This window comes from Schistocerca gregaria, chromosome 2, assembly GCF_023897955.1.
Source record: "Schistocerca gregaria isolate iqSchGreg1 chromosome 2, iqSchGreg1.2, whole genome shotgun sequence".
NCBI lineage: Eukaryota > Metazoa > Arthropoda > Insecta > Orthoptera > Acrididae > Schistocerca > Schistocerca gregaria.
The window spans coordinates 1050614387-1051191102 of record NC_064921.1 but is presented as its reverse complement, the minus strand read 5'-3'; the positions used below and the strand labels follow the sequence as shown (position 1 = coordinate 1051191102).

Genomic DNA, 576716 nt, shown 5'->3' with positions numbered 1-576716 from the left:
GGTTGTCTCTGCCGAAAATTTTAATTCAGTTATATATGCTGGTGAAGAAAGGGATACAAAAATTTATCTATACAAAAACGGGAACCATTTTGATGTTGTAAAAAGTATGAAAGCTTTCTTGGGTAGTGTATATTACTGTGATACTTGTAACTCACCTTACAACAACAAGGATAAGCACAAGTGTAAGAAGGATGTAAAGGTGTGTATTTTATGTAAGAAACCGGCGCACTCCCCCGAAGGTAAAGATAAAGTTTACTTTAATGAATGTAATAGGTATTGTTACTCTCAGGAATGCTTTATCATCACTCTGAGGTTTGTAAGGCTGTTTACAAGTGCCGAGTGTGTAATATGATTCTTCAGAGATCTAAGGAACACAAATGTGGATACTCCTTTTGCTACAATTGTATGGAACCTTGTAAGACTGGTGAACATCAATGCTACATACAACATAAACATCAGAAAGGCGGAAGGTGTGAAAGTCGGTGTATTTGTAAGGCTACCGATAAGGAGAGTTTTTTTGAACACTTTGTAGCTAAAAACAAGGATAAACTTCTCAAAAATGTTAAGCTCACTACCCTTCAAAGACAATTTGGTAATGGAGATATCTCAGAACAAGAGTATAAAGTACTCTACAACAATACACTGACTGAAATTATAACGTTATTAAATGGTTGCCGTTACACAGAAAAGTATATCTGGTTCGACTATGAAGCTGAGCAAGATACTGGAGTGCACATCCCCAACCCGGTAGTAGCCCACTATATTGACGGTACCAAAGTTTCCTTCAAAACAAATGAAGAGTTCTGCAAGTGGTTGATTTCTAAGAACCACCAAGGGTACATGGCTGTTGCACACAATGCGAAAGGCTATGACTCACAATTCATTTTAACATACTGTATAGAGAATACGTTGAAACCATACACTATATACAATGGAACAAAGTTGATGATGCTACAGGTAAATGGACTAATAAGCATTATTGATAGCCACAATTTCGTAGCTTCTCCTTTGAGTGACTTCCCTAAAACATTCGGGCTGAAAGAACTTAAGAAAGGCTACTTCCCACATTTCGTCAACACAAGAGACAATCAGATTTATGTAGGACCTATTCCTGAGACCAAATACTATGGCGTAGACACGATGAAGACAAAAGCTAGGAAAGAGTTCATCGATTGGTACACCAGCAAAATTAAGGAAAATTACGTGTTTGACTTTCAGAAAGAATTTATGGAGTATTGTAACTCTGATGTAGATATTCTGCGTAGGGGTTGCCTAGAGCTTAGAAAGCAGTTCTTGGAAATTGCTAACATAGATCCGTTTCAGTACATAACTATTGCGAGTGTTTGTATGGGTATTTATAGGTCCAAGTACACTCCTGGAAATTGAAATAAGAACACCGTGAATTCATTGTCCCAGGAAGGGGAAACTTTATTAACATATTCCTGGGATCAGATACATCACATGATCACACTGACAGAACCACAGGCACATAGACACAGACAACAGAGCATGCACAATGTCGGCACTAGTACAGTGTATGTCCACCTTTCGCAGCAATGCAGGCTGCTATTCTCCCATGGAGAAGATCGTAGAGATACTGGATGTAGTCCTGTGGAACGGCTTGCCATGCCATTTCCACCTGGCGCCTCAGTTGGACCAGCGTTCGTGCTGGACGTGCAGACCGCGTGAGACAACGCTTCATCCAGTCCCAAACATGCTCAATGGGGGACCGATCCGGAGATCTTGCTGGCCAGGGTAGTTGATTTACACCTTCTAGAGCACGTTGGGTGGCACGGGATACATGCGGACGTGCATTGTCCTGTTGGAACAGCAAGTTCCCTTGCCGGTCTAGGAATGGTAGAACGATGGGTTCGATGACGGTTTGGATGTACCGTGCACTATTCAGTGTCCCCTCGACGATCACCAGAAGTGTACGGCCAGTGTAGAAGATCGATCACCACACCATGATGCTGGGTGTTGGCCCTGTGTGCCTCGGTCGTATGCAGTCCTGATTGTGGCGCTCACCTGCACGGCGCCAAACACGCATACGACCATCATTGGCACCAAGGCAGAAGCGACTCTCATCGCTGAAGACGACACGTCTCCATTCGTCCCTCCATTCACGCCTGTCGCGACACCACTGGAGGCGGGCTGCACGATGTTGGGGCGTGAGCGGAAGACGGCCTAACGGAGTGCGGGACCGTAGCCCAGCTTCATGGAGACGGTTGCGAATGGTCCTCGCCGATAACCCAGGAGCAACAGTGTCCCTAATTTGCTGGGAAGTGGCGGTGCGGTCCCCTACGGCACTGCGTAGGATCCTACGGTCTTGGCGTGCATCCGTGTGTCGCTGCGGTCCGGTCCCAGGTCGACGGGCACGTGCACCTTCCGCCGACCACTGGCGACAACATCGATGTACTGTGGAGACCTCACGCCCCAGGTGTTGAGCAATTCGGCGGTACGTCCACCCGGCCTCCCGCATGCCCACTATACGCCCTCGCTCAAAGTCCGTCAACTGCACATACGGTTCACGTCCACGCTGTCGCGGCATGCTACCAGTGTTAAAGACTGCGATGGAGCTCCGTATGCCACGGCAAACTGGCTGACACTGACGGCGGCGGTGCACAAATGCTGCGCAGCTAGCGCCATTCGACGGCCAACACCGCGGTTCCTGGTGTGTCCGCTGTGCCGTGAGTGTGATCATTACTTGTACATCCCTCTCGCAGTGTCTGGAGCAAGTATGGTGGGTCTGACACACCGGTGTCAATGTGTTCTTTTTTCCATTTCCAGGAGTGTACATCCAGGAAAATACTATGGCTGTGATAAAAAGTGACAAGGAAGATATGTATAGTAAAGAGTTGATAGCATGGCTCAGCACTTTCGGGGGTGTACAACATGCTTTGAATGGTGGTGAAGTCATGATTCGTGGGGCAAAGGTTGAAGGGTTCAATAAGGACACTAATACCGTATATCAGTTCCATGGTTGCTTTTGGCATGGATGTCCTGATTGTTATCAAGAAGAGACTATTAACAATGTTAACCATGAGACCATGGGAGACTTGTAAGAGAAAACAAAGCGAAGAAGTGACCAAATTAGGGAAGCAGGATACAACCTTGTCGAAATGTGGGAATGCAAGTGGGCTGAGAGTAAAGGATATAACAATACTACTCCAATCGTTGAGCCCTTGAACCCTAGAGATGCTTTCTATGGAGGAAGAACAAATGCAAGCAAGCTTAAAGTGTGTGGTAAAAAGTTGAGATACATAGATGTATGCAGCCTCTACCCTACAGTTCAGTATTTTGATTACTATCCTGTCGGTCACCCTATAAAATTATACAAACCAAAGAGGTACAACAAAAATTGGTACGGTTTGATTAAGTGCAAAGTATTATCACCGCACAAGCTGTATCATCCTGTTTTGCCTACTAAAAAGGATAAGTTGATATTTGGGTTGTGTGGAAAGTGTATTGAGGAAAAATGTGGTGCTTGTCAGCACACAGACGATGAAAGGGTGATAATAGGAACGTGGACTACAGATGAAGTGAAGAAAGCTATAGAGAAGAGGTATAAAGTGGTACAAGTATACAAGGTTTGACATTTTGAAGAAAAGAGTAATGATCTGTTTAAAGGCTACGTCAAAGACTTTATGAAAATAAAGCTAGAAACGAGTGGGTGGAAAGATGACTTTAAAACTATTGAAGAGTACACCACAGCGGTTAAGGAACATCTTGATATCGATCTGAATCCCGAAGAAGTGGTTCCAAACCCTGGTAAATGCGCTGTTTCTAAGATTTGCTTAAACTCATTGTGGGGTAAATTCGGTCAAAGACAGAACTTGACCCAAAGTGAATACATAGTGGATGTAGAGAGGTGGTACAAAATAATGTTAGATGATAGGGTTGATGTAAGCAATATGATTTTTATTAATGATAATATTGTACAAGTCACCTATAAGTACAAAGATAATTTCGTTGAAGACTCCTACTCAATCAGTGTGTTTATAGCAGCATTTACAACTTCTAATGCGCACCTACGGCTTTATGATATGCTAGACAGGCTAGGGTCAAATGTGGTCTACTACGATACTAATAGTATTGTTTATATTGATGATGGTACCAACACTGTTGAAACTGGTTGTATGTTGGGGGAGTGGGCTGATGAACTGGGTAAGGATGATCATATCACAGACTGGATTTCTACAGGACCTAAGAGCTACGGGTACGTGACATACAAAGGAAAGGAAACTATGAAGGTGAAAGGCTTCACGTTAAATTATGGAAACTCTAAAGCACTCAACATAAATACCATGAAAAATATTGTGGATAAGGAGATAGATAAGGTTAAATTAAACTACAAAATGATTACGAGAGATACAAAAACCAAAAGCTTGATTAATAAGAATGTTAGTAAAAATTTCAATTTCGAGTATGATAAGAGAATGATTAAGCCTGAGGCTGGCAGTATTATTGAAACATATCCTTGGGGATACTAGAGTTAGAAAATAAGGTAGACTTACCGCATAAGTAAAAGTAGACTTACAGCATAAGTTAAGGTTGAATAGAACCACACCGCGATAGACAAGCAAAATAATTTTTAAGGTTAAATAGAACCATAGCACAAGAGATAAGTGAAATAATTTTTAAGGTAGGCACAAACCATAGATGATAAGATAATTAAAATAATTTTTTAAGGTAGACAAGGACCATATCCAACAGATAAGTAAAATAATTTTTTAAGGTAGACAAGGACCATATCCAGCAGATAAGTAAAATAATTTTTTAAGGTTCAATGAGACCTTAAAAGTTAATTAAAGTTATGGTTAAAATGAACCTTAGAAGAGGGGTTGTTCCGAAGTGACCCACATACTACTATTAAGGAGGAAATATACTGAGAGGCAGTAGTTAGTACACCCAGTTCTTTGAAGAGGTTTCTACAGGATGTCGGTGAATTTACTCCACAAATAATACGTATTACACGTTTTTGGACTCTGAAAACTTTTGTTTGACTTGAAGAGTTACCCCGAAATATTATACCATATGGCATTATGGAATGAAGGTAGCAAAGTATGCAAGCATTTTCACTTTTATGTCGCCTATATATGCTAACACTCGAATTGCAAATACAGATTCGTTAAGGCGTTTCTGCAGTTCTGTGGTGTGCTCCTCCCAACTAAATTTATTATCAAGTTGTAATCCCAGGAATTTAACACTGTCAACCTCATCTATCTGCTCTTCTTCATACGTTATGCATATGCCGGGTGCAAACCTCTTACAGTTTCTGAATTGCATATACTGAGACTTTTCGAAGTTTGATGTCAGTGAACTGATTTTAAACCATTTGTTAATATCCATGAAAATATCATTAGCAGATCTTTCTAGAACTACACTCGACATACTATTTATTGCAATACTTGTGTCATCTGCAACAAAACCAACTCTGCTTCTGGCAGTGTAACTGATGAGAGATCATTAATGTACACAAGAAAAAGCAATGGCCCTAAGATGGATCCTTGTGGGACACCACATGTAATTTCTTCCCATTCTGATGATGACTGATGACTTGCAGCACTGCCCGTGACACCACAGAATTCTAATTTATTTAAAAGGATGTTGTGGTTTACACAATCGAATGCCTTTGACAAATCATAGAAAATACCTGCTACTTGTAAATTGTTATTTAATGAATTAAGTACATTTTCACTGTAGGTGTAAATAGCCTTCTCGATATCAGAACCCTTCAGAAATCCAAAATGTATTCTTGATAATATGTTATTTGTGGTCAGATGGTTGAGAAGCTGTGTGTGCATTACTTTTTCTAAAACTTTTGAGAATACTGGCAAAAGTGAAATCGGTCTATAGTTTCATGGTATCTCTTTATCCCCTTTCTTTAGTAGAGGCTTAACATCTGCATATTCAGCCAGTCAGGAAATGTCCCAGTTATAATTGACTGGTTACACAAGTAACTTAGAATTGTACTAAACTCACAAGAACATGTCCTAATTAATGTTGTTGATATTCCATCATAACCACTAGAATGCTTTGTTTTTAAAGATTTTTCTATGGAAGTTATTTCTTTTGGTGAATTGAGTGACATATTCATGTACCTGAAGCTATTTGTAAAGGCTAGTTTCAGATATTCAAGGGCATTACTTACTGATCCTGACAATCCCATTCTATCAGTAACTGATATAAAGTACTTGTTAAATAGATTTACCACACTATGCCCATTGGTTACTAATGTGTCATCTACCCTTAATGCTATTTGCTCCTGTTCCTTTCTGGTTCTACCAGTCTCCTCTTTCACTATATCCCATATTCTTTTTATTTTGCTACCTGACATTGCTATCTTCTTCTTGTAGTGCATTTGTTTAGATATCTGAATTACTTTTTTTAATGTTTTACAGTGTTCCTTGTATTTAGCTAAATCATCAGCGTTGGAGCTATTCTTGGTCGACAGATACATTTTCCTTTTTGTCTTATAGGAAATATTTATTCCTTGTGTAATCCATGGTTTTATTATAGACTTCTGATTAATTTGAGTAACTTTTAAAGGAAAACAGTTTTCAGACATGGTACTGACATTGTTCATGAATGTGTTATATTTTTCATTCATGTCATGTGCACTATAAACATCTTTCCAGTTCATATCTTTGAGCAGTTTTCTAAAACACTCAATTTTTGGTTAACTGACTACTCTCCTGTACTCAGATTTAGCAATCTTGATAATCTGCTTAGAATTTACATCTAAAACAAGGAGCTGCATCTTATGATCTGATAGTCCAGTATTACAGGTTTTATGATATGATTTTGTTCCTTTGATTTGTCTATAAAAATGTTATTAACATCTGTCCTTGAGTATTTAGTGAATCTAGTTGGAAAGTTTACAGTGTGAGTTAGATTGAAACACAACATTACTAACTGCAGTGAATGTGTACTTTAAGATTGCATTAGAAAATCTGTATTAAAGTTACCAGAAATCAAAATTTCTTTGTTTCTTTATGTGAAATAACCCAAAAGAGCTTGTAAATGATTTGTGAATAGATCCTAATTTCCTGCAGGTGCTTGGTAAATAGTTACTATTATATAGGATCTGTTATGGAACTCTACTTCTGTTGCATATGCTTCTGGATGCTGCTTTAAACATAATTTATTAATGTCAATGTTCTTGAATTTATGGCATTTTTTAATAAATGTGGCAACTCCTCCTCCATCCATATCTACTCTGCAAAAGTAGGAAGCTAGCTTAAATCCTGAAATGTCTAACATATCTATACCAGTGGTCAATTGATGTTCAGAGAGGCAGATTATGTCAATTTGGTTAGATGAATTCATTTCATCAATACAAATGAGTAGTTCATCATCTTTATTTCTGAGTCCCGGAATGTTCTGCTGTAATAAAGATAAATGATACTGCGTACTAATGCGATTATGACTGCTTTGGCGTAGATGAACTGGCAGTTTCTGATTACTATCTGTGAAACATTGTTTAAATGGAGGCTTTATGCTAAAATCTGATTCCTGTTCATCTATTTTCTCAAACTGTGTCTGTCTGCTAATCTCTCTTAAAACTCGTTGTCTATCCCCCTTCCCTATCCTAAAAAAGGCATCCCTCTGACACCTGTGACCACTGGTATTTTACCACTTGTGACAGTGTCCCCCCTTAAGTTTCCTGCAATCAACCCAGACAGTTTTCCCTTCCCTTTCTTACAGAAGTGAAGGCCATGCCTAGTGTGGTCCCACCTATTGATAGCATCCACAGGAATCAAACCAATATTGGACCCTATATCCGCCCTAAGCAGCCACACCCTCCCGACAGAAGAGTTAAAATGAGGCCGATCATGGCGTCTCAACACACACACAAATCCCACACTCGTATGCTTCGTTGCTGATGCTATCTTCGCCAGGTGAAGACACAGAGAAGTTAACCTTTTTAAATTGCAATCTAAGCCTGGAAACCCGACGTTCTGTATCTACGCCCTACGAGAGGTTGCACAGTGCGCGGTAGACATTGCCTCGTACCAATACTAGACATTTTTCCATTCACGTTTTGAACCAGGGGAATAATACCGTCAACCCGTCGGCTTTGACCAATGACCTCATGATTTACTCATTGATGTTAGTGTCTTTATTTTCGAGCCATAGAAAATAAATCGGTTATCTTCTGTGGCGAGGCGTCATCATTGTGAATTTAAATAAATGAATGTGTTTTTAAAAGACAGGGCTAGACATTATGTGTACGATTTTTGTCGTTTGTATTAATTTAAATCAATTGTTCGTTCCAATTCATTATTAGTGAGTTTGAGATATTTTAGAAGGACTGTTTTTCATTCTGGGCAACTTTTACTTTTTGATTTTCGTTTGTAGTTATGGATTTATCTATTCCTATGAATACGGAACACTTGAAGCAGAGTTGGCCAACTGCAGTACGGAATATAAATTTTTCAGCTTTCGCTCTTTTTCGCCTTCGCCAACAATAGTATTACTATGCTATTTTTCAATCCATTCTAGTACTATCGAAGACGAAACGGCGGACTTTCGAAATATTTGTATCCCCAATTTCAGTTGACCTATATACATAGATCAACTGGAGAATAGGATACTAGTGCTAGCAAAGACAAAAAAAGCAACATACGTAACACTGGCATCTTGCACCTCAGTTGAACTAACCTGTTCTTCAGTTGACCTCAAAAGGTAACGGAAGTAGGGGATACAAATTTTATGTATGTCGCTAGTTTTCGTCTTCGCTAGCTCTAGTATCCTATTCTTCCTGCATAGGTCAGCCGAAGTACGGGATACAAAGTTTACTGTTGTACGTTTTTCGCCGTCACTAGTACTAATATGATAATTTTCAGTCGACACTATCAGTAACGAAGTCTTTTCGCCTTCGCGTAGTTCAACTGAGGTACAGGATACCAGTCTTTTTTTGTGGTTTTAGGGCGCACAACTACAATGGTCATTAGCGCCCTGACTAATTTAGGAATGTACCGCGAGGCACAAGGTTAAAACAGCAACTAAAATACGTATTAACAGGCATAGGATTAAAAAACTACAGAATAATCAAACGTCCTTAGACAGGTGTGTCAAGTTGATAAAACGAAGAACGCGAGCAGCAGCTCCTGGGTCATCCGCTAAAATGGCATCCAGAGTACATGGCAGGCCAAGATCAAGACGCAGCGTAGTAAAATCCGGACAGGACGTTAAAATGTGGTGGACCATCAGCAATTGCCCACATGGACAGAACGGCGCCGGCGCTGCCGTCAGCAGATGGCGATGGCTGAACTGGCAGTGTCCAATTTGTAACCGGGCCAAAACGACCTCCTCCCGCCGAGAAGGACGTGAGGAGGACGTCCAAGCAGCGAGAAGAGGTTTCAAGGCCCGAAGCTTGTTGTCCCTAGGTGCAGCTCAATCAGCATGCCACAGCGATGAAATGCGCCGACAAATGACCGTCTACAATCTGATGAGGGGACACAACAAGAAGCCGTCCGAGGCTGGAGGACCGCAGCCTTGGTCGCGGCATCAGCAGCTTCGTTCCCAGGGATACCGACATGGCCTGGAACCCACATAAAGCTAACTGGATACTCGTCGTCCACCAGCTGCTGAAGAGAGCGTTGGATCCGGTGCACGAAAGGGTGAACCGGATACGGATCACTGAGGCTCTGGATGGCGCTCAGAGAATCGGAGCAGATGACATAAGCAGAATGTCGGTGGCGGCAGACGTAAAGAACAGCCTGGTAGAGGGCAAAGAGCTCAGCTGTGAAGACCGAACAATGGCCATGTAGCCGGTATTTGAAACTTTGTGCCCCGACAATAAAAGAACATCCGACCCCGTCATTGGTCTTAGAGCCATCCGTATAAATGAAGGTCATATTAATGAACTTCGAATGAAGTTCGACAAAACGGGAGTGGTATACCGAACCGGGGGTAACCTCCTTTGGGAGCGAGCGGAGGTCAAGGTGAACGCGAACCTGAGCCTGGAGCCAAGGTGGCGTGTGGCTCTCGCCCACTCTAAAGGTTGCAGGGAGTGAAAAATTAAGGTGTTGAAGGAGGTGACGAAAGCGAACTCCAGGGGGTAGCAGGGCAGAGACATACAACCCGTATTGACGGTCGAGAGAGTCGTCAAAAAAGGAACGATACGACGGGTGGTCGGGCATTGACAGTAGCCGACAGGCGTAACGACAAAGCAGTATATCGCGCCCGTAGGTGAGTGGCAATTCACCGGCTTCAGCATGAAGACTTTCGACGGGACTAGTACAAAACGCTCCGATCGCAAGCCGTAAACCCCGATGTTGTATGGAGTTGAGGCGGCGTAAGATGGACGGCCGTGCAGAGGAGTATACAAAGCACCCATAATCCAGCTTGGAGCGGACGATCGAGCGATATAGACGAAGTAGGACGGTTCGATCCGCTCCCCACGACGTGCCACTGAGAACACGGAGGACATTTAGAAAACGGGTACAACGGGCAGCCAAATATGACACATGTGGAGACCAACTAAGTTTCCTGTCAAATGTAAGACCTAAAAATTTTGTTGTCTCCACGAATGGGAGAGCAACGGGGCCGAGTCGTAAGGACGGTGGGAGAAACTCTTTGTAGCGCCAGAAGTTAATACAGACTGTTTTCTCGGAAGAAAAACGAAAGCCATTGGCGAGACTCCAGGAGTAAAGACGGTCAAGAGAACGCTGAAGACAGCGCTCGAGGAAACATGTACGCTGCGCGCTGCAATAGATGGCAAAATCGTCCACGAAAAGGGAGCCTGATACATCATCTGGGAGGAAATCCATTATTGGATTGATCGCTATGGCGAAGAGAGCGACGCTCAAAACGGAGCCCTGTGGCACCCCATTCTCCTGGCGAAAGTTGTCTGACAGGACAGAACCCACACATACCCTGAACTGTCGATCCATTAAAAAGGAACGAATAAAAAGAGGGAGGCGACCGCGAAAGCCCCATGTATGCATGGTGCGGAGAATGCCCGCCCTCCAACAGGTGTCGTAAGCCTTCTCCAAATCAAAGAACACAGCCGCGGTCGGGAGCTTCCGCAAGAAGTTATTCATAATGTAGGTCGACAAGGTAACCAGATGGTCAACAGCAGAGCGGCGCCTACGAAATCCACATTGTACATTGGTAAGTAGGCGTCGAGATTCGAGCAGCCAAAACAACCGAGAGTTAACCATTCACTCCATCACCTTACAGACACAGCTGGTAAGCGAGATGGGTCGATAACTGGAAGGCAAGTGCTTGTCCTTCCCCGGCTTAAGAATCGGTACAACAATAGACTCGCGCCAGCATGCGGGAACATGTCCCTCAATCCAGATGCGATTGTAAGTACGAAGAAGGAAACCTTTACCCGCAGGAGAAAGGTTCTTCAGCATCTAAATATGAATAGAATCAGGCCCTGGAGCGGAGGACCGTCACCGGACAAGTGCATTTTCGAGTTGCCGCGTGGTGAATGGATCATTGTAGTTTTCACAATTCGAGGAGTGGAAATTAGGTGGCCGAGCCTCCTCTGCCTGTTTTCGGGGGAGGAAGGCAGGGGGGTAATGAGTGGAGCTCGAAACCTCTGCGAAAAAGCGGCCGAAGGCATTGGAGACATCCTCAGGGGCCACAAGGACGTCATTCGCGACTGTCAAGCCAGAAACTGGTGAGTGGACCTTAGTGCCAGATAGCTGGCGCAGGCTACCCCAGACAACAGAAGAAGGAGTAAAACCGTTGAAAGTGCTTGTGAAAGCAGCCCATCTGGCTTTCTTGCTTTCTTTAAAAATACGACGACACTGCGCAGGTAATCGTTTATAACTGATACAATTCGCCACTGTAGGGTGGCGTTTAAAGGTGCGTATAGCACGTCGACGAGCAAGTAAGGCGTCTCTACATGCTGCGGTCCACCAGGGGACCGGTACGCGGCGTGGACAAGAAGTAGTGTGAGGTATGGAATATTCAGCAGCAGTGAGAATGACTTCCGTGAGGTGTGCGGCCTGACTATCGCAGCTTGTGAAGGTTTGATCCTGAAAGGTCGCCCTGGAAGTGAAGAGCCCCCAGTCTGCTTTGGAGATGTTCCAACTAGTTGAGCACGGAGAGGGGGTATGATGCAGGAGATGGATAACACACGGGAAGTCGTCGCTCGAATATGTATCAGAAAGCGCATACCTCTCAAACCGGCGTGCAAGTTGGGTAGTACATACAGAGAGGTCTAAATGGGAATAGGTGTGAGAGGTGTCTGAAAGGAAAGTAGAGGCGCCAGTATTGAGGCAGATAAGATTGAGCTGGTTGAAAACGTCTGCTAACAGGGAGCCCCTCGGACAGGATGCTGGAGAGCCCCAAAGAGGATGGTGAGCATTGAAGTCTCCAGTTAACAAAAATGGTGCAGGGAGCTGAGCAATAATTTGCAGCATGTCTGCCCTGGTAACGGCAGACGACAATGGAGTGTAAACGGTACAGATGGAAAATGTAAAAGTGGGGAGAGTAATGCGGACGGCAACTGCCTGCAGACCGGTGTGCAGTGTGATGGGATCATAGTAGATATCATCCCGGACCAGAAACATAACCCCTCCATGAGCCGGAATACCTGCCACAGGGGGTAAGTCAAAACGCTCAGAGGTGTAGTGTGCCAAGGCAATGTGATCGCATGGGCGTAGCTTCGTTTCCTGGAGGGCTACGACGAGCGGACGGTGCGAGCGGAGCAGCAACTTCAAGTCCTCTCCGTTGGAGCGAATGCTGCGAATATTCCAGTGAATAAGTGCCATCGTGAGAAGAAGAAGATGCAAGAAGGGGTCATCGAGAAGGCCGCTTCGAGCGAGCACTGCCCCCGCTAGCAGGAGGCGGACAGTCATCGTCCATTTGTTCTATAGGTTCATCGGCCATCTTGTGAGGGGGAGCTTCCTCCACTGGTGAACGGCCAGATGTTCGGCTACCAGCGGTGTGGCCAGGCGAAACGGATGACGGCCTGGGGCGGCGACCGCTGGGGGGGCGCAGGAGGAGAAATGCGCCGTGGCGGGGAATGAGAACTGTGCTTCCTATGAGCCTTCTTGGAAGGTCCTTTTGTGGAAGGATTGGTCGATGGCTGAGGGTTCGAGGTACGTAGAAGGTCTGCACGAGACGGTTCTTTCTTGAAGGCCCGTGCTTCTGACTTCTGGGTCTTCGTCCTGGCAGAAGCTGATAAAAGTGCTTGTGTCGGAGGGGCGACGGGAGGAAGAGGAGACGTCGACCGAGCGATCTTAGCACTGGCCGAACGGACGACCATAGTGCTGAAGGTCAGATCGCATGTCTGCGTCGCCACCTCCCTGGTAGTCCGAGGAGAGGCGAGGACAGTACTGTACTTCCCCACTGGGAGCAACGTGGGCTTCCTACTAGCGAATAGCTTGCGAGCAGCCGAGGTGGAGACTTTCTATTTGACCCGAATTTCTTGGATACAGCGTTCTTCCTTGTAGACGGGACAGTCGCGTGAGGACGCTTCATGGTCACCGCGACAGTTCACACAGCGAGGAGACGGAGGTGGACAGTCACCCTCATGGGCATCCCTGCCACAAGTCACACATGTAGCCGCATTGGAACAAGACTGGCGAGTGTGATTGAAACGCTGACACTGGTAGCAGCGCGTAGGTGTCGGGACACAGGGGCGAACAGAAATAATCTCGTAGCCCGCAATGATGCGCGACGGCAGCTGAACACTATCAAAGGTCAAGAAAAGTGTCCGGGTCGGTACAAGGTCATTGTTGACCTTTTTCATGACCCTATGGACAGCCGTCACGCCCTGCTCAGCGAGGAAAGACTGAATCTCCTCGGCAGTCAATCCGTCGAGTGATCTAGTATAGACCACACCCCGAGACGAATTCAAAGTGCGGTGAGCCTCCACCCGGACAGCGAACGTGTACAGGAGTGTGGCCCGAAGCAGTTTTTGTGCCTGAAAGGCGCTCTCAGTTTCTAGTAACAAGGTACCATTACGCAACCTGGTACAAGACTTGACAGATCCGGCTATGGCATCTACGCCCTTCTGGATAACGAAAGGGTTGACAGAGGAAAAATCCTTTCAGTCCTCAGATCGAGAAACTACGAGGAACTATGGGGCAGGCGGTAGTACTTTTGTCACTGGTGGCTGGTCAAGTTTCCGTTTGGGGGCATAAGTCGAGAGAGAAGAAGAAGAGAAATCCATTGCGGAGGAATCCCCCATGATTGCCAGCGTCTCCGATGGCGCGCTCCTTCCTTGTGGGGACCCTCTCAGAGTGCACTCCCGCCTTAGGTGATTGTTCACACCTCAGGTCACACCTCCCGAGAAACGGACGGAGGGACCAACCGGCACGGTCGGAAGGTCTCAGCTCGGGCAATCACCCCTCCCTGGGCCTGGCCTTTACCAGGGGGTACGTGCGTGCCTTACTTGTCTACCCAGGGCGGGGAATTACAGGTTACCCCGTCACCGACTACGCGTGCAAAGGCGTGGGTCGGCCTTCAGGCACGCACAGGGAGGAAGGAAGAAGAGGAAAAAGAAAGGAGAGAGGGAAAGAAAGGACATACTGTCTCAAACGCCGAAGCGGAGATCAGAGAAGGAGAAGAAGGCAAGGAGAAGAGTAAGTAAGACAGTGAGATGGAGAAGAACAAAGAAAGGAACCAACCAAAAGAAGGAAGAAACCAGAAGAAGTGAAAAACCAAAATGAACGCAAATATAGGTCGTGAAACCGTCCGTCTCCGGACGCAGGCGCTAACTACTCCCTTGAGGGGGAGGGACTGCTTTTAGTCGCCTCTTACGACAGGCAGGAATACCTCGGGCCTATTCTAACCCCCGGACCCGCAGGGGGGACAGGATACCAGTGTTACGTACGTCGATTTTTTCGTCTTCACTAGCATTAGTATCCTATTCTTCAGTTGACCTATATAGATCATCTGAAGTATGGGACACAAATTATACGTATTTTGGTCTTTTCGCCTTCGTTAGTACTAGTATCGACTGGAGAACAGGATGCTAGTGGTAGCAGAGGCGAAAAAAGCAATACCTGTAAAATTTCTATCGCATACATAGTTCAACTGAAGAATATGATACTTGGATAATAGTGCTAGCGAAAGCGAAAAAAAAAATCGACGTACGTGAAATTTGTATCCCGTACTGCAGTTAACCTATATACATCAGCTGGAGTTTGGGACACAAAACATGTAAGTGACATTAAGATGAAACCCGGTCACATCCTTGAAGAAGCCAGTAGGCTGCTGTAGGATCCAGGTCTGGAGCCACTTCGTCGTCCGTTGCGAATCGATGTCCGGGAATAGCTTGTTTTAGAGGTCCAAATACATGAAAGTCACGCGGTGGAAGGTTGGAACTGTACGGCGGATGTTCCAGCAGTTTCCCACCGACACTGCTGCAGTGTCGTCTTCACCGCATTGGCCGTGCGTGGGCGGGCATTATCGTGCAGGAGGATAACGCCGTTGGACAACGTGCCTCGGCGTTTCGACTTGATGGCTCGTCTGAGGTGGTGTAAAGTGGCTTGATAACCCTCGGGACTGCTGGTGGTTCCCCGATCCAGGAACTCGATAAGCAGTGGGATATCGTGACAGAGGACATCGTGACCTTACCAGAACTGGAGTGCACGGCCTTTGATTTCTTTGGAGGTGGTGAAGTCGCGTGTTTCCACTGCTTGCTCTGACGCTTGCTTTCCGGTTCACAGCGGTGACACCATGTATCGTCACCTGTGACAGTACGCTACAGAAAGCCGTATTCCTCCTCATGATAACGTTGCAGATGATTCAAAGACAGCACCATTCGAGTATTGCACAGTTCGGCGGTCAGTTGGTGGGGAACCCACTGCGCTCAGATTTTTAGAATTTTCAAGTGTTGATGCATTGTGGTGTGGGCAGTGCCCACGCTAATACTCAGTAGCCAGCGCATCTCGTCCACGGTGATTCTGCGGTTGCTCAAGACTAAAGCATTCACTTCAGCAACCATCTCCGGAGCGATGACACGATGAGCCTGTCCAGGACGAGCATCGTCTTCCAGAAACTCGCGCCCCTCAAGGTATCGTTTGCGCCATTCCACAACACTTTGAATGACTCAGACTGCACTCACCGCACGCAGGCTTCATCCGTCGATACATTTCACAGCCTCCAACTCCCTCCGCCGCCAAAAATCGAATCACTACTCGTTATTCCTGCTTACTCTCCTGCACGTTCGGTAGTGGACGATAACTCGTGTGACTACCTTCTCTTCGGCGTGAAACCACACTGGCTCTATGCAACATCAAACGGTGCTCACTAGTCAGTCTCTCTACGAAAAGATGTCGCCACCAAATCCGCAGTTACGTGATGCTCCCTTACGTGTAAGGCAGAGGTAGACGCACTGACCTTTTTTATTTGAATTAACCTCATATATGCCAAATGAGGTATTCAATGCTAACGTTACTTCTGTCCCTCTTTTTTCTTTCTTTCCTCCATTAGTACTCCATTCTTCAGCAGAGATATATAGGTGAACCGAAAAATAGGCTACTAGGAGTCAAAGAAGCCTTGTACGTGATATACGTCTACCATTTGTTTTCTCTGCCCTGCATTCCTTTGTTTCTCAGCATCCGTCTCTGTTGTTAAATGTGTGCAATACATCATCTCTGCTAACTTCTGACGTCATTGGCCAAAGCCGACAGATTATATCCCACTCTTCAATAATCCCCCCCTCCTCCCCCCATTGAGCCCCTTATTCTCACAAGCCGAATACTGGTTCTTTAAATTTACTCAACAGGATTTTGCGAGAACTACGTCCCCTACCTTCCAAAGAACGCTACATAAACGTGAATGTAGCCTTTACCGACGTATACTGTTGACGAAATCTTCTCGGGCTTTCATTGTATTGAAATTCTGCAACGTTTCTGCAGAAAATGTGACGAGAGTGAAGCTCACGAAAACGTCTGCAATTTCAACGCAGCCACCTGAATGGAAGGCCGAGAAGATTTCGCCAGTCGCATTTAAGTTCCCTGAGCATCTCATATACGCTTGGGAATGGGCTGTACCTATATGTTACGATTTTAGGAGTGCGACTATGAATTTTGTTCGATGTTGGTCGCCATGTTTGCTTTATGTGGCCTTCTAACACTGGAACAATACAACTGGTCATACAAGCTTCTTCTATAGAATGCCTGCAGATGGACTTCACGTTCTGAGAAGTCTCCGAATTAATCTTCCATTCGCCTCTATTAACACTGATTTTTCGTATTTCTCCCTTTTCATGTTGCTTCTTAGTATATCCTCTAAATATATATAGTCATCAGTCGTATGACTGGTTTGATCTGGCCCGCCACGAATTGCGAACCTGTGCAAACGTCTTCATTTTCACCCTGTATCTTCAATCATTTGTTGGAAGAATTCCAATCTCTGTCTTGCTCTACATGTCCCTGGAGTAGCATGAAAGTCACTTTCTGCTGCCTTAACATATGTCCTGCATCCTCTTCCTTCTTCTTGTCAGTGTTTTCCACACATCCCTTTCTTCGCTAATTCTACGGTGACCCACCTCATTCCTTACTTTATCAGTCCACCTACATTTCAAGAATCTTATGTAGCACCACATCTCAAATAGTTCATTTCTCTTGTCTTCTAGTTTTCCCACTGTCCATGGCTCACAACCATACAATGACGTGCTTCAAACGCACGTTCTCAGAAACTGCTTCCTCAAATTAATGTCTACGTTTGATGCCGGTGGATTTCGTTTGGCCTGGAACGTCCTTTCTCCTTGTGCTCGCCTGCTTTCTCTCCCCTCCTTGCTTCGTCCGTCACGCATTATTTTGCTTCCAAGACAGCAGAATTCCATCACTTTGTTTGCTTCGCTACCACAATTTTTTATGTTAAGTTTCTCGCTATTCTCATTATTTTTGTCTTCTTCCAGTTTACCCACAGTCCGTACTCATTATACAAGGTGAAGAAACAGGACTGGTTGTTGTGGCATTACTTTCTTCGTCGATGACAAAGAGAAGAGCAGGGGAATAACCTTGGGAGTCTTCCTGATACACCTACAAAATTTCACACCGCTGTGGTAGTTAGTCTTGTGAGCTAACATCCCATAGATGTTCGGTCTCACATGCGGTTCCTCTTCGTTGAAATGTCTTGGCTCAAACTCGTCTAGTGGTTGAACCGCACGTGTCGCATTTTACGCCCTAAATTAGACACTTTTGACCTTTTGGTTAAATTGTCTAGCTGATGGCAAGTTTGCCAAATACAAAGTTAATGCAACATATAATAACAGTAATAGTAATATCGGGAACTAAATTAACGACCCATAAATGATGTAGGTCACACAGTTGCGATTTGGTTAGAATAATGTTTACTCAGAAAGCAAACTAATGGCGAAAGTGGTCGTATTTAGAATTACTATTACACTATACCGCATACCCACTTGTCAGTTCGATCATTCACAATCTCATCGCAAAATGCAAGTCTCATATTCCACCTCGACATTTACACGACATGTTAAGAGTTCACACCAGGCGAACGCCTGCTCACCGCTCGAGACTAAGTCCCGCGATACCACACAACGCGAAATTTTCTAGGTCGTTCGACTTCCCAGCTACATCTACATCTACATGACTACTCTGCAATTCACATTTAACTGCTTGGCAGAGGGTTCATCGAACCACAATCATACTATCTCTCTACCATTCCACTCCCGAACAGCGCGCGGGAAAAACGAACGACTAAACCTTTCTGTTCGAGCTCTGATTTCTCTTATTTTATTTTGATGATCATTCCTACCTATGTAGGTTGGGCTCAACAAAATATTTTCGCATTCGGAAGAGAAAGTTGGTGACTGAAATTTCGTAAAAAGGTCTCGCCGCGACGAAAAACGTCTATGCTGTAATGACTTCCATCCCAACTCGTGTATCATATCTGCCACACTCTCTCCCCTATAACGTGATAATACAAAACGAGCTGCCCTTTTTTGCACCCTTTCGATGTCCTCCGTCAATCCCACCTGGTAAGGATCCCACACCGAGCAGCAATATTCTAACAGAGGACGAACGAGTGTAGTGTAAGCTGTCTCTTTAGTGGACTTGTTGCATCTTCTAAGTGTCCTGCCAATGAAACGCAACCTTTGGCTCGCATTCCCGACAATATTATCTATGTGGTCCTTCCAACTGAAGTTGTTCGTAATTTTAACACCCAGGTACTTGGTTGAATTGACAGCCTAGAGAATTGTACTATTTATCGAGTAATCGAATTCCAACGGATTTCTTTTGGAACTCATGTGGATCACCTCACACTTTTCGTTATTTAGCGTCAACTGCCACCTGCCACACCACACAGCAATCTTTTCTAAATCGCTTTGCAACTGATACTGGTCTTCGGATGACCTTACTAGACGGTAAATTACAGCATCATCTGCGAACAATCCAAGAGAACTGCTCAGATTGTCACCCAGGTCATTTATATAGATCAGGAACAGCAGAGGTCCCAGGACGCTTCCCTGGGGAACACCTGATATCACTTCAGTTTTACTCTGCCTAAAGACAGACTGTCCGCTTTCGCGTCTCCGCCAGAGCTGTCCCTATAACCGTCTCCGACCGCGTTTCCCGCGCGCCTAACATCTTCGCTCAACTGACTAGCGCAGTTCCCTTTCCTGAAGCCATCCAACTCGTTGACTACAGCTTATTCTACGTTATTTTGCATTCTAACATATTTAAATAGTAAAAGCTTGACCACTTTCACGTTTTAAATAAAGTAACAATAATATGCATTACATAATAAACGTTAAATTCTTTTACAAAAAACCGGTACAATTTCCTTCTTAACTTTGAATGTCACGGCCAGTAGCCTTGCACCAATGTTATTCTGATAAATAAACAAAGAACAAAAGTAAGTATCATGCACTAAACTTCACAACAAATATTGTATTACCTAATCATTCAATAAGGTGTCATGCTGTCATCGTTCAATGTCTTTTGCGTGGAGGAAATGATGATCTAATGCTTAACTATAAATACTCATAATTAAAATTTACTACATGTTTTAAACGAAGAAAGTTACACAGTTGATATGCATAACGCTTTTCATTCCAATTATGCACTTCCATATGAAATGTCGATTGTTAAGATCGACCAAAGCGTTCAGTTTTTAGTATTCAGGTCTTTGTTACAAAACTTGTTACTTTCATTTTAACAGTAAATCCTAAACTATTAAAGATATGATCAATGTTCAAGTTTTATTGGGATCACAATGAAAATTTATGAAGGATGGCAAGTTAAAATTACTGTGGCTTTCTTCCCTGCATTGCTACAGAATTAAATAGTTTCTATAAATGTTTCCCTTTATAGCCGATCTTAGGTCCGCCATATTTAACAGTACAACGTCTCCTCGGCCACAAAAGCCTTCTACTGGATTGCCCTATGACGTAGGTTCTCGTCTGCCCCACTCCCACATTACAGCGCTTAGGTCTCAACAGACAATAGACGCCTGTGAGTTTCCCCATCTCGTGGTGGACCTGCGCCATTTGTGGCATCTGGTGCTGGATGACAGAGTTCGTTTCACAATTCCTGAAGGCTGACTCTTTCGGCGATATGCTTAAATGATAGCGAAATGCTCGTTAACTCACAGTCTGCCTGTGAGTTTTGTTAGAAACGGGTCGTGTGTCTGAGCCCCGTCGGCATTATGCTATGTTCTAAAGTGGAACAACGTGTTATGTTAACATCAGTTCCTTACAAAGCTTGAAAAATCCGCCGCAGAAATTTACGATGTGTTGAAACAAGTTTATACTGATCAGTGTCTATCTCGTATGCAAGTTTTAGAGTGGGTTAAGACGTTCGAGGTCGGGCTGTCCTTTTACTTCGAAAACCGAAGAGAATATGGAGTAGGTCAGTAGAATTGTTCGAGAAGACCGACACCTGAACACTTAAGCCATTTCAGAACTGGCTGCATTTGTAAGGTAACAAGTAGGTTTTGCTGATCAAGGCACGACAAAGGTTTGTGCTTAAGTGCCGCCAAGAATCCTGACAAACAGGCAAGAGCAACACCTAGCGGACTGTTGTGCTGACAGTCTCGAGAAAATTGAAAATGATCCTGCTTACTTCAGCAAAGTACTGTATTTGTCACGAAACATGGATATTCCAATAGGATCCGAGACTAAGAGACAATACAGGTGCTAGAAGAGCCCTCAATGCCCTAACAAGAAATCACATATGAGCAAATCAAACTTTAAACAATGATGATGATTTTTTTTTTTTTTTACATATCCGAGATGTTAACAACATCGATTGAGTGCCTGACGGTCGGACTGCCAAACAAGTTTATTGTGTAACTGTTCTGAAGGCCTTTCGTCAACGTGTTTGGCGGAGGAGACCAGACCTGTGGATTCTTCGACAGGACAACGCGCCGGCCAGTAACGCGATGTCTGTGAGGAGGTTTTTGGCGAAAAACAACATCCCAGTGATGAAACATCCACCGCATTCGCCTGGCCTACCACCGTACGACTTCTTCCTCTTCCCAAAACTGACGTCCGCGTTCAAAGCTCTCACGTCCAAGTCCGTGGACGCAGTGAAGAAAAAAGCGACGAACCTCAACAGTGTGACAGAAAAAGACTCGCAGCACTGCTTCCCACAGTGGGAAACTGGCGGAGCGGTGCAGTGATCGCAGAGGGGTCTAACGTGAAGGGACAACATTTCAGTTGTGTAAGTTTTTTCAGTAATAGTTAGAGCCTGCGTACAGTTTCTTTACTGCTACATCTAGTATTTAATTTCTTGCAAACAGATCCTGTAATGTCTCTTTACCTTCATTGAGGATAGCAGTGTCATCAGTGAATCTTCTCGTTGATATCCTTTCACCCTTAATTTTAATCCCACTCTTAAACCGATATTGTCCGCCCCCGGTAGCTGAGTGGTCAACGCGACAGAATGTCAACCCTAAGGGCCCGGGTTTGATTCCCGGCTGAGTCGGAGATTTTCTCCGCTCAGGGACTGGCCGTTGTGTCGTCCTAATCATCATCATCATTTCATCCCCATCGACGCGCAAGTCGCCGAAGTGGCGTCAAATCCAAAGACTTGCTATCGGCGAACAGTCTACATCTACATTTATACTCTGGAAGCCACCCAACGGTGTGTGGCGGAGGGCACTTTACGTGCCACTGTCATTACCTCCCTTTCCTGTTCCAGTCTCGTATGGTTCGCGGGAAGAACGACTGTCTGAAAGCCTCCGTGCGCGCTCGAATCTCTCTAATTTCACATTCGTGATCTCCACGGGAGGTATAAGTAGGGGGAAGCAATATATTCGATATCTCATCCAGAAACGCACCCTCTCGAAACCTGACGAGCAAGCTACACCGCAATCCAAAGTGCCTCTCTTGCAGAGTCTGCCACTTGAGTTTGTTAAACATCTCCGTAACGCTATCACGGTTACCAAATAACCCTGTGACGAAATGCGCCGCTCTTCTTTGGATCTTCTCTATCTCCTCCGTCAACACGATCTGGTACGGATCCCACACTGATGAGCAATAGTCGAGTATAGGTCGAACGAGTGTTTTGTAAGCCACCTCCTTTGTTGATGGAGTACATTTTCTAAGGACTCTCCCAATGAATCTCAACCAGGTATCCGCCTTACCAACAATTAATTTTATATGATCATTCCACTTCAAATCGTTCCGTACGCATACTCCCAGATATTTTACAGAAGTAACTGTTAGCAGTGTTTGTTCCGCTATCATACAATAAAGGATCCTTCTTTCTATGTATTCGCAATACATTACATTTGTCTACGTTAAGGGTCAGTTGCCACTCCCTGTACCAAGTGCCTATCCGCTGCAGATCTTCCTGCATTTCGCTACAATTTTCTAAAACTGCAACTTCTCTGTATACTACAGGTTCATCTGCGAAAAGCCGCATGGAACTGCCGACATTATCTACTAGGTTATTTATATATATTGTGAAAAGAAATGGTCCCATAACACTCCCCGGTGGCACGCCAGAGGTTACTTTAACGTCTGTAGACGTCTCTCCATTGATAACAACATGCAGTGTTCTGTTTGCTAAAAACTCTTCAATCCAGCCACACAGCTAGTCTGATATTCCGTAGGCTCTTACTTTGTTTATCAGGCGACAATGCGGAACTGTATCGAAAGCCTTCCGGAAGTCAAGAAAAATAGCATCTACCTGGGAGCCTGTATCTAATATTTTCTGCGTCTCATGAACAAATAAAGCAAGTTGGGTCTCACACGATCGCTGTTTCCGGAATCCATGTTGATTCCTACAGAGTAGATTCTGGGTTTCCAAAAACGACATGATACTCGAGCAAAAAACATGTTCTAAAATTCTACAACAGATCGACGTCAGAGATATAGGTCTATAGTTTTGCGCATCTGCTCGACGACCCTTCTTGAAGACTGGGACTATCTTTGCTCTTTTCCAATCATTTGGAACCTTCCGTTCCTCAGTCTGTGTAGAATCGAAATGGTAGCCCGTCAGGTCCAGTGGACTTTCCTCTGTTGAGTGATTCCAGTTGCTTTTCTATTCCTTGGACACTTATTTCGATGTCAGCCATTTTTTCGTTTGTGCAAGGATTTAGAGAAGGAACTGCAGTGCTGTCTTCCTATGTGAAACAGCTTTGGAAAAAGGTGTTTAGTATTTCAGCTTTACGCGTGTCATCCTCTGTTTCAATGCCATCATCATCCTGGAGTGTCTGGATATGCTGTTTTGAGCCACTTACTGATTTAACGCAAACCAGAACTTCCTAGGATTTTCTGTCAAGTCGGTACAGAGAATTTTACTTTCGAATTCACTGAACGCTTCACGCATAGCGCTCCTTACGCTAACTTTGGCATCGTTTAGCTTCTGTTTGTCTGAGAGGTTTTGACTGCGTTTAAACTTGGAGTGAAGCTCTCTTTGCTTTCGCAGTAGTTTCCTGACTTTGTTGTTGTACCACGGTGGGTTTTTCCCGTCCCTCACAGTTTTACTCGACACGTACCTGTCTAAAACGCATTTTACGATTGCCTTGAACTTTTTCCATAAACACTCAACATTCTCAGTGTCGGAACAGAAATTTTCGTTTTGATCTGTTAGGTAGTCTGAAATCTGCCTTCCATTACTCTTGCTAAACAGATAAACCTTCCTCCCTTTTTTATATTCCTATTAACTTCCATATTCAGGTATGCTGCAATGGTCTTATGATCACTGATTCCCTGTTCTGCACATACAGAGTCGAAAAGTTCTGGTCTGTTTGTTATCAGTAGGTCCAAGATGTTATCTCCACGAGTCGGTTCTCTGTTTAATTGCTCGAGGTAATTTTCGGATAGTGCACTCAGTATAAGGTCACCCGATGCTCTGTCCCTACCACCCGTCCGGAACATCTGAGTGTCCCAGTCTATATCTGGTAGATTGAAATCTCCACCTAAGACTATAACATGCTGAGAAAATTTGTGTGAAATGTATTCCAAATTTTCTCTCAGTTGTTCTGCCACTAATGCTGCTGAGTCGGGAGGTCGGTAAAAGGAGCCAATTATTAACCTAGCTCGGTTGTTGCGTGTAACCTCCACCCATAATAATTCACAGGAACTATCCACTTCTACTTCACTACAGGATAAACTACTACTAACAGCGAAATACTCCACCACCGGTTGCATGCAATCTATCCTTTCTAAACAACGTCTGTACCTTTGTAAGAATTTCGGCAGAATTTATCTCTGGCTTCAGCCAGCTTTCTGTACCGAATTCTGAAACGATTTCCCGACGGGAGGCCATAGTCACGCGACATTTTTTACTTTTTTTTTAAATTTTCGACATTGCTTCTTCGATGTATTGATTCAACAGTATGGGCGACAGACTGCATCCTTGCCTTATACCCATTTCAATGTGAGCACTTCCTTCTTCCTCTTCCAGTCTTATTATTCCCTCTTGTTCCTCGTACACATTGTGTATTACCTGTATTTCCTTACATGTTACTCAGAATGTCGTACGTGTAAAATTGAAGAGTGTATTACTGAATTCTCTCTCTTTGTGACGTACACTATCTTGCACTTATTCATATATGAAGAGAGCTGCCATTCATCAGTCAAAGAGAAAATGTTTTCCAAGTCTTCCTGCCATTATTTGCGACCCTGTAATGACGGTGCTCTTCTGTACACACCAGTATCGTCCATGAATAATGTGATGCTGCCACTGGTTGTACAAGGGGCGATCAATAAGTAATGCAACAAATTTTTCTGTCGTCCAATTTCGGTTGAGAAAGCTCGAAATTTGTATTGGGACTTCAATCCCTATAGCCTCATGAAGTTCTGATAGGTGCAGCTTTATACATAGGCTTCAAAACGGCATCCGTGAGCTGTCACTGAGTTTCTTTCCCCGAAAAACCGGAGCACTGCAGCTATTCACAGGCGCTCGCAGAATGCGTGTACAGAGACGTGGCAGGGAACAAAAGCCCGGCGAGTCTTCGAGCGAGGCGTCTGCCATTACAGAAAGGTCACACAGACGTGTCCAATACTCTGCGGCCGGTCGGCCACACACATAGCTGTGACTGCTGCGTTGTTGGGATGTGTGGACACATTCGAGGTGATGGACGGATCACAAACAAACACCTCGCTGCACAACTGGACGTCCCTGCTGGTGCTGCTGCCACACTCGCTCGCCATTTGGGGTGCTCAAATGTGTGTGCCCGCTGGATTCCACACGGCCTAACAGAAGACCATCAAGACAAATGAAGTGCCATCTGAGCGGAATTGCTTGCGCTTTACGAGGCTGATATGACAATGTTTTACCGAACATCGTCACAGGCGATGAAACGTGGATTCATCACTTCGAACTTGAAACAAAACGGCAATCAGTGGAATGGCGCCACACCAATTCCCCCCCAAAGAAAATGTTCCAGGCTGCCCCTCAGCCGGTAACGTCATGGCGACTGTCTTTCAACACTCTGGAGAAGTTGTTCCGTTTGCTGTCCTCACTCGTTGTGCCACAGCCAACCCTGAGGTGTGCTGTGCTACCGTTCGGAAACTGAAGAAACGACTCCAACGTATCCATCGCCGACAAAAATGCAAACAAACGTCTCCTTCTCCATGACAGCGCAAGGCCTCGCACAAATCTGCAAACCTGAGAGGAACTCACAAAACTTCGTTGGACTGTCCCTACTCGTCCACCCTACAGCACGTATCTCGCACCTTTGACTTCCATCTGTTTGGCCTAATCAAGTATGAACTCCGAGGGAAGCAGTAAGCTGATACTGGGGAGGTTACTGATGTAGCAAGACATCGGCTGTGACGTTGACCACTGGAGTGGTACATGCGTATAGGCCCTCCCAGCATAGGGAGGCGAGTGCTTCAAGCTATCCATCTGACTCCTGTAAATTGTTAAATAATTAATTTCATAGGGTAGAGTGAATGGATTATTTCACTCTGTTTTTATCAAGAGTTACGTAAGCTCTCCCCTTGTCCCCAGCTATCGCCTGTAGGAACAACGTATTCTTAGGAGAGCCGAAAACCTGCGTCTGCGTGTTTGGAGACGTTCTTTCACCCAGACAAACAGAGAGTGTGGCCTCTCGAGACAGACAGAGACAGCAAATGAGTGTGGAATTTCGCGATCAACAGAATTCTGCTACTTGATGCATTGTTTAGAGGCAAGCAGATCAAAGGAGGTCGATATCTGGTCCGTGGTCGGTGGAATTTAGTAATGTGATCTCTAATTAGGACACTGGGTGGTGCCGCCCTGACGATAGCCACACATGCGGGAGACCCCAAACGGTAGCTACTGTAGCGCACTTCATTCCATTTCTCAGTGATTGTTACATCATGGGAAGCAGGGGTGGAGGTGGTGGTGGTGGTGGTAGTGGTGGCGGGGGGGTGGGGGGTGGGGGGGGGGGGGAGACGTTTGCAGACGTGAGTTCTATCCAAGTAGTGGGGCCTTCTAAGGAATTACATACTGTTTAAAAACCTAATAATGACATCAAATTCAACACTGATCAGTATATTGTTTCCTATAGTGGCATTGCAAACGCACACACCCGTCCAACCTCTTTGCATTTTGTTTAAGGACAAAGCATGCAACTGAGCTGAATTCTGTTATTTTCAGCTGCCTCTAACATAATGGACTTCATACCAAATGACCTAATTGCGCCAGTATCCATCGACAGTTGGCAAGGGGGGGAAAATCCAGTAGGGTTTGTAAAGCAGGTGGTTATAGGTTCGAATACCACCAAGTATTCGAATCCTAGTATCTACCAACAGGAAGCAAGGAAATGTGACAGAAATGGCCACTTAGAGAGGGGGGAGGAGAGGGAGAGAGAGAGAGAGAGAGAGAGAGAGAGAGCGAGCATGTGTTTTGACATTTTGACAGGAATTTCACAGGTATCTATATCAAAGGGTTGCGTGGGCCGGAGCTGGTGAAGTGTGGCCTGCACATGTGGAAGGAATAGCGAAGTGGCCAGCCTGGTGTGCAGTGCCCTGTGATCAATGCGTAAGATTTTTAACAGTATAATTACATGTGATGAGATATGTTCATGGTATTCATGCACAATTGGGGTAAGAAAAGGCGCCACACATGTTTAAATATCCCATACTTCATTGTCGCCCTCAAAATATTTAAGTAAACAGTATTCCATACAGTGCAGTCAATTTCCCAACAAATTCTTTAAATGAATAAACCATATTCCAAACACTGCCTTGTATCTTATAAATTGTTTAAATAAAAATGTTCCACATATTGCCTTGCGTTCCAGAAATTGTTTAAACAATATTCCATACACTTCAATAGATTCTCCTCCAAATAGCCAATCAACTGACTCTTTTTAACACCTATTTCCAGGTGCGGAAAGGGGGGGGGGGGGAAGGTGGAGGGTTGGGGACCGTCCCAGAAGGGGAGGGGTTTAATATAATTTGTCGATTTAATTAATCACTCAATTAATTTGATATCAAGTGTGTGCTTATATTGGCGAGGGGAGTTTCTAAAGGAGAAGGAGGGGAAGGGGGTGGGGGGTTTCTTGAAAGGACGGAATATACCCAGGAAATCATAATCCACTTAGAAGAACAATAGGTTAAGGACCTGTCATTCAAAACAGAACAAAAGATTTGCCCCTGAACGTATGTATGGCTGCCCTTGAATGTGGGCAACCTGCACTAACAAAATGCACTTCTGCAGCTGTTACCCTGCTATTTGCAATGTGATTATGGCCTCACAGTGGGAATTAAGACTTGGAATGTGGAATGGTAATTGGAAATACACTCCTGGAAATGGAAAAAAGAACACATTGACATCGGTGTGTCAGACCCACCATACTTGCTCCGGACACTGCGAGAGGGCTGTACAAGCAATGATCACAAGCACGGCACAGCCGACACACCAGGAACCGCGGTGTTGGCCGTCGAATGGCGCTAGCTGCGCAGCATTTGTGCACCGCCGCCGTCAGTGTCAGCCAGTTTGCCGTGGCATACGGAGCTCCATCGCGATCTTTAACACTGGTAGCATGCCGCGACAGCGTGGATGTGAACCGTATGTGCAGTCGACGGACTTTGAGCGAGGGCGTATAGTGGGCATGTGGGAGGCCGGGTGGACGTACCGCCGAATTGCTCAACACGTGGGGCGTGAGGTCTCCACAGTACATCGATGCTGTCGCCAGTGGTCGGCGGAAGGTGCACGTGCCCGTCGACCTGGGACCGGACCGCAGCGACGCACGGATGCACGCCAAGACCGTAGGATCCTACGCAGTGCCGTAGGGGACCGCACCGCCACTTCCCAGCAAATTAGGGACACTGTTGCTCCTGGGGTATCGGCGAGGACCATTCGCAACCGTCTCCATGAAGCTGGGCTACGGTCCCGCACACCGTTAGGCCGTCTTCCGCTCCCGGCCCAACATCGTGCAGCCCGCCTCCAGTGGTGTCGCGAAAGGCGTGAATGGAGGGACGAATGGAGACGTGTCGTCTTCAGCGATGAGAGTCGCTTCTGCCTTGGTGCCAATGATGGTCGTATGCGTGTTTGGCGCCGTGCAGGTGAGCGCCACAATCAAGACTGCATACGACCGAGGCACACAGGGCCAACACCCGGCATCATGGTGTGGGCAGCGATCTCCTACACTGGCCGTACACCTCTGGTGATCGTCGAGGGGACACTGAATAGTGCACGGTACATCCAAACCGTCATCGAACCCATCGTTCTACCATTCCTAGACCGGCAATGGAACTTGCTGTTCCAACAGGACAATGCACGTCCGCATGTATCCCGTGCCACCCAACGTGCTCTAGAAGGTGTAAGTCAACTACCCTGGCCAGCAAGATCTCCGGATCTGTCCCCCATTGAGCATGTTTGGGACTGGATGAAGCGTCGTCTCACGCGGTCTGCACGTCCAGCACGAACGCTCGTCCAAATGAGGCGCCAGGTGAAAATGGAATGGCAAGCCGTTCCACAGGACTAGATCCAGCATCTCTACGATCGTCTCCATGGCAGAGTAGCAGCCTGTATTGCTGCGAAAGGTGGATATACACTGTACTAGTGCCGACATTGTGCATGCTCTGTTGCCTGTGTCTATGTGCCTGTCAGTGTGATCATGTGATGTATCTGACCCCAGGAATGTGTCAATAAAGTTTCCCCTTCCTGGGACAATGAATTCACGTGTTCTTATTTCAATTTCCAGGAGTGTAGATGCGTGTGACATTCAATTTTGGAATCCAGTATTCCAGACACACTGTCAGGAGTGTGCCGAGAATACGAAATTTCTAGCATTATCTCTACCACGGGCAACACGCTAGCTGACAGTCTATGTTTGTTAATAACAGAGAGGGGCGGCGTTTGCATAGATTTGTCAGTGCTAACAGAAGACCAACGCTGCCTGAAATAACTGCAGAGATCAATGAACGTACCCGTTAGGACAAAGTGGCGAAATTTGGCATCAGTACGCTATGCTCAGCTGACATGCCGCAAATGTCAACTCACAGTATGTGTTAGATGAGTGTGTGCCAAGCAAGATCGTAAGAGATGCGAAAGAGCCACCGTGGTACAACAACCGAGTTAGAAAACTGCTACAGAAGCAAAGGGAACTTCACAGCAAACATAAACATAGCCAAACCCTTGCAGACAAACAAAAATTTTGCGTAGCGAAATGTAGTGTGAGGAGGGCTATGCGAGAGGCGTTCAATGAATTCGAAAGTAAAGTTCTATGCACTGACTTGGCAGAAAATCCTAAGAAATTTTGGTCGTACGTCAAAGCGGTAGGTGGAGCAAAACAAAATGTCCAGACACAATGTGACCAAAATGGTACTGAATCAGAGGATGACAGACTAACGGCCGAAATACTAAATGTATTTTTCCAAAGCAGTTTCACAGAGGAACACTGCACTGTAGTACCTTCTCTAGATTGTCGCACAGATGACAAAATGGTAGATATCGAAATAGACGACAGAGGGATAGAGAAACAATTAAAATCGCTCAAAAGAGGAAAGGCCGCTGGACCTGATGGGATACCAATTCGACTTTACACAGAATACGCGAAGGAACTTGCCCCCCTTCTTGCAGCGGTGTACCGTAGGTCTCTAGAAGAGCGTAGCGTTCCAAGGGATTGGAAAAGGGCACAGGTCATCCCCGTTTTTAAGAAGGGACGTCGAACAGATGTGCAGAACTATAGACCTACATCTCTAAAGTCGATCAGTTGTAGAATTTTGGAACACGTATTATGTTCGAGTATAATGACTTTTCTGGAGACTAGAAATCTACTCTGTAGGAATCAGCATGGGTTTCGAAAAAGACGGTCGTGTCAAACCCAGCTCGCGCTATTCGTCCACGAGACTCAACAGGGCCATAGAAACGGGTTCACAGGTAGATGCCGTGTTTCTTGACTTCCGCAAGGCGTTCGATACAGTTCCCCACAGTCGTTTAATGAACAAAGTAAGAGCATATTGACTATCGGACCAATTGTGTGATTGGATTGAAGAGTTCCTAGATAACAGAACGCAGCATGTCATTCTCAATGGAGAGAAGTCTTCCAAAGTAAGATCCCTTATCATTTAGCTACAAAATAGCAAGTCAGCAAGTGGAAGCAGTTAATTCCATAAGTTATCTGGGAGTACGCATTAGGAGTGATTTGAAATGGAATGATCATATAAAGTTGATCGGCGGTAAATCGGATGCCAGACTGAGATTCATTGGTAGAATCCTAAGGAAATGCAATCCGAAAACAAAGGAAGTAGGTTACAGTACGCTTGTTCGCCCACTGCTTGAATACTGCTCAGCAGTGTGGGATCCGTACCAGATAGGATTGATAGAAGAGATAGAGAAGATCCAACGGAGAGCAGCGCGCTTCGTTACAGGATCATTTAGTAATTGCGAAAGTGTTGCGGAGATGATAGATAAAGTGGAAGACTCTGCAGGAGAGACGCTCAGTAGCTCGGTACGGGCTATTGTTAAAGTTTCGAGTACATACCTTCACCGAAGAGTCAAGCAGTATATTGCTGCCTCCTACGTATATCTCGCGAAGAGACCACGAGGATAAAATCAGAGATATTAGAGCCCACACAGAAGCATACCGACAATCCTTCTTTCCACGTACAATACGAGACTGGAATAGAAGGGAGAGCCGATAGAGGTACTCAGGGTACCCTCCGCCACACACCGTCAGGTGGCTTGCGGAGTATGGATGTAGATGTAGATGTAGATATGCCGAAATACGGGTTTAGGAATGAAAGTCGTTCTCTGCGCTGTTGGTTGTATGCTGAAACTGTGTTTAACTCAATTTCTCGCATCCAAGATGGAAAGTGTCTGACTTACAAGCTTCGGATGTAGAATCCTAGTAACTACCCTCCTTTTGCATAAAAACAATTTACACAAACACTCAGAAGGACTGTTCCATTATTTAAATGTTCCTTAGTACAAAAGCACTTATATTGAGTTTACGTGAAATTTAACGAATTGAAAACTGTTTCTACTATTATATCAAACATATTAATTTATGCCCTACAACAAATTCTTACCTTGTGACAAAGAACTGGACTCTTCTCAGACTGCAATGCAAATTATAATCTGCACAGCAGTTCGCCTTCTTATTCTTCTTCCTTTTAAGCTGATGTTTTAGCAAATTAGTTTTCGACTCTCTTTTATAAATTATTAACTATTGTACACGAAAAAGTGCTAGGCGCTACAATGCAAACATGTTTCTTTGAACAGAGGGCAGAAGTTTTGTGAAATATTTATAATTGACAAAAGGAAGTGCTCTGAAGCTCAATTTCTCTAATGACACAGAAGCAAATTCCAAGTAAAGCGCTATCCCTGTCTCTCACTCTCTCTCTCTCTCTCTCTCTCTCTCTCTCTCTCTCTCTCTCTCTTCTCATTGTCCAACTCGATAACGTCTGCTTTTATAAAATACTGTCTAAGAAACAAAAAAACAAAAAAGGCGGGTTGAAGGAATTATTCCAATGTTGCGGTAGTAGGTGGATATGACGTACATGTACAGACAAACAAATGATTACGATTTCAGAATAATTTGACGATTTATTCAAGAGAAAGAGCGTCACAAATTGAGCTAGCCAATAATCCGTTGGACAACCCCTGGCGCTCATGCAAGCAGTTACTCGGCTTGGCATTGATTGAGAGTTTCTGGATGTCCTCCTGAAGCGAACTTTGCCAAATTCTGTTCAACTGACACGTTAGATCGTCAAAATTCCGCGCTGGTTGGAGGGCTCTGCCCATAAAGCTCCAAATGTTCGCAGTTGCGGAGAGACCCGGGACCTTGTTCGCCAAGATAGCATTTGGCAAGCACGAAGGCATGCAGCGGAAAATCTCGTCTAGTGCAGGCGGGCGTTACCTCGGTGAAACGTAGGCCCAGAAACGCTTGTCGCGAAGAGCACCAAAACGGGGCGTAGAATATCGTCGACTTATAGCTGTGTCCAAAGGGTCCCGTGGCTGACAATCAATGGGCTCTTGATGTGAAAATAAATGGCACCCCTGGCGACAGTGAAACCTTCCCGTCATCTCTATATCTCTTTTGTTACGCAACCTTCCCTTCTACAATAACCTTCCCTTAGGATTTATATCTCTTGCTTGATAATAACAAATGAAATCTTCCCTTTGAAATTAATTCCCTATCTCAATAAGTGCAATCTTCGCATACAAATTTCAATGCTGCTTATTAAAAGTGATTTGCTGATTATTTCGACGAAACATAGAATGTGTCGTCGTCGTGGCCCTCAGTCGTTACCTGCAATAACCCAAAACTGTTCCTCACCTTTTTTACTGTTACTGGATCGCCATCTGACTCCTACATCGATCTGCGACATGAATATACTTACTCTGTTTTACTATACTCTATTAGCTGCTGGTGGGCTGTCATAATAAGTGGCTGTATTTATTACCAAAGTTGACGCTATTCTTTAATTAATTTGACTAAAGTTACGTAATTTATAGTTAAACTTTTTCTTGACAACAATACAATTTTGCAAAGTTTTACGTTGATGGTTTTAGGGATGGCCTTACAACCAGCTCTCGGTATTTTGACGATCTAAAGCACCACTTGGATAGAATGTGACACGATATCCCTTAGGAGGGCATCCAATAACTGTCAGTCAACGCCAAGTCGAATAACTCTTTGCGTAACGGCCGGAGGTGGACCAACACATTCCTGACTTGCTGTTGAATAAATCACCCGATTGCACCGAAACTGTGATCGCTTGTTTGTCTGTGTATGTAAATCACACCTACGGATTTCCAACCCATTCAGGTAATTCCTCCGTGGTGCGCCGTCTTTCTTCTTCTTCTTTTTGTCTTAAAGTGTACTTCTATTACAAAATTTGTTTTCTTCTTCTTGCGTTTCACCCTCTTTGGGGTACGCTGGATCAATCACTTCTTTGTGCGTTGTTCTTTTCTTAGGGCCCAGTATTTCTTCATTCTTTCGGATCTTCTTTTCCTCTCTTCTTCCGAGATGAAGGGTTTGGACTTTTGTGTAGAACTGTCTTGGAACCTTATGTTTTCATCTTTAGTAATCAGTTTAGCTGTTCGAACAATAAGTAAATTTTCTGAAATCTTTTATTCTACTAGGTCTTTCTCAGTTTCTTTAAATTAATTGGCTTTCGTTTTGCAGTTACGGAAAAAGTCAAAGATTTGTTTAGTTAATCTGCTGGAATTCATTCTGAGAAGATGACCATAAAAATGTATTCTAATTTTTCGCATAGTATCTGAAAGGTTTCAATTTTCTTGTAGAGAGTTACATTTTTGATGTCTATAGTGCTATTGTCTTGAAATTTTGGCCCTATGATTTTTCTTAAAATTTTTCTTTCCTTTAGCTCAAGTTTCTCCATTTGGCCTTTGAAATTAATGTTTAGTGTTTATGCTGCATACAGTGCTTCTGGCTTAATCACTGTCTTCTAATGTGTAATTTTGGACCCCCTTGAAAGGGATTTTTTGTTGTGTGTATTTTTTGTTAGTTGGAAGGGAAATTCAAGTTTATTTTTCCTGGATTCCATTGCTTTGTTTTCCCCAGCATTCCAACTAATCCATTCTCCGAGACACTTTAATTCTTTTCTATTTCAATCTTCTGTTCTTGAACTTTGAGGTATTTACATGAGTGCTTGATGGTTGACAATATCTTAGTTTTTTCAAAGGAGATGTGAAGACCTATTTTAGCTGCTTGTTTCTTTAGTTCAAGGATTTACTCCCGTGCTTCTTCCACAGTTTCAGCAAAAACAGGGCCATATCATCTGCCAAAGCAATGTAGTTTACTTTAAGGTTCTTCTTTTTTCAACCCAGTTTTACACCACTCTTAATATTTGTGTTCCATTCTCTGACTACTTTCTCGAGCGCACAATTGAACAGCAACGGTGAGAGGCCATCCCCCTGTCACACTCCCGTTTTTATTTCAAAGGGTTCCGATAATTCGCCAATAAATTTAACTTTCGAAAAAGTATTTATAAGGTTTGCTTTTATAGTTTTGTTGTGTTGACTTCATAATACAATATTATTTAACTAATCTAAATGGGGGAGGCCTCATTAGAATACTGAATAGATCATTAATAATTATCGCCGATTACCAGCAGTGTAGATATTACTGGACACTATGGAATCCCTGCACAGCAGTAATTACTGAACCCGCGTTTGTGGCCAACGAATTCAAAATAAGTTACCTTTTTCTGAAGTGCTTTCTCTTCCTACAATTGTCTTAAAATCATCCTTGATCGTCAGGTTACACACCATGGAAAATTTGAAATAGAAATCTCTGTGCAGCACCTCCTCTACCCAAACCGCTCATTCTGCCATGAGCCGACATCCTCTCTCCACGACTCCACAACTATTACTGTACAAGTCCGCAACTCGACTCGACTATTACTTGCTTGGCTTGCGCGCGTTTTTCTCAAAAATGCCACTTCTGTAAATCAGAGACGGTGTATCACTCATGTTTTCATCATGCAGAATTACAGACGAATATTCCTAACTTCGGTTTGCTGCAGAATCCTTGAATATACAGGGTGTACATAAAGTCTGGGAACACTTTCAGTTATTTATTGCACAAGAACTAAACATTGTACAGATGTCGTGTACATTGCATTTTGAAGATAAACTCTGATTTTTTTTCGCAAACATTGTATATCCGAACCACGAGTGAGCGGGCAGACGTCAATATGGTAATCCAATCCTTGCCGTACCCGTCCCAGCATGGCATCGTAGACTGTGGCAGTCGCTTCCCGTATTCTGTCCCGGAGCTCTGCTACATCACGTGGTAGAGGCGGTACATACACCAGATCTTTAATGTATCCCCACAGAAGAAAGTCACACGGAATGAGATCCGGTGATTGGGGAGGCCATTCCATGAAACAGCTGTCCCCTTCTGTAGCACGGCTGATACATCGATGCGGCAGCTCTGTTTTCAGGTAGCCACGAACTTCACAATGAAAATGGGAGGGAGCCCCATGCCACTGAAAGATGAACAGAGAGGTCAGCTGTATTTGAGGCATCAGCCATTGCTGCAACATATGCAAGTAGGAATGTCCAGTGACAGTGATCTCGGCCAAAAAAAAAGGCCTTTGGGGAATCACACTCAAATTCAATGCATTCGTGTGGATGATTTGTACCCCAGATTCGACAATTATGACTGTTCACTTTACCATTAGTGTGAAAAGTGGTTTCGTCGCTAAAAATTAGCCGATCAACAATGCCATCCCCATTCTCATTCAATTGTTGCAACTGAACCCTCTATTTCACTGTGTATATTTAAATATACATATTTTCAGAACACTGTACTGGCCCATGTAATGTAACTGTGCCTCTGATGTGCAGTGTATACGCAGATATACATCTGTGTTTTTCGTGTATCACGTCAGATGGCAGCATCTGCTTCCGGCAGTTGAGTAAAAGTTCGCAGAACTGTTGGTATGTCTAGATCGCTGTAGGTCTCCGGGCGTGCGATTGTTGGAATTTATTTATTCATGAGTCACGTGTCTTTTGATCTTTTCTTTCGCCGTGTTTCTATTGGAAGAATATACAAAAGCTCTAAACGCATTGTTTCTTTCGAAATAATTGTTTCTTTGCTTTTTATTCAAACTTTTGTGCGTGTTTATTTGAATGAACAGTGGGCAGTAAAGGTAAAAGTGAACAATACATGAAGGAAACGTGGATACCCGTTTATTTTACGGAAAACGACAAAGGAGGATCTGTATTCCTCCAGAAAGCAGTGACGAGGGCTCTTTTGACACTGAGCTGGATAAAACCTACGTTCCTGAACGGCTTACAGGTGAGTTAGAAATTCACTAGCAATTTTCATTAAAAAAATCACGTAAACAGTTACATCAATATGAGAAGTTGATTGGATTTTCGCTACAGTGGCAACATTTACTGCTCTAATATACAACTCTTTACAGTTCTTTTCATGTGTGTTATTTTTTGTGACAATATATCAATTGTTGATGTCCCAAATGTGTTCCATGCTTTTTATCTAAAAAATTGTGACTGTGACTTAGAGCAGCATTGTTGCGTAGTCAGCTTTATAAGTTTCCCAGCACTACCCCTTCTTAAGTTTCTGATGAAAAGTAAATCACACTCTACTTCTCAGGCTCACAGTCAGGTGACAGTAGGAGCAGCGAATAAAACTGTGATGAGCCAGATGAAGTGGGAGTGCCTTCTGTTTCAAACACAGAGCAGATAGTTGAACCTGAAGTTGGTGATAATCTTCCTCACGCACAATCTCCATCTCGTTGTAATGTGCCGAAATTGAACCCTCTGTGGAAGAGGAACACTAAAATCTATTTCCTTCTCCTGTTTGGGCTGGAGAAATTCCACCATCTACATAAGTATTTTCACAACTAACGTACTTGAAAAAGATTTTTGGCTCGAGTATCGTTGATTACATATGACATCAAACAAATCTGTATTCGAAACAGTGTGATGTGGCCAACACCTTCAGTGTTACTTCTACTGAAATTGAACAATTTATTGGTATTGCATTTACATGTCACTGATTCCTATACCTGGGAACAGAAGATACTGGAACAAGAAATGTGGTGTGAAACAAGTGTCTGATGTAATGACGCTAAACAAATGGGAAAAAATAAAGAGATATTTACATTTTGCTGACAATACTCAGCAACATTCTGCACCTGACAGATTGTTCAAGGGTAGAATGGTAAGCGAGGTGCTGGGAAAAAATTTATAAAAAATACCAACTGAAGAACACCTTGCAGTGGATGAACAAATTGTGCCATTCTAAGGTCACAGTAGCTTGAAACAGTATAATCCCAAGAAACCAAAGAAGTGGGGCTACAAAATATATTGTGTACCAGGGGCCAGTGGTATTATTTATGATTTTGAAGTCTATTCTGGACCTGTCAGTCAACCCAGTCATTTTCCTAATGTAAACGCCACTGGAAATGTAGTGCTTAGATTGGCTGGAAGAATGCCAAAGTACAAAAATCATAAATTGTTCTATGATAACTGGTTCTGCAGTCCAGAGCTTCAAGGTGAGCTGGTAAAATGTGGTATTCACAGTCTGGGAACAGTACAGTTGAATAGTGTGAGAAACAATAAGATGCCATCCGATGCTGAAATGAAAAAGCAGGGAAGAGGCACATCTGTTGAATCCACTGCTTGAGTGTCTGGATATGACCTGATTCTTGTGAAATGGCAAGACAACAGGTGTGTCTGCCTTCTGGGCACCTTTTCAGGTACATACCCAGAACTCCAGGTTGCAATATATGACAAAAAATACAATGCCCAAAGATTGTGAAGGAGTACAACAAGTTTATGGGAGGTGTTGACACTATTGACTCCTTATTAGCTTTGTACAGAACGAAAATCAGGTCAAAGAAATATTACATGAGACTGTTCTTCCATTTACTGGCAATGAGTTGTGTTGTTGCTTGGCTACTTTACAAGAGAGCCTGTCATGAAAATAGTATTGAAGAGAAAACCCAGATGGCTTTGTTTGATTTCAAGCTTGATATTGCTGAATCCTTATGCTGGTCAGGAAAACCATCCAAGAGACAATCGCTGGATAGCTCACCAGGCAGTGGCACCAAAAAGAGAAGGCAGCCAAATACAGCAAATGCTGACACCAGGAAGGACAGAATCGATCACTGGCCTAACTACTGTGAAAAGTCTGCCAGATGTATATATAATAAATGTCGGAAAATAACAAAACTAATGTGTACCAAATATGACACCTATTTGTGTTTTGAGCCAGATAGAAATTGTTTCTACAATTTTCACAATGTATAAATTCTGGAAATATTTAATTGTATAGTAGTGATATTTTGCTAACTGATGTATACCCAACGTTTATAATGTTTTTTATTTTCATTTTTTAAATAAATAAAATTTCCTTTAAAGTCTTAATTTGTTGATGTACCATAAATTTTGAACTCTGTTCTCCACAAATTTAGTACCTTATACGAACTAATATGTACGTACTCATTACATCTGTATTTGTGCAGTGTATATTTGAACATACAGAGTGATATTTTCCAAAATATATATACTAGAAAGTTTATTATCATCTATTTTTCATTCATGGGCACTATGAAGTATAATTCCAAAGTTGTTACTGGAAAATTGTTAGTTTTACTGTTCTTGTGCAATAGAGGGTTCACAAAACTCAAAGGGCTTGTCTTTGTCGCCGTCATACAGATTCTGCACCAGCTCAAATTTTAATGGTTTCATAGACAGCTTCTGTCGCAGGACTTTCCAGACTGTCATGGGAGCCATTTAGAGTTCACGGGATGCACGACGCACCGATTTTTGTGGACTCCTTATGAATGTCTCTCCTACGCACTCCACATTCACCTCACTCAGACTGGGAAGTCCGCTTCTCTTTGCCAGGCACAAGCAACTCGTCGTATCGAATTTGTGGTGCCAGCGGTAAATGGCCTTCCTTGTTGGTGGCTTCTTACCGTACTTGGTTCTAAACACCCGTTGAACAGCTGTGGCACACTTGTGTTTGTCGACCTCCAACACACAGAAAGCTCGCTCCACACCTGAACTCGTCATCTTTGCGACTAGCGCTGACTATCGGTAAATTTCCAAACTACGCTGTGGCGGTATACGTGGAAAAAGAAAACTTTCAGGGTTTCTCTTCAAAATGACATATGTATGATATCTGTATAATGTTTGATTGTTGTGCGATAAATAATTGAAAGTTTTCCCAGACTTCATGTACACTCTGCATTCTCAGTTCAAATATAAGACATTTTCTTGAGTCTGAGAAGCTCATGTTCACTAATCATCATGGTTTTAGAAAGCATCGCTCGTGCGGAACTCAGCTCCCCCTTTTCTCATATGATATACTGAGAACTATGGACGAAGCGCAAAATGCAAATTCGATATTGCTAGACTTCCGGAAAGCATTCGACGGGGTGCCCCATTGCGGGCTGTTAACGAAGGTACGAGCGTATGGACTAGGTTCACAGATATGTGAGAGACTCAAAGGCTTTTTAAGTAACAGAGCCCAGTATATATATAATATGTGTATGTGTGTGTCGGGGGAGTAATTGCTTGTGCATTTTACGCACACACACAATATACAGGGCGTTACAAAAAGGCACGGCCAAACTTTCAGGAAACGTTTCTCACACACAAAGAAAGAAAATATGTTGTGTGGACATGTGTCCAGGCAGATAGGGGTGAAGTAACATTAGGTATTTACACAATGTTTAATAGCGGTGGAAAAAGTTTTGAACGTGGTGTGGCAATAGCGATGGGAAATCAAGTACATCAAAGTGTGGCTAAAGTGGTATGTCATAGTGGCCGTTTAATGTTTGTGAAAGTAAATGCACAACCAGTGGACATTCTGAAAGCATAAGTGTACATGCCAACATCAGACCATGACGACAAGGAAGTGGAGAAAATTTACGATGAAATAGAAGATATCGTACATTCTGAAGGTACAGGAAGAGTAAACACCATAATCATGGGTGACTTTAGAAGTGTGTTTGGACAAGGTATAGAAGCGAACATCGTGAGTCAACATGGGTTAGGAAGAAGAAACGACAGAGGAGGGATGTTAGTAGAATTCTGTCAAAGAAACAACTTGGTGGTGATGAACACTTGGTTCATAAAAGGAGGAGTCAATTGTACACGTGCAAGAGCCCAGGAGGCATTAACAGTTACAGATTCGTCAAACACAGGTTTAGGTATAGTGTGAAAGACGGTAAGACTCTGCCAGCTGCTGATGTCGATTCTGGTCACAACCTTCTGGTTGCAGACATCAGTACAAGATTGAAGAGGATATGACAGCATGGGACGAGAAAGCAGAGATAACAATGAGGCAGTAAGAGAATCCTTCGAACAACAATTTAGGAAAATGAGAGGTAGAAATACAAGTGAAAATGTGGATGAGCAATGGCGAAATGTTAAACCGGTTTTATGGAATAAGTTAAAGAGCGAAATTGGGAAGGAAGCAAAGTGAGCGAGGAAACCACGGATCAGCAGTCAGATGCTGAAGAAGATGGAGCAAAAGAGGAAGTGTAAAAATGTTAATAAAGAAGAATATAGAAGACTTAACAATGGACTCAGAAGAGAAACCTACAAAGCGAAAGAAAAATATATAGAAAGAATTTATGACGAAATAGAGGACCTACATATAAGAGGAAGGTATGACCTTATGTACCAGAAAATAAAGGCGCTGGGAGGTGGAGAAAGCAAAGGAGTAAGGACTTTCTGGATAGAAGACTTTAGAGAACAAATGGTTACTGAACAAACAGAGGTGTTGAAAGTATGAGAACAAAATATAAAGGAACTATACCACAAGGAGAATCGCCCACAAGGCACTGAAATAGTGACAGAGGAAAAGATTAAGGAAGACGAGAAAGGACGTAGCATACTGACAATTGAAGCAGAGAAGGCGATTAAGGATATGAAGAGCACGAAAGCCACATGATACGACAGCATATCGGGGGATTTCTTTCAAGAAATCGGAAAAGAGGGTTTGAAGACATTGACACATCTCATAATCAAAATCTACGAACGTGGGGAATGATCTAATTGGATTTTTTGGATATCACAATGGTTGCTCTTGAGAAGAAACATCAAGCCAAGAAATGTAGTGATTTCAGAACTATAAGTTTAATCTCACACGTAGCGAAGATTATTACAAGAATACTCAACAGACGACTGGAACACAAAATTAAAGAAGTAATAGGAGAGGACCAGTTTGGATTTAGGAAGGGAAAGGGAACCAGAGACGCCATCGGCATGGTGAGGATATAGTCGAAGAGAGTTTTGGCTGTTAACGAAGAAGTTTTTGTTTGGCAGAAGGCCTTTGACAGGATCAACTGGATAAAATTGATGAACGCACTTAAGGAAATAGGAAGAAAGTGGGAAAACCAGAGACTAATTCTCAACTTGTACCTGGGACAAAGAGGAAAGGTGCGACTGAACTATGGAGAAACAAGCAGCGCGGAAATTGGAAGACGCGTCAGACAACGGTGTTGTCTATGGCCGAGTCTCTTCAACCTGTATGGGGAACGGCTGGCGAGAGAAGATTTGAGAGGATGCAAAAACATCATGACAGGAGGACGCCTCATCAATGCCATCAAGTATGCAGATGACCTGGCAGTGCTTGCTAAAAATCAAAGACAACTGCGACACATGATGAACCAGTTGATGGGATCTGCAGCGAATTGACGCATGGTGCACGGAATGGCAATTGAATCTCAATGTAGCGAAGTGTAATGTGATGCGAATACATAGAAAGATAGGTCCCTTATCATTTAGCTACAAAATAGCAGGTCAGCAACTGGAAGCAGTTAATTCCATAAATTATCTGGGAGTACGCATTAGGAGTGATTTAAAATGGAATGATCATATAAAGTTGATCGTCGGTAAAGCAGATGCCAGACTGAGATTCATTGGAAGAATCCTAAGGAAATGCAATCCGACAACAAAGGAAGTAGGCTACAGTACACTTGTTCGCCCAATGCTTGAATACTGCTCAGCAGTGTGGGATCCGCACCAGGTAGGGTTGATAGAAGAGATAGAGAAGATCCAACGGAGAGCAGCGCGCTTCGTTACAGGATCATTTACTAATTGCGAAAGCGTTACGGAGATGATAGATAAACTCCAGTGGAAGACTCTGCAGGAGAGACGCTCAGTAGCTCGGTACGGGCTTTTGTTAAAGTTTCGAGTACATACCTTCACCGAAGAGTCAAGCAGTATATTGCTCCCTCCTACGTATATCTCGCGAAGAGACCATGAGGATAAAATCAGAGAGATTAGAGCCCACACAGAAGCATACCGACAATCCTTCTTTCCACGTACAATACGAGACTGGAATAGAAGGGAGAACCGATAGAGGTACTCTGGGTACCCTCCGCCACACACCGTCAGGTGGCTTGCGGAGTACGGATGTAGATGTAGATGTAGATGTAGAAACTAGAAGGAAATATGGCATGGAAATCACATCGAAAAATCAAAAGGGATGCGAATATGAACCAGGGAGAATAACCATCGACAATCGACAACTGGAGGATGTGAAACAGTTCAAGTACTTGGGAAATTTGGTGACAAACGATGCCCAATGCACCACTGAAATTCGAGCAAGAATCGCTATGGCCAACACTGCATTCAGTAAAAAGAGGACTCTGCTGACAAGCAAGTTAAGCTTGGAATTAAGGAATAAACTGGTGACGTGCTACATCTGGAGCAACGCACTGTAGGGAGCAGAAACGTGGACCATGACAAAAAAGAAAAAAAAAAAAGGTTGGAAGTTTTGAAATGTGGTGCTGGAGGAGAATGGAGAAGATCAAGTGGACCGATCGGGTGACGAATAACGGTGTACTGACAAGAGTAGGAGAGAATAGACATTCTGAATACAATTCTTCCGAGGAAAGCCAGCTGGATCGGACACAGACACGGAGGGCTCATACACGACGCCAAAATGGCTCTGAGCACTATGGGACTTAACATCAGTGGTCATCAGTCCCCCAGAACTAACAACTACTTAAACCTAACTAACCTAGGGACATCACACACATCCATGCCCGACGCAGGAATCGAACCTGCGACTGTAGCGGTCGCGCGGTTCCAGACTGTAGCGCCTAGAACCGCACGGCCACTCGGGCCGGCCCACGACGTCATTGAAGGGAAAAATTAAAGGAACGGTACGACGAGGAAGAAGAACAACTCAACTTTTGGATGATATGAAAGGTGTAAAGAGATACAGCAGACTGAAGGAAGAAGCTGAAGACAGAAAAGGAAACATTGGCATCAGAAATTCTCCGTATGAAGACACAGACGTATTCTGTATGCAAAAGAATGTCGTTTTTTCGTGATCAAAGGCAAGAGTTTTCTGTTGTTATGGATATGAGCAAAAGTTGTTTACGAATACCAGAAACATCTTTTATATCATTTCGACGTGGTACTGAAGCGATCTTTGATATATTTTTGGTTGTGGTTTTTTATTTTATATTTTTGTTGAGAAAATTGCGTTTTCTGCCGCCATATGATAAATCTTTGTCGTTTTCTTTATTTTTGCTACAATATCGCTCTTTTTGGCGTTACAAATCAACAATTTTCCAATAAAATCCGATTTAAACATTTACTATTTCATTTTTGTTATAAATACTGTTTATTCTTAAGTAAGGATAAATGTGAAGAACGAATAAGTTGCCTGGACTTTCATGTATCCTCATTCCGGTTTTTAGGGGAATCTAGTAAGACGCTGATTGCATGCGTAAGGAAAGCACGTGGCGGTAAAAATAAGAGGAGTTGTCATGGAGCCACGAACTTGAAGCCTACCCAAGTGAAGATCCGCCGTGTTAGCTGCCCCAAAACATTCGCTTCTGGTGGTTTGATTCCGTGTAGTCGTGAAGCGTTTTGATGAAAAAATGCCGGCTTGCGCCGCTTACGGGTGTACTAGTCGTTCTGGTTGTAGTCTAAAGTTTGAACAAATCACATTTCATTCGTAAGTGGACTTATTTAAGCGCTATGTCCTTATATATACTTGAAATTCTGATGCACTCTAAAGTTTTACGGTATGGTTTTATTTCTGTTATTTGACTTTAGATTTCCCATCAATCCAACGGGAAGAGCTCTCTGGAGGTGAGCAATACACTTGGTGTTTATTCTTTGGTTATTGCCAAGTAACGGAAAAGCCCTGGCAAGAAATAGCCTGGAAATGTTACTAATGTTTTAAAATGCAATAATTTAATATAAAAGTAATTTAACTACATGTTGTTAATTAAGTCTTCAGTAAAATGTGTGGAACACCTGTTACACTGGTTAAATTATAAGTACTTAAAGGGTTACATATTTGTTAAAGCAAAGTTCCCCATATAAGTCCAGGCTATTTAGATCATTACATTAATCACTGTGTTGTCGTGTTACCCTGTAAATTGCTGTTATTTGCCACACTGAATGTCACTTAGTAGGTACAATTTAAAAACAAAGCAGACGCGTAAACTACAGTGGACCTGACAATCTGAAATTCAGTTCTTTTCCTTCGTAATTTAACGAATCTTTCACGTTGTTGACACGACAGATGGCTTGTTTATATTATCCCTGCATGCATCTATGGGACACCAAAGGCAATAAGGTAAATTTCTTGCGAACTTGAACATTTAAAATTTGCCTTTGACTTGAAAATGCAACGAATACAAATCGGTGCCCCTAAACTATCAATCATTGCTTTTGGAGTTCTGGCTTTATCAATTATCGACACAAACACAATGAAAGTGAATAGAAATGGATTACGGAAGCACGCTTTTAATAGCAAATACTTCTCTTCTCGGTTATTCTAAGTGTATAAACAAAAAGGAATTACAATACTGAGGCCAGAAGCGTCATATTTTCGTGTCGTATTACTGTATCGAATACGCATTTAAGACCAGCAAAGGGTTTGAAGTTGCGATCCTTACGCTGTGTTGCTCACTAAAACAGTGTAACATTTACTATATAAAACAAATATCGTGTGCACATGACAGAAATAACGAACAAGAAGCAATTGTAAACACGCGTCTGCTAATGTTTTGGGGAATGCAAGATGGTGGCAGGCCCCGCCCACTGGCTTCAAAGCAAAGTACAGCGTAAGTCTGTAGCGCCATCTCCCCTTAATCCTACCTCCATTGGAAAGCGGTCGTTAAGCGGTAACGCTCGATAGGTATGCAACACATCCAACGTACAGGTATCGCGGTTAGGACCTAAACTGACCAAAGCTACTCAGAAACCTACCATTGTGTGCGCTTACTTATGATAGTGTACGCTGGCTTTGCAAAAAATAACGCCGCTGCATTTCAGCACTGGCGTGAGACATTCTGGAGGGGAAAGGGGGAAGGAAGAGGCACTGATAAACTGAACCAGTTACTGTAGGTAATTGGATTTACCACATGTAAACATCACGGCTGGTCTGCAGGGGAACGCCGTTCGTGTGAGCACGTGGCTGGAGCGCGCGGCTGCGCTGGGTCTGCTGGTGAAGGCGGGGGGCAGGTACAAGCTGGCGACGCCCCACCCCGGAGCGAGGTCGCAGCGGCGGCAGCGGCCGGCGTCAGCGCGGCGCGGTGCACCGAGGTGAGCTGCCGGCGCGTGTCCCGCATTCGTAACACGTTGAGTGTATTTATGATGGAGGGTAGCCGTGAAAAGTGTAAACAGCACTCCCGTAGGTGATAGGGGCGTTGTTAACCGCTGTCGAGCTTTCTTGGTTAGTAAGGAGTGTATAGGGTGAGTCACGTAAGATGTTAACACCACTTTTATTTCGTGAACGGTTACAAATATCGACATGCGGTTTTCGGCAATTGTTAGAGCGTCGAGGGACAAGTGTACTTTTTATAGCTACATTCAATAGCACTCGAGAAGACAATTACAGTGATACAGCGTTTGTTGTGTCGACGTTGAAACTTGTCACAACACAATTCGGGAAATGTCCTAGAATGTGAGAGTGCGGTGGCTGGAAGGGGCATGACACTACCAAGCTGTCTTCTTGGACCAGGCTGTGTAGTTGTACACCTGAAGGCAGGCGTCCGCTACGAGAATAAAGCTTTATTCCCCGTTGAACCAACTTACGACCTAGTTGCAGGTTCACCTACGGATGTTTTACACACACCAAAAACAGTTTTGCATCACCCCAGTTCCCAGAACTCCTGAAGACAGACGTCCACTGTCAAAAAGCCAAGGCTTCAGTTCATACTGTCAATTCACGCACTCGCGTGTTATTGGCACCATGCTGCTATGTTCTAAAATCTTTCTTCTGGAAATCGTTTTGTCAGCGTGCCGCAGAACCTGTGACGTGCTTAGCTGCATTCGCCTTCACCGCCTGAAGTGCACGTATGAGTAAACACGAGGGTTGGAACTTAAATACTGCCAACTATTTATGCACAACCGATACAAAAGAGTTACATGTTTTCACCTCTATTGTCCTTCGAAGTAGTCATCAGCGTTGTGTAAAACCCGTTGCCGGCTATGTGGAAGGCGTAGTATACCGTTAGCGCAGCCTGTTCTGTTAATGGTGCGAATGGAGCAGCCTACTGCCTGTCGAATCTCTGGAACAGTTCTGAAGCGAATGCCACGAAGTGGTTTCTTCATCTTCGGAATCAAAGTCACCAGGACTTAAGTCCGGGGAGTACGGTGGATGGTACAGTACTTCCCAGTCCCACCGACCCAACAGAGCAGCCACAGCCTGCGCTGTATGGTGGGTGGGTTGCGCAGAAAGTGTCGCCGCTTCTTTGGCAAAGCTGGTCGGGGGTGATGCTCCAAAAGCGAACAGTAATACTGTGCACTGACGGTTTACAGTGGAGGAACGTAATGCGTTAGGATAACACCATCACAATCGTACACGAGAATCGCCATAACTTTAGACCGCTCCATTCGCGCCATCAACAGAACAGGTTCTGCTAACGGTATACTACGCCTTCCACATCGCTGGCAACGGGTTGTCCACAACGTTGGTGACTAATTTGAAGGACAGTAACAGGTACAAATTGATAACTCTTTTGTATTGGTTGTGAATAAATTGTTGCTACTGTTTCAGTTCCAGCCCTCGTACTTTGGCTCCCATCGGCAGCATTCGTGTAACAGATATGCGCTTTCACGCACGTATGTCGACCGCGTTTTAATTTTTATCCATCGTAACAATATGGCGAAGTTCTGGAGCTCCGTTTGTCTACTGCAGCTTTCTCCGCGTCCCTGTTTTTAGCTATCTTATCTTCTAAGCGAAGAAGGGAAAGCAGAAAGCTGAAAGGAGTGTATAGGGGGTCTATACAAGGGAGATGTATTTGAGGGCAATATTATGGAAATGGAAGAGGGCGTAGATGAAGATGAGTTGGGAGATATGCTACAGCGTTAAGAATTTGACAGAGCACTGAAAGACGTAAGTCAAAACAAGGCCCAAGGAGTAGCCAAGATTCCATTAGTACTACTGCTAGCCTTGGGAGAACCAACCATGACAAATCTCTTCCCTGATCCAGATGTATGAGACAGACGAAATACCCTCAGACTTCGAGAAGAGTATGATAATTGCAATCCCAAAGAACGCAAGTGTTGACAGCTGTGATAAGCCACAGTTGGAAAACAGTAACAAGAATGCTTTACAGGAGAATGGAAAAACTGTTAGGAACCGACCTCGAGGAAGGTCAGTTTGGTTTCCGTACAGATGTTGGAACGCGCGAGGCAGTACTGATCCTACGAGGTATCTTAGGAGATAGATTAAGGAAAGGCAAACCTACGTTTCTAGCATTTGTAGGCTTAGAGAAAGCTTTCGACAATGTTAACTGCAATACTCATTTTCAAAATCTGAAGGTGGGATGTGTCAAATACAGGGCGCTAAAGGCTGTTTACAATTTGCACAGAAACCGGATGGCAGTTATAAGAGTCGAGGGGCATGAAAGGGGAGCAGTGGTTGGGAAGGGAGTGAGAGACGGTTGCAGCCTTTTCCCGATGTTATTCAATCTGTATATTGAGCAAGCAGTAAAGGAAGCAAAAGAAACATTTGGGGTACGAATTGAGGTCCAGGGAGAAGAAATAAAAACATGTCAGAGACATTAGGTGAACATCAACAAAAGACTGGCGATGGCAAAGATAGGGTTTCTGAAGAAGAGAAATTTGTTACGTCGAGTATAAATTTAAGTGTCAGGAAATCCTTTCTGAAAATATTTCTACGGAGGGAAGCCGTGTGTCGAAGTGAAGCACGGACGATAAATAGTTTACAGAAGAAGAGAACAGAAGCATTCGAAATGTGGTGCTACAGAAGAATGCTGAAGATTAGATGGGTAGATCACATAACTAATGAGGAGGTATTGAATAGGATTGGGGAGTAGATGAATTTGTTGTACAACTTGACTATAGGTAGGGATCGGTTAGTTGCACATGTTCTGAGTCATCAAAGGATCGCCAGAGTAGGTGGAGAGCGTGGAGGGTAAAAATCGTAGAGGGAGACCAAGAGATGAATAGACTAAGCAGATTGAGAAGGATTTAGGTTGCAGTAGTTACTTGAAGATGAAGAAGCTTGTAGAGGACAAAGTAGTATGGAGAGCTGCATCAAACCAGTCTGTGAACTCAAGACTACAACAACAGCAACAACATCTTCTGTAGTCGTTTTTAACTCCTCTCTTTGTCTTCGTGTTTTACAGTTTTGACAAGGGCGCGTATGACACTAGGTGTTCTTGCGCCCTAAGACAAAAACAAGACAAAAAACACAAAAAATATAGATTTAGATAGGTATTTTAGCATTCTGTTTACTAAACTGTGTCCCACGATGTGTTCCTTCCCCTTTTGCCTGTTAGTTTCTTCGAGTTGTCCAAATGTAGTATGATGTCGTGGCAGTCGCAGCAGAAACGGCCGGTCTTCGCACCGCCGCCACCCGCCCGGCAGCCGGAGCAGCAGTCGGCTGCGCGGTCGCAGCGGGCGCGCGGCCCGCGGCGTCGGCGTCGGCGTCGGCGTCGGCCGCGGCAGCGACGCCCAGCGACGGCGGCGGCGCAGCGAGGGCCGCTCACAGCCCGTCACCGTCCGCCGGCCGGCTCCCCGCCACAGCGGGGGGCGTCGCGACGTCTGACACGGCCGCCGCCACGCACACACTGGCCCGTCTCTCCAAACTACGTTTCGTACACTGAGTCAAATTAATAAAAGCCTTCTCATGTACGGCTCTTCCATGCAACTACTCTCATTTTGCTCAAGTTTACTACACATGCGGAAGATTTAGGAGAATGTGTTCCTCTTCAAAAAAACTCTACCAAAAAAGTGGGGAACCAACTGCGTCAATCCTCATTCCGCGTTCGTCACCAAAATTTTGGCATGCGAACGTATTCGAGTTCGTTTAACACACAACATTCTAAATTCTTCCACCTAGTCTTCATTTTTCTTCATTCCTTACTCGGTCTTCCCCTTTCTCTTTTTCCATTCTTCTCCATATCCACACCCCGCAATGCCTCCAATCTTCTTTCATCTTCCTTCCTCAATTTCCAAGTCTCCGCACCGTACAGTGCAACGCTTCAGATGTAACATTTGGCAAGTCTTTTCCTCAGATTTTTTTTTTTTTTTTTTGTGCTCCTCAAAGTAATTTCTGTTTCCTCTTGAATCCTTCTTTTGTCATTGCAGTTCTTTTCCTAATTTCTGTTGAGCAATACATTTCATCCATTATCACACTTCCCAAGTAACTGAAGCTATTCACTTGCTCTACTTCCTCTCCCCCTATTTTCATACGACATTTTCTCCCCTTTCCTCCAGTTACCGTGCTTTTCGTTTTCTTCTTGTTAATATTACATTTCATATTCTTCTAGTTTTGTGTTTAGATCATCTAACAGCTGTTCCATCTCTCTTGCACGCTCTGCCACCACAACCATGCCGTCTACAAATCTTATGAACTCCACTCTCTGACCCTCTATACAGACTCCTCTCCTTCCATCAAAGCTTTCATTAATTTTCGGATAGCTACTGAACAGTGTTGGTGATAAACAACAACCTTGTATTGGAGAAGAAAGAAACATGGTGGTAGTAATCAGAAAGAGAAAACGGAACTGGATTGGACATTGTCTGAGGAGGGACTGTTTATTGAAGGAAGGAATAGAAGGAATGGTGGCGGGAAAAAGGGGAAGAGGGAAAAGAAGATGTCACATGCGGGACAATATCGAAGGAGACAAATATTCAGAAATGGAAAGAATGGCTATGGACAGACAAAAGTGGAGGATGCTTAACCGGCAACAAGACCTAATACCATAGCACTAGTCTTTCTTTGTGGTTAAGACTTCGTAGTCAGCATCTCCCCCTCGTTGCCACTGTCTGGGTACGCTCATGGAAAGAAAACTCGCAAAACCAAAAAATAATTAATGTACAGTAATGAAACTTCGGAAATGCATTAGTCTCTGCAACATATTTAAGTGATTAACATTGCAAGATCACAGATTAATGTAAGAGCGAGATAAACCACTGCAAATATGAAATACTGGTACGTTAATAACCGGTGTAACCGCCAGAACATTGGCTGCAAGCATGCAAACGTGCATGCACTGTGTTGTACAGGTGCCGGATGTCGGTTCGTGGGATGGAGTTCCACGCCTGTTGCACTCTCTCGGTCAATACAGCGACGGTTAACACCGTTTATGGATTACGCTGGACTGTCGTCCAATGATGTCCCGTGTGTGCTCTACTGGAGACAGGTCTCGTGATCGAGCAAGCCAAGACAGTAGAGCACGCTGGGTTACAACAACGGTATGTGGGCGAGCGTCATCCTCTTGGAAAATACCCCCTGGAATGGTGCTCATGAATGGCAGCACAACGGATCGAATCACCAGATTGACGTACAGATTTACAGTCAGGGTAGGTGGGATAGCCACTAGAGTGCTCCTGCTGTCACACGAGATCGCATCCCAAACCGTAAGTCCACATATGGCTCCAGTGTGTCTAGCGTGCAGACTAGTTGGTTGCAGCCCGTCAGCTGGCCTTCTTGTAACCAATATTCGGTCATCACTTGCACCGAGCAGAACCAGTGTCCATCAGAAAACCAACAGGCCCCAACTCTGTCCCCAATGAGAAATCGCTTGATACCACTGAAGTCACAAATGGCGGCGGTTTGGGGTCAGTTGAATGCACGCCACAGGGCGTCTGGCTCTGAGCCGTCCTTGAAGTAACCGATTTGTAACAGTTCGTTGTGTCACTGTGGTGGTCAGCTGTTGCTCAAATTGCTGTACGATGCGCCAGAGCCACATGCAGAACACGGTGGTCTTCCCTGTGTGCAGCGCCACGTGCTCGTCTAGAGCCCGGTCTTCTTGGAACGTACATTCTCGTTATCACCGCCGCCAGCAATCATGTACGGTGGTAATATCGTAGAAGCAACTCTCAGCTTTTCGCAGCTCCGTTACACGATCTCGTTCAAACTGCGTGAGGTGTTGATAATGGCGTCTTTGTCACCTTAAAGGCTTCCTTGACTAAAACCAATTCACCGTGTCTAATCTCAAAGGTAACTGACGCTCAAGGCGGTTACAGCAAACCTGATGTGCCTCCTCATAGGGGCACTGCTAGAGCCCCTCTTACGTGACTGACTCGAAACTGGAACAGACATCATGTTTCAGATGTAGACACACACACGCCTACCAACTTTCGTTTCTGTTGCACGACCACTTCTTAGAGTTGCGATTTTCTTTCCATCAGTGCTTGTCTCTTTCCCACTGTCTCCTTTTTCCCCCACTGACAGCTCCTCCTGTCTGTCTCTCCCGCTATCACTGTCTTCATTCCTCTCTCTCGCTCTTCCTTAGCACTGCCTCCTTCGCTCCCAGTTTCACCGTCTCTCTGTCCGACTCCCATCGCCTTATCCCCTTCTTTTTCCCTCCCATTGGTACCTGTCTCTTTCTCGCTTATAGTGTGCTGTCTTCCTCTTCAGCCGCCTTTGTCTTCTCTCCACACATGACGTTCGGGATGGCTTGCTCGGAGTTTTTACCTAAAATTATAAGACCATGCGTGTATGGGGGGGGGGGGGGGGGGGGGGAAAATTGCCAAATTTTTCTATGTTAATGTCCACCAGTCTGAGATGGATTCGTGCAGACCTGTCAAGCCTATGTATGGTCCAGTTCCTCTGTTTCCTCTCTCCTTTGTTCCCACTGCATTTGTCTTCATCTATCTATATTTCTGTTTCAGCGCCACTTTCTCTCTCCCACCATCAGTCTTTTCTCTCTTCTTTTCCCACTCGTACCGTCTCCTCTCTCTTCCACTGTCACTGTCCCTCTGCTACGCCTTTTGAGCATAAAAAAGCGCGATGTATTCGCATGCCAAATTACTGGCGAAGAAAGCGAAATGGGAACTGAGACAGCTGATTTCCCGCTTTTATGTCAATCTTTCAAAGAGGAGCATATTCGCCTTTTTTGAGCTCCGACAGGAGCATTTTTCAAGTGGTTCCCTTCCTTTCCCTGCTACAGCAGGGTGTGCTGACTATATAAAACGAATTCTGTAGTTCAGTAAAGTTTTCACTACATATTTATGTACTTCGACACATATAAACAATAAATAAGTAAGCATAATACATATAACGCTAAGACAAAATCGCCTCCCATCCAACGCAAGTCCACTTTACACTACTACACTCCTGGAAATTGAAATAAGAACACCGTGAATTCATTGTCCCAGGAAGGGGAAACTTTATTGACACATTCCTGGGGTCAGATACATCACATGATCACATTGACAGAACCACAGGCTCATAGACACAGGCAACAGAGCATGCACAATGTCGGCACTAGTACAGTGTATATCCACCTTTCGCAGCAATGCAGGCTGCTATTCCCCCATGGAGACGATCGTAGAGATGCTGGATGTAGTCCTGTGGAACGGCTTGCCATGCCATTTCCACCTGGCGCCTCAGTTGGACCAGCGTTCGTGCTGGACGTGCAGACCGCGTGAGACGACGTTTCATCCAGTTCCAAACCTGCTCAATGGGGGACAGATCCGGAGATCTTGCTGGCCAGGGTAGTTGACTTACACCTTCTAGAGCACGTTGGGTGGCACGGAATACATGCGGACGTGCATTGTCCTGTTGGAACAGCAAGTTCCATTGCCGGTCTAGGAATGGTAGAACGATGGGTTCTATGACGGTTTGGATGTACCGTGCACTATTCAGTGTCCCCTCGACGATCACCAGAGGTGTACGGCCAGTGTAGGAGATCGCTGCCCACGCCATGATGCCGGGTGTTGGCCCTGTGTGCCTCGGTCGTATGCAGTCTTGATTGTGGCGCTCACCTGCACGGCGCCAAACACGCATACGACCATCATTGGCACCAAGGCAGAAGCGACTCTCATCGCTGAAGACGACACGTCTCCATTCGTCCCTCCATTCACGCCTTTCGCGACACCACTGGAGGCGGGCTGCACGATGTTGGGGCGTGAGCGGAAGACGGCCTAACGGTGTGCGGGACCGTAGCCCAGCTTCATGGAGACGGTTGCGAATGGTCCTCGCCGATACCCCAGGAGCAACAGTGTCCCTAATTTGCTGGGAAGTGGCGGTGCGGTCCCCTACGGCACTGCGTAGGATCCTACGGTCTTGGCGTGCATCCGTGCGTCGCTGCGGTCCGGTCCCAGGTCGACGGGCACGTGCACCTTCCGCCGACCACTGGCGACAACATCGATGTACTGTGGAGACCTCACGCCCCAGGTGTTGAGCAATTCGGCGGTACGTCCACCCGGCCTCCCGCATGCCCACTATACGCCCTCGCTCAGAGTCCGTCCACTGCACATACAGTTCACGTCCACGCTGTCGCGGCATGCTACCAGTGTTAAAGACTGCGATGGAGCTCCGTATGCCACGGCAAACTGGCTGACACTGACGGCGGCGGTGCACAAATGCTGCGCAGCTAGCGCCATTCGACGGCCAACACCGCGGTTCCTGGTGTGTCCGCTGTGCCGTGCGTGTGATCATTGCTTGTACAGCCCTCTCGCTGTGTCCGGAGCAAGTATGGTGGGTCTGACACACCGGTGTCAATGTGTTCTTTTTTCCATTTCCAGGAGTGTATATGCAAAAATGCACAAAGTTTTTAAGCTAAATCTACAGTATACCCAAAAGTTGGGCGTTTGATTTTCTGGCGTTAGGAACTTGCTTATCAATAACAGTGATGTTGTAACTGTTGGTTGGTAATATTTACTGACAAAATGCAACCTAACGCTAGATTGCGTACTTACGGCTATCCTGTGTGGCCGTTTCTTAGTACGACTTTAAAAGAGAGAGAGATTATTAATTAATCACCGATGCGTCGGTTCTCGATTGTGTTCAGGAGACGTACGGATTGATTACGCGAATAATTGAGCTTTTGACCCGGATTGCCTTCACGCAATCAGAATCTTCGATGAAAATATCTAAGGGGCCTATCTGAATATAAAAATGGAAATGAAAGCAAATTAGTGGAATTTCGTAAGAGAAAGTTAACAGATCGGAAGTTGAACACATTAGTGGTCTCCCGAATACAATCGAGACACCGCGATAAAGAGCAAACCTGTAACAAAGCTCATATACAATTTGAACATCATTTTTGGTTAGTGAAAGAAAAGAGTAAGAAGAAAATTACTGCATCGTAACATATTAATATATTTTGAACAAATTGGCTTTAAACTTCTACACATTGACAAATACACAATAAATGCATGACTTACATCTGATATTTCTTTTGTAAATGGCGCAGTCCAATATTCGCTGCTTTGTCAGTACGTTCCTTCTTAAAATTAAATGTCCTTGTGTGTGCGTAAGTACATTTATCCTCACCCGACTTACCGAAATGTTTGTACGTCGTTTCACATAGTTTTTACACAAAATAAAAATACAACTTGTAGCAGTGCTATGTAGTACGTCTTAACATGGCGGCGACCAAAAGTACAAGGGATAATGAAGTCTCTAGAATATTTCTTAACAAAAGATAGATTGTTCTTTCTTTTGTTTCGCGGCTTCTTGCTATCAAGTGCTGCGGCAATGATTTTAAATATCTGCGCCCAGCGGGTCATAGTGTTTATTTAGAGTATTTAAACGCTGCACTCGCGTTTTGATATAGGCGAACATTAAAAAAAAATATATTTCATCTCATTACTCTCACGCTGTGATGCTTACAATCTTTACTAACTACAGGTCGTTGGCTGTCCTTTTCTTTAATGACAAAAATGTCACATGCAAATTAGCTGAAATCCAATAATATTGCAATTTTCAAGTACAACTAATTTCGTACGACAAAATAATTTCTTTTACTTACTTACGCCGGCAGGTGGCACCACCAAATAATTTCCAGATCAAGAGAGCCTGTACTGGCGTGAAGTGCCCGTTATACAGAGACAGCGCGTCACGAAGTTTTATTGGTGAAAAATGGCCACCAAAAACATTAGCTTGGTGAGTTCAGGACCCTTGTGATAACACCAAAACTCTTGCCATGTGTTCACTGCGTCAATTAAAACTACATTTACGCCTCAGACCAGACATTACGCTCGTATTTTACGTCCATAAGGACGGAAAATTTGAATCTCTCCATCTCGGTAACGGATAACAATTTCGAGAAATATTTCAAGGTTCCCCGAAAACATCATCTTAAGAACTTAAGCTAAAATTTCGATGATTTGCACAAACAGAAATTATAGAAGTGGCCATCATCAGAACTGGCACATTTGGTATCCAAAATCATGGTTATTCGAGGTTTTCTTAGGAACTATGCATGAACGGATGTTGCTTTTACAATCCGCCTTTGGCCCACCCCAAGCCTAATGCAAAAGAACCAACTGGTCTCCTCAATTTGCCTGGGGGTGCGATAGTGTGTAGTTTTAAAATTGACGCTGTACTGTTCGATAGGTACCACATACCAGTTCTTCCGATAGGTATACAAATGGTCACTTCGCCAATGCTTATCCGAAACACTTGACCCCTCTCTGTGATCAACAGAAACCAAGATATGACCGCCTGAAAAACTGCGTCTTTGCGCGCGACTTTTTGGACCATGTTGGTACCGTGCACTGTCGTCCACAGACAGATTATAGGAGGCAATATGAGGAAAAAAGATATCACTGAGTCCTGATCTGTCCGTTGCACTGTGTAGTCAGGAAGCACTCCTATCAGGAGTAGAACTAGCGTCCGCTAGATATTCATCAGGTTAGCCACGGGCGCCTGCCTGTACACTGTGAACCAAAACTCCACAGAGAAAGTTCCCGAGTTCATTCGGGGATATTGTTTGAATATTTTGGTCTCCGGAGGCTCATTACAGAGTAATAGGGCGTTGTTGTGATCTTGACTCCTGAGACTGGTTTGATGCAGCTCTCCATGCTACTCTATCCTGTGCAAGCTTCTTCATCTCCCAGTACCTACTGCAACCTACATCCTTCTGAATCTGCTTAGTGTAATTACCTCTTGGTCTCCCTCTACGATTTTTACCCTCGACGCTGCCATCCAATACTAAATTTGAGATCCCTTGATGCCTCAGAACATGTCCTACCAACTGGTCCCGTCTTTTTGTCAAGTTGTGCCACAAACTCCTCTTCTCCCCAATTCCATTCAGTACCTCCTAATTACTTATGTGATCTACCCATCTAATCTACAGTGTTTTTCTGTAGCACCACATTTCGAAAGTTTCTTTTCTCTTCTTGTCCAAACTATTTATCGTCCATGTTTCACTTCCATACATGGCTACACTCCATACAAATACTTTCAAAAATCACTTCCTGACACTTAAATCTATACTCGATGTTAACAAATTTCTCTTCTTCAGAAATGCTTTCCTTGTCATTGCCAATCTACATTTTATGTCTTCTCTACTTCGACCATCATCAGTTATTTTGCTCCCCAAATAGCAAAACTCCCTTACTACTTTAAGTGTCTCATTTCCTAATCTAATTCCCGCAGCGTCACCCGACCTAATTCGACTACATTCCATTATCCTCGTTTTTCTTTTGTTGATGTTCATCTTATATCCTCCTTTCGAGACACTTTCCATTCTGTTCAACTGCTCTTCCAATTCCTTTGCTGTCTCTGACATAATTAAAATGTCATCGGCGAGCCTAAAAGTTTTCATTTCTTCTCCATGGATTTTAATACCTACTCCGGACTTTTCTTTTGTTTCCTTCACTGCTTGCTCAATATACAGATTGAATAACATCGGAGATAGGCTACAACCCGGTCTCACTCTCTTCCCAACCACTGCTTCCCTTTCATGTCCCTTGACTCTTATAACTGCCATATGGTTTCTGTACAAATTGTAAATAGCTATTCGCTTCCTGTATTTTACACCTGCCACCTGCAGAATTTGAAAGAGATTATTCCAGTCAGTAGTAATCACCATAACTGTTAATAAATTCATTTCACTGCGAGACAAGACGTTCATTGCCATCAGGGAAATGTTACAAACAATTTTGTGTTCAGGGACACTGCAGCTTTGAATGTGAATCTAGCGGAAACAAAACCGTATATTGCAGTATGTAAGGTCTTTTCTTTGGGACTACAACCGCTTTGGTAGCTTAAAGCCCCGTCTTTAGTTGGATATGGAAACTACGTCCTAGGAGACCCAAATGCGGGGGTGGGTAGAAGACCCAGCATTCACTCTCTGCATGACACTAATCCGCCAAGTGAGCGTATTGTCAGGTTCAAAATAGGCTCAATGGTACCGAAAATCGAGCCAACAGGAACATGTTGCTATTGCTCAGATGGTGTGCTGAGTTCACGTTCCTGAAGTTTGGTTCGGATTCGATTTCCGGCGGATGTTGATGGCGCCATCTGGTCTATTTACAACTTGACAGTATGCTAACTTGGCGGATTAACGTTATACCCACAGTGAACACTGTGTCTTCTATTCACTCCCACATTTCGGTCTCATACGACGTACTTTCTATACCCAGGTAAAGATATGGTTTTAAGCTACGAAACCGGTTGTGCTCCGAAATAAAGACTCTTATATAGAGTTTGAGGTTTTCATTCCACAAGATCTCCTGAAAAAATATTTGCGGTTGCCTACGGAACTATGATCGAACACAGGCGTGCACCTCTCAATGCGAAGGAAATCGAATGCCACGAATGTCTATCCACAGGGCTCCAAAAATACCGAACAGGGGGCACCATCCAACACTGCCGGAGAAACAGCCATTATTGTGAGTGAACTGGACAAGTTTGTTTTTAAACACACACGGCGCAAGCATTTGTAGTGTTGTACAGATATTTTCAGTGCAAGACAGATACGAGGATAAATGCGGGAAAGAAATCAAACGAAATGTACTTAGTCTGTAGCGAGCCACTGTAGATCACTGGTCCCTCATCTTAAAATACCCCAAAATAGTTCGAACAATCATTGAAAGTTTGTCAATGCAGAACAAGCGCCAAACATAGCTGAAGCAAGGGAGCCACCACTCGCCATCTGGGGAAAGTTAGTTCCTTACGGTGCGATATACTTACAGAGTCATTCACCAATCGCCAGTATCTCGTTTCGTTGCCCGAACAGCGTCTGTACGCGTCTTCCTAAATCACAGTCCGGCAATAAAACCTTTGGCGATTGAGGAATCTAACAAATTTTCGTGCGGGAGGCATAAATGTTCTAATCCAGGGGCGAAACAAATATCCTCTATGGTTATTAGCAAGGCCGAGGCTTCATTTAGATTGGGCAGACTACAGAAATCACATGCTCGTAATCATGCCTTTCGATAAGAATTTTACAATTTTGTAAAAAAATGATTATTGTAATTTTGGGGCTGTTCTCACGGACAACTCTACATAATCAGAGTCTGGAAAAATCTACAAGTGAAAGCTGTACTTCAACTTTGTGTCAGTTTGGGACAATCACATTCCAGCATCAGTTAAGATGCTGAATATCTATACTTACTGGCGCGAAATAAAATGATTAATATTTGTCAGAATTTCATTGCAAACTTTCCTGATGTTGGATCTGTTGCAGAGGGTCTTAGATATAATCTCCCATCTAATGTCAGTGAATGTGTCCGTAGGTGAAGTTGGTACTCGAGTGAAAGATTCTTTTGGAACGGACCACGTTTTGACTTGGTAGCCATGGTTGCTGGAAACTTTAAATGGCTTACATCTTTACCACAATTTCGTTTGTGTCTGAAAGCGTTAAGCCAACGAAAGGCGATGGCAATAGCAGGACAACAATCTGCACATGTCAGAAATCTTCAGTTCTTGCTGTACAATACCACAAAATGATATGAAAATGACCTCTTCTGAACTGTACAGTATAACAAATTTTTTTTATTTATACTGAAAACATATTAATTAAGATGTGAATCTGATGATTAGAATTTCAATGTTATAAATAAACGCAAGTAAAAAACAAAATGTTGGTCACCCAATCTTGGGTGAAGATGTCCATGTATAAATGTTAATCCTTAAGAAGATAGATAAGGCTATACGATGAAGATAAACATATGACAGTGCAGCTTTCGAATGTTTTATGTCACACTAAGACACCAAAATGAAGTTGACCAGAATGAATATAAAATACATATAAAATGCATTTATTTGAAATCCTACTCTTAGATGAGCAAAATAAAAGTATGTACCATAACTGGCTTCAAACACATTACAAAACAATGAAATAATACTTGTACCACATTATCACAACGAAACACCCTACGAGAGCACCATAAATCTGCTAATACGTGCTGAAAAGTAATGCTTCCGAATTTTTTATATGAAGGCTCTTAAAGACTCTTAATTAAGAAATAATCGTTATTAACTTACTACAGGGGATAGGCAAAATAATGTGAACATCTCTACTTACTTGAGAATGGTTTATTAATAAGGAGCTGGACCCCCATTTGCCCGATTCTTCTTGGAATACTGAGTACTGGCATATAATGATTGTATAGTCTCCAGTGGAATGTTATGCCACTCTTCGATCAGAACCTCTTCTAACTCCTGTATTGCCGAGGGAGGCAGAAATCTGTGCCGGAGTCTGCGCTCCAATGCCGGCCACAAGGGTTCGATAGTGTTCAATCCCGGTGACTGATTTGGCCAGGGAAGACGCTGCAGTTCACTTGCATGCTCCTTGTGCCACGATTGTACTGTCCAGGCGGTGTGAATGTGAGCGTTATCATCCTGAAATATGGCAGCGTTGTTGGGGAACATCATTTGAATCATGTGGTGCACCTGATCACATAAAATGCTCACATATCGTTGGCTGTGACACGGCCTTTGAAGGTAATGATGGGACCTGCAGAATACCATGATATGACTGTCCACATCACATTTCTACCTCCATGCTTAACCGTTGGAACCAAGAATCAGGATTGTAGGCTTCTCCAGAAGTAAACACGACCTAATGTTGGAAATAACGAAAACGTTGACTCGTCGGATAATACGACGTGTTTCCACTGATCAGTCATCCAGGATTTATGCTCCTGACACCATGTTTTACGCTTCTTTGCATTGATTGTCGTCACTAATGGTTTCGGAATAGCAGACCGACCTTGAATATTCGCTTTACGGAGTTCTCGGCGTACAGTGTCGATAGATACGGGGTCTCGAAGATGGCTATTGAGCTCTGCAGTCACCTTAGCCGTCATAGTTTAGTGTTGTTTTGACTCAATTCGTGTTAGCGTACGACAATCTCTGTCATTTAGTGTTGATCTGCGCCCACTACTACGTTTACACGATGATGTCTTCCCATGTTTCGTGTAGGCTGTTATTTCTGTTCAAGCAGTTGCTATTGAAACATTCAGTAAGTTGGCTGTCTTGGTTACTGATGTTCCAGGTAATCGCTCCCCCACAATCTGCCCTCTCTGGAACTCTGTTAGGTGTTTCTTTGCACGTCGACCTCAGCATCTGAATGCAAATACGAAGTGTGCACTACTCGTAAACATCCTGACACTGGTGTCTAGTCCGTACTGAAGACGCACAGTCCAGCGCTACAACATCCGCCTTACTTGCTTTCTTGACTGTCAAATACAACCATGCCATTACTACCACTGTTCAAATTATTTTGCCTATCTCCTGTACATCTTTATTGGCTCTGAGCACTATGGGACTCAACTTCTGAGGTCATTAGTCCCCTAGAACTTAGAACTAGTTAAACCTAACTAACCTAAGGACATCACACACATCCATGCCCGAGGCAGGATTCGAACCTGCGACCGTAGCGGTCGCGTGGTTCCAGACTGCAGCGCCTAGAACCGCTCGGCCACAGCGGCCGGCGTTTATATTTATTCTCAAAATAGTCACCCTGACGACGAACACATTTCTCCAAACAAGAGACGAGATTTCTGATACCGTCACTGTAGAACGCTTGACTTTGTAGACGGAGCTACAACCTCACCGCTGCTTGCACCACTTGATCGTTGTCAGAGAAGTCGACGAAAGTGTTGCTTAAGGTTTTGAAAAAGATGAAAATAGGATGGGGCCAAGTCAGCACCGTAAGGAGGATGCTCGATGAGAGTGAACCCAAGGCGTCGGATTGTCGCAGCGCTCGTGTGCGGTCTGCAGCAGAGGGAGCTACATCTGTGGACAAACTCTCCGAATTCGAAACTCGGTTACAGAACACTGATTCTCTCTCGCCGACATAGTTACTTTACATACAGCCGTGCTACACGCTGCAGTTCGGAACCGTCTAGAGATCTGCGAATATGTAGACGTAAGAATAAAGGTTGATTGGTTTGCAGATTAAAGGGACTTAACTGCAAGATTATCAATCGCTTAAGAATAAAACTGTAGAACGTTAATAATGTTTGTTGCATTTAAAAATCTGTGGTTTTCACATAAAAAACCTGGGACATTACTTTTCAGTACATCTCCACGCTTCAAAAAAAAAAAAAAAAAAAAAAAAGGGTTCAAATGGCTCTGAGCACTACGGGACTTAACATCTGAGGTCATCAGTCCCCCTAGAACTTAGAACTACTTAAATCTGACTAACCTAAGGACATCACACACATCCATGCCTGAGCCAGGATTCGAACTTGCGACCGTAGTGGTCGCGCGGATCCAGACTGAAGCGCCTAAAACCGCTCGGTCACTGCGGTAGGACCCCGCGGTTCCATTTTTACATTTCAGCGAGCATTGTATTCTTCCAACACAAAATTAAAGTGAAAGTAAGATTTTAAGGCGTAGCAACCTCACTTATAATCTTGACCATCTTATTAACCTTAATGAGAGAAGTATCTTCTACATTTGTGAAGTGAAATGCGCCTTGAATCTTATCGCTGTGGCACACAAATTTGACATCATCATATTCATCATCATCATCATTATTTAAGACCGATTATGCCTTTCAGCGTTCAGTCTGTAGCATAGCCCCCTTATAAAATTCCTCCATGATCCCCTATTCAGTGCTAACATTGGTGCCTCTTCTGATGTTAAGCCTATTACTTCAAAATCATTCTTAACCGAATCCAGGTACCTTCTCCTTGGTCTACCCCGACTCCTGCTACCCTCTACTGCTGAACCCACGAGTCTCTTGGGTAACCTTGCTTCTCCCATGCGTGTAACATGACCCCACCATCTAAGCCTGTTCGCCCTGACTGCTACATCTATAGAGTTCATTCCCACTTTTTCTATGATTTCCTCATTGTGCACACCCACCTGCCATTGTTCCCATCTACTAGTACCTGCAATCATCCTAGCTACTTTCATATCCATAACCTCAACCTTGTTGATAAGGTAATTTATTTTAATTGCAACGAATTATATAAGTGTGGTGATAATTTGTAAAATTATATAATGCATTTAGATTTAAGTATTTAAATATTATAAAATATTGTAAACGAATTGTGGCCAGGTTTAGCGATTATTTTGACTACTGTGGTGCCATGTGACCCAACGCAGGGCTGTGGATATGAGCGGGAAAATGGGGGTCTTTTGGTGGTTGGCCGTTGTGGTGGCGAGTTGGGAGCGGCAAAGTGCCGCGAGTGCAAGCATGGACGCCAGCGTATGCGAAGGAACAAAGTAAAAGTGTGTGGGTGTGAGACAAACAGTGAAGAATTGCACCGATTAATATTTGTGAACTTAAAAATGCATGGCCACAACGTTAAAGTGTTTATTATGAATAAATAAGTTTCAATCTGAACATGTATAGTTCAATTCACTTCTGTTCAAAAGCCAGCCAATATCTGACTCAATAACAGGGGCGCAAATGCAACCCCCTTTGCAGATGAGCCACGTGAAAAAGAGGCAGTGAACGAGCCCGAGTTCTGTTGCAATTGGGGGCTCCTCCGGTATAGGACTTTCCTCCATATTCCAATCGGATGTCCGGCTGGTGTTAGGCTTTTGAACAGTCAGGGTGGGGGCTGTGAGCTAAATCGTTGCACTAGCAGTACCGGAGTGTTTGCGCTGGACAAGACACGCGCTGCCCCGTGGTTACGCCGGTATAAGGCCACCACGATTGTGGAGCAGTCAGTTACCCAGTATGATGAGTCGACCACGTGCTGCCGCGAGAAAAAACCGTCGTCCGTGCCGCGACCATGTGTTGGTACGGGCAGAGCAGTAAAAGCTGCATCCACGTGGTGCCGACGATCAACGCCGTCGTCCGTGCCGCAGGCCGACACGACTACGTGCTGCCAGGGGCTGCGCAACGTCTTCTCGCTCCTGATTGAGTTTGCTGTGTGTCCACGCCGCCGATTACGATTTATTGCATAGCTGTGCTGCGGAGTTCGGTGCAGACGTCGCGTCACACGAGGGTATAAAAGATAAGGACAGCCAGCAGCTACATTGCAAAATTGTGTCCTTTCATTAGCCATGGCCGATGAGACGCGTGAATCTCAAAGTGAAGGCGAATCAGTGGATGTTAGGAGTACCTGCAGTAGCCCTAGCATGCCAAAAGAAATAGCCTGGATACCAGGAAGTGACCTCAGTACATTTTTTGTAAAACTTACTAGTAAATTAGGAGAAATAGACTCGAAAGTAGGGAATATAAAAACTGCAATAGTTGGAGAAATGGATTCGAAAATAGGGGATATGGAATTAAGGCTTAGTGATAAAATAAAGACAGTGAGTGAAAAATTTGATCACCTACATCTCAAATTCACTCAAATTACAGGTAAAGTCGAAAACACAGTTAAAATTGTCGAGGGAATTATTGAGAGAGTTGATGAAGTTGAAAGAGGCCTAGTAGCCGAGGTGGACATTCTACAAAGTAATCTTGTGGGGCAGATTCAGGTACAGGAACAGAAATGCACATTATTTCAAAGACAAACAGAGGCAGACATTGAATCCATTAAGTTAGGAGTGCTGGATTGCCATAAGGGAATTACTGACAATAAGAAGGAATTAGAAGGGTAAATAAATATCTTGAGGGAAACAGTTAATACAGTGGCAGCAGGGAATGGAAATTTATTGTTGGGATATCCTCTGGGGCTTGAATTTCGGTCTAAACCTTTTAATGGGGAGAATAAATTCCATGCAGTTCACTTTCTAGCTGCGTGTAAGGATAACTTTGTGACAGGGATGAGTGAGCAGGCAAGAATTAAATATGTTAAGAGGCAGTTGGAAGAGGAAGCTCAAACATGGGCGAACCAAAATGATGATAAATTTTGTGATTTTAAAACTTTCGAAAGCCTGTTGTTGAACAAATACTGGGGCCAAGCAAAACAATTAAGATTGCAAAACGATTTTTTGAATGGATCCAGTGACAAGAGTGGAAAGGAAAGTATGAGAGAGTTCTGTGTTAGAGAACTGAATAAATTAAATCATCCGGATAGGCCACTGGGCGTATTAACAGAAATATCTACACTAAAGAGAAGATTACCAGAGCATTTGCAATGGGATTTGATTCACAGTGCAACAGATTCAGTGGAAGAATTTCTTAATTTTGTGGATAATATGGACAGGGCATTGTGTTACAGACCTAAATACATGGAACATAGGGAGAGTGGAAGGTATCATGACAGGGGAAACAGTATTAATTATGAATACAGTAATAACCATAACAGGTGGAGAGAAGATAGAAGTGATGAGAATAATCAGGATAGAGATTGGAGAAGCAAGCCACAAAGATATAACAGAAATTTTGGGGGGAGAAGAGACAATTTTGATCAGATGAGGAGTGATAGAGAAGGTATGAGAGCAGGAATGCCAGATGCAAATGGACAGGGTAGGCAATCAAGAAACTAATTGATGCCTCACTTAAGGTCCGCAGGGGGGCTGGTAATTATGTGAACAGGGCCAGACAAGGATATGATGGGATGAGTAATAAAATCAGCAAGGAAAATAGGGAAATTGGGATATGTCATATGGATGCAGTCTTAGGAAATGAAAATCTATAGGGGGGGGGGGGGGTTTAACAATTATAGAAATACAGATAAAAGGTATAAGAGGAAAAAAAGGGAACAAGGCTAATAACAGCAACGAACAGTGTGAGTTTTTCATTGATGATATGTTTAAAAGGGAAGAGAAATTACAAGCAGAGGAGGAAAATATTGGTTTGTGTGCAGCAAAATTCATTGAAAAATCAGAGACAGAGGTAGTTTCATCAAAAGGGGGAACAGAAGTGGATATGGAATTAAGGGGAAATGTTCACAGTAATAATGAGTGTGATGAATGGGTAGAGATGTCCATTGGAAATAGTATGGAGAATTGTGGAAAAGATGAGGAGAGGGTTATTGAGTGTGATGTAAAGGCTAATATGAGTGGTGTATTTGACAATGTGGAAAATGCTGCTAAATTACGTACTGATAAGGTTACTGTGCTTCTGGGTGCAGGTGTTAACTGTGGTAGTGATAATGACTTCAGTGTGGATATGGAAATGTGTAATGATATGGAGAATGTTGCTGTAGGTTGCCCAGAAGATAAAATTGGAATCTATGTTTTCTCAACTGATGATGCAAGCCTGAAAGATGTTAATTGTGGGTGGTTAGGAAAGGATGAGGCTGATTATGATTTGAGTGGTTGGGTGTCCTATGCAAAATTACATACAGTTTTGATGCCTGAAGGATGGGACAAAATAAAATTTAAAATTGCCAGAAAATTGGAAGAATTAAGTGAAGAAGAGAATGTTGAGTTGGCTATTAAGGATCTGTTTGAAGGAGATACTGATGTATGTTTTGGAGAAAGACCTAAAGATATTTGCATTATGCAAGAGGAAAGCAGGAGTAAAGTAGAAAGAGATTTATTACAGGAATCAGGGCTGAACAGAGTAGAAATAGCATTATTGGAATCTGGCTCAAGTTTATCTGCAATCTCTGAATCTTTCTGACAGCAAATTAAAGGTTTAGGGTTAATAGAATTACCAGTTACAGGAGTCAAAATTAAGACAGCAACTGGGACATGTAGCAAGCCCATCAGCAGGGAAGTATTACTGGAATTTAATAGTAATGAGTATTGTTTTGATATTAGTTGCTTTGTGGTGAAGGGTTTGGCATTGAATGTAATTTTGGGTATGGACTTCTTGTACAAGTATGACTGTAGCATTTTTGTAAAGGACAGAGTGGTAGAATTTGATGCTGGTGGAAATAGACGAAGAATAAAATTTAAAGGAGAATTAAGAGGAGGTGAGACAATTACTCATTTACAAAGGATAGAAGAGGTAGGTGATGAGATGTGCACTGAACAGCAGATACATGACAAAGTAAATGAAATGGGACATTTAAATAAGGAACAAAAGGTGCAGCTTACAGGTTTATTGTGTAAGCATAAGCATGTGTTCTCTGACAGACCTGGAAAAGTCGCAGATTTCAGTTATGTTTTGAGGGTATTGCCACATGAAGCGATAAGGGCCAAACCTTATCCTATAGCAATAGCTAATAGAGAGGCTGTAAGGGCAAGGATACAGATGATGTTGAAGTGGGGCATACTGGAAATGGGGAGGAGTGAGTATTGTAATCCAATAGTAGTGGTGAAAAAGAGGGATGGTTCTATAAGAATAGTATTGGATGCAAGAAAGCTAAATAAAATAATAGTCAAAGAAAATGATCAGCCAGAGAACATGGATGAGGTGTTGCAAAAATTTTATAATGTTAAAATTCTGTCAAGTGTTGATTTGACTTCAGGGTTCTGGCAGGTACAATTGGCTGAAGAGAGCAGAAAGTACACTGCTTTCTTATTTGAGGGCAGGACTTAATTGTTTACAGTTGTGCCATTTGGTTTATCAATATCTGTAGCAGTTTTTGTAAGGGCTTTAAGTCATGTGTTGGGTGATGAACTAATGAGAAAATTGACAGTGTACGTAGATGACATTTTGATTACGAGTAGCAATTGGCAAGAGCGCTGTCAGCTGTTGGAGGATGTATTCAAAACTATATCTAAAGGGGGGATGACCCTTAAGTTAAGTAAGTGTGAATGTTTTCAAGCAACATTACTATTTCTCGGTCATCAGTTAACTCCTGATGGCATTCTGCCCAGTAAAGAGAAAATCAAGGCTATTGTTGACTGCAATATATATATATTGTGAGGCTACAGTGAAGATCCCTGGCTCTTTAAATAAGTGTCTGCAGGATGATCTTGGATGAGCTCCAGCAGTTATTCTGATCACATGCTTTACTCAATGATGAGTTGCCCCAGAATATGATGCAATACGAAAGCAGAGAATGAAAATAGGCGTGGTAAGATAATTTACTGAGATGTATATCGCCAAAATTTGAAATGACCCTAATAGCATAAGTAGCTGAACTCAAACGTTTCAGCAGATCTTCAGTGTGTTTTTTCCAGTTCAACCCCTCATCAATGTACACCTAGAAATTTCGAATATTCTACCTTAGCTACTAATTTCTGATCGAAGTCTATATTTATTAATGGTGTCATTCCATTTACTGTGTGGAACTGTATATACTGTGTTTTGTCAAAGTTCAATGAGAGTCCATTTGCAGAGACCCACTTAATGATTTTCTGAAAAACATCATTTACAATTTCATCAGTTAATTCTTGTGTGCTGGGTGTGATAGCTATACTTGTATCATCGGCAAAAAATACCAGTTTTGCACCTTCGTGAATATAGAATGGCAAGTCATTAATATATATTAAGAACAGCAGAGGACCCAAGAGCGAACCTTGCGGCACATCATTATTGATTGTTCCCCAGTCTGAGAAATCACCAGTTTTTTGCATATTATGTGAACTGTTTATTTCAACTTTCTGCACTCTTCCAATTCGGTATGATTGAAACCATTTAAGCGTTGTCCCATTCATACCACAGTACTTGAGCTTATCTAGAAGTATTCCATGATTTACACAATGCTAGGAGCCTCAGGATGTTTAGATGGTGTGGTTGCTTCACTCCCGGTATTTATCTGCAGGAGCTTATTTATGTCTATTGGAGAGATTCCTGTGGCTTCAAAGTCACTTATAATGTTCTGTTGCATATTTGAAGATTCATGACACAAATGTTTTAACAATTCTGAAAATAATCTCCTTTCTTAACCAAATGACTTGGTGTGGTCTTTCTTCCAGCTGTTACTGTTACTTCCTCCACATGTTCTTCAATAGTCCAGAAAGCTAACATGAGGTTGGAATGAACGAGTTGCATTGGCTGGAAGACGCAAAAAATATCCTTCTCTTTACATCGCTGAAGGAGTTTCTCAGTAGAAGTGTGGCGGTAAATTGTCACCTACGAGAACTTTGTTCTCACACAGACGATAGCAATGTGGAAAGAACCAATCTTTAATTGTAATAGTAAGAAACAATCGATGCTATGTGAGTACATCTCAGCGTATTAGCCAATAATATTCTAGCCGAGTTTGCAGTCGGATCGCACAATCATCTTCATATAATATTTCAGCGTCCGAAATCTTCAGGTGAGAACGCCATTAGCTAAACCCTGCCGAGTCTGTTCCTACCGTCAGAGCCTGTTGCCAAGGCCCAGGAACAGAATTTCACAAGAGACAATGCTCCAAAATGCTGAGGAAAGTCATCAGAGAGGCTAAAACAATGCAATACACCAACAGAATAAATATCTCGCAAAACAATTAAATCTATATGATCAGTTTTGAAAGAGGTACCAGAGCAGAATGTGGATGTTCAATACATTACACCTCTCTTGTATGACAATTGGTGAGCCACCAAAGATGCACAAAATATTTCATTACCACTTCTGGTCAATAATTGGCAAGTTAAATCACAATTTTATTCGTGCGGGAAAATACAGAAGTGCGCCAGGATGAAAGGTGCATGCTTTGCGGGACAACAGTATTAGTGAGTCGAACAAAAAACATCAAATGAACGTGTGCTCTTTTCATAACCGTATCCGACATACAGCTGTTTGGAAATCATGGGAGTCAGTCTCATGAGGCGAAGAGGATTGCCCCATAAATTTATTTTTATTTTTTCGTAGACACATGAAAAAGCATTTACTCAAGCACTAGTTGCAAAAACTGCATTGTTCTTCTGTTATATGATTAATTGTCTGTTATTAAGTCAGATCACAACAACACAACTATTGTCACTAATTCATCATGATAAATAAAATTTTGAAGATAACTGAGTTTTTCAAAAGGAAATACGCGAACATTAGGTAATGTAATTAACTAACCTGGCAGTTCAATCAGTGAGGATCTGTGACAATAGTTTACAAAATTCCCTCTTGGCCATGGTACAAGGATAAATGTTTACAGTTATGCTACTCATACCAGGATTGTTTCAAGACTTTTATACAATATTAAAATAGTTACTAGTTCTGATATACTTTGATCTTTACACAGCTAACAAAAAATGGTTCAAATGGCTCTGAGCACTATGGGACTTAACTACTGAGGTCATCAGTCCCCTAGAACTACTTAAAACAAACTAACCTAAGGACATCACACACATCCATGCCTGGGCTGGACTCGAACCTGCGACCGTAGCGGTCGCGCGGTTCCAGAATGTAGCGCCTAGAGCCGCTTGGTCACCCCGGCCGGCTGATCAGCTAACATTAACGCTCATTAGAGTTAACGCATCTTCATTTCTTCCAGCATCTGTGTTCTAGAATAAATTGCTACTCAAATTAACAGTGGATAAGGCACGTATCTGCATTCGCCTGCAGTCTCAAAGGAGCCCCACGTAACGTTGAGTGAGATGGTTTTCATTCCTGCTTTTCTGGTTATGTTATATTAGACAATATGGCAGAACAGAAGATGGACTGACAGGCAAGTCAGATACTTGGTTTCAAAGACGTAGTCCACAAGCAACAGGTTGAGGGCGAGTGGAGTGTCCAAAATCAGGTGAGCTTGAAAGATGAAAATGTAGGGCTTCAAAAACGTATCGTACGAGAGGAATTAGTAAAGAAAATATACTTATTATTCTGGAAGGGAGAGGAGTTAGTACAGGTTTATAACTGAGGACGTGGTGTGGGTAGAGGTATCGAGAGGAACAAACTATGCGACAAGAGTTAATAGAACCCGAGACACTGCATTTGCATCCTTGTGATATCAGATACTTTCACGAATCTTCTTAAAGTCCTTCAGCTCAACTTTGTAAGTTAATCACTAAAGCTGAGTCCACTGTCTTCCAATAGTTGCGTCCGCAGTGTTTTGAAATGGTGTGATTACTTAGATTGTGCCGTTACCAATTTGTAACATTTGAAATGCGTTGATACTGCGCATGTGCGGCTCTCGGAAGTGGGGCAACAGCGGAGATACCCAGCGGCAGCAACGTGGAATGCCCACGGCTCCTCTGAGACGTCACACGATGGCCGCCATTCCCGTCTCACGGCTACGTCGTGGCGACAGGGCGACCAGTCCACTACGCAGTTCACACTCAGGTGTTCGAGTCGTAATTCACGGCGCCCTGACACTAGCGGTGTCACGCACCTCACGTCTCGTTTGATGTGCAACTACCTGCCAACATGTGATCACTGGATTTGCTTCGCAGTTAGTAGTGTTTGTTTGTACTCAAATGAAGCAATTTCATGCACGCAATAAGGAACGTGTGTTATTAGTTTAACATAAATTGGTTCTTCATGCATCGATATTATCATCTGAATAAATGTTTATTTACAACCTAGTGTACCTTTCACAGCTTACTCTACGGAAAAGTCTCTGAACTTCTGCGTGTCGATGACATTCTAGTGTTGAGGTAAACATTCACTGTTAAACGTGTGTGTCTGTGGTGTGTGATATTTCAGCAGTAATAAAATAACCACTGCTGTAAGAGTGCTGAAGGCAGGCTACTCTACTCAGAAGACGAGTGAAGTACTGTAACGTACTGTAACAATTCAGGAATGAATTTAGCAATACACGAGTTAAATGATGTGTACTGAGAAAATACACGAGTTTCAATCATGTGTATTGAGAAACATGACTGAGAGATTTAAGGAAACTTTCTGCTACTGCATGGATTAAGTAATAGAACCCAGTACGTTGTCCTCGATGGTGAGTCTTCATCCGAGGTGAGGGTATCATCTGGAGTGCCCCAGGGAAGTGTGATAGGTCCGCTGTTGTTTTCTATCTACATAAATGATCTTTTGGATAGGGTGGATAGCAATGTGCAGCTGTTTGCTGATGATACGGTGGTGTACGGGAAGATGTCGTCGTTGAGTGACTGTAGGAGGATACAAGATGACTTGGACAGGATTTGTGATTGGTGTAAAGAATGGCAGTTAACTCTAAATATAGATGAATGTAAATTAATGCAGATGAATAGAAAAAAGAATCCTGTATTTTTCGAATACTCCATTAGTAGTGTAGTGCTTGACACAGTCATGTCGATTAAATATCTGGGCGTAACATTGCAGAGCGATATGAAGTGGGACAAGCATGTAATGGCAGTTGAGGGGAAGGCGAATAGTCGTGTTCGGTTCATTCGTAGAATTTTGGGAAGATGTGGTTCATCTGTAAAGGAGACCGCTTATAAAACACTAATACGACCTATTCTTGAGTAGTGTTCGAGCGTTTGGGATTCCTATCAGGTCGGATTGAGGGAGAACATAGAAGCAATTCAGACGCGGGCTGTTAGATTTGTTACTGGTAGGTTTAATCATCACGCGAGTGTTGCGGAAATGCTTCAGGAACTCGGGTGGGAGTCTCTAGAGGAAAGAAGGCGTTCTTTTCGTGAGTCGCTACTGAGGAAATTTAGAGAACCAGCATTTGAGGCTGACTGCAGTACAATTTTACTGCCGCCAACTTATATTTCGCGGAAAGATCACAGAGATAAGATAATTGAGATTAGGGCTTGTACAGAGGCATATAGGCAGTCATTTTTCCCTCGTTCTCTTGGGGAGTGGAACAGGGAGAGAAGATGCCAGTAGTGGTACGAGGTACCCTCCGCCACGCACCGTATGGTGGATAGCGGAGTATGTATGTAGATGTAGATGTAGATGAATGAATACATGTACTCAAAAAACGAAATTAATACCTTTACAGTTGAACTTGTCAGCAGATAAGATCTTAAATTATGGTGTGTTAGGTTTTGCCTAAGCATAAATGAAATAACACATCAAGATGGGTAAAAAGGTAAACATACTTAAAATCTAAGTAGACACATAGATAAACACTGAAGTACCAGAGAAACGGGTCTAGGCATGCGATTCAAATACAGAGAAATGTAAACAGGCGTAACACTGCGTTGCGGCCGGCAGCGCCTATATAAGACAACAAGTGTGTGGCGCAGTTGTTGGATCGGTTACTGCTGCTACAATAGCAGGTTATCAAGATTTAAGTGAGTTTCAACGTGGTTTTGTAGTCGGCGCACAAGCGATGAGACACAGCATCTCCGAGGCAGCGATGAAGTGGAGATTTTTCCGTACGAGTCTTTCACGAGTGTACTGTGAATATCAGGAATCTTTTAAAACATCAAATCTCCGACATCGCTGCGGCCGGAAAAAGATCCTGCAAGAACGGGACCAAAGACGACTGAAGGAAATCGTTCAACGTGACAGAAGTGCAACCCATCTGCAAACTGCTGCAGGTTTCAATGCTGGACCATCAACAAAGTGTCAGCATGCGAATCATTTATTGGAACATATTCTTTATGTACATGAGACCCAAGTACGAGCTTCATTTCTTCCTTGTTAGTCTGATTTTATGCTCTTTAGTGTACAGCAAAATCGTGTCTCCTATTACACGAAAGAGTATTTCAACAGACAATGCAAAAGTCTATTCCTGATGGATGTGATATAAACAAAAATAAGGACCTCCAAACTATGAAGTGAAGTCCTCGAAAAAATCCTGCCAGAATTAATTTCTGGCGTTCATTACACAGTGAACATATCCTAGAGCTAAGACCATTTACACGTAGTTCATCTCTCTCTCTCTCTCTCTCTCTCTCACTCACTCACTTCTCGCATCGTAGAGTGGCGTATGTCTTGCTAAATGTTTGAAAATCGCAGTATATATCGAACACTGAAGTAACGGGAGCTCGTGAAGGCGCATTATAGAGACAGCTATCTTCAAATCCGGTACTGAATTTATTGTACCAATGAGCATCAAACTAAATTAAAGTTGTTGTAATGCAACGCAATAAGTAGAGTAAAAAGGGCAACTGCCGTTAGACTCCTGTGACTGTAAGTAGTCGGATACGAAACGACAGTCGACACGGTGTGTGCCCTCTTGTGCCTAGGTGCACCGATCACAACTAGGGCAGCGACGCTCAGCTTCCCATCGAAAAGCTGTTAGTGAAGCGGATCGCATATTATTGCAGTTATAGGTATCTTCACAAGGTTTTTCGTTAAAACTCTTGGGGAGGTATCAAGAACTGCGTTCGGAACAGTCATCAGAACTCTAGAGCGCTTTCGTATATTTTCCGTAGTGAAAATGGGTTCCTCATAATTGCAGTTATCTGATAAACTAAACACAAAAAAATGTCATTAAGGTTTTCTGCAGAAGATTTGGGGAGCACTTCAAAATTGTGATCACAATTTATAATCGCAATTCGGCAAACAATTTTTTTTAATATAAAAATTTTTCCGGTAACTTATGTTTCCTTAGAGAAATTCTGCAGAACTATTCAAATGTAGTACAGAGAGCTCTAGAACTAAAGCATATCTACCAAAAATTCAGAAGAAAATTCGTATTTTTCGAGGATCAGATGCCAACTTCGTAACTAGTTAGCTATTTAGAATTGTGATCATAATGTTTTTCACAAAATTCTGCATCACTATTACAAAATTTTACAGAGAAATCTAGAACTATAGTGTACATATCAAGCACTATGAAAAAAATTCACATTTTTCGAAAGTCGGAAGCCAACTTCATACGAGTGAGGAGATGGATCCCTAATGATTGTAATTATTTCAAACTATAACCTGTACAAAAAATGTCAGTGTTCTCTGTAGAAACCTTCGCGAGCTATTGAGAATTGTGACTATTAATTTTTTCGCAAATTTGGCACAGGGAGCGTGCAAGGGATAAGTCCCTGCGGGCGCACTATCGTTTGTGCCCTCGGTGGCTCAGATAGACCCAAGGCACGGTAGCTCAGCGTGTTCGATCAGAGAGGTGGTTAGCTGTTCTCTGTAATAAAAAAACTGAGTTAAGTGATCAACGACGAACTTAAATGGGTGTCTCGAGACGTCCGCCCCAAGCAAATGCAACGAAAGAAAACGAACAAAATGAGACTTAAAAAATGGATAGAGAGTCTGCCATGTAAGCAGGAGGTACCGGGTTTGAGTCCCGGTCGGGGCACACATTTTCAACATGTTCCCAGTGATGTATATCAACGCCTGTTTGCAGCTAGGGTATCGATTTAATTATCATTTCATTCTAGAGAAGCTGCACGGTCATCAATGGTATCTGTTCTTTCGGGAACAGATACCACCTTCATATAAAACTAATTTTTTGTACAAGATTATAATTTTCCCAATTATTATTGTTTTCTTCGCGAATTTCTGCATTACTGCTCAAATTTTGTACAGAGAACGCTAGAACTATGCCATACCTATCAAGAGCTCTAAAGAAGTCTATACTTCTCGAAAGTCGGGCTCTTACTTCACGTGACTGAATGTTCCGGTAATGTACAAACGGCTCTGAGCACTATGGGACTTAACATCTGTGGTCATCAGTCCCCTAGAACTTAGAACTACTTAAACCTAACTAACCTAAGGACATCACACACATCCATGCCCGAGGCAGGACTCGAACCTGCGACCGTAGCGGTCGCGCAGTTCCAAACTGAAGCGTCTAGAACCGGTCGGTCACACTGAGGCTCCGGTAATGTATAGGATGGTTGTATATACTATTGTTAAAAACATGATTTTAATAGCATAAAATTAATAAATTAATGGTTATCTTTAAATGAAGTGGGTTAAAAACAAATATTAAATGCGTATTCCATTTCAAAGTGCACTAAGCTATACTCAGCAATAAATTGTGTTCTGGCGGTATAACAGGATAGCTGCAGGGCTGCGTAGGGTAAAAGCATAAGGGATGATGGACAGTAGGACTGTGATCATGCACTTGCCTCCTTTTTAGGAGTCGAAACTGAAGAGCGAGCAGGCGATTCCTCATCTGTCTCTCTCTCTCTACCCTACTACGTCGCGAGAGGCTAGTACAGGGTGTTTCACCAAGTTATTACGACCTTCCACAGCGTGATTTCCCCAACGACAAGCGCTTCTTGATTTTGAGTTTACAGACAGACTATGCCTCCTCAGATCTTCCTGTCCAGTTCGCTTATGTGAACAGACGAAATAACTTTGCTGAGGATTTGTTCATATAGTGGAGTTACTTTAAATTTATTAGATGGGTACTCATATGCAGCTGTTGAGTGAGCCTTTATGTAAAATACATTCCTATAAACAAGGGCTGAGAAGCGTTTAATTTATAAGTTTGATGTCGTCAGTGAACTATGTGTATTACTGGTAGACTGCACAAATCTTTCCCATTCATGAATTGCTGCCACATACAGAGTAGGCGGCACGGAGTGTAGTGACCTTATCACTCATCCAAGTGTATCTTCTAAAGTGGGTGCGAATATGTCATGTGAAATGTGAATGGTCATTTTCAGGTCTAGTTCTGCTGTAACACACTGCCTGACTTACGTTGAAACACCTGAAGTTCCCTAACACCTAGGTGTCCTAGTTCGTCACAGAGGGAGACAGTTGAAGCCTCTGGGTCACCTCAGATGTTGGGAGAGCTAAGGGTGGGGTGATGCATGCAAATGTGTCCGAAGGAACTGCGGCTTACAAATAAAAATGTATTCCCTGTATGGGAACAACATTGACGGGAAGTACGAACACGGGTGTGACGTACGGACGACGGCGTACGGAAGTTTGGGTCGGGCTGTGAGTCGTGTTCAGAATGCCGAAGGTGTCAAGGTGACCGCTCCTATAAAGCGAGAAATCCGGGTTGGAGCCGCGGTCAAGCACAAATTTTTATTGTTGTCGTCCCATTACACGGGTGGCAGTGCTCACATTCACATCTACCAGTACAGTTCATGTCTTTCGTAGCAGCTGTAGTTGTCGCAGTGCCTTTCACTTCGGAGATGCTGTCGCGTATTTACAAATGCAACGTCTAAAAGCCAACAGAACAGCAGCTATAATGAATAACTTTTCTCGAAAGTACTCAGAATACAAAACAGTTAAGAGTGCGCCAGAAATTGCGTTCAAAAGCATGTGAAATTCGAAACGTGTACCAGAAAATGTTGGGAGGACACAACTAATTACTTAATTTGGTATCAAAGGTGGTACAATAGTTTAAAAAAATGGGGGTGACATAGAAAACCACTTAACAGAACAACAGGTTAAGTGCCGACAAAGATCTGAACAATGTGTTAAGACACCGAGAGTGCTGTGCCGAACATTACGTTATGCAATGTACTTGCCCGATGTAATTACTTCTTACAAGACCTACATGTTCACAAACAGCAGAGAATCATGAGCAAGACAACTCCAACCTCCACAAACTGATTTTTTTATAAATACATCCTTGAATTTCCTGTTATGACATCGTTCCTTTCCAGCAAAGAGCCAGTAATTTCCATATATTCCATACATTGCCTTGAACCCCATAAATTGTTTAAAGAATCAATATTCCACACATTGTCTAAATTGTTAAACAATATTCCATATACTGCAATCGATTTCAAGACAAATTCCTTAACTAAATGAATAAACTATATTCCATACACTCCCATAAATAATTAAACAATATTGTATACATTGTCTAAATTGTTTAAACAACATTCCATACACTGCAGTCGAATGTCCTCCAAAAGATTGATCAACTCAGTCTATTTCCCACCATTTTCTGGGAGAGGGGGTAGCGGTTAATTAATTGATGAATTTAATTAAACAGTTAATGAAATTGATAAGACTGAGAGGGGGATATTCGAATAACTCAGTCCTGAAAGTGTACCTGTAGCAGTGAGGGGATGGGGGTGGGTTGGAGATTTCCTGAGGGGGGTGGGGGAACATGAGGTTAAGGAGCTGTGACTCAAATGGAATGATCCTTTTAGCAGACAATAGGTTAAGGACCTGTCAGTCAAAGGCTAACAGTAGGTTAATGACCTGTCAATCAAAGGAGAAGAATCAGTTTGCCTTTGAGTGCATTTCTGCCCCTGATGTAGGCAACCCACCCTAACAAAATGCACTGATGTCATCCTTGGCCCACTACTGTGCAGTAGGACCCCCTTAATCTTACCAACACGCCTCGTCGAACTACTACACAGGGTGATTTTCCTAAATGTGACAAACTGCCTGGAACGAACCCTGAAGACGATGTTGTTGTTGTAGTCTTCATTCCAGAGACTGGTTTGATGCAGCTCTCCATGCTACTCTATCCTGTGCAAGCTGCTTCATCTCCAAGTTAACTATTGTAACCTACACCCTTCTGAAACTGCTTAGTGTATTCATCTCTTGGTCTGCCTCTACGATTTTTACCCTCCACACTGCTCTCCAATACTAAATTGGTGATCCCTTGATGCCTCCGAACATGTCCTACCAACCGATCCCTTCTCCTAGTCAAGTTCTGCCACAACTATCTCTTCTCCTCTATTCTTTTCAGTAACTCCTCATTAGTTATGTGATCTACCCATCTAATCTTCAGCATTCTTCTGTAATACCAAATTCCGTAAGCTTCTATTCTGAAGAGAGTAAGGAGCATAAAAGTCATATTATGGAGCTACGTCTGGAAACGTGTTCCAAAATCCAAGGGAAGTGCAACCACTTGAAGTTTGAGATTAAAGATCTTTGACAGTGTGGGTTTCAACGATTGAAAGCAGCAACGTCATACGTGCATTACTCTTCGTAGCACCAAAGGCACGTCTTCCAGCAGGGGAGAGGGTCGCCCGTAGAAAGTGCTTGTATGTGGAGCGCAAGGGGCGGCTGTATAATCCCCGCCGCGTCTTGAGCCATTGGTGATGCTGATGATTTGCCGCCGCACAACTGAAACATTATATTCTTACTTTCCTGGTGTTTTCTAAAGTGTTCTTTCCATCAATAAAACCTAAACTGTCCAAAAATCTTTCATCTCCACCTTCAAGTGGGCGTACCTCTCTCAGAACGTATTTCCGTTTAGAAGTCCACGTTACGTTTTATGCTCGACCTCCTCTCAGGAACCGCTTCCTGCACTTTGTCCGCCTGTAGCAAGATCAGCCTATATAACGCCTGGGTTGACTGCTCCTGTTTCTTGTGCTACCCTTAAATACTATCACCAATTACGACGCCAACTTCTTCTGGACAGCAACATGGCATTGCGGATAGTAACATATCTATTTCAGTTCACCCTACGTCCAGTTTTTCCTGAGATCAATAATACCTCTCAGTGACGTCATGAAACGCTTTTTCTATCTAAAGAACTTCATGATAGATAGCGTTATCACTTTATCTGCGAAATAAATCATGGAAAGACAGTTACGAGTATATTTGGTAAAGGAATAACTGATAAAGTTTTCGTAGCGTTACGCTGCTTGTCATGCTCAAAGAGTAGAAGTAGAATGACGGAAGACAGCGTCTCAGCAGGTGACCTAGTAATGCTTCCACGAGAAGTCGCAAAAGACGCTTGTCGTGAAGCATAAAACGTCTTGTTCAAACTTATGTTGAAAAAAGTGATTCTAATCATCGGAGTTAACAAATTGTGACATCCGTAAAATGAGGAAAAAATTTAAAAATAAATACGGTTCGGCATGCGCAATTTCTCTGCTTTTTAACAGCTTACTAATAACACATATAGCTCAACAGTTTTATGTAAATAGTGAAGAAACAATTATACTTTCGCTATTCAACAATGTATTATTATTTATTACAACAAATTGGTTTTACAGTAGTTAATACTTGTTTCTAACTGTAGTTATTTGTTGCACACAAAAAATTTATGAACTTAACTCTTCTTCGTTGCCAAAAAATGCAAATGTGCTTTAAATAAGCGGATGTAACAATAAATACGTTAACACCAAGTCGCTTCGTTTCTTTCACCTCCTCTCATGTACTTAGCGTGTAAATGAAGCAATTTCTATGAAGATATTGCCTTCCCTGAATGTTGTAAACTTCATTACAGTCCTTCTGGGAGTATTGTCGCAACATTAGGTAAGTTACTTGGAATATTAAAAATCCGCGGTTTCAACCGAGTTGCGAAGTCATTCATCAGGACGACAATGTACGCATAAGTGTTTCTGCTTCACGCTGACGACACTGGCCTTTAAAGCTACGTTTTTCTGTTCACGTAAATGATAACCGCTATCTGTTTTTTGACAAGACAACCAACAGCTCATAATTTAATATGACTGTCTACACGCTGATGAACGCCCACCGAAGCCTTATTTACCACCATAACTTCACAATCTCCGTTGTCATGGATTATTATATATTTGTTGTTGTTGTGGTCTTCAGTCCTGAGACTGGTTTGATGCAGCTTTCCATGCTACCCTGTCCTGTGCAAGTTTCTTCATCTCCCAGTACCTACTGCAACCTACATCCTTCTGAATCTGCTTAGTGTATTCATCTCTTGGTCTCCCTCTACGATTTTTACCCTCCACACTGCCCTCCAATGCTAAATTGGTAATCCCTTGATGCCTCAGAACATGTCCTACCAACCAGTCCCTTCTTCTCGTCAAGTTGTGCCACAAACTCCTCTTCTCCCCAATTCTATTCAATACCTCCTCATTAGTTATGTGATCTACCCATCTAATCTTCAGCATTCTTCTGTAGCACCACATTTCGAAAGCTTCTATTCTCTTCCTGTCCAAACGATTTATTGTCCATGTTTCACTTCCATACAATGTTACAAGTAACATTAAAAAAGAAAACAAAGAAATATATTTCTGATTTCTTTTTAGGGGGAACTACATCCTAAATGAAAATGAATTGTTTTCGGTAAAACAGTATGGAGGAAGGTCTTGTAACTCTGTCGTACTATCGCAGCAGGAACTTACAAGTATTGCACTATCCTTTACGCCCGAAGCCGACGAACTTAAATACGTGTCGAGGAGCATTAAACATAGTTTTAGTACTCTGCCGAATCAGTTTCCTAAGAGTTTCAAAATCGTAATTCCCTCCATAGTTTTATTGACAAAATACTGGCTGTCATGATTAGTAACAGAGTTCGAAAAATGTCTTCCGCCTGCATATTCTAAACATAGCCCTTGTTGGGAGAAGAGAGAGAGACATTAACCTAACTTCATCTAACTAAATCTGACAGCGTGGCACGTTCAGACATCTTGATTATTCTTTTAGATTCTACAATATGCAAATAGATCTCCCTCTTGTCGAACTGCAGACTACGTTTCTAAATAGCTGAGAAAATACAAGTGACAGTCTAGATAATCGTAAACAGGGCTACACGCCTTCGAAGTGTGTAGTGCCAGGTGAAATAAATAAAACAAAAAACGTTTTGCATCACCCCTGTTCCCAAAACTCCTGAAGACAGAGGTTCACTGTGGATATTGTATCACAGACACAGTTCCTTTGACTGTTCAGAGATGTCACTAAACCTGCCCAAAGATGTAAACAACCATGCATGACCAGAGCCTATTAGACGGAGGGGGTCCGACAGCCGATCAGTTCCAGTCATTCCACCAGGAAGGAGGTACACGGTTCGTGTTGCCTGTAGTTCAACCACGCCTAGACGGTCAATACAGCGGATGGAAGTGTCCAGGCGTCTCGGAGTGAACCAAAGCGATGTCGTTCGGACATGGAGGAGATACAGAGAGACAAGAACTGTCGATAACATACGCGGTACAGATGGGCCCAACAACATGGCGAATGGACCGCTCAGGATTGGCATCACGTTCTCTTCACCGATGAGTGTCGCATGTGCCTTCAACCAGACACTCGTCGGAGACGTGTTTGCAGGCATCCCGGCCAAGCTGAACGCCTTAGACACACTGTCCAGCCTTAGACACACTGACCAGCGAGTGCAGCAAGGCGAAGGTTCCCTGATGTCTTGGGGTGGCATTATGTGGGGCCGACGTACGCCACTGGTGACCATGGAAGGCGCCGTAACGGCTGTACGATACGTGAATGCCATCCTCCGATCGATAGTGCAACCATATCGGCAGCGTATTGGCGAGGCATTCGTCTTCATGGACGATAATTCACGCCCCCGTAGTGCACATCTTGTGATGACTTCCTTCAGGATAACAACATCGCTCCGCTAGTGTGGCCAGCATGTTCTGCAGACATGAACCCTATCGAACCTGCCTGGGATAGATTGAAAAGAGCTGTTTATGGACGACGTAACCACCCAGTCATCACGAGGCAGAGAAAATCGCTGACCCCGCCGGGAATCGAACCTGGGAACCCGCACGTGTGTACAGCAATGTGGACCACCACCTCTGAAAGTCTCGCTGTATGGTGGTACAACATGCAATGTGTGGTTTCCATGAGGAATAAAAAGGGCGGAAATGATGTTAATGTTGATCTCTATTCCAATTTTCTGTACAGGTTTCGGAACTCTCGGAACCGTGGTGATGCAAAACTTTTTTTGATGTGTGTAGAAAAATACTTTCATGCATAATATCATGATTATTTGTGATGTGTACCTTAAGGTAATATTCTGTACAATTATGGAGTTAATTGGATACCAGATCGGCCTTTGGAAAATGATAAATAAAATTCTCCTTGTGTAGTAGATCTACCAAAGTCGACATGCTTCATCGAGTTGCGGCGGTGCTCATGAAATTTCGGAATGTGCTTTAAACCAAATACAGGCACTTTTAATGCTGAGGAATTGTGACTTCTTTATTTTGTGATAAAATTTCAAGTACCTCAACGAAAGCAGCAGAAAGATTAGTTCCACTTTAATTGAGAGTTGATCTGAACAAACCTAGATCCTGATTATAGCTGGTTCCCTAAGACGTGAGAAAGCAGTTGTCAATTACTGAACATAACGCAGTGGGACTTATTTATTGTTTGGAACTTTGAGCAACGTGTATTGTTTTGACGCAATACTACGTACAGTTAAAAAAACCCACCATTTCCTGTGACATACATCTGTGTCAGTTGATTGGTTTGGATACTATGCGAGAACACTAAAGTACCGCAGAGCTAAAATATGCCTTGCCAGAGTAGAAAGGTGCCAATGTCATGTAATGCCGCTGGAGGAATACTTTGTAGTCAAAGTCCATGATAAGCTCTACGACATCATGGTAAAAAAAAAAAAAAAAAAAAAAAAAAACTACTGCTGTAGCTGTCGTGATCTTCAGTCCGAAGACTATTAGGGACTTCTACCGCTCCATTGAACGTATGGAGCGAGGGCGATATGATCATTTAAACGCCTCTGTGCGTTCTGTAGCTAATCGAACCCTGTTCTCGCAGTCCCTACGGGAATGATACGCAGGCGGTTTTATTGCTAATTCATCATTAAAAGCTAGTTTTTGAAACTTTGTAAGTAAACTTTCTCGGAGTAGTGCGCGTTTATCTTCAGGCGGCTTCCAGTTCAGTTTCATCAGCGTCTCCGTGGCAGTCTCCCATGGGTCAAACAAATTTGTGGACACTCGTGTTGGCCTTCTCATTTTATGATCAAAATTCCCTGTTAGTCCAATCTGGTACGGGTCACACACTTGAGCAATATTGTACATCTGCATGATTACTCTGCTGGCAGAGAGTTCATCGAACCACGTTCGATGATTACTCTGCTGGCAGAGGGTTCATCGAACCACGTTCGAGTTATATCTCTACCGTTCCATTTTCGAACAGCGCGCGGAAAAAAACTAACGCATCAGTCTTTCCTTACGAACTTTGATTTCTCTTTTGTTTTTATGCTGATCATTCCTCGCTGCGCAGGTGGGCGCCAACAAAATATTTTCACAATCTGAGGAGGAAGTTGGTGATTGAAATGTCATGAGAAGATCCCGCCGCAACGAAAAACGTCTTTGTTTTAGTGATTGCCACCCCATCACTCTCTCTCCCCTGTTAAGCGATGATACAAAACGAGCTGCCCTTTTTCGAACTTTTCCAGTGTCCTCCGTCAATCCTGTCTAATGAGTATCCCATACAGCGCAGCAACACTCCAGAAGAGGACGGACAAGCATAGAGTAGGCAGTCTCGTTAGTAGAGTTGTTGCATTTTCGAAGTGTTCTGCCAATAAATCACAGTCTTCGGTCCGCTTTCCCTACAACATTGTCTGTTTGATCGTTCCAAATTAAGTTACTTGTAATTGTAATCCCTAAGTATTTAGCTGAGTTCACAGTCTTTAGATTTTTGTGATTTAACATGTAATCGAAATTTAGAGGATTCGTTTTAGTACTTATTTGGATAACTTCACTCTTTTCATTACTTAGAATCAATTTCCACCTTTCGCGCCATACAGTACCTCGTCTAAATCATTTTGTAATTGGATTTTATCATGTGATAACTTTACAACACGGTAAATGACAGCATTACCGTGTAAGTCCTGAAAGTTTCTTCCATAACACCCATCATTCAATTTTCTCATTTTATCAGTAACTAAAAACCTGCACTATATGTGATTCCAGCAATTCGCACATATGTCTACAAAATCATTGATTGTCTTGTCAATTCCTACGTGTGCTTGATAATTATGTTTTAAATTCATTTTGTCCAGTTTGTAGACAATAATAATGTGTGCACTACCCCTTTTCAACAGCTTTGGAATCCTAGAGTATGTCTGCCTCAGATAAAAGATATCGACACCAATATGACAGACAAAACAGAAAAAATATTTCCATTTTGATTCTGTTTCTGCACAGCTACACCATCAAGTGTAAGCACAGTGTTAGGCTTCACTTTTTCAGGTTGTGGTATATCATTGCCTTTGCTGAATATCATGCATGTTACACTGTAAATGTGCAACAGGATCTCCTGTAGAAGTAGGTATATGGATTGAAATAATATTTTTAAGAATACATGTACAAGCTTGAAGCAAATACCATGAGTATGTGTTAGCAATTTTTGTTTTTGAGTACTTGCATTGTTTATTTCATAAATTTCGGGCGTATTATATTATTTGAGAGTTGTAGCATCGCATTTGGGTACCTGCATAGTGTAAAATCGCGTAGGCTTCTTCTGCCGCCAAGCAGTGGGTCAGCACAGCGCAAGTAGCAGCAATACCGCATTTACTACGCAATCTTGTATTTTAATAACCGTTTAAATTTTGTGTTTAATTGTTTGTGCTCCCTGTAGATTAGTTCAGACGTTCTTTGCACAACAGTATTTAGCGTGGCTAGCGACTGCGACTCCTGTGTTCGGATGCGGGCTGAGTCGGCATCCCTTGGCTCCCAGCTTCAGGCAGTGTTGGCTTCAGTCACACAGCTTGAGGCTGTTGCCAATGAGCATCACTCTGGGGGTCCGGATGGGCTTACTGGTAGTTGGGAGCTCCGACGTCAGGCGCGTAATGGGGCCCCTTAGAGATATGGCAGCAAGAGAGGGGAAGAAAACCAATGTGCACTCCGTGTGCATACCGGGGGGAGTCATTCCAGATGTGGATGCCATGAAGGGTACAGGGTGCACCCATCTGCAGGTGGTCGCTCATGTCGGCACCAATGATGTGTGTCGCTATGGATGCGGGAAATTCTCTCTGGCTTCCGGCGGCTATCTGATTTGGTGAAGACTCCCAGTCTCGCTAGCGGGATGAAAGCAGAGCTCACCATCTGCAGCATCGTCGACAGGACTGACTGCGGACCTTTGGTAAAGAGCCGAGTGGAGGGTCTGAATCAGAGGCTGAGACGGTTCTGCGACCGTGTGGGCTGCAGATTCCTCGACTTGCGCCATAGGGTGGTAGGGTTTCGGGTTCCGCTGGATAGGTAAGGAGTCCACTACACACAGCAGGTGGCTACACGGGTAGCAGGGGTTGTGTGGCGTGGACTGGGCGGTTTTTCAGGTTAGACGGCCTCGGGCAAGTACAGAACGGGCAACAGCCTCAAAGGGTGCGGGCCAACGTCAGGACATGCGGAGACCAAGCAGCAATTGGTATTGTAATTGTAAACTGTCGAAGCTGCGTTGGTAAAGTACCGGAACGTCAAGCGCTGATAGAAAGTACCGAAGCTGAAATCGTTATAGGTACGGAAAGCTGGCTGAAGCCAGAGATAAATTCTGCCGAAAGTTTTACAAAGGTACAGACGGTGTTTAGAAAGGATAGATTGCATGCAACCAGTGGTGGCGTGTTTGTCGCTGTTAGTAGTAGTTTATCCAGTAGTGAAGTAGAAGTGGATAGTTCCTGTGAATTGTTATGGGTGGAGGTTACACTCAAAAACCGAGCTAGGTTAATAATTGGCTCCTTTTACCGACCTTCCGACTTAGCAGCATTAGTGGCAGAACAACTGAGAGAAAATCTGGAATACATTTCACATAAATTTTCTCAGCATGTTATAGTCTTAGATTGAGATTTCAATTTACCAGATATAGACTGGGACACTCAGATGTTTAGGACAGGTGGTAGGGACAGAGCATCGAGTGACATTATACTGAGTGCACTATCCGAAAATTACCTCGAGCAATTAAACAGAGACGCGACTCTTAGAGATAACATCTTGGACCTACTGATAACGAACAGACCCGAACTTTTCGACTCTGTATGTGCAGAACAGGGAATCAGTGATCATAAGGCCGTTGCAGCATCCCTGAGTAGGGAAGTAAATAGGAACATAAAAAAAGGAGGATGGTTTATCTTTTGAGCAAGAGTAATGCAAGGCAGATTTCAGACTACCTAACAGATCAAGACGAAAATTTCTGTTCCGACACTGCCAATGTTGAGTGTTTGTGGAAAAAGTTCAAGTAAATCTTAAAATGCATTTTAGACAGTTACGTGCCGAGTAAAACTGTGAGGGACGGGAAAAACCCACCGTGGTTCAACAACAAAGTTAGGAAACTGCTGCGAAAGCAAAGAGAGGTTCACTGCAAGTTTAAATGCAGTCAAAACCTCTCAGACAAACAGAAGCTAAACGATGTCAAAGTTAACGTAAGGAGGGGTATGCGTGAAGCGTTCAGTGTATTCGAAAATAAAATTCTATGTACCGACTTGAAAGAAAATCTTAGGAAGTTCTGGTCTTACGTTAAATCAGTAAGTGAATCGATTCATCATATCCAGATACTCTGAGATGATAATGGCATTGAAACAGAGGATGACATGCGTAAAGCTGAAATACTAAACACCTTTTTCCAAAGCTGTTTCACATAGGAAGACCGCACTGCAGTTTCTTCTCTAAATCGTCGCACCAACAAAAAAATGGCTGACATCGAAATAAGTGTCCAAGGAATAGAAAAGCAACTGAAATCACTCAACAGAGGAAAGTCCACTGGACCTGACTGCATACCAATTCTATTCTACGCAGAGTACGCGAAAGAACTTGCCCCCCCTCTTACAGCCGTGTACCGCAAGTCTCTAGAGGAACGAAAGGTTCCAAATGATTGGAAAAGCGCACAGGTTGTCCCAGTCTTCAAGAATGGTCGTCGAACAGATGCGCAAAACTATAGACCTATATCTCTGACATCGATCTGTTGTAGAATTTTAGAACATGTTTTTTGATCGCGTATAATGTCATTTCTGGAAACCCAGAACGTACTCTGTAGATTCAGCGATCGTGTGAGACCCAACTCGCTTTATTTGTTCGTGAGACCCAGAAAATATTAGATACAGGCTCCCAGGTAGATGCCACTTTCCTTGACTTCCGGAAGGCGTTCGATACAGTTCCACACTGTCGCCTGATAAACAAAGTAAGAGCCTACGGAATATCAGAGCAGCTGTGTGGCTGGATTGAAGAGTTTTTAGCAAACAGAACACATCATGTTCTTCTCAATGGAGAGACGGCTACAGACGTTAAAGTAACCTCCGGCGTGCCACAGGGGTGTGCTTTGGAACCTTCGCTTTTCACAATATACACTCCTCGAAATGGAAAAAAGAACACATTGACACCGGTGTGTCAGACCCACAATACTTGCTCCGGACACTGTGAGAGGGCTGTACAAGCAATGATCACACGCACGGCACAGCGGACACACCAGGAACCGCGGTGTTGGCCGTCGAATGGCGCTAGCTGCGCAGCATTTGTGCACCGCCGCCGTCAGTGTCAGCCAGTTTGCCGTGGCATACGGAGCTCCATCGCAGTCTTTAACACTGGTAGCATGCCGCGACAGCGTGGACGTGAACCATATGTGCAGTTGACGGACTCTGAGCGAGGGCGTATAGTGGGCATGCGGGAGGCCGGGTGGACGTACCGCCGAATTGCTCAACACGTGGGGCGTGAGGTCTCCACAGTACATCGATGTTGTCGCCAGTGGTCGGCGGAAGGTGCACGTGCCCGTCGACCTGGGACCGGACCGCAGCGACGCACGGATGCACGCCAAGACCGTAGGATCCTACGCAGTGCCGTAGGGGACCGCACCGCCACTTCCCAGCAAATTAGGGACACTGTTGCTCCTGGGGTATCGGCGAGGACCATTCGCAACCGTCTCCATGATGCTGGGCTACGGTCCTGCACTCCGTTAGGCCGTCTTCCGCTCACGCCCCAACATCGTGCAGCCCACCTCCAGTGGTGTCGCGACAGGCGTGAATGGAGGGACGAATGGAGACGTGTCGTCTTCAGCGATGAGAGTCGCTTCTGCCTTGGTGCCAATGATGGTCGTATGCGTGTTTGGCGCCGTGCAGGTGAGTGCCACAATCAGGACTGCATACGACCGAGGCACACAGGGCCAACAGCCGGCATCATGGTGTGGGGAGCGATCTCCTACACTGGCCGTACACCTCTGGTGATCGTCGAGGGGACACTGAATATTGCACGGTACATCCAAACCGTCATCGAACCCATCGTTCTACCATTCCTAGACCGGCAAGGGAACTTGCTGTTCCAACAGGACAATGCACCTCCGCATGTATCCCGTGCCACCCAACGTGCTCTAGAAGGTGTAAGTCAACTACCCTGGCCAGCAAGATCTCCGGATCTGTCCCTCCCATTGAGCATGTTTGGGACTGGATGAAGCGTCGTCTCACGCGGTCTGCACGTCCAGCACGAACGCTGGTCCAACTGAGGCGCCAGGTGGAAATGGCATGGCAAGCCGTTCCACAGGACTACATCCAGCATCTCTACGATCGTCTCCATGGGGGAATAGCAGCCTGCATTGTTGCGAAAGGTGGATATACACTGTACTAGTGCCGACATTGTGCATGCTCTGTTGCCTGTGTCTATGTGCCTGTGGTTCAGTCAGTGTGATCATGTGATGTATCTGACCCCAGGAATGTGTCAATAAAGTTTCCCCTTCCTGGGACAATGAATTCACGGTGTTCTTATTTCAATTTCCAGGAGTGTATATAAATGACCTAGCAGATAGTGTCGGAAGTTCTAAACATTCATGGTGGTGTCTGATTGTACTATATCGTGTCTCCCTACCACTTTCGCGCAACGACGCTCTGAGCGTGTTTTTTAGGGAATTAACTAGTTTGAACCTGGGACCTGTTGCTGGTAAGGAGACGCCAGACCACACATGACATGTAGAATTCAGAAGAGTTCAGTGAGACTAGCGATGATATAACCAAATACTAAATGATCTCAGCGTCAGCTCCACTGCACTCCCTGTAAAATAATCTTAATACTAACTAAATTTAGTGGAAAGGGTTCAAGACATTCCTATTTTTAGTTAGCTGGTAAAATAACGTCGAAAAAGCAGTTAAGTTTACCATTGGAAATTTTATTCTACTCACAAAAATTCGTTTATAAATTGCACTATTGATAAAAGGAAATGTTTTAATACAGGATGGTAAAAACCAACTGCGTTCAACAATAATGTGAACGAATATTCCCTGAATGGGTTTCCAAGTTCTACAATCGATCGAAGAATGACCTATGCCATATCACATCTATAATCTCGGTTTTATTTAAGTTTCACAAAAGAGAAAACTATCAAAATGGTCTACAACTTCAAAATGGTCTACAGTGACCCTCAATTATCTTTAATTACTTATTTAACTTGTCGTAAATTACAGTGACTGATGTGGCTTCTCAATAAGTATATAAAAGAAAAATCATCGCGTTTCAGATCTGTTCTTCAAGTGGCAAATGTGAACACCATGAGTTTTAATTAACGATCACCATTAGTATTACGCAAAAAGGGGCTGTAACAGATGAGACTTCTGCAGTTCTGAGTGAAGCCTTATGCGCTCAAAAATGCGGCATCGCGTGCGTTCATTACCTTGTCGGTGTTTAAGCAGCGTCAGGGCGGCAGCGGCCGGCGCAGCAGCCATCCAGCTCGCCGTCTCGGATCCAACTCTCTAACTTCTCCTTACTACAATTTACCGAAGTTAGTTAAAAAAAAACTATCTGGCTATGTTTTCATCTGACCAATCATGGTCTCAATGTTAACCTTAAGCTCCGCCTACAAAAATTCTGTCAATCCAATGAGAAACGTTATACTTTTCGTGGTGGGGCAATGTTTTTAAAGTTTGCAACGTAACAGAGACGCTAAAAAGTCTCACGCTAAAACCTGCAGCTGGTGTGGTCCTTTTAGCGTTATCGTGAGATCTATACTGTTCTTCTGGAGGGCTCTATCTTTTAACATGGGCTGGTGGATTGTCCTAATGTAACAGACACGCGAAAAAGTCTCACGCTAAAACTTGCGGGTGGTAGTGGCCCTTTTTGTGTTATCGTAAGATCTATACTGCTTTTCTGGAGGGCTCTAGCTTTTAACATGGGCTGGGGGTGGTCCTTGACATACCTGAGACACGAAAAAGTCTCACGCTAAAACGTGCGGGTGGTAGTTGTACAGGTAGGCTGGGCCGTCCGTTCCTTATCGTAGGGCCTTCTAGCTCAACACGGTTCTGCTCTCGGCTTCTGTCCTCGTTTCTCACCTCGGAACTGCGTCTGCCTCACGGTGGGAAGGTACGACATGCATTTAGGCATTCTTGTGTTAGTCTGTGGTATTCCATTTGCTCACTCGTTACTCGTATTACTTTTGTTAATTTAATGTCACGATTTATTTGGAGCTATGTGACATACTAGTAGATTTGCTTATTATGTCAGGGTTTTCATGGAAGGTGTTGGATTTGCCTGATACCTTACAAAGTTCCATGTGGATTTTTGCAGGTGATACTGTAGTATACAGAGAAGTTGCAGCATTAGAAAATCACAGCGAAATGCAGGAAGATCTGCAGCGGATAGGCACGTGGTGCAGGGGGCGGCAACTGACCCTTAACGTAGACAAATGTAATGTATTGCGAATACATAGAAAAAAGGATCCTTTATTGTATGATTATATGATAGCGGAACAAACACTGCTAACAGTTACTTCTGTAAAATATCTGGGAGTATGCGTACGGAACGATTTGAAGTGGAATGATCATATAAAATTAATTGTTGGTAAGGCGGGTATCAGGTTGAGATTCATTGGGAGAGTCCACAGAAAATGTAGTCCATCAACAAAGGAGGTGGTTTACAAAACACTCGTTCGACCTATACTTGAGTATCGCTCATCAGTGTGGGATCCGTATCAGGTCGGGTGACAGAGTAGATAGAGAAGATCCAAAGAAGAGCGGTGCGTTTCGTCACAGGGTTATTTGGTAAGCGTGATGGCGTGACGTAGATGTTTAGCAAACTCAAGTGGCAGACTCTGCAAGAGAGGCGCTCTGCATCGCGGTGTAGCTTGCTGTCCAGGTTTCCCGAGGAGATCACGAATTTTATTTTAAACTCTCATACAAAGCTGTGTAAATGTACATGCTTACGTACTGCCATAGTTCAGTGGCCACATCAGACATGGCTGATCCATACATATTCTCATGTATCAATACACAGCATGTCTCATAGAGTTGAATGATGACTTCTTCCGACAGATTAGGAGTTTCGCACACTAACTCCCTCAAATTAGTCCACATTTTCTCGTAGAATCCTTACACGTATGCTTGCCCGCTCAGCTGCTTGTCTAGAACATATTGGGTCACATAACTGCCGTACATTAAACTTTTAAATGTCTGCTCTTGCAGATGAGTGCTTTCCTTTACATTAAAAATTTTAGTAGTCCCTGGGAAGTCCCCTGAGGTGATCATATGTTCACTTAGTATCACTGGGGAAGCCTGAATAATACCACTCAGCTTGACAGCAACCTGCACTGAAGTTTCACGTAGACGAACCGACTCATCTAGGGATAATATGACTTTGGCACCACTATATTGAGGATTTCCGAAAGTCACCACTGGGCAGAACTCATGAGCCAAGATCATACCTGCACTGGCAAGTGGTCTGCGACTGATTTTTAAGTTACAGGTAGAGTTACATAGCATAATTTTGACGTCCAGAGGGTACTTCACCTCACTTGCAAGAAGAAGTCCCACATTTATGGTCACATTCTTCTTCTACACAGAAGAGCCGAAGAAACTGGCACTCCTGCCTAATATCGTGTAGGATCCCGTGACCACGCGGTAGTGCCGCAATACGACGTGGCAGGGACTCGACTGATGCCTGAAGTAGTGCTGGAGGGATCTGACGCCGTGAATCCTGGAGGATAAATCCGTGAGAGTACGAGGTGGTGGAGATTTCTTCTGAAGTGCAGAAATGGTCAGTAATGTTCATGTCTCAGAAGAGTGTTCCTCGAGCCAGTATGTGGCAATTCTGGGCAAGTGGAGTGTCGCATTGTCCTGCTGGAATTGCCCAAGTCTGTCGGAATGCGCAATGGACATGAATAGCTGCAGGTGATCAGCCAAATTGCTCACGTACGTGTCACCTGCCAGAGTCGTATCTAGACGTATCAGGGGACCCATATCAGTCCAACTGCACACGACTCGCACCATCACAGAACCTTCTCCCCTGCTGACATGCAGGGTTTATGGATTCAAGAGGTTGTCTTCATAACCGTACGCGTCCTCTCGCTCGATATAATTTAAAAGCAGACTCGTCCGACCAGGTAACATGTTTCCATTCGTCAACAGTCCAATGATAGTGCTGAAGGGCCCAGGCGAGGCGTAAAGCTTTGTGTCGTGCAGTCATCAAGGGTACACGAGTGGGCCTTCGGCGCCGAAAGCCCACGTCGATGATGTTGCGTTGAATGGTTCACACGCTGACACTTGTTGGCGACCCAGCACTGAAATCTGCAGCTATTTGCAGAAGGGTTGCACTTCTGCCACGTTGAACGGTTCTCTTCAGTCGTCTTTTTCCGGCCGCAGCGATGTCGGAGATTTGATGTTTTACCGTATATATGATATTCGCGGTACACTCTTGAAGTGGTCGTACGGGAGTATCCCCACCTCATCGCTACCGCAGAGGTGCCGTGTCCACCGCTTGTGCGCCGACTACAACACCACCTCCAAACTCACTTAAACCTTAACTTTTTCCACATCCCAGACACTCCTCTCCTTGGGATCCATTGAAAACGATAAATGTAATGTAAGTCGTGCCACTGTAGCAGCAGTAACCGTTGTACGTAACAACTGCGCCAGACATTTGCTGTCTTATAGAGGTGCTGCCGACCGCAGCGCCGAATTGTGCCTATTTACATACCTCTTTATTTGAATACGCATGCCTTTACCAGTTTCTTTGGCGCTTCAGTGTACTAACGCCACCACCTGCAATGAGGACGGGAGCCGCTACCGGGCTGTATGTTTTGACATATTCACGCTTTGAGGGTTTTTATTCAACTGAAGGGAAATTCGAATTTCCACCTTGACTGTTATTTACATTGTTATCAGCTGATTTTGGGCATTAGCCATTTTCAAGTGAATAGTCCCACTATTCATGAAGACACAAGCGAGAACAAACAACTCTTTAAAATAACTATTGGTGCAGTTGGCAGTGTCATACATAGAAAAAAAAACTCATCATGCTACCTGAGTAAGATCACACTCCTCGGATTAATGCGACACTTGCCATTTGACAATAAATAGCTGGTCAAATATATACTGACAGGCAGTCAGCAGTGACCAGCTGATCACGCCTATCAATATATATCGGGGATATGGTCCGTCAGTTTTATCCTCTGTTGATGAGTTGAAAATTATGGTACGTATTCCACCTTGTATATACAAACAGGTTCGAGCTTACGTCCTGTTCCACGGGAACTCATAAGACAATCAAACTTTAAAACGATCATTATCAAGCTTTGAATTTTAAAAACTCTTGCGTTCAATGAGATTGTAAATTGTCATACAATAGTAATTACAGACTAACTGGGCACTATATGCAACCTTCACTTCCTTCTACAACGTCAAACACATGGTTAAAATCGGCAGCAACCTTATTCTATGTTAGTTTTTTTTTTTTTTTTTTCATTAAGCACATCGTCCCAATTTTGTGTTTGTTCATTCAGCACATCATCGCGCTTCCTTTTAGTATGCGTGTAAATTTGTCTCATCCAGTCCATTCATAATGGTTCCTTTCCTGCTTTAATGTAGATCTTATACTGAGCAGGGGTCCTCTCGAACAGTGACGCCAGTCTCTTTCAGATGTGCTACAACTGCAGAATTATTGATCTCGGTCAACCTGGTTTGTTGAATCTCACCTAGACAAAATTTTTGCTACCTGTCACAATTAATTCTGTAGGTGCCAGACTTTGACAAAGGGTCGCCTTTGTTTTTCTGTGGCGTATCAATCCGTCCAGTGTATACTCAGTACGAAAACTAAAACTTACTTATGAGACCTGTGTTTCTCCTGGCGTATATAAATTTCAAATAACTTCCGGGAATTCAGCCAGGTAACACTTTCAGCGAGCGCCGATATTTCGGCGGGAGACCACGCCGCCATTTCCAAGGCGAACTGCAACGGACAGGCGACGTATATGCAAATTTAAAACCTCGGTTCTCGAACTGATGCTGGAAAGATAACACACACACTGAACACTGGTGCCACCAAAGATGAAGTTACGTTTCGTCAAAATGGTTACAGTGATAGATTGAACGTGCGTTGCGCTATCGACCAACTGTACATCGGGTGATTGATGATAATTCTGAGTCGACACCTAAGTCTACTGCCTTTTTGCCTTACTACCAACAAGATCGGTCGTATTTTACGGAAATACGATGTGAAATGTGTTTTCCGGACTCCATCTAAAATTAGAGCGCTTTTGAGTTCTGTTAAGAATGATCTCGGTCTGCGTAAGGCGGGTCTATACCGCATTCCTTGTAGCCGCGGCGTGGCATATATTGGTCAAACTACCAGGACCGTGGAGGACCGATGTACTGAGCATAAACGGCACACACGATCACAGCAGCCAAACGGATCTGCTGTTGCCGAACGTTGCTGGGATACTGGTCACCCCATGTTATATAATAACAGCGAGTTTTTGGCATGCACGTCCAGCTACTGGGACAGTTTTATTAAGGAGACAGTTGAGATTAAATAAGCAAGCAAGCTCGTTAACAGGGATGGAGGTTTCTGTTAAAACTCTGTTTGGAATCCGGCTCTCTCCCGTGTCAAAAAACAGGGGGACAGAATCAATGCCGCGTCACCTGCGAATTCATAGTCCCACTATCGATAGCTCTGACTCTGGTCATCTCTGGTGGCACCAGTGTTCAGTGTGTGTGTGTTATCTTTCCTGCTTCGGTCCGAGAACCGAGGTTTTAAATTTGCATGTACGTCGCCTGTCCGTTGCAATTTGCCTTCAAAATGGCAGGGTATTCACCCGCCGAAATATCGGCGGTCCCTGAAAGTGTTACCTGGCTGAATTCTCTGAAGTTACTGTAATATTTACTTTCTTTTTAAAGAAAGACACGAAATTTAACCGACTGGAAGAAGATGTTGTGATATACAAATTATATAGCTTTTCAGAGCATTCAAACAAGGTTGACGCCGGTGGCGACACCTACAACGTGCTGACCTGAGCAAAGTTTCCAACCAATTTCTCATAGACAAACAGCAGTTGACCGGCGTTGCCTGGTGAAACGTTGTTGTGATGCCTCGTGTAAGGAGGAGAAATGCGTACCATCACGTTTCCGACTTTGATAAAGGTCGGATTGTAGCCTATCGCGATTGCTATTCATCGTATCGCGACATTGCTGCTCGCGTTGGCCGAGATCCAATTACTGTTAGCGAGGGCCCCCCGCCGGAGGTTCGAGTCCTCCCTCTGTGTGTCGTTCTTAGCATAAGTCAGTTGAAGTAGTGAGTAAGTCTAGGGACCGATGACGTAAGCAGTTTGGTCCCTTCGGAATTCACACACATTTGAACATCTTTGCTTGTTGTGCAAACACTGTCTCCACGTACTCGTACGCCATTACTCTACCACGCAAGCATTCGGGTTACACTCGCCTGGAATGAGACATTCCCTGGGGGGCTCCACTGGGGTCCGAACCGCACAGTAACCCTGGGTTTGGCGTGGGGCAGTGGTGGGGTGAGTGGACTGCTGTGGCCTGCTGTGGGGTTGTATACCACTGCGGGCTACGGCGGGGACGAAGCCTCTCCGTCGTTTCTAGGCCCGCAATTCAATACACACATACATACAACATCGGCGATACTGAAGCCATGACTTTAGTATAGCAATATGGCGGCGAGCGCAAAGGACGCGTAAAAATCTGTTTATTTACTGATAAAACGGCTGTAAGAAATGGGGATAAACTGATATAAGTATGTTACTTTTAGTGTTTTGACAAAATGGTTAATACATACGTCGTGTTTGGTTGTTATTTCTCGTGCAGGAGACGGAAGATACAAAGAAAGGATCATGTCACAATGCAAGACTAGCTATAAACATCTTACGTATTTTTGCTTTTGTGCTGTATGTAATCCTAAATAACTACATTACAGTTTGTCTTATCTGGAATACTGGAAATAATTAAATAGTTTATGTACACTTTGGAGGGTTACATAAATATGGTATAAACTGATGTAGGTTAATGATACGCATTTAACTAGTTTTGATCAACTTTGGCTTTTCTACGAATATTACGCTCCTCATGGAAGTGCTCCAATTAGTAGAACGTGCTATTTGTCGTTGATGATAAGTGTCTATCTGTATTTTAGAGTTCTTATGAAAACTACCGTCTGCTTTAAACGCATGTGTATGCAACTTCACATTCTTTTCGTAACACGATTCTACAATGTATGATTTCAACGTGTATACACATATTTGCTGAACTGCAGAACTTTATTAGACCACCTCGTAAAGGCCACAACGTCATTTGGTTTCAGAAAATCTTGATAGTACAGAACAGAAACTTGGTGACGCCGCCATCTTACCTCACGAAACGCCAGGCTCCAGTAAAAGATCCATCTCTGCCAGCCTGGTAATGCGTGTCTGCGACCGCAACAGAGTCGTCCGAAGAGTCCGGCCCAACGGCGCCCGCTGCGATTGCTGTGGCTGTGGCGGCAGGCAAAATGACGACGACAGGTGAGGCAGCGTACACGGACTATGAGAGGCCGTGCAATTCGGAATTTTCCGGCGAAGAGGAAACGGAATGTGAGCGTCCTGCAGCTGTGAAGACTTACGAGCCAAAAAGAAGACATGACAGTACGGCGCCGGGCGACAGATAGCCATCGAATGTCGTTGACGAAGAAGGCTTCACTAACACGCCGAAGAAGAGGCAGGCGAAATGGAAACATGTCACGGATGTAATTAAACTGAACACCTACAGCCGTCCTTGCGTCCATTTTGTTACATAAGTGAATGGCCGAAGTCCCTCAAACCTCCAATCAGAAAGACGGACATACAAAAACAAGTCACGTCGGTGGCAGATGTGGAGACCAACAACAGATTTGAAGCAATTCACGAAGACGCTCGATCAAATCAAGGCGCAGCTGATCATCAGCCACAGCCTAAGCAGCAGAAGATGTCTCCTATCGTGCTACAGTACCCAAGGACATACAAACAGCTGTACGACTGATTAAAGAATAATTGCAAACATCCCTTCACCGCCAGACAAGTGGGTAAGAATAAACTGAAACTGACAGAAGATTACGTGAGAGTCATCGACACAGGAGCGGCGATAGGGTTTCCCGTGGTGAGATCGCAGACAGCTATCTACATCATCCGTAATAGGATGACCAACGAAGAACTAAAAGCAGAACTTAAAGTTGCTGGTTTCGTCGCTCCTGCTGTGGACTACTTGTACTACACAGGCACACAGAGGAAGACGCCGTGAGGAGTTGTTGTACTTTAAGGCACTGCAGAATATGGACAAATGTTTCAAATGACGAGGCTCTGGGTGCTAATAGTCAAAATTGAGAAGCTGAGACCTTCGTGTGGAATGATCACTGCCAAGGAGTTAGCCATGTGGCACGCCAGCGCAGTATGGCGCGCGTGTGCTTCAAGTGCGGCTGCAGACACTGCACACACGCGAGGGAATCTCTGCCTCTGTGGGGAGGGCCTTCCTGCATCTTACAGAAGGTGTCACAGGCGCAAGGAAGCGACGGCTACCAGCCACAGCCCCGAAGGAAACGGCGCAACAGAATAAACATAAAGGCAGACCATCCTTCGTGGAACGACGAACGGCAAAGATTCATAGTAGTCTGGTGGCAACAGACTTTGTGCAGGGAGTCTTAAGCCCGGACCATATGACAGCAGAGTTTCCTGGTGTGCCAATATGTCAGCAACATGAGCCAAGTGACCTCTGGAGTGAAGACGGCCGACAGCATCCTCAGCAGACAGCCCACCTAGAACTTACAAAGCAACTCACGAACCTGACAGCAGCAATTCATGACTTCAGCAGAATGCCAGACGGTTTACCTGGCACCATAACTGCAGTAGTAGATGCAGCCACCAGAAAAGTAACCATTGCAGGAAGCCGTACATCAACAGCTCAATCTGGCCAGGACCAGAGGAATGTACAAATGCCAATGGACTATTTCCTATCCTGTTGCAATTTTAACAGCTTTTGAGAGACGAAAACGTCGATATATGCATAGTGACTGAAACTCACCTGAAGCCCAGCCTTGAGGGCAAAGGTAGCTACCTATCGATACTACAGGACTGATTAGCTGACTGCTGATAATAGCACAGCCTACTACATAAAGGCAAATATTCGCCAACATGCTGCACCTGAACGAAAACTAAAGACGATTGAGACAACGGCAGTAGCTGTTGAGACCACTTCAGGAAATGTCACATTCATAGAAACTTATAGGCCGCTATCTCAATATAGGTTAGGCACGACAGATGTTACAACGGAGAGGGAAACTATTTGTCGCCAGTGATCTCAACTCGAAGCACACAGCATGGAACTCGATAACCACCAAATGCAATGGAAAGTGTCCTCTGCAAGTGGTTGAGCAACTTTATGCAGCGTTTGTGGACCGATGGAACCAACGTCTTATCCACACAGAGAACGTCCTGATGTCCTTTATATAGCCATTACAAAAGACATCAACAACTTTATGACAGCTGATGTCCTACAAGCCTTGCCTTCTGATCATCTGCGTTTCATATTCTGAATGGACTGGAGCTCGTGAGCGCAGGTATCTAAAAGAATTTTCGGCGGAATAACTGGGACAGTTTTCGCAACCATGTATCACTCTCCACGGCGCGGCCTCTGACTGAAGATGGACACCATGTTGGCGACCTTGTTTCCACTTTCAACACCACAGTTGTTGAAGTCCTAACTGCTTCTACTCAGTCACCACGAAGCTTAGAGCGCTCAGTCCCCACTTTACCTACGGAAATTCAAGAAATTATTACTGAGCGCCGTCGCCTCTCCAAATATTGCCGCCGTACAAGAGACCCGAGCGTAAAGCGAGGAATTAATTTGCTTAGGAGGCAAATTAAAGCGGCGCTCTCCAGTCTTAAGCACCAGCGATGGACTAAAAAACCCTCCTCGCTACAATCTGACACCTCCGTGTGGGACGTACTCAGAATTTTCACCAACGCCCCCGGAATACTGCCCCTGGAGACAGCATCTGGGTCACATTAGCGGCCTGAATAAAAGCGGACGCCCTTGCTGATGTTTCTGAGGATAACTTCAGACCAGTTGAGGACCACCAAGACCGACAACACACGATTGATGTTACCGAGGGTGTCGCCACTTTCCCGTCGATGAGCAGTGACGATGAAGAGGACATACCACCCGTCAATACATAAAACGCCACTTGTTTTATAAAGAGTTTTACCAAATAGCAAACCTCCAGGACTAGAAGAGACTCCAGGAAGAGCATTAAAGGAACTTCCACCTGGCAGATGTCTTCCCTAACACCACCAGTGACGAAAAGTATCCAGGCAGCTGGAAGCGTGCTGTGGTGATTGCTGTGCCCATACCTGGGAAGTGTGGCATGGACACAAAGAGTTATAGGCCAATAAGCCTCCTGCCTCGGTTAAGGTCTTCGACAGGCTTCTCCTCAGAGGATTAAGGAGACACATCGATGTCAGAGGACTGCTGCCCATTGAACATTTGGGGGTTTCGTGAAGGACACTGAACCACCCAACAACTCATATGAGTCGTGGAGAAATCGCCACTGCCTACAAAAACGAGGAATACTGTCGAGCAGTACTCTTAGATGTATCGAAAGCCTTCGACACTGTGTCACCAGGGGTTGCTTAGGAAGTTAACTGAAATCGGTTTCCCTGGAATTTACGTTAAAGTGATCGCCTCATATTTAGAAGTTAGTGCTTTTGTGGTGGTGCCGGAGAACTGTCCACCGTAAGAAGAATTAGTGCAGTAGTTCCGCAGGGATCGATCTTTGAGGCGACACTGCATAGTCTCTACACATATGACCTCCCCAGGACTCCACGAGTGGGAAGCGCCACTTATGCAGGTGGCACTGCGATTAATATGACGAGCAGATGGCCCCAGCACATGCGTCTGCGCAGGGAGCGTGCCATGAACTTGAGGGACGGTCAACTAGATGGAGAATTTCCTTCAGCACTTTGAAGAGCCATGCTGTCATCGATACCACAAGGAGAACACCAGGCCTTCTTCGGCTGCTACCCTTCAACGTGCCTTCAGAATGGGCTACGCAGCAAAGTACCTCGGTGTCGTACTTGACAGCAAGATCACCTGACGACGGCTCACCGCTGACATCCGCCAGTAAGTCATGCAGAGACTGGATGCACTCTGCCCGTTTCTTAATGTACGCTCGGACTTACCACCGAGGATAGGGTAGCAATGTACAGGAGATCAGGTACTGGTGGAAGTAAAGCTGTGAGAAGGGGTCGTGAGAGGTGCTTGGGTACCTCAGTTGGTAGAGCACTTGCCCGCGAAAGATAAAGGTCCTGAGTTCGAGTCTCGCTCCGGCACACAGTTTTAATCGACCAGATAGTTTCCATTTACAGGACTTTTATCCGCCCAGTAATGGATTATGGCTGTACAGTATTGCGTACGGCAACAAAGACACGTCTTTAAAAGCTGCAGACCCAGCAGAGCAAGGCCTTGAGAAGGATGTATCACTTGCCATACAACTTCCAAGCTAAACACGCGCATGAAGCGGCACAACAAGAGGAAAGCTTGGACTGCTTCAAGAAGACTGCTGCCACACTGTACAAGGAAGCGTCGAATTTAGAGAATCCACTAATCAGGGACCTTGGGAATTTACAAACAGCCCAAGGTCGCTACAAAAGACCAATAGACATACTACAGACGTAGTAGGCAAAAAGCAGTAAAATCCACAACTCATTTTCCACCCCAATGACGATGCAATAATAAAGAGGAGATTACACAACCTCTCCTAATCCTAAATATAATAGTAAACGCCTTCCGATGAAGACTACATCAAAAGATAAAACGAAAAGAATGCGGAGTCAGTCAGTCAGACTCCAGTCCAAAACACCCGCCTTAAGGCTGAATGGTTGTTAGCTGAAATATCATGGCAAGTTGTTGACGTCATCCGGCTCCAATCTCGAAACTTCATGGTATACATTCAATACTTAAAAGAGCATGTCCCTGTTAACTTTGTCAAGTGCTTTCGCTAAATCAACAAATGATGTAAATGTAGCGTTGCCTTTTTTCAATACACACTGAAGAGCCAACGAAACTGGAACACCCGGCTAATATCGTGTAGGGTCCCCGCGAGCACGCAAAAGTGCCGCAGCGTGACGTGGCGTGAACTCTACTAATATCTGAAGTAGTGCTGCAGGGGAATTGACACCACGAATTATGCAGGGCTGTCCATAAATCCGTAAGAGTACAACGGGGTGGAGATCTCTTCTGAACAGCAAACTGCAAGGCATCCCAGATCTGCTCATTAATGTTCATGTCTGGGGAACTTCCTGTCCAGAGAAAGTGTTTCAACTCTGAAGACTGTTCCTGGAGACACTCTGTAGCAATCCTGGACGTGTGAGTGTAACGCCGGAAATGCATATCCTCATACTTCCATCTATTGTACTATAAAGTTTTTCCTTATTTTGTTACCTGAAGATATGACATTTCTGTGTCTTTACATATTGTAGTTGTTTTACTATTTGTATATTTATGTTGATGTATAATTGGTTTGTTTTGTAAATATTGTTTGTATTTTTACGCTGGGTCTTGCCTAGGGAAAACTATGCTATCGAACAATTACATCGATAGGTCGCGTGGAGAACCAAAGTGTTTAGGATCTTTGGTAGTGTTGGCTCTGCCGCGTGGAGCGGGGCAGAGCAGAGTCTGGCTGGAGTAGGGCGGTGGAGCAGGTGTGTTGTGTGACGCTCCCGCGAGTTGCCGCGCTTTCGGGGTTTGGCAGCATGTAATTGCGCTCCACTTGCTATAATAGTTTCGGACATGGTGCCGCGGACGGGAAGCATTTAGCTGGCGCACATCAAAAGCCCGTTTCGTCTGGTGACTGTGTCGAGAAGAAGGTGCGCCAACATCCAGCTTCTGCAACAGCGACGGCCGACAATGAGTGACTGTCGCCACCTCCTCGATCGACGACTTCAAACCTTCAATCAACCAACAAGGAATACTGGAAGCACGTCAAGTTTTAGAACTGCATGGCAGACCTCAGCTTTTCAAACTGTTCAATTTACCTCACAAAATTACACCAACGTAGCATGAACCTTTGTTGCTCATTGTCCCAATTGAATTACCAAGCAGGGTCCCTTCCTTTTCCTGAATGAACCCGAGTGTCGTTGAAATTCAGACGGCAGCATTAAAGTAATATCATTCCATTTCACTGCTTTAATTGCAAAGTTCAGTTAAAGTATGCTTAGCTGGCTACAATATTTAAATTACACAAGCACAAATTAAGAGTACGAGTTTTTTACCATATTTTAGCTTATCTGTGACTGCAGCTCAGCTTGGTACGTACTAAATTTTACTATTGTTAATTGTTCAGAATCATTAATTCAAGTTCAAAGTTAAATCTCTTATTTCTAAATTGCGTAGATTCAAGTAGCTTTTGAAATGATTGTTGAGGTAGCCCAAGCCTAACCTTATTTTATTGATTTCTTAGAGCTTCAGAAACAAAGTTCACTATTAATTTCAGTCACTAAATTAACTTTCAATTTTCCAATTTTATTAATCCTTTTGCTAAATTAAGTCAGAGTGTATCGAAATTTATTACTTCTGACAAACATTCAGTTTTCACACAACATGTGCCAACCTTGAGTTGCCACGCTTTTAGTGCTAATTATATGTGCAACAGCCTTTCTTTTTCAGTTATTATATTAGTTGTCCATAGGGCTTGCGACCGTAATTTTCCCCAAATCTCAAATATCTAATTAACGCCAGTTAATTGTTAACGTAACGACCGCACATTTACTTTCTTTATTAACTTTACCCATTTTCAAAATTAATTTCCACCAATTTCATTTGCATTTTTCCTTTCATTGAGATGTAACCCTTTCCTCCCTCTTTACCGACAGATTAACTTCGGTGACGATTGCTTTTCCCAAATTTCCATTAGGTGCAAGCGGTTTAATTTTTCACTGTCATTAAGGACGATAAGTGAGGGGGAGGTTACATGGGGTGTCGCTATGTCCTGCTGGAATTGCCCAAGTCCGTCGGAATCCACACTGGACATGAATGGATGCAGGTGACCAGACAGGATGCTTACGTACGTGTCACTTGTTAGAGTCGCATCTAGACGTATCAGGGGTCAAATATCACCCCAACTGCACACGTCCCACACTATTAAATAGCCTTCACCAGCTTGAACAGTCCCCTGCTGACATGCAGGGCCCATAGATTCATGACGTTGTCTCCATCCCCTCGACACAATTTGAAAGCAGACTCATCCAACCAGACAACATGTTTCCCGTCATCAACAGTCCAATGTCAGTGCTGACCGGCACAAGCAAGGCGTAAAGCTTTGTGTCGTGCAGTCATCAAGGGTACACGATTGGGCCTTTGGCTCCGAAAGCCCATATCGATAATGTATCATTGAATGGTTCGCACGCTGACACTTGTTGATGGCCCAGCATTGAAATCTGCAGCAATTTGCGGGAAAGTTGCAGTAACGATTCTATTCATTCGTCTTTTATCCCGTTCTTGCAGGATATGTTTCCAGCAGCAGCGATGTTGGAGATTTGATGTTTTACCAGATTACTGATAGTAGCACTACACTCGTGAAATGGTCGTACGGGAAAATCCCCATTTCATCAGTATCTCGGAGATGCTGTATGCCATCCCTCGTGCGCCGACTACACCACCTCCAAACTCACTTAAACCTTGATAACCTGCCATTGTAGCAGCAATAACAGATCTTACAACTGCACCAGACACTTGTTGTCTTACATAGGCGTTTACATATATTTGTATTTGAATTCGCTTGCCTATACCAGTATCTTTGGCGCTTAGGGTCAGTAATGCTGCGTGTTCACTCGTTCACCAGGAACCCAAACTGATCTTTCCTAAAGTCATCTTATAATAGTTCTTCTGTAAACAATTTGCGTTATTATTTTCGAAGTATGGCTTAACAAAGCAATGTTTCGGTAATATTGCAGACACTTGACTTCCCTGGAAATGGGATTATTATATTCCTCTTATAGTCTGAGAGTATTTCACCTATCTCATGTATACTTAGGCGTAATAGTTTTGTCATAGTTGTTTCCGTAGAGATCTTAATGAGTCTGACGGAATTTCGTCTATTGCAGATTTCGCGTTTCGACTTAGGTCTTTCTGTGCTTTAGGAAGTTCCTCTCGCAGTATCGCATCCTCTCTCTCACCTTCATCCACTTCCTCTTACCTTTCTATAATATTGTCTTCAAGTTCATTTAGCTTGCGTAGTCCTTTTATACGTTCCTCTCATTTTTTCTCTTCTCTCCGAACGTTTCTTCAATTGCCCTGTATGCAGCATCTACCATTTTCATAGACATGTAAGCTTCTACAGCTTTGAACTTCACATCCAATCGTTCCTGATTTGCAGTTCTGCACTTTTTGTGACATTCATTTTTAGATGCCTGAATTCATACTTACCTACTTCATTTTCTTTATTGTTGCGTTTACTCCTTTAGTTAAGTTAGTAGACATAAATTTTACCACAAAATTAATAACTTAGTAGAAAAACTCTGCGTTATATGTTACTTAATGAAAAAGAACGAACGTTGGATTCCGGCACTGCGGGAGAAAATCTTAATGACATCATGCCCTTAACTAACGTATCTGCGATTAAACTGTACAATAACAGGTGCAAGCATTACGATGCAAATTCTCTTTTCCTTACTTCACTTAACTGATATGAAAAGCGATAAACAGATCTTTCGGTTTCTTTCGGCTCTTGGGATGTTCTATTTTCTTTTAATTTTATTTCTTTGACGTTTTACCGGCTCTGTTACAAGCAACATGGATGCTCTTAACTGTTATCTAAACCACCAGCAGTTGTGTGAAACGATACGACTGAATAATGTAAATATGCCTATGTGTCGGAGGCCGCTCAGGAAAAATGCGTAGAGCGACTTTCTATCCAAAATGTGTCCCGCAATCTCTACTTGCCTCAAAATAAGCGATATAAACATTTTTTACCCGTGCCCGATTACCATTTTTGGCGCTATCAGCAATTCCGAAGATAAGCAATCTCCTAGAAGGTGTCAATGATGTCATCCACCACGCCTTCTGCTGTTAATTCCATATCGGTAATCAAACGATAATTCACTCGTTTGGGAAGTCCGGACACTAATAAACGATACATCTTTACTTCTCTCTTAGAGGGAAATTCACTTACGACAAAACGATAAATTTACAAGTTCGCCTAATTAAAATTAATTATCGTTGACTAATTTGTGATTGAGTCTGCTGTTTCTGTGGCATCAGTTCCGCTTTTAAAGGCCCAGTCCACCGCCGTTGTGGTGACAAGATGGACCCTTCAGCACAGGGTGCATTCCGTCAGTCAATGGATTTCCAACATGTCAGCATTGAATTTTTTTCTCTGTCAGTTGCTGTCCATCTGCATAAACTGCTGTTTGCAATATTTTATAAGACGTGCTGTTCAAATTGCTTTCAGCTCATTGGCCGCGGGTCAATTCCTGCCGACGATGGCCGCGTGCCGACCTGTCTGGACGTGCTTTTAGGCGGTTTCCCACAGCCGACTAGATGAATGCCAGGCCGGTATCCGAGCCCCTTGAAGTATCTAAAGCATGATTTACTATTTTTGTCGAATATTAATGAATTTTATCCTGTAATTAATCTTTGAACACAAAAATTGCTATAACTCTTTATACCACATCGCACATCTAATTTCGTGTTTTATTTGCATATCACAATGTCCGCTATTTTAGTCTTCTGTCTTGAATCAGTCCGGTGTTGGCATCTGAACGAGCCGATAGCAGCGATTTATGTAACGTTATGTTGACGGATTTATTGGATTATTAAAATTAAGTTAAAATAACGTGTACGCATTTCTCCATTTGTCCAGGACGGCGCACGACAAAATCGGCCCAGAGTACTAGACTGCTGATCATCGCCCGCCAATTGTCATCTGTTGTTCCGAAGCGACTGCGACTGCGTTTTGTTTTGTCAGTATTTCTTTATTGTCTGTCCGCCTGCTTAGCTGGGTGGTAGCGCGCTTGCCTCCCAGGCAGCGGGCCCGGGTACGATTCCGTGCCAGCTTGGAGATTTTTCTCCGCTTGTGGACTGGGTGTTGTGTTGTCCTCATCTTCGTTTCATCCTCGTCACCGGCGGCCAAGCAGCGCCATGTGGCGTCGACTGAGATGAGACTTGCACTCGGCGGCCGAACTTCCCCGCATGCCACCTCCCGGCCAACAATGCCACGCGATCATTTCATTATTATCCAATTATTACATGTTTATCTCATGGAGAGCTGCATCAAACCAGTCTCAGGACTGAAGACAACAACAACATGTTTATCTATTTGTTGTTGTGTCTGGCAGTTAACAATTCGTGAAAAATTGGCATCATCATGTATCTAGTATCCTTGCTCATTGATATGCCTATTTCTTGTTGAGTACTGATTGATAGCCGGTCGCTGTGGCCGAGCGGTTCCAGGTGCTTCAGTCCGGAATCGGGCTGCTGCTGCTGCTACGGTCGCAGCTTCGAATCCTGCCTCGGGCATGGGTGTGTGTGATGTCCTTAGGTTAGTTAGGTTTGAGTAGTTCTAAGTTCTAGGGGACTGATGACCACAGATGTTAAGTCCCATAGTGCTCAGAGCCATTTGAACCATTTGTTTATAATGGAAGCAAGGCTAAAGGAACCTGAAGACACTTTCATAGGATCTGTCGCCCTAAGAAAGCGTTCGACAATGTAAAATGGGGCAAGATATTTGAAATTCTGAGAAATATAGGAGTAAGCTGTAGGGAAAGATGAGTAATGTACAAGAACCAAGAGGGAACATTAAGAAAAAAAAAAAAAAAACGAAAACGAAGTGCTCAGCTTAAAAAGGATGTAAAACACGGATGTAGTCCTTCGTCCCTACTGCTCAACCTACGGAACGAAGAAGAAATGACGGAAATAAAAGAGCAGGATTAAAATTCAAGGTGAAAGGATATCAATAATACGATTCGCCGATGACATTGCTGTCCTCAGTGAAAGCTAAGAAGAATCTGCCGAATGGAAGATATGCTGAATGGAATGGCACTCTAATGAATACAAAACATGGATTGAGAGTAAATCGAAGAAAGACGAGAGTAATGAGTTGCAGAAGAGATGAGAACAGTGAGAAGCTTAACATCTGGACTGGTGATCATGAGGTAGATGAAGTTAAGGAATTCTGCTACGTAGGCAGCAAAGTAACCCATGACGGACGGAGCACGGAGGACATCAAAAGCGGACTAAGACTGGCAGAAAGGGCGTTCCTGGCCAAGAGAAGTCTACTGCTATCAAACATATGCCTTAACTGAGGAAGAAATGTTTGAGGATGTACGGCTGGAGCATAGCATTATATGGTAGTAAACATGGGCTGTGGGACAACCGGCACAGAAGAGAATCGAAGCATCTGAGATGTGGTGCTACAGACGAACGTTGAAAATCAGGTGGACTGATAAGGCAAGGAATGAGGAGGTTCTCCGCAGAATCGGTGAAGAAAGGAATATACGGAAGACACTGACAAGAAGAACGGACTGGATGGTAGGACACCTGATTAGACATGAGGGAATAGCTTCCATAGTGCTAGAGGGAGCTGCAGAGGGCGAAAACTGCAGAGGAAGACAGAGAGTGGAATATATCCAGCAAATACAAATATCATACAGATTGTAAGTGCTGCTCAGACATGAAGAGGTTGGCACAAGAGCGGAATTCGTGGAGGGCCGCTTCAGACCAGTCAGCCTCGGAATCTCAAAGAGGTACTCTACTTCTGATATCTCATCATAATAACCAGCAAATTGTGAAACAGCTAATTTCAGCTCCTCATTGTTTCCCAAAAGCAAAGTATTTGACTGCACAACCCCGAACAATGAGGCGACATCTTGAATAGTTCAGTGCTGAAATGGTCAAAACATTCCAACAGATCCGTTTGATGCTCTGGCATCAACGTGAGTCGTGAATCGGTAGCAAATTCCCTAGTCATTAGTTTTTTTACGATGAATTCGTCTTTCTATTGGAATGTCACAGTACTCCGATTTTTTGCAGCAATCCCTGTTCCGCAACCAAGCCTGGAAGAAAACTAGCATTCCAGCCGTTCCCAAGTCCGGAATAAGTGTGAGGGTTAATCGTTGTTCTAACTACTCAACATAGTAAAAAACTGACGGGTTCCTACACACTCACACCGAGCCTCGGATTGGAATGGATTTAACGGAAAACGACTCAAGCTTATGAAAGAAGGACTACGAATAGGTGCATGGAACGTAAAAGCACTGTACGCTGCAGGACAGACAAAGATACTTGTGAAGAGCTAATAGAGTAGAAGATGAATATTACAGCTCTGCAGCAAACAAGATGGCCTGAACAAGGTGAGCACAGAGAGAAAAACTACACGATCATATCCACTGGGACAGGATTTGCGGTTCCGAATAAAATAATGGCCAATGTGATGACACTGGAAAATGTCAATGAAAGAATATGCTCCATCACAATCAAAGGCAAATTTAGAAACATCTCATTAATACTTGTTCACGCCCCAACAGAGGACAAGGAGGTAGACATAAAAGACGAATTCTATAACACCTTAGACCAGATGTACTCCAGATTACCAAAGTATGACATCAAAATTGTGCTGGGACACTTAAATGCCAAAATAGGACAAGAACAGCAATGGGAACCATATATAGGCATGTACGGCCTTCACACGGAATCAAATGATAATGGTATAAGGCTTGTCAACTTCGCCACAACTAGAAACATGAAAATAGCAAGTACATCATTCCCTCATAAAAGACATACATAAAGCAACATGGACCTCTCTGGATGGATTAACTAGGAACCAAATTGATCATGTTTTGATATGGAAAAAACATAAAAAGGCAATAACAGATGTCAGGACAATGAGAGGGGCTGAGATAGGATCAGACCATTCTCTTGTGCTAATAAAGATGAAACGAGAATTACCAAAACCACCAAGAAAGAACAACAGTGGTAAAAGAACCCAAAGAGTAGATGCGAGTAGGCTAAAAGAGGAGGAGGCGAATAAACGGTTTAGGATTAAGCTTTAAAATAGATTCGCTGAATTAGAAAACGGCAACAATAGAAAAGAAGATGAAGATATCAACACAAAATGGAACAAAATGACAGTTCGGAGAGAGACAGCGCATGAACTACAAGGAGATAATAATAATACCAATATAAATCGCAAATCATGGTTCAGTGAAACATGTAGAAAAGCAGTACAGGATAGGAAGAAAGCCAGACAGGCAATGATGAACAATAACAACCATGAAAACCAAACACAATACAGGAAAGCCATGAGAGAAATGAGGAGTATAATAAGGCGAGAGAAAAGAGCGTCCATACACAAACAGATAGAGGAGGTTGGGGAGAACTATAGCCAGAACAATAGTGAACAGTTTTACAGCACAATGAAAAGAGTACAGAGCTAAGCCTGTGATGATGAAGGACGGAAATGGAAAACTGATCACCACGACTGAAGGAAATTTACCGAACTGGAGGAAATACTTCAAAACAACCCGGCAGGTACTTACAACAATGAAAACATGACAGAAAACTATCAGAACGTACAACCATTAGTCGAAGAACCAACTCTGATGGAGTTGAAGGGGGCAATAAAAAAGCTAAAAAATGGGAAAGCCCCTGCCATAGACATGATATCAGCGAATCTCATCAAAGAAGGGGGAGAGAAGATACATGAATGGTTAGCCGAACTGATAAAAGAGGTATGGAGAAAAGAAGTAATGCCGGAGGAATGGAAAACTGCCGCTATATGTCCCACATACAAGAAAGGATACAAAATACTGCCACAGAACTACAGAGGGATATCTCTCCTATGCACATGCTATAAAGTAATATCAAGAATTACACTGAACAGGCTCAAACCATGCATTGAGGAAATATTAGACACGGCACAAGCAGGATTCAGAAAAGGTAAATCGACAATCGACCAAATATTCACATTAAGACAAATATTATATAAGAACAGGGAGCACAACCATGATACTTTTTGCCTGTTTTTAGATTTCAACAAAACATATGACAGCATAGAAAGAGAGGAAATGCTACCTAAAATGTGTGTGATGGAATTAAAGTGTGCAGGGGGAGTTCTCAGAAGCATTTGAAGTAAAAACAGGAGTGAGACAGGGAGATGATACATCACCGACCCTGTTCAATGTGGCCCTCAACAACACCCTGAGGAGAGTAGCATGTGAAAGTGCAGGAGTCACCATAGGAAGAAAGATAAATGTCCTCGCTTTTGAAGATGATACTGTGCTCACAGGAAAGAACATGGAAGAACTGGAGAAAATGGGGACTGTGCTAATGGAAGAAGCAAAGAAAGTGGGTCTAAGTGTAAATGAAAGTAAAACAAAGTTCGTGGTAGTATCAATAAGCTCATTTGGGATCAAACCATTTAAAAATCGGAAATCTAACAATACAGAACAACATCAACCAGTAAAACCACATAGAACAAGAGATGGTAACAAGAATTCAAGCTGGGGGGAATATGTCTAGGAGCTATGCACAACATCATAAGATCGAAGTTACTATCTACGCATGGTAAAATAAGGATATATCAGACCATCATCAAGCCAGCAGTGTGCTATGCAAGTGAGACATGGACCCTGACAAAGAAAACAGAGAAAAAACTCATCACTTTTGAAAATAAAATACTGCGAAAAATATATGGACGAGCGAAAGAAAATGAACAGTGAAGAATAAGGAAAAACAGAGAACTCAGACAATTATACACACTGCCTGACGTCGTATCGAGTGTGAAAATTAAGAGACTAAGATGGTACGGACATGTGAAGAGGAGAGGACAGAACACGGTAATAAAGGCTGTAACGGATGGAGAAGCTGAAAGAAAGAGACCACTGGGACGGCTGAGAATGAGATGGAAGGCTAATACCATGGGAGGCATGCAGATACTGAAGATACAGATGACAGGAAAGTGTGGAATGTTGGACTATGTCGTTTTTGTTCAGAATAAAGACAAAGTGCCTGTATTTTTATAACTATTTGATCAAGGTTCAAGCCTTTACTCTGCGATGCAACCTGAGCACAATTTACTTCTCTTAGTACATTAATCCCAAAAGTAAAGACATAAACTATGTGAAATTGCATTCAGTAGGCATAAGATTTTGTTCAGCGACAATCCAATCAAAATTTTCAGCCATTGTTTTTGCTACAGCATATGAGCACTCCAGTTGTCATGAGTCCTTTAGCAGATGCTTTGCTATGTTTAATAGTGGAAGCAGAAAAAACGTAAAAATTATGTCTACTGTTCGGAAAAATGTTACACAAGATATGTTTTGTTCAGATAAGTGTGTCCTTTTAAAGAGAAAAAATCTAAGGAATATTTCTTTTATTTCCACTTTTCTATTATCAGTTTTCACAAAACGAATCACTTCTGACACTTGATCAAGGCGTGAAATGTCACCTGCGTCATCTCTACACTGTATATAAAAGGCAGTGTCCCGACTGACTGACTAACTCACTCTGTCATCGCCCAACCAAAACCATTAAGGATAGAAACTTAAAAGTTTGCAGAGGGTGTTGACCTTGTACGGCAGGCAGAGGGTGTCAACCTTGTACGGCAGGCGTCGTTTAAGAAGGTATTTTTCTAAATATCACACCTAAGGGAGTGAAACTGGGAAGGAAAGTTTTTTTTTAATATGTCGCTATTAAGGCAATTTTGAAGCTAGACCTACGAAAACTGGTTCAGAAATAAAGAAACGCATGTTTCTGGAATTTTGGAAATTTAAACCCTATGGAGATGAAACAGTGCCTGAAAGTTTTTTTAACGTAAATCATTATCAAAGAGCTACTAAAGTACTTGTAAAGCTACACCTACGAAAATTGATACTTCACTTCGTGGCATATTTAATTATGGAAGGTTTTGTAGAGTTAAATCGGTGAGCATTTGTATTTGGCTTTGTGTTTTGGAAATTCAACCCCTGAGGTGCTGAAATAGGCAATGAAAATTTTTAAGGAATATTTCCTTATATTAAGAAATTTTTAAAGCTAAATCTATGAAAACTGGTATTTCTCTTTTCGGTTACATCTACAGAAGATTCATGATTAACAAAATCCCGGGACTCCAGTTACCAGAACCGTTTCTTGGTCATAAATACATTCGGAAAAGACCATGTTTCTATTATCTTAATTGGCGTGAAAAGTAAAGACGGTTGTGCAGTTTGTGGACAACATGAAAATTCCAGGCGCTATGCTAGTCAAACATAATACCGAAACATTTAGCCGATCTAATTTCGTTGACAAGTTCAGATTTTACGTGATTCACTAAAACATTTATAAATTTATTCTGTACTTCTTGTGACAAATGTGATAAGTTATGTGATTTACCATGTTCCAAGTTCAAGATGTATTCTTTCAAAACTCCATCATAATTCGAGAGGAGATTCACTAGTTCTAAGAAATTGCCTTGATTTGTATAGCCTTGTCCTTCAACATGTTCACGAAATGCTAGGTTTTGTTTTGTCAGAAACAAAGTTACATCCTATAATTTAGATAAAAGATGCTTCCGCTTCAGTTTTTCAGTATCCATTAATTTCAAGGCTGCCTCATCTGTAGTTTCATGCAATTTTAAGCTCATTTCCAAAGTTTTCCACTTTTCAAGATTTTCGAGATGTTCATTTGTACATGGTGGACCCCTTTAGGATTCAGTTTCCAACATTTCTGGAATCCGCATCTTGCACCACATAAACGACAGCAGAGGGGTACTACAGGGGAGTAAACCGCCCAAGTCCGCAGAATTCTTTCACCATTAGGCACCAACTTACAAAAAACATTCTTGTGAAAGGTACTGCCCATCACCTTTTGTTTTTCATCCGTGCCTAAATCAAGTACCAAATGTCCTTTCTGTTTTGGAAATGTTCCTCTCTGCGAACATTATCGGGAACAGGTAGAGACATCTTTCAGTCCTGACAACACTCATTCATATTATTATAGTCTTTGATAGTAGCAACATTATCATCAGTATCACCAACGTCGTTTTCAGTCTTTCTTTCTGATTCATTTTCTTCATGATTATCACCATTTCTGTATTGTCGATGTTGTCTTCTGCAGATATGCTGATATTATCTAAATCATTCCTTGCATCAACATGAGAATCCGTTTCTGTTGATGAACTTTGGCTGACAACTTTTTAACGTATTTGAAGGCGGTTCCAGAACTGCTCAGATGTGCGTCGGATTTAACCTTTTCTTTTAGATGTATGAATTCCTCGAGGCATATTTATTTTTTTATGCCTTTTGGTTCACGTACCCTTATTCTGTTGACATGGAAACCAAATCTTGCGGTGGCCTTCAAATCTCAGTGGCCATGAAGATATGCAGGGCACATTCAGCTCTTCTAAGGTAGCATTGTTTGACCACATTTTTGAACGTCTGTCTGGTAATGTTACGAGGTGCATTCAAGTTCTAAGGCCTCCGATTTTTTTTTCTAATTAACTACTCACCCGAAATCGATGAAACTGGCGTTACTTCTCGACGTAATCGCCCTGCAGACGTACACATTTTTCACAACGCTGACGCCATGATTCCATGGCAGCGGCGAAAGCATCTTTAGGAGTCTGTTTTGACCACTGGAAAATCGCTGAGGCAATAGCAGCACGGCTGGTGAATGTGCGGCCACGGAGAGTGTCCTTCATTGTTGGAAAAAGCCAAAAGTTACTAGGAGCCAGGTCAGGTAAGTAGGGAGCATGAGGAATCACTTCAAAGTTGTTATCACGAAGAAAGTGTTGCGTAACGTTAGCTCGATGTGTGGGTACGCTGTCTTGGTGAAACAGCACACGCGCAGCCCTTCCCGGACGTTTTTGTTGCAGTGCAGGAAGGAATTTGTTCTTCAAAACATTTTCGTAGGATGCACCTGATACCGTAGTGCCCTTTGGATTGCAATGGGTAAGGGTTACTCCCTCGCTGTCCCAGAACATGGACGCCATAATTTTTTCAGCACAGGCGGTTACCAGAAATTTTTTTGGCGCCTGTGAATCCGTGTGCTTCCATTGAGCTGACTGACGCTTTGTTTCTGGATTGAAAAAAAGGCATCCACGTTTCATCCATTGTCGCAACCGCCGAAAAAAAGGTCCCATTCATGCTGTCGTTGCGCGTCAACATTGTTTGGCAACACGCCACACGGGCAGCCATGTGGTCGTCCGTCAGCATTCGTGGCACCCACCTGGATGACACTTTTCGCATTTTCAGGTCGTCATGAAGGATTGTGTGCACAGACCTCACAGAAATGCCAAATCTGGAGGCGATCTGTTCAACAGTCATTCGGCGATCCCCCAAAACAATTCTCTCCACTTTCTCGATCATGTCGTCAGACCGGCTTGTGCGAGCCCGAGGTTGTTTCGGTTTGTTGTCACACGATGTTGTGCCTTCATTAAACTGTCGCACCCACGAAAGCACTTTCGACACATCCATAACTCCATCACATGTCTCCTTCAACTGTCGATGAATTTCAATTGGTTTCACACCACGCAAATTCAGAAAACGAATGATTGCACGCTGTTCAAGTAAGGACAACGGCCCCATTTTAAGTATTTAAAACAGCTCTCATTCTCGCCACTGGCGGTAAAATTCCATCTGCCGTACGGTGCTGCAATCTCTGGGACGTATTGACAATGATCGCGGCCTCATTTTAAAACAATGCGCATGTTTCTATCTCTTTCCAGTCCGGCGAAAAAAAAATCGGAGGCCTTAGAACTTGAATGCACCTCATATTTCATTGTCCATCAATACCTTCGCTGCACAGTGCCGATGGTACTGTTACCGACTACTGTGCCGCTAAAGCGGAGTTATTGAACGCAGTTTTCCAAAATTCCTTCACCAGGGAAGACGAATGGAATATTCCAGAATTTGAAACACGAACATTTGCTAGCATGAGTTTCTTAGAAGTAGATACCTTAGGGGTTGCGAAGCAACTCAAATGGCTTGATACGGGCAAGTCTTCAGGTCCAGATTGTATACCGATTAGGTTCCTTTCAGATTACACTGATACAATAGCTCCCTACTTAGCAATCATATACAACCGCTCGCTCACCGATAGATCTGTACCTACAGACTGGAAAATTGAGCAGGTCGCACCAGTGTTTAAGAAGGGTAGTAGGAGTAATCCATGGAACTACAGACCTATATCGTTAACGTCGGTTTGCAGTAGGGTTTTGGAGCATATACTGTATTCAAACATTATGAATCACCTCGAAGGGAACGATCTATTGATACGTAATCAGCATGGCTTCAGAAAACATCGCTCTTGTGCAACGCAGCTAGCTCTTTATTCGCACGAAGTAATGGCCGCTACCGACAGGGGATCTCAAGTTGATTCCGTATTTCTAGATTTCCGGAAAGCTTTTGACACCGTTCCTCACAAGCGACTTCTAATCAAGCTGCGGGCCTATGGGGTATCGTCTTAGTTGTGCGACTGGATTCGATTTCCTGTCAGGAAGGTCGCAGTTCGTAGTAATAGACGACAAATCATCGAGTAAAACTGAAGTGATATCAGGTGTTCCCCAGGGAAGCGTCCTGGGACCTCTGCTGTTCCTGATTTATATAAATGACCTGGGTGACAATCTGAGCAGTTCTCTTAGGTTGTTCGCAGATGATGCTGTAATTTACTGTCTAGTAAGGTCGTCAGAAGACCAGTATCAGTTGCAAAGCGATTTAGAAAAGATTGCTGTATGGTGTGGCAGGTGGCAGTTGACGCTAAATAACGAAAAATGTAAGGTGATCCACATGAGTTCCAAAAGAAATCCGTTGGAATTAGATTACTCGACAAATAGTACAATTCTCAAGGCTGTCAATTCAACTAAGTACCTGGGTGCTAAAATTACGAACAACTTCAGTTGGAAAGACCACACAGATAATATTGTGGAGAAGGCGAGTCAAAGGTTGCGTTTCATTGGCAGGACACTTAGAAGATGCAACATGTCCACTAAATAGACAGCTTAGACTACACTCGTTCGTCCTCTGTTAGAATATTGCTGCGCGGTGTAGGATCCTTTATCAGGTGGGACTGACGGAGGACATCGAAAGGGTGCAAAATAAGGGTAGCTCGTTTTGTATTAGCACGTAATAGGGGAGACAGTGTAGCAGATATGATACGCGAGTTGGGATGGAAGTCATTAAAGCAAAGACGTTTTTCGTCGCGGCGAGGTCTATTTACGAAATTTCAGTCACCAACTTTCTCTTCCGAATGCGAAAATATTTTGTTGAGCCGAAGCTACATAGGTAGGAATGATCATCAAAATAAAATAAGAGAAATCAGAGCTCGAACAGAAAGGTTTAGGTGTTCGTTTTTCCCGCGCGCTGTTCGGGAGTGGAATCGTAGAGAGATAGTATGATTGTGGTTCGATGAACCCTCTGCCAAGCACTTAAATGTGAATTGCAGAGTAATCATGTAGATGTAGATAACTTTTGCAGCTTGTAGAGGTGGATAACGGAAGCGCAGTCTGCTCGCATGTCCTCGTGTGCAGGGAGACGAGGATTACCAGCCTCTTTGTATGTCGGCAGCGCTGTAGACTCTGTTAATAGTGCTAACAGAGCTCTGCGCCTACGGTCGGAGATTCTATGGTTCGGCGGACTAGCAGTGAGCGAGTGGATAGAGAAGTGTATGGACATGTTTTTTCTTAGTGGAGACTGTGTAGGAAGGTCATGCATTGTAAAGTGAGACGCAATGAAATATCTGATGATGTATGTTTGATTGGTAATGTTTGAGCAGTGAAATTATTGACAACCATATAATTTTTGGAACTGGATGTCACATGAAGAAGGTAAAATTTTCTAAACACACTGTTTGCTCTTCAACAAAATCTTCCTTTTGTTAACCATATGCCTCGTAGTAGTTAGGATCTATAGTAGTTAGAATATTTTTATTTAGCTAGATGTAGTTTCAGCTTACTGTAATTGCTGTAGTTCGTGTTATGAAGATTTTCTGTGAGGTAAGTGACTTATGAAATAAAAATGGGGTTTCCACTATCAGTATTCGTCACTGAAATGTGTTTAGGCAATTAACATCGTTGGAGGTAGTTTCATATGAGGGTTGTAATTTAAATAGTGGCAACCATTTATTCACAAGCGATACAAAAGAGTTACATGTTTTCACCTGTTACTGTCCTTTGAAGTGTTCACCAATGTTGTGTAGAACCCGTTGTCAGCGATGTGGAAGGCGTAGTGTACCGTTAGCAAAGCCTGTTCTGTTGATGGTGAGGATGGAGCGGTCTAAAGTTATGGTGATCCTCGAGTATTACTGTTCGGTTTTGGAGCATCACCTGCGACCAGCTCTGCGAAAGAAGCGGCAACACTTTCTGCGCAATCCACCCATCATTTGGCACGGCAATGCGCGGGCGCATACAGAGCAAGCTGTGGCTGCTCTGTTCGGTCGATGGGACTGGGAAGTACTGTACCATCCACCATACTCCCCGGGCTTAAGTCCTGTGACTTTGATGTGATCCCGAAGATGAAGGAACCATTCGTGGCATTCGCTTCAGAACTGTTCCAGAGATTCGACAGGCAGCAGACTGGTCCATTCTCACCATCAACAGAACATTCTCTGCTAACGGTATACAGTGCTTTCCACATCGCTAACAACGGGTTCCACACAACACTGGTGACTACTCTGAAGCAGACTAACAGGTAGAAGAAGTAGTAGCAGTAGTAGTAGTGGTAGTACCTTTCTTCATCTGCAGATCTCTTTTTACAAGGATATAGGACATGTCAAAGGAGTTAGAACTTTAGATCAATTTAAAATAAGCTAATTGGTACACACATATATTTACAGACTTCTAGTTAGAGACAATCATTAGATTTGCTCCCGGTATACGATACTTTTTTACAAATAACTTATTAAATAATGTAATGCTACATTGTTCATTCCTATCTCACTATCAGTGACTGCACACCCTATACACACATTGTTTTATATCACCTCACTCACTACACACAAACACACACACACACACACACACACACACACACACACACACACACACACACACACACACACACACACAGCAGTTAGTCCACGAACCCACGCGAATTGTAAATGGTTGCGAAAACACACTTGACCTCTTAGCCACAAACAATCCAGAGCTGATAGCATCATGACTGATACAGGGATTAGTGATCACAAGGTCGTTGTAGCTAGGTTCAATACCGTTTCTTCCAAATCCATCAGAAACAAACGCAAAATAATTTTATTTAAAAAAGCGGATAAATTGTCACTAGAAGCCTTCCTAAAAGACAATCTCCATTCCTTCCGAACTGACTATGCAAATGTAGAGGAGATGTGGCTCAAATTCAAAGATATAGTAGCAACAGCAATTGAGAGATTCATACCTCATAAATGGGTAAGAGATGGAACGGATCCCCCGTGGTACACAAAACAGGTCCGAACGCTGTTGCAGAGGCAATGGAAAAAGCATGCGAAGTTCACAAGAACGCAAAATCCCGAAGACTGGCTAAAATTTACAGACGCGCGAAATTTGGCACGGACTTCGATGCGAGATGCCTTTAATAGGTTCCACAACGAAACACTGTCTCGAAATTTGGTAGAAGATCCGAAGAAATTCTGGTCGTATGTAAAGTACACAAGCGGCAAGACGCAGCCAATACCTTCGCTGCGCAGTGCCGATGGTACTGTTACCGACGACTGTGCCGCTAAAGCGGAGACAATGGACGCAGTTTTCCGAAATTCCTTCACCAGGGAAGACGAATGGAATATTCCAGAATTTGAAACTCGAACAGCTGCTAGCACGAGTTTCATAGATACCTTAGGGGTTGCGAAGCAACTCAAATGGCTTGATACGGGCAAGTCTTCAGGTCCAGATTGTATACCGATTAGGTTCCTTTCAGATTACACTAATACAATAGCTCCCTACTTAACACTCATATACAACCGCTCGCTCACCTATAGATCTCTACCTACAGACTGGAAAATTCAGCAGATCGCACCAGTGTTCAAGAAGGATAGTAGGAGTAATCCGTCGAACTACAGACCTATATCATTGACGTCGTTTTGCAGTAGGGTTTTGGAGCATATACTGTATTCAAACATTATGAATCACCTCGAAGGGAACGATCTATTGATACGTAATCAGCATGGCTTCAGAAAACATCGCTCTTGTGCAACGCAGCTAGCTCTTTATTCGCACGAAGTAATGCACCGCTATCGACAAGGGATCTCAAGTTGATTCCGTATTTCTAGATTTCCGGAAAGCTTTTGACACCGTTCCTCACAAGCGACTTCTAATCAAGCTGCGGGCCTATGGGGTATCGTCTTAGTTGTGCGACTGGATTCGTGATTTCCTGTCAGGAAGGTCGCAGTTCGTAGTAATAGACGGCATATCATCGAGTAAAACTGAAGTGATATCAGGTGTTCCCCAGGGAAGCGTGCTGGGACCTCTGCTGTTCCTGATCTATATAAATGACCTGGGTGACAATCTGAGCAGTTCTCTTAGGTTGTTCGCAGATGATGCTGTAATTTGCCGTCTAGTAAGGTCATCAGAGGACCAGTATCAGTTGCAAAGCGATTTAGAAAAGATTGCTGTATGGTGTGGCAGGTGGCAGTTGACGCTAAATAACGAAAAATGTGAGGTGATCCACATGAGTTCCAAAAGAAATCCGTTGGAATTCGATTACTCGATAAATAGTACAATTCTCAAGGCTATCAATTCAACTAAGTACCTGGGTGTTAAAATTACGAACAACTTCAGTTGGAAAGACCACACAGATAATATTGTGGGGAAGGCGAGTCAAAGGTTGCGTTTCATTGGCAGGACACTTAGAAGATGCAAGTCCACTAAAGAGACAGCTTACACTACACTCGTTCGTCCTCTGTTAGAATATTGCTGCGCGGTGTGGGATCCTTACCAGGTGGGACTGACGGAGGACATCGAAAGGGTGCAAAAAAAGGGCAGCTCGTTTTGTATTATCACGTAATAGGGGAGAGAGTGTAGCAGATATGATACGCGAGTTGGGATGGAAGTCATTAAAGCAAAGACGTTTTTCGTCGCGGCGAGATCTTTTTACGAAATTTCAGTCACCAACTTTCTCTTCCGAATGCGAAAATATTTTGTTGAGCCGAAGCTACATAGGTAGGAATGATCATCAAAATAAAATAAGAGAAATCAGAGCTCGAACAGAAAGGTTTAGGTGTTCGTTTTTCCCCCGCGCTGTTCGGGAGTGGAATCGTAGAGAGATAGTATGATTGTGGTTCGATGAACCGTCTGCCAAGCACTTAAATGTGAATTGCAGAGTAGTCATGTAGATGTAGATGTACAAGTTTAGTGAATTCTACTATGGCTGACTCCGTATTTTTGCCACTTCAGAAACAAAACTGTGATTCGCTTAAAAGGTTGTATTTATTCAGGTAATTCATTAATCTGTCTTTCATAACTGATTCTATTATTTCTGAGAATGGTGACAGGAGGGAAATGGGCCGATAGTTTTCTTTGTCTTCTGTATTACCTTTCTTACGCAAAGGTACAACTCATGCCTGTTTTAACTGCTCTGGAAATGTCCCTGATGTGAAGGATTCATTTATTATATTTGTTAAGGGGCCTTGTATTATCCCTATGCATTGTTTCAGTACACACATTGGTACTTGATCTAAGCCTACTGACTTTTTATTTTTTAGTTGTTGAATTGTTTTACTGACTTCATTCTCTGTGGTTGGAAGTAACATCATTGTATTTAGTTCAACATTATTTACAGGTGTTATATTTGTTTGGCGAAATTTTTGCTGTAACTTCTCTGCAAATAAGTAACTCTTTTGTATCGGTTGTGAATATATAGTTGCCACTATTTAAGTTCCAACCCTCGTATTTCTTTAATTTCATATTTTTTGGATTTTTATTATATTTAGGCTTTCTTACAATTCAGAGCCATTCTTTTGTGTTAACTATTGGAAGTCATGTTTTCACTGTATAGCAGTCAGATTGCTTTAGGATTGTATATTGTGAGTAATAAATAATAGGTAAAGTTTGAGTTGTTTTTGTAGGTGTTTAAATGATAAAAATTACTAAAGAGTTAGTTTCACCATTTCTGCAAGCTTCCGCTATAAAGTCATGTCACTACACCATGGACCTCTCGTAACGAAACAAATGTTATATTATCGAAGGACATCCATATGCTGTCATCGAAACCAAAAACTCCTTGGAGAGTGTGGGGGTACTTGGGGTATAGGATGGTAGGGAGTAGAAGCATGAGGAGGAGAAAGAGGAAGTAGGGGGCGAAGGCGCGGAGTCGGTGGGTAAGATGGGAATGGAAGGAAAAAAGTGGGATTCAAAGCTGAGTCAGTTATTAGCTGATGCCATGCGGAATTCGGGCACAGAACGTCTGAAGCGAGATTCAGGCTGAAGCTCGCCAGTTCACCCTCAACTCAAGTATCGAGTTGTGTGACATCTCCAAAGTTAACTCTCTGGATTGTGTGAATGATGTTCTCACTTTCTCTGCAGGATGTCCCTTCGACAGGCGTCGCATCTGCAGTGCGATAGCGACGTGATAGATAAGGAGCCCTGTTATTAGCGGTTTGTCGCCGGCGAGGGGGACAGCGGCTCCCACGGCGCGCGTACAGCCAAGTGGAGCAGGCATCGCGGGCCGACAACACGCAGCAGCTCGGCGGCCACGAGAGGACACGGGACTGTGCCATGGACACCTCATCCAAGGGCAGGGCCAACCCCAACCCGCGTGCCACAGCCAACCCCGTCTCTATACTCTTCTTTTGGTATGTACCTGCCGTTTCACGACCTACACTTGTTTACTTCGGGCGACGACTCGCAGTTGTTCATTATAATGAATGGAAGTAAAATGAACCGAAAGGCAGGTGTAATTGGTGATTTCTTTATTGTCACAACCGGTTTCCCTGCATTAAAACAGCATTGTCAGGTGAAAACAGTGTCATATGAGTGCACCTGGACGCCCCCATCGTTCGTAGTCAAAAACCAAACCCCTGACGAGGGGAAGTCGTCAAAATAAATAAAACAGAATAGCCGAGCGACATTATTTTGATGACTTCCCCTCTTCATGGGTTTGATTTTTGACTACGAACATGGGGGGGTGTCTCGGCGTGCTAATATGATACTGTTTTCACTTGAGGGTGCTGTTTTAACGCAACGAAACAGGTTGTGACAATAAAGAAATCAGAAACTACAGCTGTCTTGCGGTTCATTTTACTAACATTCATTATGAAGTTTAACGGCTGTGGCTGCTCGCATTACAAAGTTCTATGTTGATTATATAAAATATAGTGCTCCTGGGTTATGAAGAAAAATCAAAAAATAGAAGCTCTGAGATACGTAACTAATGCTGTGCTACCAGTTTATTGAATGCAGGTATTCAGTTGTACAGTGTGCCTGTTGGGGGTCACGTTACATCGAGTTCACAGCAAAGTGCGAAAGCAGGGGAACGGTAGAATATAAAAGTCAGCCCGCAGTGAATCTAATCCCGTCGACGCGTCTGCGTTAGGAAATTAACGGATGGCGTTCGTGGGGGTCTAGTGATTATAAGCTGTATATTGCCCCTACAGGAATTCGGATACCGAAAATTTCTTCGAGTAGCAGAATTAGGACCGGTTACACCTTGAATGAAAAGACACCGCAATTAAGCTTCTACACTCATCTAGACGTTTTCAATGAAGTCATTCAACTTCAGGCTGTAAAAATATTGTTTACCACCATTGCAGTTTTGACACTTGGTCATCATCAAGCACTGTCGTATATTGTAACCCGCTCAATAACATAAATTTGCGACGTGCTAGAACATAGTTCTCAGTAGTGTAACAGCAAATGCACGTGGTGGTGTAACTTTTTCACCATTCCGTACACCATGTGACCACACGTTAGAAATCTGGTGAAATAACAGTAAATATGATAAACACAAGTCAAAATCTCGTGCGGCAAGCGTAGTTGGGGCTGGGTTGTTTGGGGGAAGAGACCAAACAGCGAGGTCATCGGTCTCATCGGATTGCAGAAGGACGGGGAAGGAAGTCGGCCGTGCTCTTTCAAAGGAACCATCCTGGTATTTGCCTGGAGCGACTTAGAGACATCACGGAAAACCTAAATCAGGATGGCCGGGCGCGGGATTGAACCGTCGTCTTCCCGAATGCGAGTGTGCTAACTACTGCGCCACCTCTCTCGGTGTGGCAAGCGTAGTGGACGGTTCACAGTCAATATATCTGCTGTTATTTCATCGGCTTTCTAACGTGTGCAATGGTGTATGCATTTGCTTTTACACTGCAGAAAACTATGTTCCAGCATCTCACAGCTTTATGTTACTGAGTGGGTTACAACATCCTACAATGCTTGATAATGTGTGTCGAAATTGGAATCGCGATAAATAATATTTCAACAGCCTAAAGCGAAACGACTTCATTCAGAAATCTGACGAACACTGTGGACTCATTCCTGATCAAAATTCGTACAGACTTATAATCGTGGGCGTCCGCAAAAATTTTCCCATTAGGGGCAAGATAAAGAAAAAGAAAACTTAAACATCTGAGGTCATCAGTCTCCTAGTCTTAGAACTACTTAAACCTAACTAACCTAAGGATATCACACACATCCATGCCCGAGGCAGGATTCAAACCTGCGACCGTCGTGCGGTTCCGGACTAAAGCGCCTAGAACCGCTCGGCCACAACGGCCGGCCCAAGATTCAAAACGCTGATTTTGATATAACTGTGTCGGTGAGTTTGTAAACATTGTCCACAAGTAATAAATTTGACAAGAAGCATACAGATCAAAAGATTGATAGTTTTCTACTTAGGACTTTTAAGGTATCCTTTTGGCGCCTAAACAGTGATGATATTTCAGTAGTGCACGCAAATTTCATATTTCCAAGTTACTAATAGCAATTTAGACGGCATTTTTTTTGAGTCAAAGATCTGAAATTACATCTTCACATTATTAAGTCCAGGGTATCAACACCCATAACGTCGCGTTAAAAGCCGCGCGGGGTAGCCAGCCGGTCTAACGCGCCTTGTCAAGGTTCGCTCGGCTCCCCCCGTCAGAGGTTCGAGTGCTCCCTTGGCCATGAGTGTGTGTGTTGTCCATAGCGTCAGATTAAGCGGTGCGTAAGCCTACGGACCGATGACGTCAGCAGTTTAGTCCCACAGGAACTTGCTACAAATTTCCAAATTTCACGTTTGTAATCCTCGACGTGGAGAAAGAGTGTATAAGCTTTAGAAAAATCTTATTCAACTTTGATGTCATCTGCAACAGTTCGTTTGCTTAACAATCTTCACGTCTACTCACATTACTCGGTTTATTGCATTACCTTCTTGATTTATATTTTTTAGTGTCGACTGACATAACTGCAATTGAACAAAATGTGTTATGATAGCGACATTTTTTGGGTTCTTAGGTAAAGTGTAGCCCAGGGCCAATGACGACAAAATGAATGTGAGGATCCTCCCAAAAGCATTCTCAAATTGGCTCGTATTATCAAATCAGCTCTTTCGCAAAGGCTACCAGCACTACTTTTAAAAACAATTTTGAACGATGCGACGAAGCCTTACGTGTAGGAAAACAAATTTATTTTGTTAACTGACCCGTGGCGAGGACAGAGAACTCCGTTATTATACGATGAGGTTTTGCTAGATGAAGAGAGACTGCCATCGTGCAGTATTGAAGTGATTGGCCCCAAATGCTCTCCGCTAGTACAACCCTGCAATGTCTGTTTTTATCGTTAGGTGAAGAATTTGACCAGAAAGTTTCAAAACTGCTCCCGTATCTCGCGGGAAGTCACATCCGGAGTGGACTGCATGAAAACACACCCCAGTGTTCGTCAACCGCTATTCTCGCCAATATTCGGCTTTGAGTGGTTTTCTGTCCAACTGTGCGACGAGAGAATGAATACCTTTCACGAATGTAGATCTAGTCTGCATTTCTCTAGACGCTTTCAAACAACCGTGTACTTGTAGGAATCCTGCATTTATAACGTGTGCAAGATGCCGAAAAAATTATTTCTGTCCCTATTTTTACGATGAACACCACACCAGCACGTGTGAATCAGCAACTGTAAAATAATAAAGGCACCTAATTTTGGAATGAAATTACACAATTTCAGAGAGTTTACTGGCCTCATATATATATATATATATATATATATATATATATATATATATATATATATATATATATATATATACCGGGTGATCAAAAAGTCAGTATAAATTTAAAAACTTAATAAAGCACGGAATAATGTAGACAGAGAGGTAAAAATTGACACACATGCTTGCTAGACACGTGAAAGATCTCTTGCGCGCGTCGTTTGGTGATGATCATGTGCTCAGCCGCCACTTTCGTCATGCTTGGCCTCCCAGGTCCCCAGACCTCAGTCCGTGCGAATATTGGCTTTGGGGTTACCTGAAGTGTATCGTGATCGACCGACATCTCTAGGGATGCTGAGAGACAATATCCGACGCCAATGCCTCACCATAACTCCGGACATGCTTTACAGTGCTGTTCATAACATTATTCCTCCACTACAGCTATTGTTGAGGAATGATGGTGGAAATATTGAGCATTTTCTGTAAAGAACTTCATCTTTGCTACGTCTTACTTTGTTATGCTAATTATTGCTATTCTGATCAGATGAAGCGCCATCTGTCGGACATGTTTTGAACTCTTGTATTTTTTTGGTTCTAATAAAACCCCATGTCATTCCAAGCATGTGTGTCAATTAGCAAAAAAAATGGCTCTGAGCACTATGGGACTCAACTGCTGTGGTCATTAGTCCCCTAGAACTTAGAACTACTTAAACCTAACTAACCTAAGGACATCACACACATCCATGCCCGAGGCAGGATTCGAACCTGCGACCGCAGCAGTCGCACGGTTCCGGACTGCGCGCCTAGAACAGCGAGACCACCGCGGCCGGCTGTCAATTAGCACCTCTCTATCTAGATTATTCCGTGATTTATTCAGTTTTCAAATTTATACTGACTTTTTGATCACCCGGTATATATATAACCATATCTGTACGAGACCAACAATGTCTCTGAAATTGTGCCATTTTCTGTTTAAGTACCTGCACCTGGGTATCAGGCTGGATCTCTCCATTTACGTTCGATGCTGACGTGCTATTCCTGAACACGGAGAGCCTCGGCAATTCTGTTCGTGTGTAAGGAGGAACTTAAAGTGGCTTGGAGCAGCAGTGAAGCAGTGAGAATTTGGATTGAGAAGGATGGCGCGCAAGGATAATCCGTGCAGTTGTGTGAGCCCCCGTGCGAGAGAGACTTAGTGGCTACCCGCCGCTTCAGTCGAGAGAGAGAGAGAGAGAGAGAGAGAGAGAGAGAGAGAGAGAGAGAGAGAGAGAGAGAGCATCTAATTTTACATACGAAGTTCTCGTGTACGCCTGGAAATCTACTTGCAACCCCAAATTTGCCTTCGCCTTTCTTTCTCATGCTTTTCATGAAAATATTAATAAATACAGTACACTGAGCATTATTTCCGTGTTTGCAATATGATGTAAAAACCGTAAATAAAAAGCGGATTGCTGTTCTGTACCTTTTCCGCAGAGCCAGATGCAGGAAACCCCGGTAACGTAAGTGGCTAAAGACGCACATGACCCCCGAACCAAAAATTCTATTTCTTTCTGAACGCTTGGCCAGCTGGGGCTCCCATTTCTGTCACATCCATTTCTGGCCAAGCCTGCATATACTATAAATGTGGACGAAATCGGTTATGAGGAGTAGGCACGGTCGCCTGCAAACCATAGTCGACAATCGACTCAATTCTAGATGACCACCGACAAAAACGGCAAGGTTCTCTGTGGAAGGTGAGTTCAGCTTTACCAATACATGGACTGAAGAACTGACTGGATAACAAAATAATAATATGTCATTCATCACCCAAAGGCCACCGGAATTTGCCCTGGCATGCAAAACTTATTAGTGTACAACATCCCCACTTCCTGATTGCGGAAAATCACAGACCACCCGACACAACATAGAAGAACGCTCCACAATGTCATGCGATGGTAGACCAGAATACTTCCTGTTGACAATTCCCAAGTTGATAGATCACTCAAATACCCTAGATATTTGCTTCCAAGTTTCAGTACTACATAGGGGGTGTCTCTCCTGAAAGTCATCGGGAGCATTTTCTCTGGTGTCTCGCAAAATATTTGCAATTTTGTTTTGCAGTGCACAGCCGCAGTCAGCCCAGACAAATACTGCCCATCACACGTTTCATGCGACACCAATTGTCAACTGAATGCGTGTGAGCAGGGGCAGTAAAACAGGAAGAGTAAGCAGTCCTCCAGCAGCGGAAGACTAGCGCTGCTGTATGGGGGTAGCAATCAGCGAAGGACAGGGCCCCAGTGTGACTGCTCGAGTACTGGTCACTCCTCGTTTTACTGTCCCTGTTAATGCGTATCGATGAAACGCATATTGCTCTATGTTAATCTGACATCGCTTAAACGAATGGGCATTTAAAAATAATATTGTCTGTAATGGGAAAACAAACTGGCGCTTTAAGTTGAAACTGAGAGCCGCATGAAACATGTGACTAGCAGTATTTCTTAGCGCTGACACATTGCAAAAACAAAACGGCAAATATCTATCGAGACAACAGGAAGAATACGCCTGGCGACTCTTAGGCTGCCTCCACAGTGGCGCCGAATACAGCCGTCAGATGCCGTCGCCAGAGGTCGCCCGACCACATTGACCAGCAGCTTGCTCACGGTGCGTCCGATACACTTCATCAGTTTTTGGTGATATTAAGGAAGTTAGGTTAGATTAGAACCTATTCTGTGTATGAGGTAGGTTAGATTTTAATCTCTAAACGCGGGACGGATTCCACTACACCTCTGTCCTTGGACACGACTGCTGCATTGCGGCTTTTGCTATCAAAAAGACGCTGATGCATGTGAATGAGCTAAAGTACGAGTCTACCTGTCTCGGAAAGTACGTCCCGACTACTGTACGCTCTATCATCAGTTATCGGAAAAACCAGAGAGGTTATACGAATATATGAGATACAGGAGGAAACGTTCTGCTACATACTCGAGACGATTCGTTGTGACCTTGAAATTGAAGATTACAAAAACTCTGTTTTGCTCTATTTATTTGAAGTTGTGCAGCCATGCGTCAATTAACCTTCAACGGGCCGGCCGCTGTTACCGAGCGGTTCTAGTAGCTTCAGTCTGGAATCGCGCGACCGCTACGGTCGCAGGTGCGAATTCTGCCTGAGGCATGCATGTGTGTGATGTCCTTAGGTTAGTTAGGGTTAAGTAGTTCTAAGTTCCAGGGGACTGATGATCTCATATGTTAAGTCCCATAGTGCTCAGAGCCATTCCTAACCTTCAACGACTGTTATTTAGCGAACGTGTGATAGGCAAGCATAACACCTAACGCAATGTAAAGCGGAAAAACATACACCAGTACTGCATTTGCAAACCAGTTCATAAAACACAATCACAACGCTGCTGGCATAAAAACTTCAGCAGGTATAATAACGTAGACAGCTGAAATCCACCTACCATGACGCTAAAAAGATCCTCCACAGTAAGTGTCAGCACAAGAAAGGCCACAATTCACACTTGAACAAACCGTTGTTTGAGGCCATAGTTTATTCCTAAAATATCCGATAAAGATTTTGCCTACTTGCGGTTTGCAATAAACCTTCGATTTCAGTCCGTAGATTCGGAAATTCAGCCAGCATCTGACATTTTACATCCCAAGGATGCCACAAACTCACCCTTGGACTAAACTTATCAGCGTCTCATACTCCACATTTCGCGCTTGAGAACGTCGGTTCATTTGACCTAAGAAAAAAAACAGATTTGAATTTGAGCGGTTGTCGTCCGAAGTCTGTACGTTTGGGTGATGAGATCGGCAACACTGTGAGCGAGCACGGAGCGGCGTACTGATTTGAACAATCGGCCGTTTTCGGGTGATGTCGATTGTCGGCGGAAGCCACCAATATCGGAGCAACTTCGGCCGCTGCCTTAAGAGAAACCCCCGGTGAATTATACTCTACGTTATATATCGAAAAGCCATACGATAAACAGTTGAGTTTCACATAGGCTGTAAGTAAAAATCTTCTTCGGCGGGGTCAGGAGACAGAAAAGGCATCTGGCCACCCTCTACCACAAACATTGGCAAATCCCGATTAACAAGCTGACCCTGTAAATGAGAAGGGATAAGGTCAGGAAAACGAAAATGAAGAAAAAGAAGTCCCTGATAATGGTGAGTAGCCAGTGAGGTGTCGATGAGATGATTCTCTTTCGAATGCATGGAAAGAAAATATTAGAATGAATATTCCATCCAAGAAAGGAGTCTGCACTGGTTTGAAACAGATTAAAATCGTGTGCTGGACCGGATCTCGAACCAGTATACTTGTCTTCTACGGGTAAAGCTCTTGCTTATTTCTTTTGTGATTGTCCTGATCGCTTTTGAGGGATTATACAGCTAACCATTCTCTACTTTGATGAATAGTCACCAAAACCAGTATCTTGTTACCAAAGTAACACATCAAATCGTCATCTAGCACTCATGGTAACCATTTGAGTTTAAGCGTTCTACGTAATGCGAATCACGGCAGATATCGTCCCACCACGTCCAACACATGCTCAGTGGGGAACGGGATGGTCGTGCTGGCCAAAATGTCAGTTTAGAAACGAGGATTAGGTGTCATGTCATTATAGCAAGTATGCTTACGAAAGTTAATAAATCATTTAAGAAGGCTAGAGAGTGTTTCTGCTAGTTGGATGAGATAAAGCAGTTATCAGCATCTCACTTAGACAGTGAATTGGCATCACCTAGTGGCATTAAGATGGATGTAGAGGAATTATGGGCAAAGTTTAAGCATATTGTAGATCGTGGTCTATAGAGTTATGTGCCTAGTACGTGGATAAAAGGATGGAAAAGACCCACGGTAGTTTAATAACGAAATTCGGAAGACACTGAAAAAGCAAAGGCTGCAGCACTCTCGGTTCAAAAGGGAACGCACAAATGGCACCAAGCGAACGTTAGTAGAGATTCGTACGCTTGTGAAAAGATCTGGGCGCGAAATATACAACCACCACCGTCACACCTGAGCTAAGAATCTGACAGACAACCCGAGAAAAATTCGGTCTTACGTAAAATAGCTAAGTAGGTCTAAAGCTTCCATTCAGTCCCTTATTGACCAGTCTGGTGTGGCAACTGAAGATAGCAAAACGAAAGCGGAAGTTTTAAATTTCAAGTTCAAAAATCATTCACACAGGAGAGATTACAAACATGCCGTCATTCGACCATGGCACATACTCCCGCACGGACGACATAGCAGTAAGCATCCCTGGCGTAGAGAGGCAGCTGAAAGATGTGAAAGCACCGGATCCGGATGGAATCCAAGTTCGATTTTACAAAGAGGACTCTACGGCGCTGGCCCTTTACCCGGCTTGCATTTATCGTGAATCTCTCGTCGAGCACAAAGTCCCAAGAGACAGGAAAAAAGCGCAGGTGACTGCGCTATATAAGAAGAATAACAGAACGGACCCCCAAAATTACGGAGCAACATCCTTAACTTCTGCTTGCAGCAGAATCCTTGAACATATTCTCAGTTCGAATATCATAAAGTTTCTTGAGAGTGAGAAGCTTAAGTCCGCGAGTCAGCTTGGTTTTAGAAAGAATCGTTCGTGCGAAACTCAGTTTGCCGTTTTCTCTCGTGATATACTGCGAACTATGAATGAAGGGCAACAAGGAGATTCCATATTTCTAGATTTCCGGAAAACATTTGACACGGTGCCCTATTGCTGGCTATTAACGAAGGTACGAGCGTATGCAATAAGTTCACACACATGTGAGTGGCTTCAAGACTTCTTAAATAATAGAACCCAGTACGTTGCCCTCGACGGCGAGTAATCGTCAGAGACAAGGCAGTCGTCAGGAGAGCCCTAGGGAAGTGTGGCAGGACCGCTGTTGTTTTCTATCTACACTACTGGCAATTAAAACACGACCAAGAAGAAATGCAGATGATAAACGGGTATTGATTGGACAAATATATTATACTAGAACTGACATGTAATTACATCTTCATGCAGTTTGGGTGCATAGATGTGGGGAATCAGTAACCAGGACAACCACCTCTGGCCATAATAACGGCCTTGATACGCCTGGGCATTGAGTCAAACAGCTTGGATAGTGTGTACAGACAGGTACAGCTGCCAATGCAGCTTCAACACGATACCACAGTTCATCAAGAGTAGTGACTGGCGTATTGAGACGGGCCAGTTGCTCGGCCACCGTTGACCAGACGTTTTCAATTGGTGAGAGATCTGAAGAATGCGCTGGCCAGGGCAGCCGTCGAACATTTTCTGTATCCAGAAAGGCCCGTACAGGACCTGCAACATGCGATCCTGCATTATCCTGCTGGAATGTAGGGTTTCGCAGGGATCGAATGAAGGGTAGAGCCACGGGTCGTAACACATCTGAAATGTAACGTCCACCGTTCAAAGTGCCGTCAATGCGAACAAGAGGTGACCGAGACGTGTAACAAATGGCACCCCGTACCATCACGCCGGGTGATACGCCAGTATGGTGATGACGAATACACACTTCCAATGTGCGGTGACCGCGATGTCGCCAACCAAAGATGCGACCATCGTGATTCTGTAAACAGAACCTGGATTCATCCGTAAAAATGGCGTTTTACCATTCGTGCACCCAGGTTCGTCGTTGAATACACCATCGCAGGCGCTCCTGTCTGTGATGCAGCGTCAAAGGTAACCGCAGCCATGGTCTCCGAGCTGATAGTCGATGCTGCTGCAAACAGCGTCGAACTGTTCGTTGCAGATGGTTGTTGTCTTGCAAATGTCCCCATCTGTTGACTCAGGGATCGAGACGTGGCTGCACGATCCGTTACAACCTTGCGGATAAGATGCCTGTCATCTCGACTGCTAGTGATACGAGGCCGTTAGGATCCAGCACGGTGTTCCGTATTACCCTCCCGAACCCACCGATTCCATATTCTGCTAACAGTCATTGTATCTCGGCCAACGCGAGCAGCAATGTCGCGATACGATAAACCGCATTCGCGATACGCTACAATCCGACTCCTTACACGAGGCATCACAACAACGTTTTACCAGGCAACGCCGGTCAACTGCTGTTTGTGTATGAGAAATCCATCGGAAACTTTCCTCATGTCAGCACGTTGTAGGTGTCGCCACCGGCGCCAACCTTGTGTGAATGCTCTGAAGAGCTAATTATTTGCATTTCACAGAATCTTCTTCCAGTCGGTTAAATTTCGCGTCTGTAGCACGTCATCTTCGTGGTGTACCAATTTTAATGGGCAGCAGTGTACATAAACGATTTTGGCGACAGGGTGGGCAGCAATCTGCGGTTGTTTGGTGATGATGCCGTAGTGTTCGGTAAGGTGTCGAAGTTGAGTGACTGTAAGAACATACGAGATGACTTAGACAAAAATCCCAGTTCGTTTGATAAATGGAAGCTAGCCCTAAATGTGGGAAAATGTAAGTTAATGTGGATGAGCAGCAAGGTGAAGCCTGTAATGCTCGGGTACAGTATTAGTGGTGTCCTGCTTGACACGGTCAAGTCCTGTAAATGTCCGGGCATAGCGGTGCAAAGTGATCAAGCATGTGAGGACTGTGGCAGGAAAGGTCAGAGGTCGGCTTCGGTTCATTGGGAGACTTTTAGGAAAGAGTGGTTCACCTGCAAAGGAGACGGTATACAGGACGCTGGTGCGACCTGTTATTGAGTACTAGCTGAGTGTTTGCGATCTGTACCAGGTCGGATTGAAGGAAGACATGGAAGTAATTCAGAGGCGGGCAGCTAGGATTGTTACCAATAGGTTCGGTCATCACGTAACTATTACGGAGATGCTTCGGGAACTCAAATGGGAATCCCTGGAGAGAAGACGACGTTCTTCTCGAAAAACGATATTGACAAAATATAGAGAACTGACATTTGAAGCTGACTGCCGAACGATTCTACTGCCGGCAACATACATTGCGCGTAAAGACCACGAGGATAGGATACGAGTAATTAAGACTGATACGGAGGTATATAGACGGTCTTTTTTCCTTCGCTCTGTTTGCGAGTGAAGCGGAAGAGGAACTGACTAATATCGGTACAGGGTACCCTCCGCCATGCACTGTACAGTCCCTTGCGGAGTATCGATGCAGATGTTAAAGGGCTGGGTGAAGTACTGGATGTACGGCTGCACTGTTGAGCGTTCCCCCAACAAATACCACGGATGTACACTCTTTGTTGACTGTGGCTCCCTACACCACAATGTCCTGACATGGTGTCGCACGTCACTGCCTGATACACACCAGTGGTTGCTGCTCTTCTGGTCGACAGTGCAGCTGCAATTGACCGTGACTGATGCCACGCTAGAATTTGATATTGTCACCAGTTGTCCCTCCAACTGCATCCTTCGCTGTATCATTGGAGGTTGGCTGTATGATAATCACATGTGACAGGAAGCCTGGCGACCAACAACCTCGCTCGCAGACAAGGTTGCAGTAAATAGCAGGTCGCACCTGGATGCATCACTGGTCGCACGTTTTTTGCACGGTGATCATGCGATCAGCGATAGCTGCTTACCCAATACATTGGTCCACACATAAGTCTATTTGCCGCTGTCTTGCAGGAGGGTGGCGGTGCACGCATCTTCTTTGCATCACTACGACCATTACTGACTAATCGAATCTCACGTCCAACACGTTGGGAAATTCTTCTGGAGCACCGAACAGCGTCCTTCAGGATCGCAGAACAACATCACTGAAATTTATCTGATTACCAGTATCGAGATATCTACATCTATCACGTTACTGTGTGTGGCGGACAGCTAACATTTCCCTTCCTCCCTGCTCTGTCCAAGAACGGTGCTTGCGAAGAGCGACAGTTGTTAAACTCTTCCCTCAGTTCCAAATAATACGATTTTCCCACAGCGACGTTTTGTCAGATTTATACGGAAGTAACAGGTATCCTAAATCTTTTTGGAAAGAACGCTCTTCAAAACTTAACAGGAATGCTGTTCGGGGTCGTATCAGTGGAGTCTGATGAGCGCCTCTGTAGCCCTTCAAACGTCCCCTTAGAACTATTTATACACGACTGGTCTATATGAAACGTCCCCTTTGAACAATTATACAAGACTGTGCTTAAACTGAAACACAATATTTTTGGCGCAACGCAATCTGACTTTCAATAATCCCTACAAAAGAATGGCCCTGACTAACATTAACCTATACCTTTCACAAATCACTTACCTCACAAAAAATCTTCGTTACTGGAACTACTGCAATACAGCGAGCACCACTACTGCCAGCTAAATAAAAGATTCAAACTACGGAAGGCACTAACTACTGAGGCACAGTTAGCAAATGAAAGATTTTAATAGAGAACAAACAATGTATTTACCTTAATAGTCATAATATATATATATCAGTTCGTGACATCAATTCTTACAAATTTTAAAACTCCGCCATCTCTCTCCCAACGTCCACCACTGCTGGCGGCTCACCTCCAACTGCGCAACGCTACGCGCTGTTAGCATCCAGCTGCCGCTGCCCAACACTACAATGGCAGACAACAATGCAGACTAAACACAGACTGCACACGGCACAGCCAGTGATTTTTTCATACCGAGCGCTATGTGGCGTTACCAATAAGAAAACCTAAACAGCCTACTTACATAGCCCCCATGCTCCCCACAAAAAATTTTTACAAATTGTTTTGGGCAGTGGCCAATAATGATTTGATAAAATTTTTCATAATTACTATAACAAAGATATCAAATACACACACTTATTGATACAATGTTGGTCAGAAGCTAAAATTTTCTCACAGTCCATAAAGACAGTCCTGACTGTTCATCACAGTAAAATTGCAGTGTTTTTCTCAGAGTCTGAGCAATAAAAGAAAATTGCACTTGGAAGTAGTGGATTTCTAAGCAGTCTTGAAGAAGTAGTGTTGTTCTTCCAACGGAAAGACAGTGCTGACTCTTGATATGCAGACAGGTAATGGGCCACAACAGAGCAAACCCACAGCAGAGTCAGTCGAAGTTTTGAAGAATATTGGTACGTAGGTCGTCACAGAGTAGACCCATTTTAGTCCTGGTAGAGATTACTATTGGTGGGCCACCAGAGGTGCAGACCCACTGCAGTCATTGTAGAAATAATGGTATTGGTGGGTCATCAAAGGTGTAGACCCACTGTAGTCTTTGTAGAGATGGCCAGCAGCCATCTGTTTGACTGTGCAGGCGCAAAATCACCATTGAAGAGTCTTGCGGATAATATAGCAAGTCCATAACCACCACTTGTGCACTCACAAAAATTGTTTTTGAAATGTCCTTACAACCAGCAATGCTGTTATCCAGTCCCTTACTGAGTTATTAACACACGTGTAAACACTATCAGTCCCTAATTCTCACATATTGTCCATATACTATGACCAACAGAAATGTGTGCAGTAAAATCTAATTTACAAGTTACTTAATTTGATGAACTGGTGTCAATTACAATTTTATAACATAAGAATACAATAACAAAGGTACAAAATATATCTTTAAAGAACATAACAATACAGATAACATTTGCAGTAGTACAGGCTTTACAAAAGAATCGAAATAGCAAATACATCAGTGTTACAAAAATTATGACATAAATACATACATAAAAGATCAGAATAACTTTTGAAACTTCAACTTCACACATGAGCATTAAAACAAAACAGAATAAATAATGTCTGAACATATTTACAAAGAAAATAACATGTTATGAATGCAAATTATATTTGAGGATAACAGTATTCCTCATCATAGTGAATGTAGCTTAGTATTAGAAGAGAAAAAATTCTATGAAACAGTACACAGAGACAGGAAGAAAACAAATACACAAGGGTACACAAACAAATAGTGGGATAACACAAGGAAAGGACAGGGTTTGTTTTACTGCAGTATTTTGCAAACAAAACTTTCTTTACTTCTCGGAGATCTCCCTTCGTTCTTCATTATTTCCAAGAAGTCTTATCTATACCTGATTTCTGTACTTTTTTCGTATAATTCTCAATGCATTTCTTCCAATCCATCGCAAATCATTCTCTTATATAGGCTACCCCCTCTTAAGCCAACTTAAATCTACTGAGCTCAGATGCTTAACTAAGGGATGAGGCAATGCAGCAGCACAAAACAATTTACACAAAAAGCAATGATAAAAAAATGGAAATTGGCAAAAAAAGGCAGCAATATTACAACTAATATAAGGCAATGCGCAGCAAACAAGAAAAATAAATCAGTAGTAAAACTAGCTTAACAGAGTAATACAAAGTGATATTTAGTAGCACTATTCCAGCAAAACAGCAGCAGCAAATGCAGTAACTTATATCTAAACATGGTAAAGCTCAAGCAGAAAAATATTACACTAAAGACAACAATGCAGATAAGGGAAATGTATATTCACATCTTAATGTCTATATAATTAAAGAGGTGCACCACGAAAACTTATTGTAAAAAAAATATTACCATGTACTTGAAAAGACAATTCTGTATGCAATTTCTGTGAAGGGAAATGTCTTTTTGTGCTACTTCGTTTTTTTTTAAGTACATCATAAAGTTATTATTTACTGGATCTGTAGGCATAAAATATTTATATTAGTACATCCATAAAATTTATTTTAACCAATGCTTCAGTACAGTTAGAAACTAGATATTAAACAAAATGAGTAAATAAATATATAAAGCAATCCATATGGCATTTCTCTCAACTACCAAGACAATAGCTGTGTAATGTTTCTCGTCGTTTCATTAGGCATTTTAGTAAATATCATAAATTAAGAGCTCCACAGTGTAATCATATGTTTTCAAGTTTGGGCGTGTAGTATTTGCGATGCTTTCTACAAAGGAATCTCAATAGCGAGGATAATGACCTCTTTTTTTTTCTCCACCTGTGCCTCTGACAGGCACACACTAATGGCTTTCTTTTGTCAGGTGGTTGTCGCACAGCTGGGTGCCCACGACGCATTACATGCAGGTGGTCACTTAACTGTCTTATCGAAATATTTACGACACCAGTTTCCGCTACAGTGGCAGTCTCATATAAAAAAATTCACAGGTCAAGAATTTGCGTTACAAATATGTAGAAACAATTTCCTTTAAATAGAATAGTGTCCAAATAATTTTCGCCAGCATAGTGATACATTCACGCATATACACTCATTTCATAACTCTTAAAGTACGATTCTCGGTTTCCAACATCCTTTTTCACAAGTCAGAGTCCCTAACCACTACTCATTATTTCTTACCTTATTACACATATATATATTCGTCGACACTTCTTCAATATTTCATCATAACAGATACGTAGCATAACCAAATAACTCATATAGCATCAGCTTAAACATACCTCAGCAGCATAATTCACATCGTCATCGTAATAATAACATCATAACACCACAGTCAAATTCTCAAAATCTCCGTAGCTTCCTCCAATAATTTCAAAACCTAAAAAAAAATTCTCTGCTCATGTCAAAAGTGTCATCTGCCTCAAACGTACTTTAAAAATCGTGATCCCATACCAAATACGTCATTCAAAGTTCTCATAGTATCACAATGGTTCCGAAAAAATATGAACTGTTCACAAAGTACAGACAAAATACAACTTCGTAAGTGTGAAGTTATCCAACGGTGTAATTACGTAAACATCTGTCACTGATGAAGTAAAATAAATGTTTGTCTCTCTCAGTTAAATGATCAGATAGCTGTGTAATTTATGTGTTAGAGAAATATGGTACCGATGTGTAAAGTTGTATAAGCAAATACCATATTAGCTAGGGCTCCTTGTGCTTGCCATACACATGGTACACAAAGTAAGCGTGTACCCCCCTGAGGATTAATGTAATTATATCCTCAGGTGCTTCAGATTACAGCAATGGAATGAAATGTATCATGGAAAACCTTTGTATCATTGTACTTCAAATATCTTTAAGAATAAATGTTTAAGTACAAAATTAATCACTCAAATACGTGTAAGGGTAGCGCTAAACTGTGCGTCTTGTTGTAAGATAATCTCTGTGGAAGTGTCGTAGTTACCGTCCTCCGAAAACTAAGTTCTGCAGAAGTCAATGTACTTACCTCATGATAAACAAAAGTGAAATGCTTTGCGTATAGATATTGTAGTTACTACGCTTATTGCCGTGATGAAGTAAGTAGTGTACTGTAACGTATGTTGTGCTAGAGAAAAGGCTGTCTCATTGTAGCTATACCACAAACGTTACTATTAAAACATGTTTTACTTTCCAGAAAAATTCAGAAAAACTGCGCAGATATAAAATAGATAAACCGCAAAAGCAACATTGTAAATTGTCACTCATTAGTAGCGTCGTGATAAAATCGTGTAGCTGTCACATATACCACTGTGTCAACTGGTATCTCACAGAAAGTACTTTAAATCCAGAGTGTATTTTCAAGTAAACCAAAATGTTGCATTAAAATCTCATTAGCAGTACTGGTAAATGTTCTAAGTATGTGAGCCTTGTGGTCTTTACGTAATCGTGCCACTAACAAGCAAGAATGTACACACACACAACAACACTGTGACGTCTGTTCACAATAACAATGCATTTATAACTTCTGTTTAAAAATGTTCCCTAGGTTCTAGACTGGATAGTTAACTTCAAAACATTGTTGCATGTTAAGTTTCTCAGTGTGACAAAACATACTACAAATGTGAAGTGAAATGTTTTATGGCAAAGACAAACTTAAAAAGCAGATTATCTCTTAATAAACGGTTTTACATGTAAAATGTGATGTAAACCTTTACTCTTCCTAGTACGCAGACTGTCAACTGAAAAGCAATTATCATGTGATTACGTCGGTAAGGAACACTGGAATTTTGCTCAAGGTTAGCTTATGTTATTTTTCTCTGAGCCAGCCGGCGCACGCGGCTGCCTGCGGTGCGAGTCATTGTCTGTTTCTTTGTTGGCGCGCGTCGTTATTGGGATTAGGAGACCTAACTTCTACAAATTCACCTTGCCGAGAGGGCCCTACTCTGTTTGATTCCCGCCAGTTCTGCTGCAATTCAGGTCTGTCGTTACGATCATATCGTCTGTCGTCATGTCGGTAGATTCCATAGTTTCTTTCTTGTCGGTCATGTGGTGGAGAATTTCTCTCTGAATCGTAACTGCGCGCTGGACCGTTGCGTCTAAAGTTATTCTGTCTCCCTTGATAGTAATTATTTTGGTTCCCATATTGTCTGTTTCTCTGATTGTCTCTGTGATAGTCATTACCGCGGAGAGGTGACCTTTCCCTGTAATTATTACTACTCTGCCAACGGTTGTCATATGGGTGGTGTCTGTTTTGGTCACGATTTGCGTTGTAGGAATAGACCTGTCGTGCCCAGTTATTGTTTCTGTCGTCACGGAATTGTGACGGATGTGACCTGTAGTGATTGTTTTCCTGTTTTCGTATCCGGCTACGGTCTGTGTCAATTTCTAATTCTTGTAAGAATCCCTGAAAAGCTTCAATGTCATCTTTGCAACGTCCCGCCAAAATCATATGTCGTAAATGTTCAGGCAATTTCATTAAGCAAATGTGGATGAGTTCTGTGGGGCTGTACGGGTTTGACAGATACTGATTCTTGTACAACATGTCTTCAAAATATTTCACAAGACTGGAAAATTCAGATTGTTCGAAATTTTTCATCATTATGATGCCATGTTTTACTCGGTCTTGTGTGGCTTGAGACCAATATGCTGAGAGGAAGGCGTGGTAAAATTCTCCTTCACTGTGGCAATCGTGAATGACCGATCGCATTCTTACAGCTGGTTCATTCTTTAAGTAGCCACACATAAATTCTAATCTGTGGCTCTAGTGACCAGTTGGGAGGAAAACAATGAGAGAATTGATGGAGCCACGCTTGTGGATGAATGTCGTTGCCAGAATTCTTAAAAGTTTTGAATTTACATGTAGTAATGAACAGCTTATAGTCAAAATCATCGTGTCGGCGGGTAGCATATCGTTCATTGTTACGTCGTGTCGGCAGTTCCATCTCAAAATTCGGTCCACCTTGCCAATTTCTTTCATAATTTTCGAAGTGCCCTGTGTTATTATTTTGTGGCTGTTCCGTATTTCTATGTCCCTCTTCCCGTATTAGAGCGCGAGTGTCCTCTGAAATACGTAATTGTTGTATTACCTGTGACAGCTGATCTTGTACTTCCCGGATTTCTCTTTGGTGTTGCGTACTAATTTGATTCAGACTTTGTTTGAATTTCCTAATTTGTTCGTACTCTTCTGTGTCATTAAAGACTACCGGTTTTGTGTCATTCAGATTATCATCTACCTTCGTAGATAAATTAGTGAACTGATCCGAAAGTTCGGCTACTTTCTCCGATAGTGAACACATTTCCTCAATGTGTTTTTCTGAACCAAGTTTCAGAGTGTCCATTTGTGTTGAAATCGAATCTACTGTGTCCTTTAAGTTTTCCTGAGTTCTTGCAAGTTGCGTAACTGAATCGGTGGATGCAACTGAGTCCATTTTAGCTTGCAAGGTGTCGTGATTTTCACGAACAATAGTTTGCAATTCTTTTATGGCTGCTTCGTGATTCTGTAATGCATGTTCATGCCGCGAAAAAATGGGTTGGAAATGCTCACAAATTTGTGTTTTTACGTCATTACAGATTTTTTGACATTTCGATTCAATGTTATGTAACTCAGTAGTTAAATCTTCACGTGTTTGTTCAAGTGTGGTGTCTAACTTCCGAAGATTTTGTTCCATTGTGTCTAACTTTTGAAGACTCTGTCCAATTTGTTTCTGATTTTGTTCAAGCATTGTGTCTAACTTTTGAAGATTTTGTTCCATAGTGTCTAACTTTTGAAGATTTTGTTCCATTGTGTCTAACTGTTACTGTGTTTGTCTCTGGTTTTGTTTCATTTGTTGCATTAATTGCAATAATAATGTATTAGTGTCTGGAATCTGATCCTCTATGCTTTTCGGCAGTGCATTTGCACCGGCAACATTCACAGTTTGACAAGCAGAAAATGTGTCTCGACTTATTTGAGAAAACGGTGAGGACGCAAAACCTGAATGTACAGTATTTGCAAGATTGTGTCCTGTCATATCGGATTCCTGACGCGAGCTGTTGCCGACCGATCGATCGATAATGCTTCCCTGTTCACTAACTGTTTCACTTCCTACACCATTATTTGCAGCCCGCTCCATTTCCCTATGCACTATTACCAAATTACTACTTTGAACATTTGTGAATTCATTACATGGTGGCGCTAACACATTGCTTTCGTCTTCACTGTCATTTCTCAGTTTACTTTGTAGCCTAGTATTACGTTTTTCACACGCCATTATTGTCACAATTTTTCACACGACAACACAGAAAAACACAATTTGAAGAACAAAAATAAGAGAACACATTAACATAGCACTGAAAATAATATCTAGTTAATTGCAAGCGCAGCTGCGAAATACTTCGTGCAAAACTACATGCATGCCACAACTATTTTACTGTACAACAATGAAAGACTGCAACTACAAAGGAAATTCTCTCTATGATTACGCGCTAGCAATAAACAAAAGCTACACTAATTACACAAACTACAAGGAAAAAATCAGAAGATTCCAGTGAGGTATCCTCGGCTAAGGGTCGACATATGAAACGTCCCCTTAGAACTATTTATACACGACTGGTCTATGTGAAACGTCCCCTTTGAACAATTATACAAGACTGTGCTTAAACTGAAACACAATATTTTTGGCGCAACGCAATCTGACTTTCAATAATCCCTACAAAAGAATGGCCCTGACTAACATTAACCTATACCTTTCACAAATCACTTACCTCACAAAAAATCTTCGTTACTGGAACTACTGCAATACAGCGAGCACCACTACTGCCAGCTAAATAAAAGATTCAAACTACGGAAGGCACTAACTACTGAGGCACAGTTATCAAATGAAAGATTTTAATAGAGAACAAACAATGTATTTACCTCACTAGTCATAATATATATAGCAGTTCATGACACCAATTCTTACAAATTTCAAAACTCCGCCATCTCTCTCCCCACGTCCACCACTGCTGGCGGCTCACCTCCAACTGCGCAACGCTACGCGCTGTTAGCATCCAGCTGCCGCTGCCCAACACTACAATGGCAGACAACAATGCAGACTAAACACAGACTGCACACGGCACAGCCAGTGATTTTTTCATACCGAGCGCTATGTGGCGTTACCAATAAGAAAACGTAAACAGCCTACTTACACCCTCTCGCGGAAACAAACGAACTTGTGCCGGTATACGGTGCTCATCTTTAGGCATTCTCTATGTCCTGAATTTTACTACCTCGCACCAAGGATACATCTACATCCACATCTACATGGATACTCTGCAAATGACATTTAAGTGCCTGGTAGAGGGTTAATCGAACCACCTTCACAATTCTCTATTATTCCAATCTCGTATAGCTCGCGGAAAGAATGAACACTTATATCTTTCCGTACGAGCTCTGATTTCCCTTATTTTATCGTGGTGTCAACAAAAAATTTTCGCATTCGGAGGAGAAAGTTGGTGATTGGAATTTCGTGAGAAGATTCCGTCGCAATGAAAAACGCCTTTCTTTTAACGATTTCCAGCCCAAATCCTGTGTCGTTTCTGTGACACTCTCTCCCATATTTCGCGATAATACAAAACGTGCTGCATTTCTTTGAACTTTGTCGATGTACTCCGTCAGTCCTACCTGCTAGGCATCCCACACCGAGCAACAGTATTCTAAAAGTGGACGGACCAGCGTAGTGTAGGCATCTTTAGTAGGTCTGTTACATTTTCTAAGTGTCCTGCCAATGAAACGCAGTCTTTGCCTTCTCCAAAACATTTTCTACGTGTTCTTTCCAATTTAAGTTGTTCGTAATTGTAATACCTAGGTATTTAGTTGAATGTACGGCTTTTAGATTAGACTGATTTATCCTGTAACCGAAGTTGAACGAGTTCGTTTTAGTATTCACGTGGGTGACCTCACACTTTTCGTTATTTAGCGTCAACTGCCACTTTTCGCACCATTGAGATATTTTTTCTAAACCGTTTTGCAGTTTGTTTTGATCTTCTGATGACTTTATTAGACGATAAACGACAGCGTCATCTGCAAACTACCGAAGACGGCTGCTCAGATTGCCTCCCAAATCGTTTATACAGATAAGGAACAGCAAAGGGCCCATAACACTATCTAGGGGAACGCCAGAAATCATTTCATTTCTGTTTTACTCGATGACTTTCCGTCAATTACTACGAACTGTGACTTCTGTAACAGGAAATAGCAAATCCAGTCAAATAACTGAGACGATATTCCGTAAGCACGCAATTTCACTACGAGCCGCTTGTATGGTACAGTGTCAAAAGCCTTCCGGAAAACCAGGAATACGGAATCCATCTGAAATCCCTTGTTAATAGCACTTAGCACTTCATGTGAATAAAGAGCTAGTTGTGTTTCACAGGAACGATGTTTTCTAAACCCATGTTGAGTGTGTGTCAATAGAACGTTTCCTTCGAGGTAATTCGACCGACTACAAATACTCTACAATCGGTCGAATGGTGTTTCATAAGCCATTTCTTTTTCAGACGAATTTCGTTTCCTTAAGGTTCCCCCAATGAATCCCAACGTGGTAAATCGTCAACACAAACCAGCCTTTGAGAAAGACAAATACAGTTCTTACAGGCTCAGCTTTTCAAACACGGCGTGACTATTCCTGTCACAGAAAGGCAATCTAAATTACTGCCTTTAGTGCTGTCTTTTGGTACCTCGTTTAACCAAAGTGTTTCTACTCCACGTCTTCAGAGTTATTTGCTTTCATTTTCCATCTAGTGTACTTCGACTGTTTTTAGAGCAACTGCAGAGGAAGAACTTTCTCCAGCACCTTTTATGTCGACCTGCTTTGCGGCATTTTACAGAGGATGCCGGTTATCTGTCTGTGTAAACTTGAGAAATATTTGATTACATATCCGCACTCACGATTAGATACGCTTGTGACACACTCGCCTCTTAGATATAAAGCGGGTATTCCCACTACAACTTCTCCGCTAAGGAGTTAAAGAGTTTTTACCGGATGTGATGGACATTATGTAAAGTGTGGAGCACATGAAACCGCAGAAATAAAATTTCGGCATACGATTTCAGAGAAAGAATTCTTTTTGGAACATGGATAATTTTGAAATGAGCGCACATTTGACATAATTTACATGTCCACTCTTTACTCTCTAATTTCTCGAGAATTTGGATTCGAGCAAATAGATGTCACCAATGCGACATAATTTGCTGTTCCGACCAGTGCAGTTTAATTTCCCGAGAGCAGAAAGCCATTGTTATTGCTGGTACTGACATTACTAGTGGTGTAGTGCTAGTCATTAGCGGCCTCTGATGTTACTCCACGCAGTCTTTGAGATATAGTCTCCTTGTGTTTTCTCTAAATTAACTGAGGCGAATACTGTGGTGGTTCCCTTGAGACTGACACGATCTATTTCTTTCCCTGTCCTTTTCCTGTCTGAGCTGGTGCTGTGTCTAATTACACCCTCGTTCCTTTTTTCTAACAGTAACTAAAACAGTAATAGACTACCGAAAAAGAGAAACGACGTACCACAAAGGAATCATCCGAATGGAACGGAAATCGGCAGCTGTGATGTACACGCATACAGACAAACAAATCATCACAATTTCAGAATAATTTGACGATTTATTCAAGAGAAAGAGCTTCACAAATTGAGCTATTCAATAACGCCTTGGTCTACTTATGGTCCTAATGCAGGCAGTTATTCGGATTGGCAGTGATTCATAGAGTTGTTGGATATCGTCCTGAAGGATATCATTCCAAATTCTGTCAAACTGGCGCGTTAGGTCGTCAAAATCCCGAGGTGGCTGGGGGAGCCTGACCACAACGCTGCAAACGTCCTCGGTTCAGGAGAGACCCGGTGACCTCGGTAGTCAAGGCAGGGTTTAGCGACCACCAAGACAACAGTAGAAATTCTCTCGCATGTGCGGGCGGGCATTATCTTGCAGAAATGTAAGCACAGAATGGCTCGCTATGAAGGGCAACTAAACGGAGTGTAGAGTGTACTCGACGTTCCTCTACGTTGTCAAGGTGCAACGGATGACAACCGAAGGCTCCCTGCTACGAAATGAAGAGGCAGCACAGACCGGCGGTCATGGCTGTCGCACCTTATGGCGGGCGATATCCGGGCTGGTACCCCACCGCTGGCCGGGGTGTCCCGAGACACGCCATCAAGTGGTCCAAATGGCTGTGAGCACTATGGGACTTAACATCTTAGGTCATCAGTCCCCTAGAACTTAGAACTACTTAAACCTAACTAACCTAAGGACAGCACACAACACCTAGCCATCACGAGGCAGAGAAAATCCCTGACCCTGCCGGGAAGCGAACCCGGGAAGACACGCCATCGCTGGTAACCGGAGCTCAGCTCGAAGCGCGACTCATCACTGAAGACAGTTCCACTCGAGCCAGTGAGATCTCAGGCCGAGTACACCTGACGCCACTGTAAACGGGCTTCATGTTGTGCAGACGTCAATGGCGGCCGGTGTGAGGGTCGCCGTCAAACAGCCCCCTTCCTGGGTGCCACCTATTAATGGCCCTTGTGGTCACTGAAGCAGCAGTTGCGCGTCAGATCGATTGGTGATGGTGAATCTGGGGCTCTGAGTGACTCTCTGACGATTCCTCTCGCTATGTCGTCTCTCTACGTCGACCGCTTCATTCTTGACTCTGTCTTCGGCCGTGGTTCACCCATTCCTGCCAACATCGTCGAACAGTCGCATCGCTCCTATTCAAATGTTGATCGATTCTGTGAAGTAACGGGCGAATTGTGGCGCCCTCGAAATACTCTAAGTTGGTGCGGCCGCACTGGACTCTCGTCAAAGCCGGCGCCCGACTGCAAACACGTGGAGGCGAACGTTAGCCGGACCAGAGGGGGGTAGGCAGCCCCAGCCGCGTGGCTGGGAATTCCGCCGTGGCGAGGACGGTGCTTTGTGTCGGTTAAGGAGATGTCCATGCCTGGAGTGCCAAAGATGGCGGACTTGGTGAAACCTTAGTGGCACACATTTCACAGTTCGTATAGAAACTAATAGTACACAGATGAATCATGATACTTCAAAAAGAAACATGTAAGTTACCATTAATTGCACTACCATTGTGATGGTGTAATCAGATTTTCAATATCTTTGTTAGTTTAAAGTTTAGCATATGACGGTAAATTATAAAAGTAACACCCAGCAACGAATTTCCAAAATATAAACGATTCTTCCGATTTCGTCGATCTACGGGTCTTTAGAAAGCTATTAGTGTAAACCCAAATTGGTATAAATTACAAAATAGTACATGAGTTATTGGAGGTCAAAGTGGCCGATTACTATCGATAGCATCAGGCCATAAATACTCCACATTTATATATAAAAAAAGAAGTTAGCAGCATATAAATATATTGATTCATCCATATCTTTGTTAACATCCGATATGTGCTACTCATGAAGAAACTTGCCAATTATTTACTGTGTATTAGAAAGCACACAGACATTAGGCTCCTGGCTTACCTTTTGCCCCTTTCTTTTGATATATGTTTATTTAATTGTTTATGTATTTAATAATGTGTGTTTGAGCGTGTTTGTGGTCCAGCCGTAGGAATATTTATTTAATTTCAAGTTATTGAAATGTAAATGTGTTTAAATATGTGTGTGGGTGCGTTGGCTTGAAGACATGGCGCGAGCTCTCTAGCCAACCACAGCGCTCGTGAATGGGGAGACTGGATGGTAGCGTCGCTTCCGGAGGGGACGACGGGCAGTTCGAAGAATAGGGGAAGAGCTGGACGGCGGCGCGGACACGCAGTCGCGCGGAAGGCTTGGGCAGTAGAGCAGTTTGCGCGTAGTCGCGGGGTGTAGAAACACTTCGGAGTGCCGACCTGTGCTCTTGTATGATTTTCGTGGCTTCTGCAGTGAACACGTAGTGTGCGTTTAGAAGTGAATATCTCGCGAGCTGTGTTGTTGTCCGTAACTAATTACGTGCAGTAGGAATCTATTCTTTCCCTGTTATTCAATTTTGCAGAAATATACCGCATTGTTAGAAGTACTTCCACTATCGTACTCATCAATTAAAGCCGTTAAGATAGTACCTCCAGATTTTATTTAATTGCAATCTTTCACTTTATAAAATTCGGAATTGCCGAGTGATAGAAACCTTCGACCATTCGATTCATGTGTGTATTCTGATTGTATACTGTAGACTCAGCAGTATTTGGCCTACAATGCGGCAACTATGTATCCCAGCCCCTAGACAAACGAAACGAGCCAAAAATTTTAATATTGGAACTCTGAGTCGGAGGGTTCGTAGTTATTTCCGAAAGCCCGCAATTCGTAGATTATTCCAGTGCGACTCACCTCGAACTGTTTTCGTAAGCGATGGTCATTGCGATGAGAGTCGTAGGACTGCAAACATCACCACTGCTATAGTTCTTGGCGCAACTGTTTGGAAGTTGATTCAATATCGCTCTGTATTGTTATCAGAAACTAGTTTCACCATACAGTGTTAGCTGCGATTAAACTGTTATTTATTTTTAAAAAATGCCCGTATATGTATTTATTCCAATCTTCTATTAGCCAGTCTCCTGCTTCCCGCTCTCTCTGTCCATTTCCAGCCCCCCTCCCCCCCCTCCCTGTCCATGTGCTCCACCCCTTCTCTGTATCCACCTCCTCCCCCTCTCTACGTTCACCTCGCCCTCTCCTTCTCTATCCATCTCCTCCTTCCCCTCTATGTCTGTCCAACGACTCCTCCCCTATTCTCTCACCACTTTATCACCCCCAACCCAACAGGAGGCTGGTGGTTCTTACGGCCATGGTATTTATTTATGTGCACCAAATTTGGTTAAAATTGTTCCAGGGTTCTAGGATGAGCTTTTTTACCCTCGTCACTGCCCACATACGCACATAACACATATATTTCACATGTGTTTAACATATTTCTCACGTATTTGTACACATATTTCACCTTAATCTCTAGCGAATTTCGCCTTGCAGTTTCATTTTTACACAGCTCAATGTTTATGAAATCGTATTTTCTGAACCGTGTGTCGTAGAGTGATATAATTGTCCAGATACATCCTATGGTATACGTGGCTACTGTCTGCGAAATGTATTGTGAATAGATGTAGTAGTAAATTAAAATGTCATGTATGGTGCGACAGTTTCTCATGCATGTCAGTATTTGACATCGTCTCACACAATGGTATCATTTTGTTGATACATTCAATGGTACATGTGAATACTGTCTTCAAAATGTGTCGCAATGGCAGTTAGTAGTAAAGAAATAATATATTTAAACGTCATGCTTCCAGAGGCAGTTCTACTGCATGAATGGCGAAAATGTAGCAAACAATAAACGTTTTTCCCTTCAACAATTTGTTGTCGTTGCCAACGAGGAAATGTTTTAAACAGGTTTGATGTTATGTGTGAAGATTCTTACAAGTCAGTAAGTCGCCTCATTCTCAAGCACTGGATGAATGAAGTATGTGTATTCACACATCGTGGAATGCGCTACTTTTTCAACCTCATCCCTTAGATTCATAGATATAAATAAGATATCATAAGTGTTAATTCAAGGTATAATATATCTCCATTTCAAATTTCATCCACATCCGTCCGGCCATTTTAGCGTGAAGGGGTAACAAACATATGCACCAAGTCACACATTCAGTCACGACTACTTTAAAGAGTCGATAGGTTTCAGCATTTGATGCAATTACGAAGTTCCACACGTTTCGCGAAGTAATGTTTCATATTGCATAGAAATTAGTTTTATTATGGATTGATGGGAGGAGAACTTTTCTCCTCGTTTTAGTGAAAATACTGCTGACTGGTATCTTCGTGTAATTACAAACTATTTTTTTAATCCAATACGTTTCTTCTCAGGTGGCTGAAAGACTTGTTCGTCAAAGGATCGAAGAAGGACCTTGAGGTCGAGGACCTATATGATACCCTGAAAGCAGATGAGTCAGCGAAATTAGGAGATACTTTCGAACGGTAAGTGTTGCTCCTATCTGTCGGCTATTTAATATCGTGGACTGGTAGCGTCTGTCAACACAGTTGGCGATACTCCTAAACACTAGCGACTAGTTAACGTCCCTTTTCCTTAATATATGTACATTTGTCGTCATTTTGTCTACGCAGTGTATGCGGTTCAACTAAATCAAAGCACCAACCGCACACTTCACTTCCTGCAACGTGAATTAATGACGGATCGAATAATGGTAGCACCACCCTGGAAAGTAAACGTCAGTCACTTTTGCGTTTGTAAATCAGAGTCGTTAACATAAAAACAAAACGATAACATCGCTCTTACATCAGATAATACATCACACTATGAATTTTTCGTATAATAAAGAAACGCTTTCTCGCAACTTTACTTTTTGAGTAGTTCAACCTAACCACTCGCCTTCAGACTTTCTCACGAGTCTTATCCTGACAATATATTGCGTAACATCTCAGGTTACACAACTTGTATGAATTCTTATGATTCAGTTATGTGAACTCGTGACAAATAATTGTGACTATAGTTGCAATTAAAAATACAAATAGCAATACAATTAGAAATAATACCTTAATGCTATGGCAAGCAAATATGTTTTCAAATAGCTTTGAGAAATATGTACTAAACAATGGACAATCCAGGCGGAATGTAAACAATATTACTACTACTCACCCTGGAGCGGAGATGCTGAGTCGCAGATAGGCACAACAAAATGACTGTCACAAATAAAGCTTTCTGCCACTAAGACGTTCGCCAAAAATAGACGACACACACACACACACACACACACACACACACACACACACACACACACACACACATATTCCTGCAGTCTCAGGAAATTGCAGCCATAATGCGAGCAGCAGCGCTATAATCCGCTCATCATAAAAATAAACCAGATGTAAACAAACACAAACGCGATGATTGGTCAGAAGCCGTAGCAGACGTACACTGGTGTTGTTACGCTCTTGGAAGTAGGTCCTACTCACGTATCAGATATCTTGTTATTACGTTAGTTTAAATGAAACTTTAAGATATTCAAAAGTATTAACAGCCACCAACATTTTTCTTTAACACGCTTTAGATACGTAGTTTTTATTTAAATAATCGCGTACAGTCACAGCCTCTGCAGGTTTGTGCTCTGATTGCCGCGCTGTTTATGCGCAGCATGAAAATGCTGAAGCTGCTTTCTGTTCCGTAGTGAAACGCGCGCGTGGAACACGGCTAAAAAGGGCCCAGAAATAGGATGTTCTTAATGTTTTGCATGAAATCACAGAGAGAATCGGTTCTGAAGTTTTCCCACCGCTGTTATGTTTTGCAGTTGAGACCCCAGCGAACAACGAATGTGTAGCGCAGTCGGTAGTATTCTCTTTTTCTCGTTCAATTTGAAATACTTAAATCTCGTAATTTTAGAAACTTATCATCATTTTTTATGAACAATGGACGTCGTCTTGTTTTTAATTACGCATTGGACGCGAAATTCCTGTTTCTATTTCAAATACAAATTTTAACTATCGACGTTTTATGTTAAGACTGTTCACAAAAGTTGCTTAAATTAAGGAAACATAATTTAATTTTGTAAGGCAAAAATGAAAAACCAAATCCTCTTTATTCGGACTCTGTCCATCGTTTTATAGCACAGAGGTAAAAAAGTATCGTAGTAACATGAAAATCAATCATTTCCACTGCATCGAGCCTATCATAAAAATGCTGCATTCTTACATTTGGTACTGTACCATTACAATATGAACGCAACAGAACTGATGGTCTGGAGCCAAGTTGCGAGATTTGGTCCGAGAAGTAACGAAGCTATTGAGTCCCCGACGCACTGGAACTAACGCACACAACCTTTTCACGTCACTGCCCAATGCTGGCGGGAAATAGAACGGTTCGTCACAAAAGAAGAGAAAATGCGGCGCCTGGTTGGCTTCGTAGATTCTGATGTTGATAGGCTCGTTATCAACGTAGTAGGTGACACTTTCAAAACTGAAATGTATTTCTTGGATTTGGACAGTGAAGGAGCTCAGTTATTACCAGACGACTGACTGTAAGTAATACCTTAAGTGTCTTCAATATTTAACTATACGGTGAAATCCTTCAATACTGTCTCACGTTACACACAACTTATGCAGAAAAATTGTCCTGTGGTTAAGTCAGGAATTTTCATTATTCATGTTTGTAATTAGGCAACGGCCTCGCCGCAATGGATACACCGGTTCTCGTCAAATCACCGAAGTTAAGCGCTATCGAGTGTGGGCGGCACTTGGATGGGTGACCATCCAGCCGCCATGCGCTGTTGCCATATTTCGGGGTGCACTCAGCCTCGTGATGCCAATTGAGGAGCTACTCGACCGAACTGTAGCGGCTCCGGTCAAAGAAAACCATCGTAACGACTGGGAGAGCAGTGTGCTGACCACACGCCCCTCCTACCCGCATCCTCAACTGAGGATGACACGGCGGTCGGATGGTCCCGATCTGCCATTTGTGGCCTGAAGACGGAGTGCTTTTCGTTGTGCCCATCTGCAACTCAGCATGTCCGAAATATGTATTAAATAGACACAGAAATATTAAGAAAGAAGTGCTAGAAAGATACATTTTGAGAAATAGATAATTAAAGATGGGACGGTTTTAAGATATAAAGCAGAAGTGGTCGGAGGAGAGAACGGAGACGCTCAGTGATTACTGAGGCTATTCAGAGTAAACTGACCGGCACACAAGTTTATGGAATAAATTGTTGTCGCGATAGCCGGTGGACGTTTAACGACGTTTTGAAGCTGGAAATACGTGTGACTCATTACAGTCAGGTTCCCAAAACAGATTCCAGAGATAGACTCCCAAAACATATGAAGATTTTGGAGAAGTGACTGTTATGAAGTGGTGCAGTGAAGAGTGTATGATGATGATAATTAGTAATTCTCCTGTAACGTACCGAAATAAGTGCTAAACGCGGAGGTAGCCTAGAATGGCCGCAGGAACTGGGCAGACAGCAAATGAAACAGAGATTATTGTGGTCTCTACGTCTATCCGTTTGCAACCCAGATAGTCGGTGTCGGATGAAGTGTTGTAGCTGAAAAGCCGAGCGTCATATCGCACTTAGCTTTCAACAACGGCCTTAACTGGTCTAAGCCGAAATGAGAAATTCCTTGCAGAATAACCCAACCGTAACTGAGAAGTGGAAGCACGAGCGATTGTGTGAGGTTTCTTTATCCTGCAGAGGAGATTTAATATTGAGAGTAAAAAAGATTCTAGGAACTGAGGCGTGACGAGTCTCGAAAGGAAGACTAAAATTATTTGATTTTTAGACGGGCTACTTTTCAAATCTATATTTTGCGGCCATGGTGGCTAGGCACATAAGTCAACGTTAACATTTTGTTGCTGGTCCTTCGACAGAGGATATTTATTTTGTTATTTGCATTGACATGAGATGTTAACGTACAATTCGTAGCTTAAGATGGCACATCTGTGACAAGGAAGTTCATCTGCAATAATCTTACGCACGCACGCATCTGCCGTGTCTGGTGCAGGTCACGTGGCCACATAGACTTCATGCCAAGACAGGTAACCAACAGTAAAGTTTCTAGTGAGTGAACGATAGCAGCGCGTGTTAACGAACCAAAGTATGACGTACCGGTATATATAAAGTACGAGGGTCATCATCATCATCATCATCATTTAAGACTGATTATGCCTTTCAGCGTTCAGTCTGGAGCATAGCCCCCCTTGTATAATTCCTCCATGATCCCCTATTCAGTGCTAACATTGGTGCCTCTTCTGATGTTAAACCTATTACTTCAAAATCATTCTTAACCGAATCCAGATACCTTCTCCTTGGTCTGCTCCGACTCCTCCTATCCTCTACTACTGAACCCATGAGTCTCTTGGGCAACCTTGCTTCTCCCATGCGTGTAACATGACCCCACCATCTAAGCCTGTTCGCCCTGACTGCTACATCTATAGAGTTCATTCCCAGTTTTTCTTTGATTTCCTCATTGTGGACACCCTCCTGCCATTGTTCCCATCTACTAGTACCTGCAATCATCCTAGCTACTTTCATATCCGTAACCTCAACCTTGTTGATAAGGTAACCTGAATCCACCCAGCTTTCGCTCCCATACAACAAAGTTGGCCGAAAGATTAAACGGTGCACAGATAACTTAGTCTTGGTACTGACTTCCTTCTTGCAGAAGAGAGTAGATCGTAGCTGAGCGCTCACTGCATTAGCTTTGCTACACCTCGCTTCCAGTTCTTTCACTATGTTGCCATCCTGTGAGAATATGCATCCTAAGTACTTGAAACCGTCCACCTGTTCTAACTTTGTTCCTCCTATTTGGCACTCAATCCGTTTATATTCCTTTCCCACTGATGGAGATGCTAATCTTCATACCATAGTCCTTACATTTCTGATCTAGCTCTGAAATATTACTTTGCAAACTTTCAATCGAATCTCCCATCACAACTAAGTCATCTGCATATGCAAGACTGCTTATTTTGTGTTCAAATATCTTGATCTCACCCAGCCAGCCCATTGTCTTCAACATATGATCCATAAATAATATGAACAACAGTGGAGACAGGTTGCAGCCTTGCCTTACCTCTGAAACTACTCTGAACCATGAACTCAATTTACCGTCAACTCTAACTGCTGCCTGACTATCCATGTAAAGACCTTTGATTGCTTGCAAAATTTTGCCTCCTATTCCATAATCTCGCAGAACAGACAATAACTTCCTACTTGGAACGCGGTCATATGCCTTTTCTGGATCTATAAAGCATAGATACAATTCCCTGTTCCACTCACTTATTTGCCATAAGCTAAAGATCTGGTCCTGACAACCTCTAAGAGGCCTAAACCCACACTGATTTCATCCAATTGGTCCTCAACTAATACTCGCACTTTCCTTTCAACAGTACCAGAGAAGATTTTACCCACAACACTGATTAAAGAGATACCTCTGTAGTTGTTACAATCTTTTCTGTTTCCATGTTTAAAGATTGGTGTGATTACTGCTTTTGTCCAGTCCTGTCCCGACTCCCAGGCCATTTCAATTATCCTGTGTAGCCATTTAAGACCTGACATTCCACTGTATTTGATGAGTTCTAACTTAATTTCATCCACCCCAGGTGCTTCATTGCACTGCAATCTATTGACCATTTTCTCCACTTCCTCAAATGCGATCCTATTTCCATCATCATTCCTATCCCATTCTACCTCGAAATCTGAAACATTACTGATCGCATTTTCACCTACGTTGAGCAACTCTTCAAAATATTCCCTCCATCTGCCCAAGGCATCCACAGGATTCACCAGCAGTTTTCCTGACCTGTCCAAAATACTTGTCATTTCCTTCTTACCTCCTTTTCGAAGACTGCTAATTACACTCCAGAATGGTTTTCCAGCAGCTTGACCCATAGTCTCCAACCTGTTTCCAAAGTCTTCCCAAGATTTCTTCTTGGATGCTGCAATTACTGTTTGGCTTTGTTTCTTTCTTCAACATAACTTTTTCTGTCGACCTGAGTTCTAGTATGTAGCCATTTTTGATACGCCTTCTTTTTCCTTACAGGCTGGCTTGACTGTGTCATTCCACCAAGCTGTTTGCTTCATCCTACTTTTACACACTACTGTTCCAAGACATTCTTTAGCCACTTCTAGTACTGTGTCCCTGTACCTTGTCCATTCCTTTTCCAATGACTGTAATTGACTACATTCAACTAACTGGTACCTCTCTGAGATCGCTGTTATGTACTTGTGCCTGATTTCCTTATCCTGAATTTCTCCACTCTTATCCTCCTACATATGGACCTGATCTGCTGCACTTTCGGCCTCACAATCCCACTTTCACTGCAGATTAAATAATGAGCAGTGTCATAAAAGAATCCCCTGAATACACGTGCGTCCCTCGCAGCCTTCCTGAATTCCTGATCTGTTATTATATAGTCAATGACAGTTCTGGTTCCCCTGTCTTCCCAAGAATACCGGTGAATGTTCTTATGTTTAAAAAAGGAGTTTGTGATTACTAAGCCCATACTGGCACAGAAATCCAGGAGTTGTTTCCCGTTCCTGTTGGCCTCCATATCCTCTCCAAATTTACCCATAACCTTTTCATACCCTTCTGTTCGATTTCCAATCCCGGCGTTAAGATCACCCATGAGTAGAACACTGTCCGTGTCCTTTACTCTAACAACTACTTCACTGAGTGCCTCATAAAAACTATCCATCTTATCTTGATCTGTCCCTTCACAATGCGAATGTTGTTGTTGTGGTCTTCAGTCCTGAGACTGGTTTGATGCAGCTCTCCATGCTACTCTATCCTGTGCAAGCTTCTTCATCTCCCAGTACTTGCTGCAACCTACATCCTTCTGAATCTGCTTAGTGTATTCATCTCTTGGTCTCCGTCTACGACTTTTACCCTCCACGCTGCCCTCCAATGCTAAATTTGTGATCCCTTGATGCCTCAAAACATGTCCTACCAACCGGTCCCTTCTTTTTGTCAAGTTGTGCCACAAACTCCTCTTCTCCCCAATTCTATTCAATACCTCGTCATTAGTTATGTGATCTACCCATCTAATCTGCAGCATTCTTCTGTGGCACCACATTTCGAAAGCTTCTATTCTCTTCTTGTCCAAACTAGTTATTGTCCATGTTTCACTTCCATACATGGCTACACTCCATACAAATACTTTCAGAAATGACTTACTGACACTTAAATCTATACTCGATGTTAACAAATTTCTCTTCTTCAGAAACGCTTTCCTTGCCATTGCCAGTCTACATTTTATATCCTCTCTACTTCGACCATCATCAGTTATTTTTCTCCCTAAATATCAAAACTCCTTTACTACTTTAAGTGTCTCATTTCCTAATCTAATTCCTTCAGCATCACCCGATTTAATTTGACTACATTCCATAATCCTCGTTTTGCTTTTGTTGATGTTCATCTTATATCCTCCTTTTAAGACACTGTCCATTCCGTTCAGCTGCTCTTCCAAGTCCTTTGCTGTCTCTGACAGAATTACAATGTCATCGGTGAACCTCAAAGTTTTTATTTCTTCTCCGTGAATTTTAATACCTACTCCAAATTTTTCTTTTGTTTCCTTTACTGCTTGCTCAATATACAGATTGAATAACATCGGGGAGAGGCTACAACCACGTCTCACTCCCTTCCCAACCACTGCTTCCCTTTCATGTCCCTCGACTCTTATAACTGCCATCTGGTTTCTGTACAAATTGTAAATAGCCTTACGCTCCCTGTATTTTACCCCTGCCACCTTCAGAATTTGAAAGAGAGTATTCCAGTCAACACTGTCAAAAGCTTTCTCTAAGTCTACAAGTGCTAGAAACGTAGGTTTGCCTTTCCTTAATCTAGCTTCTAAGATAAGTCGTAGGGTCAGTATTGCCTCACGTGTCCCAACATTTCTACGGAATCCAAACTCATCTTCCCCGCGGTCAGCTTCTACCAGTTTTTCCATTCGTCTGTAAAGAATTCGTGTTAGTATTTTGCATCCGTGACTTATTATACTGATTGTTCGGTAATTTTCACATCTGTCAGCACCTGCTTTTTTTGGGATTGGAATTATTATATTCTTCTCGAAGTCTGAGGGTATTTCGCCTGTCTCATACATCTTGCTCACCAGATGGTAGAGTTTTGTCAGGACTGGCTCTCCCAACGCCGTCAGTAGTTCTAATGGAATGCTGTCTACTCCCGGGTTCTTGTTTCGACTCAGGTCCTTCATTACTCTGTCAAACTCTTCACGCAGTATCCTGTCTCCCATTTCATCTACATCCTATTCCATTTCCATAATAATGTCCTCAAGTACATTGTCCTAGTATAGACACTCTATATACTCCTTCCACCTTTCTGCTTTCCCTTCTTTGGTTATAACAGGGTTTCCATCTGAGCTCTTGATATTCATACAGGTGGTTCTCATTTCTCCAAAAGTTCTTTAATTTTCCTGTAGGCAGTATCTATCTTACCCCTAATGAGATAAGCCTCTACATCCTTCATTTGTCGTCTAGCCATCCCTGCTTAGCCATTTTGCACCTCCTCTCGATCTCATTTTTGAGGCGTTTGTATTCCTTTTTGCCTGCTTCATTTACTGCATTTTTATATTTTCTCCTTTCATCAATTAAATTCAATATTTCTTATGTTACCCAAGGATTTCTACTAGCCCTCGTCTTTTTACCTACTTGATCCTCTGCTGCCTTCACTACTTCACCTCCCAAAGCTACCCATTCATTACTGTATTTCTTTCCCCAATTCCTGTCAATTGTTCCCTTATGATATCCCTGAAACTCTGTACAACCTCTGGTTTAGTCAGTTTATCCACGTCCCATCTCCTTATATTCCCACCTTTTTGCAGTTTCTTCAGTTTTAATCTACAGTTTATAACCAATAGATTGTGGTCAGAGTCCACATCTGCCCCTGGAAATGTCTTACAATTTAAAACCTGGTTCCTAAATCACTGTCTTACCACTATATAATCTATCTGAAACCTTCTAGTACCTCCAGGCTTCTTCCTTGTAGACAACCTTCTTTTATGATTATTGAACCAAGTGTTAGCTATGATTAAGTTGTGCTCTGTGCAAAATTCTATCAGGCGGCTTCCTCTTTCATTTCTTAGTCCCAGTCCATATTCACCTACTACGTTTCCTTCTCTTTCTTTTCCTACTACCGAATTCCAGTCACTCATGACTAATAAAATTTCGTCTCCCTTCATTATCTGAATAATTTCTTTTATTTTATCATACATTTCATCAATTTCTTCGTCATCTGCAGAGCTAGTTGGAATATAAACTTGTACTACTGTAGTAGGCGTGGACTTCGTGTCTTATCTTGGCCACAATAATGCGTTCACTATGCTGTTTGTAGTAGCTTACGTTATGTGTAAGTTTTTGTAAAGCTCGACGCTTTAGTTTCCGAGTTTTATTCATTAAAAAACATGACCGAGTTTCTGAACGATATCTGTAAGAGACTATATACAGATGAAGACAAGAACTACGAGGAAAATTATAGTAAGCTGTACGATAACGTAAAGCTGAAATGAAATGATCGTATGGCTTTGTTGGCCGGGAGGCCCCATGCGGGGAACTGCGGCCGCCGTATTGCAAGTCCTTTTTAGTTGACGCCACTTCGGTGACTTGCGAGTCAACGATGATGAAGAACAAACAACAGCCAGTCACCACGAGGCAGAGAAAATCCCTGACCCCGCCGGGAATCGCAGCCGGGACCCCGTGCGCCGGAAGCTGGAACGCTACCGCAAGACCACGAGCTGTGTACAATGTGAAGCTGATTCTACGTAACACACATTGTAAAGAGGAAGACATGAGTCGGTTTATTGTTGCGTCGGATATGAGTAAAATGCCAATCTTTCGACGAATTCTTTGATCCACTTCGCCAGAAACAAGTGACAGTCGTGGCTTCTATTGTGGTGCTCACGTGCAGCCACGGAAATCAGTTTTACCTGACGAAGGCGATGGAGAATTCTCCGAAACGTTAGACGTTCTACCTAGACGTAACGTAGCAAATGTGTCGATAATGTTTTATGGGATGATGTATCCGCGAGAAGCATCGCTCCCATATGAGAAGCATCGATCCCATGTGAACTTCTGGTAATGGTACCAATGTGCCGAATAATGTTTAGACAATACAAAGATTACTTGTTTGCATAATAAGTGGGGTAAAATTCCCATAGTCTTGTATACATTATGTGCTCTCACTTTTAAACTTCGTACGTATTTTGCACATATTGGCAGAGTAATCTTCTTGCACCTGCGCCTCCATAAATGGAAGTCCACCCACGGTATACAATGTTTGAAGCCTATGTTGTGCCTTTAAAAATTTAAGATAAATACTGAAACTGATGTAAACCTGATTTAGAAAAATAAACAATAGAATGTGAAGAAAAGGATGTACACGAAACTGTTTCACAAAACAACGCTAATCGCAGGAGAGCTTCTGTGAAGTTTGGAGGGTAGGAGACGACGTACTGGCGGAAGTAAAGCTGTGAGGACGGGTCGTGAGTCGTGCTTGGGTAGCTCAGTTGGTAGAGCACTTGCCCGCGAAAGGCCAAGGTCCCGAGTTCGAGTCTCGGTCCGGCACACAGTTTTAATCTGCCAGAAAGTTTCATATCAGCGCACACTCCGCTGCAGAGTGAAAACTCTCTTTCTGGAAACACTAATCCAATTGGTTTGCAAATTAGACATAACATTCACACAGGAAGTAATACCATAGACGCCTTGCACCGTTTCAGTTTATTCATACTGTCGAAGCTAGTAAATACCGCCTTCAATTGACCTGCACACAATGTAAGTGATATATGGTACGTATAGGTAGAACAGCTGGGAAAAGTAAGAGTTGCTGGAAAAATGTTTATGAGACTGGCCTTGAAGTGAGTCTTCTTAGTGAACAGGAGAAGTGCCCGTCAGGAAAAAGGTAGGAATCGTGACGCGCCGATCAGCCGCCGTCACATGTCTGCACATGCGCGTCTCCCGCATGCTGGTGCTACATTTGAGAGAGAGGAGTAGGCGTGTTTAGTGCCCCGTGAAAAACGGCACGAAATGGGCTGTATAAGGAACAGTCAAATGAAAACTGGACAGAAGGCGAAAAACTCAGTAAACTGTTCATTATTTCAAACTTAATTGCTGTAACTGTTCATACAATTGTTCCACATTGAGACAAGATGGTCAATTCTCTCATGGGAAAATGTTTGCAGTTGCATGTGGAACCATGATCGTATCGAGCCGTGCACTTCTTCGTCCGAAGCAAATCTACGGCACCAGTGTCTTTCCTCAGGACTCCAAAAATTTGGAAATGCCTCGGGAGAGATTGGGAGTGTGTAGACTATGTGTAAGTGCTTCCCATCGAAACTTCTGCAGCGTAGTCGAAACAACTTGCCAACAAAATTCTCGCCCACATGTTGCCAAAACTATTTCGAGTACGCTGGAGAGGGTTAGCTGCGGATCCCTTACACATATTCCATATAGTCCTTACATCTCCCCGTGCTATTTACACATTTTTGAAGCACTAAAGAAAGACATTCGTGGCCGTCGGTTTGCTTCGCACGAAGAGGTGCTCGTCAACGTACAATCATGGTTCCGTAAGTAACCGCAAAAATTTTTTCATGAAGGCAATGACCGTCTTATCTCACAGTGGGATAAATGTATTGGAGTTATGGCTATTACTATTGAGATAATGAACACTTTACTTCTTTTTTTGCCACTTGTCTTGCTTTCATTTGACTACCCCTTATACGAGGGCTGTTTAGTAAAGAGTGATCATAATTTTTTATGGTCATAATTTCTCGCGCTAAAATTTAATCTTATGATATTCTGTTAGCTTAATGTGCAACAAACAAGCCGTAGTACTTTCATTGTTGGGACTCCTGGTCCCCACCTGTGAGAGGCAGGCAAGGAGGTAACACTCGAGCAACAATATGTGGCCTTGAAATTTTGCTTTCGGCTCAACAAATGTTCAGCTGAGGCCTATACAACGTTACAGGGGGCCTACGGAAAGTCTGTTCTTCCCTACAACACAGCTGGAAGGTGGTTTAAAATGTTTAAGGAGGGAAGACAATCAATTTCAAAGGAAGGTGGACCCGGTGCTCCAATTACTGCTCTTACGAAAGAAAACATCAACACTGCTGCTGTCGTTGTGAGAGAGGATCGATGAATTACCTAAAGATCACTTTCTAAAATACTGAACATTTCGTTGCGTGCCACCCACACGTTGGTGACAGAAAAATTGCACATGACACGTGTTTGTGGGCGATAGGTTCCAAGAATGATGATTCTCGAACAAAAGGACATTCGCGTGCTGGTCTGCATGCAGTTAAAGTTGATGTTAGAGGAAGATACGAAGTTCCTTTCAAATGTAATCACTGCTTATGCAGCTTGGCTACATCATTTTGATCCTGAGAGCAAACAGCAAAGCTCAGTGTAGAAATCTCCTTCATCACCAACCACCAAAAAACAAAAGTGGTTGCTTCTGATGGGAAAGTTATGGTCATCTCATTCGTTGATATTCATGAAATGGTTTATCAGCATGTTGTACCTGCACACACATCAGTAACTGGACAATACTGCAGGGATGTCCTGAAAACACTGCAAGTCCATATCAGGGGCAAAAGACCACATATCCGTGAAGCAGGCTGGATGCTCCAGCACGATAATGCGTGGCCGCATATTGCGAACGTTGTTGCTGAATATCCTGCAAAAATCAACGTGAAATGCATCCATCACCGTCCCTATAGTCCGGATGTAGCCCAAGTGGCTTTTTCTGCCCCCTGACATGAAGAAACGCCTTCATGGAAGGCGTTATTAACCATCAGAAGCAGGGGTGAAGGCTGCAGAGGCGATTTTGAAGGACCTCTCAAAAAATGGTTTCCAGCGTGTATTTGAAGACTGGCAGAAACACTGGGACTAGTCATCGCATTCATGGGAGACTACTTTGAGAAGGACCATCAAAATTATGAGGATGAGTAAAAGTACGTTGAAAAAAATTATGATCATTCTTTATTGAACATCCCTCGTTACAGAGGGCGTTCTCATTGCCGTGTGTTAGGCGGAGCACACTTCTTAGAAAAATGGAGTGGAACTGTTTCTGCAACACATTTTAGACTGGGAGTGTTTTGACAAAACCTCCAGCGAAGTCTGCAGTGCAAAACACAGTGGCAAAATTGGCGTGTCCACTTCCAGCGTCTTCCGTAACGTTCCTTAACGAAGTCAGCCGGCCTCAGCCTTATTATAAATATGTTTTGGCCCAGTTTTGTTTTGTCACCCCATAGTAACAGTAGGTCTATCGACCGTGGACTGCATTTAATAATGATACTAGAAAAATCATGCCTATCAGTTTCAAGCAAACCACTCATAAGAAACACAAGAAATATTTAAGTAGCAAAGGATGACTGTTACACAGATAAGTCCTAATGAACTGCATCAATAACACACAGTCTTGCGGACGTAGGAAAAGGAAAATTCATATCAACCGAAAATTACTTTTTAGGTGAATTAGCAGTAATGCATAGCAACGAAAATAGAATTTTCCAGTCAAACTGTACATTTTTCTAGTCTAAAATCTCATTACTGCTGTTGGTCTTCCACTAGGATGTTGATTTCCACAAAGTCAGACAATTTTAATGCAAAAATTCTAAGAAACGTTTTGAAGACTCGCAGTTTCGGCAAGTTCGATACTTTACAGAATTACGCTTCGTTTCTGGCTTTTCTAGAAGCAAACACTTTAATAACCCCGCTACAATCTAATGAGCTGGCTTAACCCGAAAAGCCGCTGTTCCCCCACTTTAGTTCTGAAACATTTCTTAGCTCTTGCAAGAACACTCATTGAGTACTCTGTTTGGCTAACAGTAACAGGCAAAGCATAGAAACTCCATAAGGCTGCCGTTATATATCGCAATATTAAACTTGCACTTATGAAGAGCATTGAGAAGGCCAGAGGGGGAAGTGGCTTGGACCCAAAATTAGTTACGTGAATCCTTTTTAGGTGCAAAATGTCTTCTCTCAGACCCCGCAAACTAACGTCTACGCTGTAGAAAGATGCCTCATTTTCTACCCGAGCTCGCGGTGTACTGTCTAGGCTTATGTGGTTCTATAAGAAACCAAATGTGTCCATCATGTTGTCTATGTCAGCATACCATATATTCAAGTTTCCTACGTGTATGTAGAATAACTTTGAAAACATTTAGCTTAAAACTGCCTTCTGGGCTACGGTTTAAATATTCTTCTAGGGTTTCATGTACAAGGCAATTTTTTTGGCCTCTGAGTTTCTCTATAAAGCGAATCTTTACATTCACGTCACGTGATATTTCAAAATTTTCTGCTACCTTGAAAGTTTCTGCGTAAATACTATCTCAACTATTTCTCAATTTACTTAATTCTTGCTCTGAACTCCTAATATGGACACTTACAACGTCTAATGTAGCTTCCCTTGTTGGGAGCTCATCACGTACGTTTATTGCAGCTAATACTTTGTACCACATCAAAGGCGTGAAGATACACTGAAATGACTTCAAATACTTGTGAATGGCCTTTAGTTCAGTATGTGCTGTCTCTGCAGGGAAATTTAAATTAAAATCAAGTTCAACCGAACTCTGTAATCCTGGTAAGTGCTTAGCAAATGGAACCATGGACTCTATACTGTCAGACCATCTCGTCTCCGGTGAAGGGCCGATCCAATATCTTCACTTAAAACTTTCCATCTTTGGGGACTAGAACATTATGTTTTCGAAAGAGTTTCTAGAGAAGTGACTAGATCCGAGCAGCAATCCGCAGCATGGACGCCACAAAGATTTAAAGAACTGGCACGGCAAGGAGAAAAATTTTCCAGTGGATTTTCTTTTGGTATATGTGCTTGAGCTGCCTGATGGATGCCCCTCACACACGTCCCGGTGTCATAACCCCGCCCATGACAGTCTGAAGGCTGTAGACAGTAATGTTTCCGTTCATTGCAAGTGATTTTAGCGATTGATTAGCCAGTCTTCTGTTCACGGTCAACAAATTCGAGAAAACGTTCTCTAATTCGATTGACTTCGTCGAGGGCAACGTAGCGCAGTGTTTGAACATTGTGCTGTGTCTGGGCCTCACCAGCAGTCGTAGCTACCAAACAGAAGAGTATTTATAACGCCCTACGTTCTACTTCGGTTAAAATAGTTTGGTGAACAACGTTTCCAACATTTTGAATAAATTCGATCTGAACATTGTTTGATAGATAATGAACGATACGTTTTACACCTTGTTTCGATGCTTCAGTTTTTTCTAAATGCTCGTTCATAACACTAAAAACTCTGACACTCGAAAACTTGCCATTTCCACCATCTCCGTCTAAAGTCACTATTATCTCTCAAAGCTGAACCTCTTCCTGAGAGAAAAAGAGTCGCTTCGATTACACGATGCTACATTTCTGTACAATATCGCTCTTCTCTTGCGCTGTTTCGATCTAAAAGCTCTGCTATGGCTGAATTACTATTCAGCGCATTTCTTAGGCTACGACATTCCAAGTATTTGGTGATTAGCACTGCTTTCATGTTCACTCGCTTTTTGGTTTAACTTTTTCCATCCTCTTGATAACCCCCTGCCCATAGACTAGAGCCAAATCAGAATAGAGACATCCGTGCGTCGTGCAAATAATTAGCAAATGTAGCAGTGCAATGCTTCCTTTTCTTTGCTCCAAGCAAGCCAGGCCCTTATTGAAATTTCCCCATTTTTTTAAGATGTGCTCAGATACATTTAAAAGGAGAGTTTGATTGCTTTTTCGGTCCCACGGCAGTCGTTTCGGTGTTTCCTCAGGTCTGCGTCTAACATCTTCATCTACGTGGAGACTGCTGAAGCATTATTTCACTCCACGGACCGGCACGAAACCTAAAAGCTTTTCATTCCCTGTCGATCTAGCGCTTAAAACACGTTCAGTTTCAGGAAAGATTTTATCACTGTGACTGTCTCTTGCTCTAGAAATATCACTTTCACTTTTTCCTGTGCACTCCTGCTGGACACAAACGTCGCTTTAGAGCGACCGTCGTCTCTCTGGTCCAGCCTCTGCACCGTCGATGCTACAGATGCTCCTAAATCACGTCTTCCTTGTCTTCCTTGCACACTAGAGAAATGACACTAGTTTCTGCGTGGGAGAAGCGCTCTCGAGTACCTACAGCGCAACAGCTTCAATCAGTTGTAAGTAGGACTGTCTCACTAACGACGTACCATGTCTCCTAGCATCCTGATACTGGTCACCATCAGTTGAGGAAGCCTCCACGTCATTTCCACATCGTTCTGATCCCCGGACACTGCTGGTTTAGCGTGTGGCACAACGTGTAACCATCGTCTCCCCCTTTTTCGGAGTATTGTTTTTTTTTTTCAGCCTTGCGCTTCCGGTTGTACAAACCTGATGAGGCACTGTAGCACCTTTTTTTTTCCATTCGGGCCATCCGTTTCCATTATAACAAAACTCTTTAAACTGTGTCATGCAAGGATACAGAAACGTAACTTCCTACACAACAACAATAGCAGGCTATTCACCTCGATCTACTTTTGAGCGCTCCTCGTGAGTAAAGATGAGCTACAATATAAAATAAAATACAACAAAACAAACTTTTACATGTTCACACTCGTACGGATTAGGGGATATAGGTGCTGTAACCTTGGCTTATCAAAACTTGCTTTCGATCGATAGACCTCTACAGTAGCTCACAGCAGAGACTGTCTGAGAGTAGCTCAGCCGTCCGTCTGAAATAAACAAAAGCGAAAGCGCAAACGGTTTTAACATTTTTGTCTACAGTGTCGTCCTAAGAATTGAAAAGGCGAAAAACGTTTTCAAATGAAAAGAAGAAAGTACCAAACATGGAAGTTGTAGACGTCAATTCATCTTGAATTTAATGCTTTCATCTGCAGGCTAAATTAAAAGCTACCCAATATAAAAATTGTTTTAAGGTATTTAATCCTTTTACCAGTGACTATGCATCACTTACGTATATCATTATCACATGAAACTAGCCAAAAAAAGGTTCAAATTTGGCAAAACGAGCACCGCAACTAGGTCAGTATGTGAAACCAGAACTTGACGAGAAACGTTAAGTTTAATCGGACGCGTACATATTATGTAACATAAATGTTCGATATGCCTAGAAATAAAGTTATTTGATAATTAAAACATTCTCCTTAATTTGATTAAAAATTTATTATACTTCTATTAATATCTGGTATCAGTTGATGGAAATTAAAATACGTTCAATAATATCACAGCACTTATATTGTACGTGTTAACTGTATTCTTTGCTCTACGATATCTGACGTATTGCTCGTGCCTTAGATGCAAAACCGTAGTATCTTTCCATTGATTCTTCTACTAGTTATACATAGACTGAAGGAAAAAACTGCAATACCGAGAAGGAATTGTGCGACGTAAAATGAAGTTGGTAGACGTGTTTCTACGTCTCAAAGATGATGTCTGTTCAGATTACGCACCAGTTGCATAAAAGTGGCGCTATTAGTGCCACTTCGAGGTGTAAATCAGGTTTGGTTTAAATACACGCTGTGACGGTCGTGGTGGGTCGATGTTAGTCAGGAATGCCGTTAAGGCTACAAAGACGCCACGATCAACACCCCAACACGGGAAACTGGGTGGTCCTTCCGAGGTACTGCAGGAAGGCTTGGCGCAGAGCAGCCGCTGTACATCTCTACAGCCGCCACGGGAACGTACAGTCGCAGGAAGACAGGGCTCCGTAGCACTACGTCTACGTCTACACTTGTACTCCGCAAGCCACCCAACGGTGTGTGGCGGAGGGCACTTTAGTCATTACCTCCCTTTTCGGCTCCAGTCGCGTATGGTTCGCGGGCAGAACGACTCTCTGAAAGCCTCCGTGCGCGCTCGAATCTCTCTAATTTTGCATTCGAGATCTCCTCGGGAGGTATAAGTAGGGGGAAGCAATATATTCGATAACTCATCCAGAAACTCACCCTCTCGAAACCTGGCGAGCAAGCTACACCGCGATGCAGAGCGCCTCTCTTGCAGAGTCTGCCACTTGAGTTTGCTAAACATCTCCGTAACGCTATCACGCTTACCAAATAACCCTGTGACGAAACGCGCCGCTCTTCTTTGGATCTTCTCTATCTCCTCCGTCAACGCGATCTCGTACGGATCCCACACTGATGAGCAATACTCAAGTATAGGTCGAACGAGTGTTTTGTAAGCCACCTCCTTTGTTGATGGTCTACATTTTCTAAGGACTCTCCCAATGAATCTCAACCTGGCACCCGCCTTACCAACAATTAATTTTATATGATCATTCCACTTCAAATCGTTCCGCATGCATACTCCCAGATATTTTACAGAAGTAACTGCACCCAGTGTTTGTTCCGCTATCATATAATCATACAATAAAGGGCCTTGTTTCTAAGTATTCGCAATACATTACATTTGTCTACGTTAAGGGCCATTTGCCACTCCCTGCACCAAGTGCCTATCCGCTGCAGATCTTCCTGCATTTCGCTGCAATCTTCTTGCTGCAACTTCTCTGTATACTACAGCATCATCCGCGAAAAGCCGCATGGAACTTCCGACACTATCTACTAGTCATTTATATATATATTGTGAAAAGCAATGGTCCCATAACACTCCCCTGTGGCACGCCAGAGGTTACTTTAACGTCTGTAGACGTCTCTCCATTGATAACAACATGCTGTGTTCTGTTTGCTAAAAATTCTTCAATCCAGCCACACAGCTGGTCTGATATTCCGTAGGCTCTTACTTTGTTTATCAGGCGACAGTGCGAAACTGTATCGAACGCCTTCCGGAAGTCAAGAAAAATAGCATCTACCTGGGAGCCTGAATCTAATATTTTCTGGGTCTCATGAACAAATAAAGCGAGTTGGGTCTCACACGATCGCTGTTTCCGGAATCCGTGTTGATTCCTACAGAGTAGATTCTGGGTTTCCAGAAATGACATGATACGCGAGCAAAAAACATGTTCTAAAATTCTACAACAGATCGATGTCAGAGATATAGGCCTATAGTTTTGCGCATCTGCTCGACGACCCTTCTTGAAAACTGGAACTACCTGCGCTCTTTTCCAATCGTTTGTAACCTTCAGTTCCTCTAGAGACTTGCGGTACACGGCTGATAGAAGGGGGGCAAGTTCTTTCGCGTACTCTGTGTAGAATCGAATTGGTATCCCGTCAGGTCCAGTGGACTTTCCTCTGTTGAGTGTTTTTAGTTGTTTTCTATTCCTTGGACACTTATTTCGATGTCAGCCATTTTTTTCGCTCGAGCGAGGATTTAGAGAAGGAACTGCACTAACGAGAGGGAAGATCACCAGGTGGAGCTTATGGCTCCGTCTCGTCGTAGCGCATCTGCAGCAGTAATCTGAGCGGTAACTGGCACCAAGGTGACACGGCACCACAGTGACTCAACGAACTGCTACAAATCGGTTACTTCAAAGGCTGCTCCGAGTCAGACGCCTGTAGCGTGCGTTCCGCTAAGCCCAAACAACCGTTGTTTGAGATCCCAGTGGTGTCAAGAGAGAGCGCATTGAAGGACAGGGTAGAGGCCTGTTGTGTTTCATGGTACAGCAGATTCTCCCCCGGTGCCACTGATGGCCGAGTGTTTGTTAGGAGGCCTGCTGAGGGACCACAGCTACGGTCTGGGATCCGATTTCGTATGACAGCAGGAACACTGGTTATCCCACGCACCCCATGCACCCGTCAATCCGGTGATTCGACACATTATGCTGCCATTCATGAACAGCATTCCAGCGGGTATTTTCCAGCAGGGAAGCGCCCCCCCCCCCCCCCCCCCCCCCACATGTCGCTGTGTAACACAACATATGCTGCAGTGTCGACATCTTGCCTTAGCCTGCATTGTCGCCAGGTCTGTTCACAGTCGAGCAGACATCGGACATCATCGGACGACAACTCCAGCGTCATCCACGAACAGCATTAACCACCTCTATAATGACCGACCAAGTGCAACAGGCACGGTAACAGCATCCCACAAACTGACATCCGACCCGTGTACAACACAGTGTATGCACGTTTGCATGCTAGCATTCAACATTCTGACGGTTACATTGGTTATTAATGCAACAGCATTTCACATTTACAATCTCGTGCGTACATTAACCTGTGATTTTGCAATGCCAATTACTTAATTATATTCTCTAGACGAATGTATTTCCATAATTTCATAAGTTTACATTAAGTACTTTTTGTTGTGACTTTTTTTTACTAAAACAATCTCCCAGGTTCAGTAGGAGCTTCCGGCTTTCAGGCTTCTTGTTCAGACCTCGAGTTTGATTTCTACACTACTGGCCATTAAAATTGCTACACCAAGAACAAATGTAGATGATAAACAGGTATTCATTGGACAAATATATTATACTAGAACTGACATGTGATCACATTTTCACGCAACTTGGGTGCATAGATCCTGAGAAATCAGAACCGAGAACAACCACCTCTGGCCGTAATAACGGCCTTGATACGCCAGGGCATCGAGTCAAACAGAGCTTGGATGGCGTGTACAGGTACAGCTGTACAGCTACCCGTGCAGTTTCAACACGATACCACAGTTCATCAAGAGTAGTGACTGACGTATTGTGACGAACCAGTTGTTCGGCCACCATCGACCAGACGTTGTGAGTAGGTGATAGATCTGGAGAATGTGCTGGCCAGGGCAGCAGTCGAACGTTTTCTGTATGCAGAAAGGCCCGTACAGGACCTGCAACATGTTGTCGTGCATTATCCTACTGAAATGTAGGGTTTCGCAGGGATCGAATGAAGTGTAGAGCCACGGATCATAACATGTCTGAAATGTAACGTCCACTGTTCAAAGTGCCGTCAATGCGAACAATAGGTGACCGAGACGAGTAACCAATGGCACCTCATACCACCACGCGGGGTGATACGCCAGTATGGCGATGGCGAATACACGCTTCCAATGTGCGTTCACCGCGATGTCGCCAAACACGTATGCGACCATCACGATGCTATATATAGAACCTGTATTCACCCAGAAAAATGACGATTTACCATTCGTGCATCCAGGTTCGTCGTAGAGTACACCATCGCAGGCGCTCCTGTCTGTGATGCAGCGTCAAGGGTAACCGCAGCCATGGTCTCCGAGCTGATAGTCCATGCTCCTGCAAACGTCGTCGATCTGTTCGTGCAGATGGTTGTTGTCTTGCATACGTCCCCATATGGTGATTCAGGGATCGAGACGTGGTTGCACGATCCGTTACAGACATGCGAATAAGATGCCTGTCGTCTCGACTGCTAGTGATACGAGGCCGTTGGGATCCAGCACGGCGTTCCGTATTACCCTCCTGAAGCCACCGATTTCATATTCTGCTAACAGTCATTGGATCTCGAAGAAAGCGAGCAGCAATGTCGCGATACTATAAACCGCAATCGCGATAGGCTACAATCCGACCTTTATCAAAGTCGGAAACTTGGTGGTACGCATTTGTCCTCCTTACACGAGGCATCACAACAACGTTTCACCAGGCAACGCCGGTCAGCTGCTGTTTGTGTATGAGAAATCGGTTGGAAACTTTCCTCATGTCAGCACGTTGTAGGTGTCGCCACCGGCGCCAGCCTTGTGTGAATGCTCTGAAAAGCTAATCATTTGCATATCACTGCATCTTCTTCCTGTCGTTTAAATTTCGCGTCTGTAGCACGACATCTTCGTGGTGTAGCAATTTTAATGGCCAGTAGTGTACTATTCCGTAAATTGTTCTTGTTAATTACGAAAATAAAAATGCTATCTATTCCTTGTAACAAAGACAGATCGTCTATGTTCAAAGCTATTCCCCAGAATAGATAATGACTACTTATTTCGCAGTTGATTTGCGTGTCACCAGATCTGATCACCGACTTCTCGCTGAGAACATTACTTCTGCATCCTTCTGCTGCTGATGCCTGGCGTAGCTACACGGTGGCTCCTCAAAGCGGCCACTATTGCTCTCCCTCTGAATCCTCTTTCAGAATCACTCGCTTGTATACCGTTCTAAGTCGACCTTCTATAATAGCCGTTCGGAATATTTCCATCTGCTGGCTCCTTCGACACGAAAACACTTTAATGTTCGATTTCTCTTATAGGTTTCCATTCGATGTTATCACTCTACGTATACAGGAAAGTTTCTGTTAGCGCCAGACCTACTGCCCCTTGGCGCAGTCTCCTTTCATCTGATCTGACAAATATTGCTTATTGAAAAGTTTTTCTTGGGTCTGGACATCCCATGGGTTGAGAACATCGTAAGATGTGGTCAAACCATTGTAGTCGCCTGTGTCCCAATATTCGTCCAATTTGTGGCTTTCCAAACCTCTAGTACAGGACTTCTTTCTTTCTTCTTTCCAGTTTACTTTCCACGCTATTGTAGACGGCTCCATAGACCTGCCGTATTCCCTTTCTTCCAAACGCACGTGTTGAATCTTCTGTCGTTGCTGATCACGCCCAAGTTTCACAACCGTGTAGAAGTACTGGCCTCACCAGTGTCGTGTGCAGATGGACTTAGTTCTTCTGAAATATCAGACGAGATTTAAGAAGGTTGTTCAGACTAAAGAACACGCGATTAGCACTTGTCAGGCGTTGATGCACTTCTTTCGTCACTTCGCTTTTGTTGGTTAATATTGAGCCCAGGTACTTGAACTCTTCAACTCGTTCGGAGGTATGCCTGTCTACAGCAATGGAAGGAGGGAGAACTAGACGACCTGATACTCCAAGATATTGAGTTTTGTCCTCGTTCACCTGCAGCTCAATTTCATCTGCATTTTGGACGAACCGGGGAGTATTAGCACACATTTGCTCTAGAGTGTCGCCACAGATCACAACATCGTCAGCAAATGCCAGAATTGTGTCTGCTCCCACCATCTCCATTTCTCTGGTTCGGTCTTTTTCCAAGGCCAAGTTGAATAATATTGGCGCCAGTGAATCTCATTGTCTCAGTCCATTTTGGATAGTGGAAGCTGGTGATAGTTCGTTGCCAAACCGTACTTCAGAAGTTGACTAGGAGTAGCAAGCTGCAACTAGACGGATGTATTTCGATGGTATGCCAAGTTCCTCTAACGTTTCCCATAATGTGACTCGGTCAGTGCTGTCAAAAGCTTGACGACAATCGATGATGAGGTATAGTTCCCGACGGAACTCATAGTAAATATGTGGTTAATGGTGGACCGTCCGGGAACGAACCCACATTGATATGTGCCTACAATTTCTTCAGCCAGTGGGCCGGCCGGGGTGGCCGAGCGGTTCTAGGCGCTACAGTCTGGAACCGTGCGACCGCTACGGTCGCAGGTTCGAATCCTGTCTCGGGCATGGCTGTGTATGATGTCCTTAGTTTAGTTAGGTTTAAGTAGCTCTAAGTTCTAGGGGACTGATGACCTCAGAAGTTAAGTCCCATAGTGCTGAGAGCCATTTGAGCCAACCTTCAGCCAGTGGTTTCATTCGGTTTAGCAGCAGAGCTGTACAGACTTTGTATCCAATTTCAAGAAGTGAAATTCCTCGGTAGTCAGATACTTGGGTAGCATCACCCTTCTTGAAGATGGGACATATAATAGCTCCCTTCCATTCTTCAGGAATTATTTCTGCTAACCAGATGGTGGATATTATTCGTTTCAATACATCCATCAGTGGTTGTCCTCCCAAGCGAAGCATCTCACCTGTGATACCACTACCTCTTGGGGCCTTGTTGATCTTGATTAGTTTTAGGGCAACACTGATTTCTTCCTCTGATGGTTCAGGGACTTCTACCCTACCAGAACGGGTTCCCATGAGTTGTCACCGTCAGTGGAACGTCCCAATTCAATATGTTCTCAAAATGTTTTTTTTTAATAGGTTTGCCTACGCTTCTGGCGGTGCCACCTCACCCGTCTCATTCTTTAGAACCAATGTAATCGTCAGTAGACACCTCTGGCAAGTCATGAGGCCTGGAAAAACGAGCGTGATGACTTTGCTTCTTCTACTGCTTTCAACAGTCTTTTATGATGTTCCCGTTCCTTCTTTCTCATGAGTTTGTTCGTGTTACGCCTCGCTTCACAGTAAGCTACCCTTGCTTCTTCTGAGAGTTTTACTTACCACTGTATCCTCTTCGCTGCCCTTCACAGTAGATTCTCGACATTCTCCATCGAACCACAGTTTACTTCTGCTCTTTGGATGGCAAGCAAGTTTTCCTCTTGCATTCTGTAACACTGCATTTCTCATCACCAACCATGTGTCTTCCACGTTAGTAGGGTTCTCCGATATTGTGAGGTTTTCTGCAATTTCATCTTGACAGCGTTATCTCACTTCTACATCTTCCAACTTGTCCTTGTCAAAGCGGGCGATCTTTTCATGTTTTCTTCGCCACTTGGAAGACAGTTTCAGACGTGGTTTGACTACCACGAAGAAATGATCGGAATTCATATCTGCCCCGCAGAAGGATCGCACATGTTCGACATTGCCATGGTGTCCTCGGTCAACAAGAACATGGTCAATCTGATTCATCGTACTTCCCTCTGCGGTATCCAGGTAACTTTATGTGCTACTTTGCGAGGAAAGTATGTGCTTCTAATGGTCACTCTCCTTGTCTGGCGAGGTTTATTAGTTTCATACCGTTCTCGTTGCTTGTTTCGTGGATACTGTCAGGACCAATCGTTGGACAATACTGTACTTACTTGGGCATTGAAGTCTCCCATTATCAAGTGAACTGAATATCTTGGTAGTCTCTAGTTCAAGGTAGAAATCATTCTTTATTTCCTTGTGAGCCTCCTCTGATGGAGCATGACAGATCACTAGGCAGATCTTATATGGTTTAGCATTTAAAATCATCCAACAGATGCGGTCATTTACTGGAGCCCATTTGTTGACAGCCGATATCACTTTGATGTGGACAGAAAATCCAACCTCCTACGTCCAGGCCCGACTTTGCTCATTGCTGTTCAAGAGCGTGTGGGTATCTCAAATTTCCACAAAACCCTCAGGAAGTCACGTTTCTTGGATTGCTGTCACTAGGCATTGATAGTTACACAGTTCTTCTCCAAGTTGTTTCATTCCCTCCATCATGATTGACCTTACATTCCATGTTCCAATTCTAAATCCAGAGAATCCACTTACATACTCAGTTTTGTCAACATTTTGGTCTGTGCGGCTTTTCCTTCTATTTTTTTCTTTGACCAGGTAATTTTTTTAACGGAGGATGGGGGGTCAGCCCATCCTCTAACCCTCCTCGTTTCTCATCCGGGCTTGGGACCAGCAATGGCGGAGTTATACTGCACTCCTTACAGAAACATTTTTGTAGAGTTTAAGACAGTTGAGAAAAAAAATTGTTTAAATGGCTCTGAGCACTATGGGACTTAACTTCTGAGGTCATCAGTCCCCTAGAACATAGAACTACTTAAACCTAACTTACCTAAGGACATCACACACATCCATGCCCGAGGCAGGATTCGAACCTGCGACCGTAGCGGTCGCGTGGTTCCAGACTGTAGCGCCTAGAACCGCTCGGCCACCCCGGCGGGCAGTTGAGAAAATATCTGAAGTTGAATTTTTCATTTTTAGGCCTCTCTTCCACAGTCGTCTGCTTCAAGTCTGCTGTGCAGCCAGCTACCTTAATTTAAGTATTAACTGTATTTTTCTTACTTGTCACTTCTTCTTCCGTGTGTTTTTGCTTTTAGGAAGCTTTCATTGTCGAGTGCTATTAATAGTGTTCCATAGTTTTCGTGTTTGATTTGAATACAGTCAGAGAGAGTCCCTTTAGTCAGCCATAGTGCCAGTAGTGCTAGTGTTTTTTTTTAATACAGTCCAGAGACAGGTAGTGCTATTTTCATTGTTTTCTACAAGAAGTGGTTAGTAATCACAGTTTAGTCAATAATCAGCCGCCTTTAGTGAATTAGCAGTCTAGTTAAAAGTTGATTAAGTCTCTTCAGTAAATTGATTCCTTAGGATGGATAGGATGTGTGACTGCTGTGTACGGACGCAGGGAAATGGATAGGTTAAAGTTAGATATAGTGGGAATTAGTGAAGTTCGGTGGCAGGAGGAACAAGACTTCTGGTCAGGTGATTACAGGGTTATAAACACAAAATCAAATAGGGGTAATGCAGGAGTAGGTTTAATAATGAGTAGGAAAATAGGAATGCGGGTAAGCTACTACAAACAGCATAGTGAACGCATTATTGTGGCCAAGATAGATACGAAGCCCACACCTACTACAGTAGTACAAGTTTATATGCCAACTAGCTCTGCAGATGACGAAGAAATTGAAGAAATGTACGATGAAATAAAAGAAATTATTCAGATAGTGAAGGGAGACGAAAATTTAATAGTAATGGGTGACTGGAATTCGAGTGTAGGAAAAGGGAGAGAAGGAAACATAGTAGGTGAATATGGATTGGGGCTAAGAAATGAAAGAGGAAGCCGCCTAGTAGAATTTTGTACAGAGCACAACTTAGTCATAGGTAACACTTGGTTTAAGAATCATGAAAGAAGGTTGTATACGTGGAAGAACCCTGGAGATACTAAAAGGTATCAGATAGATTATATAATGGTAAGACAGAGATTTAGGAACCAGGTTTTAAGTTGTAAGACATTTCCAGGGGCAGATGTGGACTCTGACCACAATCTATTGGTTATGACCTGTAGATTAAAACTGAAGAAACTGCAAAAATGTGGGAAATTAAGGAGATGGGACCTGGATAAACTGAAAGAACCAGAGGTTGTACAGAGTTTCAGGGAGAGCATAAGGGAACAATTGACAGGAATATGGGAAAGAAATACAGTAGAAGAAGAATGGGTAGCTCTGAGGGATGAAGTAGTGAAGGCAGCAGAGGATAAAGTAGGTAAAAAGACGAGGGCTGCTAGAAATCCTTGGGTAACAGAAGAAATATTGAATTTAATTGATGAAAGGAGAAAATATAAAAATGCAGTAAATGAAGCAGGCAAAAAGGAATACAAACGTCTCAAAAATGAGATCGAGAGGAAGTGCAAAATGGCTAAACAGGGATGGCTAGAGGATAAATGTAAGGATGTAGAGGAAACAAAAGAAAAATTTGGAGTAGGTATTAAAATTCATGGAGACGAAGTAAAAACTTTGAGGTTCGCCGATGACATTGTAATTCTGTCAGAGACGGCAAAGGACTTGGAAGAGCAGTTGAACGGAATGGACAGTGTCTTGAAAGGAGGATATAAGATGAACATCAACAAAAGCAAAACGAGGATAATGGAATGTAGTCAAATTAAATCGGGTGATGCTGAGGGAATTAGATTAGGAAATGAGACACTTAAAGTAGTAAAGGAGTTTTGCTATTTAGGAAGTAAAATAACTGATGATGGTCGAAGTAGAGAGGATATAAAATGTAGACTGGCAATGGCAAGGAAAGCGTTTCTGAAGAAGAGAAATTTGTTAACATCGAATATAGATTTAAGTGTCAGGAAGTCATTTCTGAAAATATTTGTTTGGAGTGTAGCCATGTATGGAAGTGAAACATGGACGATAACTAGTTTGGACAAGAAGAGAATAGAAGCTTTCGAAATGTGGTGCTACAGAAGAATACTGAAGATAAGGTGGATAGATCACGTAACTAATGAGGAGGTATTGAATAGGGTTGGGGAGAAGAGAAGTTTGTGGCACAACTTGACTAGAAGAAGGGATCGGTTGGTAGGACATGTTTTGAGGCATCAAGGGATCGCAAATTTAGCATTGGAGGGCAGTGTGGAGGGTAAAAATCGTAGAGGGAGACCGAGAGATGAGTACACTAAGCAGATTCAGAAGGATGTAGGTTGTAGTAGGTACTGGGAGATGAAGAAGCTTGCACAGGATAGAGTAGCATGGAGAGCTGCATCAAACCAGTCTCAGGACTGAAGACCACAACAACAACAACAGGATGGATAGGATGTGTGACTGCTGTGTACGGACGCAGGAGGAGCTGGCCACTCTTCGCGAACAGCTGAGCGTGTTGATGGCCGCGGTCAGCCGTCTTCAGGCTGCTGCCTCGGAGTGTAGCGGCAGTGGGGAGTATGGTGCGTCGCAAGGTACACCCCAGGTGTTACATGCTTCACCGCCTGTCCCTGCTGTCGAGACATCTTCGAAGGTACCGGACGCGGTTGGGCCACCCTCTCCCCAAGGGGAGTGGCGGGTTCAGCGGCGTTCGAGGCGCACGAGGCGGAGGGTCAATGTGGAGGCTGGCCGTGTGGCATCGCCCGCTCTGCCTGTGACTGGACATGTGGCTGCTCCTTCAGCAAGGTCCGAGCAGGCACACGGGGGGAGGGGTTTATTAGTTATTGGGAGCTCCAACGTTAGGCGGGTGATGGAGCCCCTTAGGGAAATATCGGAAAGGCCGGGGAAGAAGGCCAGTGTTCACACTGTCTGCTTGCCGGGGGGTCTCATCCGAGATGTGGAGGAGGCCCTTCCGGCGGCGATAGAAGGCACTGGGTGCACCCGACTGCAAATTGTTGCTCATGTCGGCACCAATGACTCCTGCCGTCTGGGTTCAGAGGTCATCCTCAGTTCGTACAGGCGGTTGGCGGAATTGGTGAAGGCGGAAAGCCTCGCTCGCGGGGTGGAATCAGAGCTAACTATTTGTAGTATCGTTCCCAGAACCGATCGCGGTCCTCTGGTTTGGAGCCGAGTGGAAGGCTTAAACCAGAGGCTCTGACGATTCTGCGGAGAGCTGGGGTGCAAATTTCTCGACCTCCGCTATCGGGTGGAGAAATGTAGGGTCCCCCTGAATAGGTCAGGCGTGCACTACACGCCGGAAGCGGCTACGAGGGTAGCGGAGTACGTTTGGAGTGCACATGGGGTTTTTTTTAGGTTAGAGAATTCCCTCCCTAGGCCCGACAAGACGCCTCCTGAGACGTGGCAAGGCAGGAGTAGGCAAAATGCAACAGGGAATAACAATATTAATGTGCTAATAGTAAACTGCAGGAGCGTCTATAGAAAGGTCCTAGAACTGCTCTCATTAATAAACGGTCGCAACGCCCATATAGTACTAGGGACAGAAAGTTGGCTGAAACCACATGTAAACAGTAATGAAATCCTAAACTCAGATTAGAATGTATACCGCAGAGACAGGCTGGACAGTGAAGGGGGAGGCGTGTTTATAGCGATAAGAAGTGCAATAGTATCGAAGGAAATTGACGGAGATTCGAATTGTGAAATGATTTGGGTGAAGGTCACGGTTAAAGCAGGCTCAGACATGGTAATTGGATGTCTCTATAGGCCCCCGGGCTCAGCAGCTGTTGTGACTCAGCTCCTGAAGAATAATTTGGAAAATATTTCGAGTAGATTTCCCCACCATGTTATAGTTCTGGGTGGAGATTTTAATTTGCCGGATATAGACTGGGAGACTCAAACGTTCATAACAGGTGGCAGGGACAAAGAATCCAGTGAAATATTTTAAGTGCTTTATCTGAAAATTACCTTGAGCAGTTAAACAGAGAACCGACTCGTGGCGATAACATATTAGACTTTCTGGTGAGAAACAGACCCGAACTATTTGAATCAGTTAATGCAGAACAGGGAATCAGCGATCATAAAGCGGTTACTGCAACGATGATTTCAACCGTAAATAGAAATATTAAAAAAGGTAGGAAGATTTTTCTGTTTAGCAAAAGTGACAAAAAGCAGATTACAGAGTACCTGATGGCTCAACACAAAAGTTTTGTCTCAAGTACAGATAGTGTTGAGGATCCTTGGACAAAGTTCAAAACCATCGTACAATATGCGTTAGGTGAGTATGTGCCAAGCATGATCATAAGAGATGGAAAAGAGCCAGTGTGGTACAACAACCGAGTTAGAAAACTGCTGTGGAAGCAAAGGGAACTTCACAGCAAACATAAACATAGCCAAAGCCTGGCAGACAAACAAAAATTACGCGAAGGAAAATGTAGTGTGAGGAGGGCTATGTGAGAGGCGTTCAATGATTTCGAAAGTAAAGTTCTATGTACTGACTTCGCAGAAAATCCTAAGAAATTTTGGTCTCATGTCAAAACAGTAGGTGGATCAAAACAAAATGTCCAGACACTCTGTGACCAAAATGGTATTGAAACAGAGGATGACAGACTAAAGGCCGAAATACTAAATGTCTTTCCAAAGAAATCTACTCTGTAGGATTCAGCACGGGTTTCGAAAAAGACGGTCGTGTGAAACCCACCTCGCGCTATTCGTCCACGAGAATCAGAGGGCCACAGACACGGGTTCACAGGTAGACGCCGTGTTTCTTGACTTCCGCAAGGCGTTTGACACAGTTCCCCACAGTCGTTTGTCGTTTAATGAACAAAGTAAAAGCATACGGACTATCAGATCAATTGTGTGATTGGATTGAGGAGTTCCTAGATAACAGAACGCAGCATGTCATTCTCAATGGAGAGAAGTTTTCCGAAGTAAGAGTGATTTCAGGTGTGCCGCAGGGGAGTGTCATAGGACCGTTGCTATTCACAATATACATAAATGACCTTGTGGATGACATCGGAAGTTCACTGAGGCTTTTTGCAGATGATGCTGTGGTGTATCGAGAGGTTGCAACAATGGAAAATTGTACTGAAATGCAGGAGGATCTGCAGCGAATTGACGCATGGTGCACGGAATGGCAACTGAATCTCAATGTAGACAAGTGTAATGTGATGCGAATACATAGAAAGATAGGTCCCTTATCATTTAGCTACAAAATAGCAGGTCAGCAACTGGAAGCAGTTAATTCCATAAATTATCTGGGAGTACGCATTAGGAGTGATTTAAAATGGAATGATCATATAAAGTTGGTCGTCGGTAAAGCAGATGCCAGACTGAGATTCATTGGAAGAATCCTAAGGAAATGCAATCCGACAACAAAGGAAGTAGGTTACAGTACGCTTGTTCGCCCACTGCTTGAATACTGCTCAGCGGTGTGGGATCCGCGCCAGATGGGGTTGATAGAGGAGATAGAGAAGATCCAACGGAGAACAGCGCGCTTCGTTACAGGATCATTTAGTAATCGCGAAAGCGTTACGGAGATGATAGATAAACTCCAGTGGAAGACTCTGCAGGAGAGACGCTCAGTAGCTCGGTACGGGCTTTTGTTAAAGTTTCGAGAACATACCTTCACCGAAGAGTCAAGCAGTATATTGCTCCCTCCTACGTATATCTCGCGAAGAGACCATGAGGATAAAATCAGCCCACACAGAAGCATACCGACAATCCTTCTTTCCACGTACAATACGAGACTGGAATAGAAGGGAGAACCGATAGAGGTACTCAGGGTACCCTCCGCCACACACCGTCAGGTGGCTTGCGGAGTATGGATGTAGATGTAGATACTATGTTTGCTGTTTTCTGCAGGTATAATAAATGTCTTATTTAGATCAAACGCGTTTCGCTTTATCTGAAAGGAATTCTGCAGATGCTTTAAAATAAAGCCTCTGATCTAAATAAGACTTTTATTATAGTCGAAAAAGATGATATATATGCTATATCTGAACTGTTCACAGCTTTAATGTCTAAATAAATGTCCGCTCTGTTTCAAACGAAGCTGTAGATTAATTAAAATGTTGGATCCGTTGAGGATGTTTCTACTCAAAATAAGAGTAACTAAATCTACTGTGCGGTACACTCTGACGAATTATGCAACCTATCTGTAAATATAAATGTCGGGAAATTATTCAGTCCAAACTTATACAAAGATTACCAGACATCTAGGTATAACGTATTACCAAACAGGCTTACGGATTTTTTAGTAGAACTTAAGTATGTTGAAGTAGTACAATGGGCATGTGGTTCCTATAGCTACGATGGTTCTTCTTGATCTCAGGGGGGAATGAAGGTGACGCTGGCGACAGTGTTGCCTTATCTTGTGGCCAATGAAGAGGACAATTTCATCAGACAGATAGATACTAGATTGGGCAAAGGAATTTGTCAAATCACCTCGACTAAGCTCGCTGCAAGATCAAGATAAAATTCACCGTCAATATGACGGAAGCAATTAGCTCCCTATTTATCAGCAGTAGGACTTCGTTTGGGCTTCCAGTCCAGTTCAAACTAGCATCACAGAATGGTTCTTGAAATAGTAATTCGTGTTAGTGGATATCGACGATGTCATACTTGGCAGCAAGTAGGACCTACGATGCGCCAACAAGGTGCTAAGAACATAAGAGGGTCACTCCAAAATAAATGCACACTACTTTTTTTTTAATCCATCTTTTATTCTACCTGTTTGAAAGTTTTACAGTGTGTAGATACACCCTTTAGGAACAATGTTTTCATTTCTCCACATAATTTCCATCCCTCTCAACTGCCTTACGCCATCTTGGAATCAGCGCCTCTATACCCGCACGGTAAAATTCTGGACCAACCTGTTGGAGCCACTGTTTGGCAGCGTGCACAAGGGAGTCATCATCTTCAAACCTTGTTCCACGAAGAGAGTCTTTCAGTTTCCCAAAGGGATGATAGCCACATGGAGCTAGGTCAGGACTGTAAAGCGGGTGTTTCAGTGCTATCCATCCGAGTTTTGTGGTCACATCCTTGGTTTTTTGACTGACATGTGGCAGTGCATTGTCGTGCAACAGCAAAACATCCTGCTTTTGCCGATGTGGTCGAACATGACTCAGTCCAGCTAGAAGTTTCTTTAGAGTCGTCACATATGCATCTGAATTTATGGTGGTTCCACTTGGCATGATGTCCACAAGCAAGAGGCCTTCGGAATCGAAAAACACCGTAGCCATAACTGTTCCAGCAGAAGGTGAGGTTTTGATTTTTTTTTATTGGGTGAATTTGCATGGTGCTACTCCATTGATTGCCTCTTCGTCTCTGGTAAAAAATGATGGAGCCATGTTTCATAACCCGTCACAATTCTTCCAAAAAATTCATCTCCACCATTCTCGTACTGTTCCAAAAGTTCGCTGCATACCGTTTTTCTTGTTACTTTGTGAGCCACTGTCAACACCCTGTGAACTGACCTGGGACAAACCTTTTTTTAACGCCAACACTTTCAGTATTCTGCAAACCCTTCCTTCCCCTATCCCAACGAAGTGTAAAAATTCGTTCACTGTGATGCGTCTGTCAGCAGTTACCAATCCGTTAACTCTTTGCACATTGCCTGGAGTGTGTGCAGTACGAGGCCTGCCGATGCAAGGACAATCCTCAATATTGCCGCGCCCGCTTTCATCACGTAACCTGCTTGTCCACCGACTAACTGTAATGCGATCGACAGCAGCATCTCCATACACCTTTTTCAACCTCTTGTGGATGTTTCCCAATGACTCGTTTTTACAGCACAGGAATTCTATGACAGCACGTTGCTTCTGACGAACGTCAAGTGTAGGAGGCATCATGAAGACATGCTGTGACGGCGCCACTCACGGGAACAGGCTGAACTAAGTTTGAAAACAAGCGGGAAGGATGTATCTACACACTGTAAAACTTGCACACATGCAGAATGAAAACTGTATTTTTACAAAAATAGTGTGGATTTCTTTTGGAGTGACGCTCGTATGAAGCCAACGACAGAGCACCAGTGAAGCCGTACAACGACCAGAGAAGAGAAACGGACTGCTCGCCGCCTACATTAAACTGTTCTCGGGAAACATTCGCGTAGCCAATGACCGTTATTAGTCGCCAGCGGTGGTGCTTTACTGTGTTCCTCATTTCTAGTCGAATTTTCAGAGATATACTAATGGTACAGAGTTCATCTTGCGCACGATCGTGTAAAAAGTCTAAGAAACCAGCTAAATGCAATTCACGCGTTTATTTACTTGTATTAACCTATACAGGTATAAGACCACTTCTGGTTTTTCGTTTGTGTCCAAATAAATCACGCATGTCAGATATATTTCATTCGAAAACCAAGGTTTAAAACTTATCGTAAAATTTGAACGTAATTGTAGTGATAGGTGTATCAAATTTTGTGTGAGGTGTGACATTGTTCATTTTCGAGGGCTGAGTGCCGCGAAGAACGTATTTTGTGCTTCAGCATAAGCTGTAGTCAACATCTGCGGTCTGTACGATTTCAGCAGTAGTATCCTCGTTCAAAAAAATCTTTCTGCGTGAACTTCAGTGTGCATCTACCTGAATAAACTTGTATTTTTGAGGAGTTTGGGAAGTTACGATTGTTGTATCTAATAAATTTCGTAGTAAATCGGCGTCTGTGGTTCATACCTACTGCAGCATATAGTGGCTACAACGAACATATAATTTTATTCAGTTTATGTTCCCCTTCAACAAGAGTGCTTGTTATCTGCATTTATTGTACCTAATGCTAGTTTCTAGTCTGTTAGCGACCATAGCCTTAAAAAAGTTTCAGAAAATTAGTAACTTTTACCCCACGTTTTTCTGTTTCGCTGTGCGCAATAATTGCTTCTTTTCTTTAAGGGAATTAGTTAATTTTAAGCTTAGCGGATCCAGAATGTCAAAGACAGTCAGCAAGCTTATTTTAAAATTGTTTGTTTACTGATGAAATCTTCTCGGTCTCCCATCCGGGTAGCCGCGTCAAAAATCCGCGACGTTTCGATGAGTGTCATTGTCATCATCTTCTTCACCAGAAGTAGAATATGATGAGAATGACACTCATCGAAATGTCGCGGATTTTCGACGCGGCTACCCGGATGGGAGACCGAGAAGATTTCATCAGCAGTATACACCGGGGAAGCCTACATTCACATATTTGTTTACTGTTCTATCAAACATTGTACCAGATATAATGCAGTCCCACTACGTATTCCGTTCCCAAACACAGGATGAGTTAGATGCGATTCATAATCAGTTAGGACTGTCGAGCTATTGGAATCTGCTGCGAATGGGTGTGTTTGGATGGATCCCAAGAGTGGTTTACCAGAGATACCAAAGGCACCTCAACCATTGTCCTCTCCTGTTTACTCTACACGAAGTTACCAACTATGGGGTCTGTCACTTCACGCTGAGGGGCGTGCGTCGATAGGGCTCGGCGGGAGGCAGGGACCAACGGAGACTCAGGGTGTTACATCCGCCCCATAACCACCAAGTTCGAGGTCGTGTCTTCTATTGAAACAAACCAAGAGCGATGCATTTCACCTGTTGGGAAACCTGCTATGTCCCGTGTCTAGTACAGGCAGACGCAAAAGTTCAGAGGGTCTATTACCCGACGGCAGTTCAAATGTACGGTGAATAGCTGTGCCTCGTAGGGAAACGGCAGCGAGGGATGGGAAGTGACACCAGGTGCACTCAGTGTGTATTCCTGGGGGCGTCATCCAACATGTGAAGAGGCTGCTCCAGCAAGCGGTTAGGGCGCACGTTGCAACGAACGATGCCTGTCGTATGGGATGCAACCTCATACTTGGACTGGCAGAGAAGTTTGAGAAGATCGGCCTGGCTCAAAGAGTTTCATTGAGGCCCAGAGTTTGCAGCATTGTCCATAGACCTGATCGCGGATTCCTGGTTATGAGTCTAGTGGAAGGCTTGAACCAGAGACTTCAAAGATTCTGCACTATCCGAGACTTGAGGCATAAGGTTAAGAACCATACGGTCCACCTAAATCGGTCAGATGTCCACTACAGGTCAGAGGCATCTACTCAGGTAGCTGACTGTGTGTGGAGTGCGTACAAGAGCTTTTTTTTTCTAGTTTAGGCTACTGTCTGTCACATAAAGATAAGGGTAGATACTGAAGAGCCGAAACGTATCTTGTCCAGTGCCCACGGATCTCAATGTATCTCGAGAAAGCGACATGCTTCCGAAATTAATCATTGTGTCGTGCTTTTCTTCGGACGCTAAGACCTCTCTTAAATCCTCGACTTGTGTGTGTGTGTTCAATAATGAGTAAATGACTAAGGATGTGTTTTCATGTCTGTGCGGGTAAGAAAACGGAGGAATAGGGAGCGGGAGCGAGACAGACACATACAGAGAGAGAGAGAGAGAGAGAGAGAGAGACAGGGAAGGACGAAGAGAAAGGAAAATCATGGAGTAGGGAGGGCTGTGTAGGTGCGAAGACAAAAAATAAGAACAGTAGACCTAAAAGAGAAGTATCTCATTAATTCTGTCATAATTCCATTTATGTTAGGGGGGAGAGAAAAAGAATACGAGGCACTGACGTTTTGAGAACTAATAATGGGTAAGGAATCAGGGGATTTAAAACTGAACATTACATAGGTTTTGGGAGGAATGATACAGTGCGAAAATAGAAGAAGTGTGAAAGAGAAGATGGAGTAAAAGGGCAAGGCAGGAGAGAATGTAGGAGAGAGTGGGAAAGGCGAGGAGAAATTAAAGTTCCGTTCTTTCTTTTAAGAGAGACACTTCGAGATTTTTTTCAGTGGTCGGATACTTTCTCTGACGTAGAACATTATATGTTTCGCTACTTTCTGAAGGTGAAAAATGTTTCAATTACAATGAAGCTGATATTCAGTTAGGCCTGCTGTTTCGTTATTCTGACACTCTACTGTACAGTTTGGGTAAACATCCTAATAAATTTCGCCTTTGTTTTCTTTCTAGAGTATTCATCCGTTGAAACGATAAAAACAATAGATTTACATATCATAAGTCCACTCTCCAAACTAGGAAACAAACGCGAGAGGCTCTTCTCCTTGACAACACGAGCCCATACTCTAGTGACAAGTAATACACTGAAGAGCCAAAGAAACTGGTACACCTGTCTAATATCGTGTAGGGCCTCCGCGAACACGAAGAGGTGAATCAAAACGACGTGGCATGGACTCGACTAATGTCTGAAGTAGTGCTGGAGGGAAATGACACCATGAATCAAGCAGGGCTGTCCATAAATCCGGAGGGATACGAGGGGGTGAAGATCTCTTCTAAACATCTCGTTGCAAGGCGCCCACATATGATCAACATTGTTCATGTCTGGTGAGTTTGGTGGCCATCGGAAGTGTTTCAACTCGGAGGAATGTTCCTGAAGCCACTCTGTAGCAATTCTGGAGGTGTGGGGTGTCGCATTGTGCTGTTGGAATTGCCCAAGTCCGTGAGAATGCTCAGTGAATATCAGTGGACGCAGGCAATCAGACAGGATGCTTACGTATGTGTCATGTCACTTGTCAGAGTCGTATCTAGACGTATCAGCGGTCCCATATCACTCCAACTGCACACACCACACACCATTACGGAGCTTCCACCAGTTTGAGCAGTACCCCCTTACATGCATTGTCCGTGGATTCATGCAGTTGTCTCCATACCCGTACACGTACATCCCACCCGAGACAATCTGAAACGAGACTCTTCCGACCAGGCAACATATCAACAGTCCAATGGCGGTATTGACGGGCCAAGACGAGGCTAAAGGTTTGAGTCGTGCAGTCATCAAGGGCACACGAGTAGATTTACGGCTCCGAAAGCCCATCTCGATGACGTTTCGTCGAATGGTTCGCGCGCTGACACTTGTTGATGGCCTAGCACTGAAATCTGCAGCAATTTGCGGAAGGGTTGCACTTCTGTCACGTTGAACGATTCTCTTCAGTCATCGTTGATCCCTTTCTTGCAGGATCTTTTTCCGCCGCAGCGATGTCGCAGATTTGATGTTTTACCGGATTACTGATATTCACGGTACACTCGTGAAATGGTCGTACGGGAAAATCCCCGCTTCGTCGCTATCTCGGAGATGCTGTGTCTCAGCGCTCGTGCACCGACTACAACACCACGTTCAGACTCACTTAAATCTTGATAACCTGCCATCGTAGCACCAGTAACCGATCTAACAGGTGCGCCAGACAATTTTCTTACTTTGGCTCGCCGGTCGCAGCCCCGTATTCTGCCTGTTTACAAAGCTCTGTATTCAAATACGCATGCCTATACCAGTTTCTTTGGCGCATGAGTCTATTGCGGCATTTATCTGCATTCCGGAACGTGCAAAATTAAATTTCAGTGCCAAAAAGACGAAGACAGACGATTTTTGCAAGAAACATGTAGTGATAATAAGACTTCCATTTGACTTATTTCAAATTACATATTTAAGCCTGAATAACAGATAGTGCGCTCTAATATACGCATTCTTAAAGGTTGTGCCGCCTCCGTGCCTCATACTTGTTGATATCTAAATGCTGTCGACGCTTCTTGAAGGTTGAGTCACGCCCATGATCTGTCTCGAAACCACCAGGCGTTCTGGAACACCCACTTACAGCCAGTCTGCAGCAGTGCTTACAGACAGGGCGCAGGGAGTTAAAGAGAGAGTGTCGGATACATCGTATTGCCTTTACCATTAATTATTCACTTCCTCTCTCTGACGTCACGTCACGGACAGGTCTTTCTACTGATACTGCCAAATGCTCCGAGTTTTGTGTCGTTGTCTCTACAGTTTTTTGCTGTTGATTGTACACTTATCATTAGTCACGCAGTGACATACATCTGTCAAGTAAGACCGTGGTCGGATTAATCAGAAGAAAAATGTATTTGACAACGAACTAAAACATATAGATACATCATATACGAACAAGAGAAAGAAATGCAATTACAATTAATGATACGTCCAGTCACCTGCTGCGTCGGTAACTGCTTCGCATCTCCGAGGCATTCTTGAAACCAGGTTTTCCGCATACTCAGATGGAAGAAACCATCAAGTGGGTCGAATTTGCGTTGACAGAGTTTCAAATTAAAGATCTTTTTTCTTTGCGAGTTATTCTTTATGTAAGACCACACAGTTTCAATCGGATTAGCGTCAGGCGACTGTGAGGGACAAACTGGAACCTGCACACGTTTCTCCTTTTTCCAGTAGATGGAAAGCCTACCGCAGTACTTCGGACCACCTACAGTAACAAATCTTCATTTTTGTCAATGAACCAACGTTTGGCAGTCGGTATCAGACATGTTTGATAAACGCGATGGAGTAACTACACTCATGTTTCTTCTTGTGTATCTCACTCAGGAATTTAAAATAAACTAATGCTTTATGGACATTGCATGAAGGACAAAGGTTCCCTCTGTTGGGCTGTAATAGAACTTACGGCGCAATATTTTACCATCTGCGTGTAATGCCGACCACGCTCTTACTTAGACAGGCTGTAATAGCTGAAGATCTATTAAACGTTTTCAGTCGGTACAGAAGAGATAAATGGCACAAGGCCATGGATGAACTGAATTTTACTCACTTTAATGATAAAATCTTATTTATTATAAGGAAAAAAGTTCAAACCTCTAGTAGAAAATAGTGAGAAAGAGTGAAAGATAGTTCTGGATTATGGAGTGTAGATTTGGCTCCAGTGTGAGTCACTCTCCCTTCACTGTTTTGAGATCGCTATGAAACAAAGGAAGGATGGAAAAAACCGCTCTTTTGTACCGTGCCGACTTTCGGTATTGCATTTCTCAACATATTGTTGTCAACTTGACTACGGGGCATAGCCTATTTGTTCGGTAATCAAATTCTGTGTACAGTACATCGCTACGTCATACTAAGGAATATGGTTCAGGGTCTACATCCTGCATACGTGCTTCGTTGTGCACGTGTTGTATTCCCACTCTGGGCGAGTTGATTTATGGGACTACCTGACGCGATAGAAATCAAATTACGTCTACTTGTATTAACTGATTTCAGACCGCTGCTAAAATGAACAAGCAGATAACATAGTTTGGCGCAGTGCACGGCAAACCGCGGCTTGCGATCTACACCCGGCTGTTTGGCCCCTTTGAGTGTAGTTCTTCGGCAATATAGCAAGCGCGGGTGCGCATTTACAGTGCAACTGAAACTTCATTGCCCTTGCGCGAGAACTTGGCATTGTCAATCGAACAGTCAAAATGTCTTCGAATTACAGCCAATCGGCAAGCTGAAGATCTTAAACACCTTCGGCTTTATCGGTAGCAGTTGACGAGTCTTGTGGCATAAATCATACTGCTAAAGTTTCACTTTTTGTGCGATTTATTTCACCTATAGTCCATAAAGAAGAAATTTTAGTTTCATTGTCACACAAACAGGTGGGAAGGATACAACAAATTCTGTACCTGAGTGCATTGAAAAATTTCATATTCCGTCACATCCCCACGATTTGTTCTGAGCGAACACAGAGTGCGCCAATGGCCGCGGCGGACGGTAATGCAGAGGACAGCTGACACTGGAATTCCGCGGTTCCACCAGCGAGGGTGCTGCCGCCGGAAAGTGTGTCAGCTTACATTTTGACGCATGCGCGGAACCCTCGCAGTGTGTCATATATTGCGGAACGGACCCCCCCCCCCCTTCTTCTCTACTCCCTCGTCTCCATCATATCATGCTTTATTATGTTGTATACACAAATTAACACGGTATGTAGTTACATTTGGTTTTACAGTCGCAGTTAGTCATTCACAACGGCTACCCGGAAAACCACCTCGATCTCTACAGACGGGGCGATCAGTACGACCCGTGTAAGAATAGCGTCTGTTGCTGTTTTGAAAGAAAAAAGTAATCACAGAATACTTACTTGCCACTGCATCAGTCACCAAGAAGCGCTTCATGCAGAAATACTTCCAGAGGAAATTAGCAAAGCCACAAGTTGATGTTTAAGATCATCAACTCCTTTATAGCGTAAGATCTTAATCATCGCCAATTTTAAAAAATTGTAGTTGAAATGGAGAGTGAGTGCTTATATCTTCCGTTGCATAGCAGAGTACGTCGGCCAATACAAAACGTTTCGCTTCTTATTAGCAGAAATTAAAGCATTTCTCCTCGAGAAGTATGTTCAGTACTATCTACAATTAACGAACGATAAGTGTTGCACAGAGCACAACTTAATCATAGGTAACACTTGGTTCAAGAATCATAAAAGAAAGCTGTATACATGGAAGAACCCTGGAAATACTAAAAGGTATCAGACAGATTATATAATGGTAAGACAGAGATTTAGGAACCAGGTTTTAAATTGTAAGACATTTCCAGGGGCAGATGTGGACTCTGACCACAATCTGTTGGTTATGACCTGTAGATTAAAACTGAAGAAACTGCAAAAAGGTGGGAATTTAAGGAGATGGGACCTGGATAAACTAAAAGAACCAGAGGTTGTACGGAGTTTCAAGGAGAGCATAAGGGAGCAATTGGCAGGAATGGAGGAAAGAAATACAATAGAAGAAGAATGAGTAGCTTTGAGGGATGAAGTAGTGAAGGCAGCAGAGGATCAAGTAGGTAAAAAGACGAGGGCTAGTAGAAATCCTTGGGTAACAGAAGAAATATTGAATTTAATTGATGAAAGGAGAAAATATAAAAATGCAGCAAATGAAGCAGGCAAAAAGGAATACAAACGTCTCAAAAATGAGATCGACAGGAAGTGCAAAATGGCTAAGCAGGGATGGCTAGAGGACAAATGTAAGGATGTAGAGGCTTATCTCACTAGGGGTCAGATAGATACAGCCTCCAGGAAAATTAAAGAGACCTTTGGAGAAAAGAGGACCACTTGTATGAATATTAAGAGCTCAGATGGAAACCCAGTTCTAACCAAAGAAGGGAAAGCAGAAAGGTGGAAGGAGTATATAGAGGGTCTATACAAGGGCGATGTACTTGAGGACAATATTACGGAAATGGAAGAGAATGTAGATGAAGATGAAATGGGAGATACGATACTGCGTGAAGAGTTTGACAGAGCACTGAAAGACCTGAGTCGAAACAAGGCCCCGGGAGTAGACAACATTCCATTAGAACTACTGACGGCCTTGGGAGAGCCAGTCCTGACAAAACTCTACCATCTGGTGAGCAAGATGTATGAGACAGGTGAAATACCCTCAGACTTCAAGAAGAATATAATAATTCCAATCCCAAAGAAAGCAGGTGTTGACAGATGTGAAAATTACCGAACTATCAGTTTAATAAGTCACAGCTGCAAAATACTAACGCGAGTTCTTTACAGACGAATGGAAAAACTGGTAGGAGCTGACCGTGGGGAAGATCAGTTTGGATTCCGTAGAAATGTTGGAACACGTGAGGCAATACTGACCCTACGACTTATCTTAGAAGCTAGATTAAGATAGGGCAAACTTACGTTTCTAGCATTTGTAGACTTAGAGAAAGCTTTTGACAATGTTGACTGGAATACTCTCTTTAAAATTCTGCAGGTGGCAGGGGTAAAATAGAGGGAGCGAAAGGCTATTTACAATTTGTACAGAAACCAGATGGCAGTTATAAGAGTCGAGGGACTTGAAAGGGAAGCTGTGGTGGGGAAGGTAGTGAGACAGGGCTGTAGTCTATCCCCGATGTTATTCAATCTGTATACTGAGCAAGCAGTGAAGGAAACAAAAGAAAAATTCGGAGTAGGTATTAAAGTCCATGGAGAAGAAATAAAAACTTTGAGGTTCGCCGATGACATCGTAATTCTGTCAGAGACAGCAAAGGACTTGGAAGAGCAGTTGAACGGAATGGATAGTGTCTTGAAAGGAGGATATAAGATGACCATCAACAAAAGCAAAACGAGGAATGGAATGTAGTCGAATTAAGTCGGGTGATGCTGAGGGAATTAGATTAGGAAGTGAGACGCTTAAAGTAGTAAAGGAGTTTTGCTATTTGGGGAGCAAAATAACTGATGATGGTCGAAGTAGAGAGGATATAAAATGTAGACTGGCAATGGCAAGAAAAGAGTTTCTGAAGAAGAGAAGTTTGTTAACATCGAGTATAGATTTAAGTGTCAGGAAGTCATTTCTGAAAGTATTTGTATGGAGTGTAGCCATGTATGGAAGTGAATCATGGACGATTAATAGTTTGGACAAGAAGAGAATAGAAGCTTTCGAAATGTGGTGCTACAGAAGAATGCTGAAGATTAGATGGGTAGATCACATAACTAATGAGGAAGTATTGAATCGGATTGGGGAGAAGAGAAGTTTGTGGCACAACTTGACCAGAAGAAGGAATCGGTTGGTAGAATATGTTCTGAGGCATCAAGGGATCACCAATTTAGTATTGGAGGGCAGCGTGGAGAGTAAAAATCGTAGAGGGAGACCAAGAGATGACTACACTAAGCAGATTCAGAAGGATGTAGGTTGCAGTAGGTACTGGGAGATGAAGAAGCTTGCACAGGATAGAGTAGCATGGAGAGCTGCATCAAACCAGTTTCAGGACTGAAGACCACAACAACAACAAGTGTATCCAAACATTTAGATCATGGCAGACGAGAAGTCTCATCTAGATCATCTTAAATGTAATCTACGGGGGAAAGGCAACAACTTTTTTTCGTTTTAGATGTAGTTATTTCTTTCGAAAACAAAACATTATTGCTCAGGACTTTGAAAGAGAAACTTTCATTCACTTTCCTTTCCTGTTGAAAGATCGCCAAGAAAATAATTGTGATATTGACATTTGTTATTTCAAAACAACGTTCTTAAATACAGGAAAAGCTTTTCTCACTAGGATCAGGAATGCAGAAACAGCAAGTGTCATTAGCTTTTGTGAAGAAAAAAACTCCTAGCTCTAGTGTAACAGGATTGAATTTTTCTCCCTTTAATATTGACATTGACAACTTTGAAAAGCCATTGTTGTATTTACAAAACAAATAATTGTGGTGTTCGAAGTTTCAACTTCTTTGTGCTGGAGAAAAACAGATATTACCTTAGTTCACAACACAAGTGATCTGCTTTGAAAGACATGGAGAAGGAAGATATTTGGATTTTTAACGTCTGAAATGGTATTCTTGACTCATATGATCAGTTGAAAAATATAGCGTGTGCCGGTCTTTTCTTATTTAGATCTACATATTCATGTGTATAATCATTTTCAAGCATGAAACTAATAAAGAATAGACTGAGAACTGGTCTTATCGATGAGAACCTGGAATTGTGACAAAAATTAAAAACAGCAACACACAAACTTTACTTAGACGAACTTCCAAAGGAGATGAAAATACGTTTCTCACATTAATGTCTGTCAGTCATTGCCATGATTTAAATGGTCATAAAATTTAATTTTATCAAAAGAAATACCGATGTCAAGTATGATATCCGGTTTTCATCAGCGCAATTTTACTAAGACTTAAAAATTTAAGTAAATGTATTACGTTAAATTTAGACTGCGTTGTGAAGTAAAAGAAGATGTAGTGTCGAATACTGAGAAAGGTTAAGGTGAGATGGTTTGGACATATAAAGAGAATGAACCAAAGAGAAATGTGGAACAACTACACAATACAAGTAGCGTTGGGAGAGTTGGAAATGTCGACCTCAGACTTTAGCAGAGGCGACATTAGTTGTATTGAAATCAAGTTAATAACAATATAACGACATATACAGCTTAAGCTGAGAAAATGTAGCTCTGAAGGAAATTTCTATCGCTTTACTACTGATATTTGGCTCTCTTCACTAATGAGTTTAATCAAATGAAACTAGATGGTTCCGGAGACCATTTCAGTTCTTAAGTATCTATGATGTCCACTACTGGCCATTAAAATTGCTATGGTGAAACGTTGTTGTGATGCCTCGTGTAAGGAGGAGAAATGCGTACCATCAAGTTTACGACTTTGATAAAGGTCGGATTGTAGCCTATCGCGATTGCGGTTTATCGTACCGCGACATTGCTGCTCGCGTTGGTCGAGATCACAATGACTGTTAGGAGAATATGGAATCGGTGGCTTCAGGAGGGAAATGCGGAACGCCGTGCTGGATCCCAACGGCCTCGTATCGCTAGCAGTCGAGATGACAGGTAACTTATCCGCATGGCTGTATCGGATCGTGCAGCCACGTCTCGATCCCTGAATAAACATATGGGGACGTATGCAAGACAACAACCATCTGCACGAACAGTTCGACGACGTTTGCAGCAGCATGGACTATCAGCTAGGAGATCATGGTTGCTGTTACGCTTGACGCTGCATCACAGACAGGAGCGCCTGCGATGGTGTACTCAACAACGAACCTGGGTGCACGTGTGGCAAAGCGTCATTTTTTCGGATGAATCCAGGTTCTGTTTACGGCATCATGATGGTCGCATCCGTGTTTGGCGACATCGCGGTGAACGCACATTGGAAGCGTGTATTCATCATCGCCATACTGGTGTATCACCCGGCGTGATGGTATGGGGTGCCATTGGTTTCTCGTCTCGGTCACCTCTTGTTCGCATTGACGGCACTTTCGACTGTGGACGTTACGTTTAAGATGTGTTACGACCCGTGGCCCTTCCCTTCATTGGATCCCTGCGAAACCCTACATTTCAGCAGGATAATGCACGACCGCATGTTGCAGGTCCTGTACGGGCCTTTCTGGATACAGAAAATGTTCGACTGCTGCCCTGGCCAACACATTCTCCAGATCTCTCACCAACCGAAAACGTCTGGTCAATGGTGTCCGAGCAACCGGCTCGTCACAATACGCCAGTCACTACTCTTGATGAACTGTCGTGTCGTGTTGAAGCTGCATGGGCAGATGTACCTGTACACGCCATCCAAGCTCTGTTTGACTCGATGCCCAGGCGTATCAAGGCCGTTTATTACGGCCAGAGGTGGTTGTTCTCGGTTCTGATTTCTCAGGATCTATGCATCCGAATTGCATGAAAATGTAATCACATGTCAGTTCTAGTATTATAAAATTGTCCAATGAATACACGTTTATCATCTGCATTTCTTCTTGGTGTAGCAATTTTAATGCCCAGTAGTGTATATATGCGGACTGAAGCGAAGAATCAAAATTTTTACTCGGACTCAAATGCCAGGCCTTGGTACAAATTTTCTTTCATCGCTTCAGTCTGCACATATACTGCTGAGTTTGCTGACGACTAGTGTAATGCTATCTACATTTATGAGAAGGGGAAGCTGTATGCTGAGTTAATGACTGCTAAAATGTTACAGTTAATTGATTTTGGAATAATCTTGCTGATAATTATGTACACCCGTTAAATACAGTGTTGCCTCTTAACTGCAGTGGTCAGAAAGGAGTCGATACGAATAACCACGGTTTGATTTGAATCGACATAAGCAGTCACTTCGCCAACAATCATCTTAGTGTACACAGTAATATTGCACTATTGTTGTACATAAATGGTAAAGTTTCGCTTTCTAGTCCTGGACGGGCCCACCTGACCCCTCCTGACCGCCGTGCCACCTGGCAAGGACGTCACGGGGTGCAGAATGGAAGGGCACGTGGTGAGCACGCAGCTCTCCCGATCATTGTCGTGTTTGACGGCTTTGTAACCGCTAGAGTAGCTCCTCTGTTGGCGTCCAGAGGCTGAGTGGAGCCAGCACCAGACTCCCAACGAGGAGAAGTCCCTGGCAGTGCTGGGAATCGAGCCCAAAGGCCCCGCACGGCAGTCAGCCGCGCTGGCCATCCACGTGCGTAGGCAGACAGCTCGTATGGCGTGCTGTGCGATAAAACAGACCTTCTTACGTCGAAATCGTTGTTTCACGTCCACTTAACAAGCCTTCAAAAGAGATTAACAAAGATAATTTTTGAGTGAATTGTGTAGTCAGTCAGACTTTGCGGCGGCGCGGTTCCTTCCGTCCCTTCACGACGGACCTGCACCAACCTCTGAACATTGTCTCAGCAGATCATCAGTAGGAAAGCCGAGCGAAACCTATTGCACTTCGATGTGAACCAGGCTGCAGTTAAAGTCACTAATCTGCGTTTCGGAAGAAAGTTTTCACATGTAATGAAAGGTTGGAAATTTTGTCCTTAATTAATATATTCTGAAACTTATGTGAACAAGTATCACTGCCAAGCCCGTGCTAGTCTTAACACAGTCACTCATAATCCTTTTCACTCACGTTAGCAACTTTATGGTGTTGCATTTCCCGAAAACGTAATAGCTACAAAACTACCGACTGTTTTTGATTGAGAATGCTGGCCAAATATTAAATCTGTTGGTACCTAATGCAGTCACAGTTTTTAACCACCGACCTGATCAATACGCCTCGCGGAATTTATGTCTTTTCTCGTCACAAAATTCACTTAAAATTCCGAAATTTCTACACACCCATCGGAATAATTATGCCGTCACTTTATAACACTTTTGATGTATGAAACACTACTAGATCCTGCCTACTTATCATTTCCATCGAAACTACTACTGCACACGTCCGCTCTCTTTCATGAGTAGGTTCCCACTCTTCTCTAGAATACCCTTAAGTCTTCTCTACCAGCAGAGAAAGGCGCGCGAAGAATATTGCTTTACCATTGGTCAGCTTACTCAACAGCCAATAGCAAACCAACGTTCTCCGGCGTCAGTCCGCGCTTTTCATCAATAACCAATCGCAAAACAGTAAACCTAACGACTGCACTTTTCACCGATGTAATTATCTAATATGCTGAAGTTTTGTTTATGCATAAAGTTATTTACTTTTGTTATACCTGAATTAACTTTCCCCTTACCATAAACTTACTTTACAAATCTATTCTACTACAATCCCCTTTGTCTACATCCGTACTTCGAAATGTCCCCATACTAAATCCTACTACATAGCTCGTTAAACAATTATCTTCATATTAACCTTAAACCACACTCACGTATCATTCATACTGCTAAAACACATTTTTAACACTTTACATACACAAAAAGACATAATAACACTTTATCAAAATACTATAACAGTTTACGAAAAACAGTCTGTTACTTTAGTGCACTCTAATGGCCGCAATCGAAACTAAATCACAGTCTGGAGGAATGCAAAAAGTTGTAATAAGTGGTTCATGTAATGTTAATACAACAGCTGATTCCTCAAACTGGGGGGGGGGCTATCAAGCACGGGGTCCCACAGGGTTCGGTCTTAGGTCCTTTACTGTTCTTGATATGCATTAATGACTTACCATTCCATATTGATGAAGATGCAAAGTTAGTTCTTTTTGCTGATGATACAAGTATAGTAATAACATCCAAAAACCAAGAACTAAGTGATGTAATTGTAAATGATGTTTTTCACAAAATTATTAAGTGGTTCTCAGCAAACGGACTCTCTTTAAATTTTGATAAAACACAGTATATACAGTTCCGTACAGAAAATGGCACAACTCCAGTAATAAATATAGACTTTGAACAGAAGTCTGTAGCTAATGTAGAATTTTCAAAATTTTTAGGTGTGTCCATTGATGAGAGGTTAAACTGGAAGAAACACATTGATGGTCTGCTGAAACGTCTGAGTTCGGCTACGTATGCTATTACGGTTATTGCAAATTTTGGTGATAAGAATCTCAGTAAATTAGCTTACTATGCCTTCCTTTCATTCACTGCTTTCGTATGGCATCATATTCTGGGGTAATTCATCGTTGAGTAGAAAAGTATTCATTGCTCAAAAACGTGTAATCAGAATAATTGCTGGAGCCCACCCACAGTCATCCTGCAGACATCTATTTAAGGATCTAGGGTTCCTCACATTAACCTCACAGTATATATATTCACTTATGAAATTTGTTGTTAATAATCCAGCCCAGTTCAAAAGTAATAGCAGTGTGCATAGCTATAACACCAGGAGAAAGGATGATCTTCACTATGCAGGGTTAAATCTGACTTTGGCACGGAAGGGGGTAAATTATGCTGCCACAAAAGTCTTTGGTCACCTACCAAACAGCATCAAAAGCCTGACAGATAGTCAACCAACATTTAATAATAATATAAAGAAATTCTAGATGACAACTCCTTCTACTCATTGGCTGAATTTTTAGATATAAATTAAGGGAGGGAAAAAACTAACTTAAGCATTAGTGTCATGCAATATTTTGTGTAATGTAATATCTTGTACAGACATCTTTCTTTAATCTGACACGTTCCACATCATTACGAAGTGTCATATTCATGATCTATGGAACAAGTATTAATCTAATCTAATCTAGTCTCCTATCCAATACTGTCCTCTATCGGCTGATACATGAACTACGTGCGCGTCCAGTCTCGCGTCACCATCTGTCACTCTCCAGCTCTGAGACACATCTCCTACCTAACCGCCTCCAAGGCAGGATCGGTCTACGGCGCTACGCCTCAACGTATCCAGGACTCATCGTCGCCGGCGTGTTTAAATGGCTACGTAAAGGCTCAATAACAACTTATTATGTTCTTGAAAAAAGCACAAAAATCCACAAATTGTAATAAACAATTTAACGACAGTTTTTAACGATGGGTTGTTCTGAAATCCTAGAGAATGTAAAGCTTTTGTACAAAATCGGCACTGACGCATACCGTTGATGACGTAATCTGAGGTGAAGAAAAGTGCTAGGATAGCGGTATGCAGAGACACTGGTAGCGGTCGTATGAAGCACACGAGATGTGAAAGGACGGTGCACTGGGAGAGCTGTCAGGTGATTCGTGTGGCTGGGTGTCAGGCGTGATTGTGGAATCGTAACTGAAGCTTGACACATGGGACATTCCATTTCGGAAATCGTTAGGGAATTCAGTATTCCGCGATCCACAGCGTCAAGAGCTCACAGGCAAGCAACACTGTTTGACATAACCGCACAAATCGATGTGGGACATAGACGGGCGTATGCGTTAGGACAAGGCGGCGAAATGTGGCGCTGATGGGTTGCGGCAGCGAGAGCCTCTGCTAACAGCACATCACCTGCAGCGCCTCTCATGTAATTTTTAGTTGTTCTGTCACACAATTGCAAGTGCTAGTTTTGTAACAAAAGAATTAAGTAATATGTCGTCTTTCCTTGCAGGAACTGGAGAGAGGAAATTGCAAAATGCGAAGGCAAAGAAAAGACAAGTCCAAGCCTGAGAAGGGTGATCATCAAGACGTTCAGAAACCAGTTCATTCTACAAGGCGTCCTGCAAGGAATCCAGCAGCTCGTCGTAAGGTGAGTTACACAAGTTTATTCATTAGTATTTTATACAGCTTACATTTACATCATCCTGGATGTAGCCGTGTACTGTGTAGTGACGAAGCTCTATAATGTCCCACACTGATCTCTGACCTCTCTTCTCTCCAGCTCCCCCCCCCCCCCCTTTCCCCTACGCCTTACACTCGCACACATTCATTCACATACACAGGATCGGCTGATACGGTGAACTCCGAGCAGTATTCAGTGACCACTACTGGTTATGACGGTCGGAACGTTGAGCGCCTAACACTGCAGTAATCTTGCTTAACCGCCTCAATCGCATGTGTGATGGAAAAAAAAGTTTACTGTGATGTGTGAGTGAATGGCATTAGTGGGCTACGACCAAACCAGTCATTAGTGGCCAGCCACTGGGGGCACCCGCTGCACATCAGTTTTACTAGGCTTGTCCAGATGGCAGGGCTCCGCCTCGATCGACTGTCGTTTAATTAGCTGTCCGTAACGCCACAAACACAAACAGCCCGTTACAGTAAGAAGACTCGATGGTTAGCAAGCAGTGCTCCCAGTCACAACTCTAGACGCGGAATCTTGTCTTCTGTGGACACGTGACATACGCTAGCCAAGTAGGAAATAGGAAAGGTTTTTCCCCCCATTGCCTATATATTTACACAACAGTTTACCGTCATTTATGCCACTGTGCTGTCCGGCCGGAGTGGCAGTGCGGTTCTAGGCCCTGCAGTCTGGAACCGAGCGACCGCTACGGTCGCAGGTTCGAATCCTGTCTCGGGCATGGATGTGTGTGATGTCCTTAGGTTAGTTCGGTTTAAGTAGTTCTAAGTTCTAGGCGACTTATGACCTCAGAAGTTAAGTCGCATAGTGCTCAGGGCCATTTGAGCCATTGCGCTCCTTCTCTCCTTCTCCAACAGTCACAATGTTCATCAAGATACCGCAATATATTACGAGTCTACTACACACTGTTTTTCAAATGTGTGTGAATTCCTAAGTGACCAAACTGCTTAGGTCATCGGTCCCTAAACTTAGACACTACTTAAACTAACTTATGCTAAGAAGAAAACACACAGCCATGCCCGAGGGAGGACTCGAACCTCCGACCCCCAGCAGTCCGTGGCACGACGCCTCGAACCGTGCGACCTCTCCGCTGGCCGGACACACGCTGCTGCCATGAGCCCACTGTTCGCCAGCTTTCTTACTATTCGCTCCGTTAGAAAGTTAGTGCAACGGTCTAAATAATTACTCGGTCTCAAAAAATCGCATTTCAGCCTTTACCGCTGCAGTGATTAAAGTAACCGTTCGAGATGTGGCCGACTGTTACCACTCTGAAGCCTTTACTCGTGTTTCAGCCACAAAATAATTTTTTAACGCAGCACCCGTGGTCATCCATCTCACATTGAAACCAAGCGTTTTTCCGCTCCACAGGAACACACAGATTCCGTACTCGCAGCTCCATTAAGTCGACGTTTGCCCAGTGTCGCACCCCAGCGAACTCTCCACAGAATGGACTCTTGCTTTGGTGAAAATACTACCAATACTAGTATACATTTATACTCAAGAACTAAAACACGAAACTGCCAATTGTTTGGGAGAGCGTTGAGGAAACGTTAACGACTACATGTATTTTTAGCAGAAAAAGATAAAGAGTGACGTTTGTGTAGTTGGCACCATTACGTGTTCAAAAATCGCAAGGAACAGCAACAGATGAGGTAAAACGTATTAAGAGACATCGTAACGGCACTCACCTATTGAAACATCAGCATGACAGCAAACAGCACGCTGTATCCAAGAAACGGCTACAACGAGGTCATTGGCCCCATCGGATTAGGGAAGGATGGCGAAGGAAATCGGCCGTGCGCTTTCAAAGGAACGATGCCGCCATTTGCCTTAAGCGAGTTAGGGAAATCACGAAAAACCTAAAGGTGGATGGCCGGACGCCGTTTGCACCGTCCTCCTCAGATTTAGAAAAAATATCTGAATGATGCGAAAAGTGGCAGATGACCGTAAATAACGAAAAGTGTGAGGTCATCCAGGTGAGTACTAAAAGGAACTCGTTAAACTTCGGTTACACGATAAACTAGTCTAATCTAAAAGCCGTAAATTGAACTGAATACGTAGGTATTACAATTACGAACATCTTAAATTGGAAAGAACACATAGAAAATGTTGTGGGGAAGGCTAACCAAAGGCTGCGTTTTATTGGCAGGACGCTTAGAAAATGTAACAGACCTACTAAGGAGACTGCCTACACTACACTTGTCAGTCCTCTTTTAGAATACAGCTGCGCGGTGTAGGATCCTTACCAGGTAGGACTGACGGAGTACATCGAAAAAGTTCAAACAAAGGCAGCACATTTTGTATTATCGCGAAATATGGTACAGAGTGTCACAGAAATGATACAGAATTTGGGCTGGAAATCATTAAAGAAAGGTGTTTTTCGTTGCGACGGAATCTTCTCACGAAATTCCAATCACCAACTTTCTCCTCTGAATGCGAAAATACTTTGTCGACACCGACCTACATAGGGAGGAACGAGCACCGCGATAAAATAAGGGAAATCAGAGCTCGTACGGAAAGATATAGTTGTTCATTCTTTCCGCGCGCTCTACGAGATTGGAATAATAGAGAATTGTGAAAGTGGTTCGATGAACCCTCTGCCAGGCACTTAAATGTGATTTGCATAGTATCCATGTAGATGTAGATGTACCGAATGCGACTCCAGTGTGCTAACCGCTGCACCACGTCGCTCGTTAAGGACAGTATTCAGCTGCACCAGGGCATAATATGTGCATAATGAGGGGGTCGAAATGTTAGTGATTCATTTGTCTCGGTCTTCGACGGCCAGGTGGTGCTCTGGAGGCTTGTGTGTGCTTCCTCTGTGTTGCAGCAGCAGTGCTGAGTTTATAGGTGAACAGTGTCTGCAACCCTCGTTCTAGGGTACAACCAAGCCCTGCCGACAAGTATGTACTCCTGTTCAACAGCTTCAGCCATTTGGACGCGGTTGCGTTGTGGGCCTGCAGGAAGCTGAGTTGGATGGACGTGTTGCTGCACTTACTGGGCACACTGTATCGGTGGTGGATCGCTGCTCTGAACAGTGGACGCCGCGGACTACGGAATCATGGGGAGGTCAACGCAATGTGCGAGCAGCGGTGGCACACCGAACGTCATCCAGCGACGAAATCCGGGCACTAGTTGTACCTGCTGCGTCATCAGGGAGCTCTGGGAGCCGCCTGCTTGCAGCAGGATTAAGGTCGCGTGTTCCTCTGGCCAGACTACCACAGAGACCAGGAGTCCGCCAAGTATGGTTGCTCTGCTGTTGTGAACGAGTTGAGAAGAGGGTGGGACGGTGTGAGCGATGAGAGTCGTCCCTGTCTGTGTGTGAGTGGCGGAGATCTGGTGAGCTGCCGACTGCAGTATGTGTCCGACCGCGACACTCAGGTCCCACCCACGGCTGCATTGAGCGTATGTCGAGGTAGGGGGCATCAATCACAGCCCGTCAATTCGTTTGATATTTCTGCAGGGTACAGTAACCAGTGTTCCCTACGCTACACGGGTTAATATCTCCGTGCTAGTCCCATTTAAACGACAGGAATGTGATGTGCTTTTTCAGTAGAGCAATGCATATGCACATACGGATGCTGCAACGCGACTTGCTCTTCGCGGTGTATAGGTCTGCCCTGATCAGCGATATCACCCATCGAACAGGTATGGAACATCACGAAGCGGGAGCTTCTCATTCTCCAGAGGCTGCAAAAGCCATTGGCGAACTGCAACAAAAGGGCGCAAGGTGCTTGGGATGGTTTATCGCAGAATGTGAGACCCAACTCGCTTTATTTGTTCATGATACCAAGAAAATCACCCCCATGAACCATGGACCTTGCCGTTGGTGGGGAGGCTTGCGTGCCTCAGCGATACAGATAGCGGTACCGTAGGTACAACCACAACGGAGGGGTATCTGTTGAGAGGCCAGACAAACGTGTGGTTCCTGAAGACGGGCAGCAGCCTATTCAGTAGTTGCAAGGGCAACAGTCTGAATGATTGACTGATCTGGCATTGTAACAATAACCAAAATGGCCTTGCTGTGTTGGTACTGCGAACGGCTGAAAGCAAGGGGAAACTATGGCCGTAATTTTTCCCGAGGGCATGCCGCTTTACTGTATGATTAAATGATGATGGCGTCCTCTTGGGTAAAATATTCCAGAGGTAAAATAGTCCCCCATTCGGATCTCCGGGCGGGGACTACTCAGGAGGATGTCGTTATCAGGAGAAAGAAAACTGGCTTTCTACGGATCGGAGCGTGGAATGTCAGATCACTTAATCGGGCAGGTAGGTTAGAAAATTTAAAAAGGGAAATGGATATGTTAAAGTTAGATATAGTGGGAATTAGTGAAGTTCAGTGGCAGGAGGAACAAGCCTTCTGGTCAGGTGACTACAGGGTTATAAACACAAAATCAAATAGGGGTAATGCAGTAGTAGGTTTAATAATGAATAGGAAAATAGGAATGCGGGTAAGCTACTACAAACAGCATAGTGAACGCATTATTGTGGCCAAGATAGATACGAAGCCCACACCTACTACAGTAGTACTAGTTTATATTCCAACTACCTCTGCAGATGACGAAGAAATTGAAGAAATGTATGATGAAATAAAAGAAATTATTCAGATAGTGAAGGGAGACGAAAATTTAATAGTCTTGGGTGACTGGAATTCGGTAGCAGGAAAAGAAAAAGAAGGAAACGTAGTAGGTGAATATGGATTGGGGCTAAGAAATGAAAGAGGAAGCTGCCTGGTAGAATTTTGCACAGAGCACAACTTAATCATAGCTAACACTTGGTTTAAGAACCATGAAAGAAGGTTGTATACATGGAAGAATCCTGCAGATATTAAAAGGTATCAGATAGATTATATAATGGTAAGACAGAGATTTAGGAACCAGGTTTTAAATTGTAAGACATTTCCAGGGGCAGATGTGGACTCAGACCACAATCTATTGGTTATGACCTGTAGATTAAAACTGAACAAACTGCAAAAAGGTGGGAATTTAAGAAGATGGGACCTGGATAAACTGAAAGAACCAGTGGTTGTAAAGAGTTTCAGGGATATCATAAGGGAACTATTGACAGGAATGGGGGGAAAAATACAGTAATGAATGGGTAGCTTTGAGAGATGAAGTAGTGAAGGTAGCAGAGGATCAAGTAGGTAAAAAGACGAGGGCTGGTAGAAATCCTTGGGTAACAGAAGAAATATTGAATTTAATTGATGAAAGGAGAAAATATAAAAATGCAGTAAATGAAGCAGGCAAAAAGGAATACAAACGTCTCAAAAATGACATCGACAGGAAGTGCAAAATGGCTAAGCAGGGATGGCTAGAGGACAAATGTAAGGATGTAGAGGCTTATCTTACTAGGGGTAAGATAGATACTGCCTACAGGAAAATTAAAGAACTTTTGGAGAAATGAGAACCACCTGTATGAATATCAAGAGCTCAGATGGAAACCCTGTTATAACCAAAGAAGGGAAAGCAGAAAGGTGGAAGGAGTATATAGAGGGTCTATACAAGGGCGATGTACTTGAGGACAATAATATGGAAATGGAAGAGGATGTAGATGAAGATAAAATGGGAGATACGATACTGCGTGAAGAGTTTGACAGAGCACTTAAAGACCTGAGTCGAAACAAGGCCCCAGGAGTAGACAACATTCCATTAGAACTACTGACGGCCTTGGGAGAGCCAGTCCTGACAAAACTCTACCATCTGGTGAGCAAGATGTATGAGATAGGCGAAATACCCTCAGACTTCAAGAAGAATATAATAATTCCAATCCCAAAGAAAGCAGGTGTTGACAGATGTGAAAATTACCGAACAATCGGTTTAATAAGCCACAGCTGCAAAATACTAACAAGAATTCTTTACAGACGAATGGAAAAACTAGTAGAAGCCGACCTCGGGGAAGATCAGTTTGGATTCCGTAGAAATACTGGAACACGTGAGACAATACTGATCTTACGACTTATCTTAGAAGACAGATTAAGGAAAGGCAGACCTACGTTTCAGGCTTTTGTAGACTTAGAGAAAGCTTTTGACAATGTTGACTGGAATACTCTCTTTCAAATTCTAAATGTGGCAGCGGTAAAATACAGGGAGCGAAAGGCTATTTACAATTTGTACAGAAACCAGATGGCAGTTAGAAGAGTCGAGGGACATGAAAGAGAAGCAGTGGTTGGGAAAGGAGTAAGACAGGGTTGTAGCCTCTGCCCGATGTTATTAAATCTGTATATTGAGCAAGCAGTAAAGGAAACAAAAGAAAAATTCGGAGCAGGTATTAAAATCCTTGGAGAAGAAATAAAAACTTTGAGGTTCGCCGATGACACTGTAATTCTGTCAGAGACAGCAAAGGACTTGGAAGAGCAGTTGAGTGGAATGGACAATGTCTTGAGAGAAGTATATAAGATGAACATCAGCGAAATCAAAACGAGGATAATGCAATGCAGTCGAATTAAGTCGGGTGATGCTGAGGGAATTAGATTAGGAAATGAGTTTTGCTATTTGGGGAGCAAAATAACTGATGATGGTCGAAGTAGAGAGGATATGAAATGTAGACTGGCAATGGCAAGGAAAGCGTTTCTGAAGAAGAGAAATTTGTTAACATCGAGTATAGATTTAAGCGTCAGGAATTCGTTTCTGGAAATATTTGTATGGAGTGTAACCATGTATGGAAGTGAAACATGGACGATAAATAGTTTGGACAAGAAGAGAATAGAAGCTTTCGAAATGTGGTGCTACAGAAGAATGCTGAAGATTAGATGGGTAGATCACATAACTAATGAGGAAGTATTGATTAGGATTGGGGAGAAGAGAAGTTTGTGGCACAACTTGACCAGAAGAAGGGATCATTTGGTAGGACATGTTCTGAGGCATCAAGGGATCACCAATTTAGTATTGGAGGGCAGTGTGGAGGGTAAAAATCGTAGAGGGAGGCCAAGAGATGAATACACTAAGCAGATTCAGAAGGATGTAGGTTGCAGTAGGTACTGGGAGATGAAGAAGCTTGCACAGGATAGAGTAGCATGGTGAGCTGCATCAAACCAGGCTCAGGACTGAAGATCACAACAACAACAACAACAACAACAACAACAACCCAGAAAATATTAGATATGGGCTCCCAGGTAGATGCTATTTTCTTTGACTTCCGGAAGGCGTTCTATTCAGTTCCGCACTGTCGCCTGATAAACAAAGTAAGAGCCTACGGAATATTAGTTTTTAGCAAACAGAACACAGCATATTGTTATCAATACGTTAAAGTAACTTCTGGCGTGCCACAGGGGAGTGTTATGGGACCATTGCTTTTCACAATATATATATAAATGACCTAGTAGATAGTGTCGGAAGTTCCATGCGGCTTTTCGCGGATGATGCTGTAGTATAGAGAGAAGTTGCAGCATTAGAAGATTGCAGCGAAATGCAGGAAGATCTGCAGGGAGTGGCAACTGGCCCTTAACATAGACAAATGTAATGTATTGCGAGTACATAGAAACAAGGCCCTTTATTGTATGATTATATGATACCGGAACAAACACTGGTAGCACTTACTTCTGTATCATATCTGGGAGTCTCGTTCGAGCTATACTTGAGTATTGCTCATCAGTGTGGGAGGAGATAGAGAAGATCCAAAGAAGAGTGGCGGGTTTCGTCACAGGGTTATTTGGTAACCGTGATAGCGGCACGGAGATGTTTAGCAAGCTCAAGTGGCAGAGTCTGCAAGAGAGGCGCTCTGCATCGCGGTGTAGCTCGCTGTCCAGGTTTCAAGAGGGTGCGTTTCTGGAAGAGGTACCGAATATATTGCTTCTCCCTACTTATAACTCCCGAGGAGATCACGAATGTAAAATTAGAGAGATTCGAGCGCGCACGGAGGCTTTCCGGCAGTCGTTCTTCCCGCGAACCATACGCGACTGCAACAGGAAAGGGAGGTAATGACAGTGGCACGTAAAATGCCCTCCGCCACACACCGTTGGGTGGCTTGCGGAGTATAAATGTAGTAGATGTAGATCTAGATGCCACGCCTCACCTTTATGGTTGTCTGCATGCGAGAATACACGCCTGCATTGCCCCCCCCCCCCCCAAAAAAAAAAAAATGGTTCAAATGTCTCTGAGCACTATGGGACTTAACATCTTAGGTCATCAGTCCCCTAGAACTTAGAACTACTTAAACCTAACTAACCTAAGGACATGACACACATCCATGCCCGAGGCAGGATTCGAACCTACGACCGTAGCAGTCCCGCGGTTCCCCGCGGCCGGCTCTGCATTGCCTCCAGCGGGAGGTGTGTCTACAATGTGTACTGATGCGACTCGGTGTGTCGTGTGTGCTTCACATACTCATACAATGCCGAACCACACCTCAGTCATTTGTCAACAAAATGACCTTGTTCTTGAGGCTACTTTTGTTCCGGTAGTGTACAATGAGAATAGTGTATTGCGGGTTGGAAAAAACAACTACCTTTACAATAAAGTTTGAAGGAGCTGTTAAAGCCGTCTTATTCTCGGTTTGCAAATTTTCTGGTTTGCAGGCGAGTTGTCACTTTCTCCTTACGTGATATTTCGACGACTTCCCTAACTGTCTTCGTTAGGCGTCGAGCGCAGGTTTTGTAGCTCCCTGTTTGAACTTCAACCGAACAGTGTTGGTGAAATATCGTTTAAAGAGGAACTGAAAACTCAGCTGTAAACCTGTAAACTTTTAAACCACTAATTTCTCTGGAAAAAGCCTGAAGGACCTGCCTGTTACTTCTGTACTCAAAGTGGGGCGTCGCGGAAGCAAGCTGGGCCCTTAAGTCCACGTGCACTTGAGCTTGGCATGAATTCGACCAACCTTTAGAGGTTTCTGGATGTGTGCAGAAGCAGATATCAACGCACAGGTAGCGCAGTTCCCGTACGTCACAGGCTAGTGGTTTGTGGGCGTAACTCACGATGTCATTGCGTCAACGGTGGAACACCTAGGAGTCAGCGATGACGTCCACGTAAACCGCAGCTGTCATAGTGCCTTCGATTAACGCCAGACAGCCTCTGGAAGACTAGCTGACTGCGCCCACATATTAATACTGCCCTGCGTCCGTGGTGCAATGCATGTTTAGAGTGTGTGGATGAAGGCGAATCCCGACACGATCACTGACCTGCGGTAACGAGAATAATTCAAGCGAGCAGGCGTTTCCATTGATCCACGGTACAATCTCGATGATCCAGTGTCCACTTCAGTCGCAACTGATGATGCCGTTGGGTCAACACATGGGACGTGTATTCTTGGGCCCCACGTTCAACAAGGTGCGCTGAACGACGCACTTGTACCTTCAGCAGCGTTACACCCTGTTGTCAGACGTGCCACAGATCGAGCCTCTTCTGCTGGGGTTTACGGAGGTGTTCAGGGTGAGGAGGGATGAGATTTTGATGAGGTGGAAGAGGATACACATGGGGGAAGACAAACTGTTGCAGAAAGAAAGGTGGTGTGCTTGACGTTCAAGATTTTGGAAGGACCGATAGAACATGCGTGAAACAAATATCAGTGCAACAGTTGCATCGGAGAAGGGTCGGCTCAAGCTTTTATAAGTATGGAGGATAGTAGAGGTGCACAACCCCCCCAGATTCGGCCAGTTGGTAGTTTGTCTATTGTGGCCTTTCTGTTGCATGATTAACAAGTTTCCATGTTTGTTGCCAGTTGAGGGTTAGTCCAACATATTTTAGTGTATTAATTAACTGTATCGGTTGTCGATGGTGAGGCAGAATCCATTGAGGCGGAAGCTGTGGGTGATTCTGACTATAATTATTTTCTAGGTTTTGGAGGGGTTGATCTCGAGGGGCCATTGGTTGCACCCAGAGGTAGGTCGACTGAGGTGGATTTGAGGGATTGTTAGGGTTTCCGGAGTGTAGGGTAGAGGGCTAGGAAAGAAGTGTCACCAACAGACTAAAACAGATATGGTGGTTTTAGGTGGTTGGGTGTAGCGATAGTGTTGAGGAGATGTCGGAGAGATTGCCAATGCGAACCTGGCCCGCGCCTTAGCTTTCGAGATACGTTTAAGAACTTCGTGGGGGAAAATGAGTGTTCTGGAGAATTGTATTTGGCTTGCGGGCAGTCAAATTGGCAGTCTGTTTACGTCGGTCAGTTGAAGTGCATTCGATCTTGTCGACACATGGAAAATAGTTTTCACACGTTTTTATAAGCGGATAATCTGCCTTACCAATGAACTTGATTGCCGCATGAAGATGGGCCCATTCCGCTTTGAGATTGATAACACGCGAAATTGAAAGCAATAAATACGGTTGAGTGGATAAGGAAAAGTACGGGACAATAAAAAAATATTTATCTGCCATATATTCGTGACGTTATTATCATTAGATGTTCCCACCATCTCCATCACCATGAATGGAATAAGAAGGTTAAAAAGTCATAACTCAGACACAATTGACTCTGCACTGTAGCAATCCGATAACAATAAGTTAAGTTTCAGTCTTCGACCAATGAACTGGAAAAACAGAAAGCTCACAAGTCGCCTCTAACCTTCGTGTCTTTGCAGCGTTCTCGACAAATTCAAGAAAGCAACATTTCTCTGAATAATAGTTCAACGAAATGCAGATCAGAAAATATGTGATCACCAAACATTCCAATTTTCAACGTAACGGTATGGCTTGTTCACACTTTAATAATCCTCGTAAAGTTCGTTTCTTAGAGCAGTACCTCTTCAGGCGGGCAGTTAGCTCCCGAATCATAGAACAAAATTGTCGCCAAAAAATAACAGTAGTTTGGGCTAATACACTTTGAAAGTCACAACTACTTACCAGTTATTGCTGCAGCAAGAAAGCTCCGTTGTTATGACTACAGACGAGCAAGCGGGGCCGACCGACCACCGTGTCGTACATGAGACAGGATGCTGTAGGGAGGAGCGTGTTGTCAGCACACCACTCTGTTGGCCGTTGCCGAGTTAGCACACCGGGAGCCGCTGCTACTCCATCAAGTATCTGCTCAGTGTGTATCGTGGGGAAAAGTCCCTGATAGTACTGGCAATCGAACACGTGTCATCCGTATGGCAGCCATCTGTACTGGCCACCCAGCTACGGAAGCAGACACTGCAGCAAAGGCGTAACCGAAGATCAAGGAGGCCTGTGTTAGAATACGAAGTTCAGTGTAGCCACTGAACCCCCCGTCTGCCTTCACCGACGTTCCACCACGAATTCTCTAATTTTGCGAGTTAAGAGAGATTATCAAAATGTGTTACGGGTCCTTGGTCGGTCAGCGCTGTAGTTGCAGCAGGCTTGGCTTGGAATTCTCGCTGGTTCAGCTCCTTAGCAGCTAACAACTGCCGTCACTTTACTGGAACACGGTGGATACACATCGTCCTTTGGTTTGTTGCAAACTCCCCCCACCAACTTAGTCTGCTGCCACACTGCAATCCTACTGCCCAACTTTTTTGGGTGGAAATTAGCCGTTAGCAGTTTCGAATTTAAATTAATTATCACTAATTTAAAAATTTAAGTCCTCAACGCATTTTCCCGTCTGCATATAAAGGTTAATATCGGGTACTACTGTAGGCATTTTGATACTGTTTTCACTAATAGAGTAATTCACGAGGAAGTTTTGTGTTTATAATTTAGTAGCGCTACGCCAGTCAAGACGTCCGGCTGTATTGTATGCGATTATGTCTGCATAACTGTGCAGTATTTTTAAAGCCCTAAAAATACAGATGCTTATATAAGCTTGTGTGTACATTTGAATATTTCAAGACTAAATTCGTCGTAATTCTACTTTATTAAACCAGATTTAACATATTACAAATTGGCACAGAGTTTTATTTACATGTTTTGTTTTACTCTAGCCTGCTATGCGTTATTACGAATATGGCCCTTAATTGTCGACAGAGATTGTTTGCTTCCTGTTATCAAAGATCATCTAAAAACCTTTTGTTGATGTATATACTCGCATCACGCTAAACAACGTAGGTCGCTAAGCGAAAAAATCGGACGGGCAGAATACTCCCAGAGTGTGACAGCTAACCGTTTATATTTAGTGGCAATCTAGCTCACTTTGTGATGTTTTTGTGGTCCATTTTTATATGAATGTCATTAATTTTGAGTTGGCCACAGTGTGCCTCTACTGCGCCGGCCGCCAAACGCTGTAATACTGAAATTGCGGCGCGGGACCTGGGGCAGCACATGCCCCAATCTCGTTATGAACCGGTAACCTACCCGTACATTGCGAGCCCACAAGACTAACTATAGTAAGGACGCGATAAGTTGGCCGCAGGTCACTCAGTACCGACCGTTAAAAGCCGGCTCCACTCAGAACACTCAGTGTCGACTGTTCTTTGTTTGAGACTGCTTCCCTGCACTGTGACCCCAGTGGGTTGCCTAAGCCTGACATAACCTCAATTGCTGACCCAGGTCAAAGACTACGAAAACCCTAGTCATTTGGGTCGAGCTGGCTTACTTTTCCCCAACACTTACGATAAAGCGGCCAACTTTACGAAAATTCAATGCGCGACCTTTTTCAGATGTGGGTGGGGACTGAGGATAAGTGGCTGAGTGTCTCTGTTCGGCTGAAATTAGAATGAAACGTAAGTTACTAATGTGTTCATTTCTTTTTAAATTCATATTTCTGACGTGAGTGACATTTTTCGATTGATTCTGGGTTTTGATTTAGAATTTCACAAAAATTTTCACAAGTTCCCGTGAGCATTGCACGTAGCGCTTCAACTTTAAGTGTCGATTTTTCCGATATCCAGGTAGCATTCATCAACGAAAATACTCTTTCGGTAGGTGCATTCGTCCCTGATAAACAACGTAGATACTGGACAATGGTCAGACAATTTTTCTGTGGTATTTGTTACTCATAAGGTTTTTCGAACACCTCTAACCACCGTTGCCCCGTACTGCTTTTCATTTTTTGCCGTCTCTTCAGAGCCGGCCGCGGTGGCCGTGCGGTTCTAGACGCTTCAGTCTGGAACCGCGTGACTGCTACGGTCGCAGGTTCGAATACTGCCTCGGGCATAGATGTGTGTGATGTCCTTAGGTTAGTTAGGTTTAAGTAGTTCTAAGTTCTAGGCGACTGATGACCTCAGAAGTTAAGTCACATAGTGCTCAGAGCCATTTGAGGCGTCTCTTCAGAGCACTGTGCCCCACGTAATTTGAGACGTATCTTACTTCATCGAATAAGTTACCTTCTCCTACTGTCGTTGTCGTGGCAGATACCTGCACTTCTGCTGGTAAGTCTACACTATGTCAGTCCATTCCAGCCATTGTTTTAGTTCAATCCAATTACATGTTTCGAATTCACCGTACTGATGAATATAGAGGGTCTATCAAAAAGAATCATCCGATTTGGCACGTCTATATTTCTGAATTTTTGATGAACTGGAAACTCAAAGAGTTTTTTCATAACTTTTCACAGGTGTTCAATAGATGGCCGCTCCCCCCTTGTCCGCCCCGATAGCTGAGTGGTCAGCGTGACGGACTGCCGTCCTACGGGCATGGGTTCGATTCCCGGCTGGGTGGGAGATTTTCTCTGCTCAGGGACTGGGTGTTGTGTTGTCTTCATCATCATTTCATCCCCATCCGGCGCGCAGTTCGCCCAATGTGGCGTCGAACGTAACAAGACCTGCACCAAGGCGGCCGAACCTGCCCTGCAAGGGGACTCTCGGCCAATGACGCCAGACGCTCATATCTATTTATGCCCCCCTTCAGATACACGGTACGTCAATGCGGTATTCAAGTTGTACCCACACTTCATCGAGCATGTCTTGAGTTACAGCTCCCACAACTGCTGTTATGCGATGTCTCAGTTCACTCATTGTTGTTGGTAGCGGAGGAGCACAAGCAGTGTTTTATAAAACCCACGCTCAACAACGCAAGTAAGACACGTGTCGCGCTGGACTGTGCGTGTTCAGTACGGACTAGCAAACAGTGCACGTTGTTTACGAGCAGTGCACACTTCGTAATTGCATTCACAGGCCAAGGTCGACGTGCAAAGAAAGACCTAACAGAGTTCCAAAGGAGACAGATTGTGGCGGTCCGATTACCTGGAGCATTAGTAATCAAGACAGCGAACTTATTGAATGTTTCGAGAGCAACTGTATCAACATGCATGATAGCCTACACAAAGCATGGAGAGGCAACATAGTGTAAACGTAATAGTGGGCGCAAAGCAAAACTAAATGACAGAGATCGTCGTACGCTAACACGAATTGTGTCAAAACAACACAAAACTACGGCGGCTAAAATGTCTGCAGAGCTCAATAGCCATCTTCGATACCCTATCTATCGACACAGTCCGCCGAGAAATCCATAAAGCGAATATTTATGGACGAGCTGCTAAGCGAAACCATTAGCGACGACAACAAACGCAAAGAAGCGTCAGGGGCATAAATCCTGGACGACTGTCAATGGAAACACGTCATATGGTCCGACGAGTCAACGTTTTCGTTATTTCCAACATCGGGTCAGCTTTATGTCTGGGGAGTGCCAAAAGAAGCCTACAATTCTGATTGCTTTATTCCAAACGTTAAACATGGAGGTGGAAGTGCTATGGTGCGGGCAGACATATCGTGGTATTCTGTTGGTCCCATCATTACTCTCAAAGGCCGTGTTACAGCCAACGATTATGTGAACATTTTATGTGATCGAGTGCATCCCATGACTCAAATGTTGTTCCCCATCAATGCTGCCATATTTCACGACGATAATGCATCCATTCACACAGCCAGGGCAGCATGCAAGTGAACTGCAGCGTCCTCCCTGGCCAGCACAGTCCCCACACTTGAACATTATCGAAACCTTGTGGGCGGTAGTGGAGTGCAGACTCCGGAGCAGATTTACGCCTCCCTCGTCACTGCCGTGGTCAGAAGACGTTCTGATCGAAGAGTGGAATAACGTTCCCCTGGAGACTTTACAATCATTGTATCCGTATATCCAAGGAAGAATCGCAGCTGTATTACGAACGAATGGGGTCCAACACTTTATTAATAAACCATTCCCATTAATAAACCGTTCACATTATTTTGCCTGTTTCCTGCAAGTCAGGTCCGGTGACCTTGGAGACCAGTAACGTAAGGCTGAACATTTGGCCCAGTGCGACCGATCCATCGGTCAGAAACCCTGTGCTTTAAAAATTCCCGCTCTTCCGGATGCCCCATCCTGTTGGTAAATGAAGTCGTTCGAATCCACTCTCCAACTGAGAGAAAAGAAATGTCTCAGGCATAACGAAATATGTCCTTCCCGTAACAATGTTCTTGGCAAAGAAAAATGTACTATACACCTTTTCCCATGAAACTGCACAAAACATATTAAATTTAGGAGAGTGGCTCTCATGTACAAACCTACATGTGGTTTTTCGGAACCCCATATTCTCACATTATGACTGTTCACCTTTCCATTTAAATGGAATGTTGCCTCGACACTAACACTAAGCATGGAAATGAAATGATCGTATGGCATTGCTGACCGGGAGGCCCCATGCGGGGGAGTTCAGACGCCGTATTGGAAGTCCTTTTTAGTTGACGCCACTGCGGCGACTTGCGGGTCAGTGGTGGTGAAGGACACACAACACTTAGTCCCCTGCCGGGGATCGAACCCGGACCCCCTGCGTGGTATGCGGAAACGCTACTGCTACGCTACGGAGGAGGACACTAAGCATGGAAGAAAACTGTCATTCTCCATCTTGCCAATAACGAAATTACACAACTCCACACGTTGTTGTTTGTCGCCTTCACGAAGAGCTTGCAGTAGCTGAATTTAGTATGGTTTCATGTGTAAACGTCGACGCGACACACGCCAAACGGACGTCGAGGGCAGCTCGAACGGATTTCTGCGGACCTCTTGTGAAACTATATCGGATGCCTTCGACGTCTGTGTCAGACACTCGGGGACGGCCCGGTGATTTCCCTTTCCACAAACAATTCTCGAAATTGTTCATGCTATCATCTAATGCTCTGTGCTGTAGGAGAACCCACACGATACCTAGCATGAAAGTCACGCTGAACAGTTATTACTGACCCAAACTGCACAAAATGTAGAACACAACAAAATGCTTTCTATTGCCGCGCAGTCTTGGGCGTCTTGTCACGGTGTGTTGTTCATAGCGTAAGTTAGTTTACGTTAGATTAAGTAGTGTGTAGGCTTACGGACCGATGATCTCAGTAGTTTGGTCCCATAATACCTTACCACAAATTTCCAAATTTTTTCCCTACAACATTTTTACTAGAACTGAAGAGGGCGTACACTGCTGCTACCTAGCGGGAACTATGTAAAACTCGAGCGTCTGCCCTTTCCGACAGTACGTTGTCCGCACACATATCTCAAATAAAGATTTTTTAAAATCGGATGATTGCTTTTGATACACTCTGTATTTCTGTAGGTACCGGATGCAGCTGTTCGAAGTTATGTATATGCCCCCAAAATAATTTTTGACAATTTGCCCGTTCTGAGCAAGGTTTTTTAACTCATTCCGTATGTTCAGAGCACTACAATCGTTTTCTAGGCGGTTTGTGTTCTTATTTTTCAGATCCACATACAAGTGAAAAACTTCAGTGAAGCTAATTTTGCCTGCTTCCTTCATTTTCACGGAATCATTAAATAATGCAACTTGAAAATGTACGAATTTTAGCCCCAGCTCCGAGCGTTCATTATAGAAGAATTGATGTAGTACAGCCTGGCATTTTTCTTGAGATAAAAAGTAAGCTTCCAGTGGCACATATATCTGCAAGATTCTCTCAAGCCATCTTGTATTACTATATCCCAAAATTCTGTTGTACTTGTAGCGGTTCCTGCCTTTATTCCATCGTTTGTTCTTCTCAGTGTCGACGTACTGCGTTGCTACACTGGATGAAAAATCGGTTGTGGATTCCGACACTGACTACTGCAAATAATGTAGCCGAGTGGTGTACAGTTGCGTGCCACAATACTTTAATTTCACTTTTCACAACCCCCTAATATTACACAGTTATATGGCCAGCACACTATTGTTATACCTTTCGATAAGCCTCATTAATAGTTTCTAGGCGAACCTCCTCATACTGCTACAATAGTTTTCAGTTGAACATCTGCGAGCAGTTGAAACATAACCACAAAGTTCACAGTTCTTGAAGAATAACCAGGTACGTATGGAGGAGACACTGTCACTGTTTTTACACGTGGCCTAATTGCTTAACACTTACTACACTGTTAATTTGAAGCATTGTTGTCGATCTAACCAGCACAGGTTCCTCGTCTGAAACTCAACCGTGGGCTGACTGTCTCGTGACCAAAAATCTAGCCCTTATATATCACCACAATAACAGGAGCTGAAACTACACGTTGTTCATAGTTTAATTTACTGAAATTACAAATAAAACTTACTCCATTAAATTAGCTGAAAACGTCGAAAGATTGGCTCTTTTTAACAGTTTCTTCCACTGCAAGATTTAGGCCGAATTATTTGTTTAAATGTTGAAATTAACATATATATTTATGTAAACAATACTTTTGACAAAACTGTTAATTACTTCGGAATTAATGAAGTGCTGTTTTTGCTAACATGTTATCGAATGGAGCCAAATAAATACTTTAAGAATACTATTAGTTGTTCCTTCAAGTCTTTATAACTAGCACAGAATTTATATTTGTTTATAAGTCGACGACAGAATTTAAGTTACGAAACAATTACTGATTTCGCCCTATAACAATATGTTTACTTTTGTGCATTAACATACAGCTATAATCGGCGGTGGAAATTTATTTGCAGAGAAAAGCACATAATGATATATATTGTATTTTAGGCCAATAGACGAAACTAGTTATTGTAGTGGTTTTGAATACCTTTACTGGGCAGGAATTTTACGTCGACTGTGTGCGGTTGTTTCTTGATGAATCGTCTGATCGGTCAGAAGTTGCTTTGCAGAGGAGGGCAAATGACTATAGAAAATATAATTGTTTTTGGATAGCTCAACATGAATTTCCTAACGGACCGAAGTTTATCATGCACTTACCAACGTGCGGAGAAAATATTTCACGTATGCAACTTCCGTCCCGATTTCGACTAAACAGTTCGTGACTGTGAACCATCAAACTTTGCAGAAACATAAAAGAAAATCAGATACGTATGGTCATGAAGTAGTGAGACATACGTTCTATAATAAATAAATAATCCGTACACGAGCTCTAATTAACTTTGAATTTATGGCAATGAATAGATAACGAACTTACAATGCCCTGAAGGCACTTCTCATAATGAAAATAAATCCTTTGACATTTCCAGATACACGTCGCACAATATAGCTTCTCGCATGAATCTACTGCTATGCAGTATGGCACTTCCACATTACACTAAAATATTTTTAAACAATAATAATACTGTGGCAAGACATGCGTGTCCGACACAAATTACAAGAGACAGAAGAGTGAGTAACTGTTCATCGAGAATATGTCGAACATCAAAGAAAAAATGTGTAAATGTGTTCTTGTTTTGTTCGCCTTTCGCACAGCGGCTTTCAAAGTCAATAGCTCAGTGCATCTCTGACGGCGCTTCCACAATAAACACGTCACGTAACAGGACGTTCGTTTTTTACATTCTCGCAACGTTATTTGCTAACTGTAGCTGTTGGCGAGCGATTGCTCGGTTAGTGAATGATATAAAATGGCAGGGCAATCATATAATGTTACAAAACGATACTAACTAGACATAGTCAAAATCAACTAGAAACTCATTTACCTACATGAACCTAATGGTAATTACTTCAAATTGAAAAAAGCTAATTTAAGGGGGCAAATGGCAAAACAAGAGGGGAATAAAAATTTTTCCAGCTTGCTCCGTCACACACTGCATCTCTACCTCTTCGCAAAAATCTTTGAGAGCTTCTACAAGCACTGTGTAAATATAAAAGTACAAATACATCTTAGTAACAATATATTCGACGTCCACCGGTATCAAACTTGCTGATGTTTGTATAGCATTGTGTGCTGTGCATCACACACCAACTACTACTGTTTTTTCCTAAGCCCTCTTGAACTCTGAAGAAAACGTTACATTATCCTTCACGTAGTACTCCACCAAAATTTGTACTGGTATAAGTATGAGCACAAACTCCAATCACTTTCTCTTTAAAATTGTGGTCTTCATGAATGTCTATTAAAGAATCATGTGTAATAACTACAGTTTCGCCAAGTAAATTCAGGGTATCTAAGATTTTGACATTAATTCCAGTTCCAGGATGACAGTACCGCACTAGTATTGAAAATATTTTGACGTCTTTAAGAGGTGAAACATATACTGATAAATGGGACATCATTAAGTTCCGTCTTCATGCTGTCTAAAGAATACAGCACAATCACACTCTTTACAGTTGCCTCGGTTTTTTTATTCGTAGGACCCACGATAGATTATACTTAGAAGAGGGGCTAATTCAGCCGCAAATTCAGTATAGGATCTGACAGGGATTAGATTAGATTACATTAGTACTTGTTCCATAGATCATGAACACGACACTTCGTAATGATGTGGAACGGAGCCTGGAGCTTTGTTCAGTTATAACGATTTCAGCTGTTTCTCAACAGCACTAACACTTATTTCATTCACCTTTTCAGTGGTGCGGGGATTAAGTTGGGGCAGTTCTAGGTTTTCCTTTGTAAAGGAACATTTGAAACGCAGTTAAGCATTTCAGGTTTTGCTTTGCTACCCTTAATTTCAGTTCCTGTCTCATACGCTAGGGATTGGACACGGACTTGGGTGCGACTGACAGACTTTACGTACAACCAGAATTTCTTTGGATTTTGTGAAACGTCATTTGTCAATATTCTGCTACGGCAGTCACTGAAGACACCACCCATTGGTCTCGTGACAGCCAAATGCGTTTCATTCAGCATCTCTCTGTCTCATTTTACTAAGGTTTTTAGCTCCCCTTGATGTTTTTCCTCGTTTGCGATTTAAAAATCTCTCTGTCTGTAGCCCTACGCTTTATTTTACACATATTATGCAGTAATATCTGTTTCTTTAGAGGTTTATTTGCAGTAACTGTATACCATGCAGGTTTTCTCCCATTATGAACTGTTCTACTGGGTACATACCTATCCAGTGTGTGGTCATTCTTTTCAACTTGAGCCAGAGTTCCTCTATGTGCTCCTGACCCGTGCTGAAAGTTTCAAGTTCCTCATTGAGACACGACACTACTGATTTTTTATCTAGTTTACTGGACATATATATCTTTCTGCTTGTTTTCGCTGTCCTTTTTACTGGTAATCATTGTTGCCAAGAACGCGTCATAGTCATCCAGAATGGTTCCCACATCACAATCAGACACTTATGGTTTATTGGTAAACAGGGCCCATGTAGTTTTTTTCTTACAGTACTTTCAACAGACATTGATATCTCGGTGTATTTTTGAAGAAATCCTTTGAAGGCTGGATGGTTCACCTTACTGAATGGAATTCCCGCAAGGGCTGCACGCAAATCAGTGTTGCATTCCTTCAAATTTTGGGTTTTTAGAGAACCTTGCTCAAATACATTTCGTAATAGACCTTGGCTTAATCTCTTTGTTTGAAAAGTCCTGTTCGTTTGATGCTTGCATCTAGAAATGTGTTGCTTGATGCGATCTCGTTGCTCGAGCCAATCAGGGTAATTTTTTGCCAGTCAAGGTATCTTTGTACCACTTACTGCTTTTGTTTCAAATGAGTGGTGTTCCATTTATTTGCATTAATTTCAGCTGTCTTTCCCCTTTCTTGCAAGCTCTTAGGTTTGTAATTGATCGTTAATTGCTCTGATTTTGAATAAAGCTTCTGACAACTGTGATTTGAGTTGTAAAATCCCAGATCGATGCAAATACCTTGATATTTCAAAGTAAACCTGCAATACTGAAGTAACACTGTTTCTTTTTATTCCTTATTAGCACTTGATTTGCTTCAGACATTATGTAATTTACTCAGCATTAGTTATAAGAATTTTTTTTTTTTTTAAGACTCGTCTAAAGTCAACTAGAATGCAGTGGTGGCATCGGCGACCGCTGACGGTCTCGCACCAGTGAGGGCTCGCAGAAAAGTTGTCCAAGCTGTTAGAATTTTACCTACGGTACTTAGTTGCCCGTCTCTATTTCTGTACGAATGTGGTAGTATTTACACTATGTGATCAAAAGTATCCGGACACTTACTGAAACTCACTTAACAGTTCGTGGCTCCCTCCATCGGTAATGCTGGAATTCAATATGGTGTTGGCCCACCATAAGCCTTGATGACAGCTTCCACTCTCGCTGGCATACGTTCAGTCAGGTGCTGGAAGGTTTCTTGGGGAATGTTAGCCCATTCTTCACGGAATGCTGCAATCAGGAGAGGTATCGATGTCGGTCGGTGAGGCCTGGCACGAAGTCGGCGTTCCAAAACATCCCAAAGCTGTTCTATAGGATACAGGTCAGGACTCTGCGCAGGCCACTCCATTACAGGGATGTTATTGTCGTGTAACGACTCTGCCACAGGCCGTGCATTATGAACAGGTGCTCGATCGTGCAGTCCTTATCCCCGAATTGCTCTTCAACAGTGGGAAGCAAGAAGGTTCTTATAACATCAATGTGAGTCTGTATTGTGATAGTGCCACGCAAAACAACAAAGAGTGGAAGCGTTCTCCACTAAAACACGACCACACCATAACACCACTGGCTCCGAATTTTACTTGTGGCACTACACAAGCTGGCAGATAATGTTCACCGGGCATTCGCTATACCCACACCCTGCGATCGGATCGCCACATTGTGTACCGTGATTCGTCACTCCACACAACGTTTTTCCACTGTTCAATCGTCGAATGGCTACGCTCCTTACTCCAAGGGAGGCGTCGATTGGCATTTACTGGCGTGATGTGTGGCTTATGAGCAGTTGCTCGACCATGATTCCAAGTTTTCTCACCTCCCGCCTAACTGTCTTAGTACTTGCAGTGGATCCTGAAGCTGTTTGGAATTTGTGTGCGCCTGTTACACGTTACGACCCTCTTCAACTGTCGGCGGTCCCTTGTCAGTCAACAGACGAGGTCGGCCTGTACGCTTAAGTGCTGTACGTGTTCCTTCACGTTTCCACTTCACTATCACATCGGAAATAGCGGGCCTACGGATGTTTAAGATGTGGAAATCCCTCGTACAGACGTATGACACAAGTGACGCCCAATCACCTGACTACGTTCGAAGTCCGTGAGTTCCCTGGAGCGCTCCATTCTGACTACTGAGGTCGTTGATATGGAATACCTGGCAGTAGGTGGTAGCACAATGCATCTAATGTGAAAAACGTATGTTTTTGCAGGTGTCTGGATACTTTTGTTCACATAGTGTATCTAGGATTGTCTGGCAACAAAGGTGTACTGTACGCCTATGGGGCAAGTTTGGGACTGCACGCGGGTTCTGGTAGGCCTCTTACGTCACGCGATTCGTGCGGAATATGCGTGTCGCGAATTAGCGCGTGCGCACTAGACGGCAGTAATGTGTGAAAACCGAAGGAGACTGTTTTGTTGTAAAGTCGTTGATACAGACTAAAACGATTTTGTAAAATAAATTATGAAATTATGTACTTAGAGAGGAAGCTGATTGTCATGTTAAAGAAAGATGCATGTTAAACGGAAAATGCACTTACTTTTCTTTACGCCATATTCATCATCCGCTTGGGATGCACAGTTCTTCCGAACTGGCACTCCGATCCAACAACAAGCCAATACAGCAATACTCTGTGGGAGAGAAAACACAGGCAGGAGCTTTGTCTTGATCACTAACGCTAGCTCTCTGAAACCATTCCTACTAAGTGACCCTTCACTCTTTTTCCAACTTATTGAACTGGTACAAGTGAAAAAGTCATTTATCTCTGAAAATGTGGTTGTACCAATTTGAGCCATACATACTAAAGGAACCCCATCGTATGGTAAATCAGTACACAAATACATTTCTTGGCGTATTTATTTCGCTGCTATCATACATGACTCAATTAAAAAAAAATTCTACCATATATGATAATCGCATAGCCTATTCGTTCTATAATATGACATTGAGTGCTTTAAGTAACCTACTGTACTTAGCGCAAAGTTTTTTAGATCATCATGTGTGAAGCACCCTCAAGAGGCAGAGAGAGACATAGAGAGAAAATGGGAATCCGCTGCATCAAAAAGAAAAAGAAAGGCTGACATGATTGTATCCAACCAAGCTATGGGTTGGAGTGCTATGAAATTTCTTAAGAAAACTTCAAGCGTAACTGCTCCAGACGTCCCAGATGAAGCTCTTATCCAAGTGTCTTTAGTTCCTGAAACAGAACCAGCTTTAGGGTCGGATGAATCTTTTACCCTTTCTGATACAGCATCAAAGTTGGGTGAAACTATTGAGATCCGAGATTGTGAGCCGAATGAGGACTTCAGAAGTGTTAATCAAGAGCTAACCGTTCATATAAGAGAGTCATTTATAGAATTAAATCCGGGAAGGTGGGTACTTCCAGTAACAGATTTGCAGCGTCACGATTTAATTCAAAATTGTCCCCAACAAAACCTAGAGAAACCTGATGAGAGTTACCCCAAATATGCAAATAAGACATTTTTCTAAATTATATTTTACTAGATAATTGAGCAACGGCGAAAAGCAACATCGCAGATGTTAGCTTACTCCATGTCTCAAGACAAAGTTTATAGCTTTCCATGTCGACTTTTATCACATTTCTCGACACAGATGGTAAAAGAAGGATGTTGTGTCTGGGAAGATCTGAGTAAGATACTGCAAAGACATGAACAAAGTCAAGGACACATGGAGTGCATGATTAGATGGATGGAATTCTGAATAGGAATCAAATACGGAGAAACAAGAGACAAGGAAAACGAGAGACTGCTGAGGGAATCGCAAAAGTATTGGTATAACTTGTTTGAAAGATTGATCAATATCATAAAACACTTGCTGTTGTTGTGGTCTTCAGTCCAGAGACTGGTTTGCTGCAGCTCTCCATGCAACCTACATCCTTCTGAATCTGCTTAGTGTATTCAACTCTTGGTCTCCCTCTACGATTTTCACCCTCCACACTGCCCTCCAATATTAAACTGATGATCCCTTGATGCCTCAGAACATGTCCTACCAAATGATCCCTTCTTCTAGTCAAGTTGTGCCACAAATTTCTATTCTCCCCAGTTCCATTAAATACCTCCTCATTAGTTATGTGATCTACCCATCTAATCTTCAGCATTCTTCTGTAGCACCACATTTCGAAAGCTTCTATTCTCTTCTTGTCCAAACTATTTATCGTTCATGTCTCACTTCCATACGTGGCTACACTCCATACAAATATTTCCAGAAACGAATTCCTGACGCTTAAATCTATACTCGATGTTAACAAATTTCTCTTCTTCAGAAACGCTTTCCTTGCCATTGCCAGTCTACATTTTATATCCTCTGTACTTCGACCATCATCAGTTATTTTGCTCCCCAAATAGTATAACTCATTTACTACTTCAAGTGTCTCATTTCCTAATCTAATTCCCTCAGCATCACCCGAATTAATTGGACCACATTCCATTATCTTCCAAGTCCTTTGCTGCCTCTGACAGTCGGCCGCAGTGGCCGAGCGGTCTAGGCGTTTCAGTCCGGAACCGCGCGACTGCTACGGTCGCAGGTTCGAATCCTGCCTCGGGTATGTATGTGTGTGACGTCCTTAGGTTAGTTAGATTTAATTAGTTCTAAGTTACAGGCGACTGATGACCTCAGATGTTAAGTCCCATAGTGCTCAGCGCCATTTGAACCTTTTTTTATTTTCTTTAAAAATTCTGTGATAGAATCACAATGTCATCGGCGAACCTCAAAGTTTTTATTTATTCTCCATGGACATGGATTTTAACTCCTATTCCGAACTTTTCTTTTGTTTCCTTCACTGCTTGCTCAATATACAGATTGAATAACATCGGGGAGAGGCTACAACCCTGTCTCACTCCTTTCCCAACCAGTGCTTCCCTTTTATGTCCCTCGACTCTTGTAACTGCCATCTGGTTTCTGTACAAATTGTAAATAGCCTTTCGCTCCCTGTATTTTACCCCTGCCACTTTCAGAATTTGAAACAGAGTATTCCAGTCAACATTGTCAAAAGCTTTATCTAAGTCTACAAATGCTAGAAACGTAGGTCTGCCTTTCCTTAATCTGTCTTCTAAGATAAGTCGTAAGGTCAGTATTGTCTCACGTGTTCCAGTATTTCTACGGAATCCAAACTGATCTTCTCCGAGGTCGGCTTCTACTAGTTTTTCCATTCATCTGTAAAGAATTCGCGTTAGTATTTTGCAGCTGTGACTTATTAAACTGATAGTTCGGTAATTTTCACAACTGTCAACAACTGCTTTCTTTGGGATTGGAATTATTATATTCTTCTTGAAGTCTGAGGGTATTTCGCCTGTCTCATACATCTTGCTCACCAGATGGTAGAGTTTTGTCAGGAATGGCTCTCCCAAGGCTGTCAGTAGTTCTAATGGAATGTTGTCTACTCCTGGGGCCTTGTTTTGACTTAGGTCTTTCAGTGCTCTGTCGAACTCTTCACACAGTATCATATCTCCCATTTCATCTTCATCTACATCCTCTTCCATTTCCATAATATTGTCCTCAAGTATATCGCCCTTGTATAGACCCTCTATATACTCCATCCACCTTTCTGCTTTCCCTTCTTTGCTTAGAACTGGGTTTCCATTTGAGCTCTTGACGTTTATACAAGTGGTTCTCTTTTTCCTGTAGGCAATACCTATCTTACCCCTAGTGAGATGTGCCTTACATTTGTCCTCTAGCCATCCCTGCTTAGCCATTTAGCAGTTCCTGTCGATCTCATTTTTGAGACGTTTGAATTCCTTTTTGTCTGCATTATTTACTGCATTTTTATATTTTCTCCTTTCATCAATTAAATCCAATATTTCTTCTGTTACCCAAGGATTTCTACTAGCCCTCGTCTTTTTACCTACTTGATCCTCTGCTGCCTTCACTATTTCATCCGTCAAAGCTATCCATTCTTCTTCTACTGCACTTCTTTCCCGCATTCCTGTCAATTGTTCCCTTATGCTTTCCCTGAAAATCTCTACAGCCTCTGGTTCTGTCAGTTTATCCAGGTCCCATCTCCTTAAATTCCCACTTTTTTGCAGGTTCTTCAGTTTTAATCTACAGTTCATAACCAACAGATTGTGGTCAGAGTCCACATTTGCCCCTGGAAATGTCTTACAATTCAAAATCTGGTTCCTAAATCATAAAAAACTTAGCTTCCGTCAATATGGCGTTTAGGGGGGGATCTAGAACCTCTTAACCCGAACGATAGCGGAAATAGCGAAAATTTTGTACAGCTGTTTAAACTGTTATCCAAATATGTTCTAACATTAAAAGAGCCCTTGCAACATATTAACCAAAAGCAACTTTGTCAGCATTATCTGAGCCGCGATATACGAAATGAATTAATTACATTAATGCCCAACTCTGTTACCAACGAAGTAATAAACAGAGTCAAACAAGCAAAATATTATGCCTTCATGCTCGATTGAACGAGGGATTCGAGCAGTGTGGAACAAATATCAATAGTATTAAGATTTTGTAATTCCTCAACTGGAGAGAGATGAGGAACATTTCGTTGGGTTTATTGTCGTCGCAGAAACAAATGGAGAGTATTTAAGAAAATTCATTTTAAATTGACTATAAAATAATGGCCTATACATCCAAAACTGTCGAGGACAGTGATATGATAACGGTGCCAATATGACTGGCAGTAATAAAGGTATTACAACAAAAATACTCAATATTAATCCACGAGCGTTCTTCTGGTCGCACGCATGCCATTGTTGGAATTTGCTTTTTCTAGATGTCGCTAACACTACTATAACAGCTAAAAGGTTTTTGGCTTCATCAATAAAGTTTATGTGCTTTTTACAAAATCAAGCAAACGTTGGGATCTTATAAAAACTAAATTGAAATTGACATTGGATCCTCTGTCTGAAATACGATGGGAAAGTGGAATCGGATCTGTAAATGCAATATTTTTGGAATCTGATGATGTCATCGAAAGTGTGAGTGATCTGAAAAGCCGGCTGCGGTGGTCTCGCGGTTCTAGGCGCGCAGTCCGGAACCGTGCGACTACGGTCGCAGGTTCGAATCCTGCCTCGGGCATGGATGTGTATGATGTCCTTAGGTTAGTTAGGTTTAAGTAGTTCTAAGTTCTAGGGGACTAATGACCACAGCAGTTGAGTCCCATAGTACTCAGAGCAATTTGAACCATTTTTATTTTATCTGAAAAATAGAACTGATGATTCCGAAACTCTTAGAGAGTGTGAAGCAGCCTCGAAAGAAATGTTAACTTTTGAGTTCATTGTTGCAATACAAGTGTGATATGAGATTTTGCTGCGTATCAACCATATAAATAAACTATGGCAATCGGTTCAACTGAACTTGAAAGTCGCTTTGATACTTTATGTTCATTTCGTGACTGGATTCAAGATTTCCATAACACAGGATTTGAAACATGTGTTGCAGAAACTCGATTGTTTGTACGAAATTGAGTCTCAGTTTTAAGAAAAAGGAATAGCATAGAAAAAAAGAATGTTCGGTTATGAACAAATTGATACACCTATACAATGTGCTGATGCGCAGTACAGAATTAGCTTTTTTAACACAATGATAGACGCTATAATAGTCGATACTGAATGTCTATGCAAAGCTCTCAATGAATATTTTGAACGATTTGGTTTTATTTACCATATGAATTATTTGACATCGATGTCCAAGGACGAGTTTTGCAAACATTGTAATGATTTGTGCAAAATACTTCAAGAAGGAGAAAATAGCGACCTACAGCCTACATACAGCTTTTCGTACTTTATGAGGAACTCCAGGTTTTAAAATCCAACTTACAGTACTCAATCAAAGACGCAAAACAACCTATTCAGTACATAGTAGAAAATAATTTGGAAGAAGCACATCCAAATCCTTATATAACATCAGAATAACGCTCACAGAACGGTCAGTACAGATTCTGGCGAGAGAAGTTTCTCAAAGTTAAAATTGATTAAGACATACTTAAGAAGCACGACGTGCAAATAAAGACTATCTGCGTTGTCAGGACTATCAATTGAAGTGGAAACAGTGGCTAGTATTAACTTACGACGTAATCTTAAAAAAATCCACTGAGGCGAAAAGCCGGAAGTTTCGTTTATTTTAATGTGTTTCTCTAATGTAATGTTTGTCATTGCAATAATCCTTGTATATTACAATAATAAAATTTGCGTAAGATCATTATTAGAGTATAATTCAGCCCAACATTTTGTCTCTGACTGGAAGCTGATAGAGGGGCCCCGCAAAGCTGATTGGTCGTCGACGTTGTTTTCGTCCAGCGCCGACACTGCCCGAAAGACACTTGTAGCTTTGTACCGGTATCGAACTCAAATTTTTACTCTAATTGGGAATAATTAGTATACATTTTCGCTTTCCCAAGCACTCAGTACCTATAGATGTAAAATGTAACAATGTCTATTGTGATGTGTAATTTGCATCCAGTATTTTCAAATTATGGAAAAAAGTGGCACAAAGTTACCCCAACTGACTGTATTTTTCATCTAACAAAATTCCCGAATCGCAAATAGTACATCACATAACAATTCCATCAGTTTTAGTTCCTGAGGCACAACAATAAATCGGGGAATTGGACAGCTTTGGTGTGGTAAAATCTAGTAACACAATCGTTCAATAACAAACCACATTCACGAACAGAGCGCTGCTGAGTCTGGGGAAATTAAAAGTGTAGAATGAAATACACTCATTGTCATTTGCATTGTTGTAGGCTGTTTATAGCAGCAAAGCGAAATGCGATTTGTCGTACACACAACTACGTTACATTGTTGCAGGGGTGCTTTCAGTCACGCGTTTACTGAAAGAGGTAGGCTTACTGTTCACTTGTTCACTGCAAGCCGAGGAGACGATAATTGATAGTTAAATATTTTAGATTGATTCGGAACTATACACAAACGGAATTAAAGTCGCAAATTATTTATTCTAATAATAATAAAATGCGCTCAAGAAGATTATTGAAAAGCTACAGTAAAAGAAAAAAAAATAGCGAAATGCGAATAGGACTCCGTACACACTTACTTATTTACCCTAGATAGGCCACTTCGGGAATCGAGAATCTCGACGATTTTTGCCTTTGTACGCTGTTGATTTTGATAGTGGCAAGATATCGGTTCCGGAAATTCCAATAGTTTCTAGAATCTTTTAATGTTAAGTTTAAATTGCTATTACAATTCCTCAGGAAAAAGAGGTCGTAAAAGACTGACAGACAGCAAATGACAAAAAAATAATTATTTCGTGTGATATAATTACAAATTAACTATTTTCGGTTTTTTCCCATACTTGGAGCGTGAAACGGTGTTTCTGGCCAAATTTCATGGCTCTGGTTCAATGGGAAGTTCCCTTCACATTTTATTCAGTTTGCATCAAAATATGTGACACAAACTGCTGCATCTTTTGTTTGCATTGATTTAGAATCTTGTATCTTTCACGTCGGCAAGGGACCATAGACCTTAGTATGTGACATAAATTTCATCTTGATTTCTCTACCCGTTTCTGAGTTCTTAACATTCGGACAAGTAAAGTGATCCTATATTTGTTTCGTTTTCACCGACGGAACCCTGAAAAGGAAGAAGGAGGTTACGGAATTGGTTGGAGGCAAACAGAGAGAAAGGTCCCAAAAAAGGGTACAAGAGATATGAAAAAATGTCTTTTCGCAACTAGAGGCGAAGTTTTGCACTGTGTTATCTTCCCGAAAAGCTTTTATTTATTAACCTGATGATCACTCTACGGTAGAGTATCAAAGCCCTAGGCTAGTGCGGCTGTTTGCGTTATTTCTTCTAACCTCCAGCACCAGCGAGCATGTCAACAGTGGGAATACTTAGCTACGCCACCTGCGACATACACACACGCGAGGCATATGGCATGGAGGCCGGAGCCATTCCACGCCGCCTGCAAGCAGTCGGTTGTCGTGGTAACCGTGACGTCACTACTCGAAGCAGAAGAGGGGGTGCGCGCCGTGCTAGCCATAGCCACGTTGCCACGCGTTTCTTGGCGCGGGAGGCCAGTCGCAGGGGTGCCGCCTCTCTGAAAGGCCGACTTGCGTTAGTTGTACCGTGTAAAGTAGTGGACTCGTGTGCAATGAATCTGGATGACGCCCAGTCTTGTATAAGTACTGATGTAACGCTTTCGAGTGAGGACATCATCACTTCCTTGCAGGAGCTTTCGTTTTCAAGGAGATGTGAAACTGAACGACACCAAATTTTGAAGAAAGGACGTCCAACACCGGCACTACACCTTCTTCAGATAGACAAGTTGAAAACACGTGCATTCCAGAGTTCGTGGTATGAGCAGCACAGGTGGTTGTGTGCTAGCCCTACAAAGGGAAAGCTGTTCTGCTGGCCATGTTTGCTCTTAGGCACCAGAAAAAGTGTGTGGTCTGCTGAGGGTTTCGACGATCTGAAAAACCTGTCCAGAGGTTTAGTGCGACACGCTTCTTCTAAGGATCATCTGAGTAGTTTTATTTCGTATAAAGTACTGTCCAGGCAAGTCAAAAGTATTGCACAGCAACTTGACGAACATCACAGTCTGATGAAAAGCAGACACAACAATGAAGTGAAAGCTAACAGAGCTATCATGAAAATTCTGATTGACGTAACGTGTCTTTTGTGTAAGCAGGAGCTAGCTTTCATAGGTCATAATGAGACAGGAGAGACCCTGAATCCCGGAAATTTCAGAGCCATTTTTAAACTTGTATTAAGCAGAAACGAAGATTTGAAAGCATACTGGAAGAAAATGGACTATTTCCGGGGATTTTCAAAAACTATACAGAACGAACTGATTGCATGTATAAACGAGGAGATTTGTAAATATATTCATTCAAGTTTGGATAGAACCTCATTTTATGCCTGCATTGTGAACGAAGCAACAGGTGTTTCAGACACCTCACAATGCTCTATCATTGTGAGGCTAGTGGACCCCAGTGGCGATATACAAGAACATTTTCTTGGTTTTCATGATGTTAGCGAAACTAGAACTGCAGCTGCTTTATGCACTGTACTGAGCGACGTGTTTCGGAATTTTGATATGAAGAACAAACTGGTGGCCCAATCCTATGATGGTGCTTCCGTTCTGACAGAAGAATTAAATGCCCTGCTAGCTAAGGTCCGTGAAGTTGCCCCCCAAGCTCTTTTTACTCACTGCTTTGCACATCATTTAAATTTAGTTTTGCAACAGAGCTGTTCTTATATGAAACCGGTAAGGATTTTTTTCTCCACGCTTCAGGGTATTCCTGCTTTCTTCCACCGGTCTTCCAAACGCACAGCAATTCTCGACAGTATTGTTGGTAAACGCATTCCGCTGAACATTGAAACGAGATGGAACTGTAACGCTAGAATAATATCTGCCATTCACGAAAACCGTTTGGGGCTGATTGAAGTTTTAAATAAAATACTTGAGAGTGCAGACTCTAGTGCAACGACTACAAGAGAAGCCAGTGTTTTCAAACATAGCCTTCTAGACTTTGACTTTGTTTTTCTTCTCTCTGTTTTTCAAATCATATTTGTAAAGACTGAACTGCTTTTCAACATTCTTCAGGAAAAAAACAATGACGCACAGTTTTGCAACAAATCTGTCTCAGAATGCATAGCTTACATGATGAACTTAAGAAAGGAAGATAAATTGATTGAATTTTTAGATTCAACAAAATGCTCGGCTAATTCACAAGCTGAATCTTTCATAAACAGAGCTGACCTGATGGATGGATGCATTGGCAATCCGTTGATGTTAAAATACAGACAAGTGTACTTCGAGGTATTGGATAATATTGTAACGCAACTGGAAACGAGATTTTCACAATGTGATAAACTGCTTTTTCTGAAATTGGGCGATACTACTCAGTTCGCCAATTATGGTCAGCATTTCCCTGGAGACGGTATGGATTCATTATTACAAACGTATGGCGCATCCTTCAATCCCTCACAGTTGCGTGTAGAACTGGAAACGGTATATTCTTCTCAGCATAAAGAAACATTTCACACTCTCCTTTTGATGGACGTTATCAAAAGGATGATTGAGAATGAAATGGACCAAATTCTTCCAGAAGCTTTCAAACTATTTTGTCTGATTGCTACCATTCCTGCTACAAGTGTTTCAGTTGACAGGATTTTTTCTCATATTGAACGCGTAAAAGTGTATTTGAAGAACAGTATATCCCAGCATTGCCTGTCATCTCTTGCTTGTACCTCAATTGAAAAACCAGTACTGCGGGTACTCGAAAGCCGAGATACGTGGTACGACGATGTCATCGAGAGATTCGCAAAGAAGGATCGTCGAGTTAACTTGCTGTACAAGTAACAACACTCGAACTTCCACTCTACCAGTTGGTTTGTAAATATAAGTGAGTATCATTATTATTTTACTATTGTTGTTGTTGTTGTGGTCTTCAATCTGAAGACTGGTTTGATGCAGCACTCGATGCTACTCTAAACTGTGCAAGCCTCTTCATCTCTGAGTAACTACTGCAACCTATATGCTCCAATGTGATCTACCAACTGATCCCTTCTTCTAGTCAGGTTATGCCACAAATTTCTTTGTTCTACAGTTCTATTTATTATGGTATCTCCTCATTAGTTACATGCTCTCCCCATCTAATCTTCAGCATTCTTCTGTACTACCAAACTTCAAAAAGTGTCTATTCTCTTTTCGCCCAAACAGTTTATCATCCCATGTTTCACTTCCATACATGGCTACATTGCATACAAATACTTTCAGAGATAGCTTCCAGACATTTAAATCTATACTGGATGTTAATAAATATATCTTCTTTAGAAACCCTTTTCTTCCCATAGCCAGTTTACATTTTGTATCCTCTCTCCTTTGGCCATCCTCAGTTATTTTTTTACCCAAATAGCAAAACTCATGTACTACTTTAAGTGTGTCGTGTCCTAATCTAATTCCCTCAGCATCACCTGATTTAATTCAACTACATTCCATTATCCTCATTTGATTTTGTATCCTCTTTTCAAGACACTGTCCATTCTGTTCAACTGCTCTTCCAAGTTATTTTGCTGTCCCTGATAGAATTACAATGTCATCAGCAAACCTCAGTTTCTATTTCTTCTGCCAGACTTTAATTTGTACTCCAAATTTTTCTTTTGTTTCCTTTATTTCTTGCTCAATGTACAGATTGAATAACATAGGAGATAGGCTGCAAACGTGTCTCATGTCACCTCGTTTCTGTACAAGTTGTATATAGCCTTTTGCTCCCTCTATTTTGCCCCTGTTACACTCATAATTGCAAAGAGAATATTCCAGTCAACATTTTCAATAGCTTTCTCTAGGCTTTCCTTCCTTAACGTAACTTGTAAGAGGGGCCGAAGGGTCAGTATTGCCTTGTGTGTTCCTATATTTCTCAAGAGTCCAAACTGGTCTTCCCTGAGGTTGGCTTCTACCAGTTTTTCCAGTCCTCTGTAAAGAATTTGTGTTAGTGTTTTGCAGCTATGACTTATTAATCTGGTAATTTGATAGTATTCACATCTTTCAGCACCTCATGTCTTTGGAATTGGAATTATTATATTATTCTTGAAGTCTGAGGGTATTTCGCCCGCTCATACATCTTGCTCATCAGATGGAAGAGTTTTATCTTGGATGGCTTTTCCAAGAGCGTTAGTAGTTCTAACGGAATGCTGTCTACTCCAGGTCCTTGTTTTAACTTAGGCTAGTCTTTGTGCTCTGTCAGATTCTTCGTGCAGTATCATATCTCCCCTCTGGTCTTCTTTAAGTTTACCCTCAAGTATATCGCCCTTGTAGAGACACTGTGTATGCTTCTTTCAGCTTTGCTGTCTTTGCTTAAGACTGATTTTCCGTCTGAGCTCTTGTTTTCATACATTCCAAGCTCTATCTGTAGAATGCTAGATTTGTTTCTGCTGATGATGACATCCTCTCGAATAGTCCCACCTGGAGATCCGAATGGAGGACTATTTTACCTCCCAAATATTTTACTGAAGAGGATGCCATCATCATTTAACCATACAGGAGAGCTGCATGCATTATCATGATTATTATTAACAGTAGTAGTAGTATTAGTAGTTTTCATCATTATAGTAGCAGTAGTAAGAAGTGAGATGCGAGTAGACAAGTCATGAGTGAATAGGCTTACCCACTGGTTTGTTACTGCTGGGTTGCGTATCTGTTGGGACAATCCTACTGAGTGAAATCATGATCCTTGAATATTTTTGAATTTGAAAAGATGTAAGAGACAGAAGTGAAAAACAAATTACTTTATCTGATGGACAGAAAGCACATTATAGCCTTACTGCTATTTGCCTGACAGCTTCCTTCCCTTCTATTGCAAAAAAAGATCAGTATCGCTAAAGTACAAATATATGGGGTATCAAATGAAATTTGTGACTGTGTTGAGGACTTTTTGGTGGAGAGGATGCAGCATGTTGTGTTGGATCGAGAGCCGTCATTAGGTGTACCCCAGGGAAGTGTGATGGGACAGTCATCATTCATGTTATTCATTAATGACCTTGCCTCCAATATTAATAGTAACCTCAGACTCTTTGCAGATGATCCCGTTATCTGTAATGAAGTACTGCCCGAAAAAAGCTGCATAAATATTCAGTCAGATCTTTATAAGATTTCAAAGTGGTGCAATGACTGGCAACTTGCTTTAAATGTTTGAAAATGTAAAATTGTGCATTCTGCAAAACAAAACAAAAAATTTACTATCTTATGACTATAATATGAATGAGCCACTATTGGAATCAGCCAACTTATACAGCTACCTGGGCATAACACTTTGTAGGGATATGGAATGGTATGATCTCATCAAGCAGGAGGTAGACTTTGGTTTCTTGGTAGAATACTGGGGAAGTACAATCAGTCTACAAAGTTCATTGCTTGCAAATCATTTGTGCGACTATTTCTAGAATATTACTCGAGTGTGTAGGACCCATACCAAATAGAACTAGCAGGGGATATTGAACATATACTGAGAAGAACAGCACGAATAGTCACAGGTTTGTCTGATCCATGGGGAAGTGTCACAGAGATATCGAAGAAACTGAACTGGCAGGCACTTGAAGACAGATGTAAACTTTCCTGAGAAAGTCTACTAACAAAGTTTCAAGAACTGGCTTTAAATGATGACTCTAGCAGTATACTACAGCTCCCTATGTATCACTTACATATGTATCATGAGGACAAGATTAGAATAATTACAGCATGTACAGAGGCATTCAGTCACTATCATTCTTCTCATACGCCATAGGTGAATGAAAAAAGAAGGAACCCTAATAACTGGTACAGTATCCTCTGCTGTGATGGGAGTTTGAGAAGTATAGATGGAGATACTGAAAGTTGTCATCTCTTTTTGGATTGAGGCAATTAGTGCAAACACAAAAAAATAAAAATAAAAAAAAATGTAGAAGCATAATACCCCAACAACCAAGTAGAAATTGTATGCAGTCAATGAAAAAATCTATACCGTATCATGAAATACACCAACTTTGCCATCAAAAGGGAAATCAGTAATAGAGAAAGAAGGGTTCAAAGTCTTCAGACCATCCACAGCTTGTTTTGCCTGGTTAATCAGATGATAATCTTTCTGTCGAAGCTATGGGAATAAAATGATTCGTGAGAGAATAAGAATCTACTCTGCCACCCAACCCTTAATTAACACACATTCTTCAAGTAATTAGTAAGAAATGCGGATTGACCAGTCCCATTGATAAAATAGTACTCGTAAGTCAGTGGATTTGAGATTCGCATCGATGAACTGGCACTCTTAGTACAGGTGAGGTCCAAGTATAAGAGCACACATAGGATCTGCAGTGGGGACGGCAGCTCATATTAATTTCACACTGAAAGGCAAAGTAGTTTTGAAATTTCATAACAAATGGCTCTCGGTAGACTTGCTACTGGTCAGTTTCCATCACACGTTCTGGCTTTCTTCCAACTGATCCTGGGGTTGGGGGGAGGGGGGGGGGGGCAGGATGTGAGTTTGGTTCACGGGCATATTTTTTCCAGTGGATGAGGAAGGTGGAGGTTGGGGGAGGTGCACCTGCTGCTTGTGCAGGGTACACCACCACCCTTATGTCTTTGTCTCCATAAGAATTATTTAAAACAATTTGGGTGACAGTCTCCACAGAAATGTATACCTCCTTTACTTGCCATCACATGAGGCTTTACACAATGAGGCTTTCTGTGATCCCATCACACATATTTCCCAGCCTGTTCTGTATTGATATCTTAATGTGCCCTACATGCTAGGAAGTGTGTTGCCTCTGGCATCGAGCAGGTTGGAGTAGACAATTTAGAATTAGTGTGGGGTCTCTTCCACCCTGACAGATGCAGCTTAGTGCGAAGTGGTCAACAAATTACTCAGCATGACCACTTCCTGATGTCGATATAGGTAGAATATTTGGTAGTGGCTGAGAGAAAACTACTGGAAAGAATGATAAGAAAGACAAACAGGTTGCTGTACAGTCAGCAGGCTGAGTTTCAGTATAATGACAGGAAAACATATATTACACTACAAGTGTAGTCCACCACATCAATAATGTTTCTGTACAACAGCCTTCAGGCCATCTACAAAGACTGATCGCCCCCTCATGGAATGAGGAGTGCCATTCTGCAATCAGTTGCAGGCATTCACCCCTGTGCAGGTTGAAATGCTACCCAACTGCCGAGAACCTCAAAGCCATTTGGGTTGCAAGGGTCTATTACTGCTGAATTATTGACGAGCAAAAGCGATAAAATTCTTGTCAGCTGTGAGAGCTTGGTGGGCTGTTTGTTCTTTATAGAGCATTTTGTTTTCAGCGAAATGTCCCAAGCAGGATGAACGTCAACAAAAGCAAAACAAGGATAATGGAATGTAGTAGAGTTAAGTCGGGTGATGCTGAGGGAATTAGATTAGGAAATGAGACACTTAAAGTAGTAAAGGAGTTTTGCTATTTGGGGAGCAAAAAACTGATGATGGTCGAAGTAGAGAGGATATAAAATGTAGACTAGCAATGGCAAGGAAAGCATTTCTGAAGAAGAGAAATTTGTTAACATCGAGTATAGATTTAAGTGTCAGTAAGTCATTTCTGAAAGTATTTGTATGGAGTGTAGCCATGTATGGAAGTGAAACATGGGCGATAAATACTTTGGACAAGAAGAGAATAGAAGCTTTCGAAATATGGTGCTCCAGAAGAATGCTGAAGATTAGATGGGTATATCACATAACTAATGATGAAGTATTGAATCGGATTGGGGAGAAGAGAAGTTTGTGGCACAACTTGACCAGAAGAAGGGATTGGTTGGTAGGACATGTTCTGAGGCATCAAGGGATCACCAATTTAGTATTGGAGGGCAGCATGGAGGGTAAAAATCGTAGAGGGGGGCCAAGTGATGAATACACTAAGCAGATGCAGAAGGATGTAGGTTGCAGTAAGTACTGGGCCATGAAGAAGCTTGCACAAGATAGAGTAACATGGAGAGCTGCGTCAGACCAGTCTCAGGACTGAAGACCACAACAACAACACCCCAGCCGGCCAGGAATGGGGCCAGGACTGATTCCTACCATATGTGAAGTCCTTTTATACACCAGGGAAACCAAAAGTACCTTAGCAAGAAGTCATTGCTGTTGTTCCTTAATATTAAGTAAAGTTACAATGCCCCAGTAGTGAAAGCTGGTAGAAACAATCAATCATCACAGAGTGTGTGTCTCTTCTTGCTGAGTCAAAGACTTTTTTTTAAGTGTCAGATAAAACAGGATTCCACATTTCACTTAAAGGATAGGCTTTGTCTCTGTTTATAGTATTATCTGCTAGTCTAATTTCAGTTGATTCTTTTAAAACATAGTCCTAATACTGAGACACAGGAACCAGTACCTGTGCCTCAACATACATCATTCTATGCTCCACAACTAGATTGTGACCCTCCACTGCAGATTTCTCAGGTTGCGGTAACAGCATGTGACAATGCTGCTCAACACATCTCTCATGATTGGTGCTAATTTTCTGGCCAGTATATGTTTTCCCACAATGGTAAGGGATTCTGTAAACACCAGGCTTGCTTTGCCCCAGATCAGCTTTCACTGTGTCAAGGAGAGCTCTAATCATGGCTGGTGGGCACAACACACTCCTAATATTAGGTATATCGCATTACCAGCATGTAGTAGAAAACAACGGATCTACAATCATTGTCTACTGGTTCTGAGGAAGGTTCAAACTCCAAAGCATAATGGATCTATGTGTCAGTGTAGCTTTTATGCTTAAAACATGTTCTAGTTCTCGTATCAATGTTTTTGCATCAGAGATGGTGTGAGCCCTCCTTGCCAACATCCTCAGGACCCCTGTGCATTGGTATGGTGGATGACAACGTATCATATATAGATACAGGTCCATATGTGCTGGTTTTTTATGAACACCTTGTCCCAGAGTCCCATCATCCTTCCTGTAGATCAATACATTCACAGAATGAAGCTTTCATTCACTATTGTGAAGTTGGTGCTGGGCTGAAGGCATTTAAGGTACATATTAAGGAAGTGAAGCAACTGTTAAAAACTGCATAAATAATTAATATTTGATAAACTACTATAAACAGCTTGTGCTTGCATAAGCTAACTTTAACACAGTAACACTGAAAGCTGCAGACTACATTGGTATTCATAATAAAGTAGCTGTCACTGAAGTGTAACAAACATTGCCACGCAGCTAACAGCAACTTTCAGTTTTAATTCTAGATAGCTGTATGATTTGGGGAAATTGTGAGTCAAGGGTAAGCTTGCAATTATTTTTGAATTTGTAGGAATTCTGTCTCATGCTTTAAATTCATACAGAGCTTTCTGATGGAACTTGTACCAGAATATGGAATCGTAATTTGAACCGCAGACCCAAGGCATGGCTTATGTGAACTTTATTTCAGCAAACATTTTATATCTTTGCAAATGAGATTTTCAGCTTCTGTAAACAACTAGCTAGTAAACTGGTCACCTTATGGCAACAATTCTGTAATATAGGCCTAGTGGTATATTTCTGATGCTGACATACACATACACAAATGTGCAAACCAATGAACATAAAATATTTTCTTAAATTACGTTTTATTTATTGCAGGATTTTAGTTCCAGTATTTATGGCATTGCTACTAACGTACTTCAATCCCGAGACAGAAGTGTCAAAGGACCAAGCATATTTGTATGCTGCTGTTCTACTACTGAGCAGCTTACTGAATATTTTCATAATGCATCATACCTCTCTTATATCACAACGAATAGGCATGAGAATCAGAGTAGCATGTTGTTCGCTCCTTTACAGGAAGGTAAGCACATTGGTTATGTATTTTAGGATGTGAGATTTATGATGAAATGTAATTAACAATAACAAGGAAAATAATTTACAGAGTGATATAAACCTAAAATGTGTGATGGACTAAAAGTTTCTTGGCAGGTGCAGAGCAACATTACTATGGCTGGTGTAATTAAGATACACACTCCAAACTACACCTGAACTTAAAATTGTGATCTGTGTTACTGAAAAATAAATAAATGTTAATAATAGTAGATAAAATAATTAATGGAAAATCTCATATAAAGATGTGAAACAAATACTAACAAAGAGATAGAGGGGCTGGCCAGTACTTGCCTCAGCTCAGTACAGCCGATAGAAACACACACAAAAAAAAACAACGAAAATTTAAGTTCCTAGCTTTTGGAGTAAATGTTCCTTCATCAGGGAGGAGAGAGGGGAAAGAAAGGGAAGAAGGGAAAGTGGATTTAGTTACTCACAAACCAGGTTATGAAATAACAGGGAAAGGAAAACAGGGAGGGTAGCAGGGATGGAGGCATGGTTGTCAGAGGGAAACCAAAGATATTCTACTGTAGGTACTGTGCCAGCTTCAAACCAAAGAGGATGCATACAGAAGTAAAGAGGTATATAGTATAAAGATGTAGGATGAAAAGATGCATGAATGGCTAAAGAGGAAAGGGAAAGGAGAAGACTGAAGAGTAAATGGGAGTGAGGTTGTTTAATGTAGGTTCAGTCCAGGCGGATGGTGGGATGAAAGGATGCGCTGGAGTGCAAGTTCCCATCTCCACAGTTCAGAGGGACTGGTGTTTGGTGGGAGAAGCCAAATGGCACATATGGTGTAGCAGGTTCCTAGGTCCCTATAATTATGCTGGAGGGCATGCTCCGCTACTGGGTATTGGACATCTCCTAGGTGGACAGTTCGTCTGTGTCCGTTCATGCGCCCAGCCAGTTTAGTTGTTGTCATACCAATGTAAAAGGCTGTGCAGTGCAGGCATATCAGCAGATAAATGACATGTGTAGTTTCACATGTGGCCCTGCCTTGAATTGTGTATATTTTACCAGTAGCGGGGCTGGAGTAGGTGGTTGTGGGGGGATGCATGGGGCAGGTTTTGCAGCGGAGTCGGTTACAGGGGTAGGAACTGCTGGGTAGAGAAGGTAGTCTGGGAATATTGTAGGGTTTAACAAGGATGTTACGGAGGTTAGGGGGGTGACGAAAGGCAACTCTGGGTGGTGTGGGGAGAATTTTGTCAAGGGATGATCTCATTTCAGGGGTTGACTTTAGAAAGTCATATCCCTGGCGGAGTAATTTATTGATGTATTCGAGGCCAAGATAATATTGGGTGAGAAGGGGGATGCTTCTGTGTGGTCTGAGGGTAGGAACATTGTTGTTGGACGGGGAGGAATGTATTGCTCGGGAGATCTGTTAGTGGACGAGGTATGCAGGATAGTTGCGGGAGAGGAAAGCACTGGTCAGGTTATTGGTGTAATTGTTGAGGGATTCGTCACTGGAGCAGATATGTTTGCCACGAATACCTAGGCTGTAGGGAAGGGAGCGTTTGATGTGGAATGGATGGCAGCTATCAAAGTGAAGGTACTGTTGTTTGTTTGTGGGTTTGATATGGACAGAGGTGTGGATGTGAGCTTCAACAAGATGAAGGTCAACATCCAGGAAGGTGGCTTGGGTTTTGGAGAAGGACTAGGTGAAATTCAGATTCGAAAAGGAGTTGAGGTTATGGAGGAAATTAAGGAGTGTTTCTTCACCATGAGTCCAGACCACAAAGATGTCATCTATAAACCTATACCAGGCCAGGGGAAGCAGCTGTTGGGTCTTCAGGAAAGCCTCCTCCATGCAGCCCATGAAAAGGTTGACATAGGACGGAGCCATCCTGGTTCCCATGGCAGTTCCCCTGATTTGTTTGTAGGTCTGGCCTTCAATAGTGAAGTAATTATGGGTGAGGATGAAGTTGGTAAGTGTGATAAGGAACGAGGTTTTTGGAAGATCTTCGTGTGGGCGTTGGGAGAGGTAGTGCTCAAGGGCAGAGAGACCATGGGTGTGTGGGATGTTTGTGTAAAGGGATGTAGCATCTATGGTGACAAGAAAGGTTTCAGGTGGGAGAGGAGTGGGAATGGATTTGAGGCGTTCTAGGAAGTGGTTTGGGTCCTTGATGTAGGATGTTAGTCTGCGGGTGTAGGTTGGAGGTGTTGGTCTACCAGAGCTGAGATACGTTCTGTTGGGGCTTTGAAGCCTGCTACAATGAGACGGCCAGGATGGTTCTCTTTGTGGGTTTTGGGTAATAGGTAGAAGGTAGGGGTACGTGGCTCAGGTGGAGTGAGTAAGTCTATGGAAGCCATTGTGAGGCCTTGTGAGGGACCTTGGATTTTTAGGATTTTCTGCAGCTCAGTCTGGATGGAGGGAATGGGATCCTGGGTGACAGCTTTGTAGGTTGAGGTGTCGGAGAGTTGACGCAGTCCTTCTGCCACATACTCAACACGGTCAAGTACCACAGTTGTGGAGCCTTTATGCGCCGGGAGGATTACAATAGAGCGGTTTGTTTTCAGCTCCTTAATGGCACGGGATTCAGCTGGGGTGATGTTGGGGGTTGTCGGTATGTTCTTCAAGAAGGACTGGGAGGCAACACTGGATGTGAGGAATTCCTGAAATGTCTGCAAGGGATGGTTTTGGGGGAGGGAAGGAGGTTCCCTTTGAGAAGACGGTTGGGACTGTTCTAGACAAGGTTCAACACTGGGTCGAGTATTTGGGGGCTGTGTTTGGGTAGTGAAGTGATATTTCCAGTTGAGGTTCCGGGTGAATGAGAGGAGATCTTTAACCAGGGCAGTGTGGTTGAATTTAGGTGTGGGGCTAAAGGTTAAGCCTTTTGATAGAACAGATGTCTCTGGAGGAGAGAGGGATCTGGATGAGAGGTTTAGAACTGAATTGGGGTTGGTGGTATGTGGCATTTGACTGTGGTTATAGTTGAGATTTGGTCTGTGTGGGGTATGTGCTGGGATGGGGAGACTGATAAAGGTGGCTAGGCTAGGTTTTTTGGCTATGAGGGGGGTTTGTTGATGGTTCTGTTGTGGTTGGTGTTTGTGAGGGATAGGGAGAGGGACCCCACTTCTTAGGTGTTGCACTAGCACTGTGGATAGTTTTTTCAGGTGGTGTGTGGCATGGGACTCAAGTTTGTAGCTGGCTTCTAGGATGATGTTCCTGAGTGTGTTCTCCAAGCAAGGGTTTGAGAGGTGGAGGACTTTGAAGAGAGATAGGAGCTGTTGGGAGTGGTGGTTACATGAAGTAGTGTAGAGATTCAGGACAAGCTGGGTAAGGGCTAAGGATTGAAGGTTCTGGAAGTCCAGGAGAGATTGGTGGAAGGGAGAATTGCACCCAGAGATGGGAACTTTTAAGGTAAGTTCTTTAGGGGTAATTCCAAAGGTTAAGCAGGAACGGAGGAAAAGTATGTGGGATTGCAGTTTGGCTACGGTAAATGCATGTTTCCCGCAGATTCCCATCCTACATCAAGGACACAAACCACTTCCTAGAACGCCTCAAATCCATTCCCACTCCTCTCCCACCTGAAACCTTTCTTGTCACCATAGATGCTACATCCCTTTACACAAACATCCCACACACCCATGGTCTCTCTGCCCTTGAGCACTACCTCTCCCAACGCCCACACGAAGATCTTCCAAAAACCTCGTTCCTTATCACACTTACCAACTTCATCCTCACCCATAATTACTTCACTATTGAAGGCCAGACCTACAAACAAATCAGGGGAACTGCCATGTGAACCAGGATGGCTCCGTCCTATGTCAACCTTTTCATGGGCTGCATGGAGGAGGCTTTCCTGAAGACCCAACAGCTGCTTCCCCTGGCCTGGTATAGGTTTATAGATGACATCTTTGTGGTCTGGACTTATGGTGAAGAAACACTCCTTAATTTCCTCCATAACCTCAACTCCTTTTCGAATCTGAATTTCACCTAGTCCTTCTCCAAAACCCAAGCCACCTTCCTGGATGTTGACCTTCATCTTGTTGAAGCTCACATCCACACCTCTGTCCATATCAAACCCACAAACAAACAACAGTACCTTCACTTTGATAGCTGCCATCCATTCCACATCAAACGCTCCCTTCCCTACAGCCTAGGTATTCGTGGCAAACATATCTGCTCCAGTGACGAATCCCTCAACAATTACACCAATAACCTGACCAGTGCTTTCCTCTCCCGCAACTATCCTGCATACCTCGTCCACTAACAGATCTCCCGAGCAATACATTCCTCCCCGTCCAACAACAATGTTCCTACCCTCAGACCACACAGAAGCATCCCCCTTCTCACCCAATATTATCTTGGCCTCGAATACATCAATAAATTACTCCGCCAGGGATATGACTTTCTAAAGTCAACCCCTGAAATGAGATCATCCCTTGACAAAATTCTCCCCACACCACCCAGAGTTGCCTTTCGTCACCCCCCTAACCTCCGTAACATCCTTGTTAAACCCTACAATGTTCCCAGACTACCTTCTCTACCCAGCAGTTCCTACCCCTGTAACCGACTCCGCTGCAAAACCTGCCCCATGCATCCCCCCACAACCACCTACTCCAGCCCCGCTACTGGTAAAATATACACAATTCAAGGCAGGGCCACATGTGAAACTACACATGTCATTTATCTGCTGACATGCCTGCACTGCACAGCCTTTTACATTGGTATGACAACAACTAAACTGGCTGGGCGCATGAACGGACACAGACGAACTGTCCACCTAGGAGATGTCCCATACCCAGTAGCGGAGCATGCCCTCCAGCATAATTATATGGACCTAGGAACCTGCTACACCATATGTGCCATTTGGCTTCTCCCACCCAACACCAGTCCCTCTGAACTGCGGAGATGGGAACTTGCACTCCAGCACATCCTTTCATCCCGCCATCCGCCTGGACTGAACCTACGTAAACCACCTCACTCCCATTTACTCTTCAGTCTTCGCCTCTTTCCCTTTCCTCTTTAGCCATTCATGCATCTTTTCATCCTACATATTTATACTATATACCTCTTTACTTCTGTATGCATCCTCTTTGGTTTGAAGCTGGCACAGTACCTACAGTAGAATATCTTTGGCTTCCCTCTGACAACCATGCCTCCATCCCTGCTACCCTCCCTGTTTTCCTTTCCCTGTTATTTCATAACCTGGTTTGTGAGTAACTAAATCCACTTTCCCTTCTTCCCTTTCTTTCCCCTCTCTCCTCCCTGATGAAGGAACATTTATTCCAAAAGCTAGGAACTTAAATTTTCGGTTTTTTTTTTTTTTTTTTTTTTTTTTTTTTTTTTTGTGTGTTTCTATCGGCTGTACTGAGCTGAGGCAAGTACTGGCCAGCTGCTCTATCTCTTTGTTAATAATAGTAGATACCATCATAAAAGAGCTAGTCAGTTTAAGAGGGAAACAAAGAGATGAATACTAAGCAGATTCAGAAGGATGTAGGTTGCAGTAGTTACTTGGAGATGAAGAAGCTTGCACAGGATAGAGTAGCATGGAGAGGTGCATCAAACCAGTCTCTGGACTGAGGACCACAACAACAACAACTAACATATTTAACAGTGCATGAAGACTCAAAAACAAAATATGTGTGGAGGTCATAGTCACACATCGTGTAGACTCCTGTTTAAAAGGTTAGGAATTCGTACAACAGCCTCACAGTACATTTACTCAGCAATGAAATTTGTTCTCAACAACATGGACCATTTTAAAAACAACAGTGACATTTATAATTATAATACCAGAAGAAACAAATACTTATACTATCCTCTACTAACCTATATTCGGCACAGAAATGGGTAAAATATGTTGCTGTAAAACTTTTTTTATAAATTGCCAGATGAAATAAAATGTCTGACACACAGAAGTAATAGTTTCAAAAATAAATTGAAGTCATATCTTCTTGACAACCCCTTCTGTACCATAGATGAATTCTTGAAAAGGAATAAATAAATCTATAGGTATAATATATGCATTTTGTGCCATTTAAGGGAATGGGCTAGGCAATAAAAATTTTAAGTTTAAAAATGGAACACATAAGTAACTAACTATATGGGAAACAAAGATTCCAAGACTTACCAAGCGGGAAAGTGCCGGCAGACAGGCACATGAACAAAACACACAAACACACACACAGAATTACTAGCTTTCGCAACCGATGGTTGCTTCTTCAGGAAGGAGAGGGAAAGACGAAAGGATGTGGGTTTTAAGGGAGAGGGTAAGGAGTCATTCCAATCACGGGAGCGGAAAGACTTCCCTTAGGGGAAAAAAAGGACAGGTGTACACTCGCGCGCGCACACACACACACACACACACACACACACACACACACACACACACACACACACACACATATCCATCCGCACATACACAGACACAAGCAGACATATTTAAAGGCAAAGAGTAAGGGCAGAGATGTCAGTCGAGGCGGAAGTATAGAGGCAAAGAAGTTTTTGAAAGACAGGTGAGGTATGAGCGGCGGCAACTTGAAATTAGCGGAGGTTGAGGCCTGGTGGATATCGAGAAGAGAGGATATACTGAAGGGCGAGTTCCCATCTCCGGAGTTCGGATAGGTTGGTGTTGGTGGGAAGTATCCAGATAACTCGGACGGTGTAACACTGTGCCAAGATGTGCTGGCCGTGCATCAAGGCATATTTAGCCACAGGGTGATCCTCATTACCAACAAACACTGTCTGCCTGTGTCCATTCATGCGAATGGACAGTTTGTTGCTGGTCATTCCCACATAGAAAGCGTCACAGTGCAGGCAGGTCAGTTGGTAAATCACGTGGGTGCTTTCACACGTGGCTCTCCCTTTGATCGTGTACACCTTCCGGGTTACAGGACTGGAGTAGGTGCTGGTGGGAGGGTGCATGAGACAGGTTTTACACCGGGGGGGGGGGGGGGGGGGGTTGCAAGGGTAGGAGCCAGAGGGTAGGGAAGGTGGTTTGGGGATTTCATAGGGATGAACCAAGAGGTTACGAAGGTTAGGTGGACGGCGGAAAGACACTCTTGGTGGAGTGGGGAGGATTTCATGAAGGATGAATCTCATTTCGGGGCAGGATTTTAGGAAGTCGTATCCCTGCTGGAGAGCCACATTCAAGGTCTGATCCAGTCCCGGGAAGTATTCTGTAACAAGTGGGGCACTTTTGGGGTTCTTCTGTGAGAGGTTCTGGGTTTGAGGGGATGAGGAAGTGGCTCTGGTTATCTGCTTCTGTACCAGGTTGGGAGGGTAGTTGCGGGATGCAAAAGCTGTTTTCAGGTTGTTGGTGTAATGGTCGAGGGATTCAGGACTGGAGCAGATTCGTTTGCCACGAAGGCCTAGGCTGTAGGGAAGGGACCGTTTGATATGGAATGGGTGGCAGCTGTCATAATGAAGGTACTGTTGCTTGTTGGTGGGTTTGATGTGGACGGATGTGTGCAGCTGGCCATTGGACAGATGGAGGTCAACGTCTAGGAAAGTGGCATGGGATTTGGAGTAGGACCAGGTGAATCTGATGGAACCAAAGGAGTTGAGGTTGGAGAGGAAATTCTGGAGTTGTTCTTCACTGTGAGTCCAGATCATGAAGATGTCATCAATAAATCTGTACCAAACTTTGGGTTGGCAGGCTTGGGTAACCAAGAAGGCTTCCTCTAAGCGACCCATAAATAGGTTGGCATACGAGGGGGCCATCCTGGTACCCATGGCTGTTCCCTTTAATTGTTGGTATGTCTGGCCTTCAAAAGTGAAGAAGTTGTGGGTCAGGATGAAGCTGGCTAAGGTGACGAGGAAAGAGGTTTTAGGTAGGGTGGCAGGTGATCGGAGTGAAAGGAAGTGCTCCATTGCAGCGAGGCCCTGGACGTGCGGGATATTCGTGTATAGGGAAGTGGCATCAATGGTTACAAGGATGGTTTCCGGGGGTAACAGACTGGGTATGGATTTCAGGCGTTCGAGAAAGTGGTTGGTGTCTTTGATGAAGGATGGGAGACTGCATGTAATGGGTTGAAGGTGTTGATCTACGTAGGCAGAGATACGTTCTGTGGGGGCTTGGTAACCAGCTACAATGGGGCAGCCAGGATGTTTGGGTTTGTGAATTTTAGGAAGTAGGTAGAAGGTAGGAGAGCGAGGTGTCAGTGGGGTGAGGAGTTTGATGGAGTCAGGTGAAAGGTTTTGTAGGGGGCCTAAGGTTCTGAGGATTCTTTGAAGCTCCGCCTGGACATCAGGAATGGGATTACCTTGGCAAACTTTGTATGTAGAGTTGTCTGAAAGCTGACGCAGTCCCTCAGCCACATACTCCCGACGATCAAGTACCACGGTCGTGGAACCCTTGTCAGCCGGAAGAATGATGATGGATCGGTCAGCTTTCAGATCACGGATAGCGTGGGCTTTGGCTGTGGTGATGTTGGGAGTAGGATTAAGGTTTTTCAAGAAAGATTGAGAGGCAAGGCTGGAAGTGAGAAATTGCTGGAAGGTTTGGAGAGGGTGATTTTGAGGAAGAGGAGGTGGGTCCCGCTGTGATGGAGGATGGAACTGTTGCAGGCAGGGTTCAATTTGGATAGTGTCTTGGGGAGTTGGATCATTAGGAGTGGGATCAGGATTGTTTTTCTTCGTGGCAAAGTGATATTTCCAGCAGAGACTACGAGTGTAGGACAGTAAATCTTTGACAAGGGCAGTTTGGTTGAATCTGGGAGTGGGGCTGAAGGTGAGGCCTTTGGATAGGACAGAGGTTTCGGATTGGGAGAGGGGTTTGGAGGAAAGGTTAACTACTGAATTGGGGTGTTGTGGTTCCAGATTGTGTTGACTAGAAATTTGAAGTGTTGGGGGGAGTGGAGCTGGAAGTGGGAGATTGAGTAGATGGGAGAGACTGGGTCTGTGTACAATGAGAGGAGGTTGAGGTTTGTTGGAAAGGTTGTGGAGGGTGAGTGAGTTGCCTTTCTGGAGGTGGGAAACCAGGAGATTGGATAGTTTTTTGAGGTGGAGGGTGGCATGTTGTTCTAATTTGCGGTTGGCCTGTAGGAGGATGCTATGTACAGCCGGTGTGGATGTGGGAGAGGAAAGATTGAGGACTTTGATTTGGGATAGGAGTTGACGGGTGTGTTCATTGGCCGAGTCGATGTATAGGTGAAGGATTTGGCGGGTGAGGGCTATGGATTGTGCTGTTTGGAACTGGTATAAGGACTGATGGAAAGAAGGATTGCAGCCAGAGATGGGAACTTTAAGTGTGAGGCCTTTGGGAGTAATGCCAAATGTCAGGCAAGCCTGAGTAAATAAAATATGGGAGCGTAATCTGGCTAGGGTGAAGGCATGTTTGCGGAGAGAATGTAAATAAAATTTAATGGGGTCGTTGTAGGGATGTTGTGGGGTTGACATGGTATTAGTAGGTGGAAAGGGTAATATGAGGTTAAAGTGAAAGTAAATAGAGATTTATATAGGGAGATATAAAGGTGTGAAAAAAGTCGAAAAAGTGTTGGTTTGAGATGAGCTATGTTGATCATGTGCTGAACTTAGGTTGGTGAACAACAATGGGTGCAAAGGTTGGGTAGTTATGTTGTCTCCAGATCACATTAAAGGGTGGGGAAATTCAAGAAAATTTCGAAAAAAAAATTTTTCGAAAAAAGTTTCGAAAAAATAATTTCCGAAAAAATAAAATTCGAAAAAAATTTTCGAATAAAATCTCGAAGAATATGTGTGTAAATGTATTCAAAGCACTGGTTATGTACTGGCAGGTTATGAGAATGAGGCTAACAATTGTTTGATGAAGAAATAATAACGTGTAAACCTGTGGGAAGCTGCTAAAAAATGATCGGTTATGTGGGAAAAACGGGAATGGAAATAAAACGAAAGTTGTTGGAAAAAACTGAGATGGTTGTGTAATTGGTGAAAGGAACTGAAGCTGTGAAATAGTATTCACGAGTTTACACGAAATGTTTGTAAACTTGGAACAATGGATTTTATAGCAGCGGTTATGTTGAAAGTGTTGAAAATTTTTGGTTATGGTTTGGAAGTAAATTACGTATTATTGAGTATAATTAGGCAGGATAAAATGTATGGTAGATTACGGAAAAATGGAAGATGAATACAAAGTGAAACTTCTTGTACAAACGAAAAGAGAAAGTAAGACGATAGAGAAGATTTCGAAATGCAACAGAGACAATAACAAACATAATTGTTGGGTTCAAATTAATGATGATCTAAATAAAATAGAAAGAAACTTCCACACGGGAAAAATATATTAAAAACAAAGATTCCAAGACTTACCAAGCAGGAAAGTGCCGGCAGACAGGCACATGAACAAAACACACAAACACACACACAGAATTACTAGCTTTCGCAACCGATGGTTGCTTCTTCAGGAAGGAGAGGGAAAGACGAAAGGATGTGGGTTTTAAGGGAGAGGGTAAGGCCACGTGTGAAAGCACCCACGTGATTTACCAACTGACCTGCCTGCACTGTGACGCTTCCTATGTGGGAATGACCAGCAACAAACTGTCCATTCGCATGAATGGACACAGGCAGACAGTGTTTGTTGGTAATGAGGATCACCCTGTGGCTAAACATGCCTTGATGCACGGCCAGCACATCTTGGCACAGTGTTACACCGTCCGAGTTATCTGGATACTTCCCACCAACACCAACCTATCCGAACTCCGGAGATGGGAACTCGCCCTTCGGTATATCCTCTCTTCTCGATATCCGCCAGGCCTCAACCTCCGCTAATTTCAAGTTGCCGCCGCTCATACCTCACCTGTCTTTCAACAACTTCTTTGCCTCTGTACTTCCGCCTCGACTGACATCTCTGCCCTTACTCTTTGCCTTTAAATATGTCTGCTTGTGTCTGTGTATGTGCGGATGGATATGTGTGTGTGTGTGTGTGTGTGTGTGTGTGTGTGTGTGTGTGTGTGTGTGTGTGTGTGTGTGTGTGTGTGCGCGCGCGAGTGTACACCTGTCCTTTTTTTCCCCTAAGGGAAGTCTTTCCGCTCCTGGGATTGGAATGACTCCTTACCCTCTCCCTTAAAACCCACATCCTTTCGTCTTTCCCTCTCCTTCCTGAAGAAGCAACCATCGGTTGCGAAAGCTAGTAATTCTGTGTGTGTGTTTGTGTGTTTTGTTCATGTGCCTGTCTGCCGGCGCTTTCCCGCTTGGTAAGTCTTGGAATCTTTGTTTTTAATATATTTTTCCCATGTGGAAGTTTCTTTCTATTTTATAACTATATGGGAATATAAACTACATGCACATAGACTGGACATGGAGCATTTGTGGAGTGGTACAGGATTTATGTTGGTTAAAGCAACCAGGAGATCAGCCAAGACATTTTGATACATTTTAGGAATATTTTTGAGTCTTGAAGCGAAGTCATGTGCTGCAAGTGTGGAAAGGTCAGATGTGTTCCTCTTCCCTGTTTCTCTTTTGCCCTTCACGTAGACAGGGAAAAAAAAAGATCTTTATGAATGAAACTCACGTCCTGCCCTACCCCACATATCTATCAATTCAGTGTCAGTTTGAGAAAAGAATTGACCTTCACTGTATGCCACTACTCCTTGAAACTGGGCTCTAAAAGCTTCCAGTATTGTTGAACCCTCAATGTGCAATGTTTCTACTCATGCCATAAGCCCATGTCAAAGACCACTACAATGTGAGTATAGAAGGTATTCATATATTTCTGAATATCACCTGCAAATTAATGTACACACACCTCACATCAACTTTACTCCTCAGGTAAGTACCATATGTTGAAGAAACATATTATAATGTGGTAGCCTTAGTATATTTGGTGACTGCTAAACACAGTTCATCATTAGTTTTAAAGTTTTATTTTGTAAGAAGTTGTGCTTTACTTCTTCCATTGCTTTCCCTAGCATGAAGCTAGTTGGAGCAGCTCCTCCTCCTCAGATCAGGGGTACACAAATGTCACTTTTAATGCCAGAGAACTCCGTCAGTGAAAAAAAAATGCTATCAACATTTTAGCATTTCTCAGATCCCATGGCCAGTCCTTTTCCTGACCGAAATCCTATGGCACTTGTATAGGATTTGCGTAGCAAATATATTGTACTTAAACCATCATCTCCGAGCAGTATTTCAGAACTAAAATTGAGGAGGAGAAAAATATCCTTCAGAAACATTTCACCAACACCAAATGCTTGTGGACAGTAAATAATCAGTTATGTTTTATGTGCTCTGTAGATTATTTGATCATTCATGTTGTATCTTAACTTTGGACAGTTTACTGTTACCTGATGCAGTTAACCATTCTGTATCGTGTCAGATAAATAGTATTTTCACATGACAAATGAAACTGATTTTAGTGAATACATGCTATGGAAATGCAAAGCTGCACTGGCCATTTGATCATATACCATATTACATGACAGTAATTATGATTTCTTTCTTTTGGGTTTTTACGTTGGTGCAGAAATTCTCTTTCCATGTTTCATTAACTCAAGATATCCACAAAAAGTGAAAAATATAAATTTTGCTGTAAAAAAAATCCATTTTAGGAAACTTAATTATTCCCGAAGTGCAATATAAATAAAACAGGGTATGAGGATTGGCAACTTTGATTGACAGAAAATCACAAAGTGAAATAAGCTCTTTATTGAAAACCAAACTAGCATACTAACACTGACAAAGATACCAAAGATACATGTGATGTAAGATCCACTCAGACCTTAGCCACACTCATGCATTAAAATAAACCCAATGGTGACAAGTGAAATTTGTGCTAGACCAGAACTTGAACCTAGATTTCCTGCCTTATGCTAGTGGTCACCTTAACCATTTCGGTTATCGAACACGCTTTTCATCCAACCCAAATCTCAACTTGTCGCATGCTACACATTTAGCATCCACTGTCCCATTATCCTCATTGCTTGCAGCTTCACCTGATGCGAGCAAAAATTCGGGTGTAGTTGCATAATCCTCACTGAAGGTATCATTATCTGAATTGCCAGGTGACTAAACATTATTATGTGTGTGGTGTCTGTTCTTACGGACATGTGTGAAAAAACATACATCATTTTTGATTCAGCAGCTGTATATACATATGATGTATGAAAACTTGGATCTCGCCTATGATTGGTGATTTAAATAAATTTAATGGTGGTAAATGAAAATTCATGTTGGACCAAGACTCAGACCTGTATTTCGCACTTTATGTAAGCAGTCACCCTACCTGTTTCAGCTATCTGAACATGCTTTCTGTCCAAACAAAATTCTCAACTTGTCACTTATGTACATGTAGCACCCACTGTCCATTAATCTCATTGCTCACAGCTTCACTTGATTCCTACAAGATTTTGAATGTATCCGAAAGAATAGACACCACACATATAATAATAAGTATGCACCTGACAGCAGATAATGATACCTTTAGTGGAGATGTATACAGTGTGTGAACTCCTGAAGGAATCAGGTGAAACTGCAAGCAGTGAGGGTAATGGACACTGCACTCTGCATGTGTTAGAAGTTGGGAATTTGGGTTGGATGGAAAGCATGCTCAGACAGCCACAGCAGTCAGGGTGACTACTAGCATAAAGGGAGAAATCTGTGTAAGTATCCCAGTCTGCACAAATTTTCACTTGTCACCAATGGATTTCTTTCAATGCCAGATTGCACTTGAGGTCTGAGTTTTTCTTATGTCATGCTTTTATATGGCAGCTGAATCAAAAATAGTGTTCATTCTTTTGGACATGTCTGACAGCATGTTTTGTGAACAAATCTGCCAGCTATTTATAAGCACACATGTAGCAAACTTCAATGTTATGGTTTTCAGCATTTTTACATATGTTGACTTAATGTTTATGTGTTTGGTACTAATGTTTGTGTGTGGCACATTTGTGATGTTACGTATTTTGTAATAAAGTTAATAGCACTTCAATTTTCAACACAGAGTGTGGTTGATTTTTCTGACTGAAAACCAAGTTCACTGAGAAAACTATGCCAGTAAATTACTACAGCAGTGGCATCTGAATGTGGTATGTATATAGCCTCCAGTTGTGGTCTTATTACCATTTCTGCTGACATGAACACCATGACACAGGTCCAGGTGCTAACAAGCTTACGTAGCCCATTTCTGGCTGGTTAGTGGTCAGATCACTGGTCCCCCTACTTTAACAGCACGCCAGTGTTCAAGACCTGTGTTATGCAAAAACCTACTCACCATGCTGATAGGGAACATGATGTCAGTCGATGAGACAGTTGTTGCAAACATTAAGCTATCTACTGCCTGTAGTAGGACTTTTTGTCCATCTCCTTTACCTCACGTTGGTTTACAGAAGATTGACTACTGTGCGCACATAGTTCCAGGATCAACAAAGGTGGAATCTCATTTCGAATAATCCATACTGAACTTCTAAAGTAGACAACTGATGTACTCTTGCTGATTTATGTAGATTTCATTCACAGAATGATTGTGCCAAAAGTCTCTCGTGCCAGGTCATTATGGAATTTAATGAAGCAGGACACACCTGTAGCAGATATAGACATTTGAAGAACATTTGATAACACTGATTATCCGTCTTAATTCCTGCTGCAGCTAGACTTGAACTGCAAATTTCCATTCTCTTGTCATCAAAAAAAGCTACACTTTTCTTTTTGTGATAACTTCCACAAAAAATGCTTTTTGTTTAGCCTAGGAATGTATAATGTATTTTCCGAAGTGTTAGAGTGTCATTTTCCTCCAACCTTTGCTTTAACAATTAAGCTGTCTGCAGTTTGAATGTAGGAGACTTTAGTTTGATTTGACTTAAAAGTGTTAAACCAATCATTGTGTGATGTCATGTGGTTTGATGCAGAACTGTCAGCTAACCAAATGTTTTCACAACCCAGAGCAGAAACATTTGCTTCTTCTCCACTCGAAAGTCCGGTGCTCAGAATTATTTCTTTGTGTTGAGTTTTGCTAAAAGTTTTTTCCACACAGATTTAAAATTTCTGCTATTTTGACTATAATGTCATTCAATATGTTTTTCACCAACCATGTTAGATGATTTTTTGTTCTTTGAATTGGATTTACTTGTTTTGCTCACAGTAATTGCTGTGAAAATCATTGACTTTTCATCACATTCTAACAGTTTTTGTTCCTTTCTCAATAACCTTGGAATCAAATTATCAAGCATAGTTGATCTACAGCACAAATTGCATGCAGTCAAAAAAAGTTCTCAATTTTTCTGGTAGAATCCTCAAAATTTTAATCTTTTGTCTACTTCTGTAACAGGTATCATCAGTATCAGGTAATGCCTGTACTGATGACTCAACTTTACTGGGAGATAATATGATTAAAAAACTTCTCCTTCAAGGCCATTTTATTAACTGCAAATTTCTGTTCGTCTTTAGGCTGACCGGCATGACAGCTGCATCTGTGCAAATCATAAACATTGCAATTGGTCAAATTCCATTGCAGTAGATTGAATTCAAGTCATCCCAACCTGTTTGAATATCACCAGCCTCATTTTGCTTTAACTGCATGACCTTAATGATATCAACGACTTTTCAGCCTGAAAAATAATTTGCAACTGATATTTTCACAAATGAAAACTCTTACTACCATGTTTCTGGATTCCTCAATTTGCCCAGACTTAGGGTATTGTTAATGGAATGTAACAGTATTATGAAAAGGATACTTGCTACTCACCATTTAGTGAGCGGAGATGGTAAGTCGCAGATAGGCACAGCAAAAAAGACTGTCACAAAAGAGCTTTCAGCCAACAAGGCCATTGTCGAAAACAGGCAAAACACACACACATGCACACGCACACACACACACACACACACACACACACACACACACACACACACACACACACACACACACACACACACATGCTCGCAAATGCACTGCAGACTGTGGTCATGTATGTATGAGTTGTGTTTGCATGCGTGAGTTTGTGTGTGTGTGTGTGTGTGTGTGTGTGTGTGTGTGTGTGTTGCCTACTTTCGACAATGGCCTTGTTGGCTGAAACCTCATTCTGTAACAGTCTTCTTATTGTGCCTATCTGCAACTCAGCATCTCCCTGTATGGTGAGTTGCAAATTTCTTTTCATATATTGAGACTTATGGTATTATTTAGTTCAGAATAGTAACAAAAGTTTTTCACAAAAGAATTTTAACATCAAAACTTGAGTGTCACATTTTCCTTGAATAAAATCATACCTGAACACAATACACAAAATATATGTGTACAAGATTTTCTCTCCCCATAACCTGATGTCAGTCATTTTGGTTAGCTGAAAATCACAGAGTGAAGTAAGCTCAAAGTTGAATGACACAAATGCTCTTTATAAGAAACCAAACATGACATAGTAATGATGATGACAAGAAAACTGAAGGTATAGGTATATTTTTAATGTCTCAGAGTGAACACACTTATGTGCTTGGCGTGCTCACATTATTAATGAATAATAAGGGTGTGGTTGTGAATGATGATAACATTGAATATAACAAGCTGATTGTTGACAGAAAAACATCTGTGTTCGAGTATGCGGAAGTTACTACCACTAAGTGACAACCATTTTGTATGCTGATAAATTGAAATTGTATGAGATGGTTTTTTTTTCAGTTTGTTTAAAGATTGCAGTAATTGTTCCTTTAGATGAGTAAGATGATAGGTCTTGTGATAATAACTACTTTCCAATTTCTTTTACCCAAGTATTTCTTTTACAAGAACATAGTAGAGCATCTGTTGTACTAACAAATACATAAATTGTTTTCTCAAAATGCTACTCTGAATGATTATCAAGTGCAGTTTTATGGAAAATTCATCAACATTAGAAGCTACTGAAAATTTTTGAGCTTTACTTAGTACCTAGTACAAAGAAGCATACAAGTGTGGGATTTGTGTCTGTGTTGAGACGCCATGATCGGCCTCATTTGAACTCTTCTGTAGGGAGGATGAACTTGGAGTTGGAGTGGCTGCTTAGGACGGATATAGGGTCCCATATTGGTTTGATTCCTGTGGATGCTATTGATAGGAGGGACTACACTAGGCATGGCCTTCACCTCAATAGGAAAGGGGAGGGAAAACTGTCTGGCTTGATTGCAGAAAACTTAAGGGGGGACACTGTCACAAGTGGTAAAATACCAGTGGTCACAGGTGTCAGAGGGATGCCTTTTTTAGGATAGGGAAGGGGTATAGAAAATGAGTTTTAAGAGAGATTGGCAGACAGACTCAGTTTGAGAAAATAGATGAACAGGAATCAGATTTTAGCATACAGCCTCCATTTAAACAATGTTTAACAGAAAGTAATCAGAAACTGCCAGTTCATATTCACCAAAGCAGTTATAATTGCATTAGTATGCAGTATCAGTTATCTTTATTACACCAGAACATTCCGGGACTTAGAAATAAAGTTGATGAACTACTCATTTGTATTGATGAAATGAATTCATCTAACGAAATTGACATAATCTGCCTCTCTGAACATCAAGTGACTACTGGTATAGATATGTTAGACATTTCAGGATTTAAGCTAGCTTCCTACTTCTGCAGAGTAGATATGGAGGGAGGAGGAGTTGCCACATTTATTAAAAACTGCCATAAATTCAAGAACATTGACGTTAATAAATTCTGTTTAGAGCAGCATCTAGAAGCATGTGCAACAGAAGTAGAGATCCATAACAGATCCTATATAATAGTAATTATTTACCGAGCACCTGCAGGAAATTATAATCTATTCATAAATCATCTAGAAGCTCTTTTGGGTTATTTAACAGTAAGAAACAAAGAAATTTTGATTGGTGGTGACTTTAATACAGATTTTCTAATTCAATTTTCCAGTAAACATTTACTGCAATTAGTAATGTTGTCTTTCAATCTAACTCACACTGTAAACTTTCCAACTAGGATCACTAAATCCTCAAGGACAGCCATTGATAACATTTTTATAGACAAATCAAAGGAACAAAATCATATCATAAAACCTGTAGTAAATGGACTATCAGATCATGACATGCAGCTCCTTGTTTTAGATGTAAAATCTAACCAGATTATCAAGACTGCTAAATCTGAGTACAGGAGAGTATTCAATCAACCAAAAATTGAGTGTTTTAGAAAACTGCTCAAAGATATGAACTGGAAAGTTGTTTATAGTGCTCATGACATGAATGAAAAATATAACACATTCATGAACAATGTCAGTACCATTTTTGAAAACTGTTTTCCTCTAAAAGGTACTCAAATTAAACAGAAGCCTATAATAAAACCATGGATCACCCAAGGAATAAAGATTTCCTGTAAGACAAAAAGGAATATGTATCTGTCGACCAAGAATAGCTTCAATGCTGATGATTTAGCTAAATACAAGGAATACTGTAAAATATTAAAAAAAGTAATTCAGGCCTCTAAACAAATACACTATGAGAAGAAGATAGCAATGTCAGGGAAAAAATAAAAACAATATGGGATATAGTGAAAGAGGAGACTGGTAGAACTAGAAAGGAACAAGAGCAAATAGCACTAAGGGTAAATGACACATTAGTAACCGATGGGCATAGTGTGGAAAATCTATTTAACAAGTACTTTATATCCGTTACTGATAGAATGGGATTGTCAGGATCAGTAAATAATGCCCTTGAATATCTGAAACTAGCCTTTACAAATAGCTTCAGGTACATGAATATGTCACTCACATCACCAAAAGAAATAACTTCCATAATAAAATCTTTGAAAACAGAGCATTCTAGTGGTTACGATGAAATATCAACAAAGTTAATTAAGGCATGTTCTTGTGAGTTTAGTACAATTCTAAGTTACTTGTGTAACCAGTCAATTATAACTGGGACATTTCCTGACTGGCTGAAATATGCAGATGTTAAGCCTCTATTCAAGAAAGGGGATAAAGAGATGCCATCAAACTACAGACCGATTTCACTTTTGCCAGCATTCTCAAAAATTTTAGAAAAAGTAATGTACAGGCAGCTTCTCAACCATCTGACCACAAATAACATATTATCAAGAACACAGTTTGGATTTCTGAAGGGTTCTGATATCGAAAAGGCTATTTACACCTACAGTGAAAATGTACTTAATTCATTAAATAACAAGTTACAAGTAGCAGGTATTTTCTGTGATTTGTCAAAGGCATTCGATTGTGTAAACCACAACATCCTTGTAAATAAATTAGAATTCTGTGGTGTCACGGGCAGTGCTGCAAAATTGTTCAAGTCATACCTCGCTAACAGGAAACAAAGGGTGTCAGTGCAAGGGACTAGTGAATTAAGTCATCAGTCATCATCAGAATGGGAAGAAATTACATGTGGTGTCCCACAAGGATCCATCTTAGGGCCATTGCTTTTTCTTGTGTACATTAATGATCTCTCATCAGTTACACTGCCAGAAGCAGAGTTGGTTTTGTTTGCAGATGACACAAGTATTGCAATAAATAGTATGTCGAGTGTAGTTCTAGAAAGATCTGCTAATGATATTTTCATGGATATTAATAAATGGTTTAAAGCCAACTCACTGACATTAAACTTCGAAAAGACTCACTATATGCAATTCAGAACCTGTAAGAGATTTCCACCCAGCATATGCATAAAGTACGAAGAAGAGCAGATAGAAGAGGTTGACAGTCTTAAATTCCGGGGTTACAACTTGATAATAAATTCAGTTGGGAGGAGCACACCACAGAACTGCAGAAACGCCTTAACAAATCTGTATTTGCAATTCGAGTGTTAGCAGACATAGGTGACATAAAAATGAAAAAGCTTGCATACTTTGCCTACTTTCATTCCATAATGTCATATGGTATAATATTTTGGAGTAACTCTTCAAGTCAAACAAAAGTTTTCAGAGTCCAAAAGCGTGTAATACGTATTATTTGTGGAGTAAACTCACGGACATCTTGTAGAAACCTCTTCAAAGAACTGGGTATACTAACTACTGCCTCTCAGTATATTTACTCCTTAATGAAATTTATCCTAAATAATATATCTCTTTTTTCCAACAAACAACTCAGTTCATACATACAATACCAGGAACAAAAATGATCTGCACAAGGACTTAAAAGCACTTACTTTAGTTCAAAAAGGGGTCCACTACTCAGGAACACTTAGTTCAAAAAGGGGTCCACTACTCAGGAATACTCATCTTCAATAATTTGCCAGCAAACATAAAAAATTTAGTTACAAATACAGATCAGTTTAAAAGGAGCCTGAAAGACTTACTAGTGGCCAACTCCTTCTACTCCATTGACGAATTTTTTAATAGAAACAAATGACGCGTTGTATATATTTATACTATTAGTATTGTTATTTCAGCTTAAAAAAAATAAAAAAGAAAAAAGAACGGGACATGTTCCACATCCACGCGGATCTCCTCAACGAAAAACTAATCTAATCTAATCTAAGACTCAAAACCATTTATTTATTTATTTATTTGTTATTTATTTGTCCCGTAGATCAAATCAGTACAATGGCTTGTACAACTGATATTGGATAAGTCAATACAAATATACAGTTTATAGGAGTCTAAAACAGTAAACAAGAACACAGAAGAATGATTATTTTACATTACCTACAAATTGTGTTACTTAAAGTTACAGCTTTACAGAGAATTGTTACATGATGTGACAAAATTGACTTAACAACATTCAGCTTTGATACATTATCATGCACTAAGACAATTTTGATTCCAAATATTCTTGTATGGTATAAAATCAGTATTTTATTAAAAGAGATTTGACTGTCTGTTTGAATTTATTTATTTCTTGGATTTCTTATATAAAAGTTGGAAGATGCTTATATAATTTTATTCCCATGCACTTGACACCATCACTGTACAGTTTTGTTGAGTGGGTAAGTATTCTTAGAGAGGTTTTTGATCTTGTGTCATAATCGTGGTAATCCATATTTTTGCAAATTTTGTTAATACTTTTTTGGTGAAGAATAATAATTCTAGTATGTATTGGCATGGGAGCGGCAAAATAGTTAGTTTCTTAAATAATGGTTTACTAGTGTCTCTTCGTTTTTTGAACATAATTGTACTGACTATCTTCTTTTGCAGTTTGAATATCTTAATTGATTCAAAATTTTGGCCCCCGAAGATGATTCCTTAGTTAAGTACAGAGTGAAAGAGTGCATGGTACATTGTGGTTAGGGTACTTGTGTTAGTGACGTTCCTTATTGATCTAATCATGAAGCATACTTTACTAAGTTTTGTGCTGGTAATGTCAATGTGCCTTTTCCATGTGAGGGTATCAGTAATAGTGACCCCCAAAAATTTTATTTCATTTTCAAGTTTAACATTTTTTTTTTTCCAGTGATATAGTTGGTAGTAATGGATTTCTGTTTTGGGCAGTGTGGAAGGTTATTCCAGTTGTCTTTTTTGCATTAAGAAGCAGCCTGTTACTTTGAAGCCATCGACTTATTTGACCTGTGGTCCTATCTATATTAGATTGGAGAATTTGTTCGGGCACAGATATGAGTACAGAGGTGTCATCAGCAAACAAAAGGGTTTTTGTGTCTGGTAGGCTGTGAGGAAGGTCATTTATGTAAAGTGAGAACAGCAAGGGGCCCAGGACGGAGCCTTGGGGAACGCCTTGCTTTATGGTATGAATGGAGGAATGTACAGTGCTAGCTGTACCTGAGAGCTTAGTTTCATTTAATTCCACTTACTGCTGTCGATCTTCCAGATAGCTTTTAAACCAGTCATAGGCATTTCCTCTTATTCCATAGGATTGCATCTTTTGCAAAAGTATACTATGATTAACCATGTCGAAGGCCTTTGTTAGATCTAGGAAGATACCTATGGCTGGGAGTTTTTTGTCCCCAACCTCCAGTGCATGATCTAGAAATTCTTGTATTGCATCAGTTGTAGCTTTCTTACTTTGGAAGCCGAACTGAGCAGGTGGCAGGATATTTTCTTTGTCTAGAAAGGACATGATTCTGGTGGCCATTATATACTCAAATACTTTATTAAAAGTTGAAAGCAGTGCAATGGGTCGATAATTACTGGGATCCTCTTTGCTTCCTTTTTTGTGGACAGGTATAATTTTTGCAATTTTGAGCATACCAGGAAATGCACCATTCAGGAATGAGAAGTTTATTATGTGGGCTAGGGGTTTACTGATAAAGTTACTGCAATTATGAAGGAGGAAGCATGGAATCTGATCTTGTCCAGCAGATGATTTTTTTTAGATTTTGCTATGAAATGTGTTTTCTATTTCAATTTCAGATGTAGGCCTTAAAAATAGAGTCTCAGAGCATAAGTTTGGTTCTAGTTGTAAGGGACAGCTATTTTTAATATGGTTAGCCAGGTTTTTTACTGTTTCTGTAAAGTAGTTATTGAATTCCTCTGCTGTTTCTTTCCCACTGGAGACTAATTTTCCATTTATTTTAAAGTTAATATCACTTTGTAGTTGTTTTCCTCTATTAGTATTCATATTAATAAGTTGCCACATGCTTTTGCTCTTATTTGATGACAATTTGAGGTAGTTATCATTCTGTAGTTTTTTGGCTGCATTTACTACCTTCCTTAATATCTTTTTATGTAAAGTATGACTTAAATGCTTCACTACTGCCTAGTTTGGATTTGCTAATATGAAAAAGTTCTCTTTTTCTTTGTGATGATCTAATGATTCCTGGGGTAATCCAGCTGGAGAATTTTCTATCTTTGTTGATACATTTTGTTTGTAAGGGAAAGTGGCAATTAAAATAATAACAGAAAATATCCAAGATGCCTCATATTTGCTGTCTACTGTTTGAGCCTCAAATACATTTTGCCAATTTTCATTTTGTATATCAAAGAGGAAAGTATGCATGTGGGTGTTGTTGAAGTTTCTCATCTGTACAGTGATTTTATTGTGTTTATGACTGTTATTTGGCAACCAGACCTGCATAATTAATGCATTGTGGTCTGAAAAATCCTAGTTTGACGGATGATACAGTACAATTTATATTGCTTGCTACTTGATCCAGACAAGTGGTACTGTGATTTGTTATCCTGGTTGGAGTGTTAACCATTAGGTCTAGGTTGTAGCTGTACATAAAATTTTTAATGCTTAGATGGCTAGAGTTTTCTGAGAGAAAAATCTATATTATAATCACCACATATTAGAACACTATATGATTTTCTTTTACTTAGATTTTCTATTACTGGTGCTAGATTTTTGGAGAAAGTCCCTATGTTACCAGAGGGTGACCTATAAGGTGCTATTATATAAACATTTAGATCTGTAAGCTCTACAACTGACAGTTCTATATCTTTTTCAGTACTATACGAATTGCAAATATCAAGAAGTGTAGCAGTAATGTTGTCTTTTACAAATATGCAACTACCTCCGCCTTCGTAAGATGTTCTTGAGAAGTGACCTATGAGTTTAAAATTTGGTGTCACAACACTTTCTATTTCAAAAGACCTCATGAAATGTTCATTAATACATAATATCTGTGTATCTGACAGTTCACTTGCACTTGATAACAAACTTTCTAATTCATTAAGTTGGTTTTTAGCCCTTGTACATTATGGATGTATACTTTTAGATCAAGAAATTTTTTGTTTAATTTTTTTATACATTGGTGAGGAGGTTCAGACCTTACCTTATTTACTACAATTTGCTGATTGAGTCCTTTGCAAGTTTTATGGTGTATCTTTAACTTGTTGAATGATGCTATCTTTAACTTGTTTGGTGATGCTAAGTTTTTTTCTTTTCTCAGAGGGGGAGAGAAAAAATTCTCCTTCTTGGGTATATTCCGCCTTGATCTTAAATTAACTCTTACAGGTGTAGCTGCTGCAGCCCTTTGTGGATCTTCTGATGTCTCCTCTTTCCTGCTTTCTTCGTTCTTGTCGAATTTGCTTTTCTCATTTTTGCCTGTAAGTCTTTCAGGAAGCTGATAGACAGATCTATTTCATAATAGTCTTTCTTTAATTATTTCACTGATGTGATCACATATAACACTTTTTCCATCGTTATTAAGGTGCATTCCGTGTTTGGTGTGTAGGTTTCGATGTAGGTTACTTTCGTCCAGTACATCGCACTGTGCGTATTCTGCACACAATTTCTTAATTTTGATGTTAGTTTTTCTAATTTCTTTATTAACACACGATCTGTAAATTAGGTCATGTCTATGAGGCACAGTGGTTACTATTGTGTTCCTAGATTTATTCACTTCTAGAAAGTTCTGTAGCGTTTTAATGCAGGAATCGGCTTCATTTTTAGCTATGTCATTTGAACCCCCTATACATACTATAAAGTCATTACCCTGTATTGCGTTCATCTGAAGATCAGTGTCTACGACATCGTGTGTTCATTTTTAGCTATGTCATTTGAACCCCCTATACATACTATAAAGTCATTATCCTGTATTGCGTTCATATGAAAATCAGTGTCTACGACATCGTGTGTTCCTGCTCCAGGTTTCACTATGTTAGTCACTGCCGTTTCTCGATTTTTCTCTTGTCGCACGCTTGATAGCTATCTGCCATGGCTGTCGGCAAGCAAGAGAATACCACACTTTTTCCTTAATGATACGTGTTTGCCCTTACCACTGTTTCCAAGTTTACTGTTGGTGGCCGAATTACAGGTTTTTACGTCACAATCAGTTGTACACTTGTTATGACACAAGACATCATATTTGTTTTTATCTAAGAAAGTAACACTTTTAACAGTTTGCTGAGTTCATATTTTTCATATTATTTCAAATTAAATTGCATAACTGGTTGTGAGAAAATATATTTTATGATACACAATGCTTTGATGTGTATAGTGTCTGCATGATATTACTAAATTCACATATACACTCCTGGAAATGGAAAAAAGAACACATTGACACCGGTGTGTCAGACCCACCATACTTGCTCCGGACACTGCGAGAGGGCTGTACAAACAATGATCACACGCACGGCACAGCGGACACACCGGGAACCGCGGTGTTGGCCGTCGAATGGCGCCGTCAGTGTCAGCCAGTTTGCCGTGGCATACGGAGCTCCATCGCAGTCTTTAACACTGGTAGCATGCCGCGACAGAGTGGACGTGAACCGTATGTGCAGTTGACGGACTTTGAGCGAGGGCGTATAGTGGGCATGCGGGAGGCCGGGTGGACGTACCGCCGAATTGCTCAACACGTGGGGCGTGAGGTCTCCACAGTACATCGATGTTGTCGCCAGTGGTCGGCGGAAGGTGCACGTGCCCGTCGACCTGGGACCGGACCGCAGCGACGCACGGATGCACGCCAAGACCGTAGGATCCTACGCAGTGCGGTAGGGGACCGCACCGCCACTTCCCAGCAAATTAGGGACACTGTTGCTTCTGGGGTATCGGCGAGGACCATTCGCAACCATCTCCATGAAGCTGGGCTACGGTCCCGCACACCGTTAGGCCGTCTTCCGCTCACGCCCCAACATCGTGCAGCCCGCCTCCAGTGGTGTCGCGACAGGCGTGAATGGAGGGACGAATGGAGACGTGTCGTCTTCAGCGATGAGAGTCGCTTCTGCCTTGGTGCCAATGATGGTCGTATGCGTGTTTGGCGCCGTGCAGGTGAGCGCCACAATCAGGACTGCAAACGACCGAGGCACACAGGGCCAACACCCGGCATCATGGTGTGGGGAGCGATCTCCTACACTGGCCGTACACTTCTGGTGATCGTCGAGGGGACACTGAATAGTGCACGGTACATCCAAACCGTCATCGAACCCATCGTTCTACCATTCCTAGACCGGCAAGGGAACTTGCTGTTCCAACAGGACAATGCACGTCCGCATGTATCCCGTGCCACCCAACGTGCTCTAGAAGGTGTAAGTCAACTACCCTGGCCAGCAAGATCTCCGGATCTGTCCCCCATTGAGCATGTTTGGGACTGGATGAAGCGTCGTCTCACGCGGTCTGCACGTCCAGCACGAATGCTGGTCCAATTGAGGTGCCAGGTGGAAATGGCATGGCAAGCCGTTCCACGGGACTACATCCAGCATCTCTACAATCGTCTTCATGGGAGAATAGCAGCCTGCATTGCTGCGAAAGGTGGATATACACTGTACTAGTGGCTACTTTGTGCATGCTCTGTTGCCTGTGTCTATGTGTCTGTGGTTCTGTCAGTGTGATCATGTGATGTATCTGACCCCAGGATTGTCTCAATAAAGTTTCCCCTTCCTGGGACAATGAATTCACGGTGTTCTTATTTCAATTTCCAGGAGTGTGTATCTGTATGTCTATGGCAATGCCAAATTAATTGTAATTGATCAATAATGAAAAAAGATTTTCAATTCCTTACTTTTTGACTTTTATTGTTTATTAATTTGTGTATTTTATTGTTATTTTTACTATCACGTTTAATGTTATCTGACTTACATTTCTTCCTTTACTACAGTGTTTCATTTACTTTGTCCATCTACAAAAATGTTAATAACATGTATAGTACTCAGGGTAGATGGAAATATTGCAACTAAATCACATAGCCCAGAATTAAAGAAGATATATATCACTTTATTTGTGCACATTGTTCAGTATCTGAAAGTACATCCTCTATAAACATTATCAGAGCAAACTGAAGTTTTCTCTCTGCATAATATGTTATATCTTGTCTGTTTCCCTAGTTATTTTAATTTTTAAATCCTCAAAAGAGTGAATCCAAAACTAAAATGTTTGGTAACATAGAGCAAAAAATGAAGACGAAACAGGAATTGTGACCTTAATTGCATTTTGTTGCTACTGCTTGTTTTAATTGTATTCTTTATTTATTTATTTACTGTATCCCTGTTTTGTTAATTTTCATAAGTCTCAAATCTCTCATTTTCCAACATGACTAGTTATTCTGTGGAACAGTGCACCAGTTGTTAGTAGTAGTAATTTATTTATAGAAGGATCATTTTCAATGATATAGAATCTGTCAGCTGAATACAAGGAAAACGTAAGTCATATATACAGACATGAATATACATTTGTGTTTAATGAGGAGATTGTTGGCAGTGGCTTGTAAAAGGAACCACCCTAACTTTTGTGTGAAGTGATTTAGGAAAACCACAGAATTCCAAAACCAAGAGAACATGAGCTCCCATCTTCCCAAGTCTGAGGCCAGAGCCTTAACAAATGCACTGCCTGATTTGGATACACTTAATATTCAGTTCTTATATGGTAGTACACACTAAGAACAACTTAGCTTAATAACAAGACAAAATAATTATTCACTGTTCATTTAGTCTCTCCATACTTTTCACTGCACACACTTGTAGATAACTTCAGGACTTTGATCATGCTGCTATGCCATGTTGCATTTCTATATCTTCTCTTCTGTCTGTTACTTAAACATTGTTCGGCCTTCTACATTGGCATGACTACCACCAAATTATCAATTAGGATGAATGGGCATTGGCAGAGGGTGTATATTGGCAACCCGCAATATGCTGTTGCAGAGCATGCTCTACAACATGACAATCACGACATCAGTGCCCGTTTCACCACACGCGCCATCTGGATTCTTCCCCCAGACACCAGTTTCTCAGAACTCCGCAGGTGGGAACTAGTACTACAACATGACCTTGGTTCTCGCCACCCACCTGGCCTTAATTTGCATTAATTTCTTCTGTCTCAGCGTTTCTTCACTGTAACTACTCTTTACTTCACTCTGTTTAAGTTTTTTACACCTTTCATTGTCTTACCCATCTATTTTTCACCACCACCCTCCAACCTCTGTTATGCACAACGCATGTAGCTTTCCACTATTATTAACTCATACATGATATTTAAGCAGTAATCTTTGTCTGCATATTACCCTTCTTCCACCTCTAAGCTCTCAGGTTTCCAAATCTCGTCCAATGCCATCCCCAACAATCGGTCTTTCCTTCTCATCGTGTGCAGTAAGTCTCCCTGATCCACAGTTCTGGGTGACTTTCCCAAAATCTACCCCTTTTCTTAGACCTCTCCATTCCTTTTCCTTCGCTCCTCTTCCTTCCCCTTCAACCCTTCTGCCTGAAAGCTTGCCAATTACAACCGTCTTTCATGTGTGTTCTGCCACTGCTTGGTGAGCAGATTGTTTATCTATCCAATTAAAGTATCGTTTCACTTCTTTTTGTGTGTCTGTGTGAATTAATATATGTATTGTTTTGTATTCAGTAATACCAAAGAACAAAGGCAAAACAAGTTTCAGAAAATGAGCAGAGGAAAATAGTTGTTTTGCTGTTTTGCCAGTATAAGCATTGCTTTTTATGTTATGTTTCCAGGTGATACGGCTGAGTAAGACTGCAGCTGGACAGACTGGTGCAGGTCAGATGGTAAATCTTCTTTCAAATGATGTCAGTCGCTTTGATATGGTACCCATGTTTATCCATTTTGTGTGGCTAACACCACTGCAGACAATTATTGCTGCTTGGTTCATATGGGAGGCTGTAGGATGGGCATCCATTATTGGAATAGTCGGAATTTTTCTTCAGACTGTCCCTGTACAGAGTGAGTATTATTGTTGTCATCTGCACTGTTTTTTTTTATCTGTGATATAACAATGGGAACTCAAATCTCAAGAAAATTTGTTTAAAAGAAGGGGATATACTTCAGACTATATTAAAAATACATAACTTCAATTTTCCTGTCAAAATAAAGATAGGAATAATGAAGACAGACATACAAACACATAATAACCTTTTTAGGAAATGGAATCTCATTTCTTATGTTAAATTAGTCATATTATTCCTCCCATGGTCCCAGAGTGCAGAGATCCTCAAGGATGAGGAACATGTCAGAAAAATAAAGACAGGCAATAAACATTTCAAAAGAGTTAATGTTCTTATGTTCCTCCCACATGTTCTCACTGAAACATATCTTAACTGTATGGAGTAAGTCAAAAATATTTAGCAGATTTTTCATTTATAAATTTATACAAAATTTAACACAAATACATAAATATATATTTACATGAAATCATTCCTAAGCTGTTGTAGCCAAGTGCTATAAAAAGACAGTTTACAGTAATTTCTTACACATATTGCACTATTGCACTGAAGAGATGTAGGAGTCAGTTTCAACATAGAAGAGATGTGTTCAAAAAAAGATTGAAGTACCATGTAAATTGGCAGAGTAAATTTGCTGCTCATACTGAGTGCACCTAGTGGTATGTGTAGGCAGCAAATTGCCATTACCTTTGTTTTACTATGACCATTAGTTGCCATGTTGCAGCTGCTGAAGTAGGTCATTGCACAAGTCTGCCTGACAGGAACAATGAATTACAGTCTGTAGTGACTTCTTTGTTGAATTTCTGAAGGATTCTGATAGGAAAAATGACCTGGAAACCTTACTTGGATCCTACAATTTGATCTCAATAATCACCTTTCCTGCACTGCTGGGTACAGACAGTAGGACCCTAATTGATAATGTTTCCTTTGGTGAACTTAAAGCAATAAAATAACTGTATCCACAGTAACAAATGCTCTCTCTTGTCATGACAGTCAGGATAGATAAGGTAACTAATCAGAATGGACATTAAACAACCATATAAAAAAAAAACAGAGAACTTGAGCGATTAAAGCATCTTGTGAAAGGAAAATGGAATGCATCTGTTGACAAGAACAAGTATAGATTCTGCAATAGTTGAACACTACAAAAACTACTCAAAATTGCTAGTAAAAGTTATTAAAAAATCAAGGAACATGTGGGCCTACATGATGTCAGAAATAAGAAAATTCAACCACAGATTAAGGCTGTATGAAATGTAGTGAAACAGGAGGCAGGACAGCCAGACACAAAACAAGATAACATCACTGTTGGACTGAATGGAAGGGGTATAAATGATGAGTCACAGGTTACAAATATATATAGTGCAAAGTATAGGAACAAACTCATCTGATTTTGATGGCATTTCCAATAAAGTACTAAAGATTTGTTCGAATATAATAAGCCCTGCCTTATCTGACATATGTAGTGCATCACTAACTCAAGACATTTTTCTGGAGAGACTGAAGTGTGCCATTTTCAACACTTTATTTAAGAAACGTGACGCGTGAGATGTCAGTAACTACTGATCTGTGTCACTGCTGACATCATTTTCCAAAATTTTTGGGGAAGATGAGGTATACAACCCCAGGTCAGGGGAGACTTACATCTACATCTACATCTACAGCCATACTCCGCAAGCCACCTGACAGTGTATGGTGGAGGGTACCCTGAGTACCTCTATTGGTTCTCCCTTCTAATCCAGTCTTGTATTGTTCGTGGAAAGAAGTATTGTCGGTGTGCTTCTGTGTGGGCTCTAATCTCTCTGATTTTATCCTCATGGTCTCTTTGCGAGATATACGTAGGAGGGAGCAATATTCTGCTTGACTCTTCAGTGAAGGTATGTTCTCAAAACTTTAACAAAAGCCCGTACCGAGCTGCTGAGCGTCTCTCCCGCAGAGTCTTCCACTGGAGTTTATCTATCATCTCCGTAACGCTTTCGCGATTACTAAATGATCCTGTAACAAAGTGCGCTGCTCTCCGTTGGATCTTCTCTATCACGTCTATCAACCCTATCTGGTACGGAGACCCACACTGTTGACCAGTATTCAAGCAGTGGGCGAACAAGCGTACTGTAACCTACTTCCTTTGTTTTCGGATTGCATTTCCTTACCCTCATCCCATCTGGTAAGTCTGCCCTGACACATGGATCTGGGTGACTTTTGTGAACTGTACCCCTTTTTCTAAATCTCTCCTGTCCTTTTCTTTCACCCCTCTTCCCTATCCTTCAACCCTTCTGCTGGAAGAAAGAGCCATTGGCTCAGAAAGCTTGCAAATCTAAAACCTTTTTTATGTGTATGTTCTCGTTTGCCACATGGTGAGTAGATTTTTTATCTATCCAATTACTTTCTATTGAGAATGCCATTTACATGTTCACTCACTATATTTTACAAGCATTAAATAATAAAATTGTGCCAGCTGGTATTTTTAGTGATCAGTCTAAGGCATTTAACTGTGTGACAATGGACAGTGTCATATCTGACCAAATATGTGGTGCTCATCCACAATCATCTTGCAGATATTTATTTAAGGAGTTGGCAGTTGTGACTGTTACTTCACAGTATATTTATCCCCTCCGTTGTAAATAAGCCATGCAGTTCAAAAGGAACAGTGATGAACATAATTACAATACTGGAAGGAAAAATTTCATTCATTACTCCACATTAAAATTGTATCTAGCACAAGAAGGGGTGCACTATTCTGCAACTAAAATTTTTGATAGCTTAGCCTGTGATATAAAATGTCTGACAGACACCAAAGTAAAATTTGAAAACAATCTGAAAAAGTTTCTCTTTGCCAACTTCCTTCTATTGTGTAGAACAGTATCTGTTCGAATGTGTAAAGAGTGGTGAGTAAAAATTACTAACTCAGCTCTGTATATTTTTTCTGTACAAGTGATTCATAGAACATAAACTAACTGAGGAGGACAGTATGAGTCACATGTAGTGCTGTGAGTGGCTTAAGTGCTTTGAACATGGCAGAATGTTATTCTACATTTGTTTATGACCCTCCATCCAAGATAACATCCTGAATCCTCCCTACCACTATTTTTTTAATTTAGTCACAAATTTCATTTGATCCCTATATGGCTATACTTTTGTTTATGTGCATTGACTAGGTACAAATTTCATTTGATTCCCATATGGTCATACTTTCATTAATACACACTGATATGCTGCTGAGTCAGATGCTTTTTGGATATCAAGGAATACTACATCTACAATATTACCATTGATCCATGGCTTTCAGGCAGTTGTATTGAGAAAAGTGAGAGTTGGATTTTGCATAACCAGTGTTTCAATTATCCAGGTTGGTTGGGATGAAGGAGGCCATTCTGTTGAAAGTGCATCAGTACATTTGAGCTCATAATAACTTCTATAATTCTACAACACATGGGTTTCAATAATATTGGATGGTAGTTTTGGGGATGATTCCTGCTCCCCTTCTTTGAAATGGGTGTAACCTGTGCTTCCTTTCAACTGCAGGGCTCATCTTGTTCTTTGAGCATCCTATGGTACATTATAGTTACAAATACTGGGTAACTCAACTGCAGATTCTGTATGGACTCTGACAGGGGTTCCATTAGGCCATGGCAACTTGTACAATTTCATTGACATAAAGTCAGGAGCATTTTTTAAAGCAGGTTGGTTTTATTCAGGATTCCAGTGCACCAAGTTATTTCGCACTCTTTGGCTACAAAGCCCTATTTAATCTTCTTTCAATGTGACAGCCTTACACCACCTTACAGAGAGGTCCTGTATGCTCGCATGGTACCAGTCTACTGATCGATGTCAGAGCCAATGTCTTGCTGCAACAATAACCTCCCCATCATCCATGTACTGCTTCCCACAGGGTATATCCTTCATTGTGCCAAAGACAGATGAAGTCAGAAGGTGTGAGATCGGGGCTGTAGGGTGGATGAGGAAGAACAGCCCAATAAAGTTTTGTGAGCTCCTCTCTGAAGAGTAGACTTGGTTGAGGCTTTACATGGGAAGTTCATTTACGTTTTTGTGGCAATGAACACACTGTAGTCATTTCTTCAATTTCCTGGGGGTAGCACAATACACCTCAGAGTTGCTCATAGCTCCATGAAGGAAGACATCAAACAGAATAACTCCTTCAGAGTCCCAGGAGACAATCACCAAGATTTAATCAGGTGAGGGTGCGGGTGTGAACCTTTTCTTCCGAGATAGTCCTTCATTGCTCTTTATGGTTCTCTGTTAGGCAGCAAGCACATCAGCTGGCTCACACCTTTGAGCACCCCAGCTAGTGGATGAGTGTGTCAGCACTACCAACAGAGATGTCCAGTTGAGCTGTAATGTGTTTCATTGCGATCCATCGAGTGAGAGTGTCTGGATGTTCTAACACTGCAGGAATCACAGCTGTGTGCAGCCAGCCAGCATGCAAGAGATTGGGCAGGTTTGCACGACCTTGTTGTGAAGATGGGAGATACCTCGCCCAATGACTCACTGTGCTTTTGGTGACTGTCGTGTATCCATAGACATTCAGCAACCACCTATGAAAATCTGTGATGCTCTGGTTTTCTGCCAAAAGAAACTCAATTACAGCTCTCTGCTTGGAATGCATCTCCATTACAGATGCCGTTCCGAAGGCTGTGTATGGCGCCACCACCTGTCGAAACTTCACAAAACTGTAGGGGCTGAAGCAGGAATATTCTGCAATCTCCCACTGCAAATTCTGCATTTTCATCTGAAATTGGCTGAGAAAAAACATTTTTAATTACTTATTGAACATGCCTCATAGTTGTGGTGTGAGAATCAAATTGTGCTTGTCCTCCTGGACACATCTTTATAAAGGAGCATGAGGATGTGGACTTCAACATCCCTAAATTTCGGAATACCTTCTTCATATGAGATGCTACTGTTTCTTCACCCAGTTTAATGAACATATGAATGCTCCTCTTTGTTTTAGTTGCCCTTTGTATTTTGATGATCACTGCTGCTGCAACTCCCTCATGGTTACCAAAAATCTCAAAGAGATCAAGTACATCTGTTGCCATTAGATTTTTTGTGTTTCTGTCATGAGTTTATGAGTGTGCATTCAAACTACCTGCCACAAGTAATTTTCAGAGAAAATATTTAGTGTTGTTTCACAGGATGTCTTGTTACACTAGCCACGTACGAAACTGTAGTTTTCCTAATCAGTTGTTCGATGATTAGTCTCCTCCAGTGATGACAGTGTGATTGGAAAAGATCTGCGTAAGGAAGCTTAAGTTTCTCCTAAATGTTTTGGTTATGTCTGAGGGCAAGTCTGATAGTTGTTGAAGGGATCTAATTAAAGTTTTGGGCCTGCACTTCATACTGTCCCTTGCTCAAACTATCTCGCATGCAGCTTCAATTTGTATCTCAGCTGGTTTGAGTTTCCATCTCCCATTAATGTATTCTTTAAACATACGTTTAGATTTACCTCAGAGATCTTACTGCTGACAATATGAGGATTTAGCCAGCTTTTTGTTACTAATATTATGTGCTGTTTGGAAGTGTTTCAGGCTTTGGCACTTTGATCTGCTTTTGCAGCATCACTAGAATTTTCATAGTCTCATCTGTGGGGATCATTTCTTTGGATCTTACACTAATACCTTCTACTTCCCTAGTGCTATCTTTATTCTGTGGGTTGAATGGGGAGTTGCCTAATCTAAAAAAGTCTCTTGTGCGTCCCACACAGCCACGTACCTGATTAGCAGCTCTGATATGTGGTGCACTGATTTTGTATTTGGGGGGACACTGTAGTTCTCAAACTTATCGTACAACAGTTACTCCTGACATCACGGTGTAGGGAGCCATCGGGTATGACTTGAGCCAGAGACTGTGAAGACACTGTGACATTCTAGGCAGGAACTTCCTAGACCTGTACTATAAGTCAGATTCAAGAGCCATGATCATTTCCAGAGAAAATGCTGCAGATTGTGAGATTCCTTTAAATTCTGTGAACAAGACTGATGTTCTCAACATTCTCTGTCAGTTGCTGGAATAATTCAAGTTTTAGCTTGGAACCTGGATGATAGGTATCATTCTTTCCAACATGTGCTACAAATTGCTGTTGGTCCAACCTGTTCCCTCAATGGCTGCTGGAACAAACTCTTCAACAATTCATATAAATTTATTCTACATAGCTTATGAGTTATAAATAACTAAGATACTTTGAGAAACTTATGGCTGTTTCAGGATAACACCAGAAGTACAAGGTACTTGTAAAGCCTGTGAAAAATTTCAAAAAATTGATACAGATAAATGGACGGGAACAATGCAACAAATTATACAATGTGAAAACTGCAAATTGTCAGAGTTTTTTACAATGTTTATATATTTTATTTCTATGTGTCTAGTCTTTATCATGCTGTTTATATATTTTATTTCTATGTGTCTAGTCTTTATCATGCGCTGTAAATCTAATACGTACTCTATTTCTGCCCATACCTGACCTAGAATATCAGGAGTGACAGTAAGAACAATTGCTGTAATGCTGCGCCGCAAGTCTTTGAGGTTCTGCCGTACTGGTGGAGCATACACACTACCATTTATGTAACCGCACGAGAAAAAATTATGAGACGTCAAGTCTGGTGACTGTGTCAGCCTGGTCAACAGCAGCAGTGTGGCCTATCCAGCAACGTGACAACATCTCATTCACATAACCTCATTCACAATTGTGAAAATGTGGAGCAATAATATTTTACTGGAAGATTGAAACCCTGCTAACAGTTTCAAATTGTGACATGACACAACTGCAGCAAGTTGAAGTAGGTGATACCATTGACAGTTCTCTCAGCAAAGAAGGAAGGATCCTAGAATTTCTGTACCAATTTATTATGCTGTTGTAAACTGGATGTATCTTATAGAACTTGACAAGGAAAACTCTGTGTTCACTCCCTGCTGATTGGCAATGTGCAAATTGTAGCACACAAAATGCACTCTCTGCCTGATTCACAGCCATTTTCAGCAGCTGCAGTTGGTGGTGCCCCTGTTGCCGTTTCCAAACTAACTTGTTGACATCATGTCCAAAAAAACTTTCAGAGTTTGTTTTTCACAGACTGTATTGTTTGTTACATTACGTTTAGCCATTTACAAATACCAATTTTTTAAATGGACTTTATAATTATGATGTATTTGTGTTGTCACCAACTTCTAGTCTAAATTCCCTAAAACAGTATCAGGTATTACTAAATGTTCAGTTTTGTAATGCTGCTACCAACAGAAAGAAAGCCATCAAATAATTCATTTAAATCTTTACAGGTTATATGAGTCAGCTGACATCAAAATTTCGTCTTCAAATAGCTGTGCGGACAGATTACAGAGTTCGTATAATGACTGAAATAGTGTCTGGGATACAAGTAATTAAAATGTATGCTTGGGAGAAACCCTTTGAAAAAGTTGTTGAAATAGCTCGAAGGTAAATAAAATGAAATAATTATTTAGTATAATTTTAAACCAATATTTATTATAGTGTTTTTTTTTCACACACCGATTAATATTACTATAAATGTACTGTACTTTAATTTCTGCTCTCATAACACAAACTTATTGTGGTATAGATACATTTTCTGTAAACAGAGACATAATAATGAGAGTAAGATGTCTTAAATGGAAAATATGTGGCAGTTGGAAATACAGATTATCATTCCCCATTACTTAGAAGACATAGCTAATGCAGAAGCAATGATAAATGAATCAAAAATATCTCGATAGCAAAACATAAGTAAGAAAAGGGACAGAATCAGTGGTTGAAAGGTTGCCAATGAAAACAATATAGGACGGGCAGAATAAATGATCAAATGTAGATGATAATCCAGTATGTAAAAAGGACCATAGTGGACAGAAATACTTGCACAACATGTTTTTCAGATCCCCACTGTTAAGGATGTTGAATGATTCAAGACGAATCACAGTAGAATAAGACAACTATTAGTGACTGCACCTCAATCTAAAGTAACAACAGTGGTTGATGTTAGTGTGGGCACATCATTAATGAGGTGCTTAATGAATTATCAACAAACATTTTAATTAAACTTCTTTGTAAATAGAAGATGCACTACCATGAAAATATCATGTATCAGGAGATTTAGGGAGTAGAGAAAATGTAGCAGAGAAAAAATTGTATAGGAGAACATGTAAAGTACCAAGATTTGAGCCAGAATAACAAAATGAAAATATTGATAAGTTTTGGTTTTGTATTGCTTGATATTGTTTCAGTCTTGTAATGTTCAATACATGTTTTCTGATGAAGCACATGATACATTTGAGATTATACAGCAACAAAAATTTTCAGAATGAGATTTTCACTCTGCAGCGGAGTGTGCGCTGATATGAAACTTCCTGGCAGATTAAAACTGTGTGCCCGACCGAGACTCGAACTCGGGACCTTTGCCTTTCGCGGGCAAGTGCTCTACCATCTGAGCTACCGAAGCACGACTCACGCCCGGTACTCACAGCTTTACTTCTGCCAGTATCCGTCTCCTACCTTCCAAACTTTACAGAAGCTCTCCTGCGAACCTTGCAGAACTAGCACTCCTGAAAGAAAGGATATTGCGGAGACATGGCTTAGCCACAGCCTGGGGGATGTTTCCAGAATGAGATTTTCACTCTGCAGCGGAGTGTGCGCTGATATGAAACTTCCTGGCAGATTAAAACTGTGTGCCCGACCGAGACTCGAACTCGGGACCTTTGCCTTTCGCGGGCAAGTGCTCTACCATCTGAGCTACCGAAGCACGACTCATGCCCGGTACTCACAGCTTTACTTCTGCCAGTATCCGTCTCCTACCTTCCAAACTTTACAGAAGCTCTCCTGCGAACCTTGCAGAACCAGCACTCCTGAAAGAAAGGATATTGCGGAGACATGGCTTAGCCACAGCCTGGGGGATGTTTCCAGAATGAGATTTTCATTCTGCAGTGGAGTGTGCACTGATATGAAACTTCCTGGCAGATTAAAACTGTGTGCCCGACCGAGACTCGAACTCGGGACCTTTGCCTTTCGCGGGCAAGTGCTCTACCATCTGAGCTACCGAAGCACGACTCACGCCCGGTACTCACAGCTTTTCATATCAGCGCACTCTCCGCTGCAGAGTGAAAATCTCATTCTGGAAACATCCCCCAGGCTGTGGCTAAGCCATGTCTCCGCAATATCCTTTCTTTCAGGAGTGCTAGTTCTGCAAGGTTCGCAGGAGAGCTTCTGTAAAGTTTGGAAGGTAGGAGACGGATACTGGCAGAAGTAAAGCTGTGAGTACCGGGCGTGAGTCGTGCTTCGGTAGCTCAGATGGTAGAGCACTTGCCCGCGAAAGGCAAAGGTCCCGAGTTCGAGTCTCGGTCGGGCACACAGTTTTAATCTGCCAGGAAGTTTCAACAAAAATTTTGTTTACTGTTTATAATTAACATGAACATGAAATTCCCTAGCAGATTAAAACTGTATGCTGGAATGAGAATTGAACTCGAACCTTTGCCTTTCATGGGCTAATGCTCTACTGAGTGAACCACCGAAGCATGACTCACAACTCATCGTCACAGCTTAACTCCTGCCAGTACCTCATCTTGAACTTAACAGAAGTTCTCCTGCAAAACTTACAACACTAACACTCCTGGAAGAAAGGATATTGTGGAGACATGGCTTAGCCACAGCCTGGGCAATTGCCTCTGCAACATTCTTTCCTCCAGGAGTGCTAGTCTTGCAAGCTTTGCTGGAGAACTTCTTTGAAGTTTGGAAGATAGGAAATGAGTTACTGGTCGAAGTAAAGCTGTGAGGACAAGTTGTCAGTCGTCCTTGGGTAGCTCAGTCGGCATTGCACTGGCCTGTGAAAGGCAAAGGTCCAGAGTGCAAGTCTTGGTCTGGCATACAGTTTTAATCTGCCAGAAAGTGGTATATCCGTGCACACTCCACTGCAGAGTGAAAATTTCGTTCTGGGAACATGAACTTTCTTGTTAGTCACAACATATAAACATTATATTCTTCTAGGCTAGTCATCACTTTGATTTCACATTCAAATATAGAAGAATAAGTGAGGATGTAATTTTGAAATTAAACATATGTCAAAAATACTGTAACTTCCCATTATTTCATTTGTTGTAGTCATAGAAAGTATCATGTAAAGTTACAGAATTATGAAATTTTACTCAAGTTGTCCAAGACGACAATTTGTTATTCATTAATTACATATTGACGTTTTGGTTAAGGAAATGTAGTTGGCTTCACAGAAAACACTTTTATGTACTGAAATACTCCATAGCATTGTTATGTAAACAAATCTTATTACAAAAATTTGGTTAAAAACAAAAAAATTTGAAAATAGATTGTCAACTGTCAGTTCAAAAGATTTTCATCATCCTCTTATCAGCAATCATTTTATTTGGTTAAAAATGCATTTGTGTAAAAATAATCAGTTTTAATAGACATTCTGGAACATTTCAGCATAAAATTGTAATTACTTAAAATAACTACTGCATAGTACAACAAACCTGTGTTAGTATAATATTATATTTAAACTCAGTGAGGCTGACGAAGTTTAAAAAAAAAAAAATGTGACAGATGTAATACAAGACAAAATAAATCACTGCTGATGATGTTTACCAGTGATATCAATGCACATTTGGTGTAAGTATGTTTATTAAAAAACAGAAGATTACTACTGTAAAATTAAATTATATACTTTAAAAAAATTATAGACAGTGACATTCCTCTCCAGCTGTTGATATCATGGTAACCTTCATATGTAACGTGTGTGACATGAAATGAAATGTCATGGGTTGAGAGGGTACTTAATGTTATTTCAATGATTACAGTATCAAGTAAAATTTTCAAATAACTTGGCAGTATGAGCCCACTTATCAGTATGATGTTGCAACCCCTCTGTCCCGGATGCATGCATTATTCAATTGGCATAAAATCCTCTCGCGATGCAAGCCAGCACCCCACTGCTGCAACTTTTCCTTGATATCCCAGATATTGGCACTGGAACTGAGTTGACATCTGAGCTGGTGCCACACATTCTACACTGGATAGATGTGGGGATCTTGCTGGCTATGGGAGTACCTCATCATTAGACAGACACTTCATAGAGACATGTGCCATGTGTGGATGGGCATTGTCCTATTGAAAAATGGCACCATGATACTGTCACATGAGAGGTAACACACAAAGATCCAGGATGTCTTTGATGTATCATTGTGCCATAAGATTTCCCTCAGTCATTACCAACAATGACTTGAAGTCATACCCGATGGCTCCCCAAACCGTGATGTCAGGAGTAACACAGCTATGCATCTACAAAACCTGGAAGAATGACACATCTCCCAAGAACACCACTTTACTCCTGTAGATGGTCATTCGTGGTAGTGCAGAACTGCAATTTGTTGCTGAACACAGTGCAGTGCCATTCATCAGCAGTCCACGCTTCCTGGTCAGCCCAATTACAAACACAGCCTTTTGTGTTGTTGTGTTAATGGCAGCCTGTACAGGAGCTGGTAATTCTCTAGCCTGGCTATTCCTAGCCTCTGACCAATGGTGCAAGATGACACAGAATGTTGCAGAGGTTTCATTACTTATCTTTGGATGACAGGCACAGTCATGGAGGGATTGCAGTGTGCTCGGTTCACAATGTGGCGATCCTCCCTTGTGGTGGTCAGATGTGGTTGACCAAAAATTAATGAAGAGTATTCCTGCTCTCACATTTTCATTTATCCCTACACAGCTCCTGTTATACCAATGGGTACCTCACAGTGAGACTCCTTTCAAACTCCGTCAGGTGCTGGTAAAGCTGTTGTACGTGAGTACATGGCATCTCTATGTCTTTCACAGTGAGCACTCAACATCAGGCACTTTTCATGCCACTTATATGCCTTATTAAGCCTGGTAAAAACACTAACACAGTCTGACAGCATTTCTACACATCTCAGGGAATTGCAACTCTTTATCATTTACATACCAACCAGTTGTGTGTACATGTACAAAGTTACATTGACATCTGGCCATATCTTCTAGGTGCTTCACTTTTTTGGTCAGTCAGTGTATATATCTATTAAAATAAGTTCCCATTCATATGAATCCATTTCTTATACTTCTTTGAATACTAAATGTGGACTTTTCCCAGTTGCTTTAAAAATTTAATTATTACATGGTCCTTTCCCTGTGATTTGATATATTTCAACATTTCTGATTTACTTTAATTTCTTTTGATAGTCGGAGGTTAAGGTTTTTGTATAGTCTCATAGATGTTTGAAAATTTTAAGTTGTTTCTGGACACGACTAATTCTACATATTCTGACATCCTGGGAAAGTAATGAGTGTGGCTAAAACTGTTATACCTGACAAGAGCAAATAGATGTGATGCTACTGGAAATTTACAATAACTGATAAATAAGTTGTCATTTGAAATCAATTTGTTGCCATGTAAGCACCTGAGGGAGAGGACAAAAACTGAAATCTTTATAGGCCCCATTTGCAAAAATAGTGGTTCGGTTGAGCACTGTTGCTGTAAGCCCTTATAGAAGCACTTTGCCTAATGTACAATCAGTAAATAGTTTACGAAAGCACATAAATAAATGAACAGATTATTAAATAAACCAGATAAGAAAGGAATCAGGATAATGATGTAGCTCAACCCCAGAATCAAAGTTCAGTATCAGTTAATTCAGATCAAATGCAAGCTACTTTGAGTGGTAGCCTTCCACAGGTGTATATTATAACACAGTGAAGCAATAAGATATGAAATAACTGACCTAGCAGAACAATCAGAACATTTGCAGAGAATGTAGAATTTGAGCCAAAGACATTGTGTGGTGCACCAAACCAATCAAACTGAATAAAATTCCTGAAGTTCAGTAAGTTTAAATTTCAGTCACTGATATATGTACTATCACTCACTGTTCAAACATTTTCTAAGTCTCAAACTGTTACACTGAATAAAATACTAAGTCCTGATTAGATGCACATAGAAATATTCCTATCACTGAACTGTTTACTTATTGTATGGTTACAACAACAAATATTAAGAAATACACATATTTTACAACGATTAATGGAAAATCTCATATTAAGATGTGAAACAAATACTAACGAAGAGATAGAAGGGCTGGCCAATACTTACCTCACCTCAGTACAGCCGACAGATTCACAAAATAGAACAGAAAATTTACATTTCGGAACTTTGTTCCTTCATCAGGGAGGAGAGAGGGGGGAAAAAGGGAAGAAGGGAAAGTGGGAGGAGAGCCAAATATATTCTATATTTGTCTTCCCTCTGACAATCATGCCTCCATCCTTGCTACCGTCCCTGTTTACCTTTCCCTGTTGCTTCATAACCTGGGTTGTGAGTAACTGAATCCACTTTCCCTTCTTTCCTTTTTTCCCCTCTCTCCTCCCTGATGAAGGAACAAAGTTCTGCAAGCTAGGAATGTAGTAAATTTTCTGTTCTGTTTTTTGAATCTATCAGCTGTACTGAGCTGAGGTAAGTACTGGCCAGTCCCTCTACATATTTTACAATATTATACACTTAAGGCTTCAGGTGCAATGCTAATATGTGTTAAATTCTGAAAATCAGTAATTTGATAATACTAAAGGAGAACAAACTACCTATAAAATTAAAAAACATACATTTAATCAGCAGTTAACATGTAGTGAATGGATCCAACTGATAGCTGAGGGAGTGTCATTAATAAAGTCATTGAATGCTTCCGGATACTTTGTCAGAGGGCAGCTTCTGACAATATGCTTGGTTTGTTCTTGGGTCCCACAAACATAGGCTGGAGAGTTTTGGAATCCTCAGATATTAGGACCAATACTGTTCCTGATATACATCAATGACTTTCCGAGTAGTGTTACTCATGGTGAAAAAATTCTCTGTGCTGATGACAGCAATATTATAGTCACTGAGGAAACAGGAGAACTCCTTGCCGAGAAAGCAAATGTAACTCTCAAGGAAGTTTATGATTGGTCAATAAGCAATAAAGTGACATTGAACATAAAGAAAACCAATGCCATGAATTTCAGTTTGAAGAGGAAAAATGACAATGTTAAATTAAACGTAGATGGTACCTCTATAGACTGTGTAACAAATGCAAAATTTCTAGGAATGAACATTGATTCTCAGCTGAAGTGGTGTGAACATACAAAGGTACTTGCAAACGGAATGTCATCAGCATGTTATGCCCATAGAATCTTGTCATCAGTGTGTAACATGCAGTGTCTTTTAGTTACGTATTATTCATATGTACACTCAATTCTTAGATATGGCATTTTTTTGGACGAACAAATGCACAAAATATGAACACAATTTTCAAACTCCAGAAAAGAGCCATAAGAATAATAACCAAAAATACTAATCAAGCTCATTGTAAAGATCTGTTCAAAACACTGGGGATTTTAACTGCTCTATGTGACTATATTTACCAGTCAGTTATACACATCAAAAATAATGTTAGTAATTACTGCATAAACAGCTCTGTCCATGACCATGCAACAAGAGACAGACTCAATTTATATTTACCAAGAAAAAGTAAACATAAAACTCAAAACAGCATTTTCTACCAAGGAATAAAACTGTATAATAAATTACCAAAAGAGTTTAAAGAAATTGAAAATATACACTTATTTAAAAAGGCAGCTAAAAAGTACCTGTTATGCTATACATTTTATACATTTAAGGATCAGTTAGATAAAGCAGAGTATTGGTTTTATAAAAAAAATGTTATACAAATAAATAATAATAATAATAATAATAATTATTATTATTATTATTATTATAAAACAACCAACATTCCACATAACACCTTCCATTTATGATTTTTTTCCTTCTTGTTTTCCTCTCTAGAAATACTTTCCCCCAAGCTTTGCATAACACAATACTAACACCTCTTACTCTTTTTCCTCTTTCTGAGCTGAACATCTCACTCATTCTGGAGGGATGCTGACTCAGTTTTTCAGGATAGCAAATGGGAAGTTATGGTACAGAAAATGGCCCAGAGATCACCAGTGTGTGTGTGTGTGTGTGTGTGTGTGTGTGTGTGTGTGTGTGTGTGTAGTGAGTGAAATATTATGAAACAATGTGTGAATAGTGTGTGCAGTGACTGATAGTGAGATATGCGTGAACAGTGTGGCATTACATTATTAAATAAGTTATTTGTAAAAGAAATATTGTATACCAGGAGTAAATCTAATGATTGTCTCTAACTAGAAGTCTGTAAATATATGTGTATACAGATTAGCTTATTTTAAATACTTTGACATGTCCTATATCCTTGTAAAAAGAGATATATGGATGAATAAAGCTACTACTACTACTACTACTACTACTACTACTACTACTACTACTTGTGCATCAGAGCAGTGCACTTGGTGTGACTGATTCTTATGCTGTTCAATCTTGTCCACTCACTTCTCTTCAGTTGAAATCCTGGTGCACTGGCTGATGGATGTTGAACACCTATATTTTTTATTGTTGCAGCACTCCATCTCTTGCACCCTTTAATGTCAAACTTCTATCAACTGAGATAATTAGAGTGGAAATAGTGTCTAATCCTCTGTTGATTAAAGCTATTGGTGTGCAATTCTGTCATTTGACTATCACATAAACACTCAGTGACCATTCAAACCTAACCAACAATCTTACCCAACCAGACATGAACATCAAAAGACACTAAACCATGCTCTGCCTACCTATCTACATCTGTCATACAGTGGACAGCTAGAATCAACTGGTCATTGTGAAGTTTGGCTCCCTTTCTCTTTGAGTACAAGTTTTACAATTTTACACATTTCAAACATTTATAACATCCAAGTTTAGACAATTTGCAGACAGATACTATTTCATTACTCCTTAAAAATTGTAGAATAATCAGCTGTGATTTATGTTTTATACATTCCAAAACAGAACGACATGTGCCAGTCAAACCCATAATTTTATTCAGCTTGCCACTTCCATACAATGCTACTCAAACATCTATCTTACAGATATTGACCTATAAAGATTCTTGTTAAACATCAACAAGTAGGAATAACAGGATAAATTGTTTCTGCTGATGTTAATCTGTTTTGTATCTGTGAAGAACTCATTATTTGGGCACTCTATTAACATCTGTTAAATAAATCATTTATAACAATTAAGCTGTCTGTCCTGTATTATCATAAACATGGTCATTTTATAGCTGACTTCAAGATCAGTCCAAGGTGTGACATAGGCATATGTAGCATTTCTGTAGCTCTTGTTACTATTTGTTATAAACATTTTTATGTGTAAATGTTAATAGCCTTGTTAATATTAGTTGTATAATTATGGTAATAATTTTATTGAATTTGTCTCTTTATGGCAATTTCAACACTGTCATTAGATTTTCTGTAGCATGTCTGGATGTGGTTTTCTCTTTTTAGGGAATCAGGGTTGCCAAAGGCTCTGGAAATCACACATTATCAGGGAATTTCAGACACATCAAGGAAATCAGGAAAATATTAGGGAAATTTGAAGAAACACTGGAAAAATCTGGTTTTGGCCTCATTAGATAAATGCCCCCCCCCCCATGAACCATGGACCTTGCCGTTGGTGGGGAGGCTTGCGTGCCTCAGTGATACAGATAGCCGTACCGTAGGTGCAACCACAACAGAGGGGAATCTGTTGAGAGGCCAGACAAATGTGTGGTTCCTGAAGAGGGGCAGCAGCCTTTTCAGTAGTTGCAGGGGCAACATTCTGGATGATTGACTGATCTGGCCTTGTAACAATAACCAAAACAGCCTTGCTGTGCTGGTACTGCGAACGGCTGAAAGCAAGGGGAAACTACAGCCGTAATTTTTCCCGAGGGCGTGCAGCTTTACTGTATGATTAAATGATGATGGCATCCTCTTGGGTAAAATATTCCGTAGGTAAAATAGTCCCCCATTCGGATCTCCGGGCGGGGACTACTCAAGAGGATGTCGTTATCAGGAGAAAGAAAACTGGCGTTCTGTGGGTCAGAGCGTGGAATGTCAGATCCCTTAATCGGGCAGGTAGGTTAGAAAATTTAAAAAGGGAAATGGATATGTTAAAGTTAGATATAGTGGGAATTAGTGAAGTTCGGTGGCAGGAGGAACAAGACTTCTGGTCAGGTGACTACAGGGTTATAAACACAAAATCAAATAGGGGTAATGCAGGAGTAGGATTAATAATGAATAGGAAAATAGGAGTGTGGGTAAGCTAGTACAAACAACATAGTGAACGCATTATTGTGGCCAAGATAGATACGAAGCCCACACCTACTACAGTAGTACAAATTTATATGCCAACTAGCTCTGCAGATGACGAAGAAATTGAAGAAATGTATGATCAAATAAAACAAAATATTCAGATAGTGAAGGGTGACGAAAATTTAATAGTCATGGGTGACTGGAATTCGGTAGTAGGAAAAGGGAGAGAAGGAAACATAGTAGGTGAATATGGATTGGGGCTAAGAAATGAAAGAGGAAGCCGCCTGGTAGAATTTTGCACAGAGCACAACTTAATCACAGGTAACACTTGGTTCAAGAATCATAAAAGAAGGCTGTATACATGGAAGAAGCCTGGAGATACTGACAGGTTTCAGATATTATATAATGGTACGACAGAGATTTAGGAACCAGGTTTTAAATTGTAAGACATTTCCAGGGGCAGATGTGGACTCTTGAACACAATCTGTTGGTTATGACCTGTAGATTAAAACTGAAGAAACTGCAAAAAGGTGGGAATTTAAAGAGATGGGACCTGGATAAACTAAAAGAACCAGAGCTTGTACGGAGTGTCTAGGAGAGCATAAGGGAGCAATTGACAGGAATGGGGGAAAGAAATACAATAGAAGAAGAATGGGTAGCTTTGAGGCATGAAGTAGTGAAGGCAGCAGAGGATCAAGTAGGTAAAAAGACGAGGGCTAGTAGAAATCCTTGGGTAACAGAAGAAATATTGAATTTAATTGATGAAAGGAGAAAATATAAAAATGCAGTAAATGAAGCAGGCAAAAAGGAATACAAACGTCTCAAAAGTGACATCGATAGGAAGTGCAAAATGGCTAAGCAGGGATGGCTAGAGGACAAATGTAAGGATGTAGAAGCTTATCTCACTAGGGGTAAGATAGATACTGCCTACAGGAAAATTAAAGAGACCTTTGGAGAAAAGAGGACCACTTGTATGAATATTAAGAGCTCAGATGGAAACCCAGTTCTAACCAAAGAAGGGAAAGCAGAAAGATGGAAGAAGTATATAGAGTGTCTATACAAGGGCGATGTACTTGAGGACAATATTATGGAAATGGAAGAGGATGTAGATGAAGATAAAATGGGAGATACGATACTGCATGAAGAGTTTGACAGAGCACTTAAAGACCTGAGTCGAAACAAGGCCCCTGGAGTAGACAACATTCCATTGGAACTACTGACGGCCTTGGGAGAGCCAGTCCTGACATAACTCTACCATCTGGTGAGCAAGATGTATGAGACAGGCGAAATACCCTCAGACTTCAAGAAGAATATAATAATTCCAATCCCAAAGAAAGCAGGTGTTGACAGATGTGAAAATTACCGAACTATCAGTTTAATACGTCACAGCTGCAAAATACTAGCGCGAATTCTTTACAGATGAATGGAAAAACTAGTAGAAGCCGACCTCGGAGAAGATCAGTTTGGATTCCGTAGAAATACTGGAACACGTGAGACAATACTGACCTTACGACTTATCTTAGAAGACAGATTAAGGAAAGGCAGACCTACGTTTCTAGCATTTGTAGACTTGGAGAAAGCTTTTGACAATGTTGACTGGAATACTCTCTTTCAAATTCTGAAGGTGGCAGGGGCAAAATACAGGGAGCGAAAGGCTATTTACAATTTGTACAGAAACCAAATGGCAGTTATAAGAGTCGAGGGACATGAAAGGGAAGCAGTGGTTGGGAAGGTAGTGAAACAGGGCTGTAGTCTATCCCCGATGTTATTCAATCTGTATATTGAGCAAGCAGTGAAGGAAACAAAAGAAAAATTCGGAGTAGGTATTAAAGTCCATGGAGAAGAAATAAAAATTTGAGGTTCGCCGATGACATCGTAATTCTGTCAGAGACAGCAAAGGACTTGGAAGAGCAGTTGAACGGAATGGATAGTGTCTTGAAAGGAGGATATAAGATGACCATCAACAAAAGCAAAACGAGGATAATGGAATGTAGTCGAATAAAGTCGGGTGATTCTGAGGGAATTAGATTAGGAAATGAGACACTTAAAGTAGTAAAGGAGTTTTGCTATTTGGGGAGCAAAATAACTGATGATGGTCGAAGTAGAGAGGATATGAAATGTAGACTGGCAATGGCAAGGAAAGCGTTTCTGAAGAAGAGAAGTTTGTTAACATTGAGTATAGATTTAAGTGTCAGGAAGTCATTTCTGAAAGTATTTGTATGGAGTGTAGCCATGTATGGAAGTGAAACATGGACGATAAATAGTTTGGACAAGAAGAGAATAGAAGCTTTCGAAATGTGGTGCTACAGAAGAATGCTGAAGATTAGATGGGTAGATCACATAACTAATGAGGAAGTATTGAATCGGATTGGGGAGAAGAGAAGTTTGTGGCACAGCTTGACCAGAAGAAGGGATCGATTGGTAGGACATGTTCTGAGGCATCAAGGGATCACCAATTTAGTATTGGAGGGCAGCGTGGAGGGTAAAAATCGTAGAGGGAGTTGCTACATATCCTCATTATTTATTCTTAGGGTATTTGAACAAGTTATCTGTGGCATGAATTGATCACTGTGGTCTCATTTCATCAACAAGTCTGTGGCTCGTGAATAGCTGGCCACACTAGTGGATTTACATGATTAGCCAAAGCCACAGGCTGTTTCTGTGGGTATCTGTAACTGATTGGGCCTGCCGATCCGAAGCCATTCAGTTCTCACTAATGTACAGGCCCTGCCTGTCGAATCTAGTCTCTCTAACCTGCCCACAGGCCAGGTCTGTTTGTGTGTGGTGTAATGCAGTGGATTTTCGTGGTCTGTCCATTGACTCAAGACTGCAGTGCTCTTCAGCAGGCCAGAGGCCATGGGCGATGGATTTCAGGAATTTCCACTGTCTCAGTGCATGTATGTTTGCATAGTGTGGCATTTCATAGACATTTTATTTGTTCTAGTACATTTTGGCATTTCAGAAGTAGTTTATATATTAAAAAGTATAGACGATAAAAAGAAGAAAGTTGTCTCAGTTGCTGGCAGTTTGTATGCTTTGTACTCATATATTTCTCGAAAGAAAAATCACAAAATACCTGTAAAACAATAGATATAACACTGTGGGTAATAACTGACAATAACAAACATAGTAGAACCATCATTTTATTGGTCCTAATGTGTTGGTTTACAAAATTCTTCCCTGCTTGACACACTTATTTCAAGAGGCCTACTTTTTATCTCAGGTTATTTCTGAAATCAGTGAAGATATTTTACATCTGTCTTGCGACCCAAGGAAATGTGTATTTTTGTCACCAAATGTGTTTTGTTCTGTTGAAATAAAATATCAGTGGTCTTAATGAAACACACATACCATTTGGCATTCTTTCTACATTGAAAAATAGTTCATTATGAAAAATGTTGATGTTAGTACCTAAGATTTTTGCTCACATCAGGAAATGTCATCTGCTGGCAAGGTTTTTTTTTTATGCTTTAAATATTTCCTCATTTGCACTGCTGTTCTTGTACCATACCTCCAAAGACAGATATCCAACTTACATACTTAGGTCTTAAGTTACCCTTGAGATCTCAAAATTTGTTGGGGGAAAAATGCTGAAATTTGTCTGGAAATCAGGGAATTTAACCTGGGGAAAGTTGTGACAACTTTGTGAATATTTGACGCTGTTAGTTTCAGCACAGTCACACTTTGGAATTATTTACTCAACATTAAGAAGCATGCTGTGATACAGTGTACCTAACCGACATGGAACTTCCAAGTTGCATCATCTTGGTGGGCCTGCTGGATACCTAACCCACTTCCTCCCACGGCTTACTGGAATGATTTGAACCTCTAGACGGTTCCCACTTAGCTGCATGGCTCAGCCAATACACTGCAACTTACCAGCCACATATCACTCAGTCAAACTTGCTGTTTTTGAATACTTTGTATGTAGCAGACACACCGCTTGTAATTTCACAACACCATATCCCCACTAAGTGCTACGTCTTTTACTTCTTGTCCAATCCTCACATACCCCCCCCCCCCCCCCAAAATAAAAAATAAAAAAAGGTGTTTGAGTAAGAACTGCAACTGTTGTAGTGTATCAGAAGCTTGTTTAGTAACAATCTTCAAGATTTAGTCATAAAACAGAACCTTGCCAGATGTTATAAAGTTAACAATCAGGTCTTTGAAGAAGGGACAAAGGAGAGTTTTCAGAATATCATACTGCCTTTTCTCGCATTAAGGGGACATAGCATTTGGTCAGGAGGTAGATCACTAACACAACACAAGCAGACAGGAAACCCAGTTTGTTGACATTTTCTGGATTTCCATAAAAAATATTGTTGCTCATACATTTTTGTGCCCTGTGTGTCTGCCTAGTTTGCCTGTGTGGTAGAGCCAACATATGTTTTGAGTAGTTTCAATGTTTTCCTTGCTTTTAGCATAATAGTCATAAAGTAGATTCTGTTAACACTGACAACCATTGAACTTGCAGAAAAGAGGTAAAAGTTCTCAAAGGAGCTTCATACCTTAGAGGTGTGCAGTCAGCATTTGGTGTCTTTACTGAAAGAACTTCCTTATATGTTACATTGGTGGCCTATGCACTTCTTGGCAATACTGTCACAGCTGATAAGGTATGAGCAATGGTGATTGAGAATGACTAGTTAGAATAAATAGATGCCTTGTGTAAGAATTATGTGATGAATTTTGCACTGTGTTTTTACAGGTATTCCCACTGGCTCAGTTCTTCAACATTATTCAGTTCTCAATGGCCATTGCTTTTCCTGCAGCAGTTCAGTCTTACGCTGAAGCAAAAGTGTCCATGCAGCGGTTAGAGGTAAATACTCATGACATACTTTCTCTTTCTTGTTTTGTACTGTTTTCCATCAGGTATCTCGAAATCTACATGAATCTCATCTTGTGAATTCTTTGAAACACCAGAATTCATATTTTATTTACCAGATATATACAGATATCGCTGTCATGCTGTTGTTGAGCCTACATTGTATAACATGGTGTTCATGACTGTGACACCCAGAATTATAGTTAAATCAACTAAAGAATGCTCTCTGTACACGTTTTTTGCATCTCATTCCAGTATATTATTATTTTTAACCATATATTAAATGATTTTTTTCCAATTTACTTTTAATGATTTTGAAACATAGTGGTAAGTCAAATGTTACCTTAACATAAGAACAACTCCATGACATCATCAAAAATAGGACTTGAGCTGAAAACCAGTTATGGATGGAAGAAATCTAAATGTGAAAGAAAGTATCTGGATATTGTCAGTAGAAAGAATAAATGAAATGAAATGATCATACGGCATTTATTGGCCGGAATATCCCCTTCGGGGTTCAGCCGCTGTATTGCAAGTTCTTTTAGTTGACGTCACTTCAGTGATTTGCATGTCAATGATGATGAAAATGATGATGAAGGACACACAACCCCCAGTCCCCTGCCGGGAATCGAACCCTAGCTCCCCTTGTGTGGTAGCCAGTAAAACTACAGCTGCGCTATGGAGGCGGACTAAAGAATAAAAAGAATAAAGATAACTATTCACTGAATAGTTCATGTTGACTAGTAGGCAGGTAAAAAGAAATAAATTAAAAAAAGAGATTTTTTAATTTGTAGATTAGTTTTTGGCCAGTGTTTTTCTTCAACATTCACAGATACACATACATGTACATTTACATTGTATTGAACACTGCAGGGGGAGGTGGAGCAGGGGAGAGGAACAAGAAAGAGATGAGGGAACATGATGAAATAGGATGTGTGAGTTAAGGGGAAAGGTTGGGGAAAGAGGTGTCAGTGTGAGTGGGAGGAAGGTGGGAGGAAAGGGGGGTGGGGGGGCTAGAGCAGAATAATACAGAGGAAGAAAGAGAACATGAAGAGAATAGCAAAGGTACATATTAGTATACAGATGAATTTAACTAAAGTAAAACGATGAGGAGCTCTTGGAAAAGGGAAGAGGAGGGAGAAATGTAAGGGAGAAGAACAGGAAGAAAGGTGGAAGTGCGTTTAGGGCAAATACTAGCAAAGACCCAGGCCAGCAATATTACTAAATCGAATTATGTGTCGTAGGGACAATTTCCAGCTATTTGATTCAGTGAACAGGGGAGAGTGGGAGGATCCATGTAGACTGTGTAGTGGCCCCAAAATTGAGCATGTAATGCACAGCTGAATGCTTTGTTCTTGGCCACAGTTCGATAATGCTCATTCATTTTTGTGGACTGCTAACTGATGGTAAGGCTTGGGACAGGTATTGCAGTTGGGTCTTTCTCATTGATATTTGTGTATTTATTCTTTGCCTGTGGACTCTTAACTGATAATTTTCAGCTGAGAGTGTTGGATGTGTCTTACCACTTTATCTGCAGCAGATGTAAAATCTGTGTTTTGACTGTCCTTATCATTTTAAACTACACCAAGGCTTAATTGCAATGAAGATAGAATCAGTGTACAATAATATAAAACAGAATCACATTTTACAGACACTTGAAAGGTTATTATACGAGGGTGGTTTGAAAAGATCTCGGGATAGAATAGAAAAAAAGTACTTACATCTCTGAAACTTATTTATTTTTCAGTGTAGTCTCATTGTAGTTTAATTCACTTGGCCCAACCATGTTCCAGTGCCTTCTTACCACCTTGAAAATGAGATTCCTCCAGGACTGCAAAACAGTTCTCAACTCTGGCAATAAGTTCTTCGTTTGAAGTGAATCTTTGTCCAACAAGAAAAATTTTCAGTTTTGGGAAGAGATGGGAGTCTGATGGAGCCACATCAGTTGAATACAGTGGGTGTGGCAACAATTCATACCTCAGTTTGTGTAATTCTGTCATGGCGATGGCACATCTGTGTGGGCACACATTGTCCAGCAACGAGAGTCACAGCACCGATCTTGCAGATAATATTTTCATTTCTAATTCTCCAGTTAAAATGTGATATACCATTTCAGATAACGTCTGGCAAACATCAGCAATTTCATGCACTTTCAATCAGCAATCTTCAATGACCATTCTGTGGTCTTTTGCAATGATTTCTGAGGTAGTGTCACATCTTTGCCAACCACTGCGCAGATCATCATCTAAGCTCTTCCAACCAAATTTAAATTCATTTGTCCACTAGGCAACAGTTAAATATGAATGAGCAGAGTCCCTCAGTGTACTCTGGAAATCAGCATGAATGTCCTTTGCTTTCATACCTTTCTTTACGAAGTACTTAATCACTGTTCGAATCTCGATTTTTTCCACCTTCGCAAATCACTATGTGGGAATAACAACAGAGCCACATCACTGCTGCAGCTTTCTTCCAAGAGCACTAATGCGGCATGTGTTTACAGTCTCTTCCAAGAGCACTAATCCGGCATGTATTTACAGTCAACAGTCCAATGAATATCACGTCAACAATTTGTTCCGCTTGCGCTGGCCTCTTGTGGTGATTCTGAGAACTTTTCAGACCACCCTCGTATATTTTCTGTTATAATGTAGCAACTGAAACTTAGTTTAATTTTAGATACTCACTCATACTGTATACAAATTTCTGTGTGAGATACCCTTTTAAGCCATTTTTCAAAGATTTAAATTGCTTTAATTTTTTAGGCAGCTCGTTTACAAAAAAAAAAAAAAATTTTTTTGCTGCTTGCTTTACTTGCTACACTCATTGTTTGTTACACACCTACTGCTGTTTTCTGAATTACGAATATTCTTTTAAAGTAGTCAACTTGTGCCCTTCCACATGTATGAACTGAATATGATAATTTGGGAACATGAGTCCATAGCATATGATAATATGATAACTTTCTCATCCACAACATTTATCATTTTGCTTACAAGAAAATCCTCTGTTTATCTTTCTACAGAGCACATCTATATGCTCCCTCCAGGTCAGACAGTTGCCTATAATAATTCTTCAAATTTTTGTCCTACTTACTTCTTTCATTTCTTTTCTATTTATTTTAATATGTACATTATATATTCTACTCTGTTTGTTTTATTTTAACAATACATACTAGTGTGTGCTGAAAAGTAATACCTCCAAAATGTTCACATGAAAACTCTTAAAACTTTGTAAATGAATCACACATTATTAAAGTACTACATATTTTATTCTTCATATCTACATATTTATTTCTCAATATAGTCACCCCTGCAACAAACACATTTCTCCCAACAAGGAACCATTTTGTTGACAGTATCACTAAGGAATGTTTGACTTTGTTGATGGAGCCACACTCTTGCCTCTGCTTGCGCCACTTCATTATCATCAAAGTGAAGCCACTGAAGTTGTTCCTAAGTCTTCAAAACATATGAAAAGTGGATGGGATTAAGTTGGAACAGTATGGTGGTTGATGGATGACAGTGAACCCAAGGCAATGGATTGTTGCAGATGTCACAGTGCTTGTGTGTGTGATCTGGCATTGTCAAGGTGTAGGAGAGGGTGCTCCATGTGTGGATGGACTCTTCCAATTCAAAACTTGATTATAGCATGCTGTTGCTCACACATTAACATAGTTACATTACATGCCACCATGTTGCACGCTACATTTTGGAGCCCTCTAATGACAGCAGGGTGCAGATATGTAGACATGGAGAATAAAGATGTAGAAAGTTAATAATATGTGTTTTATTTAAAAAGCTTTGAGTTTTTACATAATATTCAAGGGCATATTTTTCAGCACACCATTGTACCTTCTTTTGATAGAATTTTAAAAAGGTTGTTTTGTAGTAGTTACTTACTTGCATTTTCAACATCATGACTGATTGCTTTTCAACTTCCTCCTTTGTCTGAGCTTCACAGATAATTGTCATGTTATAGGGATACAGTGAAAGTTTCTGATGTACATTGTCTGTGAAATCATATACGTAGGTAATAAATAGTATTGGTCCAAGTACAGGACCTTGTACTATACAATGTTTGACAGTTTGTAGCCTGATTACATCTTCCCCACTAGTATGCCTGATTTCTATGCACTGTTTCTATTCCTTTTTTTAAAAATTTATTTGGTATGCGTATTCCATGGATCCGTACATGTGAGTGAATTGCCTGGATGTGGATGTGTGATTGTATTATGTCACTGCATTTTCCTTGAATCTCATACAGTTCCTCTATTAATTTGGAATGATTCACACAGCCAAATGGTTTAGACAAGTCCATCAAGATCCTACAATTCTACTGCTGTGTGTCAAGTGAGTTCAGAACATGTTCAGCTAAATCTATTCGTACCATTATTTTTGCCGCCACTTCTGCGAAACCACATTGTGACAAGTGCATTATTTGAAATTTGAACACTTTCAGAAAAGACAAATTGTTACTTACTGTAAAGAAGACATGTTAAGTTGTAGACAGCCACAATTAAAAGATATTCCACATTCTGGCCCAAGCTGCTGGAGTTGGCAGTCATGTGTGGATGACGTGTGCTTGCTTGTATATATGAATGGTGTGTGTTTGTCTTTTGCTGATGAAGGCTGAGACAGAAAGCTTTGTGTAAGCATCTTTTAATTGTGCCTGTCTGCGACTTAATGTGTCTTTCTTATGGAAAGTAGCAATCTATCTTTTCCTACATTGTTGATATTCCTACCTGAAGTTTCCATTGTTTTATTTTTAATTTGGTTGTATAAGGGGCAGTCAAAGGAAAACAAGACAGGTGGAAAAAATAAGTAAACTCTTTATTATTTCAAAAGTAATTACCATAACTCTTAATACATTTATGGAACTTTGAGACAAGGTTGTCAATGCTGCCTTAATGGAAAAATGTTTGCCATGGTCTACTATAATTACCTTTCACAACGGTGTTACTGATAATCATACAAAAATACATATCGTGCACTGTAGCATGTCATCACATTCTTGCAACATAAAAATAGTCAATTGAGTGGTAGTTGTATTAAATTGTGATCTCTAGGTATCTTTCTGATGGCTCAGTGGGCCAAGAGCCAGGGTTCATTTATCAAAAGTTTGTGATACAGAGGTCCAGATTTTGCCTTGTAAATGAGTGAATACAAATTGTTTGCTGTTGCTGATTTCTTTTGCCGTATTCTTGAATGCAGACATAATCCTTATCACACTTTTTATCAACAGCAGTTTGTGGTGTGTATTTCATCATAGTTTGTTGTTAGTATACTTAAGGGGGGTAGGACATCAAACGGGCCGACTTTGAGAAGGAGAGGTATCACAGGACATTTTAATTTAAACTGTCTATACTTTTACAATTAAATTCATAAAACTTAGTCAGCATGACCAGGAAGAATTCAGGATTCACACTCATAGCAGGGGGAAGTTCAAAAACACTAAAAATAAAATTTTTTAAATGTGAAATTTTATAATTGTTTTCACTTACTGTTGGCTGCGTTTGTTGCTATAGGTACACTTTTCTTCATAAGTAAGAGAGATTCTTTGATGAATTTTGTACAGCTTACAAACCACACTTACAGGTGTAAAAAAACTCTAGAATTTATTTAATCTATGGAAAAATGAATGGGCTGTTACGTTTTAAACTTCTTGTTTACAGAAAACTCGAATTTTATAGTTAATTATCTCAATTTTTACCACAGTTTTTAACATATTTGGGAAATTCTAGAGTTTCATACAACGTTAAGTATGGTTTGTATGTTGCGCAAAATTAATCGAAGAATCTCCCTTACTTATGAAGAAAAGTGTACCTACAGTAACAAATGCAGCCAATACGAAGTGAAAAAATGATGAAATTTCACATGTAAAAAAATTGTTTTGTTATTTTTTTGAACTTTCCCTGCTATGAGTATGAATCCTGAATCCTTCCTGGTCATGCTGACAAAGTTCTATGAATTTATTTGTAAAAGTATAGACAGTTTAAATTAAAATGTCCTGTGATACCTCTCCTGCTCCAAGTTGTCCCGTTTCACGTCCTTCCCCCCTTAACAGAAGTAGCATGTAGGGGATTCTTCTCACTATTAATGTACAAGTTGCCTCATTCCACATCTCAGAAAGCTCACTTCATCATGGCATTATGGAACATGATGTGTCAATGAATGAATGAATTACTTAATAAGTTTAAATGTGCATCTCTTTGATTAACTATGGATGAATGGCTGTATTTCATGTTTTGTTTATTGTTTCTGTCATATGATTTTCATTATTTTAATAAATGCATGCTTGAAAATATTTTCAGTTATTAATTACTTGCATTGAACCAAAAAATCCATAATTACCTAATTAACCTGATCAGTTTTTTTTAGGTATTTCTATTGCTGGAGGAGCATGTCCCTAGATCTTTGATGCCCTCAGGAGAGAAGACTGAGAAAGTTGGAATAATGCTACAGAATGCAAGTGCACGATGGGGCCCTTCAAATATATCTGAGACGTTATCAAACATCAATTTACTAGTCACTCCAGGCAAGCTTTGTGCTATTGTTGGTCCTGTTGGATCTGGAAAGGTAATTATTTCCTGAATACTAAACTTTTTGAAAAATTATACTTCATTACCAAAAACTTGCATTTATTTTATTGTTTTTGATTCATTATGTATATCAGAGAGAGTTCTTTTTGTCTTGACAAGTTTACTCACCGTAAAATGTGGCAAAGAAATAAGATTTATGGAAAGATCGGTTATATACGCGTTTGAGGTGCTGTCTTTCACTGAGATGAATCGGAGCCAGTGGGACTCACTTCACCTGTTTTGAGGGAACCTGTTTTGTCCAGTGTCAAGAGGAAGCAAATGCAAATGGGTAGTTGTCTATTAATCGTCAGCAGTTCAAATGTACGGAGAATGAAGATACTCCTATGGGAAGTGGTTGCAAGAGACTGGAAAGGACATCAGATGCACTCAGTGTGTAAGCCTGGGAGCCTCATTCAACATGTTGAAGAGGCTATTGCAGCTGCCATTGAGAGAACAGGGTGCAACCAACTGCAGATTGTGACACATGTTGGAACAAATGATGCCTGTCGTCAGGACATTGACGTCATTCTTGGATCATTTCGGCGAACAGTAGAGAAGACTGAAAAGACCGGCCTTGCCGATGGAGTTTCAATGAAGCTCACAATTTGCAGCATTGTGCCCAGAACTGATGTGGCTTTTTGGTTCTTAGTCAAGTTGAGGGATTGAACCAGAGACTGCTTAAGTTCTGTGACAGGCTAGTCTGCGACTTCCCGAACTTGTGCCATTGGGTTGAGAACTGTAGGGTCTCCCTAAATGGGTCAGGTGTGCACTACACATCAGAGTGTTACGCAGGTAGCTGACTGTGTGTGGGATGCACACAAGGTTTTTTTTTTTTTAGGTTAGGTGACTCTGCATCCAATCCAGATAACAATATCTGTAGGAAACTCAGATGTATCAGTGTAAGATCGAAAGAAACGCCTCCCACAAGTAAGCGTATTAAAATCCTAATGGTAAAGTGCCAAAGAATTTTCAACAAAGTGCAGGAGTTTGAAGCACTCATTAGAAGCAATGAAGCTCACATAATACTAGGTATAGAAAGCTGGTTGAAACCTGAAATTGATAGCAGTGAGATTTTTGGGTAAAATAAGTGCATATCGGCAGGACAGACAAGTGGGAAACGAAAGTGGTCTATTTGTCGCAGAAGACAAGATACTCAAATCCACTGAGGTAGAAATTGAAGCTGCATGTTACATTGTTTGGGCAAGACTAAGTATCAGGGCTGGGCATAAAATAATAATTGGATCCTTGTATCACCCACCAGACTCATCTCCTGATGTAATCAAAAGCTTTCAAGAGAACTTCAGTTCACTTGTTTGTAAGTTCCCCAATCATACTGTAATCATCAGTGGAGACTTAAATCATCCAACAATTAATTGGTAAAATTACAGTTTTGTTACTGGTGGGCATGATAAGGCATCCTGTGAAACTTTACTAAATATTTGTCTGAAAACTACTCAGGACAGATAGTTAGGAACCACACTCATGATGGAAGTATATCGGATCTAATGGCAACAAATAGACCTGATCTCTTTGAGATTGTCCACATCCAAACTGTTATCAGTGACCATGATGCTGTTGTGGCAACAATAATTACCAGAGTGCAAAGGACAATGAAAACAAGCAGAAAGACATATATATGTTTAGGAAACTAGATAAAAATCAGTACTGTCACATATCAATGAAGAACGTGAAACTTTCAGTACAGGGAGCAAGTAGAGGAACTCTGACTCAGGTTTAAAATAATAGCTGACCATGAACTGGATTGATGAGTTCTGAGTAGAACAGGTTATAATTGGAGGAACCTCCATAGGTATACAATCACTGTAAAGAAACTTCTAAAGAAACAGAGATTACTGCATAATAGGTGTAAAACAGAGCGTCCAGCTTGTAACATTACAGGACATATTGGGACATATTGAAGTATTCGATACTGTAGACTTTTAGGGGATGTCGATACAGATATGCAAAATGTAAAGGGAAACTTTGGTGATGTTTAAATATTGTACTGTGTCAATATTAGGACATTTTGCATAGAAAGAACAAAAATAGAATTAATGTAAATATATATTAGTGTTAGTAACCTATTTTCATTCAATTTTGTAATTATATTTCATTTTGTAAAAGAAAGACTCACTGTTTGCTGTAGCTCTGATTAATTGTATAAATTATCAGTTTTGAGCTAAATTATTTCGTATAATATGGACAAGATACTTTTAAAAACTCACCAGCTAAAGAGAAAGTCTGTAAATGAACGTTTAATGCACACTTCTGGAACTTTCTATGGAGAAATTCTATATCATGATCGCAAAAATACGAAAACTTGTGAAAACTGTTTCATAACCTAATTTCGAAAGACGATTTGTATCAAGAAATATTGCTAAAAAGATTTATTTACGTTTTGAAACACGATTTAAATCATTTTACATATAAATAGTTGTTCTAAATCACTCAAGAAATATCCAGAATCAAATGTCAAGATATTTCTGGAAACATCGGTACAAATCTGGTGAAGGTTATCCAGAAGCTGGTAGAAAAATGTTATAAAATCTATTTGGAAATTATGCTTGTAAGAATTTATATGTACTGACCCTTTTACTTACTTTAATCTGTACTAAAATTCTGTAATGTCTAATTTAGTTTTAAGTCGTGAATTGCTATCGTATTGTAAACAAAACATTGTCAAAGACTCTCATTGTTTGGAAAGATATTAATACACCTAGGAGTTGTCAGTTGCCAGTTCGGATATGCAGTGCGGTTAGCTCGGAGAGTCAGTTGTTGAATCTGTGAAGTCTGTCAGTTCTGTTTTGTAAATAAACGTCTGTAATGAAGAATTACTTGTTGTCGTCAATATGAACTCAAGACCTTTTGCACGAAGCAGACACCTCCTAATGCAATGTTTTAATTTGGTTGAGGAAGCTGGGATCGCTATAAGTGCAAACAAATTGAAGTGGAACGTTATAATTTGGTGGAGGAGCTGGGATGTTATAATTTGGTGGAGGAGCTGGGATATTATAATTTGGTGGAGGAAGCAGGGGATATGGCGACCACCCAGTGATTCTTCAAAATAAAATACGTCTCTTCTGGGATCACAAGAAAAAAAAACGTGTGTTTTGGGACAACAAGAAGAGGATATACGACGGACCAGTCATTCTTCAGAAGTAAATACGTTGATTCTGGGGTCACAAGAAGACGAGTGAATCAACCGAGCGAAACCATCCTGGAATTGAAGAAATTTCGCAAAACACGGACACCAACGACCGCCGACGGACACTAAGATAAGTACCTGCTTCCTAAAATAATGGAAAAAGACGCAGATTTCAGTATTGACAGCGGTGTAGCGAGTACACCTATTAGGGAAAGTGCTTCTGACAGTGTAGGAATGTTGGAAATGTTAAAACAAATGTTTTCAGAGTTAAACTCGAAGTTGGATAACACAAACTCGAAGATGGACGATTCTCGTGCCGAATTACGTCAACAAGTTGAACAGACACAACAACAGATGGACAGGTCGATTTCGAAGGCTGTGTGTGATTTAAAATCAGAAATAAATTCAAATACAGAACAGATTGCTCACACTAATCAGGTTCCGAAGAATGGCGAATTACTTTTGAGTCAAACCAAAAAGAACTTAGTTGTCGTGTGGACACGGTTGAGAGCAAAGTTTCTGTCCTTGAAACTGATTTAAGTAACGAAATTTTAAATAACCAGTCAAAACTTAAAAAAGTTGTTGATTTTGTAAATGAGGAAAATTCTCAATTGAGAAATGAATTTGACCAGACAAAACGATTTTTTGAAAGTGAAATTGAATCTTTCAAATCTGATTCTGACAAAAAGGTCACAGAAATTTGTAGTAGAGTAGGTAATGTCGAAAAAACTGTAGACAGAAAATTTGTAGAAATACAAGAAACTATGTTGCAAAAAGGTTTTAGTAATAGTTGTAATGGGGTATGGGGAAATTTTCCCATTAAAACTTATCCCGGTGACAAGAATATACACCCAAAAGACTTCATGCAATTCTGCAAGGAGCAGTTCACATCCATAATGACAGATAGTGTTAAGATAAACTTTGTAAAGAAATTACTTGATGGTGAGGCGCTTTCGTGGGCCAATCAGAATTGTTCCACGGAAATGTCCTTTGAAGATTTCGAAAAATGTTTTCTAACCAAATTTTGGTCTGAAACTGCGCAAGCTCGAATCAAAAGTGAATTCTTGAATGGTCCTAGTTACAGAGAATCTGATGGGTCAATGAAAGCCTATTGTGAGAAACAGTTGCAAAAATTAGTGCATCTGGATAAGCCATTTGATGAGCTAACTCAAATTGATGCACTAAAACGGAGACTTCCGAAAAGAGTACAATGGGGTTTAGTATATGGTCCAGATGAGTCCATAGAACAATTCTTGAAATATGTGGACAAACTTGATAGAGCCTTTGAACAAAACAACAGATTTAACGACTTTGTAGGTTCATCACACAGAGGGTGGGAACCGAACCGTGGAAATAACAACAATAATAGTGAACGAAGAAACTTTAACAACAACAGGGATAATTATAATAGCAATGACAGAAGAAATTTTGGTAGGAATGATGAGCACTTTAATTCAAACAGAGAATGGGAAAATCGAAACAGGTCCTGGGGTAATGACATGAGAGAAGGTAACCCGAGGCAGGGAAACGACAGACATAGGCCTTTAAACGACTAAATGCTCCACTGGGAGTCTGTCAGTTTGGGGCAAGGAATTTTCAAAATCAGGCTAATTTCACCCGGAACAGACAGCACTATAATCAGAGACATAACCAGTATAGACAGTATGCTTATGATCGATCTGTAGATATAGGTAATGAAAAAATTAAATTTGACAGGAAATTTTGGAATGTCATCAGAGAAAATACTAGAAACAACTGTAATAGGAACCAGGTTACCTTTGATGAAGTAGGCTTAGAAGATGATATAATTGCAAGTTTATATAATCAAGAAGAAGCACCTAATGCTGAAATGAAAGGTAAGGATAACTTTGATAATTTTGGATTGTACAAACTTATGTATGGTGATGTTTTAGATGTAAGTTGTCATAATGATGTCCGTACTGAAGTTTCTGGAAAGTCTGATATTCATGTGGATGTGGTTGGTGAAGATGGTGTTGTGAGTAATGTTGGTGATACTAGTAGTGTTTGTAGTGTAAGCTCAGGTAATGATGATGATAATGTTGATGTTAAGGCTAATGGTGATTATGTACTAGAAGATTTTGATGGTGAATTGGATGGAATAGTTTATGTTGAAGTTAAGGAGGATGTTATAAGCAATAGTGTTGAGAATAGTTGTGCCAGGAACTCTAACTACATTCCACATGAGAATCAGATTGTGCCAGTTCAGCTTAGTAATACATCAGGAGACAGGGAGGTTGATTGTGCTGATGCATCTGAGTTTATTTTGAAATCTGTTTGGGACAAATTTAAAGATTACAGTGATGACAATGATGTTAAGATCAAATTAAGGGAAATTTGTGAACCAGTTTCTGCTTTTAAGCCTAATGAAATCATCAAACGGGGTACTAGTCAGGATGTGTGTGAGGTAAATAGTAATCCAGACATTCCAGTAAATTCCAGTAGACCTAGAAGTTTGAAGAAAGTATTGCCTAATAAAGAAAACCTAAATATGGAACAGAGGTATGATGAGATAGCAGAAGATCTTCTGTATGAAGAACAGGAAGAAAGGGAAAACACCACTATTGGTAGAACATACATAAAAATTAAAGCTGCAGGTTGGGAAGGGTATTGTTTGATTGACACAGGGAGTCCAATTAGTGCCATTTCAAGCAAATTAAGAGATATAACTAAGCATGATCCTGACTTTGTTGAATTACCAGTTGTTGGAATAAAAATTAGAGGCATTACCTGCAAACTGAGCAAAATTGTTAATAGACAGGTGTTGTTGTCCTTCAGTATAAATGATGTACAGTTTTCTCAAGGATGTCTTGTAATAAGTGACCTAAATGAGAATGTACTGTTGGGTATGGACTGGATATTAAAAGCTAATGCAGCATTTGATTGGGAAAAGAGTTTGTTTACCTTTATTGATCCTAAGACGAGAGTATGTTCCAGTACTGACATGTCGGTTCAAAACTGGGCTGATAAGGGAATTGAAATTAGGGACGTTACATTTTCTAAAGACAGTGGTTATTGTGTAGAGGAAATTACTGAGGATTATGATGATGGAGAATATGGGGATATAGTTCAAGAAAAATTACGGGAATCAGATAATTTGAACCAAGAACAGAAGGTAGAGTTAGAAAGATTATTGTGGAATTACTGTGATGTTTTTGATGATAGACCTGGCAGAGTAAAGAATTATCAATGTAAACTCAGATTAAAACCACATGAGCCATTCTTTATAAAACCTTATAGTGTACCCATTGCAAAGAGAAAATATGTAGAAAAGAAACTTCAAAAGATGGAAGAGTGGGGCATCATTGAGAGAAGTAAGAGCCAATACAATAATCCTTTGGTAGTGGTTGCAAAACGTGATGGCAGTGTCAGGCTTGTACTAGATTCAAGACACCTAAATAAGTATCTGGAAAGAGAGACCGATCATCCCGAGAATATAGACGAATTACTTCATATATTTGAAAGAATGAAATACATGACCAGTTTAGATCTCACATCAGGATTTCACCAAGTAGAATTAGAAAATGATTCCAGAAAGTATACTGCCTTTTTGTATGGGGGAAGATGTTACCAGTATTGTGTGGTACCATTTGGGCTGAATGTCTCAGTAGCCGAATTCATTAGAGCACTTGACTTTGTTTTGGGAAAAGATCTTTTATCAAAATTAACTGTGTATGTAGATGACATTTTGATCACTGGAGAAACTTGGGAAGAACATGTTAATACTTTGAGGGAGGTTTGCAATAGATTAAGGAAAGGGGGAATGTCACTTAAATTATCTAAATGTAAGTTTGGTATGAAAAAATTGAAGTTTCTGGGGCACAGTATTTCTGAGGAAGGTATTTTGCCAGATCCTGAAAAACTCGAGGCAATTGCAAAATTCCCAATTCCAAAAACCAAGAAACAACTAAAGTCATTTTTCGGGATGTGCGGTTACTACAGAAAGTTCATTAGTACCCAAGCTCTAAATGCTCCAAGTCTTAACAGATTGCTGAAGAAAAACGCAATGTGCATTTGGGAACAGGAATGTGAAGCTGCTTTTGAAGAAATAAAAACACAGTTATGTAACAGTCAAATTTTGTACTGTCCTGATTTAAGTTTACCTTTTTGCATTATGGCAGATAGTAGTGATTATGGCCTAGGTGCTCACCTTTTCCAAGAAGTAAATATAAATGGGAAAATAGAACACAGGTCTATTGCTTTTGCTAGTCGAACCTTGAAAAAACATGAGAGGCAATACACTGTTACCGAGAAAGAGCTTTTGGCCATTTACTGGGCATTTTCTAAATTCAGAAATTATTTATTGGGAAACCAGGTAGTTGTCTACACAGACCATAAGGCATTAATTTATATTCAAGAATGTAGGTTGCATCATGGAAGGATTACCAAGTGGGCACACTTGTTACAACAATTTAATTACTCAATAAAATATCTTAGAGGACCCGATAATGTAGTTGCTGATGCTTTATCTAGACTACCTGTGGGGGGTGACTTTGAAGATGACAGTGGGGAATGTGAAAAAGAATTCAAAATTATGTATTTAAGAGGGGTGGACAATGAACAAGAAATCAGAGACATTTGTAATGACATCCGACGGAATCAGAACCACGATGAGAACTGTAAACTGGTCAAAAGTTATTTAGGGAAAAAGGGACATGAAAAAGTGGGAGATTATTACAAAATCTACAAGGGGATTCTATTCAAGAGAAACAGTGTAGATAGCGATGTATGGAAATTATGTTGGCCTGAACAGTACATCAATGTACTCATCAAGTACATTCATGAAAGTTTTGGTCATTGTGGGATTCAAAAGTGTATCCAGAAAATCCAAGAAAATGTGTACTTTAACAACATAGGCAGGAGGGTTAGAAAAATTTTGACGGGTTGTGACAGGTGCCAAAGAGTAAAAGTATCCAACCAAACTTGTCGAGGATTGATGCAAAACATCTTACCAAAAGAACAACACAAGTTAGTCGCTGTCGACTTATATGGACCATTACCGAAGACCAGAGGAGGCTATTGCTACATTTTTGTTATGGTTGATGTTTTTTTCAAAATTCATTAAGTTATACCCTCTTTGCAAGGCAAACAGTAAGAGCATTATTTCAAAAATCAGAGGAGACTATTTTGGCAGGGTTGGAAAACCTCAGAAAATCTTATCAGACAATGGGACTCAATTTACTTCTGCAGTATGGAAAGCTTTTGTTGAAGATGAAAATATAAGTCACATTCTTATTTCAGCTTATCATCCGTCAGGAAACCCTTCGGAGAGATACATGAGGGAAATTGGGCGATTCTTTAGAACCTACTGCAATACTGATCATGCTAGTTGGATTGACTATGTTTAGAAATTCGAAGATGTTGTGAACAGCCTACAGCATTCCTCAACAGGGTTTTCGCCTTATGAAATACAGTATAATAGCAAACCACCACATCCAATTAGTGATTTCATTGATTTTCCAGTCTGCAAACCATTAAGTACTCAAGAGAGAGAGGAAATAGTGAGAAAGACCATGAAATCTCAAGGTGATAAGAGGAAATGTCTACATGACAAAAGATTGAAGCCTACTCAAATTGAAGACTTAGTCCTTGTTAAAACACAAGAGAAGTCTAAAGCCATCAGTGGTGAATTAAAAAAGTTTTTTGACATATACATTGGACCTTTCAAGATTCAGGACAATCCTCATCCGAATGCTTACCGTCTAGTCTACCCAAATTCTGGCAGACTGTTTGGCCTACGAAACGTGACCGAACTGAAATTGAATAAAAAAATGTAAAAAAGTATTTTAGATAATAGATGTTTATAGACTTTTATATGTAATCTTACCAGAATATTTTTGTATACTTTGTTATGTTGTATTTATCTGATTCCTCAGGGGAGCATACATTCTTTGTGTGCTAAGTGTTTGGCGAGCACTAGGTCCCCTAGCTATGCAATTGTCATATTTCATTTTCGTATTCTGGCATTGCATCTTACACTTATTCTGTGATCCTGTATAATCAATTTTCTCCATCTGTCAGTCTATCCTCTCTTAGCTTTAAGAAATTATTTAGAGTAAATTTTCTTGAGTAATTAGACTTTAGATAATTCAAATTTCTGTGTCCTTAAAAACTGGTCCACCGACTATTAAATGCTTTTGCTAATGTTTAACTGGGTTTGACCACTGTATGCTGTATATTCATAGCGGACTGTGCTATTGCAGCCTGTGATAGCCTGCAGTGTATATGGAAACCATACGGACTGTGAAGATGAGACTGAAATACAGTGTGTGGCATTGAGGTATACCGACCTTTAAGGAAGAAGATCGCCGACCTTTAAGGAAGAAGATCACTGACCTTCAAGAAAGAAGATCACCGGTCTTCAAGAAAGAAGACACCAAAGATATGTGTAAAACTTTTCTGTTTTGTAATGTAAGGACATCAACCCTTCCGTGTTTCATGTGGAAGTGCTGATGGGGGGGTTGTGTAACATTACAGGACATATTGGGACATATTGAAGTATTCGATACTGTAGACTTTTAGGGGATGTCGATACAGATATGCAAAATGTAAAGGGAAACTTTGGTGATGTTTAAATATTGTACTGTGTCAATATTAGGACATTTTGCACAGAAAGAACAAAAATAGAATTAATGTAAATATATATTAGTGTTAGTAACCTATTTTCATTCAATTTTGTAATTATATTTCATTTTGTAAAAGAAAGACTCACTGTTTGCTGTAGCTCTGATTAATTGTATAAATTATCAGTTTTGAGATAAATTATTTCGTATAATATGGACAAGATACTTTTAAAAACTCACCAGCTAAAGAGAAAGTCTGTAAATGAACGTTTAATGCACACTTCTGGAACTTTCTATGGAGAAATTCTATATCATGATCGCAAAAATACGAAAACTTGTGAAAACTGTTTCATAACCTAATTTCGAAAGACGATTTGTATCAAGAAATATTGCTAAAAAGATTTATTTACGTTTTGAAACACGATTTAAATCATTTTACATATAAATAGTTGTTCTAAATCACTCAAGAAATATCCAGAATCAAATGTCAAGATATTTCTGGAAACATCGGTACAAATCTGGTGAAGGTTATCCAGAAGCTGGTAGAAAAATGTTATAAAATCTATTTGGAAATTATGCTTGTAAGAATTTATATGTACTGACCCTTTTACTTACTTTAATCTGTACTAAAATTCTGTAATGTCTAATTTAGTTTTAAGTCGTGAATTGCTATCGTATTGTAAACAAAACATTGTCAAAGACTCTCATTGTTTGGAAAGATATTAATACACCTAGGAGTTGTCAGTTGCCAGTTCGGATATGCAGTGCGGTTAGCTCGGAGAGTCAGTTGTTGAATCTGTGAAGTCTGTCAGTTCTGTTTTGTAAATAAACGTCTGTAATGAAGAATTACTTGTTGTCGTCAATATGAACTCAAGACCTTTTGCACGAAGCAGACACCTCCTAATGCAATGTTTTAATTTGGTTGAGGAAGCTGGGATTGCTATAAGTGCAAACAAATTGAAGTGGAACGTTTTAATTTGGTGTTGAGGAGCTGAAATGTTATAATTTGGTGGAGGAGCTGGGATGTTATAAGCTATAGATAGAGAGACGCTGAATGAAATGTGTTTGGTTGTCAAGAGAGCAATGCATGAGACCTTCAGTGAATACCACAATAGAATATTGTCAAGTGATCTTTCACAGCACCCAATGAAATTCTGGTCATATGTAAAGGCTGTTAGTGGCAGCTAAGTTAGGTCCAGTCGCTAGTGGGTGAGACAGGAACTGAAATTGAGGGTAGCAAAGCAAAAGATGAAATGTTTAACTCCATTTTCAAATGTTCCTTTACAGAGGAAAACCTAGGAGAATTGCACCAATTTAATCCTCGTACCACTGAAAAGAGGAATAAAGTAAGTATTAGTGTCAGTGGTGTTGAGAAACAGCTGAACTCTTTAAAATTGAACAAAGCTCCAGGGCCCAATGGAATCCATATCAGATTCTATACTGAATTTGCAGCTGAGTTAGCCCCTCTTCTAACTATGATCTGTTCTAGATCCCTCGCACAGTTCTTGGAAAAAGGCACAGGTCACATCCGTCTATGAGAAGGGTAGTAGAAGTGATCTACAGAACTACCGTCCAGTATCCTTGACATCGGCTTATTGTAGAATCTTAGAACATTTTGTGGGCTCAAACATAATGAGGTATCTTGAAAAGTATGACCTCCTCAGTGCCAACCAGCATGGATTTCAGAAACTTCTATCATGTGAAACCCAACTTGTTCTTTTTTTAGATGATATACTGAAAGCTTTGGATTAAGACAATCAGGTATATGCTGTATTTCTTGATTTACAAAAAATATTTGACTCAGAACCACAACTAAGCTTATTGTCAAAAGTTTGATCAAATGGGGTATCAAGTGAAGTTTGTGTCTGGATTGAGGACTTTTCAGTAGGGAGGACGGAGCATGTTGTCTCGGATGGAGAGTCATCGTCTGATGTAGAAGTAAATTCAGTTGTGCCCCAGGGAAGTGTGTTGGGACCTTTGCTGTTCATGTTCTATATTAATGACCTTGCAGACAATATTAATAGTAAAATCAGGCTTTTTGCAGATCGTGCATTTATCTATAATGAAGAACTATCTGAAAGAAGCTGCATAAATATTCACTCAGATCTTGATAAGATTTCAGTGTGGTGCAAAACGTGGCAGCTTGCTCTAAATGTTCAGAACTGTAAAATTTTGCACTTCACAAATGAAAAACATAGCATCCTATGACCATAATATCAATGAGTCACTGTTCAAATTGGCCAACTCGAATGGATATGTGAATGTAACACTTTGTAGGGATATAAAATGGAATCATCACATAGGTTCAGTCGTGGATAAAGCGGGTGATAGACTTTGGTTTATTGGTAGAATACTGGAGAAGTGCAATCAGTCTACAAAAGAGATTGCTTACAAATCACTCATGTGATCACTTCTAGAATATTGATCAAGTGTGTCGGACTCATACCAGATAGGACTAACGAGGGATATTGAACGTAGACAGAGAAGGGCAGGATGAGTTGTCACAGGTTTGTTTAATCTGTGGGAGAGTCTCACAGAGGTACTGAAGTAACTGAACTGGAATACTCTTGAAGATAGATGTATTCTATCAAGAAAGTCTGTTAACAACATTTCAAGAAACAGCTTTAAATGATGACTCTAGGTATAAGTATATACCACTCACATAGGGACATTTGGATAAGATTAGAATAATCACTGTACACACAGAGGCATTCAAACAGTCATTCCACCTGTGTTCTGTACGTGAATGGAAAAAAAAAAAAAAACCATAATGACTGGTACAAAGGGACATACCGTCTGTGTGCAGAGTATAGATGTAGATGTGTAATGACCAAGATGGGACAATCACAATAAAACATGCTGAGGGTGGCATACAGATCAAAAACATCACAATGCGGGGAAATCGTCTATCTCCCTTACTATCCAACTGTACATCGAAGAAACAGTGATGAAAATAAAATAAAAATTGTAAGTTGGATTAAACTTTCATGATGATGTTGCTATCCTCAGTGAAAATGAGGACAGATATTGCAGGAACTGTTGAATAGAATTAACAGTCTACTGAGCACAGAATAGTACAGAATACAAATGAAAGTAAACTGATGAAAGACAAAAGTCATGAGGAGCAGCGGAAATGAATTAACATTAAACTTGACATTGAAATTGGGGACCAAGTAGTAGACAAATGAAGAAAGATAACACATGATGGACAAAGCACCTAACACAGGTCAAATGGCATTTCTCACTGAAGGAAGTCTTCTAGGATCAAATGTAGGCATTAATTTACAGAAGTAATTTATGGGAACATAGATCTTAAACACAGCATTGTATGGAAGTGAATCAGAGGAAAACTGGAAAAGAACTGAATCAAAGCACTTGAAATGTAATGCTACAGAAGTATACTTAAAATTAAGTGGACTGATAAGATATGAGAATTGTCTCTGCAGAATATGTGAGGAAAGAAATATATGGAAAACAACACTGTCTACAAGAAAGAACATGGTGATAGGACATGTGAAGACAATAGGACATAACTTCTGTGGAACCTGAGTGAGACAAACAGGCAAAAAACTTAGAGGAAAACAGATGTTATAGCCAACAAATAATTGAGGATGTTGAGTGTGTATGTTACTGTGAAACTGTGGAGTTGACACAAAGAAGAAGAGACAGCAAGCAGCATTAAATCAGTAAGAAGACTGATGACTCAAAAAAAAAACAAATCTATCAAAAGTATCAAAAGCTTTCACCATACTCTTACCAGTATGGCTGATAACAGTAAGCATATACAGAATGTTCCAGCCACACAAGTTTATCAGTGTTGTCACCAAAGCATGTTATTTCATTTGCAATAATTAGCCTTAATTAACCAATTAAACTACTGTCTGCATAACGATCAGTTTTCAGACATTGTCATAGATTTAGTTCACATATACTGATTATCCTTCTCTTACCAGTGAAAGGTAAATGGATGTGTTGATATAAAAATTGAAGATAAGAGATTATCAGTTTTTTTGTTCCAAAAACAAACTTATGGCTATATACACTAACAGTTTTACAAGGAAACATTACATTTGAAATTTTCTATCAAATAATAGTATTTCCGTATTAATAAACACTTGTGTTCATTCTTTAATATATTTAAATTAGCTATCTTCAGATCAGCTGGTAATCTGTTGTAAAAAACAGTTGTCATTGCATGTGGACTGCTTTATGCAGCCTGTTCATTACTAGTAATTCTGTGAAAGTTTTCCCTTCCTTGTGTGTTGTAGTTACGTGTATTACTGTTCATTGCATTATGTTCTGTATGATTGCCTGCAGAATGCACACAGAATAGAGGTTAAGTATTTTAAATTTCCTGAAAATTTCTCTAAATGCTCTCTCTTGCTTACCATAGCTACAGCTCTTACTGCCTTACCCCCCCCCCCCCCCCCCCAATAAAGCCTGCCTGTATAAACAGCTGGTGCCTCACTCCAGATCTGAATAGCATACTGAAGATGTGGATGTATCAGATCGAAATATATTTGCCTTAAGGTGTCATGGCCCAGGAAGGCTTCAATCCATTTCAGTAAATACATATTCGTATGGTGCTGATTTTCTGACAGATATGATCTATAAGTCTTTCCATGACAGGTGTTCATCCACAACAATACAAAAAATGTATGTTTTATGTATAACTAAGTGGCAGTGGAAGTGTGAAATGTGTAACATTTATATTTAAGCAGGAATTGCATTGTTGCTGTGTTCTCTTTATTTACAAGTAGCTTATTTACAGTAACCCTCTCTGTGTGCTGCGTTCTGGCAGCATCCACCTGTCTTTCCCCTTCGCTGCTCTTTTCTTTTTTTGCTGTGCTCTAGGAGCACCCACCTGTCTTTCCCCTTTGCTCCTGGTCGTGCCTGCCCCCTCACCCTCACCCATGTCCCGTCCTCCCTGCATCACAGCCTCCAGGAGCTGTTGGCAGTCTAGTCCCTGCATGCTCTGCCAGACAACTCTCTTCTCTTCTCCCATCCACATCCTGCTATCCCTTCCCCTTCCCCACCCCCTGCAGATTGTTGCTTCCATTCTGCATGACAGTTGCAGCCTGGCCTGAGCTGCAGGAGGTGGTGGTGGTCACGGTGCATGATGTGTGTGTGCGTGCGTGCGTGTTTCCTTTTCTGAAGAAGGCTTTGGCGAAAGTTAATGTGTAAGCGTCTTGTTGTTGTGCCTGTCTGAAACTCAATGTGTCAACTTTGTAGTGAGTAGAAGTCTATCTTTTCCTTAATGTTGTTATTTGCACCAAGGTAAGATGAAAAATACTGTAAATGATTTCACTACTATTGGCAACCGTTTGCATATCATTGCCACAGGTGACACATGATGTCTTATCTGGATAGCTTGTGACTTTGCAGTTTTGGGTTTCATTTAAATATGTAACAACACAAGAAACAGTAAAGGTCCTAATGTACTTTCTTGAGGCATACCACATTGAAGCATCCTATAGATTGATTTAGTTGTATACAACTATTCAGTCCTTTTATAAATTAGCTTAACAGACTGTTTCCTATCTTTTAAATAACAAGTAAGTGATTTTAAGGCTGCTCCTTTCATCCCATGTTGTTCTAATTTATGCAATAAAATGGTATGATTCACAGTATCAGAAGCTTTACTAAAACCTAGGAAAGTGCCAGTTACCTTGCCTCGTTTCTCCAGCTTGTTTAATGTTTCGTGTATAATAGTTGCTACTGCTGTTACAGTAGATCTTCCTTTTGTAAAACCATTCTGTAGGTTGTTGAATAGATTATGTTGTTGTTTTTTGTGACAATTTTTATTCCTTTCTTATACACTGGTAGAATTTCAGTGATTTTTGAGAGGTTAGAGTGTTCTCCATGGCAGAGGGAAGTACTTATTAGGTGTGTAAACGGACGAAAGTTATAATTGTAAGAGTAATTTTGTTGTGCCTATCTGTGACTCAGCATCTCTGCTATATGATGAGTAGCAACTTTCCTTCTCTTAATATTGTTACATTCCATCCTGGATTTTCCATTGTTTGAAATTGTATATTAAGTCATACCTATGAGGTAGGATTGCAGTTATTGAGTTCTGAGATTTATTAACTTACAAGAATTTTGTCAGACGTGTTGAAACAATTTTGTGTCTTGTTTCTTGTGATGTTGTTGGCACCAGTTTTGCACGTGAGACATTCATTTTTACCTTCCATTTTTCCCTCATGGTTGACTTTGGTAACACTTTTCTTACTTGCTCCTGGTTTCACCAAGCCCATTGCTTGGAAGTATTTGTTATTGTTCTGTAAAGTTCTTGCTAAGTTTCTGCCAAGGGTGTCTGTTAAGAAAGGAACACATTACCTTTTACTAAACTTAATGAATTTTTTAGGGTCCAACCCAGGACATATTACCATTTTTTGGGTCCAACCAGGACATATTTCCTAATTGACAACTTCCCAATGTAAAATTTATGTGGTATAAAGGTATCTTTTTTCAGAATATTTTCTAACTAAAGAGATAATTTTTTTTACAGTTTATCCTCATGCGTGAACTGTCAAAATTTAAAATAATGGTATTGCATTATATTGTTTGATGACTCAAATTTTTTTTTCTATGTGTAGCTCCTGCAATTTTTTATCTGCACAAAGGTATATCCATAACCTCATTATACTCTATATATAGTTAAAAATGTTCCTGAAACTGCACTAATTTCACTTCCTGTATCTGAAAGAGCTTTCTCATCGTGAAATCATCAGATAAAAATACAAACATTAAGTGTGAATGTTCTTGAAATAACAATTGTATTCGCCACATATAAATGAACACTGTAGTCAAAGATATAAACAGTGAACAAGAGAGCATATTTTCCAGAATTATGTCACATACCACACAAACTAGTCACCTGAAAGTACGAGTCTTCAAATCATGATGAAATATTGACAGTTTTCCAGGTAGCCATAATAGTTTGCCATGACAAAAACTGGATGTACCATCTCAGAAAACTGATACATTAATATGATTACATTCAAAATGCAACCACAAGCAATACATCATTTGAAAGATGAAGTCCCATGCAGTACTTTAAGACAGTAAGAAGATTGTCATTTTAAGTGAAAATCCGATTTCAATCACAGTATCTAGCAGTTTACTAAAACATTAAACTTTAATTATTCAGTTGTATTTTGCACTTGACATGACTTTTTTCATAAATGGTTTGTTTGTTTTAAATGCATGGTAAAATCCACAACATTAAGATTCTGAATTAATTTTAACATTTAGCAAATGTTTAACAAAAAATGCTGAAAAAGTTTATACCTTCCTGCAGCCCAAATGTTCCATGTAATTGTTATCAGCATTACAACAAACAATTTTTTCTTCAAGTTCGTATTTCTTATCAGGTGGAAAAAGATTCTGAGTTAAAATTTGAGCTCCTTCACCTGACATTTCATTGAAGTTTAAAAGTTTAACTTGAATTTGCTCCTCCAGACTGAAATATTTTACAGCAACGAGAAAAAGTTTTACTTCTCTTCTGTTTGAAGTATCCATCACAACTATTACATAATTGATGTTTTCCAGAGAATGCAACAAATTATCAAATACAAATGGCAAAATAATGTTTACAATAACTACCTCTGTTTTTATTCCGACAGATGAAAATTTTGGGTAATATAACTTTTAACAAGTTGGATATGCAGTCTGATGTTTTGAAACTGAGGTTACATCTGGAAATGCAGGATGTAAATGTAGCCCCTTTAGCAGCACACTAGCACTGCTATGTTACTGTCATTACATACATTCAAAAATTTGTTTCTCTTGCAGGTTAACATTAAACACACACTTCCTTTTGCCCATTGCTAAACAGTGAGACAAAACTGAATAGAGATAACTTATCTACATGTTTTTCATAATTTTATTTCACACACAAAAACAATATAAACACTTCACTTTTTTGTGTTACCAAGTGACATTGTGGCAGAACTGGTAGAAACGCCTCCCTTCAACATCAACACTTGTTCCAAGGTCAAAAGAGAGATAGACAGCCATAAGAGAATGTTTAAAAACAAAATATTGAACATAATGTGTCTTTAACATATAAAAATTTAAAAAAAGAACTCACCTGTCATAAAATTTTCAAACCTTCAACATTTTTGGTGCCCTGGACATTACCCTGCACAGAACTAAAAGAACTATAACTATCCATGCTAATCCCAGATCTATGGTAGCTGCACTTTTACGCAACAGGTTCCCGGTTCTGTTACCAACATACTGAAAAAAATGTGCAAATTAAGAATGAAAACGGGGAACAATTGTTGGTTTTTTTGTACATAAGACAGTTGAAGACAACAAATGGAAAGAGTAAAACTGCCTGAAGCACTTTTGATAAATTGAAAAGTTTTCAAAAGTAATCTGCCTGAAATTGAAGTTTTAGTCAGTGTGAATTACAAGTTTTCACATGTGGTGAGTAACTGAGAGAGGCATGTTGAGAATTTACTTACTAGAAAGACAGGAAACCAAATAAGTGAATCAGAGAACAGACTAGAATGAAGATGTAATTATGAGTTCTACGAAAACTAAAATGGAGAAGCACAATTCCTTTTATTCATTTGATTAAGATCAGTTGTTGGGATTGCTCATGGGTCATAATGCTGGCTGAAAATGAGAAAAAGTGATTTGTGATATTTACTGAACAATAATTGGAGATGAAAACTTAAAAAAGAAAACATCTGATGCAGGCACTTCGGAAGATTATATTAAGTAGATAAAGGGAAGAAGTAGTACATAAAAGTAGCATGCCGGGGAGTTATTTTTTTTACATCAAGATCAATAACAATAAATGGATACATTATGAGATAATGTCGTTCTGCCTGGCGCAGAGATCTGCTTGTGCAGAAAACCTCATTCCCCGGTATAAGGCTATTGACAGGCTGCCATCATCTGTCTGATAACACTACCTTGAGTCATGCACATCTGCCCCTACTTGGACACTGGTTTTTAGCCACTTGTCAGCAGTCACCGAAAGCAAACAAGATATCTGGCAGTTCTCTTAATGGAATATTGTGGTTTCACCTAACATAATTCAGAGAGAACCCAATAACTATGTATTTTTTGAATCTTTTAAATCTTTCTCACTTATTTACAGACTTCTGCTGTATGAGTGCAGAGGAATTATTATCCAATACATTTTAGGTTATCATTTTGCGTTTCTTTTTTGGATAACAGACGACATCATACCTGCTTCACAAGACCAATATTTATATTATGTTTAAAGTGCTGGAATAAAAATTGTATAACAGTTCTTTCTCCTATTTAGAGTTCTCTGCTTCATGTCCTTCTTGGAGAATTGCCACTTAGTGGAGGCACTGTGGCAGTTGGTGGAGATGTATCTTATGCATCACAAGATCCGTGGCTCTTTGTAGGCACAGTGAGACAGAATATACTCTTTGGACAAGAATATGAGCCTAAAAGGTACCGGGAAGTTGTTCGAGCATGTGCACTTACAAGAGACTTTGAGCTATTTCCACAAGGAGACAAAACAATTGTTGGAGAACGTGGTGTGTCACTAAGTGGTGGACAAAGAGCACGCATCAACCTAGCAAGGTTAGTTTGCAACTGTGGCTTATGTTTCATATAAACAAATCTTTCTGATATTTTTAAAACATGACTTTTGTTATTAATGTTTATTTATAATCTATGTACCTTTGATACTAGTGATGAAATTAATACAGATTGCCAGTTCTGATGTTGAATCTGAAAGTTGCAACAGTTACAGTAATGAACACAGTGGTCCCTGTGACCATTCAGGAGCTACTGATGCTAGTAGTTATAATTTTGGGTTCCAGAATAGGTGCTAGCTAAAGTCATACCAAAAATATAAATAAATATAAAATGGTATAAGTGGAAATAAATAATGAGTATTGAGTTCTGAGAGCCACAAGTTACATTTCCAAGAGCAGGAAATGTGTAGAAAGAAGGTAAGACATAGATAATGATATGTGGAAAATAAAGGAATATCATTCTTTGCTAAGTACACTACAGTGTAATACTTCTTCCTCACAAGCCACCAGAAAATACTGTGACAACCTCAATGTTCCTCAAAAAAATGCTCATATTACATTATAATTCATGTAATAAGAATCTATGCTAAATGAAGTGTTATATATTAGAAAACCTTTTTTTAAAGGTATCTCATACATTATGCTTGAGAGTGACAGATAAGGGAACACAATCCACGTTAAAATCAATGTGTATTCTTGAATGGAAACACCTGCTTTTAGCTACCACAGAAATAATCCCAGTATGTCTCTTTAAGCATGGAATAACAATAAGGACAGGATAGATTGTTACTGACCACATAGACTAGTCACAGTCACAGACAGGTGCAATGAAAAAGACTGCTAAAATATTAAAGTTTTTGAATAAGTCCTTCTACTGTAGTAGGAAACACACACACACACACACACACACACACACACACACACACACACACACACACACACACACATTCACACAAGCACAAATCTCACACACATGAGCACAGTCTCAGGGCACTGGTGTTTAGAAGAAAATTCCAAATAGAATCTTACAAGACTTCCATCAGGCCCTAGTGCTGTGTTCAACTTTAGGAACTTCATCTGTTTCTCAACATCACTTACTCTTAATACGTACATCCCTCATCCTTTCAGTGGTGTGGTAATCAAACTGAGGCAGTATTCTTTGATGTTCCTTTTGAAATAACATTGGAATATGGAGATCAGCATCTCTTCTTGTTGTTTGATACCCTAATTTTCAGTTTCTGTGTCATCTTTGGGCGGGTAGACATTTACACGGATGCCACTGACAGCATTTACATGAGACCAACATTTCCTCGGGTTTTACGAAACATCTTTGGATAAAATTATGTTATGGTAGTTACTGATGTCTTCATGTTTTATACACCCAAAATGAGTTTAGTTGTTTCCATCTATTATATGCCTAAGTTTGGTTTTACAATAATTATACAGTACTCTCTGTTTCTTTAGAAGTTTCTTTACAAAGACTGGGGAGCCCTTCCCACCACGAACAGTTGTACTAGGTACATAACCTTCCAGTATTTGGTCAACTATATTTCTAAACTTCAGCAACATTTCCTCTACATGCTTCTACCCAGGCTTAAATGTTTCAAGTTACTCCTTGAGATATGACTTGAACCAAATGGAACAACACTGGGATGAGTTAGAGCCATGACTTCACTCCATACCCCAGTGTCTAACCTCACTACCTTCTCTGGTTTTGGCTCTTGAGGAAGAATAGGCTGCCATTTCTCCACAGATATTCAGACACCTCATTGTAAGCATTCCCAGCAGTGCTGAAGTTACCATAAAGATGAGGGTGGACACCCTCCATGTTAATGTCCACTAAAAGGTGTCCAAATTCTTTTGGTCAGGTAGTATGTATTAGAGCTTATTTTTGAGCAATTTTTTCAGTATGTGATTCCCTTGTCACTTATCAGTCTATCACACTGCCTAACAATTTTTAGCTATGTATTAACTTCAGAAATGAGTCATCTATCCTGAGATTAATTTCTTCAGCTGGATCTGTTTTATTAGTACTGATCCATATTACTGCCATTTGCAAACAAGTTGTTCCAGCTGAACTTCTTATCCGGTTTTCCTGCATTCTCTGTAATTAATGTTTTCTCCTAGTTCTTCCACTGTTCTGCAATTTGCTACAATCAGTGTAATGTAAATGCCTTAGCAATTTGCTACAATCAGTGTAATGTAAATGCCTTAGCTCATCTTATTTCCTAAGTTCTTGAGCACTTTGGAATTATATGGAAAACTTTAAGACCTCTTTCGAGAATCAGTGATGAGTAGACAACATCGATTTCACATTTTTTTTTTTTGTGGACTTCCTTGCACTGCCATGCCAGTAGATACAGAGGTTTGTCCTACAGTTAATGCTCTTCTGTGAGTTTGTGTGTCAGTGACTGATGGTTTCTGTTTCTCCTGTGCAGCTGTGTTTCTCATAACTAGAACCATGGAAAATTTTTCCGTGTACTCCTTGATTATTTCAGTTTCCTCCTCAAGGATTCTGCTTTCCTTTGCCAGATGAAATCCAGAGTTTTTTTGGTATTTGTGTGTACCTTTTTTATTTGATTGTAGTTCTAATTTGTTCATCATTTTCCTTTAGATTTGACAATATTGAGGTTTATGAAGTTGCATCAAGTTGCTGTAATCCTTTCTTGATAAATGCTCATGTAGCTAATATTTTAGATTGCTCTATTGAACCCCATGTTTCCATCAAATCAATTTTCCTGACATTTGGACTTCTCACAGAATAGGCAAGAAAAGAATTAATGGACTTAATCTAGTCACAACAAGTCTTTTCCATGTTCCCTAGATATTGGAGCAACCCTTTTATTTTGTATATGTTTCTTAGAAAAAGATAAAGTCATTAATATATGAAACCTCCAGTACAATATATTTTTCTACATGTTTGTTTTGTGTTTCAGGGCTGTGTACCGTAATGCTGATATTTACCTCTTGGATGACCCTTTATCAGCTGTTGATACACATGTTGGAAAGCAACTTTTTGAGGAGTGCATAAGTTCATATTTGTGTACAAAGACAAGAGTTTTAGTTACCCATCAGTTGCAATACCTGAAGGAAGCTGACATCATTGTTATTCTTAATAATGTAAGATTGTTTCTGCTGATTAACATACTATCAGTTTAAGACCTTAAGTTGCCCTCATCAGCAGGTAAACTAGTAATGTGTGTACACTAACACCCATAATCCTCTGTAATTAGTAGATGAGTCATGCCAAATTTTTCTGAAAGGCTAAACCATTCAGTAGTAACAATTATAAAATTACAGATAGGACACTGACATCTAATTACAAACCCAGCTCCCTCCTAGCTGCGTTGTCAAATTTTTTTGAGAATATAGAATACAACAGAATATTGAACTGCCTTTCTGACATTAACCTTTTAATGACAGCTCAGTTTCACTTTCATAAGGGCTCGCCTAGAGAGAAAGCAATATATGATGTCAAAAGCTTAATTCTGGTAGAACTAAACAAGGAAAAAAAATGCTATGGGCATTTTCTCTAATCCTGTCCAGGACTGATTTTGTGGATTTTATAATTTTATTAGGGAAATTAACTGGTATTGTCTTAAGGGATTCTTGTTGTATGCATGTAACCATATCTACATCTACATCTACATCTACATGACTACTCTGCAATTCACATTTAAGTGCTTGGCAGAGGGTTCATCGAACCACAATCATACTATCTCTCTACTATTCCACTCCCGAACAGCGAGCGGGAAAAACGAACACCTAAACCTTTCTGTTCGAGCTCTGATTTCTCTTATTTTATTTTGATGATCATTCCTACCTATGTAGGTTGGGCTCAACAAAATATTTTCGCATTCGGAAGAGAAAGTTGGTGACTGAAATTTCGTAAAAAGGTCTCGCCGTGACGAAAAACGTCTATGCTGTAATGACTTCCATCCCAACTCGTGTATCATATCTGCCACACTCTCTCCCCTATAACGCGATAATACAAAACGAGCTGCCCTTCTTTGCACCCTCTCGATGTCCACCGTCAATCCCACCTGGTAAGGATCCCACACCGCGCAGCAATATTCTAACAGAGGACGAACGAGTGTAGTGTAAGCTGTCTCTTTAGTGGACTTGTTGCATCTTCTAAGTGTCCTGCCAATGAAACGCAACCTTTGGCTCGCCTTCCCGACAATATTATCTATGTGGTCCTTCCAACTGAAGTTGTTTGTAATTTTAACACCCAGGTACTTAGTTGAATTGACAGCCTTGAGAATTGTACTATTTATCGAGTAATCGAATTCCAACGGATTTCGTTTGGAACTCATGTGGATCATCTCACACTTTTCGTTATTTAGCGTCAACTGCCACCTGACACACCATACAGCAATCTTTTCTAAATCGCTTTGCAGCTGATACTGGTCTTCGGATGACCTTACTAGACGGTAAATTACAGCATCATCTGCGAACAACCTAAGAGAACTGCTCAGATTGTCACCCAGGTCATTTATATAGATCAGGAACAGTAGAGGTCCCAGGACGCTTCCCTGGGGAACACCTGATATCACTTCAGTTTTACTCGATGATTTGCCGTCTATTACTACGAACTGCGACCTTCCTGACAGGAAATCACGAATCCAGTCGCACAATTGAGACGATACCCCATAGCTCCGCAGCTTGATTAGAAGTCGCTTGTGAGGAACGGTGTCAAAAGCTTTCCGGAAATCTAGAAATACGGAATCAACTTGAGATCCCCTGTCGATAGCGGCCATTACTTCGTGCGAATAAAGAGCTAGCTGCGTTGCACAAGAGCGATGTTTTCTGAAGCCATGCTGATTACGTGTCAATAGATCGTCCCCTTCGAGGTGATTCATAATGTTTGAATACAGTATATGCTCCAAAACCCTACTGCAAACCGACGTCAATGATATAGGTCTGTAGTTAAATGGATTACTCCTACTACCCTTTTTGAACACTGGTGCGACCTGCGCAATTTTCCAATCTGTAGGTACAGATCTATCGGTGAGCGAGCGGTTGTATATGAGTGCTAAGTAGGGAGCTATAGTATCAGCGTAATCTGAAAGGAACCTAATCGGTATACAATCTGGACCTGAAGACTTGCCCGTATCAAGCGATTTGAGTTGCTTCGCAACCCCTAAGGTATCTACTTCTAAGAAACTCATGCTAGCAGATGTTCGTGTTTCAAATTCTGGAATATTCCATTCGTCTTCCCTGGTGAAGGAATTTCGGAAAACTGCGTTCAATAACTCCGCTTTAGCGGCGCAGTCGTCGATAACAGTACCATCGGCACTGCGCAGCGAAGGTATTGACTGCGTCTTGCCGCTTGTGTACTTTACATACGACCAGAATTTCTTCGGATTTTCTACCAAATTTTGAGACAATGTTTCGTTGTGGAACCTATTAAAGGCATCTCGCATCGAAGTACGTGCCAAATTTCGCGCGTCTGTAAATTTTAGCCCATCTTCAGGATTTCGCGTTCTTCTGAACTTCGCATGCTTTTTCCGTTGCCTCTGCAACAGCGTTCGGACCTTTTTTGTGTACCACGGGGGATCCGTTCCATCTCTTACCAATTTATGAGGTATGAATATCTCAATTGCTGTTGCTACTATATCTTTGAATTTGAGCCACATCTCGTCTACATTCGCATAGTCAGTTCGGAAGGAATGGAAATTGTCTTTTAGGAAGGCTTCTAGTGGTACTTTATCCGCTTTTTTACATAAAATTATTTTGCGTTTGTTTCTGATGGATTTGGAAGAAATGGTATTGAGCCTAGCTACAATGACCTTGTGATCACTAATCCCTGTATCAGTCATGATGCTCTCTATCAGCTCTGGATTGTTTGTGGCCAAGAGGTCAAGTGTGTTTTCGCAACCATTTACAATTCGCGTGGGTTCGTGGACTAACTGCTCTAAATAATTTTCGGAGAATGCATTTAGGACAATCTCGGAAGACGTTTTGTGCCTACCACTGGTTTTGAACAAGTATTTTTGCCAACATACCGAGGGTAGGTTGAAGTCCCCACCAACTATAACCGTATGAGTGGGGTATTTATTTGTTACGAGACTCAAACTTTCTCTGAACTGTTCCGCAACTGTATCATCGGAGTCTGGGGGTCGGTAGAAGGAGCCAATTATTAACTTAATTCGGCTGTTAAGTATAACCTCCACCCACACCAATTCGCACAGAGTATCTACTTCGACTTCACTACAAGATAAACCACTACTGACAGACACCAACACTCCACCACCAATTCTGCCTAATCTATCTTTCCTGAACACCGTCTGAGACTTCGTAAAAATTTCTGCAGAACTTATTTCAGGCTTTAGCCAGCTTTCTGTACCTATAACGATATCAGCTTCTGTGCTTTCTATTAGCGCTTGAAGCTCAGGGACTTTTCCAGCGCAACTACAACAATTTACAACTATAATTCCGACTGTTCCTTGATCCAAGCACGTCCTGTAATTGCCAAGCACCCTTTGACATTGCAGCCCATCCCGCACTTTCCCGAGGCCTTCTAACCTAAAAAACCGCCCAGTCCACGCCACACAGCCTCCGCTACCCGTGTAGCCGCCAGCTGAGTGTAGTGAACTCCTGACCTATTCAGCGGAACCCGAAACCCCACCACCCTATGGCGCAAGTCAAGGAATCTGCAGCCAATACGGTCGCAAAACCGTCTGAGCCTCTGATTCAGACCCTCCACCCGGCTCTGCACCAAAGGTCCGCAGTCGGTTCTGTCAACGATGCTGCAGATGGTGAGCTCTGCCTTCATCTCGTAAGCAAGACCGGCAGCCTTCACCAAATCAGATATCTAAAAGAAAAAAAAAAGTCAGTGGTGAAACATTAGATGTGATGTCCCTCAAAGTTTGGAGCTTGGTCTTTTCCTCTTCATGACCTACATAAACAATTTGTCTGGTTCATTGGAGGACTTTTCAAAAAATTTGATGTTCTATGATTAGAATTGTATAATGAAAAATTGCCCAGATACATCCTTGCCACCCACAGAGAATAATGGGACAGGTCAAAATGAACTCACATTGGGTAAGGCTCTCTTTGTGAAGTTCTTATGTTTCCAGACGCACAATAAAATGAGGTAGCAACAGCACATGGATAAGTTAATGAATTTCAAGTTGCTGCCTCTCGTACATCGCCTGTCATTCATCAACATCTTTGCCTCTGTACTTCCGCCTCGACTGACATCTCTGCCCAAACTCTTTGCATTTACGTTTGTGTGCCTGTGTCTGTATATGTGTGTGTGTGTGTGTGTGTGTGTGTGTGTGTGTGTGTGTGTATACCTGTCCTTTTTCCCCCTAAGGTAAGTCTTTCTGCTCCCGGGATTCGAATGACTCCTTACCCTCTCCCTTAAAACCCACATCCTTTTGTCTTTCCCTCTCCTTCCCTCTTTCCTGATGAAGCAACCTTGGGTTGCGAAAGCTTGAAATTGGTGTGTGTGTTTGTGAGTTTTTTATTGTGTCTATCTACCAGTGCTTTCTCATTTGGTAAGTTACAGCATCTTTTTTTATATATATGCAATTACATAATAATATATTAAAAACAAAGAATCCAAGACTTACCAAGTGGGAAAGTGCCGGTAGACAGGCACAATAAAATAACACACAAACACACACAAATTTCAAGCTTTTGTGTGAGTGTTTGTGTGTTATTTTATTGTGCCTGTCTACCGGCACTTTCCCGCTTGGTAAGTCTTGGATTCTTTGTTTTTAATATATTTTTTCCCATGTGGAAGTTTCTTTCTATTTTATTTACATCATCAATTATATAATAAATATAATAGAATATAAAAAAACAATTTTAGAAGATACAGTATTATATACAAATGCAAATATTACAAGATACAATATTAATGTACAAATGCAATACTCTCCAGGGCAAAATTGAAGCTCAAGGAACATTCAGTGAACTGGTGAACAATAAAACTGCATTTTCTGACATGTTGGCAAGCAACCAAGAAGATGTCGATACTAAAAAACAAGTCTCCAGAGATAAAAATATGAAACCACAAATTTCAGTGGTATCTGTAGATGTAAGTACAGTACATGTTCCTTACTGAACTAATCAAACATGCTGTTGTCTTTTAAATTTTTGAATGAAAAAAACTTGTTGAAATATTATAGTGGAAGTAATATTTCTGGTAGGGTACAAAAAGTGACTGACTACTAAGGACTGGGAGTAGAAGCTTTAATTGTATCATTATGAGGGTTAAGGGAAACAACCAGGGTAGCCTCAAACTTCTAGTCCAGATGTTCTTTAATGCAGTTATTATTGCACATAAGCTGATCATATTGATGGATTCCTTTATGGAAAACAAATATACATAGACTGTTCACCAAATGGCATTACAGATGGCATCATAAGGCAATATCTAGAATGGTTGAGATTAGACTTGAATGGGTAACGAGTCATGCAAAGACAGCCTGACTGCTAATTGAAAATATTGACAGCCGGCCGAAGTGGCCGTGCGGTTCTAGGCGCTGCAGTCTGGAACTGTGAGACAGCTATGGTCGCAGGTTTGAATCCTGCCTCAGGCATGGATGTGTGTGATGTCCTTAGGTTAGTTATAAGTTCTAGGGGACTAATGACCTCAGAAGTTGAGTCCGATAGTGCTCAGAGCCATTTGAACCATTTTTTCTAAATATTGACAGGAAATATGAGGACTTCATTGTCATGTGATCAGCATGTGAAGTGGTTGTGTTGATTCAGAGGCACTCTGGCCTGGGATAAGACTGCTCTGAGTATAACTTTCTGAAAGTTTGGCTCTGTTGACATCCCTTGCCAAATTCTTCTGCTGATATTGACAGACTATTCTGTCATGGATAGGGTTGTAGGAGGTCCTACTGTCATATGTAATTTGTTACTGTGTACTAGGTGAAAGAACATTGAGAGCAATGGTCTGATAGAGCTCAAACAGGTGTTTTATGCTATGGGGTGCACACAGCTACTTATAAGCACTTGTACTCTCCTAAATAAAGTTTAGTTGAATAGACAGTAGTGTGGAATTTACACATCCAACTTCTTTTTCACATTTTAATTATGGACAAAATATTGCACATCTTAAGTTCACAAGTTAGGTAAATGGAGTTGGAAAAGTAGTTAAATAAGCTAAAATGGGATAAAGTAAGATTATAAAAAGTGCAACAGTAACAGACCCATCACAAATTAAATCAGGACATGGTTTCGTTACAGTAGATAGAGAAATAATTCAGACACAGACATAAAAAAAATTAAATACAGACATTGAAGAAATCTCAGACAATAAAGGAAGACTTATTTTAATAATAATAATAATAATTTAAAATTAATGTATCTCTTGTTGTAGATCATGTGGTCCAGTTGGGCACAAATGTGAATAATAATAAAATATTTTCCATTGTAATAATTCAAGCTTATCCACCAAAAAGTTCACATTCTGATAAAGAAGTAGAAGACAATATAGAGAATCATACAATTAATAAAAAATAAGCAAATTTTACTACAAAATGACAACAGAATGGTGAAGTGAGACAATAATTAAATAATATAAATGTGACATAAAGTCATGAGGAGGCTGGTGACCATTATTATAATAATCAGTAATCATTCAGACTGAATGGGTGACAAAGGAAAAAGTCAGACATCAGGCAAGGAATGACTTTATTTCTCATTGACGCATTTCAGAATTTATCCATTAAGTATCTACAAAAAAATCAGATACAAAAATTTTTATAAAACACATTGACAGAAAGCTATAGAACTGTGCTTGATTGAAATCACTTAGCACAAACTGTACTACACCTACCCAAGCATGATTGCTGTTGATATGGCATTTTAATGGAGAGTAGTGATCTATCCTTTTCATAATATTTTCACTATTTGTTTAAAGAAAATATGTTTTTCTGTCAATTCAAATAAGTTTGTTCACAGGCATCAGACACATGGTATAATAACGTCAGTCAATGCACCTCGGTGTACTGTACATTTTGTAGTGCCATTTGGTGGCAAAAATGTCTTCTTGCACTTTGCAGAACTTTGCCTGCCATCTGCAAGTGTTCGTCTCCCTTACAACGTGGAACACCATACCTGTGTGCAGCAACTGCACCTGGGTGGCTGCAGCACTGTGTGCCAAGTGTTTTCAGTCAAGTGGAGTTCTATAGCTGTCCATTACTGTGTTTATAAATTTTTTTGTATTATTTGATTTTTGTAGATATCTGATGGTGTACATATTCTAAAGTGAATCATGTGAGTAATAAAGTCGTTCCTTGCCTGATGCCCGACTTTTGCCTTTTTTATCCAGTCAGCCTGAATTCAGAACTACAGATTATTAAAATAATTAAATACTTATCCTTCAGTGGAAAATTTTAGGTATAATACTAGAAATAACTATAGAATTTGCCTGACTGTAATGTTTTTCTTGAATATATTATTTTGAGAGAAAATGTATATAACAAGACTTGAAGCATCCAAGTTGGATTAAAACTCAAACAATAAGTAAATTACTGGAATTTTAAATCTCTTAATCTATAGGTAGGTTACAGATCGTGAAAAGATAAATGGATAGACTGAAGGTAGATACACTATGTGAACAAAAGTATGCGCACTCCCCCAAAAACATACATTTTTCTTATTAGGTGCATTGTGCTGCCAGGTACTCCATATCAGCGACCTCAGTAGTCATTAGACATCGTGAGAGAGCAGAATTGGGCACTCTGCAGAACTCTATGGACTTCTAACGTGCTCAGGTGATTGGGTGACATTTGTTTCATACATCTGTAGGCGAGATTTCCACACTCCTAAACATCCATAGGTCCACTGTTTCTGATGTGATAGTGAAGATGTGATAGTGAAGTGGAAACATGAAGGGACACGTACAACACAAAAGCGTACAGGCCGACCTCATCTGTTGACTAACAGAACCGCAGACAGTTGAAGAGGGTCATAATGTGTAATAAGGAGACATCTATCCAGACCATCTTATAGGAATTCCAAACTGCATCAGGATCCACTCCAAGTACTATGACAGTTAGGTGGGAGGTGAGAAAACTTGGATTTCATGGTCAAGCGGCTGCTCATATGCCACACATCACGCCGGTAAATGTCAAACTACGCCTTGCTTGTTGTAAGGAGTGTAAACATTGGACGATTGACAGTGCAAAAACATTATGTGGAGCAGTTAATCACAGTAACAATGTGGTGATCCATTGGCAAGGTGTGGGTATGGAAAAAGCCTGGTGAACGTCCTCTGCCAGTGTGTGTAGGGCCAACATTAAAATACGGAGGTGGTGTTGGTGGTGTTATGGAGTGGTCGTGTTTTTCATGGAGGGGGCCTGCACCCCTTGTTGTTTTGCATGGCACTGTCATAGCACAGGCCTATATTGAGGTTTTAAGCACCTTCTTGCTTCCCACTGTTGAAGAGCAAATCGGGAATGGTGATTGCATCTTTCAATACGATTGAACACCTGTTCATGAAGCACGGCCTGTGGTGGAGTGGTTACACGACAATAACATCACTGTAATGGAATGGCCTGCACAGAGTCCTCACCTGAATCCTGTAGAACACTTTTGGGATGTATTGGAACACCTACTTCATGCCAGGCCTCACCAACCAACGTCAATACCTCTCCTCATTGCAGCACTCTGTGAAGAAATGAGCTGTCATTCCCCAAGAAATGTTCCAGCACCGGATTGAATATATGCCTGTGAGAGTGGAAAAGCTGTCGTCGAGGCTAAGGGTGAGCCAACACTGTATTGAATTCCAGCATTACTGATGGAGGGCACCAAAGAACTTGTAAGTTATTTTCAGCCAGGTGTCCAGATACTTTCGACCATATAGTGTATATTGGAAATTAGTGATGGGCAGACAGAAGATCATTTCTGTTTAGGTTAATACAGGGTTATCAGTACATTAACAAATTGAGTTAATGTTGGAGTGCATGTAATAATGAACAAGAAAACGGAAGTGGTGGTAAACTAGGGTAACCTGCATGGTGAATAAATTATGAAGCCATGACCCACCACAGTAATATGAGTGTGCACACTATCAGGCCAAAAATATCCAGACAACCCTATGTAGTGCAGAATTGACCACAGGTTGTCAAAAGAGATGAACCCACCAGTATGAAAGCAGCTGGGGAGTACTATGTTGTCAGTAGAGAAGCAGTAACAGGAGAATTTCAGAGTGGGCCAGTCAGGAGAGCTCGGTGACTTCGAATGTCACCCGAGTAACAAACACATCGGGGACATTTCAGCACTCATAAAACTCACTGAGTGGACAGCTGATGATGAGACTGTGAAGTAGAAATGCAGAGGAACGACTACAAAGACCAGGCAGACCTCATATACTGATGGACAGCGACTGTCGAGGCTAACTGACACAGTAACTTTACTCTTGGAATGTTGCATGCAGACTGTGTAACATAGTATTTTTCATTGCCAGTTGTGTTTCACAGTTTTGATAAGTTGTAGAAATGACATTACGTAACACCAGAAACAGCTATTTACTTTATTCCTTATGTGTATCTGAATTCACTCAAATGCCATTGTCAAGCAACCATCATACACAGGTCCTGGATACAGGAAAATTTCAGGTGAAAAGGATGTTTGAAAACTGTAGTAAAAATACAAGCAAAAATATTTACAGATTTTTGTTGACATATATAAAATGCAGTGTAACTGTTTCAATAAATATTACGGTCGACAAACGAGTAGTGAAATATGTACACAATACAAAGAATGTTGTAATACTGACAAAGCAATCCACTGACATCAGCTACACGCATTTGAGATATGAAAAGCATATATTAAATAAAATTGAAAATTATTTCATGTAAAGCAGATAAAGGCAGATATTTCAATGTCATGGAAGAGCTAGAATTTCTTTTACATTGTGCTGAAGAACCGAACTCAATTGTGATAGAAAAGCATGAACTAAAACACAAAAATATATTGAAAAATGTTGTGATGCCTTGTTACAAAGTTAATACCAGTCATGTGAGCTGGTTGACTGATACGAGGACGGTGACATGTAATCAGTCAGTTTGTCACGTGTCCCACAGACCATCTGAACATCGGTTCTTCTATGGGAATGATGCGGCTCAAGTCAGTTTACAAGATATGTATACATGATTTGTGTTAACATTAACGAACACATTATTTTTAGTCCTACTCTCGTAACTACAGCTGAGAACAACTTTTTTTTTTTATTTTGGCTGCATTTTCCAAACATGCTTTTCACTTCCTTGTTTTCATAAAGTGCACAATGGACTTTGATAGAAACTACTTGCACAATACAGATTAAATAAAACAGCAGTTTATGGTGTTACATAAAGCCATTTTCACAACAAAAATAGTGTCTGTACACAATGAAAGTGTATCCAAGACTGACTGAATACAACTCAGTGACTGTGACACTGGGACTGACTGCAACTTCATCCACAGCACATATTTCAAGGTGCACATAAGACTATTTTTACAAATTGATTAAGTATGGAGTTATTACATTTTCAGTAGTAACTTAAAAGACAGGAATATTAGTCAATACATATACAAGATTACATCAGACAGTTATTCCAATTTGTTTAACAATAAGTTGGATATTCTTCATATTGCGTAAAAAATAGATTCTATTGTATTAATGAAATTTTGAGTGTGCTTGTTCATCCACCAGATGTAGAAAAGCGTGCCAAAGATTTTCTGGAAACTCATGTTTTCTACATGAATTATTTTATTAACTAATGTGATGTTCCATTAAAATTATGTATTTCTTGGAACAGAAAAATTGGTGCTACAGTACTTTGACACTGGATTTTCAGAAAGGATTATATTGTAAAATTTGAACATTCCAGAAACCAGCAATGATTACTAAAGATAACATTTTAGTCACATAGTTTTTAGAAAAGCTAAGATGTTCTTACATACCCCTGTTCTAGGGGTAGCGTCTTTGATTCGTAATCAAAACGTCTTCGGTCTTGGGTTCGATCCCCGCCACTGCCTAAATTTTGATAAATAATCAGCATTGGCGGCCGAAGACTTCCGGCATAAGAAGTCAGCCTCATTCTGCCAACTGCCTTGTCAAAGAGGGCGGAGGAGCGGATAGAGGTTCAGGGCACTCTCTTGTCCTAGGGGTGGGAAATTGCCCCTAAAGGCGGAAGAATCAGCAATGATCAATGACATGAGGATGCAGAAGGCAATGGAAACCACTGCATTAAAGACACGTAACATGTATCCACAGGACATGTGGCCTGTAGAAGAAGTGTCATGATAATCTCTCCATTGGCAAAAGATTCCGGAATAGTCCCCCATTCGGATCTCCGGGAGGGGACTGCCAAGGGGGAGGTTACCATGAGAAAAAAATTGAATAATCAACGAAAGGGTAATGTTCTACGAGTCGAGGCGTGGAATGTCAGAAGCTTGAACGTGGTAGGGAAACTAGAAAATCTGAAAAGGGAAATGCAAAGGCTCAATCTAGATATAGTAGGGATCAGTGAAGTGAAGTGGAAGGAAGACGAGGATTTCTGGTCAGATGAGTAGCGGGTAATATCTTCAGCAGCAGAAAATGGTATAACAGGTGTAGGATTCGTTATGAATAGGAAGGTAGGGCAGAGGGTGTGTTACTGTGAACAGTTCAGTGACCGAGTTGTTCTAATCAGAATCGACAGCAGACCAACACCGACAACGATAGTTCAGGTATACATGCTGACGTCGCAAGCTGAAGATGAACAGATAGAGAAAGTGTATGAGGATATTGAAAGGGTAATGCAGTATGTAAAGGGGGACGAAAATCTAATAGTCATGGGTGCAGGAATGCAGTTGTAGGGGAAGAGGTAGAAGAAAAGGTTACAGGAGAATATGAGCTTGGGACAAGGAATGAAAGAGGAGAAAGACTAATTGAGTTCTGTAACAAGTTTCAGCTAGTAATAGCGAATACCCTGTTCAAGAATCACAAGAGCAGGAGGTATACTTGGAAAAGGCCGGGAGATACGGGAAGATTTCAATTAGATTACATCATGGTCAGACAGAGATTCCAAAATCAGATACTGGATTGTAAGGCATACCCAGGAGCAGATATAGACTCAGATAGTAGTGATGAAGAGTAGGCTGAAGTTCAAGACATTAGTCAGGAAGAATCAATACGCTAAGAAGTGGGATACGGAAGTTCTAAGGAATGACGAGATACGTTTGAAGTTCTCTAATGCTATAGATAGAGCAATAAGGAATAGCGCAGTAGGCAACACAGTTGAAGAGGAATGGACATCTCTAAAAAGGGCCATCACAGGAGTTGGGAAGGAAAACATAGGTACAAAGAAGGTAGCTGCGAAGAAACCATGGGTAACAGAAGAAATACTTCAGTTGATTGATGAAAGGAGGAAGTACAAACATGTTCTGGGAAAATCAGGAATACAGAAATACAAGTCGGTGAGGAATGAAATAAATAGGAAGTGCAGGGAAGCTAAGACGAAATGGCTGCAGGAAAAATGTGAAGACATCGAAAAAGATATGATTGTCGGAAGGACAGACTCAGCATACAGGAAAGTCAAAACAACCTTTGGTGACATTAAAAGCAACGGTGGTAACATTGAGAGTGCAACGGGAATTCCACTGTTAAATGCAGAGGAGAGAGCAGATAGGTGGAAAGAATACATTGAAAGCCTCTATGAGGGTGAAGATTTGTCTGATGTGATAGAAGAAGAAACAGGAATCGATTTAGAAGAGATAGGGGATCCAGTATTAGAATCGGAATTTAAAAGAGCTTTGGAGGACTTACAGTCAAATAAGGCAGAAGGGATAGATAACATTCCATCAGAATTTCTAAAATCATTAGGGGAAGTGGCAACAAAACGACTATTCACGTTGGTGTGTAGAATATATGAGTCTGGCGACATACCATCTGACTTTGGAAAAGCATCATCCACACAATTCCGAAGACGGCAAGAGCTGACAAGTGTGAGAATTATTGCACAATCAGCTTAACAGCTCAGCTCATGCATCAAAGCTGCTTACAAGAATAATATACAGAAGAATGGAAAAGAAAATTGAGAATGCGCTAGGTGACAATCAGTTTGGCTTTAGGAAAAGTAAAGGCACGAGAGAGGCAATTCTGATGTTACGGCTAATAATGGAAGCAAGGCTAAAGAAAAATCAAGACACGTTCATAGGATTTGTCGACCTGGAAAAAGTGTTCGACAATATAAAATGGTGCAAGCTGTTTAAGATTCTGAAAAAAGTAGAGGTACGCTATAGGGAGAGATGGGTCATATACAATATGTACAACAACCAAGAGGGAGTAATAAGAGTGGACGATCAAGAACGAAGTGCTCGTATTAAGAAGGGAGTAAGAAAAGGCTGTAGCCTTTCGCCCCTACTCTTCAATCTGTACATCGAGGAAGCAATGATGGAAATAAAAGAAAGGTTCAGGAGTGGAATTAAAATACAAGGTGATAGGATATCAATGATACGATTCGCTGATGACATTGCTATCCTGAGTGAAAGTGAAGAAGAATTAAATAATCTGCTGAACGGAATGAACAGTCTAATGAGTACACAGTATGGTTTGAGAGTAAATCGGAGAAAGACGAAGGTAATGAGAAGTAGTAGAAATGAGAACAGCGAGAAACTTAACATCAGGATTGATGGTCACTAAGTCAATGAAGTTAAGGAAGTCTGCTGCCTAGGCAGTAAAATAACCAATGACGGACGGAGCAAGGAGGACATCAAAAGCAGACTCGCTATGGCAAAAAAGGCATTTCTGGCCAAGAGAAGTCTACTAATATCAAATACCGGCCTTAATTTGAGGAAGAAATTTCTGAGGATGTACGTCTTGAGTACAGCATTGTATGGTAGTGATACATGGACTGTGGGAAAACCGGAACAGAAGAGAATCGAAGCATTTGAGATGTGGTGCTATAGACGAATGTTGAAAATTAGGTGGACTGATAAGGTAAAGAATGAGGAGGTTCTATGCAGAATCAGAGAGGAAAGGAATATGTGGAAAACACTGATAAGGAGAAGGGACAGGATGATAGGACATCTGCTAAGACATGAGGGAATGACTTCCATGGTAATAGAGGGAGCTGTAGAGGGCAAAAACTGTAGAGGAAGACAGAGATTGGAATACGTCAAGCAAATAATTGAGGATGTAGGTTGCAAGTGCTACTCTGAGATGAAGAGATTAGCAAAGGAAAGGAATTCGTGGTGGGCCGCATCAAACCAGTCAGTAGACTGATGACAAAAAAAAAAAATGTTCTTTAGAATGAAGAAAATGAGATTTCTCAATAAGGGCTTGTTCAATCCTTGCCATTCAGAACTGCTTTTATACTGGATTGCAAAGGTGGGCCAACAAGCTATAAGTATATGACCATAACGTTTGGGCTCATCTGTGTATGCCTGAGAGCTTTCTAATAAAACATGGTGCTTTCTTTTAGCAATATTAGGAAAAGGAGATTTACTACTCACCATATAGTGCAGAGATGCTGAGTCACAGGTAGGCACAACAAAAAGACTGTCACAAATAAGCTTTTGGCCAACAAGGCCTTTGTCAAAAATAGACACACACACACACACACACACACACACACACACACACACACACACACACACACGACCACAGTCTCTGGCAGCTGGTTTATTTTTGACAAAGCCCTTCTTGGCCGAAAGCTTATTTTGTAACAGTCTTTTTGTTGTGCCTATCTCTGACTCAGCATCTCTGCTATGTGGTAAGTAGCAACTATCCTTTTCATAATAGTGTTACTTTCCATCCCGGATTTTCCATTGTGTGATTGGTCCTTACTTTTATTTATTTATTTGCAACAGATGTTTAATCATTTTTCTGTTTAGCAAAACTGACAAAAAGCAGATTTAAGAGTACCTGACGGCTCAACACAAAAGTTGTGTCTCAAGTACAGATAGGACAAAGTTCAAAACCATCATACAATATGCGTTAGATGAGTATGTGCCAAGCAGGATCATAAGAGATGGAAAAGAGCCACTGTGGTACAACAACCGAGTTAGAAAACTGCTGTGGAAGCAAAGGGAACTTCACAGCAAACATAAACATAGCCAAAGCCTTGCAGACAAACAAAAATTACGCGAAGGAAAATGTAGTGTGAGGAGGGCTATGCGAAAGGTGTTCACTGATTTCGAAAGTAAAGTTCTATGTACTGACTTCGCAGAAAATCCTAAGAAATTTTGGTCTTATGTCAAAACAGTAGGTGGATCAAAACAAAATGTCCAGACACTCTGTGACCAAAATGGTACTGAAACAGAGGATGACAGGCTAAAGGCCGAAATACTAAATGTCTTTCCAAAGCTGTTTCACAGAGAGAGACTGCACTGTAGTTCCTACTCTATATTGTTGTACAGATGACAAGTTGGTAGATATCGAATTAGATGAAAGACGAATAGAGAAACAATTAAAATTGCTCAAAAGAGGAAAGGCCGCTGGACCTGATGGGATACCAGTTCGATTTAACACAGAGTACGCGAAGTAACTTGCCCCCCTTCTTGCAGTGGTGTACCGTAGGTCTCTAGAAGAGCGAAGCGTTCCAGAGCATTGGAAAAGGGCACAGGTCATCCCCGTTTTCAAGAAGGGACGTCGAACAGATGTGCAGAACTATAGACCTATATCTCTAACGTAGAATTTTGGAACACGTATTATGTTCGAGTATAATGACTTTTCTGAAGACTAGAAATCTACTCTGTAAGAATCAGCATGTGTTTCGAAAAAGACGGTCGTGTGAAACCCAGCTCGCGCTATTCGTCCACGAGACTCATTGGGCTTTAGACACGGGTTCACAGGTAGATGCTGTGTTTCTTGACTTCCGTAAGGCATTTGATACAGTTCCCCACAGTCATTTAATGAACAAAGTAAGAGCATATGGACTATCAGACCAATTGTGTGATTGGGTTGAAGAGTTCCTAGATAACAGAACGCAGCATGTCATTCTCAATGGAGAGAAGTCTTCCGAAGTAAGAGTGATTTCAGGTGTGCCGCAGGGGAGTGTTGTAGGACCGTTGTTATTCACAATATACATAAATGACCTTGTGGATGACATCGGAAGTTCACTGAGGCTTTTTGCAGATGATGCTGTGGTGTATCAAGAGGTTGTAACAATGGAAAATTGTACTGAAATGCAGGAGGATCTGCAGCGAATTGATGCATGGTGCAGGGAATGGCAACTGAATCTCAATGTAGACAAGTGTAATGTGATGCGAATACATAGAAAGATAGATCCCTTATCATTTAGCTACAAAATAGCAGGTCAGCAACTGGAAGCAGTTAATTCCATAAATTATCTGGGAGTACGCATTAGGAGTGATTTAAAATGGAATGATCATATAAAGTTAATCGTTGGTAAAGTAGATGCCAGACTGAGATTCATTGGAAGAATCCTAAGGAAATGCAATCTGAAAACAAAGGAAGTAGGTTACAGTATGCTTGTTCACCCAGTGCTTGAATATTGCTCAGCAGTGTGGGATCTGTACCAGATAGGGTTGATAGAAGAGTATAGAGAGTGTGAGGGATGCACTTCACATTGACTTCTGCAAGATATTCAGTAACAACATTTGCAATAAGTGGCTGTGCATTATCATGGTGTAGCATCCGTCCTGCTTAGTGGGTTTGTGATCTTTTGCGCCTGACATGGACTCGCAAACTTTTTAGGACATCCCTGTAGTGTTGTCCATTTACTGATGTGTGTGTTGGTAGAACATTCAGATAAACCATTTCATGAACATCAAAAAATGAGAGGACCATAACTTTCTCATCAGAAACAAGCTCTTTTTTCTTTTTTGGGGGTTGATGTTGAAGGAGATTTCCCGACCGAGTTTTGCTGTTTGCTCACAGGATCAAAATGATACAGCCAAGTTTCATCAGCAGTGATTGCCTTTGAAAGAAACTATGAATCTTCTTCTGACATCAATTTCAACTGCATGAAGACCTGCACATGAATGTCCTGTTGTTTGGGAATCAACAGTTTTGGAACCCGCCATGCACAAGTTTCTCTCATTAGTAAATTTTCTGCCATTGACATGTGTCTAGCACCAAATTAAATTTTCAGTATTTTAGAATGTGTTTGCCAGATTATTCATTGTTCTTCTCTCACAAGGACAGCAGAAGTGTTAAAGTCCTCTACTGTAAGAGAAGTATTGGGTGCACATTTTTTGAAACTGTTTGTCACCTTTAATGCAATTCAAAGCATCTTCAAGCTGCACTGTAGGGATGAACAGACTCTCCGCAGGCCTCCTGTAACATTGCATAGGTTTCAGCTGAAGATTTGTTTAAACAAAAGCAGAATATCAAAGCCACATGTTGTTCATTGCCCATAACCTCCATTGTTGCAGTATGTGAGACAGAACGTAGCTCAGCCTGCTTGCCTCTCACAGGCATGCCAACAATGAAATTAGTATGTGTGTTTGTTACACATTAAGCTAATAGAATATCACAAGATTAAATTAGTGCGAGAACATATGACAGTAAACTTTGTTGAACAGGCCTTGTACTATATATGCAACAAAGAGTAGGAAAGAAAAAAAAGTATATGGGGTATAATGCTATAGCAAGTGGAACCATCCCACATTGCTACATTTCAATTCCTCGATCAAATTTTCAGATTCTTAGACTGGGAAAAGAAAGGAGAATTACGTTTCAATTCAGCATCTCTGAATTACTTTCACTTTGCTGCTGGCATGTAATATTGCTTCTAGTCAATCTAAACTTTCATTGGAATGGCAGGACTTATTATTAATAGAAGTTTGGCCGTAGGCTTGAAAGTCAATTATACTATAATTTACAACAAATGTCTGCTTGTGTATGTGCGGATGGATATGTGTGTGTGTGTGCGCGAGTGTATACCTGTCCTTTTTTCCCCCTAGGGTAAGTCTTTCCGCTCCCGGGATTGGAATGACTCCTTACCCTCTCCCTTAAAACCCACATCGTTTCGTCTTTCCCTCTCCTTCCCTCTTTCCTGAAGAAGCAACCGTCGGTTGCGAAAGCTAGAAATTTTGTGTGTGTGTTTGTGTGTTATTTTATTGTGCCTGTCTACCGGCGCTTTCCTGCTTGGTAAGTCTTGGAATCTTTGTTTTTAATATATTTTTCCCATGTGGAAGTTTCTTTCTTTTTTATATACTATAATTTATATTTTATTTAACCAACACATCAATAAGAAAATAGTATGAACTAGCAATGAATCATGAAGCAGCTCGTGGGCATTTGTATAAGTCAACTGAAGATGACAAGGAAATTAACAGGAAAAGAAATATGTAAAAGGGTAAAACTGACATGGAGTTCTTTTGATAAACCATGGATATATATCAAAAAGAAGATTAGAATGTGGCTGAAACAGAAAGTTTACACACACTGTGTGTTATCATTGTTCGTTTTTGGCAGGGACAAATGGACTCTTTAAGCAGAGTCATTCTAAAACTGAGAATTGTTCAGTGAAAAATGGAAGGATGGCTTAGGGAATTACTAAGAGATGCACCAGGGAGGAGCTTGAAGTGAAAGACGTAATTATTAGTGAAATGAAAATGAAGACAGATCAGGTGATTTTCTGTGGTTCAAGAAAGTACTTCGGTGGTTTCCAAGAGATAAGGTAATCCTGAGATGATAACCTAATAGAAAGTGAGTGTATGACAATAACAAACATGTAGGATTAACATAGATGACCATATAGATGAGACATTAGTCCATGGAGAATCTAATATTATCCATTACAGATGCAACGTGATTGTTGCCAAGTTTTAACTGTAGTAATTGGCAGCATTGAACCATACTTCTGTCCTACACACAGCTCTGCAACTTGTTTTGAGAGACAATACTCTCATCAGCTGCTTGTTTAATTTAGCTCATGATGTTAAAACACTAAAAATATCTGTCAACAATAATCATTATGGCATTCATAGCATGAAGTAGAATAAAAACTTCATCTTAGATTAAAAACGTTGACATCTGTCAGCACTTGTCCCATCTCACAGCCTGCACTACACTGGGCCGTATTTGACACAACATCAACCCACTGCTCTACTGTGGGCTCCAAGAGTGTCAAGTCAACACTTCTGCAGAGCCTTCAGGAGCTAAACTTTTCAAACCTGGTGATGAGAGCATTGTCTCTTGAATTGCTGTGTTTAGGACAGAAATACAGTTGAATGCCACCTTTTATTACTGTTCATGGAGAAGTCTGGAAGGAGAACTTTATCTTGCAGTTGATGTCAAGCATTTTCTGATATTGCTAATCATGATAATGTTACCGATGAGCAGTTGGTTTGCTTAAAATTGGTTGTAACTTTCCTGATTTTGAAGGTCTGAAGTTTTCATCATGCTTATAACACAAAATATATAGAGTGAAGGTAAGAATGACATATATTATACTCGAATATCAAAAGATTGTAAACTTAATTTCAGTGATATTCTGTAGAACAACTGAATGTAACTAAAATACTATACACTCTAGATGTTGTGTTTTTTCATCAGTAAAACTGATTTTGATGTATAAAATTGTATATGGCTCACACTCAGTTACTGCTCATAGCCTGAGAAGCCCAAAACTGTCATTGGATTTGTCTTTTGTTTGTATTCTATAAACAATCTGCATTCATCAAAAAGGGTGTCATATATTGTCATCAGTAGATTCAGGGTTTATTTACATTTTATTTCATTTGCTAATACTGGTACTTCTTTCTTCCTTTTTCATTTTTTTTTTGCAGAGCGTATCTCCTGATGATGAAATTGGGGCAGAAGAATCAAATGAAAATACAGAAATGATTGCCAAAGGAAAACTTAAAAATACTCTTTACAGGGATTATTTTACAGCTGGCTCAAGTTATTTATTAATATCCACAATGGCCCTATTTCTTATATTAGGCCAAATAGCATCAAGTGGCTCAGATTATTGGATAACTTATTGGTAATTCTGTTTGACATAAAGTTTCAATGAGTAAATGGCTGCAAGCAGATTGAATACTAGAAATTACTGATCCAGTCAGCCATCATTTCCACACAAACTGCATTAATAATTAAGTGTAGTTAAACTGCTTTAAACTATTTGTGGTTACTTAGCCTAACTTTTAAAAAGCCTATAGCAAAATCAGTACTGAAACTGATACTTCTCAATATCTGCTGCTTCCTCAGTTATACTTGCTTATCTTGTTATGTTTTCTTATTATTTATAGAGTACACAGATATTTATCAAAAATAACAGCCAACTGCAGGCTGTTACAACAGAGGTCTGTGTACAGTCATTATTATTATTACTTGTCATACAGCCATCATGAATCTTCAATCTTTCTCTCAACTAACTAACTTGACTAAAGGCCGAAATACTAAATGTCTTTTTCCAAAGCTGTTTCACAGAGGAAGACTGCACTGTAGTTCCTTCTCTAGATTGTCACACAGATGACAAAATGGTAGATATCGAAATAGATGACAGAGGGATAGAGAAACAATTAAAATCGCTCAAAAGAGGAAAGGCCACTGGACCTGATGGGATACCAGTTCGATTTTACTCAGAGTACGCGAAGGAACTTGGCCCCCTTCTTGCAGCAGTGTACCGTAGGTCTCTAGAAGAGCGTAGCGTTCCAAAGGATTAGAAAAGAGCACAGGTCAATCCCTGTTTTCAAGAAGCGATGTTGAACAGATGTGCAGAACTATAGACCTATATCTCTAACGTCAATCAGTTGTAGAATTTTGGAACACGTATTATGTTAGAGTATAGTGACTTTTCTGGAGACTAGAAATCTACTCTGTAGGAATCAGCATGGGTTTAGAAAAAGACAGTTGTATGAAACCCAGCTCGCGCTATTCGTCCACAAGACTCAGAGGGCCATAGACACGAGTTCCCAGGTAGATGCTGTGTTTCTTGGCTTCCGCAAGGCATTCGATACAGTTCCCCACAGTCGTTTAATGCACAAAGTAAGAGCATATGGACTATCAGACCAATTATGTGATTGGATTGATGAGTTCCTAGATAACAGAACACAGCATGTCATTCTCAATGGAGAGAAGTCTTCTGAAGTAAGAGTGATTTCAGGTGTGCCGCAGGGGAGTGTTATAGGACCGTTGCTATTCACAATATACAGAAATGACCTTGTGGATGACATCGGGAGTTCACTGAGGCTTTTTGCAGATGATGCTGTGGTATATCGAGAGATTGTAAAAATGGAAAATTGTACTGAAATGCAGGAGGCTCTGCAGATAATCGATGCATGGTGCAAGGAACGACAATTGAATCTTAATGTAGAAAAGTGTAATGTGCTGCGAATACATAGAAAGATAGATCCCTTATCATTTAGCTACAAAATAGCAGGTCAGCAACTGGAAGCAGTTAATTCCATAAATTATGTAGGAGTACGCATTAGGAGTGATTTAAAATGGAATGAGCATATCAAGTTAATCGTTGGTAAAGCAGATGCCAGACTGAGATTAATTGAAAGAATCCTAAGGAAATGCAATCCGAAAACAAAGGAAGTAGGTTACAGTATGCTTGTTCGCCCACTTCTTGAATACTGCTCAGCAGTGTGGGATCTGTACCAGATAGGGTTGATAGAAGAGATAGAGAAGATCCAACGGAGAGCAGGGCGCTTCGTTACAGTATCGTTTAGTAATCGCGAAAGCGTTACGGAGATGATAGATAAACTCCAATGGAAGACTCTGCAGGAGAGACGCTCAGTAGCTCGGTGCAGTCTTTTGTTAAAGTTCCGAGAACATACCTTCACCGAAGAGTCAAGCAGTATATTTTTCCCTCCTACGTATATCTCGCGAAGATACCATGAGGATAAAATCAGAGAGATTAGAGCCCACACGGAAGCATACCGACAATTCTTCTTTCCACGAACAATACGAGACTGGAATAGAAGGGAGAACCCATAGAGGTACTCAAGGTACCCTCCGCCACACACCGTCAGGTGGCTTGCAGAGTATGGATGTAGATGTAGATGTAGAACTTAACAAGATAATCTGTAGAAAAAGTATCTATAAATGTGTGGTTTTTATTTGCATGTCAAATTTGTAGAGACAAATACTTGATAGTAGATGAGATCTTGTTGAAGAACGTTACATCGGAAAACAGAGTTCCACTCTGCACCCCTACACAAAGAAGCAAAGTTGTCATAGAAACTAGTTTTTTGTCTTGCTTTGTTCCATAGACCACATTTAATTTGAAAGTTATTTAACACCTTTTGTAATCTTTTACATATATAAGGCAATCATCCTTCATCAGGCTACAGAAGAGATAGAAGGAGAATGGAGGAAATAATTTCCTTGGAGCCTCACGTCTAGGATACATTAAAATGTGCACCACAGAATGAGGAAAGAAATATTTTTTTGGTAAAACAATTGAAATGGCCATTTGCCAACCCGCAACCAACAGAGTGAGTGTCAAACCCTACCTAGAGAATTTCCAGCCCGAATCCCAGAAGGATTCTCCTGCTCTTCCTTGAAACCAACCTCTTTCATTTTCAGCTCTTGCAAACTTCGACATACAAAACTGTTCTTAATGACTCCATTCTTTCCATGCACAGTTTGAGCTGCAGAACATAATTAAAACCCGAGACTCCTCACGAGGACTCACAGCTGCTTCATTAGAACTCCACACCCACCTGATTGACACATCTCCACTTTCGAAATACGCAAAAGGAACTATCCCAGACATCCTAAAGTAGCAGGCTTCAAAACTCCCACATAATGCATCACAGGCCTGGTTGAATGGTAGAAGCTGATCATATGGAACATCAATTTGGATTCTGTAGCAATGTAGGAACATGCAAGGCAGTGTTGGCCCAATAACTTATCTTAGGACATAGACTAAAGGCAAAACTACATTTGTAGGTGTAGAGAGGGAATAAAAGACAATGTTGACTGGAATACATTCTTTCATTTCATATGGTAACAGGGATAAAATACGGGGAACAAAAGTTTATTTACAACTTGTACAGAAACCAGACTGCGGTGATGAGTCAAGTAGCATGAAAGGGAAGCCATAGTTGGGAAGGGAGTGAGATAACGTTGCAACCTATCCCTGATGAGAATTATAAAGTTTAGATGCAAGAAATAAAATCTTTAAGATTTTCCAGTGATATTGTTTTGCTGTCAGAGGCACAAAGGGCTTGGAAGAGCAGTTAAATGGAATGGATGGTGATCATGAAAAGAAATTGATGATGATGATGAACTCCTGTACTCCTTGACAGAGCATAAGGGATGATGCTGGAGACCCACACTGCTGTACTAGGCAAGGTCCTAGCGGAGGTGGTTTGCCATTGCCTTTCTCCGACCGTAATGGGGATGAATGATGACGATGAAGATACAACACCCAGTCATCTCAAGGCAGGTGAAAACTCCTGACCCTGCTGGGAATCAAACCCAGGACCCCGTGTGCTCGGTAAGAGAAAACGCTACCGCGAGACCACGAGCTGCGGACGAAAAGAAATTATTAGACGAAAAAATGAAATTAAGAAGAACAATGTTTCTTAAAAAAGAGAAATTTTGTTAATATGGAATACAGGAAGTTAAACATAGAAGACAATAAAAGGTTTTGAAATGTGATGCTACCAAAGAAGTTTGGAAAACAAATGAATGGATCAAGCAACTAATAAGAAGGTAGTGAACTGAATTATTAAGAAAAGAAATTCTTGCAACAACTTAACTAAAAGAAGGGATCACTTTATAGGGCACTTTCAAAATGGCTCTGAGCACTATGAGACTTAACATCTGAGGTCATCAGTCCCCTAGAACTTAGAACTACTTAAACCTAACTAACCTAAGGACATCACAAACATCCATGCCCCAGGCAGGATTCGAACCTGTGACCGTAGCGGTCGCACGGTTCCAGACTGTAGCGCGTAGAACTGCTCAGCCACTCCGGTCGGCTGGCACTTTCTGAGGCATTGAGGAATAGTTGGTTTGGCAATGGAAGGAAATGTGGGGGAAAACATTGTAGGGCAAGTCCAAAGCTCAAATACAGTAAGGAATTTCAGATGAATACAGGTTGCAGTAGTTATGCAGAAATTAAGAGACTTGCATGTGATAGATTAGCTTTGAGAGTTTCATCAAACCAGTCTTCAGACTGAAGACTGTATCAACACAATGTAATTTGACAAACAGCTGATGGCTTAGGGAGAACAAATTGTTACTTAACTGCAACAAACACAGTGCACACTATTTCTGACACAGAACTCTGGTGAAAGTGAAATTTTGTAATTGCATGTTGCTCAAATAATGTAGGAAAGTTAAACATTTTAAATTATTATGACTGATAATAGTTAAAAAGCTTTCTCTGAAGTATTGTGTTTGTGATCATGTTCAGAAACTAATTGCTGCCAACTTGGCTATAAGAATATCTACATTTTTGTTAATACTGAAACACTAAAGCTTGCTTACTTTGCTCTGTCTTGTATGGTACCATATCTTGAGAAAACTTTTCGTTTATTGACAAACAATATTCCTTGCCCAGAAAAGAGTGGTCAGAATGACTTCTGTACTTCCTGCACATCATTGCTCAAGTGACTTGAAATTTTAGCCCCCTCATACCTGTACACATATTCCTTTATGAGTTTTGTAGTTAATAATACGGACTCATTTCAAAAGGGCTGCATCATTCACTCAACTACACCAAAAACAATTTGCACTTTGATAACACATTGTTAAATGGGGTATAGAAATGTTGTGTCGAATCAGTTTTAGATATGCTTCCAGTAGATTTCCAAATATGAATGGAAAGACATTATTGTGGCATATTCCTGTTATTATGCACACAGTTTCTCTTAGTGTTTAGAGCCTTTCACTATAGTGCATTACTAGTATATATACTATACAGAAACACTTGTTTTCATGATTTTATTTAACTTTTTAACTGTTAGCATTCTGTATTCACTGTAGTGGCCCATTCAGTGTCTTAGTACCTTTGACTCACAAGATCCCATGGTACTTGAAGAAAATTAATAAGCTGTTTTCAGTCATTGTGAAAGATTATTAAAGAGCATTATAGTTAATCTGCCCTCATTGCAAACCGGAAAATAAAAACTTTCTCCTCCATGGTATATCCCATTTCTTAATGAGTTTTGAAATATAGCAGCAGTTTTAACACACTTTGCGAACACATGAGTCTAAGCCATAGCCTATCCTAGAAATTGCCCTGTGCTGGACTTATTTCTTACTCAGTAGTCAAGAACTTATCATTATTATTATTTCTTTCTTATCTTAGACGTTATGTCTGGTCAGAAGTAGAAAGTGACGTGGACCTTGATCAAGCGTGACTTCCTTTTAACTGTATGGTATATGTTATATTGCATTTAGGAACTTTCGGGTAATTGAACATGTATCAATAATTACGGATTTCTGTAGTTGTATATATAAGTTTGGATGTAGCTGTATTGCATTGATGTACTGATGGATATTGTGTGGTATGACTCCTGTAGTTGATAGTATAATTGGTATAATGTCAACTTTATCCTGATGCCACATATCCTTGACTTCCTCAGCCAGTTGGATGTATCTTTCAATTTTTTCTCCTGTTTTCTTTTGTATATTTGTTGTATTGCGTATGGATATTTCGATTAGTTGTGTTAATTTCTTCTTTTTATTGGTGAGTATGATGTCAGGTTTGTTGTGTGGTGTTGTTTTATCTGTTATAATGGTTCTGTTCCAGTATAATTTGTATTCATCATTCTCCAGTACATTTTGTGGTGCATACTTGTATGTGGGAACGTGTTATTTTATAAGTTTATGTTGTAAGGCAAGCTGTTGATGTATTATTTTTGCTACATTATCATGTCTTCTGGGGTATTCTGTATTTGCTAGTATTGTACATCTGCTTGTGATGTGATCTACTGTGTCTATTTGTTGTTTGCAAAGTCTGCATTTATCTGTTGTGGATATGCTTGCTGTAATATCTGGTGTTTATTGTTTGATCCTGTATTGCAATCATGAATCCTTCCGTCTCACTGTATATATTGCCTTTTCTTAGCCATGTGTTGGATGCGTCTTGATCGATGTGTGGCTGTGTTAGATGATATGGGTGCTTGCCATGTAGCGTTTTCTTTTTCCAATTTACTTTCTTCGTATCTGTTGATGTTATGTAATCTAAAGGGTTGTATAAGTGATTATGAAATAGCAGTGGTGTAGCCGATGTATTTATATGAGTGATTGCTTTGTGTGTTTTGCGAGTTTCTGCTCGTTCTAGAAAGAATTTTCTTAAATTGTCTACGTGTCCTTAATGTAGGTTTTTTATGTCGATAAATCCCCTTCCTCCTTCCTTTCTGCTTAATGTGAATCTTTCTGTTGCTGAATGTATGTGATGTATTCTATATTTGTGGTATTGTGATCCTGTAAGTGTATTGAGTGCTTCTAGGTCTGTGTTACTCCATTTCACTACTCCAAATGAGTAGGTCAATATTGGTATAGCATAAGTATTTATAGTTTTTGTTTTGTTTCTTGCTGTCAATTCTGTTTTCAGTATTTTTGTTAGTCTTTGTCTATATTTTTCTTTTAGTTCTTCTTTAATATTTGTATTATCTATTCCTATTTTTTGTCTGTATCCTAGATATTTATAGGCATCTGTTTTTTCCATTGCTTCTATGCAGTCGCTGTGGTTATCCAATATGTAATCTTCTTGTTTAGTGTGTTTTCCCTTGACTATGCTATTTTTCTTACATTTGTCTGTTCCAAAAGCCATATTTATATCATTGCTGAATACTTCTGTTATCTTTAGTAATTGGTTGAGTTGTTGATTTGTTGCTGCCAGTAGTTTTAGATCATCCATGTATAGCAAATGTGTGATTTTGTGTGGGTATGTTCCAGTAATATCGTATCCATAATTTGTATTATTCGGCATGTTGGATAGTGGGTTCAGCGCAAGGTAGAACCAGAAAGGACTTAATGAGTCTCCATGGTATATTCCACGCTTAATCTGTATTGGCTGTGATGTGATATTATTTGAATTTGTTTGTATATTAAGTGTGGTTTTCCAATTTTTCATTACTATGTTTAGGAACTGTATCAATTTAGGATCTACTTTGTATATTTCCAATATTTGTAGTAACCATGAGTGGGGTACACTATCAAAAGCTTTTTGGTAATCAATGTATGCGTAGTGTAGCGACCTTTGTTTAGTTTTAGCTTGATATATCACTTCTGCATCTATTATCAGTTGCTCTTTAGATCCTCGTGCTCCTTTGCAACAGCCTTTTTGTTCTTCATTTATAATTTTGTTCTGTGTTGTATGTGTCATTAATTTCTGTGTAATGACTGAAGTCAATATTTTGTATATTGTTGGTAGGCATGTTATTGGGCGGTATTTAGGTGGGTTTGCTGTGTCTGCTTGATCTTTAGGTTTCATATAAGTTATTCCATGTGTAAGTGTATCAGGGAATGTGTATGGGTCTGCAATATAACTGTTAAATAATTTAGTTAGATGTGAATGTGTTGAGGTGAACTTCTTTAGCCAGAAATTTGCTATTTTATCTTTTCCAGGGGCTTTCCAATTGTGAGTAGAATTAATTGCTTTGATGACTTCATGTTGCAATTATTATTATTATTATTATTATTATTATTATTGATCTTCCTGAGAAATTGAAACTGTTTGGCACAGTGGGACTCAAGCCTAGATCTTAGTAGATAATATTGTATCATCTGCATCTCATACTGCAGTATCAGTAGGCTGTGCTTCTGCTTTGGACACTATACAACCTGTCGGAGTGACAGAAAGTGCACTAATGTGGCAAAATTGGAAAAAAAAAAACGTATGCCAATGTACATCTTAATGTATTGTTGTGTAAGTTAAAGGATATATCAATTACATTGTTCAGTTAATAAAGCAAACAGATGTATAGAGTGGCAAAACTGATGTTGCAATCGATATACATTACTACTGTTGATATGTGGATTGCTTTTATTGTTACAGGACAAACCAGGAGCAAATGAGATTGCAGTTGGAGGATGATTACCTCCATAAGCTGGCCATGTCTAATATAAGTAACAATGTGACCTCACAATATGCTGCATCTTCATCAGTGATCCCTCCGCCAGTAACAGAAATGTCACGCACCTTTAATGAATCTGATGAGAAAAATGTTACTTTTCATTCAGTTGAAAACGATTCTAATAACTTTAGTAGGAACATGATGAACTTAAACAGTTCTATGGGAACACATATAGGCAGTTCAGATGCAGTCAGTGCTACTGTTGGTGCTGATAATATTTCACATGTCAGTGTAAGTAATTACACGGTATCTGAAAACGCAGAAGAAACTGATAGTGGACCACTGGATGGAGGAGAAGCCAAAAATGTTATTCAGATAACAGAAAGTGTAATGTCAAGCAGTTCATTTACATCTACTCCATTGCAAAGGTACAACGTATCAAGTGATCTTAATGCTTATGGGACATCAGATCTCACTACCACAGAAATAAGTACTGGGGGTGTAACAACATACAAATTTCCACAAGAAATCAATGCAACCAGTTACAGAAAGAAAAGAGAAATTTCTGAACCATATGATCAGTCCACATTCTTTACAAGAGACCAGTACATTCTGATTTACACATCATGCATAGCCGGCTGTATCATACTTACAACCATCAGAGCATTATTATTCTTCAAGGTTGCTTTAAACTCATCACAGGGCCTTCACAATAGAATGTTCAACAATGTTTTGAAAGGAACAATGAGATTTTTTGACACAAATCCTTCAGGTGAGTGAAAACTGTCCTACAATTTCTGAATAAAGACTAACAAATCTTTTATTGTTATTGTTATTATTATTATTATTAAACTGCAAAATAAAGATCCATATATACATGCATCCCATTTCTCCAAATCATTCTGAAAGCTGGGAGGAATAGTAATGAGCCCTTCTAAGTAAACTTAAATGCTAATCTATTAGACTGACGTGATCCCTCAGGTTTTCTTGGCATGCTTGATTAATTGTGTGCTTCCAGATGTTCTACACAATTGTTTTTCCATTTCATTGTGCATTTGTGCTCCAATACCCAATTTATAACCACAATTTTAAAGCACTACTAGCACCTTTGTCAATGTGATGATAATCAATTGTGCCAGATTTCACATAGTATAGTTTGGTGTTTTGCTGCATCTGATCCTACTGTATCCTGGTTCAGTAAGAATAGTTTATTTTTTCCCTTTGTTTTCCTCCTCCTGAGAGAGAGAAAGGGAGAGGGGGGTCAGTAATTGCTTTGCCATTCATTTCCATTGCTGCTCCATCCAAAAGATACAATTCAGCATTATCCCAGCTCAGTGAGAGATATCATTAGACAACAAATATCGTTGCAGCCAAAAAGCAGTATATCATTAAAATGAACTCCAACAACAGCTGTTAGTTTCAAAAGCACACTGTAGTAACCAAGTAATACACAAACAGAATCCAAGTCAAACAAACATGGTTTATTCATAACCTCTGAACATTGCGGAAATAGCGTCTTGGGACTCCACAACTCACAATATAAACTACAAGGTGTACAACTTTGCTTCCGCCATTTGCCAATAGGTGGTTACAGTGGTAAGTAGCGGTCAAAAGAAACAGATCGCAGACGTCAGGCAGTTAGCTTGGACCTCGGTCAACATAACTGCATTCAAACATTAGTCAATTTGTGTCTGCATCATAAAGTTGCTCTTGATTGAAAATGTCAGTTTATGAGTTTAATTCTCGTCATTTGCAGGAAGTGTTACTGTTTTGTTTCAATATGAATAAAACAGCAGCTGAGTCTCATCGAATGCTCTCAAGTATGTATGGTAAGGATGCTATTAGTGAAAGAAGTTTCAGTGCTTCAAGAACGGTGATTTTAACGTCATAGACCGGCATAGTGGTGGAAGAGAGAATGTTTTCAAAGATGCAGAATTGGAGACACTGCTGAGTGAAGACTCACGTCAAACTCAAGAAGAATTGGCACGATTTGTGGGAGTGACACAGCAAGCCATTTCAAGACATCTCAAGGCTATGGGCATGTTTCAGAAAGAAGGGACTTGGGTTTCGTGTGAGCTGAAACTAAGAGACGTTGAACGGTGTTTGTGTGTTTGTAAACAGTTGCTTCGGAGGCAAAAACGGAAGGGATTTCTGAATCGCATTGTGACCGGGGACGAAAAATGGGTCCATTACGATAACCCTAAAAGCAAAAATCATAGGGATATCCCGGCCATGCTTCCACATCGACAGCCAAGATCATGCTCTGCATTTGGTGGGAGCAGCTTGGCGTCGTGTACTGTGAGGTGTTAACACCAAGTGAAACAATCACAGGTGCTCATTATCAAATGCAATTAATGCATTGGAACGGAGCATTAAAAGACAAATGGCAGCAATACAGCGAGAAGCAAAATAAAGTGCTTTTGCAGCACGACAACACTCGACCCCCAAAGAGGTCAAAATGTACTTGGAAACCGTAAAATGGAAAGTCCTGCCCCACCCGCCATATTCTCCAGACATTGCTCCCTCTGACTTTCACCTGTTTAGATCAATGGCGCAAGGCCTGACTGGCCAACACTTCCGATCTCACGAAGAAGTCACAAATTGGATTGATTCGTGGATTGCTTCGAAAGAAGAACAATTTTTTTGACCCTGAATTTATACACCGACTGAAAGATGGGAGAAAGTAGTGGCCAGCGATGAAAAATACCTTGAATGATACATGTGTAACCAATTTGTTTCATTAAAGCCTCAAATGTTGGGGGAAAATGGTGGAAGCAAAGTTGTGCACCTTATAGAATACCATAGAGAGCCTCAGTCAGCTCTACTCCTAGCATACACGTGTGTGAGTCGCCGGCAGACAGTGCAGTGGAGAGTACAGCATGTGTAGACCTTCCACAGGTGGTCTCCAGCGGTTAGCCCATGCTGGTACTCTTCATGGCCAATTCAAATGCACATGCTTGGTGACCCACACTTGGCATACTCACACTCACACTCACACACACTAGTAGCAAGATATAGCACACCTCTCCCTCGTACAGAGTGGATGCTCAGGTGATGGAAGGTACACCAGTGGCCTGACGAGAGTCACATCCATCGGATCCAGAGTGGTGGCAGCCGGTTCTGATGGAAGGGATGGGATGATATGCTGGGTAAGAGCCATAGCATACGACCAGACCACGCGAAGACGCGGGCACACCCGAGTGTGGTAGGCCTGCGTGGCACCTAATGACAGCACCAGAGAGGAGGGTGCCATTGCCATTTCTGAATCGTTATCAGCAAGCACGTCCCCTTGCAGAGGATACAGGGCTGGACCTACTGGAGATGATGATGAGCTGGTGAAGGCAGTCCAATTGGAACAGTAGGAAGTGGCAATGGACCTGAGGCCAGTGACCGACTGGTGCTTGGCACAGGCAAGCTGGAACTCCCAGGGCACCGCACGTGGAAGAGGCAGCCAGTGGGAAGGGGCTCCCTTCATAGCAGCTGATGATGGGCTCAAGGTGGAGGGCGGCGGGACTGTCTGCAGCAGTAGGGGCCACACCCGCACACTGATAGCTTCCAGTGGTGATCAGAGATGCAACTGATCAAAGTGGTGTGCCACCAGCCCATCAGCAATACACAAGTCATAAAGACAGCATCCCCAGTGAGATACGACAGTGGTCAGTATCCACTTGGGTCTGCAATCAAACCTCTGTGCCCAAACTGGCGATCCTGGCACAAAGTGAGCAGTTGAACCCAACTGCAGTAGGTACAGCGCTGGCCACAGAAGATGAAGAAGCGTGTATTGCTGCTGGCCATGAAGCAACTCAGTTAGGCCTCGCTCTCTCATAAGCACGAAGCAATATGTGCTCAGAAAATGGAGAATGGCACCGTCTGGTGAACAATCCACAACTACTTTTTCATTTGGGGCTTAAACACATGTACAAGTCGTACTGTGTAGCCATTTCATTGAGAGTGGAATGATGGAGCCATAACATGATGAATGCTATGACGGGAAGAAAACAATTAAAAGGTGTGAGAAACAAATTGGGGCTCATTATCGGTAACTAAGGTGCAAGGCAAGCTCTCTGCAGAAAAAACCCTCAAAAGTGTACAAGTTGTGACCTCAGCTGACATCGATGCACTCCGGAAAATGTAAGGAAACCCCGAAAATGCATCCACAACCAAGAGCAAATAGAAATCCAAGAAGGGACCCGTGAAGTCTACATGAATGCGTTCCCATGGTGTGGAGCAGGCCATGGGGCAGAGATATCATAGCAGCTGCCTGTTGTCGGGCACACTACTCACAAGCCACGACAAAATGGACAATTTTGCCATAATCACTGGCCAAAAAACATGTCTCTTAGAGAACAATGAAATTCACTAAACTCCCCAATGGCCCTGGTGAAGAAGACATAGAATCTCGCGGCATAATCTGGTGGGATGGCTACTTTGGGAGGCTGGTCTTCCACGGACAACAGCATATCACCTTCAAAAACAGAGAGGTGGTACTGTAAGGGAAAATAGTTGTGCATAGGGTCCAACCCAGACATGGCAGTTTATCTGGCCAGCCTTGTTCAACAAGTGAAACCACATGGCGTAGAACCAGATCAGCGGCAATGGCAGCTGTTTCGTGTGAACTCGTAATTTGGAAACCCTCAAGTATGGCCTGTGTTTCAATATGAAAATGGCAGCAGAGCAATTCTTCATGATCACAGTCGGGGTCAGGACCCACAGGAAGGTGGGGCAAGATGTTCGCATTGGCATGTTTACACAAATGTTGAAAATACATGAAATGTATTCACAGTTGTGAATATGGACAACTATTAGCTGTATAATGTAATGATGACAATTTGCCAGGCCGGGACGTGAACCTGAATTTCATGCTTATCATGAGTGGGCATCTTACCATTGTCTATCTGAGCATGATGCACAGACAGGTCAAAAATTCCATGTAGACAACCAAGTGTCTGCAAGTATATCCATTAAAAGTCGCTTGCCCAGTGTCAGCAGATAAATATGATATTGCAGTGCCTGTGTTATTCTGAACTATGATGCAAAGTTCCTTCAGAACACAGGAACTGCAATATCACATTCATAAGCAAGCAACGTTCAAGTAAAATTTCTCCCCTGGGCAAGAATATAAATAATGGATGTATGACAACAGGTTATATAGGGAAGTTTGGGCCTAAGTGTGAGTCTTGCTCAGATAGCCAAATGGCGAGGCGATCGGTCGCAATAAGCAGGATATTTGGATTTGAGTCCTGGTCTGTCACAAGTTTTCATTCTCATCATTCCAATATACATCTGACAATTGCCCATATTTGGAACTGTGAATATATTTAATATATTACATAATGGCAGTAGTTGCCGCAGTGGCTGTTCCTTCAGACATGTATGCATTCCACAAGAAACTTTGCATCATATTTGTGAATAACACAGGCACTGCAATAGCATATCAGGTAGTTCAAAAATGGATTTTCTAATTGTAGCAAGACAAGAACAGTGTCCAGCATTGTAGGCAGTGTGCTGCCTTGTCATCCAAGGAACTGTGAGGGTAGAACAAGGAAACCAAGCATTTGTAGTCAGTAATAGCATGAAACTTGAAGCCATACAAAAAACATGAAATTTCTGGAGAGCATAGAGTATGGCAAGAGCCTCTTTTTCCACCTGAGAGTAATGCTGCTGGGCCAGAGTGAGGGATCTAGAGGTGAAAGCAGCAAGGTGTTCAAAGCCATTGGCTTATCAGTGTGCTAGGACCACACCGAAGCTGTACTGTGAGATGTCAGTCCCCAGAACTATGTGCTGTCCGGAGAGAATGTAGTTAAACAAGGGGATGAGAGTAGTTTGGATTTGAGTGTTTGAAAAGAACATTCACAACCAAGGCTCCATCAGAAAGGTACATTCTTCATAGTAAAGCATGCAACAGGTGGGCAAATGTGGCTGTCCCGAGCAGGAATTTATGGTAGCGGGTTGTCTTCTGTAGGAAGCCCTGAAGCTCACTTATTCTTTCATCAGTAACTGCATACAACACTCCTATTGATGATGAAGGTTTTTTTTATGAAGCAGAATGGGTCCATCAGTGCTCCAATGTTGTCAGTTTTGGGAAATGGAACCAAGCCTCGTCTGCAAACAGAATGAAGTAAGGATCCATTTCACTGTTGTACACTTGTTTCAAAACCCTTTTGCATAACCTAACCCTATGTTCACCAGGTTAGGTTCTTGCACTACTGTTACTTTATATTCCAAGTAACTTACCAGCTCTTTGTACAGAGGTGCAATAAATTTGTGTGTGCTGTGAGAGACGTCTAAGAGACTTTTTAGCGGAATTTTCCAGGCAGTGAGCAATGTGAATAAGATGAGCTTTTGTTTATTAATTTCAAATTCCATGAATCTTTATAGTGATGAACTACAAGGATGTGAAATGTATAGTGATGAACCACAAGGATGTGAAATGAGTCAGGTTTACATCTTTATAGATATACAACAAACATTAGTCCAGTGACAAGAATGTAGCAATCTGGTGATATAAGTTTAAAGAATGAATTAAAATTAAATAGGTACAGTTCAGATAAATATGACATAAACTACTGAAAATAACTTTTCATACAGACTCGCCTTAGGCAGTGAAGACAAATTACAGGTAACAAAATATAGAGACTAGAATATACATAGGAAATACAATAAAAAATTACAAAGGCAGTCACTGATTATGCTTACTCTACAGGTACTCACTCAGAGAGTAGAAAGACTTATCCATGAGGTATTTTCTTAATTTAAATTTAAATATAGGAATTAATGTGGGCTTTGACATCAGATGGAAAATAATTGAAGAGTGTTGTGGCAGGATAATGAACACCTTCTCGTATGATACTTAGCTGTTTTACATCTCTGTGTAAATCATTTTTAGACCTTCTGTTGTGATCACAGTATGCATTATTGGATGTGAAAAGAGAAAGGTAATTCAAGATAAAAATAATCAAAGAAAATAAGTACTGACATGAGGTGTTTAATATTTGGAACTTATGTAACAGGTTTCTGCAAGAACTTTGTGGATTAACACCACTCATGATTCTAATTGCTCTCTGTTGTGCAGTAAAGATCTTTTTGGCTAAAGTTGATTACCCCAAAAATTATGCTGTATGAATGATGGAGTGAAAATAGACAAAGTGAGCTTCTTTGATAGCATTCATATTACCAACAGGGGTAATTACATGTGGGGCATAGTTGCTACACTTAGTCTTTTATGAGGATCTAGAATATGCCCAGACCAGTTTAACTTGTTATCATTTATAATGCCCAGAAATGTAGAGGTGGCACACAGTAATATATGTTGACTGCCTCCACATATGTTGATTGCTTCATTTTCTTTCGGTGATGCATGAAATGGAATATGTTGAGTTTTTTCAATATTTAGTGTTAATTCACCAGACTTAAACCAATGCAGGACATCTACAAGTACAGCATTACATTTATTTACTAGCTCACTGATCAATTGACTTTCAAGCATAATAGTAGTGTCATCAGCAAAAAGAGTGAATTTACTCTCGGTGTTTGTACAGAATGGGAGGTCATTGACAAAGATAAGAAACAATAAAGGCCCCCAAAATAGATCCTTGTGGCACTCCATACTTTAACGTGCCTTAGTCATTGAGAAAGGACAGCCATCAAAACCATTTATTATCACTTTCTGCTTCCTATTGTGTAGATTGATTCAATCCATGTACCAGTACTACCATTCAAACCATAAAAATTGGCCTTCTTTAAGTGAGTGTTGTGGTCAGCAAAGTCAAAGACCTTTAACAAGTCACAGGAAATTCCAATAGGTGACATTTTATTTTTTAGTGACACAAGAATTTCATTTGTGTGAGAGAAAATCTGTTCTTTGGAAGCCTAACTCATTTTTGTTGGGGATGTTGTGAATGGTGAAGTGCTCTACAATTCTTTTGTACATTACTAATAGTTTTGAGAAGCAACTTAACAGAGATATTGCACAGTAGTTGGTTAAATTAGTTTTGTCACGCTTCTTAAAAAGTGGTTTCGCTGTGGAATTTTTGTTTTTTAAGGATTTGATAAAGTAGATATTAATTAAGGCAAGACAGGATATGATAGGTACAGTGAAAGCAGAGACTTAAGAGCAACAGAGAAGTGAACAACTTAAGCTTATCGATGAGAGAAGAAAATATAAGAATAACAGCAGTTGAAATTCCTTGATGTATAATATGTTAAGTAAAGGAAAGGCAACCACTTCACCTTTAGTTGACAGATGTTCGGCACATAGAAATATTCCAGAGACAGTATTTTACTAGCTTTCCAGCTCTTGTGCTTTCTTGAATAGAAGTACACACATTCATGCACACAATCATACAGACTCAAATGCACACAATTGTGGCCAAGGAATCTTGCCCTGGCCATAAGTGTGTGCATTTGGGTGTCTGTGTGGTTGTATGTGTGTGTGAATTGTGTAATTCTACCAGAGAAAGAGTAAGATCTCAAAAGCTAGTAAAATACTGTTTCTGTTACGTGTTTCCATGCGCCACACATCAGGCACCTTTAGCTGAGTGGTTGGCAATCCTTCACTTTACATATTTAATATAATAATGAGGTAGGAAGCCACACAATAGGTAACTCAAGAATGAAATTAACAGTAAATACTAATGTGCTAAATCAGAATTAATGGAAGAGACATGTATAGAAATTGAGAGGGAAATTATTGCAAGATGATGATGTTGCCCTGCCCTTTCAGCCAAACATTTTCTGAAGAACAACTACTCATTGTAATAGTAAAAAACTAATCTGTTCAGTTTTGATGGATTCACTTAATTCTCTTTGGGGTATCTCTATGCTACAGTTACTATTAATTATTTATAACATAGACGAGTTCATACTATTCTATTAAGTAGCATTCATCGTGTAACTCTATTTTTATGTTATTGTCTTAATATTTTTGTTTTGTTAGGCCGAATTCTGAATCGTTTCTCAAAAGATGTTGGAGCTGTTGATGAACTACTGCCAAAAGTAATGTTGGATGCAATAACGGTAATTATATTCAGTAAATAGATATATTCTGTCTTATATTTGCATTTTTTTCCATGTTCAGCACTTGTCAGAGAAAATAATATTACTACAATTGAGTAACTATCTAGTAATGTGATGAGCACTTAAGTAATGTAGTAGCCTAGTTTTCAAAGCATAAATTTAGTAAAGGTGATTATACTATAGATTTTCCAATCAGAAAACTGTTCAGAATATACTAGAAATGAATATTAAAACAGATCTGGAAATTAAGTTAAAATAAGCAAAGAAAAGATATAGGGCCATGGAAGAGACCAAAGTAGAGTAGAGAAAGATGCAGCGGATTAGTAATAATATAAGTAAATGTCCAGGAGGTTCAAAGGACTCAAGTTTTATTGGAAAGGCATCTCCTACTTACACAGTTTTTAGGGACAATTTATTTTCATAAGAATATCAGAACTGATGCTGTATGTGGTTCACAAATGATGCCATACTGCTTCTTCTTCACAGAAACTTCTTGTTATGGCTGGTATCCTTACAATGGTGTTAATAGCAAATTACTATTTTGTGTTCCCGATGCTCATTTTTGGATTTCTGTTTTACAAAATACGGTCCATATACCTGCGCACAGGACAAGCTGTCAAGAGACTGGAAGGAATTAGTAAGTATAACTTTGTAAGTTTTTAGTTGTCATAGATTCTTTTAATCAATGTCCTGTTACTACTATATTCAGGAGTGTAACAGATTATGTACATACAGTGATTTTGGTAATGTGAAGAATGACGTACAGAATTAACTTGGATGATTCACTTAAACTTAATGACCATGCCTGTTACAAAATACATTATTAGTTTGTGCTGCTGCTGTGAGTCACGAACATTAGTTTCTTTATGGTACTGCACTAAAGCAAACTGAAAAGTATTACAATGTTGTAAAATAAAATTAACAAATTGAAAACGATTGAAGAAAACTCTGCCACCCAGTGCTTCCCTACCCTTTCCTTGCCGCCCTACATCTCTTTTGCCTTGTTAATCAACTGACTGTGTCTGACAACCACTGTAGTCAAAGAGTACCACACTGTGGACACACTTGACTGCAACATGCTGACATGCATGTGATGCTGTTGACACTCATAGCTGTTTAGCAATGTATACTTGATTATTGGTTAACTATAATGGCATATGAAGTTTTTTGGTCAGTTTTGTATCTTTGTGGATTAGATGTCTTTTCCATTCCAAATGAGCTGTAGTGATGAGGTCCCCGTGGATATAAAAACTGACAGTTATCAAGAATACACCATAGAGATTGACAAAGAAAACAGAAATAGTTCTCATGGATGTGGAATAGGTCAAAACATTCTTAAACATATCTTTATTTAAAAGGTAACACCACAAAATGTGTTAATGTTCAGTGTACTAAGATACATATTATAGGTCCTAAACTATTGTAGCCATGCATCATCGAATAGAAAAATCTTTTCCCCATCAAATAGAAAAATCTTTTGAGAACACTTATTTACAATGATTGTTTTACTGCACTGTATTTGTACAGAAATCATATTGTACCTAATACTCGTGTTGTTTGAAATGATTAGTAATATACGCACATCAGTTGGTGCCGCTAAAAATTCATTTGTAGAGTGGAAGGAGTTTGCCACCAATAAATCCTTTAAGCTCCTCTTAAACTGAACTTTATTAGTTGTTAAACTTTCTATAGCTGCTGGCAGTTTGTTGAAAATGTTTGTTCCTGAATAATGGACACCTTTTTGGACCAAAGCAAGTGACTTGAAAACTTTGTGGAAATTATTCTTACTTCTATTATTAACTTCGTGAATTGAGCTGTTTCTTTGATATTCTTATGATAAATTTCATTGAGGAATAAATATGTTTGGAAGCAGTAGTTAGTATCCCCAGCTCCTTAAAGGGACTGCTGCAGGACATTCTTGAGTTCACACCACACATAATTTGTAATACTTGTTTTCTGATTCTGTAAAATTTAGCTTGGCCTGATGGGCTACCCCCAAAACATTCTGGTGAGATTGTGGAATGGAAGTACAGTAGCTTTTTTTAATATGGAATGGAAGTACAGTAGCTTTTTTTAAATTTTTTTTTACTATGCCTGACAACATTCATATTGCAAATAGAGACATGTTTATACACTTCAGCAGTTTAATGGTATGCTCCTCCCAGTTGAATTTGTAATCAGGCTGTAGGCCTAATACTGAGAATTTGATGCTGTCAAATTCTTCTATCTACTTGGCATATTTTAAGCACATATTGGTGGGAAATCTGTTATGAGCTCTGAACTGCATATAGTGTATTTTTTCAAAATTTAGTGACAAGGTGTTACATCCCACATCTTTCGTGATTTGATCCATGTACCTCAGTCGTGGTCTTTTTCCTTTGACATATCCCTCTACGACTGTGTTCAGGAGTCCGTTATGTCTTAATAGATGGCCTGTAAATTGCACTCTTCTTTTAACAATGAAACTCCAGAAGCTTCTCTTCTCACCTGCTCTTTCTAGAACCACTTCGTTTGTTACCTTGTCGATACATTTTATTTTGAGCATGCGTCTGTAGCACCACATTCCAAAAGAATTTAGCTTCTGGTCTTCCTCTGTCCCGAGAGTCCATGTTTCACACCCATAGCAGGCCACACTCCACACACATGATTTCAAAAAATCTTTTCCTGATTTCAAGGCTGATGCTCTTAGATGTTAAGATGTTTTTCTCCTTGTTAAAAGCAGCCTTTGCTTGAGCAATTCTACTTCTCACTTCTGCCTTGCTCCTTCCATCCCTGGTAATATTACTGCCCAGATAAGTAAATTTATCAACTTGTTCAAGCAGTTCATTGCCTACATGAACTTGGACTTTCACTTGATCTTTTTTGTCGCATGCCATTACTTATGTTTTTGCTTTATTAATTCTCATATCATATTCTTCCCCCATAACTTTATCCATTCTATTCAGTAGGACTACAAGATCTTCTTCACCTTCAGCTAGGACAGCTATATCATCGGCAAATCTTATCATATCTATTTGTTGGGCATGAATTACTACACCTGTCTGTGAATTTCCCCTTACTTTTTTCAGCACCTCTTCAATGTATAGGTTAAAGATAATGGGATAGTGCGCAACCTTGTCGGACACCTTTTCGTATCTGCACCTCTTCTTGTTTTGTCCGGCCACGGATAACTGCTGTCTCGTTTTTGTACAGGTTCTATATCATTTTTCTATCTTTATAGTCTATTCCTACTTTTTTTGAGTACCTCAAACATCTTAGCCCATTTAACATTATCAAAGGCTTTCTCTACATCTACTAAAGCTATTTATGTTGTCAGGTTCTTATCCAGTCGTTTCTCTAATTTAACTAAACAACAATAAAATAAAATTACAGTTTAACCTTAGTTTAATTAAACAATGATAAAATAAACTAACATTCCATGAGCTTAATCACTGTTTAATTAAACAATAATTGAACAAGATGTAATTAATTTATGATATTACAATGTTTTGCTGTTGCTGCTTATGTGCTGACAAATGTATGTTACAATTTCAGCAAAAAGTCCTGTATTCTCATACCTATCTGCTTCTCTGAATGGTCTGACAACTATAAGGTCATCTGCTAACCAAGAAGTGGTGATGAAGGAGTATGATTCTTTACAGGTAGGGCTTTAATTTTTCTATGTAAATGCATGACATTAGATACTCAGTAGAATGGTGAATAAATTGTGTCTTTCTTTTGCAAGTATTTACAGAAACCAGTATCTTTTTCGATTTTAAGGTCTCCTATATAGAGTAACCTAAAACTACATAGGAGAGTCACAAAATTTATTGACAATTTTCAGATTAAATTTGAAAACCCAAATAATGATGAGCCAGTGGTCCAGGGGTAGTGTCTTTGATTTGTAATCAAAACTTCATGGGTCCTGGGTTCAAATCCACCCATTGTTTAAATTTGAGCCAAAATCATCAGCAAAGATGATGGAGGAACAGACAGAGGTTCAGGGCACTACAGCAGAGGTTCACAGCACTCTCTTGCTCTTGGAATGAGAAACTGATCCAAAATGGTGGAAGAATCAGCAATTATCAATGCCATGAGGATGAAGGCAGTGGAAACCACTGCATTAAGAAACACCCGGAGACATGAGAAGATCATCTAATGGTTACACAGAGATTCCGAAGTCAGATTTTGGATTCAAAGGTGTACCCAGGAACAGATATAGACTTGGATCTGAGCTTAGGAACAACGAAGAGTAGATTAAAGTTTAAGAAAGTGAAACAGAAGAATCAGTGTGGAAGGAAGTGGGATAATGAGGAATGATGAGATGTCTTTGAACTTTCTAATACTGTGGATACTGTTATTAGGAATATCATAGTAGACAGTTCAGTTGAAGATGAGTGACTATCTCTAAAAAGGGCTATCGTGGATGCTGGACAGTCAGTCATAGGTACAGGGAAGGTAAGTTTGGATAAACCTTGGTTAAGAGAACAAATACTTCAGTTCATCGACAAAAGGAGGAAAAGTACAAAAATGTTCAGGGAAAGACAAGAATACAGCAACGTAAATCACTAAGAAGTGGAATAAATAAGAAGTACAGGGCAGCCAATGCAAAATGGATGAAGGAAAAATGTGAAGAAATAAAAATCGAAATGATTGTTGGAAGTACTGACTCAGCTTATAGAAAAGTCAAAACAAACTATGGTGAAATTGAAATCGAGAGTGGTAACATTAAGAGTCCAACTGGAATTCCACTGTTAATGGCAGAAGGAAGAGCAGATAGGTGGAAAGAGTACATTGAAGGACTTTATGTGGGGAAGACTTTGTCTAATTACTTGATAGAAGAAGAAACTGGATGCAATAAGGAAGATATAGAGATTCAGTGTTAGTCAGAAGTTAAAAAAGCTCTGGAAGACTTGAGATCAAATAAAATGGAAAGTGTAAATAATATCCCATAGGAATTTCTAAAATCATTGAGGGAAACTGGAACCATTCATGACTGTTCATGTTGGTGTGTAGTATCTGTGAGACTGGTGATGTGCCATCACACTTTCAGAAAAATATCATCCATAAAACTGCAAAGATATCAGGGCATGTAGATGCAAAAATTATCACACAATCAGCTTAACATCTCTGGCATCCAAGTTGCTAGGAAAAATAATGTATAGAAGAATGACGTTAGATGATGAAGATCAAGGCACCGCCATAGAGGCACTTCTGACTTTGCACACGATAATGGAAGGAATGCTGTAGAAAAATAAAGATATTCTCATAGGACAGGTAGACCTATAAAATATGTTCAACAGTGTGAAATGATGCAAGATGTTCGAAATTCTGAGAGAAATAGGAGTAAGCTACAGGGAAAGATGGGTGATATACAATATGTGCAAGGACCAAGAGAGAACAATAAAACTGGAATACCAGGGATGCAGTCTTTTACTCCAGTTCATCCTATACATCAAAGAAGCAGTGATGGAGATAAAAGACAGATTCAAAAGTGAGATTAAAATTCTTGGTGAAAGGCTATTGGATTCAGTGATGATGTTTATATTCTCAATGAAAGTGAAGAAAAATTACAGGACATGTTGAATGAAATGAACAATCTAATGAGTACAGAATACAGGTTGAGAGTAAACTGAAATAAGACAAAACTGATGAGACATGGGAACAGCGAGAAACTCAGCATCAAAATCGGTGGTCATGAAGTAGACGAAGTCACAAATTCTGCTAGCTTGGAAGGAGAATAACCTGTGACAGACAAATTAAGGAAAAAATATTTAAGCAGACTAACACAGGCAAAGAGGCTAATCCTGGCCAAGAGAATTCTTCTGGTGTCAAACATAGGTCCTAATTTGAGGAAGAAATTTCGGAGAGCATACGTTTGGAGCACAGTTTCGTATGGTAGTGAAACACGGACAGTGGGAAAACTGGAACAGGAGAGAATGTAAGCATTTGAGAAGTGGTGATGCAGAAGAATGTTCAAAATCAGATTGACTGATAAGATAAGAAATGAGGATGTTTCCCACAGAATTGGCGAAGAAGGGAAGATATGGAAATCACTGACAAGAAGAAGGGACACAATGTTAGGACACATGTTAAGATGTCAGAGAATAACCTTTATTGTATTAAAGGGAGCTGTAGAGGGAAAATATTGTAGGAGAACAGATCTAGCAAATAAGGAAGGATGTAGGTTACAAGTGCTATTCTGTCAGAAGGCTAATGACACATAAAAGAAAAAAACGAATAATGACTAGTTGCTGTAAAACCTCTCAGCAATAGTTTACATTACAGTCATGTTTTCAGAGATCATTGTGAAAGATCAAATTTTGTCTTGAATATCTCTCTCATGTATTGAAGGTCTCTCTAATTATCAAACTAAACACATTTATGTTGTTGTTGTTGTTGTCTTCAGTCCTGAGACTGGTTTGATGCAGCTCTCCATGCTACTCTATCCTGTGCAAGCTGCTTCATCTCCCAGTACCTACTGCAACCTACATTCTTCTGAATCTGCTTAGTGTACTGATCTCTCGGTCTCCCTCTACGATTTTTACCCTCCACGCTGCCCTCCAATGCTAAATTTGTGATCCCTTGATGCCTCAAAACATGTCCTACCAACCGATCCCTTCTTCTAGTCAAGTTGTGCCACAAACTTCTCTTCTCCCCAATCCTATTCAATACCTCCTCATTAGTTACGTGATCTATCCACCTTATCTTCAGTATTCTTCTGTAGCACCACATTTCGAAAGCTTCTATTCTCTTCTTGTCCAAACTAGTTATCGTCCATGTTTCACTTCCATACATGGCTACACTCCAAACAAATACTTTCAGAAACGACTTCCTGATACATAAATCTATATTTGATGTTAACAAATTTCTCTTCTTCAGAAACGCTTTCCTTGCCATTGCCAGTCTACATTTTATATCCTCTCTACTTCGACCATCATCAGTTATTTTACTTCCTAAATAGCAAAACTCCTTTACTACTTTAAGTGTCTCATTTCCTAATCTAATTCCCTCAGCATCACCCGATTTAATTTGACTACATTCCATTATCCTCGTTTTGCTTTTGTTAATGTTCATCTTATATCCTCCTTTCAAGACACTGTCCATTCCGTTCAACTGCTCTTCCAAGTCCTTTGCCGTCTCTGACAGAATTACAATGTCATCGGCGAACCTCAAAGTTTTTACTTCGTCTCCATGAATTTTAATACCTACTCCAAATTTTTCTTTTGTTTCCTTTACTGCTTGCTCAATATACAGATTGAATAACATTGGGGAGAGGCTACAACCCTGTCTCACTCCTTTCCCAACCACTGCTTCCCTTTCATGCCCCTCGACTCTTATTACTGCCATCTGGTTTCTGTACAAATTATAAATAGCCTTTCGCTCCCTGTATTTTACCCCTGCCACCTTTAGAATTTGAAAAAGAGTATTCCAGTTAACATTGTCAAAAGCTTTCTCTAAGTCTACAAATGCTAGAAACGTAGGTTTGCCTTTTCTTAATCTTTCTTCTAAGATAAGTCGTAAGGTCAGTATTGCCTCACGTGTTCCAACATTTCGACGGAATCCAAACTGATCCTCCCCGAGGTCTGCGTCTACCAGTTTTTCCATTCGTCTGTAAAGAATTCGCGTTAGTATTTTGCAGCCGTGGCTTATTAAACTGATAGTTCGGTAATTTTCACATCTGTCAGCACCTGCTTTCTTTGGGATTGGAATTATTATATTCTTCTTGAAGTCTGAGGGTATTTCGCCTGTCTCATACATCTTGCTCACCAGCTGGTAGAGTTTTGTCATGACTGGCTCTCCCAAGGCCGTCAGTAGTTCTAATGGAATGTTGTCTACTCCGGGGGCCTTGTTTCGACTCAGGTCTTTCAGTGCTCTGTCAAACTCTTCACGCAGTATTGTATCTCCCATTTCGTCTTCATCTACATCCTCTTCTATTTCCATAATATTGTCCTCAAGTACATCGCCCTTGTATAAACCTTCTATATACTCCTTCCACCTTTCTGCCTTCCCTTCTTTGCTTAGAACTTGGCTGCCATCTGAGCTCTTGATATTCATACACGTGGTTCTCTTCTCTCCAAAGGTCTCTTTAATTTTCCTGTAGGCAGTATCTATCTTACCCCTAGTGAGATAAGCTTCTACATCCTTACATTTGTCCTCTAGCCATCCCTGTTTAGCCATTTTGCACTTCCTGTCGATCTCATTTTTGAGACGTTTGTATTCCTTTTTGCCTGCTTCATTTACTGCATTTTTATATTTTCTCCTTTCATCAATTAAATTCAATATTTCTTCTGTTACCCAAGGATTTCTACTAGCCCTCGTCTTTGTACCTACTTTATCCTCTGCTGCCTTCACTACTACATCCCTCAGAGCTACCCATTCTTCTTCTACTGTATTTCTTTCCCCTATTCCTGTCAATTGTTCCCTTATGCTCTCTCTGAAACTCTGTACAACCTCTGGTTCTTTCAGTTTATCCAGGTCCCATCTCTTTAATTTCTCACATTTTTGCAGTTTCTTCAGTTTTAATCTACAGGTCATAACCAATAGATTGTGGTCAGAGTCCACATCTGCCCCTGGAAATGTCTTACAACTTAAAACCTGGTTCCTAAATCTCTGTCTTACCATTATATAATCTATCTGATACCTTTTAGTATCTCCAGGGTTCTTCCACGTATACAACCTTCTTTCATGATTCTTAAACCAAGTGTTAGCTATGATTAAGTTGTGCTCTGTGCAAAATTCTACTAGGCGGCTTCCTCTTTCATTTCTTAGCCCCAATCCATATTCACCTACTATGTTTCCTTCTCTCCCTTTTCCTACACTCGAATTCCAGTCACCCATTACTATTAAATTTTCGTCTCCCTTCACTATCTGAATAATTTCTTTTATTTCATCATACATTTCTTCAATTTCTTCATCATCTGCAGAGCTAGTTGGCATATAAACTTGTACTACTGTAGTAGGTGTGGGCTTCGTATCTATCTTGGCCACAATAATGCGTTCACTATGCTGTTTGTAGTAGCTTACCCGCATTCCTATTTTCCTATTCATAATTAAACCTACTCCTGCATTACCCCTATTTGATTTTGTGTTTATAACCCTGTAGTCACCTGACCAGAAGTCTTGTTCCTCCTGCCACCGGACTTCACTAATTCCCACTATATCTAACTTTAACCTATCCATTTCCCTTTTTAAATTTTCTAACCTACCTGCCCGATTAAGGGATCTGACATTCCACGCTCCGATCCGTAGAACGCCAGTTTTCTTTCTCCTGATAACGACATCCACACATTTATGTGGCTTCTTTATCTTTAATACAAGATAACATTTTATTTTATTTATTTATTCACCTGTAGATTATGGACATTTCTTAATAATGATCATTAATATGTATTTGAAAGATAAACATTTTTTTGCATGAGCTATTGTTCAGTAAATACACTTTAAGAAAGCAATAAAACATAGATATTCCCTTTATGTATTTTATGCCTTTTGGGAGTTTAGTATGCAATTTTACTCAATAGTGATTTGTAACCTATATCCACAACCAATAAATTTTTCACTGAATTTTTTATGTGTTTTGATCAGGGGCAGCTGCAGAGTGTAGCCAGTAAGTGCCATTGCTCCTTGTTCGATTACAAGATTACATTTAGTTTACGAATATGAAAAGTGCCTGTAACTGCAGGGGCCAGACTTTTAAGATCTAAAATACATGGGAAAACTTGTCTCTAAAAAGACCTGAAGATATCAATAACATGACAGAAAAAGATATAAAACACATGTAACTGAGTTACGAAATAAACTAGAGTAATGAAAACCTTTACAGGGCGTTGGAACTAAAATTACAAAATGATTAATTTATTTAAAATCCTGATGTTTTTCTCTAAGAAATCTCATTCTTTGAAGATCTACAAAAATTATTTTATAACCATCTTAGAGCTATTGCAGCATACGACAGTATGCAGAGGGTCTCGAAAGTGAGGGAACATCTGTTGTTGTACATCTTGGTTCTTGTAGTTAGAATGTCTTTTTCAACATTTGCTGAAACAACTGACTTGTGAACTTTGATATTTTTGTTTGGTTTTAAGAACAATTCTAAATAATCAACTCATGAATATCAATGTTTCAGTAATGGACATTGTATTTGATACAGTATATACTGTATATTTCTCTAAATACACATACATGGCACCTGTTAATAGTAACTGCCACAGTTATGATGGTAACTAACATGTTATGTGACAATAAAGTATCTTATCTTATCTGACCATCAGTTTATTTTCAAAAACTAGAAATACATTTCTGGGTAACATTGTGCTGTTTTTCATACAGATACTTGCACTGTTCACTCTCACCAACATTGAAAGAATGAACTGTTGTGAAACAAAAGGATGTCAAACACAAACACCTAAAAATGAAGTACAATCTTAAAAATGACAATTAAAAACTAAACTGCAGAATACCACAAGGTGTCAACAGGCCTTATGTCATCATCTGACTTCCTGCAGGTGCAGTATGGAGGGAGTGTGGGGTGAGCTCACTGCTTTCCCGCTCATTGTCGACTTTTCAGACCTTGAAGCTCGTACTTCTCTTTCAAGCAGCTCCTCGGCTAGCATCATCAAAGTGAGTGCACCCCGTACCAGTCCTTCCATCAAGGAAAAATCCCTGTCAGTACCATCAATTGAAACCAGCTCCTCCACACATGTCAGATGTGCTGACCAATCATCTATGGAGTCAGATCAAGAGTGACATCACCTTTGAAAAATTAAATAGGTCATGGTATTGAGGTCACTAACACACACACCTTTGTGGCAGTGGTCAACACGGATGAATGCTGGTTCGAGTCCTGTTGGTAGCAAATTATCACTGCCAGTGTTTGGCAAGCAAGGGAAGGCAAGGTGGTGGTGTAAAGTTTCTGACCACCAGTCCTTACGCCAATGTCCCGAATTAAATACAATACCACTCTGCAGTGTCTCATAAAGTGAGTGCATGTAACACTGTCGATGGTGATCCGTCTTTGGGATGGGGATGTTGTGCTTGGCAGCTCCATTAGTGGTATTCGAGAGGAGTAGGCTATGTGCTAGCATCAGGTTTCACTCCCTCTCTTTCTTTTGTCCATAACAACACAAACCCAATACTACACTGTACAAGCACTCATCACGGTCATCCACGCAGGAAAAACTTGAAATTTCATGACAGGTCGGAGGAAGGCAACAGCAAACCACCTCCACTAGGATCTTGCCTAGAACAGTGATACAAGATTGCTGCATCTGCTCCCCTATGCCTATTTCTTGAGTGTGGGACCGCTTTAATATTTCACATAAATTATCTTGTCATGTTACAGCTTTAGGTGGAGGTTTTAACCTACCAGCTACAGACTGGGAGATTGAAGAAATAAGGATGGGTGGTAAGGATAGAGAATCATGTGAACTTTTTCTAAGTGCTTTATCCAAAAATTGCCTTGAGATGCTAATCAAAGAACTGCACCTGCTAGTGACAAACAGGCCCGAAATTTTAATTCTATTAGCATGGAATAGGGAATCATTGATCACAAGGCCATTACAGCAGCATTGAATATGACTGTAAATAGGAATACAAAGAAAGGCAGGGAGATCTTTCTGCTGAGCAAGAGCAACAAGAAACAGATTCCAGTTTACCTACATGGCCAGCATGAAGATTTCATCTCCAGCACTAACAATCATGAGTATCAAAGGACATAGTTCAGGAGCAATGTGCAATATGCTTTAGGTAGGTATGTGGTGAGCAAAGCTATGAAGGACACAAAAGACCTGCTATGGTTTGTGTTGTGATAGTGCCACGACATTTAACAGTGCCGCCACGACAGTACGCACAAACGGCGATAGAGGCGCTCCGCAAATCAGATGAGCGCGGGAGCGCCACCTAGCTACGAACGGCACCGGCCGCATGTCACGGCACAGCAGTCGAATACGAGAGACTGAGTTGTAATCATGTGATCAGCTATTGTTTCTAAGAGAGAGTGTGAAAATCCACGCAATTATTGTGATTAAAGGTTATAACAGTTTGTGTGAGGTGGGCCATGCATGAAGTGGTCAACAAATTTGAAACTAATATTATAAAGAAATATAAATTCCCTGGTCTAGACAGTATATATGGAAAGATGATCAAGGAAATGAGGCAGGAAGTTGTTGATATGCTGCATTCGATGTGTACAAGAATATGTGAAATTAGAGGCATTGAATGCCTTTAAGCTCCAAACACACACACACACATATACACACACACACACACACACACACACACAGTCTCTCTTCATCCTCCTACACATAACGGACCAGTCAGGAACTGCTCCAACTACACACAAAGAGTGTGAAATGTCATTTGCCTAAATGCCATGTAACACTTCTGTTCCCCCACTTAAAGAAAAGGTGTTAGGACCTCTCACAACCTTAAAAAAAAAAAAAACAACTTTTAATATACAACTACAAAAAACCTAATTATGTAAAAAACACTGAATATGATTTCCTTCTTTAAAAAAAGAATGAGACTTTATTTTTAATAATAAGTCTTTCCAGTTTTATTATTTTATTTCAGGTAAATTGTGTTAAACAGTGTTAGTCTACTTTGTGTACCGTTATCTTATTTGCTTCACATCCTGTGTGATGCAAGAAATTGTCCAGTTACGACCAGTCTTTCTATATAGCAAGATACATATATAATGTGTGTGTATAAAGTGTCAACTTACTTATGATTTTTTATATTTGTTTATTAATTTATTCAACAATGCATTGCCTTCAAGCCAGTATACTCGAGAGTTTCTCATTGACTTCTTGTATATATGCATAATTAGTTACCTCTTAATCCATCTCACATAATTATTATGTGGGGAGTTGCTTAATCTACATCTACATCTACATTTATACTCCGCAAGCCACCCAACGGTATGTGGCGGAGAGCACTTTACATGCCACTGTCATTACCTCCCTTTTCTGTTCCAGTCGCGTATGGTTCGTGGGAAGAACGACTGTCGGAAAGCCTCCATGCGCGCTCAAATCTCCATCTACATTCGTGGTCTCCTCGGGAGGAATAAATGGGGGGAAGCAATACATTCGATACCTCAACCAGAAACGCACCCCCTCGAAACCTGACGAGCAAGCTACACCGCGATGCAGAGGGCCTCTCTTGCAGAGTCTGCCACTTGAGTTTGTTAAACATCTCCGTAACACTATCACGGTTACCAAATACCCCTGTGATGAAACGTGCCGCTCTTCTTTTATCTTCTCTATCTCCTCTGTCAACCCGATCTGATATGGATTCCACACTGATGAGCAATACTCAAGTATAGGTCGAACGAGTGTTTTGTAAGCCACCTCTTTTGTTGATGGACTACATTTTCTAAGGACTCTCCCAATCTATCTCAACCTGGTATCCACCCTACCAACAATTAATTTTATGTGATCATTCCACTTCAAATCGTTCCGTATGATACTCCCAGATATTTTACAGAAGTAACTGCTACCAATGTTTGTTCAGCTATCCTATAATCATACAATAAAGTGTCCTTCTTTCTATGTATTCGCAATACATTACATTTGTCTATGTTAAGGGTCAATTGCCACTCCCTGCACCAAGTGCCTATCAGCTGCAGAACTTCCTGTATTTGGCTGCAATTTTCTAATGCTGCAACTTCTCTGCATACTACACCATCATCAGCAAAAAGCCGCTTGGAACTTCCAACACTATCGACTAGGTCATTTACATATATTGTGAAAAGCAATGGTCCCATAACACTCCCATGTGGCACGCCAGAGGTTACTTTAACGTCTGTAGACGTCTCTCCATTGATAACAACATGCTGTGTTCTGTTTGCTAATAACTCTTCAATCCAGCCACACAGCTGGTTTGATATTCCGTAGGCTCTTACTTTGTTTATCAGGCAACAGTGCGGAACTGTACTGAACGCCTTCCGGAAGTCAAGGAAAATAGCATCTACCTGGGAGCCTGTATCTAATTTTTTCTGGGTCTCATGAACAAATAAAGTGAGTTGGGTCTCACATGATCGCTGTTTCCGGAATCAATGTTGATTCCTACAGAGTAGATTCTGGGTTTCCAAAAACTACATGAGCAAAAAACATGTTCTAAAATTCTACAACAGATCGATGTCATAGATATAGGTCTATAGTCTTGCGCATCTGCTCGACGACCCTTCTTGAAGACTGGGACTACCTGTGCTCTTTTTCAATCATTTGTAACCTTCCATTCCTCTAGAGACTTGCGGTACACGGCCATTAGAAGGGGGGCAAGTTCTTTCGCTTGTCAGGTATATGCCTACTGTTCAGTCAAATGTCAGTACAGGCTGTAATCAACAAGTGTGGAATGTTTCTACTCCCACCATTTTCATCTCTAATATCAGATAAGTCTACTTGATTATAGAATTTGACTGGAGGAAACTTTCATACCATGACCATCGGTCGTTATACACCTTCATACTTCTGCACTCATTGCACTTACACTTCTTCTAAGGGCAGCCACTGTGTTAAACATTTATACCATTATAGATGTGGGTGTACCCTTGGGCCCGTCTAACCTTAGCTCTCTCCCACCTATATTAAATACCACAGGTCATTCCTCCCATGGATTCACTTGACCAAGGTATAGGCCATTTCTGCTATTTGGGTATGTGTGCCCCATATTAAATTCATCAGTAAACACAGTTACTAGCCCCCTTTTACTATCTTTTCTCACTCTAAACAATAAGTTTCTCCCATAATTGCTTTCTGCTGACATTACCTGATTGGTCTGTATCTAAATATCTAAACTCCTCTCTTCTAACTTCTTTTTTCCCTTACTCTTGTTTAGTACATATGTAACATCACTATGTACACTTACTTCACATGCTTATGTATCTTGCTTCTATTTACTGATACATGTAGCTTTTTCCTTTACTTTCTTGTAATTATTAGATTGACCCAATACAGAAGATTACTAGTTATCAAACTTTTTCATTCCCTTGTTAACTCTTAAGATCTTCCTTTTTATTTGGCTATGCATGTTAGCATGCCATCAGTTTGTCTTTCCTTCCATCTCCTACCTGGATTCTTCTCCCTTACAGAGTGTGCTGTTACTAACATATCTCCCTTACTGAATCCTAAAAAAAAAATCCTTATAGTCTTTTGTCATTGTCGTAAGTGAAATACCTGTGAGTGCAAATCCTACTGTTGTTGGTTGTAAATTCTACTTTAGAGACAGTAGCAAGAATAGATCCTACAATAGGAATTTTGTGTATGGATAGAGGGAAGATATATTTGTTACTCGTAAAGGAGAAGTAAGAAAAGGAAATAGAGAGACAGTTACATTAGCATTGAAGAAGAAAAGAAGACAGTACCCCATAGATGGATTCCCTTACCATCCCTCATCCCAGGGACGCCATCTGCTACAGTACTTCACCGTGGTGCCGGAGGGAGAAATTGTTTGGCATTCCGTATGGAATGAACTTGCCATGGCTGCACCATTGCAGACACCTTGAAAATTGATCCTAACAAACCCCTATGAAGTGCAGTGGAATAGGCAAGTACAAGGGTGGTTTGAAAACTTCTTGGAATGGAATAGAAAAAAAGTACTTACATCACTTAAAGTTTTTTATTTTTCAATGTAGTCTCCTTGTAGATTAATGCACTCGGTTTCAGTGCATTGATCCCATCTCGAAAATGAGTTTCCTCCAGGCCTGCAAAATAGTTGTCAACTCTGGCTATCCTCCCGAGGGAGCTCGCCACTCTTTGGCAGGTTCGTGTTTGGCTACCACAGGGTCCCAGCCTTTGCATCATTTTTTCCTCTCCGTGCTGCATGTCTATCCTCTTGCTATTCTTTTTCCCCTCCCTTGGGGAACATGTCTGGGGTGTTATTGGGAATGTTCTGCATTGTCTGTAGCTGACGTGAACAGTCTCACCAATGTTTTTCACTCCATTTTCCTTTCTTTGTTTCCCTTTTCCTCTTGTTCCTCCGCTTTGACATTTGAGGTTCCTTTTTCTTCTTTCTCCCTTTGCACTTTTGAAAGCCAGCTCACGTGTCTGACATCTAACAGGTGACTGGGTAACGTGTAATACCCAGCCCAGGTCAACAGGTAAGGTTCGCACGTACCCCTGGTACAAGCCAGGCCCAGGGAGGGGCGATTGCCTCAGCTACAACCTTCCCAAATTGCCAATTGGTCCCTCTGTCAAGTGTGATCTGAGGTGTGAACAATCACCTAAGGCGGGTGCGCCCCCTTGTGAAGGAGCGTGCCATCAGAGACGCTAGCAGTCATGCTGGATTTTCTCACAATGAGGCAGTCATCTATCCAATCAATGGCTACAAAATAAAAATGTAATGAGGCTGGTGATTCTAAGACTCTTCCTGCTGCACCACGTTTCCTCACGGTCTTACGTACTGAAGATGGTCAGTCCTTTACCATGGTAAATCTGTTTATTATTCAGAAAGGCGTTGATGCAATTGCCTGCCCTGTGAAATTCTACTGTCATTTTTGGAATGGCACTTTATTTTGGAGACTACTTCTGATTCTCAAGCACAACAACTGCTTGCTGCTGCACTTCTCCAAGGCTACCCTGTTCATGTTGAGGTCCATAGAAATTCGAATTCTTCCCATGGTGTAATATACACCAGACTGCTCAATGGTCTAACCAAAGCCAAAATCCAAACTTACCTCTCTGATCAGGGTGTCATTACCTTTTTCATTACACATTGAATCTCAGATTCCTCCTTAGTGCCCACCTGCACTCTTTTTCTCACCTTTGATAGAGTGGTGCTTCCGTTCAAGATCAAAGCAGGCTATGAAATTATCACAGCCCGGCCATACATTCTGAATCCGGTATTCTGCTACCAGTGTCATTGTTTCAACCACACTAGAACGTCTTGTCGACACCCAGCTAAATGTGTAACTGTGGTAGAGATGCGTATGAGGACAAATGTCTGCCTCCTCCTCCCTGTTGTATCAACTGCAGTGGCAGCCATGCCGCTTCCTCTTGGGATTTCCTGTGTATCTTGGATGAGCAGGCTGTCCAAGAGCTTCAGGTAAAGAAAAAAGTGCCTTACCCAGTCGCTTGAAAGTTACTGGCTAGTCGCAAACCCTGTGTTCTCTCGTGCTCCTATAGTTCTGTTCTTTCTTGTTACCCCTCACTCCATGGAGGACATGGCCGTGCATACATGTGACCTCCAATTGAGCTCTGTGGTTGTGAAGTCACCCTGTGTCAAGGTGGCATCGGCATCCTCCCGTCCAGCTGTGCAACAAGCCGTCAATCTCTTGCCTTGAGGGGCAAAGCCACCAGCTACACAACCAGCAGGCCAGGAAGGACACAAGGAGTACTCCCATGCAGACTTCCTCCGTCCCTCCAGCCAAACAACAACCGTGTCTTCCTCTAACCAGAAAGGCTTGAAGAAGTCCACCAAAGGGAAACGGTCTTCACATTCACCAACTCAAAGATGCTCTTTGATGGTGTCGCCAAGGGATAACTTAGCCCGGCCGGCCTCTGTGTCGCCGGTGCACAATGCCAACCGTTTTTCAGCCTTGGATTCCACAGACTGACCACACAAGCAAACCGATGCTTCTGTGGGCCCCATAGAGCAGGATCCTTCTGCTTCTGTGCTCTGTAGTAACAACTCTTCACTGGCTGTCACTCGTCAGCCACCAAGGTGACACCTCTACATTTCTCCGTATTCATGACTCTCCTCTAATGGAATGTTTGTGGTTTTTGGTCCCACAAAGAGGATTTATGGCTGTTTTTAGCATCGCAGCGTCCCCTTGTACTCTGCCTTCAGGAAACGAAATTACACCCTCACGACTGCTTTGAGCTTTGACATTTCTTACCGATTCATTTTGACCTTCCCACTGAGGTCAGCATTCTATCTCATGGAGGTGTCATTCTGCTCCTACGGGATGACGTTTGTAGTCAACCCTCTCCCTGACTACCCACCCTCAAGCTGTTGCAGGTTGCCTTTTCCTTCCCCACCTGACTTTTTCCCCTCTGTACCATTTATGTCCCTCTGTCATTCGATGTCACAAGGGTGGACTGCATATTGGGCAGCTTCTTCCCCCATTCTTGCTACTCGGTGACTTTAATGTGCATCATCCCCTTTGGGGTTCTCCCTGGACCTGTTAGAGGGGTGCCATCTTGTCTGACCTTCTTAACCTCTTCTGCCTTAACACTGGAGCACCCACTTTCCTTTCCACCTGGTCATCACCACTTGGGAAATCTTCTTCTTCAAAGGTCGCCAGGCAGGAGTAAAGCTATGTCAGCCTTAGTAAGCTGCCATTTGGGTGTGCATGCGGATGGGGTAGGAGACAGTAAACGGATAGCACATGGGAAATGGTCATTTGACTAGGTGTCAGAAAGAATGGACCACTCAAGACAATGGGCAAGCTGGGCAGTGTGGAAGGATAGGTCCAAATGGGAATAGGTGTGCTCACAAAATTGCAGGTCAACACTTATCTTCAGCAGGAAAAACTTCAGTGATGGTAGTAGACACATACAGTAAAGAATGTTAACAAGATAAGTATAAACAAAGTGATCAAAAGTTGATTAATTATCAACTTCAACATTTTATTTAGATGTGAAAAAAGCAAAGAAACTGATAGTACTTGTATAGATTTTTGTTTCTTTAAAAGTGTATAGTATAAATATATGAATTGTTTATTGCTGGTTATTACCAATGACTTACATATTTTATGCAACTTTTTTTCAACTTCACAGGATGTGCACACTTCATCGTGGTATACTTTTCTGGCATGCAGTGCAGCATTTGCACTGTCATTGGACTTAATAAGCTTCACATTTGTTGCATCTGTTGTTCTGAGCTTCGTGATTATAGATACAGGTAATAAAACAATTGGTTGGTAATTGTGTGATGGAACTGTAATGTCTTTTTGAACTTTTTTAAGGCACTCTTCTTCTCATTTCCATTTTCATCTCTTGTTAAAATCGTTCAGTTGTATCTTGGATGTACTGATTTTTGGGGCATAGGGACATGCAATGTTATATAAATTACATAATGTAAATTGTTGTTCCAGTTCACACTAAATACAACATTGACACTAATCTATTTTCCTTCTGACTGTAATGTCTTTAAAAAAATTCTGTTATATTAGCCTTTGGTTTTCTTTTAAGATTTCGCGAAATCAGTTTGATATTAATGGTCCCAGTTTTGATTAAACATAGTGTAACTGTTACCACCTTAATTATATATTACGATACTGAGAGAAAAATTTTATGCTTATATACATAAATATGAACGAAAGAAATAAGTCTCTTGTTCACAAAACTTTGAGGAACATGAGACCAAAAGAGTTGCTCATTGTGGCAAAATACTCTGAAGCACGCAAGTATGACAACATAGATGTAACACATAAATACTGTAGTATGAGACATGGAATCAACAGTTAACATTCTAGGAAAAGATAAATACAGACATTCCTAAATGTCACTGATTTAAAGCACATGACAGCTTGAAAATACTTTTGCATTCATTGATAGAATTTTTCAGCACTGATATTATGGAGCAGATGAGTGGAATGGTTAGAGCTTGAAACTAAGTCTGATAGGGCTATTTATATTCTGACTAATTTTATGTGTCTTAATTTAAGTAGCTGCCACTTTTAACTAGGGACACCATTCAGTGCTTACTATTTTCACTGTGAAGCTACAAAAGTCTCATATTTATTTATTTATTTATTGTTCCGTGGTACCAAATTAAGTAGAAGTCTCCATGGTCATGGAACGAGTCAATACATGGAATTATAACACGATAGTAGAAACAGATAAAATGAAATATAAAAAACGTATTCAGGCCATAAGTCTTAAGTTTAAATAAAGAAAATCAACAATGTAACATTGGAATTTGCTTAATTTTTTAGCTCTTCCAGGAGCTCCTCGACAGAATAGAAGGAGCGAGCCATGAGGAAACTCTTCAGTTTAGACTTAAAAGAGTTTGGGCTACTGCTAAGATTTTTGAGTTCTTGTGGTAGCTTATTGAAAATGGATGCAGCAGAGTACTGCACTCCTTTCTGCACAAGAGTCAAGGAAGTGCATTCCACATGCAGATTTTATTTCTGCCTAGTATAAACTGAGTGAAAGCTGCTAACTCTTGGGAATAGGCTAACATTTCTAACAGCAAACGACATTAAAGAAAATATATACTGTGAGGGCAATGTCAGAATTCCCAGACTATTGAATAGGGGTCAACAAGAGGTTCTCGAACTTACACCACATATAGCTCAGACAGCCTGTTTTCGAGCCAAAAATACCCTCTTTGAATCAGAAGAATTACCCCAAAAAATAATACCATACAACATAAGTGTATGGAAATATCTGAAGTAGACTACTTTTCGTGTTGAACTGTTACTTATTTCAGATAATGTTCTAATGGTAAATAAAGCAGCATTTAGTTTCTGAACAAGATCCTGGACGTGGGCTTTCCACAACAGCTTACTATCTATCCGAACGCCTAGGAACTTGAACTGTTCAGTCTTGTTTATAATATGCCCATTCTGGCTGATCAAGATATCGGTTCTTGTTGAATTGTGAGTTAGAAACTGTAAAAACTGAGTCTTACTGTGATTTAGCATCAAATTAATTTCCACAAGCCACGAACTTATTTCATGAACTACATTATTTGATACTGTTTCAATATTACACACAAGATCCTTTGCTACCAAGCTGGTGTCATCAGCAAACAGAAATATTTTTGTATCACCTGTAATACTAGAAGGCATATCATTTATATAAATAAGAAAAAGCAGTGGCCCCACCACCGACCCTTGGGGAATGCCCCACTTAACAGTGCCCCATTGGGGCTGAACATAACTACCACTCTCAATATTGTGGAGAAGTACCTTCTGCTTTCTGTTTTTGAAGTAAGAGGCAAACCAATTGTAAGCTACTCCCCTTACTCCATAATGGTCCAACTTCTGCAGTAATATTTTGTGGTCAACACAGTCAAAAGCCTTTGTTAAATCAAAGAAAACACCTAGCGTTCGCAACCTTCTATTTAATCCATCCAAAACCTCACAGAGAAAAGAGAATATAGCATTTTCAGTTAAACCGTTCCTAAAACCAAACTGTACATTTGACAGCAAATTATGTGAATTTAAATGCTCCAGTAACCCTGTATATACAACCTTCTCGATAACTTTAGCAAACACCGATGGCATAGAAATAGGTCTAAAATTGTCAACATTATCCCTGTCTCCCTTTTTATAAAGTGGTTTCACTACTGAGTACTTTAATCAGTCAGGAAACCGACCACTCCTAAAGGAAAAATTACAGATATGGCTAAGCACTGGGCTAACATACATAGAACAATACGTCAGTATTCTGCTAGATACCCCATCATATCCATGAGAGTTCTTGGTCTTTAGCGATTTAATTATTAACTCAATCTCCCTTATGACAGTATCATGGAGGAGCATTTCAGGTAACAGTCTTGGAACACTTTTTTCTAAGAGCGCTATGTGATTCCCTGTTGGGACTAGGTTTCTATTTAGTTCACCTGCTATATTTAGAAAGTGATTATTAAATATTGTACATAAACACGACTTATCAGTAACATAGACATTCCCACTACGCACTGATTCTATATTCTTGACCTGTCTCTGCAGACCAGCCACTTCCTTTACGACTGAACATATGGTTTTAATTTTATCCTGAGACTTAGCTTTTCTATCTGCATACCACATACTTTTTGCCTTCCTAATAATTTTTTTAAGCACCTTACAATACTGTTTGTAATGGACTGCTGCATTCTGATTTTGCTTGTTTCTAATGTTTTGATATAATTGCCACTTTGTTCTACAAGATATTCTTATCCCTCTAGTCAGCCACCCAGGCTGCCTGTTTGTGCTAGTACCCTGTTTTGAACATTCTAACCAAAGCCAACTTTCTAAGAGCACGAGAAAAGTCTTGAGAAAACCATTATATTTATCATCTACTGTATCAGTGCTATAAACATCTTGCCACTCTTGTTCCTTGATAAGGTTTACAAAGGTCTCTACAGCAACTGGATATGCTTTCCTAAACAATTGATAACTATATTTAACACATGTTGCAGCACAAAAATCTTTTAGAGTTAAAATTTGTGCATCATGATCTGAAACGCCATTCACCTTTTTGCTAACAGAATGCTCTTCTAGTAATGAGGAATGAACAAAAATGTTGTCTATGGTTGTTCTACTGTTCCCTTGCACTCTCGTTGGAAAGAATATGGTTTGCATAAGACTATATGAATTAAGGAGGTCTACCAGCATCCTCTTCCTTGCACAATCACTTATGCAATTACTATTGAAGTCACCACATATAACTAACTTTTTGTATTTCCTATAAAGTGAACCAAGAACATCCTCTAGCTTTAGCAAAAATGTTGTGAAGTCGGAGTCTGGGGATCTATAACTAACAACAGTTAGAAGTTTAGCTCCATTAAATTTAACCACACCTGCACAACATTCAAACACCTTTTCAGTGCAGTACTTTGAAACATCAATTGACTCAAATGGGATGTCATTTTTCACATACATGGCTACTCCCCCACACCGCAAAGAGTTCCTAGAAAAGCTGCCAGCCAACATATATCCTGGTAAAGGAAGCCTCTGAATTATCTCCTGATTTAAGAAGTGTTCAGATATACCAATAATTTCAGAGTCAACATCTATAAGCAGTTCACTATCTTTATCTCTAATACCTTGTATATTTCGGTATTTCGATGAAATATACTAATTTCCTCATTACTCGGATACCTAAGCTTTGTCAAAAGTGGTTCCTTTGTTATAGAGACTTCCCTTAAGCAGGAATACCTATTAGCTGACTTCAATCTAAAAAAGGTGCAGCTCTAACACCCACAACTACCGGAATTTTCCCATGAGTGACCTCACCACCCCCACCTATGCTGTCACCTATAAGCTTTGCCAACCTCCCCTTCCCATACCTGTTGAGGTGCTGGCCCTGTCTAGTGAACCCCGTCCTGCTGATAGACTCCACCGACACCACTGAAATATGACCCATGCTTTCTGTCATCAGCGCACCCCCAAGTTTCATGTTATTACGCCTGACGACTGTATTAAGATGAGGCCGATCGTGACGCTGAAACAGTTCCACGAAATGCACATTCGTGTTGCCAGTCTGAGTGGCTATCTTTTCCAGGTCACCATCTATCTCATACTCCCCATCCCTATCAATACCATTACCAGCCCCACCCACTATCACTACCTGATCCTCTTTAGTAAAATCCCTACATAACCCCCTTATGTTAGCAGTCACCTGAGCCAATCCTGCATTAGGCTTCACAATGCTGGTGACAGGGTACTCACTCCCCAATACTTCCTGCAACTTCTGGTCTACACCTCTACCATGAGAACTACCTAACAGCAGAACCTTCTTCTTTCTCTTTGATTTTGCAACTGCCCTAGCCACCGTAACTGCTGAGGTCTGCTGCATACTCCCTACATCTACAGCTACTAGAAATTCCTCTCCACTAGACTCTGACAGTTGGTCACATCTATTGCAAACACCAATAGTAAAACTATCTGAAAATCTCCTTCTCCTAGCAGATCTCTTGCCAACAACCAGCTCCCATTCCCCAACCCCCTTCTCCCTCCTGTGCGTTTTTCAACTGCATGTGAAGGGCACAGATCTTACACTCCTGCTCCTCTATCAACTTACTCTTGCTACATAACCTGCAGTTCCAGGAGAGGATCTCACCAGAATGCCCACTGGCTTCCCCACTGCATTCCCCCCAGTGAAAATACTTCGAACAAGTCTCACACCGCAATCCACTACTCACGAACCTATGGCAAAGCCCACACTTCTCACTCATGGTAAAATTTTACACTTATTGAAACAAGAAAACTACTTATCTAAGTTCCGCTACTACAATAAGAAGATGTTAAAAACCTGACTACAATAATCACAGCTTACTCTACAAGGGAAGTAACTACTATTATTAACAGTATTAATCAACAAAAAATGAGAATATAACAAAAGCCTAATACAGAAAGAGAATCAAACGTCTAATGACACAGTAACGAAACTGAAAACTGTTCCCAAAAGGTTCTTCTGAAATTATTTCACCAGAAAACAGCAAGCACTACTAAACACCAAGACTACTAAAGTTCCTAAATAAAACCACTATACACACACAATTAATTAGTACTTAGCTTTCGATGCACCACTACAGCTGCAACTGGTTAGCGCGGAATGTAAACACAGGTAAGAGGTTAACTTGCTCGATACGAAACACTCACAAATATCAGGTCACAACACAAGAAACGCAGAGGTGAATGAAGAAACCACTAATAAGTCACTTATATAGTAAATAATATCTGAAACCTAAAAATATATGAAAACTTAGAGAGCGATGTAACAAGCAGTCACTCGCTTATGACCCATAATTTTTATTAATGTAGTTCTATCTTATTGTGTATGTTTATCAAGTATAAGTCTGATGCAGTCTGTTCGGTAAGAGTAGTATTTGAAGATTTGTTAATAAAGTGGTAATATTAATAATAATAATAATAAAATGATGATGTAAATAAAATAGAAAGAAACTTCCACATGGGAAAAATATATTAAAAACAAAGATTCCAAGACTTACCAAGCGGGAAAGCGCCGGCAGACAGGCACATGAACAAAACACACAAACACACACACAGAATTACTAGCTTTCGCAACCGATGGTTGCTTCTTCAGGAAGGAGAGGGAAAGACGAAAGGATGTGGGTTTTAAGGGAGAGGGTAAGGAGTCATTCCAATCCCGGGAGCGGAAAGACTTCCCTTAGGGGAAAAAAAGGACAGGTGTACACTCGCACACACACACATATCCATCCGCACCCTTAGCTAATTAACAGTATTCTGCACCATAACAGTAAGTAGCCGTTGTGAACATAGTGTTGATCCATGTGCAGTATTGTGCATAGTGATTGCTAACATTATTTACAAAAATGAGCTAAGAGGCTATACCTGGTTCTTCTAGTGACTCGCCTCAACTTTCAGGTTACATGTGTGATGCACTGACCCATTACATGTGTGTTTCTTGAAAAAGCTATGAGGTGGCTGCTCTGGGAGGAGGAAGCGGTGCCTGCCTCAGCGGCCAGTGTGCTATGAGCTGATCGCAAGCTTCCGCTCCCAGCTCTCTCCACTCGGGGGCCGAGTAAAAGTGTGTGATCAGTACACACTAACTAGAATATGCGAGAATATCTGACAATAAATGTACCTCCACTATATAAAATGAAGCAAAATTAGCTAACTAGCATCAGAAAAGTAGTGCCGATAATGTCATAATGTTGTTCTAACATGAAAACAATGATGATAACTTCAGTGCACAGATACAGAATAATAATTTGTTTCAGTGAATAAATAGTAACATAGTAAGATTTTTTAAAAGTTACACCCATTTTTTGTTGGTCTAAAAGAGACTTTCAAAATAAAAAATAATTTATCAAAGATTAGGGGAGAGAGTGTTGGGACAACAGATACGTCAGTAAGGAGAGGGAGGGAGGGGAGAGGGGGGAGGGGGGAGGACGGGGGGTAAGGTGCAGTGTACAACTTCAAGGGCAATATTTAGGATGATTTGGATTATATGTGGGATGCAATCGAACAGTCAGAGGGAACTTTATGTCACTGAGTAACTCAACACAATAGAACACTCAAGCAGTGTTGCCACACTAAAAGAGGGAACTGGAGTCAAGGTAAGAAAATGAGACACACCCAAAAATGCTGAGAATTTTAGGAGGATAGTGTGGAGTTCAGATTGGTAATTAAAGACTTCCTATCGCATTATGGAGAAGAAATTTAGCAGAGGCAACATACACACACTCACGCAATGCAGCTCACACACACATGACCACAATCTCTGGCAGCTGGAACCAGATTGTGAGCAACAGGGCATTATGGGAGAGGCAGCCAAGTGGGGGTGAGGAGGAGGTTGGAGCAGGGAGGGGGAGGGATAGCAGGTAGGGGTGGGGCAGAGTAAAGTGCTACTGGGAGCATGCAGGGGTGAGGTGGAAAGCAGGGGGCTAGATGCATTCAAGAGGTTAGATGGAGGGTGGGGGAGAGGGGGCGGGGGTTAGTGGAAAAGGAAAGAAGTAAAAAGTCAAAAGACTGGGTGTGTTGGTGGAATAGAGCACTGTGTAATGCTGGAATGGAAACAGGGAACGGGTTAGATGGGGAAGGACAATGGTTAATGGACAATGGCTAACAAAGAATGAGGCCAGGAGGGTTACGGGAAATTAGAATATGTTACAGGGAGAGTTTCCACCTGTGCAATTCAGGAAAGCTGGTGTTAGTGTGAAGGATCCAGATGGCACAGGCTGTGAAGCATTCATTGAAATGAAGGACTCATTTCAATGATTGCTTCACAGTCTTTGCCATTTGGATTGTTCCCACGAACACCAGCTTTTCTGAACTGCACAGTTGGGAACTCTCCCTGCAATATATCCTACATTCCCATAAACCTTCTAGCCTCCACTTTCATTAGTCATTGTCACTGCCCCATCCAGCACAACACAGCACTCTATTCCACTAACACACCCAGTCTCTTTATTTTTTATTTTACTGCTTTTCCACTAACTCTCCACCATGCCCACCCCCCTCTCTCTCCCCCCATCTCCATCTAACCTCCTGATTGCACCTAGTTGCTCCACCTCATCCCCACATGATCCCAGCAGCATTTTACCATCCCCCACCCCTACCCGCTATCCCTCCCCTTCCCCACGTGGTTGCCTCTCTGATAATGCCCCACTGCTTGCAGTCTGGCTCCAGCTACCAGAGACTGTGGTCATGTGCGCATAAGTTGCATTTGCTTGAGTACGTGTATGTGTGTACGTTGTCTGTTTATGTCAATGACCTTGTTGACCAAAGACAGCCTTTTTTTATGCCTTTCTGTGACTCAGCATTTCGGCTATGTGGTGACTAGCAAAGAGTCCAGTTTGATGGATATGTGTACTACACAGAATCAAAATGCTGTCACTTCATATGTGTTGTTTCCCTATCTCTCTGATCGATTGCTACTAGTTGTACATGAAGGACTTACTATATGAACCAGAACTATGGGGTTGCCACAAGGACATGTTTTGGCACTATTCTGTTTGATATCCACAATGCTGACCTAAGTAGGCTATTGCTGGAGGAAGTGGAAGTTTTGCAGTATGCAAACAATGTAAGTATTTAAACTGAAAGTACATCCCTAGGAGAGTGTAACTGACAGCCACAATGTTCAAGCTCCAACAGTGGCTCACAATAAATGGACTGGATGTATCCACAGATAAAGTAGTATTGTTCTTGAGGCATAGAGCAAATATTCAGCCATTGCAACTATATACCTGCACTACATCCCTTCAAAGATGGTAGTCAAATACCAGGGACTCTTCATTGATTGTAAGCTAACCTAAAAGGCTCACACTTCCAATGCATTCATGCTTGATGCACATGAACAAACTTTCCACCTTGCCAGCAGTATCTCTGTGCCAAATTGAATCCAATATGAATCCTACAATCTGAAATCAGTCACCTCGAACCTAACCATACAATAATTTGCTGGATACTTCTGGATCACTAGAACTCTTCGTCCCCTACGCTAAGCATATTTAGATATTCAGGAGATTTCAAGGAAAATCTTAAGAGCATCTGGACTAAATAGCTTTAGCATCCCATTCCCATTGAAATTGTGAACTTAATAACTGGTGTTCCTGTGCCCATGTGGCTCACATTAATAATAAAACATTGGTGCAGTTCGTAATACAGTATTTTAAGGCAGTATTCATCTGTACTGACAGCTCCAGAGCCAGGGACTCTATTGGAAGTACGTACTGCATACCATGTTTGCAGAAATCTGGGCTGTTCAAATTACTAGCACAGGGTGTTTGACTGAAATCCCCAGTGTATACAGGCTTATCAATGAGTTGGAATCAGTTGATAAAAAGAAGGTCATTCTTTTAATTTCATTTAGGTTAAATCACACTGTGGGGTAACTGGGTGAAGCTGTTGACCCCAATCACTGCACATCTCTTTATGTGAGTACGAGAAGCAACTAGTTGTCCACCAGAATGAATGGCCACCACGACCTAGCCACGTACAAAGATGACCAGCCAGTGGCACAACATGCAGCTGAGCACAACATGCTTGAATTTGGTGGCTGCCTAACAATCTGGGCCATGTGGATCCATCCCTCCACCACCAGCTTTTCTCAACTATGCAGATGGGAGTTATCCTTGAAACATATCCTTCACTACTGTAACCCTCTTGTGCTCAACATCCATTAACTTACTATCACCACACCCTCTACCCAACAGATTCCCATTCCTCCATCCTGTCTCCCTTCACACTCCACCTCTCTCCATCACCTTCACCCACTCATCGCACCCAACCGTCTCCAGTACCTGTGTATAACACACCTAGCTCAAGTGCCTATCACCTGTCTCTCCCACATTCCTAACCAGTAAACCTGCTGCCTCCATCAAAGCCACTAACTTCTCCCCTCTCTGTTGCTATCCACCCCACCTGATCCAATCCCAACCTGACATTAGTCCATCTGCCAAAATGCAATCCTGGAAAAGGATTTATTCCGAAAGATAACAAGTTCTCCTTTTCTTTCTCTTTTGCATGTGACTAACAAGAACTCAACACTTCTGCTATTCAGGGAGTGGTCTCATTTACTTCCAAAGTGTTTACATTCAGCCAGAACTTTCCCTGCAGTGTTTACATATGATTTAGATTGTAACCTTTATGAACTTTTACATCTGGTTATTACTATAATAATCTGACATGTTCTACATTCTAGTGATACACTTACATCAAGAATCAGTTGCACCTGAAAATAAATAAATAATGACACAAATAACACATTAGTACTCTAAGATGTACTCACATGGTGTAGTTATAATCCTGAACTGTTTAAACAAATCTTCACAGGAAACTTGGATACTATTGTCAGTTATTAATTCTAATAGCCCTTCTCTGTAGTTTGAAGACTGTGTCCACATTTTGTGTATGGGACCCCGAAAAATGATCCATAGCTAAAGATGGAGTGCATGTAGGAATAGTGTGTAATGATAAGGCATTATCTGTTACACCCTGATGTCAGTGTCATCGGAGTAACGTGGCACAGGCGCCATGTGATGTCACTTGGTCCCACAGCAGGACAGAGCTGCCCGACTTGCCTTCCATGTGTGCCCCTCTCCAGCCCTCTTTGGAAGATTCCAGACACTGCTATTGCTTATATAGGCAGAACACATTGCCTGACAAGGCAGTCAGTGATTTCAACTTGTGATGACTATGGGAGAGACAGCTATTGAAAGCCTGAGTATTTTATTCAAGATGATGCGGCTTGTAAACTGAGAAGATTTTACTGACTGATATCAGTACTCTAACAGAATAGCAAGCTGATGACTTTTTTCCTAGTGTATTTATGTGCATCCCACTACACAAAAATTTTGAGTTTGCTGCCTGGACAATATACTGTATGTAATTTTCATATGAATCTGACTTTACAGAATTATTTTCCCTCTTTATGCAGAAATTAATGCTGTTTGTTTCTTTATTTTAAGTGTATTTTGGTGCTTGAAGAACAGTTCTAAATGTTATTTAGGGTTTCATTTGCTTCTTTAGACTATAAGTTCTGGTGTTTTATCTGTGCTTATTATATTACTGTCATCAACAAAAATAATTTTCTACGTGGGTCTAACATTGTGTGTAAAGTTATTGGTATACATTAAAAACAATATTGGTCCTAAGTTGCTGCTCTAAGGCATTTCTGTATTAATATATTAGGGATTTCATGCAAGTTTCACTAAAAATTTTAATTTATTTGGAGCCTGTGCTACCTCTACCTTTTGTAGCCTCTTTTTTCTGATTTGATCAGAGCCACTATTTGCAGTTCCTCCTCCGACAATTTTAGCTTTTTAGCCAAATTCTATGTCAAGCAGTATCAAAGGCCTTTGATAGATGTAAAAATATACCTCTGAAACATTCATCCTTGTGTAGTTCATCAAGTACCACTTTTGTAAACTCCACTATGACTGATTCTGCATTTCTACTACTCGGAAAACAAACTGAGTTTCACTGAGAATATTGCATTTGTTCAGGCAATTCATTGGTCTGCCTTTTGTAATGGATTCTGTAATTTTAAGAGTGATTACAGCAGCAACTAGGCTTATAGTTTTCTATCTTCTGCATCACATTTTTTTGGAAGAGACACAATCCTTACCTACTTCAGAAACATGTCTGTTATATCTGTCTGCAATATTCGTTCCAAATTATTTTTATGTCAAATATATGACATTAATTCCTAACATTTTGCCAAGCAGCTGATTTACTATTACCAGAGGTTAGAAGTAAACTGCAGATGTTTGCTTTACCTCTCTCTTCCCGCCCTTCTGGTTTTCAGTAGAACAGTAGGAACAGAGAGGTAAAGTGAGTTTGCAATAAAAGCTTCATTTGAAACTTGCTGGCATATTAAAACTGTGTGAAGGGCCAGGACTCAAACTTGTAACACTGCTTTTCTACTGCTGACATGTACCATGACAAATTACAACTTGCCATCACTGCTTCAATTTTTCCATTACCTCTCCCTACTTTCCAAGATTCACAGAAGCTCTTCTAAATATTATGGTGAACTAACACTTCTGAAAAAAAGGACCTGTGCTGGAAGGCACTAGTGCTGGAAGGTACACAGGATAAAACTATGTAGTTAGAAGTACTCAAATTCATTACTGAATAGTGTGTGCATTCCCCTCACCTCGTGCTTCTGATGGGAACATTACAACCACAGAAGCTTAACTGTAGTCCACAGTGTCTCATCTCTAATTCACTTATACCTGTTTTAATTAAGTGGAGTGGAGTAACTGTACTACTTAACAGGTGGCAGATGCTAAAGATACAAACCAAAAGTTTTGGAACCAGTGAATCTATTTCTGTTAAAAGACAAGTGGTTTTCCTAGAGAAAGAACATGTTGTCCTGAGACCTAGCATTTTGTAACTTTTTTAAATGTCTGTTTTGTTAATATTTGACTTGTGTGATTTTGGTGACTGGTTTCTTAATGTAATTATTTTGTTTGTTTCATTGTAGGTGTTTTAGGTGGATATGTTGGCCTTGCAATTGCACAATCTCTGATGTTGACAGGAATGCTACAGATAGCAATCAGAGAAACAACGGAAGTTGTCAGTCAGATGACATCAGTGGAAAGAATTCTACAATACAATGACATTGAGAGAGAGCCACCTTTCGAATCTGAATCAGGTATTTCGTCTAATGTTGTTAACCATTATACATTCTGAATATCCTATTGAAAGTCTGCAGATTTGCAGGTGCATAAGCAGCTTAAGTCAGTAGTGAACAGGTTCTCTTCATAGGAAGGGCAAACAATAGGACCACAGTAAAATTAACTGGGACAGGAACATAATTCTATGGAGGTATCAGTTGTGTTTCTACATCTGCATACATACTGCACATACAGTGTACCACTACTAATCATTTCCTTTCCTGTTCCACTAGAAGAAATGATGAGAGAAAACCGACTGTCTATAAGCTTCTGTAGAAGCCTAATTTCTCTCGTTGTATCTTCATAGCCCTTACACAAGATATATGCTGGCGACAGCAGAATGGATCTGCAGTTGGCCTCAAAAGCTGTTTCTCTAGATTTCTACAATAGTGACTTGCAAAAAGAGCTTCACCTTCCCTCCAGGGATTCCCACTCGAATTCACACAGCATTTCTGTAATACTAACAGAAACATACCTAGTAGCACACCTCTGAATTGCTTCGGTATCTTCCTTTCAGCTGACCTGGGAGGGATCCCAAACAGTTACCTGTACTCAGGAATGAGTCACACTAGCATTCCATATGCCATCTCCTTTACAGATAAGCTACACTTTCCCAAAATTCTCCCAATAAAACTAGGTCACGCATTCATTGTCTGTACTAGCAACCTGACATGCTCATTCCATTTCATATCGCTTTGCAATGTCATGCCTAGATATTTAATCGATGTGGCTGTGTCCAGCAGCATGCTACTAATGATATAGTCAAACATTACAGGATTGTTTTTCCTACTCATCTACAATACAGTAACTTATATTGTTCCACTTGCAGAGCAACCTGTCATTCATCACACCAACTAGAAATTCGCGCCGCCTCATTCGATTCTTTCACTCGTAGATAATGTACACACTACCCTGGTGAAAGATAAGGTGCTGTCCATGACATGGTTGAAGCTGGACACCGTAGTATATAGCTTACGTTTGGTTCATTAGCTGTTCTGTATATGTCTTTTAGATGGTTTTTGACACTTGTCTTGACAAATTATAGACTAAGCATCCATCTCTGCCACAGTAACACACAAACAGTCAAAATATGGATGTATATTGAATACAGTTTATATATTCACAAACAGTGTATGAGCAATACTTCCCTTCTTTGGGATAAATTGCAATATATAACACAAATAATTACCAATTTATTTTTGGCTAATACCCAGTTGTTGGCAGACCATGGCACAGATAGGACAAGCGCTGAAGGAAAAGAAAATATAAATAATTGTTAATATCATCAATTACAATATTAATTACAAGAACATATTCATTTTATGTAATTTCTTTATTGGAACCAAGTAAATACAGATGGTGAGTGTTCATCAGAGACAAAGGTATTGTCGGGAGTGCCCCAGGGAAGAGTGATAGGACCACTGTTGTTGACTATAAATGTAGATGATTTGGCGGACAGGGTGGGCAGGAGTCAGGAGTGTGCGGTTGTTTGCTGATGATGCTGCACTGCACAGTAAGGTGACAAAGTTGAGTGGCTGTAGGAAGATACAAGACCACTTAGACAAATTTCCCGGTTTGTGTGATGAGTGGCTATCTGGAAAAATATACGTTAATGCAGATGAGTAAGAAGGATAAACCTGTAATGTTCAGATCCAGTATTACTAGTGTCTAGTTTGACACAGTTAAGTTGTTTAAATATCTGGGTAAACATTGCAAAGTGATGTGAGGTGGAACGAGCATATGAAAACTGTGATAGGAGACTACATGTAGGATGCTGGTGCGACCTATTCTTGAGTACTGTTCAAGGGTTTGGGATCCATACCATGTCAGATTGAACGAAGATATCAAAGCAATTCAGAGGAGGCCTGCTAGATTTGTTACTGGTCGGTTCAAACAAAACATAAGTGTTACAGAGATGCTTCGGGTACTCAAATGAGAATCTCTGGAGGGAAGGCAGCATTCTTTTTGGGGAACACTATTAAGAAAATTTAGAGAGCTGGTATTTGAAGCTGACTGCCAAACAATTCTGCTCCTGCCAACATACGTTGCGCTTGAGGACCACGAAGATATGATATGAGAAATTAGAGCTCATTCGGAGGCATACAGACAGTCGTTTTTCCCTCACTGTGTTCCCCAGAGCAGACTGCATCCACTGCCAGCTCTCCTTTGCCTCTCAGTACAGGCGTCAAGGAGCTGTTCCCCCAGAAGATGACGGCATGATGAAGAAGGTATTGGGATTCATCAGACAATGCAATACTCTGACACTACACCGACAACCAGTGTTGATGGTCACATGCCCATTTCAGTTGTAATTGCCGATGTCGTGGCATTAACATTGGAACGTGCGTGGGTCATTGGCTGCAGAGGCCCATCATTAGGAGTCTATTCAGACACACTTTACTCTGCCCAGCGCATTCCCCCACAGTTTGTCTCCTGACCTGTTTTACCAGTTTGCCCAGCCTACGACGTCCAATGTCTGTCATGAAGGGTGGCCACCCAACCCCATGACACCAGGATGTGGTTTCACCTTGGTTACGCCAAGTGTTGGAGATACTCACATAGTGCTTCTTGAACGCTCAAAAAGTCATGCAGTATCCAAAATGCTCTTGGTGATCCTATGGGCTATCCCAATCTGTCCACAGTCAAACTCAGATAGATCACGCACCTTCCCCATTTTAATCAAGGACAGCACTCTCACTGACACTACAAGCACTGTCTCGTGGATGGGTTTACATCGATAGTGGTCATAATGTTCTGGCTGGCCAGTGTGTGTTTTCTGCTGGCCACTTAAGTTGCAACACCATAAAGATGGCATGCAGTAGAGGCTAAATTGGCATAAAATTTACTGTGTACTTGGATATCTAAATGATACATCTTTTGACATAACTGGACAAAATAGATAGGGGAACACCATCTACGTGCTGTATATAGAAAAGATCTTCCAGCATGTTTGTCATTCATATTAAATTTGAATATTAGTTGTTTGCGAGAAGATCACATTATGATACAAATAAGAATAAATGTCTATCTGCATGTGTTGGAATTTGACAGCAGTACAGTCATTCCCCATCAAGACTGTATTTAATAAATTGTTGATATTGCTGCTCATGTTGGTCAACATACCATTGGTATCACATGAATATGGAATTGATGGATCCCTGAGAGCCATACTTAACACCATGCAGGATCTCAACAGCCCCATATGACTAGCACCTCAGAGGAGATGTTGTTCACCTGTCTCTGTAGTATGGTACAGCCACATCACTTACCTTGAGTGAAGAAATGGGCTTGTTTGCAGGAAGACGTGTACCCACACTGATAGTGTTGTGACATCTGGGATACCACAGATTGTCAGCACTGTGACCATTGTTGTGACTTTCCTTGACTTGGTAGCACAGAGAGGTGTGCTAACAATGAGGCACCCAACACCAACAGTGGACACAGGAGTGCCACAATGTTGTCTATTAAAACATTGACTACCCATGCATAGTGACGGATGTTTCACCAACAGGCCAGGCTATGGTGTCAGATGTAAGGTTTTGCTATGACCACTGCTGGGCACACGGCATTTGTCATGTTCATACAGACCTGGTGTGATGATATGGCATACTGTTGGTTACACAACATGATAACCTCTGGTTTGAATAGCAAGTAATTTAAAGTGCAGGTGTTACATTTATGAAGTGGTTAGGCCAGTAGCTATACCCTATCATCAGTGTCTCTACTACGTAATATTTCAACAAGATAACGCAAGACCTTATGTTGCCCATGCTCTTGTGACGTACCTTGATACGGAGGGTGTTTGCCTATTGCTCTGGCTAGCATGTTCTCCTGGTCTCTGACCCAATGACACTGGCAAAGGACAGATGTGAAAGAGATAAGAACCTTTCTATTTGGTAGAGTATCAAGATCTAAAATCTAGTCTATCTGTTGGCTGCTCTGCAGAACTATCAGTGTGCTGCTACCTAAAGAATAGTCATTAGACTTCAGAAACTAGTTTCATGGAACACAAAAAAGACGAAAAATTTGTAGCTTTTGGAGTTATCCTTTGAAGAGCTAGAGTAAAAAAAGAAAAGGAAAAAAGTGCCCCCCCCTTACACACACACACACACACACACACACACACACACACACACACAGAGAGAGAGAGAGAGAGAGAGAGAGAGAGAGAGAGAGAGAGAGTGTGTTTTAGTGTAACTCATCAAAGGGTAACTCTGAAAGCTAGCGTGTGTGTGTGTGTGTGTGTGTGTGTGTGTGTGTGTGTGTGTGTGTGTGTGTGTGTGTATCAATGATTCAATGCTTTTCGGTGAGTGGTCTCTTTTAATTCGAAAGCCATAATGGTGTGTTGAACCTTTAGCATTTCTACCTAAAACATGAATTGTTCTTTGCGTCTTGTTGACTTGAATCTTTGAGGTATTTGTCTGTGATGTTTTCACACTGCTGTAGCCTCAAAGGTAGTTCAAGGGGATTGAAGAGATTGGTAACCTGTCAAGCCCATGACTTCAACTCCTGAAATGTTAATATCTGAAATGACACATTTGTGTTCCTAAGGATTTTGATTCAATTTTTCTTCACATTCATTTTTGCCTTTATTTATTTGGGTATGATTAGAAGATGGTGCAGATGTAGAAAAGGTGATTGTTGCATTTGTTTCACTTATCTGTAAAACAGCAGAGGCAGTTATACAAACTGTGTGGAACTTCAGAATATGGTTTAGTGACAAAACTATTAAAATATTGCTTGTCAATTAGATTATAGGAACGTCTGATAAATGAAGCATAAACTGTTGTTATCTGCACTTTTTTGTGCCATGTCAATCATACACTAATGCTGATGACTGGACATACTCGCATACATAGATGAGGTTCTAGATTTTATGCAGCATAGATGCCCACTATAATGGTTGCTTGTAAGGGCAGCAGTGGCAAACTGTATAGTTTCCACTGCACAGATAGGAGGAAATGTGACACCAGAAGAGTCAACATGTAGTGTTACAAACCAGTTACTAACAGTATGACTACAAGCATGCATAACTCAAGATTATATTCCACTCACAATAAAGCACTGTTACTGGGTGTTGCCATCAGATTTGATGGGGCAATATTGGTGAATAGTGACAGCCATGGTACTGATGTGTACTTAATAGTTCCTGTCACAATCCTCATTTAGATATATATCTATTATTTTATTGATACAACTACTTCTACTTCAAACAAGAGAACTGTATTCGGCACCATGATACTCAAGTGCCTGTGCTGTAGTTCTCAAGGTCTTTGCATTAGATCCCCAGCTAGCACCAGCCAGTTACCTTAAAAAAATTCAAAATATTTGGGGTGTCGACTATGTTGTGATATTTCATTGCAGAAGAATATATCCTGTTGGTTGGGTGGAATGAGCTAATTTCTGTTTTATTAGAGGTCAGGCAGAGTCTCCATTTTTTGTGATACTGGTCAAGCTTTCCTAAGTTGTTACTAAGTGTTTGTTCACAATCTTTGAATGTGTTGCTTTGAGTTGGGCGTAGCTAAACTTTTCAGTCAGTGGTGCTATGTCAGTGGTGTAGATGTTAAATAAAAGTGAACGCAAACCTGAGTTATGTGGGAGACTATTCTTTACAATGTAGAATTTACTTGCAGGTCCTCCAATGTTAATTTTAAAAGAGCAGTTTTAAGCATGTTTTCCATTAGTGCAATGATCTTTGAACTTGGAATGGGTTGACTTCATTTATGCATTGAAACATCCATCCAAATGATGTGATGCTGCTGTGAGGTCAATAAATACCTTTGAGGTTTTCTTTGTTGCTTGGAAGCCCACTTCTATAAAGGATGTCAGGGTGAGAACCTGTTGCAGTATCTTCAGTCTGCATGAAATCCTGCTTGACATGGGGTGTGGAGTGGGTAGGAGGTGTTACAACATAAATTGTAGGAAGTATTCTGTTACACAAAAGTCTCTGCAGCATCTTGTAATAGACACTTAGTAGCACAACTGGATAATAGTTTGCTGGATCTAAAGAAAAGCATAAATGTAGCAATAATTTTTACATTTTTAAATCACTGAGGGATTTTTCCACTGTCCAATATTTCATTGTAAAATTGTACTGAATATTGTAGTGCTTTTCCTAGTTATTTAATGAACTTGGAAAATATGCCATCCAGGTCAAGGTGGTGTGGACTGGTGTATCCCAAAGCAGTGGTTGCTATCTCACAGAAATACTTGTGATCTTGAACTGCAAATTTAATAATTTTATGTATTCTACATGTATTGTTTGTACAATAAAGTTTGGGTGATTTGGGAAACTGTCCTAGAGTATTCTTTTTTCCTGACACGAATGCCCACCATTCCCAACACACACCCATATGTGGCTAAATCATCCTGGATGATTACAACTCTGGCCACAGCTCTGGGAAACTGTGCTCCCTGCCCCAAAATCTCTCTCTCTCTCTCTCTCTCTCTCTCTCTCTCTCTCTCTCTCTCTCTCTCTCTCTGAAGTAGAATGTTCTTCTAAATCTTGAATGTTTCCAGCTGTTTCTATGCATTTTTATCACTAAATGCCTCAGTTACATAGTTAGTGGTTACTTTTACTACTTATACTACTTGTAAACTCAAGACTCAGATTCACATTGATTGCTTTTTCTCTCAGCACATGGTACACAGTTAAAGATTTCTATTTCTCCCTCAGAATAAATCAGAGACTTTCTCATCTAAATCAGATAAGTTTCAATTTAATATAATGCATAATGTTTTGTGAAACGGTAAGAAACAAAGCTGCTTGATCATAGAAAAGACCACTATATAATTCACAGAAAGCCTATTAAAGACCTTAACAACAAAAAGGATGGCACGAAAAAGATTTACAATAGTATAGACAACATATAATATATTACACTGCAAGACTCATACCCAGTGCAGGGCAGAACCTACCAAATATGGGTATATTTTATATTTTCTCTATGTACCTCCATAAAAAGTTGAGTAATCACTTTATAAGGTTGAAGTGCTATACGTGCAGATTCAATCTGGTATGTAAATTCATTGCATTTGTGTTTGGATAATTATTTTAATTTACTACTTTTTCTTCTGTGCATATTCTAGAGAGTGCAGTTGCGTAGTTTCCTTATTTGGAAAGTTTCAGTTCTTAGAATACTCTCTGTTCGATCTATTAAACCCATAAAAAAGATTCGTGAACATCTGATTTCTACTAAGGACCTGCACCTTTAATTAACCACGCTAAAAGTGTACAAAACCATGTGCTGTATGCGACTATGTAGCTCTGTAACTTCTGTGAGAGACTGAATGCCACAGCTGCCATTCTCAAATTATTTTTGTCTGTCCTGTTGCCAGAGAAATGTAGCATCTCTACTTTCACATTTCTAGAGGCACAAACCTTTACGATGTTCTATGGTTTTTGCCCACTACCTTTTACACATTACAACAGTCAAAATTCTTCTATGGAGTAGAAGGAGTTGTCAAGGAGAAATTTTCTGAACTTGTTATCAAATTTCCTGCAGGTCCTTTAATTCCACAAACCAACCAACCTTCAGGTTGTAATTATGAACCTCATCGTTCCTTTTGAACTGTAGTGGATTATTTATAAGAAACTTCATGAGGGAATAAATATACTGCGAAGCAGTAGTCAGAATGCCCAACTCTTTAAACAGGTGTTTACAAAATGATCATGGGTGAGGACCATATTTTGCCCAATGAAGACTTTCTTCCTTAAAGATGAGTTACACCAGAACATTATTCCATATGATATTATTGAATGAAAATATGCAAAACATGTCAACTTACTGATTTGTCTCTCCCCAAAAGTTTGCAATGATTCTAAGCACAAATGTAGCTGAACTAAGTTGTTTCAGGAGTTACAAAATGTGTTTATCCAATTTATTCTCATCAATATCAACCCCTAAAAATTCTGAAGGTTCCACTCTATTTATTATTTCCTCGCCATATGTTACACTTATCGCTGGTGTAGAACCTCCAGATGTGCAGAACTGAGTATGTTGGGTCCTCTTAAAATTGAGGGGGAGACCATTCGCAGAAAACCAGTCAATTATACTTTTAATAACTTTGTTTAACATTACTTCTCTTACTGTACATATATGAGGTGCATTGAAGTTCTAAGGCCTCCAATTTTTTTTCTCCAGACTGAAAAGAGATAGAACACATGCGCATTGTTTTAAAATGAGGCCGCGTTCATTGTCAATACGTCCCAGAGACGGCAGCACCGTACGGCAGATGGAATTTTACCGCCAGCGGCGAGAATGAGAACTGTTTTAAATACTTAAAATGGCGATTCCTTACTTGAACAGCTTGCAATAATTCGTTTTCTGAATTTGCGTGATGTGAAACAAATGGAAATTCATTGACAGTTGAAGGAGACATGTGGTGATGGAGATATGGATGTGTCGAAAGTGTGTTCATGGGTGCGACAGTTTAATGAAGGCAGAACATCATGTGACAACAAACCGAAACAACTTCGGGCTCGCACAAGCTGGTCTGACAACATGGTAGAGAAAGTGGAGATAATTGTTTTGGGGGATCGACGAATGACTGTTGAACAGATCGCCTCCAGAGTTGGCATTTCTGTGGGTTCTGTGCACACAATCCTGCATGACGACCTGAAAATGCAAAAAGTGTCATCCAGGTGGGTGCTGACGGATGACCACATGGCTGCCCGTGTGGCATGTTGCCAAGCAATGTTGACGCGCAACGACAGCATGAATGGGACTTTCTTTTCGTCGGTTGTGACAATGGATGAGACGTGGATGCCATTTTTCAATCCAGAAACAAAGCACCAGTCAGCTCAATGGAAGCACACAGATTCACCGCCACCAAAAAAATTTCGGGTAACCGCCAGTGCTGAAACAATGATGGTGTCCATGTTCTGGGACAGTGAGGGCATAATCCTTACCCATTGCATTCCAAAGGGCACTACAGTAATAGGTGCATCCTACGAAAATGTTTTGAAGAACAAATTCCTTCCTGCACTGCAACAAAAATGTCCGGGAAGTGCTGTGCGTGTGCTGTTTCACCAAGACAACACACCCGCACATCGAGCTAACATTACACAACAGTTTCTTCGTGATAACAACTTTGAAGTGATTCCTCATGCTCCCTGCTCACCTGACCTGGCTCCTAGTGACTTTTGGCTTTTTCCAACAATGAAAGACTTTCTCCGTGGCCGCACATTCACCAGCCGTGCTGCTATTGCCTCAGCGATTTTCCAGTGGTCAAAACAGACTCCTAAAGAAGCCTTTGCCGCTGCCATGGAATTGTGGCGTCAGCATTGTGAAAAATGTGTACGTCTGCAGGGTGATTACATCGAGTAGTAAACGCCAGTTTCATCGATTTCGGGTGAGTAGTTAATTAGAAAAAAAATCGGAGGCCTTAGAACTTGAATGCACCTCGTACTTGGATTGATTACAATACTAGTGTCATCTGGAAAAAGAACCAATTCTGCTTGTTGTATTCTAGATGGAAGATCGTTTACATATATGATGAACAGTAGTGGACCAAAGATTGAACCTTGGGGAAACCATACATGATTTCTCCCCCATCAGAATTATGACCGTGGACTATATTGCTTGAATTACTGAATACGACTTCCTCCATTCTTTTGGTTAGATATGACAGTATCCGTTGGTTCACTTTACCATCAATCCCATAAAATGTTAATTTCTCTAGGAGAATACTGCGATTCACAGAATAAAATTCCATATAGAGGTTGCAGAAAATACCAGCTGGTGCTATTTTATTATTTAATGCCTTTTAAAATTTGGTGACTGAACGTGTAAATGGCATTCTCAATAGAGCAACCCTTCTGAAACCCAAACTGTAATTTGCTAAGGATACGATTGTTGCTAAGGTGAGATACTATTTTAGAATACATCATCATCTCAAAAATTTTGGAGAATGATGTCAGCAGTAAAACACTTTTCTAAAAGAGGGGTTTAACAATGGCATATTTCTGTCTCTCTGAAAAAAATGATCTGAGTTAGTGATGCATCACATATTTCAGATAAGACTGGGCATATTATACAGGAACAAATTCTTAATGCTCTATTGGAGACACCAGAAAAGCCAGATGAGCTTTTATTTTTGAGAGAATGTATGATTTTCTTAATTTCAGAAGGAGACATTGGTAATACATTCGTATGATAGAATTTTATCAAAGACACTTTTTCAACATATCACTGTGATTTTGCTCTTGAACTATTCTATTATATTTAAGAAATTATTATTAAAAGCAGTTGCTACTTGTGACTCATTGCTCATATCCCTTCCATTCGTGCTGTTCTGTGACTGGTTGTCCTGTCTCTCACTTCACTACATTCCATACTGCCTTAAGTCTGTTGTCAGCAGTATTGGTTTGTGACGTTATGTTCATGTTCATTGATTTTTTAATAACCGTAGTAATTTTGAGTACTTTTTGTAGTGTGCAACTACTGCAGGATCCCAACTTATTCTTGCCAAAAGATACATTTCCCTTTTCCTTTCACAATGTACTTTTAACATAAACAAATATATTAAAAAAGATGCTGTGACTTACCAAATGGGAAAGCACTAGTAGATAGACACAATAAAAAAAGCACACAAATATCAAGCTTTCACAACCAACGGTTGCTTCATCAGGAAAGAGGGAAAGATGAGAGGATGTGGGTTTTAAGGGAGAGGGTAAGGAGTCATTCCAATCCCGGGAGTGGAAAGACTTTACCTTAGGGGGGAAAAAGGAACAGGTATACACTCGCACACACACACATATCCATCCGCACATATACAGACATAAGCAGTCATATGTAAAGGCCTTTTACATATGTCTGCTTGTGTCTGTATATGTGCAGATGGATGTGTGTGTGTGTGTGTGTGTGTGTGTGTGTGTGTGTGTGTGAATACCTGTTCCTTTTCCCCCTAAGGTAAGTCTTTCCACTCCCGAGATTGGAATGACTCCTTACCCTCTCCCTTAAAACCCACATCCTTTCATCTTACCCTCTCCTTGCCTCTTTCCTGATGAAGCAACTGTTGGTTGCGAAAGCTTGATATTTGTGTGTTTGTGTGTTTTTTATTGTGTCTACCTACCAGTGCTTTCCCATTTGGTAAGTCACAGCATCTTTTTAATATATTTTTCCCATGTGGAATGTTTCTTTCTATTAATTCATATCATTAATTTTACATAAACAAGATTGAAGATGTTTCTGGGATTTCACACTATGCTCTCCTTTGCAGCAAACTAGTACATGTCTACATTGTACGGACCAGCTGTGTTTTATCATCACTGCAGCAGATTTGGGGTAATGGGTTGCATTGGATGGAATATGTGAGAAGAGGAATGAGGTGCAGGAGGGAAGGGATGGAAGGGTGGCTGAGCACTGTTAGGGAGAAAGAGCAAGACAACAGGTTATGGATGTGGCACTGGTGAGACTACCCTGGCACTAGCAGGTGGAATTATATGTGGCATACATTGAAGTGGACGAGTAGGTTGGGAGATTCATAGGTAGTTGAAGTGCTGGAGAAGAAAGTTGTCCAGTTGGGGCTTCTATTATCAATCGCCATGTTCATAAATGAGTAACATCCCTGCCACCTCTCTGATAGTGGTATTCCTCTGTCCCAATATGCAAAAAACCTGTTCCATTCCTTATGACACAGCAACTTGTTGTCGCAGTAGTCGTATTCCTATGAAAGACATAAGTGTGAGAAATTTCTTTCCGTTTACCTACTGTATTGTATCCCAGTCCTGCCACAGGCATATCATACCCTTTTGGTAACTGGGGCACCGGTGAAAACAGTCATGTCATATAGCAGCTCTGTTGTTAGCTTTGGCACAGCCTTTTATGTGCTGTCCACCCATTGATTGTCCCTGCACACAGTTATCGAGAGCTGAGTTGGCAACCCAGTGATAGGAAATGCTACTAAGCACAACATACTTGACTTTTAATGACTGCTTCGCAACCTGCGACGTATGGATCCCCCCAATATCACCTGCTCTGAATTGCATTGTTGGGATTTATCATTACCACACAACTTCTGAACCCAATATCCTCCTGGAATCAGTCTCCTGACCTCAGGCCTCCTACTTCATCCCTATGCACTTCATTTGCTTTCTCAAGTGGTACATACAATTCTCTCTGCGTGTGGCAGGGTGAACTAGCTGGAATCGCATGCCTATCCTCTTCTCTCTCTCTCTCTCTCTTTCTCTCTCTCTCTCTCTCCCCCCCTCCCCCCCCCCTCCTCCTCCTCCTCCCACCCCAGCCTGCCCCTCCGCAACACAATCTCCCCTTTCCCTCACCTCCATTATTCTTCCCATTCACCTCTCACCTGCTGCATGACCTCTTTCCCTAACTGGACTGCACTGCCAGGACAATGTACTTGGGAAGGGAAAACGTAGCCCTGAGCATTTCTGTGTGTTTTGTATCAGTTAGCTCCAGACGAGGACATTGTCTGTACACTCAGCACCATTTCAACCTTTTTTGTGTGCCTGTCAATCAGTCAGTGCTTCCTTCCATTATTTGTATTACACCCAGGATTTTCTAGTGCCTCATATTATTGTTCTAACACATGTAACTTAGGTACGACCATTTACTATTTTTCAGCTGGTATATTTTAACTTTTTTATTTGATGGTCATGGTCTGATACACCATTTGTTGTGGTCCCTGCATCACTATAATATGTGGAGCCTAAGTAGAAAGTGCTATTACCATCTACTCTGGCTGAGAATGACACCATAGGGCATAAGTTGAAATTAGAGTAACTGTCTAAGATTGCCATTGTTTGGAAGTCCATGTTAACCTCTCAATAAACAACAATTTTCTTCTTCTTATTGTTAAACTGTGTAAAGACTATTTCTAGATGAGGAAGAAACTGTGGAGTATTTCTTGCTAATGATCTACAAACTTCTAATTGCATGAGAAAGCATTTCTAGTTCCAATTTATTGGAGATACTGATGCCTTTTATATCAATTGGTATTTGCTTTTGTCTTTCTATATTCAGTATGGTACTTGATTTTTTATTAATCTTGTCACAATAGTTCTGCATATTTTTGTATTTTCTGGATCTACCATTGTTGTAATTACTGATTAATTGTGGATTCATTGTTCTGCCCTTGATGATAGTGTATGAGATACTGGTCAATACAATTTGGCAACCAGCTGTGTGTGTTCATGCATAGCATCTGTCAGATTGGCCATAATTAATAATGTTTTAATACTGACTCCCATATTCATTGCTAATCACTTTTTGTTCACCATTAGAAACATATCACATAAAGTGATATCATGTGAGTTAAACTAATGGAGCTTTATTACAGGCAGGAGACCACCAAAAGTCTGGCCAGATGATGGAGTCATACAGTTTGTTCATACATATCTACGATATTCTGCATCAGATCCCCCAGTTCTAAAAGATCTCCATTTTACTATAAAATCTGCTGAAAAGGTAAACTTACTACACTTGTTTTATTAAGATGATTATTAGGGAGTAATATTGACTGAACATTAAGGAAATTGCATGAATCACTGGAACAAAAATAATACATAACTCTTAAGTGACATGAGTACAAGGTAAAACAAGATTGTAATTTTTTTAACCATAAATAATGAATAACTAGTACAACTGAAACCACAAAACAAGTATTTTCAATATAAAATTATGAAGAGATAAAGAGAGAAATAGTTTATTATTATCAGACCATAGCAGACAGGTTATTTAATCGGGGTGAACAGAGAAATGTATAGAAGGAAAATAGACGGTTTATAAATTAAGTTGGGAATTCATCCAGACCAAGGAGACGGCAGATAAGGACAAGAAGGAAGTCCAAAATGAACTACCAGCAGGAAAGCCCCAAGCATCACGTAATTCACAGATCCCACAGTTGATTCTCCACCAACACGTCTGAGGCTATCAGCAATTATCACAAGCTTCTTCAATCACATTTATTATTTACATGAAGATGCTTTGAAAACGACAAATTTTTTGTCATTTTGATGCAGTTCATAGATGTTTTGGAGTGCAGATTCTGAGAAGTGCAGTTGTCACTGGTATCTGCAGTCTCTTCATACCTACTGCTGAAAGAGTATCTCCACTTAATGTGTTTCTGCAAGATTCATATTTATGTCATCATATATGCTTTGTTTCTTTACAATGAGTTATCCTTCTTCTCACATCAGAATTGAAATTTTGCATGTAACACCATCTTCAGCCTTTTTCTACAAAAACAGCTTCCAGAACTTGTGTTACACTAAGCTCAAGTATCTATTAACTGCTTTATTTTCACACGCTTTGTTTTCAAGCTCAACTCTGTCATAATGAAATTGTCATGTGATAAACAAAACAGAAAGGTATATTGGGCATACCACGCCCAGAACTCAACAATTTAGTCATCTGGAAGAGGACCTCTGCAAAGACTGTTGAAACATCAATTTTAAGTTATTTTAGAAAAAACTGCAGCTTCAAATCTAAAACTGTTTTATTCAGATCTACTCAAACTGTGTAAGTAGTTTAGCAATCTTTGTAATTAGTTGATAGTTTGGATTACAAAAATAGCCTAACTGGTTACACATTTTTGAAGGCTCTACTATACCCTATGTGATCAAAAGTATCTGGACACCCTCAAAAATATATGTTTTTCATATTAGGTGAATTGTGCTGCCTCCTACTGCCAGGTAGTCCATATCAGTGACCTCAGTAGTCATTAGACATTGTGAGAGAAGCAGAATAGGGCGCTCAGCGGAACTCACGGACTTCGAACGTGGTCAGGTGATTGGGTGTCACTTGTGTCACATGACTGTATGTGAGATATCCACACTCCTGAACATCCCTAGGTCCACTGTTTCCATTGTGACAGTAAAGTGGAAACGTGAAGGGACACGTACAGCACAAAAGCGTACAGGCTGACCTCATCTGTTAACTGACAGAGACTGCCAACAGTTGAAGAGAATCGTAATGTGTAATAGGCAGACATCTATCCAGACAATCACACAGGAATCCCAGACTGCATCAGGTTCCTCTGCAAGTACTATGACAGCTAGGCAGGAGGTGAGAAAACTTGGGTTTCATGGTCTACCTGCTGCTCATAAGCCACATACAATACCTGTAAATGCCAAATGATGCCTCGCTTGGTGTGAGCAGTGTCAGCATTGGAAGATTCAACAGTGGAAAAACGTTGTGTGGAGCGATGAATCACGGTACGCAATGTGATGATCCAATGGCAGAGTGTGGGTATGTCAAATGCCCGGTGAATGTCATCTGCCAGCGTGTGTAGTGCCAACAGTAAAATTCGGAGGTGGTGGTGTTATGGTGTGGTCGTGCTTTTCATGGAGGAGGTTTGGACCAATTCTTGTTTTGCATGGCACTATCACAGCACAGGCCAACACTAATGTTTTAAGCACCTTCTTGCTTCCCACTGTTGAAGAGCAGTTCGGGGATGGAAACTGCATCTTTCTACACAATCAAGCACTTGTTCATAATGCATCACCTGTGACGGAGTGGTTACGTGACAATAACACCTCTGTAATGGACTGGCCTGCACAGAGTCCTGACCTGAATCCTATAGAACACCTTTGGGATGTTTTTGAACACCGTCTTTGTGTCACGCCTCACCGACCAACATCAGTACCTCTCCTCAGTGCAGCACTCCACGAAGAATGGGCTGCCATTCCCCAAGAAACATTCCAGCACCTGATTGAATGTAGGCCTGTGAGAGTGGAAGATGTAATCAAGGATAAGGGTGGGCCAACAGCATACTGAATTCCAACAAGTCATTTTCAGCCACGTGTCCGAATACTTTTGATTACATAGTGTGTAATGAGATTTACGCATGATGTGTGTGTGAATGAATGAATAAACCAACGATACAGCGGAAAGCAAAAAGTTAGCTGAAGTTTCAATTTTTCCCTGGACACCAAGATAGTGTATTGTACGCGCAAACACTTAGCGTGGTGGCTGATGGGAGCGACTGCAAAGGCATTTCAAATTTACGGCCGCTCCCATTAGCCAGCGTGTCAACTTTGTTTGCACGTTTAGTGTGTTCGATTGTTTACATGTGAAATTACATCAAATAATTTACCAATTATATTTGTTTCTGGGTCCTGCAAAACATTTTTGTTAGCTTGGATTTCCTTATAATTGTTATGCTTAAGTTTTTGTTAGAGATCCTTTGTATGACTTCTTATGTCATTCATTTAAGCCACAACCAGAAACAAAGCCATTGCAGGTACTTGAGGGGCAGCATAGCACATTAATTACAGAATTGTTTCTTGAGAGATAGGAACAAATCCGTTGCATAGATAGCTCTGTTTCCTCATTGATCTTTACATGTTCTGTCATTAACACATTACTGTGGCCTTCATTAGTAATCTTGTTAGCAGAGGGAAAAACATGAAATGTTAATGCCTTGTGATGTTTCAGCATCTGTGGTTAAGCATACTTTCCTAGAGAATGCGTAGCCGTAATATCTCAGGATTAGGCCAGCAGCTGACATACTAGTGCTGCACTCATTTTAGGATGTCCTAGTACCGAGATGATCTGCAGTACTACTGCCGTTAATGTTACCTCATTTGGGTATATTGTGTATAGGTTACGATTGCTGTTATCTTTCAATTCTGAACTGCCATTTCTTGATTTAATGTTCAGACTAACCATGTAGTTCATTTTACTGAGAACTACTTCTCATTAGCAACTCTATCTGTGCTGGAAATCTTAAAAACTCTTATCTGTTTTTGACTCTCTACAATTGATAGAAAGTGCTTTTTATCAAACCTGATTACATTCCTCCTTCAAATAGAAAGAGATAACATTTCAATATGAATTCACACATGTGACAATTGTGTTCCAATCTAGCAAATAGAAACCAATTTCTTTTCTTCCATGGTGTCAGTGTCATTGTCATAGAAGGCATGTTTCCATAATGCACCTTGTCTCTCCAAGGCAGGACGCTGCAGCATGGAATAAACCACTAAACTGGCAAGGTATGTGAAGTGTAGTAAAGCTGCTACCATTGCCGCACCTCGCAGATGTGCAGATTTCATCCGTACCAATGTACATGCACAGACAGCCATAAACTTCCAGTCAGTATGCTATTGTAGACTAGAAAGCTAACAAAAAACTTTCACAGTGATGGTCATCAGTTGTCAGTTCAGTAGATATCGTGCAGCACATCACTTCGCACAAGTGAGATGCTATGCTACATATCCCCTTCCTGAGATGAAAGATGTCATTATGGTTATAGAACATACACAGGTAAATAATACTGGTAGTTCAGAACACACTTTTGCCTTCACAAATTACATTTAGTTAAAACTGTGGAAACTAAAAACCACAGTGGTGTTTGTCAAAGTACTACTTTATATAATTCCATTTTAAGATGTTTAGTCCTAATGTTACTTATTGTTACCTGTGGATTACCCCACAAAGAGTAAGTAACACTTATCATTGCAATGTACCTAATCTTGAAGTACTTTGATAAAGGTTATACAAACAAATTTAAATTCGTGAAAGTTATAGTCCAAACATTTTACAATCGTACACACTTTTTTACATTGTCTCTGTTTCTCTATGCATGTGGGCTAGCCACAAAGAGTGCCGGTAAATCAGTTGCACCTCTAGTTTAATTATCAATTCTTTATCTAAACATAATTAGTATTGTGGTTTCAGCTCTCTGAGACTGCAGACGTGTGTGAAAGTTGTGTGTGTGTGTGTGTGTGTGTGTGTGTGTGTGTGTGTGTGTGTGTTAGAGATGGAGGATCCGCTCCTGAACTAATTAATAGAGTTGAATCTCTCAAAGGAGTGAACAATCAGTGAATCAGAAAGAAAGAACGGAAGCTCCAAATGTTTTCCACAGCAGAGAGAGAGAGAGAGAGAGAGAGAGAGAGCGAGAGACAGAGAGAGAGAGAGAGAGAGAGAGAGAGCGAGAGACAGAGCCTACCAGCGGGGCCTCTGCTGGCCAGAGCACTCTGCACACCACACAGCACAGCCAGCGCCGGCCTCTGCCCTGCTTCTGCCTCGGCTGCCTGCATTGTGCAGTGCCCCATTGGATTTTGTGTTTCACATATGCCGTGCCATCTCTGTGCTTCCTCTGCCGCGTGCAGTGTCTGGCGCAGCTTAACTTAGCATCGCACTCTGTCGGCAATCGTTTCAGTCGCTTGTCCTGCCCTCTGGGCAGTTGATGTGGGCAACAGGACAGAGAGCCTCCTAGCGGAGAACATAAGAACTACTGGCAACAACCTGCTAACAAGAGAATGGACAATTTGTCCCAGAGCGGGTGACTGGTGGCCCGCATCGAGCAAAGCAACTCGGGTGTCACTCTGGTCTCTGAGGTCTTAGCTCGAGCAGTAATACAGTTCGCAGCTTGACCTGCTTGACTCAGCTCCTCTGCATTGAAGTTCATCTCTACTGGATATTGTTCTTCGTAGTAATACCGCTATGTATATTACAGTATTATGTTATGTATACATCATTTGTTTTTATTTTATTTTTATTTGTTTAAACTGATCAGATTAGGTTCCTGGCAACTCCTCTTACTATAGGATTTGTATTACGGACACTCGAATTTACGCTTTAATTACAAGCGAACTGATAAACGTATCACAAAATGTGATACACCAATATTTTCCTTGTTTTATTCAGTGTAAGGCTATATGCAGCACTTTAGTCTTACAGTCAAATTTATATATTTTTTTCTTATTCTGGCACGGATTTTGCGATTTTAGGCGTCTTCGGAAGGAAACGTTCACTTTAAAAATATATCTCTCGCGATGTATTTGTACGAGGTTAATGAAATTTTAATAGATTATAGCCAAATATATTGTTAATGTAAATCTCAAGTTACAACATTTTCCGATCACCCAAAAAGCCACAATAGTGCAAAATAAATCAATAATCAAAAACTTTGCCATATCGTGGAAATTTCAGTAAACAATAGAAAATTCTTACTCATTATCTGTGTTACTTCAAAATAGGATCAAATAAGATCAAAATACAGGTATAGTACTGGAGTAAACCAAGTTTAAAGGGCAATGTGCCTTCCATTTATTTTCTATTGTGAATGAGTGGTGAGTCATGAAAAAGAGCTAGTTCATTTCAGGGAGTGAACAGTTCTGATCCGATCTCTGAAAAGAACAGTTTTGCCCATCTCTAGTGTGTGTGTGTGTGTGTGTGTGTGTGTGTGTGTGTGTACTGCTGACAAAGCAAAGGCCTTAATGGCTGAAATTCTGTGAATCTTTTTTTGTGCCTATCGTGACTCAGCATCTGCGCTATATGGTGAGTAGCAACTTTCCTTCTCTGGTATTGGTACATAATGAGTATTTATCACTTAATGATGCTCAATGCACAGGAAATAATTATCAGTTCATGTTATGGGTTGATCATTGCTGTAACTTTGTCCAGAAGCCACTGATGCATGCACTGTTTCTGGCAATACTGCGAAAACAGGTTCTAATACACAGATAAGAGTAGGGGTTTCACACAGGAAACTACAGAATGTGGAAGGAGATAGGATGGATCTTGTACTCCTGGCAGAGAAGAAGGGAAAGGAAAAGAAAGAGTAGGAATGTGAGAACTGAGAAAGAAAGATGATAGACTACAAAGACAGATACCAATCTCACTCCCCACCCCAAAGAGCTCTGCCTGGGAGGTTCTTCACTGGTGAACCAGAGGGACGAAGATGTTTTGCCAGTCCTACAGAATGGTCACCTCTGGCTTCGCCTTAACAGGCCTGGAAAATTGGTTTTAACACCCTACTACTGACAGCCTCTGAGGAGAGGCAGGGGGGGACAGGCGGAGGGGGAGGTGGGGGGAGTGCACCATAACAAACAGTAGCCACCATCCTGTTAACAAACTAAACTCTTAAGGAAACACTGGCATAGGAGCTGTATCTCTTACTTGTTGTACAATGCATTCAAATAAGACGAAGTAAGCTATGCCTAGCATACTATACTTCTTTACTATTTATTTCCTATATTGTGAACAACTCATGAAGATAGCTCAGACACGTGTGTCCATGTTGTTCCTTAATAAATTAGTATACAAAATCAACCAGACAACAAAGATAGGCTCCTTTACTTTCTACATTTACATCCACACTCCGCAAGCCACCTGACGGTGTGTGGCAGAGGGGACCCTGAGTACCTTTATCGCTTCTCCCTTCTATTCCAGTCTCGTATTGTTCGTGGAAAGAAGGATTGTCTGTATGCTTCTGTGTGGGCTCTAATCTCTCTGATTTTATCCTCATGGTCTCTTCGCGAGATATACGAAGGAGGGAGCAATATACTGCTAGACTCTTCGGTGAAGGTATGTTCTCAAAACTTTAACAAAACCTGTACCAAGCTACTGAGCATGTCTCCTGCAAAGTCTTCCACTGGAGTTTATCTATCATCTCCGTAACGCTTTCGCGATTACTAAATGATCGTGTAACGAAGCGCGCTGCTCTCCGTTGGATCTTCTCTATCTCGTCTATCAACCCTATCTCGTGCGGATCCCACACTGCTGAGCAGTATTCAAGCAGTGGGCGAACAAGCGTACTGTAACCTACTTCCTTTGTTTTCGGATTGCATTTCCTTAGGATTCTTCCAATGAATCTCAGTCTGGCATCTGCTTTACCAAGGATTAACTTTATATGATCATTCCATTTTAAATCACTCCTAATGCATACTCCCACATAATTTATGGAATTAACTGCTTCCAGTTGCTGACCTGCTATTGTGTAGCTAAATGATAAGGGATCTCTCTTTCTGTGTATTCGCATCACATTACACTTTTCTACATTAAGATTCAATTGCCATTCCCTGCACCATGCGTCAATTCGCTGCAGATCCTCCTGCATTTCAGTACAATTTTCCATTGTTCCAACCCCTCGATACAACACAGCACCATCCGCAAAAAGCCTCAGTGAACTTCCGATGTCATCCACCAGGTCATTTATGTATATTGTGAATAGCAACGGTCCTACGACACTCCCCTGCGGCACACCTGAAATCACTCTTACTTCGGAAGACTTCTCTCCATTGAGAATGACATGCTGCGTTCTGTTATCTAGGAACTCTTCAATCCAATCACACAATTGGTCTAATAGTCCATATGCTTTTACTTTGTTCATTAAATGACTATGGGGAACTGTATCGAATTCCTTACAGAAGTCAAGAAACACGGCATCTACCTGTTTCCCGTGTCTATGGCCCTCTGAGTCTCGTGGACGAAGAGCGCAAGCTGGGATTCACACGACCGTCTTTTTTTAAACCCATGCTGATTCCTACAGAGTAGATTTCTAGCCTCCAGAAAAGTCATTATACTCGAACATAACACATGTTCCAAAATTCTACAACTGATCGATGTTAGAGATATAGGTCTATAGTTCTGCACATCTGTTTGACGTCCCTTCTTGAAAACGGGGATGACTTGTGCTCTTTTCCAATCCTTTGGATGCTATGCTCTTCTAGAGAACTACGGTACACCGCTGCAAGAAGGGGGCAAGTTCCTTCGCGTACTCTGTGTAAAATCAAACTGGTATCCCATCAGGTCCAGCGGCCTTTCCCCTTGTGAGCAATTTTAATTGTTTCTCTACCCCTCTGTCGTCTGTTTCGATATCTACCATTTTGTAATCTGTGTGACAATCTAGAGAAGGAACTACAGTGCAGTCTTCCTCTGTGAAACAGCTTTTTTTAAAAAGACATTTAGTATTTCGGCCTTTAGTCTGTCATCCTTTGTTTCAGTACCATTTTGGTCACAGAGTGTCTGCCCATTTTGTTTTGATCCACCTACCGCTTTGACATAAGACCAAAATTTCTTAGGATTTTCTGCCAAGTCATTACATAGAACTTCACTTTCGAATTCATTGAAAGCCTCTCGCATAGCCCTCCTCACACTACATTTCGCTTCGCGTAATTTTTGTTTGCGTGCAAGGCTTTGGCTATGTTTATGTTTGCAGTGAAGTTCCCTTTGATTCTGCAGCAGTTTTATAACTTGGTTGTTGTACCACTGTGGCTCTTTTCCATCTCCTACAATCTTGCTTGGTACATACTCATCTAACGCATATAGTACAATGGTTTTGAACTTTGTCCATCGATCCTCAACACTATCTGTACTTGAGACAAAACTTTTGTGTTGAGCCATCAGGTACACTGTAATTTGCTTTTTGTCACTTTTGCTAAACAGAAAAATTTTCCTACCTTTCTTAATATCTCTATTTACGGATGAAATCATCGATGCAGTAACTGCTTTATGATTGCTAATTCCCTGTTCTGCGTTAACTGTTTCAAATAGTTCGGGTCTGTTTGTCACCAGGAGGTCTAATATGTTATCGCCACGAGTTGGTTCTCTGTTTAACTGCTCAAGATAGTTTTCAAATAAAGCTCTTTGCCACTGTGGAGTAAGCCCCAAAAACAACAGTATCTGATTTCTGTAGGAACCAGGAAATACACGTCCTTCTGCAGAAGAATACTCCCTAAATGAACCATCCCAATTCGACAGTGTACCTATAGGCACCTCCACTATCCTCTGTTCGGGTGGAGTTCATCCTTTCTTTGGTCCACCTACCAGTTTATTACACAGTTTACACATATATCTTAGATTATATTATGCACCTCCCTCCCTCCTTCAATGTTTTCCCGTATCTTACTCCAATTGCACTTGGAACCTGTACTGAGCTTCTTCATCAGGCTCCCCGCCCCCCTCCCCCCCTCACCTTCACCTCCAACTTCCGCCCTCCTCCCCCCCTCACCTCCACCTCCAACTGTTTTTTTCCATTTCTTTTAAATTATTCTCCTCACCATTCAACACACTGTTACCAAAAATCATAATTTTCGTTTATTACAAACATATTTTGCTGATGTTGCTTATAATGTCCCTGTTCAGCTTTCATCTGGATTCCATCTGTATTTTACCTAGATGTTAACACGTCTGTTGATACTACATAAGGCTACCTTTCTTCCCCCCATCAATGTGACATTGCTTACAGCCAGCATTAATCTGTTTAACTTTTAAAAGATTACAGATTTGTATAACATTCCAGACAAGAACTAGATTGATCATTTAATATTTGACACACACACACACACACACACACACACACACACACACACACACACACACTTGCTCTTAAGCAGAGTGGCATTTTAGCTCCATCATCAAACACACACAAATCTCTGTAACTTTTGTTACTTATGGCCTGCGCCCTTTTACATAACTTCTGCAGATTTGACACAAGTGGTGATTCACATTTGTTAATAGTCTCATATCACATTTGGTTGTGTATTTCTATGACATTTGTGTATACTGTGTTCATATATGCACTATGTGATCAAAAGTATCCGGACACCCCCAAAAACATATGTTTTTCATATTAGGTACATTGTGGTGCCAGGTACTCCATATCAGTGACCTCAGTAGTCATTAGACACAGCGAGAGAGCAGAATGGGGCACTCCATAGAACTCGTGGATTTCGAACGTGGTCAGGTGATAGGGTGTCACTTGTCACATAAGTCTATACGTGAGATTTCCACACTCCTAAACATCCCTAGGTCCACTGTTTCTGATGTGACAGTCAAGTAGAAACATGAAGGGACATGTGCGGCACAAAAGCATACAGGCTGACCTCGTCTGTAGACTGACAGAAACCGCCAACAGTTGAAGAGGGTCGCAATGTGTAATAGGCAGACCATCTATCCAGACCATCACACAGGAATCCCAGACTGCATCAGGTTCCACTGTAAGTACTATGACAGTTAGGTAGGAGGTGAGAAAACTTGGATTTCATAGTCAAGTGCTTGCCCATAAGTCACTTTTCATGGCAGTAAATGCCAAATGACACCTCACTTGGTGTAAGGAGCATAAGTATTGTATGATTGAATAGTGGAAAAACATTGTGTGGAGTGACAAATCACGGTACACAATGTGGCGATATGATGTCAGGGTGTGAGTATGATAAATGGCCAGTGAACGTCATCTGCCAGTGTGTGTAGTGCCCACAGAATGGCCGGTGAATGTCACCTGCCAGCGTGTGTAGTGCCAACGGTAAAATTCGGAGGCGGTGGTGTTATGGTGTGGTCATGTTTTTCATGGAGGGGGCTTGCACCCCTTGTTGTATTGCATGGCACTATCACAGCACAGCCCTACATTGCTGTTTTAATCACCTTCTCGCTTCCCACTGTTGAAGAGCAAATCGGGGATGACGATTGCTTCTTTCAACATGATCAAGCACTTGTTAATAATGCATGGCCTGTGGCAGAGTGGGTACATGACAGTTACATTCCTGTAATGGACTGGCCTGCACAGAGTCCTGACCTGGATGCTATAGAACACCTTTGGGATGTTTTTGAACACCGACTTTGTGCCAGGCCTCACCGACCGACATCGGTACCTCTCCTCAGTGCAGCACTCCATGAAGAATGTGCTGCCATTCCCCAAGAAACCTTCCAGCACCTGATTGAACATATGCCTGCGAGAGTGGAAGGTGTCATCAAGGGTAAGGGTGGGCTAACACAATACTGAATCCCAGCATTACCGATGGAGGGCACCAAGAACTTGTAAGTTATTTTCAGCCAGGTGTCCAGATACTTTCGACCATATAGTGTATATTGGAAATTAGTGATGGGCAGACAGAAACACACAGATTGGATTTAACAAAGCTCACCAAACAATGTTTCAGAATCTCATTGCGTTACAATGCTGATGGAAAACTGGATCGCTGTGCAAAGTGTACTTTGTTGCTGTAGATAGACAGGTAGTAAATGGTATTACTGTTGGCTGTTGGGACGTCATCATGGATTGAGGAAACAATCATTGTCCAAGTTGCAGTGAACAGTCTTCCAACTCATGGCCTTTCTAACCTCTTCTTTGACTTAAGTGCTGTTGCTGAATTTTATAATTACTCATCAACCAACCATTCATCTTAAATCTCTCTAACTGCAGTGCTGATGATGGCTTTTGGACTGTGGAGGAACTTCAGGTGTTAGCCACATTGCTCTGGACAACAGCACTATTTGTTGATGAATATTCCCATAAAAAAGGCAGTGTCTTCTTAAACCTTATTAAATAGCTAGTTGGTTAACCTTCTTGTTAAAATTTCATTGATTTTTCACCACAGAAGTATTTTGGTTCCTTTCAATAGGGTACCCGAATGTAGTTGTGGAATACATGTAACTTAATTTCGTAGAATAAACCACCAAACCAGTAAGTACTGTGATTTCAGCACAAAATCATTAGTACTCTGATGACCACTGTTATGTCCATGTATCAACAAAGCTGTTCTTTGGCCCCATGTACTAACTTATCTGGCCAACTTCAAGCAAATTCGTATACGTAGTACTAATCATATAGATTTCACTATTTACTGAAGTACATATATAGCCTTCACGGTAGCCCAGTTACAGTTTTTCACCTATAGAAAATTGTACACTCACATCTCAGTGGACTTCTCTTCTTCTGCAGTTCTCACAAGCCTTCCCTATTAGGAAAGAAGTAGTACGACCAGCTGCACTAATTGTGTCCACATGGCACATCAGAAGTTTCTCTAGTAACAGATTTGAATGAGCTACGGAATGAAATATAGACTTCACATAAAACTTCACCATATTGTTACTTCTTTGTTATAAGTTCACCATCAGCCCATACTAGTGTGAATAGTAGGCAGCTTATGGTATTCAACTGAGCCTGTTACTAGAACATTTACAACAGATGTTCTGCGTAGTTTTTTTTAAACCAAAATTTCACATTTTCATCTTTCTCATTCGTATGAAAACACTTTCTAACATTACATGATAAATTTTCACTAATAATTCCACAAAATAACACCTCTTTGCAGTGCTCCTATTACACACACACTATCATAATAGTGGTTAAGCTCCAAATTTTTTCTAGTCTCCCTAAAGTATTCTACAGCCCACAAAATGTGTGTGAACATACTGTTTTCTGATTGGCTGCGAAATCTTATAGTTAATCCACTATCACACATCTTTTACCTTGAACCAATCGCAACTTAATAACTTTTCAGAGCAATGTTAGAAAACTCTCCTAAAGAAGGGAACTTCATGTTATTCGTACCTAAATTATCTGAGTATGTTTCTTGTTTCCCCAGTACCATAAACTGGTGAATCATACAAGACAAAATATAGGCTTAAAGCAATATGTAATAAATTTCACCATGTATCCCCAGTTAATGTCAGCAATCTAGAAAGAGACATGTGCGCAACTCGTGGTATGCACATGAATGAAAGAGGAAAAAAAGGCAGCAAATTAATTGTTTAGGAACTTAGACAAAATTCTTTACAAAGTGGTGTAAATAAGTGCATTGCCATGGAATGGGACAACCCACCAAATCTGCAGGCAAGCCTGGAAAACTTGTAAAGCCTGATGGACAGTTGGATAGCCCTAAATCCTCTCGTATAGTCCAGCAGGAGAAACTCAGACTTAATGCCATACACCACAATTTTGGCAGTCTTAAAAACAAGCAGAATGATCTGGATGTTATTATATGTCTTGATAAACCTGATATTTTAGTCATAACTAAACACTGGCACTGAAGACCTGATTAGCAACAGTGAACCACTCTCCATGAAATTTTGTTCTGCCTGTAGTAGGAAAAACAAGTCTGGGGCTGGCATAGCAATCTTCACTGTTAAAGCAAGTAATTTCAGTGTTATTGACATAAGTGCATTGTGCATAGAAGGAATCACAGAATTTGGTGCAGTTACTCTAAAATGGGGTAGAGAAAACATAGTAATTATCGGTGTGTATAGGCCACCTGCAGCCAGTATGGATACATTTTTTCAAAAATCTGTCTGACTTGTTGATATATATAGAGGCAGTACATTTTCCGGGTTAAATGGCCATGTAAATACTATAATTACAGGGGATATAAATATAGACTTATTAACCAACGATGCCAATACCAAAAAGCTAAACCTCCTACTCAATGAATTCAGTCTGAACCCAGTTATCTGTGAGGCAACTAGAGAAATTGGCAACAGCAAAACATGTCTGGATAATACAATCGCAAATGTGATCCATCTTTCCTACAGCACAGCTGTTCTAAAACTAACCATCTCTAATCACCATGCAGTATAGCTACAATGGGAGGGAAATCACATGCCCTTTGTCACTAAAAAGAAACTATATATAAGCAAAAGAATTATGTTTAATGATAACATCAATATACTGAACTGCATGCTAGCACACATTCCATGGTTTGAGAATGATAGGTTTTCCTATGACTGCTTTGCTGCTGACTTCTACTACTGTTCTGATGCCACATGCCCAGTTGTATTCGCCTAAGTTAAACAAACTAAAAATATAAACAAAAGTATCTGGATAAATAATGATGTCATTGAAGCAAGGGAAAAATTAAAATTTATTTCATAGTGCAACGTTGAATAGAAGACAAAATCTCAAGCTAAAGGAGGCCTTCAGAACTTATCAAGAATACCATAAAGAGTTACTAATACAGACCAGGGGCAGCAATGTTGCAAACAAGCTTCAGGCTTTACACAGTGTTACTACTGGTGTCCGTGGAGTGATAAAACAGCTCCAGAACAGGCAGAGACAAGTGCTGTAAGGGCATCCCACAATGGGATGCTTGTAAAAGATCAACTTGAAATTGCTAATACACACACAAAAATTTTTTTTGTATCACTCCAGTTCCCAGAACTCCTGAAGATAGACGTTGACTGTTGATATTGTGTCACAGACACAATCCCTTTGACTGTTCAGAGATGTCACTAAACCTGCTCAAAAATGTAAACAACCATGCATGAGCACTGTAGTTCAACCACACCTAGACAGTCGATACTGCATTTTGATCGTGACCAGATTTGTTACTTTGCGCCAGGAAGGGCTCTCTACAAGGGCAGTGTCCAGGCATCTCAGAGTGAACTAAAGCGATGTTCATCGGACATGGAGGAGGTACACAGAGACAGGAACTGTCGATGACATGCCTCGCTCAGGGCAGCCAAGGGCTACTACTGCAGTGGATGACCGCTACCTACGGATTATGGCTTGGAGGAACCCTGATAGCAACACCACCATGTTGAATAATGCTTTTCGTGCAGCTACAGGACATCATGTTACGACTCAAGCTGTGTGCAATAGGTTTCATGATGCACAACTTTGCTTCTGACATCCACGGTGAGGTCCATCTTTTGCAACCATGATACCATGCAGTGCGGTACAGGTTGGCCCAACAACATGCCGAATGGACTGCTCAGGATTGGCATCACGTTCTCTTCACTGATGAGTGTCACATATGTCTTCAGCCAGACAGTCATGGGAGACATGTCTGGAGGCAACCTCATCACCTTGAACACCTTAGACACACTGTCCAGCAAGTGCAGCAAGGTGGAGATTCCCTGCTGTTTTGGGGTGGCATTATGTGGGACCGACGTATGCCGCTGGTTGTCATGGGAAGCGCAGTAACAGCTTAACGATACATGAATGAATGCCATCCTCCAAAAGATAGTGCAGCCATATTGGCAGCGTATTGGCGAGGTATTCGTCACATGGACGATAATTCACGCCCCCATCATGCACATCTTGTGAATGACATCGCTTGACTAGAGTGGCCAACATCTCCTCCAGACATGAACGCTATCAAACATGTCTGGGATAGGTTGAAAAGGGCTGTTTATGGACGATGTGACCCACCGAACACTCTGAGGGATCTATGCCAAATCACCCTTGAAGAGTGGGACAATCTGGACTAATAGTGCCTTGATGAACTTGTGGATAGTATGAAATGACAAATACAGGTATGCATCAATGCAAGAAGACGTACCACTTGGAATTAGAGGTACCAGTGTGTACAGCAATCTGGACCACCACCTCTGAAGGTCTCATTGTATGTTGGTACAACATGCAATGTGTGGTTCTCATGAGCAGTAAAAAGGGCAGAAATGATGTTTATGTTGATCTCTACACCAGTTTTCTGTACAAGTTCCGGAACTCTTGGAACCGAGGTGATGCAAAACTTTTTTGATGTGTGTATACTCAATGAATATCTTTCTTCAATGGGGGAAGCTGTCAATGATAAACATAAGAATCTGAAACATAATTTTAAATGCAATCCATCTGAGCATAACATATATCTAGCCCCCATAATTAACATCATTAGCTCTCTAAAATCCTCTAATTCTGCAGAGCACGATGGCCTGAGTATAAATGTATTAGAAGTGCGCAGACAAAATGTCTCTGTACCTCTGTCTGTAGCAGTAAATAATATAATAGAATCAGGCACCTTCCCAGACAGACTAAAAATAACTCAGGTAAGAACCAAAGAAAATCTAAATAAGCTCTTGCTACTTCAAAAAAAGGGCTATAAGAATCATCTGTGGAGAAAAATATAAGGAATCATACCGTGGTTTGTTTCTAAAAACTTGTGTACTAAGCATAGTAAATATGTACATTCTTAAAGACATATTACTTGTTGAAATACTGCTGCCTACTATTTATTATGATTTGTATCAGTACAATACCAGAAATAAAGAAAAAATAAAATACATCAGCAGCCACAGAACAAAACTCTATGAAAGGGTCCACAGTATGCTGATTTAAAATTAGCCAATGCACTGCCCAGTTAAGTTATTACCCTATCCACAATGAAGCTTAAATTTCTGCTAAAGAAATTCCTGCTACAAAATCCATTTTACTCATTAGAAGAATACCATACTTACATACAGAATAAGAAATGCTTCGAAAAAATACGTAAACAATGTTAAGCAAACCATTATATTTGTAATTTAATCATTTTTTTTAATCAGTGACATACTCAGAAGAATGTATTATTGTGCCATATATCAAGAATTGTAACCTGCTTTTATACAAATGCAATGAATCATTCAATGTCAAAGTATTGTTATTATTATTATTATTATTATTATTTAGAAATAAGTCTCATCTCTGCATGAGGCTGCTTGCTATTGTTTACTTCTATAGGCGTGATGATAAGGTGCTACGCCTCATCTTCAAATGACCTGTTTGTTGTACTTAATTGAACGTTGGTTTTCGAGTATTCATGGAACAGGCAATCTAAAAGCTAACAATTATTGAAAAATGTTGATTGAGGTAATAGTAGCTTTGAAATGAATTGTCATATTACATCCTGCTGAGCTTTTCCCCTTCTCTAATTCACAGCTAGAGTAAGTTTTTTTCTAGTCTACACTGTCGGAATACCTTAACTCTGTCCAAATCCTATAGTTGTTCCAATATACACAATTTTTCTGAGAGTGAGTTTATGAAAGCATTCCACTTGAAATAAAACACACACTGTAACTACTGTTTAGAAAGATAATGACATTATAATAACCAGGAAAAAGCTTAAGTGTAAATGGTATGTAACCTGACTACTGAGTTAAACAAACTAAAAAATTAATCTGCATGATTCTTACATAAGCTTTTAGCTATTTAGAACTTCTCTACAATGATGTCTTTTGTTATATCCTTAGGTTGGAATAGTCGGCAGAACAGGAGCAGGGAAGTCTTCACTCATTTCAGCACTGTTTCGTCTAGCAGAGCTTGAAGGGGCTATTTATATTGATGACATAGATACACAGACAATTGGTCTACATGATTTGAGGAAAAGAATATCTATCATTCCTCAAGAGCCTGTATTATTTTCGGCTTCACTTCGATACAACCTGGATCCTTTCAGTGAATTTCCTGATCATAGACTTTATGAAGTATTAGACGAGGTAATAAATTTAGAGAAAATATGCTTCTGACATAATAAAATAACATTGCAGTTAATAACATTTAAGTACTACACACACACACACATATATATATATATACTTAACTTATTAACACTAACTTCAGGTGAAACTTAAAGAAGCTGTCGATGGACTAGATTTTGAAGTCAGTGAAGGGGGCAGCAATTTCAGTGTTGGCCAAAGACAACTTGTTTGTCTAGCACGAGCAATTCTGCGAAACAACAACATACTAGTACTTGATGAGGCCACAGCAAATGTTGACCCACAGTAAGTCCAATTCTTATTGTTTTAAAACTAAACAAAGTTATAGGTCTTACTTTGAAATAGAATCTTGATTGTTAGCCTATAATCACATCTGAATCTTCCCTTAATCTTCTCTACTTCTGATCCAGTGCATAATCTCCACTTCTTAATTAGCAGTTAAGGGAAAGTGCATATTTTTTTCTTTTTTCTCATATAGAATTTTTTAATGTCTAAAGCTAAAAAGTCCATAGCATTTTTAATCTTGTGTGTCTGTAAGCCCTACTCCAACTATTCAGCAGATCGCTTCTCTTGTGCTTTAAGTATTTTTGAACTTCTAACAATGTTTCATTGTCATTAGCAAAGATAAAAGTTAAATGACAAACTGAAACATTTTCTGTCATATTTCTACTTTTATTTGCTTCTACAATTTCATATTTGTTGCAAGTAGTTAACATTAATAACTCCAACAATAATTCCCTGAACTTCCTGGCAGATTAAAACTGTGTGCCGGACCGAGACTCGAACTTGGGACCTTTGCCATTCACAGGCAAGAGCAAGGCGAAAGGCAAAGATCCTGAGTTCGAGTCTCTGCCAGGAAGTTCCATATCAGCACACACTCCGCTGCAGAATGAAAATTTCATTCTGAGTAGTCCCTGATACAAGGGAGTACCCAAAAAAACCAAACTAATTTTTGGGTGGCCATAGCTTTTGAGGTGCTATGTTTTTTAGACCGAACATTCCACAGTCAGTAAGGCGAGTGCCATTGCTGAAGGTCAGGATCGGACTCAGCAGAGTTCGTAATTACAACTGTTTGTGTGATTGTTGTTTTTGCAGTGGCTGATTTTTGTGAACAGTGTACGGTGAGGAAATTCTGCTTTTTGCTCTGAAAAAGTGGAACAGAAACTCTTGGAATGTTAAAAACAGTGTACAAGGATGATGCTATGGTGAAAATTCAAGTGTTTGAGTGGTTTTCCTATTTCATAAATGTCAACCGATGACAAACCTTGATATGGTTTTCCTTCCACGTACTGAACACATGAAAATGTTGAAAACATCTGTGGAGTCATCAATGAAGATTAACGACGAATCATTGAAGAAACTGTGGAGCTGTCTGGAGTGACTTGGAGTTCAGTGCAGTGAAATGTGACAGAAGATTTGGGAATGAAACGGGTGGCTGTGCTTCGAAGCAAAAGTCCCAAAATGATCGAAACTTTCTTTCAAACCACAGGTGACTAAACTTTGTGCTATTCTTACGATTCTGAATCAAAGCAACAACCAACTCAGTGGAAGACTTCAAAGTTTGCCTCGCCCCAAGGGAGCTCATCACGTGAAATCAAACATTAACACGATACTTATTTGTTTTTTCGATGTGAGAGGAGTCCTCCATTCAGAGTTTGTTCCATAGGATCAGACAGTTGACCAGGCTTTCTATTTGGAAGTTTTGAAAAGACTGTGCAGTCGATGTGATGGAAACATCTGATTTGTGGTAATTGGGTGAATGATTTTGCAATCATGACAAACCCCTTCTTAACACAGCCATGTCTCTATGAAAATTCTTGACCAGAAATGTGACGACCCGTCTCTCACCCCCCGTACTCACACGACCTTGCCCTGTGCAACTTTTTTTTTGTTTCCTAGAATGAAACGAGATGTGAAAAGAAAGCGTTTTGCTGATGTTGCTGAGATGAAGAAAAAAATGACGGAGGCACTGTCAAGCTACAAGAGAGATTAATTAAAACCATATTTTGAAAAATTGAATAAGTTTATTAGTGCAGGTGGATAGTTTTTCAAAGGGGATTGAATGTTTGTGCTTAAAATGCGAATAAATAAGGACAATGAAGAAATGGCAAGTTTGGTTTATTTTGGGTACCTTCTTGTATTTAATTTTGCAATTGGTCATTTACTGTAGTTTCGCAAAATCTCTTATTAAATAACACACAAATGTAGAGGTATCCAGTTTATAATCTTAAAATGTGTTTTTTTTCTGTGTTTATAGAACAGATGCACTGATCCAACAAACAATTAGGAAAAAGTTCAAAAACTGCACAGTTCTAACAATTGCTCACCGCCTGAATACTATCATGGACTCAGACAAAGTGTTGGTTATGGATGCAGGCACTATGGTGGTAAGACAGAGTATAGTTTTGTGAATAATTTAGCTAGAAAATATAAATATTGACAGTATTCACACCTAGTAAAATCATAGTTGTTCCAACTAAGGCTGACCAAATAATAGTTCATGTGTGCTGTATATTAATGTATTGTAAACCTGAAACTGTAATTTTAACATTAATAGAGAATGTAAATGTAGCTGATGGAGAGATTTTGGAGTTATTTTGACCATCAAAGCTTTCAGAAATGTATATAATACAAAATACTGTAGCACATATTAAACATGCAGGCTTAACCAAAAAAATTGTTATCCGAAACCCCCCTCCCCCTTTTTAGTTTGGTTAATTTGGGTTAAAAAACACCAATTTACTTAGCGAATTAACTAGCTCATCATTTATGAGCATTATGAGGCTACCACTAATGCTGCCTCCTAAGTCACCTGTGGTACTAACCTTGTCACACATTCTGACATATTAGTTCCCTGTTTTTGGGAAAGAAAGGAAAATGTGAATTTTACACCACACTGACATAATGGCCATTACAAGAAAAGCACAAGCTAAGCTAGACCATGGTCTTCAAACAATTTTAGCATTTGCCTTAAGAAATTTAGAAAAAATGGGAAAGTGTTAATCACAGTTGCAGGATACAACTTTTAACCCTGTTTCACACATACTCGAGCTCGGTTCTCAACACCGACTGCCCCGCACATAGCAGTGGATGTCTCAACACCATCAGACCAGACCAGGCCAGGCTCACAGTGTTGGGTGTGCACTCAGCGCTGCCAGTGGCCTTGCGGCAGTCGTGTTTATCATTGTGCCCAGTCAGTGGGTTTTGTCTCTATTGAGACTTATTGATGACACAACTTGTGCCTTTTGCGTTTTAAGAAATTCGAAACCCTACCGAAGATATTGCTTGTCACTGCGCAGAATCTAATTTACTTTTGTACATGGGAAGTAATAGTGTAGCAAGTGTTTTCTAAGACTGAGGCATTCATAATGTACTTGATTATCTTCTTACATTTACATCTAAATACGTACTCCACAAGCCACCATATGGTACGTGGTGGAGCATACCCTGTGCCACTACCAGTCATTTTCTTTTCTGTTCTCAAAAATACAGCAAGGGAAAAACAACTGTCTGTATACCTTCATACGAGCCCAATATCTCTAATCTTATCTTCATGGCCATTACGCGAAATGTATGTTGGCGGCAATAGAATCATTCTACAGTCACCTCAAATGCCAGTTCTCTAAATTTTCTCAATAGTGCTGCTCAAAAAGGACATCACATTCCCTCCAAAGATTGCCATTTAAGTTCCTGAAGCATTTCCATAATGCTTGCATGTTGTTTGAATCCACCAGTAACAAATCTTAACAGCCAACCTATGAATTGCTTCAAAGTCTTTCTCTAATCCGACCTGGTGCAGATCCCAAACATTCAAACACTCTCCAATGATGAGTTCCACTAGCAACCTATATGCAATATCCTTAACCGATGAATCACACTTTCCTAAAATTCTCTCAATAAATGAAGTCGACCATTCACCTTCCCTAATATAATCCTTATGTGCTTATTCCATTTCATATTGCTTGGATTCATTAGATGAATTTTTGGATATAGTAAGTGGGTAATTTCCCCAGTAATATTTTGTGTAATGTAATATCTTGTATAGACACCTTTTATTAACCTGACACATTCCACATCATTACGAAGTGTCGTATTCATGACCTATGGAACAAGTACTAATCTAATCTGCAATGTTATGCCTAGATACTTAATCAGGGTGTATATGGCCCAGGAGATCCAGGAAAAACCTGGGAATTTTTTCATCCGGGAGAAAACCAGGAAAAAACCGGGAATTTTTCATTGTTTTAGTTTTCAGTTAAATTTTTGTGATTTTGACTGGTAAGAACCAATGCTCTAACAAAGAATATTACTGTAACACGCTACTGCAGAATAATACTGCAGCAACAAAAAATGAACGAGAGGAAAAAAAGCGAAAATAAAATTTAAGTCGCAAAGGAAATGCACCCTATACAACAACAAAACAGTGCTCGTACAAGCGTCTGCCAACAGCAAAGTGTGCCAAAGGCTTTAGGAAGACTATGCAATACTTTATAACAACAAATTGCCTCCGCCTGAGCGTGACATGACAATTGTTTAAATTAGATTACTTTGAGCTGTTGCGGGTGGGCTCTTGAGCATGCACAGTTGAGGCGCATATGAGTAATACCTTCTCCCGCCTCTTGTTACAGAGGTGTGGCTGGGCGCCACTACTTAATATTGCCCCTGTTCGAAAACATAGTAAATCTGGTCCTGATGCACAGAGCAGTCTTGAGTTGAGGTGGAGAGTCTCTATGTGACCTGTGTTTACATTTAGTGATTTTGTTGTTTCCTCTTCGTTTATTGCTCTCACGTTAAATGGTAAACAAACGGATTTTTGTGGCCGGGAGCTATCAAAAGAATTAAAATACGTTCGCATAATTACGGAAGGCTAAAATATGTTATTACATTCAGATTTTATTTCCACCTTTCTGACAGTCAAGAATTAATCGCCTTACAGAACAATGAAGTTATTTTTGGCGGTTCGCTAAAGAGATTTGGCTTAAAATAAATCTTTTCTGATGAGGCAATCAATTAATTTGAAACGAAGTGTTTCATTGCATACTATTGGCTAGTTTCAACTGTTCGCTGCATTTCAGGTGCACGTATGGCATTATGCCATAATAAAGAACCAAACATGAGATAATACAATACTGGTACTCCAAGAAAATTTACATACGAATGTGCATTTTAAGCCGAATTATGCATTTTAGTATGGTTCGCGAAATTCCGACGCTCTTGAAGTACCGTCTGATGTCTTTTTTTCTTTTATAACATATGTAAGATCTTTTAATGTCTTACACGTACAAACATATGGGCTTCCTGCGTCATCGTAGCTACGCAAGTGCGGTGACACAAGTTATCTGGCGCTCTCTTGCAACTACTGAAATGAACCTATTTCCAGCAGGTCGCGGGAAAATATTGCGAATGGTGGTTTGAAAAGTGTTACATTCAAAGCAGATTTACTTTTACGCAAGATCTTTCAAAATGTGTTTTCCCCCTGAGTTTCGATTTCTAAAGTGCCAGGAAATTCTACTCCGGTATATAAAACTATAAACATTCAAAGGACTGATGAGTTTTACTGTGCCGAGGAAGAGTATACTGTCACTTAACACTGAAAAAGTGTACTTTCACCTGGGAGAAAGTGTATTTTTAACCAGAAAATCCGGGAAAAATCCGGGATTTTTTTTCCTTGTCCACGTATACACCCTGTTAATTGATGTGACTGTCTCAAGCAGTACTTACGCCGTACTGGAACATTATCGGTTTGTTTTTCATACACATCTGCATAAACATACTTTTTTTCTACAGTTAGAGCTAGCTGCCGCCCATCACACCAGCTAAAAATTTTATATAAGACATCTTGTGTCCTCCTACAGTCACTCACTGACAACATCTTCCCATACACCACTGCATCATCAGCAAACAGCTGCTTACCCTGTCTGCCAAATCGTTTATGCATGCAGAAAATAATAGCAATCCTATCACCTTTCCTGGGGCACTCCTGGCAATACACTTGTCTTTGATGAACACTCACTGTTGAGGACAACATACTTGGTTCTGTTATCTAAGAAGTCTTCAAGCCACTCACGTACCTGGGAACTATTCCAAGTGCTTGTATATTCCACACGCTTGTATCTTTGTCAACAGTCAGCAGTGTGGCACCTTGTTAAATGGTTTATGGGAATCTAGGAATGTGGAATCTGCCTTTTGCTCTTCGTACATGGTTCGCAGGATCTGATACAAGAAAAGGGCAAGCCGAGTTTTGCATAAGTAATGCTTTATAAAACTGGTTTGATTTGTGGACAGAAGCTCTTCTCTCTAAGGAAAATTATTATATTTGAAATGAGAATATTTTCAAGGATTGTGCAGCAAACTAATTTTGAAGACAGTGGTCTGTAATTTTGCAGGTCAATTTCTTTGTCCTTCTTATGTACAAGAGTCACTTGCACTTTTTTCCAGTTGCTTGGGCTTTGTACTGGCTGAGAGATTCAAAATAAATGCAAGCTTAGATCGATATTGTAATAATGAACGAGATACCTTAAAGCGATGGATCAATGCAGCCAGGAAGACGCCCCACTTGTTGACTTCCGAAAAGCATCTAAATCAGTGCCATGCCCGCGCGTGTTATTAAAAGTGTGATCAGATGGTGCATCAGGATGAAATTTTTGATTGAGAACTTCTCAGTAGGGAGGACACAACATGTTGTCTTGGGTGGAAAGTCATTGACAGATGTTGAAATAACTTCAGACATGCCTCAGATAAGTTTGTTGGGACCCTTGCTTTAATAAATTTGCAGACAAAATTAACGGTAACCTGAAACATTTTGCATCTGACACAGTTATAAATAATGAAGTATTATTGCAAAAAAGGCAGCACAGGTATTCATTCAGACCTTGATAAGATGTCAAAGTGTGCAAAATTTGGGCAGCTTGCTTCAAGTATTCAGCTATGAGATGTTGTGCACTTCATAAAACAAAAAAATGTTGTATCCTATGACTACAACATCAGAGACCCACAACTGGAATCAGTCAAATGCCAAAGTGTATCAACTTGTAGCATTATGAAACGGAATGATCACTTAAGACTCAGTAGCAGACAGATCAGGTGACATACTTCAGTTTATTGGTTGCATACTAAGAAAATGTAATCATCATACAAAAGAGATTGCTTACAAAACATTCGAGCAACGTATTGTAGAATACTTCAAGCGTGTGGCACCCATTCCAAACAGGACACATGGACTGTATACGAAGTAGAGTAGGAACAAATAGTACTTAGTCTTTCAATTAACATTGAAGAAGCTGAATAAACTGAACCAACAGATGCTTGATGAGAGAGACAAACTATCTCACAAAAAGCTACTTACACAGTTTCAAACAACCAGCTTTAAGCAGGGAATCATGGAGACCACAAAGGCAAAATTAGACTAATTGTAATGCACAAGGAGATATTTAAGCAGTCAATCCTGAACTCCATATTTCAGAGTAGGCATGTAGATGCAGATGTAGACTTCAGTGCAAGGATGTCTTTTACAAATTTCACTTTATTTTGGTCCTGTATTATAACAGAATATTTGTTATTTTCTTGTTTACAAAAGCTTTTAAATTAGATAAAAGCTCTTTACATTTTACTTACATGCCGCAAGGCAAAAAGAAAATGTTTCCTCAAATAAGTAAAATGTTATGCTGTTGCATATAATGTTAAAGTGTTTGTAAACAAGAAAATCATGAATATTCTGTTATATTATAGGACCAAAATAATGTGAAATTCATATGAGGAATTCTTGTTGTCAGGCTCAGACCAGAAATCAATTATGGTGAAGTAAAGTATTCATCAAAAAGTGTGGCCGGTTGCTCTTTTTCGTTCATTGATACAGTGACATTTATTTGAAAAGCCATCTAGTTCCCAACCATTTTATTGACTTTGGATGTAAAAAGAGTGAGTAACAATTTAAAGGTTGATGGTGGTGATTATGTCTTGTGATTTTAATGTATTTATATAAGACATCTTGTGTCCTCCTACAGTCACTCACTGACATCATCTTCCCATACACTACAGCATCATCAGCAAACAGCTGCTTACCCTGTCTGCCAAATCGCTTATGCATGCAGCAAATAACAGCAGTCCTATCACCTTCCTGGGGCACTCCTGGCAATACCCATGTCTTTGATTAACACTCGCAGAATATAAACTGATGTACAAGCACTTCATTCACTGTGTTGTTCTCTGATGACACCTGACATGACAACATGCGACACGAGACACCAACCTCTGTCAATGTATATTGCCTACTATCATTCAAAGTCATTTATCTTCGAAACAGCGCATTTCTGGACATGGGTTTATCTCCAGATATTGCTGTTGTCAGTCTCTCCTGCAACATCTATATTTTGAATCATCCTATAGTGAGTGAGTGTGTGTGTGTGTGTGTGTGTGTGTGTGTGTGTGTGTGTGTGTGTGTGTGTGTGTGTGTGTGTGTGTCATCATCTTCCACCTCTCCATTCCCACTTTGAAAGTTTCTTTCCCTCCTCTTATTGCCCTACTCATTACATTTGCAGAAGCCAATTATAAGTTCCCTTTTTTTCCATTTCAATCTCTCCTTATCCCCTTCTTCATCCGGTAAAAACACCGATACCATTTTGTCATTTGGTGCATTTGGATCTCAATTTATAAGGTGACTTCCTTGAGCAATTACATTGATCCCACTTACATCACTCGTTGCCCTTTAACTTTTATTCTACTGTCTCCCCCCTCCCTTTAGCCAGCAGCTCTTGTCCACTGTTTCATTCACAAGTGTGAATTTCTTCTTCACAGTTATGTTTACAAAATAGCATACTTAAAGTAATGGTATGACATTATTCTTCTACCTCTAACCAAAGGTTTAATTAAATGAAAGTCAATACCAAAGCTCTACTTTGTAATCTTTCCTGCATCATCAATTATTTAGCTAAATTTATAATTGATGAGTCATTGAAATCTCTTGTTACTCAACAATAATTAGTTAATAAAAAGAGAAACAAAATTGTCCACTTTTCAGGAATTTGCTCATCCCTATGAACTTCTGCAAAATTCTGATGGGCACTTTTACAATATGGTCCAGCAGACAGGGACAGCAATGGCACTGCAGCTGACACAAATTGCAGAAGAGGTAAATATAATATGTTTTCTCTATAAATAAGCTGTTACTATGTTAATACCATATTAGCACCTCCATTAGGTGAAAAGAGAATTCTTGTATACTCAACACGATCATTATCAGAACCAATAATAAATGTGAATTCCAATGTTGTACTCTCATAGATTCACTGCACGCCTATATTGTTCACAAAACACTTCATTAATGTTAAAAACAGAACAACTGTGATGTAATTTGTCATTAAAATGGTAATACACAGAAGTTTCTAGTTGTTCTATTCAGAGAGAGTATGAGTATGTGTATGTGTATTTGAGGGGCATATGTGCTATTTAAAATTTAAAGCCAGTTTCCTCACTGATTCTAACAGTTGTGTTAATTATTATAACCTTTGTACATGAACAGTACTTTTTGAATTAATTATTATAACCTTAATTATTATAACCTTTGTACATGAACAGTACTTATTGAATACAGGATGACAACCTCAGTGTCACAAGTTACATCAATATTATCTACTATGTATTACTCATTCCTACCACCAGTCTGCCTACAGATCTCTATTTCTCTGCCAATAGGTTACCATTGTATTAACAAAAGTGTTAAAAATATTGTTTTGAAACTACTGAGAAATTTGTGTAAAGATAAATGAACAGTTCTGAAGTAAACAGCAAGTTTGGCAGTGTGCAAAAGGTAGGAATTTGGCAGCTATAATAACTTTAGTATAACATTACCAGGTCATTCCAATTCCTCACCATGATTTACATATTGCTCTGCACTTAATGTTCTTTCGGCTTTAAGATTTTGGCTTACGACTACTGCTACGTAAAATAACAATGACTGGTGGTAGTGTTTGTAAGTAATGAGAGTGCATATCAATGAAATTGACATTCTTGCAATCAGCAGGTCCAAATACTACTATGGCAGAAATTTTCAAGCTCCAGCCATATATTTGTGCCTTTTTCGTACTTTTAATTGCTATTGCTTTTATCACTTTATCAACTTTTGTCTTCATATTACTATTTATGCATTACTCAATAAATAAATTTATTCTCACTTCAAAATAATTTATTTCAGAACTACAAGAACAAACATTCCACAAAAGAAGAAACAGAAGCAGTTAAATAAAAGGGAATACCAGAAGACGGCAGAGTCACCTTGACAACTTGAAAGGAGGGGAGAGGGAGAGTGTGTTTTTGGGTGTCATGTTCATCAGACAAAATGATCATAAAGTGTTGCATTAGTTTTCAAGGATGCATCTAGGACGTTTTCTTCCGATATTTTGAACAAAAAAAAACTCTCAGCCATAGAAAGAGACATGCACAAATTAGGCCTAAAAATGTATTTATGAAAGTAAAATCCAACAAAATTGCAATGAAAGAATTTCCTTCCTGAAAAGTATAAGTAGATTGATTACAGTTTATTCACAAGCTGCAATCTGGAATGTATAACTATGCAACAAATGTACTTAGTACTTGATGTCATCAACATACATTTGTAGTATACATTAATTTAATAATCTAGTCAGAGAACTGTATATTTTTTTAAGTTATTACTGTTATACAATGTTCAAAAGTTTGTGTGATCATGAGAGAATGAAGATATTTGCTCAATAATTAACATAAATGTTACACTATTTCACATTGTATTTATGCCTGACAAATTACCATTGCATAGTCAATTTCACTGTTAAGTAAACATAATTTGCTACAGTTAGACAGATTACAATAACTTTTTAAAGAAATTTCTTTTCTTTTGTGTTTCTCTGCCAACTGATTTGACAAAAATGTCCATTATAAATCATGTTCGAAAACTATAAGTATATTTGTTTATTTAAGGATTTTAAGTCACAGCCTCCTTACCATCACCACAGAAAACTGTATTACTTTGGAAGTCAATTATTCATACTCGCAATAATTTATTGACATAATTGTAGAGCTCCTCAGTTGGTAGAACTCGCTTTTATCTTTACTTAGATGGCAGTAAGAAGATAACATAAAAAGTAGACTGCTGAGTACTTTTTAGTGGGGCCACAGTGCCGGGAGACAATAGCAGCCCAGTATGTTTTTTTTCTTCATATGAGGAATTTCATCAAATAGCTAAAAAGTATATCTAACAGTCTCCTTTTAAATGTGCCACTCTCCCATTCAATGCTTCTTCTGTGTAGGAAGTAGCAATCTTTTTCAATTCATATTATTATTCCATCCCAGATTTTACAACTGTTTAATCACATCAATTTGAAACCTATAAATATGAGAAAAGTGAACTAATGGGAAATCTAATTTTATTGTATTGCTATGAAACTTTATTAGAAAACTAATTTGAACAGGTTGCCTGTGTCAGATGCTACCATGTTGTCAAGGGTTGTGTCAAGTGTTGATAAAACATTAGCTCCAATAATAAACTTAATACAGGAAGTTAAATTGTGTATGTCACAGATCAGTTACTACCATGTCCAGTTAAAGAGTGAAAACATGCATAATGTCTTATAATTCCTCTGGATTTATCAACGGATGAATTGATATAAATATGATGCTAGGTACAGTATGTGAAGATATACCCTTCTGGTACTAGGTCATTGGCAAAACACTCGTGGCTAGTTTAAGGGCTGCCATCGACTGCCACAGCCTCACTTGTCGATCAATCGATACTTATACCAAACTATGTGGTGTATCTTTTGATGACAACCCTTTGATACATGATTTTCTCCATGTCAATTTGGGCTTTGTTGTTACTTGCCAATGGTATTTTACTAGTATATCTAATTGCCTGTCTAACTAAAGCAGGACTGTCTTCGTTCACTGTTCCACAAACAATGGTGCTTTCAGTGAATGAACTAATGAAATAAGGGTGCACCAAGAGTGTGGTTCATACCTGAGTGTTTCCCAGTCAGTCGTGCAGTGTTCTTCAGCACTGTCATGTGAGTTACTCAACAAACATTCAGAATACAGTATTGGCCATGAGGTAGCAACCTCTAATGCATTTTGTCTTGTGTTTTTCTATTATTATTTTCTGTGATTTAATTGTATATAAGTTGTGGTTAGTAAAATCTATGTTGTTGTAGAAGTAGACTTGCAACATATTCAGTCAGTTTCAATTTTAATAAAACATTTAACTTCAATAGTTTCAGTTACAACACCAACACTTATACAGAATGGGACAGCCACAGTTTGGCTGTCAAAGGTGTCCACTGATACACGTAAGATTCAGAATATTTTGCTTTTGTGATCTTTATAACCAGTTCTTTCACTTAGAAAAAAGTCCATCAAAACTACAAAGGGAACAGAAATTAGCAGGGATAAAGTGAGAATGGAAAAGTTGCTTCGCCCTCTGGACTATGGAAGGCAAACTATTCTAGTTCAACAATTAAAATTTCTGTAACAGAATGGCTCAAATTTAAGAGTAACAATGAGCTGCAAGCAACCAGCAAATCAACTAGCCAAGTTTAATTTTAAAGTAGTGTTATGAGCTGGGGCAAAATACTTTCTCCTAAGGAAAAGGAAACATAATACAATGGAGGGTGTGGCAGTGAAAAGAAAAATTACTAACAGTCACAAAAAACTATGACTGTAAATGAAATGATCATCTGGTATTGTTGGTTGGGAGACCCTGTCTGGGGCAGTTCGGCTGCCTGGTGCAAGGCAATCTATTTGACGCCATCTTGCGCACCAATGAATGTTAGGTTTAGGCCAATGCAAACACTCAGTCTCCAAGCAAAGAAAATCTCATACTTCATCAGGAACTGAACCCAGGACTCCTTCTGAGGCAACAACGTTAACCACTAGACCACGAGATGCAAGCTATGAACTAGATGACTCATCATACAACATTATTGGCTGGAAGGACCAGATAGTTTGGCTACTTAAACTGAAATTTCAATGTACATTTGTATCTTTCCTACACAAAGTATGTATGTCTACACCTGATGTGTGGATCACTACATTTAAAAAAGAAAAAAAAAAGACCTTTAGTGCTTAAATGTGAAATAGAGATCTACCTGGCCTAAAAGAAAACCAGTATATTCTTTAACATACAACAGGCTGCTCTGAAAACTCAGTGAACATAGGAGTGTGAGTTTGGATGTCTGTGACGACGTGTGTTCCTGCCCGAAAGCTAGTGTGACTGCTGATTACTGTGGTCCAAACTTCCATCCAGGGATTTAAATTATTGTTATACATTGGAAAATTGTACTTAAAAGTCAACAGAGCATCCAAATGTATTTTCAAGGGAAAAGAAATATTCTGCAGGCAACTAAATAAGAACTACTTACAACATAATAAAGTGTGAAGCATGAAAATTAAATGAAGAATATGAGAAATGTTCTTTAATGATAAACAATGAGCAGATCAAAGTCTCCAATTTTAATAACTCTCGTCAGTAGCATATAACTTAGGTTTAAACACTTTCTTAATATACAGCTTAGTTTCTAACAAAAAGACTTCCGAAACAAATATGACAAAATTCAATGACAATTTACATCTTCAAAAGAATGTTTCATCCTTACCAACTGTAAAACAATCAAATGATGTCCAGTTGAGCTTCATAAAATGTTAACATAATGAGTCTTTCTAGTCATTTTACTAAAACAAATATGCTGTTGTCTAACCACTCCACAATAAAGGGACAAAACAATACAGAAAATTGGCATGCCATACACCAAACTAGCAAAGATCCCTCGCAATTATAAAAAATAGTTAACAAACTTCCACAAAGTGCACACACTGTGTGTATGAATAACTTCAATTATAGGACTGAAAGTAAAAATACAACACAGTGGCAGAATTTCAAAACAGTATAGTAGAAGATACTTTTATGATAAGCTGTTTAGAACAATAACACAAATATTGTATGATACTTAATGTTTAATACAGAAAAACCACCCTGTCTTATTACTGCTGGCAGTTTTAAAAAAATTAACAGTTTGCTGTACAAAAGAATTCATGGACATTTAGTGCAGAAAACCAATCTCAAAAATCCACAGTTTGGATTTCATTAAAGACTGCCAACTTGTTATATTTACCTTGACAATGATATACTTCAATCAATGAATCCAAAATTATTGCCATTGGGAATTATTTGTATCTTACCTAAGGCTTTTGATTTTATAAGTTCACACAAATGTTAAAATAATATGGAATAGCAGGTTCACAGTTTTCAATCTTACCTGCCCAGCAGAAAGCAGTGTGTACCATTTTCTTCTCGATCACACAGTAACAGGTATTCAGACTTTAAAGCAAACTTACACAGTGTGCCAAAGTATTCTATTCTGGATCTTTTGTGGTTTCTGATGTACATAAATAATTCTCCACTTGTTATGTATCAGAATACGTAAAATTTCAGTACCTTTTTTACAGGCTAACAGCTCCTCCCCTCCACCATCAGCTTCTCTGAACTAAGTAGTGGCTGTTATCTTTGCAACACATCCTTCGCTCCTGTGTTCATCCTAGCCTCTATTTACAGTAACCACAGTCTCCAAATCCACCATCCAACAGTTTTCCCATGCTCTGCCCATCACCACCCCTTCCCAATTGACGTACCCATGTAACATTTCACCATGCGCCACACCCAACCACCTCTGAGACCTGTGCATCAGGTGCCTAGCCCATACACCTGAAACTCATCCGTCCTGCATTCCTAGCCACAAAACTGGCTGCCTCCCTCTGAGGCACTCACCACCCACCAACAGCTCATCTTCCTAATCTCGCTCTCTCCCCACCTCTCACAAGCCCCATCCCAACCGACTGCAGCAATGGCACTCTCTGTGTCCAGCTCGAACCATGCAGCGGCGTAGTTGTGTGTATGCGTGCCTTCTGTGTATACTTATCCTCTAGCTCAAGAAAGGATTTACTCTAAAAAATTAGCAGTTTTTCTTTCTTTTTTGTGTCTGTCTGTTGGTGACTCAGTGCTTCTGATTTTTGATAAGTGAACTCCTTAACATATGAAGCATTCAGAAATCAAATGTGAAGATGATGTAATGTGCAAAAAGAGTAGTGCACAAACACAATGTAACTCCATTAGTTAATTATTGGATTAATTATTGGAAACTCCATGCAGGAATATCAACAATGTAGGAAAAGACACACTGCTAATTACCGTAAAGAATACACTCAAGTTGCAGACAAGACCAATAAGTCGCACTTACACAAAGCTTTTGGCCACAGCCTTCATCAGTAAAACAAACAAACAAACACACACACACACACACACACACACACACACACACACACACACACACACACAAAAGCAAGCAAGCACAACTCATGCACACACAACCACCAGCTCCAGTGTGCCAACAGGTGCAGCATCAGGAGGTTGTGGGGCAGGGAGGTGGGGAAGAAAGCAGAGGAGTGGGAAAAGACGGGCAGATGCATTGGTAAAGGGCTGCAAATAAACAGGATGGGAGATGAGAATGGGGAGGAGATGACAGGACAGAGAAGGTGGAAACTGTTGGGAAGAGGGGTACAGTATGTTACCATATGTTGAGGCCAGGATAGTTATGGGAGTGGAGAAAGTGTTGTAAGGATGATTCCCACCTCTGCAGGTCACAAAAACTGATCATGGGGGGAAGAATCCAGATGGCTCGGGTAGTGAAGCAGTCATTGAAATCAAGTGCTTTATGTTCAACTGCATGTTGTGGTGACACAGAATGGTCTACATTGCTCTTGGCCGCAGTGTGGCAGTGGCCGTTCATTCTGGTGGACAACTGGTTGGTAGTCATACAAATACAAAAAGCTGAGCAATGATTGCAGCAGAGCTCGTAAATGACATGGCTGCTTTCCTGTGACAGTACTGGAATAGGAAATACTGGGTGGGTGGATTGGGCACTGGGTCTTCTACAGGGATATGATCCTTGTGGCAAGGGATTGGGAGTGGCATTGGGATGAACTATGATGATGTGGAGGTTGGGTGAGTGATGGTACACCACTTTAGGAGAGGTGGGAAGTGTCTCGGGTAGGATGTCCCTCATTTCAGGGCACAACGATAGGGCGGCAAAGAATGTGGTTCAGCTGTTCCATTCCAGGATGGTACTGGGTTATGAATGGGACACTCGTTTGTGGCTGGTTCTTGGGGGTGGTGGAAGGATTGGTGGTGTGATGGGAAATGGCATGGGATATCTGTTTGCAAATTAGCTCTGGGGAAAAGTGCCTGTCTGCGAATGCCTTGGTGAGGCCCTCAGCATACTAGGCAAGGGAGTTTCTGTCACTGCAGATATGCCGCTCTCCAGTGGGCAGGATGTATTGGAGGGGTCTTTTGCTGTGACAGGGATGGCAGCTGTCAAAATGCAGTTACCGTTGGTAGTTGGTGGATTTAACGTGGACAGAGGTGCAGATGGAGCCATCAGGGAGGAAGTGGTCAACATCTAGGAAGGTGACATGCTGGGTTGAGAAGGATGACGTGAAGTGGATGGGAGGGAATGTGTTGAGGTTGTGAAAGAATGAAGATGAGATGTCTTGGCCCCGAATCCAGATCATGAATATCTGTTATCTTCATTCCTTTAGTACATCAACACCTTCTCTACAATCCACTTCCTGACAGCTGCCATCCCTTTCACGTTAAAAAATCCGTCCCATACAGCCTGGGCACCGGGGGCATCGTATCTGCAGTGACAAAAACTCCCTTGCTCAGTAAGCTGAGAGTCTCACCCAGGTCTTCGCAGACAGGCACTACTGCCAGATGTAGTCGGCTAACAGATCTCCCGAGCCATTTCCCCTCACATGCCCACTCCTCCCACCACTGTCATGAACCACATTCTTCGCCAGAGCTTTGATTACTATCACCGTGGCCTGAAGTGAGGAACATCCTAACTGAGATACTTCCCACCCCTTCTAAACTTGTGTTCCATCATCCACCCAGCCCCCAAAACATTCTAGTCATCCCTACGCCACTCCCAATCCCAACCCCTTGCCACAAGGATCATACGCCTGTGGAAGACCCATGTGCAAACCCTGTCCAATCCATCCACCCAGCACGTCCTATTCCAGTCCTGTCACAGGTTTACTATACCCCATCATGGGCCGGGCCACCTGTGAAAGCAGCCACCGCCAAACTGTGGCCGAGAGCAAAGTAGAGTACCCTGTAGCACAACATGCAGCTGAACACGTGATTTCTTCACTACCCGAGCCGTCTGGATGCTTCCCTGCACCACCAACTTTTCTGAACTCCCATCCTGTTTATTTGCAGCCATCTGACAACATTTTTCCCCCCGTCTCCCTGCCCCTCAGCCTCCTGACATCGTGCCTGCTAGCAGTGCAAGCAGTGCAGTCTAGTCCCTGCACACTCCACCAGACAGCGTTTGTCTGCTTACACCCCCCCCCCCCCCCACACACACACACACAACACTCCTGAACTAAAAATTAAATGTCCTACGCCATATTGCTACAATGGATAAAAAGTAAAACACTTTCAACAGCCTGTGCGTCATTCACTAAATGAGAACATAAGTGGTTAAAAAAAGGACATTTCATTGGGAAATGGTGAACCATCAGAGATTGAGTGCAATGAGTACAAATGGTTGACCTGTAGGACAGTGAGGGACTGCGTACAGCAGGTGGCCAGGTGAGACATGTGAGAGGACCAAGAAAGTTTCCTATTGAGCACGAACCCCAGGAATTTTGTACTTTCAACAAATGGAAGAGCAACGGGCCCAAGATGTAAAGATGGTGGAACAAACCAATTGTGCCGCCTAGCCATAATACAGTTAATGGTGATAGCAAAGACAACAACATTCAGGACAGAACCCTGAGGCACACAGTTTCCCACAGGTATCTTCATAACTTGAACTTTTAAAATCTCTTCAAGGAAATGGGGCATGCAGCTTCGGAAGGCCCATGTGTAGAGAATACAGAGGTTACCAGTTCTCCAGCAGGTGTCATAGGCTTTCTCTAAATCAAAAAACTACACCAGTGTCTGGTATTTCTGCAGAAAACCATTCACTACATGGGTTGACAAAGTCACAAGATAGTCAGCTACAAAATGGCGCATTTGAAATCCACAGTGTGCAGTGGTTAGAAAATTGAAACATTCGAGCCACCATCAAAAGAGCCGAACGTGAACCATATGTTCCATCACCTTGCAATTACAGTTGGTGAGAGGAATGGGCAGTAGCTAGAAGGAAAATATTTGTCCTTACCTTGCTTAGTATGGGTATGACAATGGCTTCACGCCAGTGTCTGAGACATGTGCCAGCCACCCAGATGTGATTGTACGTATGAAGGAGAAAGTGCTTGTCCACAAGAGAAAGGTTCCACAACATCTGTAACTCTATGAAACTTGACCGTATTCAAGGACTGCTACAGTATTGTACAGAAGGTTCGACAATTTGGACGTACATCTCATATGGCGAGAGGGGAGAACACGTAATGCACCCACGAACATTGTGGAACGTGATTGTATTGGTGGTGCATGTGTTATTGTACAGGGAGGCACAATGTCATAAGGGCATACTTGACCTAAAAGTCTTTGGACATGGTACACACACTGGTCAAAATAATTTTAACACCGTACCCCTTCTCCATGTGCATTTTTTCAGGGCTGCATTTGACCCTGACTTCATTTTTAAGAATGACAGTGCATGACCACATCGAACAGTGCAGGTGTAGCAGAGGATATTGTATTATTGGAGTGGACTGCCCATTCACGTGATTTAAATTCTGTCAAGTACATGTAGGATGCATTGGGGAGAGTTTGTAGCACATCCACAGACAACAACGACCATGCAGCACTTGTCAACTGCACTGGAGGAGGACTGGAAGACCCTACTACCAGAACTTCCTACCAACCTTGTGCCCAGCATGGAATCACGTCGTAGAACATGCACTGCCATCCATTATTACACACCCCATTGAGAACCACATCCTGCTTTTTGTAAAGCTCTGGGGACCATCATAAATTGCAGTGACATGAGCGTAATTACTGTCTTTGAATAAAAATGTCATTTCTGGTGGTCTCCTTGGGCATTTCTTTCAGTTTCTTTCCGTACTATACTGCAACAGTTCTTTCTATACAGAAGCCAAACTTAAATCTTTGTGCATCGGTCTGTATGTGATGATGTGAGACAGGACAATCAGTAAGTGTACAACATACATAAGCAACTAAATGACAATTTGCAAAGTATTTTATAATAATCACTTCCGAAATGTAGCAGCAGAGAATGGAATAAACAGTTCAGTTGAAGAAGCAAGAGTATACTACAAATTGCATTCCACACAATGTACAGTAACCAGAAGTAGCACGTATTGTTGGAATTTCAAGTTTCTTATAAGTTGTTGTTGTTGTCTTCAGTCCTGAGACTGGTTTGATGCAGCTTTCCATGCTACTCTATCCTGTGCAAGCTGCTTCATCTCCCAGTACCTACTGCAACCTACATCCTTCTGAATCTGCTTAGTGTATTCATCTCTTGGTCTCCCTCTACGATTTTTACCCTCCAATGCTAAATTTGTGGCCCCTTGATGCCTCAAAACATGTCCTACCAACCGATCCCTTCTTCTAGTCAAGTTGTGCCACAAACTTCTCTTCTCCCCAATCCTATTCAATACCTCCTCATTAGTTATTCTTATAAGTTATTCTAATTTAATAGGTAGTCCTTAGTAATACATGTAATACAAAAATGTAACATGGATTTTTTTTCTAGACTGATTCATATATGTAACTGTTATACCTCTTTCTATGAAAGGTGACAAGGCAGACTTATGTAGTTATCTTCCAGGTTCCTTACTGTCATCTTTGGGGGGGGGGGGGGGGACGTTTTGGAGGAAGAGACCAAACATCGAGGTCATCGGTCTCATCGTATTAGGGCATCATATTAGAGAAGGACGGGGAAGGAAGTAGGCCGTGCCCTTTCAGAGGAACCATCCTGGCATTTGCCTGGAGCGATTTAGGGAAAGCACGGAAAACCTAAATCAGGATGGCCGGACATGGGATTGAACAGTCATCCTCCCAAATGTGAGTCCAGTGTGTTATGTCATCTTTTCTCCAAAATATTCGAAAAAGTAATATACTAAAGAGTAGTCTCCCACTGAAGTATGAACAATTTACTAGGCAATTCACAATTGGAATTCCAGCAAAGTTGCTGAAATAAGATTAGCATTTATACAGCAAATATTAAAAGCCTTAACAGGGTATGTGACGGATTTTGGTCCAAAGAATCAATTTTTCAAAAATATTGTTTTCTTGATCTACACAGTTTCATCTATGTCGTGTTTGATTTTTATCGTCATGCCTCTAAATTGTTAAAATGATTAACTCTGCACTGGCGGCCATTCCTACCTTTTCTGACATTTGGGAAACTGCTTGCTTCAGTAGAATTTTTGTCAGAGTGAAGGTTATTTTTTCAATATCTTTGACTGACATCTGTATCTTTGCCTGAAAACTTTCTTGCACGAGGTTGATTTAAGTTTTGACAATACTAAAACGTATTAGCAGGTGGAATGCTGAATTCGCAAACCTTTTTGTGGAAGTCAAAATTTATTCACAATGGGTAGTGGAAAACGTTGTTTAGGAAGTGGAGGTTTCATGGAAATCGGTTTACCACAGAAAAAAAGAGGAAGCAGCTCAAAATGAAGACCATAAGCTCTCAGCTTCAGCATCGAAACTTGGGACAGGAGAATTGCACAGGTTGGAGGAGGAGGAGATTAGTGTTTAACGTCCCATCGACAACGAGGTCATTAGAGACGGAGCACAAGCTCGGGTGAGGGAAGGACGGGGAAGGAAATCGGCTGTGCCCTTTCAAAGGAACCATCCCGGCATTTGCCTGAAGTGATTTAGGGAAATCATGGAAAACCTAAATCAGGATGGCCGGAGATGGGATTGAACCGTCGTCCTCCCGAATGCGAGTCCAGTGTCCTAACCACTGCGCCACCTCGCTCGGTAATTGCACAGGTTGATTTGTATTCCACTGGATTCAGACTTATTGATTTAGAGTTTCTCTGCCAGGCTAAAAAGTTTTCATGTTCATGGGTTAGATGTAAAAATATGAATGCATGATTGTTGGTGAAGAAAGGAGTGGGAAAAGTTTGCGATTTTAATTTAATTTGTAATTCATGTGGTTATTTTCATTTTCCTCCTCCAAAAACCTGACACTGGTATCTATGAAAGTGATTTTAGGTTAGCATATGCTCTAAGATGCCTCGGACAGAGCAGGGAAGGAGGAAATTTATTATTTGGTTTTCTGAACATGCCTCCATCTTGTGCGCGATTTGAAAAAGCAAATAAAGAAAAGTCTTGTGCTGTATACAATACTGCCAAAAGTTCCTATGAAGGAAGCAGTAGACGAATTGGTGGTGATAAACCAAATAGAAATAGATTCTAGGGTAGGTATTCATGACAGTGAGTCTCCTACAAATATTACTGACCTGTGTGTGACTGTAGATGGGACCTGGATTTAAAGAGGTCACACATCTCTTTATGGAGTTGAACCTGCTATTGGTATTGACTCGGGCAAAGTTTCAGATGTAGGAATTATGTCTAAATACTGCCACCAGTGCAACAAGGAAAATGTCCAACAATGAAGACAGTGAGAAACTGCATGCTCTAAAATTATAGTGGCTTAAGTGGGGGGATGGAGGCTGCTGCAGTTGTGAGGATGTTCTCCAGACTTGGCTGCCAATATAGTGTTAGATATCCTAAATACCTTGGTGACGGAGACTCCTCTTCGTTCAAAGCTCTAACAGATACAAATCCATACAACACAACAAAAAAGTTGGAATGTGTTGGCCACATCCAAAAAAGATATATATATATTCACTAATTATGTATAAATATCCTCTAACTCTCAAGCAGTTGCCCCTACGTACATAGTGCAGCAAACAGAATATAATTAATAGGCGAAATCATGGTCTGTAGAAGGCTCTTATGTGATGTTTATTTAACTCTGCAATTAGTAAATTCAACCAAGAATGATTGTCAGTCACATTTGTAACATCTGTATTTCATGTCACTTTCAAATCTCTCAGTTGCGGGCAAAAAGTAGCAAATTCTATCTTTTTACGAAAGGAGGCACACTACAGTGACTTTTAATAAGCATCTGGAAGCTGTGGATTCCCACAAATACAAAATTTTAACAAATACAATTGTTTTTCACCATTGCATTGTTGTTTCCAAATGGTGAGCCCATATCTATTCCTTGGTTACTGTTTCAGTAAACACAGTGATAACTGTTGTCGTACATCTAAATGAGCAGCAGTAACAGTGAGCTAGGTCAGAAAAAAATTACAATCTGTGCAAGAAAAGGAACCACGATCATGAGCTAGCAGCACAGTTGTCTAAGAGATGCTGAGTAATGGAATAAACAGTTGGCTGGGACCTGATTCAACTGCACTGTTTAATGCCTCGAGTGGGTCGTTACCTGTTTGTAACAGTGGAATGGTAGAATGAAAGATTATTTCATTATTGTTTAAGTAAACAGTGCTTTAGCACATATTTTGTAATGATATTTTATTGCTGTTTAATTGCACTATGATTTTGTTCTACATGTTCACCTTGGTAACAAAGACAGCTATTGTTTACATGTGTACAAAGTACATCATGCACCCACTTGAGTTACGAAAATCGGTACGCCCACACGACAGTTAAACTGACTTGTTACACACAAATTAAATGAGAAAAATTGTTCAAATGATCTATGGAACATGTTACTACCTACGAGACATACTGAATAGTATTAACTGTGTCTAATGACTGCTTTAATAATAATCAATTTGCATTACGCCATTTGTTAATTATGCCTATTAGGGAGCTCTCCAAATAATTTAAGGCTTTTGACTTCCTGTAAGTATTAGTTTTGGTAATAAATGACTCAACAGTATATACTGTTTTGTTTTCCCCTCAATAGGCCTAATGTCTGTCTGAATCATTTTCTGGGGTAACTCACCTCATAAAAAGTTAGGGCTGATTGTACAAAAACAAGCAGTAAGAAAAATGTTGTGTTCACCCACACTACACATATTCACTAATGACATTAATCATAAATAGTCCACTATTTTAGAAGACTATAGTTTGCTGAAACAGATCAGTTTGGATTTCGCAGAAATGTTGGAACACGTGAGGCAATACTGTCCCTACGACTTACCTTAGAAGCTAGATTAAGGAAGGGCAAACCTATGTTTCTACACTTAGAGAAAGCTTTTTACAATGTTGACTGGAATACTCTCTTTCAAATTCTGAAGGTAGCAGGGGTAAAATACAGGGAGCATAAAGCTATTTACAATTTGTACAGAAACTAGATGGCTGTTATAAGAGTTGAGGGACATGAAAGGCAAGCAGTGGTCGGGAAGGGAGTGAGACAGGGTTGTAGTCTCTCCCCGATGTTATTCAATCTGTATATTGAGCAAGTAGTGAAGGAAACAAAAGAAAATTTCAGAGTAGGTATTAAAATCCATGGAGAAGAAGTAAAAACTTTGAGGTTCGCCGATGACATTGTAATTCTGTCTGAGACAGCAAAGGACTTGGAAGAGCAGTTGAATGGAATGGACAGTGTCTTGAGAGGAGGATATAAGATGAACATCAACAAAATCAAAACGAAGATAATGGAATGTAGTCGAATTAAGTCGGGTGATGCTGAGGGAATTAGATTAGGAAATGAGACACTTTAAGTTGTAAAGGAGTTTTGCTATTTGGGGAGCAAAATAACTGATGAGTCGGGAAGTCTTTTCTGAAAGTATTTGTATGGAGTGTGGCCATGTATGGAAGTGAAACATGGACGATAAATAGTTTGGACAAGAAGAGAATAGAAGCTTTCAAAATGTGGTGCTACAGAAGAATGCTGAAGATTAGATGGGTAGATCACATAACTAATGAGGAAGTATTGAATCGGATTGGGGAGAAGAGAAGTTTGTGGCACAGCTTGACCAGAAGAAGGGATCGATTGGTAGGACATGTTCTGAGGCATCAAGGGATCACCAATTTAGTATCGGAGGGCAGCGTGGAGGGTAAAAATCGTAGAGGGAGACCAAGAGATGACTACACTAAGCAGATTCAGAAGGATGTAGGTTGCAGTAGGTATTGGGAGATGATGAAGCTTGCACAAGATAGAGTAGCATGGAGAGCTGCATCAAACCAGTCTCAGGACTAAAGACCACAACAACATAGATGTCCATACCTACATTAGATGAGGGGAAAAAATAAAACAGTTAAGCTGCCAGGGGATCAGAAAGGAGTTTAATACTCATCAACAAAAAATGTTTGCAGATTTGCCCAATAACATTTAATGTCCGACAGGTAGCAAAGGACATTTTAAATCAGAAACAAAAATTTTTTTGTTAACTCTTCCAAGCTCGACAATTTAAGCTAGCTCTACAGAAAGGAACACAGTATAAAACCACAAAAAATATTTGACCACCTACTTTGTGAATTACAGAAACTGGCAGAGTTTTAAAGACAAACTGAAGTCATTTCTACTTTACTACTACTACTAAGATGAATCTCTGAGGAGACAATAATTATATAGATGGATCGTACTTTATAATTTTTTCTACAAAAACAGAAAAAATGCTGTTGTGTAAATAGCAACCATGCAGCAATGGTTTTCAGAAAAATATACTTTTGACCTATTTGTAAACCTACTAATATGTTCCAGAACATGAATAAAACCCACAAGACAAGCAACTCAACTAAATTAAACTGCATCACTTAGAAGGATGTTGCTCTTTGCAGCTGTATACATGTGCATGATACTGAATGCAGCATAGGTAAAAACTGGTTGGAGAACAGTATTTGCAACAGCAGACTATTTTACTTTATGCCATGGAATGAAGTTTCATAGTAATTTTTTTTGCATAAAGGATGAAAACATGAATTAAACACATATGCCTACTACTGACAACAGTGGACTGGGATTAGTGGATAAAGCTAAATCAAACACGCAAATTGGTGATTAAATTAATCAAATAGATAATTTTATTCTTGTGTGTTCAAAACTATTGTAGATTAATGGCTTGTAAAATGTCTGATCTTTAAAAAAAGTCAATACCTGCTATCTGGGAATTACTTTGACACACGACATAAAGCACAACTACCATGCTATTACTTAACTTCAATGCACACATCTAAATCTTATTAGCTTAATTAGAGTTTGTCCATATGCACTGTAACTTAATGGGCTGAAGTTGCACACTGCAATAACACCAGCAGCGCACAGTTTTGGTCTTCAAATGAGCTGGACTGACCCACTCCGAACAAATTCCATTACTGATGAATACGGCAGGATATGCTGACTGTTTTCTTCCAGATCTATTTCTTCGTCATCTATTACTACTGTTGCAATGTTCTCTTTGGCACGAATGAATACATGACTTGACACATTGGGGACAACAACCATCTTGGTTTTATTGAATTCTTGAAAATTTCCGGGCATGTGGCGAAACGCTAGCAGATGGAAATGGTTTTCCATGTGGCGAACATATTCGGTAGCGAACTTGTATTCACCTGGTGACAAATATTTAGATGCATGATCCCGCCTACTTTCCTCACTCAAAATATGGACGGTAAATTCCTCAATTTTTGATAAACGTATCCTTAGATAGCTAGTGATGATGAAGCGTATCCTATCTAGCTCCATTTGATGAACTATAACACGAAAATCACCTTTTTTAAGTTTATTCAAATTTTCTTCCATCTGATTAATTTGTTCCAGCATACACTCAACCATTTCGTTTCGGTGTGGTAAAATTTCTGGACTAAACTTTTCGTTCAGCCAAGATTCTTCTAAGATTTGGAGCACTTCCCCAGCTGTCAAAGTTTCCTCCTCGCCAGAGGATATATCACTGTCAATTTCCATATTGTGTAGTAATGAATTAACACCCACACTTTCTCACTTTACATGCTGAAATCAGAAAATAACAAGCCAGAGAACATATACGAATGTCACACAAGCCAGGAAAACATTATTTCCCGCCTTTTCCAAAGACTTCACTCCGACAAAGTGACACAGGACATGTGAAACTGTATAAAATCAAGGATCTAACATCCTTGGTACGAATTCTGATTCATAATAAAATCGGCTGCCACAAGTACACGCAATAAGCTTCGTGAGTTTACTTAAGTTAGTAATTAAGGTGGATTCACACTTGATGAACCGGAATATCAAAACGTTCCACTTTGAATTTCAAACGGCGGCATTCACAGAGGACGTAAACAGAACGGAACAGGATATAACGTAAAGTTTCTCCAGAAGAATATGTTGACGTTGGTTGACAAAGAGTAAAAGCCAGCCCATACGCAACTATCCTACTAGAGACGGCGCACAACACATCTGCGCAGACAGATAGTTGTTTGGGGACAGGAATTTTGCACAGATAGGAGATGTACGCAAACAAGGAAGTTACTCTAATCTGTGGGCACGAACTACTTGGACGCAGAAAAAAATAACGTTTGGGCAGTACATCACCATAAAACTGCCATGCTGAATGAGTTCGAATCAGCTGTTGGTTCAGCCTATTGTTCATCCAAAAAAAATTGTCAGGTAACTGTCAACAAGATTGATATACTGTTGTGCCTGACCAATAGTGCTTTGTACTTACTGCTCTTCCAAGTTTTCATGTTTTTGGTGTTGTTTTCTACTTAGTTACGCCCGTAGTAGCGCGTTAAGTGTAAATCTTACGTTTTCAAGTCAGCAGTGGCGTATCTTTCCTGCTTAAACATCATGTCTGCCACATGCCATGCGAAGTTTCACTGTCATGATGGTCCATGATAGAAACCGGCAGTGAATAAATGTACTGTAAGAAGCACAGTGAGTATCATGCATTTCTCAAAGCACTGTTTGTCCACGATAACTTGACGACTTTACTGATCCTGCCAGAATCGGGAAAATTGGCTCTAGTTGAAAGACATTCATTTACCTCCCAACACAGCCAATATTAAGCTGCCCCTAGATACGAAGTATTGCTGCGCACATTGTTAGGTTAACGGTGCTAGGGAGAAAGGCAAGTATCCATTCGTTCTCAAAAGTCTCCGTGCGAAAACTTTTAAAACGGCAGATGCGCGTTAGTACTCTAGAGAGTTCACTGCTGAACTTATTGAGATGTATAGGGGATATTTATGTTTGTGGGAAATTGAAAGTGAAGAATACAGGGAGCGAAATAAGAAGGCATCTGGTTGAAATTTTTTAATAGATAAATTACTAGCTGTCGGCCCTACAGCAAATAGGAACGATAATAAAAAACAAATTCGCTGGGGACTGTTTACGGCAAAGAGCTAAGCAAAGTAATGAAATTATTCAATCAGGCGCCGTGTGTCTCGAAACTTATCAGTCCAGTTCGTGGTATTTTGATTCCTCAGCTTTTTGAGCGATCAAGAAATACCGACGCAAAGTGGAAACATAATTGAGGATAAAATTGGGTAGACAGTTCCAGGAGAACTGCAACAAAAAATGGTTCAAATGGGTCTGAGCACTATGCAACTTAACTTCTGAGGTCATCAGTCGCCTAGAACTTTGAACTAATTAAACCTATCTAACCTAAGAACATCACACACATCCATGCCGGAGACAGGATTCGAACCTCCGATCGTAGCGGTTCGGTTCCAGACTGTAGAGCCTAGAACCGCATGGCCACTCCGGCCAGCGAGAAATGCAACATTAAAGAATGTAGAAGAGAATGCTTCGCTTATGTTTATGGGTCATTTATACAGTGACAGGTATTTGTGTGCATGGATGATTATATAAAGTCAATGTGATTTTATGAAATTAATCACTTGATAAAAAGAATGGGATTGTAGTTTATAATGTTTGAGAATTATTTTTAAAAAACATAATTTGTCAGGACATTAGGGCACAGATCTTTCCTGTCAGACGACAGCTCCACCACTACTGAAATACTGTTAAAATTTGTTCCTAACAATTTTTGCAGCGTCAGAAATTTTTCCAATCCTTGCCATTGAAGGACATGCATTACTTCTGTTTCGTGAATTTTGTTTGCATTTTTTTAAACGTAAGTTACCGACGCAGACCATACTATAACTTCTTTCATTATGATTTCCCACTCAAATTTCTTTTCTAGGCTGACAAGTGGGAATCGAATAGTAAAACTTCTGTTGTTTGGACATAACACCTTTGTGGCAATTTATTGCATGCATAGACATATTTTCAAATATTTGCACACACAGATAGCTGTATAAGGACAGTTCTTACAGACATCACTGTCAAATGGCGGAGAGTTCACACTAGTTAGAATGCAAACACAACACAGCTCGCTTAACCAAGTAGCGAACGTGAAAGTGAGATTATGAGATACAATACATGTCACAAAAAGTAGGTATTTGGTATTGGAACTGAGGAACTAACAACATAAGGAAAGAAAGAAGATTAGGGTTTCATGTTCTGTTGACAACGAGGTCATTAGAGACAGAGCACAAGCTTGGGTTGTGTCAAGGAGGGGGAATGAAACTGGCTGTGTACTTTCAAATGAGCCATCCTGGCATTTGCATGGATTTATTTAGGGAAATCATGATAAACATAGATCTGGATGGTTGGACACGGATTTGATCCATCGTCCTCCCAAATGTTAGCCTGTTGTGCTAACCACTTCACCATTAGACTTAATAAATAAAAACTAGACCGCACATTGGCGCTATTGTCGCGTTCCCACATTGAACGTGATAGAAGACGCCATTTGCAGGGAAACAGTGCATAAACATGATTCGTTTGTGTGCTGCTTTTAATTGTAACAGTAAGAATGGAAGCAAAGACAAAGACGGAAACAATGTTACATTTCACAGGTCAGTCATTTCTGGTGGTTTGTTACTTTCTATTACTTATATATAGCATTTTGATGGAGAAATAATACATCATGAGCTTTTGCTTTGGTTGAGGTTTCCCCTTACAAATGATTATCTAAATCGGAAATGGATTTTTGCTGCTCAGAGAGAGAACTTCCAACCTACACCAAATCATTTACTGTGCTCTCTTCATTTTGAATAGAATTGTTACATGGGAAATTATGTAAATAGATGTCAACTGAAGGACGATGCTATACCGACAGTATTTGGATTTCCAACTCATTTGAAAAAGGTATAGTGTTTGCAAAGCCAATTAATGCAAATGCTAAATGTAGGTGACAGCAGATTGTTCTATAGCCTAACCTGATGTCAATATTTACACCTTGTACTGTATCTAATAAATTTTCTGCTACAAAATTTGCAAGTTACTTAGGGAAAAATTTGCAGTGTTAGATTTCAGACAAAGGTACTTTATTGCATGTCAAGTACTTATATTGTATTTGCATATAAATTACTATAAATACTAACAGGGTTAATGTACTAAGTTGAACTGAATGAAGAACAATGCACATGGGGGGTATTTAGATTTTTTATCAAATATATATTACGTATGTATCAGAGGTAGGTCGAATAATTGAGTTTAGATACTTAACATGTGTAGTCAGGTGGTGTTTATACTTCGTAAATGGTCAAATATTTGATCAAATGTTGCAAACTCATCCAATTTCAGAGGTGCTTTCAGTGTTAAAAACTGATGTGCGAATGAAATTACTACGATATGTAAAGTCATATGGGTTATTACAATTAATCATACCAAAATTCGAGTGTAGACAATACTGTGCTAAACATAAGTAAGCGTGCAAAATGTACACAGTAGTCAGAAAAAAGCAAACAGGACCTGACAGGAAAATTATGTGAATTAAATAATAATCGTAATGTCTGATACTATCAAAGTTTCATGTAATTATCTAATGCAAGTAGCTCGATGTAAACTCACTCCACCTTGTCAGGAAAGAGCCTTACATTCTTAAATTTCGCGTCTCTATGCATACGTATTTCCGAAATTAGGAAACTTCATTAATTTAAATATACTTTTAAAATAGCCTCAATTACTCAGAATTTTTTTAGACAACATGTATTTACATTGTGCTTCAATTTGCTCTTGTTGCGTCTCATATACTTCAAATCACAACCCCAGCACTAGGATTCATCCCTACAAATGGTGGTGATCAGCTGCTTCAATTGGGGGATAGTTGCCTCGCTTCTCCGCTACGATGTAGTAGGGGCTTGACTTCTCCATCTCGCTCAATGAACTAACAACAATTAAGTGTATTAACTGCCAAAGTAAACTTCTTAACAGACCTTCTTGATCAGTTTTGTACGGTAAACTGCTGAGAAGTGAAACGTTTCAGAACATCACCGTTTATTTGCTAAATAAAATATTTACTTAAAAATGCATCATACAATATTTATAAGAGAACACATAGAACCTATTTATTTTACCCACTACTTTTTTTCCTTTGTAGCGAAGAGTGTCATCAAGAGCAGTGTTTTTCTCCTTTAGCAGAGCTGACTTTTCACTTAGAAAAAGGCTATTTAATGAAAATTGCTTCACCAATTTGTGTTCTTATCTATACACAGTGTAGACATCAGGTCTGTTCTGCCATTGTAAACTTTTAGACACCTGGCCTCACTTCTTCAAAAACATTCAATTGAAAAAAATCCAAGTCGTTACAGAAAATTTGCAATTTGTCATGAAAACAAAGCATGTGGTGGAAATAGTTTAAATTCTGATGTTAGCTGACGACGACATCTGTTGTGGTTGACAGGACAGCCCACCGTGTTACTAAAGGAGGCCGAAATGCACGCGATTTAGCTCACGCAGGCTGGCGAGAGGTCTGAAACATGACACGGGAATTAGAAGTGAGAAAAACAAACGTAGCTGGTGGAATACTTAACTTTAATCCATTAATGACGAACGTCGCTCTTGACGGTACATGATTTACAATATCAATAGAAACTGATAATGGCGCCTTGCTAGGTCGTAGCAAATGACTTAGCTGAAGGCTATGCTAACTATCGTCTCGGCAAATGAGAGCGTAGAAGTCAGTGAACCATCGCTAGCAAAGTCGGCTGTACAACTGGGGCGAGTGCTAGGAAGTCTCTCTAGACCTGCCGTGTGGCGGCGCTCTGTCTGCAGTCATTGATAGTGGCGACACGCGGGTCCGACGTATACTACCGGACCGCGGCCGATTTAAAGGCTGCCACGTAGCAAGTGTGGTGTATGGCGGTGACACCACATTCCTCCCCCGCAAATCGGCGTATGGTTTTGGAATAAGGCTTCCGCCTACCGTGGAGAGGACCCCATGTTGACGTACGCGACGAGGTGGGGAGCCTAACAACAGGCGAGGCTGTGCCACCCGCACCCTGCCATTCGGACCGCGGGGAGCTAGGAAACGCCGGAAAACCTACTCCAGGGTGCACGCAAACATGCGGTGTATGCGCCCGTAGAGAGACAGGAGGGGCCGAAGGGTCGACCTCCATCGGGCCGGGGCACCCGACGGGCGAAGATGACATATGGTCCGGAGCGGGCAAGAGTTCCATGGCGGAGGACAACTGGTCGCGGGAGCGATCGGCGGCGCGTGACCCAGGGAGGCGCCCGGTGGTTGCAGTGATGCGTCCACTGCGGGCGTCGCCGGCGGGAGAACAGGCGGCGGCGGCGGTAGCGGCGGTGCGTCGCCATGGGGCAAATTGGAAGGCAGCGTCGGTAACACCTGGGGCTGAGGCGAGCCAGTAGATGGGACCCCGGGGCGCTGACCAGACGGCACCGTCGCTGAAAGCAGACGGCGAGCGGCAGATCCCGTGCGACGACAGAGGCGCAGCTGATTGAGATGCCGACGCACCTCAACAGAGGCCCCCAAAACCAGATACATAGCGCGGCCGAGGCAGCGAAGAATGCGCCCTTCGAGCCAACGCCGTGAACCTCGATAGTGGCGGTAGTAGACAACGTCGCCTGGAGCAAAAGCAGGTGTCTGCCGCTGCACAGGAACCTGATGCGCCGGATGTAGCAAAGACATCAAGGTTCGATGAGGGCGACCGTGGAGCAACTCAGCCGGCGAGCGACCATCTCGGGGCTGAGAGCGATACGAGGACAAAAAGAGCAATAACGCGTCCTCCCGAGAATGCGACTCTTTCAACTTCAACATCTGTGACTTGAAAGTCCTGACCAGTCGTTCAGCGGCACCGTATGATTGTGGCGAAAACGGCGCGGACGTCAGATGTTGAATACCATTGGCCATGCAGAATGACTGAAATTCTGCGGACATGAATTGTGGGCCATTGTCGGAAACAATAGTCTGTGGAAGACCTTCAATGCAAAAGATAGCGGATGGTGGCAGATGACGTCGTGGAAGACACCTGGACAACAAAAGGAAAATTACTGAATGAATCTACCACAACCAACCATCGAGCATTCCAGAATGGACCAGCAAATTCGATGTGTAAGCGTTGCCAAGGGGAAGTGGCTTTTGGCCATGCAAAGTATTTCCGCGGTGGTGCTGATTGTTGTTCGGCACACACCATGCAAGAAGAGCACATATTCGTAATCGCGGCATCGATTCCGAACCAAGTACAGTGCGAGCAAGTTGTTTCGTTCTCACTATACCCCAATGTCCTTGGTGGAGAAGCTGTAAGACAGAGGACTGTAACGAACGTGGTACCACGACCCTGGACTGATCACTATCAGAACGCAACAGCAAAACACCACGTCGTACAAAAAGTCTCTCCTTGTGAGCAAAAAATCGGCGAGCCAACGGGTCCCCGATCCGTGACTTTGACAAGGGCCATTGCGTAGCAACAAAACGCAGAACGGGAGCAAGGACAGGGTCGGCAGCTGTGTCTGCAGCTACACGACGAAAATCAATCGGAAACGATTCGACCACGTCATCGGTTTCCGCATCAATGAACATGCAAGCAAGTTCGGAGGAATCGAATGCCATATCCGCAGCAACAGGCAAGCGGGACAACGTATCGGCGTTTCCGTGCTTAGCAGTGGACCGATACAAGATATCGTAGCGGTACTGCGAGAGGAAAATAGACCAGCGAATGAATTTCTGCGCTGTACGTGGAGCTACAGGCTTGGTCGGGTGAAAAAGCGATGTCAAAGGTTTGTGGTCTGTGAGTATGGTAAAGTGACGACCATACAAGAAATCATGAAACTTTGTAACACCAAATACGAGAGCCAATGCTTCTTTCTCGATCTGTGAATAATTTATGTGCGCAGACGAGAGCAATTTGGACGCAAAGGCAATAGGGCGATCGTGCGATCCATCTTTGTTCGCAAGCACAGCACCGATCCCGAAATCCATTGTACCCACCATCAAAAAAAGGGACTTCCGGGGATCGAATGGCGTAAGGCAAGTATTGGAAAGCAACGCCGATTTCAACTGGCGAAAGGCGCGTTCGCATTCCGTCGTCCAGACGAACAGAACACCTTTACGGCGTAAGCGGAGCTGAAATAGAAGAGGCATGCGGAATATATATGTTCTAATACGTAATTTTTACCAGCACACTCTGTAGCTGCTTCAAATTCTGCGGCAACGGCAAGTCTTGTATGGCACGAAGGTGCGTGGGACTGGGATGTATGCCTTGTGCATTGATTACATGTCCCAAGTACGGCAAGTCCCGAGCAAAAAACACACATTTGTCCTTCCGCAAGCGAAGACCATTTTGTCGCAAGACCTGAAATAATGTTCTGAGATTGGCTAAATGTTCTTCTTCCGTCTTTCTGGAGATCACAATATCGTCCAGATAATTTACTGCAGTAGGGACCGACGCACAAACAGTTTGTAGATATTGCTGAAACAATGCAGGGGCGGATGCACACCCGAATGGCAGTCGTTTCAATTGATAAAACCCAAGATGCGTGTTAACCACCAAAATGCGCTGGGATTCTTTGTCCACCGGTATTTGCAAGTACGCATCTGCTAGGTCCAACTTCGAAAAATATTTACCCGAGCACAGTTTGTCAAAAAGATCTTCCGGGCGGGGTAAAGGAAAAGTTGCAATCACTAGTTGTGGATTCACTGTTGCCTTGAAGTCCACACAAAGTCTCAATGTGCCGGAAGGTTTTGGCAAAATTACTAAGGGTGATGTCCAGAGAGAAGACCGCACACGTTGAATCACACCTTGTGATCCCAAATCGTGTAATGTTTTTGCGATCTCATCACGCAATGCATGGGGAACATTGCGCCTTCTGAAAAATTTCGGTTGCGCGTTTACTTTCAGTTCCAAATGTGCTTTATAGTTCTTAGCGCAACCGAGGCCCTGTGCAAAAATATCTGCAAATTCTTCACATAGACGAGAAACATTGTCTGAAGGCTCAGTCTGATTCACTGATAGGACCTTATTTACTATAGACAAGTTAAACAACTGAAATAAATCGAAACCATACAAGTTCCATGCAGAAGAAGAACCGAGGTCGTAAAATGACACAAGTTTTGTTTGTCCTTTGTATGTTGCAAGAAAGCTGCACTGTCGTAACACAGGGATCTCTTGACCCGAATAGCTAGTTAACATTTGCGGCACGCAACGGAGGGGTGCCCAGCAGTTTCTAAGTGTCTTGATTTATCAGTGAAACTGCAGCTCCGGTATCGAGCTGGAATGGTATCACTTTGCCGTTAATGTCCAAGTCTAGAAAAAGTTTATTGTCCTGCTGACGACAAGAGCGACTGTCTCGTGCAACGTGGATTGACACTGGTACATAAGCACTTGCGACTTAACGGAAGTTCCGGCGATGTCGACGCACACTATTTTTGGGACAAACACAGTCACTGTTACAGAGAGTGGCACTGGGCGGAGCGGAATGAACTATATGAATTTCCATGGGCGAAGTTTCGCGAGCCTGAGTATCCTTGGTTCGATTCCGATTCCGGCGCGAAGCAAAGGGCCTGGAACGGTTTTTGAGCTTTCGATCTGAGCTTTGTCTGGCAAACATTCTGAACATGTCCTTTTTTATTACAATAAAAGCAAATAGCTTGGCGTGACGGGCAATTCTCACGCCAATGTTTAGTAGCACACCGCGGGCATGATTTGATCACTGCATGTGTTTGCTGGCGCGGTACACGTGGCTGGCAGTCTGGCGGCAGCGGCGCGGCCGGGCGCGAGGGATGTTTACTGCTCCGTGCAGCTCGCCCGGCGGCCCGGTTAACCTGACACACTGCTAGCGAAGTTGCAAATGATTCCTGAGCAAAGTCAAGTGTGTCCTGCCGATCCAATATGTCCATCACTTGTTGAAGGGAGGGACTGACTAGTTTCAAAATCTGTTCTCTCATACGAACATCAGAAACATTCTGTGCAATTGCATAACGTACAATAGTATCTGAATAAGGGAGTCCACATTGACACACAAAAGCACAATCCCTAGTAAGGCCTTGCAAGGCTGCAACCCACTCCCCATTAGTCTGACCTGCCGTACGTTTTGTACAAAAGAAGGTATACCTTTTCGCAACTACATTGACTGATTCATTGAAATATGCATCTAATGCAGACAAATTGTCTTCGTAGGACAGAGTTGCTACGTCGCGTCGGGGAAATAATTTGACTATCACACGGTACGTGTTTACGCCGACAGACGACAACAAAAAGGGCTGCCGCTCGTTACCTTGAATTCTGTAGGCGGCGAGATGGAATCAAAATTGGCTTGACTACTCCGTCCAGCTTTCCAGTGCAGCATCAAAAGGTCAAAAAGTGGGTGCAACAGCGTGTTGTGGCTGCGTTAGCGGTGAAGCGGCTGCTGCCGCATCGTTTTGCATCGCACGTTGACCCTGGAAGCTGTCCAAGGGCATCCAGAATGGCCTGCGTCTGCTGATTCTGTAAGCGATAAAATTCGGACAGTACATCTGGAGATTGTGGCGAAGCCATTACGCAAGTAAATCAGGGCAATATCGATAAGAACACTTTTACTCTCGTCGCCAATGTTGTGGTTGGCAGGAGAGCCCACCGTGTTACTAAAGGAGGCCGAAATGCATGCGTTTTAGCTCACGCAGGCTGGCGTGAGGTCTGGAACATGACAAGGGAATTAGAGTTGAGAAAAACGGGCGTAGCTGGTGGAATACTTAACTTTATTGCATTAATGATGAACGCCACTCTCGATGTTACATATTTCACAATATAAATAGTATTGATAATGGCGCCTTGCTAGGTCGTAGCAAATAACGTAGCTGAAGGCTATGCTAACTATTGTCTCGGCAAATGAGAGCGTATTTCTTCAGTGAACCATCGCTAGCAAAGTCGGTTGTACAACTGGGGCGAGTGCTAGGAAGTCTCTCTAGACCTGCCGTGTGGCGGCGCTCGGTCTGCAATCACTGATAGTGGCGACTCGCGGGTCCGACGTATACTAACGGACCGCGGCCGATTTGAAGGCTACCACCTAGCAAGTGTGGTGTCTGGCGGTGACACCACAACATCACTGTCAAAACTCCTTCCTGAGAAACTCTGATGTAATGTGACGTGATTTCCCACCTCATTATGACCCGTTGACTGACGGTGTGAATGCTGCGATGTGAAATGCATTGTGGAATGTTTTGACATGGTGTTATATGATGTTGCTTTCTGTCAACTGTGAATCAGTCTTAAAAGATGATGGCAAGTTATTATCATGTATTAAATGTAAAATGCACCAAGTGGCGTGCAATATTATAATGGAGTTAGATGCCTGATTTGATAAACAACACTCTTCTGATAAGCTACAATGAGAGATTCCTTCCTGGTATCTGTATATTGAGAAGTAGTTAAGCAAAGGTAAATTTTCAAAATAAGAGTTCAGAAAAATATGCAGTACGAACTCAACTTTCCTTCAAGTAACTGTTTTAAAATTGTGTGGTGGAATATCGTTTTGGATGGTTATTGTTTAAAATTGGCATACTCTTCTTGTGCTGTTTTATGACCACAGTTTCTTCATCAGAAAAACTAACATATAAACACAGGATCTGATAAAAACATCTATCATATTTCAAGATGCCACTGTGTAAGTCGTTGTTGTTTTACTAATGTGGAGGGGATATCTATCGATAGCGGTATAGATGGGGTTGGTGGTTGTTTGTGGGAAGAGACCAAATTGCGAGGTCATCGGTCTCGTCAGATCACGGAAGGATGGGGAAGGAAGTCAGCCGAGCCCTTTCAGAGGAACCATCATGGCATTTGCCTGGAGCGATTTAGGGAAATCAAGAAAAACCTAAATCAGGATGACCGGACGCGGGATTGAACCGTCGTCCTCCCAAATGCTAGTCCAGTGTGCGGTGTAGATGCAATTTTCACTAGACTCAATGGCTTGGCTAAATGAGAATTATGCGTTTTTTTGAGGAGATTATGTTCATAATGGTGGTTCTGTGACTACTGCTTAGCTAGTATTTAGCATTCAAATCGAAGTTGGCCAACATCATTCTGTTCATGATAGAAACACTAGTAAAATTTGGTTATCAAACTTTAGAGCATCAGGTTCTGCACCGGGAAGAAAGTCAGTTGATGTACCTTAGACTCTAACAATGTCATAAAATATAGCACAGGTAAGAGCATCCATGCAGCAATCTCTTAAGTGCCCAGCATTTAAACATGCAGCTGCCCTGGAATCGTCTGATAGGACTGTAAGAGGAATGCTGCAGAGGGATCTTCATATGCACCACTATAAAACCATGAATACCTAGAGTTTAGTGAGAAAGATTTTGAAACTCGAAGAGTTATGTGTGAAGAAATTTTTCGAAACATTTCCCCTGGCGACATTTTGATTTCTTCTGATGAGGCTTACTTCTGTCTGTCAGGTACTGTAGATAAACAAAATTTCTGCTATTGAGCAGCAAAAAATCTTTAGGAACATTACCAATGACCACTTCACAGTCAGTTTGTGACAGTCTGATATGCTGTTGCTGTGTTTGATATGGGGGTGGGGGGTGTTTAATTTTTTTTTTTGAAGCAGACAGCTTAACATTAACGATTGATTCAAATTGCTACTGTCACGTCAGAGAATTGTTTCCTGAATGTCTTCTCTCTTCATGACGAAACGTTGCCTGGCCCCCAAGGTCGCCTGATTTATTACCATGTGATATTTTTCTTGGGGGACACTTTAGGACTCAACTTTGCAAACTTAGCCCCATAGTCCTGCAAGCACACAAGGAGGCAGTCACCCAGGAAGTGGCTGCAATTCCACCGGAAATGACATGAGGAACTATGGGCAACGTCTGGGAAAGGCTTTGTCAATGGGTCAACAATGGACGACACCATTTACTGGACAGAAGTTTTAAAATCAACTAATCTAAAATGTCATAGTATTTATTGTTCACAAATAAAGTTATTTTATCAGTATCTTTCTTTCTTTGTTTGTAATTGTATTTTGAAATATGAGATTTTTTTTCTGAACCCTATACTAGAATCTGATATATCGGAATAAAGTAAAGATTACTTGGATGAAAGTTAATTTGACTTATTTTATCTGAAACATGTAAGGAAGCGAAATCTGGACACAAGTTTTTGGTTTGGGATTCCTTCCACTGTTAATTTGTAGAAACATAATGAATCATGTACTGTACTGCAGTATTGTACCACTTGCCATTTTCTACAGTCATGCATCAGTTTTACATTCATCTGTAAAACTTTTAATCAGATTTTCTGCAAGCCTCTCTTAATTTCTCTTGTGAAGATCTTTCCCTCACTTCAGTCTTCCTCATTTGGATCTTACCCACACTCACATCTTTTTATCTACTTAAATATTGTTTTAGATCAGAGAAAATTCTTGCATTTGCATTTTCACAAAGTGTTGGACAGACTTGTGGGTACTTCTCATTCCCTTGCAAATATTGAAAAGTAACAGTTGTTATCATGCCCTCTACTTCATGATATTTCACACAGATGATAAATCTCTTGACAATAGAATGAGATTTTCACTCTGCAGCGGAGTGTGCGCTGATATGAAACTTCCTGGCAGATTAAAACTGTGTACCCGACCGAGACTCGAACTGCCAGGAAGTTTCATATCAGCGCACACTCCGCTGCAGAGTGAAAATCTCATTCTGGAAACATCCCCCAGGCTGTGGCTAAGCCATGTCTCCGCAATATCCTTTCTTTCAGGAGTGCTAGTTCTGCAAGTTTCGCAGGAGAGCTTCTGTAAAGTTTGGAAGGTAGGAGACGGATACTGGCAGAAGTAAAGCTGTGAGTACCGGACGTGAGTCGTGCTTCGGTAGCTCAGTTGGTAGAGCACTTGCCCGCGAAAGGCAAAGGCCCCGAGTTCGAGTCTCGGTCGGGCACACAGTTTTAATCTGCCAGGAAGTTTCTCTTGACAATAATTCAACATATCACGAAAGAATTCTGTGTGTTTCCATCTCTTGGAAACCAGAATACTATGGTGCAGCTCATATCGCCACTATAACAGTAACTGCTTGCACATCCCTGGACAGTATTTCTTTGGCTTCTGCAAAATTTTATTAATAACAGTATGCATTTACTGTTAATAACACACCACTTTTTACTAGATGTTACGCTGGATTTTCACAAGCATGAATAAATTACTAGTGCATCTCTCTGCCATCACATTTACATGAAATTCAGCATGTCCACACCCAAAAGCTAGAAACGCTCCTTAACACAACTATCAGGATGATGATAAGTGGAGTTTATTCATGTGAGTTGTGCAGTTTTAGCCAAAGAGCTTATAATGGTGCTGATGACAAAGATAGACTCACGAATGTTGGCTAGAGAAATGGGTATCTCATATGAATTTTTTTGGGGACATGCAATATGCTAATAGGAGAGCTGTCTGTGGAGGACAAAGTTTTGTCATCAAATCATTTTCGAATGTAAAATGAATTTTTATTCCTTTTTAAGAAATGTTTTTGGCTCTACACAAAAGTCTAAAATTCTGTGCCAGCTTGCATTAAATTACAAGTAACATTGCGATAGAATAGGATAGAATCTTTATTTGTCTTTCAGTATATTTTCCATAAAACTGGCATCGTCAGTGTGTTAAATATATTTTTTTAAATTACAATAATTATTATTGCACATAATTGCACCTGTATAGGGCAAGCAGACTCGCATGGTAAAGTAATATTGATAATATAACAATTATTCATTCACAACAGTAGTAGTAGTAGTAGTAGTAGTAATAATAATGAATCATAACAGTTAAATGTACAATAGTATCAAGATATATTTATGGTACATCTTACATATCCATGTAAAAGTCTTTGTTGGTACATTACTGTCGCAAACATATAGGTGTAATTCATATGGCAGTTTTTTGTTTCGTGTTGCATATATCTTTTGCGTCACTGTTTAGAAACTCATCAAGTGAGTAATATTGCATGCATTTGAGCCACACTTCTAATGTTTGCTTAAAGTTATTCAATGGTAGTTCGCTCACAGCCTTTGGGAGTTTGTTATAAAATTTCAAGCTAAGGTGTTTATGGCTCTTTTGTGTTAATGTCAGCCTTGTGTATGGTAGGTCTATGTTACTATTATTTCGAGTATTATGAACATGCACTTCAGATCATAAATTAAAGTTCTTTACGTTCTCTTTAGCATATATTAAACAATTATAAATGTATATACTAGGTATTTTCATTATCTTCAGTTCTTTATAACGATTTTTGCAACTTTGTCTTGGTGCTAGTCCTAAAATGCACCTCACTGCTTTCTTCTGCCACTTGAAGATGGTACTTGAACCGACTGAGTTATCGCAATGAAGTACCCCATATTGCAGCTGTGAAAGGAAAAAAGCAAAGTATGTGGAGATTAGCAAATTTTTACTGACAATTTGTCTCAGCTTGTGTAATAGAGAGAGAGTTCGAGCAAGTTTTTTACATAGATAATTTGTGTGTCTGTCGCTTGTAAGTTTTTGATCTATATGTAACCTAGTAACTTGACATATCTTGTATTCTGTTCAATTGGTTTCAGGGTGAAGTAAATTTCTGCAGTTTTCAATTTGTTTATTGTATCTGCCAATGGAGCACATTTTATCATCACTGCAATATGTGGATCGCAATCCTAAGAGCAATGATTCTCAAATTTTGTATGAAGTGCTGGACACTATGTACAATTCGTTGAAGTATCAGGATGTAAGGTTTTTGTCTAAATAATTCTGCTTTGTTTTTATTTTTAGAGTTAGTCATGATTCTGATAGGTCACTGATGCTGTAAATACAGTACTCAAACACACAACCCTACCATACTCACTGTCCTCAGTTCTCATGTTGTGCCTTGGGATTAAAAGCATAAGATGTGCTAATTTCATCCCAAGAGAGACAGCCCAACGAAAATACGAGATAAATGTTTGGAAACATGTAAGTTACTGTCTCTAAGTGACCCACTTGAGCTATTGGATCAGTGAAAATTTAGATCTAATACAATGAATCACCAAAAGAGGACTGTAACTAAGTACTCCATGATTCTGCCATGGAAACCATCGGATTTCGACATGCATGAAACGAATAGCTATGTGTTTACATTGCTGGGTCCCAAAGAGAGGACAGTGCAACGGTAACATACTCTTAAACATACACAGCATATTTCACCCTAGGAAATACTGACACATTCATTCTGTTGAAGCAATCAGAGCCACAAAAACTACTCCAGCTCAGTTTACTTTCAGATTATCGTCATTTAGCAAGGCTGCAATCTTAAATGACTCCATGGTTGCCATCTAAATTTAAATGTCTTCATTCCGATGTCACATTGGTACCTGATGATACAGAAGAGTCCTTCACTTTGTGATGCTTTTGCCATACAGATTTCAGTAGGCCACATTTTAACTGAAAATGTTTTAAAATTGAACAAGAGGGCAAAAGTTATTTTAATGGCACATTATAACAATTACAAACAATTACAAAGTTGACTATCTTCCTTTCTTTATAACTGTATACAACTGGATCAGTGGACGTGAGTGAAAATGAGACAGAGTGATTGTAATTTTACGTGAAATTGTATTTTATGCATTTCTAGTTTTAGCAGTTTTAACCACTTTTGTCTCTGTCAATTGTAACTAAAATCTGTGGTAACTTATAAACTTCAGCAGATAATGGAGTTTCATGTGTTAACCATAAGAAAAAATACTCTCCTCTTTGTATGCTGTTGTTTGACAAATACACTCCTGGAAATTGAAATAAGAACACCGTGAATTCATTGTCCCAGGAAGGGGAAACTTTATTGACACATTCCTGGGGTCAGATGCATCACATGATCACACTGACAGAACTACAGGCACATAGACACAGGCAACAGAGCATGCACAATGTCGGCACTAGTACAGTGTATATCCACCTTTCGCAGCAATGCAGGCTGCTATTCTCCCATGGAGACGATCGTAGAGATGCTGGATGTAGTCCTGTGGAACGGCTTGCCATGCCATTTCCACCTGGCGCCTCAGTTGGACCAGCGTTCGTGCTGGACGTGCAGACCGCGTGAGACGACGCTTCATCCAGTCCCAAACATGCTCAATGGGAGGGACAGATCCGGAGATCTTGCTGGCCAGGGTAGTTGACTTACACCTTCTAGAGCACGTTGGGTGGCACGGGATACATGCGGAGGTGCATTGTCCTGTTGGAACAGCAAGTTCCCTTGCCGGTCTAGGAATGGTAGAACGATGGGTTCGATGACGGTTTGGATGTACCGTGCACTATTCAGTGTCCCCTCGACGATCACCAGAGGTGTACGGCCAATGTAGGAGATCGCTCCCCACACCATGATGCCGGGTGTTGGCCCTGTGTGCCTCGGTCGTATGCAGTCCTGATTGTGGCGCTCACCTGCACGGCGCCAAACACGCATACGACCATCATTGGCACCAAGGCAGAAGCGACTCTCATCGCTGAAGACGACACGTCTCCATTCGTCCCTCCATTCACGCCTGTCGCGGCACCACTGGAAGCGGGCTGCACGATGTTGGGGCGTGAGCGGAAGACGGCCTACCGGTGTGCGGGACCGTAGCCCAGCTTCATGGAGACGGTTGCGAATGGTCCTCGCCGATACCCCAGGAGCAACAGTGTCCCTAATTTGCTGGGAAGTGGCGGTGCGGTCCCCTACGGCACTGCGTAGGATCCTACGGTCTTGGCGTGCATCCGTGCGTCGCTGCGGTCCGGTCCCAGGTCGACGGGCACGTGCACCTTCCGCCGACCACTGGCGACAACATCGATGTACTGTGGAGACCTCACGCCCCACGTGTTGAGCAATTCGGCGGTACTTCCACCCGGCCTCCCGCATGCCCACTATACGCCCTCGCTCAAAGTCCGTCAACTGCACATACGGTTCACGTCCACGCTGTCGCGGCATGCTACCAGTGTTAAAGACTGCGATGGAGCTCCGTATGCCACGGCAAACTGGCTGACACTGACGGCGACGGTGCACAAATGCTGCGCAGCTAGCGCCATTCGACGGCCAACACCGCGGTTCCTGGCTTGTCCGCTGTGCCGTACGTGTGATCATTGCTTGTACAGCCCTCTCGCAGTGTCCGGAGCAAGTATGGTGGGTCTGACACACCGGTGTCAATGTGTTCTTTTTTCCATTTCCAGGAGTGTAAAATAAGTTGGATGTATTGAACCGTTTATGAGTTGAAATGGATGTTAAGTACAGTTACTCTTGCTGTATTGCTTGTGTGTGTGGGCAGAAGAGAGTGTGCGTAGTGTAACGAAAAATACCATATGCTAATTAATATCACTATTGAGCACACACATACACACACACACACACACACACACACACACACATATATATATATGCATGTATAGGCTCTTGCACATCTCAGTACGTTACGTGAGACAGGCAACAATAAGTGCTTGCAGAAGATACCATTACACTGTAGAATTATAGCGTGAAAATGGCAGCTATAATGACCAAGAAAGTAACAGAAATCCACCTCCTGAAGGCGAATATAATACTATATACAAGACCAGATGCCAACACGAACTGTCAGATGAGCAGTTATGGAGCTGTTAATGAAGGATAAACCTCTGGAAGGTGCTCTACACTCTGCACTGCCACTGTGGCCCAGAACAATAGCTTTTACAAAATGTCAAAGTGCAGCAGAACATGTTTGTCTTGGCAACCATCTCCAACACCTAGATAACTTTGATGGTGCAAATTGCATACACTAGGACAGCTCAGATAACAGATATTCCAGATGAAGGATGCTTTTTGTTCCTCACTATCAAGTAAAAATTTTGTAAACAGATACTGAGAGGCAAGGGACCAAATGACCAATCTGTAACGTCATCATGTTACCGTAAACTTTGTTTCCTGTAAAACAGAGTGAGTTTTACATGTTTTACAAGTGGTGTGTTTGGCGTTGCTCGAGAAACGAACGCCACGTTGACAGGTTCTGACTACTGCATGCTCTGCACCCGGTTCCTCGGATTTTGGCAGATGGTGTACCAGCTTTAACAGAACTAGAGATTAGATGAGATTAGATTAGATTAGATTAATTATTCATTCCATAGACCCATAAAAGAGGGAATCCTCCTGGGCGTGGAACATGTCAGATAAACAAAAATGTAATTAGATAAACTCGAGTTTCATTGATTTTAATGATCCTCAGTCAATAAACAGTAAAATTATGTACATGAATTAAATTTAAACTTCTAATATTTACAGCTAATATTTACGGCGTTGGAAGGAAGTCAGAGGAAATCGTTGCAGCATTTAGTGCAACAGAGTAGTGTGTTAATAACACCTGCTCAGAGGTACTTGTCATGCTGGAAACAAGTCTATTTTCTGACTAAGCCATGTGAGGTAACTAACTGCCAGATCCCGCATGGCTGAGTGTGTATTCCCTCTTGAATGCTAGTCCTAGGGGACCACTGGGATTCTGGGTGGCGTTTCGTTTGGTGAGTATTGCTGTCAACTCCAGCAGGTGAACTAGTAACATTTTTTCGTACAGAAGAGTCAAAGTCGCTTTTATGTTACGTTTTAATAACATCATGTTTATCTGAATGGTATACTGTGTGACGTTTCAGAGCATATTTTCAGGAGGGGAAAGGTATTACTGTTTAAAAAGTGTACTGTGCTATCTGAAAAAGATATGCTGCTGTTCATATCATCATAACGAAAAAAATTATGAGAAAGGTTAACATGCTCATTAATGTTCCACTGGTAGTTAAACAATATGTAAGGGTACATTACCCTTACGTAGTATCGATTACGCACTATGCAGAGATCATACATGGTTTAAGCAAAGACTGCAGTGCAGTCAACAATGTGCGAGTGGGTAAGCAGTAGTCGAGTGTTGAAGTCTGTGGGTGGAAGTCGGGTGTGAGAGGCTAGAGAGAGACTCTGCTCAGTAGCCAGGCCGGAGATGAGTGGCGGAATGGCACACAGTGTTTGATGTTCATAAATGTTTATAATTGAGTGATTTAATTAATAAATACCAGTATTTAAGAAAGGAGATGTTGTCATTTAGTAGTTTTCACAATAACGGAAGTGGACAACAATGAGTGTCATGAAAAGGAGGATATATATATATATATAATGCAAAAATCATTAAAATATAACTTCACCTACAGTGTATGCGAATAATATAGTTCAGTGCGAAACTGGGGGGAGGTTACAAATATTTTCTAGATTTTTTTTATTTTCTATTTTGATTCTGTACGAAAAGTTATTTGAAGTGGTCAAGATAAACGGGTCACCTTATACACTGGTGTGCAAAACTTAAGGACGGGAATAACTTATACATGATATGTCACTGCCAAGTAACATAGCTCAATGAAACTCGCATCCTACATAGAAGGAACTGACATAGTAGGTAACTGAAAGGAATACACAATGAGACAAGCAGATATGACACTTTTGTTCAGAAACAATTACACTGAAGTCACTGCGATTTATTATGATACCCTGGAGATCACAAAAGGCGGGCCACGGTTCTTAATAGGGTGTGTGACCACTACGGATGGCAATACATGGCCTGCAACGTTCTCCCGTGCTGGGCACAAGCTTGATAAGCACTTCTCGTGGTAGGGCCTTCCATGACTCCACCAGCGCTGGACGATCCTTGACGCATGTGAACGTGCTGGAGTATGTGTACCCAACACGTCCCGGTCGCGCTTGATGGGGCTTAAGTCGGGGGAACGGACAGGCAAGTCCATTTGTCGAATATCCTCTCGTTCCACGACTTCCAACACTTGCTCAGTTCAATCAGGGCCGAGTGCACCCCTGAAAAGACGCACATGGGGAAGGGGTACAGTGTCACAATAACGTTGACCAGCGAGTAAATAGTGTTCAAAGATTTGGAGATCAGTACACACCCACACAACACATTGCATCCCCACACTTGGACCGTCAAAACGATCATGTTCTACAATGTTCCTGGGTGTATTAACAGTTCCCAACTCTCGCCAAGTGAGGCTACATACAGCATTGTCCTTTGTCGAACATGACGTTTTGGTCTTCCACATGTTATGGTATGGGGAGGCATAATGTCGTATGCACATATTGACCTCAGAATCTTTGAACACAGGTCACTCACCACTCAGTGCAATCGTTACACTGTACTCCTTCTCCATGTGCGTCTTTTCCGGTGTAAATTTGGTCCTGACGTCATATTTGTGGATGACAATGCACGACTGCATTGAAATGTGCAGGTGATGGAGCTCTTGGAACGAGAGGATATTCAATGAATGGACTTGCCTATGCGTTTCTCTGACTTCCCATTGAGCACATGCGAGATACGTTGGGAGACGTTTGTCAACCACCCTGGTGGAGAAATGGAACAACCCACCACAAGAACTCACTAGCAGTCTTGTAGCCTGCATGATGACATGTTGCAAGCGCGCTTTGCCATCTGTGATGATGACACACATAATTAAGGACCATGGCCCGCCTTTTGTAAAATGCAGGGACCATGATAACTCACAGAGACTTCAGTATAATTATTGTCTTTGAATAAAATGTTCAAATTTGTGTGAATTCCTAAGGGACGAAACTGATGAGGTCATCGGTCTGTAGACTTAAACTAGCTTATGCTAAGAACAACACACACACCCATGCTCGAGGGTGAACTCGAACCTCCGGAGGGAGGGGCCGCGCAATCCGAGACATGGCGCCTCAAACAGTACGACCACTCCATGCGAAGTCTTTGAAAAAAAAGTGTTATTTCTGTTCGTCTCATTGCGTATTACCTTCTGTACTAAACTGCAGTAGTTCTTTCTATGTATGGTCCAAGTTTCATCGAACTATGTTACTTGGAATTGACACATCATTTGAAAGTTACTTTTATCTTTAAGTTTTGAGTACCACTGCATACACAGGCTGTAAAAAACTACTTATATAAATTGCTAGAGTTATTACAGGAGACAAAAAGAAACACTTCTGTTATGTGACACAATTGTTACAGATGCGCTGTTTTCTCGCTAGCGGCATTGAAGGGTTCGATGCTGGACTCCCCTTAGACCAATTTTCACAGTTGTTTTCAGTGTACATCTTATGCTATGAAGGTTAAGTTTTCATTATTGGTAGCAGTTTGCACATCTCTGAGCAAACAACTACATTAGTATTGTTTACATTATGTTGTGTTTACATGAATGTTAGTGATGTTTACATGTTCTTGATGTCTGATTACACTCCAACCGATTGGGCTGGAACGCACCTCATTTATGGCGAGGCACTATCCAACAGTCAAGCAGCAAGGCGCATGTGCACAGAACGATTTCCAGGGAGGCGGTCACGAAATCAGGTCGCGTTTCAAAGACTTGATGGTCTTCCTAGTGAAACAAGATTCCTTAAACCAGACCAAGAGGAAACTGGGATATCTCCTCCCTTTCTAAGCAGATGAGTTTTATTTCGTCCCCTGTAGTGCTTTGCTAGTTTTTTAGTATTTTAATTGAGTCTACTGTCTCTTTCATAGACGGCAGTGCAAGTAACGGATCTCCACTTCTGTATTTCCATCTTTCACATTTAAGAGCTTCTCAAAATATTCTGTAGAAATTCCCATACCTTTTGTTCTTTCTAGACCTGTACTGTTATTTTTATGCTCTTCTGGACAACCTAACAACCTGCAAAAAATCTGCTGCATTCTGCGCAAATTTGTCCTCTTCTCCTCCTTTAATTACGCTTCTCACACGTTCTTTCTTTTCTCTTCGAGGAAGACTTTTGGTTACCCTATGACAGTTTTCATAAAATTTCTTCGCTTTCGTTCGAATCTTGCTGTAAATATTTTTCCCTTGCTACTATTTATTTTTCACTTTTTGCTCGCATTCTTGAGAACCATGGATTTTTCTTCTTTCTTTCTCTTTTTTCACACACTGCTACTGCTGCTTCTCCCACACATGTTTCTATTATTCCATACTGGCCTTCAATGTCGTGGTCGTGTTCCATTTGTTCAGAGGTATGACGACGAACAGAGAAGCAGGAACGTTGAAATTTACACAGTCTAACGGAGGATTGTTCCAAATAATGCTTCATCTGAGGACATCATTACATTTGTAATCGGAAAGTAAGTATTTTTAGAGAAGAGTGGCAGCAGAAATCAGATGAGCGGCACTTTCCTAAGAGGGCAGAGAACCAAAAGCAAGCTAAATGTAACCTGTGTGAGTGGCTCAGTGCTACGAGTGGCAGAAATTCTAATTTCCACAATTGTATAAAATTTTGGAAAAAAATTATTTGTAATTGGGATTTCAAATTCGTCTAGTGCTATATTCCATATAGCTGTCCCAAATTATTCTAGTGTGATATTCGTTTACTGATATGTGTTAACATGGACAGTAAAACATGAAGGATAACCAGTACTGAAGCAGCGACCGAGCAGTTCTGTTCCATAAGCATGAGCCAGGTAGGTGCTGTTGCTGCTGTAGTTTTGGTTATTCTTCGTGTCTTCACACGACATCATTATCACTGTCCTTGTTCATATATATCAACAAACGAATATTATAGTAGACTAATTTTGGACCGCTGTATCCAATGGGCACGTAAAAGTCCAGTTCAAAAATCATTTTGTTGGTTATGGGAAACAAATCGAAGCTTTCCGACAAAGCAGGACGTCACATGAAAGACTTGATGGGCAGTAAATAAGTGTCTGGGCCGACTCCAGCTACACATAGCAAAAACGAAATTTCAACTATCTGTCGAAACACCAGAGAAAACGCGCCTGACGGCCCTTAATAAGGAAACCCTATATGTACTGAATGTAACCAGGTCGCAGCTCCAACTACTAGGGTACTACTGATGATCCTCTACCCTTGTACAGTTCTTCCTCATGGACCCCATCCCAAAGAACCAAAGAATGCCAGTTATGACGACGTCCTTCTAAACTATATTAATCCATGATCTTCTTGGCGGCCCAATATGTATTTTATCAAGTATAGTTTTTCAAGGATTTCTCCACTATCCTGGTTTCTTCCATCAGCTTCACATGACCACTGGACTGGTGGACTTTTCCCAGTGCACCGAGTTTTACACCTGCATCCATTACAGATCCTTTCATTTCTGATCTTATTCATGTTCGTTCACCTCACCAAAGATCTAAAACATTTCATTTCAGAAGATTGAGTCTGTTTATTCTCTCGCTCTGCAAGGGTGTAAAAAAACTACATATAAAATATTTTACATTGTAAACAAGCTTAAAACTGCCGTAAGTTTCAAGAGTAACATCGTAGTACCAGACCACAAAAAGGACTATAAATAATAAACCAGAAATTGTAGAGACATCCCATTAATTACAACAGCCTACAAAGTGTTCTAGATTCTCTGGAAAAGTTTGGAAGCATATTTGAAAGAGGTAATAGATGAAAACAAGCGGGATTTATGAAGACTTGACCCGTCACTAATAAGATATTTGCAAAGAAAGAAGCCATATCTTAATAGTCGGAATACAATATTGTTGATCTTAAGTAACTGTACAATAGCATAAACAGAGAAAATTAGTGGGAGAAAATGCAGAAGTTTGGAATATTAGAGAAGATTACAAATCATGAAAAAGTCACACTGGAAGGCTCGAAAGGGATAGATAAAATGGATAGCTTCAAACATAACACAGATGCCAGGATAGAGATGGAATATCACCACTGTTATTCAACACAATAGTACAGAAGCCACTGAATACAGCAAGTGGAGCACAAGAGGGAATTGCCATAGACATAAAAATGGATGTATTGGTCTTTGCACATGATGTAGCATTAGTCATTGAAAATCTAGATGATCTGAAAATACTGGCAAGATAGCTATTTAAGAAAGCAGAGGAGGTTGGATTAGAGATAAATGACAAGAAAAAACTCGTGAAGGCCGAAAGAGGCAGGAAACTGTGCAGATTGATAACGAAGTGTTTGAAGAAGAAGATGAGTTTAAATATCTGGGGATGGTAGAGAACAACAAAAATGATGGAAAACAAAAAACGGAAGCGAGGGTCAAAGCGGTCTCCAAAGCGTCATACGCAACCATCAAATTACTGTCATCCGTAATTTTTTGAAGAGGGACCAACATAGGGATATATAAAACTATAATCAGACCATTACGTCTATATGGACCAGCAATATCGAGAATAGGTGAACACACAGGTTTTTGGAAATAAAATCCTGCAGAAATATTCGGACCAATTTGTGAGGGAGAAGATCGACCACGAAGAAAGAACAGGTAGCTGAGGGAGATATACACTGACTGAAAAAAAAATCGCCTCACCAAGAAGGAGTTGTGCAACACAAACGAAAGTTGGCAGGCGTGTTTCTACATGTCAGAGATTATGCTGCTCCAATTCCGCAGGCGCCGCGTAAGAGTGCCACTACGAGGAGGCACATCAGGTTTGCTTGTAAATACACACTGCAACGGTCGTGGGCGTTAGTTACCTCTGAGACTGAACGTGATCAGTTGACGATAGTCAAGAGTGCCTTTAAGGTGCGAAAGGCGCCAATATCAACAAACACCTCACTGAGTCCGAACAAGTACGTGTCATAGGGCTAAGAGAAGCTGGATATTCCTTCTGCGATTTGGCAGGAATGTAGCCACTGAAAATCACTGATAGAGCGGTGGTGACGAGAATGTACTGCAGCAGCAATCTGAGTAGCATTTGGCACCACACTGACACAACGAACTGTTACAAGTAGGTTACTTCAAGCAAGGTTCCGAGCCGGACGCCCTGTAGCGTCCAGTCCACTGACACCGAACCATCGCCATTTGTGACTTGAGTGGTGTCAAGAGAGAGCTGATTGGTGGGCAGGGTGGAGACCTGTCGTGTGTTCTGATGCAAGTTGGTTCTTCCTCGGTGCTAGTGATGGCCGTACGTGGGTTAGATCGAGGTCAGTTTGTAATATTAAGTATGCCTCACTATTTTTTTTCTTTAACTCATTTGTGCCTGATTTATTCTGAGAAGCTCAGTAATGTATGTAAATACCGTAAATTTAAATGTGATTCAAAAAGTACTTGAAGTGAAGTGAAGCACAGCTGAACAGCAAGAAACTCTTTAGCGTGCAATCCCCCAACGATAGTACTAGAGAATCTTTGAGTATGGACAAAAAAAAAAAAAAGACAATTGATTTTATTAAAAAAACTGTTAATCTGTATCTTGTGGAAAGAGGAAATGTTGCTAGGCCGCCGCTCAGAACGTATTGTTATATTTAATGAAAATTGATATTTTAGTGATAAAACCGAGTATTTGTAAAAGTTGCCAAACATTTATGTATACAAATTTTCTGGAAGTGAAGAATAGAAATATCTATAATTGATATTTTAGTGATAAAACCGAGTGAAGTATATGTAAGAGTTGCCAAACATTTATGTATACAAATTTTCTGGAAGTGAAGAATAGAAATATCTTGTTTTTGGAAAAGAAGGTGAACTTCATTGTCGTCGCCGTCTATCAATCGACAGAATTGTAAGTGTACAAAGTTAACTAAAACACAGGAAAAGAAAAGCATTCTCTATAGTTTTCATCCAATAAGTAGCAACCTCTCATAATTTCTTAATTACAGTAATTGTATTATGTTCTTGTACAATAGTATGGTGCTGAACTCCATTGACCAGTTCTGATGTAGCAGGACGTGTGGTTTGAAGGAAGTTTGTGTGTCAAGCAATCTCCTTTTCTCACGAAAAGCAGATTGCTGTTTGATCTTTCTTACTTACAACAGTGGTCCCTTAGGTATGAAAACCTTCGAAAACTTGGACTCGAAGCTATTCGCAATACGGCCAAGTAACTAACAGGGTCGTATTTTAAACCTTAAAGAACAATAACTTCCTCCAAATTGCAATGCGTCATCAACTGGTGCAGAAGCTGACATTCAAGGAGGCAGCAACCAAAATTCAGGTACCAGTTACGACATAAAGTAAAAATCTCTATCAAAAATCAATCTCTCTCTCTCCAAACGCATATATAAGTATTGATATTATTATTATTTTTAAAAAAGTCATTTTACAAGTTGAGGGCCTGCAACCAACCTGCCTGCGCGCTGGACACACTGGAGCTACACCTGGAGCTGAGGTCTGGGCAGCGATTTAGCCTGAAAGCAGCAGCACTCTCGTGTTATCACATGCACTCTGACATTAAATTTGTACGTCAGTCTGCTGAGTCGACTTGTTGGTGTTGACATTCAAGAAAAGCATTTTGGGTGGTGTTTTCCAAAAGGATAACGCTCGCCCATATACCGCTCCTGTAACCCAACATGCTCTACCGAGTATCGACTTGTTGCCTTGTGCTGCTAGATCACCAGATCTGTCTCCACTCGAGCATATACGGAACATCATCGGACGAAAAATCCAGCGTTATTCGTAAACAGCATTTACCTTTTGCACGCTTGCATTCAACAGTCTGGCTGTTACACCCGTTATGAACGTACCAGCATTTCACATTTGCAATGGTTTATCTTGCGTTTACATTAACCTGTGGTCTTGCAGTGTTCATCACTTAAATATGTTACCTAGACATCTACATCTACATCCATACTACGCAAGCCACCTGACGGTGTGTGGCGGAGGGTACCCTGAGTACCTCTATCGGTTCTCCCTTCTATTCCAGTCTCGTATTGTACGTGGAAAGAAGGATGGTCGGTATGCTTCTGTGTGGGCTCTAATCTCTCTGATTTTATCCTCATGGTCTCTTCGCGAGATATACGAAGGAGGGAGCAATATACTGCTTGACTCTTCGGTGAAGGTATGTTCTCGAAACTTTAACAAAAGCCCATACCGAGCTACTGAGCGTCTCTCCTGTAGAGTCTTCCACTGGAGTTTATCTATCATCTCCGTAACGCTTTCGCGATTACTAAATGATCCTGTAACGAAGCGCGCTGCTCCCCGTTGGATCTTCTCTATCTCTTCTATCAACCCTATCTCGTACGGATCCCACACTGCTGAGCAGTATTCAAGCAGTGGGCGAACAAGCGTACTGTAACCTACTTCCTTTGTTTTCGGATTGCATTTCCTTAGGATTCTTCCAATGAATCTCAGTCTGGCATCTGCTTTACCGACGATCAACTTTATATGATCATTCCATTTTAAATCACTCCTAATGCGTACTCCCAGATAATTTATGGAATTAACTGCTTCCAGTTGCTGACCTGCTATTTTGTAGCTAAATGATAAGCGGCCTATATTTCTATGTATTCGCATTACATTACAATTGTCTACATTGAGATTCAGATGCCATTCTGTGCACCATGCGTCAATTCGCTGCAGATCCTCCTGCATTTCAGTACAATTTTCCATTGTTGCAACCTCTCGATACACCACAGCATCATCTGCAAAAAGCCTCAGTGAACTTCCGATGTCATCCACCAGATCATTTATGTATATTGTGAATAGCAACGGTCCTATGACATTCCCCTGCGGCACAACTGAAATCACTCTTACTTCGGAAGACTTCTCTCCATTGAGAATGACGTGCTGCGTTCTGTTATCTAGGAACTCCTCAATCCAATCACACAATTGATCTGATAGTCCGTATGCTCTTACTTTGTTCATTAAACGACTGTGGGGAAGTGTGTCAAACGCCTTACGGAAGTCAAGAAACACGGCATCTACCTGTGAACCCGTGTCTGAGGCCCTCTGAGTCTCGTGGACGAATAGCGCGAGCTGGGTTTCACACGACCGTCTTTTTCGAAACCCATGCTGATTCCTACAGAGTAGATTTCTAGTCTCCAGAAAAGACATTATACTCGAACATAATACGTGTTCCAAAATTCTACAACTGATCGACGTTAGAGATATAGGTCTATAGTTCTGCACATCTGTTCGACGTCCCTTCTTGAAAACGGGGATGACCTGTGCCCTTTTCCAATACTTTGGAACGCTTCGCTCTTCTAGAGACCTACGGTACACCGTTGCAAGAAGAGGGCAAGTTCCTTCGCGTACTCTGTGTAAAATCGAACTGGTATCCCATCAGGACAAGCGGCCTTTCCTCTTTTGAGCGATTTTAATTGTTTCTCTATCCCTCTGTCGTCTATTTCGATATCTACCATTTTGTCAACTGTGCGATAATCCAGAGAAGGAAGCACAGTGCAGTCTTCCTCTGTGAAACAGCTTTGGAAGAAGACATTTAGTATTTCTGCCTTTAGTCTGTCATCCTCTGTTTCAGTACCATTTTGGTCACAGAGTGTCTGGACATTTTGTTTTGATCCACCTACCGCTTTGACATAGAACCAAAATTTCTTAGGATTTTCTGCCAAGTCAGTACATAGAACTTTACTTTCGAATTCATTGAAAGCCTCTCGCATAGCCCTCCTCACACTACATTTCGCTTCGCGTAATTTTTGTTTGTCTGCAAGGCTTTGGCTATGTTTATGTTTGCTGTGAAGTTCCCTTTGCTTCCGCAGCAGTTTTCTAAGTCGGTTGTTGTACCACGGTGGCTCTTTCCCATCTCTTACGATCTTGCTTGGCACATACTCATCTAACGCATATTGTTACGATGGTTTTGAACTTTGTCCACTGATCCTCAATACTATCTGTACTTGAGACAAAACTTTTGTGTTGAGCCGACAGGTACTCAGTAATCTGCATAATTAATTGTATAAGTGATTGTGCAAGGAAGAGGATGCTGGTAGAACTCCTTAATTTATATAATCTTATGCAAACCGTATTCTTTCCAACGAGAGTGCAAGGGAACAGTAGAACAACCATAGACAACATTTTTGTTCATTCCTCATTACTAAAAGGGCATTCTGTTAGCAAAAAGGTGAATGGCCTTTCAGATCATGATGTACAAATTTTAACTCTAAAAGATTTTAGTGCTGCAACACGTGTTAAATATAGTTATCAATTGTTTAGGAAAGCAGGTTCAGTTGCTGTAGAGTCATTTGTAAACCTCATCAAGGAACAAGAGTGGCAAGATGTTTATAGCGCTGATACAGTAGACGATAAATATAATGTTTTTCTCAAGACTTTTCTCATGCTCTTTGAAAGTTGCTTTCCGTTAGAACGTTCAAAACAGGGTACTAGCACAAACAGGCAGCCTGGGTGGCTGACTAGAGGGATAAGAATATCTTGTAGAACAAAGTGGCAATTATATCAAAACGTTAGAAACAGCACAACTAAATGCAGCAGCCCGTTACAAACAGTATTGTAAGGTGCTTAAAAAAGTTATTAGGAAGGCAAAAAGTATGTGGTATGGAGATAGAATAGATAAGTCTCAGGATAAAATTAAAACCATATGGTCAGTCGTAACGGAAGTGGCTGGTCTGCAGAGACAGGTAGAGGACATAGAATCGTTCCTTAGTAGGAATGTCCGTGTTACTGATAAGTCACATATATGTACAGTATTTATTAATCCCTTTCTGAATATAGCAGGTGAACGAAATAGAAACCTAGTCCCAACAGGGAATCACATAGCGCTCTTAGAAAAAAGTGTTCCGAGACTGTTACCTGAAATGCTCCTCCATGATACTGACAGGAGGGAGATTGAGTTAATAATTAAATCACTAAAGACCAAGAACTCTCATGGATATGACGGGGTATCTAGCAGAATACTGAAGTATTGTTTCATGTATGTTAGCCCAGTACTTAGCCATATCTGTAATATTTCCTTTAGGAGTGGTCGGTTTCCTGACCGATTAAAGCACTCGGTAGTGAAGCCACTTTATAAAAAGGGAGACAGAGATAATGTTGACAATTATAGACCTATTTCTATGCCATCGGTGTTTGCTAAAGTTATCGAGAAGGTTGTATATACAAGATTACTGGAGCATTTAAATTCACATAATTTGCTGTCAAATGTACAGTTTGGCTTTAGAAATGGCTTAGCAACTGAAAATGCTATATTCTCTTTTCTCTGTGAGGTTTTGGACGGATTAAATAAAAGGTTGCGAACGTTAGGTGTTTTCTTTGATTTAACGAAGGCTTTTGACTGTGTTGACCACAAAATATTACTGCAGAAGTTGGACCATTATGGAGTAAGAGGAGTAGCTTACAATTGGTTCGCCTCTTACTTTAAGAACAGAAAGCAGAAGGTAATACTCCGCAATATTGATAGTGGTAGTGATGTTCAGTCCCAATGGGGCACTGTTAAGTGGGGCGTTCCCCAAGGGTCGGTGGTGGGGCCACTGCTTTTTCTTATTTATATAAATGATATGCCTTCCAGTATTACAGTTGATTCAAAAATATTTCTGTTTGCTGATGACACCAGCTTGGTAGTGAAGGATCTTGTGTGTAATACTGAAACATTATCAAATAATGTAGTTCATGAAATAAGTTCGTGGCTTGTGGAAAATAATTTGACGCTAAATCACAGTAAGTCTCAGTTATTACAGTTTCTAACTCACAATTCAACAAGAACTGATATTTTAATAAGACAGAATGGGCATGTTATAAGCGAGACGGAACAGTTCAAGTTCCTAGGCGTTCGGATAGATAGTAAGCTGTTGTGGAAAGCCCATGTTCAGGATCTTGTGCAGAAAGTAAATGCTGCTTTATTTACCATTAGAACAGTATCTGAAATAAGTGACATTTCAACAAGAAAAGTAGTCTACTTCGCATATTTTCATACGCTTATGTCATATGGTATTATTTTTTGGGGTAATTCTTCTTCTGATGTGGTTGACCTGAGAGCCCACCGTGTTACTAAAGGAGGCCGAAATGCACGCGTTTTAGCACACGCAGGCTGGCGTGAGGTCTGGAACATGACAAGGGCATTAGAGTTGAGAAAAACGGACGTAGCTGGTGGAATACTTAACTTTAATCCATTAATGATGAACGTCGCTCTTGTCGTTACATATTTCACAATATAAATAGTACCGATAATGGCGCCTTGCTAGGTCGTAACAAATAAGGTAGCTGAAGGCTATGCTAACTATTGTCTCGGCAAATGAGAGTGTATTTTGTCAGTGAACCATCGCTAGCAAAGTCGGTTGTAAAACTGGGGCGAGTGCTAGGAAGTCTCTCTAGACCTGCCGTGTGGCGGCGCTCGGTCTGCAATCACGGATAGTGGTGACACGCGGGTCCGACGTATACTAACGGACCGCGGCCGATTTAAAGGCTACCACCTAACAAGTGTGGTGTTTGGCGGTGACACCACAATTACAATTTCAGAAAAGCTGGATGATTTATTAAAGAGAAAGAGTTTCACAAATGGAGCAAATCAATAACGCGTTCGTTTATTTCTGGCCATTATGCAAGCAGTTATTCTGCTTGGCATTGACTGACAGAGTCGTTGGATGTCCCCCTGAGAGATATCGTGCAAATTCTGTCCAACTGGCGCGCTAGATCGTCAAAATGTCGACACGATTGGAGGACATTGCTCTCAATGCTTCAGACGTTCTCAATTCGGGAGACATCCGACCACCTTGCAGGCCAAGGTAGTGTTTGTCAAGCACGAAGAGAAGCAGTAGCAACTCTCGCCGTGTGCGGGCGGGCATTATCTTGCTGAAATGGAATCCGAGGATGGCTTGCCATGAGTGGCAAAAGAACTGGGATGAGAATATCGTCGGCGTACCGCTGCGCACAACGGCCGGCATGAGCTCAGCCCACTTTCTGTGAGCCGCCTCTTAACTAACCCTGTGCTCATTGAAGCACCAGCTGCTCGCCGGCCCAACGATAATAATGAAGCCAGTGTTCTGAGTGCATCACTGACGACTGTTCCTTCCTGGGTTCTGTCGTCTCTCTAAGTGGTACGCTTCCTTCTTAACGCTGTGCTCGGCCATAGTTCATCCATTCCTGGCAACATCGTCCAACAGTGGCATCGCTTCTGATGAAATCTCGACCGATTCACCGATTACTCCACCGGCTTCTTTGAGCCCAACTACAAGTCCTCACTCAAACGCTGATATCTGGATATATTGTTAAAGCGCCTGTGAGCGACGCGTAGTTACCGTCCAACTGAGTACACGGTATGAAATTAGCAAATATTTTATGTCCAGGTATCCACAGATCCCTTGTTTACTATCCTTGACAGGTACGCAATGAAATTGCGCTGCACTCGCCACACATTCGTACGTCTGTCACCAAAGTTTTCAGCTTCACATTTTCCATCGATACCTGTGTGATATCAATTTGCCACCAATTTGCGTAACTCCTTCGTATTTTACTGCCTAAATAACAACTCATCGACTACTTCTAGTGTCTCGTTTCCTAATCCAATTCTATAGGTATCACCTGATTTAGATCATTTGCATTGCATTACTCTTCTTGCAACTTCATTGACGTTCGTGTTGTAACCTCTTTTCAAGGCAACATCCATTCCGTCCAACTGCACTTACAAGTCGCTGACACTACCGCAATGTCATCTGAAAACTGAAAGTTTTTATTTCTGCTCCCTGAACATTAATTTTTCTTCTAAATTTGTGGTTGTTTTCCTTACCTGCTCGCTCAGTGCACATATTAATTACATCCGAGAGAGGTTACAATCTTCGTTCGCTCCCTTCTCTAGTACTGCTTCCCTTCGACCCTTATAACTGCAGTCCGATTTCCGTAGCCCTACAAGTTGTAGTTAACTTTTAGCTCTATGTATTTTATCCTTGATACTTCAGAGTTTCAGACTATGTATGCTAGTAACCACTGTCAAACGCTTTTTCTGAATCCGCAAACAGTAGAAATTTAGGTCTGACTTCCTTCATTCTGTCTTCTAAGGTAAGTCGTAGGGTCAAATGGTTCAAATGGCTCTGAGCACTATGGGACTTAACATCTGAGGTCATCAGTCCCCTAGAACTTAGAACTACTTAAACCTAACTAACCTAATGACATCTCACACATCCATGCCCGAGGCAGGATTCGAACCTGCGACCGCAGCGGTAGCGCGGTTCCAGACTGAAGCGCCTAGAACCGTCGTAGGGTCAGTATTGCCTCATGTGTTCCTACATTTCTCGGGGACCCAAACCAATCTTCCGCGATGTTGTCTTCCACCATTTTTCCCAACCTTTTCTAAATAAATCGTGTGAATATTTTATAACCACGACTTACTAAACTGTTGGTTCGGTAATATTTACACCTGCCGTTACATGTCTTATGTGGAGTGGATTGATTACGTTCTTCTGGAAGTCTGTGGTGATCCTATCTACGTGATTAAGAAATCTAATCATATATGCCACGACATTTTAGAACATCGTATCTGTTTTCTTCTTATGAGGAGTGTAGAAGATTTCTTTACATGTCAAGATTAGAGCCCCTCGACTGCCTGGTGTTTCGTAGAACACGTGCGTGGCGAAGTAATTCCTCCGAGTACAGGCAACCGTACACACATTACATCACGGTTTCCCTTGGAAGGAAGCGTAATGAGGATGTCCTGCATGCTGCGGCGGGAAGCGATGCATCCGAGTGATAGACGGACAGCCTTAAGTCATTTGACCGGAGCGACTGTCCCGTGTTGAGCAGCACACGGATGTCGGCCACGAGTCAGTTTGCCGAAGTGCAGCTCGAAAGGAGCGAAACGGTGAGGCTGAAGAACGTCAAGACGGAACACTACGTGTGCGTGCGCTCCGTGGGCTCGAAACACATTCTGGAGGCAAAGCCGCTGCACCTGCTTCAGGACGACGAGGGTATGTGCGAAAAGTTTGAGTTTGAATTTTGGGCAGCGTTTAAGATGTGGAATGTGCCTTAAACTTTATAATACATAAACTATAGACTTGGGTTCCCTCTGATATAAACGTAACATAAATTCTTCTTACGTTAGTTCTGTTGCCCAATCTCGTTTTTAGCACACCTATTCGTACATGAACCATGGACCTTGCCGTTGGTGGGGAGGCTCGTGTGCCTTAGAGATACAGATAGCCGTGCCAGGAGGAACAAGACTTCTGGTCAGGTGAATACAGAGTTATAAATACAAAGTCAAATGAATAAAAAAATAGGACCGTGGGTAAGCTACTACAAACAACATAGTGAACGCATTATTGTGGCCAAGATAGACACGAAGCCCGCGCCTTCCACAGTAGTACAAGTTTATATGCCACCTAGCTCCGCAGATGACGAAGAGATTGATGAAATGTATTATGAGATAAAAGAAATTTTTCAGGTAGTGAGGGGAGACGAAAATTAAATAGTCATAGGGGACTAAAAGGAAGAGAAGGAAAAGTAGTAGCCGAGCATGGGATGGGGGCAAGAAATGAAAGGGAAAGCCGCCTGGTAGAATGGAAAAGTAGTAGCCGAGCATGGAATGGGGGCAAGAAATGAAAGGGAAAGCCGCCTGGTAGAATTTTGCAAAGAGCACATCTTAATCACAGCTAACACTTGGTTTAAGAATCATGAAAGAAGGCTGTATACGGGGACGAGGCCCGCAGACACTGGAAGATTTCAGATAGATCATGTAATGGTACGACACAGATTTAGGAACCAGGTTTTAAACTGTAAGACATTTCCGGGGCAGATGTGGACTCTGACCAGAATTGATTGATCGCAGAATGTAGGCTTTCACGACAGGTGTTGCCGTCACTTAGCACTTCCGGGCTGAGAGGCCGTCGTCCGTACGTAAAACTCTCCCCTGACGTTTCGCCTTCGGCTGCGGAAGGCATCCTCCGAGGACAATCGGCGACCTGCAACCAGAGCGTGAGTGAGCGCAGTATGTGTAAGACGTCCAGAGGGCGCTGCTGTCAATCACATGACGTCGGCTGTGCTATAATTCCTCATATTGCCAACTTTCTCAATTGAAATTAATCGATTGTCACGCTCTTGCTGCAACGTTGACATCCATATCTTATCCAGCTTAATGCCTTCATATTTTCTACTGAAATTATTGCAGTGTATGGCAATCTCAATAGCCTCTCTGTACATTCGCACATTATATTGCGACGTCTTTGCTATGACGGTCGTCTCACTAACTTTATTTCATCATCACCTTCCTGAAACAGGTCTATATAGGTACAATAAAAAGAAGCGCCACTACCCGTCTGGGCGAACATAAAAGGAACTGCCGCCTGGGACATATTGATAAATCGGCTGTAGCGGATCATATGTTGATGTATGGCTATTGTGATCAAAATGCCCAACTGGCGTGTGCTATGTATGCTGCTCGGTATCCTGGACGACATCATCCAAGTGTCCGGACCGTTCGCCGGATAGCTACGTTATTTAAGGAAATAGGAAGTGTTCGGCCACAGGTGAAACGTCAATCACGACCTCCAACAAATGATGATGCCCAAGTAGGCGTTTTAGCTGCTGTCGCGGCTAATCCGCACATCAGTAGCTGACAAATTACGCGAGAATCGGGAATCTCATAAACGTCCGTGCAGAGAGTGCTACATCAACATCGATTGCACTCGTGCCACATTTCTGTGCACCAGGAATTGCATGGCGACGACTCTGACGTCGTGTACAGTTCTGCCACTGGGAACAAGAGAAATTACACAGACGATAACAGATTTTTTGGATGCTATTTAGCGACGAAGCGTCATTCACCAACAGTGGTAACATAAACCGGCATAATATGCACTATTGGGCAACGGAAAATCCACGATGGCTGCGACAAGGGGAACATCAGCGACCTTGGCGGGTTCATGTATGGTGCGGCATTATGGGAGGAAGGATAATTGGCCCTCATTTTATTGATGGCAATCTAAGTAGGGCAATGCTGATTTCCTACGTAATGTTCTACCGATGTTACTACAAGATGTTTCACTGCATGACAGAATGGCGATGTACTTCCAACATGATGAATGTCCGGCATATAGGTCGCGTGCGGCTGAAGCGGTATTGAATAGCATATTTCATGACAGGTGATTGGTAGTCGAAGCACTATACCATGGCCCGGACGTTCACCGGATCTGACGTCCCCGTGTTTCTTTCTGTGGGGAAAGGTGAAGGATATTTGATATCGTGATCCATCGACAACGCCTGACAACATGCATCAGCGCATTGTCAATGCATGTGCGAACATTGCGGAAGGCGAACTACTCGCTGTTGAGAGGAATGTCGTTACACGTCTTGCCAAATGTATTGAGGTTCACGGACATCAATTTGAGCATTTATTGTATTAATGTGGTATTTACAGGTAATCACGCTATAACAGCATGCGTTCTCAGAAATGATAAGTTCACAAAGGTACATGTTTCACATTGGAACAACCGAAATAAAATGTTCAAACGTACCTACTTTCTGTATTTTAATTTAAAAAACCTACCTGTTACCAACTGTTCGTCTAAAATTGTGAGCCATATGTTTGTGACTATTACAGCGCCATCTATCACAAAGCGAAAAAAGTGGTCCAACTAAAACATTCATATTTCTTTACGTACTACACGAATATGTAATAAAAAATGGAGGTTCCTATTTTAAAATACGCAGTTGATGTCCTTTTGATTTATGGCAGCGCCATGTAGCGGGCCAACCATAGCGCCATCTGGTTTCCCCCTTCAAGCTAGACACGTTTCGATCTGTGTAGTTTTTTCGTTTGACGCTTATTTCGTGAGATATTTGGCCCGGTCACGATCAATGCACGATCAATGGACCACCCTGTATATACAGGTATATACTCTCTCTCTATATATATATATGTGTGTGTGTGTGTGTGTGTGTGTGTGTGTGTGTGTGTACATATACAGAGTATTCATTTTAACTGAAGACATTGAAGTACTCAAAACAACACATCAGATGAAAAAAAGTTATAATTGTTTGTCTCGGAGGGGGCACAGACAAGATACCACACTCGATCCCCCACGCCACCACGCATTTTCTTCCTTTCGCCACAGATGGTGCTGTAATCGGAAGAATTGAAATCGGTACTAACCGTAATTTACGACATGCCCTTGAACATCCAATGGCATGTGAGACGCCACCCCATGCTGCGAGGGCAGTACAGGCCAGTATTTCATAACTTCAATTTGGAAACCCCATTCGCAACGTTGTATTCCTCCGACATATCGAGCAGGGGACTAACCGACGCGTCATTATCGCTGCGGCTCGAGGCGAAAGCAACTGTAATTTTCCAATTAGAGTAAGTGTTCAATAGTTGTACTGCCTACTTCAGTACACTCACTGATCCGCTTTACAAAAAACTGTCCACAGGACACAAGTATATCTGCGGGAATGTCAGCACAGGCATTTCCGATGCAGTAGACCATGTCTTCAGAGCCTGTTGACACTCGGTGGTACACCCTGTCTTTTAAATATCCCCACAGAAAGAAACCCGGCGACGTCAATTCCGGCGACCTAGGGGGCCAATTAATTGGGCCACCTTTAGAGATCGAGTGACCAGTGTGAACACGGTCTAACTCCTCCCATGCTTCAATTGTCTAACTCGCTGGACAGCCATCGACATGGAACTACGTACCTTGCCGAACGCCCAGGACAACATTCTGTGGGATCTGGTGCACCGGCGCTAGCACAGCTACTCATGTTCATAAATTGAGGATAATGCTGATACCCAGTGAAACAACGCTCTGGTACTGAGCTAGTTGGCGCAGTGGTTAGCACACTGGACTCGCATTCGGGAGGACGACGGTTCAATCCCGCGTCCGGCCATCCTGCCTTAGGGTGATTTCCCTAAAACGCTCCAGGCTAATGCCGGGATGGTTCCTCTGAAAGGGCACGGCCGACTTCCTTTCCCGTCCTTCCCTAATCCCATGAGACCGGTGACCTCGCTGTTTGCTGTCTTCCCGCAAACAATCCAATCCAATCCAACGCTCTGGTGGGCGGTTTTCGGGTTTAAATCACCTCGGGGTTTGACCATGCGGTGCATTCGACCTGCGGTCGTCGCACGGTGGCGCTGGCAGCAGTCCCCATACGCAGAGGTGTGTTGGTACATATCAGAGTAGGGTGTAGCGAGTAAGTGTGCAGACGTTTTCAGACGTGCTAATGGTGTCTGTGTGTTGAAAATGTCTCAAAGAACACAATTGATGGCGTTATGAGGGGTAGAGTACTAGGGCGACTGGAGGCTGGTCCAACACAGCAGGTCGTAGCACGGGCCCTTCGTTTGCCACAAAGTGTGATCTCAGGGTTATGGCGACGACTCCAGCAGACAGGAAACCTATCCAGGCGCTACAGTATGGACGTCCACAGTGTACAGCACCACAAGAAGACCGGTATCTCACCGTCAGTGCCCGCAGACGGCCACGGAGTACTGCAGGTAGCCTTGCTCGGTACCTTACCGCAGCCACTGCAACAGTTGTCTCCAGACACACAGTCTACAGACGACTAAACAGACATGGTTTATTCGCCCAGAGACCTGTAAGGTGCATTCCACTGACCCCTGGCCACAGGAGAGCCCGTAAAGCCTGGTGTCAAGAACGCAGTACATCCTCAATGGAACAGTGGTCCCAGGTTATGTTCACGGACGAGTCCAGGTATAGTCTGAACAGTGATTCTCGCCCGGTTTTCATCTGCCGTGAACCAGGAACCATATACCAACCCCTTCATGTCCTTGAAAGGGACCTGTAGGGAGATCGTGGATTGATGGTGTGGGGTGGGATTATGACTGATACACGTTCACCCCTCCACGTCTTTGAAAGAGGATCTGTAACAGGTCAGGTGTATCGGGACGTCATTTGGCACCAAATGTCCACCTTTTCAGAGGTGCAGTTGGTCCCACCTTCCTCCTGATGGATGATAACGCACAGCCCCACTGAGCTGCCGTCGTGGAGGAGTACCTGAAACAGAAGATATCAGGCGAATGGAGTGAACTGCCTGTGTTCTGCAGACCTAAACCCCATCGAGCACGTCTGGGATGCTCTCGGTCGACGTATCGCTGCACGTCTTTAAACCCCTAGGACACTTCAGAAGCTCCGACAGGCACTGGTGCAAGAATGGGAGGCTATACCCCAGCAGCTGCTCGATCACCTGATCCAGAGCATGCCAACCCGTTGTGTGGCCTGTGTACGTGTGCATGGTGATCATATCCCATATTGATGTCTGGGTACATGCGGAGGAAACAGTGGCGTTTTGTAGCACATGCGTTTCGTGACAGTTTTCTCAACTTATCACCAATATTGTGGACTTACAGATCTGTGTCGTGTGTGTTCCCTATGTGCCTTTGCTATTAGCGCCAGTTTTGTGTAGTGCCACGTTGTTTGGCATCACATTCTGGAATTATCCTTAATTTATGAGCGTGAGTGTATTTCATCAGCTAATCCTGTAACACGTTTGCTTCGTTTCCTTTTGTCGGTCTGTACGCTGGCATCACACATAAAGGCATTTACAACCTTGTAAAAGAACGAACGAGACTCGACTTTCCTTGGAAAACATTCTACAATTCTACATTCTCCGTAAATCAGGATTATTTCGATATCTTCTGCTGTGGTTGCAACATTCATCGTCCACTTGTACGTCTTTTCTCCAGATCATAGGAAGATGAGCTGGCAGTAAACACTGGGCAAGTATTGTATGTTTAGAGCTCCTAATTTTTTCTACGTCTGCAAGATACACGAACTGCCGACGTAATGTATTGTCTGTTATGCTACTTCGTAGTTCGCTACAAGGCCACGGTGAGGCATCGAGTAGTCCTCTGTTGGATATGTCGGAGGAATACAACGTCGCGAATGGGGTTTCCTGTTACAAGTTATGAAATACTGGCCAGTCACACCTTCGCAGTATGGAGGTTGTCTCCCACGTGCCATTGGATATTCAAGAGCTGTTGAGTAACATCTCGTAAATTGCGGTTATCTACCCATTTCCAGTCCTCCGATTCGTGAAAGGAAGAAAATGCTTCAGACAAAACGTATGTAGATTTTGCTTTTGAATTGTAATCAGCTTTAAAAAACGGAAGTCTCATTAAAGATTTCAAAGTTACCGCTCACAACCTCACACCTGGTGGGGTGGTGGGTCGGGTGTTGTATCGTTGGATCTTCCTCTCCAAGACAAACAAAGTGGAACTATAACTTTTTTTATCCGATGTGTAGTTTTTGAGACATTTCAATGTCTTCAGTTAAAGGGGGCACCTTGATATACAGGGTGGTCCATTGATAGTGACCGGGCCAAATATCTCACGAAATAAGCATCAAACGACAAAACTACAAAGAACGAAACTCGTCTAGTTTGAAGGGGAAACCAGATGGCGCTATGGATGGCCCGCTAGATGGCGCTGCCATAGGTCAAACAGATATCAACTGCGTTCTTTAAAATGGGAACCCCTATTTTTATTACATATTCGTGTAGTACGTAAAGAAATATGTATGTTTTAGTTGAACCATTTTATTCGATTTGTGATACATGGCGCTGTAATAGTCACAGACGTATAAGTACGTGAAATCACGTAACATTCCGCCAGTGCGGACGGTATTTGCTTCGTGATACATTACCCGTGTTGAAATGGACCTTTTACCAATTTCGGAAAAGGTCGATATCCTGTTGATGAATGGCTATTGTGATCAAAATACCCAACGGGCGTGTGCTATGTATGCTGCTTGGTATCCTGGACGACATCATCCAAGTGTCCGGACCGTTCGCCGGATAGTTACGTTATTTAAGGAAACAGGAAGTGTTCGGCCACATGTGAAACGTCAACCACAACCTGCAACAAATGATGATGCCCAAGTAAGTGTTTTAGCTGCTGTCGCGGCTAATCCGCACAAATTGCGCGAGAATCGGGAACCTCAACAACGTCGGTGTTGAGAATGCTACATCAACATCGATTGCACCCGTACCATATTTCTATGCACCAGGAATTGCACGGCGACGACTTTGAACGTGGTGTACAGTTCTGCCACTGGGAACAAGAGAAATTACGAGACGATGACAGATTTTTTTGTACGCGTTCTATTTAGCGACGAAGCGTCATTCACCAACAAAGGTAACATATGCACTATTGGGCAACGGAAAACCCACGATGGCTGCGACAAGTGGAACATCAGCGAACTTGGCGGGTTCATGTATGGTGCGGCATTATGGGAGGAAGGATAATTGGCCCCCATTTTATCGATGGCAGTGTAAATGGTGCAATGTATGCTGATTTCCTACGTAATGTTCTACCGATGTTACTACAAGATGTTTCACTGCATGACAGAATGGCGATGTACTTCCAACATGATGGATGTCCGGCTCATAGCTCACGTGCCGTTGAAGCGGTAGTGAAAAGCATATTTCCTGACAGGTGGATTGGTAGTCGAAGCACTATACCATGGCCCTTGCATTCACCGGATCTGACGTCTCCGGATTTCTTTCTGTGGGCAAAGTTGAAGGATATTTGCTATCGTGATCCACCGACAACGCCTGACAACATGCGTCAGCGCATTGTCAATGCGTGTGTGAACATTACGGGAGGCGAACTACTCGCTGTTGAGAGGAATGTCGTCACACGTACTGCCAAATGCACTGAGGTTGACGGACATCATTTTGAGCATTTATTGCATTAATGTGGTATTTACAGGTAATCACGCTATAACAGCATGCGTTCTCAGAAATGATAAGTTCACAAAGGTACATGTTTCACATTGGAACAACCGAAATAAAATGTTCAAACGTACCTACTTTCTGTATTTTAATTTAAAAAACCTACCTGTTACCCACTGTTCGTCTAAAATTGTGAGCCATACGTTTGTGACTATTACAGCGACATCTATCACAAAGCGAAAAAAGTGGTCCAACTAAAACGTACATATTTCTTTACTACGAATATGTAATACAAAATGGGGGTTCCTATTTAAATAGCGCAGTTGATATCCGTTTGACCTATGGCAGCGCCACGTAGCGGGCCAACCATAGCGCCATCTGGTTTCCCCCTTCAAGCTAGACAAGTTTCGCTCTGTGTAGTTTTTTCGTTTGACGCTTATTTCGTGAGATATTTGGCCCGGTCACGATCAGTGGACCACCTTGTATACACATATATGAAGTTTTGGCAAAAGTGACAGAAAATCGAGATAACTGGTTCTTAACGATTCGCAAATCTTTGTGGCAGATATAGTTACAAGGAAACAACTACAACATTGGCGGCTTGGTATAACTTTAAGAGGATTGGTCGTCGACATTCTTGGCGGAAGTAGGTGAGCAATCAGTTCTTTACTGACCACAGATTAAAGACTTTGTCTCTGGACAGATAGCTGAACGTATCGGCACTTCGCTGGCTTCGCTCTCAACTGGAACAACAGACTCCTTTAGCTGTGTGAGGCCCAATGTTCGAGTCCTCGGGAGAGCTGTTCTAGCGTCGTAGATGACGGCCGTAGTAGGTGTCGCCGATCTGCTCACATCGCACCGACGACAATGTTGAACATAATTTGCATCTTCGGCATGTTAGGACCATATGAACTAGACATTCAGAATAGTGTTCAGATTTAATTTCCAACGTTCGCCGGCGCACGCTCAGTTGTGTGGGCTTTTCGGTTTCACCAGTCAGGCAAAAATGATCACTGTAGTTACAAGCGCAGGCTTCCAGGTCAGTTGTCACCGTCAGTACAATTCTTCTGTGTATGTGTCTGTATTTTCAATATGTAAAATTATTCCAGGTTTCAGCCGCTGTTGCAAATGGCCTTCCTCAGGGTGTTTTGCTTAAAATGCACTCACATACACTCAATAATTTTACTGACAATCTCTGTAACAGATGTGTAGCTAGGAAGAATTAACCTTCACGAACTCAGGTATATGATTATGAGGTAAAACCAAGTAACTTTGCCAACCGATGGTTCACTTACCTACATCTCGTAGTTAATATTCTATGTTCGTAATTTTCGTAATTTCATGACTTATTGAGGTGCTTGTTCATTCTCGTGCATTTTTGTAATAAACTTAAGGGTTCACTTAATGATGTCTTTGATTCGTGTAGATAGTTTCCCCCTGGTCAAATAAACACATCAAAAAAAGTTTTGCATCACCTCGGTTCCGAGAGTTCTGGAACCTGTACAGAAAATTCGAATAGGGAGCAACATAAACATCATTTCCGCCCTTTTTATTGCTCATGTAAATCACACGTTGCTGTTGTATCACCATACTGCGAGACCTTCAGCGGTGGTGGTCCAGATTGCTGTACACATGGGTACCTCTAATACCCAGTAGAACGTCCTCTTGCATTGTTGCATGCCTATATACCTCGTGGCATACTATCCACAAGTTCATCGAGGCACTATTTGTCCAGATTGTTCCACTCCTCAACGGCGATCCGGCGTAGATTCCTCAGAGTGGTTGGTGGGTCACGCCGTCCATAAATAGTGCTTTTCAATCCATCCCAGGCATGGTCAATAAGGTTCAGGTCTGGAGAACATGCTGGCCACTCTAGTCAAGTGATGCCGTTATCCTGAAGGAGGTCATTCACAAGATGTGTACGATGGGGGCGCGAATTGTCGTCCATGAATGCGAATGCCTCGCCAATATGCTCATGGCGGCTGCAGTGTAACACGTGTTAAGTTCGGCTCGCGAAATTTAGTCGAATTCGAAGGTGTTCTCGCAGGTGGTGTTGTCTAGTACAAGTGGAAATCGTGTAAACAACAGTGTTCTGTGCAGTAGTGCTATTTTTTTCTGTGCTCCGCCAATATCTGCGAGAAAATGGTAAACAGAAGAATCAACAGCAGCGCGTCCAGCAGCGGGGAAGCAGCAGGTGCGGCGGGCCTGCTCCTGGCGGAAGGTGCGGCCGCGGCTCCCGGTATAGCGGAGTTGGTTCGCTCTGAGGTAAACGCTGCGCTTCGCGATAAAAACAATCTCGATCTGATAGCAGGCACCATATCAGATACTGTAACGGCAGCAGTATTGGCCAAAATGCGTGAAACTGTTGAGGCCAATACTGCCGAAATTACAGCACTAAAAAAGTCTGTGTCTGAATACGAGAAAAAGGCACGAGAGTTGGAAGTGAAACTATCTGCCGCCACAGACGAGCTAGAACAGTACCAAAGGCGAAATAGTCTACGACTGTTTGGAGTAGCAGAAAATAAAGAAGAAGACACGGACAACCTGCTTATACAGGTTGCGCATGAAAAATTAGGCGTCGAAGTGACCAAGGCAGACATTGACAGGAGCCACCGGGTGGGACGAAAACTACCAGGTGCTACCAAACCTCGTCCAATAATTATTAAATTTGTGTCGTACCGAAAAAGGGCTGAGATCTTTACCCAGAAGAAGAAGTTAGCAAGGACAGGGATTACAATAAGGGAAGATCTGACACACGAGCGGCTAAAGATTTTAAACAGTGCCATATCCCATTTCGGTCTTCAGAATGTGTGGACTCAGGATGGCAGAGTAATCATTAAGACTGCAGCTGGAAAGAAGACAGTCACAAACATGACAGAACTAAATAGTATTAAGTGAACCTACTCGAGCCAAAAGTCAAACTTAACACCATTTTCAAATTTTAACAGTCCTATACTCAGATATAGTCTTGTAATTGTATTAACTTTTTAATTATTTGTACCTTCAACTAATTGTTTTTGTAACTTATTAACTTTTCAATTATTTGTACCTTCAACTAATTGTTTTTGTAACTGTATTAACTTTTTACTATTTTTGTGTCTTTAGCTGTAGCCATTGCTTAGTTTTAGTTACTGCTAATACTTTTTTCATTTTCTCAGTTTATTCTCTTCCATTCTGTAATAGTTCTATTGCAATTATTTGTCTCTCCTTTAGTTCATTAGTCAACCATCTCTTCGGTTTAAATTGTGCATAACAAAAATTACTATCAGTATCACTTTAGCAAATTTCAATTTAATTCTAGCTTCCTACGATACTCTATTAAATATTAAGCTTTCTTCTCTCTGCTGGCAGCATCGGCCTCTTAAATCACTCCTCTTTCCCTTATTTCCACCCTAAGCTGTTTCAAATACTCTAATTACACTTTTCCTCTTACGACATAGGATACTCAGTGACACACAGCTGTCACCATTTTGGTCATATTCTCCCTGCACCGAATACCACTAATCCATTTTCTATACTCCCGCAACCTCAGGAAATCTCTTGCAGTCGCTTTTCTTTCGGCTCTCGCGGAGTCACAAACAGGGCGCGCAAAATCTCGGACACCCCTGGAATATGTCACTTGGCGGAAACACCGGTCAGTGCCCCTCGCGGCAGGTAGTGCCTAACAAAGGGACAAACCAGTCTGCCACCCTACTCCAGGCTGCTCAGCGGAACGCGTCCGAGCTTTTAGCAGCTCACTGCAACATTCAGTCTTTACCTGCGCATTACGAAGAACTTAGCCTCCTCTTCCACCAACTAAACTACCACGTAATCCTCTTATCCGAAACGTGGTTGAAACCACACATATCCTCTGCATCTATTCATCTCCCAGGGTACACATTTCTTAGGGCAGACAGATCAAAAAAGCGAGGTGGCGGGGTCGGCGCATATATACGAACAGATCTCAAAGCGAAAGTCTTATGTACGTCAAATCCTGCTGAAGAAAAAGAGGCTGAATTCATGTTCATTGAAATAAATATACAAAGTCGGAAATTCTTGACTGGCGTCGCGTACAAGCCGCCAAAAATAAGCTCAATGAGTTCCTTCCAGTCGGAATTACATTCACTTCAGTGTCAATACGAACATGTCATCGTAATGGGTGACTTGAACATAGACCTGCTAAGAGACACTCCCTCCGCAATAAACCTAAGAAGATTGTTTAGTTGCAATAGCATGAACATTCTTCCATTACAACCTACACACCATACGGCGCACAGTCATACTCTTATAGACGTGATCGCAACGAAACAGACTGACAAAGTAAGAGATGTTGGTCAATCATCGGCCCCTGGCCTCTCAGCACATGATGTAATATTCCTGGCCTACTCTGTGCAGCCCCCAAGGATCAAATCGCGTTACATAACTTGTAGGAACATGAAACGTATTGACCTTGACGCTCTAACAGCCGATTGCTCAGAAATCTCATGGCATCAAATAATCAGAGAACCTACAATCGACGGCAAAATTAATGAACTTGGTGATAAACTCACTGCCCTCTATGACAAACATGCACCTGTGCGCACAGTCCGTGTAAGAAAATCTCCTGCTCCATGGCTGACAGCTGAATTACGTCAAATGATGACTAATAGGGATGCTGCCCACAGGCGTTTCAAGGCAGATCCGAAACCCGAACGTTTTGAAGAATATAGAAAGCTACGGAACAGAGTGAAACAATGCATTCGCAATGCCAAAATCAGGCACGCTCGCTCCCTCGTATGCAGCGATCTGACACCCACGACTCTATGGAAGAATCTCCGTAGCTTGGGGGTCGGAAAGGCAAAATCGGAAACTACTTTTCATGTGTCAGCTAACGAATTAAATGAATTCTTCTCTGCACCTCTGAATACCAGCACGGCTGATGATTTCCGTCCACAAGAATCCCCAAACAGGATAACTAACAACGATACCTTTCATCTAAAACATGTAACAACAAATACGGCAAGAAAAGCAATAATGAGAATCTCTTCTGATGCAATAGGCAACGACAGTATCGGTATAACCATGATTAAGAATGTTGCCGATATCTTAGTACCTGTCTTAACTGACATATTTAATTTTTCCCTCGTGAACGGAATATACCCCACTGCATGGAAAAGAAGCATAATTCGACCCATCCCTAAGGTCGAAAACCCGCAACTGCCTAGTGATTACCGACCAATTAGCATACTGCCTGCTGTTTCCAAAGCACTTGAATATATTGTTTATGACCAAATCACTGAACACTTGCATGAATTCAGTCTATATGACAAATTTCAATCCGGTTTCCGTAAACATCACAGCACAAACACTGCTCTAATTCAAGTAACTGATGACCTGAAATATGCCATCGACAATCGAAAGGCAACAATATTGACGCTACTGGACTTCAGCAAAGCTTTTGACACTGTTAACTTTGACATATTACTCAGAAAAATGCAACAGCTTAATTTCTCTGATAGTGCAATGAGATGGTTTGAAAGCTACTTAAAAGACAGACAGCAATGTGTTGTCTGCGCAAATGAAAAATCTTCCTGGAAACATGTTTCTTCGGGAGTGCCACAAGGATCAGTCTTAGGACCACTTTTGTTTTCTTTATATGTCAACGATATTTCGTCGGTTTTGTCCTCCTGTAAACATCATTTCTATGCCGACGACCTCCAGCTCTATCTCAGCGTCAGACCTGAAGACGTAAACACTGCAATCGCTCTGATGAATGATGATCTGTCTTCAGTAGTGACATGGGCGAAAAACCTGGGGCTTAAATTAAATGCAAAAAAGACGCAAGTAATCTTAATAGCCCATCAGAAATTAATAAGTTCAGATTTCCGCGAACGGCTACCTCCTATTCTGCTCGAAGGTACTCCAATACCATATCAGAAAACAGTGAAGAACTTGGGTGTAACTTTGGACGAGCATCTCAACTGGGCGGAGAATACAGTCGCAGTGTGCCGAAAAACGTCTGCTTGTCTCTATGCTCTCAAAAAGTTTCGGAACATATTCCCACAGGACTTGAAACGCCAGCTCGTGCAAGCACTCGTTCTACCGAACCTCCACTATTGTGATGTGATTCAACAAGGCATGAGTAGTGAAAACAAAAGACGGCTAGAGCTAACCATGAATGCCTGTGTGCGTTACACCTGCAACATTCGCCGATATGATCATGTTACTGCTTCATACTCCGAGCTAGGGTGGCTGCGGCCGGACAAACTGCGTGACTACCACACTCTATGTCTACTTCACCGACTCCTCATCGCGCAAGCACCCCAGTACCTAGCTTCAGAGATTAAAATCCTGTCATGCCATCATAATCGAAACACGAGGTCACTCTTATCTGGTATCCTAACTGTGCCCACTCACAAAACAAAAACTTTTGCAAACTCCTTCTCAGTTGCCGCTGTCCGCCTCTGGAACAAACTGCCCCTTACCTTGAGGAAAATTCAATCTCCTGTTGCTTTTAAGAAGAAGTTGAAGCATTTCCTACTATCATCCGCATAAAATTCTCCACAAAATTAATGTGCAAGGCAAATCCTCTCATCTGTCAAATAGCAAAGCTAGTGTCTCCTATCTTGCTCCTGAGATGCCTTCCTCTTCATCTATCTCTATTAGACACGCAGTCTCCTTTTCCTTTATATTTTCCTTAATTATGTTTCATCATGTCTCTCTATTCTTCTCCTCGCTTCACCACGAGTCTCCCTCATACTCCCTGCTGCCAGCACTCCTATCTTAAATCTTTCTCTTCAATAATGTATTTTTCGAGGTGTACCTTTCTAATTGTTTATCTCACTTTTTGTATTAGATGTAGTTTAACATGCCTACTGAAACATATGACTGTAAAATAAGTAGAATGCCTGGTTAGATGTAAGAGAGGGCCTGATGGCCCTAATCTTGCCAGGTTAAATAAATAAATAAATAAATAAATAAATAAATAAATAAATAAATAAATATGCTGCCGATATGGTTGCACTGTCGGTCGGAGGATGGCATTCACGTATCGTACAGTCGTTACGGCGCCTTCCATGACCACTAGCGGCGTACGTCGGCTCCATATAATGCCACCCCAAAACAGCAGGGAACCTCCACCTTGCTGCACTCACTGTACAGTGCGTCTAAGTCGTTAAACCTGACGGGATTGCCTCCAAACACGTCTCCGACGATTGTCTGGTTGAAGGCATACGCGACACTCATCGGTGAAGAGAACGTGATGCCAATCCTGAGCGGTCCATTCGGCATGTTGTTGGGCCCATTTGTACCGCCCTGCACGGTGACGCGGTTACAAAGATGGACCTCGCCTTGGACGTCGGGAGTGAAGTTGCGCATCATGCTGCCTATTGCGCAAAATTTGAGTCGTAACACGACGTCCTGTGTCTGCACGAAAAGCATTGTTCAACACGATGGCGTTGCTGTCAGGGTTACTGCGAGCCATAATCCGTAGGTAGCGGTCATCCGCTGCAGCAGCAGCCCTTGGGCGGCCTGAGCGAGGCATGTCACCGACAGTTCCTGCCTCTCCATATCTCCTGCATGCTCGAACAACATCGCTTTGGTTCCCTCTGAGATGCCTGGACACTTCCTTTGTTGAGAGCCCTTCCTGGCACAAAGTAACAATGCGGTCGCGATCGAAACGCGGTATTCACCGTCTAGGCATGGTTAAATTACAGACAAAACGATTCGTATACCTCCATTCTGGTGGAATGACTGCAACTGATCGGCTGTCGAACTCTCTCTCTCTCTCTCTCTCTCTCTCTCTCTCTCCCCCCCTCCTCCGTCTAATAGGCGATGCTCATGCATTGTTGTTTACATCTTTGAGCGGATTTAGTGATATATATGAACAGCCAAAGGGACAGTGTCTGTAGTACCATACCCACAGTCAACATCTATCTTCAGGAGTTCTGGGAGCCGGGGTGATGCAAAACTTTTTTTTGTGTTTGTATTTTTCAATGATAAAACGCATATTCCCCACCTTAAGGATCACTGCTAGTCATTTCGTTGTTTACATTTATTCCAGCATTGGGTCTCACGGGTGCGTCTGTATCACAATTAGTTTTTATACAACAAACTTTACTCACACACACGAGGGGTTTCCAAAGTTACACCTTTTCTTGGTTCACTACTCAACGTTTGGTGCATTATATGGCGCTTTGTTTTGATGAAGAAGCACATTAAAATTTTCGTAATATAACCATTTGTGTGTGAATTCGTTGGATTTTTGTCTTTGCGACTCATCACTTGTGAGCTAAGGTAAGTAAATACAGGTCTGCTTGAAAAATGGCACACAACTTCTCAGTAAAGAGCATGGAAAAAATTTAAAAAAATTATAAAGTATTGTTTACATTGAAGACCCTGCAGCAGAAAAAACATGGCGGTGTTATGACAAAGCTGGCACTACAGGCAAGCACAACACTATTACGGTTTAGTTTAGCGCTGTTGATGAGGTCATTAAATGTGGAACACATTCAAACCGCGGGAGGAAATCGGCCGTATCGCTTTCAGACCGAACACCATGGCACTAAGAGACTTAGGAAAACCTGGAAAACCTATATCTGGGTGATTGGCTGTGTATCTGAACCCCGTCCTACTAAATGCGAGTGCACTGTGTCTTAGCAGTGCACATGCTTTTGAGGTAACTATTGCTGCAGCTCGATTAGTACGAGAAAAAAAAAAAACACGATCGCTGTGAAGTATAACCGCTCTGGGCTCTACAATGAGTTTTACGGTTGCTGTTTTTGAACGCTTATCAGTATGGCAGTTGTTAATGTGAAGTCTTCAGATGTAGAAAACCAAATAGTGAACCGAATTTTACGGTCGCATGTTGGAAGGACAATGAATAGTAACTTGCACATAGGAAACGCTGTCCAGTGTTGAAGCATGCACGAAAGACGAATTTTTATTCGAATTTCTTCGTCTGATTTCATTTACTTTCATTTAGTAATATCTTTTGACAAATGATATAATAAACTAATGAGTGTTATCTAAGTCCATTGTGTTTAATGAACCTCTCTGGATTCCAGCGGCTATCTGATTTGGTGAAGGCTGCCGGTCTTGCTTACGAGATGAAGGCAGAGCTCACCATCTGCAGCATCGTTGACAGAACCGACTGCGGACCTTTGGTGCAGAGCCGGGTGGAGGGTCTGAATCAGAGGCTCAGACGGTTTTGCGACCGTATTGGCTGCAGATTCCTTGATTTGCGCCATAGGGTGGTGGGGTTTCGGGTTCCGCTGAATAGGTCAGGAGTTCACTACACTCAGCTGGCGGCTACACGGGTAGCGGAGGCTGTGTGGCATGGACTGGGCGGTTTTTTAGGTTAGAAGGCCTCGGGAAAGTGCGGGATGGGCTGCAATGACAAAGGGTGCTTGGCAATTACAGGACGTGCTTGGATCAAGGAACAGTCGGAATTATAGTTGTAAATTGTTGTAGTTGCTCTGGAAAAGTCCCTGAGCTTCAAGCGCTAATAGAAAGCACAGCAGCTGATATCATTATAGGTACAGAAAGCTGGCTAAAGCCTGAAATAAGTTATGCAGAAATTTTTACGAAGTCTCAGACGGTGTTCAGGAAAGATAGATTAGGCAGAATTGGTGGTGGAGTGTTTGTGTCTGTCAGTAGTGGTTTATCTTGTAGTGAAGTCGAAGTAGATACTCCGTGCGAATTGGTATGGGTGGAGGTTACACTTAACAGCCGAATTAAGTTAATAATAGGCTCCTTCTACCGAACCCCAGACTCCGATGATACAGTTGCGGAACAGTTCAGAGAAAGTTTGAGTCTCGTAACAAATAAATACCCCACTCATACGGTTATAGTTGGTGGGGACTTCAACCTACCCTCGGTATGTTGGCAAAAGTACTTGTTCATAACCGGTGGTAGGCAGAAAACGTCTTCCGAGATTGTCCTAAATGCTCTCTCCGAAAATTATTTCGAGCAGTTAGTCCACGAACCCACGCGAATTGTAAATGGTTGCGAAAACACACTTGACCTCTTAGCCACAAACAATCCAGAGCTGATAGAGAGCATCATGACTGATACAGGGATTAGTGATCACAAGGTCATTGTAGCTAGGCTCAATACCATTTCTTCCAAATCCATCAGAAACAAACGCAAAATAATTTTATTTAAAAAAGCGGATAAAGTACCACTAGAAGCCTTCCTAAAAGACAATTTCCATTCCTTCCGAACTGACTATGCGAATGTAGACGAGATGTGGCTCAAATTCAAAGATATAGTAGCAACAGCAATTGAGATATTCATACCTCATAAATTGGTAAGAGATGGAACGGATCCCCCGTGGTACACAAAAAAGGTCCGAACGCTGTTGCAGAGGCAACGGAAAAAGCATGCGAAGTTCAGAAGAACGCGAAATCCTGAAGATGGGCTAAAATTTACAGACGCGCGAAATTTGGCACGTACTTCGATGCGAGATGCCTTTAATAGGTTCCACAACGAAACATTGTCTCGAAATTTGGTAGAAAATCCGAAGAAATTCTGGTCGTATGTAAAGTACACAAGCGGCAAGACGCAGTCAATACCTTCGCTGCGCAGTGCCGATGGTACTGTTATCGACGACTGTGCCGCTAAAGCGGAGTTATTGAACGCAGTTTTCCGAAATTCCTTCACCAGGGAAGACGAATGGAATATTCCAGAATTTGAAACACGAACATCTGCTAGCATGAGTTTCTTAGAAGTAGATACCTTAGGGGTTGCGAAGCAACTCAAATCGCTTGATACGGGCAAGTCTTCAGGTCCAGATTGTATACCGATTAGGTTCCTTTCAGATTACGCTGATACTATAGCTCCCTACTTAGCACTCATATACAACCGCTCGCTCACCGATAGATCTGTACCTACAGATTGGAAAATTGCGCAGGTCGCACCAGTGTTCAAGAAGGGTAGTAGGAGTAATCCATTTAACTACAGACCTATATCATTGACGTCGGTTTGCAGTAGGGTTTTGGAGCATATACTGTATTCAAACATTATGAATCACCTCGAAGGGAACGATCTATTGACACGTAATCAGCATGGCTTCAGAAAACATCGCTCTTGTGCAACGCAGCTAGCTCTTTATTTGCACGAAGTAATGGCCGCTATCGACAGGGGATCTCAAGTTGATTCCGTATTTCTAGATTTCCGGAAAGCTTTTGACACCGTTCCTCACAAGCGACTTCTAATCAAGCTGCGGAGCTATGGGGTATCGTCTCAGTTGTGCGACTGGATTCGTGATTTCCTGTCAGGAAGGTCGCAGTTCGTAGTAATAGACGGCAAATCATCGAGTAAAACTGAAGTGATATCAGGTGTTCCCCAGGGAAGCGTCCTGGGACCTCTACTGTTCCTGATCTATATAAATGACCTGGGTGACAATCTGAGCAGTTCTCTTAGGTTGTTCGCAGATGATGCTGTAATTTACCGTCTAGTAAGGTCATCCGAAGACCAGTATCAGCTGCAAAGCGATTTAGAAAAGATTGCTGTATGGTGTGTCAGGTGGCAGTTGACGCTAAATAACGAAAAGTGTGAGATGATCCACATGAGTTCCAAAATAAATCCGTTGGAATTCGATTACTCGATAAATAGTACAATTCTCAAGGCTGTCAATTCAACTAAGTACCTGGGTGTTAAAATTACGAACAACTTCAGTTGGAAGGACCACATAGATAATATTGTCGGGAAGGCGAGCCAAAGGTTGTGTTTCATTGGCAGGACACTTAGAAGATGCAACAAGTCCACTAAAGAGACAGCTTACACTACACTCGTTCGTCCTCTGTTAGAATATTGCTGCACGGTGTGGGATCCTTACCAGGTGGGATTGACGGAGGACATCGAGAGGGTGCAAAGAAGGGCAGCTCGTTTTGTATTATCGCGTTATAGGGGAGAGAGTGTGGCAGATATGATACACGAGTTGGGATGGAAGTCATTACAGCATAGACGTTTTTCGTAGCGGCGAGACCTTTTTACGAAATTTCAGTCACCAACTTTCTCTTCCGAATGCAAAAATATTTTGTTGAGCCCAACCTACATAGGTAGGAATGATCATCAAAATAAAATAAGAGAAATCAGAGCTCGAACAGAAAGGTTTAGGTGTTCGTTTTTCCCGCTCGCTGTTCGGGAGTGGAATAGTAGAGAGATAGTATGATTGTGGTTCGATGAACCCTCTGCCAAGCACTTAAATGTGAATTGCAGAGTAGTCATGTAGATGTAGATGTAGATCCGATTATTAAATAACGCTAGTGTTGAAACAATGCTTCATCCACAAGGAGTAGAATAATTATCAGCGATGTGTGACACTATGGCAGGAACCTTAAAGCCTCATATATAGGACTAAGACAATTAGTGTTATAGCTTGTAGAATAAGTGAAGTATTTGTTACTCATTTTGCGTATTACGCTACAATTCGTAATTAAACTTTTCCTGAGACTTCCGTTTCAGTGTGTGACTAGGATTATTAGACACAGTGGTTGAAGTTGATTTAAATAACTTTCAAAACTTGACATTACAACGACCTTGTATCCAGCAAAATGGATAAAGCTAAAGAGTCACCCTGTCATTACATTAATGCCACATTGTCTCAACATTTTAAGTGGCTTAACTACATCCATTTTTGAAGAGTGACAAATTTCCCTGATTATTTCATTAATTTGAGACTGACGTTTTTTCTTTTTTTACTTTTCAGTTACATTCAAATTTTATTTCTATAGAACAGCTGACATTGAAGACACCCAGCTTGTTCTACCAAGACATGAAGCTACCAAGAAATATATAAGCTTGGACAAGAAATACAGACTAAATCTTAAAGATGATCCATATGAGACGGTAAGATCACTTGTATCTGGTTTAAGCCAATCCAGTTTATAATAGATACAGCCAATTAAAATATACCATTAAAGACTGTAAATTAAAAGAGCAACTTTTGTACAGTATTGAAGAATTATTCTCTGTTAATAGAGCAGTGCATAACTGAGCTGCAGCTCAGAGCCATGAAAATAATGTAAACTCTGCAATTTAACTGCACTGTGTTCCAGTATTGATTTTATAGTTGTGTTATTATTAGTAAGTATAATTGATCTATTTCTTAACTGTAGTACTTTTTTGTGTGGTACCCATTTTCTGCCAAATGTCCGAATGTAAATAAAACATGACTTCATGTAAATTACTCGACAGTTTCTTGTCTGAATTTTCATATCCAAACAAAAAGTAAAAAAAAAAAAATGGACAAATGGAGTATCAGACTGACCAGACTAATGTCTAGTTTCGCAAACAATTTAATGTAATCGGAGTGATTTAGAAACCCTTAAACAGTGATACAAGGGAAAGTTTTTTCCGAATTTTAGTAGCCAAACGAAGAGTGGCAAATGAGGTACCAAACTGATCACTGAGGTATCTAGTATTGCTGAAAAGGATTTAACTGCGTGAAAGAAATCACGCCAATTGAGAGAAACTTGATTTAAAGGAAAATTAAAATATTTCCCGAACGTCTGCTGCTATCTACACTGGTGTCCAAAATTAAAGCAACAAACCGCTCTTTCCCCGTCCAGTGTCTAATCCACGACATAATCACAAAAAATGTCAACGACATGTCCGTTCGATCTTATTCTGCACGGAAGATGGCATTCCGGTCAACGGAAAACCATGTCAACGATGACATCAGTGCACCTATGAAACGAGTTAGTGTTCATCGGATAGCCCCACATCCACAATAGTTGTGTACACAGACACAGACAGTGCTATGTGCCACAGAGAAGATGCCTATTAGACTTTCTGCAGTTGAGGGCCAGAGACAGGAAGGAAGCAGAACAGTCATAAACTGATGTGGCCCGATAGCTTAGTGTGAATCGTTCTGTCGTTTTTCGGATGTGGCGACAGTGTATATAGACCGAAATATATCTCGAGGATCAGGGCAGAGCCGACCACTTGTGACTTTCGAAGAAAGCGAAGAAAGGAGCGTTATTTGGCTGTAAGAGTACGACAGTACCGCCTTAGTCCTGCATGGCAACTGGCATTTGACCTCGCAGCATCCACTGGACGTGTTGTATCGAGGCAAACGTTGTGCAGAAGGCTTCGACAAAGTGGCCTTTATTGCCAGAGACCTGCTGCATATCAACAGCTGACGCATCTTCACAGAAGGAACGTCTAGGGTGGAGACATCGACATGCCAACTGGACGGTCGAACCGTGGGCCAATGTTGCTTTTTCCAGATGAGACCCGATTTGGTGTGGAGAGTGATTCTCAATGGATTAGCACCGGAGGGAACGTAGAACACAATTTCAGGACCCAAACATTGTGGAAAGAGACCGATATCGAGGACGGTCCCTAATGGTGAGCGCAGGGATTATGTTGACCATTCCAACCCCTCTTCATGGAGTTGTACAGTTGGATCGGCAAGGTTTAACTGCCGTCAGACATTGTGACGAGATCTTGGGATCTCATTTGCAGTTGTTGCGAGGTTCTATGGGCCCAAACTTCGTACTGATGGATGGTAATGCTCGACCTCGTAGAACACAGGTGGTTGATGTTTTCTTGGAAATGGAAGATACTGCGCGCATGGCGTGGCCTGCTTGGTCTCCCGATTTGAATCCCATAGAGCATGTCTGGGATGCACTGGGGAGACGGCTTGCGTCACGACAGCGTCCACCAACCACTCTTCAAGGCTGCGAGTAGCTCTGTAGGAAGAATGGGTGTTATTGCCTCAATATGAGACTGATGACATCATTCACAGCATGCCTTCTCACTGTCAGGTCTGTATTGCTGCCAGAGGTGGTCACACCCCATACTGAGCACATTGACCAGTTGCCGAAACCTGTGTGCAAATCCATTGAGTTGGAAGAAACGAAGAACATTTTTGTCTAGCGTTATGCATGTTGGAGTTGTTTACATTCTGTGTTCTTTACATTGTTTCTACCAGCGTACAAAAATGTAGTGTCTAAAAGGTCATCTCTTCAAGACCCAGCCATTTTGCACATAAAAAGTTGCATTTGTGTGGTATTTAACTGCCAAAAAGACTTCCTTCAAATCAAGCACAAAACTCCGGGCATTTCGAGACCAGAAGAAAGAGGAAGGCAAATGAGGTGTCAGAAAGTTCATCTCTTCGAGGCCCAGCTGTTTCGGGCATAAAAATTTGAAATGATGTGGTATGTAACTATCAAAGTGGCTTGCTACGAATCAGCTACTAAATTCAGAACATTTCGAGAACAATAGATAGCAGGAGAGTGATTTTTTAAACGTCTATGTGGTAACGCCTGCATATTGTCGCAGCTATATACGCTACTGTTTCTCCTGGAGCTGTTTGCACTTGCTCCGGAAATAAAATTTCCCGAGCTGTAGTGGCAGTAAAACAGTATGCAAATCGATTACTCTAAAGTAAAGACGGCACAAAAAAGTGATATGTCAAAATAAACAACTTTAGGAAATACCGCGAGAAACCAACTGACAGTTAGGGCTGTTAGTAAGGAGAGGAGGAGGAGTTGGATCTGTTTTGAAAGCTGGCGACAGCGATTATAGCTTTCAGGGAATTTCCTACATCTATTCGACTGCTGAATGTCTCAAGCATCAACTGAGGTGCCCAAATATTGCCGACTACGAAGTGTGTGAGTAGGACAGAGAACGGAAAATAACGCCCAGGAGGGCGGAATTATCTGAAATAGTGGCGAGAAAATTCTTTGCAGGCACTGACACTTCCCGGCCCAATCTTGTTGCGTTTGCTATTGCCGAATGTTTCCAAATCTTTTGTTATGCCGTACAGATAACAGTAAGATCCGTAAATTGCTGGGAGATAACAATATGTTTGTCAATGACGACGGAAAATTATGCGCAAGATACTGTGTATCATTGATCGGTCATAGCACTCCTTCTCAAGCAAAGTGCAACAAAATGGGATTGGAAGATATACCTTCTGTCTTCACTGACTTTTCATTCACAGAACAACATCTTCCGACATCACTCCACGCATTTATCAACATCATAAAGTGCCACTGAGTATTTAAAACAAAGCAAAATAGGATTCATTGTCACTTTCCATAAATCATGGAGGAAGTATTCGAGCAATGGTCAAGCAGTCTTATGGGTGCTGACATCATCGTGGTCGAACAAGTGTTGCCTTAGATTAATACGGAGTGGAAGTTCGACATTCGATGACAAATCATGCAAGTCGCTTTTAATTACCTCAAGATGCACAACCATATGTGTGCCAGCGTCAGCCGTGTCAATTTAAAATAACTGGATAGCTTTGCAAATGAATCATATGTTAAAAAATGTTGCCCTCAAAGCTGTTGACAAAGCCAAAGAAAAAAAAATCATCGAGCGCTGCTGTGGGGACCACGTTTTGCAAAAGATGGAGCAAAAGAGACAACCACTCTTATGTTCAATCTTCCACAAATCAGCCAAATTTGAGGCGTTACCCTGAGGGTGGTAACTTGCTTACGAAATTCCACCGTAAGGATATAATAATATTTTTAATGTGTAGAAATAGAAATTAGCAGGATCCATTGATGTTTCCTGACTTAATCAAAACCAGGAATTGGCGAGCTTTATTTTAACTCGTTGCACAGCTCTTAATGTTCTGCCCACTGTGGAAATAGCGGCCGAGTTCACAGTAGTCGCTGCTAGGACCAATATAACCTGTGTTAGCCATAGAGTATAAATATACAACGTGTTCGGAAATCCCCGTTATAAACCTCTAGGGGTTGTGGAGGGGAATAAATAGATAATATTTTGAGTTGGAACTCATGTCCGGAAACGTACCGTTTCTGCGCCACAGCCATTTGAAAACAGGTTGGTAACGCGACCAGTTTTACAAGTAACTTATTAGGCGTGACCCAGTACATCACTTATTTTACACTTCTACTAATTAATAGCCAAAGAAATTGCTCGTATACTCGTTGATAGGTTGTCTTCAGCGTGATGCAGTTCGGCGTCTTCCAGTTGGGGTGAGTGGTGTCTCCTTGGAGCACCACAGTCACGGCTGTTGGCGAAGGAGGGACGCTGTTCGAAGCTGTTGCATAATTGTGGCGAAAATGATGTACCACAATGGAGTCGAACGTTGTGGAGAACCATCGTGATAAAGGCAACGAGCAGCTCTTCAAAAACCGTGAGCTTCGCCATTGAGGAGGATCATGTCGATGTACTCTGCAAACGTGTACTCAACCATGTTGCTCTACCACTCACAGATACGTGAATGAGGCTCGAACCAGGTCAAAGAGATAGGCTTCAGGTCAAATGGCAATAGTGCGCGCAAAATGCAGTGGCCGCTAGATGTGAAGTCGGCTGGGGAAGCTGGGGGAGAAGGCGATGGCGGGGGGTCGCTCAGAGCGCAGTGGGAAATGCTGAACGCTGGAGGGGAACGTGCCGTTCTAAAATGAACCCTAAACTCAATTTTTTTTGTAAATATTAAGTGGGGCCCCTCCACGCCCACACATGCACGGTGATCATTCAAAAATATCTATTGTGACCACTGCTTTCGTTAGTATCTAAAAAGAATTCCGCCGAAAACGCAGAGATTTATTTTCGCCTGGCTTGTTAACCATTTGTAACTTTCAGAGAGCAGGAGTGGCGAATTTTCATTAAAATCTACACATTTCTTTGGTTGCCATGTCAAAATTTGCTTCTCTTGCCAAAACACAGGGGAGTTTACAGGCTCACCTCACAAACATGTCGTGCACACGCGACTGCGAAGGAATTCTGAAACAGTGGTTTATTAAGTTTATTAAGTGAGAAACTGAGGAAAGGTAAAGTCAGTAGCTTATGGAAAAGCACATTCTCAATCAAAAACAGTATAATGTCTTCACATATGTTCCAAACCCCAATTAGAATAAGGTGGTAGATAATGAAGTTTGACATAATAACGATATGGTAAAATACTATCCTCTTTGCGTGCTATCATTTGCCAAAATCTCGTTTCGATACCTGAAACCGTTTATGAAATATGAGGAATGTTGTGGTTCTAGGCGCTACAGTCTGGAACTGCACGACCGCTACGGTCGCAGATTCGAATATGCCTCGCCCATGGATGTCTGTGATGTCTTTAGGTAAATTAGGTTTAAGTAGTTCTAAGTTCTAGGGGACTGATGACCTCAGCAGTTAAGTCTCATAGTGCTCAGAGCCATTTTTGAATATTGAGGATATTTCACTCTGGCTTTATCGTTCGCGCGGCGCGATCGTCAATGAGTGTGCGACATGAGATCAATTTTCTTCTGATTGGTGACAGATTGATGATACCTCTACCAAGTCTAAAGAAAAATTCAATGTGTAATATAGAAACAGATACCCGTTTATCAACAGCAAATAAGACACTTTTTAGTTTCATCAAAATTCTAAGAAAAAGATCACTTAGCAGTAACTTCAAAACCCGCTTATATGAATCGACCATTATACCTGTGATGTTATATGGATGTGAAACATTAATATTTAGAAAGAAATATGAAGAAAAACTGTTAATATTCGAAAGAAAAGTTGTTGTTGTTGTGGTCTTCAGTCCTGAGACTGGTTTGATGCAGCTCTCCATGCTACTCTATCCTGTGCACACTTCTTCATCTGCCAGTACCTACTGCAGCCTACATCCTTCTGAAACTGCTTACTGTATTCATCTCTTGGTCTCCCTCTACGATTTTTACCCTCCAAGCTGCCCTCCAATACTAAATTGGTGATCCTTCGATGTCTCAGAACATGTCCTACCAAACGATCCTTTCTTCTAGTCAAGTTGTGCCACAAGCTCCTCTTCTCCCCAATTCTATTCAATACCTCCTCATTGGTTATGTGATCTATTCGCCTAATCTTCAGCATTCTTCTGTAGGACCAAATTTCAAAAGCTTTTATTCTCTTTTTGTCTAAACTATTTATCGTCCATGTTTCATTTCCGTACATGGCTACACTCCATACAAATACTTTCAGAAACGACATCCTGACATTTAAATCTATACTAGATGTTAATAAATTTCTCTTCTTCAGAAACGCTTTCCTTGCCATTGCCAGTCTACAATTTATATCCTCTCTACTTCTACTATCATCAGTTATTTTGCTCCCCAAATAGCAAAACTCCTTTACTACTTTAAGTGTCTCATTTCCTAATCTAATTCCCTCAGCATTACCCAACATAATTCGACTACAATCCATTATCCTCGTTTTGCTTTTGTTGATGTTCATTTTATACCCTCCTTTCAAGACACTGTCCATTCCGTTCAACTGCTCTTCCAAGTCCTTAGCTGTTTCTGACAGAATTACAATTTCATTGGCGAACCTCAAAGTTTTTATTTCTTCTCCATGGATTTTAATACCTACCCCGAAATTTTCTTTTCTTTCCTTTATTGCTTACTCAATATAAAGATTGAATAGCATCGGGGAGAGGCTACAACTCTGTCTCGCTCCCTTCCGAACCACTGCTTCCCTTTCATACCCCTCGACTCTGATAACTGGCATCTGCTTTCTGTACAAATTGTAAATAGCCTTACGCTCCTTGTATTTTACCCCTGCCACCTTTAGAATTTGAAAGAGAGTATTCCAGTCAACATTGTCAAAAGCTTTCTCGAAGTCTAAAAATGCTAAAACGTAGCTTTGCCTTTCCTTAATCTTCTTTCTAAGATAAGTCGTAAGGTCAGTATTGCCTCACGTGTTCCAGTATTGCTACGGACTCCAAACTGATCTTCCCCGAGGTCGGCTTCTATCAGCTTTTCCATTCGTCTGTAAAGAATTCGCGTTAGTATTTTGCAGCTGTGACTTATTAAACTGATAGTTCGGTAATTTTCACATCTGTGAACACCTGCTTTCTTTGGGATTGGAATTATTATATTCTTCTTGAAGGCTGAGGGTATTTCTCCTGTCTCATACATCTTGCTCACCAGATGGTAGAGTTTTGTCTGGGCTGGCTCTCCCAAGGCCGTCAGTAGTTCCAATGGAATGTTGTCTACTCCCGGGGCCTTGTTTCAACTCAGGCCCTTCAGTGCTCTTCACGCAGTATGGTATCTCCCATTTCGTCTTCATCTACATCCTCTTCCATTTCCATAATATTGTCCTCACGTTCATCGCCCTTGTATAGATCCTCTATATACTCCTTCCACCTTTCTGCTTTCCCTTCTTTGCTTAGAACTGGGTTTCCATCTGAGCTCTTGATGTTCATACAAGTGGTTCTCTTTTCTCCAAAGGTCTCTTTAATTTTCCTGTAGGCAGTATCTATCTTACCCCTAGTGAGATAAGCCTCTACATCCATACATTTGCCCTCTACCCATCCCCGTTTAGCCATTTTGCACTTCCTGTCGATCTCGTTTTTGAGACGTTTGTATTCCTTCTTGTCTGCTTCATTTACTGCATTTTTATATTTTCTCCTTTCATCAATTAAATTCAATATTTCTTCAGTTACCCAAGGGTTTCTACTAGCCGTCGTCTTTTTACCTCTTTGATTCTCTGCTGCCTTCACTATTTCATCCCTCAAAGCTACCCATTCTTCTTCTACTGTATTTCTTTCCCCAATTCCTGTCAATTGTTCCCTTATGCTCTCCCTGAAACTCTGTACAACCTCTGGTTCTTTCAGTTCATCCAGGTCTCATCTCCTTACATTCCCACCTTTTTGCAGTTTCTTCAATTTTAATCTACAGTTCATAACCAATAGATTGTGGTCAGAGTACACATCTGCCCCTGGAAATGTCTTACAATTTAAAACCTGGTTCCTAAATCTCTGTCTTACCATTATATAATCTATCTGATATCTTTTAGTATCTTCAGGATTCCTCCATGTATACAACTTTCTTTGATGATTCTTGAACCAAGTGTTAGCTATGATTAAGTTATGCTCTGTGCAGATGGCTTCCTCTTTCATTTCTTAGCCCCAATCCATATTCACCTACTATGTTTCCTTCTCTCCCTTTTCCTACTCTGGCATTCCATTCACCAATGACTATTAAATTTTCGTCTCCCTTCACCACCTGAATAATTTCTTTTATCTCATCATACATTTCATCAATTTCTTCGTCATCTGCAGAGCTAGGTGGCATATAAACTTGTACTACGGTAGTAGGCGTGGGCTTCGTGTCTATCTTGGCCACAATAATGCGTTCACTATGCTGTTTGTAGTAGCTTACCCTACTCCTATTTTTTTATTCATTATTAAACCTACTCCTGCATTACTCCTACTTGATTTTGTATTTATAACTCTGTATTCACCTAACCAAAAGTCTTGTTCCTCCTGCCTCCGAACTTCACTAATTCCCACTATATCTAACTTTAACCTATCCATTTCCCTTTTTAAATTTTCTAACCTACCTGCCCGATTAAGGGATCTGACATTCCACGCTCCGATACGCAGAACGCCAGTTTTCTTTCTCCTGATAACGACGTCCTCTTCAGTAGTCCCCGCCCGGAGATCCGAATGGGGGACTATTTTACCTCCGGAATATTTTACCCAAGAGGATGCCATCATCATTTAATCATACAGTAAAGCTGCATGTCCTCCGTAAAAATTACGGCTGTAGTTTCCCCTTGCTTTCAGCCGTTCGCAGTACCAGCACAGCAAGGCCGTTTTGGTTAATGTTACAAGGCCAGATCAGTCAATCATCCAGACTGTTGCCCCTGCAACTACTGAAAAGGCTGCTGCCCCTCTTCAGGAACCACACGTTTGTCTGGCCTCTCAACAGATACCCCTCCGTTGTGGTTGCACCTACGGTATGGCTATCTGTATCGTTGCAAGCCAACCCACCTATGGCAAGGGCCACGGCTCATGGGGGGGGGGGGGGGGAAGAAAGGTACTAGGGAAAATTTTTGACCTGTATACGACGAAAATAAAATGGAATGGTGAATAAGAAGAAATGAAGAATTAAGAGCTAGATCAGACGATCCGATGTGACCATTTCCCACCATGTTGTATACCTACCTAGCAAACATGTTTTCAAATGGCTGTAGCACGGAAACGGTACTTTCCCGGACATGAATTTCTATTCAAAATATTATGTGCACCCTCTTGTCTATAAGTTCTAGAAGTCTGTAACAGGAATTTCCTGTATGTTGTCGATCCAGTTGATCCAAGAAATTTAATTCGTTGCTTCATTTTATCGTTAGGTGCTGCCATCCAGTGACAAAAACGGGAGTTATTCGCCCGACTTACCAACATCTTATTCCGTTTCATATTGTTCATGCTTTGTCTTATTATATTCACTGCTGGCACCTTTTCCATGTCCTCTCCTTACTATGAGACTTTTAAATTCACTTGTCTTTGTAATACACGCTCATTTTATCTCAACTCGACGACTGTTGAAAATGGGCTTCAGTACAAAACATGTTCAGCGTGAGAAATAAAATTTTATACTGGTAGCCACAGGTGTATGAAAATGGTTTAGTTAAACAATTCAATTTGCACATCTTACGAAATTTTGAATTCAGAACTGAGTTCGAGACAAACAATGAATGCAGCATGGCGCAGAATATTCCATTATAAATAAATGTGAACCATGACAGAAACAACAATTTTATTTCTCATCATACGTAGTAAGAGGAGATTAGAATTTCATGCTTCACTGTAGTAACTATCTGGCATCCTAATGAAACGTCCCATTCAAGAATAACAAAACAGAGTGACCAGATTTCAGGTGCAACAGTAATGATTTATGATAATAACATCGTTATGGTTTAGATGCAGAGGGTTTACATATCAGGACAAAAACTGCTACGAAAGTGAAGTAGTTATATTTTACTGTATTTGAGGAGGATACGTTTGACAGCAATCTGAGCACATGTGGTATTTGTTGGTCTTCTGTGGTTTAGGTGTGTAGTGAATGCAAGCATCTAACAGGACGGGACAGCTTGACTTAAACAGTCTGACTTTTCTGCTGTCATCAGATTACGGTCTCTGGTGTTATTTCCTCATGCTTCTGAAAAGACTAATAAAAAAAGGAAACACTTAGAGTATCTAACTGCAATAGCTTACATTTGGAATTAACACTACACTTAGATAACTTAAAATAATTTTTATTAAAACTGGCTGTAGTTAATCATTACAAGACAGTTCTCCTAACTCATTAAATTTATTCAAAGAGTTCATATATTCTCAAAATGCTGCAGAAGCTTCCTACACTTCGCCTCTTGGTATCTAAAATATAGTTCACTTTTTAACTGCCCTTAGAAGATCGTTACAATCCAGTGTTTGAGCTGAGGAAAGCAATTACAACAGATTTGATAAATTATGACATCCTTGTATTACGAATGATTTGAAAACATCGCCTGTAATAACTCTTCTGGTAACTTGTAGAGCAGTGTTCCTTTCCATGTATTAGTTCTTGAAAGCGCTGAAAAGATAGCTGTGATATTCCATACTCGTTAATTGGGCATACAAAAAAGAGCTGTATATCTATGATTGCGTCTGTCCAAAACATGATTTCTACCTCACCATTTATGGCCGTCCTATCCAGCTCGCTCCAACCCTCAAATACCTTGGCCTCACACACGACCGCCACCTCACCTGGACTCCCCATCTCCTCACAATCCAAAACAAAAGACTCCGCCTCCTGAAACTCCTGTCCTGCCGGACATGGGGACTGCATCCTTCCACCATCCTTCACACCTACAAATCCTTGGTCTGTCCCATCCTTTGTTATGCCAGTTTTGCTTGGATTTGCGCGCCTCCCAGGTTCTATAACGCCCTCCAAATCCTCGAGTGCCATGCACTCTGCCTCGCCTTTTGTATCTGTTGTGGCTGGCAGGAGAGCCAACCTGTATAACTAAAGGAGGCCGAAATGCACTCGGTTTAGCTCACGCACGCTGACGTGAGGTCTGGAACATGACAAGGGAATTAGAATTGAGAAAAACGGACGTGGCTGGTGGAATACTTAACTTTAATCCATTAATGACGAACGTCGCTCTTTATGGTACATGATTCACAATACGGATACTGGCGCCTTGCTAGGTCGTAGCAAATAACGTAGCTGAAGGCTATGCTAACTATCGTCTCGGCAAATGAGAGCGTAGAAGTCAGTGAACCATCGCTAGCAAAGTCGGCTGTACAACTGGGGCGAGTGGTAGGAAGTCTCTCTAGACCTGCCGTGTGGCGGCGCTCGGTCTGCAATCACTGATAGTGGCGACACGTGGGTCCGACGTATACTAGCAGACGGCGGCCGATTTAAAGGCTACTACCTAGCAAGTGTGGTGTCTGGCGGTGACACCACAGTATCCGCCTTCCGTCCTCTACGCGCACCCTCTATGACCTCATCCCCTACCCCCACCTTCTCATTTTCCTTGAACACGTCCGCACCCTGTATATTGCCCACCGACTCGATCCCCCTTCCTCTCCACCCCATGGCAGTTGCCGCGCCTTTACCATTGTGTTCTGCCCTCTCTCCATCTCCACACCCTCCACCTCCTTTCCCAACACAACTTCCAGCTCGTACCCTTTCCAGATGATGGAACTTCGCACTGACGTCTATCCCTCCTACTAATTCTAACTTCACCTTCCTCCTGCCTCCTCCCCTCCCTTCTTCTGAGAGGCTTTCACCCTCCTACACCCCCTCCCTCTCCCATGCCCCCCTTCTGTGTCTCTGCACTCCCTCCTGCCTTGTGTTCCCTCTTCTCCTGCCCTGCCCTTCTCCCGCCCCTTCGTGTGTCTCCTGCCCCCATTTTTTCCTCTTCCTGCCCCCCTCCCCGGTCACCTCCCTCCCCATCGCACCTTCCTCCCCTCTTTTTCCATCCTCTCCAGCCTCCAGTCCCTCAGCAGGTCCCTACCAGCGGTTTTTTCTTCTTCACGTGTGCTCCGTCGTTTCCAGTGGTTTTTTGTGCTCTGTGTGATTTTTATCCTGTGGCCGACTTTTAACTTGTGTTTGCCTCAGTGTTTTTTTTAAATGCACTTTGATTTGCCAGCTGTGTTCTTTCAACTTTATGTCAACTTTTTAGCTGTCCCCCAGTGCATGTCCTCACCTTAGTGTATATTTTAACTCCTATGATCTCCATTTACTGTGTTTTTTATGCCCCCCTTTTCATCCACCCTCTTTATGTAATCCCCCATCTCTATTTTTGTAAAGCCAATTGGCTGAAGAGCGGTGGACTGTGCTGTTGCCAGCCCTCCCCTGCTCATATGGGGCAGGGAAATGAATTTACAATAAAGAAAAAGAAAAGTATCCGAAAGTCAGAAGTGAACGACACAGTAATCATAAAGTGAAAGGAACAACAACGCACAGCGAGAGGGAATGACTGATATTGCAGGAAGCCAGGCACATTTAATCTCATGTACTTACGATTATGCTTTTATGCTTGTAGGTAGGGAAAATAATATTGTGGAATTTTGAATATAAATGGCAAGTTACTGAAATGCATAATATTACTATATAATTTTGCAGGTTATTTGTAGTTCATATGCTGTGTACTTAATTTTGTCGTCAAGGAGATTGGTTTTGTATGTAGATTTCAATTTACAGCCCCGTTCTCCTGAGGAATTGAAGGAAGCTGACAACAGGTTCTTCTACATAAAATTCCCTGAAGGGGACGCCACAAGGGTATTGTTAGAGGGAATGAATGGTAAGTCGATTGTTTAGGTCAGCAACGATTCTTTTGGAACTAATATGCTATGCTGCACAACAGCTTTGAATGTGACTGTGCATCAGAGCCTTACATTAAGTGATATGCCAAGAAACAGGCGCCACATATTGTTTTACGAACAAAACAGTGACAGTTTCATGGATAAATTAAATGTGGAAAAAAGAATGCTACCTCTGTATCAATACATTTGTTTTAAACAGAAAATTAACAATGTTCACTGTCATTTTCTTTTATGAGAACAACGCAAACATATAAATGTATTTTTCCATACTTGTAAATAAAAAAGAACTTCATTATTCTACATCTACATACATTCTCCGCAAGCCACTGTTTGATGTATGGCGGAGTGTACACTGTAACTCCAGTACTCATTTCCTTTCCTGTTCCTCTCGCCGATGAAGCGAGGCAAAAATGCCTCTGACGAGCTCTAATTTCTCTTATCTTATTTTCGTGCTCCTTAAGACGAAATGTATTTTGTCGGCAGCAGAATCGTTCTGCAGTAAGCTTCAAAAGATGGTTCTCTAAATTTTCTCAGTAGCCTCTCCATGGTTTCACATCAGAATTCACAAAGCATCTCCGTAATACTTGCATGCTGATTGGACCTACCGGGAACCTTAATTGTTTCGATGTCTTAGTTTAATCCGATCTGGTGGGGATGCCAAACACTCGAGCAGTTTTCAGGAATGGATCGCACTACTGTTCTATACGCGGTCTCCTTCGTAGATGAGCTACACTTCCTTCCTAAAGTTCTCCCAATAAACCGAAGTCAAGCATTCGCTTTCCCTACTATCGTCCTTCCCTTCTCGTTCCGTTTCACATCACTTCGCAACACTACACTCAGATCCTTGATCGTCGTGACTGTGTCAAATAGTACGCCACTAATGCTGTATTCGAGCATCACTCTATCGGTTTTCATACTCATCTAAATTAACTTACATTGTTCTACATTTAGAGAAGCCTGCCATTCATCACACCAACTACAAATTTTGTCTAAGCCATCTCGCATCCTCGTACAGCCACTCGACCATAACACCTTACCGCACACCATAGCGTCATCAGCAAACAGCCGCTCACTGTGTGTTGTTGTTGTTGTTGTTGTCTTCAGTCCTGAGACTGGTTTGATGCAGCTCTCCATGCTACTCTATCCTGTGCAAGCTGCTTCATCTCCCAGTACCTACTGCAACCTACATCCTTCTGAATCTGCTTAGTGTACTTATCTCTCGGTCTCCCTCTACGATTTTTACCCTCCACGCTGCCCTCCAACGCTAAATTTGTGATCCCATGATGCCTCAAAACATGTCCTACCAACCGATCCCTTCTTCTAGTCAAGTTGTGCCACAAACTTCTCTTCTCCCCAATCCTATTCAATACCTCCTCATTAGTCACGTGATCTATCCAACTTATCTTCAGTATTCTTCTGTAGCACCACATTTCGAAAGCTTCTATTCTCTTCTTGTCCAAACTAGTTATTGTCCATGTTTCACTTCCATACATGGCTACACTCCAAACAAATACTTTCAGAAACGACTTCCTGATACATAAATCTATATTCGATGTTAACAAATTTCTCTTCTTCAGAAACGCTTTCCTTGCCATTGCTAGTCTACATTTTATATCCTCTCTACTTCGACCATCATCAGTTATTTTGCTTCCCAAATAGCAAAACTCCTTTACTACATTAAGTGTCTCACTTCCTAATCTAATTCCCTCAGCATCACCCGATTTAATTCGACTACATTCCATTACCCTCGTTTTGCTTTTGTTGATGTTCATCTTATATCCTCCTTTCAAGACACTGTCCATTCCGTTCAACTTCTCTTCCAAGTCCTTTGCCGTCTCTGACAGAATTACAATGTCATCGGCGAACCTCAAAGTTTTTACTTCGTCTCCATGTGTCAGAGGGAAAGAGTGGTCCTGCGGCACTCCTAGTGATACCATCGTATCCGACGAACACCCGCCGTCGACGAGAACGTACTGGGTTCTATTACTCAGCAAGTCTTCGAGTGACGTACATACCTGGAAACACATTCTGAATGCTTGAATATCCCGTATGCTTGTACCTTTGTTAACAGTCGGCAGTGTGGCACCGTGTCAAATGCTTTACGGAAATCTCGGTATATGTAATCCGTCTTCTTGACAGATTTATTAAGTTTAGTAACCATCTACTCTGTGATGACATAATGATCATTAAACCGTGTCCCTATTCTGACAATGCTGATAAGGTCAAGTCTGCTTCTGGTTACAAGATCTAAAATATTTCCATTTCGTGTGGGTTGTCTAACCAGCTGTTCAAGACCGTTTTTGGAATATGTGCTCTGTGCTTGACAAGGCTTTCTGTCCATACCATCTGCAGTGGATCCACAGACGTCACAGTCTATTCTCGGCATATTAAAGTCGCCTCCAATTAATAATGCATGATCAGGTTATGTCCGTTACACTTTCATTGAATGATTCTACAACGGTTTCTGTAGAATCAGGTGGCTGATAAGAACATCCGATAATTAACCTGAGTTCACTTACGCGTGCTGCTCATGTCCAAATAATTTCACAGTCAGACTCAATATTGACCTCGGTAGACAGCAATGAACACTCCCTTTCCTACGGCGTCTGATATGTCTTTTCGATATACAGCCTGTTAAGTAAGATCGTGGTTGGGTTAATCAGTAGAAAAATGTATTTGACAACAAACTGAAACATATACATGCATCATATATGAACAAACGAGAAATTCAATTACAATTAATAATACATCCAGTCATCCGCAGAGCCGACAACTGCTTGCATTTCCGAGCCAAGCTCGAAACCAAGTTTTCCGCATATTCACGTGGAACTCCAAATGTGTCGAATTTGCGTTGAGACCTGTTTCAAAGTGAATTCTGCTTGCGTTTGACACGGTGGTAAGAATAAGTTTCCCGAAAAAAGGTTAATAATAATTCTTTCCCCTTTTGGAGTCACTTTACCGACTGAGCCATGTTCTTCAAAGTCATCCACGTTTCTAAGCAGTGTATAGCGTGTTACCCAGTTCTGTACAAATGACTATGATTTCCCCATATATTTAGGCGACGCGGCGTGACTCAAATCGGACCTTTGGGGCGGCTACAGTGAAACAGAGCCCAAAAACGCAATCCATAAGCTGCATTGTTGTCTCTTCTTGTGTATCTAAGTAAAAAATTCAAAGCCTTATGGATATTGCATGAAGGACAGATGCTCCCTATTTTGGGCTGTGAAAGAACTAAGGCAACATCTTTTACCATCTGTCTGTAGTGCTGACCATACTGTTACCCAGACTATGTTGCTAAATATTTTGTAGCTTTCTATTCGGGTTTCAGCCAGCTCCCGGATCCGAGAGTAATTTAAGTGCGACAACCTCCCTGGAGGGCAGTAAGTACAGAAACTTTGGAACGAATACTTCGACAATTTACTGCTAAAGTTTTGACAGTTGAAGCTTGTCTGCTTATTTCGCATTCTGCACTCTCGATAGCAGCAGGCAGGTACTCCTCCACATCTCAGATGAGGCCCGCCCAGCAGACACACACCGAGTGCACATTGAACTCTTTCCGCCACTGGACACTATTTTCCTAAGGGGTTCTGTAAAGAGCCTAACACTGGAGCTCCAGACAAGTAGTAACCCCCCTCCCTCCCTCCCTGTGTGCCTGCAAGGACCCTGCTAAAGGAGCGGCCACCTGTCTACTCACAAAGTGAGTGGGCGGTGCCAGACAATCAACCTTCACATTGATTCTCCACCTCGGGCCACGCGACTGCAAACAACCCACCACAAATTCTGCAGTGAGCGCGATCCCCCAAGTCGGGTATGCTGGAAGATGCCTCGACAGCACAGCCCGTGGGCGAAACGAGCAACACAGTTGCACCAGTTTCTCCGTTGCCGCCACACTCCGAGGCAGCAGACGGCTGACCATGGCCACAAATTGCGAACTGTGGCCACATTCTCCTGCGTCCGCACACACACACACACACACACACACACACACACACACACACACACACACCATACATCCTATTACTACAAAGTTAAAAAACAAAGAGAAAGAGCTAAACGTGTGACTCGCAAGTCTCCTCGTGCTTCATCAATGGGGACTGCCAGCTGAGTGAGGTGTGATCAGAGATCATAGGCCGTCCAGAGCAAACAAAGAAATGTCTATTGCGCTACAGACTGCGCTAATGTACACGTTAGCCGTTTTAAAATGCGATACTATACCTCTGAAATACAGGACACAATGAATTTAAGAATTTAATTTTACAAGTACACAAAAACATGCAAAGAATTTAAGAATTAAGGTGCGGAGACAAACAAAAAACTAAATATGCGACATGCTAGTCTCCTGGAGCTTCACCAACAAAGGCTGATGGCTGCTATGGATATCATGTATTTTCGTAAGTTATAGCAATTCCGGCTGATAAGGTATAAATTTAAAATATTTCTAAATGTATGTCTACCCAATATTATTTCCTGTATCTGTTTTCATAAAATTTGTTCCACTCTGTTGTTCATTAGTACACAGATTATATGAAAAATGTTCTTGTCTCTCATGCTATGTCAATGTGCTTCTTATATGACTATAAGATCAAAGTGTGGAACACATTCCAAATTATAAGTATTGAAGGGGTTCTCAGAAGACACATCTTTAGTAATTTTACATTGCTTTTGCACAGCTTATTACTTTATCAAAATTATAAATTACAGTTCTGTAAGTAAACGTGCATAGAGTTATGGACAACAACAGAAATGTTTTAGAAAACTGGGAGCCTTTGAAAAGCAATATCCAACAAGTAGTAAATGAAGTAGTCAGCAGACAAAAGGTTAAGTATAAACAAGAATGGGTTACATTAAGAATAATGACAATAATAAATTTAAGGTGTAAGCTGAAACAACAATGAGGAAGGACAAAGGCAATATAGAACGTTGAGAAATGTAATCAACCAAGAGTCAAGAAAGGCTAAACAACAATTTTTTGAGGGCCAAGGTACAGAAAGTTAATGTGCATATTAATAACTTAAATAGTTCTTTAGAAATAGATAAATAAAATGCAATGCAGTTCAAAAGGAAAATGGAGTGGTATTATATGAACAGAAAGACAGCAGAAAAACTGTATGTGGGAAATAATGAAATTCTGAAACTGCAGAACACTGGGAAAGTCGATCGCAAAGACAAGGGTGACTATATTTTGTGCTATGAGTTCAACCTGGCAGTCAGGCATCAAAACCCTGCGAAAGCCACTGGAGTTGATGATATACCAGCTGAACTCATCAAGGCTGCTGAAGTCAACAGCTACATGACGAACTGCTCCATCTCATTCAAGTTATATACGAAACCATGGGGCTGACAACAGACTTTAAAAAAATGTATCACATGCAAACAGATGTAAACCCAGTGGCACCCTCAGTATGGTAACATCTTCTCCAGGGTTTTGACCTCTATCATTCTAAGGTGGATCGAAGGCGAGATAGATGCAGTGGTCCTGGACGACGATTCTCATTTGGGAAGAGGTGCGGACACACGAGACGCGGTACTCGGGTTACCAGTAAGTACTGAGATAAGAGAGAAGGCCCACAACATGTATATTGCCTTCGTTGACTTAGTAAAAGCATGGCGAGAGCTTCTGAGATGCTGAGAGAGAGTGACATAAAGCATAAGGACAGAAGAACAGCGCAGTGTCTGTATAGAGAAGATGTGGCTGCAATAGGATGTGGAGAATATCAAAACGAAGGGTGTACGACAGGGTTGCCCACACCCTACTGTCGTATTCAATGGACACATTCAGAAGGCAATAGATTAACTCAGAGGGAAACTAGGAGCTACAGAAGTAACTAATGTCCATAGTAAGAAAACAGACATGTTGAGATTTGCTGATAATATTGCATTGTTAAGTGAAGACGTGGAAAACTAGAAGCAGTGCAGCCCCACATAGAAAACAGCCTCATCTCCTGCTAGAATATGAAAACGAGTAGAAGAAAGCCGATGCTCAGTACTCACTTAACAATGAGCGACTGGAAGCCATCCTTCGCCTACTTAGGGAGTAAAATTACATTAGATGGAAAACCAAAGAAGCCTCTTGCAAGTCAAAGCTACCAGGTAAAGGCTGCTTTCAACAAAAGAAGAAGCCTTTTGACATCCAGCTGCGTAGACAAAAATCTCAGGAAAGTCCCCATAAAGACCACTGTTTGCTGTGTGCTGCTGTACAGAAGTGAAACTTGGGGACTTGGAGAAGCAGGAAAGTACAAAATAATAGACTTCGACCTGCCGTGCTACCGCAGAATGCTGATTAGATTAGATTAATACTTGTTCCATAGATCATGAATATGACACTTCGTAATGATGTGGAACGTGTCAGGTTAATAAAAGATGTCTCTACAAGATATTACATTACACAAAATATTGCTTGACACTAATGTTTAAGCTAGGTTTTTTTTCCTTCCCCTTCCTTAATTCATATCTAAAAATTCAGCCAGTGAGTAGAAGGAGTTGTCATCTAGAAATTCTTTTAATTTATTTTTAAATGTTGTTTGACTATCTGTCAGACTTTTGATGCTGTTTGGTAGGTGACCAAAGACTTTTGTGGCAGCATAATGTACCCCTTTGTCTACCAAAGTCAGAATTAACCCTGCATAGTGAAGATCATCCTTCCTCCTGGTGTTATAGCTATGCACACTGTTATTACTTTTGAACTGGGTAGGATTATTAACAACAAATTTCATGTAATTCTTCATGCTTTCCCGGCGATCTGTTGACATCTTGGATATTCGGGAATCCAGCCGGATGTTCGCGTCGTTCTCGCACGATATTTCAACAGCGTCCCTCGCTGTCTTCTTCAGGTGCTACCTGAGACTGGTCCTTGGGTCGATCGAGTCCAGTATTTATGCCTGGGAGGAGCTGGGCGTTTCCTAATCGGTCCGCGCCGCGTCGAGTGTGCCATCTGTGGTCCGCGCCCGCCAGACTCGGCTTCAACGGACCCCTCCAGTCGCGGATGTTCCGACTGCCGTCGGCGCCGGTTTTGGCCGTCCTCAACGGTTGTGGTTGTCATTTGAGGTGTGTCAGACCCGATCTGAGATGTTGGGTACTCTATCTCATGACTGTTACTACGATTTCCACTTCTGTTGCGTACTGGGCGCTCCCTAATCGGTCCGCGCCGCGTCGTGTGTTCCATCTGAGGTCCGCGCCCGCCAGACGCGGCTACATGGTCCCTCTCTGGTCGCCGGTGTTCCCTCCGCCGTCCGCTCCCGGCCTGGCCGTCTTCTGAAGTCGAGTTCATGATCTGGGGTGTGTCAGATCTGGTCTCTAATGTCCAACACCTTGTCTCACGGCTGTTCCCTCGGTCTCCACTTATATTTCTTGCAGAAACCCGGAGTGCCCTGTGTTGAGTTTTCACAAGCTCAAGCGCAGTATTCCAGGCAGTGCTGATTTGGTATCCCGAGTCACGGTTGGTTAGATTGTCTGTGACCTTAATCTCAATTGCTTCTTTAATGACACTGTCCCAAAATCTCGAGGTCTGTGTCACAATCTTGGTGTCACTGTAATCCATTGAATGACCAAGTTCCAGACAACGCTCTGCTATGGCTGATTTAGTTGCCTGCCTGAGTCTGGTATATCTCTGGTGTTCTTTACACCTGATGTCCACAGTTCTGGTGGTCTGGCCAATGTATGACATCCCACACTGGCATGGTATGTTGTAAATACCTGGCTTGCGTAGCCCCAGGTCATCTTTTACATTCCCCAGCATAGCCCCAATTTTGGTGGGTGGGCAAAATATGCTCTTGATGTCATATTTCTGGAGAATCCTGCTGATCTTGGTAGAGATAGGTCCGGCATATGGCAAGTATGCCATCTTCTTTGCCTCTTCTGGTTCTTCTTCTGGATCCTTTGGCTGGTTGGAAGGTTGAAGTGCCTTCTGGATATCTCTAGAGGAGTACCCATTCCTGCTGAGCACTGATTGTAAGTGTTATATTTCTGTGGCCAGACTATCAGGATCTGACAGAGTTTGTGCTCTGTGGACCAGTGTTTTGAGCACTCCATTCTTCTGTGCCGGATGGTGGCAACTGCTGGCTTGAAGGTATAAGTCAGTGTGCGTAGGTTTGTGGTACACACTGTGTCCAGATGTGCCATCTCCCTTTCTCTTCACCAGAACATCCAGGAATGGAAGTATTCCATCCTTCTCCATTTCCATTGTGAACTTAATGTTCGGATGGCAAGAGTTCAGATGTAGCAGGAACTCATCTAACTTCCCTCTACCATGGGGCCAGATGACAAAGGTATCATCCACATACCTAAAAAAGCGCATTTGGGTTGAATGAAAGTAGGTACAGTAAGCTAATTTACTGAGATTCTTGTCACCAAAATTTGCAGTAACCCTAATAGCATACGTAGCTGAACTCAGACGTTTCAGCAGACCGTCATGTGTTGCTTCCAGTTTAACCTCTCTTCAATGGACACACCTAAAAATTTTGAAAATTCTACCTTAGCTACAGACTTCTGTTCAAAGTCTATATTTATTACTGGAGTTGTGCCATTTACTGTACGGAACTGTATATACTGTGTTTTATCAAAATTTAAAGAGAGTCTATTTACAGAGAACCACTTACTAATTTTGTGAAAAACATCATTTACAATTACATCACTTAGTTCTTGGTTTTTGGATGTTATTACTATACTTGTATCATCAGCAAAAAGAACTAACTTTGCATCTTCATCAATGTGGAATGGTAAGTCATTAATGTATATCAAGAACATCAAAGGACACAAGACCAAACCCTGTGGGACCCCGTACTTGATAGCCACCCAGTTTGAGGAATCAGCTGTTGTTTTAACATTACATGAATAACTTATTTCAACTTTCTGCATTCTTCCAGTTAAGTATGAATTAAACCATCTACACACCGCCCCACTCAAACCATAATGATTTATCATCATTTTTAACTGTTTCCATATAAACAATAACTCGCTGATCATGCTAGCCACCAAAACAATAACAAACTGAAGTGCAACCAGGATAAATAATTAATGATTATCTTTCCCCTCTTCTCTCTCTCTCTCCCTCCTACCCCCCCCCCCCCCCCCCCCCATACACACACATATACTCACAGACAAACACATGAACCCACAGATTAAAGGAAAAGTAATGCACTCAGCAAATTACACACACACACAAAAACTCATACCAAAAAAAAAAAAAAAGAAAAAGAAGTGAGGATTGCACACACACACAGACACACAACAAATGAAAACCACAAAACACAACAGAAACAAAAGACATAGACACAACAACAGTTGGCAACACTACACACTGCAAACACACATATGTTGATCGCCAAATGGCAGTGAAAGTGAAATGTGATGTGACAAATGGCTAAACAACACCTGATTCGGCTAACTGGAGCATGAAGACCAGCAAATACATCACCAGAAACACAAATATGTGTTAGCAGCGCTGGAAATCGTAAGTAAAACGAAAGATACATCATTTTATGGAACTTGTGCTACAAAAGTTGCTTCTAACCTTAAAAAGACCCGACAAAATGTAGTATATCAACAGATTATATCTAGCAGATAATACGCTTATTGTATATATAAAAAGAAACATGTATTTCAGGCCACTGATGATGCTTTCCAAATAAATAAAGCGAAATGCGTATGGCAACAAACAAACTGCCTTCATTTAGTTGCATAGACGGCACATACCTCCACGAGCATAATGATTTAGCTTATCTAAAAGAATTCCATGATTTACACAATCAAAGGCCCTTGAGAGATCACAAAAAATACCAATGGGTGATGTCCGGTTATTCAAAGCATTTAATATTTGATCAGTGAAAGTGTATATAACATTTTCTGTTGAAAAGCCTTTCTGAAAACCAAACTGACATTTTGTTAGTACTTTATTTTTACAAATATGCGAGGCTACTCTTGAATTCATTACTTTCTCAAAAACTTTTGATAGAGCTGTCAGAAGAGAGATTGGGCGATAGTTGTTGACATCCGACATATCCCCCTTTTTATGCAATGGTTTTACAATGGCATATTTCAGTCTATCGGGGAAAACACCCTGCTCCAAAGAGCTATTACACATGTGGCTGAGAATCCTACTTATCTGTGGGGAACAAGCTTTAAGTATCTTGCTGGAAATGCCATCAATTCTGTAAGAGCCCCTACTCTTCAGTGAGTTTATTATTTTACTGATTTCAGACGGGGTGGTTGGTGGAAATACAATTGTTTCAAACTGCACAGGTATGGACTCTTCTATTACAAGCCTTGCCTCTTCTAGTGAAGATCTAGATCCTATTTTCTCCACAACATTTAAAAAATGATTATTGACAATATTTTCAATTTCTGATTGTTTGTTAGTACACTTGTCATTCAGTTTTATGGCACTAAAGTCTTCCTGTGCTCTTGGTTGCCCTGTTTCCCTTTCAATAATATTCCAAATTGCTTTAATTTTATTATCAGAGTTACTGATCTCAGACATGATACACATGCTTCTGGACTTTCTTAGTACTGCACAATAGTTTTTATAATATTGAACAATTTCGGGGTCAGTACCCCCTCTGGCTGTTAGATACAGTTCTCTTTTACGGTTGCAAGATATTCTTATTCCTTTAGTTAGCCAAGGTTTTTTATATGTTTTCTTGGAATTATGTTTAACTATTTTCTTGGGAAAACAATTTTCAAATACCCTTAAAAATGTATCATGAAATAACTTATATTTCAAGTTTGCATCAGGTTCCATGTACACTTCATCCCAGTCTAGCTGCTTTAGGCTTTCCCTAAAGTTTGCAGTATTTACGTATATTGTTAATTGAACGCACTGCTTTGAAACTCTGATTTGATATACTGCATGGAGCTATGTCATGTACTGTAACAAGCTGTGCACCATGATCTGAAAGACCATTCTCAACAGGATAAGCATTTATGTCCTTAAATTTATCTTGGACTATAAAAAATTATCTATCAGTGTCCTGCTGTTCTTTGTTATCCGAGTAGGAAAATCAATGACAGAGCTCAAATCGAAAGAACTGAGTAATACTACAAGGTCATTCTTCCTATTACACTCTTCCAGGGAATCAACATTGAACTCCCCACAAATGATAATTTGCTTCCCCCTGTCTGACAGATAGCACAACAAAGCATCCAAGTTTTCTAGAAATAGCTGGAAATTCCCTGAGGGGGACCTATACACTGTTACAATTATGAAAGTGCCACCATCTAGTTTTAGTTCAGTGGTACATCCTTCCATATGTTGCTCTACACAAAATTTTTTAGTATCTAAATTTTGTACACTATGGAAGGTTTTGACATATATGGCAACTCCTCCTCTCATCATATTATCTCTACTTACATGTGCAGCTAATTTGTACCCATTGATGCTAACCTTTTGCATATCAGTGACAATGTGATGCTCAGACATGCATAGTACATCTATTACATTCTCAGTTTCTATATCTTCTAAACAAAGCAGAAGCTCATCAATTTTATTCTTTAATCCCCCAATATTTTGATAAAATACAATAACATTATTTTTCACTTTACTTTTGTGAGTATCTTGAACTTTTTTAACATCTTTAGTACTTGCCTGGCTGAGTTTCCCACTGGACACTGATCTTACACTAAAAAAGAGTTTCCACCATCAGATGTAGTTCCTCCCCCCTTTAAATTTCCTGCTATCAGCCCAGCCAGTTTACCCTTCCCCTTCTTGTTGAGGTGTAGGACATGTCTAGTATAGTCCCACCTACAGAGTGACTCAACAGGAACCACACCAATGTGTGACCCTGCACTAGATCCAAGTAGCCGTTCCAACTCCAAATTAACTCTCCTGACAGAAGAGCTCAAATGAGGCCGGTCGTGGCGCTCCAGAACCGACACAAACCCAACACTGGTATGACTCGATGCTGATGAAATATTTGCCAGGTCACACTCTATGCTGCACCCTGGATCTCTGTCAATACTGTTGCCTGGCCCACCCACAATAACCATGGTATCTTCCTTAGTAAAGCCTCTACATAGTGAACCTAAATCGTCTGTAACCTGCCCCAGTCCAGCACTAGGTTTGAAAAAACTTGTAACCTGGTATTCTAACTCTAATTCATCCTGCACAAGTTGGCCCACTCCTCTAGCATGCAAACTACCTAGCAACATGACTTTCTTTCTCTTTGAAGACTTCCCTACCTTCTTATTCAATTTGCTGCTGAAAGCTTGTTGAGCCCTGTCTACATCTACTTCTGTGAGAGGCTCATCAGTTTCTGACTGAGGCAACAGGTCAAACCTATTTTGTACATTAATAACAAAGCTGTCAGAAGAATTTCTTGGCCTGTTCCTTATGCCTGTTGCCGCTTTCCACCCCTGTTTACCCTTCTCCCCCCTTAACCTGCCCAGTTCTCGCCTAGCCTCATCTAACTCAGCCTGAAGGGCAGCATTTTTCCCCTCCTGTTCCACAATCTTTCTATCTCTACTGCATAGCCTACAGAACCACTGATGAGTCTCGCTCATTTTTCCAATTCCCACGCCACTGCAATCGCCCCAATGAAAAAAGTTACTACATCCATCACACCAGACCCCGGAGCTTACGATTCTACGGCATGCTAGGCACTTTACACTCATGATACAAATCGATTTTAGTGACAGGAAGACAATTAAGATACTGGAAAATAATGAAAATACGTGTACGAAAAATTAGACCTACTCGCGACAATGTAAACAATAGTTCAGAACTTTATTACTGGAAATTACTTAAGAGATGACGATACTCTACAGATATAAAGGTGCAGCAAACGTATTTAGCACACTAAACTATCTGTAAATGCACTTAAATATGCAGTATGAAGTTTAATCTGAAAGCTCAAAAGTTCGGCCTGGTCACGATATGTAAACAAAACGAACTTTACGTGATTACTGTGAAAATAAGCGAGTAAGACAAAAACTTTTAATGGTACGCTTGAAGAGCACTATAATTAACGTAATAAATTAGTTTAAAGTGTTAGAAACAGTTTATTACTACTTAAATTACTTATCTTGTACGGGAGCGGTGACTGAAACGTCCGTATAACAGGCGCAGGGCTACCAAACAAAAATACTTCCTGGTTCGATATGGTACCAAATGAAGATGTGATCCATAGAGTGGAGGAAGAGAAACCGTGCCAGCTTATCCCGCACCAAGCGGCCACGTGTCTGCCATCTACTGCGACATGATGGTGCCACTGAAGGGACAGTAGAGGGGAAAACACAACAGGCAGACTGAAAATAGAGTATGTCACCCAGATCAAGGAAAATACGAGATGCACCACCTACGCTGCTCTCAGGAGGAAAGCTGAAGGGAAGAAAGCATGGTGTTGCTACACTCTCTGATGGTTGAAGACCTAAGAAGAAGAAGTTGGACAACTACCAGAATAAAGTACTTTAGAGGCTAGGAAATATGAGTGAAGAAGACTCTCAAACTGAATTATAAATGTAATGATACACTTCAGCCATCGCCGAGTTACACATTACACTTTTGTTCATTGGCATCTTTTTCTGGATTCTACGAATATTGTTACGTAATAAGAAGTAACTGTATTTGCACATAACCTATTTTAATTCTGAGGAACCTTCATAAAAGTTTCGTGTTAATCATAAACTGAAAATCATTTTTACCACCAATAACATTTAGTGTTTACAAGATTCTCAAATTGTATGTTATTAAGTAGCCTTGAAGAGACTTAATGTTTCAACGACCTGAAGTATTCTTAGAGATATTCATCTTAAGATTGTTTTAAATTCTTACACAATGCTTTTGTTTTTAGGTTTACGGAAGAGAAACTATTTTTTGGCTGCTGGAGAAAATTTAAAGAGTGTTGTTGTGAAAATGCATGAAGGGGACGTGTATCCAGAAGACATAATGTTTTTCTATGAAAAGTTCACTGATAATCATATTAACTCTGTTTAATTGTGTAGATACTGAAGAGGTTTAAAATACCGTTTCAGTTGTGGGGCTCTTTCTATTTAGAATACGACCGGTTTCGGACTCTTATATGTCCAGTAGCAGGCGTTATACTGAGAATAAACAAGAGACCGGAGATAATAATAGCTTTAACAAGCAGTAGTACACATAAAAAAAAAGTAAAAAGGAAGTTCCAAGTAACATTTTGGAAACCAGCGATCGGGCTAGGTCCTGTAAAACATAAGTGAATGGTGAAGTGACACCAGATAACACTATGGACGACTGCTAGGGTAAAGAAATATACAATGAACACCAGGACACTTATACATTCCGCTGCGAACCTGAGCGCCGCGGAAGACGAGTAGTGTGGGAAAAGGGTGGGGTGGGGGGGGGGGGGGGGGTGAACCATAATCACAAAAGTACTGCCATCTGTTGACAGGAAGAAGAATGCAGGGCCACTAGCCTGGCCGTTCACAATTTGAATTAGTGATTCACATTCAAAGGGACAAAAAATCATTACATAGAATGTTACATGAACAGGTTATGAGTGGTAAACTAACTTACTGAACTGGGCAGTGCAGAACTGTAGTAAAACTGACTAAAAGCTGGTGACATAAAATTTATGTATAAACCGTAAAACGCTATGAAAATGGTAATTTACTGGGGATATATAGGCGACGTCGAACAACACGCCACACTAATGAGTAAAAAGAACATGAACATGTGCCATTCCTATTAAAAACCATCTCCTCACTGTACAAAATGGAAGGTAGCAAAACCTTACAGTCGACACTGTCGAAAACTACTATGCCAACTACTAGCTAGCAGCAAAGCACTAAAGGGACACATTAAAAGTTGGAACAGTTTTAAATCTGCTAACTAAAAGTCGACGACTAAACAAGGCTCACGTAAGATAGGACCTGAGACATATTTTACATAATGAAAGACAGTTAAATTTTAAATTAGTGAGGATACACATAATGACATACAAAAATGCGCCGTAGTCATAGGATAGAAATTGAAAAATGAGCAATCTCCTACTAAAAGAGGGCTGGCGGATGTGGCCGTGTGGTTCTAGGCGCTTCAGTCTGGAACCGTGTGACCGCTACAGTCGCAGGTTCGAATCCTGGCTCAGGCATGGATATGTGTGATGTTCTTAGGTTAGTTAGGTTTAAGTAGTTCTAAGTTCTAGGGGACTGATGACCACAGATGTTAAGTCCCATAGTGCTCAGAGACATTTCAACCATTTTGAACTAAAAGAGGACATTTTACAGGTATGTAAAATAATGTGGGTGGACCTTGCAGACCTCGTATGTATTTGCCATACATTCGCTAATCCACATTAAGGGCCAACCAAAGTAATGGTTTCTAAAATGTTACATGGAATTCATTTTTGCTTTTTTATATGTACTGCTAAGCGTAAAAACTATTATTAGCTCCTTTCTCTTGTTTATTTTCAGTATAACACATAAAAGAGCCAGAAACCGGACGTGTTCTAAATAAAAAGAACCTTACAACTGTAGCGGTATTTTCAACCTCTGCTACAGTGCTCAGTTGCGGATGTTCCTCTGACACTAATGTTTGTGCTTCGTTACTGTTATTGTATCACTTGAAAGATGTATCATATGTTGTAGCTACATGATTCAAAATATAGCGGTACACACTTTTAAATAAATAATACTGACATTAATACAAGAATGATGAACTACAATATATAAAATGTGACTATTACATGTGAGTAATGAAGTGAAATTTATCAAACTTTGTAACAGTTCACTTCATGTGCTGTTCATAGATTTTGCTTTGTTAAAGAATAATCTAAGCACATAATTTTGCAGTTAAAGAGATATTTTTCATGAAGTATTGTTTCAATGTTGAACACTTAGATAACGTTGATCAGATGAGAACTGGAAACCAAGTATATATAAAAATAAAAAGTGATAACATGTAACAACTTCTAAACAACAATGTACGTCATTATTTACCAACGTATAATGACTAGTCGAATGCATATTAAAACACAGTTTGCAAAGCCCCAATTGAAGTTGTAGTATTCTGAAAGCTTATGTTTTACAGAATAATAATGGACTCAAAGAAGCGTGGAGTTAACATGATGACGGGAGACATGAGGTATGTAAATAAAATAATGAAAGTGATTTTTTTCCACCTGTTTTGTTCCGATAGCGATACAGTAGAACTATGTTCCCCTCACTGTACTTACCTTGAGAAGGCATGTAGCATTGTAGAAGGTTGTTCCCCTACTCATAACAGCGCAGGAACTCGGTTACTGGAATAATCTACAGCTGATCAGTTACAGCCATTTGAACATTGTCCAGGGCCCTAAACCGACGGCCCTTGAGGCGTGTTTTCATTCTCGGAAAGATATAAATGTCACAAGGACTCAGCTCAGGTGATAAAGAAGGCCTAGGAACCACAGGAATGTCCACATGGCCCAAAAAACTGCTTACTGTAATTTCTGTGTGACTAGGCGCCTTGCCATAATGCAACAAAAAATTGTTTTTGACGTTTGATTACACACACATGACTGAAAGACTCTTTCAGAATCTCTTGGTAAAAATGTTGATTAATCCCTTGTTCTTGAAGCACAAACTCCTCGTGAACGATTCCCTGGCTACATTCTTGCTTTCCTTTGGCCTTGGAGATATTGGAATGTGCCATTCCATGGACTGGAGCATGGTTTCCGGTTTGTACCCAAACATCTGAATCTAGTCACTGCTAATGGCAGATATAAAAAAAGGGAAAAGGAGGTGGGGGGGATTTCAATTCGATTTCAAAACGTCAACGCACCCGTCCCTTCTCATGTCCTGTTGGTCCTGTGTGAGGTTTCTCAGAGCCAATTTTGAGCAGATTTTTCCCATCCGTAATTCATTGTTCAATATCTGACGAACGTGGTGTTATTCAAATTCAACTCTACCCCAATCATTCTGACTGATGATCTGCACGCACAAGGTCTCGGACTCTGTCGGCATTTACATAAGTTGTTGGAACCGGGGGCTTTCCACTATGAAGTTCATCTCCAGTTCACTGCCTTCACTCTACAAATGCCTGAAACTACTAAATGCCTGGGCTCTTGACAAAGCAATGTCTCCGTAGGAAAGGCTTTGTAAACGTTTCCCTTGTTCTGTGTCCAAGTCTGAAGTAAAATCTTATCGCACACCATTGCTCTAAATTCGTGTTAAAGCATTCTTCACAAGAAAAGTTGCTACGGACAACGTGCGTGACACTGGCGCTATTTAACTTAAACTGACGTTGTATCACACATCCGCCTTTCCGTCCACGTCCTGGATCACTAGCGTGCCAGGAGTGCAAGTTCTGCAAGGTTCGCAGAAGAGCTCCTATGAATTTTGGAAGGTAGGATACCAGGTACTGGCAGAATTGAAGCTGCTAGGACGGGTCTTGAGCCGTGCATGGGTAGCTCAGTTGGTCAGTCGACCTTTGGCTGTGGAGCAGTGCGGTACGACTCGGCTGCACCGTGTCGCATTTCCGGGTGTGTTGTTGTTTACTGGGCCACCACGCTAGTGTTGAGTGTTATACACTAATCGCCATTAAAATTGCTGCACCACGAAGATGACGTGCTACAGACGCGAAATTTAACCGACAGGAAGAAGATGCTGTCATATGCAAACGATTAGCTTTTCAGAGCATTCACACAAGGTTGGCACAAGTGGCTACACCTACAACGTGCTGACATGAGGAAAGTTTCCAACCGATTTCTCATACACAAACAGCAGTTGACCGGCGTTGCCTGGTGAAACGTTGTTGTGATGCCTCGTGTAAGGAGGAGAAATGCGTACCGTCACGTTTCCGACTTTGATAAAGGTCGGATTGTAGCCTATCGCGATTGCGGTTTATCGTATCGCGACATTACTACTCGCGTTGGTCCAGATCCATTGACTGTTAGCAGAATATGGAATCGATGGGTTCAGGAGGGTAATACGGAACGCCGTGCTGGATCCCAACGGCCTCGTATCACTAGCAGTCGAGATGACAGGCATCTTATCCGCATGGCTGTAGCGGATCGTGTAGCCACGCCTCGATCCCTGAGTCAACAGATGGGGACGTTTGCAAGACAACAACCATCTGCACGAAGAGTTCGACGACGTTTGCAGCAGCATGAACTGTTGGCTCGGAGACCGTGCCTGCAGTTACCCTTGACGCTGCATGACAGACAGGAGCGCCTGCGATGGTGTACTCGACGACGAACCTGGGTGCACGAATGGCAAAACGTCATTTTTTTCGGATGAGTCCAGGTTGTGTTTGCAGCATCATGATGGTCGCATCCGTGTTTGGCGACATCGCGGTGAACGCACATTGGAAGCGTGTATTCGTCATCTCCATACTGGCATATCACCCGGCGTGATGGTATGGGGTGCCATTGGTTACACGTCTCGGTCACCTATTGTTCGCATTGACGGCACTTTGAACAGTGGACGTTACATTTCAGATGTATTACGACCCGTGGCTCTACCCTTCATTCGATCCCTGCGAAACCCTACATTTGAGAAGGATAATGCACGACCGCATGTTGCAAGTCCTGTACGGGCCTTTCTGGATACAGAGAATGTTCGACTGCTGCCCTGGCCAACACATTCTGCAGATGTCTCAGTAATTGAAAACGTCTCGTCAATGGTGGCCTAGCAACTAGCTCGTCACAACACGCCAGTCACTATTCTTGATGAACAGTGGTATGGTGTTGAAGCTGCATGGGCAGCTGTACCTGTACACGCCATCCAAGCTCTGTTTGACTCAATGCTCAGGCGTATCAAGGCCGTTATTATGTCCAGACGTGGTTGTTGTGGGTAGTGATTTCTCAGGGTCTATGCACCAAAACTGCGTAAAAATGTAATCGCATGTCAGTTCTAGTATAACATATCCGTCGAATGAATACCCGTTTATCATCTGCATTTCTTCTTGGTGCATCAATTTTAATGGCCAGTAGTGTAGTTAACGTTCCTAACATCCGTTGGCTCTTTAGTATCGGAAAGCCACGATCAAGCTGTAGTTTGACACTATGTACTCTAGATCAAAGGCCCACGAAGTAGAGAGGTTTTTGACGCCACGTGATACATGTTGAGACGAAAGAGCTGCTGGGTATCCACTTAGCTATCGTCTCCAGCGTTGTCTACCTTAAGTTCACTGGCGATGAGGTCTGAGGCAAACTGCTCCGGCGCTCGACGGAGGGTTGTAGGTTCTGCCATTCTGACAGAAACGTGAGCGTGGTAGCACCCGAAAGTGCGAAATGTGCGTGTGTTTGAGCTACCATTTGAAGTTCCAGCGGGTTTGGTCACCGTTGCTCTTCGACCCTATGCACAGTCCTCGGCCATATGGCCGAAAAATGGAAGGCCTTCGAAACTTTGTATCTCGCGATTGCTGGTTGCCGGGCGATAATTATTTATGGCGATCGGCCGAGCACCTGCTCCGGATGTGGACAGGTAGGACATGTGTGCACCGAAGGCCTGCAACACCATCAAATGCAGACGCCCTCATTCGATTAGATTCGACCGTCGATAGTGACCTCTGTGCCGATTACGTATGTTGCTACAGAGAGACGGGGGACGCCAGCTGTTTATGACGACCCTTATTGGTGCAAGCCTTGGAGGCCCCTGCAACAGTTACCGAGGAACCCCCAGCGTCTTCCAGCGTCTGTTGCCCTCTCGTTGAGCCCAGGCGCACGGCTACAACGACAAGCCGACTGTGAGGTGGAAGTAGAAGAACAGGATGGCGCGTCCGACCCCTGCCCTGCGATGGACACAGAGGCGAGACAGCGCGAACAGAAATCGCCGAAGCGCCATAAGAAACAACGCATAACGACCGACACGGTAGAAAGCCCCGACGAAGCAACGATGGGTGACGAGGTGCGTCAGTCGATTAACCGATCCGACACGGCCGATACTGACGTATTACAAGGTTCGTTGTCTCCTACTGCTGCTGGTGCGTCGCGCACTGTGGGGATGTGGGAGATCTCCGAAGCCCCATCCCCGGGGAAGCACCGATGCCATGGCTTCTGTAGCTGCCAAAAATCGTAGAGATCACAACACTCGTCAGCTCGTATATAGTGACTGCTTCTCCTCCATCTCAAGATTACAGACCTTCCCATCGGGAAAAGCAGCTTTCAGAACTAACGAACCAGATACAAGAGCTACGAACTTAGACATGATCAAGAAAAAGATCAAAATCACAGCAGCCTGCGCAGAAACATCCCGTCTGTTACCATTATACACTCCTGGAAATTGAAATAAGAACACCGTGAATTCATTGTCCCAGGAAGGGGAAACTTTATTGACACATTCCTGGGGTCAGATACATCACATGATCACACTGACAGAACAACAGGCACATAGACACAGGCAACAGAGCATGCACAATGTCGGCACTAGTACAGTGTATATCCACCTTTCGCAGCAATGCAGGCTGCTATTCTCCCATGGAGACGATCGTAGAGATGCTGGATGTAGTCCTGTGGAACGGCTTGCCATGCCATTTCCATCTGGCGCCTCAGTTGGACCAGCGTTCGTGCTGGACGTGCAGACCGCGTGAGACGACGCTTCATCCAGTCCCAAACATGCTCAATGGGGGACAGATCCGGAGATCTTGCTGGCCAGGGTAGTTGACTTACACCTTCTAGAGCACGTTGGGTGGCACGGGATACATGCGGACGTGCATTGTCCTGTTGGAACAGCAAGTTCCCTTGCCGGTCTAGGAATGGTAGAACGATGGGTTCGATGACGGTTTGGATGTACCGTGCACTATTCAGTGTCCCCTCGACGATCACCAGAGCTGTACGGCCAGTGTTGGAGATCGCTCCCCACACCTTGATGCCGGGTGTTGGCCCTGTGTGCCTCGGTCGTATGCAGTCCTGATTGTGGCGCTCACCTGCACGGCGCCAAACACGCATACGACCATCATTGGCACCAAGGCAGAAGCGTCTCTCATCGCTGAAGACGACACGTCTCCATTCGTCCCTCCATTCACGCCTGTCGCGACACCACTGGAGGCGGGCTGCACGATGTTGGGGCGTGAGCGGAAGACGGCCTAACGGTGTGCGGGACCGTAGCCCAGCTTCATGGAGACGGTTGCGAATGGTCCTCGCCGATACCCCAGGAGCAACATTGTCCCTAATTTGCTGGGAAGTGGCGGTGCGGTCCCTTACGGCACTGTGTAGGATCCTACGGTCTTGGCGTGCATCCGTGCGTCGCTGCGGTCCGGTCCCAGGTCGACGGGCACGTGCACCTTCCGCCGACCACTGGCGACAACATCGATGTACTGTGGAGACCTCACGCCCCACGTGTTGAGCAATTCGGCGGTACGTCCACCCGGCCTCCCGCATGCCCACTATAAGCCCTCTCTCAAAGTCCGTCAACTGCACATACGGTTCACGTCCACGCTGTCGCGGCATGCTACCAGTGTTAAAGACTGCGATGGAGCTCCGTATGCCACGGCAAACTGGCTGACACTGACGGTGGCGGTGCACAAATGCTGCGCAGCTAGCGCCATTCGACGGCCAACACCGCGGTTCCTGGTGTGTCCGCTGTGCCGTGCGTGTGATCATTGCTTGTACAGCCCTCTCGCAATGTCCGGAGCAAGTATGGTGGGTCTGACACACCGGTGTCAATGTGTTCTTTTTTCCATTTCCAGGAGTGTAAGTTGAAACAGAACGCGAAGAAATGAACACCGCCACGTTTATTTATTTCTCAACATTCAGCTAATGCTCGGACGGAAAATTACTGCTCTACTCGCTCACAGTTAGTATGTCACAGAATGACGTGGCCGAGTCATCCCGCCGCCTATTCACAACTGATCATAACACAGATCTTCGATTTTTGGTTGATTCCGGAGCAGTCGTTTACCTCCTGCCAGCAACAGTACCAGATCACAAAAACTTTCGGAAAACTGCATTTTGCTAAGAGGACACAACACTCTGAGCAAAGTAGACGGCTTTCGTCTCCTACTTTTAATTCGTTTGGAAATTTTTTAACTTTACGTAACACTGATTCTTCAGAATCAGAGACGAAGCATATTTTTAAGTCTGTATGCAAGGATGTTCATAATGATTTGGACATGAAATTCGCAACTAGCTCAGCAACTTCACTGTCTAGTGACCCCAAAATATAACATTATTTCGTCACTACTCTGATGGAAAAAATGATAACACTCAGGAGTTGCGCGACATTTATGAAAGTTGGAAGACGTGTTTTTACATCTGAAATATTATGCCTATTCAGATTTCGCACCGATCGCGAAAGAGTGGAGGTAGCAGCGCCACTATGAGAATGCAAATCAGGTTTGCTTTTTGATTTTTCTTGTTTCTTTTCGTCTACGTGATCTGATGGCACACAGTGTGTTACAGATGTCAGAAAATATCAGTTAACATTGTTAACATGTATTAACATATAGTATCCTAATGTATTATATTGTAAATATTGGTTAAGTTTACTTTACTCCATTGCTCAGTGTTTTCAGTTTAAGACAAATAGAAAGATTACTGTTCTAAGTAGTCATTTATAGAGAAAAAACAGTGACACAACAAATATGACTTCATGGCTTTGCTAAATTTTATGTTGTCTTTGATGGACTTAATACTAGTGGGAAGATTGTTGAACAGTTGGATGTCCATGTGGAAAGCTCCCTTTTTACACAGTTGAGTGTTTGTACGTAAAATATGCATATCTGAGTTTTTCCTGATGTGTTTACGTATTTCATTATTTTTTACGACTCTGGAGTCAGCTGGCACTATGTGGTATCTGAAAAATTTTAGACTCGAGAATGCATAGGCAAGGCAGTGTAAGGATTTCCAACTTCCTGATGATGGGTTTCCAGGAGTGTCTGGGTTTGCTCCCAGTATTAATCCTCATTGCTCTCTTCTGGCTTTTGAATGTGCTCAGGGCAGTTGGAGAATTTCCCTAGAATACCAAACCATATTTTAGGTAGGCTTGTATGTAACTGTAGTACACGCTGGTTACTATTTTCAGGCTAGCACATGATTTCAGTACACTCACTGCATAACAGCCAGTACTAATTCTGGTATTTACCTTTCCTGTTATGTGTATTCCATTTCAGGTTATCTTGAACCCACAGACCCAGGAATTTGAAAACACGCGGTAACAGTCATGAGTATTACTCACATTTGATGTTCACCAAGAATTCCTTTAATGCCACAAAGACGACATTATCAACATCTCACATCTCACTGAGTTTGAATGGGGTCATGTAACAGGCCTGCGATAAGCTAGATGTTCGTTTTCAAACATTGTAGAGGGGCCTGTCAAGATGTAGCGACTGTACATGATTGCTTGTGGTGATCGTCACGAAAATGCTTGGTCATGAGAAGACCAGACTGTGGACGGCCACGTGGTATTACCGAGATAGAAGACCATTGTCTTCGGCATATGGCTCTGTCGCATTGTACTGCATCTGCAGCAGGAACTGGGCAGCATTTGGCACCACCATGACACAACGAACTGTTATAAATCTGTTACTTCAAGGGAAGCTCCACGCAGACGTGCTGTATAATGAATTCCATTCACCGCGAACTACCAACATTTTCCACTTCAGTGGTGTCAAGGGGGAGTTCACTGGAGGGCAGGGTTTAAGTCTGCTGTGTTTTCTGATGAAAGCTGGTCCTGCCTCGGTGTCAGTGAGAGCCGTGTGTCGGTTAGGGGGAGGCCAGCTGAGAGCCTGCAGCCAACCTGTCTGCATGCTGGACACACAGGACCTACACCTGAAGTTACGGTCTGGGGTGCGATTTCAGGTGACAGCGGCACTCTCACAGTTGTCCCACGCATCCTAACTGCGAATTCGTACATCAGGCTGCTGACTCGATCTGTTATGCTTAAATTCATAAACACCATTCCAAGGAGTGCTTTCCATGAGGATAAAGCATCGCCCACAAATCCACTGTTTTAACCCAACATGCTCTATAGAGTATCGACATGTTGCCTTGGCCTGCTCGATCACCAGATCTGTCCACTATGTATATCTACACCAACATCTACACGGACATTCGACAAATCACACTTAAGTCCCTGGCGGGGGTTTCATCGAAGCATCTTCAAAATAATTCCCTATTGTTCCACTGTCGAACAGCCGATGAGAAAAACGAACACTATGTGAGTTCTGATTTCCCTTATTTTGTTATGATGATCATTTCTCCCTTTGTAGGTATGTGCCAACAAAATATATTCACACACTGAGGAGAAATTGGTGATTGTCGTGTGAAGATTCCACTGCAACGAGAAACGCCTTTGTTTGAATGAGGACTACCCCAAACACCATATTATGTCTATGATACTCTTCCCCTTGTTTCTTGATAATAGGAAATATGCTGCCCTTCTTTGAATTTTCTCAGTGTGCTCTGTTAATCCTACCTGATAAGGATTCCACAACACACACACCCGTGCTGCAATAGATGACTGACAAGCTTAGTGTAGGCAGTCTCTGTAGTAGATCTGTTACAACTTCTAAGTGCTCTGCCAATAAAATGCAGTCTTTGGTTCCCTTCTCCACAACATTTTCTATGTGTTCATACTCAATTTAAGTTGTTCATAATTGTAATTCCTAGGTATTTACTTGAATATATGGCATTTATATTTGATTGACTGATCATGTAAACTACGCTGAAGGAATTCCTTGTATCATTCATGTGGATGACGTCTCACTTTTCATTATTTAGGCTCAACTGTTAATTTTCGCACCATATAGATACATTTTCTAAATCGTTTTATAATTTGTTTTGACCTTCTGATGACTTTACTACACGATAAACGACAGTATCATCTGCAAACAACCTAAGACAGCTGCTCATATTGTCTCCTAAATCGTTTATGTAGGGAAGTGACAGCAGAGGGCCTATAACAGAACCATGGGAAACGTCAGAAATAACTTTTGTTTTACTCAATGACTTTCCATCAATTACTATGAACTGTGACCTCTCTGAAAGACAATCGCGAATCCAGTCGCGTAACTGAGATGATTCCATAAGCAAGCAATTTGATTACATGACGCTTGTGAAGTATGGTGTGAAAAGTGTTCTGGAAATCTAGAAATATGGAATCAATTTGAAATCCCTTGTCGACAGCTCTCAGCACTTCATGTGTGTAATGAGCTAGTTGTGTTTCACACAGGTGATGTTTACCAAATCCTTGTTCACTATGTGTCAATAGACCCTCCTCTCTGAAGTAATTCATAATGCTCGAGCGCAACATTTGTTCCAAAATCCAGCTCTAGATATTAATGATATGAGCCTGTAATTAAGTGGATACACTACAATGGCCTTTCTTGAATATTGGTGTGACCTATGCAACTTTCCAGTATTTGCGTATGGATCTTTCATCGAGTTGTAGATGATTGTTAAGTCTGTCGCTATTTCATCAACATACTCTGACATGAATCTAATTGATATAAAGTCTGGACTGGACGAGTTCCCTTTATTAAGTGACTTAAATTACCTCACTACTCTGATGATATCTACTTCTAAGTTTCTCACGTTGACAGATGCTTTTGATTCAAGTTCTGGAATATGTACCTCATCGTCTTTGGCGAAGCATTTTGGAAGGCTGTGTTTAGTAACTCTGCTGTAGCAGCACTGCCATCGGTAGTATTTCCATTCCTATTGTGCAAAGAAGGCATTGATTATGTCTTGCCACTGGCATACTTTACATATGATCAGAATCTCTTTGAATTTTTGCCAGATTTCTGTATACTATTATAAGTATCTCGCATTAAAGCCTGCACTAAATTTCGAGCTTTTGTAAAAGATCTTCAATCTTGGGAATTTTGCATTTTTTCGTTATTTCTGCAACAGTGTTCTGGCCCGTTTTGTGTACCAAGGGGTATCAGCTCCATCGTTTGCTAATTTATTTGGTATAAATCTCCCAATTGCTGTCGATACTATTTCTTTGAAATCAAGCCACATCAGGTCCACACTTACATCGTTAACTTGGAAATCTGGAATAAACTGGAGAGAGTGTCTATGAGAAAGGCATCAAACGAATTTTTATCTGCTTTATTGAGTAGATGTTTATTTTTGGTAGATTTGGTAGTTATGGTATCCAGCCTCCCTATGACAACCCTGTGTTCACTAATCCCTACATCCGTTTTGATGCTCGTTACTAGCTCAGGATTATTTGTTGCTAACAGGTCAAGTGTATTCTCACAACCATTTGCTGTTCGAATGGGCTCATGAACGAACTGGTCGAAATGATTTTCAGTGGGTCTGTTTAGCACAATTTCAGATTGTGTTTTATGTGTACCTCCAGTTTGAAACCTGTATTCTTGATAACATATCAATTGTAAATTGAAGTCACTACGAACTATATTTGTATGAACTGGGTAAGTGTTTGAAATCAAATGCAAGTCTCCTTTGAAACTCTAAAAGGACCCAGTTATTATCTTATTTTGGTTGCCAAGAATGACCTCTACCCATACTACTCACTGGAACTATCTACTTCGATTTCACCACAAGATAAACTACTTCTAACAGCAACGAACACGTCACTATCAATTGTATTTAGTCTATCCTTTCTAAACATCTTAAGACCCGTCTAAGAATTTCGGGTGAACGTATCTCTGACGTTAGGCAGCTTTCAGTGCCTATAACGATTTGAGCATCAGCGCTTTGTATTAGCACTTCGAGCTATGCTACTTACCCAAAATGTCAGCGACAGTTTACAACTGTTTTATCGATGGTTCCTAGATCTGTAGTCAACCTGTGTTCGACCTGCACCTTTTGAGACTGAAGCCCTTTTTGTGTTTCCCCAAGACCCTCCAACCTAAAAAATCGAGCACATACGGGACATCATTGGATGACCACCCCTGCATCATCCAGAAATGGCATTAACCGTCCGCACATTGACTGACCACATTCAACAGGCATGGAACACCATCCCACAAACTGACATCCTGCACCTGTATAAAACAGTACATGCACATTTGCATGCTTGCATTCAACTATCCGGCGGTTACACCAGTTATTAATGTACCATCAGATTACAATTTCAGTAGCTTATCTTGCACTTACTTGATCTTGCAATTTTAATCAGTTGAATATGATGTCTAGATGAATGTATTCCCGAAATTTCATTACTCTACATTAATTAGTTTTTGGTGATGCGATTTTCTCCCATCGGTATATTTAATGTGATTTCAGTTGCAAAATCCTTTTTTTCACATTTTCCGCCAGAAGGATGGTATTTTCAAGCCATGGTTTTGCCATTAAATAGTGTAATTAAAGTAACACAATAAACTTGAGTAACGTTTGTGGCTTTTGCATACTCACAATAATTTCAAGGTCACTAGTTGCGATTCTAGTTAAAATAACTATTTGTTTAGCACCTCAAAAACAAAACTGCAATAACTGCACATATATTTTTATAGTCACTTTTCAATGGATTAGGTAAACAGAAAGAAAAGACTAATTACTCCAATGAGTAATGATATTTTTAAAAGTGTTTATAATATACTTCATTAGTTATATACACACTGCTAACAATTTGCAATCCAGATAGGGACTTAAAAGGCATATGGACAAGATAATAACTGGTGTACTTGTTATGTAGTTCAGGCCAATAAAGCAAGCCATGATCTCTTTGACATGGAGATTGGATGAGATATACTTTTCTTTCTATTAGATCTACAGTAAGGAGATCCTTCAGACGTAGAACACGCCACAAAAACAAGAATAAACAAAACATTTACAGTGTGAAATAAATATGCCAGTTACCTTCCACAGATCCCAAGTGAAATGGTTTTCTTGGACATGGAATAACCAAAATAATCTCTAACATATTTTCGTTTAAACAGTGTTGAATAACTCATAACAAAATATGTAAATTTTCAATGCAATGAGTTGCATATGATAATTCTTAGACGATTTGTAGGCATGCACCATCAAACAGGTAACTGTTTTACAACACTTACTTACAATGATTAGTGTGTTGTATTTGTACAGAAGTCAGATCATACTAATGCTTACACTATTTGACATTATTAGTAACATATACATATCAGTTGGTCCTCCTTAGAAATTCATCAACTGCATAGACGTTCATGTCCACAAAGAAATCCTTATTCATAGTTAACTTTTTATGGTTAGTGGCACGTTGTTGAAAACATATATTCCTGAATAATGGACACATTTCTGGATCAAAGTGAAGATTATTCTTATTTCTGGTTTTTCCTCCATAAACTGAGCTACTGGTTTAAAAAATGGTTCAAATGGCTCTGAGCACTATGCAACTTAACTTCTGTGGTCATCAGTCGCCTAGAACTTAGAACTAATTAAACCTAACTAACCTAAGCACATCACACATATCCATGCCCGAGGCAGGATTCGAACCTAAGACCGTAGCGTTCGCTCGGCTCCAGACTATAGCGCCTAGAACAGCACAGCCACTCTGGCTGGCTACTGGTCTAAAAAGGAGATATATTTTAATGACAAATTTCATTAAGGAAAACTGCATTGGGAAGCAGTAGATAGTAACCCCAGTTCCCTAGACAGGCCTCTGAAGGATGTTCTTGATTTCAGACCACAAATAATTCTTATTATATTTTTTGGACTCAGATAACTAGCTTGGCTTGATGAATTAAACCAAGAAATAATTCCATATGATATTATGAAAAGAAAAATAAATATAGTATTCCAGCTTTATTATTTTTATCATCTATGTCTGACAACATTTGCATTGCAAACAGAGATTAATTGAGGCGCTTCAGCAGTTCTGTAGTATTCTCCATCCAGTTGAAATTATTAACTAGTTGTAATGTAACACTGACACCTTCTATCTATTTTTCATCATATTTTAGGCATATACTGGTGGGAAACCTCTAACAAGTGTGTTTTTTCCGACGTTTACTGGCAACAAATTGGCTATAAAACATTTAAATTTCAGTAATTATTCTTTCTAAGGCTACACTTGATTTTCTATTTATTGCAATGTGTGTGTCGTCCTCAGTCAAACCAAATTTAGCATCTGTCAGTGTTACAGATCAAAGGTCAGTGATATGTACAAGAAAACACAAGGGCCATAAGATTAAACCTTGTGGGACACCAGGTCCCAGTTGTAGATCCCAGTTGTCTGGCCCCTGATAGCTTAATAAATGTCTCTTTCCTAATTACACGCTTTGTTTCCATTCAGTGATATAGGATTTTAACCATTTTGTAGCATAATTGTTACAACATAATATTCTAATTTACTTAAAAATATATTGTCAGTTATAAAGTAAAGTACCTTTAACAGATCTTAAAAATACCAGAAATCTGCAATTTATTTTCTAAGAATTATGAACATTCTCACTGTATGAGTAGACAGCCTTCTCAATATCATATTCCTTTAGGGATCCGCACTGTGACTTCGACAATATATTTTATATGGGGCATCTAGCAAAGAGCTGGAAGTTGTTAGATGCTAGAAGATGAAGTAAACGATTGTACCACAAAATATATTTATTTTTTCTGAACGTCCAAATACCTAATTTTGAAACTTCTTAAAAATTTCTGCTTATGTTGCTGATGAAATTGACTACACGGAACCTACTGTCTCTTTGCTATTTTATTATTCCAGCGCCGACCTACAGAATTTGCCCTCACAAACAGAACTCAAACTTTTCCTATTCATTAATTACTCACAATATTCAAGGATAACATGATCTGACTGCTCAAAAATGATAACCTGACTTCAAATAATTAATACAAAAGAATGGCCCTGAATTAGAAGAAATCCTGACAATAACCTACTCATTTCATAAGTCACTTACCTCACAAAAATCTTCATTACCCGAACTACAGCAATGCCACAAGCACCAATACTGCCAGCTAAATAAAAGATTCTAACTATTGAAGGCGCTAACTACTGATAAGCATGTGGTTAGCAAAGGAAAGATTTTGTTGCAAAGCAAACAATGTATTGACCCTAATAAAGTGACAACCAATACAAAAATTATTCATCAGTAACAAATCCCAATGACAGATATACATTCAGACCATCCACTTACCCTAATACTGCAAACCTCCAACACTGCTGATTATAATCCCCTAACCTCCATCACTGCTGGCTGTTCACTTCCAACTTCCATCTCCGCTGACTGTTCGCCTCCAACTTCCATCACTGCTGGTGATTCACCCCCAACTGCCATCACCGCTGACTGTTAACTTCCAACTGCTAGTCCAATCAACCACAGAGTCTCTTACAGAGTGCGCACAGCTCTGTCAGAGTTATTAATGCAGAGCACTTCATAATGCTGCGAACATACAAACACATAAACAGCCTACTTACAATTTTATTATTAAAAATACCTTAAACAATTGTAAGAATGTCAATGATAGCAATTTACAGTGTGCTCAAAAGATAACTTATATTCTGAATTCTCTGAATTATACAGACACCTAGGAACTGTAACAGAATATATAAACCAAAAAGATATCTGTCACTCTGAACCCTTTGAATTGTACTAAAATATAAGAACTAAAATAGAAAGAAATGGCCAAGAATACAAATAATGTAAATGGAAACCTTAAAGTCAGCTCAGGTCAGGTAATTATAGATCACAGATCTCAAAACCACAGCCCCGACACTGGCCTGTGAACAGCATCAATCCGACCTTCAGTAAAGAGTCAGGCATATGTGGTATCTGGCCCAATGTAATAGTTTTTAATACAATTAAACCTTTCTTATCCAGCATCTGCTATAATGAGTGATTCACATGAGTAGGAGAAAATGTGCAGACTTACTCACTTGCTGAACGAAACTTTGCATGAAGACTGTTTAGCATTTTTTCCTCATTCTTTAATAACAATTTCGAAAACCGTGTTCTGGTGCTGGGTTGGTCACTTACAGCACTGTAAGTGAACACTATATAACTCACACATTCCCCTATGAACTACATCTACATCTACATGTACATCCACATCTACATCTACATGGTTACTCTGCAATTCACACTTAAGTGCCTGGCAGAGGGTTCATCGAACCATTTTCATACTACTTCTCTACCATTCCACTCTCGAATGGCGTGTGGGAAAGAAATTCTACTCTGTAAAGTAGGAGCTGCGACACTGCCACATTCAGTCAGCTATACTGATCGTAATGTGTCTCGCGCTGGATATTTTGTCTCTCATAGAACTTCTGTGATGAGGTTGTAAATTCATGAGCAGTGATGTTACAAGATATTTACTTCACCAGTAATCTTTTACCTACCGGTATCTTTTTATGAATTCCATTTCTGATTTGTCATTTTTAGCTAAAACGAACTTGTTAGAGATGACCACAAGACAGTAGCTATGTATGCTACGAATTTCGTTAGTGGTAATGCTATGTTTCTTTTTTACTTATTCCAGAGCACAGGTGTAAGGAAATATCTTCAGATACTTTTCTTCTGAAATAAGATGTACCTTACTATAAAGAAAAGTTTACAATACTGTATTATAAATCCATTTGAGTACCTATTTTGTTTGGAATGGAACACATTGACCCATTCTGCATGGATTACTACAGATAAAAGAGTTTCACTGAACAATCGTTAACTACATGTAAGATTCAGGAACAAATCATGATAATCAAGTGAACATACAAAAATCAGTTCCTTTTTATTTTATGACCAGTTAAGATACATACTAACTGGCATGTACAATGTAACTGAACATCTTAACAGCAATCAAGTATATGAGACTTCCTGAAAATTTATCGTTCTTAAGTGACATATGTAGGCAATTCCTATAATGAAATTAAGTATTGTAATTATGATTAATGCGATTTTTGTAACTGTACCTTCCAATTTACCTCTCTGGAAATATCACCAGGGCTCTCAACCTTTAACTGGACTCAGGAACATAGTCACTCAGTTACCAACTTCCATGTTACCTGTGGTGGTAGCCCATTAACGTTCACAGAACGAGAAATGTCAGCGAACAATTGTTTCTAGTGTTGGATCAAGTTTATTAGTGGAAATTATCAAGAGCAACCTCAAATACTCATCAGTTAGTTTAGATCTGTAAATATTTTTGTATATTTCGTTTTGAAGAATTTTTTTCATGGTGATAAGTGATGCGAGAAAGAAGCAATGATCAAAATTAACAGATCAAATGATGTCAGTGGAAGACGTGTATAGAATTCCAGGCATGATGTATTTAAATATTTGTTGTTGTTGTCGTGGTCTTCAGTCCTGAGACTGGTTTGATGCAGCCCTCCATGCTACTCTATCCTGTGCAAGCTTCGTCATCTCCCAGTATCTACTGCAACCTACATCCTTCTGAATCTGCTTGGTGTATTCATCCTCAAGGTTTTTATTTCTACTCCATGGATTTTGATACCTACTCCGAATTTTTCTTTTGTTTCCTTCAATGCTTGCTCAATATACAGATTGAATAACACCGGGGAGAGGCTACAACCCTGTCTCACTCCCTTCCCAACCACTACTTCCCTTTCATGCCCCTCAACTCTTATAACTGTCATTTGGTTTCTATACAAATTGTAAATAGCCTTTCGTTCCCTGTATTTTACCAATGCCACCTTCAGAATCTGAAAGAGAGTATTCCAGTCAACATTGTCAAAAGCTTTCTCTAAGTCCACAAATGCCAAAAAAAGTATTCCAGTCCACATTGTCAAAAGCTTTCTCTAAGTTTACAAATGCTAGAAACGTAGGTTTGCCTTTCGTTAATCTAGCTTCCAAGATAAGTCATAGGGTCAGTATTGCCTCACGTGTTCCAATATTTCTACGGAATCCAAACTGATCTTCCCCGAAGTCGGCATCTACTAGATTTTCCATACGTCTGTAAAGAATTCGCGTTATTATTTTCCAGCCATGAATTATTAAACTGATAGTTCGGTAATTTCCACATCTGTCAACACCTGCTTTCTTTGGTATTGGAATTCTTATATTCTTCTTGAAGTCTGAGGGTATTTCGCCTGTCTCATACATCTTGCTCACCAGATGGTTGAGTTTTGTCAGGACTGGCTCTCCCAAGGCTGTCAGTAGTTCTAGTGGAATATTATCTACTCCCGGGGCCTTGTTTCGACTCAGATCTTTTGTTGCTCTGTCAAACTCTTCACGCAGTATCATGTCTCCCATTTCATCTTCATCTACATCCTCCTCCATTTCCATAATATTGTCCTCAAGTACATCGCCCTTGTATAGACCCTCTATATGCTCCTTCCACCTTTCTGCTTTCTCTTCTTTGCTTAGAACTGGGTTTCCATCTGAGCTCTTGATGTTCATACAAGTGGCTCTCTTTTCTCCAAAAGTGTGTTTAATTTTCCTGTAGGCAGTATATATCTTACCCCTAGTGAGATAAGCCTCTACATCCTTACATTTGTCCTCTAGCCATCCCTACTTAGCCATTTTGCACTTCCTGTCGATCTCATTTTTGAGACGTTTGTATTCCTTTTTGCCTGCTTCATTTACTGCATTTTTATATTTTCTCCTTTCATCAATTAAATTCAATATTTCTTCAGTTACCCAAGGATTTCTACTAGCCCTTGTCTTTCTACCTACTTGATCCTCTGCTGCCTTCACTACTTCATCCTTCAAAGCTACCCATCCTTCTTCTACTGTATTTCTTTCCCTTGTTCCTGTCAATTGTTCCCTTTTGCTCTCCCTGAAACTCTGTACAACCTCTGGTTCTTTCAGTTTATCCAGGTCCCATCTCCTTAAATTCCCATCTTTTTGCAGTTTCTTCACTTTTAATCTACAGTTCATAACTAATAGATTGTGGTAAGAGTCCACATCTGCCCCTGGAAATGTCTTACAGTTTAAAACCTGATTCCTAAATCTCTGTCTTACCATTATATAATCTATTTGAAACCTGTCAGTATCTCCCAGCTTCTTCCATGTATACAACCTTCTTTGATGATTCTTGAACCAAGTGATAGCGATGATTAAATTGCGCTCCTTGAAAAATTCTACCAGGCGGCTTCGTCTTTCATTTGTTACCCCCAATCCATATTCACCTACTACGTTTCCTTCTCTCCCTATTCCTACTACCGAATTCCAGTCACCCATGACTATTAAATTTTCGTCTCCCTTCACTATCTGAATAATTTCTTTTATTTCATCATACATTTCTTCAATTTCTTCGTCATCTAAAGAGCTAGTTGGCATATAAACTTGTACTACTGCAGTAGGTGTGGGCTTCGTGTCTATCTTAGCCACAATTATGCGTTCACTATGATGTTTGTAGTAGCTTACCCGCACTCCTATATTTTTATTCATTATTAAACCTACTCCTGCATTACCCCTATTTGATTTTGTATTTATAACCCTGTATTCACCTGACCAAAAGTCTTGTTCCTCCTGCCACCGAACTTCACTAATTCCCACTATATCTGACTTCAACCTATCCATTTCCCTTTTTAAATTTTCTAACCTACCTGCCCGATTAAGGGATCTGACATTCCATGCTCCGATCCGTAGAACGCCAGTTTTCTTTCTCATGATAACGACGTTCTCTTGAGTAGTCCTCGCCCGGAGATCCGAATGGGGGACTATTTTACCTCCAGAGTATTTTACCCAAGAGGATGCCATCATTATTAACCATACAGTAGAGCTGCATGCTCTCAGGAAAAATAACAGCTGTAGTTTCCCCTTGCTTTCAACTGTTGGCAGTACCAGCACAGCAAGGCCGTTTTGGTTAGTGTCACAAGGCCAGATCAGTCAATCATCCAGACTGTTGCCCCTGCAACTACTGAAAAGGCTGCTGCCCCTCTTCAGGAAACACAAGTTTGTCTGGCCTCACAACAGATACCCCTCCGATGTGGTTGCACCTACAACATGACTATCTGTATCGCTGAGGCAGGCAAGCGAAATAAGTGAACAGGTCAAAAGCAGTAATGCTGAATTAAAGTCTGAAATAACTGAGGTCAAGAGCAGTAATGCTGAATTAAAGTACGAGTTTGTGACCAGCCAAACTAATTTTAATAAACGGTTTGATGCAATGGACAATAAATTAGAATCCAATGAAGCTGAATTAGAAACTTTCTTCAAGGCTGGTTGCAATAAGGTGAAAGAGGATCTGGATAATTTAAATTATAAAATTAATTACAACCATGAGGATATTAAGAAAAAGGTTGCTCAACAGTTATCTGAGATGTATAAAACAGTAAAATCCGAACTTGCTGAGGTTCGCAAAGACTTCCAAATGGAAGATGTGAAGCTGGAGACAAGTTAACAGAAAAGATAGAGGCGGAATCTGAACTGTGCTCAGATAGGTTTAAAGATGTTAATATTAAAGTAAACATTTGTCAAGCAGAAGTAGACACAATCAAAACTGGTACTACTCATATTGTGCAAAGAGTAGATAATGTTGAAATGAGAGTAGAAAATATTAGTACTAACATTGCTAACATTGAGAGTAAAGTAGCTTCAGTAACTTCTGGTAATGGTAGTACGCAACAAGTTGTAGCTGCAAACGCCACTTTTATCGGGTGTCGGCAGTTCTTGCAGTTCGATCCAGATAAAAATATCCACCCGCTAGATTTCTGGAACGATTTTGAAGATGTGATTCCACCAACTTAGTCTGAACGAGAGAAAATCTCATTTATTAGAAGCCATTTAGCAGGTGACGCCATGCGTTGGTCAGGTGATGTTATGTTGAAGTGTAAAACATTAGCGGAATTTAAAACAGCTTTCATTAATGAGTATTGGTCTAGTAATAAGCAAAATGAAGTGTTGAGAGAATTTTGGAGTGGGAAACGCTTCAATGTAGGCAAGGAATCTATTAAAGAGTTTGCCAGGTCATGGATCTCACGTTTGTCACATTTGGCCAAAAAGCTAAAACCTGAAATGATAATACTAAGTCTTGAAGCCAAACTGCCATGGTATTGGCAAACTAGAATTATATCTGCCCCTAGAGACAATCTGGATCGTTTCATTGAATATTTGGAACGTGTAGAAAGTGTTGCTGCCAATGAGGAGCAAGCACATAATAACAGAAATGGTAATAACACTAGTAGTAATTTTAAGAACGAGCAGAATGGCATTGTAAACATCAGAACAGTAGGTGTTCGCCATCCTAAGAGATGTAGGAATTGGAGAAATAATTATCAGAACCAACAATGGTATCCAAATGATAGTAATTTTGTTCCGAACAAAATTATGCAGGCAAACCACAGTGCAAAAAGCAATGCTACGCCAGTTAACTATAATGGGAATAAAGGAAACAGTAGTAGGCCGATGCAGGAAAACTAGTTCCCGTCCATGAGGACACTGGCACTCACCAGGCGGTTACTTTTCCTAAGCCAGTAATTACAGTGAGTGGTAAGACAGATCAGAATACTCAGACTGAACATGTGGATGAGGGGTCGGTAGCATCTAAGGATACAGCAGAAATATTAGATCACTCACAGTATTGGATAGATACCGTGTTAGAGACGCTTTCTAAGTGGGAAGAGAAAGAGAAGGCGCAGCAGTGTAATGGTAGGGAAGAGCTACAAAGAACTGAATTGTCAGGTGAAGAAGCAGAAGAAATTCATGCTTATATTTACGATGAGGATGATGTGCTCTTATCTAAAGTGCCTGTGCAGGATGTTGATACTGTAATAATAGATTTAGGACAGGAGGTAAATGAGAATGTAGAGGATAGCCTGTTGGGGGTCGATGAACCCTGTAGCTGTGACCAGTTGTCACTTGAGAAGGAACCCAACGATAATGGTGAAAGTTGTTTAGCTGTAACTAGTGTTATGCCCGGTCTGGAGACGCGGAATCGCTCAGACTACAGTAATTTGGGTCATGTTCAGCAAACTAAATGTAATGAAGTAGTGCGGTGTTTTGATTTGAAATTAATAGACCGACTGGAAAAGGCAGCCGAAAATGTAATTCAGGAAACCTCTACACACTTTGACCTAAATGTAATGAAGACAGATGTCGATCACTTTAGTTTGAGACAAATCCGAAAGGAACTATTGGATGGGTTTGAGGAATCACCTGTACAAACTAGAATAAGCCACCCTATAATAATACTGAATATGTTGGGTATCAATGTACGTTGTCTCTTAGACAGTGGAAGTGAGGTGAGTGCGATATCTCAGTCCTTCTTTGATGCATTTCCTGGTAAAGACAAGATTACAGTAATGAGGGTATCAGGACTAAGAATAATTGGTGCTACTGGCAAGGTGTCAAAAACGGTAAGGCAAGAAGCTTTGCTGCCTTTTGACATTAATGGTAATTTAATTGATCATCCATGCTTAATTGTAAACAATCTCAGTATTGAGGTTTTAATTGGCATAGATTTCTTGTCGAAATATCAGAGTGTTGTTGACTTTGAAAGAAGCCAGTTAAAAATGGTCTTACCTTTTATTGATAAACATGTAGTAACTAATGATGAGACTTGGGAGCTGCCTATCAGAGTTCTGAAAAATAGGAGATATTGGGACGAAGATGTTAATCTTAGTAAAAGTAAGCTAAACACAGAAGAAGAAGAGGCAATTATTTAGGACAAAATAGAAGCTAAATTGCAGGAAATCGATAAAATTTCAGCTAATCAGAAGAAAGAACTGAGACACGTTTTAAAAAGGCATCATAAGGTGTTTTAAAATCGACCTGGCGTGGTCAAAGGTTATAAATGCCAATTAAAGGTGAAACCTGGCCAAGTTTTTTTTTCAGGAAGCTATGACAAATACATGTAGCTAGGAAGGAGGCGGTTCGAAAGGAGATACAGAGAATGCTAGAGTGGGGTGTGATTGAAAAAGCGGTCAGTGACTACAATAATCCTCTTGTTGTTGTACCAAAAAGAGATGGGAGTGTCAGATTGGTCTTGGACGCTCGTTGGTTGAATGAAATAGTGGTAAGGGAAAGTGATAGACCGCAGAACGTGGACGAGTTATTGCAAAAGTTCCGGGGAGTAAAATTCTTAACCTCTATGGACATCATGTGTGGATACTGGAATATGCCACTGGCGGAAAGTTCAAGGAAGTACACAGCTTTCTTGTACGAAGGTGTTTGTTACCAATACCGTGTGGTACCTTTCGGACTTAATATTTCTGTTTGTGCCTTCGTACATGCCTGATGTGCCATGTTTTAGGACCAGCCTTAAGTAATAAAATTACGGTCTATGTAAATGATCTGTTAATTCTGTTAATAGCAACTCCTACCTGGGAAGAACACCTAGTTTTATTAGAGGAAGTGTTAGAGGCTATTGAGAGAGGTGGCATGAAACTAAAGATTGAAAAGACAGAGTGTGTTAAAGAGGAAATAGTTTCTTGGGATATACGGTAAGTGGAAAAGGAATTCTGCCTGACGCAGGCAAGTTAGCAGTCATTGAAAAATTTGAGGCTCCCAGAAACAAGAAGCAGTTGAAATCGATGTTCGGTCTTTTCGGCTTCTATAGGCGTTTTGTTAGTGATCAGGCTTTTAATGCGCCCTGTCTTCACCTCCTGCTGAAAAAGAATACCCCTTGGGTTTTGACAGCAGAATGCCAACAGGCGTTCGAGGTGCTAAAACAATCTTTAATTAATAGTCTTATTTTACATCATACTGATTTTTAAAAACCATTCTGGATGTCTGTTGATGCTAGTGGCTATGGTATAGCTGTGGAGGTATTCCAAGTAGCAATAGAGAACGAACAAGAGGTGCACAAGCCTATAGCTTTCGCAAGTCGATCTTTACAGGCAGCAGAGAGGAATTATGGCATCTCAGAACTGGAAGCGTTGGCAATTGTTTTTGGGGTACAGAAATTTGAGCAGTATCTATTAGGTCACAAGATAATTGTTTACAGTGACAATATGGTGTTGACCTTTCTAAAGACCTGTGAGTTGAGGAATGCTCATTTGGTAAGATGGTCATTGTATCTCCAGCAGTTTGACCTTGAGTTTAGATATATTCATGGGAAAGATAATTTGGTAGCTGATGGGTTATCTAGAAGTGCAGAGCTCTGTGATGACGCGGGAATTACAGCTACAGACCTAAGTGAATTACGAATGTTTGCGTTGCACAAAGTAAAGGAAGAAAGTGCATTAAAGAGGGTGATTAAGAACTTGAGACGTGAGCAGAATGCAGATGACCAGCTGAAATTCGTAAAGAGCTATTTGGGAGATGCGAACTGTCATAAGGTTTCGCAATACTACTGTCTGCATAAAGGTATTCTGTTTAGGAGGAAAAAGGTAGGTGTTTCTGAGTGGAAGCTATGCTTTCCCTCACAACATGTAGACTTATTAATTGACTATGTTCACCTGAGGTATGGGCACTATGGTGCAAAGAAGTGCATTGCAAAGTTAAAAGAGAATGTTGTGTTTGACAACATGTACCGGCGTGTTGCCAAGCGTCTATTATCTTGTGTAGTGTGCCAGAAAGTCCGTGCTGCTAACACCAGAATACAAGGGGATATGCACTCAGTGGAGCCAACTGAAACGCTAGAATTACTGGATTGTGATTTGTTTGGCCCTTTTCCTGCTTCAAGAGGTGGGTGCACCCATGTTTTTGTTGTTATGGATGGATTTAGTAAATATATTAAGCTATACCCAATTAAAAGAGCAAATGCAAAAACGTTGGTAGAAAAGTTAGAAAAAGATTTCTTCATGGACGTTGGCGTTCCGAAGAATTTGCTCTCAGACAATGAGCCTCAATTTACTTCTGATAGATTTAAAGAATGTCTGGATAAGGCCGGAGTGAAACATCTGAAAATATCTGGGTATTTCCCCCAAGGAAATATGAGTGAACGTATTATGAGAGAACTGAATAGGCTTTGCAGGACTTATTGTGCTCGGAAACACTCAAGTTGGGCAGAGCACATGAAGTATTTTGAGAATGTAATTAACAACTTAAGGCATGATGCAACTGGTTTTGCACTTTGTGAATTGATGTTTGGCCAAGAACTGCACAATGTGATCGCAGATATGATAGAATTCCCTATTCTAACGCAAATATTCACAGACGAGAAGAAGTTAAAGGCTAGGGCAAATATAAGAAAAAGAGCATCGGAAAGGAAGAAGCCTCATGACGGAAAAGCTGTACCCACCAGTTTTGAAATAGGTCAGTTATTCCTTGTCGAAACCAAGGGAAAATCAAAGTAAATAAATGCAGAAACAAAGAAATTTATGTTCATATACGAAGGACCTTTCAGGATCATAGGAATACCACATGCCAATGCATGTAGGCTAAAAGTAAAAAGATATTAGGTCTCAGGAACGTGATCGACTTAAAGAAGTTCATAGGTAGTGAATGATTTCTGTAGGGAGGAGGTTGTACTGTAACCTATACACAGTGTGGCAGCTGTGTGAGATCTTCTTTCCATTTCAGATCTCACTCATTCCTATCTACCAAAGTTTCGACTCCTTCTTTGCAATACAAAAATTTTCCATCATGGCTATCAAGCAATGAGTTCTGTAACCATTCTATCTACCGATTAGTGAAAAAAGTACCTAATGTGACAAACCTAACAGTGACATATACAATAGAGAAGTATGATGTAATTAAGATACAAAGGTATTTGAGTAACAAGTATGTATAGAACCCTGGTAATATTATAAGTACAAAGTGTTGTTTTATTGGAAATGGTCCCACAATAATATTTAAAAAGATATACAAATTCATGTACAAGCAGGATCTGAAGTGGCAATGAGACCTAGTATATGCATTAGAGCTAACTAATAAATAGTAAGAGAGAGTGCTTAGTGTTATGAAAAATATGCAGATAAGTTGTAAGAATGAAGTCACCTTGTGTAGCAAGGAATGGCAATGTAATAGAACTGAACAGTGTTTGTGGTTGAGACGTGAAGGACACGTCCCTGAAGTATTTATAAGGTTGGAGCTGGCCATTATATTTGGTTTAGTGTGTGACAGGACACACCTACACATATTCGGGTTATGAGTTGGAGACGTGAATGCGACCATAGGTACCCTTACGTTAGATGAGACAGAGCAGCTCATGGTGTCCTATAGGTTTACTTAATGTACTTTAGTAGTAGGTCGAGAGAGACTACCTGTGGTTTCAGTGTCCGATCAAGTGGAATTGGAATGCCACGTGAGCAAACTGATTAGCTGCAATACACTATAGATATGAAATAAATGTGCTATCCTATGCATTAAATGTTAATAGAGTGAGTGTTAAATAAGTACATGCACTAGCAACATAATTGAGTAACAAAATAGCAGATGTGAAACATTATTTATAGCTCAGCACAAATACACTTCGATGAAGTAAGTACATAACTGCAGATGTGGAACTGACATATCAACAGAGGACCAATAAGTGGATTTAGTAGTCAACTAAACTTAGTGCGTTTTGAACACTCAGAACTGTACTGTTGCCACAAGTTACTCACATATACAAAGAAGCTGAAAAGACAACTAGTAATCAAATACACTCATACTATCTCTAGGAACAAGGTAATCAAAGATGAGTCAGCAAAGTAAATAAAATACAGATTTGTCAGGAATGTACCGAGCATTGGTTCAGAGTTCCGGCACAGATATAATAAATTGAAATTAAATAGGATTTATGATTGTATGCCTTGAGCATAAATTTTCTCTAGTACGTGACTAACGGCGTTTTGAGCCATTTGTTTATCGATTTTATAACAATTAAGTAACCACAAGAGTAAAATTGAAAAAGTTCTGTTAACTTTGTTCCAGTAACATATTGAAAGATAAAATTTATATATCCCCATTTCATTGTGACCCACCCTTAGATATTTAGTGAACAGAGTCTGAGGCACTCTTTTTGTTTGTTCTACAGGAAAAACCAGATAATGGCAGCCTGGAGTGACTTGGACACAACTCACAGTGACCCCTCCCCTTTCCCCATGTAATTTAGAGTGAACGTGAAGGACGCACACCATAGCAACTTCCCCTCCTCTACCCTTGTGAATGGAAGTGTAAAACGCCAGCCAAAGCGGCTACAACCACGTGTGTAAAAATGAAATTGTCAGGATTTGTGAAATTTTCTTTCAGGTTTAGAAAGGACTGCTATGATATAATTATCTGTTTATGTATAATGAATAACTGTGTTATTTTCTTTGAATTTGTGTATGTAAAAATGGATTTAAGATTTTCATAATTTTACATATTTTTATGTGTTTGTTTGTCTAAGGCAATATGTATGCCAAAGTATTTCATTGATTTGCTTAAATTTCGAGTGATAATGTTACTTAAGAGGCAGTGAATATGCCAGCAATTTAAATGATTGAAGTAGGTAATTAGTTTTCTTTTAATATTTTTATACGTTTACATTTCAATTTCATTAAGCTGTACTCTTGCTTCCCTTTGCATAATTAATTTTTTTTCATTGACATTCAAAAAAATTAAGTAGAGGGTGATGTAGGGAAGTAGCCTACTCACGCCATATAAAATTTACATCCGTCTTTCCATTGTGTTCCAGTCAGTCCGCTGCAACTAGCTATGGCGTCATAAATGTTGCCCAGTACTTTAAAAATCAAGTAAATAACCGGAAACGTTTCTAGCATGTCAGGAGTAATACTATATCATTATGTGTTGGATATAAGTTCAATAACTTTAAACACTTTCGAAATTTGGACGTTTTTCTGTAAAAATCATTAGCGCAACAGAATAGAGATAGAAACTGAAAAATTTATATTTAGATTCCTTCTGCATAAGAATTTAGTAGAAACAGTATTCTGGATCTCATAAATTAAAATTTTAGTTGAAATTCATGATTTTCTGGTTTTCGTCTTAAAAATTAAGGAAGCAAGATAGGTTAAGTAGGTGAATAAATAAAGCTAGGATGTTTAAATTTAAGTAGAAGGGAGATCCTCTATATTCATGAAGATGTGAGAAGTTTCAACTGAATAACTATAAGTTACTATACTACTGCATATAGTGTAATTAAATTAATTCTCTCGCCCAAAATATTGGACTTACCCACATCAGACTTTTATTATGATTACTTACCTGTGTGCTGATTGCACATTTAAATTGAGAGCTTCATCGGCCATCAGCAAAGGAAGCAATGATTCATTTAATAACTTAAAGTGGTGCATTACTAGCCCAGCGGCTAGTCGGGAGAGCCGATTTAATCAGGCGTTCCCTTAGCCATCCGCCCCGCTGCTTTATATATAAGAACGCTGCGCGGGGAAAATAAGGACCCAGTTCTCTCCAGACGCTGATCAGCGCACCATCTGTGCCGGGAGTCGCGTCGCGTCGGTATCATTGCTATAAACAGCCTCGGATGCCGTAATAAGTTACTCGGGATACGCGTAACCATGAAATCGATTTCGAGTGAAGTGCTAATTCTGGGATGACTTTAATGATCTATCTTCAGTTGGCGTATGTCGTATTTTCACGTGCCGCCGCGGGACAGACATTCTACCATTATTTAGCGTGGCGTTTGATGAACATTATCATCAAATTATGGCGAGCATTCACTTAAACATTTAATTTGAACAGTTATAGTTGCATCAGCGCATTAGACTCTGAACTGCTCTGGTAGTTGGATTGTGTGGATGCTTTTTGGTCTGTGACTTTCAGAATATAGTGAACATTTTAGAAAGAATCGTTTTTGATTATGAATCCCAGACAATCTCCTAATTCCTCAGAGCTATAAGCTGTAGCTATAAGTGTATTTCTCAGATGAAGTGGCCACTAGGAATTCTAGGAATTCTAATACGTGAACGTTTTGCTAATCACTTTCTGGTTGCCAATATTGTAGTTAGAGAGCGTGTTGAGAACGGCAAACAACAACATTAAATAAATCATAGGAAATTTTAATAACAAATATTTCCATACACCGCCCCACAAACAGCAAGGTCCATGGTTCATATTTATCTTTATAAAATTTTTTATAAAAATATAATTTTTATAAAAATATAAAAATTTATATTTATCTTTATAAAATTTTCTGCCAAGCAAATTAGCAGTTCCAAATTAAAGTTCTGGGGCTTTCTATACCAGTGTTAAAAGTTTTTTGAAAAATCTTGGTATCATTCGCATTTACTTGAAAATCTATAGAAAAAGACTCAAAATTATTTTTAGTACTAAAACTTTCAGTTGCGAAATTTAAAGCAAATGAAGTCTCTGGTTACTGACTGGATGTTTCCATGTCCTGAAATCTATGACACATCTTTTGTTCAGTTGAGAGTTAAGGAAAATAAAGGATTTAATGTGAGTGTATATATCATGCAGTTGCTGGTTTTACCCTTGTATTTTAAAATTAAGGTTGTTGAAATGATTAGTCAAATTGTAAATTTCTCATATGTTTTCTGCTAGAGTAAGTAATCCACCTTTATTTATTTATTCAACCTGAACAGATTAGGGCCATCATGCCCTCTCTTACATCGGACCAGCGTTCCACAAATGCAGCATTTCACACATCAGAGATACATCATGACAATAGTTTAAATAAAATTAGATTACTCTAGTGACAATATGAGTAAATAGTGGTGACGAAGACCTAATAAAGTAAATGCTGGCACTATTTTTACGACAGGTGCTATAAATACAGATTATGATAAAAGCAATAATAATAACAGTAAAAAAATCAAATAATAATGATAAACATGAGAAAAATTGGCAATAGTAATGAAGATTTGTGCAGATGTACATTAATATCTTGGTGTGTAAAGTAGATGTTTACTAGTATAGCGAGTTTTGGGGAAGGGAGATTTAAGGAGGGGGAAAGAGGGAAGTAATGAGGTGAAGTGCATTCATGTACAGAGGAAGGCATTACTGTTGCTTAAGTAGATACGTCATTAACTGTTTTTTGAAGCCGGACATGTTTTTAACTTCTCTAACATAACGAGGGAGGTCATTCCAGAGTCGGGTTCCTGCTACTGTAAAGGACTTGGAGAAGGTGACTGAGCAATGTAGTGGAACAAAGAGGATTTTCTTATGATGGGAACGTGTGTTTCTGTAATGTTGTTCTGACATGAGAGTTAGGGACGAGGAGAGATATGAGGGACAGTGTACATTTATAAGGCAGTAGATGAGACAGAGTGTATGGAAATCTCTGCGTTTGTCTGCACGCAGCCAGGACAATTTTGCATATGCTGGTGAAATGTGATCAAAAAGTCGAACGTCACAGATACAGCAGACGCAGGAATTCATGACCAGTTCTAGAGATCGCGAATTTTCGTGATAGAGGCCTTGTAGGATAATATCGGTGTAGTCAATGATTGGGAGAATGAGCGTTTGTACTAATTTCGTTTTCAGATTGAAAGGGAAGAGTTTTTATATTTATGTAAGACATGAAGGGACGCTGATCCTTTTTTGCACACTGCACTTAGGTGCTCTGTCCAATTTAGATATTCATCTATTATTACTCTCAAACTCTTTGCTGAGGGAGAGAGGTAAATATTTGATCCATTTAGGATAAGAGATGGTACGGATTCCCGATGTTTTTGGCTAATGAGCTTAGAGTGACCAGCAAGTAACGCTGGGGGTTTTGATGGGTTTAGTTTTAGAATGAGATTTTCACTCTGCAGCAGAGTGTGCGCTGATATGAAACTTCATGGCAGATTAAAACTGTGTGCCCGACTGAGACTCGAACTGGGGACCTTTGCTTTTCACGGGCAAGTGCTCTACCGTCTGAGCTACCGAAGCACGACTCACGCCCGGTCCTCACAGCTTTACTTCTGCCAGTATCTTGTCTCCTATCTTCCAAACTTTACAGAAGCTCTCCTGCGAAACTTGCAGAACTAGCACTCCTGAAAGAAAGGATACTGCGGAAACATGGCTTAGCCACAGCCTGGTGGATGTTTCCAGAATGAGTTTTAGTCCTATGTCCTGTGCCCATTTTCACAGTGCATCGAGGTCAGTATTGAAATTTTCAATAGCTTTGTTGAGATTGCTTGGTTTCGCACTTAGATACAACTGAAGGTCATCAGCATACATATGATATTTGCAATAGGTCAGAACCGATGACACATCATTGACATACAGAGAGAAGACTGTAGGACCTAATACTGAGCCTTGGGGAACACCTGACACTAACTGCCACCATTGTGATTTTATATTCCCAGACAGGACGCTTTGCTGACAAGATGTCATGTATGAGCGAAACCATTGCACTGCACTTGGTGAGATATTTAGACAGCTAAGTTTGGCTAGTAGAATATCGAAGTCTACAGTATCAAATGCTTTGCTGAAATCTAAGAAGTAAATGATAGTGGCTTCTTGTCTGTCCATGGCAAGTTTCAGGTCATCTGCCACCTTTATCAGTGCAGATGTTGTGCTTCGATGTTGACAGAAACCTGATTGGGATTCGTCTAGTAGGTTGTTAATAGTTAGGTAGTTGGTGAGCTTGTCATGAACTATATATTCTAAGGCCTTTGATAATGCAGGAAAAAGGCAGATGGGGCGGTAGTCAGAGGGTGCTGTGGCGATGTCCTTTTTAGGCAGTGGCTTAATTTGTCCCCAGTTTCCAGGCCTTAGTGAAAAGACTTGTGATTAATGAATCGTTGAAAATGTCTGTTGTAGAGGGCATTAGTTGGTCAATAATAAGTTTTACCATCTGGATAGTGATGCCATCATGACCAGTAGATGCTGATCTAATCCGCGTTATGGCTTTCTTGACAGTACTGCAAGTGACGTGCTGTAGATAGAATTTTTCTTTGCTATAGTCGTTAATCCCCATGAAGTAATCAATGATTCTCTGTCTTTTTACGGTCCAATTGTGGTTATAGGTAATGTGAAGAATCGGTTTAGTTCTTCAGCTAGGACCATGGGATTTTCTGTAACTTTTATTTTGCCTAAACCGAGACTATGGGGATTTTTCTACAGGATAGGTGGTCTACATCTATTGTCAACTAATGTACAGGCATGCCTGAGCTTAGCGTTACTCACCGCTTGGCTGACTATGTTTCGCTTATGCTTGTATACAGTATGATTTTCAGGTGTAGGGTATATCTTGTATGCTCGATGTGCAGCGTCTCTGAGATTCATGAGCTGTTTTAGTTCATCAGACAGCCAAGGTGCAGGTTTCCTTTTTACTTTTCTGGTCTTTATTGGAGCATATTTGTCATATAGTTGAGTACTTTTGTTAGTGAAATCTTGGAGTTTATCGTTTATGTCAATGAGGGGAGTAGAGGTCATCCCCCAAACTATTTCTTGTGTCTCAGTATCGAGTTCAGGCAAATGTATGCGTTTGAGGTCCCAGTATATACACAGTTTTTGTTTCTTTCTAGGACATTCTAGTGAATACGTCATGAAAATGATGTCATGGGCAGACATGCCAGGTGCAGATATTTGAGAGGTGCGAATTATTCAGTTTGGAGATTTCATTGCGTATATATCTATGAAAGTGTGACTGGTAGTCGTGTGATGAGTAGGTGCCAGCTGAAGTAGCGTCATATTTGAGGAAGAAAGCATCCTCTTAAATTTCCCAGAGAAAGGACTATTGCGCAGAAAATTAATGTTAGTATCACCTGCACATGTTCGTATGGCGTTTCGAGACTAGAGAGGGCAGTTTCATAGCAGGCGAACCCACCTACTTTAGGAGGTTTGTAAGGACACATATTAAGCACCTTCTGTTAACGGATTTGATCTCTAAGAACATATATTCCTCTTGTTTATCTACATTGATGTCGGATGTGTGTAGGACAGTAGGTGACAAATCAGAGCGTATGGACGCCACTACTCCGCCCCCTCGTCTGTTGCACCTGTCGTGCCTGAGAAAGATATAGCCATCTAGGTTTACAGAAGTTGTAGGAATACTTGGATTGAGCCAAGTCTCTTACAAAAGTATTACATGTATGTCAGTAGTTCGAAATATATATTTGAACTCATCGAAGTGAATTGGCAGAAAATGGACATTTGCATGTGCAATTTACAGCTTGGTGCGTTCGGGTATTGGTTGCCCGAGGAGGCTGCCGACCGATGTTTGCAAGTCGTGGTTAGCGGTAACAAGAGGGTCTGGCATGAGGAATGTGGAAGGCGTGTGAAGGGGGGGGGGGGGGGACAAAGATGAATGAGCACACTGCATGAGTAGTTAATAAGATCCCTGACTCTGTGTTTAGTCTTATCTGACTTGCTAGTCAGTCTGTTGTGCTGCGCTGGGGCATTCTTATTTGAGGCATGGTATCCAGCAGCTGAGTTTTTCAGAGAATGAGATGTGTTATTTTTGAATCTGGGGAAAGCTATCTGGAATACTTTTATATGGAGATGAAAACTCATTTACAATACTATCTTGTTCTTTATATTGGTGAAGAAGGTTTTGGAGGGATTTTAAAGGTAACAATGGCATACACAAGAAAGTTTGTTTGTCATTACCGATAATTGTAGGAAATCTTTGTCCTCCAGATAACTTATAACTTTCATGGTCAGTGTTAGTATGATTTCTTTGGCTTTCATTATGTCACAAATAACTCAATTAGTTGAAATGTTTGTTGTTTCTTTGTAATGAGAGAATTCTGTAATTGTTATGTTGTGCAGTCTTTCTGTCAGGAATCAAAGTTTGATTTCTCGAAAACGATGTTCTTTAAAGTAAAACCCATCTCAATGATTTTTTAAAGTAAAGTTTAAAATATTTTGTCATGTGTGCATCGCATCTTATGCCACATGCAGTAACAGATTGTTTCTGACAAACAAAACATTTACAGTAGATTATTCATCTTTATCTGCTGACTTGTATTCCCTTCGAGAACATCAATAATCCGAACACAAAAACAGCATCCTGAACAAGTAAATCACTTTTATTTCAGGGATGAGTTCATCTTGCGCTCTTGAGCAAACAGTGTGTTGTTAGGTGTTGCACTAGCAAGTAGATTAATTTTCAGTGTTCAGTACTGGAAATTTCAAACAGTTATTTTATTCTGAGTAGAGTAGTACTTTATTTCTGTGGATATTCCAAGTCGAACATTGCACTTCATATTATGCATTGTTCATAGTGTACTTCAGAATTAAGTTTCAAATATGTAGTTTTCATTGAGCACAAGAATAGTTTCCTAGCAAGTAGATTAATTTTCAGTGTTCAGTATTGGTAATTTCAAACAGTTATTTTCTTCTGTGTAGAGTAGTACTTTATTTCTGTGGATATTCCAAGTCGAACATTGCATTTCATATCATGCATTGTTCATAGTGTACTTCAGAATTGAGCTTCGGATATGTAGTTTTCATTGAGCACAAGAATAGTTTCCTTACGTATTTAACTAGATTATTTTTCTTTATTTCAAATTTTTCATTTCATGAAGTTTAAAGTTTTATTTCACAGCAGTGTCCACTTGCATAATGCAAGGCCAGCCAACAGTCAGTTCTGCTCATCCATATATAAATGTTATATGAGGAGAAAGGTTTTGAAATTGATATATTTAGTTTTCTCTCAAACGGTCAATATTTTATAGGAAACTTACACAAATCTGTATAAAATTATGACCTCCATAAGCACTCATCGTTTTATACCTCAGCCAGAGGATAAGTCCTTTCATGCAAGAAAATTTCGATTGTTATTTGGAGCTCAAAACACCGCATCAGAGCTTTTCCACAGCTAAGCCAGGGTTCTGTTGTACATTATGGAAATTAATTTTCTTGAATCTTTAATAAACTCACGGGATTGAAGATGGTTGAGAGCATGTGATCTTGTAAAATTAACAGCCAACATGACTGGCTTCAAAACTTCTGACTTGTCCCAGCATTTTTGACACAAAGGTGGTTGATGAGTGATGCAGTGTACAGTTAATAGTTTTAATGCACCATCATTTCCTTCTGACTTTGACAGAAGAGCTACGACATCTTTATATTTTCCAAACTTGTTTTCACCATATCAGTTGTGATACACCTTAAGTTTTTCCATTGAAATTTGTTTTCCTGAACAGCATTTTACACTCTTTTAAAAATTTCTGTTCTGGAAATGCTACATAACTTCAAGAAGCTCTTCATGCACTTCATAATTTTTGTTTATCCCTCGAGTAAAAATTAACACCTGTGCAGTGTCTGAAACATATTGGCTCATACAAAGCTAAAGAGAACCACTCTTAAGCATTGAGTTTTCTCTGAGAATTGATTTACTACATTTTCAGCAGTAACATTTACTCTTTGAGCCTCAGTGTTTCCTGACAAACTGATGTTCTGAAATAAATTACCTTTTTCTGGACTCTGCTTCAACTGATCCAATCATGCACCCTGTATTAATTTTGTGCCAGTAAATGGTTTTACAAATTTTGCTATTGAGTGAGCCATGTGGAAAATACCACAAGTTTCTGCTTCTTGTCCAACATTTACTTTCTTAAACACCATTTGCTGAGATTTCAAACCGCATTTCAAAGACACATTTATTTCTAACTCTTGGCCTCCGGTAAATTTGGAATAAGCCCGTGAATGTTTAGTCTCATACAGACGTTTCATATTGTATTCTCTCAGAACTGATATTATTTCATTACAAATTATACACAATGGCCTTCTTACTTGACTAAATCACCAAACTGTGATATCCCCATGACTCTTTGAAATTTGTGTACTTACTGTCTATCTTCTATTCCTTTCTCATATTTACACAAATCTACACAAAAGGCATGTAACTGCTTATCAAAAAGATAGCAGTTAGTAGTATTAAGAGAAAGAGTTCTTAGTAAAGAAATGAATTGGATTTATCTTTAGGATAATTTTAATTAAATTAAATAATTACTGTTTCTTCACTAAGAAACTGTCATCACAAAACACACTAGTCCCTCATTATTTTGCTCTTCACATCCTCAGCATTTGCCCCTACCCACGTGATGGTGCTGTATTACTGCATTTCTCTGTTATCTGAAAGACTTCCTTACTATAGATGTAGCATTGTCAGAAGTAGTCATAATGATACATAAAGCACAGCATGCACATTGGCTATCGCTGTGTCAGTGAAATGATGTCGACACTTGCCCAACAGAAATTGCAGAGTGGATCCCCCGCCCTCCCTGTGCCATAGATCTCTCAATCACTGTCTACTGTTGCAACGAAAATTTGTGCACAATTTAAGACTGCAATATGCTGGGTTGATGAACTATAGGCTGTCCAACTTTTCTTGAGCCACGCCAGTGGTGACTGCAGGGAACGAAAGGGTAATCTCTACTGCTGCCATGTGACAAGGAATGTTGCGGTGGGAAGATATCTCACAGTGGTGATATAATATCCACCTCACACTATGTTCTGACCACTAGCTATGATGTTAATGATGCGCAGCAGTCACAAGGTTTCATGAAAGTATGTTACAACGGTCTTAAAGAGTGGCATTTATCTGTAACAAAGTATATTAAAACAAAGGACTGTCACAGTGCAAGGGCAAACAATAGGCGATTCACTATGTAATGACTACTCTAGTGGTACTCAGTGTTGGCTTGTAAGGATTTGCAACAGTGGTAAGTGTTGCAGCGAGGAGTTCCGAACAGTAGTAGGGTATCAGGCCTCAAGAAAACTTAGACACACTGTAAGTGGGTCTTGGCCCTTGGGTCTTAATAGAAGAGACAGTGTGGTCCTTGCTAAAATGTTTGGAGACTCCTGTTGCAGATCATGAGAACAGAGGGCAGAGACCAACACTTATAAATCACAATCAAGCAATGATACTTTCTTAATTGAACACTAATATTAAGGGGGATACTGCCTACAGGAAAATTAAAGAGACCTTTGGAGAAAAGAGCGCCACTTGTATGAATATCAATAGCTCAGAAGGAAACCCAGTTCTAAGGAAAGAAGGGAAAGCAGAAAGGAGGAAGGAGTATATAGAGGGTCTATACAAGGGCGATGTGATTGAGGACAATATTATGCAAATGGAAGAGGATGTAGATGAAGATGTAATGGGAGATACGATACTGCGTGAAGAGTTTGACAGAGCACTGAAAGAACTGAGTCGAAACAAGGCCCCCGGAGTAGACAACATTCCATTAGAACTACTGACGGCCTTGGGAGAGCCAGTCCTGACAAAACTCTACCATCTGGTGAGGAAGATGTATGAGACAGGCAAAATACCCTCAGACTTCAAGAAGAATATAATAATTCCAATCCCAAAGAAACCAGGTGCTGACAGATGTGAAAATTACCGAACTTTCAGTTTAATAAGCCACAGCTGCAAAATACTAACATGAATTCTTTACAGATGAATGGAAAAACTAGTAGAAGCCGACCTCAGGGAAGGTCAGTTTGGATTCCGTAGAAATGTTGGAACATGTGAGGCAATACTGACCCTACGACTTATCTAAGAAAGATAAGGAACGGCAAACCTACATTTCTAGCATTTGTAGACTTAGAGAAAGCTTTTGACAGTGTTGACTGGAATACTCTCTTTCAAATTCTGAAGGTGGCAGGGGTAAAATACAGGGAGCGAAAGGCTATTTACAATTTGTATAGAAACCAGATGGCAGTCATAAGAGTCGAGGGGCATAAAAGGGAAGCACTGGTTGGGAAAGGAGTGAGGCAGGGTTGTAGCCTCTCCCTGATGTTATTCAATCTGTATATTGAGCAAGCAGTAAAGGAAACAAAAGAAAAATTCGGAGTAGGTATTAAAATCCATGGAGAAGAAATAAAAACTTTGAAGTTCCCCGATGACATTGTAATTCTGTCAGAGACAGCAAAGGACTTTGAAGAGCAGTTGAACAGAATGGATAGTGTCTTGGAAGGAGGGTACGAGGGTCAGTCAAAAAGTAATGCCTCCTATTTTTTTTCTATGTTTAATTGTCAGGAAATTTAAATGCAATTACATAGGTTGAAAACCACAACATTGAGGATCATTTTGTCATTTTTCAATGTAATCTCCGCCCATCTCTACAGTTTTGGTCCATCTTTGAACAAGGGCATGTATCCCAGCACGGTAAAAATCACAGCTCTGCTTCCTAAGCCATTGACGCACGGATGTTTTGACGGCCTCCTCATCTTCAAAATGAATCCCATGATGAGCTTCTTTTAGTGGCCCGAACAGATGGAAGTCTGATGGTGCCAGGTCAGGGCTGTATGGGGGATGAGGCAAAACTTCCCATCCAATTTTGACAATCTCGTCAGAGGTGTGACGACTGGTGTGTGGTCTTGCATTGTCATGCAAAAGAAGAACATCTGCCATTGATTTTGTTGGGCGAACTCGCTGAAGACGTGCTTTAAGTTTTTTGAGGGTTGTGACGTATTGAACAGAATTTATTGTGCATCCCTGCTCCAAAAAATCAACCAGAATCACACCCTCTGTATCCCAGAAAACTGTTGCCATAACTTTCCCTGCCGATCGCACAGTTTTGAATTTTTTCTTCCTCGGCGAGCTTGTGTGACGCCACTCCATTGACTGCCTCTTTGATTCGGGTTCAAAAAAATGCACCCATGTTTCGTCCCCGGTCACAATTTTTTTCAAAAACTCATCTCCCTCCAAACGGAAGCGCTGCAAGTGTTGGGAGGCTATTGTTTTCCTTGCCTCTTTATTCTGATCGGTTAACATTCTTGGAACCCACCGTGCACAAACTTTTGAGTACCCCAATTGTTTAATAATCGTGATCACACTGCCTTTACTAAGAGAAATAATGCGACACACTTCATCTGCAGTCACCCGACGGTCACCACGAATGATGTCATCAACTTGCTGAATGTTGTGTGGAGTCACTGCACTCACCGGCCTGCCGCTCTGCTTTTCGTCAGTCAACGGTGTTTGCCCTTCAGCTTCCTTACAACGACGAACCCATCGTCTAACAGTGCTGACATCCACTGGCACAACACCATACACCTTCTTCAGTCTTTCATGAATGCGTATGGGCGTTTCACCTTCTGCATTCAAGAATTCAATCACACAACGCTGTCTCAAACGAACATCGATGTCGGCCATCTTACAAACTTCTGCTGTGCTGCCACCTGTTGACACAGAAAGTTACTACTGCAGTGGATTGCAGAAGAAGGTTTGAGGAATGGCGCCAAATTCAAATTTTTCACTTAACTTAATTTTTTTAAGTAGAAAAAAAATGGGAGGCATTACTTTTTGACCGACCCTCGTATAAGATGAATATCATTAAAAGCAAAACGATGATAATGGAATGTAGTCGAGTTAAGTCGGGTGATGCTGAGGGAATTAGATTAGGAAATGAGACACTTGAAGTAGTAAAGGACTTTTGCTATTTGGGGAGCAAAATAACTGATGATGGTCGAAGTAGAGAGGATATAAAATGTAGAATGACAATGGCAAGGAAAGCGTTTCTGAAGAAGAGAAATTTGTTAACATCTAGTATAGATTTAAATGTCAAGAAGTCGTTTCTGAAAGTATTTGTATGGAGTGTAGCCATGTATGGAAGTGAAACATGGACGATAAATAGTTTAGACAAAAAGAGAATAGAAGCTTTTGAAATGTGGTGCTACAGAAGAATGCTGAAGATTAGGTGGGTAGATCACATAACCAATGAGGAGGTATTGAATAGAATTGGGGAGAAGAGGAGCTTGTGGCACAACTTGACCAGAAGAAGGGATCGGTTGGTAGGACATGTTCTGAGACATCGAGGTATCACCAATTTAGTATTAGAGGGCAGTGTGGAGGGTAAAAATCGTAGAGGGAGACCAAGAGATGAGTAGAATAAGCAGATTCAAAAGGATGTAGGTTGCAGTAGGTACTTGGAGATGAAGGAACTTGCACAGGATAGATTAGCATGGACAGCTGCATCAAACCAGTCTCAGGACTGAAGACCACAACAACACAACATTAAAGGGTAGTAATGATTTAACACCAAATAATCTGCCACTTGCATTTAGTAGGCTCGAAATTTCGCATGCGCACACTTCACAACCACTCTTGCTCCTTGTCTCAACTTTCCAATCAACACCTTAAGAGGAAAGAGTCTTTGAACTCTGTGTACTTTATTTTAACTAAACAAAACGTCCCAGTGGGCTCACTTAATAAAGTTAAAATGTATCAGTTCTCACTCTGGGAGGACATTATACTCTCACTTACTAATTATCGTGATTTTCACGTCTGCCATTGCTCTATAAACATAGGCGGAATTTAAATTCACAAATGTAGCCATGGAGGAAAGCCTGTCTTATGGAAGCGCATAATAAGAGTAATAAGTAGTGTAAATCCAATAACGTTATGTCGAAAAATATTCAAAGAATTGGGCTTATTAACCACAGCTTCTTAGTATATTTATTCCTTAATGAAGTTTGCTGTAAATAATACATCTCTTTTTCCAACTAACTGTTTAGTACACAGAGGAATAAGAACAATATACATAAAGATTTAAATCACTTACTCTTGCCCAGAAAGGAGTCTAGTATTCAGCAATGCATATTTTCAGTAAGTTACCAGCAACCATTAACAGTTTAGTTTCAAACAAGGCACAATTTAAACATAATTGAAAAGAATATTTGGTAGCCAACTCCTATTCCATCCATGAGTTTCCCAACAAGAGCAGAAGACTATTTTAATGAAAATTTATTATACTTTAATTTTTGACAATACTTTGTTGTAACAGCCAAGTACCTACCTACTGTGTGAATGATGGATGTATGGAAAGCAGATGTAAGTCTTAAGTCTGTAAATAGTAGAAGTTTAATTTTAAATCTTGTACATAATCTGACTGTTCTTAACTAAGGATCACTGAAATGAATAATTTACTTTAATTTTTGACAATACTTGGTTGTAATAGCCAAGAAACTAACAAATGCTGAATTATGGATTTAATGAAAGCAGATGTAAGTATTAAACCTGTAAAAATTAGAAGTTTAAATTTAATTCATGTACATAATTTTAGTTTCCTGACTGAGGATCAAAAACTAATGAAACTCATGGTTTTCTAATTACATTTTTGTAATGTGTTTATCTGACATGTTCCACACCCAGGAGGATTCCCTCTTTTATGGGTCTTTGGAATGAATAATTAATCTAATCTAATCTTACAAGGAGCTCTGCAGCATTGAATGCAATGCTCACCAGATATGTCCTCATGTTTGTGCTGTGCTACGCTGCCAGCATTGCTGTATGTCATTGATCGCATGGGCAGAGAAAACCAGCTTGTAGTACTACCACCATCTTCATTGGCCAAGCTCTGCAACTCGTACTTGATTATTTTTTTTAGATTAGATTTACTGTCTTTCCAATTGATCCGTAGTGAGGAGGTCCTCCAGGATGTGGAACATGTCAGAAAAAGAATAATACATGACAAATATTTACAACTAAAATAAATAAGCTAACGTATCATTCCACAGGTCCCAAGTGGAATGACTGTCATTTTTAATGAACATTATATGAAAGTCATTTTACAAATACTAATGCACTGAATTTAAAACAAAAAGGTTTATATTTATTTATAAGTTAGTAAATGTGTAATACAACTACTATAATTGTTATTTACAATGAACAAATTACTGCACTGAAATGGTGTAGAAGTTTGATTGTACTTACACACACACACATTTACAATGAACACATTGCTGCACTGAAATTGCGCAGAAGTTATAATATACACAAATCAGTTGGTTTTACTGAGAAATTCATCAATGGAGAAGGAGGAGTTGGCCACCAATAAATCCTTTAGGCTTCTCTTAAATTGAACTTCATTGGTTGTTAAGCTCTTTATGGCTGCTGGCAAGTTATTGAAAACGTGTGTTCCTGAATAATGCACACCTTTTGTACAAGACTAAGTGACTTTAAATCCTTATGAAGATTATTCTTATTTCTAGTATTGATTCCATGAATTGAGCTGTTGGTTTGAAAAAGTGATATATTTTTAATGACAAATTTCATTAAGAAATAAATATATTGGGAAGCAGTAGTTAGTATCCCTAGTTCCCTAAACAGGCTTCTGCAGGATGTTCTTGAGTTCACACCACATATAACTCATACTGCACGTTTTTGTGCCCGGAAAACTTTAGCTTGGCTTGATGAATTACCCCAAAAAATAATCCCATATGACATTATGGAATCTCTGACAAAATTCACATTGCAAACAGAGATTTGATAAGACGCTGCAGCAGTTCTGTGGTGTGCTCCTGCCAGTTGAATTTATCATCAAGCTGTAATCCCAAGAATTTAACACTGTCCACTTCTTTTATCTTCTTGTCATCGTATGTTATACATATACTTGTGGGACACCCCTAACAAGTTCTGAACTGCATGTAGTGTGTTTTTTCAAAGTTTAGTGATAAAGAATTGGCTAGAAACCAGTGATTAATGTCCACAAATATTTTATTAGCTGATCTTTCTAAGACTACATTTGATTTGCTATTTACTGCAATGTTTGTATCATCGGCAAACAAAACTAACTTGGCATCTGGTAATGTTACTGATGAAAGGTCATTGACATACACAAGAAAAAGTAAGGGCCCCAAAATGGAACCTTGTGGCATCCCACATATAATTAGTTCCTAGTTGGATGATACCTGATAGCTTGATACATGTCTCTTTCCTAATAGCACCCTTTCTTTCCTGCCAGAGATATAAGATTTGAACCATTTTGAAGCATTTCCTGTTACACTATAATACTCTAATTTACTTAAAAGGATATTGTGATTTACACAGTCAAAGGCCTTTGACAGATCACAAAATATACCAGTTGTCTGCAATTTTTTGTCTAATGAATTAAGCAGATTTTCACTGTAAGTGTAGATAGCCTTCTCAATATCAGAACCTTTTAGAAATCCAAACTGTGACTTTGACAGTATGTTATTTGAGATAAGATGATTATAAAGCCGACTGTACATTACTTTTTGATAATTTTTGAGAATTCTGGCAACAGTGAAGTTGGATGGAAATTTGATGCTATTTCTTTATCTCCCTTCTTAAACAGTGGCTTAACTTCAGCGTATTTCAGCCATTCAGAAAATATTCCACTGATAAATGTCCGGTAACACAGATAGCTTAATATGTTACTTAGCTCAGAATCAAATTCTTTAATTAACTTTGTTGATATTTCATCATACCCACTACATGTTTTTGATTTTAAAGATTTTATGATGGACATTATTTCTGTTGGGGTAGTAAGGGTCAAATTCATGTTATGGAAGTTGCTTGAAATTTCTGGTCTGAGGTATTCCATAGCAGCATCTACCGAACCTGACAACCCCATTTTTTCGGTGACAGTTACAAAATGTTTATTAAAAAGTTCTGCAACACTATACACATCTGTCACCAATGTATCATTTACTCTTAATGCTATTTGTTCCTCTTCATGTCTGGTCCTACCAGTCTCCTTCACTATATCCCATATTGTCTTTATTTTGTTTTCTGATATGACTATCTTTTCCTTGTAATATATTTGCTTTGACATCCGTATTACAGTCTTCAATATATTGCAGTATTTCTTGTAATGTGCTATAGCATCAACATCGGAACTGTTTCAGATTGACAGATACAGTTTTCTTTTAGTTTTACAAGATGCCCCTATTCCTTGATTAATCCATGGCTTTGCTCTAACTATGGTAAGTGTTGGGGGAAAACAGTGTTCGAATAAGGTAAGCACTTTATTAGCAAAAGTGTTATATTTTTCATTCATACCATGAGCACTGTAAACATCAGTCCAGTGAATGTCTCTGAGGAGTGTCCTAAAATAATCAATTTTTGGATTACTGATTACCCTCTTGAGCTTAGATTTTACATATTTTATATCCTGTTCAGTATTAACATTTAACAGATGGAACTGCATGTCATAGTCTGAGAGGCCATTGACTATTGGTTTTGTAATATAATTTTGTTCCTTGGACTTTTCTATAGAGATATTATCAATGGCTGTTTGTGAGCAAGTGGCTACCCTAGTGGGGAACATTACAGTGAGAATTAAGTTGAATGATAGTGTTACTAACTCAAATAAGTTCTTATTGGGAGAGTCTTTAAGGAAATCTACATTGAAATCACAAGCAACCACTATTTCTTTGTTTTTGGTTGTTAAAAGGGCCAGTGCAGCTTCAAGGTGGTTTACAGACAGATTAAAGTTACCTGCAGGTGCTCGATATATACTTAATATTATGAAGGGTCTATTGTGAAATTCTAATTCTGTTGCACATGCTTCCATATGCCGTTCTAGGCAAAATTTATGAATGTTTATTTTCTTAAATTTATGACAGTTCCTAATGAATGTGGCATCTTCTCCATTCTCCATTTCTGATCTACAAAAGTGAGATGCTAACCTAAACCCTGTAACACTTAAAAGTTCTATACCAGTGGTCACATGATGTTCAGAGAGGCAGATTATGTCAGCTGGGTTTGAAGACTCTAATTCATCTATGCAGATAGTTAATTCATTAATTTTATTTCTCAGTCCTCGAATATTTTGATGCCATAAAGATAGCTGACATTTCACATTGACTGAGTTAAAATTTGGTAGAGTTATAATATCTGCTGACTGTTGAAAATTCTTAACCAATAGCTGTTTATGCTGATGTAATAAGCTGGAATTATGTTTTTTTATTTCTTTCTCAAACTTAAGTTTTGTCTCAGTTCCAACTTTTCTTAAAATTTGCTTGCTTTCTGTCCTCCCTACCCTAAAAAATGGTCTTTTCTGAACCCTATAACCACTGGTATTTTACCACTCATGACAGTGCCTCCCCCCTTTAACTTTCCTGCTATTTCCACAGCCAGTTTACTCTTCCCCTTCCTATTATAATCCTACTGAGAGAATCAACAGGAACCACACTAATGTGTGACCCTGTACCCGACATAAGCAGCTGTTCCAGCTCCAAATTAACTCTCTTGACAGAAGAGTTGAAATGAAGTCAGTCATGGCACCCAAGAACAGATAAAAACTCAACACTAGTATGCTTCGATGCTAATGCAATCTTCGCCAGGTCACACTCTATACTGTACCCAGGATCTCTGTCAATACTGTTACCTGCCCCACCCACTATAACCACGGTGTATTCCTTAGTGAAATCTTTGCAAAGTGATCCCAAATCCCCTGTCACATGCTCCAGACCAGCACTAGCTTTTAAAAAATTGGTGACCTGGTATTCTGATCCTAATTCATCCAGCAAAAGTTGGCCAACACCTCTTCCATGGGAACTACCTAACAACAACACTTTCTTTCTCTTTACTGATATCTCTACTTTCTTACTTTTCAATTTGCTGTTGAAAGTTTGTTGTGCCTGTTACACCTGCAACTGCTTGAGGCTCACCAGCTTCTAACTGAAGCAACAGGTCAAATCTATTTTCTGCAGTCACCATGAAGCTGTCAGACAAAGTTCTAGGCCTGTTCTTCCTGTTGCCTGTTGCCACTTCCCACCTCTCTTTACCCTTCTCCCTCCTTAACCTGTCAAGATCTCCCTTGGCCTTGTCTAACTCAGCCTGAAGGGCGGCAATTTTCCCCTCCTGTTCTAGTATCTTCCTATCTCTATTACATATCGTACAAAAACACTGATCTGTCTCATTTACTTCCCCTATTCCCTCGCCACTACAGTCACCCACATGGAAAAAACTACAGCACCCATCACACCAAAGCCCCGACCTAACAATTCTACAGCAAGTCAAGCACTTTTCACTCATGATAAACGTAATGGTTTATTAAGAATAAGTCAGTTAAATTACAGATAAACACGAAAATTCGGTTACACAAATTTGGCCTATACGCAACTGTGTGTAAACAAAAACAAAAGTGCAAAGTTTCTGAAACAACAACTTAAACTTTACGGTACTTTCCGGAATTCTAGTTAAATAATGAAGAGGTACGCTAATTTAAATTGTTGGAGAGAGCAAGGAACAACTAAACGAAATTCTATAGATTTGCTGCAGCAGAACGTAAACAGAAAATGCGACTGTACGGTCTTTTCGCGTTTTCTGCTTTATTACGTAAAGAAAAATGAAACTTTTAATGGTACCCTTAAAAGGCACACTAATACACCTATTTACCACGTAATCAGTACTAATCTATATGTTTTATAATCTAAAGTGACTTATCTTTACGAGAACACCAAAACTCGCGCTGCTGGGCTTGCACTCCTGATGCAGTTCCGTCCCAGAAGGCGTTCGTGACTTGCGGTCAAACCTCCCCACCAAGCCGCTGCTCTTCGAGGGACTGTCTACTACCAGACAGACATAAGCACTGACTCCCCTTAGCAAACCTAGAGAGATCGAAGGCCAGCGTGAGTGCACACGCCTGCCACCTCGCGCTAGAGGTCACAAGGCCCTCGCAACATCTAGCATAAAGTGATTCGTGTGAGTCCGCTCTCCAGGTTGTGTATGGATTGTCTAGGGTTGTTGAGGGGATTCAGTGCTCACATTTTGCAGAAGGCAGTTCTTCGAAGAGCAGCAGCTTAGTAGGGAGGTGTGGCTGAAAGTCACGAACGCCTTCTGGGATGGGACTGCTCAAGAGTGCATGTCCAGGTCATGGTACTTGGCCGATAAAGGCGTCGGTAGTCCTGTTAGAAGGTTTTCTTTGCCCTTGCGGTCAGTTACCTGCAGGTTCCATGTATCGAAGGTGTGCATGATTCAGTATTATTTGTTGTCAGATGCTTCGATGGCCAACAGCTTATGGCCTTTTCGAAAATTTTTGTGAAAACAAATGACTAGTTACACTCTTAACTTGATATGTTACTGAACTCAGAAGTACACTCTTTTGTTCATATTCTCTCATAACCGTTGGAATTTTATGATTTCAAAGGTTCTAGGGTTGACATTGCTTCTACTGGTGTAGTCAGTGTCATACTTGTATCGCTGACGTTATTTATAATGACTGACCCGAGATATTCCATTGTAGCAATATAGCATGGATTTGATTCGTGAAGATTGATGAATAAAGGCTACATTACACAGAAAATAATATTAAGATTTAAGGTGTAGTTAAGAACAATGCGATTAAAGATTAAGGACAAGGTTGAATTGATGGAAGGATGAGGAAAGAAATGGGTCATATACCTTTCATAGGTGCTACTATAACGACGTATTCCTCTTTTCATGACATATGAAATGCCTTTATAAAAAGTATCTGTTTCTGTTAAAAAAAATAGTTGCTTCTGTATCCACATTACATCAATACTCTGCAAAGTCTGTCAAGTGCATGACAGAGTGTTACGACTTGCCTAAAACATCATATCGGTATCTCAGACAGATTATAAACTAATGTTATCCGTATTGTGAGTTGTGTTACTCACCGCGATAGTCTGTGTCCTATTGACTTCCAAACAAAGTGAGGTAGCTACTGTCAATCAAGAATGTGACTGCGTTGAGACTCCTAGGGTAATGCCCCGGTCTGCCCGTCCCCTCCCAAAAAAAAATAAAATAAAATAAAATAAAATAAAATAAAAAATAAAGTGGAAATGAAATACAAGAGCAGTGATAATACGTCATTATTCGCGTATGTTCATAAATGTCAATAGCATGTAGGTTGTCAACAGCAATATCCCAGAACTAGCCCTTCGAATACGAGATGATTAGAGTGCGTTCAGCCTGTGCCAACAGCGTCTCATTCTGGAAGGAGAAGGACCGTGGCCTAATGTCTATAGATAAAGTCCGAGGAGGTTCAAACTGTCTTTATTGTGTATCGTGGAGCGGAGCCATCTACCAAATAAATGCATATGGCTACAAATACACTGCTAACAGCCTACCACGGTCTAGACGGTGACTGCAACTTTTATTTCAGTTATCCTTGGATGCGACCTCAATTTTCGTTACCTATTTGTTTTCCATTTCACAGGATATATGTAATCGCTGGTAGAAGGTCTCCTATTCGCACGTAAAATGGCGTTCGGAGACTATCCAGCTGAATATAATCCGAAAGTGCATGGCACATACGATCCTGCCCGTTATTATGGGAAACGTAAGTGATACAAAATAATGAACATGGTAAATTAATATGTGGACAAATGGTTTGTTGGAACTTAGGGTTAAGATAGAGTATCATAAATTTTTGCCGGCTTATATGCACATTGGTTTGGAAATTATCTATAGAAAGGAGGTAATCAGTTTTACTGAACTGGCGTAAATTCAAAGTAGACTTTCAGATTCCTTACTTTAACGCAATCTCCATTGTATTGATAACGATCGATCCCCTTCCCATTCTGATAAATGGATCAAAAGTCTCTTGCAAGTCCAAGCAATACAGTGAATGGGTAGTCACAAAGAATGAAAGCTGTGTTCCCCATTGCTTCTGAAAGAAAGTTGCTATTTTCTCCCGTTTGGGTAGTTTCGTCAGTCATTATAATAAGTTGCTGGGTTGCTAGGTATTCTGTAAGTGGATTAGGTCTTGCCAGAAATAGATCGAGTAGTTACAACACCGATCCATTATTCAAGTAGTAGTCTTTAGGTAAATGTCATACACCAAAGTACTCTTAAGAGGTTTTGTATCGTGTATTAACTTCATTTTTTTTCATAATTTACCTTGGAGTTTCAGCTATTTTTAATGAAAAGGCCTTAAAACAGAGCGCGCACACGATCAAAGCCAACACAGGAAAACTGTTAAAAACTCGCTGTAAATACTGAAGCTAATTTCCTTCTTTGTTTAAAAGTATAAGTATGGGTGAATATTAACAACAGAGGACTTTTCCTCTAGGTATAAATTCAGTTAGGCCTAACAATAGTTGAAATGATTTGTAAAAAAAAAAAAAAAAAAAAAAAAAAAAAACCCAAGTATTGTGGAAGCAAATTTGCTGGAAAACTGACATTAGTAGCAGTGACTCGATTTTAGATGAAATGCAGATTAGCGTGCATAGAAAATGCAATTAAATTATTTCTGTGCATTCCAATAGTCCTATCTAACTAGAAATTAATTAGAAATGCAATGATTTTCATCAAAAGTGGGCAGTAATATTCAGTTAATGAAGAAAGCCAAAAGAAGAAAATGGTGTGAAGAGGGGGATTTATTAGAAAAGAACTGGCTCGTGTGATGTTTTGAGAACAAGTCTCTCAGTGACAAACATGTCTTGAAAGGATCAAAGCTATACACATGGTGAAAAATGTTACTTATGCAAACAATGTATCATTTGACACTTTTGATGGACAAATGCAAATTACTTATTCTCCTCTTCCTTCTCCACTTTCAGTGTGATTTGCATATTCATTTTATCCTTAGAAAGAATGCATGCTTGAGCTTTGGTTACAGTTTTGCCAGAAAAGAGAATTTAACTAGAAAACAAACTTTTCATTGTCGGCTTCCTGTAGTGTTGAACATGTCATTAAATTATATGTTGTAATGCATTAGAGAGGTTCTTAAAAGCTTTTGATATTTTGAATGATACTTCGTATCGTACTAGTGAGTGTACTCATTTTCTGTCTTTTGCGGGACTGGACCTGTTAACTTTTGAACAGATTTTGTAGTTTTGTCTATAGATCCATATATGATCTATGGGAACTTTTCTGTTGTAAGATTGTTCAAAATTTCACGTTTCAGCTGACACACCACTAGCTGATGTGAAGGTTGGTGAACTGGGAAGCTGGCTTGCACGCCGCAATAAGTCGCCACAAGCTATGGCTGGTGCTATCAGCCGTGGTAAGTGTTTTTACATTTGAAATGCAAAATCTTTTAGAAAATCTATGCAGTTGCTTGCAGTCGCTGTAACAATTCGTATAAATGTTAGTACTGTGCATCTTAAAGATTTTATATGTTCCAGTGACATGCAGATGAATCGTGAAGGAAATTCAAAACTGTTATCAGATCAAAGTAAATTAGGGTCTAGCCATATTGTGAAAGGGCATAAGGCACATAAGTGAGAAAGTTTTTTTTTCTAGATACAGAAAAATGCCTCACATTAAGAACCATCCACTTAGATGCAGAGTTGGGAGGGGTCTGAAGGGAAATCTAATTTTTCCAACAAATTTGCATAAGTGGCAATACAATTATAAAACTGTGGAGTTGGTGGAAAGTGGCGGAGGAATTTGGCTGATGGGATTTGTGCTAACAAATTTGAACGGTATTAGCCAAGAAAGGCAAATCCCCAGTCTTGACATGTTAACGGATTGTGGCATTCTGTTAGTGTCTTGGCTCAAATAGTAACATTTGACAGTAATTGAGACAGTACCTATTATATTGTTGTGATAGTTGAAGTAGTGTAGGTATCTTTATGAGCAGAATAGCTTCCAGTTTGTTCTAGTGGTAGGTTGAAACTGGGATATTTTCATTCCCTGATATGACATGGGATTGTATTTGGACAACTCATTACAAACATACATAAGATCATTTTAGCCAAAGTGAATTATCTGGTCAATACATTGTGCTAATTCCGGAGGCTCATGTAGACTTCAAATATTTGAAAATATACTGACAATAAAGTACCTGTACTCAATCATGACATTCGTGACTAGTAACCTGTTTAAAAGGAACAGGAACTTCTGATCATTGAACACAAGAAAGGGGAACAATCTTTACTGTGGACACATCCTTTATTGGACAGAAAAGTTCAGTTTTCTGTAACATGTGCTTAATTAGGTATCTACAAAAGTTGGATGTCAGTAACAAACTGAAAATTTTTAATTTCAGGTTTATCTTTCTCCTTAAAAAAATAATTGTATTCCCTTCCTGAAAACTTTTGTCCTGCCTAATTTTGTTATTGGGATACAAACTACTGAAATAAATGTAGTAGACATTACTTTTGATGTGAATATGTCTGTCTTTGTTGGTGTGTCCTTATAATTGGCACTAAAACTCCTTGGGATATACTTTTACATATACATAGAGGATGAAGACTTGCCCTGGTATATGTGACTTTGCGCTGTAGTTTTATAAACATACTGCTCTGTGCTGTTGATCATATTAAGTGGGTTTTGGTTTTCCCATATTTTGATCTAATGATAACTTGTGTGAGAATGTTACTACCATGACTTCTTATGTGCTTCCAGATAATTGATCAGAAATGTCATGAATGTAGCATTTGAATTTAAAGAATGTTAAGCCCTGTCTTGAGCAACAGTTAAGAAATTCAGAAAGAGAAATCACTGTTCTGTTTAATTGAGTGAAATGTCTGTTCACAGCCCACACATACACATCACTGTTAAGGTTGTGGGCACAGTTACGGTTGATGTACTACATTTTGTGTCAAAGACCTGGTAATCGTAGTAGTTTCTCTAGTGCTCATAGATGCTGTTAGCAGTAAAATGTGATGACTCGGCATGTGCTACACAAGAAATCAATTTTAGTTATGCTATCTGAGCATGCCTTAATGACAACCTCACAGCTGCAGCCTGGATTACTTTTTGTTCTTGCCCTTTTCTTTCTGTGACTGTCCCTTGATGCTGTAGAATTAAGATTTATGGTGGGTTTCCTACACATCTGCAGCCTGTGTCTGACATCAAGCATCTGCCACACTGTACTGCTACAAAAGGTATTGTATGGGACTACTGTCTCGCGGTGAGTTGGTCACTTGCAGCTGGGTGAGGGTGGGAAGCGATAGTTGGTTGGAGAACAGTGTAGTTGCAACTGGAAAGGAGAAAAATCAAGCATGTCTGAGGGAAAAGTACTACTTACATTAATGAAAGATAGGAAATTTCTGGGAATTTTTCAAAATTTCGTTGTATCTGCGATGTATCCTAATTGCTATACAAGTACCTAACTGTGGGGAATAATGCTTGGAGAGAAGTAGCGGAATTTGTGGAGAGAAAAAAGCTAGAAAAGTCCTATGTTTTCAGTTTATTCATGTTATTAGTATTTTCAGGCATATAATGCCTATTACAATAGAAAAATTATTTTTAGCGTTTTCCTACCTTTTTATATTGGAAAAAAATAATAAAGTTTCGAAGCTAGGACCATACTCAGTCCTGTTAATGTCATTACTTTGCTAGGGTGTTATCCCTGCACCTGCGTAGTAAAGGAATCTCTCACAGAAAATACATCAGCATTTGTGTAAGTGCCACTCCTTGCTAATGGTCAAAGATTTTCAGTTAGTAATTGTTCATTTTTGTTTAGCTCAAAATGAGGCTCATTATTTTTCTCTAATTACACACTCTTAAAGCTACAATAAATGAATTATCAAACTTTCTGGCTTCAGACAGATCAGCCAAAAATGTCTAATATGTGACCTAACGAAGAAAAGCAATTTTCAGAAGCTCTGCTGGCTCATGAAAGCATTTTTTTTTTGTTTTTTTTAATTGGTACTAGCTGTTTCACGAGAGTGGTTTCATCACATTTGGGTGTAATCTAAATGCCTTCTCACCCCAAAAAAGCATGTCACTACCAAGTCTGAATTTGACACTTAAGAAGGCAGAGAAAACATCTTACCACTTGCAGATAATTTCTCAGTACTACTTTCATCGAAAATTCCACTGTCCGTCTTCTTCCTGTATGATCAGATGTCAGTGAATTTGTAGTGTACATCAGTCACAGTAAGCTGGAAAGTAGAGGAAACAAGACTGTAATTGTAATACTATGAGCCAGATGAGACAGGGGACAATTAACACATTTTCAGTCAATGGCTCCCAAAAGTTAGGAAATTGCCATTTTTCTTCAAATTCCTTAAGTTTTGATTCTGACTGGTCAGATGAGATCGGTGATGAAAGGATTGTCTGTAATTTCCTATGTAAGAATTGCAGCACAGCTTGTACGATTTTTGCCAATGTAAGCAGATATTCTGAATGCAAGTGCCAATGATCTGAATGTTTATCCTCTTGCCATAAATCTAACAACCTAATAAGGTGTAATACTCAATTCTGCTCCCAGTAAAGAGAATAAATGGGCACTGGCTAATACATTAACATTTTTTAACAAAGTGGGTCAGAAGTGAGAGTGAATTAAGATTTAAGGTGGGATTCCTGTACAACATCTGAAGCACCCAACTCGTCTTTTGACCTTACTTTTAATTTTATAACTTTATATTACTTATATTAAATTATTTTTGTAACTTATTTAACAGATGTATATGAAAGTCCATCTGATGATCATGAAGTGACTAACAGACATGTGCCAAACTGCACCAACTTTGCCTGATAAAGACATTATTTCAGAAAATGTGGAAGATCTAAAGTTATTCAGACTACTCTGCAAAAGACATTAAAACGACAAAAATCTAGGAGTTGATGAATCTTCAGTAGGACGAGGGAAGAATGATTTGGTGAACACTGGCTGATGAAAAATGTGACAATTTAGATTTTTAAATTACTAGCACTGGAAAAAAAAAATCATAGTTACATCAGCCAAAAGAACAACACAACAGGCAGAAGCTTATTGGTTTGGAATATTGCACTTCATTTGACTCTATACGTTCATGTGTGGCATTAGGAGTGCTTAAAACTTACTCCAATGCCATCAACTGTGGGCAATACTAGCGTAGCTCAGTCTAATTGCACATAGATTGAAGTGCAAGCTTATCGGCCATCTTAATAGTGCGTGTAGCTTTTATGACTCTTTTTGTTATACTGTTTTCATTTCTTATACTGTCTGCCTCATAAATAAATAAATCAATAATCCATTTAGGAAGATTTTTAATTT

At 41.2% G+C, this 576716-nt stretch overlaps 4 protein-coding genes across 4 annotated transcripts in view; 3 read left to right on the top strand and 1 right to left on the bottom strand.

Moving 5' to 3' along the window:
* Nucleotides 1-116857: 116857 nt before the first annotated feature.
* On the top strand, nt 116858-426567 carry LOC126335571 (ATP-binding cassette sub-family C member 4-like). Its single transcript, XM_049999000.1, has 26 exons — nt 116858-117045; nt 121729-121997; nt 149181-149291; nt 198218-198355; nt 237473-237677; nt 265822-266047; nt 273334-273490; nt 287706-287844; nt 287937-288047; nt 294428-294625; nt 313643-313929; nt 316823-317006; nt 321781-321936; nt 336585-336784; nt 344771-345561; nt 353725-353804; nt 354291-354441; nt 357339-357445; nt 372503-372626; nt 384857-385027; nt 398352-398479; nt 415466-415711; nt 415836-415996; nt 417969-418098; nt 424728-424838; nt 425901-426567. Exons 2-26 carry the CDS (start codon nt 121921-121923, stop codon nt 425949-425951), a joined length of 4440 nt encoding a protein of 1479 aa, XP_049854957.1. The 5' UTR covers nt 116858-117045; nt 121729-121920; the 3' UTR covers nt 425952-426567.
* A 13432-nt stretch (nt 426568-439999) lies between these two features.
* On the bottom strand, nt 440000-441695 carry LOC126335573 (DNA replication complex GINS protein SLD5). The gene has a single exon (XM_049999003.1). The coding sequence runs from the start codon at nt 441592-441594 to the stop codon at nt 440965-440967; it is 630 nt and encodes a 209-aa protein (XP_049854960.1). The 5' UTR covers nt 441595-441695; the 3' UTR covers nt 440000-440964.
* A 33561-nt stretch (nt 441696-475256) lies between these two features.
* On the top strand, nt 475257-523195 carry LOC126335574 (uncharacterized). The gene is made up of 4 exons (XM_049999004.1): nt 475257-475437; nt 495822-495961; nt 508525-508624; nt 522428-523195. Exons 1-4 carry the CDS (start codon nt 475281-475283, stop codon nt 522568-522570), a joined length of 540 nt encoding a protein of 179 aa, XP_049854961.1. The 5' UTR covers nt 475257-475280; the 3' UTR covers nt 522571-523195.
* Nucleotides 523196-570998: 47803 nt separating this feature from the next.
* LOC126335575 (putative ATP synthase subunit f, mitochondrial) overlaps nt 570999-576716 on the top strand; it is a 13188-nt gene continuing 7470 nt past the window's right edge. The window contains exons 1-2 of the mRNA XM_049999005.1: nt 570999-571121; nt 572691-572789. Coding sequence (XP_049854962.1) covers nt 571043-571121; nt 572691-572789 — 178 coding nt within the window. The 5' untranslated portion in view covers nt 570999-571042. The remainder of the gene's footprint in view (nt 571122-572690; nt 572790-576716) is intronic.

What these genes read in the sequence shown, in the direction of transcription:
- LOC126335573 (XM_049999003.1), bottom strand. Translation starts at nt 441,594, where the DNA reads ATGGAAATTGACAGTGATATATCCTCTGGCGAGGAGGAAACTTTGACA.
- LOC126335571 (XM_049999000.1), top strand. Translation starts at nt 121,921, where the DNA reads ATGGACACCTCATCCAAGGGCAGGGCCAACCCCAACCCGCGTGCCACA. An exon ending in TTAGGAGATACTTTCGAACG is followed by an intron (nt 149,292 to 198,217) that starts GTAAGTGTTGCT and finishes CTTTCCTTGCAG; the next exon opens with GAACTGGAGAGAGGAAATTG. An exon ending in TGGATGCAGGCACTATGGTG is followed by an intron (nt 418,099 to 424,727) that starts GTAAGACAGAGT and finishes TCCACTTTTCAG; the next exon opens with GAATTTGCTCATCCCTATGA.
- LOC126335574 (XM_049999004.1), top strand. Translation starts at nt 475,281, where the DNA reads ATGTCGGCCACGAGTCAGTTTGCCGAAGTGCAGCTCGAAAGGAGCGAA. An exon ending in CCTGCTTCAGGACGACGAGG is followed by an intron (nt 475,438 to 495,821) that starts GTATGTGCGAAA and finishes TTTACTTTTCAG; the next exon opens with TTACATTCAAATTTTATTTC. An exon ending in AAGATGATCCATATGAGACG is followed by an intron (nt 495,962 to 508,524) that starts GTAAGATCACTT and finishes TTCAATTTACAG; the next exon opens with CCCCGTTCTCCTGAGGAATT.